The sequence below is a fragment of the Harpia harpyja genome, chromosome 3 (genome assembly GCF_026419915.1).
Source record: "Harpia harpyja isolate bHarHar1 chromosome 3, bHarHar1 primary haplotype, whole genome shotgun sequence".
Classification (NCBI taxonomy): Eukaryota; Metazoa; Chordata; class Aves; order Accipitriformes; family Accipitridae; genus Harpia; species Harpia harpyja.
The window spans coordinates 27,716,807-28,255,638 of NC_068942.1; the positions used below are offsets into that span (position 1 = coordinate 27,716,807).

A 538,832-nucleotide genomic window follows, 5' to 3' on the forward strand; every position below is an offset into this window, starting at 1 on the left:
GGCGGGGGGTGTGGGGGCGAGCTGCGGCGCACCTGGGCGGGTGGAGGACTGGAGGTGATGAGCCGCTTTTAAGCCCTTACGGGGGGGTAAAAAAGTTCTCGTTTCTGGAGTAAGACGTTGTAGCGATATGTGGTAGCAGAATACAGATAGATCGGCTAATAAAAACGACCAATAAAACTGACCGTCTTTAACGCTGGGGGGGAGATACAGTCTCATTAACAAGTGCAGCCCATAGCTCGAAAATTAGTTCGTTCAGAGAACTACTGAAAATGAAATGATTGGCTGTCTGGAAACAAAATCTTATTCTTCATCCCCTTCTATCTGCTTGCCTTCATCTGAAAAACAAAAATATCTCGGATGTGAAGAAAACTTGCATAAAGATAGGTTTTCAGACTCCAACGGGGGCTTCCCATCCGAAAGCCTAACCTAAGCCTGGACCTGTTCTGCAGAAAGAGGAGTTACAAAGCAGTAGATTTGCTTTTAGTTTAGGGAGCCTTTCAGGCCAGTCAGGTGGCCACCAACGTTAAATTTGATCTGTTAGTCTTTGGATAGGATTCTTTCAGTAATTTTGTCACCAAGTGGTTTAGCATCTGAAAATGCAGACAGAAAATTGTAAGAGCATGAGAGCAGGAAGCCCGAGTGGTGCTGGGTTGGGATAAATGACAGAGGCATGAGAAGCTGATTGCCATGGAGTACCCAGACCACCTTTGTGAGACATCCTTGTGAGTCCTCAGCACCTGTTTGTTCCTCTAAAATCTGACTGAGATTGTACTGATCACTGTCGGCAGAAACTTACCGTGGGCTGAACTCACGGCTGCCTGGGAATTTAATTTTCATAAAAGAAATTTCAGTTCATGCGAGATTAATGGTTTAAATGAAACTTGCATCTGATTTATCAGGACCATGCGAGTGTCTCTTTTTAAAAAGGTAGTTTTGAAAGCATCGGTATTGATCTTTGAACCTAGAAACACATGGCTGCCGTTTCGCTTTTTTACCCTTGGTTATTTCAGGATAGGCTCGAGTAACTGCTTCGTGGTCCCACAGAGTCAGTTCTGACATACCAAAAAAATACTGGAGCAGTTCGTGCGTGGCTGACAAAAGGACCCACCAGGCCTAAACACAACACACCTCAAACTTGTCTCAGAAATACAGCGGTTCTGCACTGAAAGATGCTCAGCACCAGGTAGTGCCCGTGACTCTCAAGGGCCAGATTTTGTTGAGGATGTTCTGGTTTCTGAATAGTCCAAAGGCCAGGCTGACAGTTTGGAGGGACTTTATATATCTGCACAGATAAATACTTGTCTGCTTCATTATTTTTGTTACTTTATTTCTCCCAAACCTTGCCCGGACTTCTGCTATTAGGAAAATGTATCTTGCAGGCTTCTTTCCCATTAAATGGAGGAAGCACTTCTTGGCAACAGTCTTTTCCCCTGATATGAGCAGAAAACTGGCAGCTTGTTCTCATAAATGGCAGAGCTCCCATTAGAGAAATCTAATTTGCTCCCTCACCAAAATCCACTTGTGAGGATCTATCATCAATCAGCCCAACTGCCAACCATGCCCTTTTTTTTTGCATGTGGCAGTGAGTACTGTCTTACGGGATGGGGTCCACTGACCTCCCTGCGTGTCCTTCTGGTGCCTCCCTGTTTGTTCATGTAAAGAAGGATGGTCTGACAGCCCGTCTGAATGAAGACGACCTTCTGGAACAGCAGCTCGCTCAGCCTCCATGCAAAGCTGCCTTCATTTCCAGGAGATTTTTGAAGTTTGGGTGCTGTATGTAAAATCTGCCACAAAATGGGTACCCCGTTCAAGACTGGATGCACTGGTAAGCATTACAGGTTAGAGATGCCTATCGGGAAGTTATGGATTATCCTCACCAATAACTAGCATAGAGAGGCCTTGAAGTAATTCGTTGCTTAGGTATGATGCAGGAGACCCTAGAAGCCCACTTCTGCAATTTGTGTTCAGCTGAAGCTGTCTTTCCCTTGGGAAATTAAATTAAATCCTAAGCTTGTATTGCTAAGCATTTTTACTAGCCCAGGTTTTTGTTACAAGAATACTTCACTGATTTATGGGTATGTCTGCATGGCTCAATACAGCACTAATACTGGTCTGTATCCTCCAGCTAACACCAAACTCGTGCAGACTAGGAAACAAAAGCCGTGTAGCCACCAGCAGCTGAACTGAGAAGCAGGACAGGGAAGCCAGATGCGATACCACATGAAAGCAACTGCGCTGCTTCCAGTTTCAGAGCAGCTCTGACCAGTGATAACACTGCTCCGGTGTGTAGTGTAGCAAGAACACTGCGGGAGAAGAACGATGTGGTACAGGGCCAGTGAGGTAGAGTGGAGCGGCGTAAGTCTTGGAAAATTGGGTGAAGCTTAATCTTGATTCCTGGGAGAAGAAAACACAGTGGATATTCTGGCAAGGAAGCTTGGTGACTGTGCACAAGCAGTTGGTGTATCAGGAGGCCGTTCAAGAAGAGTCTGGAGTAAATAAATGGAGAGAAAACAGTTTTTCTGAGAAATCTATATAGGTGGGCAAAGAGAAAGGTTGAATCTCAGAAAAATTACCAAAGAAGAAAAAATGGGACGTAGAATAGGATAATACAGATTGCCAGGTTTTGAGTCAACATTATATCGCGGGAATGGTTCATGTATTACTGCCTTTACGCTTTAAAATTGAGCAAGCATGAGTGGAGGAACGATTCCTGTCAGAGAAGCAGCTGTTGATTGTGCTTCTTTGCTGTCAAAATATGGAAAAATGCTGAATGAACGTTCAACTGATTGCTCAATGAAAATAAAATTCTAGACAACTGCCAGATTTGGCTGTGTGCCCTAAATGAATATCCAGATATAGGATACACAGCACTAAGCATGTTCATTTTCAGATAACAGATTTGTGTGAAACATCCTCTGCAATGGCTTTAATCATAAGAAAACATAGAAACTAATTACATCTTGAGAGCATTTTGATAACTGTGTGTTGAAAACAGTCAATGAAAAGATACTTTTGTGTACTGCAAGGGATTGCGAAGTTCTCATTAGAATATATAATCACAAAACCATAATTAAACTAGTATGCTACTGAAATAGAAAGTGTTACGATTGCAATGTTATTTTTTGCTTTAAAGAATTTGATCAGTACAATCTAAAATTAGCTTTTAAACTTTTAAACTTTATGAGATAATGGATGCAATATATATTTGTAGGATTCACAGAAGAATGGTTAAAAGCTACTTTTTAACAGTCGTGATTGTGTCCTCATATGACAAATAATGGGAGCTTTTGGTCGTTTGGGGATTGCAAAGCAAAAGGGGTGAAGAATCACGAATCACGTATAGAGAACAAACTAGTGATATAAAAATACGGCTACAGAATTTAAAGGGTCAGCCTCCATTTGTCAGCAGGGGCTCTCAAAAAGCTGCTCAAAATGGGGAACTCGGTGCTGTAGCTACCTACCTTCAGTTTGCATGCTGTAAGGTTGATGAAAAAATAAGGAACTTGCTTTTTTAACACACAACGTGCTAACAGTGATATAGGGAACCCTTCAGACAGCTGCTATAGTCAGTGGTTTCAGAGGAGGCAACAGGAATTTAGGTTTAGATGCCCTGACTTTAAGTAAGGGACCTTCTGGAGGTGTCGAAGTGGCTAGGTACACGATTAAGTGAACGGACACAGGTTAGGCGTTGGAAATGTACAAGTAAAGGTGGGAAGAGAATTAATGCAAGGAGATCAATTAATAAGAAGTTGGAGTTGTAGAGGCAGAGGAAGTGGTCCAAAAGTGGAAGTACATTCAAAAGGGAAAAGGGAAGGAGAGAAACCACTAGAAGATGGCAATGTGAGGCCTGCAGAAAAATAAGATTTTAAATACAGCATGTTAATTATTCCTCAAAACCAGGAGAAACAAGGATATGGAAGAAATATAATCCATAGGATGTTGGAACAAAATACTTACAGTCAGTTAGTTAGAAATGCTGGGGAAGACAGATTCTACAGAGAAAACTGCATTTGGTTTTGCTTTTCTTTGCAAGTGTAATAAGAAAGCACTGCAAGAGTCAAGGGCACAGCATATATCAGTGTTCATGAAATGAAAGCCAATGAGGGAAGGAGATGTAAAAAAATAATTCTAAGTCTCTTAGCTAGGACTTATAAAAGTAGTCTACTTAAAGATTTCCTTTAAAAACTCCACTGCCAAAAGAGGATGCAGAAAATACATTTGCATTAACCATCATTGCTATTTATCAAGTTACGATGTATCAAACCTAAATATCTCAATGCGCTAATACTTAACAATCATATTGACATCTAACCATCTCCCATCCTATTTGGGAAAGCAGCAATAGGAACTAATTAGACCTTCCAGAGCACTGCAGCTGTACTTTCAGAGCAAGTTCTCTCAGACAGGGATGAGACCATCAGTACCCTCTTTGCAGGGTATGGGTACGCTCTTCCGTGGAGTCTCTGAAAAGAGTTTTCTCCACGTCATTCCCTGGCCCTGTCAGGGGAGCGACGTGGCTCTCGTGTCTCTGGCCCCCACATCAAAATGTCCTTCTGGGTGACACGGGGGGCCGGGGTCGGCTGACACCCAGCTGTGCAGAAAGCGCTCTCACCTGTGGTCAGGTCGCCTGTCAAACGATTTCTGCCTTGGAGCCTACTGACCTGGCTGTTGGAAGGATATTCCGTAGCCTAGCAGGTCCCACCTTAATACTAAGTATTTCCTCATGCTCAAATCACGTTTTGCTTTGTCTTAGGTTGCACTTAGTGTTAACAGCTCTCTTATTACAGTCTGCGGCGAGTACTATCGATACTGATGTTCCCATCAGAAATCACTGTTTATCATGTTGAGCTGCACAAGTTTAGGACTGCCAGCTCTTCCCATAAGATAACTTCACTCAGTAACTGATGGTCTGTGAATTCTTTCCAATTTTCTGTAGTATTCGTATGGAGGAAAACACAGTATTAGAGGTATAACCCCACTGGTGCCAGATGGAGAGAGACCACTATGTACCAATGGGTCGGTCTGCGTATACAAGTCAAATGCCCCCACAACTTTTTAATTTGCGTTTCGGCAATATCAGATGAGGTCTTCACGAACAATTTTCTATCCATTATCAACTCCACAGTATTTTGGACTATTTTCTCTCTTGTTGTATTTGCTTGCATTTTTCTGAGCTTAGTGTTAGTTTATTTTTGCCAGTCATATACCTCGTTTCTCTGGAGCTATTCTTTCTTTGTGCTGATTGTTTTTCTTAATTTGGATATCATTTCTAAGATTAATTAATGCATTGTTTGATTTTGCTTCTGAAATACAAATGAAAATCATTAATTAAGACCAAGCCTAAAAACAACGGTTAAAATATTCAACTAGATGCTTTTCCCCAAGTTTCTGTGTTGCTATTTATCCTTGTCTTTTGTGTACAGTATCTTTCCCAAACTTCTGTCTGATTATGTAGTATAAGATTTACTGTTATTCTTTTTTAAATGAGAGTATATATTTCTGAGAGCTGGGGAGCCCACCGATACGATAAATCCATATGGATTTATTCTACAGCATGTGATTGATGGTTGAAATGAGCTCTCAGCTCGCATAATAAGCTTGAAAAGAGGGGAGAGAGAGAGAGGTATGGTGTAACAAGCATGAAGAAAAGAGAAGAAAAACCTTTCGGGATTCAACCATGTTTTGCTCAGTCCTTTGTTCTGTGTTTGTCAAGGACTTAAACAGTCATGTATGCCCTGGGGCCAGGGCTTAAAGAACATGAGTCCTGTACTGGTTCGTTATAGGACTGGTACAAGAGATCTCCACCGTTGTAATTGCAATCACAAAAAAAAAAAAAAGAAAAAAAAGACTTTATTGAGATTTGAAGGTGAAGTAAAGCATAGGCCTTAGTTAATTACCTGATTTCCTGAAAATGCAGCTCTGTTTGTTAGTAGAAATGTGTTAAGAGTGTTGTGTACCTTTTGGGTGTCTTAACTTCTTTCAGTCAACAATGAAGTTTCTAAAGCATGGAAGTAGAAAGATAGTTTGTAGATAATCTCAAATCTATGATATTATTGATTTTAAATGTGTTAATATGAGGTTTTTTATACAAACAGCTGTGAATTATTTTTTATTTAAATTGTCATATTTTATTTTTAGTTAGAATATGAAATTCACTAAGACATACTGATGATCTTTCATGGATTTTTTTGCAAAGCTACTGTCCAGTTTACAGCCTCAACTGTTAAAAAAAATGCATCCTTGCAGACTTTAAATCATGTCGCACAATTTCAGGACTGTCAGGTCACTTATTTAAATCTACCACCTATAATCTACTACCTATATTTTGGATTAAAAAATCATGTCTTGAGAGAGGGAGAATTGGTTAAATAAATAGGAACTTCTGAAATGCTGGGGTTTTAAGGTCGTAATGATCACAACAATTTGAAAGGTATGAAAATGGATATTCACAAATGAAATGCCGTCCTGAAACAGTTAAGTCAAGAGAGACTTTTTTTTCTGCTATCAGGCAAGCATTTCAGCAGATTCAGTGGAAATAAAGAGCTTTTGCAATAAAATATTGTCTTTTTCAGGGTTACTATATGAGAAAAAATATTCTGAAGGTCTCTGGCCTTTGCATGGCATTAAATGTCATTACGAGATGAAAGGGAAGTTGCATCTGAGGGCAAATACTTTCATTATTACTACAGATGGTCTGCTTCCAAATTTCTCTAACTAACTGTTGAAGTCTTCCCATCTCCACTCTGACTCTGAAAATGGTTTAGGTTTCAATTGCCCTGGAGAAAAGTGAGTATAAGGTTTGAGAAAAAAGATGATGCTGTGTCTGAGTGGGCCATCTTGTGTCTCCAACAGAAGAACATTTATTTGTTTTTCTCTTCAGCTACCTCACGTATGAGCTGGTTCAGATATCCGCTGAAGCGGAAAGCTGTAAGACGCATTTTATAAAGAAGGATGAGCAAGAACATCACAAATTCTACTCACGACCAAAATTCATATAAATACTGCTGCTTACAAATATGGGAGAAAAAGTGTTTTGCAGGTTATTGTTCAAATTTATGCTACTGTATTGCTTCAGACAGTTCTGACACACAATTAATTTTGCAACTAACTAATAAAATGAAGGAAAGGTCCTTGTCCTTTACCATGTCTGCTACAATATATCATTTTTTTCTCATTATTTTATTATAAGTCTCACATTATCTGGGATTTTAAATGCCACATTTCGCAGAAATATGAATATAAACACACAGTCTTAGGTAGTGTCAATTCTGAGTAAACCAAATGTCTCTGCTCTTAGACTTATAAAAATAGGCTGGAAAATATAAGCTCCAAAAGCTGAGAAAGCTACAAAGCAAATAAAACTCATCCATGAATTCAGTTTTTTAAATTGCCCGATCTTTTGGATGATTGAAGTGGTACTATGGAAAAAATAATATATTTTTGCAGGTAAGCAAAAGAGTTCCAGGCAAGATTATGGCTTTTACTATTGTCTAGACAAGACAGTGAGAGTAACTGCTTTTCTGCCTGTTTGTGGTTGCCCAGACATTGGGTCTAAGCATCTCTCTCATATTTTCGTCATAGCAGGTGGAGCTGAAATGGGCAGCACCTTGGCTCTCCCCATCCTGCTCCCTATCCAGAACAACAGAGCCAGCAGCAGGTGTCTGTTTTTACTGCTGGTACAGATCCAAAGCAGGCTGCTGTCAACCTCTCAGAGAATATGTAGAAGGAGATAAATGAACCAGGAGGGTTTCTGCAAATTACAGTACCTCAAGGTAAGATGCAGATTACACACACAACCCATCACATCCAGGTGTTTCTAGATGTGTTCATTCCTTTGCAGACATCATGCGGCTAGTCTTCTGCATAGTATAGTCTGCATTAAAAGGTCTTTTTCTGAATGCTTACAAAGCTACCCTACCATTGTATACACAAGCCAGACACCAAAAAAGCTTATCCTGCCACTGCTAAATCAAATTAACTGTTGCTAAAATCAGATCAAAATGGTGTCTTTTCACAAGTTTTTGTACATCCATCCTGTGCACTGGTACAGGGAGCCAGGAATAATACCATGCAACTACTTAGCTGGAAAATGACCCCAAGATACAACTCTGGACCAAAGGGAGAAAGAAAATGTGGTTTTAATTCTTCAAAGTGCAACACTGAATTGTCCAGTATTAGGTCTACACACTTAGGGGCTTATAATGGTGTCAAGGCAACTAGACATGAGTGCAAGAGTTGGGTAAATAGGATGCAAAGTATCAGAAGATTAATAATTATAATATACAGATACAGCTATACTACTCACTGATGTGGGGTGCAGAGATCTGTGAGCTAGCACTGATGGGACTAGTTCGCTGGGGTGTGCACTGAGTTAACATGAATGTGTCACCCTCAGGACTGCTGCTAGTAGATACGCCTTTAGAAACCCAATACAACCTCAGCAACTTGAACCAGGCCACAGGCTCTACAGCGCTGTGAGCAAGGAGCCTCATTTAATGAAGGGTACATGTTCAAGACTGGGATGTCTGCAAAGGTATGTCCCAGCCTCTCCTTCTGTGCAGCCCCCCATAAAGGGTGATGAGATCACACTCGGTTCAAATGATCTCTTCCTCAGTTTGGACAAGGAAGAACGTAAGTGAGCGTGAGGGAGAAGAAAAGGGGAAAATGATCATCACCATGGCGTATGATAGGCTCACCTATATATATTTTCTACAAAGTATGTGAAATTTTTGGGTGGGTTTTGTCCTACAATCCCCTGCTGCTGCAGCAATGGTCAGAGGATGTTTTCCCTACACTGCAGGCCAGCTCCGCTCAACCTTTATTCCTTGCTTATGCTATTATTCTGCTTACAGTGGTGATGGGAAAAAACCTTCCTGCAAACTGGCAGCAGACAGTGGTTGAATGCAATAGTATCTTTTAATGGAAAGCATTAATGTGAAAATAAAAAGCTTCATGGAGCATACCCCAGCAAAGCATGACTTACTGTAATGGTTCTTAGAGACATTTCCATACTTGAGGTATTAACACATTATCCCCTAAGTGCTGCTCTTACTCATCCCATTCCTGGAGATTAATAAAATATAGTTCTTGAATCATCAAAAATTCCAATGCATTTCTGAGTTTCTTTGATACAGAAAGTGTCTCACTATCCCTGCAACTCGATATCTAGTTATATGACAAGATGTGCCCGCACAGGTGGATGGCTTCCTTTCTTAAGGAAGAGCTTTCCTCCATGCTCATATCTGAACAGCACACTATTTGTGAAGTTGCAGCATATTAGAAAGGATTTAAAACTGTTACTGCTCTTCCTCATGTCTGAGATCTAGACCCTATCATTACACTAATTTATATTTTTGAAAGATAATTTACAGATAATTATTAATTAACTTTCCAGTTGCTTTCCTGGGGAAAACAATTCTATTACAAAGTTTCACAATATGCAGAAATTTAGTGTCTTGGAGATTCAGCTAGCACAATGGATTCTTTTTTAGATAAAAGTCATTACTTCTCAGTTATGGCTGCGCACTGCGAGTAGGCAATTACATTATACCTTTCCAACTGTATTTTCCTCTATCAGGTTCACATGCAACAGAATCAATTCCTTCAAAGTTAGTGGCATGCTTCAAAGAATGAGGTCAAAATAATGGAAAACCAGGATGTGACAAAGTTATACACAATGTTTTAATATTTTTTCACCACAGTTGGACAGGTATTTCACTCACATTGAATGCCTGGAAAAGTGCTGGATTTAAATACAAGCCAAGTGCACCAGTGAACTCTAATCTCATTGACCGAGTTTCAACATGTTACTGAGAAGCCTGAGAATTTAAATACATGCAGGTGTTCCTTATCGTCTTTGCTGAGACAGGCAATGCACCTTTGACAGCCTTAAGTATTTGGTGGCTGCAAAGCTGTTTCTTTGTTCGCAAAGAGGAAAACATGCCCAGTATCCAAACACGAAAGCAAACAGCCCCTTTTGTTGTCAGTCGGCCAGGATCACATTCCACCACGGTGCTCCGAGCACCATTATGCTGCCACTTGTCCTGCTGGCACGTGTCAGGACAAGGCGTCTGCAATCAAGGCAGCAGATGGTTCTCTGGGTCGCCTAAAACCAGGGTTGGCATGGACACATCATTTATGACGCTGCTAAGAGAGAACAAAATATTGGCATGTGCATAATAGCAGATCTCTGGATAATGAAGGCATCCTGTTTCCTGTTAACCCATTCACACAGAACAGTAGCCCCCAAGTTTCTGAATAATGTTTTTTCTATTAATGTGCTTGCTTGTTTCATATCTGGTGATACATAGGCATTCAGTCCATAACCCATCCACTTAAATCCAATTAAAGACAACTGTTCGGGGAACATTTCAGGTTTTGACTATGCTTGTGGACAGCACAGCACGAGCTGCCTTGATAACCTCTGTGACAGCTGGGCCAACGACTGAATTGCCAACACTCAATTCATGGACGATTCATTTCTTTCTGTTTTGCCAGGCTCCACAGAGTGAAAGCAACACATTTCTGAGCAGTAGTTGGCACAATGGTTAAACCCCCCAAAAGTTTCAGCACTGCAGAAATTTCAGGACCCCACTGCTGCTCATATCCCATTGTGATATTTCCAAATGCAAGGAGCGAAAAGGAGAAGGATACAGACCTTCAGTGTGCCTTCCCCACCACATCAGCTTGAGTTGTTCCAGGAAATGTTTCCAAGTCTTAGACCATTTCATGCTTTAATGCTCACGATACGTTGGCTGAGAGCACTCCACAAGTGTTCACCTACAGCAAGGCAATGAATGATGATACCACGTGTTAGAGAACATGCACTCTCTTAGCTGAATTGCTTGTTACAGCCAAATGTAGATACAGAGTGCTGATATTGATCACTGCACTTACATTAACGATGTGGTCCTTCTGCAGTGGATCAGGCCACCATGCCTTAAATAATCTGCAGTTAGTATTAAAGGACTCCTAGCGTGCACTTGCAGTTGAACTCTGAGGGGGAGGCCAGTTATCAGAACCTCACTCAGATACAGCCCAAGAATGTCTTCTGAGGAAGGAAGGAAGGAAGGAAGGAGGGAAAGAAAGGAAGGAAGGGAGGGAGGGAGGGAACAGGAGAAGGTTTTCAGTTACTTTCTTTTCAGAGCTGATGCTCCCTTTAGTCCTACTATGTAAGGTCCTCTGCACTTTGGAGTGAGGTGGTCAAGAACACAAGGTTTATGAAAGAAAGGAGAACACAGATCCAAATACATATGGCCAGCAATCATTCAGGGAGCAGAGATTTCATTCTTCTGTAAGGTGTTTCTTTTCTTCTGCCTCTATTTCCTGCTCAATTAATTCTTTGGTATCTGGTCCTGGTAAACAGAGCGAGTACTACGGTTTCTTCTATGCTATGAAAAATTTGCCTGATGGACCCTAAGAGTCTCGGCCTCTTTCTTGGCTGTTATATATGGAAATGGGTAGGAAGGGAAGCAGAAACCACTTGTTTGCCTCCTGAAATACATGTTCCTTAAATTACCAACAGTGACCTTTTAAAAATGTTGAGGTTTTAACAAAATAAACTATTGTGTGCCACATTAACCTTTTTCCCCAGGTTTTGAATCTTTAGGAATCGCTGCTTCCAGCTTACATCCGTAACACAAAAGCCACAAACGTGATGTACCGCAAGTAGAAGGTGAGATTGTCATGACTTCATGAGCAAAACCACCAGGTAAGACAGGACAAAAACATCAGAAAAGGTACCACAAAACCCCTGTGAGACTGAGCAATGGCAGTAGTGCCAGCTCTAGCACCTCAGCATTTCACTTAGCTAAGCCAAGGCACTGAAATACACGCACAAGTACCAGTTACTTAATTCTTCACTTCTGATGCCACATAGTCACGTGTAAACGTGCATGTACACCTACAGCATGCAGCGAGGATTTCAGTGGCCTCTTAAAAAAATCTGGCCTTTGAGCTGTAGAAGGCTCAAGGTTGAACGCTTAGTGGAAAAAGGAAAGACGACTGCGCTGTAGGTAAAATGACGTCATCCAAATATTCCCCAAAATAGTGCTATGAAAATAGGAATGACCCATGAATAACTGGAATTAACAGGATGTTTTACAGGCCACAACAGCTTTGTCATCATACTTGTGGGGTTGCAGCACTGCCTGAACAGAAGTGAGTCTCGCAGAGGTGCCCACGGCAGGTCACGTCTCACCGCGGTTCCCCAGTGCCGCTCCTGCTTTGTGGGGTTTGTTGGCGGCGAGCGCCAGCTTAAAGGCTCATCTTCACGAACCCGGCGAGGCACAGAGGAACCGCGGCGGGTGGGCGCCCCGGAATCTACTCATGGAAATGGAGATCCTCCCTCGGGAGCGGTGGGTGCTCCCCACGGAGGGTCCGGCACGGCAGGGTCCAGCAGCCGGGGCCCGTCCCACCGCCCCGGCCAGGAGCACCGGGGGGCAGCGGGGCAGCCCCAGCCCCGGGCAGCCGGCACCTTCCCCGGGCTCTCGTAAGGTCCTGGGCCGTGGGCGGGTGGGGGGCATCCCGGGGGGGGCCGGGCAGGGACAGCCAGGCCCGTTAGTGCCCTGGCAGCAGCCTGTTGGGTACATGTGCTCAGCCCCGCTCCTGGCAGCCTCGCCTCTGCTGGACTACCCCATTCGGCAGCTCCTAACGATAAACCCAGACTATTGGGAATAATAAGCTTTTCCATTATAAATTACATTTTTCTTAGCACGCCTAAGATCCAGCAGTCATATTTCATTGGATGGCATTTTCCAGTTTTATAGTTTGTTTCTAATACATGATGAAGCTCGTCTGAATGTTTTGTGTTATTTCTTACGGAAGGATATGTTAAACAGTTCTATAAAACATACAGAAATTACTATATCCACTACATTTCTTTTCTCACTTTTTATGGGTTATTTCAATTATTGTACTTGGATTTTTATCAATCATGATCACAGTGTATTTTGAATTCCTTCTGCTATGGAGGTTGGTCTCCACTAACAGGAAAAGAGTTTATTTTAGGAATACAAAAAGTGCACGGATTGTCAGCAACTAGAATATATTTTTAAATCCCCAAACTTCACAGTATCAGGAACAAATTTTACCCATGCCATAATATTGCTAAGTTGATAACTCGTAATCCGAGTTCTTTAAAGACAGCTTTGAAGCATTGAGTACAGGTGAAAAACCAGAGCAATATATTCAGCGACGTGTATCGTTGGTCTGTTCTAATATACATCCTCCTGTATTTCTCCAAGTAAAATCTTGGGCCTGATTTTCTGACCTACATGGTCTTGGGAGAAGGTGAACGGCAGCAGAAGGAAGCAGTGCAGAAATTGCTGGGTGACATACATTGGCACTTGAGCTCAGACAGACGCAGTAATTCTGGGACCTGGCCATACCTGTTCTAGTTTTTCCTTTTTGTTTTGGTTGCTTTGTTTGGCTTTTTCACCCCTTTTGAACAACAAATTCTGCTTTGTAATTTGCAAAGCAGCAACTGGAAACATGACTCTGCCCATTTTCTTATCTTATCTGGGGTCTGACTGCATTTAAATTATTGACAGCGTTCAAATAGGCTGTGGTAGTGCAGTACCAGTCTCTTGCTGAGAGGCATGAATGTGGGATCAGCACTTTGGAACAGGAGAATCAGCACATCCGTTGTCCGTTTGACGCTCTGCACGTCCATAGTGTTCAGCATAACAACAGGAAATATTTAAATTGCAATAATTCGCTATGATGTGTCCAAACATTACTGGAAAACAACTCATTAGTTCTGCACCTTTCAGACGGTGAGGCACAGCGCGGTGGTGAGGAGCTCTGCTCCGGCAATCAGGCATGAGGCGTTCTCTGCCTCGGACTTGGACAGCATGCATCATGATGAAACGTGAAGATCTTTAATCGAGTGAGCTCTTGTGGGAAGCGAGGCATGACTAAAAGCGTCTGAAGACGCTCAATTTACTTAGTTGAGACAATTTATTAATGTTTATAATTTGCTACATAAAATATTAGAAGTAATATTTTTAAGGACACAAGTGCAATGTTTCCACTCTATCATGTCCGTCCATGCAGGAAGAACTTACAGTGACAGGAAAAATGGTATGTTACAATCACTTTTTTTCCCCTAATTGTCCAGGAAATAGAAACTATTTGCTAATATTAACCAATGAACAGTGAAATTAATAGAATACAGTCTGTCTATAACCTGATAGGGAATTATTTTGGAAAATTGTTTATCCAGGCCCAGTGATAACTACTGGCAGTCTACTCTGTAGTACCAAATGGAGCTGCATTATCACAATGAAGATATTACCCCAGACAAAGTATGTGTTGCAACCAAATCCAGTCATGAAATTTTATCTGTGCTGTCAGCAGGCCTTCAGCCCAGTTTCTCCTGGATTCAGCCTCCATTTGCTGAACAAGCCTAGACAGGTCAAAGCAGCAGAAACTAGCTTGGATTCAGCATGGTTAGGCATCCAGTACGGAGGAACCCAGAGCATGTTAGGATTTGTGCTCTGCTCTTCACGTTGGGAGCCAGCTCAGACCTAGATCTTGCACAATGTTGTCAGGGTTTGTATGATCAAAGCATTTTATGTCTAGATGGGAACACCATCACTGAAAGATGTGATTTAGCCAGAGTATGACCCATCCACACCGAACCCTGAAGACTACATAAAAGCTTAGCTGTGGGTATGGATCCTTTCCAAAACCTCTCTGCGTATGGCAGAGCAGCAATAGCTCACCTGAGGACTTCTCAATCCATTTCATTTGCGGTGATGTGTATTAGCTTAAGTTATGTATTATTAGCATTGCATCTTTTTATCAGCCCAAACAATGCAGGGGCTTAAACTGTTAGCTTAAACTATTGCAAGAGTCATTGCTGAACTGGAATTTCTGCGTGAAATGTGAGGAGCTCTCTTGGCAGATCGGCAGGGGTGGGAGCAAGCACAGAGGGCAGGCAGAGCAGAGGGCAGAGCACAGCAATCTCATACACCAGGGCAGATGAATCCAAAAAGGGCTTCATCCACAGCCATAGCCAGTAAGCATTTAAAAACCCCAGCTGGTCTGGTCTGAGACAGTTTAATGTAAATGTAGTTTTACACTGTAAATAATTAACTCCATATGCTTCCTGCTTCGTATTCTTTTCTTTGCCTTAGCTAAACCATGTCTCAGTTTAAAAAGCAGAGTAAAGCTAAATGTCAGAAAGGTTTACTTCCAGATGAGTGATACAATTATTAACAAGCAAGTAATCAAGCCCTCAGATAATACACAATTCAGAGCATACCTTTGACATTTTGACTAAAAGTATAAAAAGTGCAATTAAATCAATGCACTTCCCTAATAGAGTTCTTACATCAAAATTCTGGATGGCTAAGGTTAACTCATAACGATTTAATTCATAATTTTTTAAATTACACTTGATCACTGCTATCTGTTTCTGCATAAAATCATTAATGCTCTTTAGTGAAACTGGTTATCACAAAGATTGTCGTATGTTATTAATAAAAATTTTCATGGAAATTTGCATGTATTATAAATTTGAGAGGCAAAATTATATAAAGGTGTAATAGAGATAATATGTAAAGCCAGTTTAAGTAAGTCTAGATGTTGAATACCCTCAAATATATTTTATTCTCAAGACAAACACACACATTTTTGTTTCAGGTCCATAGGCACAAATTGTCTCTCTCCTTTATGCCGAGAAGTCATGAAAAATAAACGACTGTTTAAGGAATAAATACATTTGGTAACATGCTTTGTCCTCACCAATCATAAAGATTAAATTAAATTGCAAAGCTGCTGTAACTTTCATGAAATTCAGATTTCACAGATACATGTTGTCTTAAAATGTCAGAAAGATAATACAGTCCAAGGGATTTAAACACCCATTTCTGCTTCTCCTCTCCATATCCCCAATTTTATTTTCCTATCATCTGGCAGTTGAAGAAATTGGCACACTACAATAGTGCACTAGAAAAATATGTCATTTATGTACAATTACTTTTATGCAGTACTGCTATAAGCCACAGGTCCCATTGGCCAGCTTAAATCCACCAAAATCACATATAAAACTTATCAATCCGGCATTTTAGAGTAAAATTGTTCAATGGGCCAGCTGGTTTTGAAATTCTGAGCTGCTATCTTCCTTCAAAACTAGAGTCCTGCCAACCTTGTGGAGGTGGTTTAATCTTACTCTCCTGATTAGTCTGGGTACATTCAATCTTCCTGATGTTTCTCAAGTGAAGTTTCCCAAGAAAACTTTTTATTGTAAATCTGCATAGACTGATGGGGAATGGAAAACAATAATAGAAAAAATGGCTATGAGACATGATAATCTGAGAAAGCAAAGATATTCCACTGTTAAACAAAACCAAAAAAATTATTAAACCTGAAGCAGGGTCCCGTCTTTGCCTTCATTACTATTAAGAAAGGTTTGATTACTAGTGTTACGGTGACTGAAACGTGATTTTCCCATAGGAAGAATACATCGTCAGTAGACAGGTAAATACCGTGGCTCTTTGTATCTGAACCATCTTTTTCTGCTGGCAGCTCCCATGTGCGCTATCTTCATCCATACCTCTGCCTTTTTAGAGTTTTATCTGAAGGAAGAATCCTAAACTCAGACTGATGACTCCTACGGGACCAGGATAGGAATATTTGTTGATAAATGTTTGGGGACTGCAATACGTAACTGCTGTAGCTAGAACAACCGAATAATTGAGGCTGGTGATCAGGAAGCTGCGAGTAAACATTTGAAATGGGCTTGGGCGGAGGTACGTATCACTGATCGACATGCTGTTCATCACACTAGGGTAAAGCTGCCATTGCTTATGCTGTACTCAGATACTGCAGTAATTATTGTGCCACAGATAAGTCGTTTGATAGAATAAATAAAGCGGTGAAGACTCATTAGGTCTCTTTTTGATGAGTATAGTTAACATTTGCTTGTTAAAGGGAAAGCTCAACATCCTTCCAGAAAAAGAGAACGTGGTATTGTTCAGCATATTGTCTTGAACCTTTCTCTAATAAAAGTAGTGAAAGACATCGTTTTTCCCCCCCATGTTTTCCCTTGTTCTCTGTTAACATGTATTTCAATAAGGGTGTAGAGAATATGGCACGAAATTGGGATTGCAATAATATTTAGGACTGAGGATAAATAAAAATATTAAAATGCATCATACAGAATCTATTATTGCCTCTGTTCTTGACACTGCTAACCGAAAATATATGAAATTCTCTAACAATAATGCACAGAAATGATTATGGCTGCTCTTTACTAGACTATCTCTTTTTTTTTTTTTTTTGCTTGTAGCTTTGCTGGCTATCATTTTCCCATCTAATATCTTTTGCATATGTGAACTCTGGGTTCTAACGATCATCCCTGCATGTTTATGAGCCTCTCATCAGAAAAGCAAATTATTTTAGCTGAAGCATCACCTCGATGCTGACGCTGTGTTTGATCTATGTGTAGATCCAGCAATCTTGGGAAAGACCTCCATCACGTTAAAGGGTCAGAGGGACACACAAGCTCCAAGACTGCTAATAGCAGCCTGGAGGAGGATGCAGAGGACCCTAAAGGAGTGTCTGATGTTGGCATGAGGCAGCGTTGGTGTGGAGGCCGGTAGTTCGAGGTAAAGGATGGAAGTCTTTGCTCTGCAAAAGTGCTACATAGACATAGTGCTACAGATGATATGACAGCCCAGAATGCAACTTGTAACTCAGTGGCCTCCATGACCATTTTGAATGGCTTTAGGAATCACTGCCATACCTCTGTAGTCCAAGCTGAGAAGGAGCTGAGAAGGATGCAAAGGTAGCTCAAAGCTACTTCAGCTCTCTGATGTGTGTTTGATCATCAAGTTCTTTATTATGCCTGTAAGGTACGCAATACAGATTAAGTCCTGTTTGTCTGAGGGGAAAAAGGATCTAAATTTAAAGCAGACTGGCTATATTTCAATGATGATAGCATTTGCCCTGGAAAAGGCAATTCAGGTTTGTTTAGATACTCTTTTGACTAGTTCCTAAGCTTGAATGCTGTGTGTCCTGCGCAGACTTCTTTTCAGCTGAAGTAAATCACTCTTTTTGACATGCCATCAGAGTCACAGGCCACTGACCTTCAGGGCACAGTGCAAGAGACGCTTATTTTACTGAGCAGCTGATTGACTAGTTATGGATTTTTTTCCTTGGTTTTGTTTTTGCCAAGAGCATATCTAATTTGTGATTTAATCTTTTTATTCAATGCCTAGCTGCCTCAGCAGTCCACTTTAAGAACTAGCATATGAAATACATACATTTTATGTCTGTTGTTTGCAATTAATCATCAGTGATTATGCTGTGTAATTATCTATCATCGCGTTTAATTTAATATCAGTAATGGATGTATATTAAAGTTACTTCTGCCATCTGCATATTTTTCCTGCCAACTGCTATTCAGAGACGAGCTTTTAAAGGCATTTTCTGAGCAGAGAAAGATGGCCATCTGCTAATCTTGACCATGCACATATTTTAAGATTTGTTGACTTGATTATGTAATGGGATTGGAAATAGGGAACATGATATATGCAGTTGAAGACTTTGTTATCAGTTTGTTGATCAATAAATATTTAAGTAATTTGTTACCATTATTTTCCCTTTCTAAATTGCTGAGATTTCCCATTTCTCGTTTAGACATTTTTGAAGCTTCTGGAACTGTTTACTATTCAAGACAGGGTATTTTAGAAAGAGCTTACTGTAGTCTGGTAAAGGACAGCAAGTTTTCCTCATTTTATTAATCCAGTCCCTGTAGCAGTTTCCCATTTTGAGTTTAAAAACCACTAGGTGTATTTATGAGTAGAAGTATATTTTCACGCTATTTGATTACCCATGTAAGTGGAGGTTTTGGGTGGTAACCGGTCAGGAAGTAAGGAGTTCAGTTTGAAGACTATGTTAGATATCATTACTCACCTTTAGATCCCAGCTTCCACCCGAGTCTCGGAAGAGTCCACTAGAGTAAGGATCTAGATTCATATCATGCAAAACGGGCAGTGGGAACAATCTGTAATACCCTCTACCATTTCCATGCACTGTCTGAACATTGTAGAAGAAAGCAGATCTCTTCTGTCAGATGATGCAAACTCAATAAATCTCTTTTTCTTCAAAACAAGACAAATCTGAGCCTTTCCAATTTCTTCCTCTCACTGTGAATCCTTTTCAGTCTTTTCCTTAAAATCTCTAGCTGTTCAGGCAAGACCTACAACTTTTATTCAGGGACATCTCTTTATAAAGGGATTGGGTGCAGCTTATAATAGGACACATGGGTTTCTGTGGATGCCCAGTCTGCTTTATTCATTCTGTTTTGCTTTTACATGAAACTATTTTATTCATCTGTTCACTTCCTGGAAACAACTTCAGTGATGAAGTTGAATTCCCACTACACTGAACGCAGCAAGCCCTTCTTCTGCCTCTACGTTCTGATTAACTGTGGACTTTGGATAGAAATATCTGGTTATTTCCACCTACTAGGAAAAGCCAGAAGTAAATGCATAAAGTTTACTTGTAGCCCATTTATAAATGTAACAAAAAATATTTTTTCAAATAAATGATTCATCCTTGTGAAAAGAAAAATACGGAGTTTTCTAATGCTTTTGCCAAGCATTGGAAGGGTAAATATTCAATCAATGAAAATGTCTGTATTCAGTGGGTAAATAAAGTTCTGTCTTTCTTTCACTTCTATCCATATCACCACAAACATAAAATGTAGATTTTAGAGAATGTATTTGCTGGCCCTTGGAATAATATGGTTTTCTGTTTGCATTTTTATATTACTTTATTATAATATGAATAAACATATGATTTACCAACATTATTACCTCTATTCTGACAAACAACTGCAAAGTTTCATCAACAACTTCTCCAGTTATTTCCATTATGTTTATCACATACCAACTGCACTGCAGTTGCACTGCACTGCAACTTCTGTTTTACTCATGAATGAATACCTTTCCAAGAACTCTAAGAAAAATTGCATTAGTTATTTTACGTTATTCTTACATCCTTAATCCTTATGTTGGTAAACTGCATTTGTTTTTTGGCTATAGTATACTGTCTATCTTTTTTCTTAAAAGCTTACCAGTGAACCACTAATGTAAGACACATGAAACGTGTTTCCCTTCCTTTGTAATAGTTGAATGTAAAGTATACAGTAGAAATTCCTGAGTATTTTTTTGTTCAATTAACCAGAGAAACTGGAATTTTTTGTTTTAGGTCAAGTTAAACAGAAACACATACCTGGTTTTGATTAAAAAAAAAAATCCTTATATTTTTTTAAATTCACTTCAAAATTATTCTTTTAACTGAATATGAAATTATACTTTTAGTTTGGATCATTTCCTGCTATTAACTTTTTTGTTGGTAAATTTTGATACATTCTTAAAGAAAGATTTTTTTTTTGGAAATGAAGAGTAACAAGATATAAAATAATTTAAAAATGTTTACACAAAGTGTGTCTGTATTTCTGAAATTGACTATTCATTTTTTACATTAGAAAACACTTTTCTTTTGGTCAAAACTCATTTTTTTAAAAAATTAATTGTTCATTAGAACATTTGGCCCAACACTTTTTCTACTGAAGTGAAAATTGATATTGATATAAAAAAAAAATCTTACAGCTAACTGTCAAAGATACTTTAACACCTGATTTCTGAAATATCATCCAATAATCACATAAATTATTCTTCTTTTTTTGTGTGTTAATCAAATGCTAATAAAAATCCATATATTGCAAGAGTTACAATATAATGCCAGTATTTTTAATTCAGGAAGGATAGAAAATTAGATAATACTATCATCTCAAACCACTTTTTTGTTTGCTTTTTTTACATATAGGATGGGAATGTGAACAATCTTCCCTAATGTTTGAGAATTATCTTCTAACTAAATCAAACTTATCAAGCAGGCAGAACTCTGCCAAGTCAAGATACTGCCCCAATCCCTCCCAATGCTCTGAGCGAACCTGAGTCCGGTACTTAATCATGGATTTATTCAGGATCCTTTCACTGCCATTGCACTCATCAGCTATACAAAAAGGGCAACAGAGGAAGATGGAGTCATCAACTGAAAAGTCTTTACTAAAAAGGCCACTTACTTCTCGTGAGTGTTATAAACTATAGCTGCTGCGAAAGATGTACTGTATCTGTTTAATGTAATCATATGTCATGATGGCTTGGTCTTATTGTACACATCTCTTTTATTAATAGAATCTGTGATTCAAACATAGGTTTTTGTGGATAATCATGTGCACTCATTTTAACCGTTTATCCTTTCCATGGAAGCATTTTGCTCTACTATATTCACTTATTTTTTTCTTTTTTGGTTTATAATTAAATGCTGTAATCTTGTAAACTAGTTGCTTTCCCTAAAGGCATGCTATAACTTTATTTATAAAGTGGGCAAAATGCCAATAAAAAGATACAAAAAAATTGTGCTTGAGGGTAAGGCTTGGACTGTTAATGTTACACAGTTATTTTTCTTTTTCCTTTCCAGTGTATTAAAGTTTCATTATTTTCCTTTCATTGGCTTTGATTAATCTTTTTATAGTATAACATACATGGAGCCGATGCAATCTACAACAGCATGTGACAAGTAACAAACAACCCATCTAATTTTAACCTTCTCTGCCTGCATACATGTTTTTTGTCCTTGTAGCATTAGAATTGCTAATCTGCCTGTAGCTGAGATCTAAACCAAGCACTGCAAAGTCACATAAATATATGAGAAATCATATTTGGTTTTGAAAGCTGAACTGAAATAGCTGGGATTTGGGGGCAAGAAAAGGCTTATTAAAGCCTTCAGGAAAGTCTACAGCATGGTTAGGCAACAGGTATTGTGCCCCTCATTCAGTGTGTTGTACCTCATTCCGAGAGCATTTAAAGGAAGATTTGGTTCCTGATGATATTTCTGTTCCCAATTCTGATATCCGTATTTCTCTTGGTCTCTACTCTTCAGCACAAATACTCTATCTGTTTTATGAGAATACCTAAAATCGTAGGTATAATGCAGTGTGAAGAAAAGCATGGGAACCCTGAGCCTTGGGAGTATTGCCGTGTTTTAAGGAAGATGCATTTAAAGGCAAATGCAGAAGGGGGGGAATAATGTACCTGAAGGGTGTCAAAGGGAAATGAAACAGTGAAGAAAGGACATAATTTATGAGAAATTTTTATACAGGTAGCACTGTCTTCTAGTTGCCAATTATTCTCTGGATGTCAAATGATACAAGGAAACCAAGACTAAGAACATGTGACAAAACGACACTTTTGTAACATTCTTTAAAAAATAGCCTAGCCTGGACATGAAAACTACAGATGTCTGAGAGATCAGAGGCCAGAGCCACAGAAGGACTTTTAATAATGCAACTTGTAATAATGTTTGATGTAAGATAGAGAAGTGATTCTAGCAAACATCTTCTGCACCTGCCTACTGGACTGGGACTTCGATGGAAAGACTACTAGCAGGTGGATCCAAACAATTTTAGGTAATGAGAAGCCTAGTTTACTCCACACAAAGTAACAACTATAGGTGTCTCAGGAACTGTTCTGGTGAAAACAGACATGCCCAAAGACTTCTGGACAAATAAAAAGATTGGTGGGGATTACCTACTCCTTGACTTTAGGCCTCCAAATTCTGCATTAGCCCCACTTTCAGCTTGTAGGTGCTTATGTAGGTCCTAAAACCAGGATTGAAAGAACCCAGCAAGCTAAGAAAGAGGCCATCTAGGCTAGGCAGCCCAAGTATTAAGGCTTAGAAAAAAACCACTGACACTGCTTTGAGAATGACTTTCAGATGGGTCATGCATTAAGACAGATAGAGGACAGCCTGTTTTGTGAGTCCTGCTGAGTTTTAAGTGTGGAGGAGCACAGGGGTTTGTATGAAGGTACGAAATTTAGATTTAGGCACCCATGGATTCTAGAATCTAGAATAAATAGTCTTTCAGGCAGAAAAACACGCTGAAGCAGAGTGGGGGTTCAGAGGGTACTGTTGACTGAGTTTTGATTTAAGGCATTTAAAACCCTTTGGGTTTCAGACCCAAACCCCTGATCCTTTACTGCTCTGTGCTTCATGTAGTCATTTCAAATTTCGCTAAATGGCTTAATAATTTCTAACAGTGCCTTGGAGCCAAAACAGCTGGTTCTTATAAATCAAAGTTAGTATAAAATTGAAAGAACACTGTTAGGTCAAGAAGCTGCTTTACTTGTTTGCATGCTTTAAACCCCAGAGATACATTATGACACATGTCCCCTGATGGATCTGCTTATTTTAATATGGTAGTCTGCCTTGTAAAAACAACAAACCAAAACCCAAACCACTTCTGCACTACCGCTAGAACAGCCTGGAGCTTTTAAGAGAGGAGGGTTTTTTTGTATTCATGAGCCCATTAATGTTCCCCGCAGCATGTTTGGTTTCATTACATTAACGTCTCAGAATCATTTCTATAGACAGGGAGAAAGAAAGAAGCCAGCTGGTATTTCAGAGAAACTGTCAGTATGAAAGTTAATCAAGTTTAATAATAGTTGAAAGTAATTTCAGGTAATATTTTTGCCTATCGGGTGTGGTACTACAGTGACTTAAGCCGACCTCAGGTGGGGCTGTTACATTCCTGCTCTCCTCTCCCAAAGCCATAAATACCCCTTACCCCACATCATCCACAGCCCTGGCTCCTCCTGCTTCCATGGGCAGCTCATGCCTGGAAATCAATGATCAGAGAATGGCTCTTACTAAAGATATAAAGCAAATAGTTTTCTACTGGTTCTTTATACAAAGTGCCCATGTCCGATGAGTGGTTTGCCAGTGCGTGGGCTGGGAGGAGAGCCCTGAGCAGCTGCGGCTGATGGTCACTTAAACTGGCGTGAAAAATACACGCTGTCTGCTTAAGCAGTTCTCTGATGTCACACTGTCCTTCGTGACCTAATGCAAAGGTGATCCATGTTGTCGTCCACAAGCTGGTGAGAACCCCGGTTTTGTAATGCCTGGTGGTGCTGAAGCAAGTGGAGTCAGTTACTCACGTCTGTAAAATTAAGCAAGTATCTGCTCGATCTGGCCTCACTAGGGAAAAGCAGTCAGCTAAATACTGTCAACAGCATGAAGTAAATGCAAAAAAAAAAAAAAAAAAAAGAGACTTCTTTCTCTCATCTTGTTCACTGTCAGAAATCTTGCATAGTATTTATAACAACCATGTGTAAAAAGTTTCAGGTGCAATTTTCAAGATGATTTGTGCCCTTTTTTTTTTTTTTTTTTTATTTATCAGCTTAAAAGATGCATTCTGATTACCAAAGATGATGTGTTTGGTTCCTTTTTATTCTTGGAAATCATGTATTCAGTTTCTTTTCAAAGAGTGCATGTAACACCCATCAAAAGAATATCTGCATTTGTCATGACGACTTTCATGGCCCAGTGGAAGAAATACATAGAATCTCTGGGGAAACCCAGAGCTCTCTAAGGCACCAATGAGTATTTAGATATTTTTCTGATGTTACCACATGCTGTTTATCATTATTAACCACATCTGAACAGCGAAACAAAACCCAGTAGTCTCTGAAAGTGTGGCATAGATGGAAACAACCACCACAAGCATGAGGTAAGCACAAGGAGTGTTAGAGGTGAGTATAAGCATATGAACATTTTAAAGACAGACTTGTCCAGTAGGACAGACCAAAAGCAATGATTGTTCTAGAAAATGATGGAACCATATCAGCAACATTCTATCTTCTCTGTTTCCACAACGAAATACTTTTGTTTGCACAGGACTTACCCTTAAAACTAAGTTAAGTATCAGAATTGAGAGAGATGACAAACTGGTTTGGAAGCTCCTAGTCAGTGGAACTCTCCTGCAAAAGAGAATTGGAGTAGGGAAAATGGACCCTTAAGAATAAATAATGTGTACAGCCAGATAACAGAGAAACTGACACTACTAGGAATTTAAGGCATCCTAACAAAGAAAATCTTTCAATAGACTTTGAGCAGATTTTGAGTCCATAACTTGCTTAAAAAGCCTGAATTCTAGAAACTACTACTATTTGCACCCAGCATTGGGTTCGGATTCTGGTTTCTACCTCCCTTATACCTCAGTGTTAGCAAATGGCATGCACCAAAGCTGCAGCAGAATTTTAAAAGCTTTATCCAGCACCCTAACACCCAATAGCCAGGGATTATTCTTATTTTCTCCTTTTGTTTAATAATTGACTTGTGTCTTGAAAAGTATAATTTTATGGAATTCTTTATAAATGTATTTCCTGACGAGTACTTGACGAGTATCAAGATTATGTCCCTGGGGGCATTCAGCCACTGTGCAAGTCAGTCTGAAGGTAAACTTGGCCCTTGGCCCTACTGCCACAGGGCACAGCACCATCCCAGCCAAGATGCTTCACACCATCGTCACTCTTTCAACTGGATGAGCTAATTGTGCACATGTCATTCTGGCACTTTCTGGGATCAGCAGCTTTACTGTTCATGTGTGTTCTTGATTCTGCACAGACACAGCAGGATCAGCCTTCCCTGGAAGTGTCCGGCTCTCTGAGCAACGTGGAGCACCACTGAGTCCGGGATGGAAATCAGATGCCAATTTTAGGAAGCAAGGATTGTCCCACTGCAGAGCAGCAGCAGGACCAAATGCCCAGCATGTGCTGGTGCAGGTTGAGGCTCCAGGCATTTGGGGTCCATGTGCCACCCCAGCAGCTGCTCCTCATCTGCACCAGCTCCTTCCCAGGTGACACGGACAAGGTGCCGATGTCCCATTGTCAACCTGCAGTGAACTACACCAGCATAAGCTCTGCAGCTCAAACCCTGTGAAGTTACTGGTAAAGGGATCAAGAGTTTAGTTATTTTCTCTGCTGTCAACAGTCTATCCTACTTGAATACTTGGAAGAAGAAACAGAGTATTAATCCTGCAAGGAGGAGACTGGCTAGGAATCTGCCTTGCTTCTACCTCACGCATGTTCAAGAAATCCAGCTTCCTGCTGGAGAGTGTATGTATGCATATTCTCTCTGAGATTTCATAACATGAATACAGATTTACCCTCTGCTCCCAAAAGCAACACATGCACTTTGGCACTGTTTAGGATTGTGATTGCTGGGAAATAATTGCACCATTGAACTTTCAGGTCCTTGATCCCGCTGGGAGAATCCACAGCTCGGGCTGATGTACCCCAGGTATAGGCATAGTGGGTGATGAGATCTGGGATGCATCACTATGAGCAAGTAGAGAAAGATGTGGGTGAACATAGCCTACACTTTTGATAGCCTCAATAATTTTGTCTGGTTTCTTATCAGTGTTTATCCTAATATATACGATCTTCTGTTGTATGATCTGGAAAATATGTGAATACATTTCAGAGTGATTCAGCTATAATAATAAATAGAAACACATAACAAACCCAGAACTAACACTCCAGAGATAATTTCTTCATAAACTTCTGAAGAGTGCATATGAAAAATCTTGTCTTTATTGGTGGGTCTCAGATATCCACTGCAATTCACAAACACGTACATTTTCATTATTAATTTTTTTTCAATTTTCATTTCAACAAGTCAGCCATTAATACATCTGATGATAGTCCTTTTCTATCTCTGTGTTTTACTCATCTTTGATCTTTACCAAAGCACATAAAGGGGTGAAAGAGTGGATCTACTAATATTCATTTACTAAACAGTTGATATTAATGCCTCAAGACCTGCAATGGGAATCCAAATGAGGCATCTTTAGGCTGACTGGCAATGACCCTCCCTTCCTGTAAGTAGAGGGGATTCAGAAGGCTGACTCTTTCATCCATATGTCTTTTAGCTCATGCATTGAGTTGACTTGCAGCTACAAGCTTGCCTTGTGAAAGTATCTGTGTTTTGTAATATTTTGCAACCCATATATCGTAAGCACCTTTTAAAGGAATTACATATGACACATTAATAAATCAGTGTTAGTCTTGGGAACAGGGGGGTTAGGTTACGTAGCTTCCTTTACTCCTCCGGGACTGTCGGGATTAGGGGCCAATGTGACACAGCAGAACCAAAAGCAGAATGCAAATCTGACCATAATTACGAAGCTACGTGCCATGGGCACTCAGATGGGAGAGACAATTTCTCTGTCATTCTCTCCTCTCAAAGGTGGAATACTTCCAACCAGAGGCACTGAGTCACCACACATCACGTATGAACAATTAATCCTCCCAGTTGCTGTCCTCACCTAAATACTACCTGGGTAGCTTGCACAGTGACACATCCTCCTCCTGCTCAGTCTGTGAGATGTGAGGAGATAATGGAAGGCAGAGCGCATGCTTAAAGACTTTTACAGTTCATAGGGTAAATAACCTTCATGCCATAAACACAGACAATAACAGAGCTGAAAGATAATTATGTGTTATCTCAATTTATATGATTTGGTTTCTAAGGATTTTTCCAATACTTGTAAGTAAATTCTTTGTGATCTCTGTTTCTTTTCTGTAACTTTCTTCAGGGTTTTTCTCATTTTACATGGCAGTTAAAGCAGTAAATGAGAGGAGGTAATTTGTGTATGAGTTACAATGGTTGTGATGAAGCATAAAGATGTGCATGATTCTACCAATCTGTGATTCAATAGTTTTTATAAGCACAACTCTTGTATCTGTACTAAGATGTATTAGAGACACTAAGATGCATTAAGTGTATTAGAATAAAATAAATATCAGAATAAAAGACATATTAGAATAAAATTAAATAGATGACTAATAAAGATAAAACAATTAAGCAATTTGAATTTCTAATAGTCAATAAAATAGTTATGATGACTACTGTACAGGAGTGGTATTTATTGGATGACTTACCATGTCTTTTACTCACACAATAAATATACAGGCTGATGGCATGTTACTTTATCCATAAATCTGTACAGAAAGGAAGCAGGAAACTATCTTAGAGAATTGCTTGTGAGAAATAAGTATAAGAAATCTAGGAAGAAGACAAATTTTAGATAGATATTTTCATTTCTAAAAAAATTATTTTTTATTGATGAATCTAGACGTCAGAGGAGATATATTCTTGACTCATGCACATCAAAGCTACTCAAAGTAGCTATTGATAATACCTACATATTTTATAACCAAGATTCTTGGACTATGTAACAAGTTTATAGTTTTTTTCTGAAAATCCTAAATATGTTTAAGCAGGCAATCTAGCAGGCATGACTGGGAGCCAGCTTGGTTGAAAGGAGAACACGTCACTGAGTCTAAATACAAAGAGGAAATATACAGAAGGTGGAAGTGGGGCCAGGTTACCTGGGAGGAGTGCAGAGGCATTGCCCAGGCATGCAGGGAAAAGCCAAAGCTCAGCTGGATTTGAAGCTGGTGAGAAATGTGAAAGGTAAAAAGGTCTTCTATAGGTACCTCATCAGCAAAATGAAGATCAGCAAAAATGTGGCCAGCTGCTGAATGGGGTGGTTGAAAAAGAACATGGAAAACACAAAGAAGTACCTTCTTTACCTCAGTCTTTACTGAGCAGGTATTTCCTCAAGTATCTCCAGGTCTCTGTGCTGACTGATAGAGTTTGAGGGAGAGAAGTACTGCCCATAGTAAAAGAGGATCGAGTTATGGACTACTTAAGCACATTGGACATAAAGAAATCCATAAGTCCAGACAGCATGCTGAGGGAACTGGCCAACTGTATTGCAAAACTAGGCTCTATCACCTTTGGAAGGCCATGATGGTCAGGGGAGGTCCCCACTGACCAGAAAAAGGCATCTTCAAAAGTGCACAAAGGAAGATCTATCTACAGGACAACTACAGGACAGTTGGCACCAAGTCAGTTCCTGGGAAAGTTACAGAGCAAATTATCTTGAAAGCCATTTTCAAGTGCATGAAGGCCAAGAAAGGGATTGGGAATGGCCAGCATGGATTTACCAACAACAAATCATGCCTGATGAGCATGACTGTCTTCTGTGACGAAATGGCTGGCCCTGTAGATAATGGGAGAGCAGCAGATGTCATTGACCTTGGCTTTAGCAAGATTTTCAGCACATTCTCCTATAGCATCGTAATAGCCAAATTGAGGAGGTTTGTTCTAGATAGGTAGACTGTAAGACCGGTGAAAAACTGGGCTCACGGGGTTTGTAGTACAATTGGTGTCTAGTTATGAACGATGTTCCCCAGGGACTGATACCGGGGTCAAAACCATTTAACATGTGCATCGATGACGTGGATGATAGGGTGGAACACACCCTCGGCAAGTTTGCAGATAACACCTAGGTGGGAGGAACAGTCCGTATGCTGGAGGACAGGGTTGTCTTTGAGAGGGACATTGACAGGCTGGAGGAATCCTCATGAACAGAAACCTCATGAAGTTCACCAAAGGCAAATGCAGGGTCTTGCACCTGGGATGGGAAGATATCATGCAACCGTGCAGCCTGGGCGCTGACTGGATAGAAGGCAGATTTGCAGAAGGGGACCTCACAGACAAGGCATGGAACAGGAGTCAGAAGTTAACCCACGTGGTGAAGGCCAACCACACGCTGCGCTGCACTGGTTGGAGCACAGACAGCAGGCTGTGGGAGGGGATCCTTCCACTCAGTGCTTCTGAGGCTGCATCTGGAGTACTGTATACTGTTGTATTTTACAGTTTTTACTTGTTTCAGCTTTTCATCTAGTTCTCTCCAATCTGTGTTAGAAACTCTAGGTAAACCTTGGACATTGTGATTCCTACGACATACTTACTGGAAGTCTTCAGCTGGAAGTTAAAAATATATTAAAAAAGCAGATTGTGAAGGTACCTGCTATTTGGTCAAGAAGCAGTCTGTAAAATCCAACAACCAGTGTTCCTGTGACTGAGGGGAAGAATGGGAAATCTCTGCCTTTCAAGCTTTGGCAGGCATATGCTCTTTATCTCAAGGAGGCAGGCTTTCTAACATATTTATGTTTTAAACAGATATTTGTGGATTAAAAAAAAACACTGCAAAGAGATTTGTCTGAGGAACGTTTTTGCAGAAATGAAAGCAGCCCTGTGATGCAGCCGTCCTGCCAGGACACCCAGGGCAGCTCCCTGGGGTCAGGGACCGGGAGCGGCGGGTGCTCCCCACGGAGGGTCTGGCAGGGCAGGGTCCGGCAGCCGGAGCAGGGCGGCCGGGGGGCAGCGGGGCAGCCCCAGCCCCGGGCAGCGGGCACCTCCGTGGGGTCCTGGGCCGTGGGCAGGTGGGGGGAGCCCCATGGGGCTGACGGGGGGTCCTCAGCCACGGGCAGGTGGGGGGAGCCCCGAGGCAGGAGCCGGGCAGGGACATGATGTCCTAGCAGTGCCCTCAGGGCCATGACGCTTTCTTTCATGGCACCAATTTTCCATTTAAATATATTCAAAAGGTGCTGAGGTTTTTCTTGCTGGAAACATTTTCTGCTGGGAACATTTTGAATGCTTTCATCTCAAAACAAGCCTTGACCATTCAAAATTTTCTACCAAGGTTGTTCGTATAATTTGTTTTCTCTTTCTTGGATGAAAACCTTGTTTACTTAAATGTTTGAGACAGTATCTCTCTTCAGATTAGAGGTGCAAAGGTTGTATATCTTAACACATGCCAGGTAGTAATTTATTGGTACCCTTATTGTCTGAATGCATATTATGTACAGTACGGCAAGGTGCTACACTGGTTACTAAGAAAAGTAGCTATTTATGTTAGAATATTTATATTAATTGGGAAGTTAATTTGGCCAGCTGTCATACACAAACCATTCGCTTATGCAACTCGAAAAAGAAATGACTCACATGACACCCACTCTTTTAAGAGAAAAAAAGATTATAAAAACAAGATAATGCATACTTAAAAGTCAGAAACCCTTCATTAATTTAGTGAGATGAAAGATTTGCATGAGCAATGTTATTTGGATTTATTTGAAACAGATTTCCAACTTTGTAAATATAAAAACTTGCTCCTTTGAAAGCAGTTTAAATGAAGGAGGTTTACTGAGAAGTTGATCCACATGATTTCTCTCACTTATCAATACCATAGATAACTTATATAGCTAATAAACAGCATACAGGTAATAAACTGCATAGATTAACTGTAAAATAGCAAGCAGGATCTATCTTTCCACAGAAGAATCTATCAGTCATTCTACACATTGTTTCAGGTATTTGTGATAGGTTCAAATGAGACTTTTCTTTTTATTAAGGGAGCAAAGAGATTAGAAGTGTCCTCTAGAGTAACCAATAATTGGATTTCTGTCCCACTCTCAGCTTCATAGCTTTTATCCCCCTGTCTCCCTGTGAGACCAAGATTTGTTAGGCCCCTCCAAGAACAGACTCAATCTCAAAGGCATCATCATCAGCATAAACTTTCTACAGAGGGGTATGGAAAAGAAGGAACTAGCTGTTCCTCGCACTGCTGTTCCTCCTGAATTAGCCTTTCCTTTTTTTAATAATAAAATAGTCATTATTAGTAATGGCGATTATTTTGCTTGATTCCAGTCATGGTAGTTCCTAATGTCCAACAAGCAGACCAACATGACCTAAGCAGTCTCCAGCTCGAGACAACAGCCTCCAAGGGCAACAGCTATTCCAATTTGGCTTTTTGCTTTTGTTACTCTATACTATATATTTTTAGCCTTTTTAGGTAATTTTTGCTCTTATGAAACAACCCATTTTGCCCCACCTTCATCCCAGTATGGGAACTTAGTTCTAGTCCAAGTGCAAAAAGACTTCTCTGCAATTTTTCCATCAATGGTCATTATACCAATATTCAGATACATCCAAAAAGGCAACATGCACAGAATGATACACAGTGCAGATATTAAGTTAGCAATGTTATTTTTGTGTTTGTATTTATTTTTGTGTTAACTAAAGAAAAGCTAATCATAAGCATTTCTCAATGCATTGTTTTATTTTGTAGTTTTTTCATTTCCAGATTCTCAAAATCTCAAATCAATACTGCCTAAGCAAAGATTGCAGAGTCGGAGTTACTTAGGAAATAACAATACTGCTTCTATTTTAGCTAGTGACTCAGAGAATTAATTCTTCTTTCAAAGTAATAATGGAAATTTATTACCCAAAGATACATTTAATCACTTAGATACTAACAAGAAAAAAATCCTACTAAACCTGTTGTATTCCAATACGTTATATATTTGGTGAGTGTTAAGATTTTTTATTTAGGTGGTTGTGTCAAGGTATATGTATTTCTGTAAATTTCTGTACACTTTAAATAAGAAAGTGGGGAGCTGCCACAGTAAACACATGTAGGAGAAACCTGACTGCCTATCAATACTGGTTTAAATAGCCAACAGTACTGGCACACTTCTGCTAGAGAAAAGAACAGAGGCTGAAGACCCACAAAAACCTAGTCTGCAGTGACAGACTCCGTCCTGGCACACAGGGACATTACAAGAGCGGCAACAGGCCAAGGAAGAAGTGCAGCACTCTGCACTTGAGAGTGAGACTTCTCTCCCTTGCAACTACATCAGCATTGCACCTCCGCTGCGCAGGGACTAGAAGCCTGGAAATACTTTATTCATTAGGCAGTGCTGACAGAACACTTTGACATTTTGAACTCTCCTGAGGGCTACCATCTCCCCAAAGTGCACTTTATTTGATCCCTCGCTGTGTCAGGGCAAGTCTCCTAAAGACGCATGGCTGTGTTCCCAGTAGGTAGCTTAGTTAACTATGTGCTTTGTTTGCTGTGCAAAGCAGCGGAGGAATCTTCAACCAAGGCAGTGATTTCAAATAATAGCTGGTCTAGTGTGGAGCACTCCATTGAATGAACTTGTACAGCTTGATTATGACTCATAGTCCTCTTGTACTTCATGCATAAATCATCTTTTCACAGTTTCATGAAATCACCATGTGAAAGGGAGCAAGAAAATGTGAGCGGATAGTTTTTTTCACAAAGATGATCACACCCAGGATGGACAGGGCCCCTCCAGAGCCAAAGGAAGGCCAAGCTTTGCATACAACTGCACGGTCTGACCTTCTTCTGGCTCCTGCTCCTCCTCGACCCCGCAGAACATGCTCCTCCTTCAGCTGGCAACACGTTTCAGAGGGAGGCACAGCAGGACAATTTACTCCTAATGAAGCTAATATTTCAGGCTGCACGCAAAGCAACAGGTAGCCTGTTACATTTTTAAGGTTTTCTTCATAACCAGGCAGAACAAGAAACGTTTTCTTTTAAAATAAATACCAATACTTTGATCTCACCATGTGGCCCTGGGCCCTGCCCAAGATTTTGAAGCAGCACCTCCCTTCTCCCCACCCCAGGTGATTGCTGCTGTATCATGTCTTGGCAATACCTACGCCAGCTTTGAGTTCGTCTCCTTGCCTGCATGACTCAACTATAATTACTCTGAATTTTGATATGGGGGCTTTGGAACATGAATCAATCATGACTTAATAGATGCGTTGTCTGTTTCTTACATATGGCTTTAATGAGCCATTGTTTCCTGTTGTCCTAGGTTTATAACACACAGTACATCTACCTTCACCCACACAAACCTGCCATTACTATCAACACAACTGTCCTGCTCATATTTGTTGCTTCCTACACACCCACGCAGGCACATCTATTCATGTGTATACATATATGCACGGTGCGGTGCGGCATGGTACCCTGACAGAGACAGGAGGTACGGGGACCATGGAAAAACTGTAAATGCTGACAGTATAGGGATGAGGAATTATGCTCACCTCCTTCATACATGTATCTTTGCCCTCCTGCTTTTCCATATTCCATTTTCTTAAACAGTCTCTTGTACAGCACATAGTGTTTTAAAGAGATGAGTAAAATGCTGATATAAAAAGATTCCCATACTTTCTTTGCACCAATGAAATGACTGCACAGGAACATGCACATTGAGGTAGTTCTGAAAGGAACAGCTCGGGCCAGAAAGGTCTTTGCTCTTGGTGAAACAAAGGTAATTTTCTGACTTTTATAGTACATTGAAACAGTGTTCTGGTGTGTTATTGCCTCAGCTTTTCATGTGGAGTATGTCCTTATTCTACTTATTATGTCACGTATCTACTAGCCATGTGATACTTCTCTGCAGCACTCGGGGACAGGCAGTGGAGAATTTTTCCTGGTAGAGGGAGCAGTGGCCATGCCCATAGGTCAGGATAAAGGGTCCTTGGGCTCTTTGCACACTGGGCAAGCTGGGGCCCACTTCTCCCTTCCTCTGCTCCTGTTTTCTCAATGGCATCATCTCTAAGTCCAGCTGAAGGAGAAGGGAGCGAGTGCAGCCTTTACGAGGGCTTCGGTCAGCACTTGTCAGGCAGGTTTGATGTAGCCTGTGGGCTCTGCCCAGCCCTTCCAAGGGGGCTTGTTCATTCTCCCTGACTAACCTTAATGGTGAATATTTAAAACATGGGAAATGCTTACAAAGGGGGTAACAAAGTGCTTGCAGGTTTTGGGGGGTAAAAGGTGCAGCATGTGTATGCATTTTAAGTTAAGGGGGACTTACTTAGGCAAATTTTGGACTGACACAGCAGAGTTAGGCAAGTGACTGAGCATTTTTTTCAGTTTCTGGGTTCCCACAAAGATGCTTAAGAGGAAGGAAGGTGGGAGAATCCCCACAGCTTGTAGCTGGCAAATATCCTATAATTAACAGTCTACTTCTTGATGTCTCTTCTTATTAATTTCCTTTCAAACTTAAACTTTTCAATTCTTATTCATATGGAACTCTTCCCTTGAATCTAATTATTTTTGTCACTTACCTCTGAACTCTTTTCATCTCTGCTTGATTAAAATGCAGTCAGATTAAAATGCAGAAAGATAACCCTGTGTTACTGACAGTGTGCGGTTTTTGCCGTCAGGTTCACTAAAAAAAAAAAAAAAAAAAAGAAGTAGGTCAATAATTCCTTAAATGAGACGACAAGCTTCTCTATGTAGTAGTTTAATTTCAATACATTGCCAAGCAAAATGGTAATTTACCACTGCAAAAGACAGGCTAAACATGTCAGCTATGAATTCTGTAATAACTGGGGCAGCAATTTCAATAAATCTAGCTCCAAGATGCACTGTCTCAGCATTTATATTCAAATTAATCTATCTCTGGTTATTATGGATGAACTTAGTAATTATATATTTAAAAAGCAAACTTGGAAAAAAATCTCTATTTTTGGAAGTGTAGGCTGTGAATTTTCTCATCTCAGTTTACAGAAAACAATCTCAACCTCTTGGCTTAGGTAAAAACAGTAATGCTAAGTTCATTACAACACTAGCAGGATCATCAGCTCCGTAATCGCTTGTTTTCCAACATCTTTGTGCTGCATATCCTTTTTGGCTCAAGCAGGTAATCCTGCCCTTTCTTTGAGTGAGAAGAATGGATTAGGCATGTGGGAATCATCTATCCAAAGCTTATTATGGAATATGAGCAAACATGACAACAGAACTTTCAAACCCCTTAACAGGCCGATAAAAATGCCAACATCGAGATTATAAACACCAGCTTCACAGTGAGTGAGATTGGTAATAGTGGAAAATCACTCCAAGTCTCTTCCAATAAACCAGCCATTTTCCAGTTTTTCTGTCTACCATGTGATTTGCATAAGGATCCCTCTCAGTATGGAAGCAAATATGTCCCTTTACACTTTGCATAGACTCCAAAGTTCAAGTCCCCAGTCAACAGTGGCTCCTCCTTTGTAGTGAATTCTCAGGATGTGCAATGAGCTGACAGATAAAGGGCTAAGTTTGTCAAAAATGAGTAACAGATGGCAGTGTTTGGCATGATTTTTCCCTGAGGAGTCACAGAATTTCCTTAACATTTCTGAAAGATATTGTATGGGATCTGGAGTGTCAACCAAATCTCAATTCTAAAAATGGGGAGAAACATTCTTCCAAAGCTAAGGGGAACACAGCTCTCATGGATGACTACTATGGTATATCAACAGCATAATGTGGTAGCCCACCTTAAAGGAATGGAGAAAAACATCAGTGCCATGAGTTGTGTACCTCAAATGTCAGTATGATAAAGGAAGTTTTAGAGTGTAACTGAGTTGCAAGATTAAAAGAGGATCCAGCAAGAGTAGACTGGTTGGCAATCTTTAGGACAGATCCTGTATGTATGAATATTACACTGTGCAAAAAGGAGACTTGGATCTAAAAAACCCTAATTTATGTCCATCCTGCCTTTAAAAAAATTATTGTACTTAATGCAAAAAAATAGTTTTTATAGCAGAACTATGGTTATAGTAATGTAGAAAGAATACAACGTAACAGCAATTCCAATAGGTCATCCTAAGGTTTGACGGGTAGTTTTCAGAAAACTATAGAAGTCAGGATATCTGACATACTCTGAAGACCTTCTTTTTACATTGTGAATTTAAAAGTTTAGCTCCTTTATGCCTCCAATAAACTAACAGAATAGGAGGCCCAGCGGGGCATTTACAACACAGGGTAAGTCTGTGCTATTTTGTCACATTGATTTATAGACTTTATAACTTAACTGCAGTGCTGCTAACAAAAATCCTAAATACAATTCCATACCATATAAACAAAGAGAAAATAGCATATAGTCCTTAGTCTGTCTTCCGTATACTTCTCTGCTTTGAGTATTACAAATGTGTACCTTTTGCATATCTCAGTGTTCACAAAAACACTCTTGAACTGTTCACAACTCTTATAAAAACAAAAACGCAGAACAAGTATAGTATGACTTTTCCTCAAAATAGTGCAGGCTGCACAGATGCCTAAGACTTCAGCAGTTTTGAAAACTCACTGTGATAATGGTTTCATTTTCAGACAGAAAGCAATATATATGTGCAGAGACCGTAAGTATCTCTAGAAATGCCTGAAAGGCATTCTGGATTGAACAGATATCAAGCTCTACTTCAGCTAGCAAAGGCATTAAGTGCGATCTCCCAATAGCCTGCAGAGTAAGTGTAGCCACCAACATATTGTTTAATATCTTGCAACTGATGGATATATCAGGTTTTTTGTTATTTTTTTTAGTAATACTCAGACATATTCTACATTCTAAATTTTATTACATACTTGCCGCTTTTATCATGTTGATATTTCCTGGCCTTAGAGTGCTATATACATATATACACAGCAAAACAAGCACTGCAAATACACGTTGCCTTCAGAGGAATACAGTATATGGAATCTACAATATCGATACCCTATTTCCTTATTATGTAAATGAAGGATTTGACTTTTAAAAAATTTCAATATTTTATAAAATTTAAAATGAGTGGGAGGAAATCAGGAGTTAGAATCGAGACTATTAAAATGTGACATATTTCTTAATGTATTTTTTATAATTTATGATTTAAGGATATTAAATCAATTCAATATTTATATAAACACAGAAATAATGTATTTTTCATGATAGACTTGTGTTTATATTTCAAAAAAATAAAATTAACAACCAGGGCTTTTTAGAGTTTCTGAACTAAGTGTGACTTCATCTGGTTAATTAAAAGGGCAATCACTGGGAATAAGAATTATACACAGGAGTTTTCACTACCACAATTGTATTCACCCAGCAAAAAGTAAAACTATCAGGTATAAACTGTTGCCTTCAGCACCATCAAGTTTTTTGAAGTGGGATTACTGTATGGTCTTGTTCCTGTTAAACAGAGAAGTACTGGTTGGAAAATAAGCATTATTTTAAATTGTAGTGCATTTATGTCATATGATCTTAGACAAATAATCTATTCTCCTGAATTCTACATCTGGTGATTTGTACATAGTCTCTAATCAACAGTATGAACAAAGGATGTTAATTTGCAAATTCCTCACATGATAAGTTTATTCTTTGTCTTCCAAAGTTATGGTTATTCCATTAGGTTACACGCTGAGCTTAGGTTTTGTTACTAAGACAGATGACAGTATCTTTAATGTAAACATAAGGAATGAGAAATAACAAGTATTGTTTACTGTTGACATCTGTGAAAACAGTAATATATTATTCACCTTCATATTCAGGTAAAGTAAAAAGGATACTGAGAGAGGTAGGAAAAAAAGGGGGTCGAAAACTCAGATGGATACTTAGGAGTACTAGATGTTTATAATTAGTGAATATATAGAATGTACAGGTGGTGAGGTCCTTCTCCAAACACAGTTATACATCCACTCATAGCAAAAGATTGCTAGTACAGTTGTCATAGGAAGTGTAGTATTCATATCTTAATCTCTGTTTGCTACCGTGATGGTTCTCCTTCCCAACTGAGACATAAATATTGCCATTCAGAAACTACTAACTGTAAATAACTCTAAATAAAAAGTTCTGGTTGTCAAATATATTTTTTAAATGTTTAATACCAATTTATTACAAAAAACCCCACATTGTAATTCTTTGACAATCACAGTATTCGGTTTAAATAAAAAGGAGTATTTGGCCTTGGTTCTTGGTTTGAGTACAGGGAAGCAAGTCTATGAAATGTGTTCAGTGAATCAATGGACACAGAACAGCAACATCTCTGATTTCTTTCATTTATACACATGTATATGTGTTTAGGGGGAAAAAAATCATAAAATAAAGTCTAAAATTTTAGTCCTGCTGAGGACTGGAGGAGTTCAACAGGTTTCAGCAAAGCCAGGATTTCATCTAAAGGACTATTACAGCACTAACTGAGAAGAGAATCAGTCCAGTCTGGCCCCAGCAGATAAACTGAAATCCTAACAACAGGCCAGGGTTATGTCTATCCTGGGGGACTCGGGAACATTTCCAGGCTCGTAACTCCAGCCTCATCTCCTGACTGCTTGTGGGTCACCTCCATGTCAGAATGAGATCTCATCGTTCACCACACCTTCCCTCATCTCACCCAATCCTTATTTTCCCATTGAAAACCTCATTTTTCATGAGGAAACTCAGCTATAAGAGCTAGAAAGGAGTAATGACATTCCTAAATGAGGTCCTTGATCTGGACAACCTGGGAACTAGCACGTGGAGGTGCACCACTTACCTCCCTCATCCCTAAAATGACCTTCACACCAAAGGCTGCATGCGCAAAGGAAGCGATGGGAGCTGATTGTGCTGGTCCTGTGCGTACGAGGAACATCAGCATGTTAGAGTACCCCAAGCCAGAGGGTTAGGGCTGTGTGCTGTACCAGCCAAGCAGTTAGTATAGGCTTGTATTTCTGGCTCTGTACCAGATCTGAGCATGAAATTATTTCATAAAACAACTAGTGATCACTGTATAAACCACTTATTTGCCATGTTTTCTTGACATGATAGAAGTAGTGACCCATTTTTCCTGTGGGCTGAAGTTATGACATTACTAGAGTAAGAAGAACATGAAAACTTAAGCTAATAGTATTCTTTCACCATTATGTACTTAACTAAATCTAAACAGGAATTGGTCTCTCTCTGTACAGTTGTCTGAACACATGATTGCTTAACAGGGCTGTTTTGTAACACTTCGTTAGCTACCAAAATTTACTTTCTAACCACAAAACCAGAGTATGACAAAACAGACTACGGTACTTCATAATTTACTGAATGCAGACTTTCGAAACATGCCTTATCTTGTAAACAAATAATTGCTTTTTTCCATAATATTAAAGACATTTATCAGCTGGGCTACGCAAGCGTGTCTTCAAAGGTGTCGGTGATAATCTGAGAAGCTGGAGTAGAAGGCAAAGCTGCAGAGTTATTGTGTGACAGCCGCCACAAAGGCAACCTGAACTCTGACTTGGGCTTTGCCACCTGCACCACACAGCAGCTGGCTTTTGCATTGTGATTTCCCTTAAAATACCCATCTCTAGCTATGCTGTACGTTCTGCACCCCATGGTCATTGTGCTTTTTTTCCTTGCTTTTATGCAAATCTGTACCTGTTGAGCAATTTGAAACCCAACAGGACTATGGCTGTTGTGCTGCATATGAGGCAGTGCGCAGGAGATGGAAGAGAAAAAGTGGCTGTGTTGCAAAACTGAGCTCAGCCCTGGAGCGAGTGGACGGTTTTGGAGTTCTTGTATTAGATCTCCTTTCACTAAAGTGATCTTTGAGGATCATCTGTTCACATAAGAAAAGCTCTTGCCCATTCTTATTGTTTTATTTCATTTATTGGTATTGATGGCAATCCTTTCTCCCTGAGCTTCACAGAAGCTGAAATAAGAAGGAACGCAACAAAATAGTTCGGAGGGACACTTCTAATGAAAGCTGTTGGAAACTACATTCACCAATTAACACACAATGTACATGTATTCAGTGTCAACACCTACACTTTCTTGGTCCTTTTCAACATCTACTTGCATCCTCTGAATGACTTGATCAGATGTTACAAAGAGCAAGAACATGTATTAAACTATCCCCTTATCACATACCATGTGTTCATGAGTAATACTTTCTGTGATCATCAGGTGGCTAAAAGTTTCTATTTCACTCTGGTGGGCAATAAGCTGGATTTTATTCACACCTTCATCAACTCTTAGCTGGAGTTGTCTCTTTGAGAGGAGGATGCATTTAGTTATATCTAATATAATCATTATATTCTAAGGATTGCGTTGCTGAAAAGCTGCAACTGGAAGACCATATTGTAATGAATTATAGACCACCCTGGATGGCCTTTCATCACAAAATACCATCATCGTGCAAACCACACTAGGAAAGAGGCCATAATGAAACTCACATTTTCTGAAATTGTTACAAACAAAATAGTCAAGAGAGAGAAAGGATTTGAGGAAAGGATAAACCCTACAAGCAGAGGGGCTGTGTGAAAATATCGTGCTATTTCCACGACTTTCCGTTCCTTCTCCTTGAAGTAAACAGAAGGATGCTTTAATTCCTGGGGCTGATTTTTTTTAAAGATAATTAGTAGACAGAAATATGAGTATAGAGGAAAAAAAGATGGGGGAATAGGCCAGGGGAGAGGAAGGCAAGAAGGAAGGAATACATGCTGAGGACAGCTGAACTGTGGTGGAGTTGAAGAAAATGTGAAGGAAGTGGCTGGAAAGCTTTATAGTGAACAGTCAGCATAAACAAAAATAGAAACAATGAAAACCAAAAATATCGAATGCCATTCCCAGTGTCTGCTGTGTGGGAGGCTGCTCTCTGTATTTACTCACACACAGTTGAATTTCTCTAGCCCATGGACTCTGCCTTTTTTCCAGTGGAAGCCCATGTGGCACATACCTCGTGCCCCAGAGCTGAAGTGCCAGCTGGGTGGGAGCCTGCTCCTGCCTAGACCCAGTTGTTCCCATGGCACTGTCAGGTCAAGTCCAATACTGAGGCTGGAGGAGGGACAAAATCTGCGATAGAAGGAAGGGGAGAATCATGAGGACAAGGGAGTGAGGCCATGCAGTGAGACTATGTTGAAGGGGTAGAGAAAAATACGTGAAGTTAAAATCTGGATTAAGAGTTGCTCCTCTTCAAGCATCTATGATCCAGTGAGGCTGTGTGACACATCAGAGCTGCTGAGAATGTGGTTTGAAGTATAATACAATGCTGGGTAAGCAAATGCTTGTGATTAAAGCTAATCTAAAGCCATGTAGTTTCTGAGGACATAATTCACTGATCTTCTGTATGTATGTCATTTACTTGCTTTTGGTGTATGAGAAACACCCATGAATGTCGAAAATAATATCTGCAGTAAACTACACTTAGCATCCCGCAGTTTCTCCTCTCTACTTAACAGGTACACAGGCTATAGGGATTATGAGTTGCTAAAAAGGGGCTGCCCTGGTGTTTTGGCAAGCAGTGTACACATGATAACAATCAAAATGTTTGCTTCATCCATCCAATCTGCTGTCTCCTAAGCTCACCACGTCTCAGTTCATAGAGTTTATTCACTGTGGGAAGTCACAATTAAGCTTCATCAGCCTTACTGTATGTGACAGGAGTGGTTTTGCTCCTCAGAGATAGGCTTTTGCTAGGCTGACTTTTGCTTGAGTTAGGTTTTATTACAAGATTACCAAACTTTTTAACAAGAAAGATCAGTATGTGTTTTAACTGAGTAGCCCAGTACTGAAATCTATGCCAGATTTTTTGTTGTAAAATTTGTCCAAGATTTTAATGTATCTTTTTTTTTCCTTGTGTATTAGAATGTATCAGGATATCATTCAGTAACTAGTTATAAGCTTTTAAGCTTTGCCACTCTTGCCTTGTTTTTTCAGTATTATGTTTGCAAATAATTTACTCAATTACAGTCTTTAGGTATCACTGTTACAAATGTACTTCTAATAGCAGTTTTAGAGTGGTGCTGATCCTCCCAGTTAGGCTTGGGACACCTACAAGCAACTCCTGCCTCAGGGACCTTAAGCCTTAAACAGGCGTGATGGAGAAAAGATGAAAAAACCTTACACAACATACAAATGGAGGGATCTGGCTGTGAACAAAAAATGTCAGGCTGATGCTTGGGGTTTTTTTTTGTCCTCTTTGGGGAATGGAAATTTTAACGTTTTATAAAGGCTTGAGCTGGGGGTAGAGCACTTAATAATGTGAAAATAAGAAACAGTTTTATTTTTGCATGGAGAAGGAGGATAAAAAGAAAGAACCTTGAAGGAAGGGGCAAAGGAGGAATGAGAGAGGATGAGGATGTTAGAGTGATCAATCACTCAGCAGAGAGGAAGGCAGAAAAAACCATCTCCAGTCTAGACTGGATGTAAAATCAGGTGAAATGGCTCATCATCACTGGGATGCAAAGCACATGCAAGAGCTCCTGTGGCAAAAGTGGGAAGAGGGAGTTTTCGCTACTAGTGCCGAAGTGAAGGGTTCCATGGAAGCTGCTGCATCTGGTGTGAGTGTGAGAGGCTGCTCCCCTCCTCTGGCACGGTCTGACTGTGCAGCCTGACCCTCCTTCAGACCTGGCTTGCCCTGGCGCAGTCACCCCGACTTCCCCACCTTTGCTTGGGACAAGCTTCACAGGCGCTGCAGGCTGAAATGCTGAGGTTGTTTAGATGCTCCATGACATGTACCCTGTGGTTGCAGTTACTAAATACTATCTGGCATATGACTGTTTCTAAACCAGAGAATTGCTCAGATGTTTAGGGGTTCAAAAGAGTCTATGCATACAGTGAAAATATACCTGAATTTAATTAGCTGAGCATATACCTAAAGACGTTAAGCACAAAACCATATGCTAACATTCAAATTGGTATTGGCAGCAGTGTAGCTGCTTGTCAAAAGATAAAGATCATACCCTCCAAATGGATTCACTTTGGCCTCAGTTCAGAAAAAAAGCATCCAATACAGCAGCTACAGTCAATACAGCACAACAGCAAGATTTCCATTGACATCTTCCTTCTCTCCATCCCCCCCTCTACCAAAGTGATTTCACCAAAAAAATCCCAAGACGAACAGACAAAAACCTGAGAAGCCATTAAGAAAAAGATTAGGAAAGTTAATAAAATAGCCTTCACAGAGGGAGTACTGTATGCACTTCCTCTTTCAACCTCATCCTACTGGAACAAACAAACATTTATGGGAGAAGAACTTTCCTCTTCTTCACCTGTCACCTTCCTTTTGCAACCTGACTCCAGATCCTGTCTGAGGCACAGGCACATGAGAAAAGAGTACAAACAAAGTTCCCACCCCTTAAAAATAGTTTTATGTCCACAAGCTACTAAGATATCTCCTGACATGTTCTTTGGTGTATTTTTTTTTCCTTTAACAATCTTTCAAACCTTCAGGAAATTAGCATCTTCAACACAGAAGCCAGGTGTCCTAATACCTTGTTTTAAGAAAGTAATAATTTGCATCTTCATAGCATTATTCAACAAGTCAACTCCTTCACAACTTACGTGGCCATGCTATGAATTTGCAAATTACTGTTCTCTTAACTCAAGTTGTTGGGACTCTGGGCTTCTGTTTTATTGTTGATGCATTGTCTGATCTGTGGTGCAGTAGTTTCCCTATGTTTTTCCATCTGTAAAACCAAAATAAAATGCACCTCCCTGACACATTCTTACACTGTTGTGGTTTGTTATTGCTTTTAAAATCCCTTCAGGGTCTTAGGTGGAATTGCTGAGACCCTGAAGAGATTAGGTGGGATCATGCTAGACACTGTTGCTTTTCTAAACTCTTGGATTGTCAAAGGACTTACTGAGTCAAGCTCTTCCATCGGATGGTTAATAGCAAAGCAATCAAATGCAACCCTTATCAAGTCAGGATTCAGGCCTGCACAGGTTAGTCACCCCTTTTTTTTAAAAAAAGAACTTTATAAAGTTTATAAATTTATTATACATTGTGTTTTTTCAGCTGGATGATTGAATTTGTAGCATTATGGTAAAGAGGGCAACTGACCTGAATAAGGAATTTTAATCAAGTCTAACTTCGAAATGAACATGTATTATGCCTAGCATCTCAAAATGCTCTTCTTGCATCTCTTTTTGGGGTACAGAGTGGAATTACAATAATTTCAAATGTAAGAAAGAAGCTGATGATGCTACTGATGGTGTGTTCTTGTTTTGTTCTATTTGATGCCATCATCTGCCAATGGACTGAAAAACAGCTGTATAAACACATCCTGTATGAAAGAAACCAAATGCTTTCAAAACAGTGAGCCCATTTTCGAATCAGGTGGGATGTATACAAAAATTGCTAAAAACTTTGGATTACTTTTCCAGTTTTTATGACCTTTGCTCATTAACATAAAGGGAACAGAGCAGTTTCATATTCCATAGCAGATGTTCCCTTGCAGATGATTTGTTTTGTTACCTTTTATTACTGACAGAGAAGGTGGAAGTGATGTTGTAATGCTATTAGTTAAAAGCTGGTAAGCATCCCTCCTGGAAAGACCCTGGGGAGTTCAATAGGCAAGAAATCAATATAGAAGTATTTTATCAGGAAGAGGTAATCTAGTGAAATTGATAGAAGATTATCTCTTCTGTTATTTCGTAATGGATCTTAGCAAGCCCTGCACCACAGATATTTCTTTCATTATTTTATATAAAAAATTTATAACCATTCTGATTAAAATTCATACGTTAGCTTACAAAGTAATGTAAGCTGGGATCAGAACCACACAAACTATAAATTTTATGCGGCTTCTTCATTTGATATCATTCTTTTTCTACATTTTTCAATCTAGCCATAATATTTATATGCATAACAATGATGCTTAGTATAGACATTGTTTTATCTGTTTGCAATGCTATATAATTAATTTAAACAAAAAGTGCCCACTGGAAATAGATAATGTGACCTCCCATTATACAAATGTGGAAACCAAAGAGAGGGGGGTTAAATGAACCATCTGAAACAGTCAGAAAGTGTCAGTACCAGGAACAGAAGTCAGGCATGCCTCAATTCTAATCTCGATTTAACCCACTACAACAACGGCAAAGTCCAGAGGGGTGGTAAGAGGCAAAACAATTTAAACAACATTAGCTATAACCAGTGGAGTGGAAGCATATAGGACATCCTTTGTGACCTTTACATTGGTTAACTGATTTTTTCTGCTTATAATGTTTTAGAATATATTTTTTATATTTTCTAGTATAAAGGGAAAGTAAAAAAACCCCAGACCTCAGCATTTGATACAATCAATACAGAAAGAATAAAGATACACTAAAAGTGGGTACTAATGATGCCCCATTATAATCTACATCTGGAAGAGCATTTCAGTTGGCTCATATTCCTTCTCTCTTCCCCTTTCCTGTGGTATGTCTCTCTTGCTTATCGCTAGTCTGCCCTTGCTAAAAAAAACCACCAAAAATAGCATGCATTTATGGCCACTGACTAATGCTTTAATGTGCTTCTATGTGCATTGTTTATTTCAGCTGATGATTTTTGTTCAGATTAGTATTATAAAGTTTATTGAAGAGTTTATTATTGAGACATCATTTCAAAATTCCAGCTGCCTGTTTGCCTTCGAGAAGTTTCTTTTTATAAGGACAAGTAAAAACATCATTATACTTTTTAATCCTTATCCTTAGCACGATAAGTGTGGACAAGATAACTTTTATACAAGGGCTGATCATTTTTTTAGGAAAATTTCACAAAGTTGTTATTGTCCAGGCTGACAATAGCAAAGCATGCTTTTCCTTCTGTTTTGCAGGACATTTACCCAGTACCATTTGTGCATTCTGTTGTGTGTGAAACCACGTTATTTTCTGAAATGCATAAATACTGATGATTTAGAGATATGTAATATTTGTAAACTCTAACTAGCCTTTAACCTGAAAACAGGCACTATTTCCCTCTGTGGTTTTCCTTGTGGAAGTTTTATACGTGCATGCTGAGGTGCAGGGGTTTCCGTGGCAACTAGAGGTTTGCAGAGTATTCAAGAAACTCTGCAAGTTAAAATTAGCTTAGATGGTCATGCATAGATAATAAGGGCCTGGGGCTATGCAAGTTTGTGCAAATTGTTTTTGTGAAATTTAGTGGAGGATGTTACAATTCAAACCCGGGGTGTGGTATGTATCAATGGGTACAGCCACCGTGGATCCGGAGTGAATACAGAGACCTGGCAGACTTTGGGCATCTAAGATAAATGGAGTGGCATTTAAAATAGATTTTAAAAGAAAACCTGACTTTTAAACACATTAGAGAATGAGGAAAAATTCATTCTGATTAATTAGAGTTAATGGAAGTTAAATGGCTCAGGAGCCTTTTTGTTTTCATTAGGTTAAATTGTTCTTACAATCATCCCAGTTTATTTCCGAATATCTTTTCCTTGCCTGGACACTATTCTCACCCATGGTCTGTTGTAGGCTGACTCACTCCATAGCTGCAAAACTGTAAGTTTAAGAGAGACCTTGAATTTAGATGACAAATACAGCAGTACAGCAGGAGGCTTGAGGTAACATTTCTGTTTTAATGAATCCCGCTTGTAATACTGTGGGATCTGCAGCAATTGGAGTAACACTGTAGCTAACTTGTTCAGTCTGTGCCTGAGCTTGTCTTATGTCCCAATAAAGACGAGTATTTAAAGGTAATACAATGGTGAAGCTCTATTTATGGAACAGAATAATTTGTAATTACATGCCTTTGTCTTATCTTGCATGATGGGTTGTGCATCCTAACACAGAGGACACAGTTTCATGTTTTGTGGACACTATATCCTGAGGAAATTAGAGAGAGTATGTTTGGATGTTTCTCTAAAACAATTCAGGAGATATAAAAATAATTTAAAAGACATAATCTTACTTCTACTGCAGTCAGATGGAGAGACTTAGATCTAAGCAAAGGTGGTGTGTTTTGTCCAGTCACTGCTTTAGGAAATTAAAACCTACAGAACCAGTTATGTGTAATTGCCTGCTTTTTATCTGAACTACATTTTAAAAAAATTACTTTTTATTTTATTACAATTTCAAAAAGAGTATGGGATAAGTCATCCTTCCTTTCTGTTAATGAAAATGCTCTTTCTTTCACTAAGTCAGTTAGTTGATTGAAGATGCTGACATTACTGCAGAGGAGGAGATCCACAAAATTCTGAGATGTTTCCCATCCTGATCTTATTATTCTGATAATTTCGATAAAGCATGAATTCCAACAAAGTAGTGTTCTCTCAAAAATTTTTTTTTTTCTTCCACTGTGATGACTTCTGTATTGCTTCAAAAATACATTCAGGGAACACTAGAATTATACAACTGACAATAAAGCCACCTAGAATTAAGGGGGCATTGTCAACATGGATGCCCTCTTCTGTGGCTGGATATTAGAAAGCTGCCTGCAGTCACAACCTTGCCTACCGTTTTCCATCAACCCAACCAAAGAGACCAACATCTCATTGTGAAAAGAACAAATTGTAGCAAAAGCTGTATCATGCTCACGAGCAGCTAGGCACTGAAAAACAAAGCCATGTTAAGATGCAGAAGGAAAAAAGATGCAAATAAGAAGAGAAGGGAGCTATTAGTCAAATCAGTGGTGCAGCTTCACCTGCATATGCTGTACTATGCAGGTCCATCTACCTCAGAGAAACTGTTCCTTATATAAGCTCAGAAAAGAATGATAAAAATTATAAGGGTGGAGCAATGTGTCTCTGCACTGAAAGGAGGCTGAAAATACTGGCACTGCATATTGTAGCAAGAAGACAAAGGTACATGATCAAAAGTATTTTAAAAGCACATGTAAAAGGGAGGTAAATCAGGACCTCTCTTGTTGCAGTGTAGTGAAAGATCAAGAAGACAATTCACTATTTAATTTCCCCCTTTCCAGCCCACCGAAGGGAAAGAAGCACTACTGGAGTTGCTGCCTAACTTCTCACTCCCTGCCTGTAGGTTTCTCACGCTCTGTTGTGGGTGATAAGGAATTGTAACCAGGCAGACACTTGACAATAGTGCGTTGCCAATAGGGGCAGGTAGAGTTTTCCATTCTCTTAAAGTTATAAAGAACCCAGGATACATCCTCCTGTAGAAACAGGAGGAAACGGGGCATTGGTCCTGACCGAATCTCTGTCTGATCCATTAGCTATTTAGGATTGCACAGCTATACCCCGACACACTGTTTCTGTATCTTAAATATAAATGTATAACGTTTTCCTCTATCTTATTACATATTGTGCATATGGCATATGGAAACACAGAACGCTATTTATTAGAAAGAACTGGAAGGAGCTGCAGCAAAAAGCTGCATGTTACAGTGAGTTTGAGAAACAGCTGTTATTGGAGAAAATATGTCATTGTATTAGCTGTGCACTCGTGCAGTATTTTTTCAATTTTAAGTGCTCATTCTAAAAAAAGATTGCTTTTGCGCAAAGTGTTATTTTCAGCAAGCTGTAACTTGGCCAGATCTAAACTGATTCTCATCAACACATTCATATACTTTTCCTGTTTGAGGGCTATTTTGCTAAAAAACAATTTTCTAGCCAAGCAATTGCAGAACTGCAGCTGTTTAAAAGCATACATATGTATATATGTACATACATATATAAATGTTTCTTTACTCGGTCAAGATCCAAAATTACTTTATCTTGGGCTACAGTGACCTGGGTCCAACAGGTAAAAATTTCTGGAAGGAATATATGGAAAAAAGAAGATCATAATGGGAGCACTACAGCGTCTCTCTGAAAACGTTTACAGCTAGAATGTTACTAGTGAAAATGAAGAAAAGCACAACTGGCCATTTTTTTCCCAAATACAGGTTTTTACAACACTAAACAGCAAATTGTCTTATGGATACTGCCCTATAATAAGCCCGACTATTAAAGCTACAATTAATGACCCTTCACTGGCTGTATTAGGGGTTCAGAACATTATAGACATCGGAATGAGAATAACCTATGCAAACCACATCAGATACTGTTTTAGAACATTTTATTTGAAACAGCCTGCTTGCTTTGGCAAATAGAGCCCATGAGGATCTTTTCCTTGCCATATCATATACAGGAAGCAAATGACAGACTAAATCCTAACAATTAGGACAATTAAATCTTTATCTTAAAGGGTGGTCTTAGGAGTATGCAAGCTATAGAGCTGCAAGGCAGTCATAAAGCAACTGCCATCTACATTAATAATAATAATGACTGAAGATGAAATAGGATGTGACCTGTAGCAAGGAAAATGTGCGTGACACAGGGAAAGTTTCCATGGGAACACCATAACAAATTCTAAAATATCTCTGTGTTCAGTGAAAAAAATTTAGGCAGACTTAAGCATGTCTCACAGTGGAGTGCCTTTGGCAGTTAACGGGCTCACTGAATAGGTGCTGCCCGAGCCCTGCTGGTATCACTGCTTATGTTCAACCTACTTGTCTACTGTCCTTGTCTTTCCTCTAGCAGCTCTTTCAGTGCTGTGCAAGCAGCAGGTAGGACGCACACAGACCAAGCAGGCACACTGAAACAGTCCATTACTTATTCAGGGGGCTTTCATATCTAGTGTCAATCAGCTATTTTGAAATATATGTTCCTGGGCCAGATCCCAGCCTTGTCTACATCTTTGAAAATTGGGAATACTTCCATTGATTTCTGTGGACATCATGGAGACTAACTTAGGAACAGAATAAAAGGAAGCAGTAATGAAATGTCTAGCTGCACTCTTTGAAATGTATAAATCTGTATAGATATTGTAAACTGGATTGATTTTGCCAGAAACTGGTATTTATTCACAGAACAACTGTGCAAACAGTGCGAAGAGTCTGAATACATATTTTCCTGGCTGGTTTTCAAGGGCTTTATGCTTTCTTTCTCTCATACTTCTTGACTTTTATACTCTGGATGGTTTTCTGCTTCTTGATGTTCCTTCTTCCCATGGTTTCCAGGCAGTTCACCTGGGTCTCCTTCTACCCCCCAGCTATTCTTTCAGTCTTTCTTGGCACCCCTCAGAGCTCCATTTTTGTCCCCATTGTTTTGTAGGCAACTCATGGACATTAGCGTACTGCCCAGGATGCTCTTCTAAGACAGTGACCCTAAAATATATAGAGCAGAAGTCTCCATTACAGTCTGGGTAGCCACAAACTTCTCAAACTCAAGGTGTCCCACACAGAGTAAATAGCCTTTTTCCAGAGTTCCATTCCCTAGCATGAATCACATCCTAGGGATCATCTTAATTTCTCTCTCTCTTACTTCTCTCATATTTATGCTCTGACAAAAATCTAATTTTTTTCTCTAGAAAAAAGTGTTTCCTTTAAATCTACCATCTCCTGATCTGACCATTCTTGTGACTCCACTGTTTCAATCTCCTAACCTTTTTGATACTAACATTTACCCCTCTCATCACCATCCATTCCAGATGCTGAAGCTGCATGTTTTGCTTTGAGAACACCAGCCCGTTTTGGAGTTACCTCCCACGGCTGCTTAGTGACCTGCATGTTGACTTATATCTCCTCCTTGTTCTCCAGGCTTTAAACAGCGAAAAGACTGCAGAGTCTCATGATGTATCACGTACTAAAATGAGTCGGTATAGCCACAGCCGAAGTCCCTCCTAGACAAGCCGTTCCCTGTGGGTAGAGTAGCTTCCTTTGCATGTTACAGTTGTCATTTAGGTTTTGGCACCAAGGTTTTAACAGAGATCTGGTGACTCTGGATATATCATCTGAAAATCTGAGGGCTCTAATGGGGCCATAATGTCCCTGCCTGGCCTCCTCCCACCCTGCCCTGGTCCAGGACCCCATGTTAGACCCTGGGGCCATCGGTCCCCGCCCCAGGGATGCCACAGCAGTGCCAGGACCTGCCCTGCTGCCCTGGGGGACCTCCAGGGAGCCGCCAGCCCTCGCTACCCCAGACAGAATCCTTCGAAGGCCATGCTCCCTAACCAGTGTCAAATGGCTGTCCTCTCCAAACCAGATCTCTTAAGTTGCAACCCATTAAACACTCAGCACCGTCAATCTTCTTCTTCTTTTTTAATCTTAGCCTTTGGGAAAAAGAGTTGCATTTTATGTGGTTTCTACAAAGCACTTAGCTTAAATGATGTGTAAAATTTGTTCTAGCCCTGAGAGTTTAAAGAATAAGAGAAGATACGACTTTCCTCATTCCTGCTGGTACAGAGATGGGCAGATTCCCTAAAGGAAGGGCACTGCTCTTCTACGGAGAACCGTAGTCCTCCCATCAGCGTCTGGCACTCAGCGCTCTGGGCTGAGCACTGCAGCCTAAGGTCATGGTCCAGCATTTAACACACAGCAGTTCCACTTTACTTCCAGAAGTGTGTCCAGAGAAATGGAAATCTCAGCTGAATCATGTAATGTGTGTTCTTTGGAGCATCTTTTTTAAGGTTGACTGATAATGTTGTAAGGAAGAATGTCCATTGAATTTGTACAGCTGTCCAATGTTTTTGTACGGCTACGCAGGTGAAAGATGGACATGTACCAGTGCTCAGGGGATTCACATGATATACCTACACTGTGCAGTGTGAGCACAAACTCATGTGCCATCCTATGTGACAGCTGACTTTGTCTGGACCTGCACCATCTTTCTCAATGGTAGAAAAGTGGCTTTCAGGAAATACCAGAGAAAACCCGTATCCACACCAGTCCTGATTGCCTATTTACCCACTGTGTAGAAGTGCCAAGACTCCACTGGTTTGCTAGGTTGCCCCGTATATCCTGCCTGCGCTTGTGACACCTACTGTGGGGCTAAAAGGATGACCTAGGTCTTTCCCACAAGAGCAGGTGGCATCTTCCTATAGCAACCAGAAAATCAGATGGGTTTTGTGGTCAGCCTGAGCACAAAGCTGGCACAGGTTGTTTAAGTGCCTTGTAGCCCCAGAGACACCTTGGAGCCTAAGAGGCAGCAACCCCCTGTCCCCATAAGCAAGCCTACGGCAAGAAAAGGGCTGATCCCCCTTTGGAGCATCCTCTGCTTTTGGACTATTGTAGGATGTGTGCTTCCCCTGTCTTCTCTCTTGGTTTCAGTGAGATCCAACATAAAAATATGATGACCCTGAATTACCTAAAGGTAATTCTTGTTCTACAGCCAGCCCTAGTTCTGACAGCTGCTGCCCTATGGGTGATTTGATTTCACCAGCACAGCTAAATCCATATTTACGCAGGAAGAAAAATATAATGGATCACCATTTCAGTTATCAACATGTTATTCTACTGAGTAAGTAATGATGAACCCAGCATTGAAATAATCCTGACATTTAGTGTTGAGAGATTATATAAATATTAATAACTGCAGTTATAATTTAGTGAAGAGAACCTAATTCTAGCTCCTTTTTACTACTTGTAACCACATGCCAGACTATAGCATTCGAATGTGCATATAGCACGGTATGTACTTATTAATTTTCTTATGCCTGCAGCATTTACAGTATTTTCTTGGCCTCTTTGCTATGAGATAGAAAATTCTAGCCAAATAATATTTTCTTCTTCTGAATGTCAGAAAGACTCCTAAATTATTACTGCTCTGGAACATGTGATAGTTTACAGACATTTCTACCTTTCGCTTCTATCCAGTTCAATATACCTTGTTTAAGAGGACACCCACAAATTAAAAAAACTGCTGGAGCTGCAATTTCTCAACCTGGGTTGCAACAGGGAAAGACGTGGTCAGGAATGGATAATGCCAGTCAATTAATTATTTTCTTTAGCTTTTTTACCACATTGTAATAGCTGGTTGAATAAATTTAGGATTAATTCAACAGCCAGCATTGGGAAACTCTAGAGGCTCTCTCTCACCTGACTGATGTGTTCCACAAAGCCCATCTCAGTGTGTTTTCTTCTTTCCACGCCAGTTTAATGTATTTGTACAAAATGTAGCAGAAGATAACTCTCCCAGGCAATTCCCAGAGTAAATGCCAAGATTATACAATGACTGAAATGCCCAGCAAGATTTCAAAAAGAAATATGGACTAGACTAAGCAAGAGATTTAAATGCATGCATACCCAACATTTTAATTTTAGAGCTCTCTTCCTCAAACAGAATCTAGGTCGTAGAATTAGTCACCTACACTTCCTACACAGAGCACAGAGAGGTAGGCATACCTTAAGGCCTACTCCCCCAAAATGGGGAACCAACAGGAAATGGTAGGTGCAGGAATATGCTTAAAATCCTCACCTAGAGCCCAAGTACCTGACTCAAGGCTTCGGGAAGCTTCCTCCCTGCCTCTGAGATCCAGAACATAGAGTCCACCCTGGAGATCAGGCCTTTGCACCTCAAATTGGAAAGAATAATCAGGGCACAACCTTTTCAAATTAAATAATCAGGATGGTTACAGGTAATGGTACCGCCACACCTATTTTGCATGTAATAACAAACCGGCTTGCACACACATCCAGCATATGTGAGATCAAGCTTCAATTTCTCCTTCCATCTGTTGGGACCGACTGAAGTCTTGCCATTCCAGGTGTGCTCCTGGCTATACCACGTGCAGAGAGTGATGCAAGATTCATCAGTTCAGAAGGAGAGCATACAATAAAGGAGCATAACTTAAACATGAGAATTTGGAACTAAACCCCAAAGGAATGGATCCAGTTTCTGATAAGGCTGGGCAACAGCTGTCAGTCCACAGCTCTTCATCCATCCATCCATCCATCCATCCATCCATCCATCCATCCCAGCTCGGTCCATGATCACTCTCCTGGCTGTTGCAGTTGCATTTGTTTTTCTGTGTTTTTACAGTTGCAGTAAGAGGATCATTGTGTTGCAAAATGAATGAAAACTCTGCAGAATGCACAGCTTTAAGCAAATACACAAATGAGATGTCCGCTTATCAAAAACATGGGATCACAATGGGGAAGTTACCAAAATGTCTTTATGTAATTAAAAGGTGGACAATCATTGACATGTGTATTCTTAATTCTACCAAAGATGCAGAGAATGCAGAAAAGACTGAAAGGTCATTTACATCAGATGGATAACAGGCAACATAACACAAGAATGTAAAACTTATAAATATGTGATGGAACAAAGTGTTCTGATATTTCTGCAGAAAAGTTCTTTTTAAACAAGGTGTATGTCTTGTAGGTAATGTTAGAGTGCTTGAAAGCAAAAATTTAAAAATCCCATTTCTTGAATATCTCAGCAATATAACTAAAGATAGGAATACCACTGGTGACTTTGGGTGTCTTAACAACCTCCATACTACATAAAGGGAGAAAAGGCCAATAATTCGTTCATCTATGCATGCATCCATCTGGTATTATCAATATTAAACACTACTAATATGTGGTTAGGACTAATTTAATTTATAATGAATGAACAGCGTAGCGTGAGAATCTGAGCATTGGTGATTGTAAAACTCCACCTGTTGGATGGAAAAGTCAGTTCACTGATCGCATTGCCACAGACAGTTTGTTTGTGCCCTCTTCACACTGGAAAAAGATTTCTCAATTTAGATCATTTTCTTCAAATGAAGCTCTGCTTTTCCTGGACTGGCTTATGCCAGTTCAGCAAGTGAAATAAATACACTATGCTGATGAAAGCCCATTTATCTGGTATAAATGTATATATATACTAGGACTTTTCCAGTATAAAAATGTCACAAGAAATCCCACACTCTGTCATTATTATGCCAGGAAAGGCTTCTCCAGTATAGACCTGAACTCATCCTAAAAAAAAGTTTCCCATAGGCGGCATTAAACAGGATTACGGAGGAGGCTTAAAGACACAGATTGCTTGAAAATAGGAAAGTTCCTGAAAAAACATATGGAAATTTCACAGAACCAGAGAACACTCTGTGTCGAATTTGAGCTGCATTACCTTGAAAATTGTGTTCAGTGCCCTGGAGTATTCTTCCCAATTACATCAAAGCATCTGCAATACTCTGAGAAATGTCCTAGAGGTACAGGAGACAGCCTGAGTGACAGCATGTGTAGAAAAGGTTCTCACTTGTATTTATATGCTGATTGTGTCAAGCAGTTTTGCTGGCATTTCTGTGCTCCAGGACTGCTAACTAGTTCAGCCTGAATGCTGTAAATAAGCATATTTACAAAGTAACCGTGTGAGACAGTAACTGAATGGTGGTACAAGTTGCCCATCCTTGGAGATAATCAAAACTTGACAGGTCTTCAGTAACCTGAGGTTAGCCTTGCTCTGGGCAGGGGGGTGGACCAGAGGATCTCCAGAAATCCCTGCAAAGCTGAACTAGTATGTAAGTCTCTGTCACAGTTTCGATAAATTCAGTACGCCCTGACACAAACAGGATGTTAGTGCTCTTCTGTCCAGTACCTTAATTTTTTTAAGATTTGGCTCAAGAGAGCTTACACCTAAAATTGTCCTTCACATTTTTAAAACAAATCTAAATATTCTTAAGAATTCAAACCTAACTATCTGTCTCAAATACTGAGTATAGTACCGAATAGAGTGCTGCTCATATGTACCTATGTTTTTCAGATGGGTTTACAAGGGCTTGAAAGATACTGATTTAGCGCTCCTGTAAAGTCTTCCGATTATCCTCAAAATTGCTAGTGCCAGGGAAGCAGCTGCTTGCTCACCGTTCCCCACCACCTGGTTTCATCCTTAGCCTGGAAAGACCTTGGTTAGAGGAGACAAGGTAGTTTTCCACGCCCAATTAGTCCTTGGTTTTCTCACAAGGCTTCCAGAAGGGAGGGTGATTTTGCAGTGGGATGTTTGTCTGCCAAGAGTTGGCCTGTGATCATTAACTCATTTCACACGGACTAGCAGACCTGAGATAGTAACAACTTTTGTTTGGCTCTGAGCAAGGCTTGACTCAGAGCGCTGACCTAGAAGTGACAGAAGTCCTCTCCCACTGCTAATCCTCCGCGCCACTGCCTTCCCCTTGAACATGTGTCTTTCCCTCTCAACTATTTAAAGTATGCTGTAAATCTTTGCAGCAACTGGCTGCTTTCCAGAGTGGCTGCAGCATGCAATGCAGTCTGCATAACCCAGACAAGATCACAAATTTTGGGAAGAAACATGTTTTACATTTCAGAGCATTGTAGTTGGGTTATTTTTATTCCCATTCTTGTGCATAGCTCCCACGGATGGAGATGAGAATCCCATACAGAGGAGACAACCCTACTTGGTTTTCATGGCGATCACTTGACTCTTAATTTATCAGCTACAATGTCAACCAAATTTCCGAGATCACCTTCCTAATACTTTTGCAGGAGATTTTTTTTTTTTTTAATTGACGTTGACTTTACAAAAAAGATCTTCCCTCAAAAAAATGATAGTTGGTCGCATGTTATAAATGTTGCAGATTTCTCAGTCCATAATTTGTAAGGACATAAGTTCTGTAAAGTACTTAGTTTTAGGAAAGCATATGAACACAGGTACCATCTCAGCTGTAAGCAAAGGTCAAAAATCTTGAGGTATATTACAATAAGTTTGATTGTTAAAAATACATCCTTCAACCCTACATACCAAAATTTAACCAAAAGAGATCCAGAATGTATAGCTTCTTTGGATAGCAAGACTTTTTAGGTTTGTTGTACAAGGAGCCCACTGGTGGCAAAAAACCCCCAAGGAATAAAAATATGGTAGTAACAATGGGTCTCTTGGGCAATCCAACTATAGGATGTACAAAAATAAATGAGAAAGCAGCAAAACAAGTTCTGTGACATTTGCAGGAGTGAGTGACTAATTTACACATGACAACAGGAAATATCTAATCATGTCTGATGAGATACACTTCAGAGCATTGCATCAGTAACATGGGAGACAGAGAAGCTTATGCCGCTAGATAATCAACGTGGATTTATTTATAGGCACGCTACATGCCTTAAGTGAGCTGCAGTAAAACATTTACCAATCTTTTATAAAGCCAACCATTAAAAAATAAATCAAGGTGATAAACACTTTCCTGCTCAGCCTTTATTTTTGTGGTTTTGTTTCTTAAGAGAAGTTCTTCATGTAGTTTTCCAGAAGAAATATCCCCCAGATACCACTGTAAGATATTTTTCTTTTCTGAATTCATGCAGTCTTGCCCTAAATTGCTTTTAAATTATCTGAGCACTTGGTTCTTCACATTCTTGCAGCACAAATAGCTACTTATAGCTATACAAACTAGATAGAAAATAATTATCAAATCACTTGTTCCTGGTAGTGAAAGTCCTTCTCACGGGCAAGAGAGTGAGGAATGAGGCCCAGAAGCTCTGAGTGCTAACAAACACAGGTACCGAGGTGTCCGTAAGTTGTAGCAGTGGAAATTCTGCTTGAATAAACAGAAAAAGTTGCCACTGTGGTAGTGGCTATGCCCTGGTGCAATCGCCCTGGGCGGTTCTGGAGTCTCTGTCCTTGGAGATACTCAGGTCCCAGCCTGGTTAAGGCCCTAAGCAACCTGCTCTGACTCTGAAGTGTGAGTCTGCCTTGAGAGGAGGTTGGACTGGGTGCACAGGTCCTCCATGGTCAAAATTTTTCTATGCTTCTGTGCTTTTTGGATTCTTTTCTAACATCCAGTCTGTGAGGTGATCTTTGAGGGTCCTCTCCATATACAAGAACAAAACTTCCATCCCAGTACCTTGCATCTTGAAAAAATTAGGTAACATCAGAAAGAAACTCCCTTCTCAGACCATGGCTGGCTTTGTTTTTAGGAGTGCTGCTAGGTCTAAGTGCCCTGACATGTGTTCTGGTATTAGAAGAGCAGTCTTTCCTTTTTGAATTTTCAGTATTGCAAGTCTTTTAAGTATTAAAAGATAAGAACAGCTGTATCAGGTCAGATCAAAGGTCCATCTGGTACAGCATACTTTCTCTGGCCATGGTGTTAACAGTGGATGCCTAGAAAAGTGTGTAGGAATAGAACAAGTACATAGGAACACTTCTCCCATGTATTTTCCCAGCCTGCAGTGATTTGTGGCCCGGGAACTTTGTGAGTTGGAGGTGATCCCTGGTGGATTTTCCTCCATTAATCTGCCATGTCTCTTTTTGATCACATACAACTTTTAGCATTCACAATGGTGAATGCTAAAAGTGGTGGCTGAATGCTAAAAGTGGTGGAAAAGAACCCCACCGCTTCTACAAGTTGTATGGGGAAGTGCCATCTGCTGCTTGTTTTGAATCTTCTGGCTTCCAGCTTCAGCTGATAACCTTAGTCCTTGTTCTGCAGGAGAGCAACAATTGTTCTTTATTCACTTTTTCCATTCTGCTTAGACTTCATTAGATCTCATTTTTTTCAGGGTTGAAGAATCCTCATCTATTTAATTGTTTTTCTTACTGAAACCAGTGCAAACCTTAGATCATCCCTGCTGACCATGGTTTATACAGCAGCAGTTTGATGGTTTCTACTTTGTTCACTATTGTTTTCCTAATTGCTCCTAACATGCAGTTTGCTTTTTGCCCACTACTGAGTACCAAGGCGTGTTTTCATAGCTCTTCCTATTATAGCTGACAGATACCTTTCTAGAATGGTAGAAGCTACCATAAATTTAGGACTGCTTTTTCATTGCCAATTATTTCCTCTTTATTTATGTGGAATTTCACCTGCTATTTTCTCAAAACGCTTATTAGGTGTTTTGAGACCTTCCCACAATTTACACTCTCAGCTTTCATTTTTGTTGTTCAGGTAACTTCCTTATATCTGCAGATGTTACCTCCCCATTATTCACACTCCTTCCAGATCACATTTATGAATAGTTTGAATGGCGCAGGCCTTTGTACAAATCTCTGTGGGTCTTCACTAATAAGCCGCCTTCTGCTTTGAAAATGATCATTAAATCTACCCTTTGTTTTCTACTCTGTGGTTGTCATTTTGGCGGCACACTGCTCAGAAGCTGCCAGTTGTGGCGTAATGGTGGATTCACTGAGAGAAAACGGAAGGAATAATGTTAACAAATTTTTGTTATCTTAGTTTTGTCTGAATGAACTTCTGGCCAGAACATTTTTTGGCAACCCAGTAGCTCTGCTGAGGTCAATAACCAGGTGTAAGTGGAAGTGCAAAATCAGGGCAATGGAAATGTAAGCCTTGTTATTTATAACAATTAAATACTTACAAACAGCTAGAATTATACTTCACAGTATTTAATCATTGTGTTACGTATCACGTATTCATGTCCTTTAAAAGAATGTTATCAAGAGTTATTAAACTGTGACTGAAAATACTTCCAAATTTTGGGGATTGTTTTGTTTTTAGTTAGATGCAATTGTGAATTTTGGACCCAGCTTTTAGTAATACTATTTGTTATTATAACTGAGAAATTCTTCACTACATTTTATGCTCAACAAATAACTAACACAAACAGGTAAAGCCTGTTTCTGATCTTATTTCAGTTGTTGAGAATCAGTAAAATCAGTGCGATCAGTAGATGGACACAGATGTAAGTTAAGTGAGATTAGAGTCCTAATTTCTGCTGAAACACAGCTGTGTAATATTAGCATAGTTCTGCTTGAAGTCTGCTTAACTTTTCTTTTGATTTTCTCTGCCTTCCACTAGAAAAGAAATTCTCCTGTATTTAAGATAATTGGAATCACTGACTGTAACATTTGGGGATAATTGCTGTCTGGCACCCCTGGTGACAAAGTACAAATCTTCTGACCTAGAAAGAAATGAAAATAGGAAAGATACCACAATCTAGACTTTCATCCAAAGGTAATGGGAACTGCAAGCCTCATCCACAGAAAGAACTACTGTGGCAAGGGGATGTGGAGCTATGGTGCAAGTTTGTCTGGCCTCTTGTATAGACCATCTCTGTTTGTGCTCCAAGAACACTCCAGAGGGATTTGTTGAATTTTGGAGACTACCTTCGGACAGCCTGGGTGTTCACAAACTGGCTGCAATGCCACTACAGTGAGGTTCACCTGGAAAGAGGATTGTGCTGAGGAGATGAGGATCTGGCCCCATGTATTCCCACGTTTCTTTGAGCGACCTCTCCTGGAAAGAAGTTGTTTGGTCTTTATGGAAAATGGCATCCGACAGCTTGGAAAGAAAAGCTGTTTTTCTTCCCATGCCAAAATTCGTAAGATTTTGGACAGAAAAGTACATTTTTATGATGAAGGTAAGAATTTATTGGATAATAAATTATTTGTTAAATTTCAATGATGTGTTGGAGCCTGACAAGGATTATAGTTTTGCTGTCAATTCAATTACCCTACACTTGTGGATGCTGGTTTAATTATTTGTTGCTGGTTTAATTAAAAGGCGCTTAAGTCAGTGCAAGTTTTGCCCCTGATGTCAATGAGATCAGTCACAGGTCCAAGTTGTCTTAACTCTTAGAGTGATTAATAAAGAGCAGGTCTTTCAGAAACACCATCACTCACAGCCACACACAGTTAATTTTGAGCTATCACAGCTAAACACAACGTAGCAACAAACTCACACAAGTTAAGTGAGTGGTATGCGCTTATCCTAGGGTCTGCTAAACTGCAAAGAGAGCAGTGACCCTTGTACTATAGGTAAGGATAAAGAAGGTTGAAATGTATAAGTTGTATATATTGTAAACTGAACTGAGAATGTGGCCGTAAGAAGCTGAAGTTAAAGTGAAAAGACTGAGGGCACAATTTAGAGAAGACCACATGAGACAGAAGTAACTTTCCAGGAGATATAAGATAAATAAGAAGTGACTTCCCTCCAGCCTTCCCTGCTGCTCCTCTCCCCTCCAGCCGTGCGTGGAAGAGCGGTGCAGGGCTGGGGACACAACCATTGCTCCTTGTGAGACCACTCACGTGGGCAGAGGCCCCACTTCAACAGAGCAAATTGGACTTTTGTTCCTCCAGTCCCAAAGCCTGTTCTTGAGCCCTCAGTGCCTGCATATATGCTGCAAATACTTTTCAGAGGAAGAACAAACTTGCCTAGTCCCTCCTAAAAATCCTGCTCGAAAGTACAAGCCAGTGACGTTGAGCTCCTTCAAGCCCAGTCAAACAATAAACATCAGGAGATGGCTTAATTTAGCCATGCTAAGTTGCCGTCAGCCCAAGCCTTAACTGAGGAACCTTCTTTGCCACATTTAACGGCTCCTTCTGAGCCAAACATTGGTTTCTGCGGTTTGTACTGGACTGCGCCTTCCGAAAGTCTAACTACAGCCATCTCAGTGCAACCTTCTTCATCACAGAGAGCAAGCTTTATATCCGCAAGAGAAGCTGGGTCCACCTGATTTATTTGCTATTTCCTCCCAATCCAGCCGCAGTCTCACCAGACAGCTGTACAAGTACATGTTCTCCAACCCAAGCTACACAGAAGAACAGGAATATGGAATCAGATATGTGAGGAGAGGAATGTGAAGTCAGATGTGTAAGCACACTTTAAAATGCTAGCAAGGTGATGACATTCCTACATAGCTTGTTTTCAGGAGACAGTATCTGAACAAAGTCACCATACCTTAGCTAAAGAACAGAGATCTTTTGGAGAATCTTGTTCTATGTTGTTTAATTAATCTACTTTCAACAGTTGAGCAGTTAGTGCTTAGGTGAGGAATCCCTGAGCAAGTGGCTAAACAGCAATCACTGCACTGGGATTTTCTGAAAAAATATTAGCCCAATTCATAAAAAAAGAAAAATACAAAGTGACCTAGAGACACATCAAAGTAGTCAGATCATCTAAACCTGAGCGCTAGCTGGATGGGGACTGTCTCTGTGACCCTCAGCAAGATATATAAGATACCTACTCCATATATCTCAGTTTACATTTGCATAAAATGGGAATAATATTGACTAGATCATGGGCTAATAAACCAGCTACCACCAGTTTGTCTGCTAATATTTGTCCGTCTCTTTGAAGATGATATGGTAATTATTAGTAGAACATCTAATCAGGAATTTCATTATAGATTGTGAGTTTTGTTTCAAGCTGAAGACATCAAAATGCACACAGGACAACCAGAGCCTATTAGTGTCTGCTAAAGAATTTTTCCTTTGCCCACAAATAGAATAGTAAATGGGTTTTCCAAGCTTTAGTTACACAGTGTCTCCCATGCTTTATTTCAGTAAGCATGGCTTTTGAAGATCTTGGATTGGGAAAATACTCCAGGCTTAAAAGAAGTTACACCCATGAGAATTGCTGCAATGAAATGCAAATGAAAATAGATTACAGTTTGTTCAGAAACAGAGTATGTGTTCTCTGAATTTCTCGGAACAAGGCTCCCCCTCTTTGGAGAGGATAATGTGTGTGTCAATAACCCCAGACACAAGCAAAGGCAGACATCTTCATGTCATGTACCAAAAAATATTTGCTAATTTACTCAAAGATAGTACCATTTAGCTCCATATCTAACTACTGGGATGGCTTTTTCTTCCTTAGTGCTGCCCCAAATAAACAGGCAATACTAAGCAGTCTCAAAGGCAAACTTAATGCCACAACTTATATATGACAAAAGAGATGGTTTGGCACCTGAATCTTTTCCATTCCTTCACAAACCTTCTGGTACTCCTTCTAAGGCCTGGGTGCACTCACTTGTTCCTTCCCATGCCACATTCCCATGCCCTTCCCCTTCTTTATAGCTTCAGGTGACTTCCACGTCCCGCTCTGCCTCCTGCTCCTTATAGAATCCTCTTGCGCCCTACAAATATCACTGCATGACACAACAGTAATACCTGCACGGGGGCTGAGTGAGTCAGCTGTGTGGTGAGTTGGGCAAACTTATTGTGAAATCAAATTAATATTTCTCTGATTTTTAATTTTCTTTATTGACAGTGGTTTCATGTGCCAGTTCTGGCACAGATACCATATGTTCACTACTGTGATGCTGGACTGCAAGGCTCCCTGAGCGTACCTTTCTCTTGATGGGGGAAAAAGTGGTATCACACAAGATGTGCTTGCTTAGGCATTAAAATGTGACATTATTCACGGCAAACTGTTCATGTCTATGATCCAGCCCCTCCCTTTCTAACAATAGACATAAAAGTGTGAACAACGTTAACACTGGAATTACCAATACTGGGAATGTGAGTTACAGCAAATTGGGATGAATGGGGTAGTTCATTACTCAGTTATTGCTTTAGACTCTCAGCAGACAGCATAGATCATTGCATTTGCTATATCCCACACTTAAAAAAAAAAAATCTGGAAATTTAAACTACCGTAGAATATTAAGAATCCAGAGAAGATGAAACCTTACAAATGTGATGTATTAGCACAACCTAGCATACTTTTCCATACATACATGAATTTTGACTGTGGTAACTATCGGGACATTCTGGCTGTTCACCTCTTTTCCTTGCTATGCACACAGATTTTAGTCTCTCTCTCTCTTTTTACATCCACACAAATATGAATAAATTTCTTTGTGTGTCCAAACATGTCTAATAGTCTATGGAAAGTGAGTGCTTTATCAATGGCAACAGAAGAATAGGAGTCTGCTTAGTAATGCCTATGTGTATTCCTTGAAAAGGTTTGAGTTTAAGCAATGAAAACCCTTTTACATAATTGGTTTTATTCAGAAGAACCAACTGGGACATGACCAGCTAGGCTTCTCCTGAGGCCACCTGATGAGTAAATCAGTGAGAAATGGAAATGCCTTCTTTATAGGACCGGGGTTCCCTTGTGCCCAAAGCTTTGAGTCTTCACACCGCGTCAGGGCCACCAGGTTCCTCAACCCCCCTGGTACACATTATTCTTTCATCTGCCTGGCTGAACAGCAGACCCTGCCACTCAGTGACTGGCATCGCTGAACTCACATCTTCTTAATCTCCCTGCCCTGATGCTGGCGCAAGCAGCAGCCTTTTCTTTGCTCTCTTGGCTTCTTTATATTCAACTGGGTCCAGAGATCCGCCCTCAGAGCCTGCCAGGACACACATGTCTGTCCAGCCTCCACCTCCTTCCCTTTGCAAGATTAAAACGGACCCAGCAGCCTGCACCTCCCTCCCTGCTGGGTCCTGCGTGGGGCAGGAGGAGCCGTCTGCACCCATTGCCACTCTGTGCTACAGGACTCATGAGAGGGAGGCAGGGAGTGTGACTATATACACCACATATTCACATGAGAGAAGTGAAGAAAGCCAGCAGTGAAGATGAAAAGCAACTGGTAAGAGAACAAGCGGGATTTAGGGAAATCTGTAAATAAGAGATTAGAACAGTTAAAGCTGTCCTTGCCAGCTGCCGTCTTTGTTGTTTGGTTTTATGACAGCATTATACGAAGGAAATGGTAATAGAAAGAGCTTTATTGACGGTCTATTATAAGGCAAAGACAAAAAGTTCTCATGTAAAGAAATTGTCTTGTCAAATCTGTTAGTAAATCCTTAACTCGGGCTTTTATACATTTAATATGCACGGCTCAGAGGAGAAAGTCAATAACAGAATCTGTCAGAAACTATAGATTCATACTGGAGTTTTCTTTCTGTTTACAGGAAAATTACAGCTTTCTTTTACCTGTGTAGTTTTCTGTGGTCTTTCATCTCAGCCACCATCCAGCAACAATCAAGTAAGGAGACAGACTTTATCTGCATTTCATCTTTCTGTAATTTTGACTGTCAAAAGAATTATTCTGAGCTTATTCAAAATTAAAGTCCTCTCTAGCTAGCCACGACAGAAAGGGAGAACTTTCTATGTGTATGTATGGACGTATGTATGGATGCATATCAGAAAAAGGGGAAAAAGCAAGAGCTGTGTGTGTTATTTTAGACTCGCTATTAGATGTATTTTCAAGGTAAGGATTAAAATCTGCATATAGGTGGTAGATACAGGACACAAACCTCCCCCGGTCTTTCAGTGCTTCCAGTTAGAGATTCTTCTGCTACGTGTGGCAACAAACTGGTTCTACTTTATTTGCTGGGCATAAAATATAAATGGCTGGATGTCAGCCATATGGCTCATCAAATAATACAGAATGAGGCTGTTTCTAAGGTGTAATATGTCAACCTGAATGTTCCCTTTAAGTCTATGTTGTCAGAAGGAAACCCACATTTATGGTTGAGCCTTTGCAGCACACAAGAGGCTCTCTGTAGGTTAGAAATGCATCTCCTTCCAACTTGCACGCTTCATTCTTCCCCATCCAGACTCTACTAACATTTTCCAGATTGACCTGATACTGGACTTGTACATGACTCTTAAACTCTTCAAATAAATGTTTATTTTTTCCTTCTTCCTTCCTTAAATTAGGGGAATCTGGTAGGTTTTCATGCTCATTACAAGGCTTTTTGACAGATCATATTCTGAAAAATTACTTTTTTACATTTGATTTCCTCAAACAAATTTCTTCTACATTCTTGTTTGGGTCAACAAAAAAGGTCTGTAAGTTCTTCTTGCCCCCACCCTGTATTTCATGAATGATCATTCTCTGATCAAATGTGGCACAGAGGAAGGTGGGAACACCTGGAATACCAGAGAGGATGGAAAAGATGCCAACAGTTTCTCAACAGTCTCTTTAGTTGGCATGAGGTTTGTTTAAGTTTCCTTGGGACTAGGGAGACTGTTGATTTAGGTAACTGGCTTTTTTTTTTTTGAAGTTTGCTTAAACCACCAAAGTTCCAAACCAAAAACTCCTTACACAGCAGGCCTTCTTATGCTAACTACTATTTCTCCATAGCTCTGAAAGAGAAGAATTATTATAATACTCTCATTTAAAGGCTTGAAAAAAAATATCAAATAATCAGTCAAGTTATAATTTTACATTTGGAGCTCTCTAGAAGCAGATACTTATTTTCTTAGATCTCTGACTTCACTGAGTACAGTTTAAATTGATTATTATATATATTATTATTATTATTTATAGCTATAGTTAATTCATAATATTTTTACAGTGGCTTCACTTAATTTTTTTAAGGTGATCTGAGGCAATGTGCAGACACATGGTTAATAAATTCACCCTTTTTTGCAGGACTACCAGTCATTCTGGGTGCCAGTCAGAGAACTGATCTCTGCCCAACAATCAGGATTGGCCAAGATGACTTACCAGGCAAGTAGCATCCTGACTTTTTCAGGAAAAAGCTGCTGTTCAGAAACTTTATCAGGTTATATTCAGCTCTGTGACTGCACAGTTCTCTAACTAAACTAAGATTAAAGTTACATTCTGGACATGTATATTTCTTCTTGTAGGCTTTGACCTGATTTCTCAGTTCCAAATAGAAAAAGCTGCTTCCCAAGGAATAATCCAGAGAGTAGTGGGCTCCACTTCTCTCCAAGTGGCTTACAAATTGGGACCCAATGTAGACTTCAGGATCCCAACCAGGTAATGCCTTTTGTTGTTTGACTTTAAGATATACATATTTTGCAATATTATTGTTTAAGAGATAGATCCTCTCCCCAGCTAGATCACCTCATTTGCACAGCTTTTGGAAGGGGAAAGAGGAGTTCAACATTTTTTCATGCCACCACCAGACCAGACTGATACTGTAACAGCAATTTCAGGGACTTCCACTTTCCTCTACCAATGATATTGCTCAGGGTGCCTCAAGATTTGCCAATAGAAAGGGATTCACCTCTAGGAAGTGAAGCTAAAAGTTGTTGATGACTTGAAAAGAGATAGGGAGGCAAAGAAAAGATAACATGAGGAGAGTGAGGAAAGTTTTCTCAAAACATTGACACAAAGGGATCTTTCTGATCATGTAAGGATTGCAGAGACAAGGTAGGATAAAAGATTAATTGTACGGTAAGGGGTTTTTTTTTGCTTTTTGGATAACTGTTACATGCATGTTCCTGGCTGCTTTATGGTCACGTAATCTATAAAAGATGAAAACTATTATTTAACATGTCACAGGCAAGTTGCAATAGGAGCCAGGATTTAGGAATCTAATTGTGTTTGTGCTTTAGAGGCCAGACTTGCTGTTAGTGAAGGAATAGAGATAGTACAGCAGGTTAGACATGTCTTTGCCAAACTTTGGCAAGCCTGGATTCTGGTCCAGCACCTTATGTAATTAAGAATGCCTTTACTTAGCAATTAACTGGAAAGACCTTTAATTGGACTACTGTTTCAGCTAGGAATAATTGGAGTGCAAAGTGCTTCTGTCATACTCTGACTATCACTGACAACATTGCTTGGTGCAGTCCTCCCTGGCTTCTACCTTCATAGCCACTAGGTTAAGCTAGTTTACAGTGTAACTGGTTGGTTACATTGGACTCGTGACTACTTTCCATCCCAGTGGCAAATCAAGGCTGCTAGTGCATAAATGTGAATCCAACCACAGACATTAAATGGGATCTTCATTTCACTAAAAGTTGGAGATTCTTAGATTTTCAACTCTTGGTTCTTAGCTCAGAAACAGTCTAAGCTATCAAAGCGGTAATATTTTCATTTTTAAGAAAGTTTAGACTTACTGCTATAGATGGCTCTAGTGAGGTATACGCTCAACATACACGAGTTATCCCTGATCAAGCCTATACCAGCTGCGTTAATACACTACGGCATCTGAGCTGACTACTGCCACTGGGCTGTTGGCTGGGCATGGTGCTGTAGTATCACGAATTTACAACATTCAAGACACTGGTACTTCCAGTCAACACTGTCCTGTTACACTGCAATGCTACCTCATGGTATACCTGAAATTTGGCCCTGACTAAAAAGTCACCTGTACTTGAGCTGTGTCTTGTCCCAGGGAATGGATTGAGGCTTGAGTCCTGAGAGTGCTCTAGTGCATCAGCGTTCTGCTCCTCTGTCACTGAGCCTGATCTTGCTGCTCTGCTCCAGAGTTATTTTACAGTGTGCCCCTCTCAGTAAGCTGACTTGGAAGGAGTGAAGTTGGCAGTAAGCAGCTGGGGCTAAAAAACAGCACAGGAGAGGCACACCTTAGGCCATTTCCAATAATTATTTTTTTTTTTTAAAACCAGAAGTCTCCACAAAATCCTTATAATGTGGCATGGTAGGTGGGTTTTACTGGTATGAATCTGGGATGATGAAATGCCTGAGAAGCATTACAGGAATTAGCAAGTTATGCAGAGCACCTCAAGCAAGGCTGAGCATCTTTAATGGCATGGGCGTAATTCTGGCTGTCTCAGACCCAGGCATTGCAGCAATCCTGAACTCCTGCTGCCTTTCCCTCCAGCAAGCCCCCGCTATCCTTTATTCACACATGGAGTATTTAACGATAATGTAAATATTTCCCGGGGTACCAGTGGGCAGCAGCTGCATCCCGTGGCTGCAGGGAGGGGAGGGAAAGGAAGGGAAGGGAAGAGGGAAGGGAAGGGAAGAGGGAAGGGAAGGGAAGAGCGAAGGGAAGGGAAGGGAAGAGGGAAAGGAAGGGAAGAGGGAAGAGAAGGGAAGGGAAAGGAAAGGAAGGGAAGGGAAGGGAAGGGAAGGGAGAAGGGAAGGGAAGGGCCGGCCGCGCCGCCGAGCTGTCCGTGCCCGCGGTGCTGAAACGCCGCCCCGCCGCGGGGGCCGCCGTAGCCGCCGCCGGGCAAGGGCACGGAGGGAATCATCCTCCGGTACCTGCCTCCGGCGCTGTGAGCTCCTGCCTCGCCGGGAGATGGGGGAGGCAAAAATAGAGGGAGTTTGGAAAAAGTACACGGCACTGTTTTCCCGAGCTGGGTGGCTGGCATAGGCAGGAAGGCGCAAGTGCTGTAGGAGCACTGGGGAGGGACCCTCAATAAACACGTCAGGCAACAGCGGGCTCCACGCCTGCTCCGCTGCAGAGATCTCCTCTCACACCTTCGTTAATGAGCAGCCATATTAGTACCTGGTAACCCGACAGCCATGGACAGTGTCGTCTTCTCTTGCCTTATGAAATAGGGAGGGGTCTCCCTAAGAAAGCCCATTCCCTGGCGTAAGGCTTTCAAGGCTTTTGGGGAACTGATGGGGAGGTGGGCACACGCGTAGAAATGGCGAGCAAGCCAATTACAGTATCGGCACAGAGGCTGTGCTGTCGCTGTTCCATCAGCATTTATCAGGAACTGTAAAAGAATTTTTTAGACTAGTGTATGATTGTTATACTAACATAGACAGTGGCTATGGCATGGGAATGAGAGCTCAATTAGATGGGCATGGCTCTGTGTATTTATTCAGTCTTTCCTGTAGCAATAGCTTATGCCTTGAAAAGCTTACATAGCTTCCTTAAAATGCTACTAAATTGTAGCTTGGTCTTTTTGCTGCTTAGCATGCTTGCCAAGGCCCAGAAGTACACCCCAGAATGAACAGAAATGATTGCACACAAGTCTTGACTTAAGCTTCTCCCATCATCCAAATGAATTCCCATTGGCCATCGCTTCTTCTAGCATAAAATCCCCTGAAGAATCAATATAGTGTTCTTTGTGTAATAAGGACCCATGAAATTGCCATGACTCATATCCCTTGTCTCTGACATGCTGAACCTGCCATTTTTCATTTTAATCTACGTACCTGTTGTACGTGTAAGTACAAAACTAATACTGGTAATTTGGATAATAATTGTATTGATTTTTAATGGCAAACTTTAAAAAAGTATATAGTAGCACAAAGGAATATGTTCATGATATATTTTCACGTGGGGAAAAGAGCTCGCTATCTTTATGCACTGGATGAAATCTTAACCCTTTGACTTACAGATGCAGCTGTCACATCACAAGGCCCCTGTGTCCACATGGATAAAATAATGCCAGGGAACGCTCCAAGGCATTCACATTTGATCATCTATACTGTTAAAATGTCATACAAGACCTTGGCATGGTTTAGGTCCAGACTAGTTAGCACTGTTTGAACAATTCCTGGGCACAGCTTGGCAGCTAGCATAGGCCATGGACCATTCCCTATACGTGGCTTGCATAGAGTCATCACGTTTTGGAAGTAAGCAGGTTTAAACCTTTTCATGCCAGCTGAACTTAGTATCAGAGAAGAGTCCTGGGCATATTGAATTTAGTAGCATGAAGGTAGCCTATGAATCTGGAAATGATACCTCCTTGCCTGCATCCTCATCTCAGTAGAAAGCAGAGCACCGTAAAAATTGAAGCTGCCTTTTGAACAGCATTTTTATTTGGGGTAGTGGTGCACTGCAGACCTCTTTAACAGGCGACATGACAAACACATTATGATAAGAAACTGTAAAATGAAAATAGGAAGTTCATAAAGCTTTAGCAGTAAGCTTGGACTATCTGGAGAATTTCATAGGCTGATTTCCTGTTTTTTTCCTGTGGGAATAATGCTTCTCTCTGAAGTAATGCTCCTCAAATGCATATGCCCAAAAGTCTGACTTTTCTACATCCAGCCACCAAAGTTCTTCAGGTGCTTTTCCTTTTGCATTACAAGTAAGATATCTTACATAGATATTGATGATGACACTGTAATGGAAAAGACAAAATGCACCTAAGAAGCTAATTAGCTCAGAAGAGAAATAATTAGCTCAGAACTGGATATTTCTGAAGAATAGAGACCCGCTGAGGGTAATGAGTCCTAACAAATTACTTCTGGCTAATGACTTAGGACGGTTGCTTTTAAAAATGCTTAGCTAGGTTTTATTGTTATTGCTTATTTGATGGCTGCCAGATAGTGCCTGCCAGGTCAGCTGAGATTCTAGGAGGCTTCAGGAGGTGCAGACACAAGTGTCTCCAGCTTGAGCAAAAGAACCCCCACTCCTGGGTACATGATACTGCGTTATCATGAGGTTGGCCAGGGGAATTTCTACAGCCACCTCTAGTGGGTTGTAGTAATATTTCTAAAATCTTCATTTAGCAAGGAGTAAGTTATCTCAGTGGGCAATGGAGCTCACTTAAGACATTAACTGTTAATGAAACAGGTTTAATAAAATAAGCAGTTACTTTGTAGTATTCAAATCAGAACATAGTTAACCTTTTAGCATACTCTGCTGCTCTTCATGAATCCTGAAGTGAGTGGGACTACTCAGGGCTTCCACCACCGAGTCAGATGACTATCTTGGCTATATTGATGCCTTGGTAGGACTCAGCCTTGAAATCTCAAAGAAATCTTCCTGGTAAGCACTCAAGCTACAGGATTAATAAGAGTCTTAGGTATTTATGAAAAAGATTAAAAGAAAAAAGTAGTGTTTCAGAAGTTCCCTTAGATGAATTACAAATGTTTCAAACTCCCCCCCCCACCACTGTATTTAAAAACATTAAGCAAGGATTCAAATATCTGATAAAATATTGACCTGACCTTGCACTCATTATACAATTAAAGCAGTTAATAATAGTCTGAGTACACAAGGAAGGCAGGACTCAAGCGCTATCTTACAAACTTAAGATACAAAAATAAATAAATAAAATGCTCTGATGGTTTATATCCCTGGCAATTTTAAGTGGATAGGAAATAGGCCAGGACTGAATTTGTGCTTGAAATATTTTTTCATATTAATTCTTCCTCTGCTTATTTGCTTGATTCTAAATTTAAAATTGCTTGATTCCCTTCCATAAATTAATTGGAAACATGTATGTTAAAAATAATTTACGGAAATAATTTAAGTGCTTATATACTTATCAGCTGTTCAAGAAGATTACAGAATCCAGCACTCTTCACAGTTTGCAATGAGATGGAGGAATAACTTCTCTACAATTGTTTATTTAAATATCATGATAAATTTGCCATGGTTTCCAAATATTTAGCATTTTAAACTGCTGACTTCAGTAGGAAGGATGTAAGGATTACAGGCTTTGGGAAAAACTGTGTACTGAAATACACTGAAACCACTAAAGCCAATGGAATTGCTTTTCATTACCATTGGAGTAACTGAGAATAGAATCTGTCTCTGCTTTACTTGTAGAATTCTAGGTCTAAATCTTGCACAGTTACAGTCCCCTGCAGAGTACCTTTCTGGCGATGGGTCATGCTGTGCTTCGTTACGTTGAGTCCCTTTACTTTAGTCTAAAGGCAGCCGTTCTTCTGACTGGTTATTAAAAGTTTTTTAAAATGTAAATAGCCATGTTTGTGCACTGACTTTTTCTCTTTACTGTTCTTTATACGCTTCTTCTAATTTAGTTTTCCCTTACCAGTGTCAGAAGCTCTTACACAATTCTTCTTCTTTGTATATTGCTTGAAAAAGTTAACACATTTCTTTTCTATTTTAACTTCTGAAAAAGAAGGAGGACCCATATGATGGCTTGTAAAGGACTAACTCTATAGCTAAATATGGTGCAAGGAATCCTTTTGCCAATCTGGTATAAACAATCTTCTAATCAAAAAGTGTAACTATGTTCACTTACTAGTTTTTTTGGTTAGTCGGGTGGCGGGTTTTTTTGCCAGTATAACTATGTCAGCTGAGGTGGAGTGAGAACGTGTGTGATATTTTAACCAGTATTGCCATGACAGCAAAACTTATCAGTGCAGAGAAAGAATGAAAACCTCTCCTCAGAATATCTGGGATTAGTATTGCTTCCTTCAGCTGCGCAGCTTGGTGTATCAGATCCCCTGGAGTCACTGAACTTGATAGAGAAAGCGGAATGTCACATGGAGGCCAGCTAAGAAATTGCCTAACAATACCACCTTCAGTACGGTAGTAGTAACACCAGATCTTGTGCAAGAACAAACAGTGTGATTCAGCAACCGAAGAGATAAATGACTCAGATGATCTAAGGTTTTAGCAGTAGAGGAGATTGAAATACTTGTTTAAGAGATATTATAGAGGAAGAAGGACACAGAGGGCCATAAAAGACATGCTGAACTGGGTCAGGAGCTTAGTAAGAGTGAATGTTTGTCTGGACAGGGAGAGGGAGTATCTTCCTGGAGTAGGAAAGAATATATAAACATGTTGCGTAAGCTAGAAGCCTGACACAAGGAAGGATAGGGCACAGTAGTAAACACCGGAAAGTGCTCAGAACAGGAGGAAAGGTACAATGCCCATGCATTGACATTTGTATTTGAGATGGCAAGGTACAAACTGGAACAAAACAATGAGAGAACACAAGAAATTAGACAAAATCCTATCAAACAAACCCAGCTGTGACAGACTACTGCATCTGCAGTCATCAGAGACATAAGTCATAGCAAATCACACATGGTTTAAAGATATTGGCAAGGAACCCCCTTTTCCACCTTTTCATATCTCCACAACCTTGTGTAATGAGATAATCTTCCAGCTAAACATTCCCCTTCCTCATACACCAGCTTTCAGGTGTATGTAAAGGCTCATAAAAAGGAGAAACACCAGCAGTTCGGGTATTTTATTAATAAGGTGAAGCTGCTGCTGCTGCTGCCAGGCTTGCCCCGCTCCTTACTGAAATCTTGCTGAGGCTGTGCCGTCGCCTGCTGGAATATGATTGCACTACAGCTCTGGACACTTCAACACCAAACTACAAACTGTGGAGACTTTAGCTGGAAGTACTCTCTTACTAAATCAGTAGCCATCAAGCATACCGGATAAGAACTAATTTATTCCTTTTTGTTTTGTTTTGTTTTGTTTTTTTCCCTTAGCCTGAGGTTCACTAATGCTGGCTAAACTGCTGTGAGATAGGACTGATCTGCCACTCAACAATAATCTTTGCTCAAAATGCCTACTTGTCCGAGAAGTTATTCTAGTGAATGCTGGTGACAAAATAGCTCTGCATGTCTCCATACTTAAGAAATTTATTCAAATACAATTTATTCTTAAATGTGGATAGATGGCAAGTAATGTATTGATGTCAACTGGATTATGACACTACAATTTTACGATCCATAGAATATGAAACAGCATATTTCTTAAATATTCTACTGGATTCACTGACACATTTGAGATAAAAAATGACATTACTGTTTTGCACAGTGACACAGCCAGTAGTACTTGTTTGAGTTTCCAAATCTCACATGTTATAGGAGTTGCAAAAGAATGAAAGACTTTATATGTGGCAAATCTGTACCCTGCTACCTGTAGTCTTGTGGTTGAATGTCGCAGGACATAATACTTTTCTAGTGTGGGTTCTTACTAAGTGTGTATGTGTCAATGAATGATTTGTTGAATGATTTCTGCTGCAGTGATAGCTAATACATTAACAAAATGGTTATTGTCAGGCTGAAAAAGGAAATGCATCTGCAAAAGACATTCTTAGGTCTTCAAAACCAAATCAGATCTGCACTGACTACCTACCTGGTCAATTAATTATAAAGTCACACTATGTTGACTGATTTTGTAAGTCCAATAGTAGGAAACAGTATAATTGTAGGATATACTTTCTAAATGTGAAGTAGGAGTTTGTTGTTGCTCCAACCATTACACTTGGAAAGGGTTATCATAAATATTGTACAATGTTGGAAGAACCCACATTTCTGAACCAGTTCCTTTTGACATTAGCAACACTAATGACTCAAAAGGACATCCCGTTTCGGGACTCTGCATGCAGAAGAGCACTGATAAAAGCATGGTTGAAATATGGTTCCACTGAGTAACTGTTTCTCATTACTTTGTGGTGATATGTGGAGCTTTTCAGAACAAATACACAACAAATGTACTGTATTTTGATCCTACACAGTGCCATATATTCCAATGGATTGCCTGACGAATATTCCTTTCTAACTACTTTTCGGATGACTGGGGCCACGCTTCAGAAATACTGGACTATTTGGCAGATTCAGGATTCTTCAGGAAAAGAACAAGTTGGAGTGAATCTTAATGGTCAAATGAAAAGTGTTGAGTTCTCTTATAAAGGAGTGGATGGAAGTCTCCAAACTGCATCATTTTTGCATTTGCCTTTCTTGTTTGACTCCCAATGGCACAAACTTATGATAAGTGTGGAAGCAAACAGTGTCACACTTTTTATTGACTGTATTAAAATAGAATCCTTAAACATAAAACCAAAAGGGAAAATCAGCATTGATGGCTTTGCTGTGCTTGGAAAACTTAAAAATAATCCTGAAATTTCAGTTCCGGTAAGTTCCAAAATCTTTTATTACTGCAAAAAGTGTTTTATAGGAACTTTACGCTTAAAATGTTTTTGTGGAATGCATCATCAAATGTTTTCTGGAAGCAGAAATGGCAGAAAATAACAACTTCTTGGCAGGTAAGTACTAGCTTTGCTTTTTAAGTTTTGCGCATATATATACTGTGTAAGGTAAGAGATGACCAAGGTTATATCTAAGTTTCAATAGTGAAATTTCTCAGACATCCACACTTCTGTCACTGGATTCTGCTCTGTCTGGTTGTATCAGTTGGGGGTTCCTCTGCTTATCTCATATGTGGAGCTTGATCTAGAATGAAGTCTAGTGTGGGCTGCACCTTACACCAAAGAGAGCAAAACATTCATTGAGCAAGAACTGGGACCACTCTTTCATATGCATGTACCAACCATCAGCTAGAAATAATTAAACGTGTCTTTGGCAGAATAAATATTTTAAATAACTAATACAAAGGAAATATCTCCTGTAAGGGAGATTGACAGAGGTCCTTTTTCATCTACTGTGTTGTTCACACAAGAAATGAGACCCACGTTTACATCTCAGTGCTAAATCAGAGATTATCATGAGTACTTTATACCTCAGGAGACTGTTCTAATCATTGTGCTACCTGGTATGATCATGTTAACAGTCACTTTTTCTCTTTAATTAGCTGGAGTTTTTTGAAAAAGACTGACCTGGAGTAGGCAGTGAACTCTTAAAGAAGGTTCTTGTTTATGAATCGTGTGAGGGATAAGTGTAGCATCAGAGACTAGAACAAATCCAAGCAAAGGGCCCAGCAGAGCTGAGACATAAAGCCTGCCCATCTCCACAATACCTTCTCCTGGCTAGCTCAGGACATCCCATCCCCATATCACGGCTGCTGTGAATCCCTGTGTTAGACTTTTAACTTCCCCTGTGCATTGTAGTAGACACCTACACTCACTGTGGAGTGCTCCTTTATTCTGTGTAGCCAGAGTAGGCAGTGAAATGCTTATTCTATATCCTGTTAGTGGATTTAATGCTGAAAATGTCCTCTTCATGCTGCTACATTGCCAGGAGAGTTGTTTTGATGGAGAAAATAACATTGGGGGTGACATATGGTAAATATTGAATGCTTTTGTGCCCTTCAACAAAGAAAACTGAATATGAAAAACCTCAGGGATTTTATTATTTGATTATCTGATTTAGTTTCTGAGATGAGCAATTAATATAAAGCACATACAAAGTGACATACCTGTAATTTCTGACAGAAAAAAAATTCTAGCTGTCACATCTGCATTTTGCCTTTCAGACAGCCATGAAAGTGTTTTCTCAGTTAGTGTTTTTTTCAGCTAATGAGTTATACTGCACTTAATGCTGAATAATATAACAATTTTGTCCCATGGTGGCACTAAATGACATTTAAGACTTCGGGAAGGCTATTTCTGAATTCACTTCATAGATTAAAAGGATTCAAAACACAATTGAAAAAAATGCAGAAAACACTGTGAAGTTGCATATATTATCCTGTTCCTTTTCCAAGGATCCTCTTTAAGTGTGTTAGGAACATATGGATGGTAAGATACCTATATATATATATATATATATATATATATATATATATATATATATATATAGGGTACTCATTTCAAAATGAGTTGAATGGCAAAAAAGAATCAGATACTTAATATATCGTAGCCATTTTCCACATCCCTACACTGAAGTTTTGCATCAACTTTAAAATAAAGAGTGAAGTGAGATATAATCTTTTAACTATATTTCATGTTGTTTGCAAAAAATGTGGCCATAGGATAACCAGCATTGTATAAACTTGAAAGGGGAAATGTTGCAACAACAGAAGCATCTCATGCTTCATCACCTCTGTATGTTTAGGTTACTATATTGTACTGTATAGAAATCAGTTTTACTTGAAAAATGATGACAGAAAGCTGCCCCAGGTGTCTGAAAGTGGCTGTCTATCTAGTATGTTGCTATAGACGTGGATTAGAAAGTATCAATAGCTGAAAAATTATATTAATTCTGTTGAAAACAAAAGTTAGTCTTTGAAAATGTTTTTCAAAAGTTATCAGCTGAAGCTGATAATGTAATTATTAGCTGCATACGTATCTTAGCTCTGCTAACTGGTCTGAGGGATACTGGTGCATGAATGGATGGATGGGATGATGAAAACTTTACATATTCTATGCAAGTTACTTGGATGAAAAAATTTCTACCTCAATATTGTATTCCTCGATGGAAAGATACTTAGATTAAACGCACAGAGAGCTACAGGTATTAATGTAATAGTATTACAACACCTAGTATACAGTGCTACAGTAAACCATGCCCTCAAGTTAGGCACAGAGTCATTCCTTTGAAAATGAGGAGGGTTCCTGTTGTCTGTTGAAGTAATGATTAGAAAGAGCAGCCTACAAACGAGGAGAGAGATGTGGTATTAAGGTCACCTTGGCAAGAACTCGGACTTCTCCCCCTTCTCTGTTCGTGCTCTGGCTGACCTTTGGATAGCATTAAAGAAGTCAGGGAAAGAAGCAGAGGGAATTCAGAATTTTATCACGTTTCCTCTCCAGTCTGTGTTTTGCAGAGACTTGCTCTTTTCAGCAAGGTATGCAGATGAGGAACTCCGATTACCTTAGGCTCTTCAGGTATCTGGTGGGGGAAATGTCTAGCATTAAGTTCTGCCTCATCTATGTTTAAGCACGTACATCATTAGGCACTAGCGTAAAGCTACGTTAAGTATAGGACACCGTTCTTCAAGGATGAAAAGACAAAATGGAATTAAGTCATTTTTACAATTCACCACCTATTGTACAAAACATTTGTTTACACCCTTAGCATGTTTCTGGGAAGATTCAGTCATATTTAGTGTATTTTATGAAAAAAAATCAAATCTTTGCATAAGGTAGGCCTTAAAACAGGAATACGATGCACATTTTTTGACAAGAAGAATAATGAAGCACTAGAAGAAATTATCAGGGAAGGAAGAAGGTAAGCATCACATTACATTTTTAAACAGAGTTTGGATGTCTAAAAATACTTACTAATTCAGACAGAACTGTGGTTTGACATAGGACTCCCTAGATTGAATTGCATGGCCTGTGCTATGAAGCCAAAAATGACAATAGTAGTGGTCCAACCTGATATGATAAAAATGTAGCTTTATGAAGACCATATTCTCTGAAATGATGACAAAGAAATTACATAATCTGATGGACTAATAATTTTAAAATGGCTGTTTATATTGCACAAGTTTCTGTTTTAGCCTGTGCATTTAGTTTCTCTTTAAATCGAGTAAATACATTTATGTTCGGGGATACTCTAGGCTTATCCTTTAACTTGCTTGTCTATACTCAGTTTAAACATCTCAACAGCCTTGGTTATTTAATATGTCCTAGGCACAATTTCTAATTTATTTCCAGTCATTGTTAAAGTATATTACTTCCCGTGGTATAATTTTTAAAGGACATAAATTATGAGTTTCCTATTCTTCTTTTTTGCAGTATTCTGTGAGTGCTCTATTTATCTTGCAGAATAGGTCAACTTCTTATAGGTGCACTGTAATACATGTCATTTGAAAAGAGATTCTTTATTGCTTGTTGTTACTATGATTGCCTAGGAGAGTAATAGATAGAGTTCCATTAGAAACTACGGCTTGCCTTTGAGCCTTTACAAAGATTTATTCCAGGATTTCTGGAATGTTTTATGGAGGGCAAATTTTTATACAGGTTTACAGCTGCATTTTATCTTTTTTTTTTAGATAAAAAAGAAAATAGCTCTTTTTATCTAAAAGTAATTCAAATAATCCGCTATAAACTCTAAGCAATACAAGATATATCATCATCTCAAAACTGAAAAGGAACTTACTTCCTAAATCATGTGTTTGTTATAGAAAGTTAAGGGCATTCATTTCTTACTGCTCAAAGATTAACTGCTGTGAGATGATATAAATTCCCTTAGTTTCTGCGATTTCAGAGGCATTACACTGATTTACTCATCATAGACACTAAACACTTTGCCAGAAGTCATCCTTGGTCATTATTTAATTGACATTTAATGCTGTTATTAGTTCAGGGCAGCTATGTGACTTGTAATGTCTAAGAGGAAGCTGCTTATTGATATTTGCTGAACAGGGATTAATTTACACCATGGAACAGATTGTGTCTGTGTACTGTAAAAAAGTCACATCTCAGGTTTTTTTCACCCTGTGAAATCTCACATTCAGAAGGCTGAACCCTTGCTATGGAAAGTCAAATAACACCTTAATTTGCCAGTACTGTTCTAAGGCTTTGAAAAAAGATGCAAAGAAAGTGAAGCTCTAAAAACCCATTACAGAGGTGTAGGAAAATGGATAAAACATGTTTATAATAGCTCTAGAATGAGATACGTTTAAATATGTGTAGCTTATTCTTGGTCACTTAGGAAACATACAAAGAGTTGATAGCAGAATTCCCTTAGAAAAAACATAGATATCATGGACGAAAAATTGTAGAAAACCTTCACCTGAATATTATTCAACTGAGTTGTACTTCCCCTGAATCATCCCTGAGGCAGCACTAGCCCAGCGGGGCACAGGGAGCCAGCTCTCCCAGAAGGGACCTGCAAACGTGCTCAGAGTGTCACGGTTTTCCTTAAAGCCTATGGTACTGCTAAATGGTAAATGCTAAATGCTAAATGACTGACACTATACTGAAAATACTACCCTAGATATTTAGGTCTTATTTACATCTTTACTTAACCTTCATCTCTCTCATCTAAAGCACTAATAAGACAACTGAATTGCACTGCTGATACTGAAATGTGCAAAGCTGTGGCATTTCCATGGAATTTAAGAGGACAAAACAGGAACAGACAGACATAACTAATCCAATTATATCTGTGCTGACTAAGAAATTAAGATGAAACAGAAATCCTATAGGAATCTTGGAAAATGGATGTCAGAAGTATTGACCTATGGGTCTTAAACACCTATGGGTCTTAAAGGATTACATTTTAATAACTTTGCTTTATGATTACCCCTGATTTATCTGAGGTTCAGTTCTGAGAACTTTGTGCCTGTACTTCATCCTTAATAACACTTTGTACTGATATCGATAGAACATCTACCCATGACATCTTCAAAATAGTGGCATCCTTTAAATCAGATTAATATAATCAACAAGATCGTTGTGAAATACTGGCGAGGGAAAAGGTACCTTGGCAGCAAGGCTAGGACATATTTGCCTTTCCCTCACCTCTCCTAAATCAATGGGAGGCCAGTCACACCTTTTACTACCTTGCCAACAAAAGAGTTTTATTCTTCATTTTAAAAAAGTCAAACAGGTTTCATCTCAATTTTTGCTTTAGATAGCGTCAAAACAGTAACAAAAGCTCTAAGCAAAAAATTTACACAGTAATCACAGTTTATTTAAAAAAAAATAATGCTGCCTGACTAACCAACTGTGAACTAAAAAATGTCAAATTAAAGCTGCATGTTCAAAATATTTCAACTCCTTTTACATTCACATTATTTTTTGTATATATTTTGTAATAATGTTTTTGTAAATAATGCTAGGTCTTTTTTCTGCATAGGATGCCTGTCATTTATTCAGACTTTTTTTGTGTGTCTTAAACTCATGAGAGTACCAGGCCTTAATGCTCACCATTCAAATCCCATCTTGAACAAAACAAAGTGATTGGTTTTCTCTTTGGCCATTCAAGAGCATTGGAAGAAAATATATGAGACACTAAAAGGATTTCCTGGCACAGTGAGTCAAGTTCCTACTGCAGCAAGCAATCACATCTTATATTCTCATTAATAAATTTATCTCTATTTTAATATTGATTATGTTCAAAGTTGAAAAACTGGGTTCAAACTTAAAAAATGTATATGCATTTGCTAGTAGTATTCTTGTAAGACACAGATATTGGCACTTGGACAATCACGCATCAAAATCTAACACAACCCAGTAATTAGCATTTTATCATCTCAAATCTTTCTCACCTTAGTACAGAAGCCAAAAACCACACACACACAAAAGTAATTTTTTTAGTGTTTACAGATTTTCTACCATGTTATAAGTTGAAAGCACAGCTCAAGACTATTGATTTCAGCTACAGTTGTTAGTGATCAGCCTTTTTTCATAACCTGTACCCAGATACTTCATTTCAGGCATCCAATTCCCTCTTCTTGCCCCATGCAGAATGCTCTCTAATGTGGCTATTTTAATTTAAATAATTTGTCAGGACTACATAAGAATTATGAAGCAAAAGCAGGCTCATTCAGTGGCATGTGTCTGCCTTTTCCACAAAGCCATCCTTTCTTTTTTTACCAAATTTCACCCCATTCACTTCCAAACTTACAGTTTCTGCAGTATGGGAACCATTTCCACGTCCTTGTTCATTCCGTCTTGTGACTCAGCAGAGCGTTCTAAGGAAAGAAGTGTGGAATCACACGATTTTGGATTACATACAGATTAAATTTGTACAGGCAACCTTAATCATGGTATTTCCTAAGTAGTGAATGGATGACTTTTCAATTTTAATTTTATTTAATATCATTTTAAATTTAATATTAAACAGACCAACTGAAAAAGTAGAAAGTCTGTCACTTAAAACCATGTATATCAATTTAAATCAGAAATAGATTATTATTTAAATAAAAAATAGATTATAAACTGCTTTAGAGGCAGTTATGGACCTCTTTCCCTCTGCAAGTCAGCTTCAGAGGTGAATAGTGTAGAGACTCATGACTCAGAATCTAGTTGTATGGTACGAAATAAATTATCATATAGGTATCATTTGACCCCATTTTTATGCCTTTTAATATATCCTCATCTTCAGATTCCAGGTAGCCTCTTATTTTTATTATTGTATTGCTGCCTTGTAGTATTAAATTATACTATAGATTCGCTTCTTTTATATGTATAATATGACATTCAGTTGTCTATTATTAAGGGCTGGGAAAGGTTTTAAAATGAGAATTGAATAAAGGAGGCAGATAATTGACTCACAGATCATGGTGTCAGATAACAGGTAAAAAACCCGAGGGTGCTGCCTCTTTTGTGGTCTAGTCTCAGCCCTCTGGAAACTGTGATGATGGCAAAGTAAATGGAACAGTAGAGATGTGATAGTGAGGATTTCAGGAGTAGCAGCACTGAAATGGTGAAGGTGAAAGCAAAAAAAAAAAACAAACAACCCAACCTGTGGATATGTGGGTGTCTTGCAGAGACCTTAAAGGACTTCAGACTCAAAGCATTTATTAGCTCTAGCAGTCAGTACGCAACTCAGTCAATGTAAGGATAGTGGCGGGAGAGGAAAGCATCTCAGAATGAGTCTGCCTGCAGCATCAGTTATGGGTTGGGACTGAAGAGAGCAATGAGATATCCCAGAGGGAGCACAGAAGGCAGCCAGGAAGCACCAAGACATTATGTTGTGGGAGGACGGACGGTGTGGAGCTACTTTAGCTCAATAGAGTAAGAAGAAAGACTCGGAGAAGCAAAGAAATAAGAAGTGAAAGCCCCCGGACACTCACTTCTATTTTCAGCTTCTCAGAAAAAACAAATCAGTCTTCTCTATACCAGGGCTTTATGTTGTAACAAGAAAGAAAACCCCAGACTTTCTTCCCCCTCAACCTCTCAGCCATCCGTAATGAAAAGAAAGTGATAGGAGCCTCTGAATTTTATCATCAAACTGAGAAATCTGTGGATAAACCACTCATTAGCAGTTCATAAGCCAACCTGCTACTATATGTGGGAAGGGAAAATAACCCAAGACTTTAAAACTTAGATACAATAAATATGCACAATTTAATATGCTTCTGGCACTTAAAATTCCACGTGATGCATTGTATATCAATGGATATACCTCTGAAGCTGTATGTTTGGGCTATTCAGTAACTTTCAGGAGAGGGTATGGTTTTTAATCTATATAGCACATCAAGTGAGTTTTAGTTGCAGCTTCTGAGAAGAGGTTTGCCTTAGTCCTGTGTCGTTTTCCAGTGCCAAACCCAAACGTTCAAAGGAGATGTGAAATTTCACAGATGTATATTACTCAGTTGCAGACTGTTGCCAGTGTGCATAGGATCCTGCTTTTTGAACTTCTCACACTTAGACCACATTTCTGCCCTCAGACCTACCATTCTTCATGGGCGCAACTATCCACCTAGAGCAAATCTTTTGGCGTGCCTCACAAAACCACCACACAGCTTGAGGAAAAAATGCCCGTGCTTATAAAGAAAACATAAAAAACGACACATGACAAATCTTGCCTTCTCTTTAAAACCCCTCGGCAGGTTTACGCCCCCTCTAAATTTTAAAGATCTCCACAGTTTGGGGAACGTAGGGTGAAGCCCTGCTCTGGACTGAGCTTCCCCGATACACCCATAGCTATTATCATTAAATACCTACCTTTTAAAACACGCCGTTAGCTGACCAGTGTCCCTCCTACTCCACCCTCGGCCAGCGTGACCCCCCCCGACCCGAATTAACGTGATCTTTATCTCCTTTGCCAGTTCGAAATCCAGTGGATGGTGATTCACTGCGACCCCCTGCGACCCCAGCGCGAAGGCTGTGGCGAGCTGCCGGCCCGGGTGAGCGACCTGCCCTTCCCGCCCTTCCCCTCCAATCCCTGCCCGCTGCCGGCCAACGGCAGCCCACAGGAGCCTCGGGGTTTTTTTTTTTATTTTTTTTCTCCCCCTTTCTGGCCCGAGTTGCCTGGTTTTACCCTATCCGCCTGGAATTCAGTGCCTTTAGAAATCCAACCCCCCAGAACAGCAGCAGCCTCATTTTAACCCTTCCGTGACTTACTTCCCCCCCCCCCGCCGGCTCACCCACTGCTCGGGTGAGAGACTTGTGAAAGCTCAGGGAGGGATTTTCGCAGCCGCCTCAGCGGGGAGCCTGGCGGCGGGAAGGCCGCGGCGGGGAGGGGTGAAGGCAAGGGTCGGTGCCCGAAGCAACAGCAGCAGGGCAAAGGGTTAAGGCGCTGCCGGCATTCCGTCCTCCCCTTCCCAGCCTTCTGCTTTCCTCCAATCCCCGAGACCCTCCCCAAGGCGTTAGCGAGCAGCCCTGAGGGGCTGCGGCGGGGCTCACCTTTCGGCCGGCCGCCGGCCCCAGCAGCCGCAGGCCGTTCCCTCCATCGCCATGGCGCGGGCTCTGCGGGGGCTCCTGCCTCTGGGGCTTTTCCTGCAGGTTGTTTGCCTCTGCCTGGCTCAAGTAAGTTTATCCTGACTTTGGTTTTCTCCCTCGCAGATAAGCCAGACGGTGATCGAGGTAAGTGTGAGGGAACGGACGGTGCTCTGTGCTCAGGGGAAGGCTGCGGGTGAAGAGACTGACTGAAGGCCGCTCTCTGTCATGCCCCGCCACCGACCCGCTGGAGGGTTTTCGAGCCTTTTCTCCCCCGTAGTAGCTGTAGCTGACCCTGACACAGCCCTGGCCCTTCTGCAGGGGGAAGGCGAGCTGGCTGCCGGGCGGTGGGTGCCCTGTGTGTGTGTGTGCCTACGTGGTGCTACCTGGTAGGCATCAGGCAGGCGCCCGGTGATACAGAGGGGCTTGAGCTCCATCTACAACTACCACCGGATAGCTTGTTACTGGGAAGACTGGTGTGGGGTGGAAAGGCATCCAGAGCAGCGGTGCTGTGGGGAGCGGGGGGCTGGGCTGAGGGCCCCCGCAAGGCCAGGGCCAGCCTCTCGCTCACAGAGCACTGTTGTGGGGCCAGGGTTGGAGCTTGCTCTGAGGAGAACAGAGCTCCCCATTATAGGGAGGGAGACCTGTAAAAGCGTTCCTCTCGGTTTCCACACGCTGGTGGCACCTCCCGCCGCCCTCTCGGGAGCCCCGTGCTTTGAGAAAGCGCCTCTGTAGATGCTAATGTAATCCTGAGGAAAGGGGAAACCGCTGAGCCTGTCAGTGGAGTAGGGAAAGGGTTGTTTTAAATTTTCTTTGCTAGCACAAACTCTTAGAAAGACTGTCTCCTTTGTGTTGGCCGAATGAGTAACTGGAGTAGCTTAGTGAATTTCAGTGTTTGATTTGCAAAAATCACTGTTTTTGTTTCCACCACCCGGTCATTGCCATAGGGCGTTCAGAGCCTTCTGGGCTGGGGTGCTGAGCCCCCTCCACCTTGCCCTGGCCCTGCCAGCATGGCAGGTGGCTGGGCTTGGGAAAGGCGAGGTTTAACACCTCATCTACACTCTTATCTGTGAGAGGAGTGTTGCTGGTCATCCTCGTGACAGCTAAGATGGGATAGGGTGTGTGGGTCCTGACACTTGTGGTGTGAGGACACAGCTCTTCCTCATCAGCTCTGACCCCTGCAGCCCCCAACCAACCCATAGAAGCCCCCTCTCATTATGCTGGTCCCCCCAGACTGGCTCTCACAGGTTTGCCAGGTTTTAATTGCTCCTTTTTCTTTCTTTCTTACTCCTTGTCAGAGAGGTCTCCCTGGGCCACCAGGCCCCCCAGGTCCGCCAGGGCCACCAGGAGTTCCCGGTATTGATGGCATTGATGTAAGTGTTTCCCATGCCCTGCCTAGGAAATAGGAAATGCCTTGAGGTGTACCTACATTGTCCTCACTGTCAGCATTTGACCCTGAGGTGTTTGAATTTGGCTGCAGATCCACGTAGGCATTGATGGGTCTCATACTCTGCAGTGGGCTGGGGGAGAAGGTGGCCTTTCAGATTATCTCTGATATGGAAAATATAGGATTATTTATTTTATGTAATCATCATCATCTGCTATGATTATTTGCCTTAAATGGAGTATAGGGGTTTTAGAATTCTAATCTCAAAAGGGATTATGTAGTATCACTCATACTAAAGCATGATAAGGATTTGTGGCATTATTCCTGATAGGACCTACTATGTATTTTTCCTCAATTCCTGTCAGAAGTTTCTGTGATTATTTCTACTAGTGTATAATAGAGATCACATGGGTTTAATATTAATTTCCTACAATAAGAATCGGTTTGGGATTATTCCTGTTAATCTGTAAATGTAAACCATGAAAAGTCCCTGTAGCTCTAAAACCTTCCCTTTCATACCTTGTTAGGGGGAGAGAGGTCCTAATGGCCCCCCTGGTCCACCGGTAAGTGATTTCAGCTGCTTTGCATTTGCTCCTGCAAGAGGAGAGGTTTTGAGTTTTGTTTCTGCTTCCCTCTCTGAAACATGCCTAACTGTCCATTTAAATCCTCAAGGGTCCAGATGGGGATGCAGTCAAACCAGGATCCCCAGGCCTGCCTGGAGAGCCAGGAGCTGATGTAAGTACGCTTGACTTTCTGGAATTTCTTCTTCTTCTTCTTTTTTTTTTTTTTAAGTTTAAGGAAAATACTTGGTTTTAGTCTATTTCTGTAGAAGCACGACCTCCTTTTGGGGTCCCTGGCTCCCTCACAGCTGCTAGTGTGTGCCAGTGGCACGCCTGGGGGAGAGGTGCTCCAAGCTAAAAGGTGCTCTCTTGGTGGAGCACAGCCGGGCTGAGGGTGGCCGGGGCAGCAGCTGAGGAGCAGCGCAAGGGCTGTGGGGTGCTGCCACCCTGCTCTGGAGAGGGTGCTGAGCAGCGGTCCTGTGGGGAGGAGGCCATGCTGCATCCTTGTGAAGCAGCCTCGGGTCAGCAGCCTGCTCCCTGTGGAGCGAAGAGCTGGGCAGCAAGGTCACCGCCTCTTCTGGGCAGTTGGTGTCTGATGGCCTAAGGGGGCTGTGGAGGGCTTGTGTTTAGTAATTTTAGGTCTTGTTAGCCTCTCCTTCCCTATCCCGGAGAAAGCAGGAGGGGAAAAAAATCATTTAGATCAGCCCTGTAGGCCTGATGGTAAAGTGTACAGTTAACTTTTTACTAAATTGAAGCTTAAAAATGAATTTTAACTCGGTTTCTGAGGAAACCCTGTGATTTCCGTAGAGCTGTTATTCTAAAGAAAAACCTCCTAGACTTCAGCCACTGCAGAGCTCGTACCTGCTAATGTATTTTCCTTTCTCTGTGGAAAATATCACAGAATAATAAAGTTTAAACATCATCCAGTGTTGACGGCCTGTTTGGTTGTATCTCTTGAATAAGTTAGTGGCGATGAAAACACCTTCATACATTTCTGGGAAACTTCATATTTCTCTCGAGGGCAGTGTTTGAAAGCATTTCTTGCTATGAAGCAAGATTGTTACGTTAGTATTTAGATCTTCTGCCAGGAGGCAGGCAAGCTTATGTTTAATTTATGTAAGTGGTAGAATACTTTTATAATTTTAAATGTCAAAAATAAAGATTATATACAAAAAACTAGTGTATTAGAGAATATTGCAAATTATGTAAATGAAAAAGCATATTTATGGAAGATTGCAATACTGTTAGAGGTTAATTTTTAATTTGCTTTTGAAAAGAGATTTAGTGGGCATGGAGCTGAAACAGCCTTTAGTTAAATTGTTCAAATTTCAAGTCTGTAGGAGGAAATGGGCTTGCCGTGAGTGGTATCTCATACCACTTAATTTTTTCCTGAAAACAGTAAAGGACCGCAACCCATTTGTACATGTCAAAAACCCATAAGCAGATCTTTAAAAATCATTGCCTTCCTGTAATTTTCACTTAAGGTCTGGTTTTGTTTTCCTTGCCAGAATTCGTAGTAACACAATCAGGTGAAACAGAACATTTTAAACTCAGCTCAGCTTTTGATATTTGTTCACACTTGCATATTCCCTTATATTAGTGGATGAGTGAAACTATATACTAGAATACCGTGTTCTGAAATGGTGAACCTTTTTTATTTTCAATTGAAGAGAAAACATGAGACCTTATTATACTCCCACTGTGCATTCAACTTTTAATTAGGGTTTTAGATTTATAATACCTTCTTCCATGTTTAATTGGTGAGGCAGTTCTGACTTTTTAAATCTCATTTTTCTTTCACAAACTATTTCAGTGTCAGGTTTAATAGACTGAGTAAAGATACTGTACAGTAATTGCCCGTAATGATCATGTAAGCTTTCAAAAGCAAATTATCAGAGAAAACACCCCTTTGGGTCAACACTAAATTGCTGGAAGTGTACCAAAAAACAAAAGTATTGGACAAACGTAAAAGCAAGGCTTTTCTTATGGATATCTGGAAATTTCTAAGCCATATAAGCTGGTTAAAAATTTGGAAACAAAAGAAAACAAAAGAACTCCAAAGGAATTCATAGTTATAATATCATGATTGCTTTTTAATTTTAGCCAGATAGACAAGTGTGGTTCAAAGACTAACCTCAAATCCAGCCCGGCAGCTTTGTTGATTTTTTTTTTTTTTTTTTGGTCAATGAATGGTTTATTTGAAATGGAAAACACTGACAGTTGTTTTCAACCTGAACCATGAACTAAATTCATCGATCTCCCATTAAGACGAAATAAGATCATGTGAAATCACGTGTTTAGTTTAATTGTGATTTAAGTGAATAATTTCTGAAGGACACGTATCACAGGCACTGATGTTTGTCACCAGAAGCTAGTACTTGGAACTTGGGCAGTTCTATCTGTACATGTAAATAGGCATTTGAATTGTAAGTCTCCTGCAGTTACTTATCTCATTTAATAGCTTCATTATTCTATGTTTTAGAATGTTTTCTGTTGTGATTAAGAAAACCATGTAACCTTTGCATTAACATTGTATACATTACTTCCAAAGGGATTCACAGGACCTGATGGCTCAGGTGGAGCCACAGGACCAAAAGGACAGAAGGTAAGAACAAAATTATGCATGAAATTATGGGATTTTTTTTTTTTTTTAAAGCAGGATTTTTGTTTGTCTCTGTGCAACTAATGAGATGCTGCAGCCTTTCTTACAATATTAAAACATCTATAGAATACAGACCCATTGGGCCGTTTTCACACAGTCCAAAGCAACTTTCATTCCCCCAGCCAGCAGTAAGGAATGGTGGCATTGCATTGATGACATTAAGGTTGAGCATCTTCAGTAATGGTGAGGCTCTTTCCATCTTGTTGTACTGTAATTAGGTCATAGTAATACACAGTGGGAACCAGAACAGTGAAACCTGACTTCATCAGCAATCAGACAAATGAAATATACATCAGAAGTCAGAGTAACCAGCCTGTTTGAATTTCTTTTTTTGGGGGGGGGGGGAAAAAGGCCTAAGGCTGTATCTTTTTAATATTGAGAAAGTCTTTCCTTTCTGTCAAGTCTCACTGAAACCAGCATAGCGTTAATGAAGTGAATAATACTTGCAGAATATGTCCACTAAATGATACCCTCCAAAAGGTGAGAGCATCTTCCTGTATGTTGTTTACAAAGCTTTATACTAATGCCTCTTGAAAAACTCAATTTTTATCTTTTAAAGGGTGAGCCAGGACTGCCAGGTGCTCGTGGACTTCCGGTAAGTAATACATTTAGTATATGAAGAGACTTTTTAGACTTTAAGTATCAATATGAAGGATTCTTACCATTAAATGTAGTGAAGAAAAGCCAGAAACTATTTCTGAGGTTTCAAAGAACTCATAAGATATTAAAGTAGTACATTAAGGAACCTTTTTGTCTTTGTATCAAAGTGTGCAGATATTACCAAAAGGACATGTTTGGTTTGTATGTAGAAAAGAAAGGAGCATTTGTGATGTGGTCACAAGTTTTAGATGCATACCATTGTTCTCTATCTCTTTGTGAAAATGCTGTAGAGACAGGAGAGCCCATGTTTTATTTGCATAAATTAGTCTACAGTTATTCCTGTTTCAGCTCCTTGCCATGTGTTTAAATGGGATCACTGAAGTGTAAATGCTGTATGGGACTTCCTGTGCTGTTCCATATGAAAACGACAAAATATGAGAAAGGACATGCAAAGAGTACTGTTCCAGTTGGCATGCAGATGAATTTAACATCTGTCTTTGGGGGCTGAAAATAATTGTGAATTTTAGGAATTTTACAGGGTTGAAGAAGTGAATGATGGTTGGCATATAGAGATATAGATTATATAGGAAACCAGGAAAAACCTCAAGAAAAATGAGTAATGGAACAAGATGACTGGCATGAAATTGTAATAGGGCTGCACATAATTAAAATTTAATTAAAAATTAGGTTCATTTTGGAGAAATTACTGGAATTAAATAGAAGAGGTATTGTATTCTGATATAGCACTCCTTGCTGTGAAATTCTGTATCTTTGACCGTGTCTTTGTATTTTTGACCCTGTCCCATTAGCTTTCATTAAATTTATATTAAACAATCATTTTGATATTTGGCCAGAGAGGAAATGATAATGTTATTCTTGAAGACATTACATTAAAGACACGTTCAAACTTATGATGAATCATTCTATGATGTGGACATTTACATTTAATTTTCATGCATGCTGTTTCTTACCTGAAAATCTGGAAAAAGGTAATACTTTTATAATGGGTGGTCAATCTGTAGACTCAATATATGAGCTAAATTTAGTCACAGAAAATAGCAGAACTGAGGTAGCTTCTAGGTAGACTGAAAGCCCTCCATTTTTCTGTTAGGGATTTGAGGTTTTTTGTTTGTTTGTTTATTTTCATTTTTTGCTGTCAAGTAGATGGGGAAATAACTTCTGGGTCATTTGCAATGCATTTTAAAATGTGTAGCTGGAATGAAGAGATAGCTTAACTGTCAGATATGTTACTCAGATGATGTGGAAAAAAAGCGTACGTGAAAAGAACTACTATGGGAGAGGAAAATATGGGGAATTAAAACTGAATTACTGAAACACTAGGTTAAAATACTGTAGTATTTTAGCCTGTCAACTGAAATAAAAACTGACTTGGGGAAAATACACATAGAATCATAGAATCATTTCGGTTGGAAAAGACCTTCAAGATCATCAAGTCCAACCATTAACCATGCCCCCTAAACCATGCCCTGGAGTACCCTGTCCACTCGCTTTTTGAATACCTCCAGGGATGGTGACTCAACCACTTCCCTGGGCAGCCCATTCCAATGTTTGACAACCCTCTCAGTAAAAAAATTTTTCCTAATATCTAACCTAAATCTCCCTTGTCTCAACTTGAGGCCGTTTCCTCTTGTCCTATCTCCAGCCACCTGACAGAAGAGACCAACACCCTCCTCACTACAACCCCCTTTCAGGTAGTTGTAGAGAGCGATAAGGTCTCCCCTCAGCCTCCTCTTTTCTAGACTGAACAACCCCAGATCCCTCAGCCGCTCCTCATAAGACTTGTGCTCAAGGCCCCTCACCAACTTGGTTGCCCTTCTCTGGACACGCTCAAGCAGCTCAATGTCTTTCCTGTAGTGAGGGGCCCAAAACTGAACACAGGACTCGAGGTGCGGCCTCACCAGTGCCCAGTACAGGGGAACAACCACCTCCCTGTTCCTGCTGGCCACACTGTTCCTGATACAGGCCAGGATGCGATTGGCCTTCTTGGCCACCTGGGCACACTGCTGGCTCATATTCAGCAGGCTGTCAACCAGCACCCCCAGGTCTTTCTCTGCCGGGCAGCTTTCCAGCCACTCTTCCCCAAGCCTGTAGCGCTGCATGGGGTTGATGATTTTACATCACTGTTAACAGACTAACGTGAGAACGAATAATTTAAGAGCCTTCAGAAAAAGTGGGTGTATAAAATATACATAAACAAGGTTAATCTCAACTTAGAAGTGGAGATGTTACTAGGGGAAAGCAGCAAACTGGGCTAACTTTTCAAGGTAGAACGCTGATTCTGTTCAGAGCAGCACTTACCTGGTTCAGGTCTTTTGTGACCATGTTTTGAGACTGTAAAAGCAATGAATCTGAAGAGATTTTGGACCATTTTTCAAAGTTGAGCGATTTTTGTTTGCCCTGAGACTTCAGCCTTAAGGTGATAACGCTTCAGTGAACCTCAGTAGGGATTGCCTTTGGAGTTGTTCTGCCTCTGCTTAATAAGCCACTGGACCTTGTATTTAAAGGTGAATCTGCAGGAATATTTATAAAGAGGAAATGAGAATTCTTAGTTATTTAAAGGTAAAGAAAAGATAGATATACTTGGTCACCTTGTGTCCTGACTCTTGTAATTATTAAGGTTCAGATTAATCCTTAGACCTCACATTTTAGGAAAAAGCCTAGTGTTTGATTTTGTAGCTCCATGGTTGTTAACCCATATGTGCTGAATCCACATGGAAAGACTAATGCTCAGAATAAGTCTCTCGGGGAAATTCCATTTATGGAGGCTTTCCTTTTGATGAATGGCTTTAAGCTGCTGAAGAAATAAAGCAGTTAGTGGAAGTTTCTCAAAATGGCCAACGCTGGTCATCCCACCTTTAGTGAGATTAAACTTGGAGTAATTAAACCTAATAAAAAAAAAAAGAAAAAGTAGGGTAGAAGTGGTAGTGCTGGAGTGTGATGGTTCTAGTTCTCAGATTCAGAGACTTCTTGAGAAGATCTTACTACAAGCGTGAAGTAATGGGTCTGTTGAACCTTTGCAGGTCTTTGGTTTGATCCATGAGACCTCATTGACTAGAAACATAGTAAGCACGTGTATGGGTCTGCATACTAGTTACATGATTAATTGAGTATTTAGGTGTAATTATGCACTGCTTTAATTCAGTCGGTGGCCTTTTGCAAGTGGACTAGTCTCTGGATGGTTATCCAAAGACCTCATTTCTCACAAAACCCCCTTGCTTAAGTTGTTAAAAATGCTCAGTTCAAACAGGAAGTCAGAAGCCTTGGCTACACGGTTAATTAGTTTCAAATTATTATCACTGTTTTTCAAGCTCATCCAGTGGAATTTATTGGCCAAGTTAGGACTTCAGGGTAACTGAAAGGAAGAATATTAAGTATCTAAAGTTTTATACACAATGTTTGCTTTTCTGTTCCTGTCACCCTTTCTTCCCCAGAATGTATCCTGGCAATCTTCAGTTATCTTTTACTCTCCCTTTCCTCTATTTTTTCCTGCTTCATCATTTAGTTTTAATTTACTCCCTTTGTCTCACCTCTTTTGCGGATAGTCTCTCAAATGACAGGTTCACAAAATTAAGGAAAATTTCTGATTGCTTCAAGTAATTTACCACCAAATATGCTGATGTCTCCGATCTGGCCATGGTAAATGGACCTGGGGCTGCTACATTCAGTGCATGTATTGCACCCTTCAGTCCATTCTCTCTAATTTCCCTCTAACTTTTCTGTTAGCTGATACTATTGCTAGTGTTTTACAGATCTGACATATGGGTAGGATTGTGTGTATTTAGTGATAGAGAAATTGAAAGTATTTTAAAGTCTACTAAAGCACAGCTTCTGGCACAGGGTACACATACAAATACTGGTATGTGACTCTTCGTGGTGGATGGCAGCAGGTCTGTGCTGACAATGGGAGGTAGTTACCAGATCTACAGGGTAAGTGTCTCTGAACCAGGTGATTACAGACTGTGGATTACTGCCCATGCCCCTGCACTCCATGTGCTCTGTGGGTCAGATAAGCACCTCCAAACAGGCAGCAGGCATCTGGGGATGTAAGACTGGAGTCTCAGGCTGTGTGGAGATGCTTCCCCTTTAGGACACAGACAGAGGCTGGAACATGGGCAACTGGTTGGGATCGTTAACTGCTCTGTGTAGGTCCTTACTGGCTGATAGCCCTGGAGCTCTCAACTCCGCAACTTGGTCCACTTGCAGGGAGTTTGTGGCCAGAAGGGTGGAGAAGCTGGGTGAGGGGGAGGCATGGGCAGCTGGGGGACAGCCCCTGCTTCTTGGAGTCCTAATTAGGAGGGTGAGGAGATGCAGTGGAGTGGGCAGAAGGGGAGACTGGCTTCTCCTGGGCCTGTGTGTGGGCTGGACACAATAGCTGTAGCTGCTTTTGGTATCACCGACTTTTCTTGATGCTGTTAGGGGCATGTTAGCAAGGGGTATTCCAGTGAGAACCTGCAAGTAGTCGGTTTCCTTCTTTCAGAGGCAGGTGATATTATAATAGCAGATACGTGATGCAGTGAAAGTTTGGTTTGTACAGTCAAATGTATAGACATGTATAATATAATGAATTGCAGCAAGGGAGCGTTAAGTAACAGCAAAGGAATTATGTAGGTTATGCAAGGTGAAAAAGTTTACTTTCTGCTGTGTGTTAAATGGTTCAAATGGAATGACTCTGATAGAAAACTTGATATAACAGGGAAAATCTCAAGCACCTAAAGACAACCTTGCTGATACAATCCTGGTATGATATTCTGTGGCTTTTAAACGCCACTCAGCCCAGGCGCTTTATTACATCAAATCCCCTGAAGATTTAAGTATTTTTGTGGTTTTATATGCCAGTGGTTCATATACATCATTGACACTGTTCTCCATAAAATTATGCGTTTGCTTTAGTAATGCAAGACTGAGGGATCTGTTTTCTTAAGAGGGAGTGTATTGTCCAAATAGGCAGAAACACATTTTTATCTTGGACACTTCTCATTAAAATGATTCAGAGCAATACTGATGGAAAATGTAAACAGGAGCAGTTTGGTGTTCTTTCTGATTACCAAAAAGCACTAGTTTAATGGATTTAGACCTGGTGAGAAAAAAAAAAATCTCTTTTATTATCAGTTTAAATGCACTGTTAGAAGGAAATGATTATAGCATAGATGTGTTTATCATGGTACTTGATAATTAGCTAAACCCAAAGGCCTTAGTGTCTTTATTCCTTTGTGGAAGTATATGTATTTGTATATATGTGTAAATAAATGCTGCTGCAAAGCAACTTAATCAATAATTTAATTTTTCTCCTGATATCGATTACCTAATAATAAAATTGATATTTAACATTAGTTAAACAAGTTTTAAAAATGATTTTGCAGAATCAAGCATCAGGTTTTTTGTACCTTTTTATCCCAAATACTCTGTTCTTGGCAAACAACTTGAATAGGTGTGGAACTCTCCCCCCATTTCTGACCTTTTTTCATATTTCACAGGGTAAGGGGCTTCTTGGACCACCTGTAAGTATCATTTTTACAATTCATAAATACACTGTTTAATGAGTCTGTTTAAATATTCAATAAAGCTATTATACTGTAATAAAAAGTAATTCAGTGAAAAAAGAGACTGTTTTAATCCTGATGTTCCTATGTCTATTATGTGTGCTTTCTTCAGCTACTATTGAGGTTGCTTAGGTCTGTGGTATATGGGGCAAGAATACTGGTGTCTGAAGGCATAGTTTGTTGTTCGGGAGAATTACATATTCTCATGCCTTGGATGCTTGTTATGGAGGTATTGTATGGTTTAAAAATACTATTTAACTTGGTTGTTATAGGGTCCAGCTGGTGCAGCAGGACTTCCTGGGGAAGTAGGTCGTGCTGGTCCACCTGTAAGTACTACTGTGTTTGCTAAAAATGTAGGTTTATTCAATTCCTAGAAGGTACTTATGGAAAAAATGACTAATTGCTGTGCCATCTAAACACTATTTGGGTTATAACACCACTCGAAAATGTATTTTTTTTTCCTCTACAGTTATCACTGGTAGAGGAAAGATTGTGTTTGAAGCGCATCAGAAATAATGAACAATGAATAGCACAAAGCCAGGGCCACCCTTTAGATGAGAATTAATTTTTATATAGTGTCCCATACTCTACTTCTCATCTTATTCAAGGAAAGCCAAAATCAAAAAGCAAACCCGCCAGAAGTACAGGAAATGTAAAACTTAACATTACATGCAGACCTTTAGCTTTACTCCTGTCTTCTCACATACACATTATGGTACGTGACCACGTACTGTTTCTGTTTTCCATTTGTGTATCAGTGAACGTGGCCATTCAGTATTTCTTCTTAGTCTCATTTTAAGTGTGACTCCATCTATTGACCTTACTGCTAAACTGTGCACTCAGTTTCAGCACACTGTCATATTTTGACTCTGTACGTTACCACTGAAATGCAAATTGAAACCAATTGTTAATTTTTTACTTGAAATCTGAAATAACATTAAAATTTTGTTTAATGTAGCCTACTTTTTAATGCATACCTCTCCCTGTGTGTTGCGCTCAGTCATATAAATGAATTAAAAAAAGAATATTAAAAACTGCCAATTTGTTTCAGAAGATGATCCATCTAGTGCACTGTCTTGTCTGTAGCAAAGGCAATAATAGATACCTAGGGAAGTGTACACGTTATTTGTAAAAAGACATTTTTCTGTCCTACTGTCCCACATTCTGGCAGTTGGCAGTTCAGAGACTGCCTGAATCAGAAATTGCATCTATGCTGCCTTTTTCAAAAGCTATGTATGAGCTTATCTGCCATTAATGTAGTCAGTCCCTTTTTGAATCCATTTATATTACATGCCTCCACAACACATTGTGATAATGAGTCCCACAATGTAATTATACATTGTGTAGAAAAGAAATACTCCTTTTTAGTTTTTTTTAAACCTATGGCTCTATAGGTCATGCATTGTGAGGATTAGTGTATAATTTTTCTATATTAATCTTGTTCATTTCATTTATGATTTAATAACATATAAAAAATAATATTGAAATGACAGTATTAAGTTAAAAGATGGTCCTTGTCAGAATATTAGATTTATTTTAATTAAAAGCATTCAGAAAAAATAATTTGCAGGTGTTCTGTGTTGTCTTTACTTCTGAAAGCATTGGACATCAAAACTTCACGCAGGAGAAGATTCTAACTTGGTAAATTCCTCTTGGGCTCTGAAAAAGGGGATTTTTTTCCTCTCTGTGCTTTGAGCATTTTTGCCAGTTACTAGGATTCTTTTAATTCAGAACTTAATTAGCAGTTATAGGATAGAGGAATGCATAGATGATCCTGTGGTTAGATGTTTCAGCTTTCTAAAGCAGATGAAAACTTATTGTTTGTTTGTGGCTCCTATTCCACAACATGGCTTCCATTCTACTAAAAAATCATTTTTCCCATTCTACTATGGGAGCCATGTTGTGGGTCAACATTTTAGTTGGCTACCTCGCCTGTCATTCTGTATTTACTTAATTTCTCACTGTTGTTGTGTGGTATGAATATGTAACTGCTGGTTGTCATTATTACTATCAATCAACAAAATTATTTTACCTTTTTTTAGGGAGATCCAGGAAAAAGAGGGCCACCAGGGCCACCAGGACCACCAGGTCCTCGGGTAAGTGATTGTCTTTAATATGTGCTAATGTATGAATTATGAATTGTTGCTGCTTGAACAAAACTTCTCCTCAAGTCCTACAGCTCAATACTGAGTTCAGGATTTCAGCAGGCTATATTAATTCATAATGTGTAGAGGCTTGTGTTCAAAGCCTGAGATACAACTCATTTAATCATATCAACATTTGAACTTCCATTTAGAAAGCAAGTTTCTAGTCTTTATGGTTATAAAAGATAGTTTGAAATGCAAACTGAAAACTTCTGTCATGATGTCTTCCCATTTCTGCAAATGGTCTGAAAACTGTAACTTTGACAGGTTTTAAACTTCCCTGTGAATTATAGTATTACTGTAAATGTAGTCTTTGTTGGGCCTCACCAGTAGGACTTCAGCAGAGGTAGACCTCTCTGTTAGGAGGAGAAAAATTTAATCTTTGGCTCATGAGCCAGAAATATATGCCTCCAGGTGGGTTAAGTTCTAATGTCTTTCTTGCAACTGGGCTGACTACTTGCAAGGGATAGTAGAAAGCTTTACACCAGTGCTTTGCCTCTCTAGGGGAATGGTTATCTTCTTTGAGCCTCTTGGGAGGAGGGATGTATGTTATGCCTTTGTCTTGTGGCTATTTACCTGCCTGGAGAGATAAAACGGAGCGCTTGGCAGACACATCAGAGGCTGGGTGCTGTGAAATGCAAACTGCTGGGAAATGTGTCATACTAACAACTTTTTAAAAGCTGTACTGTTCCTCTGCTGGACAGACCCTAAATCCATACGCTTTATTTATGCCATGTTTCTTGTTTTCATGAAAGTTGCCAGAGATTTGTCAGAGGCATTGTAAAAAATGTGAATGGTAAAGTAGAGAAGAGTATTTAGGAAAGAAGTAGAACCAAATTCTCAGTAATGGCATATGCTGCTTCTATTCCTTGACAGTTTTGTCCTTTTTAGATTTCTGAAGTGCCACCATCCCACTCCAGTTGATGACATTATGGACCCAAACATACCCTCAGCTTTTTTAAAATCCTTCTGTATAAAAGGAGATGAGCTCATTCCTTAAACTCCCCTGTGCTTCTCTCTGAAACAGTGTGCTCTCTCCCACTGGGCTGTCAAGAATCCAGCTGCTGCTGTGAAATCATATTTCTCCCTGTTGTGTCTCATAAGCCTCCCATTACCTTCCATCAAGTATTTGATTTAATATCTGGAATGGTCTTCCCCTGACTGAGTCCATCTTGTACACTGATCTCTTAGTTTATTGCAATTCCATTAACTGCCAGACATCTCACTTGTCTACCAATACTTGTGTTGTGGGAAGATTATTTTCTCTGTAAAGATCTGAATCTTTTGCTGAACGCTAGTAAGTAGGAAAAGTAAAAGTTATCCTTATTACAGAAATTGTCTTGGGTTCTGTTGGAAATTCATGGGGTTTGGATATATTTGCTCTATATTTAATAGAAAATATGCTTTAGGTAGCTTAAAAACCAATAGAAATATTTTGTTTTGCAAAAAAGTTGATCTAAGTTAGAGGACAGGATTTTGCAGGTACTTGCAATCCTACAAAAAAGTCCTACAGTTTAGGTGCTTTTCATGTTGGATATCCTTTGGTTGATTATGCTTCTGATTCCAGCTTCAGATAGTAGTATTTTCTGTTTTGTCTGATGCCTGTATTGTCTAATGAGTCAGGTCTGGTTATTTCTCTTTTAGTGACTTTGATTAATTTCATCTGATTTAGGGAACAATTGGCCTGCAAGATGGTGACCCGTTGGTAAGATAGTTTTCCTTTTTTTTTTTTTTTTTTTTTTTTTTCTTTTAAAGTAATGTCAGACAACCATATTCAACCTATGTGGTAGTAACTATGTGGATGCTTTTCCAGTGTCCCAATGCTTGTCCACCTGGCCGCCCAGGACATGCTGGCTTAATGGGAATGAAGGTAAGAGAATCTGTTTGTTCAAGCATTCCTTACAGAGATACTGTCTCAAAGCACTAGGGAGGGTAATTGCTAGCTTGACAGAAGGGCAGTTCATTGTTAATTTCAAAAAACATTGCATCAGTGTGGATGTTTAGGGTTATTTCAACTCTTGACTGCCAAAATAACCTCTTGCTGAAATCTCTTACTACTGCTGTAGTCTTCATGGTAAAATTTATGTGTGGTCCTGAAAAGATTAGAGTATGTGAAGGATTGCTTTGTTCACTTTCTGCACCATTGGTAGTCTGACTCCAGAAACTCTAAATATTCTCCCAAATCCTTAGTCTTTTTTCCTTCTTTCTCTCTTCCTGGGAGACCTGTAACATACTAAATTGAAATGAACACTTTTTGAGTCTCATTTTAGCTAAGATTTTTTTTTTTTAATGTATTCTTTGCTGGTTTCTAGGAATACTGTTGGCCTGAGGAAATTGTTATGGGGTAACATAAGAAAAAATACTAACCTGTCTAGAAATACAGCCTTGTTAGATCCAGGAGCAGATCTTTTTGAACGTGGTACTTAATATGTGGTGTTAACTGAATAGGTGAGGAAGCAGTGGTGAATGGGGATTGCAGAGGGAACAGCAAGATATTTCTGAGGAGTCTGCATCTGTTTCGCAAAACTCAGTATTTTAATTTTGAATAATCTCTTAATTATTTATTTATTATGGTTTTTACATTTCTTTTAGGGACAGAAAGGTTCAAAAGGAGAGTCTGGTGAACCCGGAAAACAAGGTTATAAGGTAAAAAAAAAAAAAAAAAAAAAAAAAAGAAGAGAAACTGCTGTTGTTTTTAGCAAGCTAATAGTAGTTTAGCCTCTTCATCAAAAACAGTATTATATTTTGTTAGAACTATTAATTGTTTTACCAGAATACATGAAGAGATACTACATATCATAATGCTCCAGAGTAACCAAAGGCATATCTCTATTCTTTATTCACTTGTACTTTGTATTTATTATGATACAGCAGTCATACTACTCTTGCTTTTTATTTTGATCATTCGATTTAATTATAATTATTATGGAATTCATGGCAAAAATTGAAGTAAAATTTATTAATTGGAAAACTTCCAAACATTTAAATCAGAAGAATTCTGTGGATTTTCCAAGTAAATTGTTTTGTGGCACAGATGAGTAGTAGTAACAGGAAGAATGAGAGGGAAAAATGTATTTGAGAGGGAAAGGACACAGTACAAGTTCATAGGCAAAGAAAGATTATAACTATAGTAAAGAGGCCAAGTCCGATTCAGCTTGAAGACTGAAATGTGAACTCTTTTAAGGTGTTTCATTTAAATGAACCTTGTTTAATATTGAAATATTTGTAAGAAAAGTTCAGAAGATTTGCACAGCCTTGGTCCATTCTTCAGTGGTGGAGGAAAAGCATCAGAGAAAAGTTTTTTGAAAAAACCCTGCTCTCTATTCCTAAGCATATTGAAAGGAATATTAGTTTATTAGAAACAGCTTGCCTATTTTTTTCCTGGATGTTGAGCAGTTGTCTTATGCTCCAAAATCCCTTTTTGCAAATTAAACTGGCAGTAAGTACTGTCATTCCATTAGCATGCACTGTCATTGTATGAGAGAGGTTTGACCAGATAAGGCATTTTTCCATTTTAATTTTCAAAAGATTCTGAAGCACAATGTGGTATTGTGATGCAGAGCTACTAGCATATGCAGTCCGTTCACATATATATATCCAGTCCGTTCACATATATGAGTATACCTTCATTACACTTTTAGTCTAAAAGAACAAGAAAACAAGAGAGATTAAAGTCAAGAAACAAAGGAATGACAGATTAAGAATAAAATATCATTATTCTTCTTTATACTGGGGTTGCTTTGAAATTACCCTTTTGACTAATAGTTGAATGGAATGTGAACCTAAATGAGTATCTGTCTACGTTCTGAGGAAGTAGTGTGACTTCATTTGGATTTCCTTCAAGCGGGACATGGTGACAGAAAACAATAAGTAGTAAATGTACCTCCTACGATGAGAGAGCAATATGCATGGTGTGGATTAGCTACAGATGTATTCCTTTTGCTTTCCCAGGGTGAAGAAGGGGACCAAGGACCCAGTGGTGAAGTGGGAGCTCAAGGCCCTCCAGTAAAGTATTTCCTCTTAAATAATGTTACCCATTTGCTTTATTATGCCATATCTTTTTTTCTTCTTTCTTATTGTAGGAAAACAGATATTATAAAATCTCCACACACCTTTCTCTTTATTCTGCCATATTGTCTGTGAGTGAAAGTAGAATTATTTAAGTCTCTCCAAAAAGCTACATTATCACTTGGCACAAAGCTCTAAATAGTTCTATGGAAAGGCTTATTTTAAAAAGTATTTCATGTCCTAAATTTTGTGTTGTGCTTAGATTGTGCAAGTAGTTGGGGTTTTTTTTGGTTTGGTTTGTTTTTTTTTTCCTTGGCCTTCCTTTCCATAATTTTGATAATGCTGACTTCATCCTTGCAAAGCTAGTGTTTGTTTAAAACATGGTTAACTGTGAAATTCAGGCTTAGGTAAGACTTGAGGATGAAGTAGCAGCCACTGAAGAACAGATTTTTCTTTTTTTATTTTTTTTAATCTTTTTTTCTTAAGTTTTTTGCCTTTTCGCATACCGAAGAAGCATCCTTCAATCACACCTATGATTTTTGTATTATTTTCTTGTCCTGCTTCACTTGACTTCTCTGTTCTGGCACATACCGCCTCAGCTTGTTTCCTTGTGAGGAGCTCTTCTTATGGTTACCACAGCTGAACAGGCAATAGGGAGAAGAATAAAGGGGTCATTCTAAGTAAGAGAAATAGGCATAGACATAACACATTTAATTTCTATAGTTTATATTCTGATGGAGTCTTAGGCTTTTTTTTCCCCGAGGTGTGAAACTATTTCTTTAATGCCATTGGTGTCCAGATGTGATATTATACAGGAGCTTACCTTGATGCACATGATATCCAAATCCTAAATTACAGAATTATCTATGAACATAAAACAACATTTAACTTGGTTTGGTAAAGTTCTTCAGTCACTGTGAAATAACACAGTAGAATTAAAAACCAATTAGAGATTGACTTTCCTTTCCTTTTTTTTTTTTTTTTAAATGCATTACTCATTTCACTTCGCTGTTTCACCAGTTGATGACTTACAAACAAGCTTTAAAATAATTGTTTCTTATTAAAATGTAGGATTCATAATATGCAGAAAGTGATGTCAGATAGACAACGTGTGGAAAAGGGGCTAGACAATGTGTTAGAGGCACAGATGGAGAGGCTGTATACTCTGTTGTATTTTCTTGTATGTTTCTTACATAAATGAATGTAAGGCTCAGATCCATAGAAGGGATTAGGAATCTGGTCTCCACAGCAGCATCCAACAGTTTTATGTAATGCATTGACAAGAAGACTTGCATAAGATAGCCACCTCTGGGAGAGGTGTTGCTTTTGATAGAAAGTAGTGGGTACTGCAATGTGCCTACTTCCATCTCTCATCTCGGAACAAGGATTAGACTGTAGGTCTCTCACTTGTTGGGCTGCTGTAGTCACTGTTGCATTATCATGATTTTTCTCACCTTTGGGCTGACAAAGCTTTATATGTTCTGTGCAAGATTCCATCTAACTTTGTTAGGAGCAAGTAAAAGGGCTACCGATCTAGAGTCTGGTCAAGGAGTAGGTTTGCCTATGCTGTGTTGAATTGCCAGTAGCTGTTTCATTAACACAGTTATAGTGCATTCTTCTTGTAACACAGTTGTAGTGCATTCTTCTTGTTGCAGGGCAAACGTGTTATGACTGAGGCTTTGGTGTCTCTGCAGAGAGGAGACATGTCATGTAGTTTCAGTCTCTCAGGAAGAGAAAAAATTAAAGCCAACTTTCCCATGAGACTGTATTTTGAAGTGAAGTGATGATAGTTATGATATATCCTGCTGCACTGGGATGTCTACACAGTCCAGCCTTTTGGGTGTGGCAGGCATATAAACCTACCACTTGTATTCTCAAAAACCTTGCCCAATTTTGTCTACCTCTAGGGTTCTATAAAGTCTGATGGTATCTTTCTCCTGCATCTGTCCTATACCCCACTTAAGACAACTTAGCACTTTTGCAAATCTGGCCTTCATGTGTTCCTCTCACACAAGCTGCACAGGGAGAATGCTTCAACTCTGTGGTAATCAAGAAGAGAAATCAGTGTGATTTTCAGTCCTTAAGGCATATTTGTAGTTGTAGCATTCAAGTTGATAGTTTTGTTATTATTTTAAAAAGTCTTAAACTAGTAAAATATCAAATTACCATATAAATTAAATATTCTAATACAGATGTAGCTGGGTTTCTCCTTTTATACTATACTAAGAAAATAGTAAAATAAGCATAAAGAAAGCATGTAGAACTCTGAGTCTTCCATCTGAAAACTAGGACAGTTCTGATGAAAAGATTTAAGCATAATTTGAATATACTTTTCATTTTCAGGGCATTCTAGGTATCAGAGGTATAACTGGTATAATGGGACCTAAAGGCACCAAAGTGAGTATTAACGTTTCTTTCCATAAAATGGCCTGGATGAAAAAATGTACAACCCTGAATGTTTTTAAAGCTTATTTAAATTTCTCCTTTTTTTTCCCCCTGCATTTTCTCTCCCCACCAGCTGTATTGCTACAGCTACTCTACTTCTGGTTAGGAAGGAGGGAAGCTTGGTCCTTCTGATTAATGAAGTACACGTACTCTTCACACCTTTCCCTCTGGTCCTTGGATTTATAATAGTTTGGCATATGTGCAAGTATGTAGTTAGCAAGACAGCAAGTTTATAGCAGTCATAAACTATGGCATGTTTTATTTAAAGGTAAAATTTATTAAGTATTCCCTCCTGTGATTTGCATCTTCCTGAAGCCTTTTGCTTCCACTGTCCCAATTTTTGTCAGGATTTTTTATTGAGAGTTTGTTCTTTTTCCATTCTTTCTGTTTCTTGCATCTTTTGTGTCTTAAATTGCTGCCAGTGGGATTCATGTTTATATGGGCTCTGACTTTGCTGGGTAATTTTCCTGCTGTTCATCAAAGTGTTTCTAACTGTTATTTCAAAACTGACTTACATTTCTATTCTTATGATCTTGCTAAATCTATATGGTAAAAGTTTCTGGAAGGAGTAAAATGTAGCAATCATGCCATTGTCTCCTTCTCCAGAAATGAAATCACAGAAACCTTATTCTGTGATTGTCTATGTTCAGAAACAACATCAAATTTGTCCTGATTATGAATCTTCTCATGAGTGTTCCTTCCTAACCTCTTGGACACATTTGCTAAGCTGTTACTTTGCTTTTCTGACCTTCTTTGTATCTTTCAATTTTTCATAGTTATTTGCCTACATTTTTGTGCTGTTTTATCTATTTGAAATATTTACTACGTCTGTTTGACAAAGGAGTTCCTTATTCTTTGTAAATCTTTTTCGAAAACATTTTTTTCTTCTCTCCATTTAAAATTACTTACAGGGTAGCAATTATATCATTTCCTTGAAACATAGGTGATAAAAATAGCTGCACTGCACTTGATGATTTCTCTTCACATTTTGATGCTATTCTATTATGTGGTAAAAGATATAGTATTATTAAGGAAGACACACACAGTTTCTGAAGTAGCATGAAAAGGTCTACCTCCTTGCTGTCTGATATGATTTTTTAGAGAATGAACTGAATGTCATTTTTTGAATGACATTTTTCCATAGTTAAAAAATATTGGCTTTCATAACTCCACAAAAAACCAAGGTATATTTAAAAAAAAAGTTTGCCAATGTTCCTTCATGGGGTTTTTTTGGTTTTTTTTTGTTTGGTTTTTTTTGGTTTTGGTTTTTTTTTTTTAAATTAGAGCTTTAAAAAACACCTCAGCTGTAGAGGATTTGCAACTCCCAGCAAACCAGGAGGGACCATAAGTTGTTAGTGTTTCAGCACTTCATTTTAATGTCTTGTGTTATCTACTTGTTTTGTAGGGAGCTCGTGGGCTTGATGGTGAGCCTGGGCCCCAAGGTCTTCCTGGTGCACCTGTAAGTAGAGTGTGCGTTAGCCAAACACTTCCCAGGGTCTACCCAGTTAGATACTAAGTCCTGAAACTTTGTGGCTGTGAATCAGAAAAGCCGCTGATTAATCCAATTCTATTGATACCCCACAGGTGAACAAATGATATGACAGTGATGTCAAGTCCAGAATCTCTTACTGTCCCCAAGGAATTATGGGGTAGATGAACACATTTTAGCCTCTTAGTATGTTATTGTTACCTCGTCATTCTGAGTGCTACTGTGCATTAGGGTGGCTTGGAATTTTTCAGGTTTTAAACTGGAAAATATTCATTCATTAGAACAAAACCTGTACAGGGCAGTTTGTGCCCTTTTGTTTGTGGTGGGGTTTTTTGGGGTTTTGTTTTATTTGGTGGTGTTTTCTTTGTTTGCTTTTTAATTCTTACCCACTCCCTACTCTCACAGCTGGAATTTATGCTTGGAATAGCCAGTAACTGTATGGGTTGAAGAAGTGAGTGCAACATCCTTTGCTTAGACACTCCTGGATTCCTAAGGGATGGCTTCAGCTGTGTTTTTTTAAAATGTAGCTGTCAGCTGCAGTTTTAAGAAACTGCATTTTTAAACATAGTATGAGTTTAAGATGTCTGTTTTAACCAAGTATGAATTGTACCGTTGTTGATTTACTGGAGGTTTCAGATAATAAATACAAGTAAGTTTATTCTGGTTTTATTGCTAAAGTAATCTTTTTTTTTTTCCTGTAGGGGGATCAAGGACAGAGAGGTCCACTGGGAGAGGCAGGTCCGAAGGGAGAAAGAGTGAGTCCAGACAAATTTCAACTCCTGTTGACTTGCAAACGTTGGTTACTTATATAAACATACAGCATAATTGGTACTCTCAAAGTAATGCATATCTGAATGAGTATGTGTTGACATTCTTTGCATCTGTCATTTCAAGGTGTTTATTTTCATTTTTTAAAATTGTTATTATTCTTAGGGCCCTCAAGGTACAAGAGGAATAAATGGTCTCCCTGGGCCTAAAGGAGAGTCTGTATGTATATTTCATTTCTTCATTTGCTTCATGTCATGCTAATTTGTGTATCAGACTGCTTGGGTGAAATAACTCCAACACCACATTAATTATTTTTTTTTCCTTTTTTTTTTTTTCTTTCAAGGGTTTACCAGGAGTTGATGGCCGGGAAGGGATCCCTGGAATGCCTGGAGCAAAAGTAAGGCACAGTTGGCATATATCTAAGCTTTGGTAGTGCCCTAGATTTGTTCACTCATTTGTGGCTTTTTATTGTGCTGCTGCCCGTGGCTTCATGCGCAACATTAAGGTAATTGAATGAACTTTCCCATGCTACAGATCCAAAAGTACTCCAGCTCTGTGTTCCAGAAATAAAATTTTCCATTTTGTTTGATTTGCATAAATTACAACTTAAAATGTTTTTCAGGGTGAACCAGGAAAACCTGGAGCTCCAGGTGATGCAGGGCTTCAGGGAATGCCAGTAAGTATCTGGTATTTTACCTTTGAAGGTTAGGCTCAGTTCAAACCACAGAAAGGCCATATATAGGTTAGTTTGATGTTGATGTTGGAGTAATTTAAGTGAAAGCCTAAGCAGAAGGCCCAGGAAGAGTACGTGTAACGCAAGGGGAAATTCTGCCATGTGTATCCAAAACTTTTGCACAAAAGCCTAAATCTCCTCATGGTACTGTAGTGAGGAACTTGGTCTTACAAAACATTTGTGGCCAGTATGCAATTCTTTTAGGGTTTCTTATATCTGAGATTCTGTGGATATTATGGTGTGACCCCACAATTAGAGCTGGTCTCATTGTATTGACTAGGGCCAAACCTATTCCCAGGGTGAGCTGGAAGAGCCAACCTGCTAGTCTAACATACCTTAGATGAACAATCATCTCCTTTTGATATTCTGCTGGCTCAGAACATCTGGAATGCATCACGCGTATGCTTCTTTCTGCGGGGCAGGGAGGGAGTTTTCTAGTGTACCCCTGTGGTGAAGTTACAGGGAATCGGTAGTGCTTTATGGACTTTTTTAGAAGGTAATCCTCGCGTATTAACTGAGTAAGTTTGAAAATGTGCCAACTGTCAAAAGCTTAAATAGAAACTTCTTTGAAATACTATGCTATAGGAGTAATTGCTGTGAGGATATAGTGAAGGAGCTGTATTAAAACAGAAGCGGAAGTAAATTTGTAATACGAAGTGAGCTCTTAAGCTTGGAAGAAAATTTGGTAAAAGCATACTTGCTATGAGGTGTTGCACAGAAGTGAGGAGGGGATGAAATGTATACAAAAAATATCTGTTAAACTCTCTACCTCCAGTCTCAGAATACTGGGGCCAAGAATCTGTTTCTAGTCTAAGCCAGAAAAAGCCACAACTCCTCACTTTTCCATGCTCCTTTGCCAATTTATGAAGCAGGGATAATACTCCTTATCTGTTACTTTGTAAATAGAAAGAATTCAAGCTTGGTCCGTTATTGGGTAAAAGTGCTTCAATATCAAGTAAAAGGACTAGAAATACTTTAACACGAGAAAGATGTTTTTTTAACACCATTTCCAATCCCCTTAACAACAAATAAACACTGCAAATGTTGTTTCTTTCAGGGTTTACCAGGCTCTCCAGGTGTGAAAGGCATTCCTGGCCCAAAGGTAAATCATCCTGAGTATTGACTTTCTTACAATACTGTATTTGTGCTTATCAAGTTCTAAAGTATTCAGTGAAATTATATTGACTTTCCCTTCTGGTAAGAGACAAGCCTTTGGCTGAAAGAATTAAATATATTCTTTTATAAACTCTAATCCTGTGCTTTTTCATGATTCTTTTGCTACATGATGTGGTTTTCATGATTCTAGGCATTAAATGATACTTAAAAAAGGCCATTTCCTTTTAAATGTGTGGAAGTCATTGCTAGAAGAGGCATGTGACATGGGTACCTCAGTACAGTTTGAAATGAGGGATCCCATAGTAAGGATAATATTTATAGCTGCCATAAGTTGGTTGAATCACAGAGATCGTCATCTCTATTTACATACTACCAAATTGCAGCATCAATTCCAATTAAGTTTAAAAAAGTATTGTATGGTAGAGACTATCAAATGTTTCAGACAATGTTTGAGTTTAGTTTTAAATAATTGAAAAAGAAAACTAGGTTGAGACATGAATTTCTTCTGAAATTATATGGAATGATATTATCCTGTCATTTGAGAGCAGCAATCAAGTCTATTTGGGATTTGTCAGTACATAAACAACAAAAGAACCGAAACCTGGCTTTTGAAAAATTAAATAGGAGGAGTTAGGTGAAAGTTAAACGAAGACCAAAATAAAGGTGGAAGTTAAAAATGAATAGAGGCTGATTTTTTTTTTTTTTTTTTTTTAGACCTTTTTGATTTCCTTATTTTTTATTTTAAAATGGAACAGTATACTATTGGCTTGGCTAATATTTTTCATCTTTTGTCCAACAGGGTAATAGAGGTCCCCCTGGGATGCCAGGTTTGATGGGAAATTCTGGTAAACCGGTGAGATCATTAATCTTTTTCAAAAGATCAAGAAAAATTAAGTTTTGCATTGTGCAAAAAATCACTTTTCAAATTTGTTGCAATCTTCCTATCCCCAAAACAGGGTGAACAGGGACCAGAGGGAGAAGCAGGTCCAACAGGACCCCGAGGACCACCAGTAAGTATTGAATAAATTTCTTACTGAGCATATGTAATATTGCAGTGTCTCAAGTTATGGTTGCTGAAACTAACAATGAGGTAAAAATATTATTCAGCACAAGTGCTAATTTTTAAGGTAAATACTAGGTGTTCTTTAACCCCCTTCTGTACCAGGTGGATGTGCATCATCACATAGAGAAATCCAGAAGCACATGACTGTTTCTGGCTTTGGTGATAAATTAAATTTTAAACCTTTGTTTGTATTCTTCTGGTCTTTGTTTTTTAATATGCTGAGTCAAAGCCCAAACAGAGGCAATGAGGGTGATTTGTGACAAAAAGCTGGAACCAAACTCCTGTAGCTATAGTGATGTGAAGTATAGCATTTATCTCTACTTGGAAACACTGATATTGTAGTTTCTTTCACTGGAGATTTTCCTTAACACTGGAAAGATTTGGAAGACTGGAGAAATTATTGCTGGTAGGTAGCTCGCTGCAGGAAATAAATGTGCTAAGGAAAGTGAACTGATGGCATTTGCTAAGGCTCAGTGTTGAAGACAAAGGGCAACTGTTCCTGAGGCATGCTTGGGGTATTAGAGAGTCTGCTGGGTGCAGATTTCTGATTCTCTCTAGAGTGGACCTGGCATGGATTGAAGTTACATAAGGCTGATCTAATTTCCCTTTGCTGTTAATCCTTCTGTGAGGGATGAGAGGGTCAGTGATTTGAAGAAAATTGTCATATACCAAAATTCAGTCTGACGGCATTGACAAGGCTCCAGGCTCTGTAACCAATTGCTTTTGCAAGCTTCTCTCTTGCCATGATACCCTAGGGATACTTTCCTGGAATTTTCTGAGCTTTTGCTATCATACAGTGACATAACAGTGTTACTTATGGAGTTGTAGGGTTATCCTCATACAGGCCTTAGAGAGTTACAGATAGGGATATATTTGTAGGGGTATTTCACGGGTCAGGAATATCTTCTCTGAATTAACTTACACAGCAGCAGTCAGCCAAGTAGCAGATTTCATTTTCTTCTGTTTTCTTCTGTGGTTTGCGTTATCATGTGCTAGATGCATTAATTCATGACATCACATTTATTTTAGACTGACTCTTTGTATGAGTGCTGTGTCCACAGCTGCCTATGAATGATACATTAAGGGGATTATATGAGCATACACTTACTAGGATGGAATACAGGTATCATCTTCAGCCTCCCATATATCCAATTTATAAACATTTTTGTTGTTGTTGTTTGTGTTTAAAAGTGTTGGGTGCACTAGAAAAAGTTTTCAGCCCTGTTCTTCTTGAGCTGATATTTTGTATACTTGTAACAGGAATAAGAATTATAATTGAATCAGACCAAAGTAATTGCCCACTCTGATAATGCACTGTAATCTGCTAAACTATGCTTTTAATCCTCTCAATGTGAACATGAATTTACAAAATCGGCAGTCCATAGAACAGGAGTTGACATGCAGGGTTAATTATTAATAAACCCTGTAGTTGGACAGAATTACTTAATGCAGATTAAATACAATGGTTTTTCTGTTTATCACTCTAGAGACCAGCAAGACATCTGGATATCTTGCCTTTATTTTCTCTGTCTTTACAAAGTGCACTCATTTTGGAAAACATGTGAACATTAGAACAAAAGCATAGAAAGAAAAAAATTTTGGTCAAAACAAAATGGAGAAAGGAAGTAAATTATTGATAATAAAGTAAGTTTGCATGTAGAACATTAAACAGTAATCTACTTCTCATCTATAGTTCCTTGAAAGCTATAAAGAGCCTTGAATAACAACTACGTTTAGCTTCCTTCTGCTCAAGACTACAGGCAGCATATGAGTGGAATGGCTTTCTGTTTTCTTTTTGGGAGCACTGGAAAAAACATTGCTTCTACACAAAAAACTGGAATGATCAGGATTTTTTGTTCAGGAAGGACACAGGGTTGGGTTATTGAACCTCAGGGAGCTTTGGTCCAAGTTGAGTTTGTGTTTATTTTCAGGGCAGAATAAAGAGTTTTCTTCTCTTTCTTCTGCAGCACGTACATGTACTAGATATATTTGAGCCTCTGCTTTTAGGACTCTGCCCCTACATTTAAAAAAAAAAAAAAAAATCTTCCAGTTAAATATTTCTACATGCTGTGATTTCAAACTTCTAAAACTAGAAATTTTGAAAATAAGTTGAGAAAAGCTTTTATAATTGCTCTAAAGAGGATTTTTCTTGTGAATATTTTTGTATTTTTTTCAGATTTTGAAATTTTCTCACAACTTTAATATTTGATAGTTTTTGACCAAAGTTTTATAACCAAACACTTTCAAAGCCTGAGGATTTTATGGTTGCTATTCAGGTATTTTTCTTGTCCTTTTCCGTCCTATTTTGAATTATCCTCTTTAGCACTCATCTCAGTTCTTTTCTTTCTCCTTTACCCTTTGTTCCATTTCACTCTTGGTATAGAAGACTCAGTAGAAGTCAAGAGGGGCTGGGCTTCTTCCTTAGAGTTGGAAAAATCCTTGATGTTTTGCAGGATACGGAGAACTTCAGTCCCTTAATGTGTTGCTGCATGGCAGCAGCCACATGAGAGATCCTCTTCACTTTCCCATTTCACTTACCCTTGTTCTTCACATCACTACTGGGGAAAGACAGCATGGCTAGTAGCCCCAGGAGGGCCAGAACTGTAGAGGAAGGGACCTCCAGTGAAGATTTGTGGGGGGATAACAAGGCTGACTCTGCTAATATGGCCAGCAGGCTGATATCTGCGCTAGGGAAAAACAACATGCCTACATTTGTGTTACATTAAAAAATTGCCTTACTTTTCAGCTTTAGCTATTTGCAAAAGACATCTTTTTGAGAGAAAATCTTCACTTCAACTAGTGTGTAGTTTTTTGAGGAGTTACACAATGGAGCTTTACTAGTCAATCATCAGTGACTCTGTGGGACAAATTACTACTTCTATCCTGGTTACCAAATAGCCTATAGTATCCTCTGGCATAAACCATTTTATTTCAATGTTATTTTCATTATTAAACAAGTTTTAGAATGTAATTGGAACAGTGTTGTTACTAAGGACCAGATTCAAATTTTGGCCTTTTGCAAGTCTGTAAACATCTACAGTTTCACAGGGAAGATACTAAATGGTTGAAAACAAGATAACTGGCTCTAATTAAAAACAGGCAAACTCGTGTGTTGGGAGACTTTTACCTCACTGCTGACAAATATCCCTAGGAGAAAATTATTTCAAAAGTACCATTTCAGTCTATCATTGCTTTTCCTTAGAAAACTTAAGTTGGCACCTGAGTGGGAAAAAAAAAGTTTTACTTTTGTTTATTTTGTTTACTATTCCATCTGTTCAGTAAAACAGAAAAACTGGAGCAACATGGAAATTTTGTCTTTTGTTTCTAAATCAAACATATTCTCCATTCCATTCTAATTGTTTTGTTGGTTAACCTTACGTTTGCTTCATGTTATGCTAGTCAATCCAAGTAATTACCAAACTCATTTGTGATTTAAACCTTTGTAAGCCAGTCATCATGGCAGGTGGCCCAAAGGAAGCAATTCTCAAACAGCAGTGTCATTCCTAATCAGTGGAATTTAGCCATGCTCCCTAAGCTGCTTAACCATTTTCTTTCATATTTGCTGAGATTTAGTAAGATTTAATTTTTCATATTGTGTCTGCAGAAAATACTGACCCCTGCTCCTGCTTTTTTCATCCCTGTCTTTCTTCAGCTATTTAACCTTTAAATTGCTAGCATTTGGAGAACACATATCCCATCCTGTGGTTTTGCAGTGAAAAGAGAGTTTGGAACATTTAAGTAACCATTTAACTTAAAGTTCAATACTTGCCTAGCAAATTGAGCAAACTCGTTGTGTATGCAGGCCAGCATATATATGTTGTTAAGGATTTAGGATGCAATATGTGTTTTCCTAACATTAGCAGCAGAGATTAAGTATCTAGCTGCCTCAGATTTGATACCATAGCCCCCTCTGAGAGATTTCTGAGGGGCCCTGGTTGGTTGGGCTGACTTGCGCTCTGGAGGTGCTTTTGTCTCTCTGCTGATTATAAAGAGGGAGCCTGGAGAGTACCTTGGGTTTGGTACTAAAATGTCAGCTTAAAGTTAGATGAGAATACTGTTTTCAGCATCTTAAATTATTTTCAGCTAAATAATTTTCTGAGTCTTTAAAGATATTTTTGTCTTACCTACCCTGAAATGTATCTTTGGTTACCCTAACAATTATAACTAAAATCTAGCTTTTCTATCATATTCTTTTTACATGACTCCAACTGAAATAATGGGTCATTTTCTGTGGTTGGTAATGATGTAGTGGTATTGGTAGCATGGTAGGATGAAATGTCCTTGCCTCAGTTTACAAGATATGTTTAGGTATTAGTGGACATGTTTTCTATATGTAATTTCAGAGGTGTTCCACAAGTTGCGAGTTGTAGTTTACATTTAAGATACAGCTTTAGATACGGGGTTAGCATTGCACAGTCTATAGCTGAGTCAAAAGAACAAAGTGTATTTCCATCCTGCCAGGTACGCTTTTTATCCAGTAAACCTAAGCCTCTACATGGATGTGACTAAACTTTCTGTCCTTGCACAATTCTGCAGCATGGTTTGTACAGGGTAGCACTTTCTCCTGTCACTCACAGGCTACATAACCTAGCGAAACCTGATTAGTATTTCCAAGCCTCTTCAGTTCTCATACTATCCACCCCTGTCTTTCCAAACTGCGTGGTCAGATTCCTGTCTGCTACCTCACTCTTTACCCCTCCACCTTCAACAACAGCTTCCTATGACTTTTGGGCATGCTAGACCTGTGGATGTCAGCAGATATCCCAATGTTGGCTTCTAAGCAGTGTAGACACTAACCTGGGTAAAAAATGGACTTGTTATGGACTTAGTGTACTAAAGCTGTCCTAGACTTCAGTTAACACTATGGATGCATCCAGTATGAAAGGTCTCTGTCCTTTATACTTGGCCACAGTATCACCCTTGAAGAGAACAGCAGCTATTGGGCTGCTGCTTGTGCCCAAAGCATGACACAGTTAGGAGGAAGGTACATTTCATGCTACATCTATCTCTTATCACTACCCTGAGCAGTAAAATTTCATTATGACTCTGAGAAAGGTGCAAAGGTGCATTTAAAATCTCAGAGAAAGTTTGCTGTATATTTACTCTTCTAGCAAATAATAGTTTATATTTTTGGATGTTTTTTAGTACTGTACTGAAGGTCTAAGGAGGAGTCCTGTTGATGCTTCCATGGATAAATCCTTGAACTTAAATTACTAATTCCTCTGAGATTTTGGATGAAAAAAAATTATGATAAGTTAAAGTCTCACAAGCATATAATTGATAAATGGGTTACATTTTGCAAAAGACTTTGGAATACTAAGTTTAAAAAAGTTCATTCCAAAATGTACTTTGTTTAATTCTTTTTTATTCTGCAGGTTTATTTCTATATGGCACTGCTATTGAATATACTAAAATTGGTATGACATATATTATAAAAACAAAATTCGTAAGTAGAGGAGAGGTTTTTTTACAGTATACACTGTGAATTACCTGTCAAGAGACTCTAATTAGTGTTTCGATTATGCGGGCAACTAAGTGGGATGCAAATTACCTGGGGCGTATTCTCATTCTTATTATTGTTCCACTTAATTGATGAACAGGAGATCAATAAACCAGTGAAAGAAACTGTTTTTGCATGAGAATGCATTCTGTAACTGCTTGTGGGAATTCTACAAAAGAATCAAGTCTTCAGCATTTCGGTGATGATGAAAACCATCCCAGACAACCTAAAGGAAGGTCTACTGTAAATCCTGTTATGTCCCCTTACATATGTTACATTCAAAGGCTAAATATAAATCTAACAGAACTGTGAGAGAGACATTAAATCTTCATTTAAATGTGTTGAGTCGTCCAGCAATCCTGCCTTGGAACAAAGGGAAGGTAGATTTTGTTGTAACCACAGTCTAGCACATCAGCTGTGGAAGGGCTGCATGCTGGTATTGTTCAGTACTGCGGTGCTGTACTACCATTTCACACCCTACCATTTCACATGTGCCTTGCTGTCTTTTGGGAAAATGACCCTATCCTCAGCAGTACTTGCATGCTAAGCGATAGTATACTTAACAGAAATCAATTATCTATACTGTTAAAGTATTGGCGCAGTTCTGGACATGCTTTTGGTCCACACTGTCCAACATCATTGACTGAAACAATCTCTAGACAGTGGCCAAGTTTTGGAATACTTCAGGGGCCATTTGCAGTGACAGTCTGCATGCTGCCTCTCTTCATTGTAGACCAGGAAAGTTTAGCATCACGGGTGCAAGCCAGTCTGTCCCAACTCACTCTGAACTAGAGCAGCTACTTACCCTTTTCAAGCATTCCACTTCTAGGAAAAGTAGGAATTTTGAAGTGTGTCAAAAGTGCATAAAACATACAGATTCTGGTCTTTTTTTGTTAAACCCAGTGCAAGATGCCCATTGATTTGTGAGTGGCCAGCAACTGTGGACTGTGTTATATATAGGGCCGGTGTGTAAGAAAGGTAGGCTGAGGACATGGCCAAACCACCTTCTCTTCTGATTATTGCCTAGGAGTAGCACAGAGGAATGTTTCATCTGACCAAGTACAGATGTCAGCACCTGAACCAGTTATTACAGATACCCTCTTATAGGCTATGGGGAAAACATAGATGCTTCTAGGACATGACTTGTGATGTATTTTAAATGTTTACATGAGGACATTTCAAGATGCCTTTTTTCCTTCATCCCCTATGAAGGGAACCAAAAGTAGTTAGCTCAATGTAAATCCTATCTCAGGGCCATTTCAGTCAGGTATAACTTGGAGGAAGCTTTACAGTCTTTTAGGTTATGCCATGGGCCAATGGGATCCCTGATTGTTCTTTGAGTTACATCTCCCCTCTTACTAGCTAAAACAACACTCCTGCAGATCTTGTGGTGGTGGCCCTTAGTCTGAAGTAATATGTCCTTACAGACATAAGGTCAATGTTTATGGGAAATACTACCCTTTTGTATTCCAGTCTTCTATATACTAACCTTCTTTTTTACCACCTTAGAAAAGCATTGGTGTTTGAAATAGTGCCTGTAGTGTATATGTGACAAAAGATTTTTTTGCATTTAAAATAAAATGATAGATTTTTCTTGCATTCTGTATGACCAGCAGAACCTTTGATGTGCTTAAGAGGTTTATTATATGATTTCAACTCTAGGGAAGGTGACATTACTTTTGTTTTATAGCTGTATAGCAATCAGACATGAATGTTATGACATATATGAGGAGACGAGTTTCTAATACTGATCATAATTTTAATCCTTCTCTTTCCTGCATCAGAAATGTAGTAGTATTACAGGTCAGAGATGTAGTACAGAATTATGTGCTTAAGGAACAGATTTTCAAAAAGGTTAATGCATCTTCTGGGTTGTAAAATGAAGGTGATTTGGGGGGGCTTTTTTTCTTTTTTTTTTCTAAATTTTTTTATACATTAAAAAAAAGCTTCTAGAAATTATACAGAGTGCTTTAAAAGGATAGTGATTTTAACACCATGTTGAAGGAAATGAATGGAAAAGTCTTTTCATGTTTGCTTCTCTGATCTCTGCAGGATGTCCAATTATTTCTTGAATTGTAGAGTTAGTTTTCCTAAGCTTGTGTGAGAAGTTGTCATTGCATTTTTGACCTGGCATAAAAAGCCATGTCTGCCATCTCCTTTTATTGTTCAGTATGTCACAATATTTCACAATATTTTTCTTATTATGAAGAAAATATCTGTATTTAAAATTATCCGTTGTATACAGCACTAGAATGCTTAGATCTGCTTTTATCCAAAATTTTCTAAGTTATATATAACAGGTTATATACTTACATATCTAATTAATAACTTCAATTTTTGATATTTTATGGTCTTAAATGCTATATCATGCTTTTATAACAAGTACCCCTTTCGCACAGTGGAAGTAAGAAGAGTGCCTCAAGTGAGACTTAGGCTTGTGTTGGGACAGTGTTTGAATTTATCTGTACAGGTCAGAGTAAATGTATAAAACTTATTGAGCTGCTCTGAAAGGTTTAATCATAGGAGACAAAACCCTTTTGAGAAAGGTACTTGATTTCAAAATTGTTTAAAATCTTTGAAAATCTGACTGTCAGGTTTACCCAGAGTATATATTCAAATGGATGCATTAAGAGATGGAAATATAACACTAATGTGAATATGATGATCTGAATGGATAAACATAACTGAAGTGAAGATATGAAGTAAAAATCCAGTAAAAAGCATATTTATGCTTAGCATTATTATGAATGGGGATTTTTAAAGGTTATCCTTCTGTATAACAGCCCAGACTTTTTTTTAACCTAAAGGAGTTTGTTAAGCATGACTTCTGCACACATTTTTCACATTTGTTCATTGTCCATGTGGGATCATGGGCTTTTAAGTATGTGGTGTTGTGGTAGTTCAGTTGATGAAACTAAGCAAAAGCCTAAAGCTAAGCATGTGCATCAGAGTTGTCTTGGTGAAGTGAATGTGTTTGTGACAGGTAACTCCCAGGTGTGATCCCATGAAGGGGACTTGATTGTGCATAATCACTCAGCAGAATGAATTAGTTGAATCATTTAATGCCAACTAAGTATTGTATGCCATTGTTAACTAAAAATGTTTACATTTCTCAGGAAGTTTCACTGTTTTTAATGCATGATATTGTTGTACCAATAAACCGAAGTCTTGATTAAAGCCAACTGCTAAGTTGTGTAATTCACTAAATATTAAGAAAAAAAATAATCTTACTTTATTCCCTGTTCACAGGAAATATTTCAGGAAGTAATTATGTCCTTCTATTTCCTATAAGGGTAGCAGAGGGGAGCCAGGTCCTGCGGGTCCTCCAGGTCTACCAGGAAAATGGGTAAGCAGTTTATTTCCATATTCAGTGCTCGTGTTTACTTTCAAGGAGCTATGGTATCATCTGGAAGTATACTTACCCATTTATCCATGCCGGGAACTGAAAATAACATTGAAACAAGTGATTGTTGAGTTTCTTTTTCAGTCCTCTGTGACTGTGCTAATATTAGAAAATGCTGTTTTAAAGTATATGGAGATGTGTGGGACTTTTTCTTCTATTTAAAAAAAAAAACATAAATCCTGTGATGTGTGAAGTTGGGTTGCACACTCCTGTGTGGGCTGCATGTACTTGGGGAATGCGAGCAGTGAAAGACTGGCTTTCTGCTAACAGCTATGTGAAACTAATGAATGGAGCACATTATGAATGCCACCTTTTACCAGTGCTCCAGCAGTATTTACACAGTAACAGTCAGAAGCATTAGCTGGGGAGGTTTTGGCTGAAAGAGCCTGCTGTTACAGAGGAATGCGCAAATCACAAAGTGCAAGATCTTAGGAAGTATTTTCAAGAGAACCAGACTGTCGTCGAGGGACTTGGAGGGTGGAAAGCCCTGTAAGCCATTTCTGATGTGTTTGTCAGCAATAAAATCATAATAAGACGCTGTTTAAAGGGCTCTATTTTGGATCAGCTCTATTTTCATCAGATAATCCTCTTTCATCAAGTTAGTACTGTTCTGAGAATAAGATTCTGCCCAATCTGCTTGTCAGGGTATGACCCTTAGTTGTTCATTCTAAAACAGATTGGGTAAGTTTACATCCTTGACTTATTTTCACAGGGTCCCCAAGGTGATATTGGACTTCCTGGACTGCCAGGTCCTCCAGGCCTACCTGGTGGTAAGGGTGACCGGGTAAGAAATGCACTCATACGTACAGACTGCAGTTTGACATCAGGAGTAAATACAATAATTGGAGCATTGTTTTCTGTTTTTACATGAATTAATGTCTGGTTTCTTGTTTTCTATGTAGATCTGTTAACTGCTTGAAAGCGGTGCTCTAGGAGCCCGTTAACTACTTGTAGCTCATAAAATATATAGGAAAACTCTTGACAGTGTTACTTAAGGGACTGAAATAAGATTGCTGGTGTAAATATTTTCTTTTTTTGGAGTTTGAATGATTTAAAGGCCTAAATCATATTGCAAATCATTGACACAACCAGATCTGAAGCTCTAAGTCAGGGTCTCTGGTCACTAAAGAGCTTTGGAACTTCAGCCCTGGTCTACAGTAGATGCAATGCCTTTTACATATGTCTTAGGACCTGCTATAGAAATGCACAGGCTAATGCAGCTACTGAGACACCTATGCATATATGCACAATTGCAGGATATAAGTACCTCTTCTAGTATTTTGTTAAGAGGGAAGAACTGGGCCCTTGGGATCTCACATACCTGCAGGAGATATCTTACTTTGCTGAATAAATGTCAGTGAAGACAATACATAAACCCCCAAATGTTCCTTATCTTCATTTGCTTATAGGAGGCTACAGAGGGTGGAGTTCACTCACCAAACTTCAGACATCTTTGTTATAGAAATAGTCAGTTCTACACTGTGTTTCATCCTTCTTACTTGAGGCAGCTATTTCAGTATTAAATGAATTACACTTGTGAAGTTTCTCTTACTTTTCCACTGACAATCAAAGAGTTACAGGACTGTTAGTCAGACATAGGTATCACGGCTGTAGATGTCTTTAGTTGCACAGAGGAATTTTGCCCCTGATATGCTCCCAGTATACATCATAGAGTGGCTAGATAGGGCTTGCAGTTGTTTTTGGCAGTTTTAAAAATCTGCCCAGGTACTTACAAACACATTTCTAAGTCTTTGTTGTTGCTGAGGTATTTTTTTGTGTGTTTGTTTTATTGTTTTGGGTTTTTTTTAATGCTGAGATCAGGAACGTATGTTTCTAGTCAAATGTAAGTATTGACATAAAGCATTATTAGATTGGTAATGATTCATACTTTAGGCTTCTCCAGAGGGAGATTGAAGGTACCCAAGGAAGCAAATCTGGAAGGAAAATAACTAGTATTTGTTGCAGTGCTGACAGTCTCCCACCAAAGATGCCTGATTTTCCTCTTTTACTGTATAAAGGGTCTGGAGCTCTAGGATAAGAGCAGAATGTAGATGCTGTAAACAGACCCAGTGAGATTCAGGCTACAGCCAGGAGGTTACTGTCCATCTAACTGCCAGATGACAGTATCCTATGCCTGGAGCTTTTTTTAAAATCCTAGGGTTAGTTTAATGCCCTGTGCAAATACGTTAAAGTCTAAAAAGCTGTGCTAGCAATTATCTCATCCTGTGATGGCTTTTTAGCTTTCCTGTTTTGAGATGAGTGTCCGCTTGTATCCCTGATTAATTTTTTTATTTCAGTTGCATAGAGGCTGGAGTGAGTTTTCTGGGGTAGGCTTAAAATGGCTGCAGCTTTGCCAGTAGCACTGATCTGCAGTATGTATTCCAAGTCACAAGCCTAGAGAGCATTGTGCCACTCTATCCTTTCTCTTTCCTGTTCAATTTGCAACTGCATCTGTCTTACAGAGAGCCAAACATCCTTGTCAGGGTTTGGAAATAGGTATCTCTGTAGCCTGTTATCCCTAGTCTTTGGGTCAACCACTGCTATCAATAAGTTCCAGACTGAAGCGATCTTTCTTCTCTTGTCGATTTCAACATTTCATGGTTTTGTACACAGGGATCTTAGAAAGTTCTGTTGTGAAGCCCATATATGCGTGATAAGAGTTGATGTAAATAGCAACCAGAAGCCAAGTAGAATTCATAAAAAAAACATATTTCAGTAGTCATTCTTGATCCCAAAGCTGTTAGATATTGGGTACTATCTGCTGGCACCTTGTCACATGCAGGTGATTTAGACTGCTTAAAGAACCATTGCCAAAGGTATCAGCAAAGTGGTTTTATTGAAGTAAGATGTTGTAAAAGTGAGACTTAACAAAGTTTGATGGCAAAGTTCTCTCTATTACTTACTGCCAAGGATATAACACTGATTCAAAGTTATCAACACAAAAGCAAAGTTACCAGCACCAAATCTTAGTGTACTATAATGCAAGGTTATGCGTGATATCGGTCACTTACTGAAGATCTGCAGTTGGTAAGGGGTCTCTCAGCCTCGAGGAAGAACCTTGAGAGGTGTCCCAGCTCAAGAGGAGATCACCGCCGTGCAGCCAACTGCTTAGCAGGGAGAGCTCAAAGAAGGCTCACTCAGGCTGTCATATTTATGGAATGAAGTGGTCGTAGTCAAATTATGTGTGATGGAAAAGGTAGGCATGCGACTCCTTGTACACAACATTTTTTGTCTGCTGACAAATGAGTCTTGGAAGAACCACCTGCTATTCATGTGTTAATGGCATGGTCAGTGTTCCAGTTTCCAAGCCCCTATGCATCAATGCTCACCATGTCACCCTGTTCCTCTGTGGGTTTTCAGAGAACAGATAGGAACTGGAGAATTTCTTGGCCTGGTTATGGCCTAGGCCTTTACTTCCTTTGGAGCCTGAACCAAACTGCCTCTAGTTTGGTCAAGGAGTCGAGTGCATCCATCACACATTTGACATACTATAGCAGACAGCAATACAAAACAATGTTACAGCAATGGATCACGCGTCAGTGAATCTTACAGAGTGGTTACGCAGATATGTTACGGGTAATGGCCGAACGCCAGTATTCACCACTTCTTATACTGTTTCTAATTCACATCTTTTGAATTGGTTTCAGAAAGTCTAGTTCTGTCTGTTTTAGTAAATTAAGCAGCACCAGGCCAAGACCGAAATGTGGGCACTGGAACACAATCCTTTATACTGTTAAATAGTTAGTGTAGCCCCTGGTACAGTTTTGGCTGATGCTGACTGGCAGTTTTGCAAACAATTCCTGGGCATGGTTTGAGAGGGATTTTTACAAATAGATAAGCAGTATGTCAAAAGAGTGGATATTTTCATATTTTGACATCTTACCCTATTGTCTCCATTGATATTTTGGGAGTCAATGTAGAATAGATTCATATAGTTTCAGCTGTGATTTTTATGTTTGCTAATAAAAATATTACAGGCCAAGTTCACAAAAGCAAAAGGTGCTCCTATCTCAGCCTTATCTATTGGCAATTCTGTTGCTCTAAAGAAGAGTAAGTGGAGAAGAAGAACTCCCAAAATGATGTTAGGTTGGAAGTCAATGTCTTTTTGAGTGAGTAATTGGAAAAACCTTAATAAGGCATGATTTTGAGAACACCTCAGACAAAATAGTTTCAGTGTTGCTTGACAAAGTTGGAATGTTCAATTGGTCTGTGATTGGCTTTTTGTCCTCAGGAACGTAAGAACAATTCTGAATTCATTACATTCTGGATGTTACACCTGTTTATGTGCCTGTATCTTATGTGAATTAAATGGATCTCTGAAATGGGAGAGAAAATGCTGTATATCTCCATCTGTTTTAGAAAAATTTTTTAATGCACAGTTATAGTTCTTTAGGAATGTGTATGTTTGAATGTGCACAGACTGTAAAGAACATTTAAGGATGGTGTGATTGGTTTTCTAACAGAACACAAATACTAAGATTTTCTTAAATAATACACTGTTCTACAAATGAAATACATTTCCTATAGAAACAAATTACATATGTTTGAAATTAATCAGGTCATTAAGTTATTCCTCTTTGGTTCCTGCCTGTCCACACAGGTAGGTTTCTAAGATGAAACATAATAATATATATATTTTTTTTTAAAGGAATATCAACTTTAAGATACCAGCCATTTAGCTTTGACCGTAATGATTAAAATTCTAGAGACAGTTCTACTAAAAAACGTTGAGAATTAAACAGCAAGCATGACAAGATTGTGACTGAACTTGGGAATGTCTGTGCTTATCCCACATTAGCAGGGCTGGTATGGCCTACAGCAATACGGAATACTTAATAGGGCTAGAAAAATTGATACACTTACTGGATTTTTTACTTATGACTTCTAACCAATTTGCAGAGCAGAGTTGTAGCAGCTGCAAGAGCATCTGCCATGTAATGGGGAGATCTACTGTTTGACGGTCAGAATCTGTACCATCCAGTGTGGCAGTGGACTATGTGTTCCATGCTATTACTTGCCTTCAGTCTGTCAACTTAATTATATAGTAAGATTTAAGTGCTTTCGTTGTCATTCTTAAAAATTTGCAGCTTTAAAGGTCTCTTGCAGTAATGCTATATGGCAGGGAGGATTGAAGATAATTTAGTATGCTTTTGAACCTGCAGTTTCAGATTCTGAAATGTTTGTGTTTTTTTTCTTTTTTTAATCTTCAACCTTTTAGGGCTCAGTGGGGGAACCAGGACCTAAGGGTGAACAAGTAAGTCATGCTAGAGATCATGGTATTTTCAAGTGACACTGCCATATGCTGCAGTACATTATGTTGACTAAATCTGAAGGCTGACAGTATGTCTTTTTTTGGTATAGGGTGCACCTGGAGCAGAAGGAGATGGAGGAGAAAAGGGTCACTTAGTAAGGAGTTACTTTCTCTTCACCTGATATAATATTCTGTTGTCGTAAATTAAAACTTTGAGGTATTGTTGAAGTGTTTCAAGCATATGTTTTGATCATTGAAGATCACATTTCAGTTTTATACTAACTGGGCATTGCAGAGCACAGCAGTTCTATTAGCCTGGTCACGCCATTCCTGCTGTTTTGAAAGCACTCTGATATACGCATATTCTATTATTAGATGTATAGTATTATACACAGTACAGGCTGCCTTGAAGAGGGGGTGTGTGTATATATATATAGATAGATAGATACGTAGAGATAGACTAAGCATTTATATATAAATACATATATATGCATATACACACACACACACAAAAATTCTTGGCGTTTGAGGCAGTGAGGATGAGGAGGTAGTTTAATTCAGGTGAAACGAGCATAGATAATAAATACCCTTAATAACTCAGACTTGATGGAAATATTTTGTATTCCCTTTATCTTTGGAAATAAGATTTAGCAACTGGATGTTTGGGAGAGGGAGAATGGTCTGGGAAGAGGCTCTGGCACTGTGATATTGCTGGAGGAATACATATACATGTATATGCCGCAGGAATGTGGCATATTGTGAATTCACATGAGTAATGCCTGGGTCATGTGCCCTTGGGTAAAGAGGATTTGTTTTCTACAGAAAGAGAAATGCACTCGTCCAGCAGCTTCTATGGGGCCCCATCTAGCAAAGCCAGAACTTAATCTTTCAAAAGGAAGTAAACTGCTCCCTATTTAAAAAATGGTAGCCAGGTTGTGTGGTAGAAATGAGCACTTTTTTCCTACGCTCTGCAATTCTGAAAGGCTTTTAAAGTTAATTAACAGCCCTAGTGAGCTAGATGTCCAGTAATTCAGCTTTACCATCATTATGCAGATTCCCAGGAAGCAACACTATAGGCTGTTCAAGTGTGCTGCCAGTTAGTCTGTTTTTAAACCGATAACAGTTGTTATTTCTATTTCATTTATGGCCTATTCATTAACAGACAAGGTGGCCTTTCTGACCTCTAGAAACCAATTATTTCACCAATGACATTTAGGAACTGGGAAAATAATACAATTTTCAGAAATCTCTCTAAGACTAATATGGAAACACTGAAGGAGAAGAGTTGATCTGTTTTGTAGGTGATTACAAGATTTTGAAACCTTTTTTCCCCCACTTCAGAGGGAAAACTAAAAACTTCTGAATAGTGGGACTGCAATTCTCAGTCAAGTGATAGAGGAATCTTGGGGTTGTTCAAGCCAGGAGCCAGGTTGCTGGGAACAGGAGCTTCTAGGGATTTGGCTTCTTCACAGCACTTGGGTAGACTCTTGCCTCATTTCTGTTGCAGTTCTGTCAGGGCTAACACAACACCGTAAAATACCCGTAATTCTGTCAGGCTAGAAAAACCTGTTTAAATAATGCTTCCTTTAAAGGTTTCCAAGTAATCTGCTGTCTGAGATATTGTCCTGTGCTGTAACTGTGGTTTGAGTGGTTAGAGCCATGTGTCTAATTCTAAGATAAGCAATACAAAACCAATTATAATAAACATGCTTTCTTATTTGCACCTTACAGAAATGTTTTTGAGAGAGAATTTTAGAAAAAAAATCTAAAATTTAAGTTTTATTTTCAAATGAATTGTAATTAATTTGAGGTGCAACTTTGTGTAAATCAACTAAATATGTGATTTTTTTTTTTTCTTGTAGTGAAAAAAATCATGTCACGTTTATTGCATTTGTAATGTCTATGATAACAGATACTCTTCTAATATCATTTGTCTTATTTTTGCTTAGGGTGATATGGGATTACCAGGAGCAAAGGGAGCTGTAAGTATAATGAATAGCATTGCTACAGAAATACAGAGATCAGTAGATCAGATTCTGATTTAAGGAAGAAAATACAAATAATGAGCTGAGCTCTTTATTACAGTTAAATTGAATGACTTCCAACAGCATTTCTTCTGTTTAAATTTTGAATACAGTTAATATTAAAATGAATTGGCTTTGGAAAAGAATTCATGTCCTGAATTCTAAGCTCCATGAATGAGAAGCATCATTCAGCAGCAGTTTTCTGGCCATCTAATTTTTTTTTTTTTTTTTTTTTTGAGGAAATGAATGCACCCTTTGTACAGTAGGTGTTGTATAGAAAGGAGGCTCAGTGCAGTGGCTGCGTACAGCCTGTAATCTTTGCACTGTGAAAAAGCTGGCAGCAGGACTGTGATGTCTGTGAAAGCAGAAGTATTTCTGGCCCAGATTCCTTTTTTTTTTTAGAAATAACGAAATGATAGCTTTGATATGGAAGGTGAAGAGAAGCTTGTATGTCACATAAGAGAAAGAATTTGAGAGCTGAACACATTCTTTTATTTCAGGATCACTGAAGAGTGGGATTGTAACAGCAGCTGACAGTTTGGGCTATGATACTAACACATGAACAGTTCTGTCTACAGGGAACTGAGGTTGAACATAACAGAAAGAGCTATGCTTGTGTTCTCAGTGGCCTTGTGTGACTTTGGTGCTAAGCCACTGCAAGCTAGAGAGTGTTTACTGCTAATCAAGATCTTACAAGAAGGACATGAGGAAGAGAGAGAGTAGAGGAGAAATCCATAGTTTTATCCCCCTAGGTTTTTAAAATCCTCTTCTCCTTATGAGGCCCTAGAGTGCTTGCCATCCTAGTAAGTACATACACAGGGATGAGTAATCCATTAGGGAACCTGATAACTCACCAGGATGGGCAAGAAAGCAATAATGACTTCCTGGTTGTATAGTCCATGAAAAGAATTTTGCTGTCTTCTTAATGTATCTATTGAAGCATGTTCTTTGGGTTTTCTTCTGACAGGGACAGCAGTCAGCTGTCTGAGATGCAGCATAGATGGAACTGAAATGGCTCCATCTTGTGGATCTAACTGATACCACAGTTGAGTAATTTGTTCTCAAGCATCTCTTTCAGCAGGTGTTCTTTTTTCTTCCCAGCAGATTTGGGAAGCCATAAGTATGTAGGATTTTTTTTTTTTTCTGCTTGTTTTGGGTTTTGTGGTGTTTTTTGGGGTTTTTTGGGTTTTGGGTGTTCTTTTTCTTTCTTAGCACTACTACTGATTAATAGTAAATTAACTTGTATTGAAAGTAACTTAGAAGTGCCTGTTGGCATAGGTCTCACTCTGCATGATATTTAATCACTTTTAGAAAATTTACTGGAGTGGAAGCTATAGCTTTATTTACTAAATGTACTTAAGTGGACATATTGATGTAGCCTTATCAATCCTTTCATTCCCCAGGCATCAGGATGCTTGTACCAGTAAAACAGCTCTTTCTACCCCTTCCCTGAGTGAAATAAGCTGGCATTGCATCTGTTCAGGCAGTTTGTCAACATCAGTTTGTGTGAGGATGTTCCCTCCCCTATGCCAGCAAAATCAAGCGTAGGCATTAGAACTTGTGTGCAGTGAGCTCTGGCTCTGACAGATGTAAACAAAGCAAAAATGTGTGTTCCCAAGCAGCCTGGGGCCAGACGATACAGGCTCATACTGTAGTACTCTCTACAAAAGGGCATGAAAGGCATTTAGAGCAAGCAGGAAGCTGGAATTTTTGTAATTTAAGGAGCACTTAATGTCTAGAAAAGTTGCATATGATGTGCACGAGGGTAGAATTAGAAACCAAGTATCTGCTGTTCCTTGACAAAAAGCCAATGTCTTGTGCATGTCACTATGGGCGCTGATTTGCCTCTTTTCACAGAGTGAGTACCTTATTTTTCCACTTCTTCCCCTTAAGTGAGGAATACAGACCTCATTTTAAGTTTATAAATCACACAACCACTGACTCCAGTTGCTTATTTCAAAAGAAGCTGTTCAACAACTCTACATCCCAGCATTCATTGCTTTGCATTTACAAATAGCTTCTGTCACCATTTTGATATGTCAGAATGAGTCTAACACTAGTACAGCAGTCCATTGAAATTCCTCTCTTTCGTTGTCAGGTTGGTAATCCTGGAGACCCTGGTTCCCGTGGGCCTGAGGGAAGTCGGGGACTGCCTGGCATGGAAGGTCCACGAGGTTCACCTGGACCGCGAGGCTTGCAGGGTGAACAGGGTGCCCCAGGTCTGCCTGGCAGCCAAGGTCCAGCTGTAAGTACTGTTCTCATGTAGTAATTGGTATCTTTTGAACACTTTTAGCTGTCACTCACACCACTCCTTTTTTTGCGTCAGGCAATACATCATACACATGCAAAACCCAAGTGCCACAGTAGAGTTTGAAATACAGTGTACCTCACAACAGACACATTTGTGCACCAGAGAAATCTTAGGATTGTACACAGTTAGGTCCTTGGGTCCTCAGCTTTCAGGTCAGTTCCATTTTTTTATGCCCGCCCCACTCTTGTAGTGTATGTGAGACCATGTTTGATACGTGGGTGTATCACACAGTATCTACCTTGCTAGTCAAATTGACTTCAGCTGGAATAGTTACACTTGCAGGGACTGGAACACCTTTTATTGACTGGTGTACTGATTTTGGCTGGGATAGAGTTAAATTTCTTCATAGTAGCTTGTATGGGGCTATGTTTCGGATTTGTGCTGAAAACAGTGTTGATAACACAGGGATGTTTCCATTACTGCTAAGCAGTGCTTACACAGAGTCAAGGGCTTCTCTACTCCTCACAATGCCCCATCAGTGAGTAGGTTGGAGGGACACAAGATGATGATGATGATGATGATTATTATTATTATTTCTTCTTTTTATTCATTAAACTGTTTTTATCTCAACCCATGAGTTTTCTCACTTTTACCCTTCCAACTCTCTTCCCCATCCCACCGGGGAAGGAGAGAGAGAGAGGCTGTGTGGTGCCTAGTTGCTGGCTGGGGTTAAACCATGACAACCAGACAGCATTTTTTGCATCAGACACGCTTATAAAATGTACTGTGATATCAACTGGTTTTTAAACTATTATTTTCTTTAATCCTAGGGAAAAGAACCAACCGATCAGCACATTAAGCAGGTTTGCATGAGAGTCATGCAAGGTAAATATGGTAAAAAGTATTTGATGTTTCTTGTGCATTTAAATCAGGATAATCTACTGCTGTGGAGGCAACCAAGATTTTCCCACTCTTATCCAGAACAAAAAGCATGGCCTTAGCAGGGGTCCTGGCAGAAAATCTTCCCACATGTGAATGTGGACACAATATGAGAGAATATGAGAAAGAAGTCCCTTATTTTTATATATACTTCGCAGCCTCATTGAACTACCCATGGATTCCACACTATAACTAGGCCATAGACTGGAGCGTTTTTATGAAATACATACATTTTGTGTACAAATCACTTGCTAGGTTCACATATATAAAAGTACACAACTTCACTGAAAGCTTGTTTTGCCATTTGTACTCATACACTATTAGATTATAGCAAACAAACTATATGCAAAATAGGTTAAAAAAAAAAACACTGCAGAGAGAGGCTTTCTGGAGATAACATACCATGAAATGAAAGCAATAGGCAGATGTTCAAAACCCTGATTATGTTTGTTTAGTTCTACTTGACACACACAGCAATCTGGAGCTTTCCTAATACAGTTGGGTGCGTGGGATTTACCGAGTATAAAAACTTACGCTGCCCTATAACCACAAAAGAGACTTTTCAGTACTTGCTATTGAAGATGCCCTTTGGGACATAACGCCTTTGTAATGTTAAGAGTTTACCAGAATGAAATTGCTGCTCATGATTTAATCTAAAAATTCTCAGTAGTCTTCACTGTTCTTGACACTGCCCAACAGGTTTTGTTTTTTTTTTTAAATGTTCTGTAAATAGGATAAAAAGGCCTGTTAAAGTAGTCTCTTGAAAGACACAGTAATATTGAGGAGGATTATAGTGAAATCAGTTATGATGCTTGAATTTATTCACAACCATCAGAAATAGCAGTGAAGAAAAGGGTATGGGAAAAATCTAGACTGTCTTCATTGCATCTCTATTGATAACCCCTATAATTGTCAATGCTATCATGTTTAAAAAAAAAGAAATAGAAATCAATCCAAGTGGGTCCCTGGAACCTTGTCAGCTTAAAGACAACTGTAACTGAAGTTCAGCTCCTCAGTAGGCTCCTCAGTAGGCTTTGTCCGCAGTGTGCTACCCCCAGTCTTCCTCATATATTTGCTTGCTATAGTTCCTATTTTATTTTGGATCCTACCCCACCCCCTCTTCCCCCCATCTTCTTAATATTTCTTGGTTGTGGACACAAAATAACTATTCTTGCCAAGTCATGCAGACTTTATAGCAATGTCATATGGAGTTGTGTATGGCTGTATCCTGACAAAGTTATTTCTAAGGCATGCTTGGAAGATTGATTTGAAGTCTAGCACAGAAACGTTGAGAGTACTGCTCATGTGCTGTTACAGCAGTGGCCTGAAAAGGGGAGGAAGGAAAGGGAAGAGGTAGGTAGCTTAGACCATTCCAAGGAATGGCAAGCTGATCCTATGCCTAATGAAGAGCAAAGCTCCTGCTGATTTACCTTAAGAAAAGAACATAAAATGTTCAATTATTTATCAAACTTGAGCTCACAAGCACAAATTTGAGGGTTTCTTTCCTCTGAAAAAGAAGGCCTGCACTTAGGCAAACATAGATGACTGCCCTTGTGCTTTTCAGCTGTTCCTTCTTGCCAGGATGGATCTTGACAGGATTAACAAGTAGTAATGAAGAGAGATATTTGCTCTTTTAAGAGGCAGCAATTGCATGAGTAAGTTTTCTTACTAGATGGTTGACATTTAAATGATAGAGAAAGTTATAAGGACATTTCTAAATAAACCATATACATCTGAGTCATTTCAGCCTGCAAACATTAAATTTTTAAGATGTAGGCTTCAGAGTGACCAGCTTCACAGTACACTTATGCAGTTTGCCAGTAGTAGTACTAAGATAATATCTTACATATAACAAACTTTGTAAATAGCATTGTGCATAAGGAAGGTGCTGTACTGTAATATGTCGGTTTCTATAGCAGAGAATATGTTCTTCTTCAGTGAACATGGGAATCTCTCCATTCAGGTCCACTCACTGCTTAATTCTGTCCTCCTGTTCATTGCAGAACAACTAGCTCAGCTGGCAGCCAGTCTTAAAAGGCCAGAATTTGGTGCTCCAGGTCTTCCTGGCCGACCAGGGCCACCAGGTGCTCCAGGGCCTGCTGGCGAAAACGGCTTCCCAGGACAGCTTGGACCTCGTGGCTTGCCTGGCCTTAAAGGTCCCCCGGGTGAGATTGGTCGTAAAGGTCCTAAAGGTAAGAAATTCTGTAACTGGCTTTCAGTTGCCGACTGCTCCGGGTTTTTTTTTGTTTGTTTCTTTTTTTCCTTTGGATTACAGGTTGTGGATGTATGTTGTACACATGCGAAGTCCAAAAAAATCCTGAATTAGGCACCTAAGCTGTTTCCTGTAACTTGTTGCCCCAGTTATTAAAAGGCACATAGGCCCGGCCTCAGCAAGACTTGTTTATAAATCTGTTTTTTGTCATCAAATCACTTAATATGAGAAAGGACAGGCATCTGCCTTGAACTAGAAGTAAGCAGCCAAGTCAGATTCCTAATATTAATTCCCCCTCTCATGGACTTTTGAGTTTTGTGGCTTTCATATGCTGAAAAATTCCAGCAACGATTCTCTCTTTCCTCCACTTAGTCTGGTTGTGGACCTCACTTTCACAAGACTTGCAATCCCAAAAGCTAACGTAAACAGTCAGATTCATTCGCTAATCTCTAGCCTACTTTTCTAAGTCTATCCAGTTTCTCACATTACAAGTGACTGATAACAATCTGCCTCTTACTTGGCATAATACTTGAGCCATTTAACATCATCGCACCATGTACCACAAGCTATTGATTCTCTGGAAAGGACAAATCCATAATAAAATTGACTTACCTTACACTTTACAAAAAATCTTTGATCTAAGTTAATCTCTTTTGTTCCTGACTGAGAGGTTTTATACCCCTCCAAAGGATTATACAGTAGAATTTTCTGCGAAGTTTTATGACCACTATGTATGTATTAGTTTCTATTCAACAGCGATTTCAATTTGTTTTCTTGAAGGAAGGTTTTATTTAAAAATTGTATTTCTGCACAAAGCTGGTCTGTTGCTGGATTAGAGTGTTTACTTTTGTCTCAGGCTTTATTTGGAAGTAAAATTGGGAAAGCCTTTGAGAGAAGGAATAGAATACAAACAAAGCAAACCTTAACAGCATTGTTGCTGGAGCTCTGTTACTGTTTTCGTTTAATGTAATGTCATCTGTATTCGCAGAAGCGAAAAGTGGAGATACAAAGCTGATCAGATATGCTGAATTTGATTCAGCACGCAGCAGGCTGCACTGTGTTAGTATTAAAAAGAAAATAATCTACAGAGCATAAAAAACCACCAAACAAGCAAGGTGCTTTGTTTCCTATCTTAATTGTCATCAAATACCAAGGTACCTTACAGTAAACCTTGAAATACAACTACAGATACATGAGAAGTGGTGAATGCTCTCATGTGCAAGACCTATCATGATAGTACATGGCAGGCACCCTGAAAAAAATCTCAGTGCTTCCCTCTGGATTCCTGGTAGTTACCAGAATTCCACAAAGGTCACAGAGATGAACTGACTTTCCCCATCCATTTGGGGAGTTGTCTGAGATCAGAGCGAGAAGAAAAGGGTACCTAGGACGTGATAAAAGGGAAAAGGAGAAGGAGGTGGAGAATGGTTTAGAAGGTCATAATAAAGAGGAGATAGAAACACAAGAATGTTACTGTGACATAGAGCAGAAGATAGAAAGGTATGGTGATTTTTAACAGCATCAACAACAGAGTCAAAAAGAGGTGGCTTAAGGAAGGAGATTATAGCGACTTTAATCAGCAATCTGGGGTAGTGAAGGAGGGCAGAAACAGAAAATAAGAAGTTGGAGAAGTTTGGGGTAACCAGCAGTAAACACTATTCTAAAGTGTTCAGTGGCTGGAAATAGCAGAAGTATATGTGGGTAACCTGACATCAGTGCTTCCAGTAGCTGTATTTACAAAGACAGGCTGAATGGCCATGTTGACTAGGCAGACTGAAGTGTAGAGATTAGATTCCTTCTCTAGTACCCTGTGTGCATCTTTTATTGAAACTTGGACTTTTGTACTGACTCTTGTGTTTCTTTACATAGCCTCTTTTGTTTTCTGCTGTGCCATTTCTAGGCAAGCCACAAACCTAACAGTCTATGCTAATGTTCCTCACTGCACTACAATGAAGTATGGAAGTATAAAATAAAGTTCAGTCAACTATTGTTAAGCCTATACTTGTGACTTTTGACTTGCAGCAAAAAAAAAAAAGAAAATCAAGAGTTTACATAGGGTATTCACAAGTGGTAAATATACGTACTTTTATGAAATATATACGGTGAACAGAATTTGAACTTTACAACCAAAACAACAAAAAAAGTTTCCTGTTACTAAGATGCTTCTTGTTTGGAGCAACACGTAAGTTTGAAGAAAAACTGGGTACCTACCAAAGAAAAGTCTCCATAATACCAAAGTTCATTGTTTTACTTTTATAAACAACTTATGTGGATGTCAACAGAATACTGTAATCTGTGCAAGCCAGCTTCTCTTTTCTTCTTTGTGCTAGCTGCCTCAAGGACCAGCACTTGAGAATTTTTACTACTTAGCTGAGTTCACATGGTCTTGCAAGAGCCCTCGGCCAGTAAACCCAGTCTGTATTCCAAAAGAGCCTCTGTAGTTCTGAGTTTGGTTTATTTCTGTTATATAGGCTATAGCATATTTCATGTGGTACTTACTGTCCAGCTCCAGGTTTTGTTTTTTTATTTTTTTTCCCCTCCTACATGTCTAGTTCTGAGTATAACTCAAATGGGGGCAAAAAACCCCAAACAAATCCCAAACATCTTACAAGGACAAATGTCAGGACATCATTCAAAGATGCTAAGAATATATACAGCCACCTGAATTCTCTGCTTATTAACTGTTCAGCTCTGAGAGGGAACTTACTGAAAGTAATACTCCAAGCAGACTGTAACTAATGTTTCATGAATTTGCTTTAGGTGAACCAGGAGAAAGAGGAGAAAGAGGATTTCCAGGCAGAGGACTGAAAGGTTACCCTGGACCAAGAGGTCTTCCAGGTAAATATAAGAGGGTGAGGACAAAGAAGAAGAGATGTAGTAAAAATTTATTCAGAACTGATACTTCAAGCTGTCTTGAAAAGATAAAAGGTGTCCATTAAGCAATAAACTTCTAGATAACAGTACTTCATAATTTTTACTTCATAGTTACTGTTACAGTCACAAATAAGAATTAAAAGCTCTTTTACTAAAGAGCTACCACCCCTTTAAGTCAGTGTAGAACAATTAGGAAAAATGTATTTAAAAAAAAAAAAGGCATTAAAAAAAAAGAGGCAGTCACACACACATATATATATAATTGCCTCTTTTTATATAAATATTTATATATAAATAACAATTTTTTTTAAAAAAATATATATATATAAAAATATATATATATATAACAAAAAAAGCCAAGAAACCCCAGATTATCTCACTGGCAGCCACAGCAGCCTTCAAAATCTCTATTCATAATTTAGGACATTCAAAGTACAATTCTCCTTTATTTTTGTGGTAATTAATTGCAGTATCATGTAATAGAGGTCCAGGACAGATTCTTGCTGATAAATGAAGCACAGCTGGCCTCTAGTGGCCAGTGAATGAAAATAAACGTTGTTTCCATCAGTATCTCTCTACAGCATGTTTCCGTGTATATATATAGACAGAAATTACCAAAATTTGTTCTCTATGTAAAAAGAAAAAAAATTCAGGTTGGTATATACTGATACCTAGGATGTCTGTGAAACTCAGAGTTGTCGTCTTTAAAATTTATCATTGGAAGAGGCTTACTAAAATCACTTTAGTGCTCAGCAGTTCCGCTGTATACGCCTATTTCCCCACCACACCTGAGTGGAGAATAAAAATAAATTCTTGATATGTCTCTTTCCAGAGCACTAACGTAACTCTGAAGGAGTGAGTAGTATCTACACCTTCATATGCATCACCAACAGGGTTGTCTGCAGTGTTGCACTGCATAGCTTTTAATAGCAGCAGATCTGCACCAGTATAACTGGAGAGGACTGGGACTGAACTTTCATTGCTGTAGATGAGTGAACACACCCTGGTTGTCTATTAGAGGAAAACCGTCCCTCTAAGTAGGCCCCTCTCTGGGGAATCCACTGAGAGCAGTAAAAACCCATCTTCATACAGCTGTTAAGAACAGGATGTTCAGTAAAGCTACATGCGTACTAAGCGAGTCACATGCTGCCGATTTTTAGACCTGCATCCGCTTTTCCAGGTGAACCAGGCAAACCCAGCTACGGCAGGGAAGGCCGTGATGGTGAACGAGGTCTCCCTGGAGTGGCCGGTCAGCCTGGGGTTCCTGGTCCTCCCGGCCCTCCCGGCCCTCCCGGGTACTGCGAGCCGTCGTCTTGCAGAATGGAAGCTGGACAGAGAGCTGGTAAGAACATGAAAGGGCCGTGAACGGGCAACGAAAGTGCCACGAAGTGTCGGCATCAATTTACTTCCCGCACAGACAGCTGAGTAAAAAATAAGGAATGAAGGAGAAATACAAACAAGAAGAAACCTTTCAACCAAGGTTGCAGTAAGGCATTTTTAACACAGTGGTTGTACATTCTTTCTAAAGGTGTACTTTAGCAACACAAGCTGGAACAATGGTGCTTACAGAAATACACAGGTGATGCCTTCTGGCTCTTTTTCCCTTTGGGGGGGGAAAAAAAGGCACTTGTCTTTTTTTTTTTTAATAAAGAGTTTCTGTGATTTTTCCTCCTCCCCTACTTAATTCCTATGTACAGTGAAATAACATGTCTTCAGTCAACAAATAAAGAAGGAACAGTTTATTTCCTTCAGTTGTAGCTATTCTTTTATGCTTATAAAATAAATTCCAGAGCACGCCTGAGCAAATTACATCATGTCACGCACAGTCATTTCATTGTATGTATGTGCTGTACAGGATATGCTAAGCCTCCCTCAGCTCTTCAATTCAATTGCAGAAACACAGCTGGGAGGCTGCTCCTAGGAAAACCTACCACCCCTGACACCTTTTATGCTGTAAATCTCTGTAAAGGTATGATCGCTGGGTTGTCCTGAATAAGCCATGTGGAATAACCTCTTCCTTTTCCACTCCAATTTGTGTTGCATTTGTAATTAATTCCATATGAAGCCTATTCCAGCTTGCCTCCTTCTATGTGAAATGAAAATAAAAGGCTAGTAGCCACTGTTGAGGGAATTTTAAGTCCCAGAAATATAGAAGTTTTATAGTAGAGATTACAGATTTTGAAGTAACATCTGTGGTTGTACAAAAAGCAAATAAATAATGTTTTAACCCCATATATGTTTTTGTATGTATGGTTACATTCAGTACCAATAAAGAGAACAGCTAGAAGACCACCATGAGACATCCCAAGTAGCCTTTTTTTAGATAAACTCAATTTTTAGAGGAAAATGTGCAATGTGGATATTTTGTTTCTCTCTGTATAAATTAAACTATTTGTGGTTTTGACTTGACTTTACTTTCTTTGAAGTGTATTCTCTCTCAAAGACAACAATGAAACCATCCTATGATGTTTCCTTTCATTTCACTATTAGTCATCCAAATTTTCAAATACAAACTTTGGCACGCTTGCTTTAAGCATTGATTTTTTTTTTCCTAGCCCTTAATTGTCTCTGTTCCAAATAGTTGACCTGTATGCCATGTGAGAATAGAAAGAAACAGCACAATCAGTTGAGCTATGCGTTTTGCATGTAATGTGTAAGACAACACTAAAGGGAAAAGTACTGGTATAATACATACTCTAAAAGGAATTATTGAAAAAAGTAATAGATAAGACTTCCCCAAACCAAACCTGATGCTCTAGCTGCATCTAAGAGCTGCTTCTCTGGCACCTCATGTGTTGACAGAAAATGCCTAAATAGAGATCATTTGAGAGAAAAATGTCTGCTAAAGCTGCTTACTAAAAGAAAGTATATTTGCACATTTATTAGAGACTTTTGAGAACAAGTTGGATAGGATTAATTTTTATAATCTCTTTCTGTCCCTTGCACAGCCCAGTATTTTAAATGATAAAATATGAAAGAGATTGAATTTTTACAATTAAGTCTTATCTACAAGTGTCTACTGCTCCCTCCTTAGTTCCACAGAAGCAACACTAGGTGAGATTTCAGGGAGAAGGGGGAAGAAAACAGGCATAAAGAAATAAGTCATCCTTCCCAGAGAGTCTGGGCAAAGCCTGAGACTGAACGGTTTTCCTGCACCTCGTTTGTCCAAACTTTCTCATAACCCACATCTCCTAGTTTAACTCTACAAGAAGTCATGAGACTAGATGAGTGCAAAGAATTTCATTCTCAAGAAACAAATCTGACGATTGCATACCAAGTGATTAGCTTGTTCACACATAAAGGTGTTCTCTAAAGTTTTAGAATTAGGTCAGTTTTTACTGATTTAGGGCATAGTCCTCAAAAGTACTCCTTACGTAGTGCAACAAAACGTTAGTGGTAATGACAAAGTGTAGTTTCACCAGCAAACTTTTATTTTGACTATAAAGTGTGTAAAACTGTTGAAAAGAAAAACACTAAACAACCGATAACAGCATGAAACTATTATTTTCCATATGTAACGCATAAACATAATGAATCAAAAGAAGCAACCCCCCCAACATTTAAATACAAATGTGAAGTGCTTTAAAAAATATAGTCTGAAAAATGCATAAAATTCCACAATGGAAAGAAACTCATGTAGGAGAGAAAACAGTCATATGTAAAAAACAAATCAGAACTATTACAATCAAACAAATTCAACACTGAGGGTCAATTCAATGCAGAATCTATGTAAGTGGATAGCTTCAGCGTGTGACAGATTTTCTGCCTTCAAGCTGATACATGAGTTTTAACTTAAAATACAGAACAAAAGAATAAATCCTCAAGCCTATTATAAGTCATTATGGGACACGTTGGTTAATCTAAGTATTTACCAATCCCAAATCTTGTGCAAGAGTGGAAAAATTTTACTTGAAGAATGGTAGATAGTGTACCAAAAAAATATCAGGAACTGAAATTTATTAACGGCACATTCAAGTAAATAAAGATTTGGAAAATAAAGACAGAATTATTAATTTAAATGAAAGGTGTATCAACTGTGGCGATACAGAAAAAAATAGTGCTAGTTTAAATAAATATATTTAGAAGGCACAAAGCAAAGAGGTTGAGAGGTTTCACAAGCCACTGACAGCGTGCTGCCCATTCTAACCAGATGCTCCTGGAATCCCAGTGAAGTCCTGAGTAAACCTTGTTCAACGTCATAACATGCTATGAGATTTCTTGAACAAAAGACTAAAGAAAATCACTTTTACCCATCAGGCTCTCTATCACCACTCCTAACTCTGGAGGTGTGACTCCACTGTGATAAATACATTTTTTAGCTCCCCAGTTAAGTGGAGGCAGGAACCAAGAGAAAAGTGTTTAACAACTGTCCTCAAAATAATAACCAATTCTTCACAAGCCCACCTGGTATGTTAAAATCTTCACTGCAATGCTTTCCCTACTAGGCTACTAATAAGTATTAGTAACACTGCTGCTGAACACTGTAATAAAATACATGTATGTTGTACATCTATAGTTTATATACAGAAAGAGAGTTTATGTATGAGTTTATAAGTTTTCTGTCACAGCCATCACTGGGTTCAAGCAACCTAGTAGGAACTGCTACCAAAAAACTCTTGTGAATGTTTCACAAAGGCCAAAGTCTCTCTCTAGCCAGAGAAGCTCTAGAGCACCATTCGGAGCTCCTCCGTGAGGCAAGAAAGCAAGGCGAGGGAGGATTACACTAGGTTTTGCTTCCCTGAATACCCTAGTTGTGATCTGAGTTTACCCAGAGCCAAAACACAGATCTACAACCAAATTTGCTCTTCCTTCAGAAAGGGAAAGTGTCAACAGATGACACTTCCAAGGTTACTTGAAGGACAGAGGGAACAAGAAACCAAGTCCCTTACTTTCCGAGACAACAGTGCTGGCTCCTCCTAGCAGAGCACAGCAATTGTGCTCCATGTACGAACGCGTGCTGCATTTTTGCAAATGTTTTTAAATTGCTTAGATAATTGGGTGAAACGCGTGTGCTGGACCTGCTCATCACTGTATTAGTCTTTGGCCATGTAGTCTCTGCTTCCTTTATACATAAAACGCAGTCACTGCAGCAACTCTGCTCATGGCTCACAGGTAAAGAAGAAATGTCTTTATTTTGTAGGGCAAGTTACTCCCATCTGATTTGTTACCGCTTCAGTTTTATTCCCCTCAATCTTTTGTTTTACTGTTCTTTTTTGCTTGCTGTGTGTGCATTCGAAAGGACTAGTAAAACTGTGGCAGCTTCAGGTGGTGTATGAAGCAAGCCTGCTGAAGCCATTACGGAATTTAAAGAAAGAAAATCAAGTTAGCGGTCAAATCATTACCTAGCATTCTTTAAAATGCCAGTGACGTAGGAGTTCTCTTTTTTCTCCTGGGAGGGTTAGGCAGCAAGAGAACAATGAAAATACCTAAAGTTACCTAAAGTTAAACAGTTCAGTGAATCAGTTTCTTGAATAAAAGTGATTATGTTACACTCAGACAAGAAAGTTATCTGCATCTGGTTCAGAGATTATATTAACTTCCATAAATTTTACATATATATATATAAGGCCAAGGTTTTTCACTTTGTTTTTTTTTCTCCAGACTGTGGATCCCTAAGTTTCACTGACCCGTAGGAAGCACAAGCCTGACCCCGGTGTGGTCAAAAGCAACCCCCCCCAAATTCAGCCAGCCCAGGCTTGCAGCCCCAGGGCCGAATGCTCCCCAGCGCTCGCTGCGGCAGCTTTGTGCCTCTCCTTTCTCTTGTTCGCAGTTGCATCCTCCCTCTCATGATTTGACACGGAAAGAAAAGTTGCCGTTTCTAACAGAACCACATCCAAAAAGCACGGGAAACATTTCCATTTCCATCTGGAATCCTATTTCAGGTGTAAATGGCCACATAATAATGTAAAAAGCAATTTTCTATCCACTTAATATGTTTCCATTGAACCGAACCTTAAATGTTGCAAACCAAAAATATAATGAAGGAAAGAAGCAACCAGTCGGCACATACTGCGATTCATTCAGCGACAGCTGCATATCATTCAGAAATGAAAGAAAATAATAAGGTATGTCATTGAAAATCCTTCAAATATGTTGACTGGAGACAGAATATATTTACATTGAAACTTCGGTAAATAATTAAACACATTTGTGTTTGTAGAACAGCAGACTTGGAAATAAAACTGCTAAAAGACATGTAGACTACATTCTTTTTAGCTACAAACTTCTTTTGGTCTAGAATCTGTAACATTTGTTAGCAATTAATACTTGAAAACCACATTTCCTTAAGGTATCGTGGAGCTTGGGTTTTCCGCTTAAACACCAACCCAGGCAAGGTCATGGTTAAACTTGTTCTCCGTGGCCTACAGCCACCTACATGTGTGCAGATGGATTTTAACATCCACCCAGTACAATCTAGTTGTAGTGGACATAACAGATTTCAAGGAAAATTTATATGACTCAGTACATCCAGAATCTAACAAAAACATGATAAACCCTGCTCCCAAACCAACCTTGTTTTGATTCCTGAGATTCTTCTCATATTCTAACATGTCAACGTTACAGCCGTTCTACTGCTCTGGTCAAATGTGAGGCTAGAGGGTGGCTTTACGTAGGATATTTAGAGAAAGAAGTTTATAAAATGCTAGTTTCGCCCATGGGGTTTTTACAAGACTTTTATGTAAACATTACAGAAAAAGAAGAAAAAAATTGAGTGTGCGCTGACATGAAAAATAGTATTTCACCCTTGTGAAAAAGAAGCAGCGCCAAAATATTTTGTGTGATTATCCATTAATTTAAAAAATACACTTATTTAATAAAGCTGTGCATATCTAACATCTGTCATAGTCCACAATCCTAAAACATAAATGGAGGATGGATGACACAATCAATCCTGTTTCCATATCACAGTGCTCTTTTAGCATTGAAACCAAATCCAGTTTAAGACAAAAATATTGGTTCCTAAAACATTACTAAGCAGGCTGCACTGTTACTCGATCGTACGAAGTATGCTGTTGTATTTTTTATTAACCTTAGCAGACTCCCTGCTCCTCTACAGCCAAACATCACTACAGTGGACATAAACGATGCCTGAAAGCGGGACGTCCCGCTACCTACCGCATGTTCTTCTATAACGTGTGTATATATACAAAACACAGATAAAATCTAAGACTACTACTTGAAAATAATCCAAGAAAGGCAGTATTTCTGCAAATACTACCATGCCAAACTAAATGGATTTTAGGGGAAAAAAAAAAAGAAAAAAAAAAAAGTCAGGCTCAAGAACAAAATCAGAAACACTGACTCTTGTGCTGTGAGCCTTCACAGCACTGGGTCATTTCTTGCGCTGCCGAGCGAGTTAAGCCGGGCCTTTATCCCTTGTACTGAAAAGACGTTTTGAACTCCACCGTGTGGACAAACGGAGGTATGTTGCAGCCTCAGAAAAGTTTCCCTCTTACCAATTTTACTACTTTCTTTAGGCAAACTGAGTAGTTCTGCACATAGCTATTTAAAGAAAATCCCAACACGTTCTTAGTAGGTGATAAAGCAACTTGCTGTAAAATATAATGGTCTGACCCTGAACTAGAACAAAGCTTAGAGCGCTTTTAAGAAAGGTTTAAAACATTTTGACAAAGATATTTCAGTTCAAAGTCCTGTTGCACGTAAACATTCCCAAATCAGAAAAAGACATTATGCTACTGGAAAAAATAATCCTCTGTGTTTAATTCCTTGCAATGCTTACTACAGCACAGACTGCTCAAAACAGATAGGAAATTGATAAAGCAAATTGAAAAACAGATTAGCACTCCTCTGCCCACCCCGGCCCCCTTCCCAAAAGCTAAGACATCAGTCTGAAACTGCAAACACATTTCAGGGGCTAAACCTCAAAACCATGCAGAAGTACGTTTCCGGCTACATTCTGCTTCCAATTCTAAAAATACAGAGTAGGAGCAAAGCCAGCGTGAAGTAAAGTTAAGCTGGGATTAATGCTCTTCTACCTCAGCGAAGAATGCGGCATCTTTAAAAAGGTATCGAGATAGCCCGTATAAAAAAATACCCGTTTTCTCACGTGAGAAAATTAAAGTGGGCTTTTAGCAAAATAAAAAACAATGCAACAAGATAATTACCAAAGTTACCTGCAAATCAATTGAAAGTGTTCAAATACATTTTAAAAAGACCTTTAGATTTGAGCCTATAAAAAGAAAAAGGCATCCGTAGGAAACATAGATGAAAAAATAAAACTTCTTCAAATATAAAAAGTGTTCTGCTTTCCGATAAGTTCAAGTAAATTAACATACAGCAATTGCATCTGGCAGATAACAGATGCTCGGTCTCAGCTAGCTAAAAGGCCCAAAATATACACATACCACTAACGCGGCGCAATAGTCTATGTACAGCCTTCCAGGACGGGGGCTGCTCGGAAACCTCTCAGTCATGCGGACGCTCTTGACAAGACAGCACCCTTTTCGGTATTATCACAGAAAATGAAGTTTAAAATTAACTTACGAAGTAAAAAAATATTTCGATTTTTACATACATTGGAATTACTAGAGAAGTAAAAAGAAATCGATAAAAAAAAAAAAAAAAAAAAAAAAAAGGTTCATGCAAGATACCTGACCAGCAGTTCGTTTTGGCCGAATGGAAAACAGTACGTGGGGCCCGTTCCTCCGCTGGTGTGCGTACGTATATACATCGACCCATACGTCACTGCAAGGCCCCTGGCTTCGCTCACCGGGTTCCCAGCCGCCTCACCGGTTCCCAGCGTTCGCAGAGCCACGTCCCTCCGAGGACCGGATCCGGGAAGGGGGTCGGTACGGCAGAGCGAACCGAGAGGCGCTCCGCGGGCACAGGAGGCGTGGACAGGGAGCGGCGTGGGGTTTTTTTTTGGGGGGGGGACGCGCAGGCGGGAGCACTCGTTCCAAACGCACCTTCGCCCGCCGAGCGGAGGCCACGCTGGGCTGGAGAAGGGGCAGGCGTTGCCTCCTGAGGGACGAGCGGAGAAGGAGGCACGAGGACTGCGGTTCGCCCGTGGGCTTCGACCTGTCCGTCCTCATCCTCACGAGGGACAGGGAAAGCAGCCTGACCCCCCCCAAGGGGTCCCCAGCTGCAGCGCGTTATCACAGCTCGCGGATTCCCTTCAGGAGATGGTTTCACAGTAGCCCCCAGGTTCTCTGCTGTCCTCCTGCCCTCTCCCGTCCCGTTTACATCTCTCGGTTTACTGAAAGATCTTTGTGCCAAGCACCTTCTTGCCTCCAAACACCTAACTGACTGACAAGCCGAGTGGGTATGCTTTCATTCTCCAAAAACATGCCTGAAGGCCTGTCTGAGCTCCCCAGCTACCTGGGTGAGCTCCACCACCTCTTGCGCTCACCTCGCTCCTCCGGTCTGGGTACAAGGGCTAGGAACGCTATTCAGAACAAATGCCAACGTGGTGGGTTTTTTTCTTTTAAAGACTCCCGTCAGTCATTCCTCACTGTTTTTTAAGCAAAACCCAGAAGTCCGCCAGATTCGTGTCTCACAACAGCTCCTCTGGATCGCAGCACTTCCAATTTGGGAGCGCTTCCCTGGCAGCTCAGGACTGCTCAAAGTCACCAAAACCACTTCCCTGCCTGATGTGGGAGAGGATGACCGGCTTCCTAATGGCAGGGCAAGAGCCCTCAGTCCTGCTTTTGTACTACGGGTTTATTCTGAGGTTGTGGGTTATAGCTGTCCATGTTCCCTCAATAGCACTTGCACTTTCTATTGCACTGTAGCAAATTCTGTAGGACTCATGTAGGATCATCTGTTTCCTAATAATCAGGAGTGAAACTTTGGCCAATCCTCCTCCCTCCTTTTCAGAATCAGCCTCTGTGTGATCGATTTTCTCCCTCTTTTCTTTTGCCTAGCCCTTGGAGCTCTATAGGAGTTACGCTTTGTTCTGTTTTCCTCTTCATTGACGATGTCTGGTCCTGTAGGATTTACTGAATACCTGCAAACTGCATGCAGTCGTCCTCTCTGTAGTACACCTTTCCAAGGAGTTATTACACCAGTTATTAGGACCTGTGAGTCTTGCGTTCTACTGTCTCCATGTTCTTCTCAGGCTTATTTTGGCAGATGATTATTGCAGGAGGAAGAGGAAAACTGTGCCACAGTAAGATTAGAGGCTTGTGAAGTTCCTTCTTTGACTGTCTCACTCTGTACCCACCACCCTCTGCTCTAAAGCAAGGGATTGCCTTTGCTGTAGCAGACATAACGGCAGAGTAGCTTGATTACAGGCGATGATACTACCCTTACTAAGTCCACGTAACAGTTAGGAGACGTGTCAGTTCTCAGTTGAGAACATCAACACCAGCCCCTAGCAGTTTAATATCTGGAGTATATGTAACCATGACTAAACGAACGTACAAGCCCTCAGCTGGGACAACATCCAGTCAGGAGAGAAGCTTCTCGGGGCTACATCTGGCGATTTCCAGTCAGTCTGAAGCTAAACATTGCATGGGATTAGAGAGACGCTAAACACATCTTCGTTTCTGTCTTTGACATCTAGGAAGCGACTGAAATGGTGGGTAGCGTTCGTAGTGCACGGCGCAGACCTGGTTCAGAAGGTGTGCCGGAGCCTCCTCGAGGGACGCGAACATTTAGGCTAAACTGAGTTCCCAGCGCTCCAGCTCAGGTCCTGCACTCGCCACGAACAGGTACGCTTTAAAACTTCTGAAATGCATTTTCTCCTTTTCAACTTCACCACCAGCAAGAAAAATAAAGCCAGCTTACATACTGAGGCATACATACTGTCTTAAGTTATAATAAAATATTTTTTGTTTGAATAAAGAAGCTTATGAAAATTATTTGGGCCTATTTTCTCTAAGCAAAATAAATATGAGAAACGTAACACATGGAATGCACTCTGGAAAATATATGTCATCATTTTGTAATTATGACACTGCAAATAACATAGAAAAAGGCTCAATTCCGTGCCTTATAAATTATCTACATACCGTGCAGTGTCGAGGGGAAAAAAAAAATAAAAATGCACCAAATATTTCAAAGGTTAAATTAACTTATTGAGAGGAGTGAAAAGTGATGGTGAACCCAAGCGTCTAGGGGAGAGGGTTTTTATTTCCCGCTGCTGCGTGACCGAGTCTGTGATACGTGGTAATAGCAATCTGCCGGATTGCATCTCCCGTTGGGTCCGGGTGGCCCCTGCGGTCCGGGTGAGCCTGGCGTTCCCGGCGGGCCTGGCAGGCCGGTAGCTGGTAAAACAAAGTTAGAATTAGCAGAGTCCTCGCCAGAGCGTGCGCAGTGCCCCGCGTTTCATCACTGGCAGTCAGCTGCGTGCCAGCTCATCCGCGAGAAGGCAGGTGGGTCTGACCTCACGCTATGACCGAGCTCGGGAGGAAAGGCACGGGTCTAAAACCGGCGTGAAAACCAGGAGAAAGGCCTGTTAGTTCATAAATAACAATAGCAGAAATAAATCTGGAGACTTGTACCTTCAGGGCCGGGTGGTCCAGGGTTACCAGGCAGTCCAATTCCAGGCTCGCCTCTTTCCCCTTTCTGTCCTCTATAACCTACACAGAATAAAGACAGGAAAATAAGAGCGTCCTCTTATTATGAACAGTGATCTTGCATATATCTTGTTGACAGGAAATTACCAAGAGAAATGTAACTGGGAAAACACATGCTCGCTTCTTTTTCTGAGACCGGTGGTTTTTTTCTGAGACAGCTCTTATGTTTATAAGTTCCTTCCGGAAAATATGAGCACCTCTAGCAGGAACCGTTGCATCCTCTGCCAGAGGACTCTCGCTGTGTTCGCTAGCCGGACCTTTCCCCGAGATTTTAAGTTACCTTCCTGGAGTTCCTCTAATAAAGAACCAAATGTGTATTCTGCTCCAGTGTTACCCGTTCGATGAAGTGACGGAAAGCACCGACCCAAAGGCCATCCGGGGTCAGAGCAGCCCTTCTCTGATAGCCCACAAACTGAGCGAGACTTCGCCCTCTCTGCTCTACATAAATCTTTATGTCTGCACTTTTTAGACTGTAAACTGGTAGTTCTATGCTTCGATATTCCCCTGTATGTGAGAGAAGACCCACTCCCACTCCAGCATTACATGTGGAATGAGGTGTCTTTAGAGCTCGTGCAGATTTCGGGTTCTAGCATGCAAGACCTACTTTGACCCAAGTGGCTGTACGTTATTAACAAGGTGTAATTACTAATTATACTTGGAATATTTGTGTCCGTTTTCTTCACAGGCCATAGCTTTGTATTTCTCTAAATAGCCTCTGTCTTCTCGGGTGCTGCAACCCTTGTTTCTTTCTCCTTAAACTGTTTGTAAAAAGTTTTATTAGTTGGAAAAGCTCTGGCTGCTTTAGAGTAGAGAACTCATTGCTATCAGTATAACATTTTGCTTAATATTTCAAGTTAAGACTCCATCTACAAATGTACCTTTTCTGTTTAGACCATGTAATTTCTGTAGGACAGGGGATGAAGGCATTTTTAAAGGAACAAGTGTGACACCTGCCACAACCCCTTACTTTAAAAGGGATTATAAGGAAACCTCTTCCCTCCCCAGCTCCTCAGATGCTGGCATGTAAGGTGACATACGCTGAAGATTAATTTGCCAACTTCTGGTCACATTTAGAATTAAATTTGTTCTGCTTCAGGGACCAGTATATTTCCAGTGTCGCGTATGCCATACAATAAACTTCCTCTTGTGAAGAGCTGTAACTTAGTTTGAATTCAAAGAGAAGAGTCACGGCTGACCAGTCAGCATAGCGGTACCAATCCACCTGACGTCTCATGAAGATTAACGGGCACTGGCAGATGGATGGCAAAAGTTGTCTTGTCAATGTGCTGCGATCTATGACAACACTGGTACTTTACAATCCAGAAGGAAACTATTGTAAGTGCTGTGGGTACCAATTCAGGGTTGTTACGACAGACACAATGCAGTAGGAATGGTACACAGGGTATTCAAGGTTTCCGTTAAACACAGGCTCATTATACACTTTGGTAGAAAGTCTATTATCTGTTGCAATCATTCTAGGTTTCAAAACAGAGCAACGATTATCCTACTCTTCTCTCAGCACCCCAACAAGGAAATTACAGTGAGGTGGAAACATTAGAAAATGCATGCAGAGTGACATGCATAAAGTAACAGAAGGAAATCAACTGTTTAAAAGCTCACAGAGAAGCAAACTTAGTATTAATCATGCATTCTGGTCACTGAGCTGTGTTAAGCAGAATTGTACAAGGCATATAGGTGCACAAGCTATAAACACTCAGAAAAGGGAATAGGCAGGTGTTTGTACTCAGTTGTGAATCTTGATTTTGCTCTTTAATGACCATAGTAGTATTTACAGCTACATCAAGTTGGTTTGCTCTGAAAATCTTCTGTAACGCATAGTAGTTGCTACTGTTTCAGAAGCTCAATCATACAACCACAGGATCTAATACATTTCCTATTTATTTACATATACCTCTATGGTTCCTAATTTACAATAGACAGTTACAGTACATTTCTCACTACAAACCCAGTTAATTGTAATTTTACAAAGTAGTGCTGCCGCTAATCATTTGTTTTGCATTTCTTTACGTTATGGGGAAAAGTGAGAAATCACCTTTACGATATATCACATTTACAATCTCCATGATAACCATTACTGTAGGTATCTGAGACATTATAATTGAAAAGGGACTGAGATAGACTGAAAGATTCCAACTTCGCTGGAATTCAAGACAATAAAGAAAAAAAAACCCCCACAATAGGACAAAGAGCAGCCTGCCAATGCAAGTATATGATCCAGGGTAGTGTAAACCATTACTGGCTGTATCTGAATACACATGCAAAGGTGTAGGTTGTACACAGTGCCAGGTAAGTTCTCTTGACACTAAAGTTTAATACAAAAATTCCCAGATACCTTTTCTAAAAATAAGGCTTTATTTAATAGGGTGTAAGCGTATTAGTAAACAGGCCTATATGTAAACAATCCAAACAATGTAATGTGTAATTCTGGCAGGAAAATATTTGATTTTCAATGAGGTATACTTTGCTCAGAAGTAGGGCCATGATTACACTTCTAGAGGATAATATCACCTTCTCTCTGAGCTTAAAGTGACAAACTCGTACACAGTCAAAGGAAAATACACATAAATTGGATTTTGATTTACTGTTTTTAACGTAGAGGCACATATAAGATGCTGTCTGTTTTTACTGGTAGAATTAGAATTCCAGTAAGAGGTACCTGCTTAATTCAAAAGGCGACAGCTTTAGCAAAGCCTTTCACTCGGGTTCCAGAAATTTTGCTGTGATTTCTGCAACCCAAAAGTCGTGGTATGTAAACACGTACCCAACGTGGGCAGTACGGTACACACTTGTACGTAGCAAGTACGTGTTCAAACGGATAAGCTTTCTTCTGCTCACAGATGAGTGACGATAGATAAAATACAGCTCTTAGTTTGGTTCTCTCCGCAAACATCACAGCCAGAAGCATCGCTATTGCAACACCCTCAACTCTACTTGGAAATGACACAAGTTCATGTCTATGAACTTGGAGGTAAAAAATTCTCTCATTTAAACAGCTCCAAAACTTATTCCGCCTATATCACAGAGACCCTCTTCCATCCGCATGGATAATGCAGCACCTGAAACTAGCGCGTCAAGTATCTAGAGAAATCTGAGGTTCTTTAATACAAAATAAGAGGCAAACACATTACCACGACAGGGAACAATGACACCGAAGTATCCACTGTGTTTTACTGTGCAAATACTCTGCGTTCTTAAAAGCAGACAACTGCAAAGCAACAGGAAGGGTGCTAAGAGTGAGCCCTCTCATCCAGCCTCCAGTGCATATTCTGAATTCCTTCTGTGTGTTACAGCCCTCTCAGCTGAGAGGTAGTAGCTGTGTTTGAAACCAAAGTAAAATAGGTTAACTTCACCCTCCACAGCAAAGAACATTTCACAGGACGTAACGCTTGAAACCAGTGCAGCTATTCAGAAGAGTGACTGTCTCTGGACAACATCCACTATAACGGGTTCCTGATGTCAGCCAAGGTTTCTACATGCTCCCATCACACAAATTAATAATTATAGTGAGACACACAAATTTTACAACAGAGATTAGCAATAAAGATAAGGAACTTTCACTATTCATCACATGGTATTTGTCTTTCCTGAGCTGTGATGTTTGATTCCTTGAGGCTACCGTGAGTTATGAGGACCTATAAAAAACCCGTTTCCTTAATTTGATGGAAACAGTGAAGTTAAACTAAGATGAAATCCACTTTTCTCTACTGAGAAAAAAACCCAATCATACTAACATAAAAGATCTCTGGATTGCAAAATTATCCCAAGGTGCATTTGGTCTAACGGACCAAAATTCACTTATTATTATAGTTTTAAAAATCCAGTTAGGTCAGTGGAGTTAATTGATCTAGCTCCTCTAACACATGACAAAAGACTGTTTGCAAAAGGATGACATTGCTATAGCCTGTCTATAAAGTCTTGAAATAAACTTCCTCTTTCTCTACGAGACATTAGCATCCTTTAAAACACATAGAGAGTAAACAAGTTCCTCTGCTCCCCCTCAAGCTGATGCTGTACATTTCATTGGTAACACTGCCTCACAGTATCAGCTTGCTGATGCATATGCCATAGGTTATTTTCTTTTTACATGAAGAAATGTATATATATTAAAAAAATCTTCCAATCGCTATTATATAAAGTCTGTTTAAATACCAATTGCATGTTTCATAATTTAAGTTGCAATTCTTTGTTGTTTTTTGTTTGCATGCTATATTTTTATTGAGACCATTCTATAAAATCAAAATTATTTGTACCTGAACCACTGGGAAGTACCTGCGGTACACTATGAACAACCTTGCTGAAGGCCAGCAGGTAGCAGTTCTGGACTTCATTAGGAATGAATGACTCTACGCCCAAGAGTCTAGCAATTCCTTAAATACACTTTTTGAAGACCATGCCTACACTTCCAAAAGTTAGTATCTATGTTTTCGGCTTCTGGGACTAACCTCTACCTATCGGTTTGCTGCGCAGAAGGAGGCTCTGGTGGAATCCGGCCAGGTCATACCAGCGCAGTTCCCGGGGGAACTGGCACCCCACTGAAGGTGTCCGGAGGGACCCCTGCGAAGCCGCGGGTGAAGTTAAGCACCTTCCCGGACTTAGAGTGACGCCTGCCTTTCCCGCTGGCCGGCTCCAGCAAGATCGCTGCTCAGTGTGCGGCATCACAAACAGGCTCTGGAGGCGTTTGTAGAGGTCCCGTTAATTGCCCTCCAAAAATATCTACTTCTTTTCGCTGGCTGTACGGGACAAGTGAATGTTTCACTCTGCCAGCCCAGATGCGTATTACCGCACACGGCAAAACCCTGGAGTTGGCAATTTGGGCTACACCCGAGTGAGAAATATAATAAGGGATATCTGTCAGTCAACACCGAACGCGTATTATGACTTGGGCGTACGTGCACACAGCATGCTACCTTGATGGTCTCAGCCACACGTGCACGTAACGTGCTTCTCCAAGAATTCTTGTCTGCTATGTCTTTTATGGCTGAAAATAAGCTGGAATATGGAAGGATACTTTTCAATCCGCTCAGAGATTTGAATTTCTTTTTACTGTCGGCACGAAACAATAACATGTGCAGGCACAACTGGGAAAGGCGTGAAGGGTATTTGTAAGTGTGCGTCTCTCATGGGACTATCTCTTACTCAGAGTGTAAAAAGGAGGCAAGACAAATTTTTGGTTTTCTTTCCTTGGAAGTATGATTTCATATATCTTTTGATGTATCAGAAAAGTAAATGTTTCTCACTTAGCTTACCTTTTCCTAATCAAAAAGAAGTATTGAGCATATCAGTAAAATAAATGGAAATCCTGCATACATGGGGCACTACTTTTAGTTAAGCATAAGGCATGAAAAAGCAGCTTTTTCTTTTTTTTAGGTTTTTTTTTTATTATTTTCAAGCATAGCTATCATCTTTACTCTTGATGCTCACTAGCTGGAAATGAAGCCTAGGACAACGTTCCACTTCCCAGAAGCGTCTGAGACTATCCACCACATACAGCATCATTGAACAATCTGGCACTGACATTGAAGTTGTTTACAGTGATCTGAATATTTAGGTAATGATGAAGTCAGTGTTGTAAGATTCTAAGCCTTTTATTGTTTTCCTTGATCCTTTTTTCTTGTTCTTCTCATTCTGAGCTCATCACATTTTTCAAGCTTCTGTCAGGGGTTTGCGCTTATCAATGTTAGTAAGTCTTTATTCTTCTGATAGCTTTAGGATCCACACATCTTCAGCTTTGCTCTCATGTTCTTCATTCCAGTCTGACTTGCTCTGACTCCAGAGCAGACCAAACTAACAAAAGATAATAGAGAACTACCTCCAGATAAACTGCAAATTACATATTACCCACCCACAAAATATTATTCATCGATAAATTCTTTTTTCCTTTTATTCTGTTCTCCTCTTCCTTTTAATCTCGGAGAGGCTGACTCTACAGTAGAGTGCAGCTACAATGAGCCTGGGTCCCTTGAAGCTAATTTTGCAGTGAAAGACAGTTCAGTGAACCGAGAGCCCTATACTGTCCAAATGCATTGCAATATACAAATTACCGTTTGGGGTTTAGTGAAAAGCCGATTACTCTGAAACTGACTTGTGAAAATAGGTTACTTCACCATAAAAAGAATTCACGTGCTAATATTTCAGTTTTCACTGCTTCTTAAAGAATAATATTTGCCTTCAGTTTTTCCTCCCCTCTGTTGTCTCAGGATCAGAGCTGAAAGCACTCAAACTTGGAGATCTAATTTTGGTTCTGAAATAAGATAGTCTCTCAATATTGAACAGGATCGAAATAGTTGCATTAGAGTGCTGGCATAGTTTTTCTGCCTTGTTAAAGTATTTTGGAGAAAACAATAACTGCTACAGTAGTCTAGATATCTGTCAGCTTTAGATATCTGTCAGTAATTAACTTTATCACTTATTAGAATAAAATGCACTGATTAGGAGTTTTTAATCAGTAAAATCCACACATTTACTATGGGTTAATATTTAGATCTGGTCTGGAAAAACATAAGTACAGTTTTAAAAGTTAATTATTAGGAAGCTAGATGGGTAATCCTGGCTTATTTAACAATCATTAGCAGGTATATAAAGATTTCAAGATACGATTCATGGCAACATTTTTTGGAATTCCTACCTTGAATTCCACGTTCTCCTGGTGGCCCTGGCAAACCATCCTTTCCTGGTGGCCCTGGTAACCCATCTTTTCCTGGGGGCCCTGGTTTTCCATGAGCTTGGGAGGCAAGCATTGCAGCAGGCAGCTTCAGCTGGGACACAAACTGAGCCATCCTTTCTTCATTAACAAAGGACATGAGAAAAAGTGGGTAAGAAATCTGCTAGCAGAGTATGGGAAAATAAATAAATGCCTAAGCCCCAGCTAAAGGAAGTTTCTGGAAGTAAGGTGTTTAATCCTTCTAAATGTCAAGGTATTAAATGCTCCTAGAAGTACTGAGGCCTTCTTTGAAATAATCTGAACTAATTTGTACCAAAATTTCTATTACTACTCTCTTTTACTAATGTATTCCAGTATTTCAAGTGACTTCTGACTCCTGTTCATGGAAGTACTTAAAATACATGAACACGGAATAATTAGTACTTAACACCCCTATGAAGGGCTACCTTACATGTTTGTAACTCATATTATGTTGCAAAGTAGAGCTTAACTACCACAAACAGTTCTTGGAATGTGCTGAAACCCTGAAAACAGTTGTGAAAAAACCTGTAAGTGCTCAGCAAACATTATTAATTGCAGAGATTTCAGCATGAACTGGTGGAATAAAGTGCATTTGGTAACATTTCAGTGTTCCTCAGAGGTAGACAAAATAGGTACTAACCTTGAATCTGTCTCATTTATACTGGATTAAAAAACTTAACTAAGCATTCCACAATTTAGCAGGTATTTACTGTGGTGGAGTTTTAAGATTTAAGAGAAAGATTAAAGAGAAGAGTGGGCATCAAACAAAAAATAAGCAAGGTGATAGAAAATAGGCAAAGTGAAACAAGCCAAAAATAGAAGATCTGTGGGAACGCTAGTGAGGTGTAGAAAATTGAACAGCTGTAAAGACAAAAACCAATATTCCCTGTAGGCAGGACACCTTTTAACACTTTCTTTTTATGAATAGACTAAATACTTTTCCCATTCAAATGGAATGGTAACAAGGAGAGAACTTCAGCAAACAAACTGCTCTTGAAATACATAGTAGGTTAAACTCCTAAGGAGTAGCAGTCTGGGGAAGGGTGAAAATACACAAAATGATAGCCTTGTTATAAAGTGAAAAACTGCCTGAAGAGTTTAAGAAGTCTCAAGCTTTATATGACTTCTTTTATTCCTAAAAGAGAAAAGGTTTTGTATCCACAAATACTCATGACAAAATAGCTAAGCACATTGCAGACATAAGAAATGCATTTTGCAATGGAAGAGAAGCTACTGTTAGGAGGTGTTCGAGCAGAAGCTTGTTTCAGACACCTACCTGAGTCACTGCTTTTCAACCCTGACTAAGAAAAAGCTGGGGAAGAAAAATATTTCCTTTTCAGAGTAAGGACACACCTAAGAAAGCTTACATAGTACAAAGGCTTTGGCTGAATCTGGTACTCGCCTAAAACTGTGCCAGAAGATGGTGGTCTGCAAGGGAGCTTTGGAGCTTAGCAGGGATGTTTGGTGCAAAGGCACAGCAGTTTAGATGTGCGTGGCTGAAAGCTGTCAAGCCTTTCTCTCATTTAGATAGTCATCCACTAAGTGGCCAAAATAATCAGATATTTCTATTGTCTCCACTTTAATAAATCTTTAATGTCTTAATGATACGTTGTAGATACATACATATCTGCAAAAATATATGACATATATGTATCTACAGTGATAGATGCATATGATTGCTATTACGATTTGGAACAAACTGCCTTTTAATGCTAGTCTTTTACATAAGGAAATGCTCTGGTTAACAGATACTATAATATAATTATGTTCAAACAATTATAAATGAAGTAGACTTAAACAGCAGTTAAGTACAGCTGCAGCAACAGGGCAGCTGCTAAGTCCAACATAAGATGACATGTAAAGAAATGTATATAAAGGCTGTAGGGATATAAAACATTCAGAACAGAATTTAAGATTTACGTTTAGTTGTATAATACTTCATTTTCTTACCTTCAAAAAGCTTAAGAACCTCTTGTTTGATATAATTTTTTATTTCTTCAAGTGAAACTGTATCAGCCTGATGAGGAAAAAAAAAGGTGATATGTATCAGAAGAAACATACCGAGGGCACTTTGTGATGCTACAAAAATAAAAAAATGCTGAAATTAGCATTAAAAATGTAAAGCTTTCACCAAAATTTAAATATTTTAATGTATTTGTGTTATCTACTTAACTGCAAAGGCCATTTTATTGCAAACACATTACAATATTATAAAGACCACTAATACCATGAAGTGGAAGAGGCCCTCCCAACTGTCAAGATGATCAGCACATTATGTGTATGGAAATTAATTTGTGTAAGACAGTTAAGGCTGTCCAGTGACACTGCTATGCTTTACTTGCCTTTTGCATAGCATTTCCCAACTTCTCACCCCCTCTAGGGACTAACTGCTTTGATGCAGACCCGACTAACTAGAACTGCACTGCAGGACCAATTACTTCACTGGAAAAGTTTTTTAGAGCTTTACTCTATCTGATTGAGGGTATAAAGACCCCATAACATGGATGTGTGCCTGTGCACACAGGGAGACAAACCAAGATATCTACAGCTGATGGGCAGCATTTCATTGTCTTTTGAAATGCTGATTTCCCTTTTATTGAGAATCATTTTGGCTGCCTCCTTTTCTTTCTCAGTTGCAAAGACTTATACTTTAGCCCTTAAGCTTATGAAAAATGAAAATGAACAGTACTGAGTAGCCATACTGATTTGTCAAGAGCTAATGAAATAAATAATTAAAGTTTATCCATAGCACATGTTTAAAAAAGAATTTAAAAATATCTGCTTGATCCCCTGGATATATTTTTTCCACCTCTTAACTGAACAGTGAAATTCTCCCAGAGCTATCTTAGTTTTTTTGCTACTGTGGCATTTCTCAGTCGAATTTCCACTGCTCAGCACATGCCACCTTCACATCGTCTGAATTCACAAGCAACCAAGGAAAAATGTGTATTTACTTACTGGAAACCCTGGGGGTCCTGGTGAACCCGGGGGACCTTGATGACCTGGTGATCCTGGATAGCCTCTGTCTCCTGGTGGCCCAATAGGACCCACATCCCCCTTTTCTCCTGATGGGCCAGGTTTCCCTCGTTCGCCTTGTGGACCTTTGTCCCCTGGAATACCCTGGTCTCCCTGTGTAAAATAAAAGCAGAAAGAAAACCATTGCATGCAGTGGAACAAACTAGGAAGAGTCACCCATGCACGCTAAAGAGAAAATTCTTCCCTGTTCGGAAATAGATGTTTATGAGTCATGCAGGGAAGCTGATTTTACAGGCTAACCCTCGTCTCCGAAAACACAGGAAGTAACGCTTTGTTTCCTTACATATTTAATGTTGAAGTCAATGACAAAAAAAATAATAGCTTGACTCTGTAACCCACTTTTCAAGGACAGAATCTGGGTGCAGAAAGTTTATAGCCATTATCCAAGGATCTAGAAAAGTCAAATACGGCATAGGTAGAATTTAGGTGCTCAAATTCCCCCAGGCACAAGGCATCAGCCTTTTTTCTGTAACTTTCCCTAGAAGCCTAATATTTTATTTCTGTGTGTACACAAAATTTCAGTTAATCAAAGAAACAACAAACACACAAATCTATATATAATAAGTGAACTCCTTGCAAGAAAATAAATTGAAGGTTAATGTTCTGGCCAGCACAGCTTCCATCATGGCTGAGATGGCATTTGTTTTATTTATAAGGAATTAAATCTTTTAGAGTGACTTAATGTATTAGCTATTAGTTCACTGAACTACAGCTGTGGAGCAGAGTGGTGCAAGTCACACGTTCAGATGGTAAACGAACAGCTGGCAGTTCTTAAGGGTCACTGACTGCCCTTGCTGCATCACTTAAGCTAATTTTAGGCTCCACCATGAGCAGCAAACAGCACCAAGAACTGACTACATCTTTACCAGATAAATTCAGAATCTACATTTATGAAGGGTGAATGAATGGAATTAATTGCATCCTTAATCTACAGCAAGTGCTGCTAAATTGTATTCAGATCTGAAACATCAGTGACTGATAAACCAATGAAAGTGTAGTTACATTCTTAAGTCATATTTACATGACATGTAAAGACTGAAAAAGGAAGAAGGTAAGGTAAGGATGCAAGTAGGAGGTTGTATACCATTTTTATCACCTATCTGTCCTCCAATCTGCATGATTTCCAGTGAGTTAGAGCTTATTACTGACTATAACTAAGCTTCATTACAAAGACCACTGTAACCTGTAATGTTTTATTACATGAACCGAAACCATAATGCATTCCCAACTGGAGTTTAAATTGCCCTCAGGAAGAGCGCAGAAGCTCTGAACTCTGAAAGTCTACCACAAGAAAAAACCCCCAAGTATCAAAATCTGAGACCTCATCATCTCACACCAGTAATTTTAACCTCTGTGGTGGGTTGACCTTGGCTGCCTGTCAGGTACTCACCCAGCCGCTCTCTCACTCCTCAGCAAGACGGGGGAAAAAATGAGATGAAAAGCTTGTGAGTCAAGATAAGGACAGGGAGGATCACTCACCAATTACCGTTAGGGGAAAACAGACTGAGGTCTGGGAAAATTAATTTAATTTATTGCGAATTAATAACAGAGCAGGATAGTGAGACCTTCTGCTTGACCCACCCCCTTTCTTCCCAGGCTCAACTTCACTCCTTGCTCTTCTACCTCCTCCGCCTGAGCAGCGCAGAAGGATGGGGAATGGGGGTTGCAGTCAGTCCTTGATGCTTCATCTCTGCTGCTCCTTCCTTCTCACATTCTTCTCCTGCTCCAGGATGGAGTCCTTCCCATGGGCTGCAGTTCTTCACAAACTGCTCCAGTGTAGGTCCCTTCCCCGGGCTGCAGTCCTTCAGGCACAGACTGCTCCAGCGTGGGTCCCCCGCGGGGTCACAAGTCCTGCCAGCAAACCTGCTCCAGCGTGGGCTCTTCTCTCCCCGGCGCCACAAGTCCTGCCAGGAGCCTGCTCCAGCGCGGGCTTCCCACGGGGTCACAGCCTCCTTTGGGCATCCCCCTGCTCCAATGTGGGGTCCTCTCTCCCAGGGCTGCAGGTGGAGATCTGCTCCACTGTGGACCTCCCTGGGCTGCAGGGGGACAGCCTGCCTCACCATGGTCTTCATCACCACGGGCTGCAGGGGAATCTCTGCTCCGGCGCCTGGAGCACCTCCTCCCCTCCTTCTGCACTGACCTGGGGGTCTGCAGGGTTGTTGCTCTCACGTTTTCTCACTCCTGTCTCCCAGCTGTTGCACAGCATTTTTTATCCTTTCTATCACACAGGCAGTACCAACATCACTCATGGGCTCAGCTTTGGCCAGCAGCAGGTTCGTCGTGGAGCTGGCTGGAATTGGCTCTGTCCGACATGGGAGTAGCTCCTGGTGTCTTCTCACAGAAGCCACCACTGCAGCCCCCATTACCAGAACCTTGCCACGTAAACCTGATACAACCTGTCAAACTGCTAACACAATCACATAGTCAGGGAAGCCAGCGTGACATGGAAACAATCCCAGTGTGGTTATGTTTATTGTGTTTCTCTTAAAAGACCTAACCTGCCGATATTGCAGACGCCCGATTTCCAGTTTTAGTTTCTGGGCATTAATACTTTGGGCAAAACTCTAAATATGCAGCACAGGAATGACTTCCAACAAACAGAGCTAATTTAGTTAATCAGTAGAAAAAAGACAAGATATGTTGTGATACCCAAAAGACAGCTGTAACCCTTGTCAAAGACTCAGATTTTCAACAGTCAATGGGAGCAGGAAAGGGAGCATATGTGCATTGGGGGAACTGGAAGCGTACTGTTCTGATGGAAGAGGCGTACTTTTTCACGTTTCTATAAATTTTAAGCTTTATAGGAAAAGGTGTTCTGTCCTGCATACAGTTATTGTATCAGGACGTGTATTGTCACACCTTGAGAAATTCAGGGCAGAGGAAGGATTCTGACTGAGAAGCGGAACTTTTGTAGCCTGCAGGGAAGAGGCTCTTTCCTGGCCTTAAAGTTTTTGCTTCCATCCTCCATCTCCCACTTCACTCATAGCAACCTGAAACATTATAAAATTGAAGAACAACTCCTGTTCTACCATATGTTACTGCAAAACTTGACAGAGGTATAGCCTTTAATATAATTTTTAGTTTAGTCACTTTTTTGGAGACTGAAGTCCAAGTATAGGGAGCCCCTGAACACACCATTTTTTCTGATAGTGCTTTCAAATGAGAGCATACACACATGCATGTACCTGCATATATAAAAAAAGCTGTCTGAAGATTTACTATACTTACAAGAAGGCTTCATTAAAAACCTACTTAAGGCATACATATACACATAAAATTTCTCAGATTTATAACCCTGCAGAGTAGGTATAGATAGCTATTCTACTAGAAATAAAGAAAAATGCAGGTTTCTCTAAGACCATGGTGCTATGGCAGTGTGAAGCTGATCCTGGAATTGCTTTTATTCTAAACCATTCCCACTTTACAGGCTGCCAATGTGTAGGAGGCAGATCAAATACTACAGCCACTTTTCAAACAAGCATTTTTTTAACTGCCTCCAGTGTTTTCTTTGTGCTTGGAAAAAGCTCCTTGCAAAAATTCATAAAACTAGCTCATATCTCCCTCCAGATTCCTCTTTAAACTCTCCTTCGCTATGAATTCTACAAAAACCAGGGTAGGACATTTGCATTTTGCTGTGTCTGCCTATGGTGCTGATTTATTCAGTCCTCCTCCTTTCTAGCGTTCTCCCATCTCTCGCATTTAATCTTGTACTAAATTCTGTGCAGAAAGAACTATTGTTTTGCCTGGGTTTCTACATGCTCTAGTCCAGCAGGCTCCCAGTCTGTGATCAAGGTATGCAGATAATAGCAATAAATGAGCCAGCCACCAGGACTTTAATCTGTTGTTGAAATGACTTGAAAGGCGTATTTCTGGTTGTTATAAACCACATGTTTTCAACTGATTTGTCACTCAGGTTTATAAAGTAGTAATAACAGCAGCATTTAGTCACTGAAAGGATCTGTAAAATTATTTCAGCCCAGGTGACTTCTTCCTTCCTAAAATGGATTCTACAAAGATATATTTATATTAGACATGAAAACCTCAAGAGTTTTATTCTGTCCTTCCAATTTTGATGCTTCTCTTTTCTGTAATTGCAACAGCTGGTCTCAAACTGAAGGAGTACGCTGTACAGCGGTAATAATAATGGCTGCAAGAAAACCTTGACTTTGTGTTATTTTCTGTAATCATTGCAATCTCTCTCACAGATGCAGGTCTGTAATACCTGATCCAGAGGGGGGGAAAAAAAAAAAAAAAATCTCCAACTCCCCCACTGATCTCTTCTCTGAAATGCAGACTTCTGCTGTGTATTTCGCTGTTATTTCTTAGGCAGATCTGTCCTTGTTTTCAACAAACCTTTTCTGTTCCTGCAGAATTGTAAGGAACAACTGACAGCTTTCTGAAAACTGCATTCAGATACTGCATTGGGCATATTTGTAACTTTCCTGTTATAAAAGGCTGCGAGATATTTTGATTATCACTTGAGACAAAAATACTTCTGAAAATGGATTTATTTTTAAACATGTATCTCTATATTTCTTTTACTTACACTATACGTGTGTATATATATATATTTATACACATACACACTATTTATACGTGTATATATATACTTGTTTATTTCACTCTGTACAGAGGGAGCTAGATCATGACATGTTTGCCAGTGATCTCAGAAGTGAGAGCAGATTCAGGCATCTGTGACCTCTCCGAGAGCAAGCGTATGTCCCTATTTACATCTACAGCTGCATGTCAAGGCTGAGTGCGTAATGCAGTACCCAGGAGGTGGTACAATAAGAAGGTTCTTACATTTTATTTGGGTCCTTAAAGGCTGAAACAGAACATTGCAAACTGTTAATTTTTGTAAGGGACAATTATTGTAATAACGGTTAAAACCTCATGTCTCCTCAGTGTCATAAAGCAGGATTTCCTTTTCCAGATTACACAGGGAGGTGTTCTTCTGATTCATCAGATAAATGTGGTATCAATTGGATTAGGACATCAGGGCTTTAGCAACGTTATAACAGGAGAAGAGTGTGCGCTAGGATTTTCTTTGCTCTAGCAAAATAAAGATCATCTCTCACCTCCCGTAATGATTCCTGTGCACCGTGATCTTGTTACCATGAACAGAACTGTCTAAATATTTTGGGAAGCAGTAAGGTATTGCATTGGCATTCCTGCTGCCGAAGTGTAACAAGCTTGTTTTATATAAAACATGATTTGTGTTTGTGAGATACAAGGATCCCAGGGGTGACGATGGGGCAAGCTTTATAGCCTTGCAAAGTCTGGCAGCTTCACAACAGGATTAGCTACTTTCCAATTTTCAACCTATTGATCAATTTACACTGTCCAGGCCAACTCTGTTAGAAAGTCTATAAAATGTGTTTGTCCTCTAACTGCAGAAGCCAATTCAATTCTAATTTCTTAAAGTGGCATCTAGGACTAAACCTCTTAGCTGTCTAAGACTGCTAGAAGTTCACAGAGAATTAATTTCTTACTTTTGCCTGTAAAATATGCGCTGATGAGGTGCTTAGATGCTCAGTAAAAAGAAAGTTATTAAAACAAGGGACTTACACGTTCTCCTTTGGGTCCTCTGTCTCCTGGTCTCCCCACAGCACCCTGAAAAATTGTTGATGAAAAAAGATAAACATGTCACTTAAAGGCTTTTTTGTATATTCATCTGTTAGCAGAACTGAAAGCAACTACCTAGGATAAACAGCTATGGTATCTGTGAAGAATAAAATACACTAGTATGCAAAAGCATGTTTTCCTACCGGAGGACCTGGCAATCCATCTTTTCCATTGATTCCCTATAAAAAAAAAACCAAAACAATTTTTTAATAAATATGCTCATGTATATGCATTTTAAAAATATAAAATGTAAAGCACCATGTTTAGTGCTGGTACCAGTACATATTCTGCAGCTGCAGAGGCAGCAGTTTATGTGGTTACAATATGGAAATACTCACAAATAGTCTTGAGACATGTGAAATAACAGAGCTCAGAGCAATACTGAACTGCAAGCACATTAAATCTGAGCTGAGAGCAGAACAAAAAAAAATAATCTTTGGCGTCAAGATGTGCATCAACTTTAATGAGCACACAACTTTAAATGACAAGTTATACAGAAATTCTGCAAATGTGGACCTGTACATGCACTTTTCCAGTCCCAGCTAGTCACTGTACAACCATAGAAGAGATTTCTCTTATTCTAGATATTAGCCCTGATGCCCTATTACCCTTCTGCTGTTACAGAGATTCTGCCTTAATAGTAAGTGGCCAGATCCATTCTTTGGTCCTTAGGACTTGTGGCACGGCACAGCTTCAGCCTCCTGGGCTAAACATATTTCCTTCCCAAAAGAGGGTGGCCTCATTCACACCACCTGCTGGAAGCAGTCCCAGGCCCACGTTTTCCCCCAGACTGGAATGTAGCATTATCCGAGAGTCCCAGTTGGCATGGGCCAAAATAATGTCAGAGAATATGTTAACAATTGCACAAGGCCAGATAATTGCAAGATAAATGCTCTGGCACTGTTTAATTTACTAGGATATACATGGATCTGCATACGCAGCAAACTCACTGCTCTTTCACTGAGTGAGAAAGAAAGACTTGCACGAGCAAAGACATTAGGAATATTTCCTTCCCTCTCATACTGCAACGTGGAGTTTTGCACAGATTAGGCACCTTGGGCCAACTTGCTGCTGAAGTTACAGAAATTGTCTCTTCTTTCAAGACAGAAGGGTAATATGGAGACGTGCTGACAAACTGAAACGGTCTGCTTCTCATGCTTGTCCCCAAAACACCAAGCTTCGGGGGCGATAACGAGTTCTGCACTATCTGAGCTGAATCACTTCTAGAATATAAACTAGGTTGTTTTAAACCAGCTCAGACAGTGCTGACTACACTGCTGTCACACTTTTATTAAATAAAGACGTCAGATTAGACATATCCTAAGTGAACAGTAAATGCTTCAGCTGCAGTGTTGCATCACCTGTATACAGAAGAGTTACGAAGTTTATTCAGAGTCATGAAGCACACGCTTCTCTATCTAAACTGAAATAGAGAACATATTTTCTCACCCCATCCTTTATAGACTGTGTTGAGTGTCTGGGTTAATATTCTCCTTCTGAAAAAATATGAGAGGATCCTTTTATTTCAACAGGATCCAAAGGACCCTCATGAGACCTTTAAAGGCAACTTCTCAGTAACATTAACTATTAAAACATCACAATACCAGGAATTCTTGACTGGATGGTTAATATTGAGCACTGTAGCTCTAAGTATTCTTCAGATGTTACCTAGCCTAACACAAAGCAGGATGTAATCTCATTTCTTTTGTAACTTTTGATAAACTAAGACACATGCTTTTGTAATGAACATATATTCAGTATAAAATTGCTTACTGGTTTTCCTTGTGGCCCTTCTGGCCCCGGGAAGCCTATATCTCCTATAGGTCCTCTTTCACCCTAAGAAAGAAGAAAACACACGTATAAATCTGCATGTAAAATCTTGCATTCGGTGTTTGAAATATTTGTGTATTATCATAAGAATCCAGAACTCAAATCTGTACTTACAGGTTCCCCTGGCATCCCTGGGGACCCTGGAGATCCTGGCTTTCCCTGCAAAAAGAGAAAATTACAAATTCAAAGAACTAGGAAGCAAAACATAATTTCTCTTCAGTCAAAAAAAAAAGAAAGGATATATATTTGAGTGAAATATTAATGTTACTGTTCATTAAATGCTTTAAGTGAGGAAAAAGAAACATTTTACCAGATTTCTTTAATATTTGTGCCATGTTAACCTGGCTTTTGTGTACAACATAACTCAATCACTTGGTCATCTTTACTCTTTCTAAATACCGATAAAATGTTTTCATGAAATTTTCTTTTACAACACCATGATTTCCCTCTTGAGAAGTCATAATCAGATCAAAGTTTATCACTGTATATGTGAAATCAAGGGGTTTTTTCCTTCAGGTACTTCCTAGTCCTGACTTTTTTTAAAGTGAGTTTATTACTGACTTAACGCCTTTTGCAAATTTTGTTCATGCTCTTTTTCGGTCACTTTTATTGTTGTTTTATGTTCAGCTTTCCAGAATTCATAATCCTTTCTCATCTCATCATTTATTTGGTCATTTTAAACGTCTTTATTTTTCTAAATGATGCCTTGCTTTTAACAGCGTATCTGGTTCAGCCCCAGACAAGAATCTATTACCCTGAATCTACATTTCCCAGAAATATCCTTAGACCAGATCCTCAGCTGACTTGTACCAGTGAGGGATCTAACACATCAACACCAGTGACAACCTCAGAACAACACGACTGAGGATTCGTGCTGAGAAAATAGGCACTGGTGGCAATTCTTGCAGAATCTCAGTCCAAGCTTCCCCGATAATCCTGCTCAGCAAAAAGCCAAAGCTAAAATGAGAGGTTTATATTCTCAAATGGGAAAAAGGGTTCGCTATTCAATCTAGGGAATAATGTCAGACAAGGAGGACAAATTCTCTTCCAGTAAGATATGTGGATATATTTCAAAAACTCATCCTAGACTACTAAAAAATACTGTCTCTCATACGTCTCTTAATTTGTTAATTAAAACTGCTTAGCATAAAATGTTAATACAAATAATTTATTTCAGCGGATTTTATTAGAATTAAATGTATTCAACAGAATGCAACTCCATCAGTGATGAAGGGAACTCATTAAATATTTCATACCAAGCTAGAATAGAGAGCAACAAGAATAAGACTTGGAACGGCTCGATGTCCAAGTGGAGAGCAGTCATGAGTGGTGTTCCTCAAAGGTCAGTATTGGGACCAGCGCTGTTTAACACCTTTGTTGGCGACATGGACAGTGGGATTGAGTGCGTCCTCAGCGAGTTTACCGACAACCAAGCTGAGTGGTGCGGTCAACACGCTGGAGGGAAGGGATGCCATCCAGAGGGACCTTGACAGGCTTGAGAGGTGGGCCCGTGCGAACCTCATGAAGGTCAACAAGGCCAAGTGCAAGGTCCTGCACATGGGTTGGGGCAATCCCTGGTATCAATACAGGCTGGGCAGAGAATGGATTGAGAACAGCCCTGCAGAGAAGGACTTGGGGGTGTTGGTTGACGAGAAGCTCAACATGACCCGGCAATGTGCACTCACAGCCGAGAAGGCCAACCGTATCCCGGGCTGCATCCAAAGCAGCGTGGCCAGCAGGTCGAGGGAGGGGATTCTCCCCCTCTGCTCCGCTCTGGTGAGACCCCACCTGCAGTACTGCATTCAGCTCTGGGGCCTCCAGCGTAAGGCAGACATGGACCTGTTGGAATGAGTCCAGAGGAGGGCCATGGAGATGATCAGGGGGCTGGAGCACCTCTCCTATCAAGACAGGCTGAGAGAGTTGGGGTTGTTCAACCTGGAGAAGAGAAGGCTCCGGGGACACCTTACTGCAGCCTGCCAGTACCTAAAGGGGCCTACAAGAAAGCTGGAGAGGGACTTTTTACATGGGCAGGTAGTGAGAAGACAAAGGGTAATAGCTTTAAACTGAAAGAGGGTAGATTTAGATGAGAGGTAAGGAAGGAGTTCTTCACCGTGAGGTTGGTAAGGGACTGGCACAGGTTGCCCAGAGAAGCTGTGGCTGCCCCATCCGTGGAAGCATTCAAGGCCAGGTTGGATGGGGCTTTGAGCAACCTGGTCTGGTGGAAGGTGTCCCTGCCCATGGCAGGGGGGTTGGAACTAGATGATCTTTAAGGTCCCTTCCAACCCAAACCGTTCTATGGTTCTATGAACATGTCCAGTGGGAAATACACAGGGAATGAACAACTGTGATTATCCTAATCAGCTACTGCATTATTGATTCACAGCATGAAATATATTTCAGAGCAACAAACTTTGAAACTCTTACATGGGCTATAAAACTCAGAGAAATACTTCTCTTTTACCCTTAAATGTGCAATTTTACCTTGTTTTAGGAGAACTTAACTAAATTAAGCTATTTAAGCTGATGTACTCTCTTGGAACTCACAGTAAATTGGCTAAATCAGTGGCTAATCGAAATGGGAGTGCACAGACACAAACTTCTCTTTATTTCATGAAACACATATTTATAATTTAAAACCAGTTCCTGAATGGATTGGTAGCTGTCCAAATTTAATAATAAATGTATTTGCATATAAATAACTCCATATTGCCTCCTGAAATATGGATAACCTTTTTTATTAAACTGTGAATGCAATCTAAAGAAAAGTTGTCTTCATTTCCTTTAGGAACACAAATGAATAACTGTAATTTCAATTTATCATTAGTTACATTTACTTTCACCTACAACAGTTTCTGGATGACTTTCAGAAACTTCTCTGAATACCACATATAAATAGCTGACAAAGCATTCCCCTAAAGCAAATGTTTGATTGACTTGATATGCAGATCCTCGTGGATTGCAATAACTAATGTTCATAATTTTTCTTTGTGGTAGAAAGAAGCTCAGAAATTTGTGCATGCCCAGGAACACAGAAAATGTCTTTATCTATATTAAACTGAGGCAATGAGATAAATCTCATATGCTTTCTTAACTAAGCATATGTAGCTTTAAATTCCAGCTTTATCATGTATTCACACCACTACCTCCTGTCATTTTAATAATAAGAAGAACCCTTGGTGGTATTAAAATTCTAATCTCTTTAGGAAAAACACATCGTTGTCATACCTGCCTATAAAGCATTAGCCAAGTGCTGGCATTCCACAAACAGTGATCGAGGTTACAGGTCAGCACCTTGTTTGACCTGTTTTTTCAGCTTCCAACAAACTGCGTTTTCTTTAATGAATATACGTACCGGTGTCCCTGCTACTCCTGGCGTGCCAGCTGGTCCACGGTCACCCTGAAGAAAAGATAAATCTATACTTAAATGGTAACACTCAAACCAGAAATTTGTTTGTGGATTCCCATTAAAACCTGAGGAAGGATTATTCAGTGAACTGAAAATGAGGACAGGAGCCAGGCTCTGCTAAATCCTAATATTTAGCTCTGCCACTGCCTCATTTTACAGACTTCAGCAAGTAACTTAAATCCTTTGTTTAGGTTCTCTTGTATAATGTCATAACTTCCATGCTACCCCTTATACTCTGCTTGAGGTCTTCCTTGAAAAGGGATGGAAAGTGCCTGACTTACCTGCAGTTTTCCAAATAATCATCATTTGTGGTCACGACAATGACCGAAATTCACATAGGGTAATTCACTATCATATCAACTTCTCCATATTTAAGATGTATCTTTCGAAGAAGTTTTTGCCTTCCTGGTACCCAGTCATCCGTTTGCTGCAAGTCATCATCCTCGATTTGCTTGTGCCATGGTCCTTTCAGGGCAAAGTTTCTCCTTGTAGCATACAGCCACCTTCATCTATGCTTTAAGCTAAGACAATGGCTTTTTTTGCTGGAGCTGATGAGTTATGGGCACAAATTCATCTTTCTCTCTTGAGAGGACTAAAACCCAAAGCAGACAGTTGGAGCTCACCAGTGGTAGAGCTCTTCACAGCGAGATTTGCCCTAACCCACTGCTGGAGCGTATTGGTCCGTAACGGTACGCTCTGCTAGTGTAACGTTGGTTAAAAATGTAGGAAAAAAAATCAGGCTCCTAGTTTCTATAATGATGTCAGAAAAGCCCTGGCACACTTAAAACTATACTAACAGGAGAATATTTTTGTGAGCTGAGTTTATGTTACCTGGAGCTATTTTGCAAAAGCTCCGCCAACACAGCTATAGTCATGTTCTGTTGTGCAGAAGAGCCCTAGGAGATGTTGGGATTTCTGGTTTCTGTTCTTATACCTAATGCTGATTTGTCTCACTCTCATGATTTTGTTCAGGTAGCACAATGATAATGCTGGTAATCAGAACCACTTAACTCCATTACACAAAATGTAGACAGACGACAAGTTAAAAGTCTGACCTTGAGTCTGGAGGGAGAAGCTTGCTTACAGGCTGCAGTTCAACCTCTCTTGCTCTGGAGGCTAAGAGAAGTCACTTAATGCAAGTTCACCCCCCAGCGAGGAACACAACACGCACCTCGGGAACAGCTCAGCACGGGGTATCTGTAGCAGGGCATATTGCCTGGAGCACTGCGCTCTGTCCCTGGGGTTATTCTGGACCCAGAACTTGTATCGTGGTGTCTTCCCTCTACGCTGGCTGTGACAGCAAAGCTAGAAATTCCTAACGTTTCCCTTGCAACTTCTTTTCTTTGAAGGGTCCTTTCAGCAATGCGATTTGCAGCACGGCTGCACAAACCACTGGGTCAGCACAGCGGAGGGAAGGGACATTTTACCCCGAGGACACAAAGTTCTCAAGCTGGTTCATGAAATTACCATGAAATTACAGCCACCATTGTCTGTAGAAGATGGCATTCTGCTATACAGATGTACCTAATAGCTCTAAATTAAAAACCAGCTTGCATTATACTGTTGGGACTGGCAGGCAGACTCTGGGATTCTGTTCATTTATTTGCACCAGAAATGTGAATTCTGACCAAATTTAGTTAAGGAATGGATATTTTTACTTTGGAAAAGGGCCAAACACTCACTTAGCGTGTTTATACAAACTGCTCCATTGCTTATTCCCTTTATTTAATTCTTGTCCCCACTTTGTCTCAGTTAGACCTGTAATATCTCCCTGTGTTTGTTCATTTTGAAATCAGACTAGTCTTTAATTGCTTGTAAATTGCAGTCTTCCAGAGCAAGAATCGTCTCATGTAATTTAAACATCTAGAATAGACACCTACCTTAGATCTTGTCATTCCCCACTCTCTGCACAAGCAGGAGTAATGCACAGTGATATTGAGAGAAACTTTTAATCTACATTGCTTTTTGATGAAAAATAAGTTTCAGTAAACTATTTTTGTACGAAGTCATTGAATAACATGTAATTCAAAAAGCTGAATAAATATCCCATTTTTCAAAAAAAATTACTCCTTTTTCTTCTTAAATTTAGAAGTTATGGGCAAAATCTAACTGTTTTCCCTGACAGAAAACAAATTTACAGATTTTTTCATTTCTCCGCTGAATTTTTTGTACTTTGACGTATTTAGAAATGAATACCAAAATCTTAAACTTTTTAGCATTTCACACAAGCTTTTCTCTACATTCATATCAGCCTCCACAACTAGTAATTGAAAGGCTGAAACATGCCGCCGGCTGAAGGAAAGGATCATTTCCTAGCACTGGAATGCAGACGTGAACTACAGGAAGGGGCTAGAGAATATGATATGGTTCGGGATGTGCTACAGTGGCATCATACAGGCAGTATGGAGTACAAGAAAAGCAAAACAGAAACAAGGGGTCTTTTTTAGAATAATGAGCAACAGTCTGAGAAAAGAGATTTTGGCTCCCTTTGGAGCAGGATGCAATACAACAGGAACTGTAGGGAATCAGTCTCTCCCTCTAGTTCTACCCTTTTCTATATTTTTACACTCATCTGAAATAGTCTTTTTTTTTGTATGGGAGTCTTGCATGCACTAGGTCTAGACTGATTCAGGTACAAACTCCTCTTAAGATCTATAGCTATGCTATAAGTCTTAGAACAAGAGAGACTGTAAGCATAACACAATGTTCAACAGAGAACAAGAACTAGTGACCATACTTAGGAACATGTTAACTACAGTACCATCAAGTAATATATATATATATATAGTATATACTATATATAATAGAGTATATAGTAGTATTCTACCAAGTTAAGAAAACAAAATATTACAAGACCTCCTACACACAATTTTCCATTTGTGGAAAATGAAATTTTATGTCGGGTGAGTATATGATTTAGATCCACAGTGAAAAAAAAAAAAAACCCCGAAATACAGATAAATATGCAAATATTTTTCACATGGGAACATTAACTTACACAAAAAAAATTCAAACAAGGTTTCAGAAAACATTTAGCTGCAGATAGTTGCCACTAAGAAGCCATAACTTCTTTTTAAGAGTCCTACCTTTTCCCCTGGGAGTCCTTCCAGTCCTGGTAATCCCATCGGTCCTGGGTCTCCCTGATTTATTTTTTTTTTAAATTAAAAAGGATTGCATACATTAGAATTTCTGTACTCTACATGAGAAATACTGAACAGCAAGCAACAGCAGATTCTTTAATTAGTAAACCAGCTAACCAGTTGTTAGGTGAACAGATTTTGTTATGCCCTGTTAAGCGAATTAAGCTTTTCCCAGAGATGCTGTGTGAGTATTTGGATCAACGGTTTTAATTTTGATGAAGAATGTAATCCAGAAGACTCCCCTCCAGTGTTCTTGCAAGCCAAGGCCAGCTCTACAGCACCTCCAGATGGAAGAGCCCCGGGGTATAAGCATGTGCTGTCAACCAGAGAACCAACCTCCAAGCAATGCTGTGCTCTGTTCCCTAAACAAAGCTTACTCTGCAGGAAGGGACACACAGACTAGGTCCCTGGGTAGTTCTTCAGGTTTTGAAAGAAAACCAGAAACATGCTCCACTGGAGAAATCAGTTTAACATGTAGAGTGAGGAGGCTCTTTTAGGTGTTTTTTGTTTTTGTTTTTTTTTTTTTTTTTAAAGAAAATCAATAATTTACCACAAAGATTTAAACTACAGCCAACAATCCCAGTATTTCAGCAATTCTCAGTTAAATCAAAAGCCACAGCAAATTCCCATCTGGATTTCATGAGGTCCCTGGCAGACCTCACTTTCCACACCTAAACTCTGTTTGGGAGACGGTGCTTCCTGAGTAGGAAGTGGTTGCTGATACAGAAAGAGGTATTCAGCTTCTGGGAATTATGGTGAAACAAAAAAAGAGGCTTTGTGACTTTTTTTGAAAATAGATTAATCAACTGTTTTAGGAAACTATCTCACAACTCCATGTTTTGCTGTGAGTGCTGAGGGGTTCTGTTTTGGGTTTCTCAATGTCCTTGAGGAGCACAGTTATTACATTGGTTTGTTCATAGATCAAAGTTTAGTTTTTCTTGTAGCTGGCTCTCTATTATCACTTGGCAAGGAATCAAACATGATCCCAGGCCTTGCACAGCTTGGCTGAGTGGAGATTATGCACCTTCATGATAGATGAAGTCCTAGCCAGCTCTTAAAAATGCGACCCTCCCATACCACTTTGGTCTTGGCTGAGTTAGTCTGAGCTAGCTGCACCTTAATTCTGCTGCTATTTTTGTGTAGATATTGTGCCTGCACTGGTAGGAAAAATGATACAACTAAATGGCACTGGCCTGCTGCTTTCATGAGTAGAGACATTTCTCAGTAGTTTCACACTGATACTGAACAGAAAGACTCCATGATATAGACCCAAGTCAGAAGACAAGAACCCTTCGACAGGAGAAGGCACTCATCATCATTTTCCAAATACCATGGCCTGATGTGTTCAGACAAGGCCAGTCTCTAGTGACCTTTAAACAGTCTTCGTGTTGTGCTCTGACCTGATTCTTTACTACCAAGCATCCAAGATGTTGGCTGAACCATGTCCTTATTTATTTTGCCCAAGACTAACAATTCAAAGACAGGACAGCAGCTGGAGAGGTCAAGTGTCAGCTTCTTGGTGGTTGAATGAACTCCTGAATGTGTTAAGGAACTCTGTAAGTATTTCTCTGAAGTAGTAATTTGTTTCATTAGTAGCAGACATAGCTGTTCTTCACTTTGCTGGAAGGGATGTGATTTTGTTTCAAAAATGATCTCTCCAATATTTTTCAGGTTTTCCTGATCTCTGTCAAGTAGACAATTCATCAGCAGATCATGGGGAACGCAGTCCGACTGGGCACAATTTTCTTTCCTAACTAGCTCAGCTTCTACTGCTTTTATCAGCAAATTCTTCTCATCAGTTTCCATTACCTGACACACGGTAGTCGTCCTGATTCAGTCATACTACCTGAAGTTCAAAAGAGGTCTGCTGGACACAGTTCTACTACACCGACCATGAAGGAGCAGTACCTGTTTCGCTGCCCTGCAGTGTTATAGTGCTGTAATTATCATTATGCAGTTATGCGATGTTCCTTAGACATGAAAAAGAAGTATGCGAATGTACTGAAATCTTAACTGCTGTGGAAGCACCTATCCAATTTTGAAAACAATATCCATTTGATACTACCATACTTTTTAGGCTAAACCATCAATACTCAAATTTTACTATTATCTTTTGGGTATTTTCACTGACATCCAGTCATCAAGATGCAATACCTGTAAGTTTCAACTTTGCCACCTTCAAAGCTAGGAACTGTAGTGACAAATCGCAAGCTAATGACAAATATCGTTTCTCTATTATAAAGGCAAGTTACATCACATGTCAAGGACTTTGGGAAAAACATACACCCCGTCAGGATCTGGATCTACGTTCTGCTGGTGGCTAGCCCTATGCAACTGGTCAAGGTTCTTCCACTAGTTGTCCTTCCCCTCCTCATAATTTTTAAAGAAAGATCACATGAAAAGGACATAACACAATGCTTGAAGGAAAAAAATATCAAAAAGTTAAATAGATCTGCTTTTGAATGTCAAACTGCACAGTTGAAAGGTGTAGTGGTCATACCATGATCATTATCATCTTGCTCACCAGAAGCAATGTGATCATACCGTAAGTAACCGTCATGACATTTCCAAAGAAAACACCAACATGCTAGTTGTTACTAGCTAGCATGACATAGCGCACTGTCCTTTCTCCCCTATCACTTTCAAATTTAACGTTGAGAAGAATCTAACAGCCCTTAAGGTATTGTCTACCTTTATTTCACATTCTTTATTCTTCGATATATCCAGGGACAGCTCAGCAGAGATGAATCCACAAGCAGTCAATACTATGTTCAGTCATTCATTATATTATCACTTAGAACTATTTACCAGAAACTGCAAAATTTGCAAGCTTGGCAATTAAAAAGGCTTTTTCAGATGTACTGATTCTGCAGGAGGTAAGCTACCTGCTACACAGTGTTAATAGACTCTTCCACCCTTGTGACTAAGATCATGTGTTGAACTACTTGGGGAGTTCTCTATCATGACCAAAAAATACATACATACCACTGTGCCAGGATCTCCTTTTGGACCCTGCAAAGAAATGAAGAAGTGGAAACACATTTAAAAAAGAACAGTTATGCACTAAGACGATATTTTTTTGTATTACTGCATTATGAGTACACTTTGCTAATGCAGTGCACTTAAGAATCAGTATTAAGTTCAGCCCTCTCAGCTGATTAATTTAGTGTAAAATCTTAGTAATATTTGGGTTTTGTTTTGCTGTTCCAGAATACAGAGAAAGACAGCTCTGCGGTCCAGTGCGAGCCCATGACTACAAATGGCACATAACGTAAGGACAAAGTCCTTACTGATGGCTACAACATTTTTACGGGGTTACCAAAATGACAATCATCTTAAAAAAGTAGAACTTGCCTATGACGCTAGCAAGAAGGAGGACCTAAATAAGTGCACAGCATCTTTGGCTCCACAGAACCAAAGCAACATCGTCCAGGGGCAAGGTGGTGCATCTGCACTCTGCAGCATTGGAGACACCAGCCCTGTATTATTGCCAGAATATAATTCTCGTTTTTACACATTTTTCTGCACTGTAGCGACACGTAGTGAATCAGTGACAGAACTGAGATCAGAATTCATGAGCTTGTCATTTCTAGCACTAAATTTAATCCATTATAAAACTATGCCATCGCTAACTATAAATACTATATTACACATTTTAAGATATTAGGATAGTTTCAATAAAGAGTCCAATATCAAATTATGTACCATTTTCACAGCCTTTACTTGCCAGGGTGAAATACTTAAATCAGAATAAACTACTTTCCAAAATGGGCTAAAATGCCTGCTAAACACATAAAAGCATGTACTTTTATCATTTACTACATACCAATCAGACCCTTATTTTTTCTTTCACATATAAAATCAAATTCCATGCCACTTACCAAACTGCATGCAACTAACCAACCCCTTTGCTACTACGTTAATTAACTATTAGAAATTATGTTTCTGTTAATACTTACTGGAGGTCCTGGTGGACCTGGATAACTAGCGACACTCACACCTCCCTGCAACAGCAAGTTTAAAAGTTGAGTTGGGCCAAAATCAGGTGTTGATGGAAAAAAAAAAAATTAACATTCAAGAGAAATACCTGGAGTTTATATAAGCTGCTCATTCCATTTCTTTCATTGTAAGGCATACCCTTTAAAACATAAAACCCAAGTAAGTGTCACAACTATGAATTATAAAGGCAGAACCCTTGCCCTATTCAAGCCCCGTAGCTCAGCAAAGCTGTGGTATCGTTTTTGTTCTCGATCAATTTTTCAAAGACTCCAGACATTTCAGTAAGAACAGAAGATACAAACCAATGTGGCTTGGGACTTTTTTTTGAATTATGAAACCAGAAACCTGTAACTCTCAGTGTACGTTACATTTTGATATTTATTATTAGAATTCTCCAGAATTAATTTTGTGTTAGGTACTATTCCAGTTAATTTGGAGTCCAGTGAGCTCCACAGACTTTCCCTAGGTACCTTGAGTTCCCTGACCTCAGGTACCCAAGCTGTCTAAATTCCTCTAATAACACTGGACACCAAGGTTAACTTATTTGACCAAGTTTCTAGGATGGCTCTAGTGATCTGAACTTACTCAGCTATGAATCACAAGAAAAAAAAGGAATACAGAAACCTTTTGCAAAAAGACATTGTTGTCTTCCTGCACTATTAATACGTATTAGATTGACAGTCAATTCTTCATATTACGTCACGTTTTACTCACAGGTATATTGTTCCTAAAATAACATTCAAAATATAAATCAAAATGTCTCACCGGAGGCCCAGGTGGTCCAGGTTTCCCAGGAGAACCTTCACTACCCTAGTACAGCAAGAGATTCATATAACTCATTTACTGTAACTGATGTCCAGATCTATTCCATACCCAAGCTATGATGACCATAATGACAATAAACAAGAGATACAGTCAATATGAACAGGCAATATCAAGAATAAATTCTGCCCAGCTCCTGCTTGAGCTTTAGGCAAGTTATTAATCATTACTTTATACTAGTTTTTTATTTTGTTAGTTACTTGATGCTTTATGTGTAGTAACTTCCTTGTGGCAAAATAGTAGTGGTAACCTGGGTTGTGAAACACTTCATATATACCAGGAAGGGGGGGGGGGGGGGGGGGGGGGGGAAGGAAAAAAAAAAGAGTTGTTAATATCAATTTCTAAGCAACTGGCAGATGAAAGTTAACTTTCATTTTATGCTTTGTATATTATTTTGCAAAAGCCAATCCTCAGTTGATCATTCACAGGTAAATAAAGAAGAGCTACAGTTTCAGAAGTTCTGTTTATTTAGAAACACATTGAAGATCTTCTTTATTAAGAGACATAATGAATACCTTTTTGTTTTTTTACTGTAAAATATTCATTTGTGGTTACCTGCATCTGTAGTCTGTTCTGCTGACATGCACTGAATTGCTTACATTAAAAAAAAATGCTTCTGAGCTTTTGTCCCAGCAGAATGGTGGGGTCTCAGAACAGTACAGAATTACAAAGGTTTCAATATCAAGTTTCCCAAACAAGATCTTTTCAAAATCTCATCACTATGATTCAGTTAAAAACACTGTATAATTTGGAACAAGTCTGCCAGAATTTTTCACTGACTTTGTTGGATCTTATTAAACATATGTCAGTGAGACACTTAGGCTGCATCTTTAAAATTATTAAGGTGGCAAAAGTCAAGATAAGTGTTCAATAGCAATAATTAGCTCATCAGAAAAATATAATTGTAATTAAATGTTTATACTAGGATAATTTCCAAATGGTCCTGCTAATTGATAGAAACTGTCAGCCTCCAAAGAGCGATTTGGAGTACTTCACGGGAAATAAAAATACTGTACTTTAGAAAGCAGATTATATGATCATTCCTCAAACATGTTCCCCAGGTGAAGGAAGGAGGAGGAAATTACTCTGGCTATATTTCAGTTGACTTCATCACTCTTCAGCCATTTGACTTTTGCCCTTTTTGATCTATGAGATACTACTTACAGAGCAGTGGCTTCTCATTCCCATCTGTGTGTGAATTGTAAACAAGGAACTAACAGAGACTTGTGTTTTGCATTCGGTTACATAAAAAGGAGGCAAGTGTGGTAAGTTTTTGCTATTATGGTCTGCAAGGAGACAGCTCTCAATCAATTTTTATACTGAAATAATTTCAGAGCTTTACAAAACAGTTTCCTTTCTTACTCAGACCAGAGCTAAGGTTTTGCAGAGTATTAGTACGATCACATACATTGATGTGGCAGTGCTCTGCCTGGAAAACTCCAGGCTACAGCCAAAAAAAGCTTCAGAAAAGTGTATTCATATACAAATGGAGAACTTGTCCCAGAAAGCATTCTACAGCAAACTAAGTTCGTCTGCGGTATTTCACTGATCTGAGGTGCCCAAGAAATGAATTTGACCTCTTAGTTCGAGTGCCTGATAAAAGAGCACATAAAACGTTGATAGAAAGCAGTGCTGTAACAGTGTAAATTAAGTATAAAGGAAGCTTATATGTTTTTGCAGAATAACTTATACTCAATAACTTCCAGTACTTGTGAAACACTTGTAAAGTATGCAATTACTTTTGACTAAAATACTGGTAAGAGAATGAGAAGCAGAGCAAGCAGTAACTAGTCATATACTATTTCACAAATGTATTTTCACTTTCCTAAATTTTATATAATATGTGATACTTAGAGAACATTCTCTGCAACTTACATACACCACAGGGACTATGCTTCAAAATATAAGCCCATATATATGGCATTGTTTGGGGAAAGTCCTTGTATTAAGGCACAAATACAAGTTAACTTGAAAGCATACGTCAAGTTCTTGTTTGCGTTCTATGTTAAAAAAACCCCAAAACATAGGAGCGTAATGGGATTGCAAAACCTTCACGGATCTTAACCAAGACTAAAAAGAAGGAATACCTTTTCGCCTTTTGACCCTGCTGGACCAGGATGTCCAGGTCTTCCTGTGACTCCCTGCACAACACAGTATCAGTTTATATTAGTTAAGAAACAATGAAACACAGTATTTCTGCATTGCAGCTTAGTTTTTAAAAGTTGTACTTTTTGAAGGTAATTTAAAACTAATTATGCTTCTCCTCCAGGTTTAAATACTTCTCTTCTGTTTGATACAACAGCTGTGTCCTTCTGATAAGCCCTTTGAAGGGTAAAACTTGTGTTTGCGGTTGCATTTTCACCTTGGCAGACTAAATGCACTGACCTTAACTGGCATCTCTTGATACTGCTAAGAATCATGCTTTACTGCTAAAATGCCAATTTACATACGCCATATTAAACTTCCTAACTGTGTTACAGTTTTTGAAAGAAGGGAAACATTAGTACTGTCAGCAACCTAGGAATGAATAATGATCATACTAACTAATGTGATCCCATCCAGTATGTAGAAAATAAAATTTTTAAAAAATTTCCAAGAGGAGTTTTCCCAGAAATACCAACATTTTTAATGATATTTTTTAGTGACTTTAAATATTGTCAGCTTGTTCTCATACTTTTTTTATTGTGAAACCAAGTGATTAATTGGTTTCAGCATTAAATGTCTTCAGAATGCCTAGCTGGAATTATATTTAGATTTTTATTACTAACATTATTACTGTAACTTGGGGACAAATACATAATTAACTGCAAGTTTGCACATCATAAGTCATGTAACCTCACAGAGTCTCTAGTAATGCCAAAACTGCAAACTCGTTTACGTTACATAAACCTTGAGCCCTGACAATGACAGTATTTTCAGTAACATCAACTCACAACATAGTTTCTTTTATTAGAGCCAATACGGGTCAGATTTTATTATCGCTCTCCTAAAAGCCAAAAGAAAGGACAAGAAACTAAGAAGATGAAGTTTTACTAGATAGTTGTAGCAACCTCTGCAGGGAGAGATTAGAACACAGGCGATACCACACACTTACAGACGGTCCACTGGGTCCTGGTACGCCTGGCAGTCCAGGAGCACCTCGGAGGCCCTGGAAATTAAAAAAGCATGTCTATTTCCTCTCCCACTTATACCTCAAAAACTACTTATATTCAGCGTGTCCAGCAGTATTATAACTATATTAAAGCGCATTTTCATCTAAAAGGTTGGCATTATTTTTAGGAATGTAAAAAAAAGCCCCACTATGCAGGGAGGAGATTGTCATTGAACAAGGTTAGAGACAACTTCTTGCTTGACTGATAAACAACACTTGTCCTTCAACCCTTCACACTGTTAGCTTACGCCCTGTATAAATTTTGCTCTTTAGTTGTGCAGATAAGAGCAGGACATCTGGCTTTTCCTTGGAGATTAATTTTCTATTTTCTATCGCTAAAAGTTTTTTCTTTGCTGGTGAGAAGATGTCTACTCAGACTTCTCAATGTTACCTGATACCTAAATGCAATGATGCTTTCTGCCTGATTTATAGATTTTGCTTTTTTGATAACAGAACATGACAGTTTTCATAGTATTTAATGATCTACTTCCCTGCTCTTATTCTATTTGATTGCCTGGAAGTCGATGGATTCTGGTATCCACTTACTAAACATACAGGCGTGCAAATTACTACAGTGGATGCAGGTAGGATTTGAGACAAGCCTGCACGTCACTGAAATCTTTCCTCTGCCACAGCAGGCTTAGGTGCAATTTTAGACGCGTAAAAGTCATGCACTAATGAGAGCTAATCGCTCTCAGTTCCCCCCATCATCCACAAAGGGAAATAGGTCCCTCCCAGCAGTGATTCATTTTATCTGCAGAGGGTACCTACCCTCTGACACGAGGAATCACCTCAGAAAAGGCGTATTTCTCATGTCAAATGCAGTGTTTAAGAAGGCACGGCTAAGGGGGTAGTCTAGAAAACCACAGAGGTCAGTCACCCTGAAATAAGGGCTCCGAGAGGGAGAGACTGAGCGAAAAACTCCTGACAGAAATAAATCAGGAAAGGTGTGGAGATGGAGAGAGACATTGATTTCCCTTTCTTGCTCCTACACAGAGGACATAGATCCACCTCTGCAGCTCTTCAGAGTGGCGATCCAACTGTTAATGTGTTCTCCGCTCATTTGGAATTACTTTACTCTGACAGCACAGTCACCTGGAAAATGAATGTGAAGCCAAAGGAACATTTTCTGTCATTCTTATTACTGATGTTAGAAAAACCCTCCCCTGAAAAAAAGGAATGTTTTAAAAAGGAAGGGAACTAAGCTTCAATAAAGATTAAAGGGCTGTTTGAAGGCACATGGAAGTTAAGGAGCGTATTTCAAGGAGCTTCAGGTGGGCTTCTCAATCTCTCTTCCCGTTCCCATGCTAACCAAATCACAAAAATGAAAACAAATGCATTCTTTTACAATTTGTAAATTTTTTAAAAAAGTTACTTTTAAACTTTGTAAACTCTTTCATACGTGTTTCTGAAAATAAATTCGCTTGCACCCTCAGAAATTCATAATCAAAAGCTGCTGCTAAACACTGAAAGTATCAGAGCTACGGCAGCTAACCAGCTATCAAACGGTGAAGAAGCGTGTGAAAAGCTAACTTGCTAACACAGCACAGCACCCTACTGAATCAATAAAAAAATTCAGAATGAGTTTACTCTGGAGTCCTTTAAAAAAACCCTAACTGCCAGTTATAATCTTGCCTTTCCCTTATTACCTTCTTAATTGCCTCTAATATCTCACTTGATTCTGATACTTGATAGTATCCTAATTGTTGAAACTGTTTTGCTAATGCCTCAAACTGCTAGGGTTGAATTGTAGAGGTACCCTATAGGGCACATGAAGGATGTGTCACTTTCCCATTTATTTTTTAAGTAAAATTCTGCTTGGGCTTCACATATAGCTGCCCCATCATTTTAAGGTCTATGTTCTAAATCCGACCTCAGGAAGCACTTGCTTTTAAGAAGCAAAGACATTATAAGCTCTACAGATTGTGTAAAAACAAAGAGGAAAAATAAGCATGACACTTTAGTCTGACAATCTGCTAAATTCTGGGGTAAAGCAGTAGCAGGAATACATATCTAATGCTTCTGCTGCATCTTTTTTTTCCTCATATAACTGTTTACTTTTGGAAGCCAAGGATCCTGATGAACACAGATTTTTTTGAGAATTATTCTCATTCTACTACTGTTTGAAAATTCTTACTATATTATGGCCTTAGCGCCAAAGAAATGTAAAACGCTCATAAAGAATTACAAACCCCTCAATCAATAAGCTCTAAATTCCTTTCATATTTTCCAGGTGCTTCCTCTTGTAGCCAGCACTCCCAAATTACAAGAGAGTAGTACGTATTTAACAGTGCCACTTAAGTATTGTGGAATTTTGAAGTGTTCACCAAATATTTTGTAACAGACTACTTATTTTAACTCCTTCAGTTGGCTAAGGTCACTAGGAAATTCATTTATTTACTCAGATTCATTTGCTTAATAGCTTCTGCTTTGGTAATTTTTTTTTTTTGGACAGAGACTGGTCTTGAACTGTTAACTGCAAATATTTCAATATAAAATGAAAGCTACAACAGCTATTTTGGATTCGGCACCACAAGTCACGTGGCTTTTTTTACTTCTCCATAAGGACATAAAAATAACTCTAAGAATGCAGTATATGATGCAAAATACTTTAAATATTTTAAATTAAGTCTCTTCAAATATTTTCCAGTTTCCACTTAATAGTAATTGCTGCTATAACTGTTCCCATCAGAGTATTTGCCTAATGGAATGTTTTTGAAAGTGAATTTTAAAGGGGAACTAACACAATGAAAGCAAATATTTTATAAAACATGAAGTATTTTCTGAAAATATTTGGCATTTGCCTTTTTATTGCTGTATCCTATACACCTAAAAATTAGCATTTAAATGTCTGTGAGGCTTTAAAATATATAAATGAGCAAAAATCCTCAAACAAAAATTAAAAAGATGTTATTTAACTGAATAATAGCATTTAATCTTGTTGAAAATTCAGAATTGAGGGCTATTTATAGTAATACATTACTATCTCAGCAGGTTTAAAGAACTGAATAACATTCTGTGCATTTCATTCTCGGTCTAGATCTTTATTCAGGTTCAGATAAGAATGCAACCGCTATAGAAATGAAGTAATTTTACCTCATCGCCCTTTTCTCCAGTAAGCCCAGGAAATCCACGTTCACCTTTGCTTCCCTATGAAAATGTAACATTCAAACAAATATTTTCTATTAGAGAACAATGAATTTCACACTCTGTAGGGCATTTTATGACCTATATTTAATATGTGCGAGTATGAAGCCCTTACAGCAATAGTGCCTAAACCAGAAACTTTAAAATATGCCTCCCATCAGGGTGAAAGGAAATGAGTGGTTTTTATGCAGTAGGCAAACCAGCCAAAAGGCCTGATGGAGACACCTTATTAATACCAAAGAGCTTAAACGCTTGCTGAAACGGAGAAAGTACACTTTCATGGAATTAGGCTCAACTATAGGAGACATCTATATATAGGTCAAACCATGTGGCATTTGATCTGATTACAGTGAAGCAGAATTTTGATTGACGTCAGTGAAACTGCAAGTCCCATGGGAAAGCGGTGCAAAGGCACAGGGCGATCCAGCTGTTGCACACTCGAGGGAGATACGGGAAGCTTCCTTCTTCACCGCAGAATTCTTGCGTGCCTGACTCACCTAAAAAGAGCCCATAGATTGCAACGTCCTACTGGACAGTCAGATCTGAGCTAGCTTTAATGGGCACAAGACACAGAAGAGCTATCCTGGCTTGGGACCCAACTCAGGTTATTTTGCTTACTGTCCTGAGAGAAAAGGCAAACTGACACAGGAAAAAGGGCTGAACCGTAAAAATCGTTTGAAACTTTAGGCTGCTCAGATGCTACAGGGATAGGGATCAGACAAAAAAGTCTCAGAGATAAGAGTCTGGCCTTTTACTTTTAACAAGCAACAAAGCCATGTAAAGTACTCTCTTCAAAACTTACCTTTGGCCCTTCTCTACCAGGGATGCCTGGAGGACCTCTTGTGCCAGGATCACCCTGAGGAACAGAGAGAAAGCGAAGTGACAAATAACCATTTTTGTGACATAGGCAGAAGGCCTGACCGATGCAGACAGCTTCCTTCCTGCCTCTGTCACCATCCCTTTGTTTTACCCCAAAGCCTTCTCTTCAGTCCTTTCTCTCTTCTACACAATGTACTTGTTCAGATATCCTTCCTTCTTTCCTTCCCCATCTCTCTCACACTCTGCTCAAACCATGCTAACAGAGTTTTAGCTTCATTTTGAGAGGACTCATAAATGCCTTCAGTGTGGATAGTCCCAGACACATCTCCGATTAGGTTTGAGCAAACCATCTTCCTTTTAAGGAGTAGGTAGAGAAGAAAGTTACTTCTTACTCTCACCAGCTTCAAATTTATAGTTATTTTAAATGTGATTCCTGCTCTGTTGACAGAAGCATTTTCCAGCTAAATTACAATCTTATAGAAGCGCTAACTATGAACCACAGAGAAATGAAGAATGGAGCATAAAGAATCAGTAAGAGAGAGAATTGATAAAGAGGTAGAAAAGCAGGTACAGGATAAAGACAATACAATTGCAAACAGAAAGAATCAGGGAAAAGCCCAAAGGTAGACCTAAAAGAAATCAAATTTGGGAATGCGAAAGTCAATAAACCCTAAATACATGTATTAATAAAGGATAGTAAAATAGGATAATCCCTCTCTTCAGAAATGATGTGTGCTTTTCATGTGGAAATCCTTCTGAGCACACTTTTCATTCTGGAATATGGCAGACCACTTCAAATTTCATTATTTTTCAAAATAATACCTTAGAAATTCTAGACTATTTTTCCCATTCGGTGTATTACCAACCTTAATGCTACAAAGTAAAGCAGAGAATGGGGTATACTTGTAGCAATTCATACTGTGGCCTGGATGTGCTGAACAGGCACTTGCTGGCTACTACCTCACATACCGTTCAAACACTATTTTGCAAAATTCCTACAAAATGCATTTCTTGAGTATTTTTTAAAAACAAAACAAAAATCAACAAAAATCTCAAAATTATTTTAGCCTAGTCAAGTAGGTCCGAATTGAACCTATAGAAACTTTCAAGTGCATATTCTGGTTTAAAAAGCATGCTTAGAGTAAACAAAGATATTTAACCTCTGAAAGCGCTTACCTTCAGTACAGCACCCATATCTCCCACAAGTGGCAGTGCAATCTGAAATTAAAAAAGGCAGCTGCAGTTAACGTTTTACACAACACTACCGATTCAGATGGGTTCTCACTGGTTCTAAAGTTTATATTGTTGCACACATAGCTGATTACATATATATTGGTTGAAGCTATTTTTTTTACGAAAAATCAAAAGAAAAATCAGGGTTTCAAATATAGTTAAATATCGCTCTCTATCCAACCTAACAATGTAATTCTTCTTTACAATTCCAATGGAGTTCCTTAAACCATGACAACAGCATAACTCCAGAACATAGTAAATTTCACTTTAAAATAATAATAATAATAATATATTGTTGTTTTTGTAGCATACCAGCAACAACTTACCGCTGTTGGAAAGTCTCACAGACTATTCTCACCTGATTATCTTCAATTGTTTTCCTTCTGCTTTCTCCTAGGCTCTGACTCTACTGTGAACTGTAGCATGAATTGTGGAGATGTCAAAGCTAACTTCAATAAACTAGCTCAGATACTGGAAATAACCCAGCTACAGCAACATAAGCAATGTATGCAGTACTTTGTCCTGCCTTTAAACATTAAGAATTAGCGCAAAACTCTGTGGTGCCACCACTAAATTGCCACCAGTACTAAAGCTAACCCATTTAAAGCTCAATCAATAGGTTTACACTGTACTGCAATGTATCTCAGATTTCCAAATGCTGCCATTAAACCTATATTTAAAGACTCCCTGTAAAAACTGATTGCGCTGGTTATCATCAGCTTCACTCAGAGACTCTTCAATTACCAATGCTGATTTCTTCTTCTTGCAATTGCTAAGCAAAAATAGCCCTGCGCATGCTATAAAATTAGACACATTCAAAATTTGTTACCGCTTTTGTTCAGTCTGTTTCAATCATTCCCATCTTGAAGAAGAAAAATAAAATGTAAGCACTTTTGTAGCATATTAGAAAAACTGTCGGTTGGTAGCAATGGGTGTCAAATACCAGCTCAAGAGAAGCACTGCTGAATGTACTTAACCATAGGTGTAATCAGGAGTCCACCATTTACAGGGTAGCATCACCACCTTTGAAAGCACGCTGAGTTTTCCAGGGTGAGACATAGGCACCTAACACAACCTAAGGACATAACTATGTAAGCTATGAAGTCCATCCTCTGCACAAAGGTAGACTGTACGTAGAGTGTCACCTGCTCTTAAAAACCTGTAACAAGGCTTAAAACCAACCACCACATCCCTATGTGGCCTGACTTTTCATCCTTTTCCTTGCGACAACATTTTACGGATAGGCAGGCCACTACCACGTCACCTCTTGGTCTTTCTGCTGGACTACACAAGTGTAATTTCCCGTCTCCCCTCTTCTCGAATGTTCTTATTTTACCTGCAATAGCACTTTATGGTACAGACCCCCAAACCCTCAGCGTGAAAGGGTCCTAACATCCAGCTGCAAGGGCACACCAGGTACGAGAGCAAGCCTGCTGCATTTGTGCCATACGGCCCATCTGCTCTGTACGCACAGCAAGTCCAGCCTAACTGCGCACGCACCGGAGAGTCATAGCCGTGTATGCTGAGTTCCGAATAAGTGTATGGTACGTGCTGGGCTTTTGAAAATGTTAAAATGGCCTTAATTCTCTGGACTCGCTCCTGCTTGCTAGAGTTTCCTTTAAAAATGTTCTCTCCAAAAAGAAGACTATTTCAGGAGAGCAAAAGGCAGTAATTCTCCTGTTAGTAAGTTTTACCATTTAGATCTGTTTAACAGTGGCATCAGATTTTTTACTCACATTTAGTTTACAGTGCACTGTGCCTTTCAGACCTATTCTACTTAGGGATATTGTTTTTTCTTATTAAGCACTTTATGCTCATCTGTCTTGAGTTTAATCTTGTTGACTTCAGACTGTCTCTGAATTTTAAGTTTTCATTATATTTTCAAAAAGCTAGCAATCTTTCCCAGTCCAATTGCAGTGTTTATATCTACTTATGCTAATGAAATTAAATCACTGACAAGAACCAGGCATGGGAAAGACCACTCTTTCCAAGAGTTGGGTCTCCAGTTGTTGGGACTCCAGACAGGAGCAGGAATAGCAACTGAAGTTTTGCCTTTATGCCAATTTTGCAGATATGCACATTAGACTCTCCTGACTCCCAAGTAAAATAATCAATTATCTTTAAGAGTACAGTTTGGTCTGAGGCACATGCAGGCTTTTTGGATCTTGCAGCGCTGGACTTTGCAAAATCTGTAAAGCTATAGCATTGTTAAATAAAAATCATTGCTGTAATACATACCCGAGAGGAGATGATAACTTCTAAAGTGTGGTGAAAGATCAGAATTTATTTAGTATTTTTGTTTTCAAACCCAGCCACTTAACTTTTCTTTAGTGCTAAAGGGAATTTATTGCTTTAGAGACTAACTATTCTCAGAATTTCATTAAAAATTAATGTCTCTCTTCTGCAGCACAGCAAAATTAGCTTCGGAATCCCCAAACTTTTCTCTTCAGTCTTTTAACAGGAATTATCACAGTATGCTCCTTAAAATTTGCATTATACAGAACTGCTTCTGAGACTGAGGAACACTATGCCAAGTTATAGCCTGGCAGAAACTCTAGTATACAAACTGTAACACCTGAAAACAAGGTACTTATCCTGTATATGTTAACATAAGTTTAATTTATACTGCAATGTAATCAAGTAAACAAACAAACAAAGGATCTAATAATTGAAAAATCAAATTAATTTCATCAGTTGGACTTCTAGACTTGCTAGGTTCTCTCACCTCCTTTAAATTTAGAATAATTGCACCAAAGCAAATGCCCAAGCTTTCTGTGTATACGTACAGGATCACCTGGAGGGCCTGGTAGTCCTGGTTTTCCATCTCTTCCTGGAGTGCCCTAGAAACAAATGTAAAATTTGATGGCCTTAAATCATTGTCGAGGGACACATTACTTCTTGCTGTATATATAGAAAACTGTCACTTACATTAATACCAGGGGTACCTGGAGTTCCTGGTAATCCTGGGGGTCCCCTAGGGCCCTAAGAGCAGGAAAGGTCATTTAGGATTTAAGACTATTTTTTTTTTTTTTACTGTAAACATCTTAAACTAAATTATTTTTTTAATATTAAAGAGAAAACTTATATCCTAGCTGCACACCTGTGGACCCAGTTGGACCTACTGGACCCTGAAAGAAAACTCCAAATAATCAGTAGTTACACTTTTTGGGACAAGGGAGATGAAATTCATAGAAAAATACTGAATGTGGGATATTGGTGCAGTTCGCATTGCAAGAAAGACTTGCTCTAAGGTTTGGCTTTAAATCCAAATCTAATTTTGCCAAAATCAGAGAATTCAAGATTTTGCTGAGGCCCATTTTTATGGGCAAGTAATACCAAAGAATAATGATCTATGGTGAAACTTGCTATTTAGCTAGGAGATTCATAAGAAAAGTTGATATTCAGTTGAATAAAAACAAATTAGATTGTTTAAATATAAATGGGTAATTTTTAAAATTCAGATTTGAAATTATTTGAACTGAATGAATTGTTTTTAAGGATAATTATTTTAGATTAAGATCTCACTGTGAAACTCTAGTCACCTTGTCAAACATTTTCTCTCTGTACCTGAGTCCTGTCAATAAACTGAACTGTATCAGCTGACTATATTGGTCTGGACTGAAGAGAGACTGCCCTGTTCATCACAGTAGAACTCATGTAATAACATGTACCACCCACCATCTACACCATCAATATCATCAATTTTTTTACTGAATACTCTGAAGACACTGGAGATGGCTTTATTTAAAGGCAATAGAAAGAAAGAAAGAAACCTGGGAAACAAGCTGAATAACTGAAACAGTTACTACTATACAAGTTTAGTACGAATGCTCTAGGTACACTGCATCAACTTGCTTCATGTTTGAATTATAACTGCACAGAACTGCGTGAAGCAAACTGTGCAAAATCAGGACTTCACTATTTCCTGGCCCAGTACCTGGCACGGTAAGATTCTCATTTATAAGCAGTAGACCTAAGCTTGTAATTAGCAGTCATCACAAATGCAAAAGCTAGGAGCTGATGCAAAGTCTTCCACATCTCTTCCATGTGTCTTTGCCTTTTCCAGTACCAGCATGGATTTCAAAATGCCATCATCTATGATGTCGAGTATACCTCTTCTCTTGTACCAGTTCTCAGGTTGGATTTTGCTGACAACTGCAAACAATTGTTGCTGACAGACACAGTTAGTCTGAAGATGTCTCAACACCATCGCTAGGAAGCTCATCTGTAGAGTAGCCATTGACTCTTTCAGTTCTCCAAGGCTTCCATTTCTCACTTAGCACTAGATCTTTCTGGGTCTGGATAAAGGGAAAAGATGCTGAGTTGGGTGTCGAGTCAGAAGGGAGTTCGTGGCATGGCTTTTTACTATCCTTTGTTTACTTGTTGCAGTTTTCTCAGCGATGCACAGCGAGAAGCCCAAATTCTGGGCGTTGGTATACTTACTGGTGATCCCTGAATGCCTATTCCCGGGGGCCCCATCTCCCCAGGTGCTCCTTGTACACCAGGTAGTCCTCTTTCTCCCTGAGAAGGGTACAAGGCTTTCAGTTACAACAGGTCTGAAAATGTAAACTAGCATATTATCCTTTTTTTTTTTTTTAGAAACAGAAATAATATATTTTTTATACCTTTGGCCCACGTGGACCGGGGTTTCCAGGAATACCAGTGGGACCCTAAAAAAAAAAAAAAAAAAAAAAAGGCAGGAAAAAAAAACAAATTACATTTTGAAATCAAAGACGCTAGTTGAATTTTATTGCCAAAGTTAGTCAGCCTTTATAAATAAACTATGACAGATTTACATATGTCTTCGTTGTTAATACCACTGTCACTAGGAGCATGTGTGAGCCTTACACTATTTCTAGACTATATTTTAGTACACTTACAATACCACTGTAACATATATTTCAATTTTGAAATTACATCCAAAAAAATACTTGTTCTGATTTCTTTCACTGCACAATGAGAATTCTTTAACTGTTGTCCCTGCAAGAAATAAAGTCATAAAAGCCTTTTCAGATTATGGACTTACTGGTCTTCCAGGCAGACTTGGTCCAGGAGGCCCCACATCACCTTTTGGACCTGGATGTCCAGGTGGTCCCATAATCCCACCAGGGTCCCCCTACAAGATAAATTTGAATTGCTAATTGAAATGTCAGAATTTCCTCTTATGAAAAAACTCTAAATATTATCAAGGTTATCCTAGAAAGTGCCAGTACTTTGAGGAGAAATAGAGAAGAACCGCCCCCTGCCATTTTCCTCCAAAAAGTTACAGAAGAGGAGGAGGCATGGACTACACAACCACTAATAGTAACTAGCATTCTCTTCGTTTTCCATGCTTGCAACACATCTGATCTACATTTCTTTGTCCCCAAGCCCCTAATAAGCAGGTCGTCATTAAACCCTGCCAATTAATTCATAGTAACAGCTTTAAACTGTCTCTCTCCAGCTATCTATCCCTAGTGCTAAACCCCTGGTCTTCACCGTATTCCTGTTTACATCTCTATTGCTTACTTCAATGCATGCAGCATCTCTTACTCCACATCTCTACAACTCCTCCTGCTTACACAAGTGAATTTGTGCCTTTTATTATGCTGTCCTCTTGTCTTTTACACGCTCCTGCATCATTCTCTGTGATTCTTTCTGAATCCACTACTTCCTATTTTGCAAAATGAGTACATTTTGTCATTGTTCCACAGCAATTTTCTTCTCCTGCCTTTTCATCAGCTCATTTCTTCAAGCTGTTAATGGATTTTATTTGTTTCCCCTGTACCCCCCCACAATGTATAAATACCATAACACATCACACAGCTCACAGTATGCCTGTACATCCTCTTCTCTCCCCTTCTCTACATTCAATATAGACACACATACCATTTTTGACTCTTGCTGATGTAGCTGAATTCTAACTAAGGGATTTCTCCACAGCAAAATACAATGCCATAAAGAGCTTGGCTCACATCTGAGACAGTATAGCTGCCCCAGTGCTCTGCCAAGAGGAATGTATCTGACTGCGAAGTGGGATTTTACACATTAGGCTGGTTAGGACACCACACTGAAAAGGATGTTCTGTGGTCAGGACCTGAACCGACATTTCTGCACTGCACAGATTTAATGTAAGAGCCCAATGCAACCTCCTTGAAATATTACTTAAATTATGAATCTAAAGAGCAATTGGGTTGCCAAATTGGCCTGCAGCAGGCAGGGGGTTGCTGCTTGTACATTTTAAAATCAATTCATAAAGCAGCCACACAGATGCACTACAGAATAATCAAAGGTTACTTCAGAGATGACAGTCTAATATGCTCTAACATATCAAGCTTAATTAAAACCACTTAAAACATACCTTGTCTCCTTTTACTCCTGGGTTTCCTGGTACCCCATGCTCTCCTGGTAAGCCCTGGAATTAAGAAAAATATAACTGTACATTTTTATAGCTATTACCTTACAGATTATCTAAAATTACAGATGAAAATGAGTTTACACTGGATTATTTACTGTGCATTAGTATTGACCCAAAATGTCAACCAGTACAAGTTAATGAATGCTTCTTTAATCAACTATGTGAATAATTTTTCTTGAAATTGAAATGTAATAATCAAGATTATTTTCTGGACCCTATCCGGGCAGAATGGCAGAGACTGACAGGTTTATGTCTTCAATTTCAAAATAATTCCAAGTCTTGAAAATCAATCATTTTTTCAAGGAAGGTGGTAGCAGGTACAAACTTGAGTTTTAAATAAGTCTCATCTTTTTTGCCTATGAAGGGCTGCATGATTTCCTACACTAGTTAATTATTCAAATTTGTACCTTAAAAGCCTCAATGAATTTCTACTCCTGCACATTACTTAATCCACCAAATTCCTGTAAAATGTTTTAGATATTTAATGGACAGTCAAATATTTTCAGCAAAATAAATATATGCCATCCTTTCTTTTGCCTAATCTCATCTTTCACATTTTGATTTTAACTTCAGCATTATCCGTTGCCCTTTTCATGAAGGATTTGTTAGAAATGCAGAGAAATGAAATAGATTAAAATCTAAATAGAAACTGTTTAAATAATAGGGAAGGTTAAATTGTGTTCTCTTATTAGGCTGTAACAAACAGAGAAAAATTCTTCCATAACCCTTCAATGCTATTCAACCAACTATTGTATCAAGCAGTTTGTTAAGAATACCAGTAATTTCCACAGTAAATGATAAAATTGCCAAAACTGAACAGTAAAATCTAAGTATGATACTTAATTCGGAATGGAAAATGAACTTTCCGAGAAAAAGACAAAGAGTTTTGGGAACACTGACATATGAAGGATGACAACATTTTCATGCCAGTAGTGAGGGTTCAACAGCTGTGTGTTCGCTTTCTCTGCTGTATTTTCTCCTTAATACGGACAGACAGCTACTGGTTTCACCCAGCCATCCAAATTAAAAGCATAAGGAAAAAAAAAAAAAAAAAAAAGAAAGTACCTTAATGAAGAATATTCTCCTTATACCAACACAAAATCATTATAAGAATATATGGAAGTTTAAATTTACTGATTATGGATCAGACATTGCATCATACCCTATCTTCTTTTGATATTGACATAAAATATATACAGTCTATCTTCTTTCCTAAGGATTTCTCTGATTTTTTTTTTTTTTTTGGTTGGACCAAGATTAAGGGATATCTTAGGAAAGGAAAGAAGCAAATCTGATCTGCTGGATGACTCTTCGATGATGTATGTGAAAGTAAAACAATTTTCAACCTTTCATAATTTTTATCATGCTACATAAGATGAATTATTGTATTTGTTAATCCATAATGTTTCATCTTCAGAAGATAAAAAAAATGAGCCTGAAACAAAATACATGTTTCTATAATGTGTTTAAATATATGTTTTTATATACTAGAATTGTGTGTACAAAGGAGTCTCCAAGATCATCTATATCTAGCATCTACATATATTATATGTAGTATTTATCTGTTCATAGTGTCACTTGATCAAAGATCCAGCAGAACAGCAGTTTCAAAAGCAGCAATTATGAACTCAAGAGGGATGATGGCAACACAAGCAAACCAGAAATGCAGTATTTCGTTATCTTTCACAGTAAGATTGGGGATCTATATATAAAGAGAAGCACACCAGAAAAGGCTTACAAGCTATTGTTATAGAAGACAGGTAAATTAGATACAATTTAACAAATGCATGCCTCAAGTGAGTAGGAAAATAAGGTATAAAGAAACAGTCAATAAGTAACACAGTACAAAATAATTACATGCAGATTTGAATACTAGTTTTTTTCCCTGCCAGGAGCTGAAGATGCTGTACTCCAGCTGTCACTTATATCCCTAAGAGTTTTAACAGGTCAACAATAAAAAGTCTGCCAGCTGTGTACCACTCAGAACTATATTTTTATATTAATAAAGTATATGACCTAAAAGTCTGTTCAAATTAAGAGTTCTCTTCCACAAACTAGTCTCAAGAGTGTGTGTGGAGAGGCCTAAGACAAAATGCAGCAACGCCAGCTCCTAGATGCTTCTGTTTGTAGAAATAAGATAAAACCCAAACCCAACCCACACAGCAAAGATCAAAACCTCAGTTCTTTTCAGGTGAATGGCTTAACTGCTAGGCTGAAGCTAAGCTCTCCATTGTCTGCTTTTCTTGGTCCACTTCTTGGATCTCAAACCTCCAAAATGGTACTTAAAAACCATTTTATGGTTTATGGAGGAAGGGAGGGAGGAGAACCGGGTGTCACTTGTTAGGTTATGTGACAACACCAGTGTTGTGGACCCAAACCTAATTTCAGTTTACAGGGGGGATTAGGCAGAACATAGTTGCCTGCACACCTAAAAAGAGATTGCGCTATAATTTGGAAAGGAGACAGGCAGCCACCTCCTCAGAAGAGGCCTTCTGCTATACTAGGGTGTCAAGGCAAATGCCCGGGGGACTTTCAAGCTTAGTATAACAATGCCTAAGAGTTTAAGATGTTTCCTAGAGTATTCAGACTGGATTGAAGTTTCACCTGTGCTCTTCCTGCCCGGGGGCACAAGGGTTACAGATGTGCTGGATCTCAGGGGATGCCCCTACCAGTTTGGGGGATCCTGACCAGCCAGCAGACCCATCAGTCTGTTGCCCAGCGGCATAACGGTTACAGGCACACTAAAACCCCCATGAAGGAGGCCTTGACATGCCTTGACAAACCCCAACCGGTTGGCAGATCTCAATGTGGGGCACCTGAAAGCGTAATAACTACAGGCACATTAAAACTCTGCTGAGACCCCCCACTGCCACGACAATCCCAACCCATCAGCTCTGCACCCACAGGCATAAAGGTTACGGGCACACTACATCTCTGGTGAGGTGTCCCGTCCCCCCCGCTCCTCCTGGAGGGCCTCCCTCAACAGGCCATGATCTGGAGGTTCAATAAACCATCTGTATCCTGCTTCTGACACTATCTGACAGCCTGTAGTGGATCTGGATATTGGGGTTTATCTAAGAAGCATTGAGATGAGAGCTTTTACCCTCCTTGATTATCTCACACTCTCATTCGTTCCCTTGTTAAGAGTTATGTTCGTCGGGTCCTGACTTCCCTTTCCAGCCGGGAGATTGTTGCTTGTCTGGGATGGACAACTTGGGCAGCAAGTTGTCTTGGTTTGTGTTGTGCAGCTACCAGTCTCAGGTGCTAGTGGCTCAGGTCCCTGGCAATTGTTTCCATGCATCTCCCTGATCTCCATGACCTTCCCCCATTTCCAGGACCTTTCCTCCAACCAGATCTTCCCTTTCTTTCTGGAGAGAACACCTCTTTCCCTTCAGGAAACCTTCTATTTTGGCACCACTTCTTCTTCTGGGTGCCCTCACCCCTCAGTTCCCACCTTCTAAATTAACTGGAGACCCCAGGATGTGCCACTTTTGTTTAGTCCAGGTGCTATCAAAATTAAAAAGCAGCCCCTACTGTTGCATCTAACAAGTAACAGGCTTCTGCTTGACAAGTCAACTGTTCAGGTTTTGACATTCTCGCATGGACACGTAAACACATATTATCTGCCACCTGTCAGTGTTCACAAACTAAGCTATTTTTCACCTGTGGCAACCATATAATGGCTTTAGGTGCTTTATGACTGTCAGTAAGGCTCTGCACAATTAAATTGGAATATCAACCAACAATCATAAGAATAATCTCTCATTCCACTTTCTGCATAAGTATTTTAGTAATTTAATCTATTAAACAGTAATTAAAAAAGGAGTTTTCTATTAAATTATTTCCAACCAATACTTTTACTCTGGCTAAAGATTTTAATATTGTCTCTTGTTTTAATGGAATCATGTTTTGCTTTGAATATGAGTTTTACTCATAAATCTCACCTAAATTCTAAGATAATAAACATAATTGTTTATTCTATTCACCTTATTAATCTTTACCCCTTTTAAAGGAAGTAAACTAATTCAGAATAATACAAAACCATAGACAGAAATAAGGAAGGCCATGTGTTTAAATCCTTGGGGTACTCTTACTTTCCCCGATCTTCTCATTTTGCTCCACACACACTGTCCTTTCCAGCTCACGATGTAACACTATTAAAACTTTGCTAGAGATCTTTTAAATTTTCACCTACTCCTGTGAGATAAGAGTGATTTTTGTAGAGCTAATTATCTGTGAATCAGACAGATTAGTATTATCATTCTTACTTGTTCAGCTGGTAACACAAGGACAAAAAGAACACAAGCAAATGGCAGAACTCTATCCTGCGGCATCCCATACTACTGTGCTTCAAGACCTGATTGCTATAGTACCACGCACAAGAGGAGCACCTATGATAACCTCTGTGGTACTGCTTCACCGGCTAACTGTTCACACACCATGCTTCTCCAGGTTGGTGAAACTGCACAATACATACAACTTCTCCTGGCAGTCCCCTGGGTCCGACAGGTCCTGGAGGTCCTGGCAGTCCCTGTGAAATGATATAATACACGCTTGAGGTTAAAGTCAATACACCTGTTGTAATTTGGTGTAAAGAATTCTCATATATAAATAGATCAAAACATCTGGCATTAAGAATTATCTTCTACATGGAGTAAGAAGTACAGAGTTTGCTCATTCTCCCTTAATCTAATGTTTAGTCCAATAAATCTTCAGGACTGATACATACAAAATCTGAAGTATGTATACAAAGCAAATACAAATAAATACAAAAGCACTACCTAAAGGGAAAGACAAAACAAAAGGAGTAAATCAACATTTCCTCCCTCAAGGGAGATATCTAGAAGAGATTTTTTAACTATGTGGTTGGTGTTCCTTCTCTTTTTGGAACAGATCTCATCAGAAGGACTCCAGAGCACTGAAAGAAAGGGGGATTGAAATGTAGAGATAAAAGGATGACTTGGTGGAAACCTAATGATCCTTTGGATCTCTATGAGCCTCTTCTGGAAGGTATACAGTGTGAGGGTGACCTAGATTTCCACTGCAGTAACAACAATTATTTCAGTAGCTCCTACCAAGGAAGGACATTAGCCTCCAAAGAGCAGTCTAAGGAGTTAGAGTGACAAATCATTTTTAAGACCACAGTTTCATGGACCCTGTAGCTGCATCTATTCCCCCTGGGACTTCTTTTGACAATCTAAGGAACTTGGGTACTATCACATCCAACATGTACGGTATTGGGTGGAGGTTACATTTTCACAGTTTCCAATTCTACCTTTATTTGATACAATTCAAGGCATCATGAGAGATTCTCAAGAACACTTGTGCTTCAGTTACTTTCTTCAAAGAGAGGCAATGACTACTGTGACGTTACCTGCAGTCTCATAGGATTAAACATAGGAACCACTAACGTACTGGCAGTGGTACCCCCTGCCTCACTGATGGATGAAGAGAATACACCCAGCTACTGGTGGATTTGTAATTGCAAAATGGGTACTCATATTCTTGAGTGACCAAATAACATTTGAGCTTTGCATAAATATTCCTTGCTGACTGATACTGAGATCAACAAGAGTTTTATGAACTAAAATAGCCATGGTCCATGCACAAACTTTTGATATAAACTATTTGCATTCTCTGCCCTTTAATACTAGCTAAAGAGTTGATAGCATTCAGAATCCTCTTATACAACAGCATAGAATGTAATGGCTGTTAATACCACTAAAATACCTTTCACCTACCTTTGATCCTGGATTTCCAGTAAGACCAGGTGGTCCAGGGTCTCCTGTTTCACCCTAATGATATTGTTTGAGAAAATAAAAAAATCCAAATTTACTGTTATGTCCCCAGTATCATCTATGTACCCCAGTGATGTATATAGTACAAGTCAAAAAATACCTTATTTCCTTTTGATCCCTCCATTCCAGTTTCTCCCTGAAAATAGCAGGTACAACCATAAGAAGTTAAAACTTTAACTTAAATAAGAGTTTAATTTGCTACTTTAAAATATTATAATATAGTTTACAAACTTAACAAATATTGAGAAAGCATTAAAGAATTTCTGATGCCTTCTGCAACCTCTGAAAAGCATTCCTCTTTCAAACTAATTCTGTTTGCAGGTTTTCCTAGTGTTTTAAAGAAAAATTGTTTGAAAACACCACGTTTGCTTAAGAGCTTCTCCAGTCTAAAGCCTATTTGTTACCACTAAGTCTCTACTAGTGACACAGTATTCATCTCCAAACCCACACATTATTACAGTATGCCTTATTTTGGTCATTATAATATGTTAATCACAAGTATCTGAGCAACCTTCAGTTGTGTATTAAACAACATAACTAGCTTTTGTCAAATGTCATAAGAGAGGACAATAGTTAATTAAAAATAAGCAACACATGTAAACTGACTTTTACAGAATAAGTGTTCTGAAAATATCCCCCAAAATAAAAAAATTATGCACATATAAAATGGCTATAGGAAAACCGCCTGATGTTAAATGCCACACTGGAAACTGGTAAAAATTAAAATAATGCAGTTCAGCCCACATACAATTTTGTGCAATAACTTGTGTGAAAGAAAGAACCTTCAGGGAACAAAAAACGTGTGTACTTTAAACTCAGTTCATGGACTATACCAACTACAGAAATGCTGAAGAACAGGGCATTTCTGTTTTTTATTTATAACCTGTGTGGACCTGATACATGTGTAAGAAGGAGACAATACATACGCTATCCTACGTAATCACTGAGTCTAATGAAAGTGTACAAAGAAAAGAATTACAGCATGAATACAGTATGAAAATCATATCAAATGTAAATTATTCACATCATCAGTTCAAAACAGCTATACTTACTGGATCTCCCTTGTCCCCTTTTTCAGAAGGCTCTCCCTATGGAAACATAGGGAAGAGGTTAACACAGATTTATTTCAACTGGTAAATAGTACATATGCCAGGTTTCTGTGAAGAGTCCTTGAAAAATGTTGGTGTTTTTTTTTTTTTTTAAACCTATATAAAATAAAAGTATGTGGACTACAAAAGTTTACTTGACAGATGATGCTGATTTAATTGCAAGACCACGACATGCGTGATCCTTTCAAGCAGGAGCACAAGGGAGGGTCAGCAACGTGAACTAAAAAGAGCGATGCTGCGTACAAATCTGACAAATTCTCAAACACAAGTGCTTTATAACACACAAAATCATGAATCTGTCATATCGACAGAGTAAAAACAGTTTCTGCCTGCATGAAAATGGTTTATACACAAGGATACGACCAAAGAAACCAACTGGAAGCTTAACAGCTGAATAGCAAAATGCCTGTTATTCAGTAGATGAAGAACTGGGTACATCACATGTTCCTAGAAAAACACAATACACACCTATTCCCCAGTAACACCCCCGCCCTGCCATCTTTCTGGAAAATTTAAACTTAAACCAAAAGATATTAAATTAGGAAGTTTATTTATGAATTTTAATAATTTAAAGACTCCTGTTTTTTCATATAGATATTGAAGATCACATTCGTAACATGAAAAAGTATGAATGGCGTCTAATTCATGAGGCAATCACTGGTCATAAACTTATATAAACATAATTTTAACCTGGTATTCAGTAAAAGTCTGAATGTGTTTAAAGTTAAGGACTTTGTGAGCTGTTGGAACAGGGAAATTTATTTGCGTACGAAAATACTCTCTCAAGGAGGGGCTTGAGTAAATTACTAAGGACATTGAGAGACTAACAGCTTTTCCTATGCCCAAATATATTTTCTTGATCCTAAGTATATTTTCCAAGATTTGATTCATAATCAGTACATTCAGCCACCTTCTACTATCACACATAAGCACAGAAGTAAGGACTTAATTTACCTTTTCTCCTTTTGTGCCGGTCATTCCCAATTCTCCTTTTTGACCCTTTTAACAAAAAAAATTATATTTAAAACCTTTTATATTCTAACAAATGCAAATAAACTCCTCCTCTCCTTCAACTGTACTTTGTTCTGTGTAGGGCACAAAATCTTAGCTTTTATCGCAATGGAAATCTGAGCTTTAAACATCTGCAAATTAATTTAAATGACTGTTTTCTACAGCAGATCTGCAGGCTTCTCAATATAAAACATTGTCAATCCTGTGACACATCCAGAGCACTTGGATGCCTTTTAAACTTGGAAGAAGAGAGACAATTGTTAAAAATTCATTCCAGTGTTTAAACAGGACAGACGCCTACAAACGATACACTGTCATATGGTATGGATTCAGAATTTGACCTCCACGTAATTTTTAGAGGCCAAGTGTAAGTATTTTTGCTATAGCAAGTCCTACTGTTACAGAGAAACTGCTTTAAATATTCATGATTTACTATTAAAAATATTTTCTGAATTTCAACATTTAAGAGTCTTTTCTCCCTAACTGGCAGGCCAGCTCATTTGACTTCTCCTCAATGTTATAGAAACCACATACAATTCTTCCTGCATTTTCCCTTTCTGGTTATCATGTATTAGAGGAGAAAGACTCATGTGCTGCACCTGCAGGATAGCATGAATAGTTGCATATTGGACTACACAGATCAAAGAGCCAGTTGTATCTAAAAAATCTATTCCTTCACCATTGTGATAAATCAAAGATACTGCGATAAGGGTGGCAGAGCCAGGTTAGATAGGCACTTAGAAATTTCTCCAAATTAATCCAAAATGCTTACAACATCTCCCTTCTGGCCTTTAGGTCCAGGGGTCCCAAGTAATCCTAGTAGTCTTGCATCACTCTGCGAAGAAATATCACCACAAAGATCAGAGAAAAGAACATGTCACCATTTATTTACAGTTACAATTTATTTACCGCAACAATTTCACGTAATTTACCAGTATCTGAATTCAGAAGTCCTCATTTACTACTAGAAAGGGATACTAAATGCCCGTGCAGTACATCTGAGTAATGTATTGCAGCAACACATCCTTTGTCATGCGTTCATACTCCAGTCAGACTAGCAGAAGGTGAACAAAAGCATAAAAGGGAAATGTCTATGTTGAATACTGCTATGCAAATCTGTGATTTTTTTTGGTCTTAACTCAATGCAAAGAATGTATTTTTCTGCTCATTATTACAGTACATTTCTGAAGTATGTTAAAAAGAACAGTAAAAATCATTTCTCTCATATGACAAAAACACAAGCTTTTTACTTTTGAGCAGCATGAAATGTAAAATAGAACTCATTTAAGTCTACTACAGCAGTGAGAGAGAAGGAAAGGGAATGCATATGATCAACAGGCTCCTCACACTGCTTCTCAAAGAAAACAGACAGATTTGAGGACCAGGGGTTCAGGTTGTATACTTGCTCAGGTATTACTGCACTGCATCTATTTACTCTTCCGTACAAGGTAAAGACACAATAAAATACAAAGCAAGCTGTTTCCTCTTCACAAAGCCAGGCTCAGACTACCTAAGGGGAACATGTTTTCTTTTAATGATAATGGAAAAAGCAAATAACCAATGACCCTGAAAAATGAGCTCGAGCGTGGACCCAAGGAGTCCAAGTCCTAGACCATCTGCCGCTGAGCTGAATGGGAACCCTGAGCAAGCCAGCTCCCCTTGCCAAGTTCCAGTTTCCGTACCTCTAAAATGGGAAAACATCACGACGAATAAAAGTGCCATGTACCCTCTGTTAATATTTTCAGAAGTTGATAACTGAATATAACCTGAATAAAATTCATAATTATTTTATAAATGTTAATGTCCTGAAGGATCTTCAGTGTTTAGGGTTAGGGCAGTGTTACTACCCTAATTATCAAAATGAGCTCCAGAGCAAGAGGCAGATACCCGAAGAAGGGAACCTGAGTATTGCTGAGAAGGAGCTGACTACTGCTTGACTGAGAACAATCTAGATGTTTGTTATTATGAGCATACTAGAAGTTATGATTTATTCTGAGCTGTGCATTTCTTTTACATACATGGAGGAAAAAAAAGGTATTAGACCAAATAACTACTTTTATGCACTTTGCATATTTATAGGTCATTTGCTCTTTACAACAAAATATAAGTAAAATAAGCCAAAGAAAAACATCTTAGAAAAGTGATAAAGAATTATTCAAAAATAATCTATAATTATTATGAATTATAATGATTTTGATACATTTCCCGAGCAGATCATGATGTAGTTTCAATTGTTTCGTGTTGCAGTTTCATTTTTATTTTTACGAGTTGAAGAACATTTTAGATTAAACTGATCTGTATGCCCTTTCCAAAGATGTTTAGAAGCAGGTTTGACTGAAGTGACCTTATATCTATGTACGGAAAACTGGTAAGTAGGAAAGATGACAAGCAGAGGCCTTGAAAGCCCAGGTAAAGGATGATAACAGAGGCCTGCGAGTGTATAAACACAAATCATGAGGCATCATTTACCAATCACTGAAGGAATGTAACCTACAGAGCAGGGCAGAACCAGTTTCTTGGCATAACAAAGAGAACAAAATACATGTATTGAACACACACAAAGCATCTAATTTACTCTGAAAGCACAAAAGACACAACAAGAAGGAATATAAAGGAATATAAAAATAGTCACACGCCTTGCAAGAACAGGCACAAAGGAAGAACAGTGAGGGAAGAAATGCTCCAGCACTGTCTCCCCCCCTGCCCTTAAGAAATCAGAAGAATCACAAATAATCTGCTAAGAAACAGAGAAATTATAGAAAAAAAGACATTATTAATTATGATGGGTCTTAAGATCTCTCTCATCGATCCCCCACATGTCTTGGTAGCAGTTTCTCATGATTCCTAGAAACACCAATGCAAAGAAGCCATGCTAATATCCTCAGAAAAAAAAAAGATGTTAAAATCTCTACAGCAACAAAAATGTGGTCACAATTTAAACACTTTAAAAAACAAAACTGAAAGAAGACCTTGTGAGATCCTTGAGAACTTGCATAAAATGTTGGAAAATGACAAGACCGTTTCCTGTGGTGTAAGGAATCTCAAAAACCTCAGAATATCACTGAAATATCATTTTACAAATGCAAATAATTGAGGCACATTGCAAATTATATACTGGAATGTGAAGGATTGCTTGGTACCTCCAAGGTGCAGTGAACAAAATCAGCACTTATCATACCACATAATAGTGTGGGGAAAAAAGGAAAGTTACTGGTGCATACACCTGCCTTAATGAATAATCAATGGCAAAGCAGACAAGCTGTCCTTGTCTTCGATGACCTCTTTGATGTCTTAGTCTTGTCCTTGATGGGAATATCCCATTCCCATCATAAAATGTATAGAAACTAATACGTTTGCTGTAGCAGTTGGAGACTTCAGTTGACTCTAGGAAGATCCAAACAGGTAGTTACAGAAAATTTGCGTATGTAAAACCTGCTACTCGAATCAGAAAGCCATCTCCTCTCTCATCTGAAACCAAACAGCATTTCCTTGTTGAACAGTTAATTGCTCATGACAGAGTCATTAAAAAATTCAAACTAGACAGCTGAAGGAAGAAGAAAGTTGGTAAGCTGTACAGGATTTAAAAGATGATTAATTTATAGACACAGAGCAGCTGGTCTACATTTTTTCCAGAATATTGTGAATTAGGAAATATAAGACACCTTAGGAATTCTTAAGAGTCTTATAATGATAAACCCCATAATTTTTGGAGACAGATGCTTGCCAGTTCCTGAAGATCACCACTGTTTGTATTTCCTCCTGCAGAATTAACCTTAAAGGGTCTATCAGGGTAAAAGAGATTAATAGTCCAGAGGTGGGGAACGAGTTACAATAAATATGGTATTGACAGAGGGAGTGGGGCTGATATCAGTGAAAGCTGTCTTTGGCAGGAAAAAGAAACTGGTAAGAAAATGAAAGGTATAAAACCAAAATACAGAAAACTTCAACACATACATACGAAATGGCAGACCTGAACCAGAAACTAAGTCTCCAGGTATGAAAATGGCCCTGTCCAGGACAGCATATAAAACTATGCTGAATTCCTAATGCATGTTCTAAGGTGCTATATATTGATTTGGAATGGATTAAATATCAGAAATATCAAAGAAATCACTTCCATGATAAAGCAACTGGAAAGACATGTTTGCCATAAATTTCACTCCAGAATCCCTACTCAAAAAAGGATTTTAGTACTCATCTGGGTATGTTATACAAGAAAAATGTCCAGAATTCACCTGCTCTTTATAGTTTGTATTTTAATATTAAAAGAAATGCACGTCTTCCAGGCTTGACCTGCATGACTTAAGGTGTGATACACACAGTGACCATTGTATTAAGCAAATATTCCTGTAATAGTGCTTCATCAATCTTTGAAATATGATTTTCTAATCAGACAAGTTACATACTCACTTTGGCATTAATTAAGAAAACTTGTGTGAACTTTGAATTACAATCCCTTAGAATGGCAGACACTACCACCACTTAAATGATCTGAAAAATCTGTGGTAAGAATTTAAGAGCTCTGTCACATGGAACACTGTCCTACGCAATTTTAACTTTTTTCAATGAAGTGCTTGTAGCTGCAGGACGTTCTATAATTAAGACAGTATTTTTATTAGTCTATAATAAAAACATCAGGACAATTCTCATGGATTGCTAGCAGATCTTTTAATATTATGTCTCCCTGTCTTTTTATTCTACTCTTAGGATCACAACAGAGTAGGTCAAGAAAGAAGAAATGTCAAGTATGGTTTAGAGCAATGAGGTTTAGAAATAGGGAGCTGGTGCTTTACGCTAACAGCTAGGTGGTCCACCCACCTCCTTTTTAAGTTATACCAGGCAAAAATATGTGAGTAGAAGATGGGTGGGAGGTAAGACACATGGCAGCAGGATAGATGACACAGTAGGTATGTGACTGGAGTGTGGCCTGAGCCTCTACAGGGACGCAGAAAGGGGACAGGGAAGGATCTACCGTTTGGATTAATTTGGAATGTGGTTCACAGGGATCAAAGGTGTGGTCATTCCTACCTTACATACTTCTTAGTCATAAACACACACACACAGAGACACTATATGAAATCTCCATACCTCATTGTAATGCTTGTTCAATGAATCCAGAATTCCTTTTAGTCCAGAAGGACCCTATATGGAAAAACATCCACCAGAAGGTCATTTTAATTTAACTAATGTTATGTTTACATACCTGTATTCAAAGAGCAGTGGTCATGTAAAAGGGTTTAGATTTTTTTATTTGATTATACAATAAATTATTTTCTGTAAGTTCATTATATCTTTTTTCAGGCACAGTGGAGAAGGAGAGTGAGTTTCTAAATCCCTGAGTTTTGAAAACTGGCAACTTCTTTTGGAGTGAATCAATCTTGCAGAGAAGGCAGAGGTGACATCCATATCAATTTTAATATAAATCCCTTCTGGTATGAGCAGCATCTTTGTTCTGCAGCATTTTAAAACTCTTTCCACTAACTCAAAGCACAAGTTTTGATGTAGAAGCAGCTCCTAGTGTAAGTAAACAGCGAGATTTTTAATTTGAAGTACAGAAAGTGAAATTGAGGAATTCCAGAATTCTCCAAAAGACTGATTTCCCAGTTCTGTTAGCATTGCAAGTTTATACTTAAACACACACCTTTCATCGAGAATTTCAACAATGGAGAAGGAACTTCCTACACAAATGTAGGCTTAGGATGTAAAGATTAAAACACATGTGTTTGGGAAAAAATAAAACATTTTTAGACATAATCTGCCATAAATCATATCCTCAGTGAGATTTTTAAGTGTTGTAAATCAGGGCAGAACACAAAAAGTTCAGTCAAGATCCTATGAACTAAAACTCAGTTAAATTTACAAATTAGCATAGTATCTCTCTTTAAGTTGAAATTTTCACATCATGCAATGTGAACTACAGCCACTCATGATGGCTATAAGAAACATTTGACTACATTAACAAGATTACAACATACTCGATTAAGTCACTTGGTCTGAATGACCTGCATTTAACAGAAACAGGGCACAAAGGCAACTCTCCTCCTCTGGGGCTTTTTAGAATTACAGACAATTTACCCTCTGCAGCTTTTGTGTTAGTGGGGAAAACATAGCTGGCATACATGCACCCTAAAGATTGCTTTAGGAAATGGAATTCTATTCAGTTTTGAAAACGGTTGTTCCTCAAAAAAATGGAGGTTGTTTATCAGTCAAAGATGCTATGCCAGTGATTAGGCAGAGTTTTTATCGCACATTTCGATTTTGTATATGGTCTTTGTTAATCGTTTTATGTGCACTGTTATTGTACATATATCACACAACAGAAATATTCTGCTGTTACGCATTGTAACAAGAAAACAGCTTTCTACACTTCCAATCTGATGGCAAGTAACTAGTAAAAGAGAGGCAATTGCAAAGTTCCCATGGAGTCTGAAGGTACCAAAACCTAGGAAGTTGGTAAAGCCAAATTAAAGTCAAATAGGCAAAAGTTATTAAAAATGATGGATAGATCAGTAAGACCTGGCAGAACATTATTGCAGCATACAAGAACAAGACAGGCGTGTTCTGAGACATCATCACTACATTAGGAAATATGATCCTATGTATTTTACTGTGATTACATTGTTACAGAAAGATAGTGGTACTTAAATATTAGGGGACACTAGGAAGATTTGGAAGCCACATGAAACATCACAGGAGCCTCACTCCCTCTTTATTTTCCAACACTGGAAGAGATAAAAGGCCATAGATTTTTCCATTCACTTTATTTTAAAAGTGAATTGTCACTTCAAATTTATGTTGAAAAATAAGATAAACATAGTCATGATGTTTTGACTGAGATGCTCACTCAACTCTCATTTCTGAAGTTAATGGCAGAATTTTTACTTCGATATCCATATTAAAGATGGCAGTCCAGAACTGGGACTGAACCGTGATGACACTGCCTACTTATTAGATGTCTCAACTTCAATGCTGTAACCCTGCAGTGTTGAATCCTTGAATCCAGAATCCTTGCAGGATTCTGTCATCCTGCAAGCAGTCAAAAATAAAAATTTATTCTCCCTTCTCTTTGCCACCATGTTGTTTCTTTTACTGTTTTTCCACAAATGAAACTGCTGCAACCACACAACCCAGGAAGGACTGAATACTGTATCTGCCACCAACTGCAACCTCTCAGATATTATTTGTACATCAAATAAATAATTTTTGACAAATGGAAAGCCTTTGTATATGTCATGGTTTTGAAAAACAGACATAACCTCAAAAAACCCCAGAACTGTCTCATGACAAAGGCAGTCAAGGGGAACTTAAGGCATTTGGGTTGCATTCTTGACTATGCCACAGCCTTTGTGTTACCAGAGGTAAACCACCTCTTTGGTTTTAGTCTTTCCATTTTCAAAAATTGACATGAAATTAATGATTTTATCTTTCCATCATTCTTTCTTAAATAAAATTAATAAAATGAGTGTACAAGAACAAAAAAATACTTTTATTCAAGGGTGTTTTCCTAAACTCTAGTCTCTTTCTTCCCTTATACACTGTTTCTCTCCACTAATACAGCTGCATAATCTACTCTGAAGTCTCTACAGACAAAAAAAAAGAACCAGTAGTATTGGTTTGCAAGTGGAGAAGCAATGGAATTAACAGGAGCTGAAGAATTATCGTACAGGCCATTTCTAGCTTTTGAATGAGAATTTTGCACATCTGCCACTTTGAAGCTCACTTGAGCGGGGTTTCTTTTTTAATATTAAGTTGTGTAATTGAGACAAGTGAAGCACACAGAGAGTACAGTTGTATGAATAAGAAAAGAACTGAAAATGCATCCTGCTTGTTTTCCAAAATTACAAACAGGTTTCAGATGTTATTTCTACAGACAAGGCAGGAATAGAAACACAGGTGCTTAAAAGTAAATAGCTCCAAACTGTGAAATTACTGGGTTTATAATGTAGTTTTCTCCCTTAACTTCTATAGTTCATTTGCATTTCTGTAAAGATGAGACTGCTGAAAAGGTCTACCCAATCTCACAGTCCATGCAGTAAAATGTGTAAGAAGTAAATTGCACTGGTTGCATCTCAAGAACAGGCCATTTTGGAGAACACAGCACTGCAAGTGACTCAGTGTGATCTCTTTATCCATCTATTTCAGATCTGTGCCTGCCCATTAAAATAAAATACTATTTTTCTGATTACTATAATGTAAAAAATCGTGAAACTCATCAGTGCAGATGTGCAATATTGTGTAACTATTCCAAAGAGCAAATGGGAAGAATGATGAAGGCATGACGTCTGCCACAAAAGAATACATTAAATAAATTACATTTTGATATGCATTTTAAAAACTTAAATGCACAGGAACAAGCAATATGACCGACCGTTGCCAGCCATTTCCATCCTACCACATAAGCATTTCCAATATTGACAATTTTCACTTATCATTGCTTTAATTTTCTATTTATTGTAATTAATTGGTAACATTCATTCACTTTCAAAATACTGGTAGAGGAATGACAGTATTTCCTGAGGCAGAGGAAATTAGATTTCCAAGGCAAACTGCTGGCTACTTAAGATAACTAGTTTGGTGGCACTAACATACACACTGAATAACAAGAGACCAAAAGTGCATGGAATTAAATGAAGAAATTCAAGTAGTCCGTGCCTCACATGCAACACAAACAAAAAATGAAACCCTATTTTAATTTAAGACTTTAAGGAGTAACACGAAGCTAATCTTCCAAGCAAGAATAGTTGTGAAGATAAAAGATATGAAGTTCAGCCCCTTGCAAAGATAAATGATGAACTGAATGATGAGCTTCAAGGGCTATAGCAATCGTGAAATAAATCTATTCTGGTTGCAAACAATAACACTGGATGTGTTGGTAGAAAACAGCAGGTTTAAGAGGATGAATAATCGTGATTGCAGTTTACTAACCTGTGAGTTAGCAGACCTAAAGTTTCTTTCCCACCTCTGCTACAGACAGCTTCTTGGACAAGATGGTACTTGGCCACATCAGGTAGTCCTCATGTTTCCTACCTTTAAAAACCAGTACTGATAGCACTTCCCTTCTGCCAAACACCACCAGGCAGAAGTCGTGCTCAGAGTCACCCCAAAGCATGCTGTTATACCGGTGGAAGTCTGTAGCACAACTCTAGCTTGGCACTCTTTATTTTAAAAACAATCTGGTGTCCCAGTAAAATGGGAACTATCAAGAAATGGAATTCCTCCAGTCATAACAGTTCCAGTAGAGACAGAGAAAATTGGGACAGAAAAGATAAAATTAACCCTTAATGGAGAAACCAGTAAAACTCTTTTGTCTGTCCTCTAGCCCACCTATGTAAATAGAAATACTGGGCTGCTGATTCAAGTAAAAGTAAAAATAAAAAAAACCAGCAACCCCCCCCCCCAACCCCAAAACCTCCCACGACTGACCATAATACGTAAAACAGTGCCAGACATCACACAGCTATTTTCTAAGCAGGACAAACAGAAAAATAAATGATCTCCTCTTAACAGAGCTCCACGAAAACCAGTCAGGTAGTAGTTCTACAACCCCAGAGCAGAAAAGCATTTTGCCTAAGTGAAGAAGGCAGAACTGGGCCAACAGCATATAAATACTAAGCTCAGACACCTTCCATACATTTGCTTTTAAGTACTGAAAAAAAAAACCCAACCAAAAAACAGTGCAGGAACTAGAAAGCCAATGCATTATACATATGCAAAACAAGCTATGGTCTGCCAGTAACCCCTTCTGCACTGCTAAGTCTTACAGATACTTTTGATAGTGGCTATGGCAGAAAAAAAGCTATCAGTTCAGTTCTGCAGTCAGATCAAAATGCTGTACTTACAACCTCACAGCATCCTACTATCACAGTATTCTTCTTGTTTCACAAAATCGGCCTTTCAATTTCAGTGAAGAGCCATGCCGAGCAGGATAACAGCATGTGAAAGTATTGCTTTCAGAAGACTTTAGAAGAAAATGCAAGCAAGAAAATGTATGAAATACATTTGAAGGGTACAGAGATTTTGATTTCACAATCGTAATTTTCAGAATGCTTCTGAGAGTGAAATGAATAGTGTATTTAACAGAAGCTTTAAACTGCTCTTTAGGCTCTTTAAAAGGGGGGAAGGGACCAAAAAGCACTAGAGGGAGCTGCTGTTCTACTTAACCTGTTTGGATTCCTTGTTTTCAGCATAAATTGTTACCCGCTGGAGTGAGACAAGTGTGAGCACACATCTCAGCTCTCCAGTATTGAAATAACAGAACAGTACTCACAACCAAGATCAGACAGTAAGGATGCAAGCCATGAATTCTGAACCAGAAGGGAATAACAGAACACTTTAAAAGTCTATAATATTTAATAAACTTTAAAAAATACTCATAGGAGGATAATAATCTGCGTAGGCTTACAGAAGTATTTTTTATAACCCATCAATAAAAACTGCCATTGACTCCTTGCTTTTTGTGGGCATAGGATTTGCTCCAAAGGGAAAAAATTACATAAAAAAAGGATAAGGGAAAAATGACACAAAAGAAAGGATACCTGGAAGAAGTTGCACAGAGAGTGCCACTTTAACTGAGTGGTTTCATCACCAGTTGCCAATCAATCTACGTTTCTGACACCGATACAGCTTTTTAACCAAAGATGTAAAAATGATGTTAAGGGGCTAGAAACTCACTACAAGCATCAATTTTACTGACACCCACCCCAGAAATTAGGTTGGGGGGGGGGGGGGGAAGATGAGGTATTGAGAAAAGGTTAGAAAAGTCTTAAATGCTGCCATGCGACAAGCAGGTAAAAAATTATTATTTTAATTAATCAAAACTCACATCACTTAGTAGTATCCAATTTAAAGCCCTTTTGACTGTTCAGAATGCAGTCTCATAATCCCTCCCCGCACACACTTTTAGGGCTGCCCTTTATACCAAATCCCCCGAGTATTGTATCCTGTTCACCAATTTCTTCCTCCAGGAGGCAGGATTTTCCTTCTCACAGGCTTTTTTGTCATTACCGAACACCTGGCTGTTCTAATACCTAAATTAAGTACTTAATGTCATGGCATAAACCGATAAATAAATCAGGCAAATTTATTAATTTCAAACACGCAGTGTGTACTGTAGCTACCCTAACGATTAATGACCGAATCTCCTTTTTCTCAAAGACAAATTTCCTATTCTTCCAAAACATCAACCAAACACTAAACTTACTTTTGCTGGAGAGTCTAATTTTGATATGTTCAGTCAATCTGTTAAGCATTTTGTACCCTGTGTATGCCAAACTTACGACAAGAACCACCCTGCAGGTGTGATAGTTCTGCTGCACTTCAGAAAGGCCAAAGTAAAAGCTGACAATAGATCCATGTGCATGAGGAAGCTGCCACTACTCACTATTAGAAGACAAGGGGTAACTGGAAGCACAATATAGCAAAATTTAACAAGGTTTGAGCCTTGAAAAAGAGAGAAGGAACAATGGATCCTGTTAAAGTCTTTTTGGTATGTACAAGCTGTAGCACTTTAAACATGGGGATGCTGCCAATGCACATTAGCAGGCATTACTGCTTTTAGAATATGATTTTTCTACGTGTTATATTCTCAGTCTTGGAAAAGGAACACAAGATGCTGGTGTAGCTGTATCCAAAGTAAGGACTGCATCAAGATAGTAATATGGGAAACAAATACTTTTAACCAATATTGAGGCCATGACTGCTTGAGGAATCCTTTTCTGATACGCAGTGCTAGGCTACAGTACCCATACAGAGCTCCTTGTACGGATGTTGCCATGCTGATGAAGTTGAGCTTTCCCTTTGCTGTAAGAGAATCTGAAATAGGTCTGAGTAATAAAGGTGCAATTTAGTTTCCACTCAAGATTTCTGGTATGTCTGTCACACATCTTCACAAGCCTGACCTGCCAGCAAATCTATGATGGCAGATATCTGTAATGGAGAAACAGCTTTTCACTGGTTCACAAAAAGCTAAGTAGATTAGCTCTAACATTGACCTCTGCCATGGTTTGATTTTTTTTTTCTTTTAAAGGTCATTTTTGGCATTTGTGTTAAGAAAGATTATGCATAACTCCTTTCCTCTGTTTGGACTCCCGCAGTCTGCAGTACCATTTCAGCATTAGGAAGCCCAAACTGTAGAAAAGACTCAAATAAGCAAGGCTTCAACATGAGTACATGCAGGGGAGAAGGGGGAGAGGGAGGGATTTTTAACTATTTAGTTTTATGCAGGATAAACGAACTCCATCATCAACTCCTCTTTCTGAACACATTTTGCAAGGAAAAAGGGGAAAAATATTTATAAAATTTTAGTCATTGTATTTCATGCAGCAGTGCATTATACTCTTCTCTACAAATATGACGAGTTTTCCCTTGCAGTGACATTGAAGCATACAAATCAAATGTTCTGATGCATAAACTACTGGCCTTTACCTATTTTAGGTAAGCAGAAAAAGGAATTATGAAATCCTTGTTTGATATTAAGAATGTAAAGCAGTAGAAATTTACTTAAACCACAAACAAATCGCTGTTTTGTATGTGTGCACAACAGCATTTTTACAAGACAATATATAGGGAATTTTACAAATATGACCGAGTCTTCCTCTACCAAAGGAAGGCTGCGCTCATTCTAGAGTAATATATCCGTGCCCAACTTCAAATTTGAAATCATGTATCAATTAAAAAAAATAAATAATTAAAATCCCAAACCTCTTAGATCTGAGCCAAACGCTTTAGTTCTTCATATTACAAATCCTTTCATAGAGTCATGTATTTCTTAATCTTTTTAATTCTTCAGTAAACCCATTTGAACTACAGCTGAGTGCTCATTCCAGTACTGGGTATAATCCTCCCCACCATTCAGACAGTTGGCTCATGCTTCACACAGCCCTTCATCTTTCAAATTACCCCTCTGAGACAGAAATTATCCCATCTTCTACAGAGCATTACGCATTTTGCAAAGTGAATGAATGCACAGTATTCACATTTAGCATACATGGCCGGTCTTTCTTTGAAACGCCAGACAATTTCTGCTTCCTCTGCTGAAGCGTGCATCTTGTTCTTTCCCTCCTGGCCAGTCCCTCGTATTTGTGGACCCAGTCCTTTTCTCTTTGCTGTATCAAAAGGCTAGCAATAGTAGCTGTTTGATACGGCAGAGTACACACAGATCAATTGTTTTCAACTCTAATTATGATCAAGTAACCTGCTATAAAAATGCTAACAAAGTTCCAGGGTAGAGTGAAAATTTCCCATTCTGCTCGTTAGTTACTCACAGGAGGTCCTGGTGGCCCCGGTTTTCCTGGGAGGCCTGGTTTGCCTCGTCTTCCCTGGAAACAAAAAAGAACAACGGACATTTATAAATGCTACGGCTAGTGACTGATTTGGAATAAGAATTTTGTTTAAGACAAGATTTATTGCCTTGTTTATTTGAAAAAAATTTTAAAACTATCCAAAATGAATACTCTGTATCAGTCACTGCAACACTATCTAATTTGAGTACTTTTAGGATTGTTTTTAATAATTATGACAAACTATATTTGCATCACTGTAACATTTACTGTCACATTTTAAAGCTTTGTCTCAAATGTGAGTGCACATTGATAGGGCTATAAACAGAGCATCTTGACGAGGTGTAAAGAAATTATATTTTATCTGAATATAACAGAGCTTGGAATGTTAAATGTGCTGCAGTAGTCACCCTGACTTGCACAGTAAGTACATATGTGCAATATTACCCAATTAACAAACACCCATACCCTTCTTCTCCAGGATGTGATAACAAGCAGAAAAGTCAGAGATTTGTTTGCAAAAACAATTCACCTTCCTTGTGCAATTACTACCATCTGTGTATATAATGCACATGAAAAATCATTTGCATTAAAACTTAAGGTCCATAAAAGTCTACTTAAGTTAATGGGAAACTTTCCACGCAGATTCTAAAAAACATGCACATGTAACTATTACAATTTTTTACTACAGAGCTCGGTTGAATGACTGCTGTATTCACATATGCTTTTTTTTTTTTTTTTAAGAGGATCAACATAAAAATGGAAGTAATTTACAGTAATTTACATCTTTATGCTGAGCTGAAATCTGATGTACATTTTTTAGAAACAACAGCTGAGAACAACTAATATCTAGGTGCAATGATGAAGAAAAAAAGTATTCTATCCATTAAGACTAAATTTTTCCTTTGCATATGGCAAACATAAATTAACAAAAAGCATTAGGGGGATGTCCTGGTGAAAACTTGGCTTAAGAAGTTAAAAAATGAAAATGCTTGCTGACAGCTCACAATTAACACATAGGGGTATTTCTGTAAGCTATGGTCCCTACTTCTAAGGCTGCTTCTGTGTTTCATTAAATGACGATCTCACACAAACTGCAGAAGTAATCTAAGGAACAGAAAGCGAAATCTCAGCTTCTCTCTTCACAGGTGGGAGCCGTGATCTGCAGGAAACCACTCTCATGCTCTCCCTTTCATTAATCTTGATCTATGCTGAGGGGAAACAAGACGATGACAGTGAGGGTGCAAAGTCCCTCGTCCTCACACCCTGCAGCTCACCAGGGTAACCTAGATGCCAGGGGCTCTCCCGAGAAGCAGGAGGTAGGTAGGGATTTGGAGCCCTTCACGCTGAAGAAAGAACCGAACAAGGGCTGTGGGGATGTTTCATTCACCGGGCTGTGCCACGTAACACGTTCACTGCCACCACGGTTTTACGAAGGTCCTCAGTCAGTCAGTGTGTTTTAAGGGCAGCGTGAAAAAAAAAACCCACCTCAGCATATTTGGAGTGCCAAATTCCTGGGTCTTAACTAGCTGAGACATGTGTTATGTGCTGAGCTGTTTAATCCCGCCAGTACTCGCACATGCAGGGCTGTAACTGGGGCAGCTCAGGGTAAATTTTCAGAACCAAAATACAGTACTAGGTGCCTCTCTTGGGCTCAAGGCTCTGCCACCCCTTACCACCCACCCCCAGCATGTCCTCTGCCGCGTTGGTAACGCTCTCCAGCCAGCCCTGTGACGAGCCAGAGCTGGGAACTCATCTGGGCTAAGGATGGCCCACAAAAAAGTAGAGTTGTTTTAGACTTTGACCAGTTCATTGACATAGTTCACTGGGCAACCCAGTAGCTTGCCCAGCCTGACAGAAGGCACAGTACTGGGAAAAGCACACGTGCACAGGAAAAGGGGGCTGTTGTTAGCTAGAACTAGACTTTTGGACTGAGCTCTATTTCAGAAATACAGATGGAAACTAGTATTTCCTCACTTTTTTGAAAAACAGTAAACTTGCCTTAGAAAGTATGAAAACCAGATTGAGAGGTAATGACATAAGTAATAAACAAAGATAAATGGCTTCATGCTTTTTAAATAGTCCCTCTGAGTTATAATGATCTACACTGTTGACTTCTTGAAGCACCTTCCTTTTCCTGTTTGGACTTATTTAAAGTATCCTGAGGATGACACTGAAAATCTCAGCAGTCTAAACAGAGTATCAAGGAAGTGTCAGGGGGAAGAAGGCAGGGCTTTGACTGGCAGACACAACTGTGACTGAGGTGTTAATTACACAGGAAAACATGGAATATGTTGGGAAGGAAATTTTATCTCTATTTACAAGATGAGCTAAAATGTGATTTATGACATACTGCAAAGTCAAAACTTGACAAACTTTCTGAAAAACCATGTATAAAAAAAAATAAAAATTGGGGGTAGTTATTTTTCACTGTCATTTACTAATTACTGGAATACTTACCCAGTGAAACACAGAAGAAACACTCGCCCTACCTTTTATCCAATCAGTATATTATTAGTCGTTATACTATGTGCCATGTGCACAAAACCCCCTGTAGAACAATCACACAGATCAGTATGAAGCACCAGCTTTTTCTAGAAGAACAAAAGTACTTTTATTTTTCCTGCAAGCACCCTTCTAGACTGTCTGATATTTTAATTTTAACACAGAAATACATAAAAGGCCACTACCTTTCAGCAGTGCCTTTCAGATACAGAGATTTAAACATTAGGGATACACACAGCTTCACCTACTTGCCAGCACTCCTGCTTCTCTATGACTTCCCAGCATCAGTATGGAAAAAATTAAAATATATACTACAGTAAGAGTGTAAGTAGAGAAAAGTAGTTTATGTTTTTGTTTAGGATAATTAAAACAATTAGAAGAACGTTTTTGATAAGCCCATTATGGCCTTGCCTTCAGCAGACCATGAGCCAGACCGTGACTAAATATTTACAGTTTGATTCTGAGTCTTCCTTCTGGCAAGAAAGAAGAAGTGAAAAACATCTCGGTGTCCTCTCTGGTTCACAGAGTGGGCTTAGTGGAAAGCCACAGTTCCCATCTCCTGCTCGGAAGCGGGTCTCGGCAGCCCCATGAGTGCTCTACTCGCTGCTGCACCGCCGATGCTGCACTGCATGGGGCAGACAGCCGGCACAGGAGGCTCGTTACCTTTGTTTAGTTGGGTTCACTGAGCAAATATTGAGGTTACAAGACCACTCAAAATATAAATGAATGTTCTAGGCATCACATACTTCCTTTAACTAAATAAAAAAATGCAATACCACCTACGCTAACTTAAAAAGGATAAGTGGTGTCAACAAGTTGTCTAATGCTACTTAGAATAATATCTAAAGAAAAGAAAACCAAAACAGTTGCTGGTTATTTCCTTTGTGCTGCACACATTTTTGTTGGCAATCAATGTGATAAGAAGTTGTCTAAATGTTACTGATATTGTATCCTCTCCCCTTGACTCATGGAACGCCTGCCCTCAACTAATTTGGACAGTCAGCTACTTTCCTCTTTTCCATAGGACAAACTTCAGCTACGATACACACGCAAATCAGTCAAATAACAACTGCTTGGTTAGGGGCAAAAAAGACAAAATATTAAAAATAAAATAAATGAGAAACTATATGCTTCAGCAAATCCCAGCTGAGTGCCTAGCTGAAGTACGCGGTCAACTGCACTCTTTATTCCTCTCTTCCTTCGCCCCTTCTGTTAATCGAAATGACTTGACGAGCTTTGCCTTACATCAGACGGAAAGCTGTTCAGAAGAGAGGCTCTGTGCATCCTTCCATAAGCTTGTGCTCTGATTCTGACTGCTGCCCCTGGGCACCGCTGCAGGTCCAACACACAATGCAAGAATTCAAAGTCTATATTGTAATCCCCTGCTGCATCATGTTGCATCCATCTATTCGTGTATCTCTAACTATAGAAGAGTAAGATCGCTAATCCTAGTGTCTAAAAATAAGCTGCGGATTATTTTAGGATAAAATCGAGCAGAGTTATGTAGGAACGCTGACATGATTTATGGAATTAATAATTTAAAGAACCCACACTTGAGTATGAAGGGAAAAATTCTTAGAATAAGCCTGTGTGAATTTTCAAGGGAAACTGCTAATTAGCGGTTCCTGAAACACATCATCACATTGCAAAACAGGAACTAGTTCTAGAGGAAGTAGGAAGCTGGGCTTTAAAGTCTTAACTACCATAGTTATTATGCAAGATTAATGGGGCTTATGTAACTCGCTTACCGAGCTAAACCAAGATTCTCTCGAATAATCCTCAAAACCAGACTGACAAAGGGACAGACACACCCGAAGCAGGAGGCAGGTGGAAAGTCACGACCCCCGTCTTGGAGTGCCTAGCCCACGGCCACCCCGCCAGCCCCTTGGGCACCTAAACGCAACTGTGCGACTGGAGCGCTGGGCAGTTAAAAGACTGTTTCTCCAGACGTCCAAAATTGCCACCAAGCAGCCAGGTAAGTCGCAGTGCCTACACTAATTCAGAGTACAGAAAAGAGGCTTTCGGTCATCTCAGTCCTCTCAGATGATATGCCTGGTCCACATAAACTTCCCAGTTTTCCCCCTCTGTCTGTAATCACAACCCGGTGCTCCTGGCAGCTCACCTGGAGCTTGCGGAGCTCCAACCACCTCTAACCCCAGGGAAACCCAGCCCAGCCCAAAGCTGGTGACAGTTCTCTGCTCCATGTTTTACCAGGGAAAGCTTGCCAGACTGCCATTTTAGGGCAACGAAGGCAGACGTCACATGGTGGTATCAGTGAGAAAGTCATTTCAAGAGCTAATTAGAAACAGAAGATTAGAATGAATCACAAAAATCAGAGCAATCACCCATCCAACCCAGTTACTCAACAGTGCGCATCTACCGATTGCTTGTGGGACAGGAGAAGGTTCTCCGGGATCCCAGTCAACTATTTGACAGATCACAAAGTGAAAATTACAAATCTACAACACATGCACAGCCTGAATACAGAGTCATTATTTTCCGTCATGCATTTAGCCAAAAATGGTAATTTTTAAAGAGGGCTTTGACATTTAACCACATGACTGCACAACTGCTGTTAGTAAGAGTTTTGTCATTAACTTCGGTAGTGTCAGAATTGCACATGGTTTTTTTTAAATCCTTAGAAATCTTATAGTTTGGATATTCTCTTTCCTAAATTGGAAATCTATGTCGCAGTCAATGAAACCTTTTTAACTTCAGTAATATAGCATTAGGACTTGAATGTACAATTCCTTCTTCAATCCTATTAACCTTGGCCTTGAGGATGTATTATGGTAACCAGTGTATTACAAATTAACCTCTGTATTAAATGTTAAACCTGAATAAACTCACAGGAAATAAGGCCAGAAGGCAAGAAATTAAGCTGTTTGCAGAAAACAAGTGAAAGTCTGTCCCTCATATCCCACTAAAGCCTTTCACAGGAACATGCCTCACAGAAGAATAGAGCACACAGACCTTAATCCCCTGTTTTGGAAGAAAAGTCGTTAGGGAGCTCCTCGCTAATGCAGAAGCATTCCTGCAGCCAACCTTGGCTTTCCAGTTTTAGGAATGATTTTCAATAAACTCTAGTTTCTTCATTTTGATATTAATAAAATGCTAAAAGGGACCACCTAGCCAGACTATATAATATTATTCAAATGCATGTAACAAACGTCAAAAAAAGTCCTTAAACAGGCATAGCAGTGCCAAGAAGCGAAACGCCACAACCTATTTTGCCAACAAATCCCTACACAAAATCCATCACAATTTTTCAAGTGTATTCACAAAAGTGCATTTTAAATTCAAAATCACTTGTAGAAATATTTTTCAACTGCATTTAGATAATTTTATAATGAACACCTTAGTTTTTAATTATGAGAAATGATTTCCTATTCTCTCACGTTGCTATACCTTTTGCCAAGAGACATTGAGAGAAATATTGATAATAGAGTATTTGGAGGGGAGCCTGAAAATTCTAAATGTGATCTTAAAAGTGAAATAATTTCTGCTATTCCATTAGAAGTTAGATTTTAATTTCTTCAACGGAAAATAACATAGAAATTAAAAAAAAAAATTCTAGAACTATCTTCTGACAAATCTGTCTTCAGCATTCTAAATTACAACCTTTTTCATCCCATTTTTAAATACCAAAGTGGGAAAAATATAATTTTTTTTTTTTTAAGCTGTACCCTACCTTACTTGTTATTTACTTTGCTTTTAAGGTAGAGACATTCTGGTAGAAAAACTGAAAATTATCTCCCTCCTTTACATTAATCATTTTTAGACTGCTAAATACCTAAGTGAAGGAACGTACAGCACTCCAACTTAAAGATAAAATCAGGCTGGAGCTTTACATACTTAAAAACAACTTACATCAAAGTCAAGAAGGACTGAGAAGATTAAAAGAGATTCCAGAACTCCAGAGCTGTAGCTGTGAAAAATACTGTTTGCACTGTGCCAGGAGCCTGACCTACTATGCAGTAATTATCATTGCTCTGTAAAGCTTGTTTTACAATTGGTTGAGTATAACATTTACTCACTGAACTAGAAAACAAATTATGTCAAAGAAATATTTAAGTTCTATAAACTAGATAAATGCAATCCGAATTTAAATTAATTTTGTTGTCACTCTAAGTAATTATGTTAAGATAATCTAACAGCTCCCCGCCCATTTATTTACTTGTTTTCCACTGTGCCATAATAATTTTATTCATGCTTGATTAGAAAAACTTGTAATGTCACAGAGTAAACTGATTATTAACATAAGGAAAGTATTGCAATTTCACAAGGTCCCTCCATAATTTTAGTGAAAGCAATGCTGAAACACTAGCTATGACAACCCAAAGGACTCAGTTTTATGAGGTGTTTAATTTATTACTAAGAAAATGGTAAAATAACTTCCTCTTAAGTGAAGTATTTGGTATTATAAACACAACAACTGGAAATAAGGAAGTTGTTTCAAAAATATTTACTTCAAGACACCTGCAACTTCCCAATGAATACAGAGTTAAGACTAAGGCTGTGGTATCCTAGAACGTTTTGTAAATGTTTGGACTGAATTCATCATTGGAACTAGGGAAACCACCACGGTGGAGAAGCAGTCTGTTTAAATCCATATGAAACATTTAAAAAACCCCTATTAATCCATAAAAATGAAGTTGTTGGCAGCTATGCTGAGAATAAGCTAGAGCTAGTTAAATAAAAATCACAGAATCATTTGGTTTGGATTGGACCTCTTGAGATCATCTACTACAATCCCCCTCCTCAAGCAGGATCAGTTCTCCAGGACTGTGTCCAATGAAGATGCTGGACAGTACTGGCTCCAGTACTGAGCTCTGGGGTACACCACTAGTGACTCATCTCCAGCTGGACTTTGTGCCACTGATCACAACCCTCTGGGCCCAGTTGTTCAGCTGGTTTTCAATCCACCTCATCATCCACTTATCTAACGTGTCCCTTGTCAGCTTATCTATGAAGTTGACGAGATGAAGTTATGGGAGATAGTGTCAAAGGCTTTGCTAAAGTTGAGGTCAACAACATCCACCGCTCACCTCTCATCCACCAAGCTAGTCACCTCATTGTAGAAGGCAACGTGGTTGGTCAAGCATAATTTCCCCTTCATAAATCCATGCAGACTAGCCCAATCACCTTCTTGTCCTTCACATGTTTGGAAATGGTTTCCAGGAAGATTTCCTCTACCACATTCCCAGGGACTGAGGTGAGGCTGATTGGCCTGTAGTTCCCTGGATCTTTCTTCTTAAAAACAGAAGTGATATTTGCTCTCTTCCAGTCTTCAGGAAACTCTCCCAGTCACCATGACTACTCAAAAATAATCAAGAGTGGCTTTGCAATGACATCAGCCAACTCCCTCTGCACTTGTGGATGCAACCCATCAGGCCCCATGAACTTACAGAGCTGTGCCCTCCATCTGAAGCTACCTGGGTGCAAGAGTCCAACAGCAAACAGTTACTTTGGTAGCGCCTGGGTCATCTTCAAGGATGCGTATGCTGGACAGAGAAAGTTTGCTGGCCTCTCCTTTCTGCCTTTCTGCATGAACTGCCGTGCAAACTGCTGCACATCCACCGGCTGCTTCTGTTATCGCTGCACAAACTGCTGCATCGCCTGGCTGCTACATAGTCCTCTTCCTGGCATGGGCTAAAAGGGTGCTCGACCCTCCCTAATCAGGGGTCAGCTAGAAGAAAGGCTGCAGGCACCCGTTGCTCAAGGACAGCTGATGGAGTTTGTTGGAAGCTGCTAGAGCTACCCTTACCTTAGCCTTACCTGGCACCAGCAGGCACCCTGTTTCCTCAGAGGTTTCCTAGAAGCGCCCAAATCCCAGAAAAAGTGCCCAGAAGGTCAAGAAGATAGCAAGACGATCTCAAAGAAGCAGAAACTGCTGCACAAACTGCTCTGTATGTTAGCTGCGTGCTGGGCCTGGGTCTTCTACAGATCAACTGAGAATGAAAAATGACTGTTTCTAGATTTCATAGTATAGCTGTCTAACAAAGTTGCTTTGATGCTTCGCATTAAGAGAATTTTTGGAATTCACTGCAATATCATATTAAAAAATTAAATCATTTTCAGAAAAAACAGTATTTATAAAAACGGCATCAAGTTCAGGGAAAATCCTGCTACAAAGATACCCAACTGAAATTAAGCATTAATTTCCAAATATTTGGAATTATATTTTGGAAATATAAATTTCACTTCACTGTACTTAACATAGTAAAGGCAGAGTCTGGAAAACTCCATGCAGTCTGTAATTATAAGTCGTAGAAATTTTTAAGAAAGTACAGCAACGTGACAAAATTATTTGAAGACTTTAGAAAATTCTTTACATGGGGAGCTGAAGAACCTTAGTTGAATGTTCTCAAAAATAAATGAAATGGTGATTTGATTACAGAGAAAAAACTTTAAATGTTTCTCTAATGTAAAGCAGACATTAAAAAAAAAACCCAGTTGTTGGGAGGCTTAAACTACATGCCCAAGCGTAAAATAAAAAGCACATTTTGAAATGTGGGATTGACAAGAAACACTGGAACAAAGAAATCAAGGAGACTTGTGAAGTCTCTGTTGTTGATGTCTTTCAGGTGGAAACTGTACTTCTGTGAAAGATATACTTAACTAAAGTGCAGGAATATTGAGAAAAATAAAGTCCTGCATAACGCAGGGAGCCAGGAAGATGGCGTAGTTGTCCACTGTGGTTTAAATTACACGCAATGCTATGTTAACACCCAATCTTTCTAGTTTTTTGTTGGTCAGTAATATCGGACCAGGGACTTTTCTGAGTAACATCTAATTACCTTCTGAAAATCCTGATGTCATTCTGAGCACTGGTGTAATAGTATCAAGTTGCTGCAGCAGTAACGTGCTGCTCTGAATGCCTGAAGCCAACAAGAGGGACACTGAAAAATTATGTGTGAACGTAGTGCCCACAGAACGGTCTAATGTTTCTCATACAGGAATGAGGAAAAGGGAATGAGTAGCTGTTTCTGCTGGCCCACTTCTCACAGTGACCAGAACTAAAACCAAAGGTTCTTACTTAGCAAGGTCTCATGTCTAACATAAACCACTTCACTAAAGATAACAGAAGTAAAAAAATTATACAAAGTGAGTAGTGGTGGAGCAAGGAGAAACACTGGCCATTTGTAAGAACAGCAAAGATTTGAGGACTCCTTGCACCCACAGGAAAACACAACGCTGGCTAACACATGTGAATAGAAGCTGGTACCAAGGCAAAAGGAGAAACATAAGGGCAGTACATGCTCATACAAAATTTAACTAAGTTCACTCAAGACATTGTCACAACAAAGACAACTTTTAAATGAGTATTGTATATGTCTCGGATTGGTTGAAGAATCAGGAGTAAGTTCACTGTGTGGTCTCTGGATATTGCCAAATTATCATGTAGCTACTATTTCTTCTGCCATGACCATTACTTTCCTATTCTAAGTAACACCCTAAATAAGGATGCACCATGTATGATGAATTATTGAGTTTTTTTTTCTTTTGTAGAGCTACAGTAAATACTAAGTAGTTTCTTTTGTGTAGTTACAGAAGCATGGTAGTAAACAGCAAGCCAGTTGCTTCACTTTAGCTCACAACTCTGTTCCTCCTTTTTTATTGCTTTGCAAAGGAAACAAGCTATATAAGTCTGAAGATCACTATTTGTACTACCTCATTGCTCATGAAGGTTGCTCTCTCCTTCTGCATAAGCCAGCTATATGCAGAATGAGAAGACATAGCAAGGGAGATGAGAAGAAAATGTGTCACAGTAAGTGAAGAAAGAATGGGAACTAGTGAGTTTACCCTTACAAACATAACCAGTAGATTTGCTAAATGCTAGACTATTAATGTGTTTGTTTATTCAGAAAAGAAATATTTATGCATTTTGCTACTACAGCAGTATGAAAGAATATGCATAAGAATCCAATTTTTATTTATCATCACATTAGTTGTTCTCCATGACTGCACTACTTGAATTTTTTAGTGAGTTTGGAATTTTCTCTTAAGCAAAGCCAAAAAATAGAGCATTGCATCCTGATACAGGATCCTTTAATGCTGCACAGATCTAGTCAAAGAGCTTTCAGGGCTTCATTTCTCTCATTCTGAACGATCTCCCTATAGTACATTTCTGTAAACATGTCACATTAGTGTATGCTGTTTTCTGCAAACTCTTTTGTCCTTTGGGATATCTGGAAAGCATCCAGGAAGACCAACTCGGACAGAAGATGTTTCACACACTTCTGTCATCAATTTCCACCGCTGACTTATTTGTGTACCATCATTTAAATGTGTACAAACCTAAACTGCTCTTTGATGCGGGAGCAAGATCATATCCCAGCATGATCACATGATAGTAATACAGCAGACACCAAGCCACAGAAAGTGACATAGTCAGTATTTTAATAACCATGTGTTGGCCCAAATGATACCACGTAACTCTATCTACAGTGCATCCATTGGACAAAAGCTGTTATCACTTCATCTGAAATAATGTATTGATCCCCCTTTACTCTTGAAATAAATAACACACAGTCATCATCTAATTCAGTGACGTTGTAAATTTGTGCTTGTAAGCCAATTTCACATATATGTCAACAAGCATTTTGAGGTTGACATAACTTTGCACTAGAAATCTACAATTCAGTTGATCTTTATGCTTATTATAGTTATACAATGTTATATAATTATACTTATTCTATTTCCATAATAATTACTATATGTATTTTTACTATGTAATTTTTGATGCAGATTATTCCTGTGACGTGAAAGAAATACTACTACCCAGACTTATTCCTCTTAATAGGGTACCTTTGTCCTAGTGCCCTCTATAGTGAATGCAGGGAGACGAGTGCCTGCTCTGGGACAGGGTCCCACCTTTGGTATTTCTCAGTAGTTCTAATATTCTGCTCTGATCTTGGATGATATCATAAAATCCCACTTAAAACACTCTGAAAATGAAAATGCATGGCTCAGACCAGTTCAAAGAGGGAAGAAATCCACTGGCATGGCTTTTTTTCTTCCCTTTCTATCTCATTTTGTACTGTTGCTTACCTAAGTCACTAGCTCTAACATGACAGTTCTACACGTTTCTTTGAGTTTTTGACAATATCACCATTAACACTGTTAATTTCCTCAGCTCCTTACACCTTGCTTTAATGTGTGTTGAGAGGTCTCTAACTTACACACTTTATGATTCTCCTCTCAACTCCTTATTAATCTAAGCCTAATTTTCAAAGGAGTTGAACACTTAAAAATGCTCCTGAGGTAAGTGGGAATTAAAACTTTGAATATAAGAAGTACAATACAAACGGAAAGTTTAAAAAAAAAAATTCAGGCTCTCAAACTGTGGCATCCAAATTGAATAGATACTTTCAAATGTTTTGGAGTGGGGTTTTTTTTCCCTAATATCTTACAGTTCCAGTCTGCAAAATGGGCACAATATCACTTTTAGGTCTGAACAATACGTTGAAGAAAAATCATCAGTTAGTTACACACTCAGTATTATGCTTTAATCTTCAAAAGACAGTCCATGACAAAACCAGTAACTTCATATGATGTGAGAGATTTGGAAGATCTGCTGGAAGTAGAACAGAGGAACATGACATCTATAATTAAATAAAAAGGAATATTTAATAGCCATTAGACGTGCACTGTCCTGTTTGTCACTAAACAGAGCAGAGATCTTGCTACAAACAGTATGTTATTGTGTAATTAAATGTATTGGAAATGCAAATGCACATGGCAGTTGAATTAAGATTGCAAACTATGTTATTAATGCTTGGGCGGGGGTGGCCAGCAGAAAGAGTATTGTAGTGAGCATCTCACTGGTAGAAAGATAAAGACAGATGCTAAGGCTCTACGCTCTGCTGTTCCCATTGTTTGGCTCAAGGCAACTGTGTGCATGGCCAAGATTATAAAACAATCAGCACTCCTGTTTTTATAGATATTGGAATGAGACAGCAGTTCAATTTTATGTGCGAATAGGAAATGTCCATGATGACTGTATCAACCCCCTAATTCCCACTGCAAAATGGAAAAGAAAAAAAACGCAAAAGTATTTCCAAATTCATTTATCCACCATTATATATAATACAGGGTGTTAACTCTGAATCTTTGCCTCAAAAAAACTGAGAAGTTCAAAGAGTGCTGTCTCTAAAACACAGCCGTATTTATAACAGTTCCTAAAACTGTTAATACACTATTAATAAACTGTGTGTTTTTGCAGATTCAATACCCCACAGAAAAACACTTAAAAATATGCTAAAACTGGATATCGATAGCTTTTCAGCATCCTGGATATTTAATTGCATGACAGTAAGAGTCGCAGTAATTATAAAATCCTTAACAGCATTTAAATATGATATTAAATACGCTTTAATAGCATATTCACCACATAACTTTTGATTCTCCCTTACTACACTGACTTTTTCTGAACAGGTTCTCAATCCTTCCTGTAAAACTTAAATAACTTCAGCTTTCAAATTTTCGTGTTCAGCTTAAGTGAAATTTAGTACTATTTTTATAATTTGAAAAACAATATAAAACACAGCTTTAGGACCTACACGCTATTACTCATTTTGTTCAAGAACTAGTCTTCTGTTATTGTAATTACTATTACTGGAATTATGAAACTGGCCTATAATAATTCACTGTAGTTGACACTGATCAATGATGAGTAATACTAAATCCTTCCACTTCAGATAATTTAACCGAGATACTAAATATCAAGATGCCTAAACAGACCAAGAATTATTGAGACCCAACTTCAAAACTACAAACTGGGCACAATTTAATTCATAAAACTATTGAAATGTTCGAGTCTGAATATCTTCCCAAACTTTTAGGAGCAGATTAGTTTATAAACTCTCAAAACTGAATTATTTCTTGCGATACCACAATCATAAATATTTGTTATCTGTTCTACTGTACTACCAAATTCAGTAAGTCAGGGAAAATAAAAACATAACACAGAGATACCTGTCAGTCAGTTACTTCATCATATTAAAATTCTGTATAGCCAAAGGTTTCTTTCATGTCTTGGGCACAATCTCTTCCCCCCCACGGCCCCTTACTGTATCTCTCTTCTTTGTATATATATGCTAGGCTCTCACACTTGCATCTACAGCAAAACTTGGGGCACTAGTACTGGTTTCTGTTAATATTTTAGATAACGACCCTAAATCCATATTTTTATATATCTTAGACATATTAAGGTATGGTCTATCCCTGCAATAAAATGAAAACTTCTGGGCTATTTTAATATCCTTTCACTTAAAATTACAGCAGAAACATGTTGCACAAGTGACAATATCTACATCTGTGCTGCCAGTCATTAAAACACTTTAGATGATTGAAATTGTTAAATCTCCTTCAACTGAAGAGAAACCTCAAGTGTCAAAGCTCAGTTTGTTGTCAGCATGCTTCATACTCAGCTGCTACCTTCCCATTTTTTATTAGTGCTTGGGAAGAAGTGACACATCAAGGTCAGTTAGCACACTCACCAGTTGTTCACCAAGTTTACTCACCCTTTGACCTTCTTTGCCAGGTGGACCTTGGGGACCCTCCAGCCCTGGCAAACCCTGAAAATACAAGCATTAAACAAATATAACATTCAGTGTTATTTTCACCCTCTATTATTCTATAGAAGTAAGACAAAGCCAAAGAGCCAGATGTCAGGACAAAGCATTTATTTCTAGTAATAAAAATAGGTTATTCATAATAACTTCTTTCAGGATAATGTTATATTCAGGTGCAAAAAAATCTGCAAACAATAACGATTAATCACATTCCTCCATATAAAGGTTGAATCATTGGAAAAGAAGAGGTAAGTCAGCACTACTTAAGCATACTTATATTTAACTATGGTGTTATATGAAAAGTGATTTGTCTTATTAAGTTAGAATGCCATAAGAAAAAAGACAAAAAAAGTTTTATTCAATGAATGATAACTTCACGCTACAACTCAAATTCAAATATAGGCACTGAAGGGGGAGGGAAAGGGAAGGGAGGGGAGGGAAAAGGGACTAAATTTAGCAGAAAGCCTTATGCTCGCTGTATTGTAGGAACCAGCCCTGTGCCGCTTCCTCTGTGTGCCTGGCTCGCCTTTTCAGATCCCTGCAGAGCCACTTCTCTCTCGCCCTCTCTCCTGACCAGGCAGAGGAGATCTGGGTGTTCCGAATATACCCTCGACTTGCGAGCCTTCCTTCCGAGCTCAGTGCAAGGCCTGCCTTTGCGGTCACAGACTGTTTCTGACGCTTTGAGGCTTTAATTTTATATCTGATTAACGTACAATACAATCATAAAGCCTTCAAATAATAGTTCTGTACTCAGAACAGCACACCCCACACCCCCCGCCTTTATGAGTCACTTTGGTTAGCTTCCTCAAAGTAATTTTTTTTAAAAAATGTGTTCCAATTTCCATTATAGCAACAAGAAATATGACATCAGTTTCAATGTAAACAGCAAAGAGCACTGAACAGTTCTACTTTGTATAATTAAAAAAGTCTTGAATGTAACCTTGCACATTCTTACAGGGTATCACAAAATTAAAGAACTTGTGTTCAGTTTATTTAAGAGTTTGAAATATTAAAGTATTAAATTATTAAGCATTTAAATTACTTGGACTCAGGTATTGCTTTAGCTTGAGTTATATCTTTGGTCAAATTCTGAGCTCCTTATTTAGAATCAATTACACATATTTATTGCCCCAATAAGGGTAAACTGAGAATCATGATTTTAAGATGTGTCCAGATTTCCAGAAATGAATTAAAAAAGTTCATTTATGATCTCTAATTCCCAAGATAAACTTGAGAAAGTAAGTGGGCATGCCAAAGCTGCTAGCTCATATATCTTCAAGTGATGTTTTAAGTTGATTAGAATTAAGTCTGACTTCAATTTTAAATAAAAGTAGTCAGTTCAAGAGGCTTTTTATTCCTATTATTTCTCTACTTTCAAACACTGAAGCTAGAAGAGTACCACAGACAGTATTTCATTATAGGGTATTTCTTCTTTCACTTCTGTTTATAATGTAAACAAGATAAGCTTTAGGATCGTTTACAAAACTGATGTGCACCATTTCCACCTTTCCCCCAAAGTTTATGGAACTAGAATACGCGTGACAATGTTGCGTCCAACAAATAAATCACAGTAAGTTAATTACAGTGCAGTTATGTAGCTTATGCATGCACAAACCCATAAAGCAGTATGTGAATGTGACCTCTGTAAACCTCTACTTTTTCCTCAAGGTAGTTTGGAACATGCAGAGAATTCTGTCTGTCCAACTTAGCAATATTCTGCCTTTCTGGAGAAATTCTGGGAATTCAGGAAGAGATAGAGTCTTCTTTCGTTAATATTTCATTTCTAGTGACAACTTTATGCAGGGCAATGAGATGAAAACCTGTAACGTCTATTTTATGGAGGAGGAAATACTTAGCCTCACATATCTGTACAATAAGGCTCCAAGGGGACAAGAATTACACAAGAATGTAACTGCACAATAATGATAATTAATAGCCAACATTTTTGTCCAAGACCTACTTTTATTCTTTTTCTTCTCTCTACAATATTATTGTCAAGAAAAAGGAACCAGATAAGGAGGTTTATCTTCGAGGAAAGGGAGGAGAGCAGCTTACAATTGGTAACTAGGCAGGGAGGACTACCCTGTACAAGGAGCCACATCCTGACATTGAAACTGAGGTAAAAGTTCACGCTAACTTCAGTGGGATCTTCGGTTTAAAAGGTGATAGGACAACATGGGCCATGTTAACTAACACGGCTGTAAAACACTAATATCTTGGCAATGGTAATGACTTAGCAATGCTATCCCTCTTCAGAATTCACTGAGTGAGATCCTGGAAAAACAACTGAAGAAGAAACCTGCAGGAGGAATGAAAAAGAAAACTTTCTCTACAGTGAAATCTGTCTAAAGGGATGAATAAAACATCCCCTGCTGAACTCCTATAAAACATGGCAATGAATGTGACAGTTTAGCACAGAAAAGAATTACGTATTTGTAGGAAAGTATCTACTTAGCTTTTATCCCTATTTCACTTCTGGACACCGCCCTTTGGAGATCAAAGATCAGATTCTCGACTCCCTCAAATCACGGATGGCACAGTGCGTAGACAAACCCCACCAAAGGAGCCCACCACCGCAGACAGAAAGGGACAGAATACGGACTGAATATATACAGGTGGCCTCACGGGATATGCCGTCAATTGTGTTGAAAACATTTATATCTAGAAGGCAATCTATCTTACAGGTACCATCTCCCCAGGTAAACAACATCCAAAGCAATTAAAATGATTCACTGTGTGTCAGCCTGATAGTCTTGCACTGGCAAGAGGACGGGTATGGCAATGAGCAAAAGAAGGTGAAGGAATAGCACAAGGCAAAGTGAGGTATAAGACCAGCCTGTTCCTGTGGCATCAGACTGGCAGGAAAATATAATGCATCCTTACAGTTGGCCAAATATGCACGGGATTTTCCTGACTCTGCCAGGCCACCTTTGAGGTTGGAAGGTGATACCCTTCTACCTACTTCATGGAGAAGCGAACTAAAATGACATATGCAGTCTTTAGGGCTTGTACCTGTCATGGACCATGCAAGCTCCTTGGAGTTACGTGCCTGAAGGAGCTTGAGGAACATGAAGCGGAAATGTCTCAAACATTACCGTGTAGCTTAGGGAAAAAAAACAGTCGGTAAGCTGGAGATGGGCTCAGATGCATCTGAGACTTGGAAAATCTCTTACAATGGGTGAGGATGACTATGAAAAGAGATGAAACATGATGCACAGGCAGGCACAAGACGGTTGTACAAAATCTTGAAAATGAAGTTAAGAGCGGAAACTTGTGAATTCCTGTATAAGAGGTAAATCATAAAGGGAAGTGATGGCAAGGGAAAAGATGCTGGTTGTGAAGCTAGATAAAGAAAAACAAGCATGCTATGAAGCACATGCTGACAGATATTTAAACAAAATATTGTCAAAATTTAGACTAAGCTTTAGCTGAGGGAATACAGGAGAAATGACAGGTTTAAAAATGCTGCAGTAGAATAAGTGAGCTTTTAAAAGAACTTGCATGTCATTGAAAATAACTGTAGGTATTAACATTTTAATACTTAACAGTTAATATTTTTTTGCAAGTCTCAGGAGATAAAAGCTAATAAGAATTATTAAACTTGAGATGCTGGAAGAAAAATGTGTTTTGAAGTGATAGAAAATCAGCCAACAGTTCAACCAGTTAAGCTGTTTCAAGTTTCATAAGCTATCAATTTAAAGTGTATTAGCTGGCATGTAGCTATCAGAAGCTGCTTATTACAGAAGGGCTAAAATCCTGTCACGTGACCCTGCAGGTACAAAAACATTTTAAAATGCCTGATACATCATGACAAGCATCCGCAGAGACATGGTGGAGACCTGGTTCATAAATTTAATAGCTCAGAGTAACTGCCTAAGAACACACTCTGAACAAAAGCAAAGCTTTTATCATGACCTCTCGGTGAATTAAAACAAAACAAAACAAAAAATCCTGGCTGAAGTGGAAGAGTGAAGTTACTTAAAGTTCTTATTCGTATTACTTCCTCCACAAGCTTATGGCCAATGCCGAAAGAGTATTAGACAAATAAGTATATTTTTGGTATTCTGAAAGTTGCTTCAAAACACAGCTGATAGTTTTTGAAGCAGAAGGCTAGACAGCTGCCTTACATACTCGTAGGTAGTGTTGCTGAAAGAGGTTCTGAGCATGACAGCCTTTCCTTCTCAACACAAATTAGAAATAGAAAACAAATGCTAACAACAATAAGGCAGGTCTAATTAAGGCACAAAATTTATTTCATTATAAACCTTTATAGACTGGTTTCTATGTTCTATACACAAACTACTCCCATCCATTTTTTTCCTCACTATGAATTCCAGCAAACACATGACCTCGATTTTTATGGAATAAATGCTACTAGACAGGGAGAAAGTGTATGTAGGTTAGTGAGACGAGTCAAGCAAAGACAAAATTGGGTATGCAGAAGCACCTCATGGTAATGTAAGAATAGGTTATTTTTTTAACCATTTGAATATGTGAGCTTTTACAATGATAAAACTTGCTACTTTAAAAAGACCCAACTATAAGAGGCATGATTTGGCCAAGCAATTTGGAAACAGTATGTTTATAAACAGAAAGGTATAGCCCTACCGAAACAAAATTAACACTTAAACCTTTTTACAAGTGAACTGGTGGGCAATTCCCACTGCAGGCGCTTGACCTAGTTCAACACACAGTTCTCACCAGGATAAAGAAAAGCTGTCACACTGATGAATTAAATATGCAATGATCCCTCTGTAAAACCCACAAATTGAGCAGCATAGAATCACACAAATCAATAGTCAGGTAAAAAGTGACCACAGATTTCCAAATTCCTGACGGAACACAACGTCTGATCACGGGAAAGAGCTGCAGCCTGACTGACTTGAAGAGCATTCCCCAGCCACCCAAATACTGCTCATGGGATAGGTGGTACTGCTGTGGCTGCACTCACGCAAGAATGTCCCAGCATCCCAGACAGGACGCATCAAGATGCCGTTGAATTCGGTCTTATATTCATCTACTTATCTCAAGGTGTTACCAGACAACAAGTTCTACTGTGCAGGTCATGACTGTCACTGTGATCCTTCTATCCTATTTTGAGGATATTTTCCTCTTTGGCCTGTTTGTACCACACTGAGGGGAAATGAGTGGCTTCCTCTCATCTAAGAGCGGACTATTACCCTCAGCAAGCAAAGGAGCTGAAATATAAATACTATCCCTGCAGTCAAGATGGTGACAGTATTGGTTTCCCAGATATCTTCAAGACAGTTTACTTGCTGCGACTGTCCTGCCGCCCTACCTCGAAGCCCAAACAGGAGGGTGAGGAAAAGAGAGATCTTAAAATATGACTACGATGGTTTCCTCTTCTTGTCCACAAGACTGCCCATCACCACCCACGTGGAAACCCACAAAGCCTGCAGACACACCTCATTGTTACAAAATTTTGCCAGAATGGGAAAAAAGGCACAGGAAGATCACAGATGGATGACTAATTTCTTTTTGTATTACCGTTTAGTGAGGGAAATTAGAGTACCACTTATCTCAAACACCTCTATCTTCAGCATATCCAAACATGACCTGGTCTCATTTACAACCTTACTGAAGTCAGTCAAGATGGCAAGTTGAAAGATTTGTACCCCATGTTTGGCCTCTTATGGCTACTGCAGTAATCATACTGTTTTCTTGGGAGTGCAAAGTGGAATAGGCCACAATTTTGCTTTCAGAACTGCTGCCAACCCGTTTACTTCTGTGGGAAAGGAGACAGCATTTAGCAGAAGTATTTCAGTCTGCCAGAAAACATGATCAGCTACCTTTTCATGATAATTTATTACTGAAGCAAACAGAAAATATGTTCCTCACTGATCTCATTATGCTTCGGGTTGGGTCATTTCTGTAGCTCTCTCTGGTAACTTAACTTGAAATCTACTTTGCTTCAAAGACAATCATTTCAAAGGGAAATTGGAAGAGTAATTTCACAGAAGTTCACACTTTATGAACCTAGTACTTTTAATAGACATGGGTGTATTTTCTAAGCAAAAAAAGTATCATTTAAAATCCTGAGGCATAATTTGAAACTATTCTTTACATTGATGTCTACTGCATATGGGACTACTCTCAAATCATTCTTCTAATGAAGGACACATAAATCACATTCATGCCAATTTAGCAGACTGCAAATTTTTGAAAAAGAAATTTTCTGTGAGGCTAAGACATCAATCTTCACTTGTGCCTTCAGTATCAGTATTACCACATAAGGAAGATAAAAAACAGATTGAAACTGCTAAAACATCTTCTATTTCGCTAAAAGGGTAATCTTAATAGGATCTGCTTCCACACTTAAAAAGCATTTTTTAAAGAAGAGAATATTTGCAAGTTATACTGTGAGAGTTAAAGATCACTGTATCTCATGCAAAACAACTAAACAGTTCAGTATTTTCATGAAATTAATACACCTCCGTTAAAAAGCTCAAGAAGATAAATTTCAGATTTTTCTTCAAGGGGTGTATATGAAAAGAAAAGACTAAGACTGAAAATATAATTTTCTGTCTATACTTTCTATAGTTAACTAAAATTGCTCTCCTTCATGTGATTACATGAAAAGAAAGAAGATAATATTAGTTGAGATGCTTACTAATGGGGGTATGTGCCCCCTTCTTAAGTTATTCAGATGACTTATTTTTTCCACTGTGAGAAAAGAAAGGAATTGTGTGCAGAAGTCAAGATAAGCAAAAACTGGCACATAATTTTTCAGGAAGAATCGTCCAAAATACTGCTGACCATTACAAGAGCAAGAACTCCAGGATACCAAACGCCTCCTCTTTGGAGTTCCGTATAAGTGCCAAATAATTACACTACGACCAAAGTGTTGCATCAAATGAATTTGTGAAATTCCTAGGCGATGCTGCTGAAAGTGAATTTTAGCTTTACACGATTAACTGCCAAGGCTCCGAGGGGAAAGCTGCGTAATCTGTTGCTGGTGTTTGTTTAGGGAGGGGAGAGCCAAAAGTGACGGCAGAGCTTGCCCGGGCCTGAATCTGCAGCTTCCTCCCGCAGCCGCCTCCACGCCGCACTTGTGCGCCAGCTTCCTTTGGCTCGATTTAACCAGACCTAGGAGCCAACATTCCAACTATCTGTTTAGCAAGCAAGTCTTGGGGACTTCTGTCTGTGACCGACTTAAGCCTCAGCTTCTGCGTAAACACTTGGTGCCATCTGGATGACTATTTTATAACTCCTGAAAGGGATAGGTTCGCAGGAACGTACGTACGGACGCTCGTTTTCCTCAGGAACTACAAGCAGTGTATCGAGTGTCAAGAGGAATAGTTATCATATATTTTACAAGAGATGGCTGTGCTACCTTCCCTCACCTGTCGCACTTCTGACACGGCACGCACTGGCTTAAGCTGGGGATACCAGAGTGGGCAAGTTGCGGAGCCAGCTGTGCCCCTGCAGAAAACAGTCCCCAGCTTCTGCCACCACATTCCACACTTCGACAAACCCACAAAACATAGCAGTATAATCCCTCCTGTTTATTCTCTGAAGGGTCCTCGGCTACAGTACAATTTATCAGGGAACTTAAACTTTTAAAGACTAAACATATCCCTGCATAAAGTGGGCATAATTAGGGAGAAAAGTTCAAAATATATTCCCAGCATGCATTATAAAAACTTGAAAAGTACTAACAAAAAGAGACATCTAGTACTTACAGAGCAATTCAGAAAGAACATACCGGAGAAATTAAAGACAGCATAAAGAAAGGATGAGAATCAGTCATGACTTTGGACTACTCCCATAAAACTACTACCATAACTGAGGAGACAAAATACATACATATATCTTGAGTTGTGTAGTGTTAACTGACTCCATGGAAACATAGAAAAACTTTACATCCCTACTAAAAGTGCTTAAATATGCACATATATGTCAAGAGTTAACGATCTGAGCCACTAAAATGTATTTGTATGAATAATGCATGAATCAAATATACTTAGAACTACTGAAATCATTAATTTCATTAGGATTCTACATAAAGCCTATGAATTTTCTCATATATTTCTTTTCACAGCTTAGCGTATTTTGCGCTACAACGCTGTTTCTTTTTTTCCCTCTAATTCATCATGCAAGAATGACGAAATTGTATTAACAAGACTTCCGTACCTGCCTTAAAGAAATATACAGAAACACACGGCCTGCAATTCTAATTCTCTTCACTGCAGAAACGTATAGTCAGGCATACACAATTTCCTTCTGAGTTCTCTGCTATTGCTGCAAGTGAGATGTTTTGTTAAGTGTGCATGCTTTAGGGTTTCGGTAGAGATTTTCTGTTAACTGACATCAACCAGGAGTATTCAGAGCTCTACCATTTTTTTCAGAGCAATGCAATTTCTGAGCTGTGAAATTTCCATTTCAAACTCATAAAATCATTTTGCATCTTAAAAAAGCAGTGGTATTATTTCCCGTTTTGCAGTTTGGCATATGCTCACCCACCTGACAGGTTGTTACAGCAGCTGGGTATTTATGAATTCGGCCACACATATTGCCTCCAAGTATCCCTTGTTCTCTACAGAGACTATAATGGCTGTATTTGTCAGTCGAACACTTTTAAAAATACAGCTTTTTCCTCCAAGTACCAATAACTTCATTCTCTTCTGCATTTTTTCACGTTGGAAGACAGAGAACTCTTACTGTGCTTCTGAGCAGCGCGGGATTTCCTACACACCACGGATGCCCGAGCACTTCTAGACACAGGGTCACTGACACCTTTTAAACTTTCACAGGTACCAATAGCACAGGCAAATGAAAAAACAAGAGTTTATACTACTCACTGTTACATGCTTCTGTAGATTACCTACGGACAAGTCTCTGCGGACCGAAGGATCACCACCCAGCTGTTTGGAAATGACTGCAGTGAAGCAGTCGCAGCTTTTTGCCACCTTCACACTCCCTGTGCTGAGGACAAGACCAGGGTGCAGGTCTGTGTGTGGGCAGAACATTCTGGCCCTGCGCAACGCTACTGATGCTCTAGTTTATACTGAGACCGGCATATATGGTAGACCTTCTCCAGCTTATTCCACCGGTGTATGATTTTGATGGAAATACATAGGAATGGAAGAGCCGCGCAGGGCAGCAGAGCTCTGTAATGCCATCGTTTCCCACCTGTCTCAATATGCAATGGCGCTGGGGCAGAAGGTTGACGACCCAGGCCCTGTTGTCCAGTTCGAGCAAAACCAAGTGCCTTTCAATATTCCCTCCCTCCCTGCCTGCCCAAATGCATTTTGGACTTAGCTCTAACAGTGTGTCATTATTTTCGCTCCTCTTGCCTCCCTGCCCCCCAGCATAATAATTCATTGTGCATTTTGATAAAAAGAAATAAATCATTTTCACATTAAGAAAACCTAAAAATGACTATACGTAGAGGATAACTTTATGACATCATGCATGAGTCCCAAATGAATGGAACATTTAAAAACTTTGCTTTAACGGGGTTCATAACTGAAACACTGATGTCACATTTTGGCTCTAACAGCATGAATGGTCCCGACACAGTAAGTTCTCATTCAGTGACACATGAATCTTGATATTATCTGACCTCCTACTTATTCACAGCGAGATATGACATCTTCCTTTCATGATTATATATCCTAAAAGTCACAGCCACACAGAAGTCGCACAAATAAAACAACTCTGAAGACTGGATTTTCCCTGAGCCACCACTATTCATGTCATTTGTCTTCTTTTAGCTCTTGCCAACAGAAACACATGACCATTTACAGTGGTGGAGAGAGAAAGCCTTCCTGCTGGGCCGTATATTCCCGCAGTGTTGTAATCTGTCTTCAAACTGCTAAACCAATTCACACTCACTCTTGTCTCTTCTCTCAGTTAGCAGCTACATGAAAAAAATGTTTCAGTACATCAGTTACTAACATCCCTCTGAAGACTAGTATCTGCTTTCCTAAAATTTAAAATGTTTCCTTTTAAAAAGCGTGAGGACGACCATCAGTGGATGTACCAATGCAGAGCCATCTGGCTATGCCTGAATCAACTGAACTGAAACATTTGCACAGCATTTTATAATCAAAGAAATGTAATTCTTTGACAGTCCATTTTATGAAAGTGAATCACTGAAGGTACAGAAAGAGTAAGTTCAGTCAATTTGAAAGCAGCGTCTGATTTTCGATATCACACTACTAACCTCTGAATGCGACTATCAGGAAAGCTAAGTGTCCACAACCGCAACTGAAGACAATGAATGCATTTTAAACATACCCAGGTGCTGCTATCAGAATGGATGTAGTCATTTTTCCATCATTTACACAAGAAATGCTCAAAAGGACCATTCTATGGTTCTAGAGCGCACAGAAAATAGGCATCCTCAATTCTAATTCCTATGTCTTATCTTCAGAAGTATCCTATTACTATTTCAATGATCCCTTCAAGGCCTGTAAGAATCTGTCTGAAGCAAGATCTACTCCAATCCACCTATTGCAGTAACAATCCTAGACTCAAGGTTGTTTACTAAAAATATTTCACTGTTAACTCTTTCAACACACATTTTGGCAATATATTTGAGAGCTGAAGGACATAAATGGCCCTGTTTACCTCTAGCAAGACACGAACTGTAGCAAACAGACACTGATCTTGGGACACAGTACTAATTTGTCTCCAGGAAATCAAGACACCGGATATTTAGATTTCCTAATCCAAAAACAAGTACCATAAAAGATGGTAACTTAATTTTGAAACCTTAGAGTAGAATCAAAAACAAGTACAATAAAAGATGGCAACTTAATTTTGAAACCTTAGAGTAGAATTTATTTTTATGTTATGGGTCTCTGGTTACATCCTTCAATGTTTGTCAGATCTAATGGAGATCCTTGCTGCTCAGTCTTGGAAATGGAGAGAGTGAAAAGACAATCTATAATCATTTACACTATGAATGATAGTTCTTATGAAGTTTATTTAGGATTACATGGGCAATAGGAATAGTGTAGAAGTAGTTCATAACACTGAGTTTGGGGGAAGAGCTATTCATGCTGTGGAACCACAGCCTGGGAATTCGGGAGCTTTTCTCTTTGTTTTCATTTTTGCCATGCTCTTTTGCACCATTCTCAATTGTTTTTACTCAAATGGACTGTCCTTAATGGGAGGCCTTCTCATTTCAGTTTGTGAGAAAAATCACTTTGGTTCAGACAGAATTCATTACTTTTATGAAGCAAAACTTGCCCTGGAGAGTCTTGGGGAATTTCTCTTTAGGCTTCTTACATGCTTGGGGCACAGATCATTGCAAGGAAATTAAAAACATCTTCTACCATCTCATTGCAAGGAAATTAAAAACATCTTCCACCATCTCTATGGCACTATCTAGCCAGAATACAACTAATACGCAGGTCAATTCTCTTTTCTGGTGCACAGGCATGTACCAAATCCTCACAAAGAAACTGTTAGATCCGTACTCAAGAAGTCTTTCCTTGATACTTGAAAGACAACTAACTGTCATGTCTGACCTCACATATTCCTTTTTGCAGGTAAATTACAGAAAAGGAATAAATGAACTGGTGACCAAATTTGCAACTTCCTGAGTCTGATATGCAGAAGACAGACACTTGTCTGCTTATTTCCCTCTGAGAATTGTAGAAACCATAAAAACCCCCTAAATTATTAAAATACTGTTCTTCATACAAATCTAGTAAGTGATTTTCCATCATTATAATGTTACATGTCTTTTTCCTTTCCAGTCTGTGTTTGCTATGCATATCTGATCATTACGTAAGATAAAAAGATTGTATGGATGTCAAGACCACAACATGTAACTCTGCAAGTGTTTGAAAGGACAAACTAAACAATTTTCTATTCTGTGTGAAAAGAATTTTACAACCTCTTTTTCCGGGTAGAGAATGCTTCATAGTGAAGCATATGCTATGCTCAAATATTATTAGACATGTCCAATCACCGAAATTTAAATGGATTATAATTAAGCCAATACTGAAATTATTTCAATTATTTTTATTATTGGTAGCAGCGTTACTGTGTAATGCAAGGAACCAGAAGCATATGACGTGCTTCATAAAAGACAATGGTCTATGCCTTTGTGGTACCAACAAATGCAGTGAGCACAAGCATGTGACTGTGTGTGTGATCAACAGCAAATATGAAGCTGGACTGGTGGCAAGTAGGTGAAATGACCTGGAAACCAGGGGAATATACGTGTGTGTGTACACGTGTGTTTTTGCGCGGGAGTCTGTGAGTGAGGAGGCCTGCACCTGCAACTGGAGTGGGTCTGTGAGTCTCGGGGGGGACTGAGGGTCCAGGTCCCAGTAACTGGAAAGACCAGGAGCAGGGGCATCTACTGGTTAGGCTGTGTGTCAGCTCAGCTACTAGAGGAATGCACATTGTATATATGTCCATATTTCCCAGTACCAGACCGTCATCATGATCAGCCAGAGAGAGTACCAGGATGAGGCCATTGGTGCTGTTTGTGTCTGTGGGAGTGCTGAGTGTCCCCATCTGTGCTGACCTGTGTGGCCAGACCTGTCTATATGTGTTGTATGTATGCTTGCGTGCCAATTGGGAGTGCACGCTCAGCCCTGCTGCCAGTGGGACCGGAGGGCAAGGAGCTCTGGCAGCCTCACATCTATCTGGCTGCTGGATGCGTCCCCACGTCCTTAACTTCCTGAAAATAGGGTCTTGTGTGTCAAATTTGAACATATGCATGCTATATATAGAATCCTGTGTCATATATAGGGCATTGCACGCATAACTAAGTACTTAATAAAATAACCTGACGATAGAGTATTTACAATATCTGAAAAAGCATTAAGTAGTTTTGCAAGCTTTTACTGAAAGGTGTTTTTCACTAAAAATAACAAGGGAATTATTTGGCTTTAACCAGCCTATACTATCTATACACAGCACAAAAACTCCCAATATTCTTGTTAGCATTTGGTGGGAAACAAGATGTTTTAAATATGCTTATTTTCTTTCTATTTATAAAATTCCCTTTTCCCTGCTTCACAATTCATATAGGAAATGCAGAGGCGTTCTAAAGAAAGGTACTTGGCTCTTAAATTTAATAATGAAAGTATTTACATTGCAAATAAGCTAAAAACTGCAACATCTCTTAGTGATTTTCTTCCGTCTGTTTTTGTTTTACATGTACTTACGCTCAAGGCAGCTGGTCCCAGAGGTCCTGCATCTCCCTAGTTAAAATACAAGAGTAAGTAAATCAGCAATCTCTCTAGCTATACATATTTAACCTCTAGGCATTTTAGAGGATATGCACTACTGCAGAAGTAAATTCAGTATAATCATCAAACATGCTCTGATTATGAAAATATATGAGTAAAGCAATGTTCTTTTTCAGTAATGGCGTAGATGTACACAGTTCACCACAGGTTAAATGGAAAAAAAATGGCAGGCATCTGCATAAATGAATCACAGCTTAAAAAAAGCAATCCTTCAAAACACATTTGCATATGTTAAATTACAAGCTGCAGCTTACATGCACAAGGTGGCCACTGAAGTCAGTGTGACAGCTCACATATGTAATGACATCTGACTGTGTAAAATGTTCACAGAATTAGGTCGCTGAGGCATGAATCGCGCTCTCAGACCTTCAGGTTCAGTCCGTGGGAGCAAATCAGAGCACCCAGAGAACAATTCAGAACATCAAATTTAGGCTCCTGCTCTGAATTCCATTCAAAATTTATTGTGATAAAGAGTACTTGTTTTCTGTATTTACAGTTAGTCTGTGTTCATAGTCTTCAACCCTTAAACTACACAAATGGCAGCAGTGGGTGTTCATCACATGTAGTTACGACAATGTGTTCAGTATTGAAGAAATATCACGCATACTCGCATATATGTACAACTTTATGGATAAAAAAAGTACCTTTTCTCCTTTAGGACCAGCCACACCAGGACTACCAGGGTCACCTTTTAGTCCCTGGGCAAAGAAGAAAAATGCGTATTTGTTGTCATCTGTGGAAAGCGTTGGACAAAATCCTGTAATACTGTGATTTAGTATATGCTAACCAACTAAGCCTTAAAATATTATCACATTATTAGTACTACTATCTCATAATTCTTTATTTTGATTATTTTGTGAACAGAGAAACATCTATCAAAGACTGCATCTGTCTTCAACACATAATTAAACATACAAAGCGAACTATCTACTTGATTGTGCCTCATTATGGCAAGTAGCGTGTAGAAATACAAAGTTCCTTTGCAGTCCCAGTAGGTCCGTGTCTTGCATGGCCGACAAAGATAAAATAAAATACTAGAGAAAGTATGAGTACATTCACTTAACCTCTGCTAAAATTGGGAGAGGCAGAGGTGGACAGAGCGCAGTGGATTCTATGTTTCAAGTAGCAATGCTGAGCTGGTGAAAAACAGCAGGGTATAGCTCAGAGCTGCTGCACATCCTCTCACACTCCGATCTTCACCAGTGTTTGAAAAGGCAATTAGAGAAATAATTGAGTCCTTCATACATCCCTTCTTAGTTCTGCCTTCAGCCAGAGAAGCAGATAGTACTGCCTAGTCTTAACACGTTACATACACAGCAATTTCACAATCGCAGAATCATAGAATAGTTTGGATTGGAAGGGACCTTTAAAAGTCATCTAGTCCAACCCCCCTGCAATGAGCAGGGACATCAACTAGATCAGGTTGCTCAGAGCCCCGTCCAGCCTGTTTCCAGGGATGTTTCCAGGGATGGGGCATCCACAGCCTCTGTGGACAACCTTTTCCTATGTTTCACAATCCTCATTGTAAAAAATTTCCTTCTCCTATCTAGTCTGAATCTACCCTCTAGACTGTCTACAATACAGCTCTTCCACTAACATCTCTCACCAAAAGCACCCCCCAAAAAATCTTTAGAGCCAGCACATAATCTTTGTTGTCTTCTCCTTGCTGCAAAACACATGGAAAAGCGAGAGGTTTTGAAATATGCCCAGCAAATTCAAGCCATTCTGCAATAAGGAATGAACTTAATCCTGATGCTGGACCAACCTGTCAGGAACTCCTTGTTTAAGCCAAGAGATTTGTCTTGTGCCTTCCCTCTGATCATTGCTTTAGAGGCATGTGACAGGAGAGCATGTACATTGTAAGTCAGAGAGCACTCTACAGGTTCAAAGATTTTCCTTAGAAACCAAATGGCAATAATGTAGGCAATAAAGGACTGAATCTTAATGAGATACTCCACAAGTAGGCCACCATTGTTATTATTGTGGAGGTTAGATAGGTTGAGGACAGAAAAGATTCATCTACATTTGGATTAGGGTTTACTAACTTAAGTTCTTCCCAGCCCCCTTTTTGCCCTTGCAAACTCACTTCCTCAGTTTGCGATAATTGGAAAGATAGAGACAACTGCCATGAAAATGATAAGTAACATCTGTGCCTTGGTGGGTACAGAAACATTAAATCAGTGAGTGTTCTAAATACTGCATATTTGTGCAACTTCACTTCCTGCTAAAATTACATTAATTCACCATCTGGAAGGAACATCATTTAGAACTATATGAGCATTTAAGTACCCACTTTGGATTAAATTTGTGGTTGTTGTAAATACCCCTGATTTAGCTTTGATTTGTCCTTTATTAAGCTTGCCAAATATGTAATAGTTAAATCAGAAGTAGTTTTGCTGTTTGAACTTAAAAAATGTAATAGGCAGATGGATTCAAAAACCAAGCCAAAAAATTGCTTTCTTTATACAATCTGCATATGTATGACATAGTTTTAGTATTGTCTCCATTTACTGCATTTTACTTTTCACCTCCTTCTGAAAGACTGCATAAAACACATCCACTCCATATTCTAAAAAGACATTTTAGGGATTTTTCAGGTATGCAAACTGTATGGATTTGGTTCAAAATCAGCATTAGCAAATCAGCAGTGGAACAATAGGTTTCAGTTTAAGAATTAGCTCTTAGGCTGCATATTTACAGAAGAGAAAAGATAAGGCTAAAAAAAAAAATCTGCAACTCACAGACCGCAATATGTATCTGTGTGTGACTCTACTGAATAGAAAAGACAACTGCAGATGAAAGATACTGAACCCAAGCCATGTACTGTCAAACTATGAACCTCATTTTTTCCTAACTGGTGTGTTTAAAGCTTTTACTAGTGTTCCTGCAGTGCACCTTGGTGAGGTATGCAGTTTGACAGCTACTGCAGAGATGATGACCACAGAGGTCGACCTCACATAAAAAGGACAAGGGGAAACTATGTATTTGACAGCAAGCCTTACAGGGTTTGAAGCAGGATTTTTGAGTGCCCAGGAAGGTTTTCATAGGAAGTATTTATTTTAAGATACTTGAATTAGCTTTCCTTTGCAGTTTAAAAGCCCAAGAAAGAGCAGTAGTATCAGAAAAAAAAAATTGCTTAAAAGGTTTTCCTATTAGAAGTATTTCTTGTTCTTCTACGCGTTATATATCTTTTAAAAATAATATCATCTTAATAGGTCCCAGACATAGCGAATGCTTGCAAAACCACATCTGGTACTGCACCATGCCTATTCTTCCCTACAGCCACCTTTTTAAAGCTGCTGAGAGGTTTAGCTGCTGCTGACTGTCTCTGAAATTACATAAGAAGTAAGAATTCCTGTGCTAAGTCAAATCTGTAGCTCCTTCTAGCACAGTACGGTACAGTATCGTGTCTCTGGCAGAGACCAGAACAGGATGCTTCAGTAAAATGGATGTGGTTATCTAACAGATATAATTTGGATGATTTTAGATTAAGCTTTAAATTAGAAAAGCTCGTTTTCTGCAATATTTTAGGAGAACGAGGTCAGTTTTGAAAACAACAAACTAATTTTTATTGGTCTAAGGAGTCTGTTACCAGACTTGCCAGAAATTCAAGAACTGAGTACAAATTCCAGCAGCTCTCATAAGAGAGGGTAAATGAATTATTGAATTCTATCCCGATCTAATTCTACCTTTTGGGGAGCCATATAATAATACACATTTGTGAGTTCATGAACAGTCTTCAGCTGGTACTTTTTCTCCTCTGTAAGGACTACAGCTCGATCTTTTTACGGGTCAGAATCCTCACATTACAGTTCCTCTATGGATGCCAAAATATAAAGTAAACATTAGGATATGCATGTATAAGGCCAACTCAAGGCTAACGAGATAACATGAGAAATGGTAGAAATGATAAATGTTTTTTATATGTATAATAAAACAGGTATTACTGTAAGACAATTTCTGACCAATAGAGAAATTACTGGAACAAGTATATCACAAATTTCAATAAGGGCATAAAGTCAGCAAAATTGGGGCCAATGGGGGAAAGATTAAACTAGAGGCAGGCTTTTTATTTGGAAGGGGATGACAATGGTATTTCTTCTGGTGGAAGGAATTTAAAGGAAAAGTTACCATATGGGTTGACACTATTTTTGATAAATATTTAACCAGACTTTTCTGTGATATTAGTTTACCAGAGTCTTAGCCAGCCTACAAAACCAACTGAATTAGGAGAAGAAAACAATTACAAAACAGTAACTGTGCCTTAAAGCTCTAAAAAGGACCACAGTTTCACAAATTCTTCAAAGGATTGGATTTTATTAATGGTGTCCCAACACTACTGGCATAAAAGGCTACAGTTTTTCTATTTGAATTATCCTTTTAAACCAGCAACAATCTCATACAATATTTGCTGTGCTCTGGAGTTCCATGGCGAAGAAAAAATAACTTTACTTAGTGATGTGATAAATACATTCTTTACCAAGCCTGAGAACATTTTATTCATTCAAAAGGAGTGCCAGGTATAACCAGAACCAGAAAATGAAACAGTTTTTCACTTCCTATGTTTTCAGTCATTTGGATAAGATCAGAACAGTCAAAGATTTTGTGAGAAAAGGAAACCCAAACAACACTTTCCCCTAAGCCAATGCTTTTGGGTCATCTTGATGAGCTGCAAACCGGTACTACTACCATCACTAGCAAAAAGGACAGAAGATGAAGAGAACAGAGGATTCACAGCTTGCTGCTTGTGCTGGGAAATCACATCCCATACACCTGTAGTGTCTCAGGAACTACCTTACCAAGGATTCCTAACCCCTAGGAATATCAAGTAACAAATGACATCAAATGACAGCAACAACTTGAACCAAGTACACACCTTCTGCGAGTACTCCCATATAACCTACAGGGGTTATATTAAAAGGGAAACATGTGTTGGTGCTTGCACAGGATGGGGAAAGCATCCTGTAATTTAAAGGAGTCTGCTTCTGTAAATTAGATTTTCTTGCAGACTTGTCTGTTGCTTTTAGCCTTGACACTGCGATGTTCAGCTGGCTTTAAAAGCCACACAAGGGATTTGTAAGGGTTTAATGAGCAGACACCTCTCTGGCTGAGACTGACTAGCTGACTGTCATAAAAACTCTGCAGCCCAAACAAGGGGATTTGAGTGACAGGCCAGGGAAGCTTGAGGAAGCCTTTCAGCAGTAGGCTGACAATGAGCTGATCTGGGAGCAAACACAGAAGCCTCCAGAAAGCTAGCGTAAGGAGAGGAAGCTTACTGGGAAACTCTTACAGAGCTGCCAGTGTTTCTAAGGCTTATGCGGCCTGGCAGCGGACAACTGGACTGAAGGGTTTCCATATGGAACTGGAGACCAGAGGGACCAAGGGCATCGAGAGTCAGGGCTCTGTTCAACAGCTCGTTGAAGACAAACTACTAAGACCAAGAGACAGGTATCAGTCATAACGCAAACCTCACCAGTACTGTTAGAAGACAGGGCCCACAGCCTTTTCTCAGCTGCCATCAGTTACTTACTTATCCACAGCTGGGAAATAGCTGAGAAGTGCATTAACCTCTCGCCCAGAGACAAAATGTTTACCATAGTAACAAACATGGATTTGATCAGAGAAGTCTGAAAAAGAGTACCAAAATAACTGAATTATTAGCTTTGCATGAAATTATCAATAAGAAAACTCTTTCTAGAGTTCAGGAATGTTAGGAAAATTGTTATATTAAGTGTTCCCTCCAAGTAAAACATGCTTTTTGTGCCCTAACACTTCACTTGATGAATTCTGACTTAACATGCCCTAGCAGGTTCACTGAGGCCTGAGAAAAGTGTTTCACACACTGAAAATTTTCTCAGAGAGCGAGCGAGCAGCAGACAGTGCTTATACATCATCACAGAAAAGAGATGAAAGAGTTAAAATGTACCGGCAGCTGCCAACAGGTGCTCTTCCCAATGAAAAAATGCAAGATCAGCTGGACCTTAACCAGAGGACTCCAGCAGCTCCTGCAGCAGCTGAGTGTTGCCCACTGGAAATGCACCTATTTGTGCCGCATACACTACGCTGCATGCATGTGGCAATGGAAAATGCTGTAAGACTGGCATAATCTTTTGAGGAGAACAGGTTTTTCACTGTAAAAGATATTTGTTTGGAAAAACATCATTCATTATTTACAATTCCCTGGCCTGCATTAGAGTAATCTGGTTCAACCTCATATCGGGTCAAAATCTCCTAGAACAACACGTATTATCTAAAGTACTGAAAAGACGGTAAACAATCCAACACACTAACCAACAATGTGAAACCAAATTATTATAGATCAAATCAACAATCTCTACCAAGTAATAAAACTTGGGAATACTCTAATGAGTAAGACAACAGAACTATATTTTCTCCACAGAGCAGCCTTAAAATCTAAATTAAAACAACAGCTTCAGAGTCAGCTTTACAACGTCAAGCTGCATATGCTGGCATAACTTTTCTAATTAACCAAAGTATTTTCAAAGCTCCAAACAACATATTATTTTCAGTTTATGTCTCATGTACTTTTAAATATTGCCACTGCTCTTTTCTCGCTAATGTCATTCAAAAACTTCAAATTGCTCCACTACTAGAATTTTCTGGGTCCTGAGCAATGCCAACTATCTCCTTATACTTTTGTTCGTAACAGAATCCTCAAACTTCAGATATAGTTAAATAACATTACCAACTTCATACTTTCAAGCAATAGGATTCTTCCCTTCCTATCCAAATATTTCCTTACAATGCTAATACTAAGAGAGTTCAAGATTAGAGAGACAGGCCATGAGGGCGTGAAGGTAAACGACTGTTACTATCATATCGAGACACTGGGTCCCTTTAAAAATGTTCATACTTCTGTTCACCTTTTCCCACAAGCATAAAATTAAAAAGGTCCAGTATGTTTTTTGTCTGTCCATTGAAAACCTGGGATTTTTTTCACGGCTCACTGAACTTGAGAGGTCCATCCTTTGACTTCAGGTACGTAAAGAATAACATTTCATGTAGGAAAGTTTTTAAAAAGTCACTTAGGGTATCACCTTCCCCAGCAGGAGAAAAAAAAAAAAATTAGTGAATCACTTGGCTTAATGCTGTAGAGATTATATACCCAATTTTAATTTCAGATTTTTTACATTTTTTTTTTTTACAATTTACAAGAAAGACTCTATTCTTCCCCTAGCTATGCATAACACATGCTGACAGATATGACAAAACTTTCTGTTTTCACTTACTTTTGCTGAAGTATTTCATTTCTGTCAGCAAAACATTAGTTGGTAGTGTCCTGTGGTATTCACTTCCTACCTGCACCACTGATCAAGAAAATGACATGACTCCAAAAAGTCTAAAAGTTTCAATGATAAAGATTTTCTTTCAATTTCAGTTCAACTGACAAGTGTATGAATAGAACATATTCTTACTCCACAGATAAGTTTCATGGATATTTGTATTGCAAATTTGTTCTTATTCCATACGGGATATGAGCGTGATGGAGAAGAAACTGTATTTATCAGGTTTTCTTTCAGACAGTGTGTCTGAGAAGCTCCACTTTTTACAGTGATGTAAATGACAGCATTATTAATATCAAGTGGCTAAAAAAGTCTCAAGGGATAAAACAGAGATACTACTCAAGCAAACTGGCTATTCGTATTATACAGGCAAATACCTGCTTACAGATGTAATGTGAACACACACCACGGGAGGACTACATTAGTAACATATTAAGTTATAAATAACTGCTCCTTAAGAAGCTAAAAACAATGGCAACTACGTTACTAGCATTTATAGTAAGTGTTCATGTTGTCAGATGGACTCTGAATAACGTCCCAGACTGGGACACGGGCATTGTAGATCTTGGCTCAGATTCCTGGAGTGATAAACTCGGAGATGTGCAGAGCAGTTAAATATATTCACAGTTCCTGCCTCCAAACCTGGTGCTCAATGAGATTAACTGACTCAGTTAGCACAACCAGTGAGGGATGAGGGAATTAAAATTTTTAGGTCTCTCTTCATCATTACAGAAAGCCTAGTCTCCAAATCATGTCTGGCTTCCCCTCTGTCATGCTACTTCATCCTAGCAAGAACTTTTTGTACAGCTAAGAAAACACAAGAAAACACAAGTAGTAACAGCAAACAAAACTGTTCTGTGACACCTACTTTCCTGATTTTGATTAAAATAAATTCAAATATGTTTCTACCCTTTGTGCGAGTTAAAATGTTCAGTCATCATTTTCAAGTTCTTCACTTGCGAGTACGGAAACCCTCACTCCCCCAGGCAGAGACAACAGCTGCCAGCAGCCGATACCGCTAGCTTTAAGTGTTTTCAGGCTTTCTTTATACAGCGCTGCAGATTACACCCATGTAAGCAGATTAACTTGATTATTGCAGAAATATCAGATGTTACATTTCTGTATGCGGAATGAGTTTGAGAGACACTGATAGCAACCAAGAGTCAATGATACACAGTCCTTTAAATTTAAACTTAATGACTGGCATCTCCATGCACAGTGATAACTGAATCCAAAGCATTTTATCTAAGTGTTGTTAAAAAGGAATTATGTGTGGATTCAAACAATATAATGTTATACTGCCTCGTGCAATTTTACTTCCAAAATATTTTAGACAGTCCCCGTGATGATAATCTACCATTTCTTGACACATTACAACAGTTCAGTAAATATTTCAAAATATAAAGGTTCGATATTTTACACTTTCACAGTGCCACTATGTCAAATATGTTCTAGAGTTCACCAGATACTTGGTATACCTTACTCTTCCTAAAAGGTTTATGGAACAAGATCCCATGTAGTAAAGAAGATCGTGTAAGACCAACACAGAAATGTTCCCAGAGCTATGGAAAGAAACACAGATGTGTTTTTTCCATGCTGTCAGCATATATGTATGCATGACAGAAGTATATGGTTCACCTTTACAGACAAGCAGGCTACAAGAGAATACCTCTTCGAATACCTCAACATAGTTTCAGCTCAGTACATAGTGTATGTTTTCATATGGAGGACATCCAGTATTAGTCAAAAATAGCCTGATTTATCTAGCATTAAATTATATAATAACCTAAAATAGGAAAAATATTTTTATGGTTACAGCATGCATAGAAAGCCAGATGACATAAGAAGTGTCATAATTATGTAGTCTGTTTTACTGCATTTTCAGCAAACCCAGCTAGACTGCCATAGCATTTTTGTGTCAAATGTTGACCCTTTTACTCTTTCGGTACAGTTGCTTAAAAAAGCTTTGCTGAACAGTTTTTTTCAAATCCTGTATCTGGATTCCAGTCCTAATGCCAGTCATTCCCCACAGAATTTGGACAGTCAGGTTCAGATCCCTCTGTGAGATGCTCTCTGCCTTCAACTGTGATGCTTTGCAATTGGAGAGACAACAATATCCTGCGTTAAAACCTAAACCCAGGCTGACCCTCACAAGGTCAGACAGGAGGGGAAGAGAGGGATAAAGAAAACTGCTGGCTTGGTTTTATTTTCTTTTTTAAAAAAATCTTGCTGTTCAAATCATGCTGGTTGGCCATTTTAGTATTGCACTGAAACAAATTCTGATTTTCTGTCCTCTTACCTGGGTTTAATAGATACAAAAATAAATTTAAATTTAAAAATAAATCAGGCAAAAAAAGTAAGGTTTATTACTGGGTCTGTCTATAGTGTTAGCTCAGGTTCAAGCTAGAATGTGAACTCAGCCATCACGATAATCCAGTATTTTTAGACACAGATTCATGCTCTACCTCAATTATGGACCAGACCAATTAACTAAGTAGGCAGTGAAAAAAAGTGACATTTTAACTCAAATTTTCTATCACATGAGCCACATGGCACAGTGAGTGACCCATGGCTCTCACCCAGGAATGCCTAACAGCCTGTGTATTTTCCTTTTCAGAAACCCAAGGCTCCAGGCCTAGCTTTACCCTACCTCCAGAAATGCCCTCCTTTCCAGCAGATTATCCAACCAGGAATGATTCTCATCTGTATTGTGCTGTCTTAATCCCCACGCTTGTTTCAGTTTATCTCATGAGCCCTCAGCAGAAATATCATGGAACCTACCACATCCTTACCCACAGCTCTCCTGTCCAACCTGAAGGCTTAAGAACTTGGATCTCACCTGAATGCATCTCTTTTTCTCGCTCCATCATCTTGTGCATGTTAACCCTCCAGGCATACACATTTTCTAAATCCATCACTCTCCTTACATAAATTCTGAATTTCATTGCTTAACGACCCTCACAAATGTTTGTGAATTGACTGTTTCATTATCATTCAGTTTACCTCTCTTCCAGGAACACCTTCTGGTCCTCGTTCTCCTTTATCTCCTTTTTCACCCTAAAAGAATGAATATTTATTTCATTATATATACAAGACAAATACTAACCCATGACGCTTCTTAACAGGAAAAATATTTTAAGATTCTGGTCTGTTCTACATGAAGTGCTACATATACACTGCTGGCTGCACAAGCAAAACTACTTCTTACATTCCAACAGAAATTCTTTCCAAATAAATGCCTCTGAAAAACGTCTAGCGCTCCGAGAGCTACAGTTCTCTGTACTTCACAGTGCCACTGAACATGCATAAAGAATCACCACAGAAAAATATTCTTGGTTCTCACAGTGCTCTGAGAACATGGTGGTGAAACAGAAATTTACACTGGGGAACAGTTTTCCTTTTGAAAATCTTAACATTGACATTAAATTAATTGCTGTCATTCTGAGACTGGTTTTTAATAAACAATTATTGTTTTAAATATCTGATAACAGAACTGTCCTCATTCTTATCATTTGTCTTCGACTCATACTAGTATATGGTTCACAAATTGCACTTGAAAAGTAGAAACAATTTTTGTTCTGAAAATTTTCTCATAAGTATGAATATGAACAACATCATGAATCAAAAGAAAAAAAGGGTGGGAACGATCCTTCAGAATCAACTATACAGGCTGGTTCCTGTGTTCGCTCATGAAACACTGACTACAAAACACAATATTCTGTGTAGGATACGTGAAAGGATTCAGTTCTGGATTATCTCTAACTACCATGCTATTCTAGTTAACGCATATTTCATCAAAGTGAACAAAATACACCTGCTTAAGAAGCATAATGTAAGGGAGAATGTCTTCCAGAACCAACATGTCTAAACAGCTCTATAATTGCATCTCTGTCACTAGACTGAACTTTGTCAAATCATAAAAGTAACATAATTCTGATAAAAGCACAAGGACTGACTTTATCCTAGAGTCCAAGCTCTTCATGTCAACCAAAGAAAGCGAACAGCCCTGCACTGAATTTCCATTATCTCCAGGGGACTCCATTTGTCTGAGCAGAACCTATTCATTATGGCAGCATCATCTTTGTAATTCTGTTAGGTAAATGGTATTGAACTGAGATCATTCAGCTAACTCCATTTGTGACACAGCCCTGATTCAGAGCTATTCCTCCAGTGGCAATGACAGAGGGCATTTCATCTAATAATCGGTTTTGCAAAATGAGTTTGTATGAGCTTTCTCAAGCAACTGAAGCCTGCTAACAAATTAGCAACAGCAAACTGTGAATTTAATAATCCCATGCACAAGATGGCTTTGCTAGTTCAGTGTTTCCGTTTTAATACATCTCGTTGATAACAAACCTAATGCTATGCATTAGCCTGAATCATAGCATTAAGGTTTTTCCTCAAGAATTGCCTTTCTTGCTTGTCATAAAAAAGAAAAAAAAACAAATTAAACCAGATAAATCTATGCATTTATTGCAAAAGTTTAAATGAACCAAACAGTTATAGGAATTTAACACTGGTTATTTTAGTAGGTTTAAACTATAAAGTCCTCTTTGTTCTACGTATTAAGGCATTGGTTGAGATAGTAATTTTCTTTCGCTGTCAGTTTAAAAAAATGAGAGTTGAAGCCCCAAACTTACTGTTCTTTTTTAAATAGCTCACTTAAGCTTTTAAAAGAAACTGCAAAAATGACATTTTACTTTTCATCACTGTGACACACTGGACATTTAATACGTCTTTCAGGATCTTTCAACTAGTATCAGTTACACTGCTACAATCTTGCAACAGCTACAAAAGTACAGCCATATATTTTGCATAATATCTCCTTATGTGAATATTTCTAGAATATTTAAAAATCATTCCAATTTATGGAGCTGTTCTTTCTTCTGATTTGTTTATCTGCTTTCATACTTTAAGAGAAAATGATATAAATATGTACAGATTTGCTTCAGAAGTAGTAACATCCTGTAAATTCCTTGATGCATAGGTGGAAACTTAAGGTAAAAGTATCTTGTCATAATTTGTTATCCAACATCTAAATTTACATAAAAACCTAAAGAGAGAGCCTAAGCCAAAAGACAACCCTCCCCTCACCCTCGCTTATCATTTGCCTTGACATTAGATGAGCAGCACGTGTTGGAGACCACGCCTTTCTCTTCTACAGCAGGCAGACAGTAACTTTAAAATACCGGTGGGCAGTTCCAGACACACACAAGCGTGGTTGGTGAACACAGGGTCTTCCTTATAATTTACAAGATACTCAGATTTAAGATGTTTGACAGTTTCTTAGACAAAATTATAAAAAGCACCCCGTGCTAATGAGCCTCGGACGTCTGCAGAGTCCCAAGAGCCATGGGCTTTCTGCCAGGTATGCAATTTTACTATGAACGTATTCTGATTTTTTAATGGAGTAAATGATTTGTCCTCACCAAGCCTGTTGTACAGAATGTCCGTGTCCTCTGTGAAGCCAGAATTCAAACCAAACAGAGGTCCAATTTTTACAATTTATTCTCATGAGAACTGAGCCAAGTCACGTTCATTTCTGCCTTTATGGAGCACACTATACTGCATAATTAACAGCTTCAAATCTAGCCAATTTGCAGAATCGCTGAAGCCACTCTGCAGCATAGAGTAGGCTGTTATTAATCAACATTGTGGCTTACCTCACAGATTAACAAAAAAGAGAGAAAAATGTGTTAATGCCCTTCTATATCTAATGTTCCTGCCTGCTCATGCTATACTGAGATGAGACAATTAAAGACTATTTATTGCAAAACCAGGATGACGAATCTCTGGAAGTGCCATGCCTTGTTTATTAGTTAACTAAAACTAATCCAATATAACACTGAACTATTTGCATTTCTTTGGGTGCATTCTGCTTTCAATTACCCCAATGGAACAAGCTGATGGGGTTGCTCCAGTATAAAAGCTGGGAGGTATTCAGTCTGATGTGTGTAATAGCGGACACGCTGAATTCAGTGGTAACATTCTTTAATTAGATCCAGGGGTTCACACATGGCCTCTGCAAGACAAGAGTACCAGCCTTCAACTCGCTTCTCCACTTTACGGCTGCCTCATTTTCCTCGCGTACTATTTCCTCCTTATTATAAAGGCAAAGTAATGTATTTGGAAATAAAATGCATTCCTACCTAAAAATTCTCCTAAAAAGGTAAAGTTGGGGTTTTTTTTGCAGCGCTGCCCTGTTAATGATACTAATCAGGAATTCCTGATATCCTTTGTCCCAAGCATTTTAAAGTACCATTGTTAACAATAGCTGAAATACTCTCCAAAGTACACAAGCTATACAGTATCACTAACTCGGTTGCAGATACCTTATAATCTCTAACCTCTGAAACTCCGTGATTTTACCCTACATATCTGTAAGACAGTTATGGCTTGTTGTTTTTTTTTAAAATATTCTTCTGTGTTTTGGTACAGCTCTGTCTCAGCAGAATGCTCTATGTAAATTTTCTTTTCTTGCAACCACTTCTCCATAGCTTCTTTTAAACTGAACCCAGCTCATAGTAATGCTTATTGATTTTTCCTAAATAAGTTATGAATCTTCAGTTCAAAAAAGATGCTATAACTCATTCTGGTTTTGATAGGTGTCTGGAGAGCTGCGGTTATGAAGTACTCCATCTCAATAACATTCTCACTGAAGGATGGGATAGAATGTGGGATAGTATAGCTTCAGGAAAGCGGCAATACTCAGGGTGAAGCACCTCAGGACTGCTGAGACACTATACCATTTAAAAGGAGTGGAGATCAAGGCAGACTAATGATCTTGTCTCAGTTCAGACTGGGAGGAACTATGCAAGGAAACAAAAGAGTGACACAAAAAGCTTACTTCCAAACAGACTGTAACCCTGTATCACATAAGACTATTACCTAAGCAGGGTCAGAAAGAAACAGCATAAAACATTGCAGAAATATACTTCTATTTCTAGTAAATTAAAATCAACAGTGATGACCTGGAAAGATGTCACTGTGAAGCCCGTGTCTTCCCAAACCCACCTATTTAGGATACTCAGACACAGCAAGAAAGCAAGTGATCCCAAAGCTTCATAGGCGTCAGGAATTCAGAGAGCTCAGTAGACACACTTAGCAAGAAACTGTGACCAAAAACCTTCTGATTCCAAACTGCACCATCGCTGTCTTGTGAAAGCGCCCCAGACTACAGGTGTCATGCCTGAGCAAGCCGGATAACATGTCAGGAGAAAGATCTTTCCTTCCTGCTTCACATACACAGGCTGAGCAGTACTGAAGACATTCATACCGGCCAACTACTGCTTAGTGTCACGCATCGCGTTTCTAAGCAAGCTCTAGGCATTTCTAAGCCAGAGAGGCTATATAAAGGCAAACTACCACCTCAGCTGAGTCCAAAATCTTAGGCACAGAATGATCTGAAGCCAGGCCAGCCCATGGCTCCAAAACTGCACTGATGAATTGCTTCTTCCTGTCAACAGGAATGAGGCAGCCATCCATTTTTATTCTTTGCAGAAAAAGCTTAAAATGCAAAATGACTTAGATCAATCAGAACAGCAATCAAAAAAAAAAAAAAATCAAGTCCAATAAATGTTACAGTTTAGTGCTCTCCAAACAGAGAAATCAAACACACGAATAACAAGTAAAGAAGAATCGCTGTAGCATTACTGCAGAAAAGGATCTGGGGATTATCATGGACCACATAGTGAGCGGGAGTCTGTAACACACAGCTATTTTTAAAAGGCTCAACTCCATTCTCCATTTGCCAAATGCAAACTGAAAAAACCTAATTATTCTGGTTTACTTGACACTGATGAGAACAGCGAAAAACAGTGTCTAGTTCAGGGCATCGTCTTTTTCATGGAACTTGTGACAACTTTTAGGTATCTGCTCTTCTCCAAACCAGAATGATAGAAAGTTTGAAATAAAAAAAGATAGGAGGAAAGAGTGAACATAGGACACGCTGTTGAATCTCAAATATGGGAAAGAATGCTATAAACAGGACAATAACTTTTCCATAGTAAATACACAAATAATGGGTTTAGTTTGTAGCCAAAGGGATTTAGGTCTGTGGTGGGGGACAGGGCGGGGAATTGGGGTTAAAAAGGCAGAGAAGTACTGTAATGATCTATCTAAGAATAGAGTGACATTGCCTTAACTGTAGATTTTGCTTGAGAATGCTCTAGACAGACTAGATAATACTTCATCGTATGTGTGTCTTTCTGGGGGCGAGGCAGATAGAGCCACATACACTCTTCCAGGATAACATTTCCTCTAGACTGCTCCTTGGCTCTGCTGTGATTGCTCTCTCTTGGAAAACGTGACAAAGTCACATGTTAAAATAGTTTTAGCTTTTCTTAGGATGATGTCCTTGCTGAGTAATGATGACAGTTTTTGCAGGAGGCACATGTCTTAAGGAGTCAAAATTCTCTCATTTAATAAATAAATTATCTTTTTTCATGAAGGCACTGAAAGACAGTCAAACATTAATTCAAATGCCAGCAATATATAGGATAAAAATATGACTGAGCTGTTTGCCCTGTCACCATGCCATTATCACCAAGTACAGTGATTGAATAGTATCAGTTCAGAGATAAAGAACAGCAAAATAAAAATCAAAACAAATAACACAGATGAAACAGGAGCGGACAGATAAATTTATTCTGAAGAGTTAGCAACCTCTTTAGATTGAAGGACTGTATCTACATTCGATCAAGTCATGTAGTTTAGGCATACTTTTACATTCTTCATGAAAGCTGAACTCTCACATTGCAACATCCACCTCACATTGCAACATCCACAAACACCGATTTCTAACATAGTCTACCAATTCCATGGCACTCTGGCAGGCAATAAAGTGTTCTCAGTTATTGAGTTATTGAAATCTTTTCTTACATAGCCTACAGAACTATGATACACTTAATAACTAAGCCTTCAGAAAATTCAAATTCTATTCTTTCACATCTAGAAAAAGCCACAGCAAGACTACCAGCAACGCCTTATTGAAAACACAAGTGAACAATCCTTTGATCTCTTAATGTGTTCCGTACAGATCTCTGAATCTCACCTTGGTCCTTATCTGCAATGTAACCCTACCTTGTAGAAATCTAGAAGACTGCCTAACGTTCCCTGATGCCGACCAGAGCTAGTAGTTAAGACCATTAATGAAATACTAAAAGGCATTAAATAATACTGTGATAAACGGAAAAAATAATCTATGTAGAATAGTACATAACATACCTTTTCATCTAAGAGACTTGTTAGGGTAAAAGAAATGTAAAGACACAACTCATCCTTTAGGGTGACAGGTGTTAGCCAGCACAAAAAGAAAAAATACTGAGATTTTGGATAACTCCTGCTTGCTACAATTTATACAAGACTAACCACAATCTAACATTTAGCTTTCTTATTCAATAATAAATGCCCCAAACGCATGTACTCAGGCTTAAGATGCTTACGCTGGCTTTGCTTTTTGCCACATAAAATTTAGATGTTGCGGTTTGCAAACTTTGCTCTGTAGGCTAATCTGCCATGGCTCATCCTGCCATCACCATTTCACTTTTTTTTTTCCTTCGAACCTTTCAATGTCAAGGAGAAAAAACAAATAAAATCAACAACCAAACCTCCACTCTTTTTGGTAATTATTTAATCATATATTCCCAGACTTAACTTGAAAGAAAAATTCTTAACCCAAGATTAAAGTTTTATTCATAAAAATAAGAAAAATAACACAACCTAAAGCATGAGCTATCTGAAAGCAGAGTTTCAGTCTCCTAGATAATATGTATTCTTAACATCCACTCAAATATATTAATACTTTCTTCAGAGAAAGTACAATCAGTCAGGTAAAATGTGTTTATAAGGAAAAGTCACTAAGCTTTTTTGTGGTGATCTTCATTTGCAAATGCTACTGGCATTTACGTGCAGAGGCTTTAGTGGATGTAAATAGCTTTCTTAAATAACTCAAAGCTTCCCCAAAAAATCAATGTAATGTTTATTTCAAGAATTTGCATCTACAGAAAGAAATCATAGAATATATTTTGAAGACTCTAAAACCCCCACTCTGAATAATAATGGATATTCTATTCTTTACTCACTCCATCTGGCCGAATTCTACAATACATCATTCTATACATGGCATATCATTTCAGTTTAAAAATTGCTGTATTGCACATCGTTTATTGTGCTATACCTTTCCTCATAATCCAAAAGCAAAAGGCTTTCCAAACTATAAAGACTCATTAATTCAGTCAGACAACTCATACATGCAACTTTCCATGAAAAGGCTATACAGGGTACATTCATGGTCCAGTTTTCCCCTCCTTCTACAGCATCTCTGCTAATCTCATCTGCAAATATAAAATCAACAATCATTTCTATGAGTCATCATTTACACTTCTACTCCAGACTTGCCTCCTGTCCAAGCGAACATCTTAACTTTCCAGTACCTTCTTGTTGATATCTAACCATTTGAATTAGTTTTAAATGTTTCTTTCAACATTTTTTTTCCTTGAGAAAGCTTCCTCTTTCATCACTGAAAAAACACTGACTCTATTGGTCACCAAGAACTGCAATAATCTTGAAGTGAGTCTTGGACACAAACCACATCCATAGACATAACCTTTTTCAGCTATCTACAGAGCTACCACTTTCAACTGGACTTGATCACACTATTTTCACAAATGCTCCCTCATCCTGCTCTCACCCACCCATTAGGAACATCATCGCTAAAATTCTGTTCATCATTTATCTTCTTTGCTGGTTCTCATGCACACATACTTAAATACTAGGAAACCTAAGTACTAAATTCAGTGCACAACTCGGCACTGCAAAGCTCACACAAAGTCATACCATTTGTCCCCATTCAATAACCTCTCCCTTCAGCCCAATTCTTCTCTGGTGCAACGAGCACAAAAATCTACACAATAGCATCATAGCATCATAGAATCATAGAATCATTTCAGTTGGAAAAGACCTTCAAGATCATCGAGTCCAACCATTAACCATGCCCCCTAAACCATGCCCTGGAGTACCCCGTCCACTCGCTTTTTGAATACCTCCAGGGATGGTGAATCAACCACTTCCCTGGGCAGCCCATTCCAATGTTTGACAACCCTCTCAGTAAAAAAATTTTTCCTAATATCTAACCTAAATCTCCCTTGTCTCAACTTGAGGCCATTTCCTCTTGTCCTATCTCCAGCCACCTGACAGAAGAGACCAACACCCTCCTCACTGCAACCCCCTTTCAGGTAGTTGTAGAGAGCGATAAGGTCTCCCCTCAGCCTCCTCTTTTCTAGACTGAACAACCCCAGATCCCTCAGCCGCTCCTCATAAGACTCGTGCTCCAGGCCCCTCACCAACTTGGTTGCTCTATCTTTCATGTTATTTATTTTTTAATTAACCAACCAAGTCTGCTTGTTCTGTAGGCATCCATCTTCTGTCTTAAATCTTATATTTTAATTATAATATCTTCAGGATGAGATAAATGGTCTGCTCTGTCTTTGTACTGTGCCTAACACAAGGGAATCATAACACATTTTGACTTGCACAAATACTTGAGCTTTTACAGAATTTTGCTCTTGCATTACTCACGAACAAAACTAATAGTTGAATTTTGCTCTAAGTTTCCAGTGCCAAACTCCACAATAATTTTGAATTTAAGTGTCTTCCATATCTATCAAGAGATTAAAACCTAAAAAGAAAAAAACTGCCTCATTTAATGAGTACATTATTTTTCCCTTTCTTAAGTAAATACTACAAATGGATATGACTTTCAGCTACAATTGTTTAAAATTCTATCTGTCTTTTAGTGGGAAGGTTTCTATTTATACTGCCTTAGTGTTAGTGTTGAATGAAGATTTTTCCATAGGAGGAATAAACTAGTTTCTTTTTAAGGCTGGTCTCCTAAGGCAACCTAAAGCCAATCTATTCTTGTCAGCAGTTGACAAATAGTACTGTTTTCACAGAACGTAGTATTTTTCAGACACTCACGCTTTCATGCTTTTGGCAGGCTATTGCTGTTGTTATTTAGACTCTAAAAGATGTTCTGCGCGTGGTTAAAGCAACATCAAGTGTTTGTGCAAGCTGATGGACTGCTATGTCTTTTCTGCAAAGGCTGCACCTCTAGCTTTATTTGTCACATGATAACCGAAATAATGGCTTTTTCTGTAGCTGTGACTATTAACCGTGTTCATCAGGCCCATGCAGACAGCAGTATCGGTTACTTCTATTTTCTTAGACTAGAGCAAGTAGTTTATTAAGGTCGTAGAAATGCATACTTTAGACCAGGAAATTGGGGTTTCAGTAAAGCTCTGATGGACCCTGGTACAATCTAAAGGTGTGATGTGTTCAGTCTTCTGATGGATATTTATCTGTGGAGGCGGCTTGATGTGTGTTCAAAATAAGCACACCTTGCTCAGACTTCGCTAAGGCCAGTTCAAAACACAGACAGAAAAGTAGGAAATGGCTGCCTCTTGCATAAAACTTAGTAATTGTAGATTTAATGCAGGAAGTTTTCTCTCTTTTCGAGAGGATCAAAATCCACAGCTCCCACTTCCCTGGCAACTCTCTATACAACCAGCCCATAGGGTACTGTGCATGAAAATAATTGTCTTATTTCTGTTCTAGCTGGACCATTGTGCAGTCAAGTGTAAAAAATTGGTCTAGAATAAATAGGTGAGAGAATGTTCTGCAGCCTACTGATGGGAAAGAAGCATCTTTAGAAAAGGCATCCTGGGAAATTTGAGCTGTATCTACTGGCTGGCTATTGACAACAGAAGCAAGTTAAAGTTAACACTGGCCTTCAATAAGTACATAAAACTCATAAAAGGGTACAAGGCAAAACTTCTTTATCTGTGCACAATATATATTGGCCTCGCCATGCAAGGAAGGTCAATGATATGCTCCCTGCAGACATCTAAAACAACTCAGTCTCTACTTACTGTCACAGAAACTCTGAACTTCTGTGTAAATTAGCTGCTCTTCTAAGCTAGCTTCTTTGGTTTTTAAACTGAAATTTAAGAATACACAAAGATGGCCAATGAGTATACTGTACAAAGTACCAGCATAAAGCTGCTGATTGGGTTAGCTACATGAGACACATACTTCTGTACCATTTAACATGTTTTAACTCTTGTGCAGATCTTTGATAACAGCCTTAATACCTTTGACTTGCGTGCCTGCCACGTCAGGTCTTCTTCAAAGTAAGCATTTTCTAGGTATGTCTACGTTAGCAAACAGTGCTGCACAACAGAAGACGATCTATGGAGCAAATGATGCAGGGTACTAGTTCACACTATATGTATTTTGTTGGAGCTATTCCAAACCTACCTTGGCGTATCTTTAGTGTTTTCATGAACTCAAGAGCCACTAGCAATTGCAGCACCTTAGGCTTGTTCATGGAGTACATTCTTTAGTTTAGCTTCATTCAAAAGGAACCATACTGTTCTTTTCCAGCCCCAAAAATCATCTATATAGGACTGCAGCACCTTCTGGTCATTAAAATATGCCTATTCTTCTGGAATACCCCGGTTGCTGAAGAAAAGCCAGACAGCAGTTTGGAGAAACAGAATCTGCTGGGATATAACCTAGTAAACAGAGGCTTTTTGGGGTCAAAACTGTTCCCTGATTTACTTACTTTACTACACATTACACAAACAGTTACAATAGCAGTGCACAGGGACACTGGGGATAGGAAGAAGAAGCTGGAAAGGAGGAGATGGAGGAAGAAGACTGTTTTTATCATTGACAGTATTACCTTAACAAACGTCAACTACTGCTAAGTGGAGAAAAAACCCCAAACCAATAAGTGCTTTGGAGACTTAAATACACTTAAATACATATGTTGCTGACTTTTCAGTAGTAACATCCACATTTGTCTTTGCAGGTTGTGGAAAGCTTCCGCCGCTCACACCGAGTTTTATTTTGGTCTACTCATGAACAAAGGTTCTGCCACTTCCTGATCTACAGTGACCAAGGTAAGCAGCCGTTTTGTTGTTTCTTCTTTCATCACACACTGCTCATGAATTCTGATCCTTATCCTAATTGCAAACAACTCGCAATCAAAATTGCAAGAGCCCATTTAGGGAGCCCATTGACTTGCACATGTATTTCATCTGCAAATTTACTTCTTCGCATTCATGCCTATTTCAGAAATATCACATACAAGAATTTTTAAAAAGGTCTCACAATGTGAGGCTAAACTATAGAAACTACAAGGCTGCGTAAGCATATATGCAATTTATGCTAAATGGTGTTTTCTAATACTGCAGCATCAATACTGTCTTATTAGATTATCCTATTGCCTCTTCTCATTAGATACCTGTCAGTACTCTCTTTTTCATAAAGAATAATCCTCTGCAACAGTGCATACAACATAATCTCACTGATAGTAGCAGCTGCAGTGTACTGATGGCCTCCTTGCTGTGGAACCCCGCCAGCTCTGTCTCACAGCGTATCTTTGCTCAGCAGCTCCCAAGAACTGCCTCCCGTTTGAAAAAAAGGAGACTCACATGTCAGGAGCTCTATTCAGTTCGCTATGTTAAAGTAATACATTGCACCTGCCAGCAAGGATTCAGTTGTGCTTACTCTCTATTGCTGTAATGCCTTCTTCCTCCAGAGCCTCCTTTCTGGCTTAAAGTTCTTGGTAACAAAAGCTTCCCTTTAATAACTGCAGTGCAGTAAATCAAAAGAATTAAGTCAGAAGTGATTTAATCTAGAAATCTATTATTTGGTATGTTACTAAATATTTTCATGATTGTATCATATTTCCTAGAAGGGGATGACTTATTCTACTACACACATAAATATGTGTGTAAACATATGAGCGTATCAGTGTAAATGTCCACTTTCACCTGGAAATCAAGGAAATACACTCAAAGGTAAGCCTGTCACCAGATCTGGGATTGAGAAAAAAATATCCCACCTGGACTACACTGTCAGAAGATACTGAGAATTACAGCCGTATGAAACTACTTTAATTTTTAGTCCTGGCTAACTGTAAGACCAGATCAATGATACTACCTGAAGTTATCCGGAACCCATGAGATCTGTAAGGAGCTGAAGTACTCACATTATGGTATACTCTACCTACAATGCTTCTCACAGCACTTCCAGTTAAAGACAACTCTTTCCTCAAAGATATTACGCAAAGGTATTAGTGAAATGTAAACAGCTTTTGGAAAAGTAAAATAGGGAAAGAGAATGGACAAATATGTGCATGAGTGGGTGTCTGCACAACAGGAAAAATAAGTTATGAGCCAGAAAAAAGAGAAGAGAGGAGACAGATAATCAAGAATAAGTAACAAAAATAGCAAGCAGACCAAAAAAATAAATCCAGAAACAGTGATAAGAAAATAAATTTAAAAAAAATGACTGGATGTTGAACTTCAGTCAGGCCTATTTCTCTGAGACTATCTTGTGGGAATACTCATATGATGGGCTATTTCCAGGCCTCTCTCTAATCCAACTGAGGTCACATTTAGTTTTCAAATGAATTCTATTCTGCCATTCCTTATCTTTTGACTCAGCAATCATCTTCTTTAAGTTCAGTCTGTTCAGATTATTAAATGGTAAACAACAAAAAATCATCTGTCATAATGAATTATAAGGCCTTTCACCAAAGATCGTCTGTGGAGTCAGAAGAAAGAATATTTTAATTCACAGCAATAAGCTTCATCACTTGAGCTAAAAGACTAGGTAGCTGCAGCAGAGGATGACTCCTCTCTTCTGGTGAACAAAAAGCACAGGCTGAGCATGGGACACCTTCCACTCATCACAGAATACAAACAATTCACTAGCCAGCCTGACGAAAAGCAAGGAAACGAGAAATTCTGTGTTCTACTTTTGACTCCAAAAAGGAGTAAGATTTACTACTTACAGATGACATCCAGACCACACACCTTCTGGAAGGCAGTGCAGTCCGATGGAAGAGCTAGGACACGCTAGAAATCTTGGTTTTATTCCCACACCAGTACTGATGTACTCCGCTCTGGCTTCTGAATTACTCTCAGTCTCTTCCATCTCTCTCAGAAATACACATACATATGCCACTTCTTCTTCTTCTTTTCCCCAAGTAGCCCACTCAAGGGCCATGCCCATCTCTACCCTCTCTCTCCTGTACCCAGGTGCCCTGACCCAAGCCCCAGCATTCACCCCCCTGGTGCTACACAACTCTCGGAGTTGTGAAATGGAAACTGGGACCTCAACATGTCTACGTAGAGAGAGGATGATGCTGTGCTCTCTACCACTGCCAGTGGAAATTTCTTGGCTCCTCCAGAATATTTTCTCAGATGCTAGATGTGCAGCACTCCTTATAGATAAAAATTGTTACATTAATTTTAAAGTAATTACCATTTGTCAAAATTACCATTCAACACGTTTACAACCTTAGCTGTTTCCAAACTACTACATCTTTCCTAGGCATCCATAGCTGTAATGACACCTGGTCATCCAACTCTGGATATGTCTTTGCAGAAATCTCCAAGGTGGCACAGAAGTAATCATTACTGGAAGCAGTACATCCAAATGACCTGGCACTCTGCTCATGCTATTAAACCTTACATCTCAACAGAGTGCCCGCTAATGAAGCTGCATACCCCAGATCGCTCATTCAGAACAGGTTTGGCTGTCTCTGCAGAGCACAGAGTCTGTGCTTTCTTGCCTAGAGCTCCACATCTGGGCCTACCATGCAAGAGGCTTCCTACATTGTGGGAGCAATTGGAATTTGGAGAGCTTTGTGGACTGAAGTAAATTGTGCTCAGTATGTGCAAGTGGCCATTTTCAGATCTTCAGATTACACCAAATCTTGGTGGAGAGAAGTCAGACTGAAAAAGATACCTTTCTAATGCCAAAAAAATGCACCTGTCAAATATTATATTTCTAATCCAAGGCTGAAAGAGCTTGAGAGTTCACACCAGCATTTAGGTATTGGCAAAGTCACTTCCCTCCTCCACTAATCTTGTTTCTCAGCAAGACATGAACTGTTTACACTCAAACCTCATAAAGAAAACCATTTTGAGGCACATGACTAAATCTGGTGATGATAGCAAATTATACAGGATAAAACAGATGAGGATGAACTGTGACAAACTGAATACAGGCATGAGAGATGAAATGACATGGCAAAAGAAGGACAAATGAAGTTCGGTGTAGGAATATCTAAAATGAGGAAGACGGTAAAATCCTTATGTCCCATATGTACCCATAATGTCTGTGAACACCATCACAACTTCCTAAATGCAATGACTGGTAATGGTCAGCTCAAAAGGACCAAGAGTGAGATCTTGAGGCCACACAAAGCTAAAGAGAGGGTAAAAAAGGAAGTTCCATGTAAGGAGATAGTAGGAAGGCATAGAGAACAAAACAAAGCAAGCCACTGTGATATTTTATATGCTAAAGTTCTTGCCTCTGCCATCTTTAAACACTGCAACAGAACTCAAAAACATCCAGAGGCAGCTGGTAAGGACGACCAAATACAGAGCAGTTTTCATAGTAGTAGATACTATGTAAGCTGGTATTCTTCAATTTGGAAGAGACAGCTCAGGAATGCGTGATACATGCTTATTGATTCTCGATTGATACTGAAAAGGAGAATAAAGAATCTTCCAGCAGAAGAAGTAGGGGACACCAAATTAAATTAAGAGGAAGCAGGTTCCAAATAAACAAAAGGAAGTGGTTCTTCAAACACAAAGATAAACAGCATAATTCCTTACCACAGGATATTGCAGATGCTCAGAGTTTACATGAATTCAAGGGAAAGCTGCACTCACTAATGGGAGGGAAGTCCACTGAAGGCTACTAAATTCATTGAAAACACATCTGGCTGAGATCACAGTCTCAAATAATTGGAGGCTGGAAGAGTACATGGGGAAAAGCACTGTACTTGTTTACTTTGCCCTTATGCTTTTCCCTGGGCACCACTTTGGGCTATCATTAGAAGCAGGATGCTGAGCCTGATGAACCTTTAATCCGACCAAATGGGCATGTGTAAGTGAATTAAACAATGATACAACTTGGGACCTGGAACTTGGTCATCTATATCATTAAAGTGATGGACCCCAGCTGTGAAGGTCTTTTGCAGACATTTCAATGAGTCTAATTAGCATTTCCCCATATAATTCCCAGGCACAGTTCAAAAGTTAGCATAGTCTAGGGACTATTGCCAACCGATAGTTTTGATTAAGTCTGTTTCAAAGGGCAAGAGAGTTAAACAGTATGAAGATGGCCAGATAATGCCAAATACCACAGAACTACAGGATAAGCCCTGGTAATGTTCAGCTTACTAGGATAAATGCCAATGTGACTGCTTGTATTACAGGTAGAGACTTCTAGAATTAACAATAGGCTTTTCCTTTTCCCCTAGAATATCTGTGTACAGGTGTCTCTCTTTGTGATTGTATATGATCTACTTGGTAATAAAAAAATTCTGTCAAATAGAAACACTTGTATGCCTATTCATTGAGATGGCTATCTTGTAAATGACGTTTAACCTCATATGACTTCATGAAAAAACTTCTAAAATGCTACCCACAGTGTCAGAGCAGAACAATCGTACAAGCAAAGCAAAGAAAAACATTCCTCCCAACCCCAAAGCTTAAAAGGTGCTAACAGGTGACTAAATAGTTACAAGATGAGAAAGAGAAAACTCTAATACTTCCCTATATAGCATTAGGGGACAAGTATGAAAAAACTCAGTTCACATTTACATCCAGCTGGTAAAGCACCCAGTCTTGACTGCATGAAATAGGATTTAAAGGACTTCAGAAAATCCTCCCCCTGCCCCAATAAAGTATCTGTATTGATGGTTAGCAAAGGTAAGGAGCCACATTTTCAGCACAGTGGCACTGACTTGGCCACCATCCAAGCAAACTAGGGAATTGGACCCTTAGTGTATAATGCAAAATGCAAGTTCTTCCATTAGTCCAAAAAACATTCAGACTCACAGGTCTCTATATGCAGCGGCCGCGGTCACATCAAGATTTGCAGCTTACTGAATTTAATCTTCTAATATTTTGTTTGGATTGAAGCATCTCTAGCAGAACGTACAGTTGACAAACAGAAGTGCTGTACTAATCCACAGGAGGGTTACTAACTGCTTCTCTTAATTGTCATTTTTTAGTACTTTTAATTACAGACCTTTGAGGTTCATGACTGTCTTCTATCCATGAGTAACAGCTTCTATTTTTCAAGTAGATTGGAAGCTTCCCCAGTACTTGAGCTGTTTTATGTGGACTGGTTTCATCACTGAGATTTATGGTACAGACATCAAAATATTAGAAAGACTAAATAATGACTAACTTCAACTAGCATCTTAGAAAGGAAAGATGATTCCTTCTTCATTTACTTATGCTTATTTAAGAAAAACATATTGAAGACTGTGAAATAAAAGACTACACCTGGGGACACACTGGAAGTTTACAGCCTTGCATGTTCTGAATGGATGGAAGATAGACAGAGGAGTATTTTATTAGGTGTGATAGGATGAAGTAGAAAATGTTGAACCTCCAGGAAATCTTCTTGACACTAAGATCTATTAGGAATTTTCTTCTAAAGGAAATAGAGGAAGCCCTATTTCCTGGGATAATTCAAATTATACTTCACAAAATAGTAAATATATACAAAGAACATCCTGCATTCAGAAGAAAATGAAGCAGATGACAATTTTTTCTACATTTAGGCTGGACAAGCCCCAGATTCCTTCTCTCTTCTCACATATATACACAGGCAAAAGCACAATCAAAACATACAGAAAGTAAAGATAAAAGGATGAAACTAGAAATAATGAATGACTATCACTATGCTTTTACTCTTGGTTTCCCTTAGTCAAATACATGTAACTTTATTTATATCATTTTACTGAAAAATATCAAAGAATTACAGTAAAATAATAATTTTACCAAAGATCAAGTGTTTACAAGTGCATATCACAGGACATACACTGCTACATAGCTCAGCTCCAATGACATCCACTTTTCAAACCCTCTATTTCAAGTGTGAGATGAGAGGGGAATATGCTTTATAAAGGAAAGCAACCAGTCAAGGAAAACTGCAGCTGAGTCGTCCCTCTCCAGAGCACAGCCATCCTCCTACTCTATCACTCACAACTTCTGAGTCTTCTGTACTGTGATTTAGTCTATATAACACCATACCTTACTTGCCTCTCTGAGTTAAAACAGAAACAGGGATTTTATACTAGTATTTTGAAGCAGCTAAGCAAGGCAAGGAATTTAGTCTTCCCAGCTCTGTGAAATCACTATTATCTACTAGTGATAATCCAGTCACGTTTGCTCAGCTATAACTAACATATAAATGTGTTGGCTTTTCTATCACCACTATTCCAAATAAAATATAGATCTGTTCCACACATGCTGTCAAATTATAATGAAGTTTATATGGTGTTCAGGTTCCATGTGTCCCACAAAACTGAATTCTCAGTTTTCTAGCTCAATTACAGAAAGAACCATATCTGTGAAGTATACTACAGCAAATACATATTCTAACCAAGAAGTTAGACAAGATGACAGAAAAATGGGGGACCTGGGTAAAGAGTACTAGCTGGAATGACCAAAGGAAGCAAGAGCCAGGAGATAAAAGAGAATGAAGTACAGATTTGACAAAGGAAAAGGGCATCTCAGAGGTTATTTGTCTGATAAACTAACAGCCTTTGGGCCAATTCCAACTCCCAAGAGAGGCACATACTTCAAGCATCAAAATAAATAATAAAAAATAAGATTTCAACCTCTGTAGGTTTCAAAATCTCAGACCTAACTTAGAGTCCATTTCTTGGTTAAGCTTATAACAGCTGCCAGGCTCAAAACATTGTATGTGCCCATTCATCTGAACTGAAGCACTTAAACATCTTGCCTCAGCAAATTAAGCAGCTACAAATTACAGCATAGAAGATGACTGCTGGAGAGGCAAGGGTTACCTGAGACAGACAAAACATTTATAATTGGGTATTGAGATTTCTGACATTAATTTTTTTTAAGTTGCTAGTGATGAGGTACAACTAGGTAACTTATCTCCTCCCCAATGGCTGCATTTAAGCAAATCAAACCAAGTGCTGCTTGAGCTAAGAGTCTGCCCTTTGTTTTTGTTTGGTGGTCTTTGGTTTCTTCCATTTAGAGTAAACTGAGAGTCATTGAATTATGCACCAAATTTTGCGAGATAGCTTTAAGCATATGTTTTAAGAAAACCTGGTGCTTCTAACTTTGTTGTTAGAATGGAGGCCCATTTTGTGGACCCTTTTGTTATCAGGGTTTCCCCTGCTGTTAAAATCTGTTGTTTTGGGGGTTCTGTGCTTTTTGTTCCAACTTGGAGACTTGTGACATGCTCAAAGCAGGAACACATGTAACTTTACTGCACTGCAATTTCTATATGGCTCAAGTTCTTGTTGGTGCATTATACAGAAATTCTCTACGTGTACTCCTCTGTATCAACCTATTCCATATTTTATTACTTTTTTACTATTTTGTATTTATAGTATTTCCCAGAGGTATCAAAACCAGGATCAGAGATCTCTAATTGTTAGAACTCTGTCTCAGAAACTCTGTCTACAAGCTGATCAGAAAGGCAGGTTTTATTTTATGTGTCACTGATTTCAGTGCCTGGCTCTCCTTCATACGCTGAATTGTCAGAGACTTACACTGATTTTATTTTTCAGAAAGTAATTGCTTTACATTGGGACACTGGAAGAAAGCAGTCCAAAATAAAAAAAAAATGGAAAAAGAAAGAAGAAACCAGCAATACATAGAAGGCTGTAAAAATGAAACCAGAGGGTTCACCTTGTAAATAAAACTGTATTTAGAAGATGCAGGGACAGAACTTCAACTATGGGAATTGCCACAGCTCAGGTGAATGGAGCTGCGATCAGACAACCCAACAGCTGCATGGCAATTTTCATACTAATAAATTTTAAGATTCTCTTTTTTTTTGGTACTTAACAAATTTTGAAGACACCTTTAGATTTCAGTTATGCTGAACAATTTAATTTGTAACTATTTGCATTGGAAAATAAACAGTTTCATAGAGTTTCAGCAAACCTAAGCTAAAAACATCCCAGAGAATGCATACACACCCCATCATCCAAGCAACCATGTACAATGCTACTCAAACAAGTGTTCCACGACAGCTTCTGTGAGGGTGACAGCATCAGCCGACAGGTGATCAGATATTTAAGCAAGAGCAATGGTTACCCCCAGATGTCATGCTATACACACATCTTAAAAAATCTCCCTATAACATATTCTGGTGAACAATATTAGTACATACTGTAAATTAAATCTACATTCACATCCCACCCACACCAATAGTTGAAGAAAATCCCCCAAACCATTATCACTTTTTAGTGTTCTACTTTTTTACGTGGATTTATAATGTGAACACCTGTGCTGAATCAGAAGAATATCCCATTCATGTTCACTATTCCTAAAATCATACAATAATTGAGGCTGGATGTGACCTCAGGAGGTCTCTAGTCCAACCTCCTGCTCAAAGCAGGGTTCAGCTATGGGGTCAGGCCAGGTTGCTCAGGGCTGGTCTTGAAAACCTCAAGGAACAGAGGCTGCACAACCACTTTGGGCAACCTGTTCCAGAGCTTTATTGTCCTATCACGGAAAAGTATTAACTGGGCATTATAACCAAACCAGGATATACCTTGAAAAAGAAACTGTCTTACTGTTCTCTGTGCTTATCCAATTAGAAATCAGTGTAAGTGATACCTTGCATAACTTTGATGCTATTAACAGAAAATGGTAAAATCATTTAAGATAATTTGATCTCTTGTATTTTCATGAAGCAAGCCTTTGTTTAGTTTATTTCCTTTTCTGTAACTGGGATAAAAAGTGCAGACCACAGGAAGAGGAAATTACTTCCATAATAAACAACAGTGTTAAAATTAAAACCCCTTTCCTAATGGCTACACAGCATCTTCCTTGCTGCACTTGCAGTCCATTGCTTTGCATGCACTATGGACACAGCAAATATACCATTCCCTTCCTCTTCGCAGCAGTGTTATGAATTCGAAGACTGTTTACATATTTCTTTTCAGCTGACTCTACACTAAGTAATCTTCATTCATGCAATCCTTCCTCAACGGTTATGTGTTCCTGAGCACCAGTCATTCTCAGGGCTCTCCTTTCGAAATCCTTACCAATACCAAATAGCACAGGGCTTTAATTAGTGTTGCAGACAATATTCCAATTTAAAACATCTTACTAAGAGTCTTTCATTTGCAACTGCCTGACTTCATTTACCTGGATTCAGCTTCTGATCCAAATAATCCTCAGATTTTAATTTCTGAGTAGATACTATTTGATTTGGTTTTTCGCAGCTCAGATTTGTTCTCCCCTACAGGTAGTTCCTTGCACTTGTTCCTTCTGTGTTGGATCCTATTTTTTTCAGGCTGCATCTCTGATTTGCCAAGAACATTCTGGATTTTAAAGCTTTCTTCTAGTTATTAGCAGTCCCTCCTGACTTCCTATCATCATAAAGTGTAATACTCATACTTTCTATTCCACACTGTAAAATGACAATTCTGAACAGTATCAGAACGAGGATAGATCCAAACGATACAGTCTGCCTTCCTGGCAGCAAACCAATTAAAACCGCTCTCAACATATACTTTTTCAGTCATACTATAGGAAGGTAGACCAATGTTTTTGTTGCAGCTGTAAGACTATCATATAAGACAACATCATTATCTAAGTAACACAAAGAAAATAGAATACAAGGGAGAATTAAAACAAATTTACAATAAGAGTATATTTCCCGTGGAGGGAAAACTTGCAGCATAACACCTGCACACACAGTCTGCAGCTTCCCTTACCACTACAGGCTTCTGTAAGAGAGAACCAACTTCAACCAAAACCAAAAAAAAGGCGGAAGGCAGAACAAGACTTCTGGATTCCTGAAGGAGAACTAAGTGTAGCAAAGAAACCTTTAAACAGCCTAAAAGAATCTTCCTCAATAGTTTAAATTACAGATGACTCCTGTGTCTTTAACTTACGTATGATCACTCACTTTCGCCTCAGTTGCTGATGTCTCCCTGACATCCCCAGCACTTGCTCTGCCAAAGCAGAATGTAGTACAATAAAAGCCAAAGTCAACTAGTTGGATTTGGTGAACTGAGAGGTATAAGGCTGAGCTGGTTTCAAGTATTCAATCCTATGGAATGATATGGTCACCAAAACAAAAATATTGTTCATTTTAACGTACTTCTGCAGACAGTTTGGAATGGCAAATATCCCACGTTTAGGCAGCTGTGTCCCGCTCTAGGGGATATGCAAAACAGAGTGTGCAAACACTATCTTGTTCCTTAATACACAAGATGAGGCAGAATTTTTTGTATTAGGAAAAATCAATAAGTTCCAGGCTTTTTAATCATGTTTGTTATGCACCAATTACTACAACTATTTTATTTTGTGATGGTATGTTAAAATGCAAAGGTGTTGATACATTTTTAACACTGGAGTTCGGTAACTGGAAACTTGGCGTTGTTCTTCAATAATTACTTGAATTAAGGCTAAATTGAGTAACTACTAAAGCCCAGGCCGAGACCTACTTCCCATAATCTTAAAACACACTCTTTCCTCACAAGTCATGATGTGTAGCTTCTGGTGAGACTGTCCCAAATTATTTTTGAGTGATCACTGGTAAATAAAGATCCTTCCACTTGTGTATTTCCTTTTATTTGAAGGACAGCTGAATCCGTTGTTAATAGCTACACCGGAAATACTTTTAAATGGGATCTTTTAACTAACTTCTGAAGTTACAAGACAGAAAGAAAAAAAATGGTCTAAATGTGCTGACTCAGCTTCCACGTAAGAAAAATATGACTATCAGTGATTGAGTCATTTTATCTCTGCCTTAAAATAAGGGAAATCGAGCAAAGAGAGTGGCAGCAGCAGCTGGAACCACGTGCCTATGTCCAAACACAATTTATTCATAAAACTTGAGGAAAGCACAGCACAGCTGCAGAGCAATTTTGAAAAAAAAAAAAAAAAAAAAAAAAGAAAAAATCCACAAGCCCTTCAGAACTGATGAATAACGATGCTACTGAGGAAATAAGATCTGTCGGGGGAGTTAGAAACACTCAAGCCTAACAAGTGCTTTTTTTTTTTTTTTTTTTTAGAGGCTGAATCTTCGCATGATAAATGTTAGTTGCTATGGGTGCTCGTTTTTACTTCTGATACTTCTTCCTTCCTGGTTACTGGAATACTTCCTTCTAAAAAAACCTCTGCAATTTTAAATCTGCTTAAATTCCGTTAAACCATAACATTCTTTCTTTAATATATGAACACTAGAAAGCTGGCTGACACTTCTGAAGAGGTGTGGTGGGCGAGTGAATATACCCATGTCCAAAGCAGCCTAACTCACAAATACATTGCACTTTTTAAAATTCAGAATCTGCCACCTACTCTCCATTTTCTTCAATCTGAATATTGCCAGAATAGCAGTACCTGTCGTTCTTCATCTTTATGTTATATAAATTCAGCAGAGATGCTTTTCTGCACCTTTTTCAGACAGTGAGCTAAAGCACAGAGAGACTATCTATGATGCAAGAGAAGACTCTTAATCCAGGTTGCCTAATCCAAATCAGCCAAAACTAGTGAAAAAGCAGTAACCAGGCAGTAACATGGTTAGGAGCTGAAGTTTCAACCATGAACTATCACCACTATTACTTTAATTCCCACTAGGCAAGCTAAGAACAGGTTCTTCCTTCCACTTGTCCCTCAACACAGACTTGCCTTTGATGACCTGTGAAGACCTCCTTGTCTGAAGCCACATAAGAAGATTAGGTTGCATCACCTAGAGCAACCCAGGCTGGCATTCTGTCAGCCAAGACAGCCTTCCACAGGGCCAGTTTAGTTCTCATTTTAATGCACATGCTTTTGAACTATTTCTGGCCACTGCAGAGCATCTGCAATTAGGACAAACTGCTTCAAGCTCCATTTCCGATACCCACTGGTGAAGAACAAGGAAAGGCCGCTCCTGGAATTTACACTCAGAAATGTTTTATAGCTGTCGGGAGACTAAGAATGTCCTTAGGGCAACACGCCAGTCCATCAGGCAAAGGGACTGAACTTCCAGTCTGAGGAAGAGATAAATGCACCTGCATTCAGCTTGGCCACTGGCAGTGAAGTCAATTCACTCTGAGTCAGATGCGTACAGGAGACAAAATTCATGTTAACTACTGCATAGGTACACAGAAGCATATAAATGAAAATTAACCCTTTTAAACTGGTGGTCAGTTACGCTGTAGCAAATGTTAGATTTTGCTATTGCAGTAAACTTATGTTCTTAGGAAAGAAGTGTGTAAAACATCTAGTAGTTACGACCAACGCAGTAAGTTTCTACAAAAGTGCATTTGTAATGTATAAAAGCAATAATTAAGTTCTATAAATACCTACACATCATCTCATCATACATTTCATACTGTATAAATACACACTTACTAGTTACCATAGAAATAAGATAGCAGTAAACACTACTGGAGTCCAGTGGTTATGGTTCTGTTAGGCTTCATTATTAAATCTTTTCTTTAAAAAAAAGTGTTTCTGAAAGAAGCACTGATGACACTGATTAACACGCACAAAAACCTCCTTGTTCTTAAGCATTTCAGGAATCATTTACATAGCAAAACCAAGAATTTTATTCATGAAAGAGTTAAGGAAGACCTTCCGAATGAAGCTCAACTTGGTTGGCCATATATCAAATTGTTAAACCAAAAAATAAATAACATGGACAGAATAATTTACCTTTTCACCTTCTTCACCTTTACTACCCGCAAAGCCACGTTCACCCTAGAACACACAATAAAATAAAAATCTCAAACACAAACATTTTCAAATAATTGCATTCTTTAAAATAGCTTTATTGCACTGAATTTTTATTATGGGATTAAAACAGAAGAAATCGTTTGGATACTGATTGTCTCTCATGCAAAAAGGTGTGAAACGTCTACAAAAAAAGGATATGGGTTTCCACAGTTTTGTTGATTAATAGTCAATCATTTTTCCATTCAGCGTAAGGGATCTTCTTGGCTTTAAAAATTCGGAACTATTCATTGATGCTAAACCTGCTCATTACAGTCCTGCTATTCTTCTGCAGAACCAGTTTTAATACATTTATTCCTATTAATACTTTCATTTTAATTTTTAAATATGACTGGTCAGCTGTGAAGGCCTCCAAAACACAAAACAATTGAGAAAAACATACAGATACAATTTACTGAAAAAAACCCTCATTCCTTTCACTTTGAAAACCACATCCAATTACCCAAGTATTTAAAAAAAACCCAAACCAAACCAAAAAACAGAAGGGGTGAGTTTTGAAATATTAATTTTAACTCAGCTTATTTCAGCAGATTGAATTCTTTATTGGATGATCTTTCAGTTAAAAGACCTGTCATAATGCTCTTCCAGCTCCAATCTGATAACTTTTAGCTCGGAAAAAGATCTTAATGTACAATCTTACTATGTTAATGTCTTCATCAAATAGCCTGCTGCCTGGCTATAGTATGACAAGATTAACCCTTGCTTTAGATCTTTATTAATATATACTTGTATGTTTTGTGAGACATGCAGCAGACATACAGCCAAAATTATATACTTGTAGCACAAAAACTACCTAATAAAAAAACTCCAAACATTCTCTTTCTCCCTCAAATCATCTAGCAGGAGATGGTTTGCATGTCTTTGCCAGTCTCTAGAATTCAGTCTCACTGCCTCAGTACAACACACGTGATTTTTACAGGTCTGAAGATGAAAAGACTGGAAAATTTCCAAAGTAAAGCATATAGCGTTTTCTAAATTACTTTCAAAAAATTAGAATAAGCAATGTCTAAACATTCTTTCACCCTTCAAAAAGTGTCATTTCCTTACATAGAAGTCTAAAGTTTAAGTAAGGTTAACTATAACAGCAGGCTACAAGTTGCAAAATTTCTAGCAGCATTTTGTCAAATCTTTCAACTCGTATAGCATTCATGTACTACACATCTGGGAATTAAATTCAAAGCTTTGGAGATGTGCAGATGTATAGATTATCAAATAGTTCTAGACTATGTGGACTCAGCCTACAGTGGCTGCTTTTTGTTTGTTTCTTTTGGCTGGGTGACTCATGCAATCAACAGCTTAGGGTTCAATTTTAGAAGCACACCCAAGACAAAGCATGGAAAATGGGATCTAGTGAAATAACCTTCTGTATGTCCTCACCGAAAAATGAGCGGTTAACTACTGAAATAATTTCTGAATGTATGCAACTTCTGTTCTGCTCATCTAATTTCCCTTTCTCATGAAAGGTTGGACCAGATGATCTTTTGAGGTCTCTTCCAACCTGGGTTTTCTATGATTCTGCAATTCCCATTCTTCTCCAGCTGTTGGACATACAACACAGCTAACATTCATTTTTGACAAATTCCTAGAAGCCAAGTGTTTTCTTCATTTAGCTTTCCTATTTGTGAGACTACATATCCTGTCTTTACTCAAGTCCCAATTCATTATATAAAAATGATCCTTAGATAGGGTCAAAATTTCTCTGGTTGTAGCTTGTGTCCATTGCCTCTTGTCCTTTCACTGTACACCTCTGACAAGAGTCTGGCTCTGGCTCCTCCACACCCCCCTTCCAAATCATCTCATCTTAAGGCTGAACAGGCCCAGCTCCCTCAGCCTCCCCTCATACACCACGGGCTCCAAGCCCCTGGCCATCTTGGTGGGCCTCCACTGGGCTCGCTCCAATGAGCTGCTCTTTGTCCTCTCCTGGGGAGCTCCAAACTGGACACAACTCCAGATGCACTCTCACAAGTGCCAGTTACTCCTCCTCATCTGCTGGCCATGGTCTAAAGCAGCCCAAGATGCAGTTGGCCTTCTCCACCGCAAGGGCACCCAGCAGGACCCCCAACTCCTTTTCTGTAGAGCTGCTTTCTAGCAATTTGGCACCTAACCTGTACTGTCACATGAGACTATTCCTTCCCAGAGGCAGGACCTCATGTTTGCCTTTGCTTAACACTTCATGAGTTCTGCACTAGCTCATTTCTCCAGCATGTTGACGTCCCACTGAATATCATTCCTGCCCTACCTTCCAGTGCACTGACTACTTCCCCACGTTTGATAACATCCATGAACTTGCTGAGAATCCCATCATCCAGGTTATTAATAAAGACACTAAATAATACTGGCCCCAGTACCACCCCATGGGGGATGACACTAGTTACTAGATAGCAGTTGGACTGCATAGCAGTTATTGCACCTCTGAGCCCAACAATCCAACCAATCTTCCACCCACCTTATTGTCCATTTATCCAGTCCATATCTCACAGATTTGACTACAATGTTATGACTGGAGACTGCACCAAAAGCCTGGCTGAAGTCAAGGTATACAACATCCACTGCTCTCTCCTAATCCACACAGACAGTCATCTTATCAGAGTAGGCAATCATGGCTGGTCAGGCATGATTTGTCCTTGGTGAATCCATACTAGCTGTTCCCAGTCACCTTCATGTGTTTAGAAATGCCTTCCAGGATTTGCTATATAATATTTCCAGGGAAAGAGGTGAGGCTGACTGGCCTGCGGTTCCCTGGATCCTTCATGAAGATGAACGTGAATGTTTGCCTGTTTCCAGTCACCAGAGACCTCCCCTAGTCATCATGATCTTTTGATAATGAGAGAGGGCAGCCTTGCAGTGACACCAGCCAGCTCTCCCAGCACCCCTGGATGCATACATTTTGGTATCTTGCAAATGTCCAAGTAGCTCAAGTGCTCCTTAACACTCTCTTCCCCTTCAGTGGGCAATGGTTCATTTTCACACACTCTGTGAGAAGGGTTAAGAAACCTGGAAGGCCTGAGGGCAAACTTTGTTAGTGAAAACCAAGGCAAAAAACGCATCGGGTACTCTCATCCTTTTCCATGTCCCCCACCCTATTAAGCAGTGGGTCAACATTTTCTTCAGCCTTGTTTTTGCTACGGATGCCCTTAACAGAAGCCCGTCATGCTGCCCTTCAAATCCCTCATAAGTTTCAATTCCAGGTGAGGTTTTGGTTTCCTAACTCCATCGCCACATGCTCTGGCAATGTTGCTATATCCCTACTGGGTAGCTCACCCCAGCTTCCACTGTTTACTTTCTTTTTGCATCTGAGCTCAGCCAGGAGCTCCTTGTTCATCCATGCTGGCCTTCTGCTATACTCGCTCAACTCCCTGCACATCAGCATGGACTGCTCTTAGGATTTTAGGAAGCTGTCCTTGAAGATCAACCAGCTGGGCTCCTTAGGCCTGCAGGACAGTCTCGATCGCTCCTTGGCCTCCTCTTTGCCACGCTCAACAAACTTAGCTCCTTGAAACTCTCCTCAAAAGTCTTGTTTTCTAGTTCCCTGAGCATACACTAGCTACCTGCTGGACCCTCTCTGGTTTCTCCACATCTCTTGAAGAAGTGAGGGTGGAAGACGAAGACCCCTCAAACATGACACAGAACACCAGATGCAGCACCACCAAGCAAAGGAGGGAAAATATATTCCCCTGATCTGCCAGCTGCAGTCCTGCTAACATAGTCCAATATGTGGTTCACTTTATTCCCAGTAGGAGAACATTGTTGGCTCATAATTCAGCCTCATGTCTACCTCCAGGTCCTTTTCAGCAATGCTGCTGCTCAGTCGGTCAGTTCTCTGCCTGTAGCAATGTATGGGGTGATTAACAAATTCCTTCTTTTTCAGAAATACAGTCTAAGTGTCCAGATTTTTTGCACGTATTTGAATTTTTTACAGATTATTTCCAATTAAAGAAAATAAGAAATACAGTCAACAGAAAGTGCAGAGAAAGAAGTTTATGCAATTTCCACCTGACAGCATTAAAAAATATAACAATGGTAGCCACTGGTAAGTTACTTCAAAGAATTTGAATGTTGCAGAAATAAAAACGTGAAAGTTGCAAAATAAGACATTTATGACTGACTTAAATTCTCCTTTCTGTGGCAGAACTCTCACATTAAATTAGGCAAAATATTTCACACAAGCTTCTTCATGGACAATCACTGCTCGTCTTGATACTCACTGCAGGATTGCTGATCTGATTTTCTGTGTTTTAAATACACCTGCAGTACAAGTCAATGAAATTCTGGCTTTGAACATACAAATTGATAGATTGTGGTAAGCATGTTGTGGAACTCAATGCTGGCTACCTCATCTGCAGAAAATAAGTTCCTTCCTTCCCTTCGTGCTATATTACAGGAAGCATCCGCCCTAAAGATACACAAATCAGCCCTTTGCATCAAGGTCACGCTGCAGAACACTTCCTTGAAATTTTAGTATGAACAAAATAATGATTATTTTTGTGTAGTCCCTTAATTTGTGGAAGCAGCAGACTATTTCCCCTATAATTTTCTAAAAGGAATTAGCTGGACAGACACATGTGACATTAAGATTTCATGCCAAATACTTGTTAAACACAGCTGCAATCAACAGAAAACAAAATCTGACCATGAAAAGAGTCAGGCAACTTCAACAAATATTACCAGCAAGGTCTATAATACAGATGTCTCTTTTTGCAAGTTCTGGCCTTCCTACAATATTCCACCTCTGGAGAGGAGCAAAAGATCAAAACGGAAGAGTAGAAGAAGCGGTGCCATCCCTCATCTCATTTTGCTGAGACAATGAGACTCAAATTTCAAATTCTTGAATCTGCTATCTTGTGGCTGGAAAGATCTGCACAGTTCTGAGAGTTAGTCGACTGCTCTTATTGCAAAATAATACTGATAGGCAGGTTTGTGCCACCGTACCACATGCCCTTTCTCTTTTGAAAGAGAAGCTAATAGTAAAGTTCTTCTGTCACATCATACAACTCAGAAAGTGAATATGTAATTCAAGTACGATTTATGTACATATTGGACAGCTAGCAAAAAGGATTTTGAGAATGAAAATACATAAAATGAGACTGGTTGGTTTGGTTTGTTTTTTTTACCTTGGAACCAGTAAGACCAGGTATGCCAGGAGCACCTACTAAGCCAACTTCCCCCTGAAACAAAATGTACATAGCCATCATTTTACAGACCTGACTCATGACTGAGCTAAATTCAGAGAAAAAGACATCTAGACATGTATTGCTTCTCATTCATTTACTACAGAACAGCTAAATTGATTTCTAGGGTTGTTAATGTCTGTTGCCTTGTATTTGGTTAAAATACATTTCACTTTCAAAATACTAGGCAATTAACAATTAAAGGTTATCTAATTATGCAGCAGATACAGCTGTAGATTCCTTCAGACAACTGGACAACAAAAAAGATTAGAGAGTTTGGTTCACATGAAAATCTTTCTTAAGTTTTATTTCAGGCCCTGATTCAGAAAAAAATACTTCAGAAGACACTTGCATACTAGCCAAGTACCTAAAATCCCAACAAGGGTGCCACAGCCCCCACTCTCTCCCTAATACCTACTAGGTGCTTGAGCCCACAGGGATCTACACTTAAACCATTAGGTCCCACAGGGAGTAGTACGTACGAAGCTGACTGCTGGTTTCGTTTCTAGGCTCTGCTCAAAGGGGAGTTTCAGATCTTGCCCCCATCTCTAGGGGAGTCCCAACCTACTCAGCAGGAGGAAATGCAGTTCTTGATCCTGTGCAACCAGGCAGACAAAATCTGTTGCTCCTACTTCCTAAGTGAATTTTCTGTGTATGTTGCTAAATTACTGCCTCCTCTACCCCATGTTTTAAAAGAGCAAAAAAGCTACCTGTACAGTTGACTGTTCATCACCCCCTGCCCCCCAAATTATTTTCTCCTTGCACTGCCCGTGAAAATTAAGAATCTGATTTGGGTTTGTAAATTCCATTCAAGAAACCAGATGCTTAAAAGTTATGCTCACCAACTGAGCATAAGTACAAAGAAGCACCTTGTTAATCAAAAATGTTTTTAAAAGGTAACCATCCAAGCTGCATAACACAGTAAACTTCATCTTCAATATCTGAATAAGGACTAGTTGAGCAAAAGAAAAAAATAAATCAATAGCTCTTAGTTGAAAGCTACAGACAATTCAATCCTGCATTTAATATAGGGCTTTCCAAGGCAAAAGTACAGTTAAAAACCTAGTAATATCTCATTTAGAATTAAAATACAAAATATTGCAGCGGTTTCCTTTTCCATTCCTTCTTAGCAAAGCGTGTTAAACAATTACAGACCTAGTGAGAACCAGGCTCTGCCACTCAAAGCTAAGAACCACCGCCCATTTACAGATTCATGAAACATGCCACCGTGAAGTACGTTAATTTTGGTCTTAAATCTAAAGTTACCAAGCTAAGTTCTGTTAGAAGAATTCATCCGTGCTCATATGACTTCAGGTGAGAGTTTAGGAGACTTATTAAAGGAATCTAAAATCAAATGCTTTCTCCATTCCATTCATGGCTCTTAATTCTTTGACAGAAGTTTGCCCTAGTAACTTGCACACCATCCAATTCAGTTTTGTAGCCAAGCCAGAATTCAGCAACAAAAGAAAGTTTTGAAAGTTCACTCATTTGAGTCCGAGCCAAACAGAAGACAAATGCCTCACAGACGCAAAAAAAAGAACAGAGACAAAGGAAAAACTCCAGTCTCTCTTAACAACAGAAAGAGCCAATAAAAGAACAATTACTCATCAAAATGATACAAGTAATTAAGCAAATAAATACAAAGCACTCATGATACACAACAATTAAAATACAGCTTAAAATAGCTTGTTAAAATGGCATTTTTCTAACTCTACTCATGGCACAGTTTGCAACATCTTCCTTCCAGCTCCTCTCTGTAAAAATAGATGCTAGCGTGCTGGGGAAAAATTCTAATTAATCAGTACAAGTAATACTTAGTCCTTCGTTTTCTCCAGATTTACAGTGTGAATTCAGAAAAATTCTTCATAATCTAATAGTTACCAGATATTAATACTTCATCTTGCCTGCTATATTGGATCACTGTAAACTGGAAAAAAACCACACACACACATTCACTGGGTTTTTTTGTGGAGACAAGTCATAGATGTTTTGCCTTGCGCTGTTTAATCAGTATTCTACAAATGATTATCCCTTCAACACAACAATGCAGAAATAACCTCCTACATCAATACTGATTCTTATTAAATCTAAAATTATTAATGTTGTGGTTGCTTTAACTATTTCGGAAACGTGCAGTGTATTTATAATCATGGTTCTTAATGTATTTATCATTTATTGATTTTGCAGTTTGTGATAGCACTGCAATACCCTATAAAATTAGAGATTCAGTTTATACCTAAAAGGTTTTCAAGATAGAATAAGATGCTTTGTATCTGTGTACTTAGCAAGTTCCTTAGAATGCATTTACATTAATTTTTATACCTTGACTTCCACAATTAGCTATTTTTCCCCCTAAATAGGAGACTTTCACATTAAAAAAGATTAAAAAAAAAATAAAAGGAGAGGCTATCTTAACATACAAGTATGTGAACTTTATTAAGTGCACTGGTTACTTGTACTACCAAACAATATGGTGCCAAAAATTAATTAGGCATCACATTAACTAATCACTAATGAAAAAAAAAAAAAGTTGAGAGAAACTTATATCAATCACTTGGAATGCGTTTTGCTATTTGGAACATTTCTGGCATTAACATGATTTATAATGGCAAACATGCTGGAACTTTGTGAGAGTCTCTTCAAGGCTGGGAAAAAGAAACAATTACTGTAATATACTTTAAGCGTTTTGCAGATATGATTCTGAAAAATTAAAAAAAAAAAAACAAGCCAGAAAGCCACCAAGCAGCAGTCAGATGCTTCTCCGTCCTCAATATGAAAACCAAACATTTTTCCTTTTATTTTTAAATTTACTGGGGCACTGCCAGGAGCTTGATTTACAGAGTAGGCTTGGTACTCCAGGGTTATTAGCAAGGAAACTCATCTTGTTAGAAATAAAATCAGCACAGTCAGACACTACTTACTGTTTTGATAATTTATGGATACGTGCCTGCCATTACCCTGAGTATGCCAGACCCTTGGAATAATCTAATAGCCCGGTGTTTTAAAATGAGGACAACTATTTTTAGCATTGCAGAAATGGAGCGGAATGTTCAACAACGTACTGTCAGGGGACTTGAGCAGCATCCTCCCCTGTGGAGCACGTACCGAGCCAGTCCAGAGCCACCAGTGGAGGCAGAGCTTCGCCTTTAACGAATAAAAATCCCACACCAATTATACTCCATTATATGACACCTTCCTTAGCCTGCTGGAATATTTCCTTGTTTCTTTAAACAGGCTCCTGTTTATGGTTAGGACCACCTGATAGAATATTAATCACATAAAAATATATTCAGCTGATATTTACTAAGACTTGCCCTGTGAATCTCCTGGATTAGTCATGTCAGGAAGTTTCTGTTAAACGTTATGAGATTTTGGTTTCACCGCATCTACTGATCCTTTTGTTCCCACTTGGTTACTGCTGAACTACCAGTATTCCCTGAGTACTTCCTCTGTGCTATCCTTGATACAAACTTGACCCATGTGAGCAAACATAAGATCCTCCCTTACAAAAAAACCTGATGAAGAAGGGCTTGTGAAAGGTAAATCGTTTGTTTCCTTTGCTCTGTCCTGCTTCCACAGCAGCCCCAGCAGAGCAGGTACACCAATGGTTTGGCCAAGTGGGTGAGGGCTGGTCAGAGGATTCTTGTGTCATTGTGTCCTAGTGATCAGGGCTCCTGTGGCTTTTTTATGTAGCTGCTCAGGAGAAAAGCAAATTAGAACAGCCCTACTGTTCTCATTTGCACCTCACAACATAATCGGAGTTCAGGAGGCATCAATTTTTCCTCATTCCCAACCCTTCCTGATACCAGTCTTTGGGACAGCTCTGACTCGCCCATCTGTTCAGGCAACTAGGCGTTAATACACTCCAAATTAAACAACACTTGAAAATTTAGGTTTTGGTGCTTTGCATGCAAACTAATGAATCAGCAGCCAGAGGCAGCTCGGAGCTTCAGAGAATATGGCCACAGGGCTCCTTACTCCAGACTGCATTCTCTTTAGTTGGCATTGTTTCCTTTTTTGCTATTAGCATGTCTTAAAAAGCACGCAACTTGCACAATTTCTATATTCAAATACATAAAGCACACATATTTCACAAATAAAGTGCATGAGTCAAAAGTCTGTTCCTATATTTTGCTCCCACAAATTATTTTCGCACAACATGAGAAGTCAGAGAAGTTGTTCTAAAAGACCCAAGATGAAAGGATCACTCAATTTATTTTCATGCGTAACTACAGGCCAGCATATTGCTTTTTTTTCCTTTTTTCTTTCGAAAACTGTTAACGAACTAACTGAAGCCTTTATGATAGATGCCAAGGAGTGGTTTTTATACAGTCAAAAAAAGTATCAGCAGAAGCAGAGCCTCTGCTGTCAGCAGGTGTTCTTTCTGCATTTGGCAAATACAAGTGGTATTCACCATTATCGCATGTCCTTGAAGAAGCGACAATTGCCGCCATCTTGACCGTCTTCATCAAGAATCACAAAACCATAGAATCATTTAGGTTGGAAAAGACCTTTAAGACCATCAAGTCCAACCGTAAACCTAACACTACCAAGTCCACCACTAAACCATGTCCCTAAGCGCCACATCTACACGTCTTTTAAATACCTCCGGGGATGGTAACTCCACCACTTCCCTGGGAAGCCTGTTCCAATACCTGACAACCCTTTCAGTAAAGAAATTTTTCCTAATATCCAATCTAAACCTCCCCGCCTGCAACTTGAGGCCATTTCCTCTCTTCCTATCACTTGTTACTTGGGAGAAGAGACCGACCCCCACCTTGCTACACCCTCCTTTCAGGTAGTTGTAGAGAGCGATAAGGTCTCCCCCTCAGCCTCCTTTTCTCCAGGCCAAACCACCCCAGCTCCCTCAGCCGCTCCTCATAAGACTTGTGCTCCAGACCCTTCACCAGCTTGGTTGCCCTTCTCTGGACACGCTCAAGCAGCTCAATGTCTTTCCTGTAGTGAGGGGCCCAAAACTGAACACAGGACTCGAGGTGCGGCCTCACCAGTGCCCAGTACAGGGGAACAACCACCTCCCTGTTCCTGCTGGCCACACTATTTCTGACACAGGCCAGGATGCCGTTGGCCTTCTTGGCCACCTGGGCACGCTGCTGGCTCACATTCAGCCGGCTGTCGACCAGCACCCCCAGGTCCTTTTCCACCGGGCAGCTTTCCAGCCACTCTTCCCCAAGCCAAAGGCACATTTCCAGTCACCACTCCTAAATGCCACTGACTTCAAACAGAACAGAACTGGACTGCAAGGAACTAAACAGCAAATAGAGGAGAAAAAATGAAGGCAGACGAATTATCAGCACATAACCAGGACCTTGGGTACTCTGGGTTTAGTTCCTCGGTTGTGACAGAAAACTCATTAGCCACTGTGGAGCCCTCAGGGCCTGGAATGATGGAGCTTCACAAGCAAGGGGCAAGTTCTAGGCAATGTGGAAGAGCAGTGGAACAGGAGCGCTTCTCCTCATTTTGCCTCACTGTGTCCTAGAGCCTGAGGGCCTTTGCAATTTTTTCCTCTACTTTTCAGACTGAGTCATTTGACTCAACTAACAGCTTTTTTTAATGGCCCACCACCCAGGTACATTCCTTAGGTAAGAAGCACACTATACTACATAAGAGTGGATAATGTTAATTTTTTTTTTCGATTGTTATTTGAAAATGCAGTGCAGACATGAATTGAACATGGGCTTGAAAACAATCCAGTTCCTTTGACCTAGAAAATGATACACAGAGTGTAAAGAAAATGCAAACAAAAACCATGAGAACGCTTACTGTAGAGTACTTGGAATTGGCAAATAGGCTTCTGGCTGCAAAAGGTTCTCAAAGATTCATAATGTCTTATGGATGAACAGTTTAGAAAATTAAGCCTAGCCAGTTGGATATTTCTATCGTCTGAAGCAACACAGTACGAAAAATTTTGAAGTAATCTTATACTCATGGACAACTGACAGATTTTTGTAACTATGGTTTTTCCCTTACAGTAGATCTGTCAAAAGAAAAATTGCCTGACTTACACACCACCTATTGATTTATTGTTAACCCAACCATAACATGGTGGTAAAGCGAATCTAAATCCTATTAAAGTTTCAACAGAACTGGAAATTCATCTAATTAGCCTTGCTAAAATAATATTTGAAATGCAGTAATGTTAAATATAAATTAAAAAGCACTATCCAATATTAATGAATTGCCGAGGTCTTTTCAAAATAATAAAATATATTATGACTATTATATTCACCATAATAATTGGAGCCCCAAGTGTATATTAGGAAGGTAAACAGCATTGGTCAATCTCTCAGATGTCAGAGGCATCTTTAGTCCAGGAATTATCATCATCATCATCATCCACTTCCATAACCTGAAGATTCAGGAAGCACTTTCTTAGCTGGTACAGATGTCAGTTTACACTAACAAAGATCTGTCCCACAGACCATTAAACACTATTAAGTCTAATGTCTAGCCACACAGATATGAAATGAAAAAATCAGTAGCAAGAGCAAGGATTTGTGGTGAATCAAAAATAAATAGACCACATATAGACTGGAATTTCTAATCTAGGAACTAGCTCAGATGAGTACTTTTTCTGTAATACCATATTGTTGGTGTGCTTGTGTAGCTGCAAACCTCCTATCAACTACTGATAAATAAAGCAGTTCAAGATACAGTTTCCATGTCTCCATTTACACTTGGAAGTTTAAGGCTTTCCCAAGAAATATATCTCCTCACTTCAAAAACAATGCTTTCTGACATTTGATGTCTTTTAGAGACGGGCTAGTGTTTGGATGAAGAGAATATACGGACCACGTATCTAGGACTCCAACAGACAGTTCCCCACCCATGAATCTGGGGTCAGCGGATCTACCATCAGCACAGGAGCCCTAGGAACTGCTCCCTGAAGTTAACCTCCAGGTGTAGCCCATGACTGTAAATTCTGAGCAGCCTTGGGGGGAACGGCAACATCTCAGCCTAGCAGGGTTGTAACTTTTCCTTTCAGGCCCTTTGCTTAACCTCTTTGAGGCTTACTAGTCTACTCCATATCCCACATCTGGGATGCCTGACAGAAAGAAGCTAGTCCACTATCCAAGGGACACAGGCTCTCTCTGCATGAGTTTTTAAATCATCCTCTCACTAAACCCCAATGTTTATTTAGAGAATCAACACTGCTCTGACAGCCATTTCTCCAGCTGCATTCCTTTCTCATTCTTCCAAGGTTCAGCAGAAGTACTACCAGTACACTATATTCTACAGGGCGGCATTTCTTCTGACTATTTTACAACACTGGCATTATAAGCCTGTCACTGCAAAGAGTGACGCATTTTTGTTAACAGTTCCTGAAGTCTCACTTTCTTCCATCTCATGGACTTGATACCAGAAAAGAAAAATGCTCAGACTAAAGCATGAAGAAATGGGGCAAGGGAAGACAAAGTGGCCATAGTCACCATGACATTACACATGCCACCAGCTAAGGCTCTGAGAGTTCACATTAATCAAAGATGATTTGTAAGAGCATCCTGATAGTCTACTATTTCCACTGCTGGTTTTGCCAGCAGAGTTGCTATCACGCACTGACTAACAAATGCCACAAAGATCATAATTTCTTCCACTCAGAGTTATTAAAACAAAACAAAACCCCCAAAGTGGAATTAAATAAACAGGCCACCATTGAGACAATCTCTCTCCCATTACGCAGTGTGCTGTTATGTAGCTTACAAGAAAATCAGTAAGGAATAGCATTGTACACTATTTATTCTCGTCTGTTAAGCAGTTTCCCACTTTCGCTCTTCCCTCGCAGCCTTGGGTGTATCTCTATCAATACCGTATGCTCCTCTGGGTGGGGAATTTCTTTTACTCCAGGCTTGTGCTACACTGTACAAGAAAGTCCCAAGACCTTCTCACGTTATGGGAAGACACACAAACACAGAGTTTAACAGCTATACCCCAGAAGTCTGGCATTCTCCTTCCATGCATACTCTCTAAAAGAATTTTCATTCTAAGATGTGGACAGCTAAATAAAAATTTCTTGAGATCTTATTGTCAATAGCTATAAATAAAGTGTTGTGCATCTTCCACATGTAAAGGTAACAGCTTACAACTATTAAATAAAGTTAACTATGGATTAATTGCTCCTATTTAGTGTCTGTCTTACTACAAACTAAAACAATATTATCTTCATTTGTAAGGGAAAATCAGAACTGCCATTCACAACAAAAAGGGAGCATAGTGAAAGGAGTATTAATTCTGAAGAAAAAGCATCAGCTGACTAGCTTCTCAGTATCTGTAAAAAAAAAGAAAAAAAAAAGAAAAAAAAATCTGGATTGTGTGAGGTACTTGTTAAATACAAATCAAACACCTGTCAACCAGCTGGGCCGCGTGTGTCACTGCTGAGCCATCTGCAGAAACACACCCTGTGCCAGTTGCTTTACTTAGCGTGGCCTGGGAACAAGAATCCATTAGACAGAAAGTCAACAGTGGAATTAGCAGCACTTTTTCTTTTAGTGCCCTTCCACTTACTTGTTTGACTTCTTGTGTTTCTATTTTTGGGAGCCTCATGCCAGAGCAACAGTGCTGACTGCTGATTAGACAAGACTTGGCCCAGCCTCAGCGTGTCACATTGATTTAATCGATTCAGACTTGAAACATGCAGTATGGATCTTAGGTGTTGATAAATACTGGCTAGCAGTGGGAATTAAAAAAAAAATACATTCTGTTTTGCAATGCTATGAATGATTTTACTTTATGAATAAAAAGCAGTTTTTATGTCCAACAACTTAGCGTCTACAAATTAAGAAAAGCAATTTACATGGAATTTGGAATGTAAAACCTACATTATAATTTTTAAGTTTTTTTTGGAAAAAGTATATTCATTAACATTGAAAACGCACATCTGAGCTGGATTTATTTAAATAATTATATGACTAATAAAACTCACCCACCAAAAAAAGGGCAAAGAAGAGTTAATAGTTAATAGGTCACAAGTCACAGCAGCCAACAGTATTATCTATAACCTCTGTACAATTTGTACTACGTATAAATTTTCTACTGCATGAAGCTAAAAATTTTTTTTTAAAGTCTCATGCACTACTTGTAATAGAAGTTGTTAGCCAGGGAGAAAATACTGTTACATATAAATTAAATTAAGTACAGTAACGCTAAGTTATCCATAATTATCCTAATATAGATCAATGATTCATCAGCTCCAAAATCTAGTATTTGGTGAAATCCAACACCTAATTCCTCAAAAGACGACAAACAAAACTAAGCAAAACATGTCAAACAAGCTGTACAATTCTGCAGTACAGTGAGAAAGTTTCTTCCTCCCCAGTTAGTCCATCTCCTGCAACACGCTGCTGCTAACTTTTACAACACCAAGTCTTGTAATAATGTGTATGTTTCTTAAAGCCCTACTTTCTGATGAGATGTGAAAAGCTCAGAATATTAGTTTCAAAACCTGCGGTCTCTAGCCCTCACAACTGGAGGAGGAAAAAATAAATAAATAAAAAAAAATCTGTGTGCCACAGAAACCTCACAGAAAGAACCCAATCAATATAATGTACGAACAATTGAAGAAGAATCCTCAAGCCTCCCCCTGCCCTTTCGAAGTCCGTAGGTCCTGACTGAGGCTTTTCAAACACAGTTAAGAATCCCAGAGCCAGGCAGGCTCACAGCTAGAGTATTCATGACTCTCTGATTAGGGAACAAAGAGCTGCATTTAATGACTGCATTATTTCACAGCCACATTATTTTTTACTTCCACGTTACACAACACGCTAACAAAAGCCTGTCCTGCATGGCAGCGTGCCACCCTCCGTTTTGCTCCCAGCAGCCCAGACCCCTATAAAATGGACGGTGACCTCTGGTTTCTTTGGCCACACCTCACATCACAATAGCGGCCGCTGCACGCCAGGCCCCCGTGACCGGCCACGTTCTGCTGGTTATTACAGTTTCTTTGCAAATACCAGAGGGTATACCCTTCCACCCCGGCTCTTATCTCACCAGTGTCACTCGCCTGAAGGAGCCCATGGCTTTGATGCTGAGCAATACAAGCATTAGCGTCTGGCTCCCAAAACACATTTGCACTTTTGTTCTACTCAATTGCACTAATCTGATTTTGAGGGAAACCACAAGAGGACAGAAGACAATGCCACGACTTTCCTCAAATGGGTTAGCTGACAGACTGAAGCATAATTTCTTTTTTCCTCAAAAAGCAACAATTTTTTAATTAAAAATGAAGTCTCTGCTCACCAACAGCTACACAACCTACAGCGGTCACTAGCACTGTTCCCTCCAGAATGGAAATAACACCCAAGCAGTGTCACTGCACGCAAGGTAATTTGATTCCACGGAGCTTTCTATTGAGAACCGAACTGAACTGCTGTCGTTTAGCTTTAGGAATTGAAAAACCAGGGAGCTCAACAGTTCCTGGAGTTGTGAACTGCAAAAATCACCTAATAAGGCAAAAATAAGTCAGCACAGCAGACAGCTCTCTGGAATCAAATTTATGATCAAAGGCTATTCAAAACACTTCCTTGTAACGCTAAGGAGAGAGCGAGAGCAAGCAAGCAAGAACTATACATGCTGAAGCAATGAAACAAGTTTTGGAAAACATAATGGTCTGAAGTGTATTTGCCCAGTAAGGTTTTTAGAAAGCACATTTATACATCAGAAAGTGATTGAGAGCTACTGTTTTCATATACATCCATCTCTTAAAATCAGATGTGCGTTAATTATAAAGACATCACTGAAAACAAGAAAAAAAGAATACAAAACTCGTATCAAATTTGTTGCTGTAATAGATGGTGTCCAACTGCCTGATTTCCAATGGCCAGCAATTCTCAAACTCAAGGCTTTAAACTTAGTGGTAATAAAGTTTCCAATTGGAAAACCACTGTCTGTCTTTTTTGAGGCTAATCTATTAAGTTGTTTACCCATAAAAAACTAGTTTTTATAAATTTGCACCATATTTCCTATTAAAATGTTGTTTCAGCTTTACATTCTTACAGCTCATAATTCTCCTACTTTGAAAAGCTTTCTGATGTCAAATACTTTTTCCTATACTACTGATCATACTCTTTTTATCTCTGTGGGAGACTCCAGAGTAAAGCACTACAAGGATTTTTCAAAAGCTGCATAACTTGCACAATTTATGCCCATACCTGATCTAAAAATATTGAAATATAACTGATTAGCAATGCCAGAAGCTCAGAAATTGGATGGCACTGAATGAAAGACAGACAAACTGAGTAAGATGGCTTTAAGCAGTACCTATCCAGTGCTCCACATGCATTTTTGGAAGCTTTCTCAGAGATGCTGACAAGCTACTTCGGAAATATCCTGACCCCTGTCAAGGATCTGTACAGCACATGAAATGTGGAAGGCACTGTGTCCAGAGATCTTTCGAGACAGCTGCAAGGAAAAGACTGCATTACTGTAAGCTCAACACCAATGTCTCCTCAGATTTGTGTATTTGCATGAGTGATTGATGCTCCAGGAGCATATGCTGAACTGGCATAATAGGCCATATACCCATGGCTCTTCTGCAAAGTCAAATATGCCTTGGAAATTTCTAGACAGAGTTTCCATGGTCTAGCTGGAGCAATGGGGAAAGCAGGTCAATGGTCACAAGGATCTTCATGATAACGTGATTTGATTTGGATGTACTTTTAACAAGTTTCCGGTTGTGGATTTTATGACATAGCTGGCCCTGAAGACCTGACCCTGGAGTAACTCAGTATGGAGACGGGTATTAAAAGCATCTCTGAAAGTAATTTGAAGTCACATGCTATACTAGCATGTCATTTATAATTTTTTTCCAAAATTTTAAGTTAATGTATAATATAATGTATATATATTTAAATCATGTTGGAAAACAAAGCACTGGACATTTCTAAGCCATGTTTTATATTGAGCTTCTGAATTCAATGTCCTCTAAAAAAAAAAAAAATATCTTATAATGCAGCAGTTTTCGAACTCATTTTCTCAAGTACCGCTCTTCCCACCAGGCAATGCAAACTAGGCTGTTCAGGAAGCATTAACATGCTGCTTTGATGCAGGACACATACCACAAATGGTATCTGTATCACGTTCTGGGAACCATTTTACTAATCATTTCCTTACCTGTACCAAATATAAAGAGAACCCTATTACAAAAGGGTAATCAAATTTAACAAGAATAAAAATCATCAGGTTAGGTTTCAGAGTCAGTTAAGACTGAAGACAGCACACTGAAAATGGACTTGAGAAAACGAAGCTACAAATAACCATCTCATAGAGTTAAATGAGAAAAACCACCACAAACAGTATTATATATTCTAGTTCAGTTATCTTCTAGCTCACAAAATATGTGAGTACATGTACACTTTATTGGGCTATCATCACAAATGCATGCAAGTGAACAAAAGAAGGAACAATCCTTTTACAGATACCTACTACACAGTTTCACGTAAACCCAATCCCATTTTCATGACTCTTGAAGTACAAATAGCATGCGTACAGTTGGTAGAGCTCTTGAAATGTACACTCAGTTTTTTTTCCTCTAGTCTGACTTTGAATAGTAATGTAAGTTGTGTAGTGATAAACATTGTTTTTATTCACATAAGCATTTCTTTCTCCTTTCAGTCTGTCTAAACTGTTTATTTTATCAATACACTGTGGGAGCACCCATACAGCGCAGTAGCAAATGCACAGCTTATTGAATATTTCACTGCTTCTTCACGCTTACTGTGCAAAACCAGCTATTTTTAAAAGCTTACTCAATATATTTAATATTTTAGGATGTCTGTTCATAATCTAGATTGCAAAAAATTAGTGAAAAAAACTACAACAGTAAAGCTAAGCCGTTTGAAAGCCAAGTATTAAAAGTGAATGGTGTCACAAGTATTTCACAAAATGTAGTTCAAGAGACATAGATGCATCATCTCCACCACTGTGAATTGTATTCCATGAACCATAAGAAAGCAATTACTATGGAGGTTCGGATAAAGGGGAACAGACAATAACAGTTTAGTTTGGTAAGTCTTCTGAGTTTTCTGAATTACATTTCTGGCTACATCAGTTTTATTTTTCAGAACGTAGCGACCGAGAAAGAAGAAAAAATATTTTTGTAATAGAAAAAAAAAAAAAAGACAAATATGGAATGGTCAAGAACAGAGCCAATTATTCACCTTCAGCAGCTTGAGTCCTTTGAGCCTTGCTGCCATCAGCATGTTCTCAGAAGCTTAAGAGATTTTTGGCTAGCAGGACCCATAACACACATAAGCCGTAACTCCCCAAGAGGCTTAGTACTTTGTATCAAAGTGATGGCAACCTATCTCTCAGAACCAGGAACTCTCCCACTAAACTTTTCAAGTACACAGAGATTGTCCATCCCCTAAAATGTGATATGCCAAAACAGTTGAGAGGTTCATCTTGACTGCCAAGGCATCAGAGACCAGCAAAAAAACACCCCCAACCCCAAACAGGACTACATCAGCTAGCATCCAGGACATAAATAAACTTTTAATTTGGAGCTTCAATGTCATGGCATTATAGACCCAGAAGCAAAGAGAAGAAAAGGACTTGAGTTATTCAGCTGAGTGACACAAGAAGTGCAGGAAACAGTAAAATCTCAGCTATACAGAGGCAAATCAAACCCAGCTTGTTGGAGTTTACAAAAAGCTCAGGAAAGGCAAGGGACAGATGAACTCCCTGTAAATGAGAACAAAAAGATCTGGTGGGTTTTTTTGGTTCCCCTCCGCTTCTCCTCAGAAAAGGTCTAAGAACACATTCTTAAGGCTGGAATACTTGACCTTCTAGTCATGGTTCAAAGCGTACACCTGCTTAAGTTGTCCGACTATTTGGAAGGCCTAGAAGGATACTACAAAAGGAGGATCCAACACACAGTATGCTTCGTGCAAAGTCTAATCGTTTCCTGGGCTGGAAGAGCAGAGAGACTAACCCTGTTCTCTCCCGAAACAAAATGCATAGCCTTAAGGATGTTGACCATCCTTATCTGTATCGATCCCCCAGTAGGTGCTATGGAAAGGAGCTGCACACGTGCAACCTATATGGAAGTAATAAGACACTATGACTTCAGTAAAGGAGAAGCCTGTGGGTCTCACCAACAGGAGAGTCCTCTTGCCATTTCAGTATGACAGGAACACTAGGAAAATAATCAAACTTTTTTAATAGGAATACTTTCCAGCGGTGTATCAACCTTGCTCAGATTACACCAGTGGTGTGACCCTGCACACAGCAATGGTGTGTGAAGACCATTCCTAATGGCAGAGCATTCAGTTCTTGTTGTCATAATGAGGTTAGTCTAACTGCTAGATCAGGGTTGCTTAACTTGCGGAGCCTGATTTGCAGCAGACAGGCGACTGTCATCCTACACCTTAGAGCACTCCAGTCACCTCAAACCTCCGCTTCAGGGACAGATTTAATTTCTCAGGCCATACAGCCAGCAGTCTGGCTGCAATCCAATTATACTAAATGGCTTCAGAAGTGTATCCAGAGACAATTTCACTTGCTAATCACCAAAAAGCAGGCTAACACAGTGCTTCCCTTGACATGCATTTCTCCTGTCCTCACAGACTTTGCTGAACACCTCCAGAAGACCGAGGCATAAGGTCTTACATGCATAGTGATTCTGATTTACCACAACATTCTAGTTCTTCTTGTATCATGATTTGACAGGTATCTTGAAGAAGCGTCCCCAGAAGGCTGAGCTACAAGTCAGTCCTGATTGCAGGAAGGGGATCACGGCAATGTATTCCCTATCTTCTGGTAGTCTACAAATGAAGCGAGTTTCCTTCGAAGGGAGGACTACTACCCTCTTATTTTTTCAAGCTATTAACTAACACCACAGAACTCTGATACTCTCAAGAATTTCTTCTGTTGCCCTAAGTAGGACCTACTATTTAAAAAATATCTCTTAAGACGGTTCCCTGAAAAAGGACAGGGATGAAAGAACTAGGTAGTTAGACATCAAATACAGAGTCCTCTATGTGATGGTGTCCACAACCTACTGCGTTGTGACTTTGGGGCCTGAGGTAGGGCTCCACAAGGACTGCATTTGATTCTTGACTCTCTGGATCGGTCATCAGCACCGTCACACTGACCGCTCTTGCTGTGAAGGCAGATGACATGACAGGCATGTTGTGGTGTGTTGCCAGCCAATGGAAACCTCATTTTTTACTTTGGCAGCTTACAAGAACTGCAGTAGAAAAATCAGCAAAACTGCAGAACCATGGTCTGAATACTCATCCATTTTCTTCTGGGTGTTAAGGCTATTCTTACGTCACCCTAGAGTCATCAAGACTTGAACTTTGCTCTCTGTATTAGCCCACAGAGATCTCAAATGGCAAGAGCCTCCTAGAAATCACCACCTAGATCTGCACCTAGTAGCCAGTACGACTGTTGCAAAACCACTGCAGCATTTAGTGAATAGGAAATTATGTTGTCAGCAGTAATACGTCTTACAAATGACAGAAGGCCAAGTGTCACATTTAAAGACAGACAGAAGATACGGGAGGTACACAATCTATTTTCACACTTTAGATCCCTGAAAATGAAGGCCATATATGAAGCCTTACAGACTTCTCACCATTTACACAGATCTTGAAAATTAAGTATACAACCACAGAGCATTTTCCTGGGAGATTCTCCTGGTAAGATTCTCTCAAGTATAAAGTATGTTGGATAGGATTATTCTAACTTTAGGGTTTTGCTACAGTGTCAGGTACGTTTGAGCTAATCGATTCTACAGAAACAGGCCTTCTGATAGCCAAGTTTATCTCATTCTAAGGTAAACTTCTAAAATAGGTCAAATGAATTGATGTTGCTGCTTACTCATAGCAACATGAGTAAGATCTGCCACATATTTATCCTCTGAACCTTTCCCCAGGGAAAGAAGTATGGACAATGGAGCATTGCAGTGAATAGGTTTTGGGTGTATCAGAAAGAGCCCCTCTGCTCTCTGAAGCCTCAAACTGCATTTACATAAAAAATAATTGTATCGTTTCTTTGTTCTTTTTCCTGTTTCTAACTAGTGACTCAGGGGGCACGTCTGCACAAAGCTCAGAAAAATACAGTGCAGAAATACATAAAAATAGCCAGACCAGTCATACAAATGTAACATCTCCAACAAAAGATAATGCGTATTGAAGGGTTTAAGAGGATAAACAAACAGCAGTAGCTCCCGAGAACGCTCTCCCAGCATTGCACAGTCTGAAACGTAGGAGGCACCTTTATATATAACAGTGCTTAGAGTATTTTTATTCCTTTACTTCATTCAGTTGTCTGAATCTATGTACACTTTTAGCATCTAGAACATCCCAGAAAAAGGAGCACAAAAATAACAGACGCACACAAATTTACATAGCTCTTGATGCATCAACCAAGAGACAGAGCATGTTAACACCATTCACAGCACGAGGAAAATAGTGATTCTACCTCGAGAAAGGAGCTAGTAATTCCACACAGCACTGTACTACTCAGCATAGACATGACAATGCTGGCTAGCAGAACCTGGGTGGCTGGATCTCAGTTTCTTCATTTAGCTATGCATGTACAAAATGCTTTGTTTGCCTTTTTTTTAAACAGCTTTTGGTTTTGCCAGTTTCAGATTCCATGGTAGTTCATTTTTAATTTGCAACAATGGTACGGCTTTTATCTAGTCTTAATTAAGAGAGTTATAATGTTCAGGAAAAGTACAGTGTCTTGATATTAAATATGATCTGACTGTTGAGCCTTACGTAAACTAACAGGAGCTTTGGGATTTGGCCTGACAGTGAATCTGTGAGGCACTAAGCAAAAAAAAAACCCAAACAGTATTAACCATGGAAACTGTAATAATAACTTGTACTGGAAAAGCAACATAGCCTGGTAATTTTAAAGAAAGATAACATCAGAGAAGGAGCTACAGAAAAAGCCAAGGGAAAACACAGCGTCATTCTAGATCAATCTCATTCAATCTACAATGTTTTAGAATAACTCTTCCCATTAATTCAAACCTGGGAACACAGAAAAGTAAAAACTGTCTAGCTGATCAAATCAAGGGTTTCTCTAGTCAAGTATATGACTACAACTGTGGCAACGACAGATGCCTACAGAACAGTATAACAACAAGGCAACCATAAAGACTTCTCCAGTGGGTTTCCCACACTTCAGTGTCTTGGAGCTCAAGAACTTTCAGACAAGCAGCAGTGTCTAACACACTCCATGGATTTTTATTCCGTCAGTTTTCTAATATTTTCAGAGCGTTTAAACCCTGTGGCAGAGTGTTCGAACTGTAGTCATGTAACAGGAAGAATGAGCCCTTTCTATCCTTTTTGAACTTGCTATCAGATAGGTTTGATGCTCTAGCTTGCACACTGAAAAGGAGAGTAAAATAAATAAATAAATCCCTATTAACCTTTTCTGTTCCATCCCTGATCGCATAGAGCACAGAATAGGACATATTTCATCTCAGTCGTGTCTTTTTCAAATTGAAGTCCACACTGTCACACCTTAATTGGAAGATGGAGCTATCAAGAGCATTGGGCCTCTGAACCTTTTCCAGTAATATCAGATCCCCTTTGAGATGTGGGAAACAGAACCGTATACACCATTCAGGATGCAGCACAATACGGTTTCATTAATAACAGTGACATTAAGATGCTTTTGCTTTGTTCCCTATTCTCTTCCTAATAATTCCTAAATTCCGTTTGTTTATTTGACCAGTGCTTAACAGTGAGCATATGATTTCATTGATCTGTAATTCCAAGGTCACTTTCCTGAACAGTAATAGCTAGTCCAGGGTCCAACATGAAATATATAATGTTTGCTTTGTTTTCCTCTTCATCTGCATCACTTTACTATTACTTCCTCTGAATTTTACATACCACGCTATGATTCAGTCCCTCAACATTGCAAAGTCTTTTGACCATCTTTGCAGCCTGCTCTCCATTTTTCTACCGCATATAACTTAGCATCAGCAGCAAATATCATTAACTCATCTCTTTGGTAATATTATATGTCTACCTCCCATTTTTAACAAAACACAATTTGATACAGAAATAGTAAGTAAAAATGAAAGATAGTTTCATAATTCTGTATCCTGTTAGTTACAAATTTTAAACCTGATAGCTGAAGTGAAACTCTACTTCTTTCAGTACTTAGAAATCTAGATAATTACAAAATAAACCAAACCCTGTGCCATTACTAAAATGTTGCATACATATGAAAGCAGCATGTCAACCAATAAAGCGCAACACTGAAATTCTGAGCCTCTCAGAGCAACAGCTGCCTTTAAAAGGCATACTTGTTCATGGCACTGAAAGAAAAAAAACTTGAAGTATACGATTAAAAAGAACCTAAATTGACAGAATTGAGGGTTGAGGACTTAAACTGTGATGCTAAAGATACCACTGAAATAAAAAAAAAAAACCAACTAACACATGTATCTGGAGAGTTTCATTAATTTATATGTTGACTGACTTCCATGTATATGCAGAAAATCCACTATTATTTCAACTGTTACTATGGAACAGGAAAAAAAAAAAAAAAAAAAATCACAAGAGGCCAAATGACCAGAAACTCCAGCAACACACTGTTTCCTCAGTGTTATGAGGGCTGTGTTCTATACTGAAGATGCTAAATATTAGACTAGTAGACTTCCTCTGATACAGGTAACTAGCTCTAAACTCAGTAAACGTGTACAACTGCCTTAATTTGCACACTAACATCCTGAAATGAAATGAAACTTACCCTCTTGACTACACAGGTAGGCTGACATGTTTCTTAGCCATGGCTGTTCCCAAGTCTTTGCTTAGAGGTCAGTGGTGTTTACCCCAAGCTCTACCAAGCGGCCTGTTGAGAGCATAAGAGCTCTTTTCTAGGCGTGCAGACCACAAACTGCACAGTGGAACTAGTGGATTCCTTTGGTTCTGTATAGCTCCCCTTCCAGAAAAAAACAAACAAGCAAGCACATCTGCAGAGAATACTATTGGTATACCATTTTTCAGCGTGCTACAAAAACATGGCAGCGCAGGTAAGACAAGTTAATTTTCTAACACAAGAGTTCTATCCTCCCATTTCTGTACATGATTACAGATAAGCCACTGACATAATGAACACTTCCCAAATTACAAATCAATGCATGTGAACATACCTTTTCGCCAGGAGTACCAGGAATGCCATCCTGTCCTTTCACGCCCATTTCACCCTACAAAACAAATTATTCCATTAGAAGTTTAAAGACTTCTGAGGTTAAAAACAACTACTCAGGTCATATCTGATTCAACAGAAAAGCACCTTCTACCCTGTTTTTGTCATGCTTAGTAATGTAACCACTGTGGAGGAGGATGCCTTATATGTAACACTAAAATTGGACAAAATAAATACATTTTAAAACACCTATAATGTCAATTAAGACCCACATCTGACAAATACTGGCACATGCACATTTCCATAAAAAGCAGGTCTGCTGATTTTAAGGGAATTCACTGCGACAGCAGAGTGAAGCCAAGGGGTCCATTTTCACTGGGCTGTGTTCTACACTGAAGCTCACCATGTAATACAGGATTTTTTTGTCTAAAAGTCACGTGCCCACAATATTTTTAAAAGACACTATTTCAACTCAGTTCCTCTCTCCCTGTTACCCCCCCATTGAAACCAAACCCTAAACCATAAGCACTGTATAAGAAAATTTTAGTTTTAAGAGACAAATGACCAACTGATCAGGAGAGGTATGGAAGATCCCAGCAGCTGCAAATCGGACCATGAGTCTTCAAAATGATTGAAGAAAACATCAAACATAGAAATTTTGCTTAATAATGTCAAGTACAAGGGCTATGAAATTTAAAATAAAAATCGGGTGGACTCTAGAGGAATATAACGAAAGAACTGAAACTGTATTATAGTCTTCATTTAAAAACAAAACAAAACATTAGGTTTGTCTACTTGTACCAAGAAGAGAACATCCTCTAGCAAACAGAAAATGCTGCAGCCTTTTTTAGAGTAATCCAATTCTTTATGAAGAAAACGTCACTGGTTTGAAAAGAATTAACCATCAAATTGTTCTTCGAGAGAAAGGGTTGTACCAAGAAGCAGAAGAGCCACATTTACACAAATAATTGGTTCCTAAAACAGGTTGTAAACTTAGGTGTGGAGAGCAAATCTAAAACCGCAAACCCAGAAGTCCCTGCTGAGGAATTAGTGCCCAAGACCTCTAAACTCACAAAGTGCATAAATTTTTAAATAGCAGGATCCTGGAAACTCCTAATTCTGACATTCGGCATATGTAGAAACTTCTTGGCATTAGGCAAAGTTCATCAGTTTAGTCAATAAACCCACTCTGCAGTAACAAAGAGTTTCTCATGATCTTCCGAAATAGGATACACACACAGTGCTGCAGTGATTTTTTTCTTCTTCTGTTACCTATAAGACAGGAGATGCTTAACTTGACAGCGTAGCAGAAAGGCTTTGTCTCGGCCACAGAACATCCATGTTCTGTGCCCCCCGCAGCCTATGAGTGCTCCCCGCCTGTACCCCCGCTTGCCTGGACGGCTCATGCCTGCCAGCGCATGGGTGGTCATGGGATCTAAAGCTCTTCCAAAGTTCACAACAGGAATGTTAGGAACTGCACAAGTGAACTGCATCCCAGCAGCCTGGTGTCATGCCTGAGAGCAAGGAGACCAGGTTCCTATCCAGATGACTGTTCCTGCATTTTACGTGAGACCGTCCCCATGTAAAGTGCATAACCATTTCTTAAATTACAACCTAAGTCTCTCCGTCAGGTTTAAAGTGATTTTAATTAATGTAGTTATGGTACAACAACATCAGCTAGGTATCCCAGAATTCAGTATCAGAAAACAACACTGCTGTAAAACTTTTTAAAAACCAAACCACAAAAAAACCCTACCAAAACCAAAAATATGAAAAAGCTTCATAGACAGAATACTGTAGTACCTTTATCTTTTCAGCATAAATGTAATACCTCTGTCCTGAAATGAAGTTATTAACCTTTCTGAAGCTAAGAAAGGAACAGTAAGATTGGCAAGTAGTACATAACAACAGTATTTGCTATATCCCAGAACAGCCATTATGAAACATTTAATCCCTGCTAAAGGAAGGATTTACAATACATGCTTTTCCTCAGCATTCCCTCTAGGCTGGCACGCAGCAGCTGCTGACTCAGCACACTGTACTCGGAGGTGCTTAAGTCTCCTTATGCTCTACCCAGGGAGTCTATGGATCGGATCCAGGGCCCTGGATGGCACTCTCAGTTAAGTTCTGAGAATTCAATATTTTTGTCTCTAGCCTCAAGGAAAAAAAAGACGAGGAAAAAAAAAAAAAAAGGAGGAAAAAAACCCCAAACCAAAACCACCAAAAAATCCCCCCAAACCCAAAGTCTACAGGTCAAATTTTCTTGCTACCTTTTTCTAAAGGCAAAATGATGTCTCCTAATGACTGTCGCTGCAATTTTGAAGTAAGCTGTCATGCCCTAATACCATTGCTGTTGCTTCTCGCCTGCCATAAAACTTACCTACCCTCCTTGCACCCCATTTTAATTTCTTAACAATTATTCACAGAAACCATCATAAAACAACTACATGTGTACAGCCTGGCTCAAAACTCCTTTGTTCATAACACGTGAGCTAAGCAGATCAATCAAAGTGAGCGACTCCCAGTTACAGTATTCCAGCCGTAAGTTTAAACCACTGCTCAGATACAACCATGTTCTGGAGAAGCATATGAGCCATCTCCTATGTCCTTTTTATTCATGTGAATAGCATGAACCCACTGGCACTATGAGAGACAAAGAAGCAGGACTGGCCCCTGGTTACCTTATCACCCACAGAGTGACTCTCTTATCTATGCAAGCTCTGTTCCCTTATGCCACTTGCCAGTATTTTAATAGACCAGAACCACTTTGTTACATCCAGCAGTGTATTTTTATATACTGTATAGTCTAAAATTACACAGCCTGCTACACGCTAGAAAGCCTTTAGCATATATGACTTACGAGCCAATTAACCAAGGTATGTTTACGCTTCTGTTCCACTAACTGCCAACAGACTCCCCACCTTAAAGACAATTATTTTCCACTGCAAATTAGATCATAAAGTTATGCTTCCATCTTGTAATTGCGAATTTAGTAGCCACAGTCTGAAAGGTTGTAGTTTTTCACGCTTTTATTCAATGAGTTTAAAGATCAGACACTATAGGTTGTACAACCTGTAACAGTATTCACACAGGCAGCATGGCAGAATAAAAAAAGAGCAAATGCATTTTTAAGGGGCTTTTGCCTATTTTTTTTGTTTGTTTAATGGCATTTTCCTTTGCTTCTGTAGAGCTCTAAGTCCTTCACAAAAGTGAAAAGGCACCCTTTTCTCTTTCTTACGTAGTAGATGCCAAAAGTATAGAAATGAGATGAAAAAACACGGTTCCTGACCATCAGGCCTACACCTACCCCTAAATAAATCTCTTCTATGCCTTAACAAGAATATTCTAACTCCTGACACACACTGCAATTGAACTTTTTAAGTTTATGTAAATAAATTAGTAAGAATGGGAATAAAGAACTGCATTTACTTATAACTACCAAAGCCAACAGACATATATGCTGCCAGAAGAACAATTTCATAAGCTGGTGAACACTAGCAGTACAATGCTGGCATTCATAGGTTACGAGGAACACTCAGTGTAACAACACTCAAAGGTAGCACCATGAGCTTTAAGTCTACCGTTAGGATTTTCTGCTAAGGGTACCAGTGAAAATCCTTTTCAGCTGAGCACCAGATACTGATGAATAAAATATTTAAGCCATAGCACATTTTTCAGAAGGTGATCTCTTGCAAACAATGGGATGGCTACTATATTTTTGACAATGTTTATTTTGGTAAAATCGTAAGCAGACAGGGTGGAAATTCAGCAGGCCGAAGTCAGGACGGGGGGCAAAGCAAGCTTCTGTCAACTTTCCGTAAAGCCAAGCCAAACTAAATTCTTCAAAACATATCACAAATAGCAGACATGCTTCTTTCCAATGCTACCAATCAGCCTTCTATCTGAAGCAGAAACAATTTTGCACATCGGAGACCACCTGCAGTGTTACACTTGTGATCATTTTTTGACATTAATGATTCAGAGTTTCAAAAGCACTTGACCTTTACCTCTTCGTACCATGCAGCCTTTACTCAATGCACCTGTCATAGAAATGATATGCTCGTAGCAGACACAAAATACAGTACCTTGATTCCTATACCACACATTACTATTGAAGTCATGTACAGCAAAGATAGCCTACAGCCAAATGTGGCAATAAAGAAAATGACAAAGTGATAATTATTTAAGTTAACAAATTATGGTCCTTTCTAGTATAAAACCAAAAACCATTCTTTAAGGAAAGTATTTTATTTAAACACGTTACTTTGTCTCTTAAATTGCAAATCTATTTAAAATGTATTTACATTGTGATATGGAGTGGGATTAACTTGACACATTAATATTTAATCTAGAAAAAGTCTACAAGGAATTTTGCGAGGTGGAAAATATTCTCAGCAGGGTTCTGTACTAACCAGGTACAGATGATGATTTTAATACTAAGATAAAAGCAAATGCACTTAATAAACAGAAAGAACGACATTAACGTGGCCTAGAGCACACACTGCTAGAGAATTGCATTACAACGTTGCTCTTGCTTACAACAGGGACATATTAGTTCAGATAAAATGAGCAACCTATGCCAGTTGTCAAAACACTCCTCAACGAAAATTAGTTTTGGTTTTCTAAGATTTCATTAAGTAAATTAGCTTTCCTGGTTTTCATCTCTGTGTAGTTATACGTGCCAATAGCATCAGAAATGTCCAGGTAAGAAAATACGTATTATTATCAAGAAAGAAATACCAGCACACTCTGAAGAGAGTTGTTCCCAGCAGACAGTGTACTGGCAGGGTTTCCAAAAGTGATGAATTGGAAGGTGAAACTGGTAATGTAGAGAACTCATACTTTATACTAGTTCCGTCATCTGTATGATTAATGTGAAACGCAGTCCCTGTAAGAAATTACGTAAGCTAAAATTTAAAACTTAGATGTACAGACAGGTAAACAGTTCTCAGGATTATAAAATGGTGATAGAAGTATTTAGAAGACCTGGGAAAATCCCCACCTCATTAGGAACTTTTATTTGATGAATACAATAAACTCAAATTCAGAGAATTTGCCAAGGGTGAGAAGGAAAACTCATCCCAAAGGCAGCATCACTCCAGGGTTTCCCTGGCACTGCAGGAGAAGCAGGGAGTATGGAGCCCAGGAAGCACCATCCCTGTTACTCTCAGTAGAAGCCCCCAGTTGTAAGAGTTTTTTTTAAAGAAAACAAATTAAACTGTATTACTAATGATGTTTTTCCTTATTAATTTGGTAACTTGGAGTATTAGATGGTTAAAACATTAGGCAGGACTACCAAGAAATTCTTAGCTCCGTAGGCATGGAGCGGTCCCTTCTACCCATTATAAAATTTTAGTCTACTAAGTACACTGGCAATTTCTGACTTTGTCATCACTGACAGCCAGCCGTATTTTGCCCCCAGTTTTTTCTTTTTCATGCATTCCAGTTACTAGGACCCTATCAATAACTTCGGCAACAAAAATTGGAACAGAAAGGAACCATTCTCAAGGCTGCATGATATGATAGATATGCCTTAGGTGGAATCAGGTGGACCTGGGTTATAAGAGGACTGGCAGAGGAGGGGGAGAGGGAGACTAGCAAGGAAAATAGGCAGAAAGAGCAGTCAGACACCTCATTTCTCCACAAGTTCTTTTTTCTTATGGTTCTATGATAAATATTTTCTTAGCGCAACAATATATTCCATAAACTTATCTCTACCAATCCTAAAATAGCCTTTGAAACATCGTTTTCCTTAAGTAAAATTTAAATTAATGAAGCTCACTTGAATAGCAATAAATTTCTCCATAGTGTGCATCAACAGGCACTTAAATGTTTGAAAGCACTCTGTCTCTGGCTTTTTGCTCCCTGCTGTACTTAGAGCATTAACCAGTGACCTATTAATACAGCTTGGAATGTTTTAATATTATATCAAAATATTTAATTCTCTTTGGATTTCAATTTAAAATCTTTCCTGGGCACTAAGTTTGCCTAACAGAAATAAAAAAAAGATTACATACAATTACTTTTTTTAGCCTCTTTGATAGAGAAAATTAGTTTGTATATTCCATATATATGTAATCATTCCAATTACTGTGATCCATATTCTGTCTTTCTGAATAATTTGTACATGTTGAGGACAAAACAGGACCTTCACCTTATGATCAAAAGGCATTTGCTAACAATGAATGTATTTGTAAGAGTCTGAGTAGCTATATACCATGCTGGAGTAGTAGAAATTGCTTCCAAAACAGAAAACAGTAACTATCTCACTCAGCTCAGCAGAAGAGGAAACCTAGCTCTACAGAACAGGTATCAAAATGGGTTAAATCACAGGAGACTTCCACCTGACTTGTGATCGCTTGAAACTTGTGGAATACACTGTGCTAAGAATCAAGCTACAGTGAGAATAACACAGTATATTATTCATGGATAACCTAAACTGTACACTCGACTGCTGCTGCCTCCCAGTTTTCATCCAATGGGAAAAAGCTATCAGGCAGTCCAAAAGCTGTGCTTCAAGGGCAGAGACCAGTAAGCAACAAACAAGGTTGGTCCTGGTGGCTTTTTGAGTCTTAATTATTCAGACATTAAAGAGCAGGAGGTTGTCCCTTGCTGCAGATAGCTGCAGAAACTGATCTTCCAGCAAATAAAATCCTGCAGAGCAAACCCCGCTGGATGCAAGCTTGCACAGGAAACAAAAGGGACGGGGACTACCGCCCTTGAGGCAGTTTTTGCTACACAGTAAGGGGTGTATGGTACTGAACTGAACGGTTTGGTCATTCAAGAAGGGAGACAGTCTTGAAACTGAGCAGCTTCTTCACCCCTGAAGCACCAGAGGTAACAGTTCTATTGTTGAGTGAAGAACTGTTCTCATAATGTCCTCACGAAGCCCTAATGGAAGGCCAGGCATACAAATAGGAAGGTCATTCACACAAATGGAATAATTTTGATCAGTGATGCTCCTGTACATTCAGATGGATAGCTTGGCAGAGATGCATCAGTATTTGCATGAATGCTTGTTCCAATGAAAATACGGCACTTTAGTCATTTGGGCCCACAATACACTTTGGACTTTGGCTCAGACCCGTTCAGAGGTACTAAGATGAGCCAAGAGTCCAGGACTGCCAACAGTACTGCCAAGTATACAGGAATGAAGTGGAAACAGGCTAATAATTAAATTCAAAATGCCTAAAAATGGTTTATCAGGTATCATGCTTTTTATTGGTGATAGCTTAGATATTCCTGAACATGCCAAACAGACTCTGATCTTGGGGAACAGCTATGTTAGACTAAAGAGAAGGGCTATTTTGGGAGGCTTGAATATCGCCTAACACCAATTTGTGTATGTGGAGACTTTCTTGCCAATCCCATAGCAACAAAAAGACATGTAAATTCAGTCATACAATTAATTACAATGGATGGGAAATTGGAATGAGACGACATACAGTAAAAGGGTAAGGAATATTGTGCTGAACAAGACATAATATCAACAGATACAGAAATTTCCCAGGAAAGCAGCTAAAAAATTAATATTAACTTGTTTTCACTTGGATGCTGCCATGGTAAGGACATTTAAATATAGTTAGTTGGATGCTAATAATATTATGATTTAGAAGCAAAAGCAAACAATAAAATGAGGAGCTGAGCACAAGCAAAGTAGGAAACATAAGCTGAAGATCCATCAGACGACTTACACGGTTTTTCTGTTACTGGCCAGCAAAGTCATCAATAAGCTGCTTATTTCATGTATAACATGTTACAAACCATCCAACCACAGTCTGTTACTCTCCTTCATGTCATCTGGCAATAAATCAGGTATCCTGCATGTCTGGAATCATCTGGGGTCTTGCTGCCTCTCCACCTCTAATTATTGATGTAACAAGGCCATTATTGAGAGCAAGTGTTACTGAAAACTTGCATAAATGCAGAGGCGAAGGAAAAATGGTACTAAATCCTCAGAGAACATGGCATTCAGCTCCATTGTGGTAGGCACTATTCAAGGCAGTATTTGTTTGCTCCCAAAAGTCAACACTGAGACTATCCTTTTAATCACAGCAGTAATGTGCCCCCCACCCCAAAGCTAGAAAGCAGCAAGTATTGGTCAATTATAAGGAAGGTTCAAACTAAGCCGCTTTCTAGCTGTTTGCCATACTCCCTCTGACTTTAATGTGCCGATTCATTGAATTCTGTGAATTGACATTCACAGATGCCAATTTACTATCATTAGGCTAAGCTGCTAAATGCACATAGTCCTGCTCAGGCTTTAAACATTCAGTGAAGTATCAGAGTGGCTGGTGACAAACAGATCAAATTTGGACTTATAGGTAGTAGGCCACTACCAAAAAATTCTTCTATTTGTATAAATCTTCAAAGATTTCTTTTACGTGAATCTCAAGCTTAACAATTTTCAGTTTTACGCCTAAACCAAAAATTTTGTACTTTGTAATTACCAACCATGTCAGACACAGCCCCATGCAATTTGCTGTCAATGATGCATGGAAGTTGAAAGGGTTCACTGACTGTTGGATGATTTTTGAATCAATGCAATGAGGGTTTCTTTATAAAACGAACAGAACAACAGAACTGGAGGTGACCACAGGCACCCACATGCTTTATTTAGAGGTACTATGCTTAGCATTGTAAATACTGCTAATTGTCTGTGAGATGGAATGGTAAAAAAATTAGACTTCTGAAGTCTCCTTTCTTATCTTAGTAGCAGTAATAGTCTAAATGGGGAGCAGAAGAGCAGTTTCCCAAATAAATGCCAGGAAACTCCCTATGTAGGTAACACGGGCTAACCCCAACACTGACAATTTTTCTATATACTCAGACCTAGGATCAGCAAAAATTCATGATTAAATTTGGAAATTGCCAGCAATCCCTCTAGGTTCAGCTGGGCTATAGAAACTAACATGCGCGAACTTTTTTTCCACCTAGGAAAAAGGAATAGGCCCAAGGAAAGCAGCACCAACTGGCCTGTCCTGGGGGCTTGTCTATGTCAGGTCCCTCTCTCTTCACAATTCAGAAAGTTTCAGGTAAGAATGATGTCAGAGAACATACAGCACTGAGGTGCTACGAGTGAATTTATACCCTCCTACCGATGATGCAAGGATGAATCCACCACACAGGATTCTGTCCTTCAGCAGTGACGTGCACGCATCATACCGGAAAATCCTTATCACAGACGACATATGTGACTTCTCTTTTTTTGGATAAGGGGAACAGGCAATAGGACACGCTGACAGGGTTGGGTGGGCATGTACTTCCCAGGCAGGTAAACTGTGTTCCACGGAGTTGCTGAGCGGACTCCGAAGTGAGACAGCTGTAAGCTGCCAGGCAGGAAGCCCACACGCAGAACCAGAGACTGACTGATAAAGGATTTAACCTGTGTATAGGCAGATTCCTTTAAGGAATAACAAAATCCATAAAGTTTCTATTTAAGTAAGATAAGCCAAAGATAAAGATTTGAAAGAGAGAATTCGACTGATATTTTACCTTTTCACCTTTAACTCCTTTCTGGCCTGGCAAACCAGCTACTCCTGGCAATCCTGCTTCTCCCTGATTTTAAAAGAAATCAAAAATCAACAAAGAAGCAGATTCAAAATACGTATTTGATTTGGTTTCCTTGTCTTTATCACAAAAGCCTAACAAAGCAAATGACTTGGAATAAACAGAGCGCAAAATTCAGGAGAAGGATTTTAAAAAAAAGAAAAAAAAAAAGAAAAAAAAGGATTATGTAGAAAATAATTTATTCTTAAGCAAAAACATTTACACTACATATAATGCCTAAATATAATTCTCAGTTTTACCATGGAATTTTTTTTGGTGTGTATTCAAACAACTAAACCTTACAGACCTCTGCAACTCTAACTTTGAAATAACTAAATCTAAAATGTACTGTTTCTTAACTGGGAAATACAATGTAAGTACAACACTACAAGCCAGTAAGATATTTTTCATAACTAAAAAAAATTTAAAAAAATCAACCTTTTTTTTTTAATGCCTAGCAGGTTTAAACAGCATGATGCACTAAAAAGCAATAGGAAAACCTCATACTTTATTTGGAAAGCAGTGGCATCTCTCTCTAGATTCTTGCTGCATTCCTGGAAGCGTGTATATTTTGCTGGCATGAACAGTCACTGGTGATGAAGTTGTAGCAAGTAACCTCTCCTCACGTGGGCACTAAAACAAAACCAAGATTTTCTGATTTTTGGTCCACTTTAGTTAATAGATAAATATTATCCAAACACTATTTTTAAGTTACTTTCTGTTTTAATACTCCTGTACACACCATATTACAGAGAAGGCACAACAATTGCCAAACAAGAGGAAAAAGCTGTAGTAAAATGAAGTCTAGACATTGTGATCCTTCTGTACTAAAATCAATGCCAGTTAAAACTGATCTGACTGTCCCACTTCTTTCTTCCAAAAGAGCCCAGACAGAGGAATAAAGTCTCCCAAAATTAGAAGTAGTGAAGCAGAAAATGCCCATGGGGAAAAAAAAAAAAAGAGGGTACTTCTCAGTCTCATCCCATCCTTCGCCCCCTGCCCCAAAATGCAAAATGTCGGAGTGAGTGTAAGGGAAAATTCTCTCATTTTTTTGTAATGAAATACTTTGGGCATGCAAAGGTTGGAAACAAACAAAAAGCCCTGAAGCCAGTATTCAGCTGTCTGTAACTCATGAGAGCTGAGCCAACCTGAAGATATACTACAGGACAAGTCAACAGAACCTGACAAAGTTCAGAAGCTCTCATTAAGATGTAACGAGGTCTCCTGCCAGCCTTCTGTCAAAGAAATGCCCACAGGATTTACAGCTTAGTGTAGAAATTTGTATGCAAGGATAAATTCCTTCCCTTAAATTACTGAAAATGTAGCCTTTATAATTGGTAAGGAAGCAATGAAAAAACAAATCAGAAAATGTTAATGCCTTTCATATTGAAACCAGCATTACAAGTAGTCCACCAATTTTTACATCTTCAACATAAGACGTACAAATGAAACTGCTGGAGCTTTCAGCTATATAGCTGAATGAATGTTTAAGATGCTATTAACAAAGCCTATCCTTGACCTTTTTGTGTTCATATATAATTAGGCTTTGTTTGGGTTTTACTTTTTTGCTAGTGTCATAACTGCTGAATGAATTGTATTTCCATGCACAAAGTGGAACCTACAGAAAAAAAAAATCCATTCATTTCACATATCGATGAGCTTACACATTCAAGAGGAAGCCTGCACCATTATCAGGAATATATTTTGAAATATATTTAAACAATAAATTATTATTTAAAATTGAAATTTCCCTTAATAGATTAGATCCAGACTCTTCCATGCTTCTGTGCACCTATCAGTTGTCAGTTCCCACAAAGTCTTCTGCTCCTCTGTTCTTGGGCAGCTTTATCCCTCCATTCCAGGTACCCTTTTCTCCCATCTCTTTGTAGATGGAATCAATTAGTCATTCCGTATGCTCTGGGGTTTTTTGCTGACTGCAGGCTGGGTGGTAATGCTACTGCCCGCTATCTCAGAGGAGCCTGCTCTTACAGACTATTCATAACTAGCAGACCAATATTTTAACATATTTTCTGAGGTTTTTTTTAAATTTTTTTTTCTCCAAATGGGCTTAATTCAGCAAAACAATCACATCCACAACTTCAAGCATTTCTATAGTTCTAGCATCTTCCAGTTCACACTGATTCAGTCTATCAAAACAAAAGGGAAAAGTGAACCCTCTAAACTAAATCAGCGTTTTCCCTTATGTTAAACAATATATACATCTGAGTATGTGCGTTATAAAGAAGAAAGTATTTGCTAATTATGAAACACCCATTCCTCCATGTTAGTGTATTGAAATGAGGGAAACACCCTCAACACCTTCCTATTTTTCTTCCCTTCCACTGTCATGCAGGCTCTTTCATGGGCTTTGTTTATCATCTGTAATGCTTCACTACGCCCAACTGTTATTGAAATGGCCTCTGTTATTTGAAGCCATCCTCAGGTCATCGCAGTGATTTGTTTCCTACTTTGAGACTTCCTCAGTTACTAACTAGATATTAATCAATGTTAAGAAATGCATTTAAAAACCACTAGCAGCACCTAGTGCCTTTTACTGAAGTTCCACTGTGCCATTTAGTTAGGCAGCAAGGAACAACATACCATGACTCCGGATACAGGATTCACTGTTAGGAGGTAATTAATCTAACACTTCTATTGAAATTTCTTTACAATTCTTTAGAACGAAACAATGAAGCAATTTCTTTTGTATTAACATGTATATTTTAACAAATAACTTACCAGGTCTGCAGATATTTCACAACACCTATCTTCCGTTGCAAGTTTTGGATTACAATAAACTGTTATGCGGTGAAGTTCAATCTATTAAGAAATACAAAAGAGATGAATATGAGATGTAAAAAGTCATGTGTGATGGCATGCATTTTCTTATCTTGGCATAATAGACTTTCTCTCTGAAACACTGTGTATTTCTGAAATGCTGGAAAAAGAGACAAATCCAGAACAATTACACAGCTCCTCACTTAAGGAAGAAATTGTGCAGTCCAAGCATTACTTGGATGTAAATCACATTTTAGATTTAATTTATCTTCATGTAAGTTGCATCTCTCTGTACTGCTCTTGCAATGCTACATAGCCATTTTAGCCCTCTAGACATCCTCTGCAAACCTTCTTTTCAGGAACGTGATTTTCTCCTGCAGTGAACTAGAGCTAAAGGTTTGATAAGCTCTAACTCACATATACCTTCTATCACTTTGGACAGACCTTTGCCTGGACCTTGCCACTAAATCACCTGAAGGGCAAGAAAAACACAAATTCTGTACATAAATCTTCTGTTTCAGAGATTTTTGGGTGGATTGCTGAGAGGAACAGCATCTAATTTTAACTAGCTTATTTTGCCCTTGTATGCCTCCTCCTGCACCTGTTTTGTATCCTTATTCTCTCTCTTGCACTTGGCATTGAGAAGAGTGACTGTTGGTACAGGATCCACTCTGCTGCCTTCATCAGCTTTATGCCCATGTTTTCCTGCAAACATGGAAATCTTGATTGACAAATTCCATGCAACCAACACAAGATAAAAAGAATCTGTTCTTTCTCCTGCATGCTACTTGGAAATGAAGAGATGGTACATACATTTCAAATCAAGTTGAACTCAGTCTTAGAAAATAAAATGAAGCATGATCTTGGCCCCATGAAATAAGAGCTCCAAGTCCAGGCCAAAGTGTTTAGCGCTTCACAGGACTGATTCCTCCCACAATGCTAGCTTGCGGTTACAATCTGCTATTTTCATCTGGAACTGTACACCCTATATAATATAGCTGAAACTTTCAGATGGTCACTATAAACTCCAGGCCAGATGCTTTAAACCTGGTAAATGGATGTCAGCATACTTAAAATAAACTGACATTTCCTGGAGCTTTCAAATTACTTGCTGTGAGCTCTGTGCACGAGGAAACAGAGGAGAGCATCTCTGGGACAGAACAGCCCAAAATATTATGGGGTCGCCTTGGGTAATTCTTGCACCAAAGGCTGCAGGAAACACACCTCTAGCTACTTCCTAATCCCTCCCATTCGGAGGAGGGAGAAACAACTATGAACAACGTGCCCCTATTTCTGCATAGCTGAATTACCCTGGAACGTGGCACAATCTTGATACAGACGTAATCCTTAATTTTTTTGTGTCTCCCCTTTATCAAAGAAAGACAAAGTGTAACAGATGACTGATACAAACTTATAAATAAATCTCATAAAAACTGAAAGAAAAAAAAATACCACTGAAGTTATCTCTAGATGTAGTAATAATAGGTCTACAATAACTATGTGGCTCTTACCCCAAAGCGAATACAGAAAAACAGACTCCTGAAACCAGGACTGAGTTTCTGTAGTTACTTTGGTAACAGAAGTTTTGCCTTAGCAGATGCTACAGCACTGAATATTGTTTAGACAAAAAGACTTAACGACTTCAAATTAAGAATACACACTCAAAATTAATAGCTGGTTTTGAACCTTTTATCTACATAATTCTTTACGATGGTGTTAGTAAAAGCATGGCTAAAACATGATTTCAAGTTATCTGGTTTTCCTTTCATACTACTCACATCTACAGGCTTATCATCTGCAGCACGAGAAGCAATCAGAGTCCTTCCCTGCAAGTCAATGGTGAATTTTTCATCAGTCTGCTTTCTCTCAATTAAATTACAATCCAAATAGAGGGAAATGATCCCCGACTGCACACTAATACCAAGCTTATGCCACTGCCGATCAAACAAGGAATAAATTTCTCGACTCTTAAAAGTGTAGTGCAGTATATTTCCCTGAGCAGATTTGGTCATATACTCCACAACCTTTTTTGTACCATCCAGAAGGACAGAGATCTGAAAGTAAAATAAAATAAAAGAAATGGTCATTTTAATCTTATGAGTATAAGAATTAAACACATACAAACTACGTATGATAAAAATACTTCAACTACATAGATTGGGCAAGAATTACGTTATGAAGCAATCTTCTATGTAACTCTGTAAATACATATCAGCTATAAATCGTAACATGCCTTCTTATCCTAGTCTGCAGTCTTAACGCAATACATATTGTTAAATTTCTGTCATTCCTATAATAAATCACCAATTATTTTAGAGCATTCTGTCAATTCCATATAAACTGTAGCTAAATCCAGTGGTGAAACATCCACTAAGTTATATTTGCCGTTTTATATGGGGAAAAAAAAAAAAAGAAACTTAATGAAAAAAATAAATCAAAGACGACTCTAACCTCAGGTGTGTCATACTGATTTAAAACTTGCCATATATACCAACGCTCTTTCTTGGTATTTCGCCGTACACGGAACGTAGCAACTAGAGAGTATTCTTCAGGAAGCCCATTTGGAAATACTTGCCTACAATAGGAGGGAGAAAAAAAAAGATTTCTTGTTATTCTTACAGACACAAACACTGCTTAAAAGGAATGAACAGAAATAATACCTGGTGAAAATAAGGAGCCAAACGCTCACTCACACTCACACAAATTCACGGGCTTCAGCGTTCAGAAGTGCCTCTTACCGAAAGTACAATTCAGTCTATTTATAAGAATAAATGGCTGAAAAGTTTGCTAATGAATTTTTTGTTCTAACTTTTTAAAAATCTGTGATTACCATAAATAGGAGTCTTAAAAGAACTGCTGCAAAGTAAATGCCACACATAAACAAGTTTTAAAATATTGTTTTTCCCAATTTATTGCTTGGGATACTGGAACAAGTTTCCCAGAGGATTTGTCAATAATCCCCATCCTTGGAGACTTTCAAAACACAGCTGGACAAGGCTCATAATAATTTGATCTAACTTTTAAATTGGTCCTGCTTTGAGCAGGGGCTTTGATCCAGTCACCTCTAAGGGCAATGACTCAGGACGTCTTGAGTATCAGAACAACTGGACTTTAGCAGGCTTGAACAAAAATAAGGAATGCAATTCTGAATGAACGACTTGCTGTTGTTTGATTTTGTTATTCCTTTCTTACCTAAGATATGTCGACACCTCTAAAAAAAAAAGTCTGACTTGCTACCTATATCACCAAACACAGTACAATACCACTTCTATGAACTATTTGAAAAGTTTGCATTTCAGAAAAAATGAAAATTAGTCTGTAACTCAAGTCTACAGACTTTAGTAATCATTGAACATATATTAATTCTGTACTAAACAAATTAGGATGGTGCAATCGAGCTCTTCCTTTTGAAACTTCTGCATTTCAAATTATTTGTTTTCTAAGACAGAGGCAAGACAAATGAAAAGCACAGATGCAAACACTACACAACATACAAGTAGCTGAAGTGTTAACATTGCTGTTTGCTGAAAACTGTCAGGATTGTCCAGCTAGCCACATTGCAAAAGGCAATCCCTGAATCACAGCGAAGGAAACCTGAGGGCCCCATGCAGCAGAAAAATTTCCTCCGTTTTAGTTCCCACAATCATGTGAAGTAAATGGTTTAGTTTTAAAAAAAATAAATGGAATTATAATTACACAGTAATGTGCTATAAAGGCTTTATTAAAAAAAACCTAAACCCAAAACAAAACAAAGGGGAAAAAAAAAAAAAAAGAAAAGAGGAAAGCACCAGCTGACAAGACAATAACCCCACAACCCTCCTGGAAATCAGTGCACTTCAGTTAACTCAGGATCTCAGGAAAAATGCCTTCTGTGCAGAGAAGCCTGCTCTAAACCCCGCCAAAGAGCTTCTTTATGGACTAACACCTATTTAAGTCCCTTATGCGCGAATACACTTCTTTGGCTTATTTCCCACAGCTGATTCCTGTTTTATCCCAGGACCAAATTGGCTGCTTTCCCACATTGTTAGTGGACCCACGTGCTCTGTTGTACAGCTATAGATGTTTCAATGTCAAAAGGCAAGGCAAAAGTGAATAGGCTTTGCAGGACTTAGATCTAGATTTCATACTACTCTGTATTTTAATTATAGCATAAAGAATACGTCTATGATTTATAAAGAAAATACCTTCAGTGGGCATTAGTAACACACGAGTGCGTGTCTGCAGGACAGTAGACTATCTGGACATGGGATCAGCCCTCTGGTTTACAGCACCCCACGCAAGCTATGGAGACGGCATCTCAGGTTTACAGCTGTAAACTAGACAGGATATCTGGCTCTCAGAGCATCTGATTAGCTCTCCAAAATCATTTAAGTTTCCCAGTTAAATTCCATATTGGGAGACGCAGAGGAGTCTACATTAATGGGCAAAGGGCAGGCAACTGTGGAAGGGCAATAATCAGAAATCTTGATCAAATGAAAGGAGGGGAAACCATCAGAAGTCTGCAAAACAAATGGAAGTAGTTTCTGGACGTGGTAGGTATTCTAGTAAACATGGAGCACTTTTTTTCTTTTTTTTTTTTTTCTCACCATCGTTGGTTTTTACTGTAAGCCTCCCTGACACTTTAAGAGCTATCTAAATGAATGACAGTATTAGTCTTCTAAAATTTTCAGTGCTTCTTTCAGAATTTTCTCAAGAAAATTTGGTTGTGTGTGAGTGCACATGATATAAAATTATCCTTCTTAACTGTTTATCAAACCATTTGGGAAACAGGACAAGAGTTAAGGTGTGGACCAGCATTATGAAACAGGGCAGGAATTTACTCTACCTTCTCTTACCCTTGAACTGACAGAGAAAACTGTATTGGGGGAAATGAGAAAAGCAGACAAGGTCAAATTAATTCCTAAGGGCATTACTCTGATTTCAGTGAAGTCAACTAAAGAGGTAAGATTTAAGCAGAATTGGACCAAGGATAAATTCAGTTAGATTCACAAAATAATTTAGGTAGGAAGGTACCTCTGGAGGCCAATGGATCTAACCCCCCGCTCAAAGCAGGGCCAACCTGAAAATTATATCAGGTTACTATAAGCCCTGTCCAGCTGAGTTTTTAAAGTTTCCAAGGATGGCGATTATTCCACAACCCTCTGGGAAACTTGTTCCAGTGTCTGGCCAATAAACAGCACAAATTTGGTATCCAACTACTGTATACCAAAGACATAACTTAACAGAAGCAATATCTTTATTCTGAGAAGAGTTCTCATTGTGTAACTAAATGACTTTTTGGTCACCAAGCAATGTTCATTAACAAATGCTTTAACGTATACACTTAACACTCAACCCTTCCCAGCCAGATGATGAATGCTAAAAGGAAAAAAGTTAAGGGATAAAATACTCAGAAAACTAGCATGCTATCTACTACTATGCAGAATTTCCCCTATTTTCTTGCTCCCTGAATGGCTTCAAGTGAACGTAATAGAATAAAAAGCATGCATCTAGCATTAATGTGACTTAGGCACAGACAATGAGTAAGATACTATAGCAAAATTTAAGTATTACTGCCACATTATCTTCAACTCCGTAAAGCTCAGTTAAAAACTCCTCAGAAATAGGCAAAGTATGCATGTGTTTAAACAATAAATATATAATGACACTTGATGGGAAAAAAAAAGGCAGAACAGAAGCATGGACATAAAACCTCATATGGGAACATGAGAAAAGCCAAAACACAATTTTGCAGAATACTGAATTTGAAATTCAGAAGTTCTTTGAATGTTTAATATACGGTTTTGCCTGATGCACCTACACACATTTAAAAACTAATGAGAGAACTAATGAGACGTCATGTGCAGGGTGAAAACAGTACAAAAGCAGCATTAAATGTTAATGAAAAATACAAAAGCAAGTTGTTCCACATGTCCACAGCTCAACAAGTACTTCCTCATAGAGTGTTTACCCTCTCCATGTGAGGAGAGAGAATAAGGATGAAAGAAACCTGTACCAAGCTCACTTCAAAGTCTACAGATGTAAAGCACAAATACAGAGAACATTAACTTAGGGTAATACCTCATGGTGTCCAAGCCAAAAGCAGTAAGAGAGATGACAGGTCTTAAGAAAGCCCTAACATTACAGAAATATGGGTAGCAATTAATAAGGGTGCAAATTCATCTATAAAGATGACAAGAAAGAACTTACAAGTTCAAACAGACAAGCAAAGGAGGGTATCCTTGGCATCTGGTCTCTGAACCAGGGGATGCTTATGGTTTTTTGGACAAGAGTGTCCGAACCAAAATACATAATCAGACTTGGGAGCAAAAACATGAATCTGAGATTTTCCTCTCCCAGGAAGTATCCTTAACAGTGGGACAACAGTCAAGTTCTCCCATTCCTGTTGAGCTTCCTTAGCTTAAGACAATCCAAACCAGACATCCTTCCTGGATGACTGCTCTAACCTTTAAGGCTATTGAAGAGGTTTCCTCTCCCTCTTCGACACTGAAAGCGTTCATGACTGCTGTGGTTTGTGTTGAATTCAATGCTCTCCAAGCTTGTTACGTGTGATTTAAGCACAGTCAATGGCTTCGGCACCTCTGGGAACACTGGCAGCATTCAGGCATCTCTACACACATCTTTGAGTCACAATGAAACTTGGGTGGGAGTAACATGCCTGGTGCTTCTGAGCTTCCCTGGAACTTATGCCCAGACGCCGGGGGAAATCTGTTATCCAAAATGACTCATTTTAGGTGCCACCAGGGTTTAGGTGGTGCTTGAGAAGAGGCAATTTGAATCATTCTCTGAAACCCAGGCGCCCACAGTCTGACTAAATTATACTTTAGGTGGAAATTAAACAGTTTGATTTTCTCCCTCTGTCCATATTGTCAGTAGTATATAATAAAAAATTAAAGTTGATGAATGGAGCACTGTGTTCTCAAAGTGAAGCACACCCTTGGTGGAAACTGCTCAAAACAATAGCAGGAATTGAAGCACATGAACTGAATACCACAGGCTTGAATTTACACCACCCTAGCCTGCTGGATTGAGGTGTACTGTAAATTACAGAGGCCCCAGCTGGCAGATTGAGGAGACCAAGGATAACAAGCAGGAAAATCCCTAAAAATACAAGGTTTTAGATCATACACATATATGTTACAAATCCAGACATTCAGGTATCTCTTAATGTTCCACAGGTTGAAGCATCAGGCAGATGCATCCAGAATATTAATAAATACACACTGACCTTCTTGTAACAACTACACGCCATTCTATCAGAGCATATGTATACTGAGAGTTGCAAAGGCTTTTGTTGCATTCTCCTCTTTTTTACTGGATTAAACGTAGCCATAATTTTTCCTAAAAACAGGTGCTGTGGCCCAAGCACAGCACAGACTGTATGTTATGAGGTTACTAGAAGAGCAGTTACAGAAATTCTGCACGAACTTTACTAGTGTATGTGTGCATACCTTCCACTGTTTGTAACGATCAAGTATAGACTGATTTTTGGCAAAATATTTGCTTATTCATTTGTTTCCTCAAAAGTTCTGAAAATTTCTGAAACGCAGATACCAGCTGGTTCTCTTACTGCTACTATACTAAAAGAAGTAATTATGAATGAATTAACTGTGTATTCACTGTGCTATAAACAGTTTTAGTTCTATCTTTGTAAAGCAGCATTGAGTTACCCATATCAAATTTAGTAAGGCAATCCTTTATTTACCTTTTGTTTTTATTAAAAAAAAAAAAAAAAAAAAAGCACTAATGGAAAAGCAGCATCTATTTTTAAATCTTATGAACTCTAATTGTTCCATATCGAATGAGAATACACTACAGCATATGATAAACTTCCGTATTTACAAGTATCAATGAAGCCTCCAGCTTGCTGAATATCTTCCAAGAAGAGAAAGATGAGCCAACTTACATTTCCTGAGAGTGAAGTGAGAGATGTTTAGAGTTTATGGCAAGACATATCTTTTCCAGCTGACATATACCATTACCTGGTATATGTCACTTGTAACTTGACAATGTTACAATAATTTGGTGACCAGAGCTCAAGGAGTTAGTTTAAACAACTTTCCTATGGTGGGTAATGATTTATTTAGTACTACATCAACAGAGACACTGAAATCTTAACCTTTTCGTGTTTGCTAAGAGATTTAAACTGAGATCCGTCATGAATAAAAAACTAAAGCTCAGGTGACCAAGTAAAAAAACCTCCACATTATTCTCAATATTTCTACATCAAATTACCATATTATTGATTCTAGGTTTTTGCCTAACTTGACTGGTACAATGAGAGAAGGGAAAATAACTAGCTAGAACAATTTACCATTCTCTGCCTAGAAAGGGTATTTTAAATTCTTTTCAAATAAAAGTTAAGAACAGCTGTTTGTTACTCAGAATAAGAAATAATTTCCTTCTCATTCATCTTCCTCAAATCACATTAAAATGCACTATACTGTTTCATGTTACATTAGGCCTCAAGTTGTTTTCATATGACACATTATATGATACAACTCAAGGGAAACTATTCAGACAGCTTAAGAGTTATTAATTACTTAGGGAGAGCTCAACCCACTCAGAAAATGTACCGCTGAAAGCAAAGCTGCAAATTATTTTAACATTGAGAAGAGTGATTTACCTAATATTTCATATACTTCAACATGCCTCTGCTTTCATTTACTGAACAGGTATAGATTAGCTGTCACTTTTAATATACAGGTGGTTTAGAAATTTTTTTTTTGTAAAATCAATGTTATTGCTATCAAAATTTTAAGGGGCATTTTAAAAAAGATTGATTTGAAAAAGAAATAGAAATACCAAAACTGTTATGTTTGCGCAGAGTACTTTTCCCCTAGGGTTTCCAGCAGTATTCTGTATCCTTATTTACAGGAATTATTGGTGAACTCCTGGCCCTAACTAAATCAAAGGCCAGTCTTCCATTGATTTTAAAGAGGTCAGGCTAACTAAACTATGTCTGCTTTCCACGTCTGGCCAATTTCTGTGCATTTTAACTTTTCAGGAAAAAAAAAAACCAAACAAAACAAACAGTCAGCAGCAATAAGAACTACAGACCTAAAAGTAGTAACATATAATAACAGACACTGGAAATGCAATAATTTTTCTTATAATTTTCCTAAGCAGAATTCTGCAGCCTGACAAAGTTTTGAGAAAATTCAGGTCAACATTTAGGCTTTTGGAGTCTTATCTTGTGGAAGGCAACTTTCAGCATTTCTGATACAGTTATACCCTTGCCTCAACTTGAATATTTGTTTTGTGAACCAAATAGGTCTCAGAGCAATCAGTGAACTTTCCTTGTACCTGGAAAATGAAAATAACCCTAGCAAAAACCAAAGGCTACCAAAAGCAAGAACATGTGATTTGGGCATACAGTCATTCACTTTCTCTCCCCTTTTTAATAATGAATATATTTTAAAATGTAAAAAGATTACAAAATGGGTTCAGAAACTTGCAAGAGTATCACATTATAAAATACTATATTCAAACAGTATGCTTCCCCTTCCAAAATATCACACCTTACCCTGAACGTTGCACAGTAAATTAAGCTGCTCTAATCAGTAGTAAGCATCTTTCCACATAGAGGCACGTGCCGTGGCAAAGAACGACAGCCGTACCACCAGAGAACGTTATGAAGGAAGATGAGTGAGGGAAGAGAAGAAAGCCAGAGCCTGACTACTTCAGCAAGCTAAAACATTACTCAAAGAAATCTCATACTCCAAAATATCCTCCCGCACCTGCACTGGTATAGACTCAAGAAAACCAAATGCAACAGAGTGGATGCAGGCATGGATATAGTACAGTAAGCTGCCTTTTTATGTACAAAGCAAGTAAAGGAAATGTATAGGGTACTAGAAAGATTTGGGTGGCTTTTGCAGTATACAGGCATTGAGATGTTCCTCCAGGCGCTTTTGAGCTCAACATCTAATGCATGGTTACTTGTGATTCACAAAGACTGAAGTTGATCTATATGATTCACTCAGGTCTTACACTAAATACAGGTCTTGCATTCAGACTGTTTCTTTTCCTTAGGAGATGACCAGAGAACAAGCAAACATACTGCTCTCACTGTCTGAGAGACAGGGAACACAGATGACAAAAACGTGGAACTCTAGTTCTTCCACAAAGGGGAAAAACATTTCCTCTGCATCTACTTTCTTCTACTCATGCAATTGCGTGACACCTTCTGCTGTTCCTCTGCCTCGCGCTGCTCAAACCAGACTGGTTTTCCATGTGTTGGCACCACTTACTGACTGAGAAACATGCAGAGACTTTCTAATGTTGCTGGCAGAAAGTGACCAAAACCAGCCTCTGATGCCTCAGTCTGTTTTTTCCACCTGATTCTTCTCATACATATTTTCAGTAGCTGTGGCAGTCAGATAACACCTCTGTAGCAGCTACTGATCTATCAGTAACTGATACCTCCAGTTCCATCTGACCCTCCTTGCATGCACGTTACAATAAGAAGTTGCATTCAGTCTACTGGTTTTAGTCTCGTGAATACGGTGATGCTTCTCATACCAAGTGCCCTTTCACCGAGCATTTCTCCGCATTGCATGAATGCTAAATCTGCTCACGTATCAAAATTAAGAAATGTCAGTTAGGAAGAGCTCCTTCCAGTACCAGCATCCATCCCCCTAGCATAGCTACACTGAAAATATAAAAATAACGCAAAAGAAATGCATCTCTTCTGAACTCTCACCATCTCCTGTCAGGAATCATGCTTTTCCTGGATGTATACCTCATCCTCCTTTCCTTTCTGTAGCTAAATGTGGAACATCACACACATGTGCACCCCCCATCCCCACTTTTCTAACAGGTTTCTGCTCCTGTGATCCACTGTAGGGAATGAAACCTCCCTGTACACATGCAAACATGGTCTTATTGTCCAGCATGAATGTCCCAGAAACCTTCAGTGCTTTTCCGTACTTAGAACCACACTAATAAATCAATTGCCTCTATAAGGAAACTTACTCAGGGTCTGACACATTTCTGATATGCAATCCACAAAAACTGAACAAAACTTTCTCTTTGGAGATTAATGGCAGAATCCGGAGAAGTGTGATGATCTGTCCATTTCTTCGGTGGGTCTGTGATTGTCTCCTGAGATACGGTCTTTGTTCAAAATTTAAAGCTAAGATGTGCTTAAAAGAATGGCAGAGATTTAAGTTTTCTTCAAGTCAGTCAAGAATTGTATCAAGCTTTTTGGCATTTTTACATAATGTCTCAAGGCTATTTTGCTTTGCTGAACGTCCTAAAATCCAATTGTGGCATTCTTTATTTCGAGTGTGGCAACCATCAAGAGAAGAGGACGTGAACTTAAATACTTTTAAAGAAACTTTACATGCTTCTTTTAACACCTACCCATGTCTTTATTTAGACGTTTTATGAGCAGCTCTAACTCATGTGGTCCTTCTAGTTTGCTCCCAGAAATGGAACAAAGACAACAGGTCTAGTTATTAGAGTAGTCTGATATTTGGCAGCCTCTAAAGTCAATGAGATATTAAATTCTTACGCTAAATATGACTATCTACAGCGGAATGGAGTTATTTGGCTGATGAAGAAACCCTCTGAAGATGTTAGACAGAAAAATAATTACGGTAACCTCTGAAAGTCAACTGGCAGCGAAAATTGCTCTGCATGCATTTTTACATGCTTCCTACCCTGAAGCAAGATCTATGGTACAGTGTTAATTATTTGTAGATCTCTGGTTGCTGTTGTCTGGAAAAGCAAAGCAGACACAGACTACAATAGAGGATTTGTCTGTCGGAGGCCATGATCATTCAGTCTGAAGACAGATGATGCACTTCATACTTTCGAAAGGAGGGAGGAAATCAGGAATGACATATCTTTTTTCTTGGCCTATCTATCCATATAATCTTCTCTAGAAGGGGAAGAAATCTAAGCACGCATCTCCCCTTGGAGGTTTTCACAGCCAATTTACCAGCACCGTACAGACATTCGTACAGTTATGGAGAGACACCAGCTGATTCCAGAAACAGAATGGTCTTTTCAGTTTGGTACATAGGAGGGCTGGTCAGCTCCAGCAGAGCTGCATGCCGAGAGACTCGCACCCTCCTACTTCTCACTCTGGTCTTGTGAGAGCTACCTTGTGTAGTTCTGCATGACATCGTGCTACCCAACCTAAATGTGTTGTTTCCTTACAATCCTCAATTTCTTCCTGTTTGGTCTCCCCTCACCCCAACCCAAACTTTTAGTAGCTTTTTACAATGAATCAATGGAACAAGGGCTAGCAAAGTGAACTGTTGATTACACTTGAACGGGCTCCCCACTTCCTTCCCTGGTTTGTTCTGTAAGGTCCTAGACAACCCTAGCTGACGGTAAAAGGCAAACCATCTCACAGGCCAGCATCCCTCTTATGAAAATGCTGAGTGCTCACAGTAAACATAATAGCATGGCTGGCAGTGGAAAGGGAGAGCTAGAAGGACTGCTGTATGGAGTGCAGCTGAACTAAACTAAGGGATGCTTTTTTCCTGACCTCCTCAAATAGTTGCCTGGATAACTAGCCTCCTCCTCGTCAGCATCCAGGACTGCCTATAAATAAATTCATTCCAGGCTAAAGTCACGAGCAGGACATGCTAAGAAGTGCTTGAGAAAAAAGGCACAGGCAACACCAAAGGTAATACAGCCTACAATACTGTTATAGATGGATATATCCACCCATCTCGGTTCCAGCTGATCTCCCCCCAAAAAGAAGGTATAAGTGGTGAAGATTAAGTTACCAACAGAAGAGAACGGAGTAGGAAAGAAGGTTAACGATACCAGATACCAGGGTCTGACCTGAAATAAGTAGCTCTGTCAGCTGCAAGAGTGAAGCTACAGAGAGAGAGAACATGCTTTTGCTTTAACACCCCCTACACACAGCATGACTAGTCTATGCATATTTAAGCCTAGTGTTCTGCTTACTATTTGAGGGATAATTAGATAAATAATGTGCTCTTTTACAGTTTGTAAAAACTGTTAACATTCATGAATTCTAAACGAATGAATATCGAAAATAAAAGATCAAAAAAATTCATTTGCATCACATCGAAAGACCTAATAGCATTTTCAGAAACCAGAAATTATCACTTTTTTGAAGTCTCAGGACTTAGAAATGAGTTGTCTAATTAAAGTCAAGTTAAAAAAAAAAAAAAGAGTACAAACAGCTTAGGCTGCATCTGTCACATTTTCTGTAATAATGAGATTTTTGGTAAGTTACAGATTAAATGGGGTTAAATTATATCAAGCTCAAAAATATCAACATCGCATTGCTATCTGCTGAGTCATAACTATGTTTAACAGGATGGGCCAAGGACCTTGCTAACCCTGTTACTATCAGGCCCAGCTGGGAAATGGCCAGGTATTCCCTTTAAAAGGCTAGGAGAGAAACAAAAAAAAAGCTTGTAAAGAGAGATGGGGTCTCGCATTAGGCCCAAGACAGAGGTGTTGAAAAGAGGCTTCAAGCAGTGGTAGCTTTGGATAAGTCAATGAACATTTTATTTAGATTTTTCCTAACCTTCACATCAAAAGAACCCAATAAACCCAACTTGAAAGAACACTGGATATTCGGGAGTCCTTCTCAGGCTGGGGAAACAGGCCAGATGCCTTATATCCAAACAAGGAGGCTTGATATGCTGGGAATTTACAAACTTTTCTCAAAACAGCAAAGGCTCCACAGTACAAAAACTTTGCATTGAAACAATGCATCAACTATAACTTAATTTGAGGTTGAATCATCTATCTAACTTCTATGCGAACGTAACAGAACTAGAATGAACAATGACCTTATTTTTCAGCAGTAAGGCTGAGACTGAAGTCTTTACTGCTGATGAAAATTCTTGAGAACATCGTATTACCTACTACAAACCCCAGGCTAGTAGATGAAGCATGGAAGAGTTATGACAGTAAAGAAAATATCACTAATATCACCAATATTTTGCATTGTATAAAATTGTAACATTTAAGCATGCAATGAGATGCAAGAAATATTTTGGAAGTTTTAAAAAGGAAATACTTTGTTCCCTCACCGTCCTATGACGAAAACAGCATTTTGATGAATTCACTCTTACCCTATAAATCACTTGGCTGACAATGGAATTAAGTACCTAGTATTATGGGAATCTATATTCTTAAGGAAGAACATTCGTTAACAGTATAGTCTATAATAGAATCATAGAATCCCAGAATGGTTGAGGTTGGAAGGGAGGTCACCTGGTCTGACTCCCCCTGCTCAGGCAGGGCCACCTAGAGCCAGTTGGATAGGAGTACACATTTACTTGTGTATGAGAACAAAATCAATCCAACATAAGCTGTTTAAAGAGATGACATTTAATTGTGATAACAAAAGTTAGGATGCTTTAAAAAATGTAATCTTAGGCATAATAAGGATTCATATTAGTAGTGCTAACTGGTCCTTAAGGAAAGCAATGAAGCAAGGCTGTGTTATAACTCTTCATCTTTCAAGAACTCTACCAGTTAATGAGTCATGACTTTCCTTTCTGTGAAATCATATCAGCTATCTTAAATCACAAAGTGTTTTTTTTAGTGCTCCTAACACTTTCACAACAAACCAATCTTAACCTTGTGTAATTTCCTGGTAGCATAGCATATCTGTCTCCACAAACTAATAGTAATACAATAATTTATCACTTCCTAAATTTAAAGAAAGTCCTGCAGAAAGGAAAGTAACCAATAAAAAATGAGAAATCGTTTCAAAGTCTATGCTCCTTTTTGAGTAAACACAGACATCAGATGGCATTTCTTGCATCTAATGTTTTCAGACATTCAAGTAATCACACACAGTTTCATTACTGAACTACCACTACAACTTATCTTCTATGTTTGGTCCTGTTGTGGTACATTTTCCAATGTCTCTGTCCATATGATCATTCCTACGAGTTACTGTCTTTATCAATATTGTCCACAGTTCACATAAAATGAAACATTCTATGTTACACATGCTAAATTCTCAGTGACTTAATTTCACAGGAGATATTTAAAAAAAAAAAAAAACAAACCCAAACCCAATCTACTGCACTATAAGACTCCCCTCCCAAAACACCTTGTTTCCAAGTAACACCTTTACCTATAAAATGAGTGAGCATTATCTACTAATCCCACAAAAGTCAGCTGCTAGATGTCAATCCTGAGCAACAGCAATAATTTAATGCTGCAACTGCATGTGTTGTACTTCAAAGTAAGCACACCCATCATGGAGGGTCCTGAGTGCAAGAATTGGACCTGGAAGTGCACTTCTTCCCCCCAAGTCTTGGCAAACAGTCCTGTTATTGTATGTGCTCCTAGTGAATACTATTATCTTTTTTGTTTAGTTTCACAGATTAAGTTAAACTGGCAGTCATCTAGCATTCTGACCTGCTCACTTAGAGACAGGTCCAGTAAGATAAAAAATAAGGTGCGTGGAGTCACAGCACCTTGGTGATGCTATCTGTGTTGTTACGTCTCAGGAGTGGTCCAAAGCAAACCTCATGTTCCTTAGCCATGAAATAGCCATTACTATTTTATAGGATATGCATTCAACAGTATTTGAGTAATCAACACTGGTCACCATAGACTATGAACATACAGATTTCTTACTAAACTCTCAGCAGAGTTCACAGAGAAAACTGACTAAAAGAGATAAATTGAAGTTTATCAAGGGCGTCAACATTAACATTGCTAATACAGGTGTAGCAATAAGCAGCAGCCTAATCCCTAAAATAAAAGATACACACATTTTTGTATGACAATTAAAAGCCTAATGCCATATTAGGAAAAATCAACAAGTTATTATTCAAGGCCTGTATTGTCATGCTCAATCCCAGGGTATTTTTAGGACTTTTTTTTTTTAATAGAATTCTGAGATCCTGCAACTAGTCACATTGACTAAACCCCAAAATAACACAATCTCTTGCACATGGTTCTGTTAATACGCCAGTATCTGTACATCAGGACTTAGTTTCTATAGATTACAGACTGTTCTTCATGATTAAGTTGATTAAATCATTCCAAGTTTTGAAATGAGTTTGTGACATGACAAATATTCACTTGAGACAAGGCTGCAATCAGCAAACTCTGTACACTTATGACTGAAATCTTGTTGATACCCAGACGTCCAAGTGAAAAATCCAGGGCATGGATTGTACTATTCATGCAAAATTAAAGAAATTAATTAATTAATTAATTTTGAATTAAAGAATTCAAAAATTTGTCAACTTACCACCATAAATAAAAAATGTTTCATTGAATGATGATAAAAACTGCAAAGACCTAATCACAGAGAAATGCTAGAGGCCAAAAATCTTTCACAACCAACTGAAAAGAAATGAAAATCAGTGTAATGAAAAAAGCACCAGGCAGTTTCACTGTGAGCGAGCCCATGAACTATTTTTAGATAGAAAAACTAAATACTCAGAGGCAAAGTGGGGGAAGGGAATAGTATCTCTATGACATCTTTAAATGACAAAGCCCCAGTGTAGACACAGATGTATCAGCACAAACATCTTTTGTAGGTACAACTTTAGTTAGGAGGAAGAACGCCTGACAGCATAGCTAATGTAAACTACATTTCACAAAGTGTTAAATCACAAAAGCCGGGAAAAAAAAGAAAAATCTGATTTATTACAGAGTGTTTTTTTTTTTTTCCAGTCTGCTGATAAATGACTTCTGAAGCACATGGCACCACTGCTTCAGCTGGAGAAGTTATATGCATTTTACAGAGACACTTCAATCCTCTCAGCCCAATCAGCAAAACTGATAAAGGATCTTTCAATCTCTAATTTTATACTACAACATACGGGGGCCAAAGTCTATCCTCAGCTGCATGCATTATATCCAGTATATTTCATTGAATTCTGTGTGGCTGCATACAGCATTGCTGTATATACCCATATTTACTCTGGATTTCTACGAAACTTCAACTGTATTAATCCTGCAACTGTATTTTTGTTCTAAGACTATTTTGACTAGTGTTCTTATCAAACACAGGTCTTGTTACAGACTTAGATCTGCATCCTCCTTATTGATTTATAGCACTATCTTGTACTCACTTTTGGGAAATTTTTTTCTTCAAAAAAGATGTCCAAGACAGACCAAGACAGCATTGCAAACATTTTGAAAGTCAGCATGTTTGGCAGGGAGTAGGAGACATGTAAACTCTCGTGAAAGTTCCCCACAGTTTGGCATTACTTAAGGCTCTCTTCCACTAACATACCGGTAAATTGAACAACCTATGGCAGAACCTGTGTCCAATTTTTTGAACAAAAGCCATAGGGAAGCGTGCAGGTATATCGCTTGTGCTGAATCTAGAAACCTAATAACACAATAACTTTGTCTAGCAATTGCGCTATGACAGTATACGTTTTAAGTTTTGCTATCTTATCCAATAAGAAAACTGAAAAATAGTTTTGGCATCCATATCAGATGAAAATAAAAAGGAATTCTATATAGGAGTATATCACAAAAGTGAAATTGCTTAGATATCGCAGATACCGTTGTCTTAATAAGAACAATGGAATTGTTTTCCACAGGGCAGGTTAAACCATTAAACTGAAGGTGCAATTTCAGGGTTTGCTTAAGCTAACAGGAGGCTGCTCCCTGCCCCAGCAGCGTGTTCTTCCTCCTTCCCTGCTGCGATTGCTGGAGACCACATAGCCACAGGGATCAACCGCCAGCCTCGCTGACCGGAGAGGCTGATGCTGATGTGGAGGAAGTGAGATGAGGCTGAGAGCTGGAGAGGAGTGCTGTGAAGGTGAACTTCTAATTTTATTTTCTTCCAAATAATAATCTTGGCTGGATGCATTTCTCCTTTCAAACAAAGGCAGCAGGAAAAAATAACACTACTCTAAACTGAAATACGTGTTTTTCAAATTAAGGAAAGCTTTTTAAGTAAGAAAAGTAAACTGCCTTTGCTATTTGTTCCTCCAGTGCTTCTGTGATTTGCTTATTGCCTGCCTTAAGTTTCATCCTGAACTGCGAGGCACACGGGGGATCCACACAAACACTGCTGGTTTCCTGCACGCTCTCATTGTGGACCAGTGCCCTTAAAGTACACATCTCCCAAAAGCTTCTTCCCTTTATCTGCAAGTGCGTTACGGCAAGAACAACATTGCTGGGGAAAAAAGGTAAAGAAACTGTCTGCTTCATCCTACATCGTCTTACCAGCTCAACTGGTATGACGCTGCCACGCTACGTGCTCTGCTGTCAGGGGAACACACTACAAATCAAAGAATTCAGATTTGCTGCACCCAGTGGCATAATTAAAATAGTTTTTCTGCTCTCTGTTCCCTCACAGTCTGCTTTCGATGTAAGTACTATATATTTTTATATATAATCTTCCCCTCTGCCACCTCTCTGCCATTACTTTTACTTTCCCAATTCTTTCCACATAGTAAATTGCATGTTAAATTACAGGATGATTCAAGCCCAATATAGCAATTAAAATCCATTAATGCCTGAATTTTAAATTTTATAAAAAGTTCTTGGCGTATTTCTTGTAAATTGTCAGGTAGAAACAAGCCCAAATACGCAGAAAAAGACATCCACATGTGTTCATTCTTTAAAAGAAGCATTGTCCTATCATTTTTCACGGTAAGAGGCCCCAGTTTTCACGTTAGTTATGAAATGAAATAATTGGTATTTACATGGTAGGTACAGCTCCAATTTATTCTCTCAACAGTAATCCCTGCATTATCCTTCTTTTTTTCATTTATAAAATGCAGTAAGTTTTCAAGTTTCTGGAAAGAAACACAAAGTACACAATTTCAGTACCTTTCAACCAGAATCGGAAAAAGAAAGATTGTATCACTGCAGCTTCTGATCCACTACTTTGAAAGACCTGAAGAAAGCATCAGGATTTGTACTAATTTCAGGCTCCCACACTCAGGAAGCAAATTCCAGAGACAAGGCCCTTTTCTTGAAAATACCCTGCAACCAAAATACCAGACATTTCAGTCTTAGCATTGTTGGCTCCAACAGCTCAAATGACCTCAAATAAATACGCGATATAGGAAGGGTGAGGTGGTTTCTTACATAACTATCTAATATTTTAGTAGACCAAAGGCTAGCAGGACTTTGTGTAAGCACAGATGAAAGCTGGTTAGCATAACTGTAACTACTTGCCTCCAAACAGGGGTACCACCTCATTGCCATTTTCAGTAGATGTTTTAAAAGTTTTCAATGAGAGCTTTTGGAAACCGGTGATTTTCTCATCTATCCATTCTATACTGTACTTTAGAAATAGGTATACTATTTCTTAATATATATCTTAATAATATCTTTCAAGAAGACTGCTGAACCCGACTGCTGTCCAAAACACATGCCATGGGCAAAACTAATCAAAAATGATGCCCACGTGGACATTCACTGACAGCTGAAGTCACATGCAAGGAACTCGGTATTTATTATTTTGGTGAAGAAAGAAGTCTCAGCAGATACAACCAAAGAACATACGGCAAAGTAAATGGTTGCAAAGCCACCCAGAGGTAGGTGCGTTTGGGGAGCGAAATGCTAGCTATGAAAAGGCTTCTAACGGTGAGCACAGAAACTGCCTCGCTTGATGCCACCTATGCTCCAGGAAATGCAATTCCCTATGCATTTTTTGTAATTAAAAAGGTTAGCATTAAAAACAAACAAAAAACCCCACATAAAGATCCTTTCATCATTGATTTCTGTTCTTAGCAGAAAGAATCCTCCAGCCTGGAATATACTGACAGAAATGGGAACAGTATTTCTGCATCCAGTAACTAGACATCACAAGAAGATGAAACACTTTCTCTGAAATATGGCCCGAGCCACAGCCACAGCTCTTCTGGCAGCAGCGAGTGATAACATTGCTGATGGAGCTCAGTAGTCCAAATACAGTCAAAAACCAAGCTCTTTTGCAGTATCTTACACTGAAAGGGGAAGAATTCCCCAAAAAGTCATGAGACTAATCCCAACTGCTATAACTCTGAGATCATTTAACAGCCAGCTACGATAATCTCCTCAGTAAATTAATATGGTTTGTCAAGCCAAATAAACTACAAAATAAGAAAGCCATGACTGTGCCATTAAGATTTGCTATTCATAAACATCCATTTCAAAACCATTCTGAAACTCAGCTGAAATCAACTTACTATCTCCTTTACTGGTGCTTTCAAAGGAGGAAAAAAAATGGCCCACCAGCAACCCAGGAAAGTGAGATGAAGAAACAACTGACGTCTGATGCATCTTCAGACAAGGACAGTGAAATTATTTCATCATAGTGCTATTTACTCTAAGGCAACTAAAGAACAAAGATTAGCCTACAAGGCCTCATGTCCAGAAGTACTGAATACTGCTGGCAGACCTAAAGGAGTTGCTATCAGCACAGAGCCCTGGGCTGCTTTTGCCAGCAAACTCTATGCCAAACTGGAATACACTGCATAGGCAGTACACGTTAAACTCTAGAGAACAAAAGATGACTCCATAATGTATTTATTGAAATAAAATTAAAACATTATACAATTACTATTATTATGACTATATAATTAGATTGTCTGCATGATGGTATTTTACTGTGAATTTCTTTAGGATTCAAAAGCTCAGTTATACTACTTTATCTAGGAATAACTTCTATTAATGTCCATGTAAGAATTGCAATAAGTAACTCACAGTTTTTTAATTTAAAAATCACTCTTTAATCCTGAAAATATTATTAGAATTGAATTAATATTTAATAGTCGTTTACATGGAGTATAAGAAAAACTATCCATCTCCTATCACAAGACAAAATACCTACAGAACGCCCCACAAAAAGAGATAAAGGTAAGAGATATAACTAAAATCCAGCATAAATAGACATAATCGATTTCCCAAGCTGACACTGCATTGTAAATTATTTACGACATATAAATAGGTGCAACACTACTCCAGGTCCATTGAAAAAAACCAAAATGGCATCACACAAAAAAAATGGCACAGCATAGCTTTCTATTACCCACACTACAACTGAATGAATGAAATGCAAGAGGAGATGTGCCAAGTTACTTGATACTTGCTAGTCAGCTTAATCAGATACTCTCAGTTTCCTGCAGGATGGATAACAAACACTGTTCTGCTGCTTACTGCACACCACGTGTACTAAAATATTTTCTGTGGCAGAATGATCCTAAAAACCTCTGTGCATCTAATAACACAAGGGGTCTGGAACCACACAACCTGACATAACATAAGAGAAGGAGATTTACATAAAAATAATAAGTTACAAGACATTGTACATGGATAACTGAGATAAAGTAAATTATAAGGTTATGATGACGGATACCTGAGTTCTTGACTATCCTTCACTGTAACCCTATCGCGTCAAAACCTGACTTTGTGCTCCTGACTGCCCTCTGCCCTTATTTTTAAAAACTAACTCAGAAGTTCAGAAGAGTATCAAAAATACTTTAAACAAATAATTTTAAAAAACGTTGTCTGAAGTGCTATCTCGCCAACAGAAAGCTATTACATATTCATCATAGTGAATAAAAAAGTAAATTCTTAATTACGACATGCATTTCTCTATGAAGAAATGTTCAAAAAGCATGAGCAAGACTATTGCTATGAAGAACTAGGATTTAATGGAAATTCTGCAATGCTTGAATGTTATTGAAAATACCTTAACCCTTTTTTTTGTTCAGGAAGATATATTTTGTTCAGGAGGGAGTACCAGTAAGAGGTACTATTTACTTCCACAGCAAGCTGACTGAAAAAACTTATCTTGTACCTTATTAACATCAATAACGTGATATTAATTTTCAGCCTAACTATACTTATACATTAGCACTGTTATGCATTTTATTAATAATCATCTCAGTTGCTTCATCCAGCTAAAGTTTTCATCCATTAGATACGCATATTTTTAGGGGAAACCGGAGAGATTTTCTCTTTAATTCTTTAATGAGGACACACAGAAGAAAACAACAGGGAGGGAGAGGAACGTGAGAAGCAAGAGACCATTAAAGCCAAACCACCTGCCTTCCAGGTTTACCCTTTCCTGAAATTCTTTATCCCCTGCCCAAGTTACGTGGAAAATGATGAAAAACTAGCCATTTTTGTCTCAAAGAGTCATCCTCTCCCCAAAAACCTGAACAGATAAAATATAGAAAAAGATGTCAGATTTCTCTCCCACTCCATAAAGAAAGTTAAAAAAAAAACCAAACCAAAAAACCCCCCCAAAACACTGTATTGTGTCTTTCTCAATTATTTTCCTTGCAACTGCTAAGAGTTAAGGCTTTGCTAAGCCACAGCTATCAGCCACGATGTGAATTCCCCATTTTCACTGCCTTCACTAATGAACTGTTTTTAAAAGAAGAAAATGAAACACAGACATTAGTATTCAGGCCTACTAATAAAAGCTAGGATAAAAGCTTTACATTTTTCAACATCACCTGTCAGACCCCTTGCAATACCACCAAATTCCTAGAAATCAATCCCTTCGAATCATGAATTTTCCCTCAAATATGAATTTTAAATAATTCACCCTTCTCCAATTTCTAGCTCCTCTCACTCCATTTTTGCCACTGATTTTTTTAGTTTCAGAATAAATTAAGTCAGCTTGCAATATGCATTTCACTGCATACAAAGCACTACTTAGCTTCTTATTCCTAGAGGAAAATTGCCCCACATTTTTTGTTATTGCCTTGATGCCTTGATTGTCTACTCTTCTGTAGTCTCACATTTCCCCTCAGATTCCCGTCCATTGAAAAAAATCCATAAAATTCTGAAAAATGAATTAAAAAAAAAAGTTTTCTTACTAACAAACTTTCAAAATATTTTTAGTATAGACATGTATGGGTGGCACCTAATTTTACCTGTTCCTCTTCTAAAGACAATCTTGATAATACTGAGAAGGCCCTAATAAAAATAGAGCACTCTGTGTGTCAAGTAATTTTATCTAGTAATTTTTCCTTCAATAGCTAACATCCAAGGTATTTAAAAAAACCCAGCAATTACTTTGTTTAACTTTGCAGGATAAAAATTTAGCATTTACAGTATGTAATATGTCAGAAAATCTTAGAATCTATCTAGTTATCTAGAATATTTAGGTCCTATTTCTTTAATCATTCTCCTCTCCCAAAGATCACTTAGTTTTGTGTCTGGGTGCCTCCGATCCACCTCTCCTCCCTCTCCCCGGCCGCATGCTGCCCACAGCCCCTCTTTGCTCTGCCCAGCATCCAAGCAAAGGGGAAGTCCAAGGGCTGGGCGTATTATTTCCTAGGCAAGCTGGAGCCAAACCTCTTGCAACAGAGAATACCCAACCTGAAGGCACGGGAATGCAGTTGCTTCCCTCGTCATCACAGGAACATGTTGTACAGAAACCACAGTCCCATGACTTGGAGCACATCTCAAGCAAGAAGCTCCGAGGTGATCCTCTCTCTCTCCACTGAGCGTGGGGAACTTGAAACTACATTCTTAACTGCTTCTTGCCATTTTCTTGTCCCCGTGCAAACTGAAATCCATCCAATCCTATTGTGCCTTATTCTCTTTCACCTTCCTTTTGATTTTTCATGCAGTCTCTGCCTTTCATCCCTCTCTGTGTCAGAACAGGATGCTGCCTAGTTTCACCTCTGTACTGAGTACCCACCATTCTGTTGCTGCTCAAAGGCAAGATGCCAATTCCACCGGGGGGAAAAAAAAATAATCATGAAAAAATAGCATTTAAGGAAATGGTGACACACTCTCTCTCTTTTTAATCCTGCCAGCCATAACGGGAGAGAGGACAGCCAATTTCAAGTAGGGAAGATTATAATAACACTTGTTGTCATACCATGAAAGTTCTTTGTTTCCTTTGTTTTATAAATATTTATGTATAAATAGCAGAGTTTTCAGTATCAGAATCACAAATTGAGAAAGAGAAATTCACAATTAACTTTCTACCAGATTCCAGAAGAAAAACTCACCTGAATCAAAAAGCTTCCCAAAGAAAATACTGTTACAGATGAAAATGCCTGAAAGCAGACAGACTTGTCTTTGTGGCATCCTTTGTATACACTGCTCAGTGTTTCAGTTCATTAGTAGCATTTAGGCTGAGCTCTGTCTTTTAAAGATTTAGGATTAAAGTAGTATCTTACTTACTTTGTCTCTCTGACGAGAGGTGTGCTTCCCAGTTTAAAACAGATTTTTTCCCCTCCACAAGACGTTTGCCTCAAAGAAAAGCTTTCTGCCAGATCAAACCCTGTGAAATATGATACAACGATTTAGTTTATTTAATGGAATTTAAAAAACAGAGGTAAATACTGACTTTTGGCATGCTTGGTGACTTTCTAGAGTACACATTGACAAGCCATTTTGAAAACTAGTACTTTTAGTCAGAGAACTTCCAATATTCACTTTACCAACAGAGAAGCTATCTGCAAAATTCACTCAGTAGATGACTTAGCAACCCCTGAGAAATGCATTTGTTATTTCCTTTTACCATCTGAACTGATAAGAATGAAGGAGGTTTGGGAAAAACAACAGAAATGAGCATCTGCAGAAACGCAGAACTTGAACCAATACCTTCCAAGAACAACATGTTCTGGTTTTAACCCCACCTTCCTAAAAACAACAGCTTTTGTAGCATGGGGGTGGCATTCTGTACTGTCCTTTCAGTTTTAAAGCCAGCTTCAGCAGGACTACGATTAAGTCCACTATTAGCCAATAAATGTAGATATCCCTATTAGCACAGTCATTTACCTGAAACACCAAGACTGTCTCTGTTGATTTGTTTGAGATGATGGACAACTGTTTTCATTAAAGGACACACAGCACCTTCAAGAGAATACAGTTTAGTATCTACCATAGAATTCTACCAAACAAAAGTCTATCAAACAAAAATGAATCAGAACAAACAATCATGACAGTGATAGTAATATTAACAGGAATCGGGGTTTTTTTGTTTCTTTAGGATATGAAAAACAGTAATAAACCAAATTACAAAATCAAAATAAGAGCAATGATATTTCAGATTTCATACTACACTTATAAAAATATAAGCAGATACAAATTTTAACACATTTTAATTCAGGTGTTTATGATTAAAGCTCACAGGAACAATATAATCAGAAGAAAACCACTAAATTCTTACCAAGCTCTTTCCATCTACAATACTCTATAAAGAAATAACAACTGTTCTAAATTTTTTTTGTATTTCTGGCTATATTATTAGAAAATCTCCTTTCCTCCCATTAATGAATATGAAACAATAACACATAAATGCTTAATTACCATGACAATAATCTACTGTTACTTCAGTGAACAGTAATTTCAGAATGTGGATTAACAAGGATATAATCATATCATATAATAAACAATGTGAGCAATACTTATATTTTGAAAAAAAAAATGGTTGAAAATTAAGCAGCTTTACAGAGGATTAAATCTGAACTAAAGTATTTAGGTAAAAAACCAGAAAGTTCTAAAATCTGGAACATGGTAAATTCTAAGGTCAAATCTAACTGAGCACTTAGATCAAACACTGTATTATTAATATGCAGTATTATTTACTTGCATAAAGCCCTTTCTTCTCTTTTTTTTTTATATATACCCAGGAATACACACTGCTAAAAAGCAAATACAGAGAAATGTCACTTTTGTGTGTGAGTCAGAAATAGGGCTCTTTCTTTAACAAACTTCGCAAATAGCCCCGCTAAACCCTAGTAAAACTATCAAACAGAAGATTACAAGCAGGATTTGGCCCATGCGCTTATGAAGCGCAGAGCTCCATGATGAGCTGACGCAACTAAAAAGATGGCCAAGGTATATCTGAAGCTGCTGAACAGAGAAGGTCAAGGGGATTTTCTGAAGTGTCAGTTCAATGAAAAAAGTAAGGAGGAATGTCCAACCATTAACCTGGAAATCATCTATATTTAAAGATTTCCAAGAGCATCCAGACTGAACATTGGCATTCAAAATAGCTGTATTTGTAATCTTAAAGCATGTGAAATCTGTCATTCGTTCTGTAGTAATGTAGAAAGCATATTACCCTCCAGAAGTTTTAAATTCTATTAAATATGTTATAGTATTTGATCTGGATTAAGAATGGCTAATTAGAAATAACCAGTAAAAGTGAAACTAAATTATATAATACAGATATAAAGACACCTCCTGACAGCATGGTAAATGAAAGCTATGTCAATTATTTAAAGAACAGACCACGTGTAAGACATTTTTTCGTAAGATTCATCAAGTTCCATGTCCTTTACATCTAAACTGCAATCTACAATTACAAGTAACATCACTCAAATTAATTTATTTCTAAGGCTCTAAGAGAATGTATTCTTTCTTTCCTTCACATATATACATAAATATGTGTGTATACACACATTTACCTATACAGGTAGATAGATACAAAGTTTCATGACAAATGAGATGAAACATATGCATTAAAAACACTGTAAATTCCCTTTCCCCAGAAAAGATGCAGAACTATAAAGAATACTCAGGTCGAAATCTCTGAAACTGAAATGAAAACTTTCATCATTCTTGGTTTGCAGGGAGTTTTATGTAGCATAAAAAGCATTCACTGGAATTACATACTAACATAGCAATTTCAACACACCATTTGGTATACACACACATGCTATGGGACAGAAACAGGCTCACCTTAGATACCCTTTAATCTACAAACCTCAGCCTTCAATCACTTACACAGATTATTAAACTATAAACTTTTATCTTTAGCTGCTCTAAAAACAATGAATGTGGTTATGGTAGATTTACACAAGTATAGCTAAAAGAAATATATTGGTGTAAAGGAAGCCTGTTATGGCTGAAGCCGCAACAGCATATCACACACACGCTGACAAACGTTTCTCTTAAATCTACATGTTTTCTAACCAAGTTTTTTTTAATATATATATATAAAGACTATGGGGCAGCTTCCCTGTTTCGTTAAATTACTTTACAGTACTTATAATAAGAGCAGCCAGATATTACTTATTGCTGATTTTACCTTCAACTGCTGTAGTAAGCTCTAGAGCACCTGGAACACAACCGTGCCTTTTTTTTTTTTTCCAGCATTAACTTACATGAGGGCTGAGCGGTGAAAGACTAGGGAGTTTTAGCTTATTCTCCCCAGTCACTTTCTTCCAAGTCCAAATAAAGACTCAAGCCTTAATTTCTGTGTTATCCAGATGATAGCAACGATTCCTTACATGCCACAGAGTGGACTGTGGACCTATTTTTATCAGTGGCGTAAAAGTCACAGCATAGACAGGCCATTTAAGTGTTACTTTTTTGGTTGTATTCCATATGTCCTGAAGAACTGAAAGGGTTAGTATGAATCTTCTTCTATCTCATGCTGCCAATGCACTCCTTTTGCTCAATGTTATTCTTTTTACCAGAGAGCTAAGGCAAAACTTTAAAATACTAAACCCCAAATTTCTCCATACCAAGACTGACAACTGTCATTGCTATAGACTGATGAAAATTCTTTCTACAAGTTACAGTTTGTACAGTCAAATAGTTAGCCTCTTCCAAGATTTTTAGCACTGCTGGCAGATCTTTAAATTTTCTTTGGCCTGAGACAAAACAGACAGTTTACCCACTCATCCTGTGGGCAGTTGAATTAGAAGATCTACATGAAGACATTCAGGAAAGAAAAAGAACAAGACAAACCCTTACTGCTAATCCAGTCATGGAAACCATGCACCTACCTGCCCTGTTAGTATACATTACTATAAAACTAATGAAGCAGTAAAAAGAACAAGCTTACATTTATACACTATATTGCTCTGCATGTGATAAAACTGGGTCTGATTGAAGTCAACAATTCATATTAAAATAGTGATGTCAAAGCTCAAGTTAACATACATATAAGTTAATCAGATCACTTATCCATAGGACAAATTACAGACCTTAATCTTTAGAAATCAATGAGCTCTACACAGGAGCTTATTATTATAAAATCAAACTAATAATTTAAAAAAATATGTATTTATGCAGCTCAAGCAGATATATCACACACCACTGATCTTTTGTCTCTCCCATAAGATGCCTGTAAGAATTTTTTTTGTTTTCTAATAGCATTATGCAAAAAAAAAGGGCGTTGCATCTAGACATATCTGCTGCAACATGCAATGGCATGTTCTGAATTCCTGCAATGATCAGGGCACCTGTTGAAGCACACTGCAGCTTCCATCTAGGCCCCATGCCCAGTTTTCCTTTCTGTGCAAACGAGGACAGAGGAGTCTCTGGTGCATGCTTCTGTCTCACTCTTACAGACATCTCTTGTGTGCACTTCCTGACTGGGAACTGCAGCTTCCAATAAGCACTCTTTGCTCCTCCAGATCAAGTGTAACCTGTAATGGTTAGATTCACTTTACAAGTACCTATCTGCTACTTTATAATTAAACTTGATGTTCAGGTGAAGTTTTCAGCTGCCATCTAACACCACTGACACGCACATTGCAAAGGCACTGAATTTTCCATCAGTAAGCATGACCGGCCAAATGAATGTGGCCAAACAGCAAAGTCCCACCTAACATATACCCACATCCTATGTCAGACTCAGGCTGCAGGCAAAAACCTGTATTAGCTAGGATTTGTCTCACACTTACTGGATCAGGCTTCATAAATATATAGACATAGGGGACCTCTTCAGAGTGTGGAACATACCTGCAAGTGTCAGCAATGAAATCCAACAAGTCCACCTCAGAGGTGTTTGTACTGAAGATAAGCATACCCACCTGGCCTGCTTTCAAATAGGGTCAAGAATTCAGATTTCCTACATACCTGTAGCCTCATGTATAGAAGTACCAAAAAGTCAGATGTGATTTTTTTTGTTTTCCTTTTTTACTCTGTAAGCCACATCACATTACATCACAATATACACGTTAATTAAGACAAGGGTGGGAAGAAGAGTGAAGGAGACTTAATCTACAACTTTGTTGATATAGGAAAGAAGCCAACTTCAAGTCTGGTGACTATTTAGACGGTTATGGAAATAACATAACAGCTTTGGCAGGCAAGGTCCTGCGCATGGGTCAGGGCAACCCTCAGTATCAATACAGGCTGGGGGACGTAGGGATTGAGAGCAGCCCTGCAGAGAAGGACTTGGGGGTACCGGTGCATGAAAAGCTGGACATGACCCAGCAACGTGCGCTCACAGCCCAGAAAGCCAACCGTATCCCGGGCTGCATCCAAAGCAGCGTGGCCAGCAGGTCGAGGGAGGGGATTGTCCCCCTCTGCTCCGCTCTGGTGAGACCCCACCTGCAGTACTGCGTCCAGATCTGGGGTCCCCAACACGAGAAGGACGTGGACCTGTTGGAGCGGGTCCAGAGGAGGGACACAAAGATGATCAGGGGGCTGGAGCACCCCTCCTGTGATGACAGGCTGAGAGAGTTGGGGTTGTTCAGCCTGGAGAAGAGAAGGCCCCAGGGACACCTTACAGCAGCCTGCCAGTACCTAAAGGGGGCCTACAAGAAAGCCAGGGAGGGACTTGTTAGCAGGGCCTCTTGCAGTAGGACAAGCGGTAATGGTTTTAAACTAAGAGAGGGTAGATTTAGACTAGACATCAGGAAAAAGTTCTTCACTGTGAGGGTGGTGAAACCCTGGCCCAGGTTGCCCAGAGAGGTGGTAGATGGCCCATCCCTGGAAACATTCAAGGTCAGGTTGGACGGGGCTCTGAGCAACCTGATCGAGTTGAAGCTGTCCCTGCTCATTGCAGGGGGATTGGACTAGATGAGCTTTAAAGTCCCTTCCAACCCAAACTAATCTATGATTCTATGACATCCCAGGTGAATATTTTGGCTGTAGGAGTTGATGCTTTTTTCTTCCTCTACCTTTCCATAAAAAAAAAAAAAAAAAAAAAAAAGGGCTGATCTAGTTTACAGGCTTCACACTGGGATAATGTGTGTAGCTGAGAAAGTTCCCCTTTGTGGTCTGGGATCTCTCTTATGTACTGCTTACTCACTAGCTGAAGTGGCTTTCCACAGTGTGCAGGCTTTCATGACCCACATTCTTGTAGATACCTAAAGCTCCTTATTCACTGCCCAAGAAGACTTATTATTTAACTACAAGTTAAGGAATTCAAGGGTGGCAAGATCGCTTAAATACTGCAATGCTAACAATAGTTTGTGGATCCAGCCTTAAATATTCAGAATATGAAGGACATGAATACATTGTATATGAGAGTTACTGTAGAGCCGTTATCTTGATTTGGAGAAGTATCCAGCCATACTAAAACATGAAAACCAAAAAGCTGAACTGATTTGCATACTTGAAACCACTCACTGTATTTGGGTTAAAGTGCCTATCTAAAATTATGACCTAGAGCCAATGCTTTTCACAACACATTCCACGTCAAAAGGCAATGGAAATTCACCATGCCTGACAGTCCCAGGACTTTGTTTATATTACATTTTTCATGGGTTAGCAAGTGACTTTGAGAAACAGTAATTGTAAAAGAAAGCTGAAAAAGCAGCAATGATCTGGGAATGCGACAAAGTATTAATATTCTTAATATGAAGCATTCAGGAATGATCAAATTAGAACTCCATGTGTCACTACAGAAAGACACATCCACGCTACATGTCCACACTCCAAAACCAAACGTTCCCAACAAGAAAAAAAAAAAAACCAAAACGTTGACAACGTGAAGAAAATACTCTTGAAGTCAGATCAAAAACATGATTGTGAACTCCTGAACCCTGGCCCTCAGATTTGCTATATTCTGTCATTAGAAGCGAGTGCTTCCTTCTGATGAAGAATTAGCGTATCAAAACTTCCAGACAAGTGAGAACTGAAAGAAATCCTTGATGTGAATCTAATGGTTACTGGCACACGTTCAGAGCCTAAGGAGGACTGCTCCAAGAAGATCCAGCATACTCTGTCACTCTCTGACATTTTTTTCCAATACTGGTATTTATTTATTACAATATTGACCCAATGAGTAAGTCCTGAAGTATATTCGGAATGCCAGCTCAGAAAGCTCTCCCCTACATATGCACACAAGTTAATCCTTTCTCTTGCACAAGATATTTCCTTCCCCTAACACAATCCCCCTCCCCTCCCCTTCAAATTAACTTTAATTTACACTTTTCCTTGCATTTGAAGGCTACTCCTTTAGACTCAAGTAGATCAGGTGAGAAATTTCAGGATGTAAATGCAATAATCCAAGATCCTATCTAAATAGGCTTTGCCGGAAAAGCTTTCATATTAGCACAGTGAAAAGTAAATGCTATGCATATGTTGTTGAAGGAAGAAAACCAAAAAGATTGCCTAGGCAGATCCTGAAGGACAGATGCTGATCCAAACAGAACTGGTACATGAGAGAAAACAAAGGCCCAAGAAAGAGCCAGTTAATGAAAGAAAGAGGAAAAAAAAAAAAAAAAAAAAGAGGAGGTTAGATATTACTCTTTTCTTGAAATAAGCACATTTCCAATTTGTAACAGATCCATTTGCATACAAATTATCAAACTAGTACAAGACAACTTTGCAGAGTTGCTGAGTACTCGATTCAGCTGAACAGGGCAGATTAATAAAAGGCTTGCAAACATACCTATACCCCTTACTGCTGCACTGTCACAGGGTCTGTTCTTTCTCAGCACCTGCTTTCTGGTCTATAATTTGTATTTCTTTTTCAGACAGTAACCATCCCTTCAGTCTCTAAAAGAATCTCTTTCCTGTTATCAACTTGAGGCTTCACTCTGAGCCTATTCTCTGCTGTCGGCAAAGCAGCTCAATCTGGCAGCTATCTACTTGTTATTTCTCACCATCTGCCTGTATCACCTCAAACTGCAGAAGCCTCTTTCAATTGCGCACCATCAGTTATTCTCAGGAGAGGTTCAATCTCTCCTGTTCTTTCCAGCGGTTCAATTTGACCCATATTTGATCCATTTGTGGCAATCAGGTTAAGGAAAACTGCAGCTTCCCTGCTGGCCGCCTAGCCACAAACTTCTAACAGAATGTAATGTACAGTTCAGATACACCGTTTATTAGCAGTTCGGTGTATCTGTCACATCTTCTATGACTGGTCCACCTTTTACTAAGACTTCTTTTCATTAGGAAAAAAAAAAAAAAATATAAAAAGAGACTATGCTTCCTGGACATTTTGTTTTAAAATTTTTCAAGTTTCAATTTATTCATTTGTATTATTAGGGAACCTTCTGCACTCACACCCTTGTAGCACTTTTAAAACTTCCTTTCTACAATCCACCAGCTAGTAACGACTGAGAAGGCAACCCGTTCTGCTTCTCTCAGACAGCTGAAGAGAATAATTGCACAGCTATGATGTAGGCTCACTGTCTCACAGGGGTTAAGAATAATTCATCAGTAGAGCACTTAGCCTTGCTGCCCTAAAAATATAAGGCAAAAAAGTCTTTGATTGAAATTCAGACTCTTCACAACACATTATTCTTACCTTAGAGCCCACACATTACACTTATTATTTATTAAATGTTACTATTTATTGTTTCCAGGAGAAGTAAAAGGATTATTATCCTAGTCATTGACTTTTAAAATTTCTTGGGTCTGAGTTTCAAATGTGTTGTATATGTTGTTCAAAGTTGTTGTATATGTACAGCATCTATTATCTTTCATCAGGTTTCTGGAAAAACAGCATTACTAAAAATAAATTTCATTAAAAAAAAAAAGAAAAAGAACACTATTTCTATTTAAATAGCAACAAGTATGTTCTCCTTGCTCATAATTGTAGGAAAGTTCTAGAAAGTTGAAGTATGTGTTGAGGCTGAGCAATTCTAGAAAACTGACAATTCCTTATTCTACAAGCACACGTGACATGCCTTTATGACAGAATTTACCACACTCTGGAGAGTCAATGTAGAGTTTAAGTGAGAGAGCTAGATAACACGTGGCCAATAAGAGAAAGAAGGAAACACAGAAGTATGAGAAAATTTGCAGAAGATGGGTAACAGCTTTTAGATTAAACAATACCACTATATTCCTTTCCCCATCTTCTTAGGCACAAGGTTTTATCTAACTCTACATCTGCAAAATGTATGACCTGGTCAGGGGATTAAGTTTAGGTGAGGTTAACATGAGCATTAGGCTGTTTAGGTCAATGTGATCACCGATCCACTCTAATAAAGCCACGTAATTTTGTTCACAAAAGTTTTGCAAGCTCTGATTTAGAATCTTGTTTTGTATGATAAGTTGAAAAAATACAAAACAAAACTCCTAGGAACTACAACTGCTTCCAAACATGAATCTTCCAAGCACAGGAAACAGAAAGGCTGCTTTGGAACTGCTTCAAACTTAGACTTGTTAAAAAAAGAGATTAAAAAAAGTCTCGTATAATTTTATCTGCTCACACTGCTTATTTTCCATGTACCGTCATTATTTGTTCAAATTTGTTCAGTCATGAGATTTATGCCTTTGGTCTGTGATGGGCAAGACAAATGGAAGTACCTGTCTGGTCACTGACAGCCACAGAAGTAGAAACAGGAAGGAGGAGGAAGACTGCCATACAAAGCCGAACTATGCAGGATCCAATGTACATCATCTCCCCCTGGACACATGTGAACAATCAGCTACAAATCTGAAACAGAAAATAATCATATTCAGAACAATGTCATCTTATCCTTTCCCCCTCACCCCATCAGAAAACTACAAACAAGAATTTCTTAACTGTAAAGAAAAGAGGAAGTCGCTAGTCACATGCAAAGTGTATCATTTATCTGTTGTAAAGGTCTACAAAAAGAGACTTGCGTAAATTTAGAAATAAATGACAAACATACTCCTTTAGTTCTTTATTAAACTCAGAAGTAACACATTAGAAATATTAACTCAGAGGTATTAGTTGTAAAGGCACTAAATTTTCATTAGCAACGACTAATTTTCTTTGATTTTCTCCCAGGTTTTCAATTTTAAATGTATTAGCTAAAATGCTTGGCGTCACAACACTGCCAGCGACTGCCGAAGCAGTCTTCGAAGCGAAGAAGGACAACACGCAATTGTTTAAGTGCAAAAAAACCCCCAAACACGGTATTTCTCTGCCTTGCAAAATACACAAGTGCCTAGAGCAGCCTGTATTGAGTTCACAGTTTAAATCTCACAAAAATACAGTCTGGCTTGAACAAGGTGTCTTTTGTCCTCTAAAGACAGCATCAGTTTTTCTTCTAAGCCGACTGCAATGTACAGCTACACGTGAATTTAATGAAACGCAGAAAACGACAGATATTTTTCTAATCGCATCTTCTGTAAGAAAACCAAATGGCATACCTAAGATGCAATTCTTACAGTTATTTTCGCAAGGCACCTTATTCATCATCAGAGCTATTCTGTCAGTCACACGTACTGACAGCGACTACACCGTCATTAACTTTTCCAACCTCCCCGGCAGCAGCGAAGTGAATACACGTTCAGATAACATTATCATTTAATTTCCTGCACCTGCTCTACAAGCAGCCCTCAGTAATTCACTAGAGCTGCCGCTCCAGCGGTCTCATTTTCTGAAGGGCTCTTGCCAATTAAACCGCTACCACCGCCACCCCCCCCCCGCCCCGCCCCGCCGCACCTCCGGGCTCGGCTCTTGTCCGCTCCGCTCCCGCCGGCCGCCCCGGGGGGCTCGGCTCCCTCACCCCACCGGCGCCTCCGCGGCGGCAGCCGCCCGAGCCCTCGGCACCTCGGGCCCGAAGGCGGCAGGACGAGCCGCTGCGTTTCTCTCGGACCCGCTCGGGGTTGCTGAAGGGAGGGTTTCCAACTGCCGGGCGGGGGGAGCTAGGCGGGAAGGCAAGCGGGTGGCTCGGCCGGCGGGGCCGGGCGGGGAGCGGCGAGGCGCCGGACCGGGGCGGCAGCGCCCGCGCCCCCCGCGCCGGGCTCCTACCCGCCGCCCCTCGCCCCGGGCTCGGCCGCCCCGTCCCTCCGGAACCCGGCGGCAGCGGCCGGCCCACCGCGGCGAGCGGAGCGAGGGGGCAGGCGCCCGCCGACGCTTCCTCCGCAGCCCCGGGGCGGAGCGGGGCCGAGGGATCCCTCTGCCGCCGGGCCGGGCTGGGCCGGGCCGGGCCAGCGGCACCTGCACGGGGCGAAGAGAGGGGAGGGGGCCCGCCGCGGGGAGAAGGCGCTGCCCGGCGGCAGCGGGACGGGACGGGCAGGGCAGCCCGACGTCCCCGCCGTCTGCCCGAGAGCTGCCGCCTCCGCGTTCCCCCTCCCCGGAGGGCACCGCCGGCCACTGCCCGCCCCTGCCCCGGCTCCCGGGTGCCTTCCAGCTGGGCGGGCGTAGGCCACGCCGTACGGCTGCTAATTAAAGTGATCCACGCCAACAGACAGATTGGTTTTTTAAATGTAAAGACGTGCGTGCAATTAATAGGCACGCTCAGCATCGTGGCAATTCGCAACGGTTCAGCCGGTTTGGAAAAAATCACTGCAAATTTAGGAGGAGCGTTTTCATTAGCATATACCTGTAGTCACCCACAAACACATACACAGTCACCAGCAGAATCCTACAGCACAGACTGGTGACAGTACATCGAAAGCTTGCTGTGCGCATGATGTTTGTATAGGACACAGTTAATGTTGGCAAAATCAGTGATAAACTTAAATGGCAGTTCGGAAGAAAAAACAAACCCTGCCACAAAACAGCCCAGGAATATTGTAGCACGGGGGCGCGCGTGAGATGTTTAGCCAATCGACTACAAATAAAGAGTAGCTTACCTTTTAATTTTTATTTTAGCGTGTCCCCCAGAAGCACTGAAAATGCCTGTACAGAGCTGCCGTAGTGCCGAGGAGTTGCTGGAGTGAGTCTCCAAAGAGTGGTAGAGGGGGATGCAGCTCTGTCCTTATTAGTCTCACACAGTGTGACCCTCCCACTCAGCGAGCACAGAATACTCTGCAAGAAAGGACAAACAGCCACCCAGACACAGATTTTACATAATCATACTTGTATATCCCAAGTCCAGTAACAATGTAAGAAATGGGTTTTTTCCTCCTTCCCCCTACTCCCCCCTCCCCCAAAAAAACGGTTCCATAAATTAAACTGCCAGAGCATGAACACATGAATGAAAGAGTATCTGGTTTCTACTTGTAAAGAACCAATTATGTACATTAGCACACCGGCAGAAACTAGCTTTTATCACTTAAGTGTAAGCACACATCATTAATTTTATATACTTTATCATAAATTTAAAAATCAGCCACCCAAGTAACCGAGAGTGCACCTATTTATGGCACTGATGCTGCAAAGCACAGCAGATCGCTGACATTTGTTTTGCCTCTTAAAATCTCTCATTTACAAACCTGAACGCTCTTGCACTGTAGTATCATCTGTCTGCGATGAAATGGTGAGATTGAGCACTGCCACTGGCTCTCATCTGAATGTGTGAAACTGCACTTTTCTCAGGTTCTCCAACTGTGCTTGTGGCAGTTTTCCGTATTGCATTTTAAAGATGTAAACCAGATAGAAGACGGAGAAAGTAAAACAACTAGAAATAGATACACAGAAGACAGAGAGACTAGGGCTTTAATTAAACACATCTCATTTATATATATCCAAGACATGTTTTATCTTTTTCTAGTAGGATCATTCTGACAGGGGAAAAAAAGGAAGGTGGTGACTATTACATGAAAATTCATTAGCTTAACATCAATTTAGGCCAATTGGTCTTCAGGTCAGAAAATTCATAGGGTTAGCATTTTGCCCTCCCCCCCAGTTTTGAAAAGTGTTTAAGCGTTTCCTCATTTCAACCAAGGTAGCTAGCCAGGATAACCAACAAATCACATGGAAAGACATGATTATCTTTCTGGTTTAAATTTCAAAACAGTTGTTGTTCTTCCCAACTTAGAATCACGAGAGAAAGATGAAATTGCAGCTTACGTACATGTCTGCTAGGGTGTTTTATTCCACAACTTTGCCACAGACTTGTGGTGTAACTTTAGGCAAGTCACACTTCTCGCTTGCTCATTCTGTAAATTATAGAAAGTAAAGCTGCCTTACCTCACAGGGCGAGGCGCAAGAGCCCAATCCTACAGCTGACAAATCCTCAGAGCACTCCCTTCCCTTCCCGACTGTTCATTTGATAAAGGCTTCAGTGTTGAGCCCTAAGTCAGTGTTTCAAGCACAGTTACGAGATCCGCAGTTGAAAGACCCTTTGTAAAAGCTCTGCTCCTAGTGAAAGGCATTATCATTTTTGGTTTGAAACAACTGCATTTCTCGTTGCTCTCTCAAGCTACAAAATTCTTAAAATCTTTTTGGTTTACTTCATTGTACATGCCCTAAATATCTGGATTCAGCTGTGTTGCATGAATATACAGAGTCTTATTAATTTCAGTGAATATAAGTTCTGAATTAGCTAAACATTTTAATTGTTTAACACTTTGCACATACAATCAGTTCTTCCTTGTATTTCTGTCCCTCAAAGTTTCAGTATTGCTCAAAAGTCCAGATCCAAACTGGGTCTTCATTTCCTGCGAAACAATAATGAAACATAACCCCTAAACCAAGGATGTTGTTCCACTTACCGAGGTATTGACACTCCAAATAGAAAAATAAATATACCTTATTTGGACCGTGTCAACTTCAAAACACTCCACATCCGTAAGAAAGCAGTGAGTAGAAGAATTAGAAACAACTACAGCCTTCCCTGGCTAACACATATGCTTCCTGTACTCTGGCCCAGATCTTCAACTAAACAGGATTATGCCAGTTCACATAAATCAAAGGAATTACACCGATTTATACTAGTTGAGGACCTCGACACTAGGGTCTGCCACCGTATGTATTTATGGACAACGCTGTTCACGTTAATGAATACAGTCTCGAGTATCTAGTGACATGAAAATTGGCAACAAGGAAAACCTTACTGTTTACAAACTTCTGTCATGAACCAAAAAAGGGCTTCTCTCTCTGCCTAAGCAGCAAAGCCACAACTGGCAAAACATCTCTGTTACCATAAACAGCTTAGAAATCCCAACCGCCTGCACTCTTGTTCACCTGCGCAGTTACCGGTGCACTCCAGAGAAAACATTGTCAATACATCGTCTCATCTCCTTTGTACCCGGGAAGTACTGGAAACACCGATGATAAGAGCTGAAGCACCCACTGCAAATGGACGATATCCCATGTTATCTTTGCAGTAACACAGTTTTCCAGCTATCTCAGAGTTTAGCTAAAGCACTTACTTGCACACAGAAGACAGGACTAGACCCAAAGCCAGGCAAGAGCCAAGGCAAATACACCAAGAAGCAGAAAAGAGAGAAATTTAAGTTTGAAACCATACTTGGCACAGACGCACAGAGCACGTTCCACCTCCTGCGCCAAGGGCGAACTGCTCCACTGAACAGCTTTTCCTACAACTGCAGTTGCAGGCAAGATGCAGGGAAAAAAGGTGAGAGGATCGGGGGGCAAAGGGACAGACTTACTTTCTTTCTTTTTTTTTTGTAGAAAATTCTTCGTTATTGCCGACACTCACTTTCAACCTTTGTTTCTTTTTCGGCACAATTAGATATCCAAACCAGCCAAGTAGCATAATTCACTCTTGTCTGTGTGGTGCTAACAGATTTGTCTCCATCTCGTTAGTTAGACCCACATTTTTAACATGTGTTTCTTACAACAATGCATATGCAGGAATGAAGCTGTAAACAACAAAACTCTTTAAAAGCAGCAGTATTCTATTTGAAATCAGTCTTTTAAAAGGAGATTAATTTGAAACGCCCCTTACCATGCTATTTCTCACTGAATGTAGAGCTTAGTATCTCTATTCTGTTGTATAAGCCCTTATGTGGGATTGTTCCTTGCCAGATGATCCTTTCTGCCCTCTGCAAGATTTCTCGGTCATGACAACTGCATTCCATTGAAGCAATTAAAATATAAATGCTTTTAAATACATTAGACTGAACTATAATGAACTTGGACAACACAGGTGGAATCCCAGCCTTGGGGAAATTAATGGAAATTTTAACGTTGATGTAAATGGGGCAAAAATGTCACTCAAATGAGGGAACTTTGGCAAAAATTACATCAAAAAGGAATTATGTATATGCATGTGCACACACAGTAAGCACTCCTAAGCAGCAAAGCCAACAGAAAAGCTGGATGTCACTTCATATCTTCTATAGGAGAAGAAAAGAGGAAAAAAACCTGACTGCTACTTCTTCTTCTGAACACTTAGGAAGCACTCAGATTTTCAGTAAAGGGGCCAAAATAACTGTCAAAAAGATGCAGGGAAAATACTTACCGCTATACTTTCGTGGTATTAGTTGTCTTGGCTCAGACATTTTCTCCACACTCTTGACACTTTATAACATGCCTTAAAATAACCAAGTACTAATACATGTAATGGTACAGGAACAAAAAAAAGTCCGTACTTTATCTCCAACTCCAATCCCACTGACAATCCCAACCTCAAAAAAATAATGTGGAGGTGTACCATTCCTAATGTTTAGAGCTATCTGGTCCTAATATGTTACCTATTTTTAATAATGTCTTTTTAATCCAAAATACATACATTTCAAAGTAAATAAATCAATGTCTTGATCTATTGCTTATATTTACCAGTTGCAAACATGTCAACAGCTGTATCATATGATTTGTAAAGTATCCATTACCACTCCAGAAAAAAACATTTCTGTGCATATACTACTCTGTAAAGTGTTAGTACAAAAATTCAGTTAAGTTATTCAGACCTGAAATAGTGCTGGATTTGTAGAATTCAGTAAAACATCAGTCCAGTCCAGGCTTAGAGGAACAATGCTAAGATTAATAGTGTCAAAATGTGTATGTCCTTATCTATTAAAAGGCATACTTTTCTTTGTCTTCTTATGGATAGAAAAATGCGTGTATATAACCATACTGCCATACTACAGACAGCTTGCCGCATGTTCTATTGTTTCATGAACGACACAAAGAAATACACAATGAAGAAAAAATTCCGAACATTTACCATTGTTTTTCTTTCTCTTCTTTCTTTCATATGGAATCCATCCTACCTATAATGCAGGAAATACATGCCTTTTGGTGGCTTTCGTATTGTACAAGAAAAAAGTACGTGGTCAAACAGCTGATTAGGGATGAGAAAAGCTGAAAGGTGATTTTCCGAACCAAGTCAAAGCACATCACCTGGCTTGTTTTAGACTGAAGTACCCATATGTCTTAAAAAGTCATTACACATAATGAAAAGATGAAAGACAGGTTTTAGGCAGCTGTGCTGGGAATTACAGGTGTTTGCCCAATACTTCTGTATGAATATACTAAAATCCTACGTGCAGTCTGAAAACATCTATAAAGCAGTGAAATATGTTAATTTAAAATTTATATAATGCAAATATTAGAAAAAGGAAGGTGAAGAGCAAAGGAAAAGTATCAGGAAACTTTAAGACCCTACAAACAGACTAGGCTGTATAAGCCCTTCAGGCTTAAAGGGCAACTTTATTTTAGATCAAAAGGCTGAATATGCTATGCTTGTTTTTTTAAATTTCAGGAAGACAAAGCATAGATAGTCCAAGAAATGTCAGTTAAAATTCCATTTTCAATTGTAACAAATATGTCTAAGAATTTACAAGTCTCAGTATTAGCCAGTGTCTCCTACTGTTGTGTCCTTTCTATCCAGCTAATTTGCCCAAGTTTTTTTAAAAATAGAATACTACAATGATAAATAAAGCACTTTTAAGTCCAGTTATGAATAGTTTCAAATTCTCAGAAAGTAACTTCTATAAATTCGCCTATGCAAGACTAACTGATATATGCGACCATCAGTTTTATCAACATAATATCTACAGTTATATTAACACATCCAGGATTCTGAGTTCCTGCAGAGCTACTTACCGTTATGTTATTTTAATGCTCAATTTCAATACTGTCAGGCAACATAAAAATGAAATAATAAAATGACAAGTATTTTATTCATATTTATTGCTGAATAAATAGGCACAATAATCTGGGAAGGCAAATTAAGTGCATATTTAATCTGTATCTCTGCATCCACGCACTTTTTTTGCCTTTCATCTAGGAGTAAACATTCTCAGGATTTAACGAACGTTATACTTTTAAGTCAGCAATTTCACAGATTTATGTAAGCTTGATGTCTGCCTAGAGCTATCTAGTCATGATCTCAGATGTAGATGAACTCTGAATTCAATAGCGTCTAAAGGCTGCAGCTAGAAGCGAGACAGAAGTACATGCAAAAAAAAAAAAAAAACAAACCCCAACCCAAAAAACCAAACCAAGCTGTTACATGCCCTCTAAAACAGGCTACTGATGTTCTAACACATGTTGCAAGTCAACAACCTACGTAACCTTGTGTATATAGGTATTTTGGGGAGCCGAGGAATTTGTGCATTAATAGAAAATGACAGTTGAAAGGAAGAATCTATCAGACCGTGTTTGCATGACTATTTGTATCTTCATGCACTGCAATTCAAATAAATTTTACTCTTTACTAGGAATGCAGAATCAAACACTAGCTCCTAGAAAGGCCAGCATTTAAATAAATGGAAGGCTCTTAAAACAGATGTAGCTGTGTAGTGCATCAAGCATAACATTTGCATCAATCTGTAAATTGTTTATTTTTGGCACATCAAATGTGGTTTGGACATGATGGTTTAATTTAATTTTGGAGCAAGGCCAAGCAATTTAGCATGAACGTGCCATTTTGATGAAGCTTGGAGCAGCTAGGAACTGCTCTGGTTTCTTCCTTTTCCTGGTAAGTAGAATCCAGATATATCCTGTTGGTTATTTCAACTGAGTACTTAACTTAATCTTGTCAATTAGTCATTGACTAATTGTGCTGGAACTGAATATTAGTGCTGGAACCAACCACATTCTAACAACTTGAAGTGGTATCCTGCAACTATTTAGTGAGGCTATATTTTCACTTGCAAAATTATTCAAATGCATTTAGAGTTCATGTCTGAATCAGCAGATATAATCTATAATTATTACAGCAATAGTATCTGACATAGATACATAGTAAAGAATGTACTTAATCATAAAACTTATGGTAGGAAGATGGCCATAGGCCAAAAATACAAGTTTTACCAAAGGTGACTACATTGTTGCGATGTTACCAGGTTGTATTCAGAGAAGAATACAAACTTAGGTCCTGCTTGTGCGTTAGGGGGAAGACGCTTTTCATGAAGATGCAAAATTTTGTGTAATAAAATTGTGTTCATCCAAATCTTTTTAGTATGAATAATTAGAGCTTGACATGCCTTCAAACCTATTTGGGAAGAAGTACCTTTTGTTTATGTATTAAAACTACAAGGCCAGATTCCAAAGGAGAAAAAAAAAAAAAAAAAATCTAAGAAGTCACGAACTGTTTTAGGACCACTTGCTGAGACATTCATCAGCAACATTCAGCTTGTCTCTCCTATTGCAATATTGTTCCATTTCCCAGAACTTAGAATAGAGGTTATTTCTTTAAGGAACTCTTCCTATGTAACAGATACTTCATTTACCTTTAGGGAACTTTAAAGTTTACTCCAACGCAGGATTTGACTCCTGGAGAATAAAGTCAGAAAAAAAGCTGAAACTGAATAAACTAAGCCTGTTGACAGGAGTGGAAAAAAAAAAAAAAAGACTACTCTAACCATAGAATGCCTGTAAGTAGAAGAATACTTAACAGAAAACAAGAGCTTGCATCACGCACACATTTGTCTTCACACAGGGTTTATCTTCCCCACAGAAGTATTTCTTGTAATGAGGACCTAGGTTTGAATGCCAAATTAGACTAGCCTAGTTCCAAATGACGAAGCTGGCAAGCATTCTTCAGAGTCCTCCTTAGTACTGAGCTTTACTACATAAATCAGTGAGATGTCTGAGCGTATCCCACGGCTGCCTGTGGTACAGCATGGCAACTGCTGGAGGAATGTTCCCCGTGCACTGAGGAAGAAGCCGTCTACATCCAAGCACACTTCTGCAATTACGGGAGGACAAAGGACTACACACACTCACTTGATTTGGTGTGTTTCTGCAGTGTGAACGCCACAGAGTTAGTAAAACAAAAGCAATTTAAACATGAGTTTAAATCCAGCTTTAAGCAGTATCAGTTAGTTTAGGCCAAGGGAATCATGGAACTGAGTTATGTTCCTGCCTGCAGATGTAACCAAACAGCAAGTGTGGTGAAACCTGAATGCAAGTCATGTTGTGAGGCACCTGAGATGTCTAAATTAAGGGTGTAATTTCCCTTGGGAAATCCAGATTTGGGTTTAACTGTTCTCTGCAAGTGTCTCTCTTCCTTGATTTTAGAGTGACAGGATTCCTAACTTCAACCTGACAGCTAAGTTTCTGAAGTGAACCTGTGCTTCTTTAAAGGTTTTATAGATTCTGTGGACATCCAACAAGTTTATTTAAACTTGTTTAGTAGGACCAGTACAGCTTTTAGATACCTTTACATAAGGTAGTCTTATATACTTAGAAATACTTACATTCTTTTTATGGCTGAAAATTAACTACAAAAATGACCTACACTACCATAACACATTTTTACAATTATGTAAATTGTTCACAAAGTAAATTGGACTGGCTTAGAACAATGCTAGTCTGCATTTGTAATTAAATGAGTCAAATTCTATGTACAGAGGACTGAAATGAATATTCCACAAGCATTGCCTGTAGCAGATATGATTAAATAAGAATTTTCAGTTACATCCATATAAACCCCTTCCATTTACATTCAGAGCAGCTGTCCTCAACAGTTTTATTAACACAAACTTACCTTGGTCTACAGTAAAGGTGTGCATATCCTTTTAAAATATAATCTAATTTTATCATCTAAGAGATGATAAAATTTTAGGTAGTATTTTCAGGGGATGACTTCCACTCCTGTGATTTTATCAGAATATTAAAGATAAATTTTAAACTTTGTAGAAGAGAGTTCTCAGCTTATATTCTATATGGTCTCAGGGAGTACTGGTAGTCTTAACTGCTCAGATCCCCACTTTCCTACATTTTCCTTCATGTCATAAGTAGGTTCAGAAGTTTTAAATACTTCTCAGTCTATGCCATTGTTGTTACGTTGAATTCAAACACACTGTCCCACCAAAGCCCGCAATCCTTTGCCTTGCCTGCATGGTGACAGTTTGTCTGTAGACTGGAGAGACAAGGCAAGAAAACCCAGACAAGGAAAAGGGGCAGGACACAGGAAAGATTCTTTGATATTTAGCGCACGGGAGGCCATCACTGCTTACCTGTGCGAGCTAAAATACCTTAAAAAATAAAACATCGAATTAGTTTAGTGATTTATTTCCACTCTGTCTTTGAACTATTTAGTGGTATGACAGTCAGGAGCTGAGGCAGTAAGATAAAATGAAAGAAATAGAAGCTAAAATTAGGATACTAGGGTATCCTTTGACACAGAGTAGCCAGATGGATTGGGCTGGATTCCTTTTCATCTCTTTGTTAAGGAATCACAAGCTAATTTTGATGAAATCAGATTCACTTAATCTCTTTTGGCATAGATTATTATGCAAGGCAGTTCTTTTTTAGACATTATCAATTTCAGAGTCCTGTAAGTTTTTCCGTTTAAAAATAAATTGAGATAACAGTGAAATATCATTATATGGTTAATTCCACATGTGTAAGTGGGCATGGACATTAAATAAAGACTATATATCAGAGTGAATTAAGGATTTGATCTTGCTTTTCTGATGTATCCAAGGAGTATGCTTTTGATGCCTAAGAAATACATAATCAAGCCATAATTTCCCCCTCTCCCCCCATATTTCAGTAGTACTTACCTCCTTTTCTCTGAAGTTAAAATCTTTCTTAACATGTCTTTGTAATTTTGAGACAGTTGAGAAGTGCCTTGAATGATGATTTACCGAAAACCTATCAACATTAAGAACAAGAACACCACAACACAGGAAAAAAAGAAAATAAATAAACTTCACTACTAAAATAATACAATGAGAAAAACCTCTGAAAATAGTTTCATCAACTTAATTGCTAATTAAGTAACACTGAAAACAAAAAGAAGTCACTGTGGTTAACTTAAAAACTGAAACATTTTTAAGCATCTTCAATAATCCTTATCTAGAAATGAATTTTTGTCATTCCTTTTCTTACTGTTTCTCCTGAAACAAACTTTCTCCTCCAGAACTGATACCAGTTCCATTAATGACCTTGCCCTCTGCTTTCAGATTTACTTTCTTAGCACAGGGTCATTCTCTCCCCTGTTGCCTGTGGGAGACCACTGCTATATAACTCTGTTACGGATGCACGACTAACCAAATCCAACAGGTGTTAAAACTCAGATTTATTCTTCAGCAGAAGTTAGAAGTCCGGTAACATTCTATAAAATCACAGGCTCAATGATGTAAAGAGAATTAATACTACACGGCTGACTTAAGAATTCCCAAGATTTAAAGTGATGGCTCAAAACGCGCGTATCACTCACCTAAAAGCTGAGGGCTCTCTCCCTCGAGGAGTTACCTCGGGCGGTGCCCCGGCCCGAAGGGGAGTCCCCGACTGCAGACCCGCTGCTCCGAGGAGGACTGCCAACGTGTCCTCTGGCGGGACCCCGTTTATACCCCTGTCGAATCTGGCCTGTGGTCATTTAATTCTATTGGCCAGGAGGGTCACCTCGGTGTACCTGGCGCATCTCGATTGGCCAGTTCAAATTTCAACCTGCAGCCTCCAGGGTTTCCTTCCCCTTCTCCCTTCCTGGAGAAGTTTTCTTTCCTGCTGGCAGGATGGGGGGGGTGGGATGTACTGCCACAACTCCACTCTAGGCTCCCGCTGGAAAGAATGAACGTCTTTCTGCAGATCATGGGAAATGTTGGTAAGTTATTTTACTTAGAGTGAAACTTTGCTTTCACTGAAGTCGGCATATGCTTTGCTATAAACTTCGCTATAAACTTCAGCTGGGCCAGAATTTCACACCTGGTTTCTATGATCTCTCTTTAGTTGCTGTTGCTGTGAGCTAGGAGTATCAGAAGCTTCAGTCAAGCTAGGATTTCACTCTAAACAGAAAGAATTACCAACACTTCCCATCATCCTCAGGGAGGAGACAAGAAATAAATATACCAGGATGATAGCACTTGCCACAAAGGCTTTTGTGGATCCTAGGTTGCACTGTATTTAGTAGTAACAGCATAACTTGAACAATAACAAAGACAACAAAACTTTTCGACCCAGAAACTGGAAAAAATATTTAGAATCTGAGATTTTGCTACCTTCTCATCTGGATTATAATAGAGTCCGTATTGGTATGCTGCAGTTAATACAGTATTTATTTTTTAGTATGGCTGAGGTTCTTCCCTCTGTTTTGCTTCCTCATCCCTTTCCAGCCCTCACTGTGTGTAGATTCCTTATTTTCCTCTCCTGCAGCAGTTCCTGGAGTTCCTGATCTGGGATGTCCAGACAGACCACCGGTGATCTAGGCAGCTACCTACAGATTAAATGACATCTTTTTCCAGCTGTAATAGAAAGCTACCTAAATGACATGAAAAAAACAAATTAACAAGAGGAAAACCTTGCCCCCTTTTTCAGCACGTTTTAGATGAGGCTTTGTTATTGTCACTGTGTTGTTAAGGCCGTGATGTCGGCACCTGACTGCTTGTCGACCAAGTTCTTGAAGTGGAGCTACTTGCACGTTACTCTGGAATTTATCAAATTAAAAAATTTCTCATATCTAAAAGTAGACTTTATAGAAGCTTTAACAAAGTAACTCTTTAACTAGAAGTAGCTCAGCTCTATTAGGTGAAACAGTTTAAATAAAAAGGTTTGAAAACATATCTACTCACCATCCACTGTACCCTTGCAGGGTAAGTCTTTCCATCCCATTTTCCTGAAAAATCTTGCAGCTTCCAGTTGCTACTTATGTTTCAGACTCCACCAGGTCTCTCAAAAGGTCTTTTCCTAACTGTCGTCACCGAGACTTGGGCTAGGATCTTATCTTTGCTGCAAGAAGCCTTCCTTGACTATAGCTTCATGTTTCTTCCTTGTTTCTCCCTCCCTGTTCCGGCCTGATACTGTTGAAACCTCTCACAAAATGGTTGAGGTTGGAAGGGACTTCAGGACATCATCTGATCCGACCCCTCTGCTCAAACAGGGCCAGCTAGAGCCAGTTGCCCAGGGCCATTTCCAGAGGAGACATTTTCCACCTGGGCACACTCAACTACTTCCAGAGAAGATTCTGTTCTCCCTCAGAGGAGAGCAGAGGGTCCTGTCTTGGCAGCTTCTTTCCTTCCTGATGTCATAATACCTGTCACAACTGCTTTGGCTGATTTCTTTCATAATCTAGACCGTAAAATTATATTCAGTCATTTCAGACAAATTCCTAATTTATAGGCAAGTTATATCTCCTCTTTTTGAAAAATATATTATCTAGTTTTAAATCTATGAAATTATAAAGATTCTACCACATACCTAGGCTAATAGTTGCATATGTAACCATATTTATGTGACTTTTTTTTTTTTTTTCCATGTGCCTTATTTTTCTCAATTTCTCTAGCTTCAGGCTTCAGCCTTTGGATTATGATATGCCTTTATCTGTTAAATATCCTTATGGTATCAGAAGTCTTATTTCCGCGTACAAACTTAGGCTATCCTCAACTCTTCTCCTGAATAACAAAGATGGATCGAGGAGCTTTTCTTTTATTTTATCTGTTTTTCACTACAAAGCAGTGTGGTTTCATGGTGGCTTTGTTTGTTTGTTTGTTTTGGGTTTTTTTCCGGAACAATTCCTGCTCACTGACATAAATTAGAAAGCTTCTACCATCCAAGCATTCTGCTAACATAATGACATAGTTATACCATCAATACCTCATAAAGTAGTAACACAGCTACATTACTGTCACTTAGTATTTCTTTCTGTTAAGCCCCATCTTTTTTAGGCCATCACACTGTGCGTGAAGCTATCAGCTACCTCTCTTAAAGCGTTACAGCTTTCCAAAACGCTGTATACCGCTCAGTAAGCTTAGCCCTGCAGTATTTGTTTCTGCAAGTGTAACCTTACATTTGATTTCACTGTATCACCTTTTTCCTGGGCAATCTAAATCACCCTACAAAAATGGACATATAATTATTTCCTACTCAATCATATTCAAGGTAGGAAGCAAGCTATTCACAATGTTTTCTAGCTGAGGAAAGCAAAGCCCTGTGCTCAGTTTAATGACATTTGCCTAGAGGTAATGTGATAGTTTTGCAGGAAGCCAGCTGAGCAATCTCCAGGTTTTAAGGGAATGTTCTAACTACATGTAAGAACATTATTTTTTTGAAAACTGGAAGACTGGAATGGGAAAAGTAGGACTGAAACAAGTTTTGAAGTTGCTTAGCAATGCCTCGCCTAACTTGTAATTGCTTATATTTCAAAAACCACTTTATCAATTATTAGTATCATTCAGACCTGCTCTCTCTCTCTCATACAAGAAGGGGTACCAAGGCCATGCTTGCAGACCTGCTTTATGTACAGAAGCAGTCCGATTCTAACAGCAGTCACATGGAGTACAGATATATCTATAGAGCCCCTGTTGTGAAGGACAACATAGCTAGTAACAACAAAAATCAATGCTTTAGATTTATTTAAAAGTCTACCCTATGGATGTCAGGTGTGTTTAAAGAAAATGCTCATATTTTCAACACATTGGTGTATCATGTTATCGGTTTGAATGATGCCAAAGTCAGCAAAACTAAAACTCAAATGGAATAAAACCTGCCTAATGTCATCTGCAATGGCTAGGGCTTCAAAGGTGATCAGCGTAAAACTGCACCTCAGCAAAGATGATGGTGAATGTAATAACAATCATAATATAATGTTCATACATTGTAAAATGTTTTAAAAAACCTATAAAATGCTAGAAAATACCACACACTGAATATGCTATTTAAAAGTGCATAAAAATTAAACTGAACTAATTTCTGAAAGATTAGCAAGTGTAAGTTGATGCTGTAGAAAGCAAGGTAAAACATACATACCTGCTAGACGACCAGGAATGCTATACAGTCCACACAGTGGAGACTATCCCCAAATACGATAAAGTTGAACTGCTACATAGTATAACAAACAAACTGAAAATAAACAACTGATGAAACCAGGTAAGGGAGGGAGCAATTTCAGCAACATCGACAACAGAATTATTTTACCAGTGTAAGAGTACTGGTATGGTACGTTACCAAAATAGTTGTGTAGCTGCAGCAAGTCAGGTCTGAAAGACTCCAAGGAGGCAGACTACAACCTCTCCAGGCAACCTGCTCCACTGCTTGACTGTCCTCTTGGTGAAGAGTTTTCTCCTCATGCCCAGTTAGAATGTCTCTCACTTCTGTTTGCGCCCACTGGCATCCTCCCATCACGTACTTCCAAACAGCTCAGCGTCATCTTTCGTTTCGGAAGGCTGCTATTAGGTGTCCTGAAGACTTTTCTTCTCCATGCTGATCAAAGACCAGTTCCATGCCATAAAATACCCTCCTTTAATAACAAGTATACTGACACAGAAAGCAAATTCTTTGCAGACTGCATTTGCTCTACATCTTTTATGAAGCCAACATGGAACACACAATAATTTGGCTATCAACGCATCTGGGTACATATTTTCAACTCTTCTTCATATCAGATTCCCACCAGAGTTTTTCTTCGAGTGACTGAAAACATGCTTTGTGAAATGTCTTGATGTCCTTCGCCTCTACAAACAGGTATGACCTGAGCACCCGATTCTTTTGTGCACTGCCTCTTTCTTCTGGTTAAAACTTTGGAGACATTGTGAGTGCATTATAGCAAACAGTTACCTTATATAGAGTAAAATTTCTCATGGTCCTTTTTTCTTTGGTGACTATAAGAAAGCAAATGATAACACAGTGAAGAAACAGGAGTGGGAAGTTTATCTTTAATACAAAAGCAAATATACACACAAAATAAATACAAGTACATAATTAAGTGAATATCTGCTTTGCATCATTTTACACAAAATCCGCACGTTTCTAGTATTTTGCACTGAAAAATACTGTCTGTATCCCTTTTTTAGTGAATGTTAAAAAGGATCTTAAGATTTAATCATCCAAAACAGTAGAACTTGTTTTGCATTTGCTTATTAGATAAAACTTTAGATTACTAGCATGTACAGTATTACTGTGTTGAAGACCTTATGCGGTAAGAAGCGAAAAAAGCAATGTCACTACAGAAGACTCTTTAATCAAATTAAAACACAATGTAAAATATACTAAATAATAAAAGAAGATAAATGATAATATGTACTAGCTGCTTCTATAAAAGGGAGATATAAATAAGATGTAGAAAAAATTTTCAGAAACCACCACTTCCATGGCCATTAACTGGTCACATGGCACTTTAGGTATTAAACCAAAATGGACTGGCTTATGAAGGATATACCATATTTTAATAGGCTGTGTCGAAAAGGGGGACTGATCCTGGCAAATGAACTGAGCACTTCAACGACAAAACAAAATGGTTGCTGGAAAAAAGGAATGAGAACAAACACTGAGGTCTGTCAGTACATACAAGAGAGACAGGATTGTACAAACTCTTACTAGCTTGTCTGTCATGCAACAAATAAGAGACCAACAGAGACTGGAAGATGAAGGTGAAAAGATCAACATAACCACATTCAATATGATTTTCCATCTCTTTTTGAATTACAAAGTTCATCAGAGTTCAGAATGGAAATGCTACGGTTGCAAATACAGGAAAGAATGTTTTAGATAAGTTAGTCATACAATAATAGAAAAGGATTCATTCTTGAATATATAATAGTGAAGAAATAGCAAAATTTAGGTATGCTGTATTTAGGCATATCTCCAGAAATGGAAATTTTTACGATGGCACTGAATTATAGGCTTGAATGCTTTGCAAAGCAATGATGCCATCAGTAGGGACAGAGCTTGACAGACAAAGATTGAGATTTGGAAGAACCCATTTTATTTTTGAAAAATTGGATTTACTTTAAAGTTGATATATACTTAACTACAAAAATCACTCATATGTTACAAAACAACTCTGAAGTTCTTGCTATGCTAAAAATTCTGTGGAAATGAGAAACTTCTCAAAGTAAGGACTTGAAGATTTGGCTTCTACTGAGATCTCTGGCAAACCTCCTACTGACTGCATCAGGCATGGAAAGGATTTTGGAGAACTGCCCTATGGGAGCTCTCTGGTGGGTGAAAGAGGAAAATGCCCCCAAAATGCCAATGGCCAAGAACGATGACTCCTGCCACTTAAACTGGATTTTTACATCTAAGATTACAGTGTTTTGTAATTATTAATTAATTAAAATTTATTTATTTACTTGAATGACCTATTACAAAAGGGTGAATTTTGACATCACTCCTCCTCTATAATTACCCTCTGTGTTTTTCCCCCCACTACTTTGATGATTATCCAGCTGCAACCCAAAGAGAAAAGCAGTTCACTCGTAGAAATAAATGAAACAGGAAGAGTATGTCAACAACACAGAAGAAAAAGCGGTACTATATCATGTGTCCATCTCTGCTGTTTCTATTACTGGGGTCAGGGAACATTAAGTCTTAGTAGTAGCTTGAAGCCCTAGCATTCCTTTAGGTCTTGTAAAATAAACATTATACACACCAAAACTTTCAATACTGAATAGAGACTCTGAGATTGCTCCTCACTATGTACATACACAGGCCTGGCTCTGCACGGTTTGCACATACTCAAGTGTCTTTTGACTCCATATGTTTAAAATTTTTTTGTCTCAGGATACCTGCAAAGAGATCGGTATTTGGTTGTATCCGTATTCACTGACAACCAAGCAATACATGATCCATGTAGTTAAAGATCATTACTTTTCCGAGAAGTCAAAACAACAGATGTAACTGCTGCTATGCCACTGCTGATCAGAAAGGCCTAAATGATAAAACTTCAAAGTCAGCAGCCATAATCTCATGCCATTCCTCCCCTCTGTGACATTGCTTTGTGTTACTGCCCTACTATTCAATTCCTGGTGCAATTGCTGAGAATAATGATTTCCTTTGCATTCTCCAAAATATTATCTTCTATCTATATACAGTTGCTGTGTGAGCGGCATTAATGACCGACTCGTTCAGGTAGGAAGTGACTCTTGGGATCTTTCTTGTCCAACCTCCTGCTCAATGCAGGGTCATAATGAATCCAGACCAGATTGCTCAAGGTTTTATCAGTCAAGTCTTGTAAACCTCCAAGAATGGAGGTTACAAAACCTATCATCTGGGCTATCTGCTCCACTGCTTAATTATCCTTACACTTTTTTTTCTTCCATATATCCAGTCAGATCCTCCTATTTCAATTTATGTCTGCTGTCTCTCCTCCTACCATGTACCACTGACTCCATCGTCTAGACAACCTCCCCGCCAGCCTGCTGTTAGGGCCCCCAAAGCCATCTCTTCCCCAGGCTGAACAAGCCTAGCTCCCTCACCTCTCCTCACAAAGCAAGTGCTCCAGACCCAGCCATCCTGGGGACCCTCCCCTGAACTCGCTCCAGTTTATCAATGTATTTCTTGAACTGAGGAAATTAGATTCATCAGCTCTTTCTTTCCACATGGAAGCATTAAGTCTACCTTTTTTCTCATTTTGAAACAAGAGGCAACCTCTGTGCTCCTGGGTATGGGTTAAGGCCTATTTTGTTGGTTAGAGATGAGGCTCAACTGTTTACTGTAATATAAAAATCACCTCTCCTGTGCTGCTAGACAGCCCTTAATGTTCAGGATTCTCTATGCAGTCCATATGCTAGGTTTAAATAATGTAAACAGCTTTGAATCAGTCTTCTGAGCCAGAAGAAATCCACCTTTATCATGAAGATTACCCTCTAACTGTATCAAATGATCAGAAACCTAGCCTTTGTTGATGTCCTAAGAACAGGTATACTGAGCTGGACTAACTGCAAAATAGTAACTGGAATGATTGAAAGACTGTGCAGCTTCCTATATTGACCTTCCAATGCCAACAGCAAACCCTTTGGAAAACAGGGAAAGCTGAAGAAGCTTCCCTTGCAAATCCTGCCTGTCTCTGGCACTCCCCCCTGCTTAGGGACCTTCTGAGCTGGAGGTTGCTTCTCTATCAGAGTGCTTAATACTGCTTGACAGACCTCTCATCCATGAACTTCTCTATTAATTTTTAATATATGCATACTCTTGGTATTCCAATCACCCTAAGGTAAGGATATCTATTTTTTAAATTGTATGAAGCAGTCCCTTTCTAAGTCTGCTGCTTGTTAATCTATTTTGTGCCAAATTTTCTTGGTACAAGCATGACTAATTGTTCTCTATTCACTGTTCCTCACGCCAGTCAGAACTTTTTAAATTCTATCATTTCTCCTTGAGTAGCATCTTTTCCAAGATGGAGATTCCGAATTATTTACTTTTTTCTTTGCGCTGGAGATATTCCTTATTTTGTTCATGCTCACACTCCTCTGAACTGCCTCAAATTCTGTATCTCTTTTTGACATGGATTTCAAAACAGCTCACTGTTCATAAAGTGTAATGATGATTTGGTTGTCTATCTTGTTCCTATTACTATCATTATTTGCCTTTTTGACTACCTCTGAAGATTAATTTTGTCAAAAGCTAAACTTACTGGCAGCTTTGCCATTAAATTCAGGGGGTCAAAATTTAATCTGGTGTTTTGCTTACTCTCCATCTAGCTTCCTCAGTCGATCCTGGGAAAACCTCCAAACATGTTCTTTCCAAGTTTATGCCTTGGCTGCAGTTTTCCCATGTACAGAAGACTAGAAGTATCTCTAATAATTTAGGACAAACATGCAGAAAACAGTACTTTGGATGTTCTAATCTGATCAAGCAGTCAGTTCATTATTTGACTAGTACCATGAGAAAAATACCAGGGAAATCTCTTTTTATTCTGACTGAGAACATCAGGCAGAAAGTTTCAGGGGAATACAGCTGTTCACACTCAATTTTGTTGTGGGAATGTTCACGCTCTTCTATTGTGGAAGTTCACACTGCCTTCATTCTTATCAGCTCATACAGAACTGTAATTTACATACAGAACAGCTTTTAATTATTGTTTTTTGAAAAACAAACAAACAAAACCAACCAAAAACATTTTAGAAATAAATTGACCTTGAAGGCTCCTAATCAGTTTTACAGCCCTCATTACAGAAAATGTTACTGACCTACACTCTCTGTCTCCTGGAGAAATGAATCACCTCTTCTGCCCTCAGACTCCTTCTTAAAATTCTGGTTTCATTGAAGTAAACAAACTGAGGAACAGAACAGAAAAGAACCTCCATAAATATTATTATGCAGTTGTTAGTAATGTATTAAAAGAACCACCACTCTAAATTCTTCCATAGATTAATTCTAAATTTCTAACTCGAATATTTATTTTTATTTAGCATGTTGCAACCTTTTAAAAGATGATCTCTGCTCCAAATTAAAACAAAAAAAAATTTTTTCCCCTACTTCAATACTACCACAGCAATAAAAGACACACATGTCTTAATGCAGAGATTAGCTATCCCTCTGCACCTTGTGACAGTTCTATGCTTTCATAAAGAGTTTTCTAGTCCCAAATTATGTCAGGTTTTACTTCGCATGTTAGAAACTCCCATGTTCTAGGAACTGGGCTTTGCCTAGGACAACGATCCATTTTAAGTACATCAATTATTATGTATATCAATTATACAATTTGATTTATATGAAGTATTTTGTGGAATTTGTTATAAAAAATAGTTAAGAATGACATGATAAATAGACACAAAAAGGGACTTGACAAACTGATGGCACAGAAAGCCTATCTTTACCCTCCAAAAATGACGATTCAACCTTAGATTTGGGTTCCCTCAATAACAGCCTGCCAGTGCTGATGGGTTTGCTGGGAGGAACACCACTGTATGCTTCACTGTATTATATATGCTTTCCCTGAATTCCACTAAATATTGAGAAAACCTTTTTCCCAACCCAATGGGACCATTTGTTTTTCCTCAGTGTGACAACATTACTGCTTTTGAAAACCTCTTCTCTTCCCTACACTTACCCAAGATAAGAACTGAGCCGACTTAAACCAAGTTATGGTCAAACTAGAATTTTCATGAGGTTCATAAAACTATGCTTTGTCCCTATTTTTCATGTAAATGTCGAGCCACTGATACAACAGTACAAACTACTGATATTGAGTAAGGTTTAAAGGCAAAATGAGGTTTCTCTCAGTGAAAAGGAATGATAGACTGCACTACAGCCAAGCACTCTGAAGAGATTAGCATGACTGAGGAGCTTGAAACAAGGTAAGATTTTAGAATAAGGAAACAATAGAAGGAGCAAGGATGTAAAGGACACCTCATGGTGTTCTCTATTAACCTAGCAATAAATAAAGTCCAAGTTAATTTTGTGAATGCCTTTTAAAATATTTGTTAGTTATATGCAGACTGACAGATTCCAATTTTGTCCTCTTTCTTTTCTTTTGGTTTTGCATGACACAGTGGAAAGTCTTATTCATAGAATGAAAATTAACTCTTTAAATACCATTTAAGAAAAAAACCAAAGCTGTGCCACTGGCTAAATAAGGCTAAGTAAGCACTGAAGTAAAGCGATGGAAGGAAAGATGCCTGCATTGACATAATACAGTATGACAAACCAAACTCAGAAACCTAAGTTTGTTCTGCAGTAATGGTAAATGAACTAAAGCATTAAATAAAACAGAAGAAATTTCAAGTAGTTACAGTCAATATTCTTCACACAAGTTTAAGGACTTAAAAAAAAAAAAAAATTAGTGATTATAGCCAATGGTTAATTGCGTGTACTTGCACAGTACGAGGTCTAGCGCATTCTGTGCCATAAGGCTTAAAGGTTTTACTGGATTCTAAGCCACATAACACAAAGAATAATTACACTTTCAAGTACAAGACCATGACATGTTCTGCCAAATACTGCTAAACCCAGTTTCACTACCTTCTCTTCTTACATGAGAAAAAAATTTATATAAAAAATAGAGTGAATCAGAGAACGTTAAAATACAGCACTGCCATTAGCCCGCACGCTTTCAGCCCCCTTGACACTTGTGGGATTATCAAGTGGTGCCAAGAGCAGCTCAGTCAAGCGAGAAGGTGCACCTGCTCCCTGTTGGTATGTACACTATCTAGTTCAAGTATGATACTAATCCCTTGTCCTGGTCAAAATGAAGACTGTATCTTGTTTCATATACTTTAATTTCTACAATATCACTCCTCTTCTTTCTCTTTTTACCACATGAATACTTTATTAATAACAAATTTGTGGAATTTACTTTTAAGTGGCATCTAAGACATTTTTCATAGCTTGGACTTATTTCTCACTATACATAAGAATTACTATAATGATTCTTCAGATAAAGATCTGCTGATTTTATTAGAATAAAGGATAAAATGCTTTGAATTTATAAATGCTGAAATTCAGGGAATAAAGAAAAAACATTCAGACAGCTAGTGGTAACATGGCATTGAACTTCCATTTTGCCTACATTGTACAAAAACCCATTACTTCCATTCTGACAAAAACTGAAGTTCTTCCTTTAAACTATGAATTACTGTAATCATTTTACACACAGGGACATGAAAAAATTTTCACTGAAACCTTGAAAACCTTGCCTGTTACCCAATTAAGACTAGGTTAGCAACCATATTTACCAAATAGGAACGGATCCGACAGAGCGATGATAATTTCTTCCAAATTATCATTTACTGCAAAAATATAGGATGATTTTAATAAAAGACTCAAAAATTGTATTTTTCTGTCAGTGGCAAATATATAATTTTGGGTTTTGGTTTGGTTGGTTTTTTTACTGTTTGTTAAACTACATAAACTCTTAAGTGTTTAGAATGGAAAAGATTTTTTTTGATCATGCTGAAGTTACTCTTATGGCTTATTTACTAAAGCAAGTTAAATATTTATGTAACCATTTCAGTCAAAACAAAAAGATTTGTGGTAGGATGTAGCTATAGCATTTTTTTTTTTTTTTTTTTTTTTACAGCAGCCTTAATTCTTAACACATTATGGGTCTCTGATGTTTGGTATTTCAATATTTTATTGATAAAGCTATGCAGTGCTATACAAAACATAAAATCTTTATATACTCCAAGGGCAAATTACTTCCCTTCCCACTTGGGAATAGTTTATTTTTAATGCTGTTCTTTAAGTTTTTAATTCTTCATGGGTTCTAGGACAATTTTGAATTACAACATACATATTTAATAGTAATGATATCCAGGGAAATATTTTCTGTGGTGGAGATAATACATACACATTAATAGTAATATATTAAAAAAATAATCTAAGAGGACATACACAATATAGTTATCTGCTTACTGACCTATAACTAATTATGGTTATATAGTGTCTGCTGCACTTCTCATCAGACTACGAGCCTACCTGGATTGCCATGAACTGTCCTTCACTTGGCTCATGAGCACCACAGCTGCTGCACAACCACCTGCCTGCTGCCTGTGCCCTCACACCAAACAGAAACCCAGCACAAACACCTGCTCCTCCAGAATGAGCCTCCCAAACAACACCACCTCTCCACCAGCAGGCCCCTTCTTGCAACGCTACAAGCTCACCTAAAAACTGCACCTATAACCAAGCATCCAAGCAGCTCATGAATAACCACTGCACTCTGCTTCCACCTGCACTGCCCTCACAGTAAATTAAGACACAGTACAGGTGTTTGCCCTTGCAATCAACATTTCCCTCCATGAGCCAACACACCCCCTGCAGGTACCTACCTGCAAGGTTTACAAGCTCTCCAGAAGGAACCCTCCTCAACTCCATTATCACTTGGTTCATGAATGCTGCCACATGCCTGTGCCCTCCACACGGCCCTGACAACAAACAGAGAAGTACAGCATGTGTCCGCTGCTCCGAGGGGAAGCTTCCAATTCTCCCATCCTCCCAAACGCAGGCCCCTCCTTGCAAAGCTGCAAGCCCATCTGAACTCCTGCTGCCCCCAACCACCCCACGCATAGCGTGTGAGTGCCGTCACCACACTCTCACAGCAAATCGAAGCCCAGCAAAGATGTCAGCCACTTCATGGCAAAGCTGTTCCACCACACACACCACCAGATACCTTCTCCTGAGAGAACGGGTCCACCCGAGCATACACCTCAGATGCCCCGGATACAGCTCACGAGCACCACCACACGCTACTGCCTCTTATATAGCCCTCATAATAAATTAAGGCTCAGCAAAGGCAAAAAAACAGTCTGGGGTGAGGCTCTCACAACGCCTTCACCCACAAATCCCTTCTCTCAAGGCTATGAGCCCAGGAGAAGTCCCACCACCTCTCACCTGCCCTCACACGTAGTTCGTGAGCACTGTTGCCACCACAAGCTCCTGTCAGCCCCACTGGCCTCACGGCAACTGGAAGCTTGCCACTCCAGGGCCAAGCTTCCCCTGCCCCAAACTAGGCTACAAAACGGCCTGAATCTCAACGACCTCTCACTTGGCTCGTGACTACCTTCGCTCTCACAGCAAATGGAAACACAGCAAAGGTATCTTCTGCTTCAGGATGAGAACGGGGCCACCCCTGCACCCTGGCAGGTGCCCTCCTGCAGCTCTGGGACCCCCCTGTATGGAAGCTGATAAACTAAGCGAGCTCCCGCACTTTTTCACCCCTGAGCCGCCTTCACCCCTCACGGAAACCCAGCACAGCCGTCCGTGCTCCGGAACAAGGCTCCAAATCTATCCCCCCGCCGCCTTGGGCCCTCCTTCAGACTCCTCCACGCTTGACCTGCCTGCAGCCCTCACAGCAAATTAAAGACTGAGGCGGGCGTCAGCACCCTGAAGGCGAGCCTCTCCCGCTCCCCGTGCCGCCAAATCCAGGCTACGAGCTCCCCTCAGCTCCAGCGAAGCCCAACTCCGAGACTCCCTCCCCCGGGCCGCCCTCACACCGGCCGCCAGCGCCTTCCCGCTCTGAGGCGAGGCTCCTCCCCGGACCGCGATCCCGCGTCTGCCGCCACACGCTGCCACCCGCGAAAACCTCTCCGGCTGCGTGCGAAACGCTGACAAAAAGCCCGCGCAGCTGCCGGGCGCCTTTAGGACGTGACGTACGGAAATATTTTAGGTACTTTTACAGAGAAAAGCGACGAGCAAAAAGAAACTGAAAGTGCTTGATACCTCTTGGCGCATCTTTTACCTTCCCCCAAACCCCCTTTTTCCTCTCCCGCTGCCCGGTAAGGAGGAGTCCCCGCGGACCGAGCGCTGCCCTGCCGGCGCCGGGAGGGGAAGGACAGACAGACAGACAGACAGCTGCCAACTAAAGCGAAACCTGTCCCAGGCGCATGACGTCACGCCCCGCGGCGTGCCGGGCAGTTGTTGGGGTCGGTCTCCATGGCGGCGCGGCGCCCGCCCCCGTTAAAAATCCCCGCCTCGGCGGGGCGGGTACGCTGCTGCTGACGGGAGCGAAGATGGCGGCGGCCGCCTCCGACCTGCTGACGGGATGGTGCCTCTTCGGCCTGGCGCTGCTGGTGAGAGGCGGCTCTGCCCCGGGCGCGCACCCCTGCTCTCCCCTTCCTTTCGCTCCCTCCGTGGGGCCGGCGGGATCCCCGCCTTCCCCTCCGCTAGCCCGGGCCGGCTGCTTCTTCCCCCTCGGTTCCCCCTCGGCCCCTCGCTGTTCCAGCTCTCGGCTTCCCGCCTGGCCTCCGCCGAGCGAGGCCTGGGCCTCACCACCCCTCTGCCCCGGCAGCGAGCGTTTCCCCGCAGCTCCCGCCGGTGCCTCGGCGGCGGTGCCGGGCACGGCAGAGCCCAGGGCCGCGGGCGCGGGGCTGTCTTGCCTCCCTTGCCTTGTGTTTTAGCCCGTTTCGCGTGTGAGTGCTGCTCTTGTCGTTGCTCCAGTCGCTCTTGCCGAGGGTACAAAGGGCGCGTTGTCTGCCGTGAGCGTAACACTGATGTTCAGGGCTCGGGTGGGAAGAGGGTGGGTGCTGCGCCAGTTATCAGTGCCAAGGTACAGGGTCTAACTTCAGCTTTCTGACAACCTTATTGTGCAACTGTTTTTCCCTGTGTATTTCAGGCTATTCTGATCTTCTGCTGGGTTTATGTGCGCAAGTATCAGAGTCGGCGGGAAAGCGAAGTGATTTCTACCATAACGGCTATCTTTGCGTTGGCAGTTGCTCTTATCTCATCAGCGCTCCTACCAGTGGACATCTTTTTGGTTTCGTATATGAAAAATCAAAATGGTACATTTAAGGTATGGACTCTTAAAAATGTTAATTGCCTCTCCAAAAGAAGCACTTGTGATGAAAGAGGATGCTCTTGGGTTGTCTTAAGTGTTTAAAACCAGTGCTAATACCTGTTCTAGTGCCTGAGCTTTTTTGAAAGCTGAGAACTAGTACTGTGAATACAACACTGAGCTCTGTTTGTTACTTGAACTGGATTTCAGTTTTCATTTCTATTATTTATTTTTGATATTCTACTGATTTCCAAAGTCTCATTCCTTCTATTGTGCTAAAAGGAGTGTGTATACTATCCTGAAGGTATAAATAAATCTCTTAAATGTTGCTTTTTAGTACATCATAATGGGGCATTGCAGAATGGAATTTGTTGCTACTTTGTTCAGAAACAGACTGTATTGCCCATTTGTAGTTGAAGATTATTTTGCTTGTCTTTTTTTGCCAGCATTGTCTTATTCTGGTATTGAAACATTAAGACTTACAAAGATTTATAGTGTTAATCTACCTATAATGTAGAGCCTGAGTTAATATCCATTTTTTTAAAGAGGGGAAGCTGGAAAAACCCTTGGGGTAGGGAAATACAGTAGTATCTCTTCCTCACTGATACTGCCTTAACTGAACTACTGTTTTTATAAACTTAAACTGGACGGGGTTGCTGTGCAAAATGAGCTCTAAAATGAGATGAGTACTCACTGTAGCCTGCTCTAAGCATTACTTGAGTAAGAGTTCTTACCAATGCTTAAAGCATTGGCCTTTTTAATTTTCAAGGAGGGCTCTTGAGGGTAGTGACCCATTGTTGTTGTGAGGACACTACCATTAACAACAGGTTAAACTGGAGCATATTAATAATTTGAGTAACAGCTTACTTTGGTTTGGAGCATACCTGGATCTATAGCAAAAGATATGATCCTGAAACAAATGAGGGAGCGGGCAGAGAGTAAATGCCTGCGCACTAGATAGACTCAAAACCTATATTTCCTTCTAGCCTTACTTCCAGAGGAAAACCTAGGTCCTGCCAGACCCTTGATAACACTTCAGAACTAGCTTGCAGCCAATACAGTGGCTTTTGGCTGGTGCTTGTGTAAATGGCAGTAATAAGAAGCCTTTAGAATTGAGCTGTGATGTGATTTTTGTCATGTTTATCCTTCAGTGGTAATACAGGATAAATTAAGCTATTGTTCAATGTTATTGTTAAAAGTTTGTATCTTCAGACCTTGTTTGTTCAGAATTAGAATACATCTAGAAGATGGAAGAGACCTTTCATGTGTCACTATACTAGCAGTTCAATGAGAATAATACTGAGTATTAAGAAATATATTGAGCCTGACTAGCTAGAGAAATAAGAATGATGTAACCAGGTCCAGCTGAAAAATGCACGTCTCCAGGGGACTAAGCAGAATTTCCTGTTGCAAAGGAGACCTATTTTGTTAATGTATGCTTTCTCTGATTTGAGGAATCTGTGAGAACAGGAGGCAAAATGTTTTCATGCAGTTGCTACAGTCTTATTTAAGGAAATGCGATGAATAGAAGCAAAATTACTGTACTTAAAATACTGTTTTTCTTGAGTTGGATTTCTTTGTTAACGGCCACATACTGTGATGTGATGGGGTGGATAGATTTGTTTAGAAACTGTACCTGAAAGCAAGCTTTCATGCTTGTGGTAAAGCTTCTGTTTCTTTAAAGTACCCTTTTGCCTATGTTTCTGAGGCTTCTTGGTCCTGCTTAGTTCCTAATGTTTGTAGATGCTGCTGATGGCCTGCTGAAACCAAATTGCTCCATGCTGCCTTACAGAAGAATTCTTCCTTTTCTTTTAAGGCTCTGCTGAACAAGTTTCTAGCTTTGTAGCAATAACATGAGATCTTCTGATATTATTACACTTGATCCAACAGAAGTGTTGAAATTGTGATACAGAAATATCAATGTGGCCATCCTGATAAAGTTGAGTGGATCTGGGTCCCTTGGAACATACAAACCTATATGTAGACACACAGCTTTATTGATTTGATAATTTCAATTTAGGAGTAATGGCAAGTTAGGAGGTTGACAGCATCTTACTGTGAGATCTTCATGAATTGTTAAAGCTTTTAACACTCTTCTGAGTAACATGTGCTTCTTTTCTGCTACTGCTTCAGAAGTAGGACAGACTGGATTGGGTTCAGAATATTTCCAAGAGACCACTGCCCTTCCTCTGGAGCATTCTTTCAAACCCAGCGCCTCCAAGGCCCTCTATCTGATGCTGGGGTCTGAAGGACTATGACTGGCAAGGATCCTTTGTTTTGGATGGCCAGAGTGAGTTAAGTCTTCACTAGATTGCTCTTAGTGAATTTTTGAGGCAGATCCAGGTAGCAGATGTGGATAATATTCTCTGTAGATAAATCATTAGTTCATCAAAAAACATTCCAACTGGATGATTTCAGAGCTTATGCCAAAAGAGTAGTGGCAGTTATCCAGATGCTAGGTAAACAATTTTTTTTGCTGTACGTACTTTTCTCCTCTACCTCCCAACTATAATTCCCAGTATCAGTGTTAGAGAGATGAGAAAGTCAAGGGTGCTCAACTTACAAGGAAGAGGTACTATATGTGGACTTTCAGTTATTTTAATGCATCTGACCCTACTATCAACTTGTAGATATTCTTGAGGTTTTTCTGTGAACAAACTGTAGCAAACTCGGGGAGAAGCTTGTTATACTAATATCAGAGGTTAAATTGAAGGCATAGTCTGATGTTCCAAGGTGTCTTCCTTGACAAGGGACATGCGCTATACCTTGGTCAGCCTGTGTTAACCTTGAGGTTTTGTCCATTCCAACAGGACTGTTAAACTTAACATACTGTTTATACATCTTTCAATTAAGACGAGTTTCTCTTTACTATAAACAAGTAGCTTGTGGCATTTGGGACCTGTTGGTGTCTCTCACCATCTTTTGTGAGACTTATCAAATATTACCTTAAAGCATTTACTGTGAGTGAATTAAGCAATTTTGGTATTAGAAGGTTTTGCACAGTAGCTGTGTAGTCCTTTAGGAAAGGAGCAGTGGTGCATTGGATTTGGGTGGTCATTATTCCAATGTACAATAGAATTCATTGCAACACTGCTTTTTCTGGAAGCTGAGATTACTTTGATTCATAGCGCTGTTAAGTAGGAAAGCAGGCTTTTGGTTCTAGTACTAATCAAAAGAACTTGAGTATTACCTTGTAAGTGAAGTCCTGATAATATTCACCAGCACCACTTGTATCTTGAAGGTTTTGGCTGTTCGCATTGACAGTGCTTTAGTTTGTGCAATGGACTTCAAATACTTCTAGTTGGGTCTGATCTGTTTGATCTGAAAACTTGTTTGATTTATAACAAGCACTTAGGAACAGAAGACTTCACCCTAGCTTGAAGACTTAAGATTGCTGCTGGAACCCTGACCTACAAGTCTCATAAATATTTAAAACATAGTTGATGGTGTCTTGCAGCAGTAAGACTGAAACAAGGATGTTATCATCACCGTGCTGTCTTTTTTTTTATTATTATTCTATTGTTGATGCAGCAGAAGGAGGGGGATGAGAACTTTTCTTTTTGAAATGTATGGATTCTTGCTACAATATGAAGTCAAAAGCCAGTTGCATTTCTTTCAGTCTCCTTAGACTGAACACCTCACAAACCTTGGGTCCGTCTGAGCTGTTAAAAGCCAATTGTCTCCTTAATGATTCAAGGAGTAGCATCTGTTTAACGGGAGATCTTTTTGGCAGACCAATCTATTAAGATTTTTTGCATCTTGGGGGAAACTCATTATGTAGCTGCTCAGAATACAGAACCACTAGACATGTCAAATTTTTTTTTTTATTCTAGAAAGGTGTTAGCTGAGAAATCATTATCAACTGAGACCATGCTTCCTGTCCTGAGTAGGAATTACTACTTGTGAAGTAACAATACTTGGCCAAAATATTAATGGTAGCCAGATGTAGCTGAGATGTATGTTTCTGGATGTTACTCTCCATCTGGCAGTCAAAATCCTGGCTGTGTCCCATTTTGGAGGTAGCAAGCTGGAAAATCTGAGATCTGGTTAGGAAATTTCTTTATATCTAACCATGCTATGACCCATTCTCCAGTCTTTGGTATTGTATCTTCATTTCGTTAGCTAAGCTTTGGGAGAGGCTAATCAGCAGAATGATGGCTTCATCTACATTTGATGAAACATCATAGGTACTGAAATCTGGAATGTTACACCACTTTAAGCTTTATTAAGGTACATTTGCGGAGAATGGGAGCTCTCTTCAGTGGGTACTCAAGAAATTCTTGCAGGGTCCAGCAGTGACAGAAATGTCCCCTTTAACAGGTACAAAAGAATGAAATTCATGGCCATTCCTCACCAAAAAGTGGGGAAGGTCGAAAATGTCAGATTAGCTTGTATTGCTTTTGTTTGGGAAAGTTATCTGCACAGTTTGAATAGTACTGTTCTCTTGAAATATGTTAACAGAAGTCACTAACTGGACACAGTTGCTGGGAGAAGGAAGACTCTGCTCAAGGATTACTGGGGGAAGCAAGTGTTCTTCATAATTAATTTTCTATGAATGTAATTATTAATCTTTTGAGGGAGTTTTGCTTTGGCTTTAGTATTTAGGTGAACTGAAAGTGTCTTAAACTGCCTTTTTTATATCCTGATTTACATAGCAACATTTTACTAATATATTTATTTTTTATGCTTCTAACTGTGTTTAAATTTCCTGAATCCTTCAACATGGCTTGTATTAAGGAATACCTAAGAATAATAGCTTAATGCAGGCCATCATAGTTGTTGCATGTATCCTAGCAATTTGTTGATTCCCTTACCTGTCAATACAAGCAATGTTACAGGTATTTTAAAGGTGATATGATGTATGATTGCTAAACTGCATGGAACAGAATGAAGTACAGCAGAACGGTGTAGATGTTAAGAGAATTTGTGGTCACGCTTTCGCATTTTAAACTGCTGTTGAAGGCAGCAATGAATTCGCACCTTCCTAATCTATTGTGCTTCTAACGTATTTGCTGTATATATTGTAAGCTTGGGCCATAGTGGGTGGAGAAGATGACAGACTAAATCTAGAGGCTGTCCAGATGAGTTCTCAACTGACTCCTGGATGTCCAGTAAATTCATATACCTATCAACTTGATATATCAGCACTGCTGTTGAGGTAGCAGTGCTTCTCGCTTTTGACAAGACAGTGCTGCTGTCACTAGCTTTTGAAACGGGTCAGATGAACTGGTTATTGCTTTTGAGTTGCTGATGACATATGCATATGGATAATTTGCCAGTAAGAACAGGGATTTTTACCTCCTTTGGTTGTGTCAATGTGGGGCTTCCGCAGCTGACTGAAAGCTGGCATAATAGATATGGCATACTATTAAATTGGCTTGCATTACAGATTCTTCGTGTGCAGAGTACTGTGTAGTTTTTAAATTCAGGCACATGTACGCAATGGTGAAATGCACACATCTTTGTCTTTACATCTTTTAATGTAAGATGATATCTCAATATTTTAATATGCTGTAATGTAAGTTCTCTAGTATATTACTCTGGTCCTGTGCACAACTTAATTTGAGCAACAAAATGAAAAGCAATTAGAGTGTTTTAAAGTTCTACATCTGTATCCTGTTATAAATCATATGTTATTAATGCTTTTCTGGAGTTGGAGGAGAAGCAGGTTTTTGGCAGTGAAGCCCTGTTGTATTTCAATTACTAGCTAGCTCTTCCTGTAAAGTGCTGTGCCACTTAAACTTCAAGTCATACTGTTGCTTTTCTTGCTCATTTTTGGTTGGTGTGGGCTTTGAATGTCTCTGTTGCTCATAGGAGAGACCTTTTTCAAATACTTACTTGGAAGTAAATAGTGCCACCTGTTCAGCTGAGTCTTGCTTTTCCCTTAGGCATAATTAAAGCAATGCATTTCCTTAATTTTTAACACTAGGCAATTTAAACCCTTTAATATTCTGTGTATGTATTCTTATTATGATCCAGTTCTTTCGTGGTGTATTTTCATTCAAATGCCTAGAAATTTTTCAGTTGAAATGCTGTTGGGCTTGAGCCTGACAGTCTTCAAAGATTAGACTTATTGTGTACTTGACAGATACTTAAGGTGTTTCTTCTGTCCCTCTTGCTAAAATATTTTTCATCCTTTCTTTTTGCCGATTAGATGACAAAATGCTTGTATACTTTTCTACTCAAATTCCAGTTGGATGATAATCTAATTTATTTCAGACAGTGAACTTCAAAAGCTTAATGTAAAGTGGCCTGCTGGAAGTCTTAATATATTAACATGAAGGAAGGTGGTGCTGATTTTTCTGAGATAATAGAAGAATGAAGAGTTTATGGTATGTCATCAAGCCCATATTCCATGACAGTTTAGGCAGTTCTGAGAGAACTGGTAAAGCAAGTGTTGAAGTTCTTTAAGTCTTATCATGTGCAGTCTTTAAGGAGTATGCTCACTTGCAGTTTTCCCATGCTTTGTATTAGTGCATGCATCTTTACAACAACTGAAAGGGCCTGAGCTTACTAGTTTGAAAAGAGCCTACACATAGAAATTGAAAGGAGCTTTGACAGTACTGGATCTTTTCTTTTCTTACCAATTCAGTTATGTTGCTGTGTCTCCAAAATCGCTATCTTTTGAAGAATTTTGCTTCTGGAAAACTTTCTTGATCTTGACTACATGTAAATTGGATCCCACAAGACTTGAATGATTCTGCAATATGTTTAAGCTGTACAGGCAGGCCTGTACCTCTGGATTCAATCCCTGAGTTTGGCTGGCAAAGATGATGTTAGAAAATATTTAGCTTTCTTAAACCAATAGTTCTTCTTGAGGAGAAGAAAAAAGGGATGGGGGCAAGAACTGGACTTAAGCCTTCTGGCTGGGTGCAGTTACCAATGTAGCTAGAGCTGTATTTTCACTTCCAGTCTCTGAATGGTTCCCCAGACTGAGTAACGCAGTTCTGAAAAAGATCAACTTTTGCTCTTGTTCAAATAAGGGATATCAATGCTGTTACATTTGGGGAGTTGTAGGATCTAAATCCCAATATGTTTGGATGGGTGTCCTGCAGTTCTATGGTAAGATTTGAGATATATTACTCTACAAATTTTGATTAAGAATTATGGCATCTTGATCAGCATGTGGCTTTTTGGATAGGAACTTCAGGAAAACAGTCTGCCCTTTGGTATTATGTGAAGAGCTTCAGTGCTTAGGCCAGAGACTCAAGACTGGCATACAGTTAGTGTCTAAGATCTGCTACTCTGCATAGTATCAACTAATACTATAACTTTTTTCTAATACCTGGTTTAGGGTACTGTTTTCTGAAGCTAATTTGAATATTCATGTGATTCAAGTTGTGGTCAAACTAAAAAGGAAAGGATCATACTTCTGAAAAAGGAGGTGATGGCTTAAACTGGGTGGATAACTAATAAAAGTGTGTAAGCTACAACTGAGCATAATAAAAAGCTATTTGCCATTCTTATGTACTGTTGCATCTGTATATATAAATTTTAGTCATAGCTATTCTGTGATAGAAATGCTGTGCACATTGTGTGTACTGTGTCCAGCTCTGTGGCCCACAGTGCAAGGAAGACATAGAGCTGTTAGAACAGGACTAAAAGAATGGTCAGAGGGCTGGAGCACCTCTCCTATGAAGAAAGGCAGAGAGAGTTGGGGTTCTTTAGCCTGGAGGAGAGAAGGCTCCAGGGAGACCTTATTGCAGCCTGTCAATATACGAAGAGGCTTATGATAAAGGCGGAGAAACACTTTTGATCAGGGCCTGTAACGACAGGACAAGGGGCAACAGTTTTAAACTGGAAGAGGGTGGATTTAGGTTGGACATAAAGAAGAAATTTCCTTCTGGTGAGGGTGGTGAGGCACTGGAACAGGTTGCCCAGAGAAGCTGTGGTTGCCCCATCCCTGGCAGTGTTCAAGGCCAGGTTGGATGGGTCTTTGAGCAACCTGGTCTGGTGGAAGGTGTCCCTGCCCATGGCAGGGGGGTTGGAACTAGATGATCTTTGAAAGTCCCTTCCAACCCAAACCATTCTGTGATGATATTGAGACCCTGTTATCAAGATACTGTGGGAATTGGCACAACACACTTGAGAGCTGGCAAAACTACTCTATGTTCTTTCTGGTCTATAAAATCTTCCCTTTGTGAAACTGTCCTATGCTTATTCCTGTATGCCCAGTCATCTGCACCTTTGCTAGCACTCTGCAGCCAGTAATTTTTTAGAAGTAGCATTTTTTTATATCTCTCTATGTATTTGTGTTTTTTAATTAGTGATTCTCTTGTAGTGTTGCCACATATAGTAGTAACTATAGGAAGTGAAGTGCTGTAGAGATTCTCAGAAGAATATGGGTGTTTATGTACTAGTCATAGCTAGACCTAGATGCTTGAAAAATAGATGTGTGATACCTTAGAAAGGGCCATCTGTACAAAATTAATTTTTCTTCCTAATTCAAAGTCCTGACAAAGCAAATTCTGCTTATCAAATTTGACTCTGCCCTTTCTATTGAGTTATGTCTAGAAACATTTTTATCTTGATTATCTGACTTTTCTTTCTAGAAGGTGTTCCCAAACTCTAGTTTGTGGTGCCGTTTCTGTGACTGAAATTCAGTAATGTGGATATCAGCCTGAACTGGGATTTTGGGGCTGCTCTTTAGTAATTCCCAGGGTCAACCTTGCTGATTAAAAAAAAAAAAAAAGAGCTTTTTTGATTGAGAGGTATTGACTTCAATTGACTTGATTGGGTCCCTCCATTAATGCTTTGCACATGCATATTTTCTGAAGAGTTGCAAAGCAGATGTAAATGTGTTGATTATAAAATTAAATCCAATGCATCCAACTACAGGGCTGGGCAGCTTGTACAGTTCAGTTGTCTGTGTAGTCAAACAAAAAACATTTTCATAAAAATAGGTGTTTGGAGTGCCACTTAAATGCTAAATACAGAACAAAATTAAGTTGTTAGTTGCTAAAAATGATATTCACTAATAATTTTAGTTCAGTTGTGCACTGACAATATAATGTATGGTAACTAAAGATTCTTAATCTGAAAAAAGAGCTTTGAGGCTAACAGCCAAAGTGAGTATAAGCAGCAGGGATACTACTGTAGTGTCTGTCCCCTGAAATGCAGCACATTTCTTAATCGTCTTTTGTTAGGTGAATTAGCTCTAACTTAAATTCCAACACTTAAGGGACAAACTGGGTGCTTAATGCTTTTCTTTAGGCATTTGATATGAGCAGTTTTTTCAGTTCTATAAGAATGCTATTGAATGAAGTGTTCTTTTGTTTCATTTGATGTTAAATGCTTATATTTTTTATTACTAGGACTGGGCTGATGCTAATGTTTCAAGACAAATTGAAGATACTGTACTTTATGGATACTACAGTAAGTGTTTTTAACTTCTAAATTTTTTTCAATTAATAGGACCTTTAAGTGAAGGCATGAAGTTTTTAAGAGTCATACTGGATTGTCCATTTTTGTTTAAACATTAGTCTTACATTTAGTGCCCTTCAGTGAGTTTTTTTTACATTCAAGAATCCCCTAAAAATGCAAATACACTGAAGGTCAATCCATGAAAAGGCTAATGGCTTCTGCCATATAATCTACTGTTAGCCTGTTCCCTGTGTGTTTATTTAGAGATCCATTAATGGAAACACCTGGTTTTGCTGTAATTTTTATGGCACTTAACACATGCAGCAGTGTGAAACTTGCCTACTGTGTATAAAGTTCAGGCAACTGTGAGTGTAACACTTGTTTTAAGTGTTCAGATTCAGCAGCTATCATATTCAAAGAAAGAGCTACTGTAAAGGAGCATAAAGGAGGTGAATCAAGAGTGGTATGCCTAAACAAAACTGAAGCAAAAAATTAACTGAAACCAAATCTAATAAATAACTGTTCATCAAACCTAAATCTATGTGTAGTTTTAGATATGTTTTAGTTGTCCTTATGAAAAGTTCTATGGCTAATGCATGTGTGTGAGAGGTAGCTATAGAAGAGTGATGCTTATCACAGTTTGAGTGAAATGCCTGCTGCCGTCAATGATACGAACTCAGAGGTAGCTGCCTGCTTTTGGTCATGTGTCCTAAGACTTGAAGGTTTTTTTCTCTTGGAAGACTATGGATTGGTTCTTTTGAACATGTCTTTTTAGATCAGGAAATAATTGGTTCTAAATAGTAGACTCTTTTTTTTTTTTTTAAGTTACAGAACACTTATTGCCTGCCAGTGATAGTAACAGAAACTAGAATGTGCAGTTTCATGCTGAGTGAAGCCTAAAGCCAAAAGTAGTAAGAAACTTCTGTTTTCAAAAAGGAACTTTTCAGATAACAGTTTATCTTCCACAGAGATTCTTCACTATAGAATAGTGGAATTGCTTTGTATTTGCTTTCTACTCTTGTTAGGTTGCTAACTAAGGTCTTGTTTAACAGCCCAAGCATTTCACAACTCCTAATGTGGAATGGTCTTCAAACTCTTCTGTGGACCACTTCATAGATTTGTGAGACTGGATGTATTTCCATAAAAAGTTTTGGGCTAACTGAGTCTATTTTTAAAGCAAGATGTCTCCTGGTAAATCCTGAACTCATTTTTGGAATAGATTTGAGCTTAAACCTGAAAAACTGCCTTTGTTTTTGACCTATCTGGACAGGTGTACCTGAAATACTGTAGGACTAATGTTTTATTTCATAGCATATCCTCCAGATGGTGGTAGAGATTTAAAGATGGTTTTAAAAGTATTTTTCTTATGTGATCTTAATTTGAGGAATTGATGCAAATTTTTATAACTAGAGCTACATTGAACTGAACAATAATAGGTAACTTATTTTTTTAGAAGTCTCCATCATTCCTATGTAAAAACCACAACTTAATGCCTCTTTCTGCATGAGCAGAACTGAAATCTCCTTTTGTACTTAAGGACATGAATACCAGTACTTTCTTATCTGTTCTGAAAAATGCAGTGGTAACTATACAATCTTACTTGTCTGCTGTAGCTCTATTGGCAACTTACAGTATGAATAATTGGTACACTTAAGTCACTTTCCTTCAATCCAAGTCACTTCTAATTGTAGCAAGAATTTCAAAGCTGTGGTTTAACTGATGTTTTAGAATATTAAGGATTATTTTAATACCTGTATTGCAATTTACTGAGAAAGCTGTCACAATGTAGAAAAGCTTTTTTTTTTTTTTCCCTTACAAAGTCATTAGTCCCCATGAGCAATGTTCTGTGTCTCATACCCAGCTGGTTTCTTGGCTAGACTGATAAAAAAGTAGGATGGCTTTGTACTGGTAGAGTGATAAATGAGGTAACTTTCAGAATGAAGCTTGAAATAATTGTATTTTTGAAGTGGGACTTCAATAGCCTAAAAGCTTTACTTAGGAAACCAGTCTACTGATTGCTTTGAAGCTATAGTGGCTTAGTGTGTTAATTCTCATAAAACCAACTGTAGTAGAATGTGTCTGCCAGTACTTGAGTGATTGAAGAATGATCAGCAGTTGGCAGATGCTCTAAAACAGCATGTCAGCTTGTGTTTGGAAGGAAAACCCTTTTCAGAAAGGGTTATAGCTGGAAACTGTCCAAAGGCAGTTTCCTCTGTACCACAGAGAGTCAGGCTGAAACAATTGACAGTAACCTGGAACTGTGTTCTGTAGCTCTTCTTCCCCTAGTAAGTAAATCCTACCTGTTGGAGTCAGCTTGATGTTCAGTGTCCTTTTGTAAAGTTTTGTGAATGGTGAAAGGATGCCATCAGTAGATCCCAGTCTTCCTCTGAGGTATACTGAGATGTCTTGACCTGCATATGTTAAGTGTCTCCCAAGTATAGTGTGGCAAGGACTGTCTGCTAAATTCTATGGGCATCTCTTAGGGTGTGCTTTAAAGTCTCTGCTAAACTTCTGATTTTCCATTTCTTTTTTCTTAAATAGAAGTATTTTCTTAAGTCGGCAATAGTTATTGTATGGTGGTTCCTAGGTTATAAAAGTTCTTGAGTAAGAATTTATCCAATTGGTGTAACTTGGATGATTTTTGCGTGGAGCTTTGTCTGCTTACTGCAAGTGTTTGATACTGAGTCACTGACACAAAGACTTGGGTTTCTAGAAATTAGGTGCAAGTCAAATGTGGCTACATGTTTTCAGTGTCTGGCCTTAGACGTGCTAAATACTGTAGAAGACTTGCATAGCTGTACTTGACAAATACTGTGGAGTTACATCTATAGAAACACTCTCCTAATAAGTGTGACTGGTTTTTTTTTTTTGAGCAGTGATGTACCAGAACATAAATTGAAAGTCTGTTATAGTATTGACAGTTACTGTGGTGAATTGCTTTAACTGTCCTGCTTCAAACAAGTGTCTTATGATGACTTGAAATTCACTACTGTTCTGTATACCTTACCTTTCACTGGGGAAAACAAGATGTCTGGTTTTGCAGTCTTGACGGAAAATTGTTTTAAGAAATTTTTAGATGTGAGAATAATGTATTTGGGAAGAAACACTCATCTAAGGTTTTCTGAAGTAGCTTGTGTCTCCTCAGCAGGAGAATTGAGGGAGTATATAACAAAGCATTGTTTTAAGCAGCTTAGTAGCATTGATGTTATGCAAGGCACCCGTGTATGATAGCATCTGGAAGAGCAGAAGTTTTGTGTGATGGAAGAGACTAATGATCATACAAGATTCTTGAGCCTCTTGTAGTCTCAAAGGGATTTGAGGGACTGTATTGATCTTGGATGCTCTGCTTAATCTTCCCAGTTCTTGAAGATATTTTGGTTCCTTCTACCTACTGCATTTTGCTGTTCTTTATTGTTCCTAGTGTTGTTCCTAGTTGCCCTTGCATACTACTAGGAGAAAAAAACCAAGTCAAAACATACTGAAGGGACCATTGCTATAATTTACTTGAAGACTGCTACCAGGTAGAACTTTCTCATAGTTAAGGTGCCTTTTTGTATTGATATGGTGCAAACCAGCAGAAAATGAGTCATTTTGACTTGAGATAAGAATTGGTCTGAGAAACATCTTTAAAACAAACCTTACCAAGGAATTCTTGCTGAAGATCGCTTAGACTCTGTGGCAGGAACCATTGTTGTACTGGCTATACAGTGAAGCACTTTTCCAGTGGTAGTGCTTCAAGCTTCTGAATCAACCCAGAAAAATGTTCTGAAACAAAAGTTGTACCTTTGAACCAGAGCAAAGAGCCGTCCCTGATTTAAAACTAAAGTCCATAGAATTGCAATAATGAAAGCTGAGACAGTCTGTCATGTCACAAGGGAGTTAGGGGGAAGGGAATATCTTTGTCACTTGGTTGACTGGCTGTTTACTGCTTCAAGACCTTTGAGTTTGAAGGTTAGCTTTCCAGGGAATAAACAGCCTTTTTAATGGGCAGAACAGGCAATTAGATGCTTGTCCTTGGGTAACTAACTTGTGTGAGCTGATGAAAGGTGCTGCTCTTCCTTTTTCATAAGTTCTGAAAAATAAAATTCAAAAACCAGATGATCAGTTTCCTGTCTTGTTGATAGGAACTTTGTCAAATCTTTTAATGTTTCCTTTGTAGTATAATAGGAAGAACAATGTTTTACTACTTTAACTATGTGAGCTATAAATTTAATTTTCAGTTCTAACTAAAAAAATTCTCCCAGGCAGTTTTAAGACTTCACCTGATGGACGAACAAAAAGGTCTGTCTTGGAATCATTTTACTTGGGAAAAGCAAATGCAAAGCTGCTTTTAAGTTTGTTTGGGTTCCCCCCCTTCCCCCCCGTGTTAGACCTATAAAATTACTATGGTAACAAGGTTTTTCAATAGAGCAAATAGCAGAGCTGTTGCAACAGTAAGTGTAAGTTGGAGTTTATGCTACTACATGTGAATAAAGTTACCCTCAAGTAGTAATATTGAATCTTCTCTTGAAATTCATTGGAAGCCCATAACTTCTAGAGAGCACATTTAAGGTGAACTTAAGGACTTAACTGCCAGCAGAGCATTCGTGATGGGTGGAATATTCTAGAATGAGTCTCATGCTGAATCTTGTTGTGTATGCAGATTCTGTCTCAGAGTTGATACAGAGCTATTAGAGCTTAAGGTTTTTCATACAAAATGTCTGTTACAAGTCAGCATTGGCTGAGAACTTCAGTTCTTTTACTAAAGCATAAATTTGAAGGAATTGTGACTATTTAATGGCTTCAAATAATGGTTGTGGGACAGAAAACTGCAACTGAAGTTGATTTGTTCCTCATTTTAGGTGTAGGTGACTACCTGGCAGGCTTGCAAACTGCCTGAAGGTATTGGTCTGTACTTGGGGATTTCCCAAGGTCTTCAGTGAAGAACCCCCAAGGAGAAGCGTTATAGCTCTACAGGTCTGCTGACTTCTACAACTGAGTTGGCAGAAACAAAGCTTTAGCTGCACCTGGAGTTAACTTGGCTCAATTTTTATAGTCAATAGCTTAAATAGTGAGAGGTATCACTTAAGTATTAAAGCTAGATGCTGTCTTGAAATGGAAGTGCACTATTTGTGCTAGAAGGGGTCCTGTTTCCAGCAGCATGCTAGAGTGCTTTTTGCCCCCTGTGCCTGAGCCATTGTTGGCATTTGGTGGATACTTGTGGTGTGCTAACCCAAATTTCAACATTGGTAGAAATTCACTTTGACTTGAAGTGCTGAGGTTGGAAACGGAGCTCTGGAGATAATCTAGTTCAATAAACTCCCTATTCACTGCAGCTCACTTATGCCAGCCTCCAGCTGGATTCTGAATATCTTCACGAATGGAGATTCTATGTGTCTGAGTAGCCTGTTCTAGTTTCTGACTGCAGGTAGAATAAAAGTTCTTGTTTAAATGGAAATATTTCACTTTTGCTTATTCCCTTTTTATCCTTTCCCTGGACACCAAGAAGTCTGCCAGAGTCTTCAGTTCCACAAAAGTATTTATACACATGGGTAAGATCGCTCCCAAAGCCTTCTTTTCTCCAGGTTGTGAACAGTCCCAGCTCTCTCAGATGCTCAAGCCCGTAATCATTGTTTTCTGGGTTCTCCAGTATGTGTGTCTCTTGTACTGGGGAGCCCAGAACTGCACATGGCACTCCAGTTCTGAAGTGCAGGTGAGACCACATTGAGTCACGGGGAATAATTACTTTCCTTCATCTGGTGGTGACACTCTTCCTAATGTAGCTGAAGGTGCTGTTGGCCACCCATGCTGCAAGATAGCTAGACTTGTGGTTCTTTGCCAGTGTGGTGAGTTAAGGTGACCCAGCACAAGGTCTAGCAAACATGGGAGCTGGTGCAAAGAAGAGTTTTAATATGACAGGTGGATGGTGGAGAAGGGGAAGTGGGACCCCTCCTTGGATCAAATGTGACTTGCCTCTTAATGCTCACTGAGGAAGGCATTTTTGCATCTAACTGCTGTGGTCAAGTAAATAAGATTCTGGTTTTTCTTTTGTTTTTGGTGTGGAATGCTGATGTGCTTTTGTGGTCTGCTTCTCAGGTGCTTATGGTTAGAAGTAAATAGTCATGTGTGACTATTCTAGGTACACTTATACAGTCTTGAACTCGCAGGTAAAAACCATGTATTTAATCTTTAACTTGGACACATTATCTAGTTCTGTAGTGTGGCTTTTGCCCATGCCTTAAGAGTCAAGAATGGATCATGGGGTACAGGAGACTTGAAGCTAGAAGCAACTCCTGTGGTATACTTCACATGCTGAGTTTCAACTTGATGGATTTTGTTTAGCTAAAGACCAAGCCAAATGTGGTCAAGAAGAATCTGACCTAATCATATTTCTTAGATGAGGGTGAAAATTGAAAGCTTTTCCACAGAAATAACTGACAGAGCAAGATCTGATGAGCATCTTCAATATCCAGTTACACTTAGTACTGCTCTAAGTATACTGTAGTTGCCTATCAGTACAACAGCATCAGCCTCGCTGCTAGCTCTTTTATGTCATTTGCCTGCTTGAAATGGACTCATTTTGAGTAGGAGAAGGGAATAGGCCAGCATGCTCCAGTGATGGCTGTCTGGGGAAGTCCTAAAGGCTGAAACTGCAGCAAGTGACCAGGCCTGCATGCTTTCTCTAAGTATCTCTTCCTTTTCCCACCATTGAGAGAACAGTACTGGGCTTGATGAACCATTGGTCTGACTCCTCTTTTGCTTTCTGCACTGATTTCTACAAGATTGTTATGTTTTTTCCAAACTTGTATTGAATTACAGAAATGGAAGCATGTTTTATTAGGTAAGGCTTGCAGAACTATACCTTATTGGATTCTCCCACTAGTTTAATAGCCAGTACAGTCTTTCTTAAGAAGGTGTAGGGCTTGAGCTCATGGAGTTCTATGAGAAAGGCATTAATTTGATATGACCTGTAATGAGACTAAAACACAGGAATCAATCTCTTTGACACACTTCTATAGATAGTGTGGGACTGGCTAGGTAGGTATTTCCTGTAGCTTGCTAATCAGCTTTTAGGTAAGTTTTAATTAGTTTAGCAGTATTATCTGAAACTAACTTTTTTACCTTATATTGCTAATGTGAGAATAAATATGCTTTTGGTCAGATGTGTCTTGGCTTTTCAAAATAAAGACCAGAAGCTACCTCTTGTTCTCTTCAAGAAGCTGAGTGGCATTTTCTAACACCTGACTGACTTTACTTTCCTTCAGAGTTGATTTTGGCTACTTGGATAACTTCTGAAAAAACTCAGTTGCTACCAAGTAAGCTTTTAGTGAGTTGAAACATCTTGATTTGATAGTTGAGGGTAGAGTATACAAAAGCAGGTGTGTAATATTTAGTTTCAAGTTACTAAGGAGTTGGCTTGACATAGAGGGCTTAGTGGGATCTTTAAAAGGTTCAATCCTCCATTGGGCCCTCCTTTACTCCATTTTCTAGAGGATTCAACACTCTACTACATCGGGTTGTAAAAATCTAGGCTAAACTCTTCCCTATTGTTTTCCTGCTGACATGACATATTGTTAAACCAGTATAGACTTTTTTCTTAATTTGATAAATGCCTGGCAAGAACATGAGGATTGGAGACCACTGGCAAGAACTTGGGTTTTGGCTTAACTATGACTTCATGGAATGTACAGTTATTTAACCTTTTGGTAAGGCTGATGTGGATAGTCATTTGCTTTGTTTACCCTGACAATGAAGAGAACCTTATAGTTAATAACTTCAAAGTTATGAAACTTAGGGAGGATGTCAAGGGCTTTATGCAATATTCTACTTAGAGCTGCTTAGACTTGCATCTAAACTTGATTTAAATACTCCAGAATGCAAACAATATCCTAAACATAGTTATCCTGCAAGCCCTGGGATGTGGAAAAGGGAAGGAGTTTAAAGAAATTGGAGTAGAAATGTTGGTAACAATGCCTAGTTCAATAGAACTTAATTTTTCCTGAATGAAAATACCTTGTTTTGATGTGTCTTTGATCTGGTTTTACACGAATTCTTTGCGTATTGCAATGTATTATTCAAATGATGGGTTTGGGCAACTAGTATAGTAATTTTTCTGATTGCCTTTACATATCAGATCTGACTTCCACAGTAAAAATACTTAAATTCAGCCACTTACTTGGCACACAAACTCCTCTAGGTATTCACATGGTCATGGTATTGAACTGTTATAACTTCTGTAAAGATTTTGTTTTATAGAATTGCCTCTGACTTAAGCTTTACTGAAATGGTGTAAGCTTGCTAATTCACCACTTGAATTGAGAGGCATCACTTAGCCTGGAAGCTTTGAATAGATGACTTAAAGATAATAAGATAGATTTCCAAAACTTTTTGAAAAATTAGTTGCCAAACACTTGCGACAGTCCTTTAAAAGCTGAATACAGTGATGTTAATAGCAGTATGTGAAAATAATAGTTTTGGTAGTGTTTCTTGGACAGAGTTGAAAACTCTGCTTACTTATTATATGCTGTTCAGATGCTTGTGCTCTGATTGGCTTTTTCAAAACCTGGTGAAGGCTGGACAAACTATTCATCTATTCAACAGCTGCAATCCAATTAAATAAGACAATTTAGCAAAAAGGTTCAGTTAATAAGTGTAGCTGATTGCCAATAGCCATTGAGAGTAGTACTCTGCTAATATACTGTCACAGATGGGTAAAACTTAGAAAACTGGATGTTAGTATGAAGAATTACAGGAAAGTGTTAGGAGACAGTATGTTTTATTGTCATATTAGAAAACCATAAATCCTTTCCTTTTTAGAAACTATGTAAAACAAATTTAAGATACAGATTAGCTATGTATTCAGTAATTGAACACCAATGGCTTAAATAAAAAAAAAAAAAACAGGTTTAGTTTCAGAAGCCTGAGCTGTTTTCTTAAAATTGAATTAAGTTACTGCAGTGACAGCATTTAGGTAGTACCAATATTTGACTGGTGTAGTGGTAAATGGTAGCCTTATATCACACAGTTCATAGCTATTCTCTTGAATTTGAGTATCCCTTCCTTTATCCCCTTGGTAGAAACATGGATCAGTACCTTATCTAAATGAGTGTACCTCATAAGTAAGGTATGCTGAAGTTAATACAGCAAAACTTGGAAGTGAGGATGTTTTCTGTGCTTGCAGTGACCTCTATGGGCTGATTATTCTGATCTTTGTTTAATGATGCGTATAACTTGCCTAATTTACTGGCACAGTGCAGTGTGGATTTTGGACTAATCTAAAAACCTAGATTTTTACATTATAGAGGCTTGATTTTTTGAAAGCATTCACAGTATTGAAGCAGTTTGAGTACTGTGGTAGAAGGCTGAAGAATGCTACATTTCAGAGTTTGAAGTTTTAAGGTGTCTTAGAGCCCTGAATTTTATGCTCTTGGCAAATGTGAGAAAGCTTATGAACTAACCAAGAACTTCTTCTGTTTGTTGCACTAGCATACTAACTCAGCACTCTAAACAGTAGATGCCTCTAACATCTTGAAATATTTTTCCATAGAATGAATTCTGTTTAGAAATCACTTCTCATTCATGCTTAGGTTCTAGGTGTTGATACTTTATTTGGCTTCTGCACCACCTTCAGTAACAGTACTGAGGTAGATCTCTTTGAAGCACATGGATATTCTAAGGAGTGCACTAGCCAGGTTAAGAGCCCACAAACTTAAGTTAGGGATGATTATATTGGTTAGTGGTGGGAAAGCACTAATTAGTTATGCAAAATGAGGCAAAGATTAAAAATAGCCGAAGATCACAGGATTTGTGTGGTCCTGGGTATCTTTACTTACCCACTCAAAGGGGTGATTTTGTGCTTGCACAAGCAGTCTTGGTTGTGTGGTATTTGTAACATTGAGGGCTTTGGTAAGAATTCTAGGCTACCTTTCCTGTGGAGTGCAAATACTGTAACATATTGCTTGATAGTTTTTAGTTTCCTAATAGACTTCTGAAATGTTCATAGTATAAGTTATTTTGAAATGTTGAAGGATTTTGCTAAATAATTATGTCTGAAAAAGTATGTAACTTCTTATAATGGAGAGCTGAAGATTTAAACTTTAAATTCTTGGTCTGAAATTGGTCTCCTCCCTTCATATCACTGGCTAATCAGTCCAATTGATTTTGACTAGCTTTCTTAATGTCTTCAAACTTGCCAGTTAGTATTTGTGAAGGCTTATGTGTTAATTTAACCCTTCACTTAGGTTCAACTAGCTGGTTTTAAGTCTCTTAAGATCACCTGTGCATCAAAGTAATATGACAGTGTGACTGTTTTGATTTAGTGGCTACTCACATAATGTCTGTTGCAATCTCCAATTAGTCCTTCCTTCAAAAAAAGCATGTTAAGCAATGATACTATATTGCTACGGCTTGTTCTATTTTGTGATTTGATGTCATCAGTAACAGAACCATGACTTCCCTCTGTAATGTACTTTAATAGTAGAACATCCCCTGAGCATGGAGTCCAGTGATCAAAATAGCTTTAAATTTGTTATATCTTTGTATATGTTTTCTATGAACAGCTTCTGTTATTAGGTGGCATAGCTTGCTTTTATTCACTATCCTCCATGCTACCTCTTCCCTCGTGCTAGTCCTGTATATCACCTGCATGCAGATGATTACTTTTAGTCTTTGTATCCTGGCTGAATTGAAGGTGGATCTGAAATCCTTAGTCTGAAAGGGTTAATTCTGTAAATCTTTTGGAGTTCACAAAATAGTAATAGTTCGTATGCTGGCTAGTAAATTTTATCAACTTTTCAAAGCTTGAAATTAAGAGGTAAAATGAGAGTAAACTGATGTTTGATTCTTTCCTTTGGATTACTATGCAGTGAATGAAGTGCCAATGTAACTTTGCCTCTTCACTTAATTAAATTCTTTCTCCTAGCTTTGTACTCCATCATACTGTTCTGCGTCTTTCTGTGGATTCCCTTTGTCTATTTCTATTATGAGGAGAAGGAAGAAGATGATGGAAACACATGCTCAGTAAGTTCACTCTAGCAAATGCACCGAGCAGTGAAAAGACAAATGAATACAGGCAAAAATGAAAGCAAGAATGATTGTCGAACTTGAATACTACAATGTTAATAGCATTTCTAAGTCTGTTACTACAGTTCCTTTAAAATACTGAGGCAGCTCTTAATAACACTGTCTGACATAGTCTACTCTAAGCACTGTGGTCTCACATGAAATGAAACTTTAGTGAGATAAGTAATTAACATCTGTATTGCCATGAATTCTTTAAGCTTCCTACGAATTCCTTTGAGCCTGATTTCATATACAGGAAGTTAAAACTTTTTACATGAGATTTTCTTAGAATAGAAAACATGTATGAATTGGTTGAAAGTAGAGAAGATTATACTGATTCTGAGATAGACACTACATTGGAGTACCATCCTTCTTGTAGCATTTGCATTTTTTCTTGAAGTAGGCACTAGTAATTTACCTGAAGCTAGCATTGGGTTATTTCTGTAATGCACTGAAGATTGTTTGACATGCATAACATTCCAGGGAATATAATAAATGCATGCCAGGAAGCTACTAACTTCTCAAACGAAAATGCTGTTCTTAAAGAATTTTTTAGTCATTGATGATGATTGTTTTCCCCTCTATTCAGTTGTAACCTTAACATGAGAAAAAAGACTTCTAATCATAGCCATAATATAAAGCATTGGTAATAAGAATTTTCTTTGAGTGTATTTGCACTGAATGAATGTACCCTGGCTTCTGGCCACAGCTGCTCAAGTGCATAGTTTATGATGGAAACATAATTCAATGTCATTGTTCATAGTTCTCAAGCTATGAAATTCTTCAAGAATGTATACTTCTGACTTGTATCTAAAGCTACTCATGTTTTTCTGTGCAGGTCCCTTTGTAGAACACTTGTTATGCTAAGTATGCTTTGCCATAACTTATTGCACAAATCCCTTTGGATTTATTTTATGTTAATTTGTTAACTTTCTCTTTAATATACAGCAGGTTAAAACTGCACTCAAATATACTTTGGGATTCATCACAATTTGTGCAGTTCTTCTCTTAATTGGGTAAGTATTTGTATTGAACATTAACAGGGGATATACTAAATAGAACCCCAAAGAGAATTTTGTTCTGTGCAAGATTAAAATGGTAGATTACAGTGCACTCAATCTGTATAATGAATATTTAGCTTAATCTCTAATAGCACTTAAATATCATGAGAATTAGGTACCTGAAAACTAAGAGTTTAACTGGAAGCTGAAACTTTTCTTAATTGTGGAGGTACTTGTGCTTCCAAGTTCTGCCTGTTTGTGCAGTGTGAATGTCCATTGAGGACATGATGGCTATGATATTTACAGCTGTATTGATATCTCTGGGTACAACGGAGTAAAGTATTTGTGCTCTTTCTGTTTTCTGCCTCCGTCAAATGCTTTCATGGACATTCCAAAACAGCTTTTAGGAATATGAGTAGGTGTTACATGCTTATTACTTTCCTAAATGTAAGTGTTCTGTGAAGGACATAAGTATAATGTGGGGTAATACTTGACATAGTTTTGCCTTGTATGGTAAAGGTTTTGCTGGCATTTGTTTGAAAGGCAGATGTTACTGATGTGGGTAGCTTGTTTGCAGCAAATGCTGTTATTCTGAAACTCCAAGCAGTATTACAGATTCAATTCAAGATCACCGTTAAGCATGACATGCACACCAATATTGAATGTTTCTAATATATGCTGTGTCATAAGCTTTTTAGCATTTTGACTGCAGCAATGAAGTTGATAAAATTTACAAAATGTATGCTAAAATGATTCATATCGAAGTACTGGAGTGTGAAGTAGAAACTAGAGTGAAGATAATGCTTCTAATTGTATACCACCTTATTGGAATATTGTTTTAGTTTTGATAAACACTTAAGGTATGTTTCTAAGAAGTCTGTCCTTTCAATTAAAAGTCACATACTTGCTATTATGAGAGACTAAAGGAGTTTGAGTTATCTTAATCATGGTCTAGAAATATTACTAAAGCTTCTGACAAAAGCTGTTTCTGTGAGTGTCAGCTCACATTTTAAGCATACGTATAGGTATGGTATAATATATCCAGTTTATAAAATTTTGCAGTGTCTCTGGTAGGTGTCAGCTGAATCCTCAGCAGCTGTAAGCATGTTTGTTCTTCTCTTCCAGTAAGATGGAACTTGGTTCTTGACTTCCTAATTGTCCTCTGTGCTCTTAGTTTGTTCTTTAAAGTCTTTACAACTTGTGAATTACAGTGGCTTCTGTGATCCTCTCTGATACTGTGCCATATGACAGTGAGATTGACTTGCAAACCTGGGACTAAGTTACTGAACAGTGCTTCTTCATAGGTACAGACTTGAAACCCACTGATCTAAACAGCAGGAGTATCTGCTGCAGGGAGGCAGGCAGGACTCCTTTAGATACTGATAGGGATTTAAGTATTTCTGGGTTCTAATTGAAATCATTTTTCTGCTATTATGTGTATGAGGTTGCTTGCTTTCTTTTAAGATGGTAATGATTAAATAGTAGCATCATCCTAATGCTGTCAGAATGGAAAAGCACCTTTGCTACTTAAGACACTGCTGCAGAAGAATATAATTCTTGCCTGTCCCCTTTAAGGGAAACTGGGACTGAACAGCTCAGTTTAGGAAGCAAATGAGGTGACTGCTGAAGAAAAATGTGAACTTTTGGTTCTAGTATAGTTTATATAAATAAAATAGTAGGTGTTTCGGTGTTTATATGCGTGCTTGTTATGGAAAAGTTACCTGTCTTAGTCCACTGTCTGCACAGCAAGGGCAAAGAGCAGCCTCAGAAGTCCCAGTGTGATAGGAAAGAGAAGTGTTGGAGCTGAAGCTTCTACCTGAAGGGCTCAACTGAATGTGAATAGTGAAGACCAATCTTGCAGTACGGCCTATACTTGGCAGTAACAGGAGACTTTCTCACTGGTGGTGAGGATCAGACCAACATTAAAACAGACTGGAATTCTATGTACTGGATTTAATTTTAGGAGGCTAGGCTTAATGGACTACAATACTTGTGCACACAGGTTAAGAGCAAGAAGGGTTGGAATATTACCTTTTAAGTGCCTAGCAAATAGTCTATCTTCCTGTGCTTACATGACTGGTGTCTCATATCAAGACAACCTCTGTTTTGACTGATTTAGCAAGTAATCTCGATAATTAAAACAGGTCAATAAATAGCTTGGTTCCTTTAAATATAGGTCTACACAAGAAGTCCCTACCTCTCGCCTGGTCAGCAGTCCTGAAAGAAACCGTAAAAGCTGTATTAAGCTTGAATTTTAAGAATATCTTATTCTTACCTGGATGTTTACCTTGCTCCATTAGAGATCTGTGTGACTATTTGGGGAAACATAATACCTGTTTTGTGCCAGATGATCTTGGAGGTTTTTTTCTAAGTTGGTAACACAGCTCAATGAGCAGGATTCCATTGTCTAAATTGTTAGGAGTATTATTTGTACCTCTTACTCTAGTTGTCTTACAGAGCCTCTTGCTGTGGCAAAAATGTGCGTGTCTGTAATAGCACTTAAATGCTCTGCACACAAGTAACTTGATGCAGAGTATCATTAAAAGTGAAGTATAGGACAAATTTACACTGGGATACTTGAACTAATAGTTACTTGTAATGCCTTTCCCTTCTTAGAAATTATCTACTTCCTTGAATAGAGTTTATTTACTCTAAATGTCATGTGCTGGAGCCAAGGGGCTTGAGATACTACAACCTATGTTAAGGCACCCTTATACAGCAGTCTTGTTTGAACTAAAACATTTGCTTTTGAGGTTGATGAATGTTTGGTTCTAAAAGGAATGTTTCACTGACTGTCAGTGTTTGGAATTAAACTGGTTACCTTAAATTTTCTAGAACTGTTAGCTTTTAAAAAGCTATGAATATGTGTCTAATTAGCCTGTAAATAATTATGCAAATTATATTATAGCAGAACTCACTTTAAGGAAATGAGTTTAAATCTAGTGTGTTAGAAATTATTTTCCCCAAGGATGACAGTTAATGGCACTCCTTGATTTAAGGATCAAACTTGACCCATCTACACCTGTGTGTTATTAGCCCTGCCAAAAGTTAATAGTTTTAAACTGCTTGTCTTGCCTTTACTTTCCTTGTTCTGCAGCCTAGATAACGATCTAGAGCTTAATCATAATATTCCTAGGATGTGTTTTAAACAGCATAGCAGTTTGCTTCTATTCTTAAAATTACTGCAGTTACTAATTTCATTTGTGTCCAGAACACCAAGTGTAAGACATGACAGCTGAGCTGCTCGGTTTGCTTACATTAACTGAATTCTCAGCTATACCTGTTAAAAGCCTATGCTGGCACTTGTACTCCATTCACTTGCTGTCAATGGACTGACTTGTATTACATCACAGTGATGACAGGTGAATGGAGTTATTTAGCATGGAAACTTCTCATTCTGTTGATGGCCACTATGGCCCTCAGGCTGTGTTGACCATTTAGTCAACATAGCAAAATAGCCAAGACTTTTGTCAAATTTTTTCTAGCTTAGCGTGCATGAAGAATAGGCCTAAACTGCTGTGTGCTGTGCTGGTTCAATGGATGGGCTGTGTTTTGGAGATCCTTTGGGAGTGTGGACTGGACGCAGGTCTGTAGATGGCTAGGCATGCTAACTCTGTCTTGTTCTTGTGGCCTGTTAAACTAGAGGCCAAAAGTCTGCTTAGCTGGGCTAGCTAGCCTTCTGGCTAGTTTGCTAATAGTTGAGGGACCCTGTTCAGGAAGGGGGATAAGATTCCTGCTTCCTTGGAACTAAAGTGTGTGACTTTATAGCACTTGTATTCTTCTGAGGCCCTTCGTGCATGGAACTTGAGCAGGAGCAGAATGAGGTGTCTGTCTCATTCAGTCAAGATTTAGCTGAGTACTAATTGAAAAGTGTGTATAATGGGTACCGTGGCTTCTGCTCTGATTAGTGTCCTTTGACATGCTGATTGTAGGTAGTCGCAGAAAAAAAAATTAAATATTTTAACCTTACTGCTCTTGGAGGGGGGGAAAAAAGGCAAGCAAGTTGTAAGAACCACTTAGAATATTTATATCTCATTTGTTCCCTGCATGTGGTCCACAGATAGCAAATTCATACTGATGCTAAAATAAAATGGCTTCAGCTCACTTAGTTTCCCAGAGTCTCCTATTTTAACCCTATTTAGCAAATAACACTGCATTTTTTTGTGTTGCTATCTCTTGTAAGTAGAAATTTTGCCTAACCTTGTTTTAGTACCTGTGTCTTAATTTTGCCTGGATGCTATTTTACAGAAAGAATTACTACTAGAGGCAGATAGAAGAACAAAATCTAAGGTCAGCAAGCATGCATCAACTGATGTAAACGCTAGCCTTAATCTACCTCCTGCATAGTCAAGAAGCTAAAAATCAAACACTTTTTAAAAGTTAAGATTTTAAATATTAAAATTTTAACTTTGTTTGCAGAGTACCAGTTTGGTTTTGGTTTTGATGTGATGATTATAAGTGCACACAGTTAGTTTAACACTAACCTTTGAAACACATGCTTATGTTCTGTACTTGAAGTATGAGGCATAGTTCTGGAAGATGCATATTTATTATTCATTTGTTTATTGGGACTTGAAGCAGGGATCTCATTATGTACTTTTTTCTTACAAAAGTCCAAAAGATATTTGTGAGCGTTCTTTATGGACTTTGGTTTGGGTTCTCACATTCTTTACCTGAAACATTTCCCTCCAAATCTGATTTCCCCATGACTTGTACGTGTTCTGTTCTATGTCTGGAATCTATGGTTTCAGGTTGGTATGGAGGTTCTGTTTTCCAGCTTTTACACAACTAGATGTTTTGCCTATGGAGATGCTGAAGAGTTACTCTTACTATTGGACTTTAAATGGGCAGACTGACAGCAGGAAGCTGTCAGCTACGGGACTGTTCTACCTGACGTTCTTCTGAGCACTCTTTGCTAGTCTCCGCTTATTGGAAGGTCAAAAACATTTAATTAACTTCTCCACAGTTCAGTTTTCTGGGCCAACTACAGAACAAAGAATGGAGTGCAGCAGATGTGTTGTTATTTTAGGTGTAATAATGGAAGATAAATGTCCCTTTAAACTTTAATTAATGCTTGGTGTGGGAATCATTAATTGTTTTCTTCTAACTTCCAGAGGTGTGGATTTATAAGAGAATTTGTCTCAATTGATGCTTAAAGTCTTTTTGCTCCTCAGCACACGAGTCAAACCAGGATAGTAAATCAGATTGATACATCTTTTAATGATGCTTGAGTGTAGGGTCCTTACCTCTTTTAGGACTGGTAAATAGAAAATCACTTGTTCATTGACTTCAAACCTGCCTCTGCACACACTCACACGTGTACTCTGCTGATCCAAATATAGCATTTGAGGGGAATGTGAATAAAATGAAGCATTGCCTTCAGAATTCTTTAAACCTAACGTTAGACAATTTTTCTTCAGGAATAAATGGGTTTCTATTTTCTTAACTTGGAAGTAGAATTCTTTTGATATTTGACTATTGGGCTAAGTGAGATGGCTTTTTTGCTCTATTACAGTGCTTTTGTTCCTTTGAATATTCCCAACAAGAAGAATTCCACAGAGTGGGAGAAAGTGAAGCTCCTGTTTGAAGAATTTGGAAGTAGTCGTAAGTTTGAGATTTGTTCTGAGCTTTGTTTAACTTGCTACTAACTTATCTTGGCATACTCATCATTGACTGAACAAGAAAGCTAACTTGCTTGGTGACAGTTTTCTAACTGGACTCTAACTGCTCATCTACACTAAATCTTTGCAATAAGATTATTCTCTTTCTCTTCAGATAAAAAAAACAAACAAACCAGAACTGTCATTGAAGTAGAGAGGAGATACTGGCAGTGTCTGCTTTCAGTACAGTTCCCATTTGACACCAAGGATTCCAATGTTGTGTCCTGTGATATTAATGGTGGGGAGGGGAAAGTATGTTCTTCCATGGAGTCTTCACTTAACATAGCTTTTAAGTGTTACTTAGCCAGGGTGTGCTTTCAGAGCAAAGGTGTGAACAAAGTGTTTTATAGGTGAGCTAAGACAGACTTGATGCCGCTTTCCAAATGTAGGAATAAAAGTTATTGTGCTCTAAATTCTTGAATTCACTAGAGGGAAGGGGAGGACATGGGGGAGAACACTAAATAGCAGTTCAGTTACTATGACTGGGTGCAAACATGAAATTGATTGCTTAAAGTTAATTTCTGTAATAGCTACTATAAGTTTCCATGCTACTGTTTAACCAAAAAAGCTTGCTGTATTGTGTCCTGCATGGTGAGGTTAGGGACAGGGCTGTCTGTTGTGAGAAATTATGCAGGAGGATTTGGGGAGTTTGATGCCTTTGGGGATGAGTTTGGTAATGCTTTTCCTCTACTATCTCTTTTCATTTCTATAGTGATAGTAAGGCTACAGTAATTTCTTAGTCCCCTGACCTTTTTCCAGTTTGTGCATCTGCATGTATGTGGTCTGGGTGAAGCTGAGGCCCGGAGTCTGGCTTGTTTGGTTGTTTGAAAGATTCGTGCTTGCCTGATTCTCTGGATAGTGCTTTATTATGAGAAATCAGGGGATAATAAACAAAACAAAGATGAACCATCCAGAATGCATGTGCAAATTGTGAAAATTTAGCACAGCACCCTGTGGAGGCCAGAAATAAGTCTTGAAGAGGCATTAGACAGCTGTGGGAGCAAGTTCATTAGTGGCTAGTCAACCATTTGACGGAATGCAACATCTGTGAACTTGTAGCAAAGGTGAGATGACTGTCGTGCTTCTTGCAGTATTGGAGGAGGATATACTGCTGACAAAAAACTATGCCAGGTGAATTTTTCATCTGAGTTGTGATGTCTGGTAACTATGTCTCATTTTTTTTTTTCCTTCAACCTAATGATGTTAAGTATCTTCAGGAAACCAATTCAGTAAGAAATGTTCTTATACCTCTACTGTTGGAATTTTCAACGGGCTTTTTTTTTTGTTGTTGTTGCAGATGGCTTGACTGCTCTTTCATTTTCCATTAGTTCCTTGACTGTGATTGGAATGTTGGCAGCTATCACTTACACAGTAAGTTGTTACACAAATGTTTCAGCTCTTTACGTTCGTGATAATTGCAGTTATCACGCGCTGTACTTGTATGGAAAGCTGTCATCATGCTAAACAGCTTCAACAGTGTCTTCTAGCTCTGGATTTTCATGGTTTGAAACACTACTTCTGAGTTCTTGGAATGAGAGGAATAACTTTTTTACTGCAAGTTTAAGAACCACTGTTTTGGTACTTGAGCACAGATCAGGCTTAATTTCAATGTCTTTCTGCAAGTGGAGGTCCCATTGTGGCCTATGGCTTGTAACATTCACTGGCTCCTCCTGTTTTTAAGCCTCTGTCTCCTCCATCCAGCAGTGGAGAACTAAATACTGCTTTTTTTTATTCATTGAACTATGACATAACCTGGATTTGGTCTGGTCAGTCTATAATACTGAATATAAGCTTCACTACAACTTTTCTACGTTGATGTTTTTATCTCTACAGAGCTTTACAAAGAAAAGTCTGGCAGAATAACTTGAATTGTGAAGTAGAATGCAAAATGTTCTCGATCATAACTGTCGCTTTTTGTAAAAGGCTGTTCTTCATTCAATAAATCAAAAGCAATGTCTTTAACAGAGCATTGCTTCACAGTTCTATATTTCTAGAATTTGAGTAAGGGTAAATGTTTATGCATGTCAGGATTCAGTTTTAGGTATAAAGAATCTGCAACATCTGAGATGTGCTTAAATCAAGAATAGCTAAAAAGTTAAAAGCAAATAGAATTTGAAACTGTTTAGAGGCTTGTTTTCTAAAGGGAATATTCTTGGTAGTCCTAGGCATGCAACTAAACTACTGTAGTTCTTTCTGTAGTTTGAAAGGATTTGGAAGTGTTCATTCTGTAACTGATTGTAAATCATATGATTAAGGCTATGTAAGTTAAACTGTTTCACTCTTGCTTTTATGTGCAGAGGAAAGAAACCATTTTAACTTACTAGCTTTGACCAATATTTGATGTTCATGTGGTCACTTGCTTTTCCAGTCTGTTCTATTTCTTCAGTCACTGAATAATCAGCCTGTTTGTAATGCTACATGTATTAACTTGTCATCATGGTAAAATTTTGCAACAAAGATCAAGTTTTAAAGCTCAAGGTAACTGCAGACAAAGCTTTAAAAATTCTCAGAAGTCAGTGTTTTCCTGGTAGGTTTTCATCTTTAAGTTCATGTCCTTGCTAAAGCAACTTTCTCTTCCATTGCAGCCTGGTTCTAACATAGTAAAGTTGTTCCTATGTAGCTTTGCTAGTGAATTCTAAGTGGCTCTGTAAAAATAGCTCATGAAGTAAGTTATTTTGATGCATTGCTAGCCAAGGAGATGTTTTGTGTTAGCTTGTTGTCAGGCAAAGGATAAATGGATAAAATTACTGTAGAACAATGGTATAAGAAAGAGGGAAGAGTGTTTTAGTTGTAACTAGTAAGTGGTTAAAGTACCTGCTAAATACTATCTTTAGACTCTTAAATCTAAATTGAGTAACAAGAATAGCTAATGATTTTCTGTCTCTATACTACTGACTTCAGGTGGTGTAAGTTAGAGCAGGATTATGTGAGGCAATTTAGTACAGGGTCTTAGATATAAGTGTCAGAACACTGACAGCTTGGTGGTCATCAGGCTCTGTGCAGCAGGTAGGAGAGCAATTTGGTGGATCAGCTAGTAGGTATCTCCGGTGAGCTGAATTGCTCTCAGCCCTGCTGACTAAGTGCTTTAACTTGACCTAAATTGTAAATTTTATTACTTTAAGCCTTTTCTGACTGACAGGGGTCACTAAATCATTCAGGCTATATTGCTGACATCTAGATTGTGTGCTGGTCAAAAAAGATCCAGACCTTTGCTTAGCCTGTAATAACATGTCAGCTTTTAGCAAATTTGTTTCCCTTAATTATGGAAGGAAAGATTAATCTCTTGTTCAATTACATTACTGCAGAGCACATGTAATGTGTTTTAACCTCCATGAGACTAACATTAAGAACAAACTCATTAGCTGGGAGAATATCCTCACTGTTTTTTCCAAACGGCTACCCAAGTATGGTTTTATAACTGTTAGTAAATGTCTATAAGTATCTAAAATGCAAGGTTGTTTTATTTTGCACAAATTTATTGCTGACTGAAATGTAAACTATGTTTAAGAAAGCAGCAGTTGGAAGTTTTTTGATTTGTTGCTAATATTACCTACTTCTGACGTTATTTCCCTATTTATTTTTGGAGCACAGTTTGGTTGTAGGCACCATTCAGCTGAGTATCACAATATGCTTCTGTCTTCAAAACTAGCTGAACCTGGAAATATGGGACTTCTGTTTAATGTTCAATAACTTCAGTGTGCTGTGTCTGTGTGGTTTCTCAGATGAAGACAATACCTCTGTCCTCAATGTTGTTGCCTTAGTCTTACTGTATTTAGGACTTGTACAAATACTGGGTGGTACATAAGGTGAAACATCAAGCATGAGCTAAAAGTCTTCTCTGAATGCCTTAATTACTAAAATTTTAGGCTAATTTGCTGCTTGGAAAACTTCAACCAAGCTGTCCATGCAAATGCCTGGAACATGGAATTATTTGCTTTGGTTTTAACTGCTGTATTTGATCCTTCTGAAACTATCCCTTCTGTTTACAGTAGGTGTTATGGCAAGGTAGGAGAAATGGAGGAGCTATTTCACAGAAGGTTTAGGGATGGGCTCACACAGGAGGTGGTTCTTGTCTACCTCAGAGAGTGGTTTTGGTCATTGTTTTTTGTCATTGTTTGCAGGCTCTCGTAGAATCTTATGCTGAAAACAGTGAGCTGTCTTTGATATGTGGGTGGACTGAGGTACAAATACGTCATGGACAGTGAAAACCACTTATTAGAAGGTCTGTGTTCTCAAAGTTGGAGTAGGAATAGATTTTTTTTTTATGCTCTAGTGCTTTCGTAACACTTTGCCCACTGCTAGTGATGGCCAGGCTTCCTTATGTGAGCAATTTCCACCTGTAACAGCATGACAACATGAGCAGTGCTGTTCTCATGGTCTGAAGAGTGGATTGTGAGTGTGACCTCGACAGCATGGGGATGCCAAGTACCTGCATTACAGTTTATATTGTGGGCTGGGCTTTTCCCAGTGGTACACTTAATGCAAAAGTTACTTCAGTAGTGAAAAGTTCCTGAGCTGTCACACTTCCCTAAGCCTTGGTGAGAGGTTGGCCCAGAGTATAGCTTCTCAGTCTCTACCAGTTTGGATTACTCAACTCCTTCCAGTTGGGAGGAGAAGCGTGATTCTGGAGAGAGTAACTGTTTTTCTCTTGGTAACTTCCCACTTCTTTGTGTTGTGGATTTTTGTTGCTGTGTTAGTCTTGTATAAACCTCACCCCGCCCAGAACCTCTAGGTAAGACAAAGGAATTAGTGTGCAGGCAAGTCTCTGAGACTTTGTCTATAATGCTTGCTTCTGACTTCAGACATCTGAGGACTAAGTAGTTAAGCTCCTGTATTTTTCAGCCAGCCTTCTGCATGCCTATCAAACTGTTTGTCCCAGTTTCTAAAGGTGGGATGCCTTTGTGCTTAGTCATCAAACCACTCTTTGATAATTGGTGGTAGATTTCTTTTTTTAAACACAAAAAGAAAATACCTTTATGTAAGGGTGAACACAAGAACAAAGACACCTACTTCAAGATTTTCCACAAGTGCTTAGCAAATGATGGGGAAGAAAGGGTAGAGAGAATAGATGGGGACACAATGTGTGGTGTCTGAGTTCCCTTGTTTCTGAACAGAGGTGATCTTAGATCTTTCGTATATACTAGTTAGGAGTTGAGGATTTGTAGTATAGACAACTGAATTTTTTTAATGTTCCCCTGACTCTTGAATATTCTCCGTCTGTTCCATTGCAAGTGTTGCAATTCTGTTGTTAAAGGGAAGCTAAGAACCGGGTGTATCTGGTCTTCTGTATAATCATATTCACCTTTTTACTCTAAAGAAAAAAATCTATTCTAAACTTCTAATGAAGGTTGTATTGTAATAAGTGATATGTTAGCAAATACTTTCATACCTAATTAAGAATGTTTTTACATTGAATGCCTACTAAATTAACACAAAATACTAAAAGTAAATGGGAATGCTGTGCCTGCACTGACTGCATTTGACTGATTTCATCTTAAAATGTTACTTGTGGAAGAGTACCATGAAACAGATGAATCAAGTGATTCTTTTTAAGTCACTTGAAGTACAATTTATCCATTCTACAGTTAGTCAAATGTATGTTAACAGTGCTGCTTTTGTGTGGCCTTCAGTGTGAAGAATTAGATTATGGCTGTTCTAAAATTGTGCTTTTGCACTGTGGTAATATACAATACTGTGAGAACCCGGGAAAAGAGGCTTTCACACTGGCAGCAGGCAGCCTTGAATTTGAGTAGATAACTGAGAGCAAAAGCCCACTTCTGTGTGTGTATGCTCCTAGGCTTTCTCTATGAAAATATATTCTGCTGCTTCCACAGGAGGCCCCCCCTGTGCAGGGGGGGATGTTCTTGAGATTGTAAATGGCTACTATTTAAATTATGGAACTAACAATTTAGCCCGACAGCTAATCTAGTTAAAATCTGTTTTTTAAGGAGTACCATCAGCATTGATCAGTGTTCTGGGCCTCTCAAGGCCCCGAGGTGATTTATTGTGTTACTCTGAAGTACATGGTGAGCTATTCATGCAAGAGAGAATACATTTCTTACCAGACCATGTAATATTGTAACATTCGGTACCTTTGGTTTTGGGGCGGAGGGGATGGGTGGGGAACAACACAAACTGAAGCATCTTGCTGGACCAGAGTTGCTGACAACTGAGGACTTAAGTTACTGAGTATGATAAAAAGGTAGATAACACTACAGTTTGATGTGGTTGTCATTATGTTAGCTCACTGGCTTTCATTTTCTATGGCTTCGAATATCAGAATCAGTTCACTAAATTTGACCTAGTGATACGTACTGAGAAGAGCTTTTCTTGTAGTTTGAGGGGAAAAATGCAGGATTTAGCTGTTGAGTTGTGAGCTTGTCCCCAGCTTCTGAATGGGGTGGCATGAAATACACTGTTAAAGCTGAAGATGCTGAAGAAAAAACTTATATGGTAGGAAAAATTCCCAAGTTCCTCAATTTCTGTGAAATATTAGTTATGAGTTTGGGAAGGGATTAGTAATACATATTGAACCTGAAAGCATCTCATCCCTGAAGGGAAATCACTGGGAGGGTACTAACATTGAAATTACCAGCTTAAGGAGTTAATGGAAGAGTTGCTTCTCTCAGGGAAGGTCATGGCTTCCTCAGAACTGCTTTCAGTGACAACTTCATACAGAAGATGGTATATGTTTCTGCAGATGCTCTTAATTAAAAGCAAGAGTTACTGTAAGAATTAGAGTTAAATTCAAGTTTTATGCTTGCTATGAAATATCTTCAGCAGTCAACAGCTAATATTTGATTAAAGGAGCAAATGTTTTATGGCATTTCTTAACAGCATGTAATTCAAATGAGAATAGAAATGAGATGCAAGGAAGATGACTGAGGAGGACTAAAAGGAATGTTTAGAGAGAGGATCTTAACTCCACACTTTGAGGGGAAAATGAATAGGCTTGTTCTGTTTAGTTTTTCATGTGATGACATTTGGGACAGTCCTGCAGAATGTGGCAACTGTGGCTTCTGTGAACCTATAACAGTGTCTGGCAGTGGGCTGTGTTGTTCCTGAGTCTGAACCTTTTTCACTAGTGTTACCCTTCTATAGGAAAAACAGAGCTTCTCTAATGCTTGATTGCAAAGGGAGGTGATAGGTGTCTAGCATGAGGCTAAACATTTTGAAGGTGGTGTATAAAGATAAGCTGGAGCAGATGTCTTAGTTGTATTTGACAGTCTCTCACCTTATTTAAAACGTCCATAACAGTAAATTCTCAAATTGCCTCTTATGTTTGCCCTATAAACTTCTGTTCTATTAGCTTTGTTTCTGTTTTTTTACTATAGCTATTCCAATAAGCAGTTTTTCTTCCTAAGGTCCTTGTTTTATTAGGAGGTGGGCACAGACTTGAATTCTCTAAATTTTCCAAAAACTTAAAGCTTTTTGTGGAGTGTAGCGAACTTATAGGTTAGGACAAAAAAAAAAAAATCAATTAGTTGTGTGGTAAAATGAATACTGTTGTTTTAACAGCATGATTTGTTTGAAATTGAGTGTAACAACAGTTTAGGTCTATACCTTACTCATATTGCTACAGTACCATTTTTTAGAAAGTAAATCAAAATTCTGAAAGCAAGTTTATGGACAGATATGCATAGCACTTAATTCTTAAAGCTTCAGAAGTTGTATTCTGAAGAACGCTTCTGAACTAAACTGTTCTCAGAGTAATGCTTCCCGCTTCAGCCTTCAACTCTTGACACAATTACTATGCTGTTATACCATGCTAAAATATCTTGTCAGGGATCTGCATTTTCCAAATTCCCATTGCGAAGCCAGACCCAGCCCACGTGGGGGCTCTCCCATAAGATCCTCAGAGAAGCTTATGAAATGTTGGCTGGATGAGCAGAGAGTGAGGTGGATTGTGAACTGGCCGAATGGCTGGTCCCAGTGGATGGTCATCAGTGGCATGAAGTCTGTCTGGTTGGAGGCCAGTCACTAGTGGTGTACGCCAGCGGTCAGTACTGGGTCCAGTCCTGTTCAACATCTTCATTAATGATTGGGATGATAGGGTAGAGTGTGCCCTGGGCAAGCCTGCAGGTGACACAAAACTGAGAGGAGCAGCTGATACTCCAGAGGGTTGTGCTGTCATCCAGAGGGACCTTGACAGGCTGGAGAAATGGGCCGACAGGAACCTCGTGAAGTTCAGCAAGGGTAAGTGCAAGGCCCAGCAGCTGGGGAGGAACAAACCCAGGCACCAGTGCATGCAAGGGACCATCCAGCAGGAAAGCAGCTTTGAAGGGAAGGACCTCGGGGTTCTGGTAGACATCTAGTTAACCGTGAGCCAGCAGTATACCCTTGCTGCTAAGAAGGCTAATGGTATCCTGGGCTGCATTAGGAGGAGTACCACCAGCAGGTCGTTGGAGGTGATCCTTTCTCTCTACTCAGCCCTGGTGAGGCCACACCTGGAGTGCTGGGTCCAGTTCTGGGCTCCTTAGTACGAGAGATATGGAGCTACAGGAAGGGGTCCCCTGAAGGGCTGCAAAGGTGGTTAAGGGACTTTCCTCCTATGAGGAAAGGCTGAGAGCTAGCACTGTTTAGCCTAGAGAAGAGGAAGGCTTGGGGAAATCTTATCAATGTGTACAAATATCTGAAGGGAGAGTGCAGAGAGTATGGAGCCAGGTTTTTTTGTGGTGCTCGGTGGCAGGACCAGAGGCAAAGGGCACAAAATGAAATGCAGGAGTTTCCCTCTGGATGTCAGGAAACTCTTTTTTCACTGTGAGGGTGACTGATCACTGGCACAGGTTGCTCAGAGATAGTGGAGCCTCCCTCCTTGGAGATATGCAAGAGCCATGTGGACATGGGCCTGGGCAAGCAGCTCTAGGTGACCCTGCTTGAGCAGAGGTGTTGGACCAGATGATCTCCAGAGGTTCTGCAGTCTGTGTTCGAAGTGGACCTGCAGGATTTAGCAGTGGTACTGATGGTACCACACTTACTGTGGGTACCTCATGGTGTGAGATGTCTTCTGTGTTTAAGCTTGGCTGTAGCCTATGAAAAGTTTGAGGGGACAGTGATTGACAGTAAGGTTGGTTCTTTACTGGATTAATTTAATTTCACAATACTGGTTTTACTGTTATAACCTCATTTAACTCATGTTGGAAAGCTTTTGTTCCATCACAGCTGTTATTTTGTAAGAAAATGATTTATTAGAGATTCTTACGATGATTTATTCATCTCAGTACCACTTATGTTCAAAGCAGTGCAGTGGGTGCTTTGAAAAACAGTATGCAGTATCTTCAGAGAAGTAGGTAGGTCTATGTTTTAGTAACTACTAACTCTTGCAAGGCTATTCTGTGTCAGAGGGTAGTAATAACTTTTAAATAGTTTGGTAGGTGGCAATTTTCAGAAGCTCCTTGTGTAAGTGAAAGGGATAATATGCCTGTTCTGGGGGTGAAGAAAACCGCATTTAATTCTCTTAATCTAAGCAATACAAATGACTTTTTTTTCCATTATTTTGTAACTTTAAAAATTTGGTTGTGCAAGAAGCAAACTTGCATGCTTCTGTGAATGGAAGTAAAAATATAAAAGTATTTTTTAGCTGCAAAAGCTGCAGTTAAGTTTCTTGTGACTAACTTTGAGCTGATCCTTATTAGCATGGTCTTCTAGAATATAATACTAAAACTCACACTTAATGTTGCATTTCCTTGCTGAATACACTGAAGAACAGTCTTTTCTTGACATTAATTGACACTTTGGAAGACTGGGAAAGGGGGAGAAAGAGGCAACTAGGGAAGATGTGTATTCTAAATTTTTAACTTAAGGGGAAATAATAAAACAGTGGTTTTATCAAAAGTATATATGAAGTCTACAATTGCTCACGATAGATACGTTAATATTGCTGACAGGAGCATAGACAGATGTCACTTTTCTCAAGTACATGCAATGTTAAAATGTGTAATGTTTAAACTTATTTCTTGGTATGGTTCAACTTTCAACATAATCTTGAATTGGTAGTTGCTTTTCTGCTTTAAAGCTTTAATAACACAAAGTCTACTTTTTTGGTGTTATGTAATGCATAATACAAAGTACAGCACTTGATGTTCACATTTCTTACAAAACAATTTTAAATAAGTGATCCTCAGGGGGCCTCTGCAAATCCATGACCTTGATGATTTATACTGACAGCTTTCCATGTCTATAAGTGTGGAATATAACAAGAAAATGATAAATTACTGCTGCAGTGCTTTGTTTGAAACGGTTTCACAGATGATGTAGCTTGCATCTATTCTTTCATTAATGTGTTTTGCATTGAAATGGTTTTACATTGCCTTAGGTATTAAAACAATAGTTGTTGTCAGCTCCAGATTGCTATTTGAATTCAAGGCAGAATAATGTATTACTCACACAATGATAGGCAGATTAATTTTTGAGTGATCTTGTGCATCTCATTTAGCATGTCCTTGAAGGATGATTATAATTGGCTCTGTAATTTTTCCAAAACACTTAATAAGCATTATCTGATTTCTTACAAAATTGTGAAGTGATCCTTTTTCCTCTATCCTGAAAGAGATGTTACAAAGCTCTGTTTGTCTACTGACAAATTTAATGACCTTTTCACACCTAATTTATGAGTATGATTTACTTTTCTTACAGTCGACTTATTTTTATTAACAGCCAAAAAGCTTAAAACCTTTTATAGTTTGTCTAACATTAAAAGCACTCGTTGCCTACTTAAAAGAAAATCAGTAGTAATCAATTACTGAGAAATCCAGAAGTTAGTAGCATTCATTGTCATTACCACTTCATCACTTCAATGTCAATTCTTAAATATAAAAGAAGAGTAGTTATTTGATTATGTTCACTTCTCCATGAAGCAGTAAATAACTGAAATAGCAAACCAATTTGGGTGTTATTTGTTTTAACAGCCTGATTCCTACTACACTCTTGAAGAACTGTAGATATTAAACTGCTGGATCAATGATAGTTTTGTATTTTTGAGATGTTAGAGTTGCAGCTTGAAAGGAGGTTAATCTTTGGTTGTTAATGCTCTTCTAAGCCTGATGGAGCAATGCAGAAGATGGCAGCTGGGCGAAATAGTTATGTTCAGTCTTATCTGTAAAAAAGTTGACTCTGACTCAGTTGTATGTCCAGCAAGTACAAGTTCACTGTGCGTAGTGGAACAACTGTAGGGTAGGGGCTGTCATACTTGGTTTCTGCTTCTTACAAACCTTGACTGCATTTTTTTTGTCCACTTAAACACTGACAAATAAGTGAGACAATCTTTGTATTTGTATGGTGGAAAGAAAACAATAATATGAAAAAGAAAGGTGAATGCGCAGCAAAATACTGTAGTGATGAATGTTAGAAATGGATAAACAAGTACTCAATGCACTGTTCATCTTGTGTACAACAGATCATGCAAGAAATACCATACTGAACATACCAGTTCAGTTTGGTCAATCTATTCCAAGCTTTAAGACTTTTTTCATAGCAATGTTACACAGAAACTTAGATGCTCTTACAGCAACTGAAGATTGGATACTAAAGCTTTCCATGAAAGAACTGAGGTTTTACTAGTTAACATATTGAATGATTTTCCAAGCTGTATGGCATGAGCTTTTCCAAAAAATAAAAATAAAAAATACACAACTGTTCATGAGATGGTATGCCATCTCCAGGTGCATTTAGGAGGTTTTCTCCTTTACTCTTTACAATTTAGGGAGGATGTGTGAACCACTGTCACTGTTTGCCATGCTTAATGGTGTTCTAGAATAAAATTCTTGAATTCCAAGTTTTATCTTTAGAATGATAATGTGTAGATAGCCAGAGATGGAGACAGATTTCTTTAATGTGAGAAAGTAGCTGACTCTTACTTGTAGAGTCAGATTACTTTTCAAGAAAACTGTGCAGTCTAGGTGTGCAGAGAAGAAAGGAACAGTTTCAAGTAAGGTAGAGTCCTAGTTCAAGCGCAGAAGTGTTGCCTGTATTGGTATGACATATGAAAGTGCCCCACACTTGAGACTACTTAACTGGACTAGCTTACCTGCTCCATCGGAAGCAATGCTGACAAGGGTGCACTGTATTCATATGAGACAGTGTTCAGTATAGGCAACTGAGCTGTATCAATTGCTATGAGGGATAAAAGATATAGTGTGACTTCCTTCATGCTTAACATAATTCTATAACAAAATATGCTTGAAATAGAGGGGGGTTTGTGGGATATCCGCACTGAAACAAACTAACTTGTACTTGACTTGTATTTCTTTAAAGCACTGCATATCCTGAACCAGAGTTTAGCTGTTTTACTTGAATAGATGCATTTTTGATCACAGTGTAGTTGGTAGAATTGAACACTTTGTCTTCCATGGTCACACTTTCAGGTGAAGCCTTGAAACAAGCTGTTGTAACAAAATAGGAATTTGAATATTTGTATATTTAAAGTTGTGAGCATTTCTTCTTATGCCTCTTATACGTTGATATAATAGAGTTCTTTTTTTATTTGGCTGTTTCATGTGACTTCGCTAGAGGGCAGTGCTATGCAAGAAATGTTTGTCAGTATTAATTTCTATACTTTTTGTGCAAGATTATATATATACCTTTTAAAGCACCTCAGTGATAGCACTTAAAAGCCACATCTGCTTGATATATGAACCTCTAAAAATAAATAGAATGGGGAGTCTGTCTGCTGTGCTACACAAGTAGTTTCTGATAATTCCTTGAAATCACATGTTTAATTCTTAAATATCTTGAACTGAAAAAGTTGCTGAACTACCTTCAACTACAGTGCTGGTTGTGTACCAAACTGATCAGAAACAACTTACCTGTTCTGTTTGATCTCTAAAAAGGAGAGATTATGCTGTTTGGGCCACAAGTTAATCATTAGACCATATCTTAGCTGAACATAGCAGATGTAGAGAGTGGAACATAATCAACTTCTAGTTAAACTATGATACTTGATGTCTTCAGGCTTTTTGCACTAGGTGTTCAAAGTTAGCTTTAACTCATTTAACTCTTTTTCTAAAAGCATTTGCTATATTAATTTCAATGTGTTTTTTCTGTGCTCCTTATGGCTGATCTGGCTGATTATTATGTGTTCCCACCTTAATACACCCTTTTCAGTACAACTCTTTTGTATCTTGTGCAATTTAAAAATGTTAAACTAGCAGTTATGGTTCCCAGTGGAAAAACTTTCTGAATTTTTTTAGTATTCAAGGGTTTATCCTTGACATAGTTGCTTGCTGCAACTTCTGTAAAACATGATTTTACAGCTTGTCTCAACTTCACTTGTTTTCTATCTTCTGCTTATGAGTGACTATTAACATACCTGGTAACTAATAAGAAAGGAGGCTATTCCCATATCTAGCTATGGGCTATGTGAGTTCAGCAAGTCTAAAGTGTTTTAAGATGCTGAGTCTGCAAGACACCAAAGGATAAAAACAGCAACTCTTCTTTCTAAATCTTAACTGTGGAATGACAGAATAGCTAGGTCTGCTGCAGACAGAATGGGAAAGAAAGGGACACAGGAGAAGTGAAGATTAAGCAAATGGGAAGGAATGCTCATGTAATCTCTATTGAGGTATTTTAGTGCTCTGTCTGGAGCACAGAGTATATTTGGGTTCAATGGCATGCTGAGAGAATATCTAGAGTGTGCTTCTTGCTGTTCTTCAATGCCTACTGATACTGCATAAACAGTATTGAATTGTTGCTTTCATGTGAGTTACAGGCTCTTGCTTTGCTGATGACAGGTTTCTTTGCAAATTCCTGTCTCAGGCCTAGCTACTGCTTCTGTGAATAACAAATAAGGAAGAAGTCTGAAGAGCTTTATTTAGACTGTTCTTTTCATAGGATAGGTAAGCTGTTTTTTCTGTTGCTTTAAGTTGTTTTGGTTTTTAGTTTTCTCTTTAGAGTAGAAGGCCACCTACTTGAAGAAATCTAGGAAGTATAAATATGAACTTCATCCATCCAGAGATATTATCTCTATTGCCTGTGGGCAGATGCTCAAATCAGAATGAGATAGTTGCTCATAGATGATGACCTTAACTGGTACTTCCTAGGTAGTGAGCTCTTAAGTTTGGCTTTCCAGCCCTTAAGCTAACTGATAGGGGGTGATCTATATGGATCACTTGTGGGGATTCAAGAGAGGGGAACCTTCTCCAAAATAAATTGTTTTAACTATAAATTTAGAATTTTTTTTTCATACTGTAAAATGGGGTTTCAATGAAGCTGATCAGGCATTCAGTAACAGCAGAGAAAGCAGCCTGAGGCTTTAAAGACCTAACCTTGCAGCTTGTATTGTCAGATACCAGCCTGAACAGTTAGTGTTTAGTACTAGATTCAGTTCATTTTGAAGAACCTATGTGGAAAAAACAACCGTGTATGCTGTAATTGCCTGTTACGTTTGGATGACTGTTTTTATTTTTCAGTGCAGTGTATCTTATCTGACTTAACGCTTCTAGCCAAAGGTTGTCTAAAAATAAGTCCTAGAAACTATTGTTTCAGTGGTGTAAATATGTCAAGACTTAATTACTTGTTTTACCAAATTCATGTGTATAAATTAACTTGTCCTAACTACTTTAAAGGCTCTTCTGATCTGTTTCTATGCATATTCTAATATTTGAACCTACAATGTGTCTCAGGACCAAGCCCCTCTCTTGGCTTTAGTGTTCAGCTTTGGTTTTCCTGTGCTATCTCCAATACATTGTTTGCTTGCTGAGTTGCAGATGCCCAAAATAATAGCCCTTGAATAACTTAACACTTGCACTAGCCCAGGGGATTAAAACTTTGTTCAGGGCAGCCTTGAAGTTCTACATTAGCCTGAAGGGAGATGCAGCCCTGAAACTGAGCTAATACAGCTTCTGTTCAGACCTGTGACACATCACATGAGATGACTCATCTTTCTGTCCTTCATTCTATATCTTGTTGTCTTGAAGGACCAAAGTGGCTTTTCCCCCACTGATGATGGGAGGCTTACTTGCATAATCATCTCACAATTGGCATCTTTTGTATTCAAGGAAGGAACTTAGATTGCCTTTATCAGTAGAGCAAGCTTGACATTCAAGTATATAATTCAACTCTGCAAAACCAGTAAAACAGTGTATCACTTTAAGGGTTGCAGTTTGCTTTGTAGAAACTTAGATTTAGAACTCTAAATTTTATTCCTTAGCTATTTCTGTTGAGTAAATATTTGATATCTGTTAGTTCATGATAGCTGTTTGAAGAATAGGTGGAAGCCTCTGCTTAATGGTGAAATCTAATTGCTTCTAAACTTAGGTTTATAAAATTATGTAGGTCTACTGTCATAGCAATCTCTCTATTATATTTGGTTCTACATACTGAATGTCTTTGGCTGTGGCTGGAAATGTTTTGGGTTCCACAGAGGGACCTTGGTTAGATTGCAGGTTGCATTCTAGTTACAAAATTGGGTGGCGTTTATACTTTCACCTAAATTCTGGAGTTACGCTACTAGCAGCCAGACCTGAGTGAACTCTTCGGTGTTAATATGGGCCCAATACTATTCAGTCTTCATAAATGATCTGGATGGTGGGGTTAAGTATGTAGTTATATAGTTGGAGAACGATATCAAACTGGGAGAAGTAGATACAATAGAATGAAGAGCCATCATAGAGACATTGACAGGTAGGAAGATTGTGCCAACAAGAATGGCATCAGGTTTAGCAGATGTTAGGGTCTTCTCTTAGAATGGATTAATTCCAGCCAACAGTTCATGCTGGGGTCTGACTGCCTGGGGGATGGCTCTGCTGAAAAGGATCTGGAAGTCTTAGTGAACAGCAAGCTGAGCATGAGCCAGCAGCGTGCCCTGCAGCAGGAAGGCAAACAGTGTCCTGGGTTTGCATCAGCAAGAACATAGCCAGTAGGTCAAGGGACATGATTATTCCACTATACTTGGCACTTCCAAAGCCACATCTGGGAATACAGTGTCTGGTTTTGGTCCCCCAGCTTAAGAAACTGCAAAACTAGAGGCTCCAGTGGAGGCTTGTGAAAGTGATTAGGGAGTTGGAGAATGCAACCCATAAAGAAAGGTTGAAGAAATTCTATCTTCGGCACAGAGAAGAGGAGGATTGGGGGAGAGTGCTTTTTAGCTCCTGTAGATAGCGAAGCAGCTTAATGCTCTCAAAGGAGATTCTCTAAAGGGAGAACTGAGCCGTATTTATGGACAGAGTTGTAAAGTGCAGCCTAAGTTAAATTCTTTTCCTTACCTGAAGTAGTTAATCTTCTAGGTAGGCCTTTCTCTGGTTGTATAGCTGTGTTCAAACCAGAACTTCTGGAATGTCTTGGAAAGCATGAAATTTCATTGCCATCACTAGCCTGTGATAAGAGATGTCTTTCCCTTGTATAGCTTTTACAGCAAAAAGCTCTAAGGCAGGGAGTGAAATTACCAGTTACCTTTTGTAGCTAAAAAAAAAAAAAGAGTTTAACTTTATTTGGAACAGTCTGTAAATAGTGCTGCCAGTACTCTTTTTTTTTTTTTTGGCTGTATATTTGGGTGACATATGAGGCTGTCAGCTATGAAGTCCTGAAATGCTGAGCAGATATCTAATAGCCTACCTTATTCTCTAGGAGTCTATGGTAAAACCAGTTCTAATACTTTAGCTACACAAAGAAAGTCATGTAGTACAGGTTGTCAAAGATCTAGCTGAATGTGTTCTTTGCTAATACATACTTCAAGAAATATTTGAAGGAAAATACTTTTCTCCTACCCTTACTTAAATGCTTCTAAGTGATTTAACAGGTACTACTGTTTCCTTGGGACTGAAGCCTGTTGAGAGACATACATGCTGTCTGCTTGCTGAACTTAACTGACACTGTTCCAAGAATTTACTGGTAATTGTCACTCTGAATATAAGAAACCTAATTCCACAGTAAGTGAACAAGGCTGTCAGACTGCTAAACTTCTGTTTCGTGCTTTTGTAGCCTAATACTTGGAGGAATGTGTCTTGAAATCATGGAGTATTGTCAATTGCGGAGTGAAACTGAAGTCTGTGGGCTCAGTGTCAGCTATTTATATTGAAATTGCTATTAATTTAAATAGTTAATGTGGTTTTGAGCTACAATAGTAGTAAAGAAGACCCCTTTGTTACAGGGGCTTAGAAATGGGTGTTGGTGGCAGGGTATATGGCATGTTGAAAAATACACCAAAAAAAAATGGACAGTGGCTTGCTTTGAGTATAATGTATGAGACATTAGTATGTCTAAGTAGGTTCTTAAGCAGGTCAAATCAAGTCTTCTGTACAGAAAGCTCATGTGATCTGACAGCATGTATGGTGACATTTATTACATACTAGCATTTGTGTTAAATCTATTCTCAGTATTAAATGTAAAGCTGTGCTCGAAGGAGGGAGTGGTGTTCCTGTGAAAATCTAGGAAACTGCTCATTTCTGAAGTTAGCAAATGTACAGATATCAAGCATTCTAGTAAAACTGCATGTGTTAATTGTGATTGAGAAGAGTAATGTTCCTGCTGAGCTCTGCATCGAGAACAACCTATCACCAACAGCCTCCCACCCACAGAAAAACAAAAAAAGCCTATGGCTAATGTCTCTAAACTGCTTGGAGAAACTTCTGACCTTGGCCTAGATCTATAAGACTCATAAGGTAGCAGGGAAGAAATAGTGGCATTTTCTTTTTGTTTACCTCACCTCAAATATCTGTTTCTTGTTATGGTAGTGGAAAGATTACAGACTTAGCATTGGAAAAATCTGGGCATAATGTTGACATAGAACCTGACAAACCCTTCGAATGGCATAGGACTTACAACTAGGAGTAAATGCCAACAATACTTATGAATGTGAATGGCTATCTAAGCAGTCTTGGAATGCAGCTGAGTTTAGGTGCTCACCTAGCTTCTGCTGTGTCTTTTTACTGCAGAATTTTTTTAGTAAATCAAATACTTTTAAAATGAAATTATGTAGAAAGTTGAAGACTACTGGCTACAAAGAAATTGGGTATGCTTTGCATCTAAAACTATTTAAGTTCAATATCTAGAAATTCCTGTATTACACAATGTTTTGATTTTGATCTAAGGTGGGAAAGTTAAGGTTTTCACAAGCTAAATGATTTGACAAAAACCCCAGGGCTAGTTTGATAAATCTTCAGTGGGCTATGCTTATATGAAATCTTAATGCATGCTGTTGTCTCAGTGATTGTGAGATGCTAAGTACCATTGGAACAATGTGGGATGCTGGAATCTGCATAGCATGTTTGTTATGTTTTGCTTCAAAAAGGAAAAGAATTGATTGCCTTGGTACAAGTCTGTAGAAGGAGGGTGGGAAAAAAACCCAGCAGTGATACCTTATAGCTTCAACATACAGCAGCCTTATCAGAACAAAATGTATGGCAGAGAATTTGAGTATGTATGTTTCTTTCTTATTTTAGGCTTACGGTATGTCAGCTTTGCCTCTAAACTTGATAAAAGGAACTACCAGTGCGGCTTATGAACGTTTAGAGAACACTGAAGATATTGAAGAAGTGGAGCAACACTTATTAAGGATTAAATCAAAGGTATGGTCTTCACTGTTCTCACTTTCTTAATGATTTTTTTTTCTTGTTTGCTTACTATTCTTTCTGGAACAAAAACTCTCTACAGCATGACCATAAACTAGTAAGTCAGAAGTGACTAGCTTGCAGTTATTTCAGTTATTTGGAAACAAATGTGGTCACTTCTGTAGTAGCGATTAGGTTTTCTTTCAGTCCTGCAGCAGTAGTTACTTCTGTCTAGCTAATAATGGTGCTGGTGAGCTAAACTCAAACTTCTCCAGTCCTGCTTAGATGTATGGAAGAGATCATTTGTAGAAGGTAAGAATATTAACCTCACTAATAACCTAGTCTGCTACCAGATATGGCATCCAATTTGTTGATACTTACTCAATGTTGTTACCAGCACTGGATACTTGCCACATGGAGCTGTCATGAGTTAGATTCATCAAACTATTAATCATCTTTAAGAATAAATAAGTCCCAGATATTCTTGCTTCCCAGTTAATGTACCTTGCTGTTATAAATCACTTCTTTATGAAAAGCGTACATATGGAACTCTGTTCTGAATCCTAAACACCCCTAGGATGTTAACACCATTTGTAAACCCATGATGGCTTTGCAGCTCACTGAAACACTGTGCCTAATGTAAGCAGGACACCTAAAAACCTAAGAGCGCAAGCTGAAGGAGGATAAGATTTCTCCTTTACATACAAGATGCTAGGGGAAATCTCCCACCCTTTTCCCAACCCGTTGCAGACAATGGTTTGACCAGTGTTTTCACAACCCTGAGTGGGCGGAGGGGGCATTAAAATGCATCACTTCCATCCTGGCAGTCCATCTGGGCTGTCCTGTGCTTTGCGATAGTAGACCTCAGCAGTGTTGAAACAGTTCCAACAGTCTTCTCTTGGTACTTGACTACCTCTACACAGCGTGGGCACCTTCAGTGTTCTAGAAACCTTGTTGCATAATGAAACCTAAGAAGTAGTCTCCCCGGTTTAAATTGTAAAGTTTTGGTTTTCTACAGACTACTACTACAACAAAGGCATCTCTATTACTGAAATCAATATAAGAAAGAATGAGAAACCTCTGAAAAATGGAGTATTACTACAGAAGTCTATGTTGGATTATGAGAGTTTGCAAGCAACTGGACTTGTTGTTCAATCTAGCAAACAAATAGGATCAAAAAGTAGCAAGTCTTTGTTACATCTATATTTTAATGTGACCATTAGTATAGACTAATTTTCCTTGGCATATGGATTATGATGAGGATTCTGCCTCAGTCTGTAATTGAAATCTTCAGTTACATTTGCATGAAGTCATGAAAAAAGTGAGTGTTACTGAGTGTAATGTACAGTGAAAACTAGAAGCATGAAAGTATGGTACTTAATCTAATGAAAAGATTCAGGATGTAGGATGGCCTTCTGCTATTAGTACACCTGGTAGCTTTATTTCATTAGTCTTAAGTAATCAAAGCTTGGACTTGCAACTTGGGAGCTTGGACTGTTTTCAAAAAGTCTTTTCAAGTCAGTGAGGTGCTATACAGGGTATGGAGAATGTGTTCCTGTTAAAAGTACGTTGTGATCTCCAATTTAAGTGTTACATGTGCCTAGAATGTGGTCGTAGTCTTGTAACCTTTGAGAAATATATCTAAAATAGATTCACTTTAACTTCACTGGGTGTGAAGTGTTTCACTATTTACAGGAAGGCTCTTTTAAAATAAGAGGGGAAGGAAACTGAATAGGGAACTTCAAAATTTAAAAATATATAGTAGGACATGTACTAAAACTATAAGAATCTTTTTTTATTTAAGGGTCCGTTTGTTGTACAGTAACATCAATGTTGGAAACAATTTTGGTTCAGCTATCTAATGCCCATTGTGTTGCTTTTGCTTATTAGCGTATAACTGAGACTTAAGGATCTGCTACTCTATTTACAACAGAGTGCAGTGGCGCCTGCTCAGTATTTTGAGGCTCGGAATTAAAGTATGTTCTTAAACATAATCATCAAACAAACAATTATCTGGTACACTCAAGTAATTTTTGGGGTAATGGTGCTTCTTGTTTGGATTTCTATAAGATTAATTTTTGGAACAGCAAGTACAAGAAATGTAGCTGAGTATCTGTAGTGGAATGCTGGAAAGAAGATACAGATGCCAAGCTTCATATATTGGCTTAGTCATGGAACTTGATTGGAAGGGACCTCTGAAAGGCGTCAAGTTCAACCCTCTACACAAAGCAAGGATCCCTCTCAGGTTAGATCAGGCTATTCAGATCCCATCTGGGCATTTTAAGTGTTTCTAGCCATGGAGACTGCCCACCCCGTTAAATTTTTTGAACATTCTCATTGTGAAGAGCATTTTCTACCACCTAATAGGAATTCCTCTTGTTGCAGCTTGTGACTTTTGTACTTCATACTCTTGCTATGCGTAGAAACAGTGTGAATTATTTACTACAAAGTCTTTAGAGTTGTTGTAGCTCATGAAACTAGATGTCAAGTCTATTTTCTTGATTCAGTGTTCCTTGATCTCTTGCACTATTTTTTTGGTAAGCAGTGCAGAGATGGTCGGCCTCTGTCATCAAGGGATAGACGGACTGTACAACAACTGGAAGAGAGACTAAGGACACTTCGAAGAAGAGAGAGGCATCTGGAGTCCATTGAGAAAAGCTGGTGGATGAAGTTCTGTGAAGCTATCCGACCTCTGAAGGTAAAACTTTGTCTCACTTTTTGAGACTTAAATTGGAGTAACTTCCAGCTTTCTTCTTCCCATATAAATAATAGGTCAATTTATCAATTACCATTCTGAATATCAACTGCTTACATTTTTGATCACTATTATACTACAGAATGACAGCCCTACAGCAAGATCTCTTTGAGCTCTTGGAAAACCTTTTACTGTGCTTAAAATATGATTAAGATTGAAAAGGAGCAAGTCCGAGCTGATCTACTAGAGTGCCACTGCCATAGAAAATCTGAGTATCTTGTCTTTTCTCAGGCATGTGAAAATGAGAAGAAGAGAAGGAAGAACTTTATAGCTGTCAGGTAGCTCAGGTTAATCTAAATTACATGTAACCAGCAGAAGTGAGAGATATTTTGAGAATGTATGCATTTGGAACGAGCATCTTGCCAAGTAATTACTTGGTCAGTAGTAAGCTAGCTGTATAGAACTTACATCTTGATACTTAACCAGTGCAAAGGAGACTATTACTCGGGCAGAGCTTTGATCTTGGTCTCTTTTTGATCTTAGGACTTTGATTTTAGAAGATAACTGGTTTTAAAATTCAGTGCTTTTATGGAATAGTATTGCTGTATAAAGTATTTTTTTGCCAACTAGATGTAGGAAGAAATTTTAGTGTTACTTGAAACCGTAGGCTGCACTTCGAAAAGCTGAGGGGGGGAGCTATAAGCAATTTTCTCTAATGTCATTGCTACTGTTAATGCTGAGTACGAATGGAAATGGGCTAAAATTGCAGTTGAACAGAAGCTTTCAGTGCAAAATTCTTCATGGAGTTATCTTTCTCTGGTACATTAGAAATCTAGACCTAGCCCTTTCATTGAAAGGACAAATATCCCTAACTGTTCACTTTAACAGTTTGGACTCTTCCTTTGTTTCAAAATAGCTTGTGTAGTTTCTTTTAACTTTTCACATTAACCTTAAACTTGGGAAATGCACTGGCCATATCTATTGTCTGTAGGGTTTTAACAGTTCATTGTCTTCTCATAGGATAGTGTACAATATCATTAGTTACTTACAGATTATCACTTATGGTCAGCATGGTATTCCAGTGTCTCTTTGTTCTTGTGATTTGAATGCTATTTATTTTCTCAGTAACTGTGACAGTCACTGTGAATTGTGGACTGAAGAATCACAGACTAAAGGGGAGTTGCAGGTGGATAATTTTTCCTGACAGATTTTTCACTTGGAATAGGGTTGTACTATAAAGTGTGTTACTAAATTTGTTTACTTTGACTTTTCCTTGAGCTGTCTTGTGAAAGTAATAATGTTCATCACTTAATAATATCTTAACTCTTGCAGGACTGCTTTACTGTTATTTTAATAACATTTGAATTGTCTTTGCATGTATATAACCTGTCAATCATTCAGTTAGTGGCTTTCATGAAGAGGAAGAAATCTTTTAATATTCATATATAATACTTCTAATCAATGTAGAAGTGCAGCAGACATCTTGGAGCTTTGCTTATTGCTTTACAATATTTCTATCTAGTGCAACTTGTATATTATTGTTCAAGAATGGCCATTTCTCAGACTTCAAGAGAAATGCCATTTGTTGTGAGGTGACTACTAGATATGGTGAATGCTATTTCTGCTTTGTGTTTGGGATGGTCAGGTTTATCGGCAGTTGCAGACTCTTACTGGGACTGATAGAACAGAATACGTGTTCAGGAATAGCGCTTAGTCTTGGAGGTCTTTTACAGTGGTAACTTATTGTCTACATTCAGACTTCCATAATAATATTGTCTTTGCATAATGTCCACCTATATTCTTGCTTTAATTATTTTGTTATTGCTAAATATCTATTAGCATGTGATCTGTTGTTAAACAAAGCCAAAACTTTTTTTTTCTCTGAAGAGTAAGCTTTCTTTGACATGGATTAAAGTAAATTGTGAGAACAACTGTTTTACTCAAAGATGAAGCTCTTAATTTTTCAATTTAGTCAAAAGCAAGATGTGGAAGATCTCAGGGAAATGAGTAATGGTCAGCATGGGATTGTCAAGTAATGTCACACTAGTCTAATTTCTTTCTACAAAACCTAACATTTCCTGTAGATAGAAAATCTACTGCTTCTCCTTCCTTTATTATGGTTTCTCACACTCATCTGATACTCTCAGCAGCGAGAGAAATGTGGTATGCTCTAGGGATAGGTATAAAAACTGTTTAGGGAAAAAAAAACCCTCCAGAGCACATAATTATATATGCTCAATGTATGAACAAGACTATAGGTTGTGAAACATGGAAGTGTATTCAGCAATGGTAAGGTGGGAGTATTGCACCGTTTTTTCATGGGGTACTTCAAAACAGTTGTTTACCAACTGAAGAGATGCCTAAGGTGAGTAATGTAAGAAAATGAAGTGCTTTGTTTTGAACATTGAGATCTGTGTGAACAGAGCATGCTCATGTGGCTTAGCTTAAGCAGGGACTTAAAGGCATTGACATCAGTCCAAGTATATGGAGGCTACCACAAAGAGAACACTGTTCTCTTGATAAATAGAGAGTGGTATACTTGAACGCTAGCAAGAGAGAGATAAACTGTTCTCCTATCTAATCTTAAGGATAATGACGACTTTGTATAGATGTGTCAGTCTCCCCACCTGCTGCTGAAGGCCTTCAGAGAAGCATAGGTACAGTTAATGCTGTCTTGAGGACGGAGGGCTAGGGTATTCCTTTTTTTTTTTTTTTTTTTAATGTGCTTTTGATTCCCCCACCACTTCTCTGGAGAGAGCTGAAAGAGGGGAAACTGTAGGCAGTTGCTTGGATAACAGTCATGCTGGCAGAGTGTTAGTGCAGACTGTAGGTGCTGTCAGGAGTCAGTCTGCTTGCCTCAAAGAAGTGGTGCAGCTAAACTTGACAGGCTTTCTTCCTGCATTCACAGCTGCATCTTCTACGTCAGGGAGGCTGGCAATGTGACAAGCAAGGTGTGTGAATATTTCATGTCCAAAGTTTACATAGTGATAACTTAGTACTAAGTGTTTCGCTTCATCTATATAATTTCTAACCCATGTTTTCCAGGTTACCTAAAACTTCCTGGGAAGTAGATTGTGTCACACAATAGTGCTGGTGGGTTGACTTTACTGGCTGCCAAATGCCCACCCAGCTGCTCTCTCCCTCCCCATCAACAGGATGCGGGAGGAAATAAGTTGGAAAAATGCGTGGGTCAAGATAGACAGGGCAAGCACTTACCAGTTACTGTCATGGGCAAAACGGAGTTGAGGAAAATTGCCAATTAAAATTGATTTGAATGGTGAAAAACAAAGACCATTTAAAAGACCTTCCTGCCCCCCACCCACTCTTTCCCAGGCTCGACTTCACTCCTTTAGTCTTGACTCTGGAGTGGCCCAGTGGGGATGGGGATTAGAGAGTTGCCATCAGCCTGTAACATCTCTTCTCTGCTGCTGCTTCCTCCTCGCACTTTGTCGCTGTTCTAGCGTGGGTCTCCTCCATGGGCTGTAGTTCCTGTCAGAAGAACCTGCTTCTGCATGTGAGATCTCTATAGGCTGCAGCTTGCTTAAGAAAATATCTGCTTGTTCTGGTGTGGGATCCTCCATGGGCTGAGTGTGGTTATCTGCTCCAGCATGGCTCTCTTAAAGGGTTGGGGGGGGGGGGGGGGAATGTCTGCTCCTCTGCCTGGAGCAGCATCTCCTTCTCTGAGCTTGGTGTCTACAGGGCTATTTCTCACTCTTTCCTCTCACTCTTGTGTTTTCCCCCTTTCTTAAATATCTTTTCCTAGAGGGGCCATAAGCTTTGCTGCTGGGTCAGCTTTGGCCAGCAGTGGGGCAGTTGGTGCCAACTGGAAACAGCTCTGTCTAGCACAAAGCAGCCTCTGGCCTCTCCTCAGAGAGGACACCCCTACAGCCCCCCTGATACCAAAACCTTGCCGTGTAAACCCAATACAAATAGTAAGTATTCCCTGTGAGGATTCCAGCTTTGCTTCTCAGTCAGTGTACCTGTTAAGTAATGTGCCACCAGTTTTCTTTACTCTGTTAATGAATACCACCCCTGAGAGGATGACTGCTGCTTTAAATTTTTGTGTTGCCTCAGTGTTGGTTCAAATTCATGGAATAGCTGTCCTAAGCAGATTCACAGTTTCTTTTTCTGTTGCTACATGAGTATTGCTGTAGGAAACAATTGGACGGGTGAGTATACGAGGGATAGGAGGCAAAGAGCTCCGAATAACTCAAGGATGTTGCAGGGGTCAGGGGAATGTTTAAGAAGTTGAAAGAAGGTACCAGGGAAAATGATGTAAGCAGAACATGAATAATGCCAGAAAAGACTTATCAGCTTGTGACTTGATTATGTGCAGTAGCAGTGGAAAAATAGACTAGTCAATTGAATATTTCTAAATTATTTGGCCTGACTTACTAAACTGAAATGAAATCCAACTTTTCACTATGACCTAGAAATAGCATGCTTCCATTTTTACTATTGAGAAATGCCTATATTGACATTTTTGTCTTGGTTTTTGCTTAGCCATGTCTTTTAATCCTGTATGTTCAAACGTAAAACGAAGTGTTAAGTACACTAGTTCTTACTGTTTTCTGCTTTAGCTGCTTCCTTACCTGTGCAGAGGCTTTCTCTTAAGATGCTGAAGGAACTAATTGGGAGCAGCAGTGTAAGTTGTATTAGTAGGTATTATTTCAACTCACTGTTTTTGCAGTATCTGCAGTCTTGCATAAAAGCATGGTTCACTGTTTTTTTTGCAGTTACTTGTATGCATATTAGCTTGCACAACAGATGGTAGATTAGAACACCCAAGTAGATGTGTAGAGGTGATCAAAGTGATGTAAGTGCAAGGCAGCAGCTCTGAAACCTGTTCTGTAGCAAATGATTGAGTACAGGTGGGTATGGGGTCTATGTTTTGTAGCTGAGGGATGTGAGGAAGTGGCCTGGCAATGGAGCAGTTCAACCTGGTTGTAGTGGAGGAGGTAAGATAGCTTGAGGTATGGTTGCTTTGAGGTCCTGCTTTCAAAAGGACTAGGGAGTAGGAAATAAGATTGTCTTGCATTGGAAGTTAGAATTCTCTTAATAAAGATCAAGGGCTGCTTTCTCTTCTTATTTTTTGTAGTGACCTTACTAAATTCCTCTGTGTTGTTTGGCTGAAACCCAGGCTTTTTGGTTTTGCCTGTTCTAATAGTAAAAGCTTTTCAGTATCTGTTGAAAAATAGTCCTGCTGTGAGAACAAGAGGTTTTGATTAAGTGCTGTTCTTTGCTCTGAAGTTGAACATGTACTCATGTTCTCAGGGGCTTGGATTCCTTCTCATTTACGCTGTGACACAAAGCAAAATTATCTTGTAAATTTTCATGGCTAAGTGTATTTAGAATATTTGAAGGTATTGTAGTTGGTTCAAAGCTAGTAAACAACAGTACAGTAGTGTCCCAATAAGATTCTAGATGACAGATTTGTCCTTTGCTATAGGTGACACGTAGAAGGCAACAGTGAGTATATAGCTCCTGCTGCAATGTTTTTTTGTTTTTTGGGGTTTTTTTCTAGCCTATCTTAGGCTTTGGCAGGGTGCGGGGGGGGAGTACTTACTCTTTCCCTTACCCAGATACCAAGTGATACCCAACTGGAGGCATGGTTTTAATTTAATTCAGGTTGATACCACTTGATAAGGCTCAGCTGGACTGTGTAAGTTGCAAGCTCAACTACTAGTCTGAGTGTTGGTATTCTCCTAATCGTTGGCCAACTGCTGGTTAATAGGCTAGAAATGAGGTGTCGATTGGTCTGTAATCAGTTGAGGTAGGAGGAAAATCTAGGTAAGAACATGAGGAGGATCCCTTTTGTGAAAGGCCTAAGTCAACTGATGCTCTGAAAATGTGTAAACATAGGTTCATGTTAATTGCGAATCATTTGTGGTTCAGTAGTCTTAATAGCACTGTGGAAATACAGGAAGAACTAAGGTAGAATGAAGGTCTTTAATATAAGCCTTTTCAATCTTGTATTTAATGGGACTGGAGTTGAGGTTAACATGGGAAAAGGAGTGCTTTTTCAACCATTTATCTACTTCTAAGAGTGTTATGCATCACTTCAGAAGACAGACATATTCCAGAGGAAATATGAATACCTGTCTACCAGCAATATTTGGCAGAAGGTAATGAAGTAATGCAAGCTTCAGACTCTTGGTCTTATTTGTTTTTAAACATCTGTTTCCTGTATGGCTATTACCTAGTGGGAGTTTGCTGTGGAGAGGTAAAATCTTAATACACTTAAATATGTGGAAATATGCGAGTTAATAGTTGGTATCAGTCTGTAAATCTATACCTAATAAGGCCTACATAATTTGAGCTGTTTTATAAGCGATGTTCTAATACTATGTTTGAGTTTGCAGATGGAAGCTTGTCTTGAGAATTTAATGAACAATAATAGCATTGTAACTCTGAATATCTTTAATGAGCAGCTGTAATAAAGTTCTTAACCTTTTCAAGATGGCTGTGTGCCAAGTTTTAAGGTTAATAAAAAAATTTAAACTCTCAAACTCCCTCATTCGTATGGAAGACCATGCATTGTGTTCCTGCATATAGAGTTTGGAAATAAGTCTGTCTAAGTTGTCTCAAGCCTAGCAATTTGAAAACATTATTGTTTTGGGAAGTTCAGCATGCTTACCCCAGCATATTCCGTGACTATGGTTTCTGGGAAAATACAGTGAACCTGTTGGAGCTGTAACTGAATGGGTTTGCTATCTGGGCTCACTTTTGTATGTCATCCCCTACCCCCCCCCCCCCCCCAAAGAAAAGACTGTGAGAGAGAAAACCTGACAAAGAAGTGGAGAATATCTTCCTGAACTAGCTTGTAGCCCAGGAAAAACAACAGGAGGTGTTCTTGTTGAGGACAGCTTGGAGAATTAAGTCCCTGGCTCAAGTGCTGTATTTGGTAGGCATAATAAAAACACTTTCCTGTGTTTTAATTAAGATCTTAAGGAACAACCTTATTTCTCTGAATCTACTGGATTCAGACCATTCATAGAAGAACTGAAAGAAATGAAGCCACCTTTCAAAGAAGGTGGCTGCTTCCTCCAAAGGTAACAATGAGAAGGAAATAGGGAAAACAGAATGTACAGGTATCAGAATATTACTTTTGGTTCTCTAAACTTGCTGTTAAGTTGCCTGAATTCCTCCAGTTTAAAATAAACTCAAACTTTTCATACTCTGACTATATTCAGGGACTAAATTGTCTAGCTCTAAGATGTTAGCTTATTTTAATCTAGTCCTTAAAACATGAAAATTCTGAATGCACAAAACCAGCTTAACTGCTGATATGGTTGGTCTACAAAATCTTCGCTTACTCCTGGTAAACTTAGTTTAGTGTTTCATATGCCACCTTGGATTAGCCAAGAAATTCTGTTCTTATTTCATATCTCAGGCAGTTCTGTATTAGTGTGCAAAAGCTTACAGAAAAAGCCTGCTATTGCTTATTTTAAAAACAATAGCAGTATTTCATTTAATTATAGTGGTCCTTAAAAATTTTTACCTGTACTTACCTATGCTTATGACTTGCTGGCTAAATAACCACAGCTGTTACACTTTTTTGGGGTTTCAAATTCTTGAATGCACTCCCAAGGAAGATTGTGGGGCAAATGACTTGCCTAGTGCAGCTAAAGGGGTATGGAAGGTCTTTTAGAATCTTTTCCAGAAGAGAGGCCTTTATCTGGTGGTAGTGATGTGGTCATAGTAATCTCATCTAGCTTTAATCACTTGTGGATAGGTGGTGTTTTAGAATAATAGTATTTAAGTAGAACTTACCTAGATTTTCTTGAAACTCAAGTATTTTTCCTACTACCTTAATATTATTTATAAGCATCTTATATTTTTTCTAGTCCATTCTCAAGTCTTCACATCACTTCAAAGTTAAATTTCTAGGTGACAAACCTTTGTGTCAAAATACTTTGTGAAGTTGATGATTTCTGTAACTTGAACCTTGAAAATAGCTTTGAAAAACTCAATACGGATGAGTAACTGAGATGACTTGCAGGCAGAAGCAAGAAAAAGGTAGACCTGGTATTTGGGCTTGGTGACTTGAGTTTTAAATGGCTCCCTCCAAGTGATTTGCTCATTGAGTGTTTGAGTAGTGCTACAGAAGGGAGCTCTCTCATTCAGGAAAGGTGAGATGTTTCTTGTAAGTTGTTTACAGGTTGCTTCCTGTTGGAAGGTGAGCATGCAGGCATGGTGGCAAAGGGAAACAAACTCTAATTTCCCTTAATTAAACCCAGATGCATGTATACAGTTAAGGTTTTCCATATAATACGGCAAGTACAGGTTGTACCTTCTGCTACATGCTGTGTTCATTTGAGATAACATCTCATCTGTGTTCTTAATGATACTTTTGACTTACAGGTAGACTTCTGTATTGTACTATAGCACATGATGTACTTTTAACGCTTCATCCTGAGCTTAGTGTATTCAAAAGGCAAAGAGGTGGTTTTCATCTTAGACAATCAACTTTTCAAATGGTTGACGTAAACCCTGTTTGACGGAGTAAACTTTTTGTTGGCACTTCTCTATAGTATTTACCAAAAAATTACTGTTTCAAGTGTGTTTGAGCTCTGAGGTGGTCCAAGATCATTAGTCCTTTATTGAAACTTTAGATAAGTCTTCACTTGTATCAACTGCAATCACTTTCAGTTAAATTGTAATAAATCTTTACTTCTAGATTGTGTGGGGAGTGTTCTTCATCATAGTGGCACTGCTCTTCACTGTGTCTCTGTTCTTGTCAAAGTAAGTACATTTCAGCATTTATCTTAACAACTTAAACTACATAGTTTCTGCTCTAATGTCAAAATCAGGGGTGGCTTTCTTCAAGAGTCATCCCACTTTTCTATGCTACGTTTCCGTAACTAAAGCTGCATTTCTCATTATAATAGTATATATTGAAAGTAAGCAAAATGTGGAAAAAGAGATTGAAAAAAGGACATGGTTCAGCTTGATTGACTGTATGCTGCTGAAAACAGTTCTCTCAGCAGAGAAATTAAGCATATATGTTAAGGAAGTTTAATTCAGACTCCAGAAGTATTTTGATTGCTTGAATGAATCTTAATGCATGTAGGTACTTCTTGGGCTAGGTACCAGGTGCTTAAACTCTTGCAGTAAATGACATGTATAATCCATTATGATGCGTATTACATTGTAATTGTTTCATGGTGTTGAAAGCAATATAGCCAGCTGCAAATCTGGTGGATTTCAGTGAAGATTGACACTAACCAGAGGTCTCAAATGTTGGCGTTTTTAGTTTTTCAGACAGGGCAAATAAGCTCTATGACCCAACCTAGGGAAAAGCTAAAATGCCAAGGAGATGCAGAAATCAATATACCTTTTCATAGGACAAGTGCAATGAGTGTGGTAAAACAAAGTGTGTGTCTATATAGATATGAAAAAGCTGTTAGCCTCTGGGCTTAGTTCAGCTTTTTTTGAGCTGCTGTTTTAAATTAAACTGAAGACAAAGCTCTGGGAGAGCTGTAGTACTTACCCAGTTTTTCTTAATTACTGTAGTTTGGACAAAGCTCTGCATTCGGCTGGTTTCGACTCGGGATTTATAATTTTAGGAACTAATCTGACCAATCCATTGAATATGCTGTTACCTGTTCTTCAAACAGTAAGTAACAAATTGGTGATCTACATATGTAAGGATGTTCCCCTCTGTTTTCTGGTGAGCTATCAAAAGGCAAACTATGCTTCTCCCCAAGTAATTCATTAAAACGAAACTGTCTAGATGTTTATTCTGTAAAAGCAAGGCAACTTCCTTGTTAACAATCTTTTAGTTATTAGATACTGATAGGAAAATCTTGGGTGGATGGAAGCCAGTTGTTGGAGGAAGGTGGTGCTTGAAACTAACTTTCACCTGGTGAGAATGTAGTGGCAATGAAGAATGGCATCACTTGTAGTTATCATGGACTTTCTCCCATGCCCTAGCTACATTCTAGTTGTTTGTGTACTTGATAGTTTATGGCCTTTAAGTGAGATAAATGCACTTTTCCATTTTTTAATATATTTATTGCACCTTGAAAAATATACTATGCTCTGTGCAGTTATGTATGTTAAAGCATTAGTCTTTGAAACAGACCCTACATAAGGACAAACATCTGTTAACTTCAGTAGGGTTGGAAGGCAACAAGGCCATGTACAAATTTGGCAATCAGTCATAGGTAAGCTAAGAAAAAGAAAAGCCTTAATGTAAGCTAGTGCTTTACTCTCCCCTAGTTGAGTTCTTTCCATATTCTTGGTGTAATGGGTTGGCACAATGCATTGCTTCCCCATGGTTTCTAAAACTATTGAATGCCTAAGCTTGCAATTTACTGAGAAAAGTAGTGTTCAGCAGCAGTATTATCTCAAGCTGTTATTAATGCATATAAAACTTGATTTTTATATTTACAAATTTGTATGCAAATCAGAAATATTCACAAATGGAATGCCTATACAGTCGTAAAATGATTGTTACCACTGCAGACTTTCTTTTAAGTGTACTCTCAGAACGGAATTAATTATTTCTTGGCCTAAAACTGTATAACATCTCAAAATTAAGGCAAGTTTTAAATTAAGAAAAATGCTCCATTGCTTTCCCAGAATAATTGTATAAGTTCTATTAGCAGCAAGCCATATTAGCTGTATTTGGAGCCAGCTATGTAAAACTTTTAGAGGGAAGGACTCTTACTACCTCAGATGCTATAAGTAGAAACTACTTATTTAGATTTAAGTGGGGAAGAGCTTGTTTTCTAGTTTGAACATTTTCTTTTTTTTTTCCAACTGCTTGTGTTCTTGTTTTAGGTTTTTCCACTGGATTATATTCTTATTACAACTATTGTTATGTACTTTATCTTCACTTCAATGGCAGGGATTCGAAATATGGGTATATGGTTCTTCTGGATAAGGGTAAATATGAATTAAGAGTTTAGCTTATAACACTCAGTAAGATGTTTAACAAATGTGTGATAATGAATATATTTAATAAATAGCTATTATTTACGTACTGCTTCATAAGTACTGGATGTTGCAAACAGCATTGTATGTGTAATGAGTGTTAGAAGCCTATTGTACAATTTTCACTGCTTTTGAAAGGTGTTCTGGTTTTGCTAAGTTATCAGACCATAACTGATGTTTTAGTTTAAGCAATACGGTCAGCTGACTCAAGTGTTTAATCAGTGGCACTTTGGCTTCTGACTTTTCCAAGTTAAAGCCATATAATTCTGATATACTGGAAGTATTAATGAATTTTATGGTCAAAATCTGAAATGTGCATGCAGTCAGTAGTGCTTGACTTGCTTTTTAGGTGGTAAGCAAGTTTACGTAGCTTGGTAAGAGATAGAACAGTACAGTGATGATATGGCATATCTAAATATGATGCAAATTAATATATTACCGTATTTGAAAAAGCAGCTTTGTATTCAACAGTATGTCATTCGTGCCTGTGATGCTTGGTTAAATATTTCCCTGCTTCTGTGCCTACTTTCCCTTTAATACTGTCACCCTTTCATGTGGTGTCACCCCAAAATTGTGCATGGTGACCTTGAGTCCTTGCAACGAGTTGTGAGATTGGCTGTTAGTTTTGGTCTTCCATCTTCTACCCTTCAGGTGCCAGCTTCTTTACCCTAATATGGTACTCAGTTTGAGCCTTTGGGAATTACAGAATGGAGTGGTATCTACAGGGTAACAACAAGGGATTATATTGTTCCCTGCAGTGTAAAGTGGAAAAGATGCCACCATGTGGTGTCCAAATTTTCTCAGAGCCTGGGAATACTCTCTCATAACTTTCTCCGTGATAGATGACACTGCACCTTGACTGAAGGGCACAAAACTTGTTGAAAAACCAAGGCACAGCTTGTTATCAGTGATAAGCAACACCATTTAAATCATGCTACGAACTGCACGCTTATAGATGTTCTGGGTTATTAATACAAACAACAGTTAATTTGGTTAAATAGCTGTGCTTTGAAATTCAGGTAAATACACGTGAAAACCTGCTTTGGCTCATTGGAATTAAGTTGCCAGAGGATAATTTTAGTAGCCTCCCATTTCTGTCAGTAGACTTAAAACTGTTACTTGAATTAAAGAGGATTTTAAATGTCTTCAGGGAAAAAAAAAGAGTTTTTTCATTATGTTAATATTTGTATGTTTTCTGTTTTTTAGCTTTATAAAATCAGGAGAGGAAAAACTCGACCTCAAGCACTCTTGTTTCTCTGTATGATACTCCTGTTGATAGTTCTTCATACAAGTTATATGATCTACAGTCTTGCCCCTCAATATGTAATGTATGGAAGCCAAAAATACCTGGTACAGGTGAGATGTAATACTTCAAAAAAAAAAAAAAAAAATCTTACTTTCTGTATCAAAAGTGTACTGTTTACAGCAACTTTTAAAGCCAGGCCCATTCTCAATTTTGAAGACTCTTTGTAGCCAGGTTTTTTAACTACTAGTAGGTCTCTTGATAATACACAAGCCAGAAACTGGTTGTACTATATATAACACAAATTAATTCCTAGATAATCTTCAGACAGTGTAAAACTTTGAGTATTGCTTTACTACTTTTGATAAAACAGCTGCTAACTTCCACTAGATTTTGTACTGGCACTCTTAAGTTGCTGAGTGACTGCAACAAGCATTAGTTTTAGTGTGTAGGGCTGTCTACAGACTGAAAGCAATGTGGTTGTTCTGCAGTTGATAGTTTTTATGTGCATATTTGTGGGAAATGACAAAGGTAACTTGGTACAGTAGAGGATAATAATCAAAATGAAGCGGAGTATGTGCTGATTGATCACATTTCAGACACTTTGGACTGTCCAGCTTCATGAGACTCATAGCAGTTCTTGTTCTATAATATCTTCTACAGAATCAAGTAGTTAACATTAGTCTCTGCTTTTGTTATTGCACTTTTGTGTACTTCAATGTTTTGGGTTTTTTTGAAGTCTTTCATCTTCTGTACCCGAAGGCTTTAGTTCTTGTATTTCATCTTAGTTTGAGTGGAGCCCTGAATATTTATGGGGAAGTTCAAAGGTACACATAATAAGCATTTGGAGAGGTTTTATGGATGGCTGTTTACCAAGATCTGGTATCCTACAGACAAAACAATTGAGCCAGAGTGGTTGGGAGAAGGTATGTAAATGAGACTGAAGTAACTGGGTGCTGCTTTGAGCATTTGGAATACTTCTGTTTTCCAGAAGGCTGTGCTTTTGGGAGGAAAACACACTGCTTAAAAAAACCCAATCACTCACCAAGCTTCTTCAGCCAAAAATATTTAGTAAAATGTGTAACTTATCGCTATCAATTCTTTCAGTTTAAACAGAGTAGACACAGAATATTTCGAACACAAGGATTACAAGGAGAAATTGAAGTAGCATAAACATGCTAGAGAGGAAGAACCTGATCAACTTAAATGTGCTGGGTGGATGTGGTAGAATTGTCACTGCAGGAAGTGGAGCATTCAATAAATGCTACTTTTTTGCTGTCTTTATATTTAAATTGTGTCTGGTAATGGGAGGCTGGTCATCCTGATATCAGTCTAAGCACAATAATAGAATCACTGTGGAGGACTTGAATATTTGGTATTTAGGAAGCTTAATGCATTTGTATTAGATTTTGTGCTAGGTATAACTAATACAAAATAAACATGCTTAGGCATCTATAAATTGGCTCAAATTGTCAGAATTAGGGTAATAGCAGCAAGAAACTAAGCTGAAAATCAGTTTAGGTAAGTGATTTGCTTCTATGGTGTGTTTCATGGAACTCCTGGCATGATTACTTTGTATGTAGCCCAGAACACCATATAGCTATATGTGAATTAGTTATGAGCTCAAGTCCCTGCAAAAGGCAGTTTGTTGGTTGTTTTTGGGTTTTTTTTTATATTGTAGACTGATTGTATGTCTCTAATTACAGTGTAGAACCATTGTGGGTGGAAGGGTGGGAAGGACAATTTCATTAAGGATCCTACCAAGCTAGTCTTTAAGTCTTTCAGTGACCTGAAAGAGTCCTTCATGATAAAGCTTGCAGATAACATGGAAGATTGAAGAGAAAAGCAAATAATAAAGATGGTAGCTAGCAGTTTGTTTTGCTTTATGGATAAAATGTGTGTATATTGAGGGGGGCAGAAAGATTGGGGCTTAAACACTTGCATGTTAGCTGTTTATGACAAATAGTATCTGAACATAGATAAATAGTTTGTAATGAAAAGGGTCAAGAGAATGGAGCACAGCAGAAGGGTGGGTCTTATGTCATTCAAACAGCTATTGAAATATAATCCTGGTCAGCACTGCAAGAAGGGTTAGCTGGAATGGTTGAGTAGAGCTACAACTTTTCATTTTAAGGAATAAAAAACCATTATGGTTAAGATGGCCATCCTTAAAGATGGGTCTTTAGCTTCTTAAGTCCCATTTTAGAGAGCTGTGTTTAAAGTGCATAAAGTAACCTGGGTAGAGACTTTTTATTGTTAAGATAACGTGAAGCATAAAGAGTATGTGGGTAAAATACATCTGGACTTTTCTGGCATACCAAGTAAATACATTCTGAAAGATTCTTTGAGAGGATGTTGTCTGAAAACCTTGTATCAGACACATTTTCTGAGTGTGACTAGCCTGATAACTGGATGTTAAACTTGTGTGTTTTGAAATGAGGAGAGATGACTGGGAATGAAGAGGAGCGACAGGTTTTTCTGTGGATGTTGGCAATGAAGAGATTCTTAAGAGTTATGAATTGGTTGTTACGGAGCTGAGGAGTAGCCAGGAACATACACAGGAACTGGGCAAGTGAAATACATTTTGGGCATATGGCAAGCTTCCTGATGATGGAAGCTGTATGCACCAGTTTGCTTGGACAGTCTACATTGTCATTGCTCACACACACCACAGTCAATTTCATCATTTAAAGTAACACCACTGGTAACACTCCTTAGAACCAAGCAATAAATAAGCAATATTCCAAGTCAGCTTAGTGGTGGATGAGTAGGCTGATAAACATGTATGTCAGAATCTGGTGGCTCATGAAGACAATGTGTAAAAGGAGCACTTCCCTCTTTTCTTTGCTCTACAGTAATTCCCAACCTAGTAACGTGTCAAACTAATTTGTAACCCAAATCTGTAGTGATGCATTAGACAGGTTAGAATCCTGTTTGAATCTTGAACTGTTTCCTTTGGAGACTGTTACTCTTGACGAGACCTTTTAACTTTGAAGTGCTGTTGACTTTTCCTGATAAGTGAATATGTGTAGAAAATCGGAGCTCTTGTGAGGCTATTAACGTTAGCTGGAGCTGGGCTACTTGCTTTATTTAACTCTTTGACCAATGGAGTGTTCAAAGCATGTGTCCCCAGTTAATCAAAAGTGTCTTCAGCTATGATGTCTGTAGGAAACTTTTAAAAGTTTCTTTTGGATACTGTGCCCTTACCAACTGAGGCTTTAGTCAACTTGCATAGCTCTTCAAACACTGAGGAATGCTTGGTTTCATCTTTTAAGACAACCTTTGTAACATCTGCTAAACAGCCGTGAGTCTCTTTATAGCCTTTCACAAAGGTGAAGAGTTCTGTCCACATCGAGGCTGCCTTCTCAGCTTTGTAGCAAAACCGTAACTTTGCCCATACTTGAAGTGTAATTGCTGTTTCTGTTCAATCAGGCCAAGTCTTTTTCCATTTATCTGAAAGACAGACCAGTGCTTGCTGATGTTTCTCCCCAGCGGACCTGTAAGACTTGACTGGCCCAGACAGAAATTGGAAGGCCAGCATTTGCCATAAGTGACACTGTTACTTTTCCCTGGTTGAGGGCCAGAGCAGCAGCAGTCACTCTCCTTCCTCAGCCTTCACATAGACAATTTGGAGGAGTGGAGCTAAGCTGCAGGACACTGAGTGTCTCCATTGTCATCAGCAGGAATTCAGAAGTATCCCTTAGATGGCCAAGAAGTATCCCTTAGATGGCCAAGAAGTATCCCTTAGATGGCCAAGAAGTATCCCTTAGATGGCCAAGAAGTATCCCTTAGATGGCCAAGTGTGCAAACAGATCTTTTACGTTCTTGATTCTGAACATAAGCAGGAACCAAATTATATAAGTAATGGGCTGTAACCTAACCCTTTATATGATGGCTTGCTATTTTAAGTGTCCAAAACGTGTCAGCTCCTTGAAGCACAGACACTGAGTTACTGTACTTGGGTTTGTCTCTCGCTTGTCCTTGAAGCATCCTGCTTTCAGCTCTGGACTGGATGTGATAACTGGAACACTAGAGTTTTACTCTGACAACACTCATACTAAAAATGTCTGAGACTTGAGTGCTCTACTGCATAATGCCAAGTAAATTATTTTGAGGAATTGTTCTGTAGACACATCTCTGCTGTCACTTATGCATCTTTTCCATGTCCAGTCATTTTCTGTGCCCTGCAGGGCAAAAGAGGCTCTACTTCAAGTGTATGTATGCTAATACAGAAGTGCTGAGATGACAGCATTAAGGGCAAAGCTCTCCTACTTTTTCTGGGAAATCAGTGCAACTTGGGTGCCTCTGAAGTGCCTGCATACGAATGCATGCAGCAGGGGAAACAAAGGAGGAGTTAGAAGTTTGCATGCAGTTGCAGGTTTCCACTCTCACTGGGATCAGAGGCATGGTGAAATAGCTCACACGACTGGGGTGCTACCATGGCTCTAAGATTGACAGACTGGCATGGCCCATAGGGAGAGTTGACCTTTATGTGAGAGAGCAGTGGGAATGCCTGGAGTTTTGCCTTGGGATGGGCGAGCCAGCTAAGTGCTTATGGGTTAGGGTTAGAGGGCAGATTAGCATGGGTGATACTCTCTGCTACAGGCTGCCTGATCAGGAAGAAATGGAAGATGATCCCTGAAGATATCTCTAAGTAGCTTCATGTTCACAGTCCCTGGTCCTCATAGGAGGCTTGAGCCACCCAGGTATCTGCTGGAAAAGCAACACAGTTGAGCCCAAGCTCTCTAGGAGGCTTCTGGAATGCACTGGTGACAACTTCCTGACACAGGCAATTGAGGAGCTGAAATAGGGAGATGCTGTCTTGGACCTGGTGCTGAAAACAAGGAAGAAGTGATCAAAGGCAGTCTTGGCTACAGTGAGTATGAGATGGTAGAAATTCAGAATCCTAAGGGAAGAAAACAGGACAAATAGTAGGATCGCAACACTGGACTCAGGGGAGCAGATTTTGGCCTGTTCAGGGACTACTCGGAAGAGATGTAGAAGCCATGCATGTAGAAACCAATTCTGTGCTGGCAAAGGTGTGATTTTTTTTTTCTTTAATTTCTTTCACTAGATGAAGTGATACTGAACTCTTGCTGAGTCTTGCCATAAATATTGTTAGTTTTTAGTTAACCCTTTAATATAAGTAATAACTTCCAACTTACTACTGTTCTGTGTGAGTTAGCTTTGTGCCAGACTACTTTAGCTTTGTTTAATACTTGTGTAGTTTGCTTTGTGTAATACTACTTATTAAAGAATCTTAAATTTGAATGTTAGAAATTTTAGCTACATAAAAATGAAAATGGTGTTCAGCTGATGGAGTTAATGAGATTACTATTCCTCTTAGCATGGCAAATGTGGTTCTTAATTTTTATTAGGAAGGGTTAATACTATGAAATGCTTTACATCTCTCTTTTGGAATACTTTTTTTTTTCTTATCTGTTTTGTGAAAAGGTAGAAAACTTTCTGTGGACCTTTACAAAGTTTTGCCTTGTGTGGGAGAGAAGGGATTGCTAGCAAAAAAGAGGCTGATCTTATGACTAAGGTACACCCCAGTGCCTTGAGCTTGTGGAAAGTATTTGGAGTTGAATCCGGATATGTCAGAAGCCTTAAATTACAGGAGTGTCTATGGAGTACAAGAATGATATCAGACCTGGGAAAAAGCACAGATGTTATCAAAGGAAACCTGCAAGTCTAGCTATTGTTGTGTGTTGTATTTTAAATTCCTACTGTTTAAAAATTAAAATGAACAAAGATAAGGAAGACAAAATTTTGAAATGGCAAGATTGAGATTGTTCTGTGCTTTTTGTATGCCCTTCTATAATTGTACAATATATAATGCTGGGTTTTTGAAAGAAGCACTTTCTATGAGCATTGTAAGCTGTAATGGTGACAGCCAGTTGGAATACCTCCTGGAGGTGGACTACTGCTACATGTACAGTGAATAATTGAAATTTCATGTCTTCTGTTCTTATCCTATTGTTTCTATCTACACATTGTCCTCGTACCTTTGGTTCCACTTTAGTTCCTAATTCTTGTGCCTACTCGTACTCCTTTCGCATCTGTTTCTTCTAAGGCAGTAGTGGTCTCCAGGCTTCTATGTGTTTTGTACGAGCAGCTAACTTCATTTCATACAAACTGCTGCTTTTTAGGATAGGCACTTGGTTGTTTTTCCTGAATATTCAGAGTGAAAGCTGAAGTTACTTAATATTGTTAAACTTTCTCAATTAAGTTGTCAGAGAAACATTTAGTCTTATGTGCCAGCTTGTACTGAGTTCTGGTAGGTTTTAAAGGACAATTGGTTTCTTCAACCTGAAGGAGAAAAGGTGTTGACCCTTACTGATTTTTTCAGAGGGCTTCCTGTTTAGGAAATCATGAGGGTGAAAGTAAGTACAATAGATATTGAGACCCTTTGAAGTGAATTAGTGTATGAATAAATCAATGTAGTACAAAGGATTTGCATGAGACTCTGCTAAAATTATTCACCGGTTATTCAAAAGTAAGTATGGTACATAAAGAATTCATGCAGTCTCTGAAAGGGTCAGTTTACCAAATACTTGAGATGTCTAAACAGAAATATTTGGGTTTTCAATATTTCACTTCAGCATGATTTGTCTTCCTTTGCTCTGGCTTTCTAAGTATATCAGATACTATCATCTGGCTTTTAGACCAGAAGTAAACTGTATTAGGTATCATTATGCAAGCCTAATACTTCTGTGGTGTCTTCATCACCAAAGTTGAATTCCAAATTAATTTTATGCACAATTAAAAGGTTTAATTTCAGAGATGAAGTTTTTATTTTTCATGAGTCTTCGAAAAGAGCACAAGCTATTAATTTTTCCTAAATGAAAGCTTATTTAGAAACGTTCACCTTGTACCACTTACAGCCTACTCTGCCTATAGTGTTCAAAACCAACCTTAATCTTTTTGAATATTGTAAGGGGTTTGTCAAAGCCTTCTTTTATAAAAATAATAATTTATTGGCAGATGTGTTTGTTTCAGGGGCTATTACTGTGTATGAAAGAATATCGCTGGTAGACTAGTGTACTAATTTTCTGTATTTATAATGCAGAGTAATAAGACAACTGATGGCCAGCCAAGGAATGTGACATTTGTATCTAAAGAATGTGATGCAGATGCACCTGAAGGTAGGAAGTTCCTTTCTTGTATTACCTATGTGATATGTGCATGCTCAGCTGTAATAAGCAGCTCAATCTCTTAATGGCTTTGATTTGCTTTAGTCTAATACAAAGCTTTGATGCATAGGTATGTCCAGAAAACAGCTTGCTTAAAGCTTATTTAATTCATATGAAGAAATAGCTATTTTTAGTAGAAACCATGTGTAACAATGTATTCTGTTAACTTTAAACATCTCCCATTTGCTTTAATGTGTTTGTAGAAGACCTTAAAAATAAACCCTAGCTGGTGAATAGTTGTCATTTCAGTGCATATGTTTATCATCCAAACAAGCAGAGAAGTATTCTATTAAATTTCACAGTGTACTCAGGAAACCTAAGATCTGAACTTCAGTGCAACTTTACAGATAAGAGAATTCTGCAGTTTTTAGTAAGGTGTAAATATGGGCTGTTCCATGAACAATACCAATGGAATTAGACATCCCAGGTTATTTTCCTGTAATCCTGTTACTCTTAATTTATCATTTCCTAAAACATCCAGTATAACTCTTGCTCATCTGTGTTATTAACTATCCCATTTTGGGCAGGAGATGTATTGTGGATATTCTGGAGCTGTGAGTAGTGATTAGCAAGAAGATGGATAATTGTGGAGCTTTCCTTGACTTTCCATCTATGTAGGCCTTAATGTTGAATTTTTTTGGAATGGTAATGTTTTAGTCTTTATTCCTCTATGAAACTTGGCTAAAGCTGGGAATGAGTTTTAGCCTGGTTTCATTAAAAAAACAAGCTAACTGAATTTGTGCTGGATTTGTTTTTTTCTTTTACAAAGTTTTCTCTCCCTTCCTTTTCCTCTGCATATAAACAATTTTTGTACAGTTTGAATTGCACTAGCCATTGCTGTACTGATACTGCTCTTTAAGGTCACCGTCAATTTTATTGATTGCTTTGGTCTCTTGTTTAAAAAAATTGATCTTGGCAAAAGATTTATGGCCTTCAGAATGGTCCAGATTTTTTCAGGCTGAAGCTCTCAATTGTTCTCACTCTGGCAAACTTTCAGCTTCTCTGTATAAAGAGGAGTTGAATTATGTATGCATTTATATACTCATAAAAAGGCTTGACAGAGTTTTGTTGATTGATAGAAAAGATAAATAAGTTGTCCCATAGTCTCATCTTATTATCAGTATTTTGTAACTCCCGAATTCTGACTATGCTTCTAGAAGATCTTAGCAGTTCCTCAGGTTTTCTTCCTACTTGTGTTATTGGGAAAGATAATACTTAATCTTAAACAATTTTTGTACAAGTGGAGATAACTGGGCTATTACTTCTTTGTTCCCAGTCTATCAGGCTGTGGTCTCTTTTGCAAGGTGGTTCCCTTGTATTTAAACTCATCTTCAAATTTAGTACGTAGGTGTTAGTGTTGTTCCTGGTGGTTCATGCAATTTCCCAAGGTGGCTGGATTTTTCTCCTGTCTCCCCCATACTTCAAATAAATCATTCATCCACCTTTATTTTTGATGGCTATATTTAGACTTAATGCAGCTTTAATTGTTTTGATATTTCGACAAATGTAACTTCAATTCATATTTAAGCTGCCATATTTTCGTGATTAAAAATAGAAACTTTTGTGGCAGGGTCTAGAAGAGCAAAATCTCTCATCTTTCAAAACGAGATCACTTTGAGCAGGTTGTACAGATATTTGTTTCTTGTGAAGAGCTTCTTGGCTTAGCTAGTATTTGCTGGAGAAGAATACACTCACTGGTGTCGATGAGCTCATTAGTCTTGACTTTTCTGGGAGAAATTCAAATAGTCTGATTTCTTCAGACTTTGTTGCTTAATCATAGGAATTGGGTTGGACTTGAAATAAGCTTCCTAAACTCCAGTTATGCTTGATGATATGTTTTTGTATTTCTGAATACTTTGCATGATTTTTTTCCTAATTAGCTTTGATCAATGGAAACAATATAGCTGATGCGTAAAACTAATGTTGTGACGTGCTGAACACAAGAGTTGGCCTGTGTAAGTAATGGCTTTGGTTTGCTGTCATTAACTAGTTGTTGCACGAGGTATCTCTTGAGTCATGCTCTGCTTTCTTAATAGGGAAGAGGTGGAGAAGGTATTGGTATGCTGTCCTATCCTAGTCTAGTGTAAGTAGAAGATGGATGGATATTTCTTAAATGTGAATGTTAATGTGATCAGAAGGGTGTAGTGGAGTTGTTAACTACAGATACAGTCAGGCCATTGAAGTGTTTTTATGAACAAAAGAAAAGTTTCTGTTATAATGCTCAACTTAAAAAAAAAAAAGTTGCATTACTGCAAACACTTTATTCACTGTTTTCATCCAGTCAGTTTTAGAAAGTGGAAATGTAATATTTGCCTTGGAATACCTGTTATTTTTAACACTTGATAAGGAAAACTAATGAAAGTAACTGTTGTAGATGCTACTCTTATGCTCTGTAATCAGATAGAATATATTGATAAGTGAAACTTATTTTAAAGGTAGGAACTAGATTTTCAAATCCAATTTCCCTTGTTTTCAAGGATACTAGACACAGAGCAAAACCAGGTGCAACTAACTTCAAGTTAAGATAAAGGTTGGCCAAGCACTTGCAGCTTTTATTGACTTCTCTGGTACCAGGGTTTTATCTTATGTAAACCACTGAACTGGAACTAAATGCAAATATTGATTTGTCTTCTCAGCACTTACTTTATTTTGTTTTTTTAAACTGAATTAATTCTGACAGGCGTTTTTCCTTAAACATAAAACAAACTATGACCTTTTAATGGCTGTGCTGATAGATAAGCTTATAGCAATCTGCTCTCTCTTATTGAATACTCAGATGTTGTAGATATGATCTCTACTTACTGTAACTAAGTACATTTTTTCTTTCTGAGATGGTAGAAGAGACCTGATCTGGTCATTGTTGTAGCAACTAATACTCTCAAACTTCAATAGTGTTAAAACTTCAGGCTTTAATGGGCAGTGTTTTCTATATATGTGTTTCAAACCAGTGTTTGGCTTGATGAAAAGGACAATTACGCTTTCTGGAGAAACATAAGGCAGTTAAAATACAATCTTATAAAAACCACAGTCTTAAGTATTTACTGTTAAATATATAATTTGTGGGGTTTTAGCATTATATTGTTTGCTTTCATGCAGCAAAGCTTGTTTCTATTTATGCCTGGTATGCAGGAGATGAATCTGCTTTGTGCTGAATGCCAGAGGCCATAATAGCATAACTACATGAAACAGAACAGAAGTCAGAAAGTAATAGAGCAGGCTTCATCTTATAACTCAATGAAGGACATTTTTTTAGTTACTTTGCACAAAAAGCTCGTGTTTTGCTTAACACAATCTTTTTAAATAGTCTTTTGGAGCAGCAAATTTAATATATTTGTTATAGGCAAAACCAGCATTAGTCTTCAGTGTTCGATATAGTTGGGCAAAGACCTCATTGATCACTGTTTTCAAGGATTAATGCCAGCTGAACTGTTGGGTCCACAGTTAAGTTGAGCATAAGGTCAAGCAGAGGAGTTCAGTTACGTGATAAGACTCTTGCAGCTGGACTAATGCATTGACAGCTTGGTATAGGTTTAGCTAAACAGGTTAATGAGATCGAATGTAAATGAGCAGTGGCTCAACTGCAAGCCCGTATACAAGACTTTTCCCAACCATAATTATGAGATCTGATAAACACTATCTGCCTCTTTCTAGACCAGAAAACCATGCAAGTTGTTTTTTAAGCATCATTCACTTTACATACATAACATGCTATGAATTCCCCTTGGATTCTTTCATTTCCTTAATTGGGGAAATGAGCCTTACCCTAGGCCTACTAAATGCTGGGTACAGTCTCTCTGCTGGGTCTCTTGCACAGGCGTGCACTTACTGCAACTGCATGTAAAGTGGGAAAGAAAAAAGTTTATCTCTGTTTCTAAGGCTTTGAACTGAGCAGGACTTACTGTGTTAATTAGATCTGTGCCTTCATATAGGACTCTTGTCAGCTGGAAGTCAACAAGTGCAAGACCTCAGGTTTTGTTTTAGCCTGAATAAAGACTAGATGTAGACATTACTCAAGCTGGAAAGGACCCCCAAATATGAATGCCAAAACAGGACCGTATTCTTTGTTTCTTCTTCAGAGAAATCCAGGAGGCGTGCAAAGTGAAAGCACAAGCAAGTTGCTCAGAACCTTCAGTTTTAGTAATTTTGTATTAAGTGTCTTATGACCATAGATTACCACTTCCAAATGTTTTTTTTAAATGAATTAATTTGCAAAGTTATGAAATGCTCCACAAAAAGCCTAAATGAGGATTTCAGTGAGGACTTTATCAGTTTTCCTGTTGTTTTACTGAATGACCTTACTAGTACTTTACCCTGAATCTCTACTTATACCTAACAGTATTGAAGTCCTTTATAATCATGAGAAATCAATATAAATAAGGACAATGGTTCATGTTTGACTGCAGAAAGCCTTGTTTGGCAGCTGTAAATAGTACGAGCAGCTAGGAGTGCTGAAAATATTTTTCTGCAGTACGTTGTTCATGGATGCGCAGTTGTAGAAACTTCAATTTCTGTGCTTTTTTCTGCACCCCACCACTGCGGATAGATATGAGCTGCTCTGAACTATCTCTTCTCCCTCCAAGAGATCATAACTGGAAAGAGAAGAGGCTGAATTTACTAAATACTCTGAAATGCTAAATGGAGTTTAGCAGTAAAGCAATTGCGTATTCTCTTCTTGCATCAACATCCTAGTTCTATTGCCTGTTGAATTTAAGCCCAACAATAAAGTGAGATGCTCTGATATTATCAGTACTTTGGAATAAGAGTTGAAGCTCCTTACAAAGGTTTGAGGGGTATGCACCCATTCTTGAAAGGAAGTAATGAACCCAGTGTAAGAACCTGTTTGAGTAAGAGACCTATCAACACTTAGTCTACAAAATGATCCTTTTAGTAAAGGCAGTTCTCTTATCAAAAGAAGGCGTCGTATTTGGCCTCTCTAAGTAGCAATGCCACAAAATCTTTTCATCCCTGAGAAACATTAATTACAACATGTGTTGGAAATAATTTCTATTAAATGTTGGGAGCTGCTTCTGCTGGTGTAATCAAATCATCTTTTTATCTTGGTGCAGACAGTTGATGAATTCACTATATAACATGCTCAAGAACAGCCATGCAGAAAACTTAGCAACCTGTAACTGCAGCTGGTGAAGCTACATACAGATGTTTCTTGTCCATCTTCAAATATGGCTTGCCCAATAGAACTAGAAAGGATCAATTCATGAAGGTGGCCTTTTTCATTGCCTAAGCCATGTCCTGCAGCTAGGTTGGATGAAAGGATTTGCCCAGTCCAATGTCAGTCTGAACTGTGAGAGAGAGAAACCTGACTGGATTACAGTCAAATGTGTCGTAAATTATGTGTCTGAAGGAGGCAGAAAATGGGAAAGGATGGGAAGGAAGCCATTGTTTTCAGAGCATCATTAATGAGAAAGTCACTAATGCACATCCAGCTTCTTATTTAAAAGAATTTGGCATTGGGTCTTTTGAGTTTGACTCTTTAATGATAGTCATAACTGTTTTTGTTTGCTGGAGAATAAGCAAGGCATTCCAGCACTGAAAGTTGTCCTACTTTGTCAAATGCTTCTTTGAGTGTTAGCTGGCTATAAATGCTTCTGTCTACGGACAGAATATGAGGTACTCTGTGTAAGGGTATTAAGAGGTCAAGATCAATCTGTTAAAATAACTTTTCTCCCCATCCTTCGAATTCTTTTCCATGCAGCGTGATCTCAGGGTGGTGAAAACAATGAATACTTCTCACACAGGTCAGACATCCTTAAGTGGTCAGCTAAAGACAGGATGAGGCAAGTAGAAAGGACATGACAAAAACGACACTGAAGGGCAAGTGCTGTAATGTAGTTTCAAAAAGTCTGAACTAGCATAAGTTCAAGCTTGTACCGAGCTGATACTGGAGAATGTGGTATGTTGCTAATGGAAAGTGTTTTGATTAGAATGAAAATGATAGGTTATGCTGTCCATTGCTTACTTTCTGGTATCTTGCATCCATGTTCATCCCTAGGGTATTGCCTTTGAAGTTTATCAGTAGCGATGTCTTTAAAAGAAGAATTGTTTGCCTTCAGTTATTAAAAATAAGATGTTCAAGGGAGACTCAGAAAACACCTTGCAGAAGCTCAAATTTGAAGTCAGCTATTTGAAGGCAAGAAATGGCAATTATACAGCCTGTGTCCAAACACATCTAGCCAGTGTCCATACTTAAACTAAATTGTACATAGTGTTTCAAAAGATATCTAGTTTCAACAGAAACAGAGAACATTTTTTCCCTCTGCAGGTTGATCCAATGGTTTATTGCTTCCCTGTAGAAAAAGGACTTCATCTCTGGAGTTAACGTGACTTCAGATTTTAGTTGCTGGGTAATGCTGTACCTCTTCACTATACACATGGCCTTGTAGCATTAGTATTTTCTTCACTGGAAGGTATTTAATAAAGGTTAAAATCAAGTCATCCTTTAAACTTAGGAAAAATGAGATTAACAGGTTTAGCTCTTTGAATCTCATTAAACGGTTTTCCTCTGGTTTGTTAATACATGCAAATCTTGGCACCCTCACAGATTCTCAGTAACCAAACTAAAATAGAAACTTTTATAGCTGGGTGCAATTATCCATTGTAATGCTATAGCTGTGCTAGGATGAACTCCAAATCTAGAAAGGCTAAAAGAGGACTGACAGGCTCTTTGAACGTATAGAGAGAAGCGGTGAGAACTCTTGCCTGTGTTTAGCTGAAGCTTGTTTGTGCTTGCTTGTCTGTAAGATCTAGTACTCTCTTTCTGCAATTAAATCTTGCATCTCCTGTTCATACATGCCACTTTGATTAAATTTGATTGTTGGAAAAAATGGTTATGTGACCCAGATAGCTCAATAGGACTTTGTTCTCATTATTTAGCATTCAGAAACTTTGCTGACTAGTGACTTTTTTTCTTCTCCTTTCAGCACAATATCATGGAGGATTTACTGGAAGCCTCCTTATGCTATGAAGTCCTGCTAGCACTGATAGGACTTGAGGATTCTTGAGCCATTTAATGTAAACATTTCTAGTGTATAATTATCATCAAGAAGCTGTATGACTGCTGCAGTAGTTAATGTACTGCAAAGTAACTGCAAATAGCTATTGGTTATCCAGACTTGTAACTTTTGTTACAAAATAAGATCTGACTATTAGTTGTAAAACCAGACTGATTCACATTGATTACATAATTTTCTGGCTGTCTAGGCTTATATCAGGTTGGGTTTGATTTGCAGATATCCAATATGAGGTATTGGATGCAACTTACCTGTAGCTTGAGTCACTGAAAAAAGCAGTCTGCTTTCTAAATGATAGCTTGTCCCAAATAGTTTTTCCAGGTTCCTCATTAGTCCCTGGTTTCCAAGTTCCTGGCTCTTCCTTAGCCTGCTAAATCTTTCCCTTTGGTAGGATTTGATTCCAAACCTACTGAGCAGCCCTTGTTGAAAAAGGTAAGTTTTTTGGACTAGACTGTATCCAGCTAGACTTTTAGTTTCTACAGGTCTTTTAAGTGCCATCTCACTACCACTTCTAGCTAAGAAAAAAAAAAAAAAAAAACCCAACCCAACCAAAACAAAACAAAAAAAACCCAACCCAAAACAATTGGGATGAAACAGCAGGCAGCTTTTTGTGCTTGCATGTTAGACCTATATTTAAAAAGATTGTAGATAGCTGCAAACTATTGTCTAACATCTGAATGATTTGATACTGGTGCTTCTGTAGTGCACTTCAAAGTGCTGTCAGCTTGAAATGTTGGAAGGGTAGCAATTCAAATCTCTTTAAATGGGGAGCTATTGTAGCTACATAGAACCATTTGGGAAGTGTTTTCAGATCCTTGCTGTTTGTGAATGAACCAATTCCAGTAGTATGTTTTCCAACATGTTTTTCAGTCTGATAATGGATCAAAGGTGTAAATTTGTTGCAAAGTTACCCTTGAGGCAAGTGGTGGTAAAGCCCTGTAATAGTTGCATTGTTATGAAAGCTGAAGTAGGGATAACTTGGAGGTTTGAGCAATTTCTGGGAGAAGTGAGCTGAGGGAAGGAGATAACTGGTATGGGATGCCACAAACTAAAAATCGTAAAAGCTTTGTATAGCAGATTGATTTTTAGCTAGCTAAACCAGAGGAGCAGCAGCAGAGGGGCTGGTTTGTGAATTGCAAAGACAGGCTCAACAGCTGAATGAGACTAGTATTAATTTTGTGTGAGTGTGTTTAAGTATATGTGTGTATATATATATAACAGCAGAGAAGAATATGGAATAAGTGGGGATATGCTCAAATAGCATATGCGAAAAACCACTTTTGTAGAAACTACTGAGTAACAGGCAACTAAGAACATAGTCATAATTTGCCCTGTTTAGCCAACAAGAAAAGAAAGAAATATTGTGTCTGTGACTGGGGGCAGCTGTTACTGCCACTCCATGAATCTGTTTCCAGACAAACCTGTGAAAGTGACGCATGAAATACCATCTTAAACATGAACTTCTGTGGAAATTGGAAGTCCTGGAGTGACCTTAACACTTAGAAATATGGATGAAGATGTTAAGTTATGAGATGATAGGTACAAGAGCAAAGGGGAAACTTGTAATTACAGAACTTTTTGATATGCCTGCTAATATCTGAAGACTCCTGAAGCTTATTTTGTCTTGCCCATCTGAACAGTTTGGTCTGACCAAAGCCAGAACCAGAAACAAGTCCATGTTCTGTCTCTTGAGGTTTAAATCTTTAGCAGAGTATTTTTTTCTAAATTTTATTACTTGCTTTTCCACTATTTTGTGTGTTTGAATTTTTTTTTTATTAAATTGGAAAACAAGTCCATGTCAGTACGTGTGGTTCAGGATTGCTTACAGTACCGTAGCACTCCTTCCCTCCTATGGTCAAAGGGGTTTCTGATCACTCAGTGGGTATTTGTGGTAGAAGTAGAAGTGTAGCTGTTTCTTGAGAGAAAAATTAATTGGACATGACACAGTGATGAATATGGAATATGGCTGTATGGGTCTTACACCATTAGCTGTCACTTGGTTTCTTACCTAGTTGAACTGTCATGTGGTTTTTTGGGCCATTAACTTCCTTGTGCACGTTCTTTGTACAGGCAAAGTTACTTAACTTTTGTGGTCAGTTAGATTACTATAAATTGACTATAACTCTTTGCGTGATTTCCCTAGTGAAATGTTGAATTGCCAGACAAAACTACATAATAGGACTCTTATTCTGTGTACTCTGTAGCCACATATAGCCAATCCGTGGGTCTTACACACTTCTGTAGTCTTTCATAAGCGGTCTGAGTTACAACACACTTTTCTTACCCAAGATGAGATATCCAATTAAGAAATTCCTTTTATTTTGAAGTTTGAGAAAGCATTATGTATATTGCTGCAAAGAAAATGTTGCCATTATAGAAATAACGAGGCTTTGTCAGAGCCCTTAGTTTACCTTAGTGAGTTGCCTAAGGGGCATACCTATCTGGGAATCATTCTACCATCCAGTAAAACATTTGCTATCAGAGGTCTTTCAAGTAAAATAATCCAAAGGCTATTTCATCACCTGCTGTTGCTTAGTTTCTGTTAAGTAAAGGCATGTTTCTCTGAGGCTGTTTTCAACCCTGAAATCTTTGCCCTGTACCTGCTCAGTTCGTAGGAATCCTAGTGTTTTTCTCACTTTGTTTAAAATACTGATACGCTGTGGCAGAGTATTGATGCTGCCTGTAGATGTCAGAGAACATCTAACAAGGTGTTTAGGAGTGGTCTATCCAGCTGTGTTCCACGAGTTAGTGTGCAAAGCCAACTGTTCTTGCTCTAGTTGTTTACTCTCTCAAATGGGTTTTAGCTCTGTTGCAGGAAAGCTATAGTAAGAAAACACGAGCATCTTTCAAAACAATGTAGAGGCAGTTGACTTGTTTTATTGTAATGTAGAACTGACTTGGCCTGTAGGAATGTTGTTTGTTCTGTGATATAAGACGCTGCTTGTCTTAAGTCACGTAACCCAAGTGAAGCATACAGGAATGGCAGTAAATAGTAAAATAAGTGTCATCTTATCTCAGTAGCACAATAAGAAACAATATCAGGAAATCAACAAAACCCTGGAAAGAATGTGTTTAAGATGTCACAACTGTTGAAGTTCTGCATCTGAGGTACCGGAGTTGTATTAACCATCATCCCATATAAATGTTCCTATCCAAGTTAGATGATTTAAACTGTGAGGCCAGATGCAGGCCCAGAAGTAATGCCCATAAAGAAGAAATGTAGGTTTCCCCTTAATTACACTTTCGCAGGTGACATAGCAAACCTTTTGGAACTTGATGTATAATTTAAGTTTAGAAATGCATCAAACCCTTTCTTGAAGCTGAAGTTGCAAGTTGGAGTGCAAGCAGCAGCTGCTTTTTGCAACACAGCTTTTGAATGGTTGGCAGCAGGGCCATATGAAATGCTAAGTGTTCTTGGATACCTGAAGCTGTGCCTTCAATGCTTTTAGGATTTTGAATATGCAATGCTTACACATAAAACACAGTAAAGCTGTAGGTTTTCCTTTGGGAAGTAGTTTTGAGTGTATTTTAAGCAAAACTAGGTTCTGCTTGAAATTGGGCATGTGAACCTCATCTGTCCGTGGATGACGTTCTTATTCTCTGGGTTTTCCATCCAAAACACCGTGTTTAGTGTTAGATCTCATCTGTGTTGTCTCTACCTTCATGTAATGTGAATTGTAATGATTTTGAGCACACACAGGACTTCAAGAGGTAGTCTGGTCCATCTTCCCGGCAGGGTTAAGGACAGCAGGTTGCTTGGGTCCATCCAGTTGTGAATGTCTCCACAGATGCAGATTCTGAAACCTCTTTGGGTAGCCTGCTTCTGTGTTTATGCTGATGGTAAAGCTTCTCCTAGTTTCTAATAAGAGTATTTCTTGCTACAACTCTGTCATCTGTTGTCCTTTTGTTGTGCAGGTCTAGGAAGATTTTCGCCCTGTGTTTTGTAGGCCCCTGCTAGATAGCAGAGGTAGCAGTAAGACACACCTACGAACACCTCTACTTCAAGCTGAACAAACACATCTTCATTGTATGCTATGTGCTTTAGCTGTTGCAGTGGTCTTCCACTGGACTTGCTCCAGTATGTCAATGTGTCTTTCTTACTGGGGAGCCCAAAATGGCACTGCTGCAGGTGTGGTTCCAGGCAGAATAGAAGGAAATGGTAGCTTCTCTGGACCTGTTGGCTGTATTCCTGTTAGTGAAGCCTGGTGTTCAGTTACATTTTTGGGTTGCAGATAAATACGGTTCATGTTCTGTTTGTCTACTGGGACATGAGGTCTCTTCTGGGAAAGTTGCGTTGTATCTTGTCAACCCTCAGCCTGCACTGTTGCATGGTGTCACTTTGTTCCAGGTGCAGGACTTCTTTCTCTGTTAAACTTTGAGGACTATTTCAAGGGGCTGGAAAAATAGGCTCCCTCTGAATCTTACCATGTAGTGTGTTGAGCCTCTGCTCCCCACTTCTCCCCAGTTTGATCTACAGTTTTACAGAGGATATAATCTGTTTCATTGTCCAGTTGATTAACAAAGAGGTAAAACAAGTGTTCACCTCAGTATTGACTCCCAGACAATGCCAGTCTCTTTAAATTGCGTTGTTCACAACAATTTGTAACTCTTCCCTAAACTATTTCCTTCTAAATGCTTTTGTGAAAGCTCACTGTATTTTGAGATGCAGAAAAGACAGACTTCATTATCTGTAAATAAGTTCTCATAATTTGAGTTTTCAGTGCATGAAATGACTATTTAAGCTTTAAGATTGGTTTATCAACAGATTTGTTTATCCTTGTAATTCATCTTAAACTAGCTAATTCATTTCTCGAAGAGGCCTTTGTTTGAGAATATTAATACATTGAGCCTAAGGGTTTTCCAATTCACCAGTATGGAAGACTTCATCAGTGGACTTGAAATAAAATATTGACTCTACAGGTAGTTGTGGATATTAGCACTCGTCATTCTTTGTTTAAAACATTGTTTTGTCTTGAATCCTGGCTGTTTGGCTCTGTTGCTTGGTCAGCTCTATGTAATATGCTGTATTCTTAAAGAGGTGGCATTATCTATTGGAGGCTTGGTAGCTTGCCGCATATACTTTTGTTCCAAATGATCAAGATCTGTCAGTAATATTCACAATGATCATTCTGGATAACAAGTAGTTATCTTAATTCAGGTTATTCATTATAACTTATTTGAAATTATGTCATGGAGGAATGAGTTGATTAAAAATGTCATGTTATGTCAGCCTATTTAATAATATCTTAGTTCAGAAGGAATAACTAAAATTTTGTGAGCTGAACTTGTGACATTCCACAGAAATGTTTTCTCAAGGTCAAACTGTTCTAAAATATTTACCATCATCTATTTAATCCAATTACTGTAGAGAGCCATCTGAAAGTCTTTTAGCTGTTTTTTAATTCATGTAACCAGCTGGAGAGCTGCAGATGGTGTTGACAATACTATCTGCAATTACGAAGCATCTTCACTTTGCCGGCATTTCTTACTTTGTTGGAAATTTCACCTTTTCTACGGACGTGTCATGCTAGCAAAAGATGGAATGTTGAATGGTGTGCTACTTTACAATTTTTTTCCCCTCTTTTTGTAGGGTAAGTGCTATTGACTGGTTTTAACGGAGGGTGGGGTGTGTGGGGGTCGGTTTTCTCTGGATAACTGAAATCTAGTCTGGAAAACCAGAAAGGATTAGTTCAGCCAAATTCCTTCCTTGTGCTTTCACTCTGTGTTAGTAGAGAAGCATGCTTTCTCTAATTAAGCTGTTTTGCACTTTAATTATCTGCAGAATGCGCCTATTTGTGTGTTGGATCCCTTGTGTCTAGTAATTGTGAAATCCCTGTTCAACTTCTTTTTTTGTCTGCTGATACTGTGTAATAGATTCCAGAAATCAGTCTGCTGCATAAAGTAGTATTTCACTTAATATTTTAAATTATTTGGTTAGTTTTATGAAGTCATTGGAGAATTGTTGGAGAAATGGAGTTGTTTCTCTGTTTAGATACAATCATTCTAGACACTGTAGGGATTTAGTTTGGGGGGGGATCATCTTGGCAAGGTCAAGCGGCAGACCTTTCTGATAAAGACCTATCCTCAACTCCTAACTCTTCTCTCCCCAGGAAATACTGAGCTATAGTATGTGGTATTGTTAAAGCAGCTTGGTATCTAATGTTGAAGTTATTTATTTTAAATAAAATATTTACCTTCAGAAACTGAAGATTGTCAGGTTGCTAGCTTGTTAGGTCGGTGCTAAGAGTTAAACTCTATAAGCAGCAGCATATCACTCCCAACTTCAGGAGGTGGGAAGTCTGTACTTCAACTGCAGCTAGGGGGTATTCCCAAACTGGGGGTCAGAACTGAGGGAAGAACAGGCAAATTCTGGGTTGCTTACTTTCTCTAGTGTTCAAATTGTTTAGATACCAGGTTTTGCTCTGAAATGGGCTTTAGGTGGGGTTTGAAGCATAGTAAATGAGAAGAATCAGGAGATCACGTTATACCTTAGCATGAACTCGGCGCACCTCTCCTTGCACTGGAGAGCTTTGTCGGCTGGCTCATGTGTCCTGCCCTCTGACATGACCTCGTGAATGTTCTGGGTGCAGCGTCCCGTATATGCCTTTTTGCTATCTGTCTGCAGTCTGAAAAAAGCCTTGACAATTTGATTCTTAATTCTGTTAAAACCTGCCACTTCGTAATGGAGAAGAATACTTAAGTAGTATTTCTGGATGTGGCTGTATTTATGGTGTTAGAGAAGGAGTAAGATTTAACCAGTACTGTCGGGTCTTGGGTACAAATAAGCCCTCTGCTATCTGGGTCATAAAAGCCCCAGTATGTGGTGGGTTGGGTTTTTGTTTGTTTTGTTTTGTTTTTTTTTTTGCCTATGCAACTCAACATTGTAATTGACTTTGATTTTTATGAAACTTACCTGATCCTGGTAGAGAGACTTTTTTCCAAAGTACTGAAATGTATTTTTTTAATACAGAATCTGCTTTGTATCTCCTCATTATGGCTATGGTTTATTTAAGATGGGGAGTAACTAGGATCTGTCAGAACAGGCAATAGTTGACATGTCTGTAGGAGAAATTGTACCCAATGGTAATGGGGTTACTTGTATAACTTTTAGCTTAGTTTTACCTGTTTTCATAGTCACTCTCCCATAATAACAAATATTCCTCTTGTATACTTTTTTGGTAGTGGAGAGTAAATTTGATTTAATGGAGTGTAATTGTTGTTAAGAGCTGAATACTCTCAAACTGCATTATCCTATAAATTGGAATTAGCTGACTTTTATTTGCTCTGTGTTTATCAGTACTATTTGCTTTCCTCTTAGATGAGTGTATCGTTACTCGGACGTACCTCTTTCTTCATAAATTTTGGTTCTTCAGTGCTGCCTATTACTTTGGGAACTGGGCATTCATTGCAGTAAGTACTTTGATTATAAAGATCACTGAATCAAGTTGAATAATTTACAGTAGTTGTCACTGAATCATTTGCATCACCACACTGCTATGTTGTTTTACATATATTGCCCTTGTATGCCCCTTAATTGAATAACAGCAACTTTTACTACTTATTTTAAATTTACAGGTCTTTTTAATTGGATTAATTGTTTCATGCTGCAAAGGCAAGAAATCAGTCATTGAAGGTGAAGTGGATGAAGGTGATTCAGACATGAGTGATGATGAACTGTCTGTTTATTACCGTTGATAGCCTTTTGCCTTCAAGATGGAAAAACGTAATTTAAAGTTGTTGAAAGTCATACCCATGTGGATTTGGTATCCAAAAAAGCATCCTTGCACCTGTAAAAATAGAGAAGATGAGTGTACTCACTTAAAGGGGTAAAAAACTGAATATCATTTTTTGAGTATCACTGTTATATCAGAACAAATATTGAAGCTGGGTTTGAATAATATCTAGAAAATACTGTTTTATGATTAAATGTATATGTAACTTTCTGATGTAAAATTTGATGAACTATTGTAACTATTTCATAATACATGATGCTTTTCTGTTAACTTAAGTTTTCTTAAATACTTTCATGCCTAACTTGGAGGACTTTTTTTATTCAAGCTCATAAATAAAACTAGCTAAAATCCTGCAACTGGTGCAAACATTGCTAGAAAGATTTGGATGAGGTTTACACTTTCAGAAGGATGTGACTTAACTTTTGCATCAGCTTTGCTGGCATTCTTGGGGTTCCCATGCAAAGCTTTAGCTAACAAGAGACTGTCCTTAAAGTATGCCAAAAACATCCACCTAAGTGGTGAGTTCCCAGTCTCTGAAGAGTAAGTAATTTTCATACTGTTATCCCTACTGAGTTGTTATCCCATGGGATCCCTCAGGTAACTGAGGTGGCTTTTGCTCTATCAAAGGAAATCATTAGTGTAAACGACAACATTCAGCATTGTTGCAGTGTTTTGGTACAGTTCAGTTCTGAAACTGCCAGGTGCCTGACTTAGTAATAACCAATGGAATAATTAAGATGTGATTGATTTTTAACTTATTTTTCTCTTTAATGCAAATTGTCTAGTTTGAAGTTTTCTTTCAATATTTAATGTAAATTGTCAAATTGTTTACAAGCCAATATGTTTATATAAACACAGTTCATAAATATTTTTGTCATGTTGTCTTTGTAAGTAATGTTATTTTAGCTATATAGTTACTGAGCTATATTTCTAAGGCTGAAAAATATCTTCATATATCCTTTGACAGACTCTGAAAGAGAAAATGTTTACAATTACAGGCTTTTAAACTTCTAATGCTACTTGAGGGAAATTATAGTCCATGCAAGCACATGGAAATGTAACTTAGGTAAGGTAATCTTCTTATAAAACTAAATGTTAAGTATTGAAATGCAGGGGAATTATTAGTATGTCCTGCTTACATGTTTCCAAACTCTTACAAATGACAGGTTTCTGTTCAGTTATTTCAAAAACAGTCTGCCTCTTCCTGCAGTATTTCAGAACAGCACACTCTCAGGAACTTCTGAATTTTAATTCAGTTTCAGTATTTCAAGAAATCTTAGGTGAGTTGCTTAGTTAATGCATGAACACAGGGAACTGATGTTTGGCCTCTTACAGGAACAAACAAAACTGAAGTCTTTTAACAAGCCTTCTGTGCCAACTGTTCCAATAATGTATGGGTTTATGTGGCAACCTGGAAGAACATCTGATGTAGCTTGATCATAATCTGCAAATACGTAGTCAAGTCTGCTCAACTAATAGCAATCAATCTGTTTGCTACCAATGAGACCTTTGAAAGGACAGAAATGTATTCAAATGCTGATAGTAGGTACTGAAACTTGCCTAGGCAGTCTGAGCTCCCTTTGACTAGAATTAGCTGAACACTATTTAAATGTGACCATTGGGGAAACTTGCAAGGAGTTATTTATAAGAATTTCAAGTAACTCAAACGTAAGGTGGAACCTGATGTTGACTGTCTGGAAGTTGCATCCAGAGGATATCAAGAAGTTAGAGTATACTACTTTGTGGATGCCCTGGTGGAAAACTTACATGAGCTAATTTAAATAAAGTTAACTGCTCAGATGTTCCCCTTTTTGTGGGTTTTGTTTGTATTTCATCTTCAGCTTTAACCAGTGATAATTATCACTTCCTGCTATGGCTGTATCGTGTACAGATTTGTTTGTTAATCTTTCTGAGTGTAAGATTGAGCTGCGATGCCCAATTTTGCAGAGTTGTATCCATTCTATCTTAACTTTGCAGTGGGGAGATCTCTGCTTGTCTGGGGAAGATTGGCAGGAAGGTGTTGGTTTCATGCCACATAACTGCTTGCATGTTGCATGCAGGTTTAGGGGTCACTGGCCAAGATGCCTGGCCAGTCCCTGAGTATATGTTGCTATAGGACTCCTCTCTTTCCAGGCTTTTCTTGGTTTCCAGGTTCTTCCCAATCCAGTCCTGTTTCCTGTCTAAATAGTCTATATGCAGAAATACAATGGTCTGCCTTTGAACTGGTGGCTTTGTCTGTTGACTCTTTTAATTGGAGAATTCAGTAAGTGCCACTTCTTTAATGCAGGCGTTAACCAGATTTACGAGCCCATTGCTAGTTGCAGCTAGCAAGAAGCAGGCTTCTGCATGAGAGTTCAAAAGTTGTTTGAGACATTTGCTGTCACCCTCTGTCATACAAGCAGTAAATAACTGTCAGTGTTTATAATAGGAATTATTCTTCACCTGCCACATCCTCACTAATGTGTCTCAGGAGTTCAATGAACCATTTGACTGACAAGATTTTAAAAGATTTTTTTTATGCACTAAGGTAACTGTAATGAATATACACTCAAGAATTCAGCTCTAATCAATACTTCATGTGATGGAAACTTGACATTTTTAACTGTACTGTGCCTTTAAAATGAACTAGAGGTGGTTTTGAAGTTTACTGTGTGGTGAACTCGCCAACTGGATTTGTGCATCTGGTATCATCCAGTGAAGAAAACTAGCAGTGAATTTAAGATCGCCCTGGCTTAAAATACTTGGCTTTGATCAATACTTGCAGGAAGTCTAAGAAACAGAACTTCTACTACATTATTTTCTAGTTGTCTCTTGTGCTGTCTTCAATAAAATACTTGCAAGTGAAACAATGAATTACTTTTCTTCCACAAAGTTATCCCTGCTGTGTCAGCACTTGTATGATTGAATAGTTCACTCATTTAGCTGTTAGCTGTGAAATGATAGTCCAGGGTTTCTGCAGGTTTTAGAGCAAGTCTGAGCTTTCCAGTCATGTTATAATACAGTATTTGACCTTGTCAGCGAACTTCTAACATCTTCAACTGAGTCTTCAGAGATCTCAATTTTCTGGACTAAAGTCACTTAAAGCATTAAAATTGTTTCACTGCTTTGATTATATGAATGATATTCCAAATCCATCTTGGTAGTATGAGCTTTCAAAACTCCTGAATGGGTGTAGTGCTGTTGTCAGGTCTGGCTTAAGTTAGATTTTTTTGTTGTTGTACTTGTCTAATCAGCATCTACCATGTTGGAGGCTCATGAACATTTAGAAACTAGTAAGCCTTAAATCTTGCTGACACATCAAGCATAAACCATGGTCATCAGGAATATGTTTAATAGAATTCAGCAGCAACATGTGCCAAATGGGTCCTCATCTTGCTGCTTGTTCTGTTGTGATTGGTAGTTTGTGTGGAGTTAAAAATCCATAAATACAATAAAGCCTGTAATAGTCTGTTTTGTTTCTTAGCTGAGAGCTGACAGTATGCTGCAGGTTTCCTGCTGATTGTCAGAAATGAGTGAAAAGCCTTTGCTGGTAAAGAGTGCAAAGAACCATCTGCTACCTTCCTGTATGTTCTGCTTTGACTTCAGGAAAAGATTTCAGGGTAGACTTGAGATTTTGTGCTGAATCTGCTTTTAGGTGGAGTGTACCTGTACCAGAGTTATGCCACATAGAATGGTAATTTCGTGCTCAGATAATGTGACAATTTACGCTAAAAGGTAATGAATCTTTTCAATGCTCATGTTTTGCTTCTGAATAATCAGTACAGACATAACTTTTCAGATTCTTTGAGATGTCTTCTACTTAAATTGTATTTCTTGGGCTCACAGCTGTTTTGTTGTTTGACTTTCTCAACACAAGTTCCTGAATTGGACAGTAGCCTACAACAGCATTTTGAAAAACATTATCCCATTGTAGAAACTATTATGTGGTTTATCCTAAAACACTGGTAACTACTGGTGTGCATAGCAGAGTTAGAGCTGAAGTGTTTAAGAAAACTGATCTGGTTATGGATAGGGAAATAAAGTACTGCTTGTGAGATTAAGCAAAGGAAAAAGATTCATTCGTTTCTAAAATAGTCTAAAATAATTTTAAATGCTCAAGCTGTAACATTTTTCAGCCTCTTAGGTTGAAGATTATAGTTCATATTGATCATACATCTTCTTACGTTAGTGTAGATCTGTTCTCATGCAACCTTCTGCAAAGTCAGCTTTCTTGCAGATAAAGCAAACAAATGAATCTGAGAATCACTATTTTTTTTCCTGTAACTGCATATTTTGACTATACTTCTCGAAAGAAAAGCCTTGTTTTGATTGTGGTAAGATATCATTTTCTGTTAATAGTCTAAATTCTAAACCAAATTCTACTTCTAAATTAAGATACTTGCCAATTCTGGATAATTAAATGAATCAGAAATTCTAGTGTTCTTAACCAGCTTTGGTGAGATGTGGTTGTTACAGAAATTATCTGGAAGCTAGACTAATTTTAACATCCTCCTATTCAGAGAGATTGCATGAGTGATAGCACTTCAATCAAATTCATAGCTATAAAGAGAATTGTTTCGTTGAAATAAACAGACAATGTAAGCACATTTAACAAAACCATATTTACAGCTTTCCTCCAGATTCACCTCTAGGAAAAAAGTGCTATATTTAGGGGGACAGACAGAAGAATTTTGGTTGCTGGAGGGCTGATCTTGGAGGTAAGCCACACAGATCTGCTAAGTTTTTCCTGATCCTCCTGTGTTCACCACCTGGAAGGACATGTGGAGCCCTCCCTTGTAACAGGTGTTTAATGTTGAGTCTAAATTTTGCTTGATATATACATACCTACTTTTTTTCCCCAGAGAAAATATGCAGGTTGCCTGTAAAACATACAACTTAAATTTTTTGAGCAATTTTGAAGAATGATGTCAAAATCCTTATTGTGAGAATCCAAGTATCTTGCATAAAGGTAGAGACTGTGAGAACATTCAAAGCAAATGTGAAGCTGAACATGTGTGTAGTTGCTACTGAAATTCCAGTCTGGATGTGGAGCTTTTCAGCAGAATGTATCGAACTTCCTGTGAGTAAGTGAAATGTAGATTGATTTAATAGCACCTCTGCTTCTGCTAAGCTGCCTAAACATAAATAATAGTGTTACTGTGAGCTATACAGAGGTTGAAAATTCTCCCACGTATACTAAGTGTATCGCTTCAACTGAGAGTACTTCAGAGTCAGGACAGCAAGAAAGACTTCTAATAATGTCAATGTCTATGGTATTTCCCCTCCTCACCCCTCAAAACCAAAAAAAACAACCCACATAATTTGCAGTCTATGGACTTATTACTGTATTACACACTTGAAGGAGTGTCCTGGGACTGAAATGTTGGTTTCTGACACTTAATGTATAATTTAAAGGTACCACTTACATACTAATGCTGGAATCATAGAATCGTTTAGGTTGGAAAAGACCTTTAAGATCATCAAGTCCAACCGTTAACCTAGCACTGCCAAGTCCGCTGCTAAACCACATCCCTAAGCACCACATCTACATGTCTTGTACTTCTGTGTTGTACTTGTTCTTCTCTAAGCTTTAAGTTAAAACGGTGCAAATCTGCATCCTTACTGTCTGCTGACTTTTTATCTTTTCCAAATAGAAATGATCCAGGTGCTGATGGCAGGTGTATCTGATTTGCATGGAATGTTCTTTTTGGAATGCACCAGTGAAGAAAACTTCAATTTGTTTGAAAGAAAAGTGTGTTCTTCTGTTTTGAGGTGCATAGTACTGAACTTAGAACAGCTTCTTATTTGAACCAGAAAGTTAAGTTCTTAACAATGGACATGATCTTTCTAGTGCATGGAGAAAAAAATATCACAATTATAGAACATGATCTCCAGAGGAATTCTCATTTTCCCAATTATGAAGTGGATTTTTTTTTTCCAGAAATTGATCTCAAAGAAATAATCGTGGTTTTATTAGTATCCTTGACTAGAAAAAGGCACTTTTTAAGTTGTGCAGACACTGATAACAGGATTATTTTAGGGTAGGATTTAAAAAAAATGAGCGCAGCTCCTACTCGAAGACCTCTGGGAGTTCAGATCCTAGGTGACTTGGAACATGCTGCTTTTTTCCTGAAGTACTTAAGGAAAATATAAAACAAACTGTTTTCCTTTCCAGTTCATGAAGTAATTAAAAAAAAAAAAAAAAGTAGGAATAAGTATATCCTTTTAATGAATGGAGTTGAACATGCCAGCAATTTTTATGTATTTGAAAATACCTTCCTGGAAAATTAATACTGGACTACTGCAATCATTGTAGAACAGTTTTCAGGCTTAACTAGTCATGTCCCCAGTTCTGTTAGGGAGCAGAAGGGTACTGTCAGAAGCTGGATTGCGTCTTTCCTGAACTAGCTTTGAGCGTAGTGTTAGGAGACTTAATGATAGAACATGTTTTTGTAGATACTATTTTTAATACATGACTCCTAGCCATGTGCTATTTAAAGCTTGTCCCAACACTATCTGACAATATGCTGACATCTCTAGGGAAAGAGTGTGTTTGAAGAAGCAATTTTTCATAGACAAGACAAAGAGAGAAGGCTTTTCCATGTGCTAGATCCACAGAAGAACTTACAGCTTGCACTGTAGAGCTCGACACTACCTAAGTTTTAGACAATCTGGTATCTGAAAGGTGCTGCTTCACCCTAGGCTAATTCTCATTGTGGGGAGAGTTAATGCTGGAGGATGGTATACGCAAAACCAGAGTGCTAAAAAGGAGCTTGCTGGTTACGGGTGTGCAGGACATTAACCTGTTGTGTAGATTCTGAAGTTTTGATCTATAGAGGCTTTCATTGCTGACAGGGAATCCAATTTCTTAATTACATCAGTGGACAGCTGATCTGGTTGAAGATGTCCATGCTCATTGCAGGCAAAGTTGGACTAGATGACCTTTAAAGTTCCCTTCCAACCCAAACCATTCTATGATTCTCTTCATAGAATCATTCTCTTGATGAGTTAGGTCACAAGAGCTGTATCGCCTATTTGGGAATGTGGCAAAGAGATAACATTTGGTGGAAGGTAGGTTGGGGCTGAACCTAGATTTTTAGACCTGGCATTTGAATTCTTTTGCATTTGTAGCAAAGGTTGATTAAAATATGCGGGTAGAACTTAGTTTCCACAAGTCCTATCTAAATCCCGAGTCATCTGATTTTAAACAGACTAATTCCAGGTATTTTTTAAAACTACTAATGCATGAGTTGGGCTACCAGGCTTCCTTGATGTCTGTAACTAAGGTCCTTGTACGTTCAGAGATGTCTTTCTCTGCACATATGCCAAACATCTGACTTGTACTGTTTGATATACAGCTGGGACTACCCACTTCATGCAGACAACCAGCTGGCTGCAATACCTGCCCAGTACTGGTAGATCATGACACTGTCCTCAATTTGAAAGGAACAAACTTGTGTTTTCACACCTGGAAAAGAATCCTCATCACTGCACTCTGAGGGAGAACTCTATATCCCTGCTGTTGAACTTGATGTGTTGCGGACTTCTAAACATCTGTTGACATCAAAGAGAGAAAAGCAGAACCACCGGCTTCTATTGCCAATTGCTCTGCGGTGTGTCCACAAGCCAAGAGTGGTGGTGGTGGTCTGACTAGAGGGTGTTGCGCCTGGCTGGCAGCAAATTATAATTTTTGCGGTCTTGGAAGTGTTCCAAGAGTAGCTAGATTGGTCCCACAGGCTTGAAAAAAAGCTGCATCCTAACGCAATCAAGCAAAAGAGCACTCATTCATCCCTCATCCTGCCGTGTTGCCTTGCTGAACAAAGGATTTCTCGTGCTGTGGAACCAGTGCTACCCATGTGACGTGTGTGGAACCAGCCTTGATGTGCAAGACTTGCTGAGCAGGCAAATGGTGCCAACTCTAAGTGATAACAGCAGAAGTCCGCATCCCACCAACAGGAATGCTGCCTTCTTTCAGAGATGGAGCATGTCTACTTTTTGCTTTGGAAAAAGCATAAGATCAGCATCCTGACAAGCTGGCATCCTCCTACAGCGAGCAAGGAGCTGTTTTAATGCCTTTCAACTGTTTCCACAGATTTCCGGTGCAACTGCAGAAGTCAGGTGAGGATGGTTCTGTCTCATCCTTTTATCTATGTGTGAACAGTCCCTGTTTTGACAGGCTTGCTGGATGTGTCTTCACAGTTCCCAGTAAGGCTCCCAGGTCCCCTGCCAAAGCCACAGCGATAAGTACGTCATTCAGACTTGGCAAATCTACGATTGGGCTGGATGAGTAATGTGGAGAAGGGCTGCTCTTCACGTACGTGAATCTCTGTCCTAAGGAATGTACTTTAAATAGAAATGTTTCCATATTAGTGTCCTGTTTTAGGCTAGTGCCTGAACAAATCTTTGTAGCAGTAACTGAGTTGTCTGATACGATGGGGATGTTTTGAACTGAAAAGCTTATCTCATAAAAAAAAAAAAAATAAATAAACCAGCATATCACTCCTAATAGTGTTAATTTCGATCTTGCTCCATCTGTTTCTGAAGGGTCTTATGTAGATTTACCTATTCATTTTAAATTAAACATAGGACTTAACTCACTGTTCTCCAATGACAGTCTTTTAGGCTTTGTGATTTTTGCCTTTGTCTTTCAACTTATTTTTTAAAATGCTTTTTCAAGATTGTCATCCAGTCCTGTGGGCAAATGATCTTCAAGTGCTTTGAGGAATCCACTCATTTTGTACAATAACGTTGCAAAATTTATTCTCAAGTAGTGTTGAAGTTGCATTTAAGTAATCTGGTTGCTTAGTTGAGTTCTCCTAAGTCATGATCCTCTCATGGATAAAAGAAACTACATGCTCTTGCTGTACCTAGTGCTCAGTTGTTGCTCTCTGACACGGGTGTATTGTTTGGACTGTTCCCAAAAAACTGTTCTCAGTGATTCTTTTGCAAATCCTCAGCTCTTTAACTGCCAAGATTATGCTGCTAGTTGGCAGATGTACTTTTTTTGTTTCCCTTACATTTTAGCACAGCTCATACAGCATCATTATTTTTTGAAATATGCCAGTACTCCCAAATCTGTAATGCTCCTGTGTGAGCATTTGCAGTTATAAAACTTTATGTATTGGACTTGACTATTAAATTGCATGCTGGATGAGAGCTGTTCTCCATACTGTAATGGATTCAGCTAGCTGCTCTTGTTCCTGCTGTTCTGAAGAGGATCCTGCTCTGTAGTCACCTACAGCGACTGTCATCAATATGAAGAAGGGAAAAAATAAAAATAAAAAAAAAACCCAAACCCACAACTATCTAATGTGTTCCAGTGGGGAGTTTAGCAGAGTATCTCTGAAATTGCCCAGCCCCGGCAAGCCATATCCAGTTTTTAACTATCATTAAAGCACTTCTAGTTGTTTGTTTGCTGTTGCGTTAGTCTCTCTCAAGAGCTAGTAATGAGTCATATTGTTTACATCTTGTATATTCTTATGATTAATCCTTAGGTATGAATAATGCTCTTCTACAGTGATGATGTAAGTTTGATTTTAAAAAGTTCCTAGGGTAGAAACTGTTGCCCCAAAGTATTAAAATTACTTTTGTTATGGCTCATCTTGCCCCAGAGATAAGAATGTTAAGCCTAATTGTCATAATGCGGACACTTCTATAACATTCTACTAATGTATAGTTTGATGTAGCCTATAAAGCTTAGTGTAAATTATTTTGCATTTAAGCATACTTTGAGTTATCGTAAGTGAAAGTTATCAAAAATGGGGAGGAAGTTCTAACTCTTGAATCTGATGATTTTTTTCATCAGTGAAATACAAAAACATATATCTACAGAAGTGAAGCAGTGCCCAATTGAATTAAGAACAATCACACGTTGTCCCTTAGGTAAGGAAGGAATAGAATGAGAATGAAACTGAGTCATGCTGAACTGCTTTAATAGTTTGCTGCCAAAAGGGGCCCTCTCTGTGTATTCCTGCTGTATCTAGCGCTTGCCTAATTTGCGTGTGAGCTGATTCAGTTTGCTACTGTAATGGCAAAAATAAACAGACTAGGAGGTGTGAAGGAGGGAGGAGGACTGCATGGCTGGAGTGGGGGGAGTGAGCTGGGGAAGGATAGTGACTGACCTCAGGACAGCCAGCAAGTTGTTCATAGGATCACATCAGAAGTCTCTGGAAGAAAGATTGTCCATCCTTGGAAGACTCCAGAACGACAGCTGTAAGAACTGACGTGCTCTACCAGAAATGAGGAAGGTCCATGTCAGGACCGCAGATTTGGATAGTAAGGTGGGTATGATGCTCTCTTAGCCACCCTGGAAGTCTCTTAGGTAGCTAGGGGAGACCTATGTCCTAGGGAAGTCTGGTTGCCAAGGGCTCCTTCTTTTGTCCCTTCCCTTTTTCTACCTCTGGCTTTTATCACGCCCTAATCTTACTTAATCTTTACTTCTGAACTGTATGTAGTGTCTTCCTTTTTTTTTTTTTTTTTTTTAAACAATTGATAAATATTTTTGGAGTGTTTTGCTGTATCGTGGTTTGAATTAAACATGGTCTAAATGGCAAGTTGATAACATGACTTTTTTCACACAAAGATGCAGCAGATCTCTGGTATGCCTTGGCAGTGCCCAGCTCCCTTCCATGTGGCTCAGGTATCCAAGGAGCAACAGACTTCCATGGACTAGGGAACAGCTGTCACCCACAGGGAGAGAAGCCAAGCTTTTTTGACAGGTCGCCACAAAAGAGTTCTTGGACTGTGCTGAAGCATTGCAGTGCACGCTTGCTCCTTGAGAGTCCACGAGGAACTGATCAGAGAGAGATGAGCCAGCTCGTCATCATCTGCTTGTTCCTTAGTAAGTGGATTTGCACGGCTGGTGCAGGTGGGCTTACAGCTAGCTACGGGGTAATCCAGGCTGCAGTTCATGCCCCAAGGAGGAGCCCAGAATCGTCTTTGAGACAAAGGTGAAAGGGAAGGGCTTGAATTACAGTAAAATATAGTCCTGTAAACATCAGTAAGAAAACAGGGAAGAATTCCGCTGTGACTCAGAGCGGGTCTCAACATGCATTACAAAGACCATCAGAGGGTTTACTATGTTGTTATTGTGCCAGGCTTCACTGAAAGGGTCACACGGCTGACTGCTGCGGGCTGCTGGCTGAAAGATGTAATCCAGTGATGGAACGGTAAAATGTAGCCTTGAATAAAGATGGAATGGATTAAGAGGGTACTTCAGTAAGATACGTTAAGATGGGTTAAGCCTGTTGAACTTTATCCAAAGAGAAAACACTCCCCCCTGCTTCTGCCCCCCTACACCCTGCCCCCCCCCCCCCCCCCAAAAGGCTGATGAGATGTCAGACCTTTTCAGTTACTTTGGGGAAATCAGTGATGATGTCAGAAAACTGAAAAAAAAAAAAAAAAAAAAGCAAGTCTAGTGTTTCTTTTACTTGGAGAGCTAAAAGCAGTAATCAGAAAAATCTAGCCTAGTCAGCTTCCAAGAAAAATAGTTGAGTAATTGGTAAGTACCTGGAAGCTTGCCAGCAGATAAGTAATAATTGATAGAGATTTACTGAAATAAATTTTCTACCCTGAGAAAGGTATGGACATTGTGAGCAGAGAAGAAAGTTCTGGCTTTAGAAAGCATTTTGACAGTCCTGATGGCTTTCTGATAGGCGGTCTCGGGAAACCTACTAGTGGGTAAATGCAAAAGTGATTGGAGAACTGCACTCAGAAGATATTAACGGATCATTAATAAACTGGGAAAAATGTGTCAAGCTGGGTATTGCTGTCTGTCCTGCATCCAGTGTTATACAATAGTAACATTATGGATGGACCCTGGATGATGGAATGGAGGGTAGATTTGATAAACTTGCAAATAGTTTAAGTCTGGGGAGGAGTGCAAGCACTGTAGAATAAAAGAGTAAAATTTAAAATGTTCTGACAAATAACAGGAATGGGTGATGTGACCGGGCAGAAAGCCAAGATGAAGAACAAGTGGCTACCAGTTCTAGTTTAGAAAAGACTCTGGAAATTACTGTGTGTTACAAGCTAAACAAGTGGAGCTTGTGGCTACTGTCTTTTTCATCCCTTAGCAAATTGATGGGAACCCATAGCTGACTTGCAAGAGCTGTGAAATCACTGTTTCGCTTAACAATCTGAAGGCTTGACCTGAAATACTTCCTGCTGCTGCTGGGTGCTGCATTTCAGAAGCATGTAAGAAAATGGGAGAAAATTCTTGGGAGGGTAACAGGAATGATTAGGTGTCAAAACATGACTTACAGTGACAGGCTGAACTTCTGGGAAAACAGGAGTTCTAAGAGCAAGAACAGTACTGGAACTTGTTGTTTGGGAAAGTTACAGAGTCCATCATGGAAGATCTTTGTCTAGCCTGTTCTTAAGCATCTGTTTGAAGGAAAGTGCCTGTCTTTACTGTGTCAAGGAGCTGCAATATCCTGTATTATGTTTCCAAATGCTTAAGCTGTTGAAGGTTTGCAGTCGTGCTAACCAGCACATGTTAGAGCTCATATGTCTCATTAACATCTGTCTTGTGAAAGCCTCTTGTTAGTGGACAATGCTTCTAACCTGCTGTTCAAGACTTTCTGGTAGTCTGTTACTTGCCACAGGTGAGAGTCAAAGTGGAGACAGGGGTGTTGGACTGTATTTTCTAGCACAGTGGTATTTCCATGTTGATTTAAAGTAGTTGTAGGTGTTCCAGGTTATGGGTGTTCCGGAGGCTGAATTCACACTATAGAAAGAAGTGGCCTATCAGCAGTTAATTTCCCATTATAGTGGTTTGTACAACAAGTAATTCATATTTTTTCGAAGATTCTCAAGGAGCAGATGAAGAAAAAATTGCAACTCTGACTTCAGCTGATATCTCTTTGAGGGAAGACTGAGGCTGAATAGCCACTGCTGGTGACTGCCGAGCAATGAAGATAAATTGGGACAAAAAATAGATATCTGAAAAGCTGTAAATCAATTTTAGTGACATAAAATCACTAATGGAAACAGGCTGATAGGGGACAGAATTTCTGAAAGTTAAGCAAATAGTTTAGAAAAAATCAAAATGCGATAATAAGCTGCACTTCAGTGATATACTTCCCCCTCCCCATCCCCCTGTTAAAGAGCACTTGTGTTCCTGTTTTCACACTGGGACACTGATAACAAGAGCTATTCAGTTAACGATAGCAAGAAAACATTATCCATAGAAGAAAGTATAAAAAAAAAAAAAGAAAAATGTTGTAGAAGAAAATGCAACTGATTTGATGACTTACTCCTGACAGGTTAAACATTCATCTTAGCTGTCTGTGCATTGCTTACAAATAAGCTTGATTATATGTTTCAGTCTTTTCTTGGGAATTGAATTTAAGCTATCTTCTTATTTTTTGACTCCTCGTTGTAGCCTTATGAAAGGCAGATAATGACCTTTTCCATCTCTTCCGGAATTTCTTCTCTTCATGGCACAGATCTTCATCAGTTCTAATACATAAGAATAGATAATGTAAGGATAGCTGTAGTGTGTCAGACCAAACATCTGTCTAGTCCAGGATGCTGAAAGCTCAGGGAAGGAGATAAAAAATACGGTGAATGTTTAGTGATGCTTTCTAAACCATCTTTTCAATATCCAGTGGTTCATTTGGGCCTTGCCTGTTCTCTCCATTTCCAGAGAGAATTCTTGCCTTGTTTGTCTTTTCACTTTCTTTGCTCTTCCTCTTGTGACTGTCATATGTATGGAAAATTTATTGTGATTATTAGCAAGGAACAACATCTATCTCATTTTGCCCTGGACTTTCTCATTTGACTCTCCTACACGTAGTAATTTGAACCCATTTTCATTTCATGTGCTGCTTTTTCAAATTTTAAGCTGCTGAACAGCACATGAGTTCTTGTCCTTTATCTGCTCAAGGATTCTTTTTCTCTGTGCTTTTACTGTCATTCTTTAGGACTGGAAAAATATCTCCCTTCCCTGCCATAATCTTATCCTTGTCTCCCAGCGATCCTAGCTAGCAAATCTGTTTTGAAAACTACTTTCTTAAAATCTGTGCTCCTCTTTCATTGCCTAACTGAAGGTGCTTTAGGAGTATCATTCCATAATCACTTGTGTACAGGTTTGCCTCTTACTGTCACTTTTTCAACTAACTTTTTTCCAATTTATGTGAATCAACTGTAGTAAAATCTTCCTCTTTGTTTTCTCCAACTTGGAAGAGGTGGTGTACTATTTTTTTACTCTAAGACATTGATGAAGAATCTTTATTCTATTGTACTTGTTTCCACAAGGTCTAGGTACTAAATTATCACTATGTTGAGCACTTCAGAATATTTCAGTAGGTATTAAAAAAAAACCCAATAATCCTTATTTGTCTCATCTGCCTCGTTTGGTGCTCTAAAGTAGTCCCTACACCATGAAGACGGCCTTGGTTTTTTTTCTTTCACTTCATGTCCCCTGGTTTTTATTGGCTTGGATACAATGTCAGTCCAATGTAGCTGTATGGTATTTGCTTGATTTACAGCCTAGACAGAGGAGTGTTGTTACAACCTCATCTACTGTTTAGATACGAGGAGCAGGAGTAATTGGAGAAAGAGATGCATGGGGATGTGGACTGGGTATGACTGTAGGTGAAGTCCTCACCTGGAAGATTTGTTTTTAGATTTCCTTTTCGTCATATTTAAACCATAGCGTTGTCCTCAGATATCCCAGTTGTGTGTTCTGTCTTTCAGGCTGGTGGCAGTCTTAGCCACTACTATCTGAAGTTGTTCTACTCTATTTAAAATGAAGTTACTAAAGCAGGTATTTACACTTGCCTCTCTTCATAGTGCCCTTGGTCACTGAATTATAGTGAATACCATTCTTTCTAGCCCAGCTGTAGTGGGTTGACCACAGCCAGCAACTACGCACCCACCCAGTTGCTCACTTACTCCCCTCACCCCTGTGTGCTGAAATGAGGGAGAAAATCAGAAGAGTAAAACCAAGAAAACTTGTGGCTTGAGTTGAAGACAGTTTAATAGGCGAAACAAGTCTGTGCACCCAAGCAAAACAAAATAAGGAATTTATTCATTACTTCCCATCAACAGGCGGGTATTCAGCTGCTTCCTGGACAGCAGAGCTTCATGTGTAACAGTTTCTTGGGAAGACAAATGCCATAACCACGAACGTCCTCCCTGCCTCTTCCTCTCCTGAAGTTTTTATTGTTGAGCATAACGCCATATGGTATGGGGTATCCCTTTGGTCAGTTGGGGTCAGCTGTCCTGTCCAAAATCCTTGCCCACCCCCAGCCTACTCCCTGGGGAGCAGCATGAGAAACTGAGACGCCTGGCTGCTGCACACCCCAAAACACTGGGGTGTTATTAATGCTCTTTTAGTCACAAATCCAAAACGTGGCATCATCCTGTCTACTATGAAGAAAATTAACTCCATCCCAGGCAGACTGGATCTTTTCTTTCTCCTCAGTTGCCATCTATGTTAGCTCTGTGTAGCTCATCGTTGCCTCTGAATATCACACAGTTGTGCCTGTTTCTGTGCATGTTTTGTGTGGAGACTCTGGGCATTTTGTTAGGGGTTCAAGATTCCTCTAAGTGCTTAATTACCTAAATAATTATGTATTACCATCCTTAAACAAAAGTGAAGCTATAAAGGAAGTCTTGAGAGAAGAGCTGAGTACCACTTTCTATGGCTTCAATTCAGGCTTTGACTAGATCTTCCTCCTGATTTCTGGCAGCATCAAATTCCCTCCAAGATTCATGAGCACATCCTGAAATTTGTTCTGATCTAATTTTTACTGAACTTGGTTGAAAGACAGTTCAGCTGAGATGCTTCTATAGCAAAACTAACTCTGTTTCCATCTTTATTTATGAACCAAAAGACCAAGTCCTCCTTTTTTGACTGCATTAGTGAGTACTGTGATTCAGTTAAGAGTAGATATATGGAACAAATCATTTGGTGTGAAGACCCTTGTGTCGATGCTATGTGCATTTTAGAAGGGTTTATTTGAAGTAGTTCTGATCCTGCAGACTCTTTGTGGTTGGAGTTCATGAGGTTCGCCCTGGATGTGCATCTTCTGGTTTTTGTTTCTTTTAGAAAAAAAATCCCAGTTTGTACACACTGAGACTGCTCTGCAGTGCAAACCAAAGCACAGTAAGTGGGATGATCAAGAAGTGTACTTCAGATTCAAACTGGAAAAGTAATCTATTTACATCCTTTGTCTTTGGAATCGCTGATAAAAATGAGTTGTTCATTTCTGAGAGGTCTGATAACTGTGAATGACCTAAAGCGGCTGCTGTTGGTGCAAACATATTGACCTGGCTGGCAATAGAACATTGGGGTGAAACAGTTGGTGTTTGACCTGTTCCGAACCTCTCTGGGATCATGCTCCAAGGATCTATAGGGCTTAAAAGCACCCTTGAGCTGTTTTTTTTGTTTGGTTGGTTTTTTTTAACTTTCTATATCCAACTTCTTGCTGCATGGTGTCTTACTGCCAACAAGAGGGACAAGAAGTGCTTCTCCCTTCAGCCCCGATCGGTTCTGCTGTAGTGCTGAGTTCAGAGAACTGCCCAGCAAGAGCTGTGTTGGGGAAGGGCCTTGGGCTGAGGAAAGAACTGACCCCTTGTCTGCTGTATCCTGCCTGATTTCGTTTATTACCTTATGATGGCGATGCAAATACTTTCTCTTTTGCCCTAGGTTGTGTGTGGCTAGAATCTTTTTATGTGTCTTATTTAAAGTGTGTCAAGTTCTGAAACCATTTCCCACGGGCACCGTACGTTTTCAGGAAGAAATGATATGTTGTGTATGACTGACTTTGGTGCTTCTTTGGATGCCTTCCTGTATTGGGTCTGGCTGAGATGGAGTTAATACTCCCCATAGCAGCCCTCATAGCACTGTGCTCTGCATCAGTAGCTAGAAAGGTGTTGATAACACACCAGTGTTTTGGCTACTGCTGAGCAGTGCTGGCACAGCATCAAGGCTGTCTCTCCTAGTCAGAAAGCAGGCAGCTCTGTGTCCCACTCTTAAGTTACTATCCCTACTCGCTTTGCAAGGAGCTGGAAGACGTAATTCAACCCCATGTAAGTCTGCACTTTATACTTGCTGTTGGAATGCTTGAATATCATGACTTAAATTTCTGGACTGCACCAGTAAGGATTTTACTAGTTTGCAAAGAAACGGATGAGTGGCCACATTCTTTTGTTGCAGCTCCCAGCACTCTAATTTCAGAGCATCATTTACTGGAGGCTCAGAATCAACAATGCAGAAATTAAATACCAGAAAAAATGCTGCCTGTTTTGCCATGGCAGCCTGACTGTTCCCATGTCTCAAGTGCTGCTGGGTGCTGCAGAAGAATTTAACTCTCTATTCTAAGTTGCTGAAGCTATGAGGGAGGAAAAACAGTAGCTGCCATACTTTCTTCTCTTTGTATTGAATTTCGTTACTGCAAATGTAGATCCAACTGTTCATTTCAAAGCCATGGCTTATACACAGCACTTTCTTTATCAGTTCTGTTCTTTCAGCCTTCTGAAGTATTTGTGTGGGATGACTAATAACATTCTCATTAAATCTTCTTTCTCGCTCTGAAGATTCATTCTGAAGGCTAGTGTTATTTGCTTTGTTTGAATGGGTGTTACAGCTACAATTTTTGCACTCTTAGGTGAAATACATTATACTGAAAAACTGTCAAACATGCTCAATTAGTGTTACCATAGGAATTCATAAGCAGCAGAAGACTATTTTATAATTTTAACAAACTTGAATTTCTTCTTGGCATCCCATTTTACTGAAATAGGTAGCAGGATAATGTTTTGATTTCAGAAAACACTGACTGAAGGATCAGGACAACAGGCCAGCCTCATTTCTCTTCAAAAGTGGTAATGACAATACAAAATTATCACTATGGGAAGAGAAAATAAGCCTGGCTTTTGTGTCTCCTGAGCCTCAGTTCTTTTCCTGAAGGCTCTGGTCTGATTCAAAGATTCACAGTGATCTTAAAATGTCATGCAGCATTATTCTACACAGAGCTCACATGGGAATCTGCTGCAAATGAAATGCAACTCCCATCAGCTGTTTCTGCTCTAGTTTCTAGATGCAAAAGTAAACCCCAGCTCCTCCTCATAGAACTTGGAAATAAAATGTGCTTGAGCCCATATATGTGTGGGTTTTGGACAGGGCTTTGAAGTGAGAAGACTGTAGAATAATTGTATTTCATAGTCAATTTCAAATGAGTTTGGGAAGGGATGTTGTGTATTACGAGACAACAAATCATTGGAACATCTGTAATTTAAGATAGTTTTCCTTGGTCATGTAACTGGAAAATAGCATAGCAATTTCACTGGCCAAAAAGCTTCAGTATTCAAAAAGAGAGAGAGAAAAATCCCAGTATTTGAAAAAGTGTACAGGAAAACTTAAAAATAAACACTAATGATTGAAGTGGCCACATGGCTGAAGGGCCATGAAGATGATTAAGGGACCAGAGGACATTTCATATGAGGAAGGGCTGAGATATCTGGCCCTGTTCAGCCCAGAGAAGGCTCGGGGGGATCTCATCAATGTATAGAAATGCCTGAAGGGAGGGTGTAAGGAGGACAGAGCCAGGCTTCTTTCAGTGGTGCCCAGTGACAGGCAGTGGGCACGCACTCAAACCCAGGAGGTGCCGTCTGAACATCAGGAAACGCTTTTTCACTGTGAGGGTGACCGAGAACTGGCTCAGGTTGCCCAGGGAGGTTGTGGAGTCTCCGTCCTTAGAGATATTCAAAAGCCGTCTGGGCATGGTCCTGGGCAACTGGCTCTAGGTGACCCTGTTTGAGCTGGGGGGTTGGACCAGGTGACTTCCAGTGGTCCCTTCAACTTCATTCTGTGAAAATCAGTCCACAATTGCTATAATCCACAAACCTATTTCACAGAAACTTACTATTATTTTCATATGTCCCACCCTTTTCTGCTTAGCAGTAAGGCTCTTGAAAACTCCTCCTTCCTTTTGTCTGCTCACATTCCCTGTCAGTTCTCACTTTGGGCTTGATTCATCATCTGGTCAGTCTCATGTTTTATCCTCTACTTGAGATAAACAGTGTCCTTAGGTACTAACATCTTCATGCTCAATGTCAATCCTTCCTTAGTGACCTTGGTGAAATAAGTGAAGAACCCATGGCTAGCTGGCAAGTCTTCATGGCAAATGCATTTATGCTTGTATGTGGGTGTATATATGCATTTATACGTACGTACGTGCACACATATATATGTATTCCTATGTATGTTAGCTGTTACAAATGCTTACATGCTAGCCCAAATGCCCCCACAGCCTTCCTGTCCTTGTCTCATTCTAAATTTGTACTCTTCACCTGTAACTAGTTTTACTTGATAGTTGACTGTAAGTGCTAGGAATGAGAGCTCTCTCTTTTAATGGCGTTGTGAAATGTCAGCAATAATGGAATCCAATCATGATCTACATCTCTTGGGGTTCCTGTAGTATAGACAAATGGTTTCTGCTCCTATATTGCTCTGTCCCACAGTGCAGGGACTTTTATTATTTTCAAGTAGAAATGAAGCTGAAGCCCACTTATATTTGCTCATTGTTAAGTAAATGGCATGCTTGTTATTTAAACATTTTTTTTTTCCTACCTTGTTCACATCCTTCATTGTTATAGCTTATAATAGGCTTTAGATTAAGGTTTTAATGGTACAGTCGGGTTTTTAAGGTTTTCAGCGGAAGTGATTCAAAAATGTGGTACTTGGCAAAAAAACTATTTGTAACAGCTCCTTAGAAGCCACATGTGAGAGGACTATTGTCATGCTGAAGAACTCTACCTGAATACTGATTTAAAGAATTCTCTCCAGCTCTTCCTTTTCTATTGAGAGTATAGTTTCAGTCTAAACTACCACTCAAAAAAAAAAAAAAAAAAATAGCCTTGCTTTTTCTGTCACAGGTTTGCCTCATTGTGCCTTCAGCCATACTTCCTATCTCCATTATTGAACCAGAACTTCTGAATGTTAGGAAGAGTATTGACTCTGAGGAACTAATCCTTCTTTTTACTGAATACTACTTGAGACTTTAAAAGTTCTGGAATTTTTTATAATTGAAATAAGTGATCCATATACAATATATTCATCGTTTTTCTTCTCAAAAGACTATTTGAGCACTTGTAATGATCAAGCCACATTAAATAATCCAAGATTTCCTATTATGCCCTTAGTGGTTTGTGTAGGCACATCTAAATTGTTATCTCTTTCCCTGCTCCAACAGCAATCAAACAGGCCGAAAAAAAGTGAAGATTAACCAGGAAGAAATGTATGTTATGGTTTTTTGTTTTGTTTTGTTTTTTTTTTTTTTTTCCAAAAATTCTAGAAATTCCTTGGCTGTTTTCTCCCTTGGCATTTCTTTTTGGAAGTTCGTGAATCAGAACACAATGTTCTCTCTCTAAAGTGACTGGCATCGCTTCACTTCATCCAAGTAAACCACTTTACTGAAAAGTAGAAGTTCTTTTCTTTTATTAATGTTGGGCTTGGAGAATCTGTGGCTATGGAATCAGTCAGCAGGTTGTTTGAGATTATGGCTCTGTCTGTAGATTTCCATAATCCATCTGTAAAGTCCCAATTGAGAAATAAAACTAGAATTGTGAGGCTAGCAAGAATTGAAGTTGAAATAATAGTGGTAAGAGAATTGTATATTCAATTAGTTATGTATTGAAGAAGACAATTGCTTATTCTTCAGCTGTTCCAATTCTGGACATAAATGCTTGTAAATTCTAATCTGGTACTCAACTGCCTGGCTTAGATTTTATGTTAAAAAGTATTGTTCACTGTGAAAGGTGAAATGTTTACTTTTTCAGAGAAAAAAGAGGTTTTTCTTTTTGAAGTTCCCTTCTCAAAATCTAATCTGACTCTTACACTTTTTTTTCTTAGGAGCCCTGAGAAAGCTATTTTTTCTGGGGAACAGAAGAGTCTCTAATATTCTCTTCTACAACATATATCTTCTCTGGTTGTATTTTTAATACTGGAGAAATTTCTCTGTTGTTCAAAGCTCCTGGTTTAAGGAGCTGTAAAATTTGCAAGTCTTATGTCCTGAATGGAAGGAAGTATTGCACGTACTCACCTCAACAACATGTGAGGCTGACACAGCCTAGAAAGTTCATGTTACAGGGCATGAGGTCACAGCTGAAAATGTCATGGTGGCACCTAAAACAGAAATCAGTACAGTGCAGTGTGTTTCTTTTACCATTATCCTGATGATGATGTTTGTTTTTTTTTTAATTGGCTGGCTGACACGGAGGGATCCCTATCAGTATATGTGTATGCAGAACCAATCAGTTCCCCTAACCCCATTGGGAACAATAAGGTATTACGTACTTTGAGAAATCAGATTTTTAATTTGGGTATACACAGAAAGTTAAACTCATTAAAAGAAATAAAATTTAAGAACTTGCATAACATAACCTCTCTAAAGAGCTAAACTATGATTTATTGGCTGGTCTTTATGTCTAGAGTTGCAGATGGTCTTGTTTGCATGCAAAAATGGTAACTTCTGTCATGAGAAGAGAGATGCCTCATATGTAGCAAACATTTCTTATAAGGGTTTTTGCAATTAGCTATTTTAAAAGTGTGATTTTGTTTGTTTGTTCTGTTTTCAAAAAGGGTACCAAAGGCTATTGTAAATCAAGTGGAAACTTTAAATTCTGATCCTGATAATTTGAGAAAATTCAGAAAACTGAATAACTTTTAACAGCTAGCTTTAGCAGGACTTTTCTGAATTGGCAGTAATTCAACTCATTGACTCATGGTCTTAGAAAGTGCTACGGATGATTTGTCTAATGGCCTAGCATAATGCTCCAAAGCAGAGTAAATCACAGTGCATAAGATTTGGATGTGTGACCAATGTGTTTTGTTCACTGGGTCAGCAAGTAATTAGAGGGAAGATTCAAGCCCTGGCACACAACACTAGCTATCCTGAGGAACAACGGTACCGCCACCGCTATAAGCTCTATCGACCTTCAGATATTTTCTGTTTGCCCTCTAATCTCATCAGCATAAAGTCTTGTATTTGTAGGAGTCATTCCTATTCGCAAGTACAAAACCAGAAAGATTTGAAGAGTTTGCATGTCCTTTTATCTTACATCATAATTCCTTCACCATCTCCCTTTTTTGTCTTCTGTTTCATTTACTGACATTGAAAAGGAAAAAAAAAAATTCTTTGGTTGTCTGCATGTGTGTACAGTTTTAGGAATACTTGGATAGTCCAGATGAGGAAAGTGCCAGAAAGAAAATTTCTTTCAATTAAGTATATTTTTGAAAAGCAGAATATAAATTTTTTCTATCTGTATAGAAGTCTAAAGAAAGCTGTCATCTGTACATTTTTCTGTAAGGATTGTTTGATTACTTTTTTAAATGATCTATTAGAGAGGGATACCCGAGTGGGAAAGGAAATGAGAAAGGTCTTTCAGTCCTATAAAAACTGAAATCTATGCAGGAAGATTTAAATGGCTTTTAGGCTTGAGTTAGACAAAGCAATAATTTAGTTATGAATCTCAACTATGGAACTTAACCAACAGCAGTAAATAAAGACCTTAGCTGGCTGAATATTTTAGAAGATGGCTATGCCTTTTAAAAAAAAAAAATTTGTAGATCAATTGTGGTGTTAACTTCATGATTCAACTAACATGTCTTCTATCTAATATAGCAGGAATAATCCACAAGTGGAGTTTTTAAGATTAAAATAGGTAGTGTTCTAAAAGAAGGGCCGTATTCTTGCAGTTAGGCAAAAGGTGCAATAGAAGCCTGGTATAGATCCAAGGGAACCTCTCCTGTCCTTGACTGTCAGGAATAGAGGAATTCATGGCACAATAAACCTTTTTTTCCTTTTACCTGAGCATGGAGAGATTGCACTTCATATTTTGACGTGTTCCTCACAGGGAAAGTTTGCCTCTGTGTCTGAGAAAAAAAGAAGAGAGCGTACAGGGTCTAGGTCTTTTCTGCAAGACTCCTTCCCCATTATTTCTCTTTCTAGATGCTGTTTGTTCCAGCCAGGCTAATCAGGCATTCCAGGCATGGGTGCTCGGAGTTGATGAGATGCCATTTAATCTTTTCCTTTCGCAGCAGCTGAGAACAGAATCTGCCCAATGGCCGTCTCTTTTTCTCTTCCCTGACACTTGCTTAGACCTGCAGCTTCCTTTTCAGACCCAGTTCTTTTGACTTCTAGGGAGAAAAGCTACTTTAGGTTGTTTTTTCTTCCTTGTCCTCCTAAAAAGCAATGGCATTATAGTGCCAAATATCTGCATTTGGAATGCATAGTCTTGTTTTCTCTATTGTTAAAACAGGAGAAGGTCAATTTTTTAATGGAAGTTGTTTACTCAGTGACTGAGCTCTATCTGAAGCTGTCTGTTATCCATTTTATTAGTAGTGCCGTCTTTTCTGTTAAGGAATAGACACTTCCCACACAAATGGTTTTGTGCAGAGGTAGAGAATAAGCTGTTCGTTATCTTCCACTTCTCGAGAGGCCTGCCTCTTGGCTATTGATAGTGATATTTCATGGAGTAATTTCTCTTTCTAAAATTGGTACTGAACAGGACTGACTTCTTGCTGAACTGTCTTTCCAAATATATGAAGGCTTTTTCGTGATCTTCTGTCCATCAACTTTCACCTGTCCATCATTTTATGCTCCTTATGGCAGTTGGGCAACCAAGTAGGCTTTTGACGTAACTAGCAGTTACTCAGTCCTCTGTCAGGCTTCAGTAGATTTGCATGGTAATTCCATGGGTCCTTCCTCTTTCCCGGGAGTCTGAGCTTGTAAAACCAAACTACTTCACCTGCTTCACTGTCTCCTTATCATACAGCTCCTTATCCTATATAGAGTAGTTTTGGCTCCGGACAGTCTCTCTCCCAGCCCTACGTTTTAAGTCGCACACTAAAGAAAGCGGAGTGTTCCCGACCCTGACTGTGTTGCTTTACCCTTATCCAGTGCGGTGAGGCTGCAGTGGTAGAAGAAATTCAGGTCTTCATTTTCCTGATGTCATAGATACCTCAGTGAGCCTGTCTTCTCAAAGCTTTATTTCCTTTTGCATTTTCAAAAAACAAACCTTAATGGAATTTGCTTCAAGATGTTTACTGCTGCTTGGAGATCATAATAGAACCTCTGAAATGCTGTGCTAAAATAACTTGCTGTTGTAGTCTGAGATTGTGCTGACGTTGTTTCGTGGATAGTGTGGATTTGAATTATGATAGCACATTCTGATTAAATGATTTTGAATTCTTAACATGCTTCACTTGACATTATTTCTGTCATCAAAATTAGAAATCATTAAAACCAGAGAAAATTCTTTTCCATTGAAAAGCTCAGGATATTTCCTTCGAAATATTTCCTTCATCCTCACTCACTTGTACTTCATCTGGAGTTGGAAATCACCCATAAAAGGACGAGTGAATTGTGAAAATTAATTCCACAGAGCTTCTGAGGATGACTTTTATACTGAGGATCGTTAAGAAACAGAAATCTATTTGCTGTCTCTGTAGCACTCAGATAAATTCTTTTGAGTCTAGATACCCTGTTGTGGATACATCAAAAAGATGTACTCATATGCTCCTCTAAGTGCTTCAGTAAAACATTTAGCTCCTAATGTTCACAGAATATCCATTAGACTTGCAGTCACTGAAGCTGACTCGGCAACTAAATTTTACTCATCACTGCCTGAATTCTGGTAGCTTCAAGTCACTTAGTTCTTCTCTTATATAAAAGTACTGGCAGAATTGACAAAACAGACATTTGCTTTTGGAAGAGGGAAGTTCTGATACATATTTAGATGTCATCTAACATAATTAAGCATATGTTTTCCCTCCCCTTCCTCTTCTAGAGACCACTGATTTAAGAATCAGGGTGTACGGTGTTTTTCCACTAGTTCTGAAGTTTTATTGTGTTGTAATAAATCCACTTTGTACACACTACTTAAATATTCACTGAGTGAAAGACAGAAAGCAGAACAGACTGGGGCTGTACAGGCTACCAGTTAGGGCACCCATTAGGGAAGCAAAACACCATCGCTTTGTTTCCTGATCCAATGAATACTTAATATGAAATACTGAAATATTCATTGGTAAGCGGAAATGATATCTGACCACATAAGAAGTAACATCTTAGGTTGCATGAAGTTAAAATGGAAGCAATCCTACAATGAACCTGAGGAAAAAAAGGTCCAACATCTGACGTGATGTTGAATTAGCTGGTTGTTAGGAAGTGCTGAAAGAAAACTTGCCACTAGTGCTATGGAGAAATACCTTTCTGGGTTTTTATTAGGGATTTAAAATAATACATATTTGTTATAATGTAAGATGTATGACATTTCCATTCTATTAGGCCTGATGGGACCATACCAAAAAGTAAATAAAAAATAAATTTTAAAAAAGAGAGTAGTTTTAATTTGTAACAGCTTGATCAGTACCAGAACTAAGAAAGAGATTTTGCATATTAAATAGCACCTAGTTGTCGTCTTTTCTAAAACAAATAATGACATATTCAGTGTACCGTAAAGTGATGAGCACCAAACTAATTTATTTTTGTGGGGAAATTGTTATACTGCACATTAATATTTTGATGCATAAAGTACAGGACAGCAGACAATATATTACAGTGAAGTAGGGAAGTCCAGGCTTTCTGTGATTGCTGAATAGGTGGTAACTCATGAAAATGTGTTGCTCAGTTCAATCCAGGTCCTAATAAAGTGAGTATTCAGTTGCTGGGAAGATGCAAGCGGTAGAAGGCCATAGATGGATGGGCATGTCATAGAAACTGCCACCGAAATTGCCATTAGACGGAAGCCTTTGTTGGTAGCTTTAGCTGAAAGGTCAAATCCTAAATGGACGAAGAAATTAATCTAGCATTTCTTTCTTGCCTGTTGGTAGTAATTAGTCTGAGGGACCTTTTTTCCCCCCTTTACTGATCTGAGGCATTTGCACTCTGTGGCATTTAAAAAAAAAAAAATCACATCCACTGTTATTTCTCGTGTGTTTGGAGCACTGGTGGGTGGTGCGTGGGTAAGGTGAGCAACTAATCACTCATTTGCCAATCAAACACATCTGCTACTTTTTTCTTAGTGCAAAGCACTGAAAACAATTTTCATCCTTTATAAACAATTTTGGGGGAATGTTTTATATAGCACAGACAGTTAGCCTTTAGACATTATGCTGTTATTTGAAAGTAATGTAATCATTAGCTTCACTTTTTTTCTTCGCAAATAGCCAAGGTTTAGAACAAAGGTGCTTGTCTGAAAATGTTTGATGATATCATATAAACATGTTTGAAATTATGCCTTTTTATGACTTTTTTTTAGAATTCTGTACTCAGGTGGTTATTAGTTATTGAGAAATTACCTTCTTTTTTTTTGAGACTTTTTTGAATGTTTGATTAGGTGATCTAGAGGTAATGATCTATTCTGCCCTCCCAGTAAAATTTGGTTACAGAATTAGCCTGTGTTTAGTTACCATGGTGATAAGGGGTTTTTTAATATAGCTTTGTTCTTTTGCCCTTTTATTCTTTTAATGAATAAATGTATGCTTCAAGACATTTCTTAAGCCTTCATATGAACAAAAATTTGATGTATAAAATCTTCACAAATTCCAAATGAAATACTGTATTAGTGTGGCTGAGGAGATATTTGCAGATGTATCTTTGTATTTGTAAACAGCTTCCTTTTAAGCTATCGATCTAGGCAATATATCTCTAAAAAAGTGCTGAAATGTGTGATACAATAAAAGATATTAATGGAGTGGTTTTGGCTCCTTCTTTCAAATACCTTCTAATGAACAAAAGAAATTCTGACCTCTCCTTCTCCAACTGTTTAGGACAGAAGTTGGTCCCTATTGAGTAATAATTAAACTCCCCTTGGACGTGTATTGATAAGATAACAATAATGGCAACTTTTCCAAAACTGAGTTTTCAGTGCAAATCTGTAATGACCACAGAATATGTGCTGGACGGAAACTTGAGGGGTCACCTCATCTATTCTCTGCTTCAAGGGTCAGTTAGATTATTTCTTAGGGATGTTTGCTTTTTTCATTCCTGATGACCTTCAGTGGTCAAAACTCCACAGTTTCTTCTGGATCAAAAAGAAATGGAGGAAGTACATGCAAATGATTGAAGGGAGAATGTGGCAACCTCAAAATTATATTCTTTTTATAGCCATGCATGTTGTGTAAGCTAAAATAATTATACGCTTCTGCACCAAATCCTGTTCCTATATAACCCAGCTTCTGTGGCAACTGTGCATGAAAAGAGGTTCTCGGAAAGAGACACTATCATTTTGGGGACAGTGGTAGAGAGAAGAGAAAGCAAGAAGCGGCCTCGCTGGCAGACATATGTGTAGGAGTCTTCTCTATTATGTCAAGCTAGAGAAAATCTGGTAATGTCTTTACTCTGAGGATTGGTTATAAGATGCAAGATGACAAGATTAAGACAAATTCAAATTAAATTTTGAGTCTGAAGTGCATTTTGAACGTGAAGACTTATACAGTACCATTAACAATGAATAAATTAATTGGAGATTTATAGGAGGATTCAAAAGCAAGATGTGCAGCATGTAGGAGGGGAGTTGTGTGGGCAGAAATAGGAAATGACTGGCAATGTAAAATTGCAGAAGAAAAATATTTAGTTGAATTATTGTGACGAAGTGATCTGGCTGTGAATGCTGAGACTTGGACTTTGGGACAGAAACAAAATGTTTCAGGCAAAAACGAAAGCTGATCTGTTTTTTAGAGCAAGGACCAGCACATAGGTCCAATAAGGAGATGCCTTATGCTGAAATCCCTGTTTTGGTGCAGCCTTTTTTTTCTTGTTATCTTAGAAAGTTAATAAAAGCAGCTAGCAAGTTCTTCCTAAGGCAGTATTTAAGAATACCTACTTTTTTCTTTTCAGGACAGGCCTTAGAAACACTACAGATGACATACCATTTTTTCCAACTTTTGAACCTTTCACTTAATTTCTAGAATATTTTATCTGTCTCTGTTTTCATACATTTAAAAATATTGAAATTACGTTTACAGTCTAATAGTTTCTTTAAACTTTGCAATGACTCAACTTCTCAGTTATTTCTGTAACCCCCCAACTTCTTAACTTATATTTTCCCCAAAGTAGTATAAATGCGAATCCTTTAAATATTCAGTTTGTTTTTTTCATTGTCTGAAGTGATATTCTAGATTTCCAGAACACTGGATACAACTATTCCAGAAAGTGAGCTGTGGAAAATAAACACAGATAAGATGTTCTGTGAATATTTGTATCTGAACAGGGAAATTATGAGCTTTGCAAACATTACAATGGCTATTGAATTTTTGCTCAGAGTGGGGATGAACCAGTCCAAATATTGGGAATACTTTTGCCAGCAGGCCCATTTCTTTGCTTTTTCAAGGGTTTCATCTCGGGTTCCTCGGCTGTCCTGTCCTCCATGTCAGAACAATGCAACTCAAACATATTTAAACAACTTTAAAGTTTGTTTTAAAACAAGCTTACCTATTGCAGATCTGTCTATGGTGTAATGTGTATTCATGGCACAATATTTTAAAAGGTAAACAGACCCCAGATGTAGCCATAGACTCACTAGACTCCATTCAGGAGTTCAACTGAAATGTGGCAAAGTTGTGGGTAGTTGCACATAGGTCTAGAGTGAAGGGGGAGGAAAAAAAAAAATCATACTTTCTTTCTGAGTGTAGATGGATAACAACATAAAGACAGCTGTTACAGTGTATTCCAGAACTGATATTCTGGTGTTGACTTTAGACACAGTAGTTGAAACAGTTTAAATTCCACCAAATCTTCAGCTCATCAGCACTTACATAGGATGCAAGCTTGCTTTCATGTAAATCTGTTCTGTGTTTTTTCAGACCTGTGCATTACAGTCCTATAGCTCTGGGTTTAACTTCTCTCTTTCAGGAAAACGCTGTGTTGGATAGATGCAGAAACCTACCTTTGGTCTTTGCAAGCACAATCTCTCAATATTTCTTATCACAACAGAGTAGGAGGCCTAGCTTCCAAATAGAACGTAGCGTTGGCTATGCCACTGAAGATGGCCGAGAAATTCTCTTGCATGCCAGAACCTCTTAGCTGACAGACTCTATGGTAGCAACTATATTAATGTTTAAGTTCAAATCAGGAACATGCTTTTGATGTGAATCTTCTGACTGTTCCTACTTCCCATGCTTTGAGTTGCATTGTGGAAAAGTTCCAGTCTGTGTGAACTGAAATGAAATCCAAGGTTTGTTCCAGGAGCAGATCTATGTGCTCCAGCCACTAGGGAATGTTCAGTCTGCTGGACCAAACCAGAGGTAGTCTGAATTAAAACCTTCAAAATGCAAATACTGTGGACATGTATCTTGTTCTCAGCACCAAATATTTCACTCTACAAATCTCTCCTGTTGTGCAGCACTGCTTTCCAATGTAGATACAGCCAGCTAGATTTTTTTTCTGTCTGATCTGTTTTACTGTTGAAGGAGGAATGAACAGAGTAGGCTTTTGAGTACTTTCTGCAAATCATATTTGGTTCAAGCTAACCTTTTTTCAGGTGGCCCATTACCAGTAAATCACAACCTGTGCATCCCTGGCTGCCTGAATACTGTGCTACAAGTTTAACAGCAGAACCTCATCTTGCACTTCAGGGAGTTAACCTCATCGCAACCACTTAACACTTAAGGTAAGGAGAAGCGAGAAAATTGTTTAATATCAATCTTATTCAAAATACATGAAGTCTTATTTATAGTGATGCAAAGGAAAAAAAAAAAAAAAAGGAGTCGACACTATAGATCTTTCCTGTTACTCGCTAACATTCTTTTGTCTCCTTTTGACTATTGGCCAAGCGGCAAAATGGCACTGTGATAAATTGGTCCCTTAACTGATTTATTAGGAGACTATTCAGATGGTTGAGGTGGGCTTTATTACCACAACTTTAATAATTGAGCTCTTTAGCAGAAAGAAAACAATATAAGCATTATTTTTTTACCAAGCTTGCTTCCACCTTGCAAGCACAGGGAAAGCATTCTTCAAAAATTTGCCTGCTTTCTGATAGCTTTTTTCAGTGATTTTTTCATGAACTCTGTCATACAAAAGGTGAAGCTGTTTAATTTATTTCTAGTTCCTAGTTCAAGTACCGCATATAGCAATACTCTCACTAGCAATCCATAGCACTCTACTGTAAAAAACGGACTCTTGCTCCACTTAAAAAATGTCCGGAGGCTGGGACCCAGTGTGAGACTGTAATTATTTGGGACCTCTTTTTCTCCCCCCAGCTCCTCCTGGTATGAGAGGTGGTAGCTCTTCCTCTTTCTGTGTATTTTCTTGTGATGGCAAGAACTCCTATGTGTTTTATTTAAATTAAAAACCAAAACAAAAAAACAAAAAAAAAACCCCAAAGTTGATGTACCCGGGGGAGAAAAAGACGTTTTGCTGCTGCAGCCTGCTTCAAATGGGAACCCTGAAAAGGGGAGAAGAGGTAGCGTGTGCCTTTCTCGAACGGCTTGGGCCATGCGCTCCCAGGGAACACGCTGGCATGCAGGGCAGGATGGGCTCAGAGAGACTACGTGGGGACCCTGACACTTATGCTCTCTATGTAAATGTGTTATTGGCAGGGAATGTGCTTGTTAAGTCTTAAGAAAATCCTTTTTTCCTCCGTAGATGAATTTTTGCTTTTAATAGAGTTATGTGACTTACGTTAATTGTGTCCTAATAAGGTCTTTTGTGTCTTACAGCAAGTGCACAGTGGAAGAAGGGGCATAATTTCATTTCAAGGCTTTGGCCAGTTGAAGATCCTGGCCCAACACTTTGAAGTCCCCTCCATGTCCCCAGCTCTGAAGGAGGAAGACAATCCTTAAAGAAGGTAACTCCTTTTTTCCACCCTGTCTGCCCATCCTTTGTTGGTGTAGGGAAACTTTGGTCCTGAGCTTTTGTCTTAGCTCTTGTATACATCCAACAACAGCTGATTTATTTTTTAGAGAGTAGCAGAGAAGGATGTAAATGACCTTTTACTACAATAGCAATAGTCTTTCCCTTTTAGTTTGTGTTTCCTGAATCATCAAACCACTAAGCAAGAGAGGACTTCTGTACTCAGAGGACAGAATGAACCACAGAAGTTATTTCTGTCTTAAGTGGTAAGCAGAATCAAAAACAGTTTGGCTCATCCTGTTAACAGCCTTGGGTTTGTGTCAGCAGAGGAGGACTGAAGTTAACTGTACAGCACTGTGAGAACCATGAGAACTTCTTCCAAACATTGACATTCAGAACTTGCGTGAACCTGCTTCTGAGCTCCCTTGAGCTGGGAGGGCTGGGTTTGAGCCTATCTGTGAGGATTTACGTATGCTTCCTTGAGCTTTCTGCCTGAGATGCTTGTCCTTTCAGACTTCAAGTGAGAATGAGCAAAAGTGGCTAAAACCTGACGGCTGTACCCTCGAAGCTACAGGGGTCGGTGTGATATACTGCTGCCTGTAGTGGGGGCTGTGCTATGAGTCAAGGCCGTGTTCCTCACTCACATCATAGTTCAGGGCTTGTGTAACTGTCGTGGGAGAACAACCTAGAAAGTTTTGTCCCAAACTCTCTCCCAGCTCAACCCAGAATTGTTAATTTCACTTCCCCTGTTTGAGGTTGTGTCTTCCCAAAGGGACATACAGATGACCCTACGTGGCTGAACCAAAGTCCCAGTGCAGCCAGCTGGGACTTTGCACTGAAGGTGTCTGCAAACCTGCAAAAAGCAGGATGGCACTCACCTGTTTAATACCTTTATCTATCGCCCTGGAGGAAGCGACTGAGTGCTTGCTCATACAGTTTGTAGGTGACACCAAACTTGGACGGCACCAGTTGCTACGCTCAAGGGCACGACTGCCATCCAGAGGGATGTAGACAGGCTGGAGGAATGGGACAGCAGTGACTTCATGAAATTCAGCAAGGAGAAGTGCCAAGTCCTGCCCTTGCTGTGACGCAGACTGGGGCTGCCTGCCTGGGGAGCAGCTCTGCGGGAAAGGCCCCGGGGGTGCCGGTGGGCAGCGAGCTGAGCGTGAGCCAGCAGTGAGGGCCAGCAGCGTCCCGGGCTGTATCAGCAGGACCACAGCCGGTAGGTAGAGCGATGGATTGTCTTCCTCTACTCAGCACTTGTTGCATCACATCTGAAATGCTGTGGGCAGTTTCGAGCACCCCAGTACGAGACGGACATCAATAAACTGGAGCGAGTTCAGCGGAGCTTGCTTTGTTCTGCATTGCTATCGAACTGAGTCTTGAGATGCACGGAGGTGACGGGCTCGATTGCTGAGTGAGGTGGCAGCAGCTACCCCTACCCTTGCGATGGCCTTCGCTCGTCCGTTTTACGCTTCCCACCCCGCTGTCTTGCTTTTGAATTTTGAAAGCCGCTTCCCACCTCCAGAGCCGAGTGGGATCTCTTGAGAGGATGTTTTCAACAAGGCAGGATTTTAAAGGAAATGCTGTCATTTCTCGATTTGCCTACGTATCTCAGTTTGACTGTGGTTGTAATTTGGAAGCTGATACGAAAGGATGGGCCTGAAAGAATGTTTTAGGGCTGAATACTGCCAAGCCTTGTGGGGACTGAAATTCCCAAACTGCTCCTGCTTTAAAAGCTGTGAGTCAGGACTCAGAAAATCATGACGAGTTTGGTAATAGGAGTTACTTATGATGATACGTTTAGATGTGTCATAACGCATTCAGATATATGCCTTCTGACAATACCCTTCCGACCCTTCTGGCTTTGTGGCCCGTTTTCAAGCTTTTCCCTGTAACCAGAAGGGTTAGGAAGTGGGTTTGGGTTTTGTTGTTTTGTTTTTTTTTTTTTTCCCCCGACATTTTTCTGGCTTTGCTTTTTAAACTTAATTTAAATTGGTAGTAATGTTCTGGTGTGCTTAGACAATGGCAGATCTAAAGTTTTTAAGATAAAGGCCCATGATTAAAATCTATGAGCTGGAAACACCAAAAATTGGATACAAATATTGTAATTTAGTCTTATTTTAGATACAATTTATATGGATAAACAATATAATTCTTATGTCTATAATCATAGTTCCTCCTGATTGACTGCTTAGCAAGTGATTATCACAGTAATTCCTGAGGTTTAATATCTTTAATAAAATAATGTTTGCTTTCTCTTTTCTAAGAATTTCATTGGCTTCAGGGAGCGTGGCAAAATTTTTCTCCATAGCACAGAAAAGCAGCTATCAGTGGAGAATTTGAACCTAAGTAGCAGCCTGTAGTGAGAATTTAAAATTATCAAGGTAAATGATTATTTGTAGATTTACACTTAGAGCCATACATTCAGTGTTTATATCTGATGTCAAGCTGCAGGGAAATATTCCTGACAGTGTTTTCCTTGTGCCCTGCACTGACTGATTGAAATTTACAGCTGACCTCCCTGACAATAATTCTGTCAGAGGATCGGTCCTTCAGGCAAATTGCCAACTTGGACATGAAAATCTGCAAATGAAAGAATGCAGAAAGCTTTTTGCATTAAAACTGCAGAGATGTAAATTTTTCCTGACAAAGCTGGCATTGTGGCTTCTTTTGCAGCTTTCCCCTGCGTCGTTTTTCTTCCCGCTGAGGAGGGGGAAATGATATTTTTCTTCTCCCAGGGCATGTCCAATCATACTAAAATGCTGTTATACTAAATGCCAAGGACTCATTACTGTTCTTGAAAATTTTTCTCTCTAATGGAAATTTGTGGCCTCTGAGAAAGTTTCAGTTAGTTCCCAATCCCAGGTATCAAAATGACTTCAAAATATCAAAATAGAAGAGTTTCATTATGAATTAATCTAAGGGAAAGATTATTTTCATTGCAAGGGTTTTACTGGTAGGTCATGCCCCTTAAGAGCTTTATGGCCGTCAAGTACAATGTGCTGTAAAAAGTGTCAGTGATTCAATAGGACACACTTTTTTTATTAACAAATTGATACATGGGACAACTTCACAGGCATTAGATTGCTGAAGGTGCTGGTTTTGAGCTGGGAAATGCATTAATCTGTGTAACTATGTTCTGCCTTATGACTCACTTTTCATGTAATTAAGAATTTACTTCTCTACCCACACTCTCTGTTGGCTGTTGCTGTGTCCTGTAGAGTAACTACTGTGATTCAAGAGATCAGGAAGATGAACCCAGAATTTAATGAATAATTAACACACAAACTGCATAGGTAAAGTGCCTTGGCAGCCCCAGGGATGAAAAGTACCATGCAGAGGTACTACTCTGACAGTTAGGGTGAATTTATGTTGAGCGCAGACATGATCTCAGTTCAATTCCTGCTTCTTTTGGAGCCTTCCCAAGTAGTTATAGATAATTCATTGAGGCTCCGGTTTTTGTGTTTGGTCCCTGTAGCAGACCACTGCCCTCATGAAGGTGTTCTTCACAAAAACAGTCAGGAAGCTGAAATAAGATCCCTAATGGCCAAAGATGGCTGACAGAAAGCTCTCCCAGGCAAGAAGCAGCAGATGATGCACTCAGAATCCTTTTATGGCCCAAAGGGAACACGTTATATATGCATACAGATATATATATATATAACGGAGCTAAGAATTTATTGTTAGGCCAGTGAATACTTTAACAGTCTAATTAAAATACAACAAACACTTATTGTTAGTCCATTTGCAGAAGTAATCAAAATACAACAAACATTGTTAGTCCATTTGCATGAATAATCAAAATACAACAAACGCTTATTGTTAGTCCATTTGCAGGAATACCAACACTCACTGTTCACATTGATTAAAAAAGAAATGCCTCTTTATCACTCTTACACAAAAAAGCCTACAAATACGGATCCCTTTTCTTAGGCGTGATGCTCATTTTTCCAACATAGCTTGGCGAACGCAGGCTGAGAGCTCCCTGGAGCAGAAGGTGTTACGACAAACCATCAGCATCCTGCGGTCCTCAGTGTTATTCTCTAGTTAGCTTTTCACTAGTAGATTTGGTCATGAGCCACAGATTTCTAATTAATTTAGGTTTTGCTGATCAAGGCTTATACTTCTGGTCAGTCTCTAGTTTGGCCACAGCAATGTTTTATTTCATTGTCTGATTTAAATACCGTCAACACTTGGTCAAGAAACACAAGCACTACTTAGATAGTTCACAGCACATGACAAGTGCTTTCTGTAACGTAAAACCTAAAGGTCACATTGCTAACATGAACTGTTTAGTTCCTGTCACCTCCAAAATAAAAGATGCTGACAGGTAGTGATTATGTCCTTCCTCTAGGGAAAAATTCAGTGGAATACAAAATGATTCAGGAAGTTTTTGTTTGATGGTTGGGTGCAGTATGGGGAGTCAGGCTGGATAGCAGGCCACTAAAATAGACAGCTGTGGAGCCTAAAAGTCTTACCTGCTCTTGCAGCAGGTCCCGCACAAGGGAAAGGCCCTGGTTTATCTTTGAGCTCTGCTGTCACAGTGCAGGAAGATGAGAGACTACGAGGCTGCTAAGAGCACTGGGCCCGAGGAGAAGCATCGGCCAGTCCTGCTCCTGAGGGTCCAACCCCAGGCACCAGCACCAGGGACGCTACAGACGGCCCGAAGAGCACGCCTGCCAACACGTACCGTCACCTGAGCTCACCCTTCTGCCTGTTTTCCACAATAGGGTAGACACGGACCTTTATAGCATGATAACATTCAAAATTATCTCCTTGTTTGCTCCTTCTGGACTAAGAAAAATCTCTCAGCTCCGTATATATGGTGTGCTCTCTTCTACCCTCAAGAAGATTTTGAGTGTAACTATATGCATCTTGAATTAGACTCTCCTGGAAACTCCACTGACTTGGAAGTTGTCCTGAAGATAAGTGCTTAATTAGTTTCTTCCAAATAATGAAGGTAGGATCATTTTTTTCATTGTTTCATGGCACAGAAGGACCCATCTAGGTTTCCTCCCTTTTGTATTTGAACTTTGTATCTAAGGCAGTTATCCAGGATGTAGGAGACTCAGTTTCATTTCCCTTTCTCAACTGAAAGGGTTTCAGTTCCATCTCTTCTCAGTCCCATCTCCTTGGAGAATGTCTCATTGCCAGACTGTTTGGGGATGAATGGTAGGGAGAAAAAGGGCTGAATTCTCTGCCCTTGAAGCTCTGTCACTGACATGAAGTAATGCAAGGCTCCTTGTGCCTGTAAGCGTGGCATGATGGTATATCCTACCTACCTTTCAGAGCTCCTTTTGTGGGAGAGGGCCTAACTTTGACTCAATGTCTGGATGGGTAATACTTTTATGAAATATTCATTGTTTGAAATTAATAGAGAGACCTTTGGAGACCTAAAGACATCTTTATTTTTAGTACGCTTATTTGAAATATGTAATAACCATCAGAAATCACAAATCTGAATCAATGGAAATAAGTCATATATATATACATGGTGTATAAAACAACTCCAAAAATTTTTCTTGATCTACATGATACCGTGCTCGTAAAGTACATGTGTTCTGGTGCATTCTTCAATTAAAAGAGTTTCATGTGACCAAATAAAAAAGGATTAATAGGAAAAGAGATTATTTCATTTACTGATTTGTCTTCACTGTTAATCTTGCTAGACCAGATCAATGATTTTGGTAACTGTAGAAGGTTCGGAGTCCTGGAATTCTGTGGTTTGGGGGGGAAAAAAAAAAACCAAAACCTCTACTGACAGATTAAAAAAAATGAGTGGCACCTGAACAAGTGAATGAGATTTAATAACAGAATTTGCTCATTTTCCTGTGCAAATAGTTCTGTTGACTTTTGCAAGACTACTGTAAGGTGAAACTAAGGCATTCAATAATAATAGCTGTCAGTTTCCAAAAAATTAGTTTCTTCCTGCAACAGAGAACTGTCCTTTCTCCTCCTGTATTATACAGTTAATCGTCATCCATTTCTAATGTGTTGTTTTATCTGCATAGGATTATTTAAGACTTACTTATACACCTAGAGGAGTATGTCTAAGGACGAGCAGTGCTGATCCTCTGTACTTACACACCAACAGTCTATCCTAGCTTCTTAAGACGGTACCATGTCTGGTATCCTGGCTTCGTAAGACTGTCCCCTTGTACCTGCTATTTCTGTCCTTCGTTACTTACGGCTATTCCGTAACTATTTCTCTTGTGCTTTTGAACTTTTATCGTTGAAGAAAGAGAAAACAGGTGAACCGGGCAGCTACAACCCCTAATGTCTGGATTCAATGGTGTTCCACACTTTAGGAGTAATTCTGATGAAAACAATAATTGAAGGGTTGGAGGTGAAACGAGGTAAAAGGCAACATAGTTTTGCAAAATGAGATAGAGTATGCCAGCCTGTGTTGGGTGCGGGTGCCCAGGCGCGGGCAGGGGGCTGCAGGGCAGCCTCGTGCCGGACTCCAGGTGACACACCGCAGGGCACGGCTGAGCCCCTCCGTCAAGGTAGTGGCTTAAGCAAGGGCAGAAGATGCCACAGGGAGAGGAGGAGGGAACACAAGGTCAGAGGAAGAGGAGGTGCTCCATGCTGGAGCAGATATCCAGGCTGCAGCCCGTGGAGGACCCCATGACGGAGCAGGTGGGTATGGCCTGAAGGAACTGGAGCCCATGGAGAGTCTTTGCTGGAGCAGAGAAAAGAGTGAGGGCGAAGGAGTGGCTGAGAAGAGCTGTTATGGACTGACCACAACCCCCTGTTCCCCATCCCCCTGCGCTGCTCAGGGCGAGGGGAAGGTAGAAGAGCTGGGAGTGAAGGAGTGAAGTTGAGCCTGGGAAGAGAGGGGGTAGGGGAAAAGTGGTGTTTTAATGTTTATCTTTGTTTCTCATTAACTGAATCAACACTTAAATAGCTATTTTAGTTGGCAACAAATTAATTTTCCCTTCATTGAGTCTCTTTTGCCTGTCATGGTAATCGGTAAGTAATCTCCCTGCCTTTATCTCAACCCATGAGATTTCTCATTCCTGTTTGCCCTGTTTTCTCCCCTCTGTCCTGCTGACTGGGGGGAAGGGTGAGCAGCTGGGTGGGAGTTTGGCTGTTAGCCAAGGCTAACCCACCACACAGACTAATCTCAGTTTCCTTTAGTAACATTTTCTTGCCTTTAGTAGCTGGAGACAGAACTTTCTGTCCTGGAAAAGGGCTGTTAATCTTCTCTCTCTATCAGTTTGTCATGACTGTATGTGGAAATCCAGTTTGAAGCCTGAGCAGCTAGGGAAGCTGTTATTGCAACTTTTTTCATTAAATCATGGGGTGGTTGAGGTTGCAAGGGACCCCTGGAGGTCCAACGTCTCTGCTCAAGCAGGACCACCTACAGCCAGTTGCCCAGGACCGTGTCCAGATGGCTTTTGAATAATTCCAACATGGGAGACTCCACAATCTCTCTGGGCAACCTGTGCCGGTGCTTGGTCACCCTCACAGCAGAGGTGTTTCCTGATGTTTAGAGGGAATGTCCTGTGTTTGTGCCCATTGCCGCTGGTCCTGTCACTGGGCCCCATTGAAAAGAGCCTGGCTCCGTCTTCTGTACACCCTCTCTTCAGGTATTTATAAACATTGAGGATATCCCCCCTGAGCCTGCTCTTCTCCAGGCTGAACAGTGCCAGCTCTGTCAGCTTTTCCTTATAGGAGAGATGCTCCAGTCCCTTCATCATCTTCATGATCCTTTGCTGGACTCTCTCCAGTATGTCCACGTCTCTCTTGTACTGGGCAGCCCAGAACTGGACACAGTATTTCAGGTGTGGCCTCACCAGTGCTGAGTTGAGGGGAAGGATCACCTCCAATGACCTGCTGGTAGCACTCCTGCTAGTGCAGCTCAAAATACCATTAGCCACCTATGCTACAAGGACACATTGCTGGCTTGTGTTCAACATGGTGTCCGCCATGTCCCCCAGATCCTTTTCTGCAAAGCTGCTTTCCTGCTGGTGGTTCCCCAGCATACACCGGTGACTGGGGTTGTTCCTCCCCAGCGCTAGGACTTTATATTTCCCTTTGTTGATCTTCATGAGATTCCTGTCAGCCCATTTCTCCAGCCTGTCGAAGTCCCTCTGGATGGCAGCACAAACCTTGGGTGGTTTTTTTTTTATGGAAAGGAAAAGGATGAAAGCTGTTGGAGCTTTCAAAGTGGGCAGGTTCCACTGGAGAGAGAACTCCCCACCAGCCACAGATGGAATAGACCCCATTTGCAGTTCAGTTACGCAAGGCTTGGAACGTTTTAGGTAAGAAATTGTTTTGCTTTTGGAGCAATAAAATGGTTTTGTTTGTGCTGGCTATCAAAAGCATCAAACTTTCACCTGGCAAAGGGTCTTTCTAATCTATATCACAACCTGTCCCATTGAATCAGGGAGCTTAAATGAGAAACTGAATTCAACTTTACAGAATTGCAGTCAGGAAAAATGTAGATCTAAGAAACACACCTGATGTAAATGAGTTGCATACTAGGTACAGTGATACAGAAGTCACCTTGTCTTCTAGAATAAGGTGGCAGCCTTAGTTAAAGACAAATAAAAGCAATATATTTGTGTTTGATTTTGTTGTAATTTTGCATATGCAAACAATTCTAAGGTGAATATTGATGTGGCATCAAGTTAATGCATTGACATCAGCTTGGTGATGACAATTTCCATAATTAATCATATAATTCTTCAATTATTTTAATCAGAATCAATGCATTAACTAATAAAATGAAGAGATGTTTAGGAAATTAACACATTTGGTAGACAAATTAAGATGAAAACCTATGCAAAATAAGGTGGTTTCATGGAGTTTTTCCATCACTAGTGCTCCCGGACCTCATGAATTCTTTCTGCTAGGACATGTCAAGGTAATCTAGGAAGCCAGATCTAGCCTCTGAGCAGTAAATGCACTACTTGATTCCTGCAGTGTTTGCAATAACTTTATTCTGCCTGGTCAGTGACAAATCCATCTGGTGTAACAGATGTTGCGTGAGCCCTGTCTAATCTCATTCTAGTTGGAGGATGGGAGAGAAAGAGGCTCCTCTCTCTTGAGGGAGTCTTCTCCTTTTCTGGAGGAGTTTTGTAAGTCTCATCAGTAAATCTGCATAGCTAAGGCAGCTACGGGGTGGTGACAGGTTGGATGTGGAGGCAGCTCTGACCTGCTGAACGGTGTACAGGTGACTTGATCTCAGACCCTTGTTTAGGAAATTGAATTCTGCCTTAGGCGGGGTGGAATGCTCGCAGGATGGACAAGGACTGTGTAGTAAATAACTTTACTCACAAAGGTAAATTAGAGTCCTAAATAGTCATGTTGATTTTGTTTTCAGAGGAGATCTCCAGATAGTTCAACTGAGCCCTTTGTTGATGCCAACAACATCCTTGCAAAGAATAATTATTTCAGCTTTAGTGTACATAGACTGGAGTTTCACGCAGTAAGTTAGAAATATGGGGAAGAAGCATCATGATAATCTACAGTCGTGAAAGCAGTATGATAGACCTATACATTATGAGAGTGATATTTCTGGACTCGTAAGCCAAATTCAGAGATGATCTGTTGAAGTTTAAGTAGGGGAATTTACATATTCATAACATTCTCTAGTATGTAATCTGTATCCCTTAGGCTATGTATGTTACAACCTTGGTTTATAGCATTTTTTAAATTGGATGACTGTGCTTACACGAGGGTTTTAGAATTTACTTGTTGAGAGTCTAGCAGGATGGTGTGAGATAGTCAAAGCAGAATGGCATTAATTTAAAAGAATGGCCCCTGAGTTTCTTGTATTCTCCTTTAGCGTGGGATCATATAAAATGTATAGTAGCAGAGATAACTTTGTTCTTACGTGTAGTGGGCCAGATTACAAAGGTCATGTGTAAAGGTTGCAATGTGCATGAATCAGATTCTGTGGGAGTGGAAAGAAAGAAAAGTAATAGCAGCTCAGTCTCCCTTGCACCCATTTGCATTCATCTCTGATTTAAGCCCAGTGAAGCTGGGTTTTAATGAACCATGCACTCTGGTCTTAAAACACTAATGTAAACTCTTCCAGCTTTGAGTAGCGGAGGCAGCAAGGTATTAATTTTTAAATGGGACGTTCTATGCAGGGAAGCTTTCTGCCAAAGTGTATCTTAAAGTTCTGCTTAAGATGGAAATCTAAACAAGGTGCCAAAGGAAGAAATGAAATAGGAATGTCAGCTAAATTTTATGAGGAGAGATTATATAATAAAGATTGCCCCTAATATTACCTTGCATTGAAGTCCTACGCTAAGAATTACTAATAAAACACTAAAGCATTTATTAGACACAATTATGCATATCTGAAACCATTTTGTGGAGCTCTTCATTTAGCCATAGCTTTTAAATGAGTAAGAACAGACAGATGCATTAACTCCCTTGTCCTTTTCCCAAGCCTTTATTCCACCATTAGGTTTGCTAAACCAAACCTTTGAAAAGCTTCCTCATGGGGGATGGATTCAGGGTTTGATATGGTCACCTCTCAGTCTGCACAAGGGCTTGAGACAGCAACTGCAGTGCCCATATACGCACATCGGCTGCCCCTGTTTTGTCTTGTGCAGTGTTGGGTTGTCACAGGCTGTTTGCTCTGGATCACTGTAGAGTTTAGGAAAAGGATGGCTGTTTAAGACTAATTTGAAATTTAATGGCCACCATGACGGGGGTTAACTGAAAGCAACTGGTATATTCTTGAGTATACAGAGGATCATATTTAGGAAGGGATTCAGTGCCTTGGGAGAAGACGAATAATAAATTTTTCCCCATGACTAGACAGTTACTTCTTGCAGTTTGAGGCACAGGTCTGCCTTTGCTTTAATTAGGATAAAGAATTTTCTTGGTGGTTCTTTTATGAAGATTACTATGCCCAATTCAGTTTGAAAATTCCTTAATGGCTTATAATTTGTAGCCATCTGTCAGTGGCCTGGTAAGGCATAATAACTGTCTCCTGTTCTCAGGCATTAATACCTTGCTCCGAAGCATCTTTTTTCCTAAGCCATACCAGTCATTATAATTTACCCTACATTCCATTATGCTTTAATTACCTGATCATCTTTGCAGATTATGGTTCAGTATTAAAAAAAAAAGAGAGATTCACAATGTTTGTTAGAAGCAAGTGCCCTTTTCTCATCTTCACCTGCTGTGTATGTTTGCTCCAAATTAAGCTGAGGTTGATAATTGGAGAAATGAAAAAGGTTGTGTGAACTGAAAATCAGTTTGGTGTACGGGAACACATGGCACAAAAAATGCTTACTTATGAGACTTTTTTGGGTTTTGCCTTTTTAAGTACCTGTAATTATTTATGCTAATTATAACTAAAGTATGTCTTCCTTACATGCACATGAGGCTGGCAATTATGTGACCTCCAAACCCAGAAACTTGTAAGAAACAAGTTGGAATTGCAATGCTAGAAAATACAAGCCCTGCTATGGGAGCTTCTGCATTCAGGTGTGTACTTGTCCCGGAGCCAAGGCAGTATTCTCATTCCACTGCGCAGAAACACAGTTTGAGTTTAGAGTGAAGGACTTGTCTCTTCTAGTTATGTGCTATCCAGTTATAGCATCAGAAAACTTGTTTAAAAGCCCCTGTTTTCCTTGGATTGAATTTAAGCCAGATCCTCAGCTGGATAAATGGCCTTGTCTCCAAATCCAACAGAGCTGTGTTCACGCACCAGTTGAAGGTCTCGATGGACTATGAGCAATTGAAAGTATCTGATTACCTAGCAGGGAGAGTAACGACCCCTCTGTGGTGCGGAGTGGAGAGCCCTGTTTGTTGGGAGCCTTCTGCCCTCGCTGCTGGATGGCGAAATTCCCTGTTCCCCAGTTCCCACTCTTTGCTCGGGAAGGCATCTCGCCCTGAAGATTTTGGCTGTATTACTATTTGACGAAAGAGTCAAGACACCAGCATTTTAGTGCAAGGTCCTAGCAAAACTCCTGCCACGTTGTTTTGAATCATGCACAGAAATATGCTTTACCTAGAAATAAAAAAGAATCTGCAGAGGGATATTCTTTACTACTTTATTTAGGAAGCTAAGGTAATAGAAGTGACTAAGGTGATATAGATCAAAATTTTTTTATTTTTTTTTCTTTGGACAATAGCAGACCGTACCAAAACTGTGGTGTATTATTCAGGCTGATGCTTTATTTGTGCGGCTCCATCTGTTGATTTCACGCAACTTTAGCTGATGGGGCAGTGATCTGAAAGAAATATGGTAATGGCAACAAGTTAATCAAATTATTCTTTTGCCAGCAACTTGTGGAAGCAGCCTTTGAGCTCCAAGTCTGACACTGAGGGGAACGATAGGGGTTAATTTTATCCAAATCTTGCATATTCCATATGCTGTTCCCTTCATGCTATGACAGTAACTGATTTAGAATATGTGCCCATTGTTTCCACACTCACCACATTGTCTGGGCTTTACTGTTATAGTCCTGAATCTTTTGACTTTTTTTTTTTTTCTCTCCCATGAGTTCTCATGGATCATATGGGCTAGATGTATCTTGACGTAAATGGGAGACAGGGAGGCCACGATCATGTCGTTTTTGACAGGTACCATGTCAGACAAGGACATGTGGTACGGTGTCTGAGACAGGGCTGTGACATGAAGCTATTGGCACTAATTATGATTGCCAATGGAATACTTTGGAGAAGAATAAGATTTATCACTTGTAGAATTTGTAACAAATCCTGCAGATGTGCATAATGGTGTATTTCTGATAACTTTATTGGCTTCAATGCTGTTACTTTCATATAAAATATTAAGCAATTTTGTAAGTACTTGATGGTCTGAGGACCATGTTACATGGATGAAATGGTTCCTTTGGCTGTAATGATTGGAAAAGTTTCATAGGCAAAAGAAATAATACTTGATAACCTTCGCCAAACTACCTGGAATGCTTCATATTGTCATGTAAATTTGAATTTTTCTCGTAGAGGTATATGGGGAGGAGAAGTAACATGTGGTAGGCCAGTAGCTGACGTTATGCACTAACTTCAAACCTGCTGGACTTAAGTCGCAGAACCACTCAGTGCCTTAATTCTTCAGTTACAGAAAAACACAAATGTATTTGCTTAATTAAAGGTTGAAGTCTGCACATACTATGGTAATGAGACATAAATATTCTTAAGAAAAGGTATTCCCACCCCACTATCCAAGGTTACGTGTATACAGTAACCTTCTAGAGTGTAGTAAAAGCAACTCCAAATTGGCCCTGCATGAGCCAGCTAGGATCTAGAAGCCCCGTATCTCTTTTTTGCACATTGCACATCCAAGCTGAGACAGCCTGTTGGTTTGGACAAAGTGTCAGATGGCATATTCTGCCTTCAGATCTTGGTTGGATGTCCATATTATCTTTGAATGGTACCATACAGGCTGACAGCCTTGGTCTTCCTTGGGACAGGGATCTTTGCACCACCCTTGGCAGATGAAAGCAAGTGAAATGTTGTTATATATCTATGTGTTGTGTAGTGTTAGCCTGAGCTGGGTTAGAAGGGAATAGATTCCGATCCCTTCTGAAACGAAGAAAGATTCTTGAAAGATGCTGTCTGTTTTATCCTATCATATACATGTAATATTGATTCAAATGATTTTTGAGGTATTGATAGCTGGCTATATGAGTGAATTTGAATATTAAAAACATATGTTTGCATGTCTCCTTAGATTATATCCTTGCGTAATGGTATTGGATCTTGCAGGTACATTTGTGAGATACATTACACACTTTAGGTTAGTGTCCTGTTACTAAGTGCCAGGTTTAAAGAAGCTAGACTTTAAGGAGAACTGTAATAAACAGACCAAGAAAATGCTGTGAGAGACTGAGTAATGTACTCTAGAACAAACAGCAAATGAATGGTCTATTAGTTTGCAGCCCTTTGGTGCTGCGTTTTATATTTTTTTGCACAGTGTCTCATACTTTGCTTCTGTTGGCAATATCATAAGCATATAATTAATATAAATTACAATTCATGATATTCAGTGATAGTCCTAAAAGACTGTTCGCTGAGGACAAGTAACTAAAACGAGAAGACAAGTTCCAGATGAGTTGCTTGGCAAGATAAAATAAATACATTATAAAGGATGAAAACATAATTTTTGTGAACTTGACTTGCACATAGCTCTATCGCCTTCTACAAAGATAAATAACAACAACAAAAAATTCCAAACTTCCCTGTTAAAGTCTTCACCAGTATCAAGGATTTGCCTCAGCAATGACTTTGTGAGACTGAGTTCCCTAAACGCTTTTGAAAACAGTATGCTGGAGATAATAAATGAGTGACTCAATGTTTTGGCACACTCCTGAAAATGTAAACAGTTGGGACCACAGCTAACAGCAACAGATGGGGAGTTCTCCAGCTTTGAATGTTCAGTAGGAGACCACAGTAATTCTGTAAGCCTGCCAAAGAAAATACCAAGTGGGAAGAAATAATTATTAGGCTTGCGGTCTCCTAGACTCTCCGGTCCCCAAACTTGCTGTTTGATACCTTCCTTCGTGTCCACCTGATTATTGGGCCTTCACAATCTTTCTCGTTAAAAGCAGGGGCAAAACTCACCCCAGAATGAGTAGAACATCTCAATTTCCTACACCACCTTTAAAAATGTCAACTGTACGTCGTCTTGTTTGGAGATCGACTGAAGACATTTCATGGAGAAGCCTCGAACTGTATGGACCATTACTGACAGTGTTAACATCATTTTACATGGTTGGTGCCACTTTACTCACAGCACAGTTTATGAGCGTCACCAGCAGTTTCACTTATATTTTGCCCACTTCATATCAAGCTGTGCGCTGAACATCCCGTCTCTCTCCTGGGCCACAAGAGAGGGTAACAATGTGGAAAGGACTGCAGTGATTTTACTGTTCTACTGACACAGCTTTCTATCCCCATGTCAACCTACGAGACTAAATTCTTAGGCCAGTGTTCGGGGATGACCAAGGCACGTTTGACAGCCAGCCGGTTAGGGACCGTACTGTGCGGATGCTAACGATTTGGAAAAAGCATCAGTCAGGGAGGAGAGGCTGAGATGAGACTTCTGACACTTTTTGATCAAGACTTGTCATTTGATGTTGCATCTGGCTGTGATACTGAATCCTTATTTTCTCTTAGATAATCATTTTGCAGCATCCTGGGCAAGATTTTATGGGCAGTGTAGTAAGTGTTTTCTGTGTGTAGACCTTGCCCCGTGAGCTGTGAATGTACCATTTCAAGGCTTCATTAGCCCTCAAGGTGTAACTACAAATATAAATTGTTCAAAACACAAAAAAACTATGACAGGGGCAGCACATACATGAAGTAGAACCTTGCAGTGCTGCTTATTACTAGGCTACACAAACTGTTCGGTGGCTTCCAGATGATCGCACTACATCAGTTTTCACTAACAGAACACAAACCACATGGGAGTAGTCAACTGGCGATAAAAAAGGTGGGATTCAGCCCAGCTTATTGGAAACCTAATCAATACAGCTAACAAAGCTTAAAATGCAGTTTAGCTAACAAAATTGAGGTGTCTTAAGTGATTTGAACTAATCCTGAGTCACGACTGACTGTACTGGGTAGATCTTCATTGATTATAGTAGGAACTTGGACACCTAGTATACCTGTAGACACTCTCATGTAGACATCTATAGGTGGGTCTCTGGAGTTGAATCCCAGTTTGCCTTTCTGGATTGTATTCTGACATTGTTTTAATCAGCAGCGATTGACCCGTAGCAAAAAAAAAAAGAAAGACTTTTCAGCTAGAACTATTTCTCCTAAGCTTATTTTTCAGTTCCAAGTTTAGAATATCCGGTGTCATGTGAAATTCCATATGTTCTGTAAAGATACCTCCTTTAGTGGGCACCATAAGAAGACAAACCAAAAGTAGTTATTTCTGACTAATTGTTAGAGAGTGTGTGTGTGTATTCTTTAGCTTAAATATAATTTAAATTGGAGAATTCTGAATTTAAGCTTAACTATTAAGTAAGTAGGCATTCATTTCAACTTGTGAAATTAACAGCAACAATAAGCCTGCATTTGAGAAGCATATCTGTATCTATAGCTAAATCTGTATCTATATGTAATTAGACATAGTAAAATACACAGCTTCCTAATAATTAATCATTGTTATTTTTCCCTGGGGTATTTTGGAGAAATGGGATATTAGGCTTCATTGTGGCAATATCAAGAAAAAGAATTTCTTTATGAGAGTCATCAGTTTGTTGCTTAAGTATCCCAAACAGCAGAAATCTGTATGAACTCTGCTCCAAAATCTACCATAACACTCTGCAGTGAGTACTCTGTGGGCATCTAACACATCTGGTCCAAAAGCCTGGGAGACTGGCTAGTGCTCACTGAGTGCGACTTAATTGAGCGGTGAATTTTGGTTATCATGTTCCCCTTGTGATGAGCAGAGGGAGAACTATAGGCTATGTCTGCCTGCCTGGCAGCTCAGTCCCTCCCTTTACAGACATGTGCGAAGAGATGAATTTTTTTTTTTTTTTTTTCTTGAAGAGCATATGATAAATAGTCATGACAGCAGTCAAAGGAAGGAAGATATTTTTAACTTTTGCTCAGGCACACAGCTTAAGCAGTCTTGTACAAGATAACACAGGAAATCTGTGGCAGAACGGGAAAATGACTTTTGATAGCCCGAGTCACAGCTCAGTGCTTTGCCAACTACATGATTTTCCTCCAGGGAAAGTTTCCTCTTTTTCGATAAGAATACTTGCTTGTCCTGTAAAAGTAGGGTGATATTAGTTCCCTGCTGCTTTTCAGTATTCCCGCTGTTATGCTACTGCTGGTCAGGCAAAGAATACCAAATAAACAAAACCACCTCCACATGTCAGTAATGTACTCATTTATTAATCATACTGAAGGTAATTACTTTAAATGGGTAAATCTGAGGTGGTGCATTATTCTAGCTTTTCAAGTGTGTAAAAAGAATGATTAATTCCAGCTCGGGAAGAAAGTTAAGTACAAGATAAAAATGATCTGAAATCTATATATTCCACAAGGAATGAGAAAAAATAAGCAAGAACCTTGCTAGTCTGATAATGAGGCTGTGGGAGGTGAAAAATATCAATAAAGAGTCCAAAAAAGCTGATCTAAGCAATGATCTAATGAGCTCCTATTTCATAGCACTAGACTTTTAAAGGTACATAGTCAAATAAATAATCTTACACATGATCTTGTTTTAAGGTCATTCTAATCTGATGGAAATATTCCTAGTTGTACGAGCATTTATTTTGTTCTTAAAGTATTTTACTTTAGGAGAAATTTGGTAAGATAGTAACTGCTTATAGGCTGTTATGCCGTTATTTTCCCCCTAATGTCTGTGCAGGAGCCAAGAAATCTTTCCATAGTCTTTTTTTTTTTTTTTTTTATGTAATATTAGTAATTTCATTGTCATGAAACCAAATCAATTGCTTGTAGTCAACTGGGAATTAAATGTAATTCAGATATTAGTAATTTAAATGGGCCACAGATCTCTTTCTGAGGTTTGACTAATCAAGAAAGAGATGAGTGTTTCATGCAGATACAGTTAGATCCCCCAAATCTCTTGTTTCAGAAATATCATTAAAATATTGGTGATAATACTTTGATTTTGCCTTGTTTAGGGCTTGTTACTGTGACATGTACCAAATGCCTTGAGCTGAAGCGCCATTTCTTTTCCTAAATCCCCTCCCTCCCTCTCTTTTCCATGTATCTTTACTTTTTCCCCCCTCTTTTGTTTAATCAGTGCTTCCCAGAATCCTGGTCTGTGGCAAAGGGAGGGAACAAAAAGAGGGAAAATAACTTTTTCCATTTCACTTCTGGCTCCTGCTGCATAAATGGGTATGATTATTCCTTATATCGGTTGCTAGTAGTTCCACATGTAGCTCTGCCTGCTCCCACCACTGCCTTACTAAAATTTGCCAGGTGCTGCTTGCGCGCTGCCCAGTCCCCAAAGTGAGTATAAATGAACAGGGAAATGGCTCAGCCTGTCTTGGGGAAGGCCAGCCTCATGTCAAAAAGGAAGAAAGCAAGAAAGAACTTCTTTTGACGCTACCAGAAGCGAGAGGTTTCTGGAAAGCAAGTAAAGAAGCCGTAGCGTGGTAAGAGCATCGACCGACCGACATACGACCGGCAGGTCGTACCCACAGAAGCAAATAGGAGATGCAGATGGTTGCCTTGAGTTACCCTGACAGATCAGCAGAAACCTGCAGAGCTTTCCTGGCAGGAATATGCCGAACATACCAACTTGTAAGAGGTGGCAAATCAATAGGAATCTTATCGCTGTCATTTGTGTGCGAAACCTTAAATTTCATGGTGCATTAAGTCCACGGTTTTGTGTCATGTTAACCTACCTTCAAGGAAGCAGTAAGTTTCAAGGAGTAAGGGCTGCCTTTAAATGGAAAAATCTGTTTTGTATTTGGTTAGCTATTAATCTGAACTGAGTTTCAGTCTTTCAGACTTGTTGATTCATATATCAAAAGCAAGGCTGTGATGTAAAGGTTTATGACTAAAGGCAAGGTAGGTTAATTACTAACCAATGGGCTGAATCCTAAGTACCCTGCAACGTGATTTAAGATTTATATAATGGTGATTTATTAATACACAGGCTGGATTAAGACCAGGTAAAGGGGAAAAAATGTTGGTGGAACGATAAAGATGGTAATTTACGGTGGTTGTATAGAAACATTTTCTTCTGTTTTTCTGATGTGCCCGGTAAGTCCCTGAGAACCACTGAGTTTTCTGTGAGTAAATATACCATTATTTCTATTGCCTTTTGATGTGTACGTCGTATTTTCCAAGGTGTTTCAAGTTGGCTCATGGAACTGGTTATTGAACTAAGGTGCGAAAATACTAAGCTTAATAAGTCTCATCCTATAAATATGAATTGTCTTTCTCAACCAGCTCTAATTATTACAGATTTCTAAGTGAAGCCTGTTGACTTATATATGTACCTTTAGGTTTCAAGGTCTTTCTTACAGAATCACGTTGCATTTGCCACAGATTCTGCACAATGATCTCTTGATAAAATTGAGGGTATTCTTATTGGAAATAAATCCTCATTTTTCAGGCTAAGAAAGGATTTTACTGCTGATGAATGACTTTCAAACAACTTTGTTCTTCTCCGTGAGCTTTCAACCAAAATGGCTTTCCTCTGCTCAAATGAGGCTATGGGAAATATAAAATGGCTATAAAATCTGAAGTTCAGTATCTAATTTTACCAGACTAATTGATTAATGACATAGGTTCATTTTTTTTTTTTCCTTTTTTCTCTTTTCTTCTGTGTTTGGTGAGATACTTCTCCCTGCAAAACTACAGGTCTGCACAGAAGCAAGGCAGCGTCAAGGAGAGGGAACCCACTGCCAACCTGCAGAGATGGTGGGCAGTGTTCTGTGCTGCTGCGCTCCAGCCTCCTTAGGTTAGCACTGGAGGACTTGACCCTTGAAGACCATCTCGTCTATTAAAATAATTTAAAAATTACCCTCTCTTCTTCAACAGCACTTTGTAAGTGGTGAGTTGCGTCCTATTATTTGCCTTTAAAATACCCTAGTTTATTTTCACCAAAACAAATGCTGACTATAACCTGCATTCCTTATCTTGACGTCAGCTGCATTGGACCAATGCATGATGTGAGGTCAGGCTAGTGCAACTGTAGGCACAGCACAATCAGGGGTCACGAACCCAGCAGGAAAATCACTTGCCTCATTGGCTATGGGTGAGAATAAATTGGTGAGATCCTGAGCACAGGTTGTTTCTTGTGAGTGGCTGAAGCCACCCGTTTCTAAAAAATTGCCAGCGGGTCGGAGGCAGTCATTGAAGAAACTGATTGACTGACACAGCTTTAATTTATAGTAACAACAAATGACTATTTCAGTGTATGCCAAAAGGAAGGCATATTCTAGTGCAGCTTTGGCTTTGGACCCATTCGATGCTTACATTGTATTTTTTTATTCTTCTGGAGGCAATATCCATAAATATTGATGGAACAGACTTGGTGATTTGAAAGCAATGGCTGCATCCTCAGGTGGAAATTTGCATCTTTTAGTGCAGCTGAAATCTGGAGTAACCATCAATAAATCAATGCAAAAAGGCCCTAAATTGCCGTAGATATCTATAACTATTTCTTTCTGACTGTAGTCTAATCTATATTGAGAATATAAATAATGGCTTGTATGGTTTATGTGAAAACCTCTCTTTTTTGAATTCAAGAAATATGATATAAAACCAGAAGTTAGATGAAGTAAGGCTGTGACTCACACTGTCAGTGCAGGGTTGCTTTATATTGAACACTTCTTGAGGTTCTGGGCATTTAAATGCGGACTGAACAAAAAGTGGAGTGCACACCATTTTCCTTGAGATGGCATTCCCCAGCCAAATACATGTCAGCGTCAGGGATATTCGCTGATTCCTTGATTTTTTTCCTCCTAATTGGATTCCATTACTCCTAATTATATAGACTTTTACTATTCTAAAGGATTAATCTTCTTTTAAGGAATGTACATGGGCATTAGTAGCAGATATATTTTTTTTTCAATAATAAGCTATGCTGTTGCCAGTTTCAAATGGATGTACTGCTCAGTCTATAAAGACTGACTAATTAAGGGTGTCATGCCAAATATTTGCAATATTTGAAGAAGGAATTCACAGAGTGTTCACTGTAACAGTGGGATGTCTCCCAAAGCTTTAAAGAAGAGTAAAATATGTAAATCCCAGGTTGCTAAAGGAACTTTGCTCTGTCACTCCTAACCAGCCTTAACCTCACTTTCAGCCCTTGGTCCTTCATCTCCGGAGCTGAAATCCTATGCAATTTTGTCTGGCAACCGTTTGATTTCTCTGTTCAGAGCAGGCTCAGGGGGCTCGTGCAGAGGACCCTTCTTCTATCTCAAAGACAATTCCTAGCCCACGACGTCTCCTGAAGCCTATTTCTTTTTCTTAGGACATGTCGTCTTGTCTTGAATATTAATTTTCCTATTAAAGGTTGCATTGGGCATACCTGGTCGGGGGGGTGTGGCCGGGGCCACAGGCTGTGGCCAGTTCCAGATGGCTCGGCAGCAGCTGGAAACACCACGCTTTGCCCCAAAATTGCAGCCAGCCAGAGGAGCGCGCGGTCCTCAGACGTGTTTAAGAAAGGGTGGAAGCTGCCGGAGGCAGGAGATACGTGTGGACTCACCTGAGGAGACCCAGGAGGGGACACTGCTGGGGACGCAGCTGGGGATGCAGTCTTGGAAGGAGGCACTCCGTACCTCTGAGGGGTCTGTGGCCCATGGGTGACCCACGCCAGGGCAGGGACACTCCTGAGGGACTGCAGCCGTGGGAAACTGTCGTGGTTTAACCCCAGGCACCAACTAAGCATCACGCAGCCGCTCGCTCACTTCCCCCACCCAGTGGGATGGGGGAGAGAATTGGGGAAAAAAAGTAAAACTCGTGGGTTGAGATAAGAAAGGTTTAATAGGACAGAACCCCCCCCCCGCCTAATAATGATAACACTAATGAAATTACAACAGTAATAATGAAAGGATTGGAATATATAAGTGATGCACAATGCAGTTGCTCACCACTCGCCGACCGATGCCTGGTTAGTTCAGCGATCCCCCCAGGCCAGCTCCCCCGAGTTTATATACTGGGCATGACATCACATGGTATGGAATACCCCTTTGGCCAGTTTGGGTCAGCTGCCCTGGCTGTGTCCCCTCCCAACTCCTTGTGTTCCTCCAGCCTTCTTGCTGGCTGGGCGTGAGAAGCTGAAAAATCCTTGACTTAGTCTAAACACCACTTAGCAACAACTGGAAACATCAGTGTGTTATCCACATTCTGCTCATACTGAACACAAAACACAGCACTATACCAGCTACTAGGAAGAAAATTAACTCTATCCCAGCCGAAACCAGGACAGTAACCCACGCTGGGACAGGGGCATCCCCAAAGAGACTGAGATGATTGATTTAAACTGGATGAGCAGAGGGTCAGTAAGAAGCAAGGAGCAGTGGAGGAAAATGAGTAAGAAGCAAGGAGGGGCAGCAGGGAAGCTTTGTAGCCAGACCCCAACTCCTGCAGCACCCATCGCCTCACCCGAGGAATTAGGAGGGCCTGAGTGTAACGCACGCTGGAAACAAGGGAGCTGGGCCGAGGAAGGGTGGAGGAGAGGTGCTGGAGGGAGCAGAGGTGTTGGAATGAAGCTGGGCTTGGGGAAAGGAGAAGAAAACGGTTTCTGCTGTTACATTGTCGTCTTTTCTTTATTCCTAAATGTCTGAATCACTAGTTAAAACTTTATATATATTGGCACTAAATTAAATTAAGTAAAATTCCATGAATTTAGACTGTTTTGTCTGCTTGCCTAAGGCAGCGCAGGGGCTCAGGGCTCAGCCTCGCCGTGGTCGGAGCCGGGTGTTGCTGGTTTAACCCCTGCCTGCCCTGCTCCAGCTTCAGCTGGGGGGGTAACAGAGGGGTGAAACTCCCTCCCTGTCACTGCCTGCCAAACCACAGGCAGCCCTTTGTGTCCCTGGGGCTGGGGGCCACTGCCAGCCTGCAGCTGGCAGCCCGGGAGAAGGAAAATGAGCGGTCCCAGGACCGAGAAGAAGCAAACCCCACCGTGAGCATCACCCTCCGCCCGCTGAGGACCGCAGGATGCTGACGGTTTGTCGTAACACTTTCTGCTCCCACCGCTCGAGGAAGCTGTCAGCCTGCATTCGCCAAGCTACGGTGGAAGGACGAGCATGACGCCCAAGAAAAGGGGGCCTTATTTGTAGGCTTTCCCGTATAATGGTTTGAAGGGTATTAAGCAGACTTTTTTAAAAATCAGTTTGGACAATGAGCGTTGGTATTCTTGCAACTGGACTAAGAGTAACTGTTATATTTTTATTTGACTGTTAAAGCACTCACTGGCTTAGCAGTAAAATTTTAGCTCCTCATATATAGCTTGTTTCCTTTTGCTCTTTACAAAATTGTTGAGAATAACAAAGGAGGGCAAATAATAGACAGACTTCCCGCTAGCACACTTGTCGGGTGAGGCTCTGAGGAACAGAGGTCAGCTTTTTCAGCTTGTCTGTCTCCTGCAAGTCTGGGCTTTGATGGCAGGTTTGTCCTTTGTTTCACTGGACCTTGTCCAGAGAGTGTGGTGCCGCTTCAGACTTTAAGCTGCCAAAAAAAGAATGTCCCCAGGGAAACGTAGGGCTGGAGAAGACCTCACAGGATTATCCAGCGTAATCCTCTCTTCTGAAGCAGCATAAAGATTCATTCACAGCTGAATATCAGAGTCATCAGAAGCCTTGAAAGAAAGCAATTCTACAACTTTCCTAGGTGGCATTTCAGTTCTCTGTCTGTTAAAGAGTTTGTCATATTAGTCGAGCTATTTTTTGCCTTTGAAATTTAGGATTTTTATATATTTGTCCAGGTTTTCCAGACCGTGGGCAGGTCCGACAGAGCAACAGTGCCCTAGCTCCAACACAGATCAGTTGCCAAATTCTAAACCCAAGAATGTGGGCACAGATCAATGTTACAATGGATGGAGAGTCCGCTAAAGTGAGTCTACTGCCCCAGCAAAAATACGTTCGTGTACCCTCTAATTTTCCAGTGCGGATTTCTAACCTCTAATCTACTGACCACCTCCGCCTCTCCATCCTGATGCTCCCTACCTGCCCTGCTCCTCCAGGTATGCTTTAAGTACTTCAAGCGGGATCCCACCCATAATTTTCACTTCCCTGTTTCCTTTTATCACCCTTCGCTTCCCATTTCCCGTTCTTTCATTCCCTCGAACCCGCCCGACCGCTGCGGCCACATCTTCTGTCTCGCCCTGCTCTTGCAGCTAAACCTGAAGCGCGCATCTCATGCCCGCTGATTTTGGCACAGAAGCAGATGCTGCTGCGTATCACTTTGAAGGGGTTCACGTAGCACTGCTGATATTTGTATTTACGGCGTAAGAACAATTGATCTAGGTAATATTTCTTCAGCCTTTTTAGAAGAATGTGTCTCAAGACAGTTTCTGAGTCCTTGCTAAAGCAAGATACATTATATCTACTGCTTCCCTTTAATCCATTATGCCAATTATATTGGCAGACAAGGACATTAGATTGGTTTGACATCATCAGTTCTTAACACACTCAAGTGGGCTGTCTTTTATCATCTCACTGTCTTCTGCTGCTTTTGAATTGATTGTTTAAGGGTTTGTTCCAGAATCTTTCTGGGAATTGAAGTCAACTGCTCTGTAATTCTCTGGATCCCTCCCCCTTCCACCCCCCATCCCCCTTTTTTTAAAGATTCCCTTTTCCAGTCCTTTGGGACTTCTGTGGTTTAAACTTGGTAGATTTCTGAGAATGTTCTTGAGCCCAAAGGGATAAAAATGGTTTGTCCTAATTCCTTTTCCCTAGTGCATATGGTGAAAGTCATAAGACCCGGCTGAATTGAATACATTCATTTACTAAATATTGAACCTGGTTTTTTTGGCTTACTTTCCTGCTGATTTTTAAATTTAATTTTGTTAAGCCTCAGCAAAATAATTTGGGGCAGAGTGAAGCCCAGAATACAAACAAATTTTGTGCATCACTTGTTATTGCTCTTTTTCCTGGTCCTCTAACTTTTCAGAGCAAGGGACTTCCTTTAGTATTTGTAGAAATGTATTTTACTCATAGATGAAATAAATCCCGTTTGACAGACTGTAATCTTCTTCATCCTTCCCCTGTCTTACATGCCTAAATCTAAGCAGAGAAACAGTCCCTTAGAGATGCATAGAACTATTTACCTTCAAATGAGGCAAGTGTCTAAATGTCTGGATTAATAGAGATAACTGTACAAGCATTGGGAGAAAAACTACTGTGTCAAGATTAGGAGCGGTATTTTCTGTCAGGCATAATAACTGACTTTGTGCCTTTTTAACACAAAGTTTGGATCTCCCCTGTGGTTAGATTGCTTCCATCTTTGTACCTTTCGAACTGGCATCTCTCATAAACCCCAAATTCGTGTACGTATTTTGAATATTTCAGTCATACCCTTGGGGGTAGAGCAGAAATGGTTACAAAAATAATCTCTCAAGTGGAGAGCAAAAGGGCCTTGGATGAGCCAGAGAAAAATATTTTTATGGGAAGTTCGAATCCTTTTAAAATATTACTTTATATTTATGGGGCATCTTCTACCAAAAGATCTCCAGATGTTGTAGAAAAGCTAATTGACTCTGCTGTGGTGAATCATACGAGGTAGGAAGGAAACACCTAAAATTTATATCAAGAAAATCAAGTACAGAGAATAAATGACTTATCTAAGGTTACACAGAAAGTCTTTGAAGGACCAGGATTAAAAAGCAGGCTCCTAACTCACAGTCCTTTGTCTCGCTAGCCTTCCCCAATATAAATAAAATTGCCTTCTTTAAAATGGTGTTACTGCTTTGCTCTAATAACATTAGAAAAATATGGAGGGGAAAAAAAAAGGCAAGCTCTTTAGTACTCATCTATTGCAACTTCCTTTTATTCTGTTTTCAAGGACTTGGTCTACAGAGAGGCTTCACTGGGCATACAAGATTCCTCTCTTTTAATTAGAACATTAATATTCCCACTGTTTCTTTAGCTTCTAACTAAGTCTAATTTTAATTCTTCCCCCTCCAGTCACTTGGCAAAGAATGTGAAGACTTAGTATCAGGTTGAGGTTCTGTATGCAAAGCTTTCTGAGTCACAAAACATAATGCTGTGTTGTTATACCTGTCAATTTTTTTTGTGTAGCAGTACCCATGCAGACAAATGTCACATTATCTCTGCACCACAGCAGGATGCGTTTGCTTTGCTCCTTCACTCCCCTGAGCAATCTTTTCTTGTATCTTGAACTGAAGGGAATTATGTCATAAAAGTATGTTTAAAATGGTTGCAATGTAACAAGAAGTTTACCTGTCCAAATAATAATAATAATAATAATAATAATAATAATAATAATGAGAAAAAGCCCTTCCAATAAGTGTGTTGCTTAGCAACATGATGCAGAGAGCTGGAGCGACTGCTGGAGTCCGTTTGACTTGATAAGGGGTCTGCAGATGAGTGACGGAGCCACCCCAGCTGGCAGCTCTGGCAAATAGCTGGAAAAAAGGGATGACAAAACCCCCAAATTAACGATAGAGAGGGTGGGGTGACCTTCATGATGAGAGGGATGGTGGCCTCCCACAAAAGAAAAGAAATAGCAAAAGGTAAGAAACAGAAGTAAAGGGAAAAGCAAGGTAGGAAAAAAACCAAAAAAAGTTATTAGGACTCTATTCAAACAGTTACTCTGGCCAGAAAATAAGATTAATGTTCATCCCTTAGCAATTGCAGGAAACAGTTGCGCATGGTAGACGTGAGGGGACACGGATAGGGAAGATTTGGGTACGTGCATTACCCCTGCACTTGTTCATTCGCACACTCGTGTGGACTCGAGAGGGAGCTGGGAGCTGCCTCTGCAGAGCAGCCAGCCGGCCGTTAGCTGGACGTGCTTTAGCGACCTGTATCCCAGCTCCTCTGCTCTAGGATGGGAAGGGCATAGGAGAGGTAGAACAATTTAGACAGTGCTTCTGTATGCTCTGTAAATTAGTTGCTCTTGAATATTCATGCCCATTTGAATAAACGTGAAAACAGAGGCTGTATCAGTAGCCGTCAATGCGCACACCTTTGAGATCTCGAGTCCGTCATCGCGTGCTTTAAATCGATACAGGACTACCAGATTTTCAGCTCCAGTCTAGATGTACACAGCCACCGAGGGAGTCGGAGCTGGGCCAGGCACACAGTGTATGTTAGAGCAGGTGTGGGAGTACAGAGCATGTCGTCGTTCCCCAGCACTTGACCTGAGTCGTGCTATGTCTCTCAGAGGCTCCAGGTTTGCCTTTCCATAGTCCTTTGCAGTTTATACTCAGACTCGCTATGTACGAAAGCGCGCACATCAATAACTGTTAACGTACTTTACGTCTCTTTCAGTACTTCTTACCTGAAGGCTTTCAAAATGCTTTAGAGTTTTAATGAAAAGGAATAAGCACTATGGCCAAATTTTGCTTACAGTAGTGTCAGTTCATAACAACTGTGTGGATTTTAATGGTGGTGCCAGATTTACACCACTGCATCTGAAGGCAGAGTGTAAGCTACCGTGCCTGCACCGGTAGCTTCGGACGTGCGACAAACACAACACAGAGCAACGCCTTCACCCTGCCCCTGAAAGATTATCATCTCTGGAGTCAAGTGTGGCAGCTCTTTAACAAAAACAGTGCAGCTCTTTAAGATAGGCTATAATCCTTTGGGAAATGATCAGAAAAACTGTATGTTGGGTTGTCTGACTTCAACAAGTTTACAAATGATGTATTTGATTTTAGGTGATTAATTATAGCAATCCCTTTAGTACTTCAAGGGAGAGACGTTTTAAATCACATCTGTTATCATTTATAAGAGCTGAAATTGATTTAGTATTTTGACACGATTCATTATTTAGGTATTGACATAAATTTACATGTTTCTGTGGTGTTAGTCTTTACTCTCTATCTGAGAGAGAATGCCAAGTCTTACATTCATGTGTTATTAGCTACTGCATAAGTATGTGAAAAGTGAAAAAAACAGGTGTTTTGCTTTCAAAAGCAGTAAATATCTCTAGGTCAATGCCATGTTCCGTTAGTTATTTTAGTGTACATGGGGTTAAGCTGTGCTTTCTTAAGAATTTTCTGAAATACAAACAGGTATTATTGAATACTGAGAAGTCCACACAGAACAAAGTGAAAATGCGTGTAGTACCGGTCTCGAGAAGCAGGAAGAGAGGGTAGTCTTATGAATTGCTGTGCTGGTTAATCAAACTTAAATCTGTTAAACAGTGGATCCCCAACTAAGTTTGCTTTCTTTTCTGTCACGTGTTGGATATAATATGTGAATGTCACAGGTATTCAAAAAGCGAGTAGACGGGGTACTTCAGGACATGGTTTAGTGGGCATGGTGGATGGTTGGACTCGATGATCTTGAAGGTCTTTTCCAACCTAAATGATTCTATGATTCTATTCTATTTGTTTCCTCCTTTGACTATTCTCTCCTGATAGACTTTAGTCATGAAGTTTCTGTCCGTAATTAATGCTTTCTGCTGTGCTTGGGTGCCTGGAACCATCTTTCCCATCCAAGTGGAGGTGAGCGGGCCTTCTAAAACCATCCTTTGTTATTTACTGGATGTGACCTATGGTAATACAATATATTCACCATCAGCATTTAGGAACTTTTATTGATATGGAGCATCGCGGGGCATGTATTCAGTAACACGTGTTATCAGTGTTGGTCCTACAGGCTTCTCAGAGTATTAAGTCAAGTTCAATATCCTGATCCCTACCTACAAAGCCCTTGTTGGTCTGAGCCCAGAGGATCTGATGGTACATCAGCACTGCCTAGCAGAACTCAGCGCAGTGGTTCCACATGTTGCACCAAGGCAGCTAGCGGAGGGGTGGAAAATAGATGTGGTAATCTGACAGTGTGTCCGAGATGACAGATTTCAGGACACCAGCATGGGTGCATACCCTGGCATGGATGCGTATGAGCTCCTGCAGAGACACCTCGCTGCTTTGCTCCAAGTAGGCATAGTCTGAAAGGTCTCCTACCAACCTGTGAAGAGCAACTTATCAGTACCCTTCCTCAGGTACAAGCAAACTCAGTAACCCATCTGTTCAGCTCATCTGTTCAGTAGATGAAGGTTTCTCAGAGGTTGTTTCGAACAAGATCTGTTAGAAACAAGGAATCGCCTTTGGAGCTACTGCTTTAATGCCCTCGGTTTTCCGGAGTACGTACATGGCGTGGATATTTCTCAACAAGACATACTTCCAAAATTTGGCAATCTGGAACTCTAGCCTGCCTGCAAAATTCTCCCTCTTCAGAGATGTCAAGGGAGTAAAAGCTTCAAACTTGACCAACGTTACTCGTGCCAGCTCACGCACTGGTGGCTGGTACTAGATGCTGGGGTGGCGTGGGAAGGATGGGCGCTTCCGTGGGACCGACTGCCACCGCTCCGCTGAGTCGAGCGTGGCCGGTTCTTGCTGGTGTGCACTACTGCTGGGGCTGGTTTCCCCGCTCGTATCCTTGAGAATGATGACGTACTGTGGGATAACTTTTGTTGTCTAACTTAAAACCGGCTTGTGTGACATAACATCTATGGTCGTTTTACCTAGCAGTTATCAGTTTTTTAAGGGTGGCAGCTGTCATCTCATGCTAGCTAAAATGTTTTATTTCAGAGTTTATTGCATTTCTGGTCAGTTTTGCAGAGATGAGGGAGTAGAATGTCTTTCCCTTTGCTGGTCCTCTGTCTTCTTTCCCCCTTGCTATGCTGATTTAAGTGCCAAACGCAGTGCCCTTCTCTTTGAATGCTGCAGCCTCGGGTTGCTGTATGTGCTGGTCTGACACTCTCTAGCTCTTTGGGATGTGTCAGTGCCAAAACCTGTCATCTTTGCCTGTTGCCTACACCGTGTTTATTTCTCACAGGTCTTTTAAGATAAATAATTGGAGTGATTTGTGTTTTGGTTTTTTTGTTTGTTTGTTTGTTTAACTCGGCTGTCACCTCCTGGTTAGAAGTGCTCTGTTCTTGGTCTTGAGGGAGCTCTCAAACCCAGATATAGTGAGTGGGTGGCCCAGATGGTGCCTTAGCTGAAGACGGGGATCTTGAGTAGAGTGGAATATAATACTCAGCAGTTTACAGACCACTGCTGCAGCTCTCAGGCATTAAGGGCACAATGCATTAGCCACTTTAGAACAAATTAATAAATGAACAGAATTGCTGAGGAGAGGGCAGAGAGTGCATAATTGGCATCAACTATGTTATCAGGACATGCTTCAAATAGATAAGTTTTCAAAAGCCATCTGAGAAAATGACCTACTTAAAAAAGGCACGAGAAAAAAGCCAAAACCAGACTTGTGCCTGTTTCTGGTGATCATTCAAGTGGAAATTAAAAGATCCCTCAGTACGTTCTGAAGGGAGAAGAGGAGAATACAGCTTTCCTGGCCTGTGCTCCATCTGCCAATAAAAGTGACTTTAAAGCCTAAAACTTCATGTAAGATACTGCCAGAGCTACAGTAGCTATTGCAGTTGCCAAAAGAGGCATTTACAATGCTGGTATCTGACTTATTCCTATGAATCCCTCTGAGATGAAGACAGCACTCCACATAGCCCATCTAGTCTGTATTGGAAATTACATTTATAGATACACACTTTTATATAGTAATTCCTTTTTGTCCCCACTGTGACACATCAGCTACTCCTTGTCATATCGGTCTCCTCTAGGAGCAGATAGAGATGTTTCTCTGCTGCCTTCCGTACTCAGAGAAATGTTATATCTATTACCAGAGGCTCTGATAACCCGAAAACAGAACTGAAAGGAATTCTTTTCATCCAAAGAAATGGCAGTGGTATCCCAATAGCTTAAAATGGTTGCACTGAAATACTTTTGTATTTCCCATGAAATATAACTCTTATTTTACTGTTCATTCATTTTCTAAGCTTTCTAAACTTCTGTAAATTAAACTAGAATTATCAAAAAACCTGGCAAGACATGTTTAACATATTATAGAACAAGTAGATAGGGACACATCTCTCTTTTCAACTCTGGATTAAAAACCAAGGGTAGACAGAGGCAATTAAATGATCTTATATTTTTACATTATTTTCAGATTATGATGCATAGCATTTTCATCGGCCTGTGTGCAACTGCATCAAACTATCATAACACTTACTAGTGCCAGAACTGTCGTTCACAGGAGCACATGTGAACGTGGGCTCACTGTCGTGTATGAGAACTGTGGTCCTGCCTTCCACAACAGAGCAAATACAGCTTTGTGCACTGTTCAGGTCCTCTAACTGTTAATTTGCTAATGAAAGCAGCTTCCGCACAAACGAGGAGGATATTCTCAATATTACAGCAGACCTGAATGAAAACTTTGCAAGGTATTCTGTGCTTTTTTTTTTCCCCATTTTGATTTGAAAACTAGTGATGTCAAGAACCGAAAACTCTCAGGTTTGTAAATGTGCATTTATTCCTGATTTTCTGCAGCAAATAATGCTTTGTCTGCTGGCTACTCAATAAATAGCTTGTTAGGAAGTAAGTTCATTCTGATTTGTGATTAGAAGACTGCTGGAGCTACAGCAGCTATTGCAGTTCCCAAAGGAGGTGCTTACGATGCTGGTACCTGGTATGTGAAAATACTGTGGGCTGGTGTATGGTGTAGACTGAGTGGTCAGGTGTGGGCAGCGTTCCTCTCTGGGCTCCAAGAGTTTTTGACCCCGCACTTGAAGCGCTCACATGTTCAGCACTCCTTCTAGTCTTGCATCGCATGAGCTGTTATCAGCTGGGACATTGACACCGTAGAGAAAACGGGGTCGTGAGCTTGGAGGTGAAGAGGTAGGAAGGGAAATTGGGACTGAACCGGGAGACCGGATCGGGAAACCCAGTGGAACTGGAGTAAAGAGGAGAAAAGTGAGGAAAAATGTCACTTGAGGTGGAACCAGCTGGTGAAGGAAGAACTCGTAGGCGACCGCTGTACTGTTGACCAAGGTAGTGCCCAAGCTCTGGCTGTGAAGCCAGGTAGTACTGTCTGGCCACATCTAAACTCTTCCATGCGTTCACGCTCCAGGACAGAGTGGCTGCACCCAATTTGATTGTTGCCTATCTCTGGCCACTCATGGTCCTTTCCAGTGGCTGATCTGGGAGATGGCTATGAAATGGCAAATGAATATGGCAAATGAAAACATGGCAGGGGCTGTTCTAACAATTTATAAGTATAAAGTATGGATGAACAACTTTTAGGGGCAGTGCCTGTGTCCTGGAACACTTCAGTTTACTGGTATGGGCAAAATCTTCAATGATGCTAACCTGCTACTGCTATCAGTTGTCCAGTTCAGGCTGCATGTGTTTTTTTTACTACGTGATAGTTTTCCACTTAACTCATGTGATAGTCGAAATTATGCCACAGGAAGGAATTCAGGAAGAAAGATAAGAAATTATGTTAAAAGAGTATTACCAAGGCTGCAAAACCAAGCTTTCAAAAAATTTGGAAATACCAAAGTATCTCTGATTACATTAAGATAGCCTTCAACCACATAATTGCATGCTGTTTTTCTCAGGACATTTGCCTCACTCAGTGCATATAGTAGATGACCTTGGTTTCTCAATAAGTGGATAGCCATCACAGTGTCTGCTGGTAAAGAGCTTCTATTACAGTCCAAGCACATCAGTCGTTTTTGCTGACCGTATTGGAAGTCAAATGAAGATGTTATTTTGTTAGACTTGTGTAGGGAAAATTATGAAAACTCAGACAGAGGAAGAGGTTATCTATTAAGGGAACCAAAGAGCAATCAGACTTATACTGAGTATATTTATATGCGTGTGGTAGACACTTGAGTGTTCAGTTTGCTGAATTCAGATGCAGGGCCTGGAAGCTGCAAGCTCACCTGGGTGCAGGAGTGCTCACTGGACAGCAAGCCCTAAGGGCACCTCTGGTTTGGACTCGGCACGGACTTACGTGAATGTGAGGCAAGTGGCCGTGGGGGTGGTTGCAGCAACGGACACAGAGCAACTGGCAGCACCGAGGGAAACCCAACTGGGCTGCCGCTCTGTGGCAAGATATTGTTGCCCGGGTAGAGAACCTTCTTGTGAAAGTACACCATGTAGATGCTCGTGTACCCAAGAGTTGGGCTGCTGAAGGAAATTAACTCTATCCCAGCCAAAACCAGCACGGGCCGACTGTAGCTCTCCCCGTAGAAACGTTCCTAGCAGCTCCGAAGGAGGTTGTCGGTGCGGGCTGGTCAGGTCGGCAGCACAGCCGTGCTCTGCTTGTGCTCCCCTCCGCTCTTCCCTTCTTGTTGCTGGGCTACTAAGGGGACAGAGTTGTGTGGTCGGCAAAGAGTGAGGCTGTCGTGCCTTAGAGAGCCTCCTGTGAAGAGTTATAGCTGACACAGAGGTTTGTATTTGTGCGGTTTTTTCTCTTTTTTTAATGATACTATTATCCTACACTTCTTATCCTATGAACGTAGTTTATTACTATTAAAGAAGAGGCTCTATTTCTAGTATTTTCCCTCAGAGCGTTCCAAATGACAGGTGCTTACAGATAGAAGCACTGTTACCTCCTGCTTCTTGGACTCTACCAGCGTGCAATGACCATCTAGTAAATGGGGTTTATACATGACAGTATGGAAGTTTGTTCAAACTGCAAGTGACTAATTCACTGGTACATGCTCTTAAGTCTATTGGATTTTGCTCAGTCTTTTACCTCCAATTTAATTAATTACTGACCAGTCCTAGCAGTATCTTTTACCCTATTAAATTAATCACCTGCTCTTTCTTCAAAGCTCAGCTGGCTTTCTATAGCAATAAAGAGTTACTTAACTTAATCTAAGCCCTTTTACAATGCTTATCACATTCAATCTCTCTACCAGACTATCTGTGAAGTTGACTTGGCTTGTCAGAAAAGACTTCCTCTTTCCATGGAAGTGATTTCTTGAGTGATGCCCCATTTTCAAGGAGACAGCATAATTCTCTAACGGCTCCTTAAGAAATTAGCCCTCTTCTTAAGGAAGAGTTGAAGAAGTCTGGGCAGCAGCATCTTTATCTGGCACCCTTCCATTCCCTGTGAATGATGGTCCTCTCCTCAGGCACCGATTCCGCTACTTTGATGACTGCAGTCTTGACCTTTTCACAAACTTTTCTTGTGTCTCCTGGGAGGTGTGTTTGAAAACTGTTTCAATTTATGGTGCTTTGCTTGACTGTGCAATGTTTTCTCAGGCAAACACAGAGGCCAGTTAAGTATGGTAAGGGTTCTTTATTTGTCCTTCAGATTTACATAAGAGATTGCAGTTTCAAAATAGAAATGGTTTTGAAGGAGTATAACAGCTTAGAATTTTCAGGTATTAATTTTTGCTACACTTCTAACAGAATGTGATAAACTGTCTCTCTTCCTGCAAAGTATGCATGTTTGTTTAGTCTGTTACTATAACTAGTCTTCAGTAAGTGTAGTCCTTTAAACGTAGCTCTTTCTGGAGTCCTTCACAACTCACTAAATTTCCCCCAATGGTGATACTAAACTGAGGCAAACATCGCTTTTTAGAGAGCCAATATTTAGAGTGCAAAATTTCCTCACTTTAATAATTCATACTGAGCAGCATTCAACTTAACAATTGCTCATTTGGATGAATAAACAACATGGGCTGGTAGCTCAGCTGGAGTAAATTAGTGTAATATTGTTTCGGTCACTAGAGTTACAGCAGTTTAGACCAGTGGAGGGTTTTGTCACACATTTTTATTTAGTTTTTGGGTTTTTTTTCTTATTTACTCTGGCATTCATAACTGTACTAGATGGCAGCTTCACATAATTAATTAACTGATTCATCCAGATAGTTCCCTTGGGAGGTATGGAGGTATGGTATTCATTTTACAGATTATCAACTAAGGGACAAAGGGATGCTTTTTAAAGACATTGACATTTCTAAAACGTCCAATGTCTTGATGCTTTCAAAAAATTGCATCATAGAATTGCAGAACCATAGAAATGTTGTCTGGAAGGGACCTCTGAAGGCCTTGAGTCCACCTCCCCGCCTGAAGCAGGGCTATTGCTGGTACCAGAAAAGGTCAACTATGGCTTTGTCCAATCAAGTCCTGAAAACGTGAAAGCACGGAGATTCCATAACCTTTCCAGGCAACCTAAGCCAGCACTGCATTGACTTTCTTGTGATTTTTTTTCCCTCTAGTATTCAGTTTGAACTTCCTAAACCACAGCTTGTGGTGGTTGCCAATTTTTATATCACTTGCTGCTTCCCGGTAAGGCTGTGGTGGTGCATTCCTCCCCCGCCTCCTGGGCCGCTCTACGATCTCTACACCGGACCTTTGTGTAATGAGTTGGGCTGTTAAGCGTCCTTTGACCGTACCAGGAACTTTTGCATGGCTAAGGTGGGGAGCGGCACTGACCGTTCCAAGAACTCCTGTTGCCTGGCCAAGGTGGGGAATGAGAGCGGGAATAATTAGTCATCCCCTGACAGCCTTGAAACATCCCTTGCCTGGATTGTAGCTTGAGTGGAACGGTACCAGTGTTACTGGAATTCCAGTAATTTGCTGATGACTAAAGCCGATCATCTTGTGAACCGACAAAGAGCGGTACTACGTGAGGTCCTTTGAGCTCCCCTGGACTGCAGCGGGCTGTGACCAGCATCTCCCTCTGAGAGGGATGCCTCTCGGAGCTCGCGAACTCTCCAGTTTGCAAAGTTCAGAGGACCGTCGCTGAAAGTTGTCGATGGGACCTGGGCTGAAACCTTCCACTCCTTGAGGCTCAACCCTCGCCCACTGAGAAATGCCAAGACATTTGAAGTGAACATCTCGCTGAACTCGAGGGGGATTTTTAACAGGTATACCTTTGTATATATATATATATCTTTGTGTCTGTGTGCATGTGTGTGTGAATTGACCTAGGTGTCTGATAGGAATTATAGTATAAATATTGCCATTTCAAATCTATTATTAAGTCACTGTTGTGATTGTAGCAAATTCTATTGAATCACTTTGTAGATGTTAAATTAGTCCGTGATTAAGTGCTGCTAAATCTTGTCATCCACCTGAAACTCTGAATGAACCTTAGACTGCTGCTACACACATATATCCCTTAAGACACAAACCGTTGACGAAGTCTGGGACTAGGAGTGGATCCAGCTGCACCTAAGCTCCATCAGGAGTTTAGAAAGCAAAGAAGTCTTCTCTGAACCTCGTGACTCAACTGGAGGGTCTCCTTTACCCTTTTGTGTCTCTAGTCTCTGTATAAATCATTCTAGTTTGATTTTAACTTGATTTTCCTTTGTACACTTCATCCATGTATTAAGTAATAGAGTTAACCTTGTCATCAAACTCTGTGAAGGTGCATTTTTATAAACTCCTGTTAAATCAATTTTGCTAATACCCTTTGTGATGATTCTTTAAGCGGCCCAAACCACTCATTTGCGACAAAGGCTTAGCTCCATTATTTCTGTAATTGTTTCAAGGAGTGATAGGCAGGTAATTAACTCACCTCTTACCCTCTTTTCTGTCAAATTAAACCAGCCCAAATCCTTCCACCCGTCCTTGTAGGCCATGTGCTCGCAGCCTTTGACTATCTCAGTAGCCCTATACTGGACCCTCTCCAGTTCCTCAGCACTGGATTTACCCACTATATGCTGCCCTTCTCTACCTTAATATCTTTAAAAATCTGATCCAAATACAAAGATTAACTAATCTGCCCAAAGCCAACCGAGATAGTTATTAGTCATATTTTCCAAGCAATTTAGGAGCCAAAAGAAGTAGATAGGAGATTAGAGAGATTTTCAAAATTACCCAGGCACCTAGCAGCTGCTTTAACTATCTGGTATAATCTTGACCTGCTTCCTACTGACTCCCAGGCAGGCCTTCACTTAAAGAGCATAGAGAGAAGCATATAGCTTTAGCTCCAAGGTAACTACTTATGAAACAAAAAGTAGATGGATGTAGATTAAAATGTATTCAAGCTCAGGGGGTTGTATGTGAAGCAAGGATGCATATAAAGGTTTGTTTGGAAGGATGTACAATGACTGATGGCCTGCCAAGTATTGTCATTAATGAATCCACCAGAGATTTGCTTTACTATGCTTGAAAGGCTAGCTTCAGCCTGGATATTTGTTGGTTTGCACACAGGTTGTTAACATTTCAAATCTGTATCCCTATAAATATCCCCAGAAATTCAGAAATAATGCAGAGACACTGCATGGTCTTTGGGTATTGTTCAACTTCTAGAATGAAGTGACTAAGGTTATGATTAACACTGTTTAATTTATTTATATTGCCATTGCACCTGGGAGCTGTAATCATTAACCAGGGGACCTACTTCAACTTCGTGCACTGTTTGAATGCAGAACAAAGCAATAATCCCTGGTCCAGCCAGTATTCAGCATAAGAACAAGGAAACAGAAAGCCGATGGGTATAAACACAAGGGTGAGTATAAGAAACAGCAAAATGACATTGATCAGAAGGATAAGCAGGACCATCAGGGTACCAGCGGATACTATGAATTTTTGTAGGCATCACAGTATTGGAAAAGGAGTGATGTTCTCCTTTGTGGTAGAAAAATGGGATTGAAGTGAGGTCTGAGAATGAAGTGAGGTCTGAGAAGAAAGAATAACAGCTTTGCATCACTTATGTTGAGCATAAGCTGGTGACAGGACACCCATCACGGGACTCCCACGTGACAGTGCAAGATTTTAGTGAGGACACAGTGAGGTGGGGATAAAATTATCTCTTAAGTTTCCCTGTTGGCTGGTGTGAAGAGCTGCTAGCTGGAGGTGAAAGGACTTTTGTTTGGAAGGGAGGGAGCTGAGGCTACCCGTGGATAACTGCTATCTCTGTAAAAGAAAATGTGTTGAAACTGTGGTAGACAGGAAAGAGCTCGATGTGCGAGCCATTAATCTGGGACAGTTCTTTTCCGTACTCTGGGAAAAGGTGGGAAGCGGTGGCGTTGACTTCTTGGTAGAAGACCCCGTTTTTGTACCTCTCCTTTCAGCTGTTGCTCTACTACCATTTCTCCCCTTTGGTGTTTTTGGCAATATCAGCTTGACGATATTTCTCCTTCAACATTAGCCTACCTCTGTTCTGTAAAATTTGCAAGGAAACCTGAGTCCTGCAGCAGTCTGGAAGGTTTTGTGGTGTAGGTGGCATGCAATGATGGTGTTCACTTTCATCCTTTTTACTCTTGACTGTTGAGATGGCACTTAGTGTTCAGGAGCTGCACTGAAGTTTTGACTACCTGGACAAGTTTCTGTCTCATTAACCCCTTCTGTTATTCCTCAGCTCCTTACAGCAGGAGGTGAGCAATAGGAAGATCACAGGCAAAGCAGCCAGTTAATTAACACATCAGTGCACCATCTGCCATACCTTCCCGACTCATGAGAGAAGAGCTCTGCTCTCACCGACCTTACCAAGAACCTTATTAAGGGATAAGAACCCCTGAGAGATAGGGTATGTTAGGCGTGACATGTAGAAAAAGCAGGGAGGCACTTAATATATAATGAATGTCATGAGCAGTTATGGTAAGAATAGGTAGCACCCTGTCGTGGTTTAACCCCAGCTGGTAACTAAGCACCACGCAGCCGCTCGCTCACTCCCCCCCACCCAGTGGGATGGGGGAGAGAATTAGAAGGAAAAAGGTAAAACTCAGGGGTTGAGATAAGAACGGTTTAATAGAACAGAAAGGAAGAAACTAATAATGATAATAATAACAATAATAAAATGACAATAATAATAAAATAATTGGTATATACAAACCAAGTAATGCACAATGCAATTGCTCACCACCCGCTGACCGATGCCCAGTTAGTTCCCGAGCGGCAATCCCTCCCAGCCCCACTTGCCCCCAGTTTACACACTACGATGTGACTTCCCATGGTATGGAATACCCGTTTGGCCAGTTGGGGTCAGCTGCCCTGGCTGTGTCCCCTCCCAAATCCTTGTGCCCCTCCAGCCTTCTCACTGGCTGGGCATGAGAAGCTGAAAAACCCTTGACTTAGTCTAAACACCACTTAGCAACAACTGAAAACATCAGTGTGTCATCCACATTCTTCTCATGCTGAATCCAAAACACAGCACTATACCAGCTACTAGAAAGAAAATTAACTCTATCCCAGCCAAAACCAGGACACATCCTAGTAAGGGGAAGGAAGCGGGCAACCAGAAAAGAGGTCTAGTGGTCTAGTGAAGGCTACGTGAGAGAATGGGAGTTATCCATAATGATTGATTCCTCTCTGACATGCTTGTGAAAAAAACATTATTTCTTTTAATGTCAAATAGAATGGAGTGGGGTACAGGGGTTGGCCCTGGTTTTGCCCGTATAAAGTGTCTTTGTTGACTGAACTACTGTGGCACACTGGAAGCATGTGGATTCATCTCACGTGTTAAATTTAGGAATGTATAGATGAGATAAAAAGGATTTTATTTCAAATTCTAAACGCTCTCCTGAAAGGATGTGAAATGTGCCTAGAAAATTAAATATGTCTTCCTTAGTCAGGTAACCTATATTTCAAAAAATTCCTGTGGAGTTTCAAGTTTAACTAAAGGATTTAAACTACACCTGTGAGTACAGACTCAGAGCTAGCTATGGTATTGAGGGAGATTCATTTCTTAATGTGTTTCCTCTGAAAACACCAGTAGGATTTGAACCTCCAAAACTGAGTTTTATCAGAATGCATGCACTAGAGAAAATGTGGAGCGAAAAAGAAAAAAAATAAAGGGGCTCAGTAAGAAGATCCCTGCCAACAAGAAGACAGGGACGGGTCTTTTTCTTTGAGTGTTTTCAGAGGCCAACAGCCTTTCAATGAGTTCCTGAGTGACAGTCTCCTCTGAGTTTTGTTTGTGTGTCTGCTCTTCGCCTTTCTCACCTGTCTGCTGGCTTTGACTCCTTTTGCGAGCCCCTTGTTTGCTGAGATTTCACACTTTTTCTGAGTTGCAGAAGGTGTTCTTGCTCTTCTTGCTCGGATGCTCACAAGTAAGGCTCAATCTCCCTGTCTCCTCAGAGCATTTTGCCTGACCCAGGGTCCAGCAGCCAGTACTGTACTGCCCAGACATACATAATATGCTTTTCTAAACAAAAGCATGCTATGGAAACATTACAAACAGTGAAGAAAAAGATGCTAATTGCCATAACTGTGAAATAACATTTGTCTGTGAAATCCTTCTAACATAACACAATTCTTTTTGCCTAAACCCTGCATTTTGTAATTAAATGTGGAAGGCAAAATTAAAGAATAAACCCTTATACTTAGCTTATATGATTTTAAAATATTTTTCATTTGAAAGTAATGTGAAATATTTATGGTGATAAAGTCTAAAGCTCTTTGAACTTGAATAAGATGTAAAAGACCTTAAAATAATCCACATCTTAATATGCAATTCTTAAAGGTCTTGTTGTACTTGTATAACACCAAAATAAGACATGCATGAATATACAGGACAACTCACCTAAAATGGTTTTCTAGCTGAATAAAGTTAGTGTTCTGAAAGGTTATAGCAGATAAACTTTTTCCTATTGCAAGCCACGTAGGTCTCCAATGTGTTTGACATTTCAAATACCTTCATGGAGAAAAAAAAATGGACTTCTTGTTGGATTTGTCTCAGTTGTGTTGCTGAGTTTGAGATAGAACTATGCGACAAAGCTCTGAAACACAATTTTGCTTGGTTTTTAGCCTCATCCGAGAAGATCTCAAGATTCTTTGCTACAGTCTGTCTCATCCAGGCATCTAGCACAAAGCCTTAAGAAGTGTCAGGTAAACACATGTAATCCCTGCTCCACCTCACCCTTTGGTTTCTAGCCAGGCTTGGGTTCTCCTGCTGCTCCTACATAGTTTGATAGGGATAATCTTTCCTTGCCTGACCCTGACTCTTTTATTCTCATCCTCCAGGCATTTTGTATGACTTCTGATACTATCAGACATGACATTCAAGTCCCTAAAGCCAATCTGCAGTTTTAGATACCTTGCTTTGTCATTTTATTTTCACCTTTCTTTATCTAATTACTTCTTTCTGTGCCTGAAACTCTATTTTTACACTTGGACTTACCTGCTAGATGTTTATACTACCATACCTTAATTTTCTACCTTTTAAAAAAAGCACTGTGTACTGAAGCTACACTTTGTTTATGTGACAGCTGAGTTTCTTATATCAACAAACAAATTAAGTAGTCAAGTATTTAGATTCAGGAGCATATATTTCTTAAGTGGATCCTAGTTTCTCCTTCATTTAAAACGTAAATGTACATTGTCATTTACATTCCTATTTTAAAGCAGAAAAGTCAAGATAAAAGTCTTGCTTACATTCATCTTTCCACCTTGTCTAAGAATGACAGGTCTGGAGGTTTTCACACCACTCCTGATTACAACTATTACTTGGTTTTGGGCAAAGCATGAAAAAGTGGACTGACTATAAGGTGGTTTTTGTTTGCATGAAACCAGAGAAAAGATGTAATTGATGGTCTAGTTAGGCCCTCTTACCTGCAAAAAATATTAGATGCTATTACTACAAATGCAGAGACAATTCCTTTTAGGATTTTGTATCAAATACCATTCCCCTTTGTGTCTTTTAAAACCTCAGTAATTTGCTGGGGCTGTACAGTCAGTGCAAACTGTTGTTGTTGAATTACTAAACATTTGAAAGTATGCTAATAAAACACCTTGTCATACTCCTGTAAAAGCCAGCATGGCCATAAAAAAAGTCAAGCCCTTAAGTCACGTAGCACTTTTTGAACGTCTACAGTAAATACCTCAGGAAAGGAGCTCTTGCTGTTACCAACAGCACTGGAGATGTTTATAATCATTTATAATACAACACATCAAGAACAGAGAGACCTTGCATTACAAATTTTGCATTAGGGTACATGTAGCAAACAGTGCATAAGACTACTATAAAAACATAGATACATTGAAAGAATATTCACCGTTTTATTAATGATCATTTAGAGATGTTTTTACATTCTTCCATGTATTTTCTTGCAGAAACTGTCTACTTGATCTATTATATCCAGTGAGGAGACCTTGTTTGCATTGACATCTATACTCTTGGAAATAGATAAATGGAAACTATCAGAATTAATGTATTGATAATGGTTATCTTTACACTCTTTTAGTTCTGGTGTGCCATAATCCAAAGATACAAGTGGTTTTAACTAATCTCAAGGAATGCAGAGCTTATTTTTTATTTTTATGTAGTAGTACTGCAATGCACTGCATTGTAAAACAAAAGTGGGTTGTTGCAAAGGGCTCAGATGTGTACCAGCTAGTGCCAAGCTGTCAACCCTTCTGTATACTGGGGAGCAGCTGCTCACTGGAGTAGGCTCTCTGACTTCAGCTGGTGGTAATAAGCAGATAGCTGGTTCCCATAAGTGACTTTGTCTGAGGAGTAGTACAGTAAACAATTCAAAATACAGTGCAAACCTATTAAATAAAGGCCAGTTAGAAAGAGTTCTAGCTGTGAGAAAGTCTCCTGCTCATGACTGTGGTGTTTCATAAAATGTTTTTAGAATGGTGTAACTCCACTGTGACTGCAACAGCAGTGTGAGCTATTGAGTAAGTCCCTGGAGGTTGCATGGATTTCAGGTCTCTCTGACCTTAGACTTAATATTGAGCATGTCTCTTTAGGTCAAATTTTGTAAAGGCATTTAAATGCTGACCTTGTTTTCTTGCCATCCTTTGCTTGTGTTACCTATGAGGACTCAAAATATTTTCACAGTAGAGAGCTCTTATGAGGTGCTGTTATTCCAGATGTATGAGTTGCAGGTACAGTGGATATTCCTAGCTTCTACTGTCAAATAAACAATATTTGACAAAATATTTGACAAAATAAACAAATCAAGTTATTCCTGATGTACTTCATTTCAAGTAAGCACCGAGCCATTTCACCTTAATCTATTTAATGTACCGGCTAGCAGATCTATATCTGGTTGAAAAACTGTTTAGGCTGGGCAAGTACAAAGGCTTAGGTACACACAATAATTCCTGAACAATGTAAGTATGGGAGATCTATAGCTAATAATAAGTGACTATGTGGGAAGGGATGTTTAGGGTCCTGACAAAATTATAGGCTGAACCTGCCAACTAGTTGGTGGTTCTGGTCAGTTCAAACATTTGGTGTTTTATCTTTGATAAAATAAATGTGTTTATACATGCTGTTCCTGACTGACAGATGTCACCATAGATCTGAGATCTGAAGGAGGTTTTGATGCAGAAATGACTTTAGGGTGGTATGGTAGAGTGTCGCATGGAGTATTTGTCACTGCAGTAATTAACGTAAGCAGTAATGACCTCCAGGTCAGGTAGATTCTTATACTTAATGACTGTCTGAGCAGTGAACATTGCCTCAGATCATTAACTCCTCCAGACAGTCATTTGTGTAACTTAACTGCCAGTCATTCTTGCCCAACATTAACAGGTACTCATAGCTGGTTTCCCAAACTTCCCTTATCATTCAATGATAGGGAGTGTTACGCCTCCTTCAACCAGAAACGGTTTAAAAGTGTCCTAGTTTACATAAAATTTCCTGAAAAAATGATTATCAGGGTAATAGTTTGCAATCGACTTGGGCTGTAGTAAAGTGGATGAGATACCCATTTCCCAATACTTTTTTTAATTTGATGAGAAAATACATGCTGGGCCTAAACCATTTTGTGTTTAAATAATCTTACTGTGACATTACAGTACAGAAAATAGCTGCAAACTAAACTGCATTATGACAATACATTTCTAGTCATATTTACCTTACTCCACAGCAACAGATGTTATTGTCATACTATCTGAAAACCAGTACAACCTGAGCTCATTTAATTACTGTTTTAAAAAGTGGATTCAGGTACCAATCTCTCTTGCTGGTTGGATTTAAAGAACAGTTTAGCATAGTATTTGTTCCATTACATTATCTCTGCAAATCTGTCTAGAAATCCTGAAAAGGTCTAGGATGCATAAAAGAGCTGCATTCTCATTCTGCAGCAAACAAATTGAAGTTATTTCAATAGACTTAAGATTAGATGGCAAGATAACATTTTTTTAAAGGTCATTCACAGTATCTGGCATGGAAGAGTTTGCAACTGAAGGCAGTATTTGTCTTATTGCTTTACTAGTTCAGGGTCTACTAATCAGGATATCCACCTCTGTGTTCCCAACTAAAGTTAAGTAAACAATAAATCTCTTCTGTGAAAGTTCTCTCCTTGTTTTTAAAGAGATCAAGTCGATCTTCTCATTTTGACAGAATAACTCAATAAGCTAGTGGAAATGTGGCTAGCATAAAAGGCAGTAATGACTTTAGAAGACAAATTTGATCACCTTTTTTTTTTTATTTTGGTGAAGTCATTACTTAGTGCCTTCACATCCTGATGGGGGGGATGGAAATGTGAATCAAAACCAGCCATACTAACTGGATGTTTCAATTCTGTTCCATATAGGAGAACCAGTTACAGATTTGCTTCAATTAAAAAAATGTAGTTGAATTGCTCATTGGCAATCTTAGCATATGTCAGACTTAATTAAAAAAGAATAGAAATGGACTGTAGAGGTTTTGGGAGTCTCCTGAGAAGTTTTTGGGTGCTGACATGAGCAAAAAGTATTGAGGAAAAATCAAGTACTTGCATTAAGAAAAAAAGATTACTTTTATGTAGTGAGGATTGTACAGCAGGTGAGGCTGACGGTGAACGTGTATATCATTTCTGGCTTGTAAAGTGTTGATATGGAAGATATCCTTTTTGCCCAAGGAAAACTAACCAAAGTTGTTTTGACAGCTGGATTAGTGTAAATATTATTTCATGTCCATTGAAATTCCTATGCTTTGAATAATTTTTCCAGCAGTCGTAAGAAAATGGCAACAGTCCTAGTATAATCTGTTGGAGATGTACTACTACAAATTTGTAATCGCAATTCTGATTTCCCTTCATACAGAAATACTTCTGTTCCTTGCTAATCCCTCACACTCCTATTCAGTAGAAAGTAAAAAATGTAAAATATTTTCCAAATTGTGTTAGATTCTATCAAGAACCTGAGCCTTCTGTTCTATGAAAATTCTCTGATTTGGGAAAAATGAAAGTATTTTCTGAATGTTAATGATTTCAGGGAGAAATGGGAAATGCATATCTATGGATTTGTTCATCTTCGTAAATATTGTAAAATGTATTTATTATACACATGTGGAACCACAATAGTTGAGGTATCAGGTGTCTGGGACTTGTCAAGGTCTCATGTGTTTTACGTATGTATTTAGAAGTCTTATATCATACTTACTGCAGCAAATCACTCTGTAGTATGACCTGTCTCCCTTTATGAATTACAGTTGTCTTCCGTAATTCCTAAAAAGATTTAAAACCTCAGAGGAATGTAGAGGAAACGATAGCGTTTTGTTCAGGTGTGGTATCCCATCATCTCTTGTCCCTTTGTTTAGACTAGAGGTAGATAGGTGCCTAAAAACATAATGTAATTGCAACCTTGATTTTTAAACTACTCTTTAGAAAAATTGTCAATAACATAAATGGCCAGAGTCACTTTACTTCTATTTTCATCCAGAAGGCTTTGATTTAACATTTTGGCTAAAGCACCAGAAGCTTCAAGCTTGTGTGGAATAAAGACATTTTCATGATGTATTTGAATTTTGGTCAAGGGTTCCGTTATGAAGAAATACAAAGAGAAATATTGTGAAGAAATCACTCTTTCTACTACCACTTCTTCCATTTCAAACTCCAACTCTTCTTTAACTTTCATATTTACAGAACACGGCTATGTTATTTTTTGTACCTCTTTGTAATGAACTTCTCTTGCTCTTTAGCTTTCTTGGAGTGTCCTTTGATTCTTCCCAGAATGATTGCCAGCTTTTTGCTGACACCTTTGCGTTATTCTTATTCATAGAATGTGTTTGACTTTCAACTTTATAGAATTCCTTTTGACCCTTTTTAGAAACACCTAGGGGTTAAAGCTTTCATCCCAAATGCCTTTCGAAGCATCTTTTGACTCTGTCCCACATTTGTCACGCTCTCATCTTTATAAACCCTGGCTTATCTGTCAAAAAAATGAAACAACCTCCTCTGTCCTACACCTCCACAATTTTCTCACCCTCTCGTGATTCAGAAGCAGCATGGATTATGCCTGTGTGAGGCCGATAGGAAGGTGGGTAGGAAAGGACCTCTGGAGGTCACCTTCTCCCATAGAGGTAGGTCGTGTGCCCTCGACCCCTGACTGTCTTGGAGACTCTCCGCCAGACCCTCTCCGCTTTCTCCACGTCCCTTTTGAACTGAGGGGGACCAAAACTAGGCACTAGAAACTCTTGCAGATGCATTTCACCGCTGCTGAGTAGATGGAATATAGCTCCCCTTGCTAGCCATGCTCCTCCTAACGTAACCTGCTATATGAATTGCTCTATTTGTGGGGAGAGCATGCTTCTCACCTTGGTGCCTCCAGTAGCCCCCAGGGGCTTTTCAGAAGGATGATACCCCAGGGAGGTACTCCTTGACAGTAGCCCTATGTCCCTGATACCCCATCTCCAAGTCCATTTCTTCTTCCCTAGTTGTCTCTTCAGTCTCTCCACCTCTGAGTTTATTTCTGCTCTTTTTTTGGTAGACCCCAGCTGCAACTCCCTTCTGTCTCTGATCTTGTGCAGGTTATCTTCAGCTGCAGATTACTGAGGCCACAGGTTGTTTGAGGACTTGTTTTCAAAGGGTGAAAAGGCACTGAAATAATGATTATACGTTTGAAAACATAGTAAAAAGAACGTCATGGACTGCATATTTTTTTTGTTGTTTCAATACCCATACCATAAAGACAGAAAATCAAAATTTATGTATGGATGGTCTGAGGTTTTTATCACTTGAAATATTTACAGCGGGCTTGGGTAGCTCGTATTGCTCTATCTCAACCAGAAGTCATCAAATGCATGCAGGAACTGCTGGCTTAAATTCTGTGTCCACTTTTATGAAAACAGTTAGATGAATTGATAACAGTGCCTCTGGCCTTCAAAACCTGGGTAGAAGAGTTTGTCATTAGAGATTATCATCCTACATATGGTTCTTTTACATGTGGTTTATTAACTCTGTGGGAGCTGGAGAAAAATAAGACTGAAACAGAATACTCTTGCAGGAAAATAGGAAGAATATGCTGCTTTTTATGTCTGTTACTTTCTCAGATGGAAATAAAGCCAAATCCTGTGAAAAGGTATAAGCTCCAACAGAGCTGCCCAAGTCTCCATGGAGTAATATGTGGATATCTGCTGCTCATGTATCAGGCAAATTTAGACTGACTCTCTTCTGATACTGGAAGGCAAAATGGTGGGGAGGGACAAAAATAATGCCATTAAATCACAAAACGTAGCATTTTTTAATGCAATCAAGGGGGTATTACAAAGGTTGATTATCACCTACCGAGACTAAACTATCTAGGTTTCCTTCTATAGTTCAAGCCTGTTTTCAATCCTAAAAGGTGGTTTAGAGTCAGATACTGACATAAATGTTTTGAATCGTCCTTTGGGGAATCTGATTCTCATTCTGTGTTTGTAGAGGAACTGGGGAGACAAGTTTGAAGAGGCTAAGGTGTATCTTTCTGAATACCCTCCCTCTCACCTCACGTTTCCAAAGGTTCTCAAACCACAGTTTTACAAGTTTTTGGTACTCAGAAGAGCAAAAGCAAGCACGTGGGAAACAGATTTGGAAACTATTGCATGATGGATCTGTAGTCAAGAAGTCAGCCTTCTTTCTGTGGTAGGACTGGGAAAAATTGTTGATAATAAAGTTAATTTGAAATGATGCCTTTTTCTCTGCAGTGTGTACATAAAAAGTTATTACACCAAAGGCTGAGGTTTCTTTTCCTTAATTTTATGTAGCCTACTTCCTTCATGTGCATGGCTCAGCAGCAACTGCAGTCACATTTTTAGAACACTGTATTCAAGAATATCAGGCTGTTACCCTGACTTGTGTTCCCAAAGCATTCAGGGACACTAATAATCATAGCTGTCAGAAATCATGTCCGTCACAAATAGTGTGTAGATCAGCACATCCTTCTGAAGTGAGTGCTGTTAAACACACCAGCCCCAGCAGATTTGTTAAGCAGTATTGTCTTGCTTTAAGCCTACTAAAAGTGTCTTTTTCTGCAGGCCTGCACCTGGAGAGAATGGGGCTGAATAATGTCTTTCAGATCGGTGATCATCAGGCTAAGCCTTCTAAACCCCTTGGTAACAGAGGGTAGTAAGGGTCAAGAATTCACGTGTCATGAGTAGTAGCTCTAAGGGAGCTCAGGAAGCTGTTTTACTGAAAGATACTAATTATTATATTGTATTGTATTGTACTGTATTGTGCTAAGTTTCAAGTGCCTAGTTTTGGTCCCCTCCGGTTCAAGAGGGATGCTGCGTAACAATAACTGTCTGGCAATAGTCATTCTCACTGTATCTGTGATTAATGTGCACACTCCACACTGATTATTCACAGCTCTGAAGTCCAGAGGGCAATAGAAATATTCTTCAAGGTTGGTATTGATTTTTCTTATCTTCATGTTATGAATTTCTTTCTGCCCCGTGATTACTCCAGACTTTCTTCTGAAAAGTTTTGAGCTGGACCGGTATTTCTGTGGCCTCATGACAACATATTCCTATTGCTGCGTGTTTGGGAGGTAGGTCAAGAACAGTCCTCAGCAAACAGGACGGCTTTTGGTATGAGAGGCTGCAGGAACTGTCTTCACGTGCATTTACAAGATCTCACTTTGAGCTCTATTTGCACTGTCTTTGGCTTCCAGCCATCTCTACTTGCACAGCAGCAAGTAATTTCTGGAACAACCCAGCAGAATGGGAGCTGCTTTATTCAACTGGTGGGGGCAGGCCGCTATTACTGCAGATGACTTGTGCCTGAGCATCACCTGAGACGAAGGCTGGATATTGAAAAGAACACGAAAACTTGGCACTAATTGAACTTCTAAAGAATGTACTCACAGTTACCAGGAGTGAGCAGGTAAGACTGCAGTGATTTTTTTGAACCAAAGTCTTCTCTTACCCATTTGACCGTACTTAACGTGTGTGCCTAACACAACTGAACATAGTACGAACTCACAGTATCGCAGCAGGCCCATAGGATGCAGTTCTTGCTGTCAGCGTGGGCATCCTTTTTACATTAGCTTAACTAAGGTAAGTCCCTAGTGTAGCATTAAAAGTAGGAAGAAATTTCTCTAGGTGCTCAGGCTGCAAGCAGTGTATACATTTATAATAATTGAAAGCTGAGTGAACAGTGAGGTCCTCTGTACCCTGAGATTTCGGGTTACAGGCTGTGGATCCCTCAGTGCAAACTGCCTCAAACATTAGGTTATCTCTTTCCCAATTAGCAATCATGTATTTTTATAGCAAGTTTTGTAATTTATATTATAAATTTATATAATGAAAGTATTTTTAATTTTACTTTTTATATCTTTTAAATTAAATATTTTATAAAAATTCATGGTTTTCCTGGCACATCTCCTTGTTTTTAATAGTTTTAAGATGTCAAGAAATACACGTCATGGACATTCTAGGTACGAGTTGCAACAGCAACCAATGGAATCAAGCACACATTGTCAGTTATGCAGTATCCTAGTCCTCTGCAGACCTATCGGTGACTGAATACCCCTGTACTTCTCCTACCTCACCTCTCCATTTTTTCTGCATCTACATCTTACTCTGTCATGTACCTCATCTGCTATAACTTTTAGCATGTTGTCTTGCAGAGTGTCTGGCCCAGGACTGTTCTCTTTTTATTTTCTGTTGACTCTCCCTGGCAGAACCACTCATTTGTTTTCTTGTCTGTATGTGCTGTTCTCAGCCTACACCTTATTATATTCATCTTCACTTAGTTGCATTTTTTTTCTTCTTCTTTTTTTTTTTTTTTTCTTTTAAGAGCCTCTGTGCTTCTAATCCATAAGTCATTGCAGGAAGGACACACTGATTGAAAACCTCTCTCTCCAGGCAGAATGGTAAATTGCTTTTCATTATATGATTCAGATTTCTTGAAGTCTTCAATTTTACCTAGGTCCACTTTTATTGAAAAAACCCACAAAGACAAAGCCAAATAAAGACTAAACAAAAATACCTTTTTAGGATGATGTTCAAAGCAAATATTTTAGTTTGCATATCTTTAAGTGCAATTTACTGCAGGAGTGCAAACCTGTGATTTTTAGAGTCTGAGTCTAGACGTATTTATTGCTGAAAGCACCCGGGTGATTTACTGGTAGGGCAAAGAAAAATGCAGGAGAATTTCAGCAGTAGTGCCTCGCATAGTGGCAGGGAGGATTCTGTCTAGCCTGGTGTTCGCAGTTTTGCTTGCAGCAGTCTAGGAGTAGCTGGTTGTGGGATGCCTGATGCTCTTTTTTGTAACTTGACTGTGATGAAGAGCCCCAAAGACAGCGTACCAAAATCTGGCTTTCTGGAGCTACTTGTGGAGCAAAATTGTTCCCTTGTAAAGATGTGTTTCTCCTTTTCTTCCATTGATCATGCACTAATGAATTTCTTTTGAAAGACTAACTCGCTTGGTATGGACACACTTGAAGTTTGATTTTACACCAGAAAAAAGTGACTTATTTCTTAGTCAATGAAAACCCCACTTAAAATAAATGCATCTGTTCTTCATTCACGAGCTTACAAAGGGAGTGGCACAGCTTTTCACACAAAAATAATGAAATTGCTATCAAATATGGAAGGGCTAAGAAAGCACATTTTAGTTTCTTCCCTAATGCCTTTCTGCAAAGACACACTCACAAACACACACACATATAAAGGTCAGAGTCAAGCCTCCAGCAACTGTGGAAGTTAATTTTCTTTGCTTCGTTGTCTTTTTTTTTTTTTTTTTTTTTTTTTTAATTTACTGCAATTCCTGAGCACTTATGCTGTCAGTAAGTTATGGAAGCTCTAGGCAGCGAATCATTTCATAGCTTATCTGGGGATTGCCACATTTCATACACATATTGTACATTGTCTCGTGTCCTCGTACCAATCTGTTAGGATGGCATAGTTTCAAGTTAGTCAGACTTGCCATAGGGAATTAAAGAATCTGCCAAGATTGGTATGAAACAAGGAACAGGACACTAGTGAAACTTTCCCCTCCTCAGAACATCCCATATCTGCAGTATTGGTGTGCTGGAGGTGTTTTGGGTTAACTTCTGCTCTGTGGTCCTTCTGCAGAACTGGAGGACCCCATTATATATTCCCTTCAGACTTTTCAAATGATACATGCATTGATCCAGCCTCTCGAGCAAAACCTCAAATTCAGCTAAAATCATCTCAACCTGGCGTATAGCAAGTTTTGATTCAAATAAAGAGATCTCAAATGTGCAGAAGTTCAGGTGAAAAAGCATTTTTATCTTTCTTTGCTCAAGCTCTTGAAAACATAACCAGTTAAGGGCTGAGTAATTGTATTCAGGATCAGACTCTCCACATAATTTTTTTCATATCTATTACAGGTTCACGGGTTGTGAGAAGCCTAATGCCTGACGCTCAGAGTAACAGCTTTGCTGTGCAGGAGGTGTTATTTTTCCATCTTCTGGCTTTTAAAGACAGACTGAATGCATATAATAAAATAGTAGATGTGTATCTGTGACATAATGTATCTAGGAAACATTGCGATTATGAAAACCTTATGACTAGTTGTTAAAAACCCAATCTATTCTTCTTAATAAGTGTGAGGAATTGCTAAAGCCCTAACTACAGGTAATATAAATTCTTTTTTTGATGTTGCCTGGAAGAGAAGCTTGTAGAAAAGTTCCAAACAAGACTGAAATTCTCAGTTTCTGGGAAGTTTCATAAAGTGTTTGGGACATCGATAATGATAGAGTTCAGCTTCTGTCTCTTGCCAACGACCTGTGCTTACCAGAGTCTTCCTGTAAAAGAGGAAAAGAAAACAAATGCATATATGTCTTTTCCTGACTTATGTGAGAAAACTATATGCATATGTAGAATGAGAGAAGAAATTTAGTCACTTTACATACACATCAGATGTGTAAATCTATGTTTACACTAGCATGGGGAAAAACCTAGCTAGACTTTTTTTGCTTTGCTTACACTGCTATGAACAAGAGAGAGCTCTGATGAGGGCCGTGGATTTATTCCAGATTTATGGTGGTATAACAAAGAAGAAAACCTGGGCTAAGTTGCTTATCTCTTCAAGTAAGTTGATTTACTTGCACTTAAAGTAATTTTGTTTGTAATCTGTCTTTTTTATTTGGGAGTGAATCTGTATTGTTCGCATGTAAGAGAGAAGGATTTTCCCGTACCCAGGAACTTGAGACTGTCAGGTTATGCACGTCTCCAAGAATACTCTGCTGAAGTACAGTCCCCGAACCAGTGTATTTCAGAGAGTACAGTAACAAATGTCACATCCCCTGCTGACCAGAGCAGACGCTGCTGCTCCCCTGATTGAGTGGGTTCCAAATCTTGCATGCCTATACCTGCATCTTGCATGTGGGAATTAATCCTCAATCTGACTATATTAGAGCTGACAGCCTTCCAGGCCCCTCCAGCTGTCACCAAAATAAATTCTCCACCAGCCTTTCCGCCTGTCCAGAATTCCTTAGGTGATAGGGGATACGTTTTTCTGGTTCACGTCCATCTATGGTGACACAGATCGCAACGTGGCTGCAATAAAGCTGAAGTATTCCCTGGCGAGAAGAACTCCCTGGCTTGTCTTTTTCTTATCCAGTTTAATTCAGTTTTCATGAGGTTTGACTCTGACGCTGTGGTTGTGTAGCATGAAGCTAAAAAGCCTGCCGGCTTCACGAGTAGATGCCGCAGGTTGCAGGAGGAGTTGTCAGTCAAGGTTGGTGACTGGTGTTTCATAAAACATTCACAACCTGGAGAGAACTGTGGGTTGATTTTACTAGCTTTGATGTGGAAGAGGGACTAACTAACATACCACTGTCCCTCAGGTCACAGAGAGGGCAGATAGACATCTGGGACACAGAAAGCAGCTGCTGAGATGAGGCATCCCTTTGAAATGGTAGTAAACTTTACAATAGTCCCTCCTTGAGCTAGGAAATCAATGCATTCTGATAATTTGCTTTCTGATCACCGTGAAATTCCTTTGATGGCTTGAATGGCTAAAGGTTTTTTGGAGAGGCTCTTGAGACAAAAAGGCAATTTTAGCAGCCTTACTTAAGTCCTCCTATATCTTTCCTATCTATTTTAGACTCTCTGTTTTCTCTCACAGTCCCCTCAATCTTCTCAGTACTTTTCCTCAGGCAGCAGGCCAGCAAATAAGAGTCCACAACAAAGCCCTTAGCGATTTCATCATTCTTAATTCTTCAGAAAGGAGGATGGGATATTTAACTCCTTTCTTCTGCTAAATGGCTGAGGCAGTTCACTTTGTTTTCTCATCCTTCTTGCGTCTAGATAATCAGTACCACTCTCAAGAAGGTATGGCAGGAAGGTCAATGGCAGAGGTAGAACTATCAATTTTCTTCTACACATCACAGAGAAGCAACGGTGCCAGGCAAAGGGTAAAATGCACCGTTCATCAGTCTTAGGCCCGAGAGAAGGATGGAGGAGTAGACACTTCACTTCTCTCGTGCTTTAGAATAAGGACTAGCACTAACATGATCTTCGCGCTGGAGCGCAGCGATCGTATCCGGTCATCTCTCCTTCAGGCTTAGAAGAATGAGGGTGCACAATGGTAGGATATGCTGGTGTTGGGATTTTTTTCCCTTCTCTGATCAAAGGGGATTACAGTGTGGCTAATTGCCTTACTTCTACACTGGTCTGCAGAAGAAGAAGGAGATGGAGTTAGGCCCGTCCCAACACTGAGGACAGGGATTTAGGGCTGGGAGTGGAAGAACTTCAGCATAGGCAGAGAAAGACATGTTCACAGCCTCCTCCTGAACTCATCTCTGGCTTAGGCTGTATTCCTGGTGGAGTTTGAGGATGGGAGGACAGCAGTGTACAGCTCCTCAGGAGCTGTGAGAAAGAATCGGTTCCTGGAAAAACGAACAAGCAACCTCCTGGCAATGGACAGTTACGTTGCTGCTGGGCCATCCCTTCTGCATGATACTGCTTCTGCCTTGGCCTTCCTTCACGTGCTCCAGCCTGGCATCCTACTATGGCATGAAGGGAACACTTTGTGCTCTCTTCTGCTGTCAGACAAGGGAAAGAAAGGCCGAGCCGCTGACACGTTTGTACACCTAAGGCGTGCGTATGTTTGACATGAGTGGCGGACACAGCATCACCTCAAGTTCACACTTGCTCTGTCCCAGAACAGGCTCTGGGGACCTCGAGCAAAAACTTTCCCTGCCCAGCTTTCGCATTTCCCACTGCAGTCTAACCGCTCGTCCTCGGCTGCTGGCAGCGGGCCCGGGGCGGGAGCTTTGCTGTGAATCCATTGAGACCCCCGAGCAGGGGGGACAGTAGGAGGTATGCTTGCCCTTCCCCTCAGAAACAAGAAAAATAAATTAATGTGTCATTACCCCCATTTTAGGTAATCCAACAGTCAGTTATGGCTAATAACAATATGATATAATACAGTTATTGTGTTAAAATAATATTGCAAAATGTTCGTCATCTGTATTGGAAAGTAAATATACCACTATCCTGAAATATCATTCATGCAGGTTTTTATCATTAACTTTTAATAAGAGGTTAGCATTTTTTAAAAGAGATATTTTTGAAGAATTGAGAATTATTTGCTTTCACTGTAAAAAAGATACCTTTCTTAGTCAACAATTTAATGAATGCTAAAACCAGTCATCTAGCTACAGGTCACAAAACTTGTGTAGAAAGGCAACCTGGAAGTTTGATAGAAGTTGTAACTGTACCAATATTTACCCTATTAAAGACTAAAATCAATATCTAAGTCACAGCATAGGTCACAAGAAGTCAAAACACAGTCATTACAGAAAGATAAATATGTTCTGTTGTCGTTGGTCTGTGTGATAAAGTCAAATGTGGACACAAGGTGACAAGCATTTCCTGATACAGCTGCTGGTATGGCAACAGCTACTTAATTGCCTGAAATACATAGCTGCATTCAGACAGGTTTCCTCAAATAATATCACTTGCTCAATATTTTTGCCTATTCCATGGAAGAGGTCTTCAAGCAGTGTGTGAGCTGCAGCCTGTTAAATTCTAAATGTTAGCTCAGATCCATCCTTGCAGAACTGAAATGGTTTGAAGGTGTGACAGCTGCAGGAGCTGGTGGGTTTTGGTCTTGTTGGAAGGATTGTAACCACGCTAGGATGCTAATGGGATGGCAGTGGATGGATGGACAACCAGGCGGGTAAGCAAATGGTTAGGTGGTTGGGCTCAGAGGGGTTGTGGGTTTAGAGGCAGATAATAAATGCCTTTGTCAAAGATGCCAGGTAGCGCGTTCTCATCAGACTTGCAGATGATACAAAACTGGGGCAACCAGTTGTACGTCCAAGCAGGACTGCCATGCAGAGAGACAAGTCTGTAGCACTTGCGCTGGGGCCGGGGGGGAGCGAGGGAACTGGGCTTGTTCAGCCTGGAGAAGAGGTGGCTTGGGGGCTGGACACACCTAACAGCCATTCCAGGTCATTCCGATCTGGATCTTCCTATGATCTTATGATTAGCCTATGATCCTGTGAACGGGTAATCAGAGTCAGATTTGCTCCTTTATCCTCCTTTTTCAGAAGGGATCAGAGAGACAGACATACAGCAAGCTTCCCAGTAGCCATTTGTTTTCTTGACTTTCTTGTAAAACTTCTCTATTTTTATTTTTGTGTGTGTGTGTGTGTGATTAGTGACCTTTGGTTGATACCTTTTATTCCAAATTATTCCAAATCAGTTAGAGAGCATATCTTGAGAAAAAAATTCTTTAGGGACTAGCTTTAGGAAACTACACCTCTCCATGAAGTCTTCTGCTTATGGCTTTGCTTGCTGATACAATAGCTGTGGCATATGGCTGGTCAAGATTAGAAGTAAGTGCTGTGGACTTGAACCCTTGAACTTTCAAAACAGTGAAAACATAAAAAAAAAATGACCTGTGAGTCCAGGATTTTGAAGCCAAGTACCTACCAGCTAATACCCAACACAAAATATGCTATTGATTCGGTAGCTGCAGTGAGCTCTCCGGTGTCTTCAGATCACTGGAGTTTTCAAAGCTCTTCAGCACTTCGTGATTTTAGGTGGATTGAAAATGGAACAAGAGGTTTTCATACCTGATTCTCTAACAGGGGTCACAACCTTCTATCCAGATGCAAAAAGTGGACTCTGTCTTTGGAACTCGTTCTGTGATAAGGAAAGGACATTATCTTTCTAGCTTTTGGGTATCTGTTATACTGAATTCTTAAGATCTGAATTTCTGATGCATGCTACAAAGATTGTCATCCTCGAACAGGTTTCTTTATTAAAATAGGGGATATCTTTCTATGCAAACATTAAGTGCTAGGAAGAGGATGATCTTGTTTTCCCCTACCAAAATTCATCAATTTCTTTATTGCCATCCCAGGTTTAGAAGAACATAGGGTCTTAAGTGGCAACAGTAAATTGAAAAAAAAATCTACTTTAAATCTTTTTGTACTTCAATACACATCTTTGTAATGAGCTTTTTTAGAAAATAAAATTTCCGTATAAATTTGCAAGTCAAAGTTAAATAGTCTCTTTTCACTTCAAATATACGTAAATGTTATAATACTGTTTAGTCAGTTGGCTAATTCCCCCCAAAAGATAGTAATTGGGTTATAACCAAAAGATGGTGCTGGGGCAGATGATTTTGACCCTTTAGTTTTTGGAAATTATGTGTGATGGAATTATGTAGAGGCACTTTGGACTAAGAATTGTGTGGGTGTTTTTTGGCTTTGCAGGCCTAACAGAGAAAAACATGTATTCTCCTCTTTTAGATGCTATTAAATGTTTATAATTTTCTTAGTTATGAGACAATGAAAATATTCTCATTTCTATATAGTTTTCTATATAGTACCTGAAAGCCACCATTTATAACACAGTTAGGGTTAGGCTGTAAACCAGAACTTTTTTCCCTCCTTTCTCATGTTATGATTGTTTGTTTGTTTTTTATGGTGTAACAGGTTATCTTTTCTGCTTCCGAGTAATCTCCCTTGGGAATTGATTGGGGGCGTTTTGTCGCATCTCAAGTTCAAATTTGTTTGTTGAGGGAGTGGTTAAGAGACCATTCTAATGTTTCTGTGGTAAAAATGGTATGTATATTTGTTCTCAGAAAGCATGCCCTGAGTCTACCCACTGAATACTACTGACTTGATCTGCTCTGAGGGTGGCAGTGTCTTTCCTTCTTCGCATAATTATCTACTGGTCAGAAGCCAGCGTGAGAAAGCTGGAAAGCTTCCCTGTCCTACTCATCTTAGAAAGGTTTGAGCCACCAACTTCTAAATTTCAGGAAAAGGCTGGAAGTTAAGGGATCCGACAGTACCCCTGGTAAACACACTTGTCATCTTCCCAGTTCAAGTCTGGCCTTTGTGTCACCAGAAATATGAACACGAGAAGGCCAGAAGAACACAAAAAAGAAGTAGCTTGATTGTTGCCCAATAGTTAGGAGAATCTTTTTGAGTGACAAAGCAAGACTGTAGCGCCAGGTCAGTATGGCAAGCATTCGATTTCTACATTGGACATTTGTGGCTGGAATCTAACACCAGCTCAAAGCATAACACTGTAATTTTCCTGGCTCCAGACTCCCGCATCCCTGGCTTACCCATATATGATCTTCCAGAATGTGCTTTTTCACAGTCTACTGATACTTGGCAGATTAGATTGTCCTGGGTTGTGCGTCCTTTACCTCTCAGGAGGATGAGACCTGGGTAATCCGCATCCAGAATTTAGAGGCCTAACATTAAAATTACAGAGAAGATGAATCCTCTACTTGAACAGACATAAATGTTCAGAAGAGGAGCAGGCAAGGTGGATTCTGAGTAAGCAGTGGCAGCGTGTGACAGTGAGAACACCTATGACATTCATATCAAGTTGGCAAACATGACATTAGACCTATAACCCCATGCCTTTCTGGAGTGATAGGTGGAGGCTGGATATCTCAGAGCATCTCAGAAAATCTTCCCTTGGAGCTGGGTTCACCTGTCCAAACACAAGTGTCTGGTATCATTTGAGGTGTGGCGTGGGGTACTGCTTGGACCAAAAGGGTCTCCCTTAAGTTGCCTTTCATATCTGCAATCCCCATGCAAATGTTTCAAAAGCTATAGGGCATCTCATATTAACTGTATCCTGCCTCTAGTAATGGGTAAGCTGAATTGGTCTTCAGGCTCTATTGACTGTATTGACCTCTTCTCCACTGATTATAATGGGACCTTAGACATTAGCTCACACGTTGATGACTAAATCTAGCTAAATCTGGTGCTTAATTTAGAATAACTTTATTGCCCTCAAGTGGCTTTTATATTCTCTATGCAATCAATGGAAAGATGTTAGTACTTAGAGAATTGGCTGGGTCTAGCTGAACTTCAGAGGTGCCTCCCTTTTCCTTTAGGTTACAGAAAGAACTTAGACAGGTATGATAGGCAGAGTTAGATTGCCCTGCAGAGTTCTGTGCTTGAAATATTGGCAAGACAGTGCTTTAGTTAGTTAGAATTCTAAATTAAATAGAATGGATTCTACCTATCTGTCTTTAGAAACCATAGCTAATTCTTGCTTGATTTAAGAACCTAATTACTAAAAACAGAGCTCTGAAAATCTTTTCCTAATACACAGTTCTTGAGAAGAGCAGGAAATAAAGTGGTTAGGTCCAAGGAGACACCAAATAATAAATTGAACATACATACTAATCAATTCCCGTTTCTTTTTTATACTATGAGGTCCTTCAGGCATCACCTTTTGCAATTTCCTGAGTCAACAGCCTAGGGACATAATGCAATAAATCATTGAATTTATGATGGGAAAAAACACTAGCTTGTTGCTCTTCCTGAAATTGGATTCTGAGAACCATTTTTTAAAAGTATTTCAACTCCTAAGGGTTTGGTCCACAAAAGGACATAGATTTTTTTGATGGTCAGCATTGCATCATGTAAAGCTTAGGTGCCCGTTTCCTAAGGTTGACGGCATATGTTGAACAAGGCACATTACTGCTTATACAATGCATGCAAAGAAGTAGACTTCTGCAGCTGGCCTTCCCAGTAGCTGCCTAACCAATCAACAAGAAAACACTGAGATTAGCTCTGTTTCTCAAATCCCACCTCTCTTGAGGTACAGGTGCTTAACTCTTAGTCACAGGGATGAAGAGTCATCAGCAGCAGCTCCTGACCCCTTCCCTGGCTCAGGTGTCCATTCTGAGTTTTAAAGAAGAGAGTCAGCCAGTGAGTGGACGTCACTCTTTGAACGCACAGCTGGAGGAAGGGGCTTACAAAAA

At 39.1% G+C, this 538,832-nt stretch overlaps 3 protein-coding genes and 3 long non-coding RNA genes across 12 annotated transcripts; 2 read left to right on the plus strand and 4 right to left on the minus strand.

Annotated features, from left to right (window-relative positions):
- Nucleotides 1-27,801: 27,801 nt before the first annotated feature.
- LOC128139429 (uncharacterized) lies at nucleotides 27,802-81,799 on the minus strand. The gene is made up of 4 exons (XR_008234380.1): nucleotides 81,714-81,799; nucleotides 81,064-81,130; nucleotides 34,654-34,757; nucleotides 27,802-27,863 (listed from the first exon to the last, which is right to left on the minus strand). It is a non-coding gene; the product is annotated as an uncharacterized LOC128139429 (long non-coding RNA).
- On the plus strand, nucleotides 63,799-134,423 carry COL9A1 (collagen type IX alpha 1 chain). Of its 2 annotated transcripts, XM_052781795.1 has the most exons (38): nucleotides 63,799-64,053; nucleotides 64,376-64,449; nucleotides 65,845-65,922; nucleotides 66,063-66,195; nucleotides 74,325-74,721; nucleotides 83,213-83,290; nucleotides 83,949-83,969; nucleotides 85,121-85,195; nucleotides 85,737-85,772; nucleotides 85,882-85,944; nucleotides 88,321-88,374; nucleotides 88,991-89,026; nucleotides 94,527-94,550; nucleotides 94,865-94,918; nucleotides 96,635-96,688; nucleotides 98,409-98,441; nucleotides 98,550-98,606; nucleotides 99,329-99,382; nucleotides 100,688-100,741; nucleotides 103,088-103,141; nucleotides 104,595-104,648; nucleotides 105,380-105,433; nucleotides 105,612-105,665; nucleotides 105,790-105,843; nucleotides 106,069-106,122; nucleotides 107,237-107,281; nucleotides 108,095-108,148; nucleotides 108,252-108,305; nucleotides 117,151-117,204; nucleotides 117,974-118,045; nucleotides 122,480-122,515; nucleotides 122,623-122,667; nucleotides 124,462-124,494; nucleotides 126,635-126,781; nucleotides 127,618-127,672; nucleotides 129,730-129,918; nucleotides 132,699-132,776; nucleotides 133,993-134,423. In XM_052781795.1, exons 1-38 carry the CDS (start codon nucleotides 64,040-64,042, stop codon nucleotides 134,175-134,177), a joined length of 2,760 nt encoding a protein of 919 aa, XP_052637755.1. In that variant the 5' UTR covers nucleotides 63,799-64,039; the 3' UTR covers nucleotides 134,178-134,423. The 2 variants fall into 2 exon arrangements, with proteins under 2 accessions (XP_052637755.1, XP_052637754.1); XM_052781794.1 differs by lacking the exons at nucleotides 63,799-64,053; nucleotides 64,376-64,449; nucleotides 65,845-65,922; ... (2 more) ...; nucleotides 83,213-83,290; nucleotides 83,949-83,969 and adding an exon at nucleotides 83,579-83,912.
- Nucleotides 134,424-143,888: 9,465 nt separating this feature from the next.
- COL19A1 (collagen type XIX alpha 1 chain) lies at nucleotides 143,889-343,295 on the minus strand. 5 transcript variants are annotated; one of them, XM_052781796.1, is made up of 52 exons: nucleotides 343,110-343,295; nucleotides 342,528-342,702; nucleotides 340,284-340,413; nucleotides 331,611-331,685; nucleotides 331,011-331,110; nucleotides 309,381-309,504; nucleotides 308,708-308,983; nucleotides 306,891-306,971; nucleotides 304,659-304,784; nucleotides 304,098-304,160; nucleotides 294,607-294,660; nucleotides 275,415-275,468; nucleotides 270,226-270,270; nucleotides 246,488-246,541; nucleotides 236,825-236,878; nucleotides 236,097-236,132; nucleotides 222,889-222,942; nucleotides 208,841-208,894; nucleotides 200,667-200,720; nucleotides 196,351-196,413; nucleotides 195,522-195,566; nucleotides 194,511-194,546; nucleotides 193,559-193,594; nucleotides 193,402-193,455; nucleotides 192,138-192,191; nucleotides 187,604-187,657; nucleotides 186,290-186,379; nucleotides 185,889-185,933; nucleotides 185,707-185,784; nucleotides 184,356-184,391; nucleotides 184,192-184,245; nucleotides 184,050-184,103; nucleotides 181,207-181,248; nucleotides 180,014-180,067; nucleotides 179,161-179,214; nucleotides 176,008-176,061; nucleotides 175,001-175,054; nucleotides 172,857-172,901; nucleotides 172,180-172,230; nucleotides 172,052-172,096; nucleotides 171,078-171,104; nucleotides 168,039-168,092; nucleotides 164,899-164,943; nucleotides 161,661-161,705; nucleotides 161,490-161,552; nucleotides 159,860-159,895; nucleotides 159,660-159,704; nucleotides 154,014-154,184; nucleotides 153,006-153,072; nucleotides 150,999-151,154; nucleotides 144,278-144,355; nucleotides 143,889-144,040 (listed from the first exon to the last, which is right to left on the minus strand). In XM_052781796.1, the coding sequence occupies exons 3-52, from the start codon at nucleotides 340,375-340,377 to the stop codon at nucleotides 143,904-143,906; spliced, it is 3,420 nt and encodes a 1,139-aa protein (XP_052637756.1). In that variant the 5' UTR covers nucleotides 340,378-340,413; nucleotides 342,528-342,702; nucleotides 343,110-343,295; the 3' UTR covers nucleotides 143,889-143,903. The 5 variants fall into 5 exon arrangements, with proteins under 5 accessions (XP_052637756.1, XP_052637757.1, XP_052637759.1 ...); XM_052781797.1 differs by having other exon boundaries at nucleotides 175,001-175,050; nucleotides 176,004-176,061; XM_052781799.1 differs by lacking the exon at nucleotides 275,415-275,468.
- Nucleotides 343,296-346,499: 3,204 nt separating this feature from the next.
- On the minus strand, nucleotides 346,500-354,356 carry LOC128139432 (uncharacterized). The gene is made up of 4 exons (XR_008234383.1): nucleotides 353,550-354,356; nucleotides 351,543-351,633; nucleotides 349,118-349,305; nucleotides 346,500-346,796 (listed from the first exon to the last, which is right to left on the minus strand). It is a non-coding gene; the product is annotated as an uncharacterized LOC128139432 (long non-coding RNA).
- Nucleotides 354,357-354,410: 54 nt separating this feature from the next.
- Nucleotides 354,411-366,004, minus strand: LOC128139431 (uncharacterized). 2 transcript variants are annotated; one of them, XR_008234382.1, is made up of 3 exons: nucleotides 365,854-366,004; nucleotides 360,882-360,968; nucleotides 354,411-356,573 (listed from the first exon to the last, which is right to left on the minus strand). It is a non-coding gene; the product is annotated as an uncharacterized LOC128139431 (long non-coding RNA). The 2 variants fall into 2 exon arrangements; XR_008234381.1 differs by lacking the exon at nucleotides 365,854-366,004 and adding an exon at nucleotides 364,111-364,412.
- A 62-nt stretch (nucleotides 366,005-366,066) lies between these two features.
- On the plus strand, nucleotides 366,067-451,086 carry LMBRD1 (LMBR1 domain containing 1). The gene is made up of 16 exons (XM_052781802.1): nucleotides 366,067-366,203; nucleotides 366,746-366,922; nucleotides 376,219-376,279; nucleotides 387,168-387,265; nucleotides 388,256-388,323; nucleotides 393,824-393,912; nucleotides 395,266-395,339; nucleotides 412,343-412,468; nucleotides 414,996-415,148; nucleotides 423,826-423,890; nucleotides 424,662-424,764; nucleotides 425,934-426,038; nucleotides 427,293-427,442; nucleotides 434,402-434,477; nucleotides 448,872-448,963; nucleotides 449,129-451,086. Exons 1-16 carry the CDS (start codon nucleotides 366,144-366,146, stop codon nucleotides 449,246-449,248), a joined length of 1,617 nt encoding a protein of 538 aa, XP_052637762.1. The 5' UTR covers nucleotides 366,067-366,143; the 3' UTR covers nucleotides 449,249-451,086.
- The last annotated feature ends 87,746 nt before the right edge of the window (nucleotides 451,087-538,832 follow it).

Excerpts from the sequence above, each read along its gene's own strand:
- COL9A1 (XM_052781795.1), top strand. Across the intron at positions 85,773-85,881 it reads ATGGCCCCCCTGGTCCACCG|GGTCCAGATGGGGATGCAGT; the intron begins GTAAGTGATTTC and ends TAAATCCTCAAG. Across the intron at positions 117,205-117,973 it reads CAGGTCTACCAGGAAAATGG|GGTCCCCAAGGTGATATTGG; the intron begins GTAAGCAGTTTA and ends TTATTTTCACAG.
- COL19A1 (XM_052781796.1), bottom strand. The coding sequence starts at position 340,377 with ATGATGTACATTGGATCCTGCATAGTTCGGCTTTGTATGGCAGTCTTC. Across the intron at positions 331,111-331,610 it reads AGACAGTCTTGGTGTTTCAG|GGTTTGATCTGGCAGAAAGC; the intron begins GTAAATGACTGT and ends CATATTTCACAG. Across the intron at positions 159,896-161,489 it reads AAGGGCCACAAGGAAAACCA|GGAATCAATGGAAAAGATGG; the intron begins GTAAGCAATTTT and ends TTTTTTTTATAG.
- LMBRD1 (XM_052781802.1), top strand. The coding sequence starts at position 366,144 with ATGGCGGCGGCCGCCTCCGACCTGCTGACGGGATGGTGCCTCTTCGGC. Across the intron at positions 395,340-412,342 it reads TGGCAGCTATCACTTACACA|GCTTACGGTATGTCAGCTTT; the intron begins GTAAGTTGTTAC and ends TTCTTATTTTAG. Across the intron at positions 426,039-427,292 it reads TATGGTTCTTCTGGATAAGG|CTTTATAAAATCAGGAGAGG; the intron begins GTAAATATGAAT and ends TCTGTTTTTTAG.